We start from the raw sequence: 576,716 nt of genomic DNA, 5'->3' as shown, positions 1-576,716 counted from the left end.
ACTGCAGCCATGAAATTAAAAGACGCTTATTCCTTGGAAGGAAAGTTATGACCAACCTAGATAGCATATTCAAAAGCAGAGACATTACTTTGCCAACAAAAGTCCATCTAGTCAAGGCTATGGTTTTTCCTGTGGTCATGTATGGATGTGAGAGTTGGACTGTGAAGAAGGCTGAGCGCCGAAGAATTGATGCTTTTGAACTGTGGTGTTGGAGAAGACTCTTGAGAGTCCCTTGGACTGCAAGGAGATCCAACCAGTCCACTCTGAAGGAGATCAGCCCTGGGATTTCTTTGGAAGGAATGATGCTAAAGCTGAAACTCCAGTACTTTGGCCACCTCATGCAAAGAGTTGACTCACTGGAAAAGACTCTGATGCTGGGAGGGATTGGGGGCAAGAGGAGAAGGGGACGACAGAGGATGAGATGGCTGGATGGCATCACTGACTCGATGGACGAGTCTGAGTGAACTCCGGGAGTTTGTGATGGACAGGGAGGCCTAGCGTGCTGCGATTCATGGGGTCGCAAAGAGTCGGACATGACTGAGCGACTGATCTGATCTGATCTGATGCCAATGAGATTAATAATCATTGTATGAAGAATGATAAGTATTCAGACTAAGTTTTATGGAAGCAAATTTTGAGACTGACTGGATAGATTTGATATATAGTAGCTAGTATATATTAGCACTGACTATGTGTCAGTAGTTATTATAAGTTAATATCAATATGCTGTTAATACTAACATTAACTCAATTATTTAAGTATTCTTTCATAGTTTTGTCAAAGAAACCAATATGGATCTCCCATGGGTTAAACAGCCTGCATTAGGTAAGGCAGCAACAAGCTAATAAATCACCTGTCTGGGATTTGAATGCAAACCAGACCAACTGGCTCCCGAGAAGTGTCCCTACTACATTCTTCTCTCTAAAATTAATAAGAAGTTGGGAGGGGAGAAAAATGTAAGAGCAAATGCAAAGTCATCCAGGTAGAAATAAGTCAATCATATACAGGCCTGGGTTCAAGCAGGTTGCATGGGCTAGGAGACCACACCTGGAAGAGGAATCGGATGGAAAGGAGATTGGAAGAAGCTGGGATGCACCAGTCGTGAAGTGGTCCTTCTTTTGTTTTTAAACAGCTTTATTCTATGCATTTATTTATTGGCATCACAGAGTGGTGGCATGCAAGACCTTAGTTCCTCAACCAAGGGTTGAACCCATACTCCTGGCATTGGGAGCACGAAGCCTTAACCACTGGACTGCCAGGGAAGTCCTGAAGTGGTCTTTGAATGTCAGGCTGAGTTGTTTGGGTTTCTGGATCCGCCCAAAGGGAACCTGACCTTCTGTCTGCTTTAACTTGATCTGTGACAATGCGCAGGCAAATGAACATGCTATGGAGAAATGCACCAGCAGCGCTGGAAGAGGGGGGTTAGTTTCTTAATCTGGAGCTGTAACAGTCTGCGTGAAACTGTCAGCATCTCTACCTCAAAAGACTACATCTGAGTCACTGAACTATTCCCAAAGGTTAAGAAAGGGACATACTGAAGACAGAAGCCCCGTCACACGCCAGCCCTGACTCCCTGATGGAGGGGTAAGCACTGCAAACGCAGAATGTACCGTAATGGTGGAGCAAGCCGTGTGCTTCCACACCAGTTCAATGTTGAGAGTGCTTTAACTGAACATCTGGCTAATGACATACCTTCCATGTATCCACAGTACTTACTCACTGCACCTACTCCATGTGAAGAAATTACATGGGTCAAGTAACAGCAGCATGATTTCATATGCTTGCCCCATCGCCTACAAGCATAGCTAAAGAGTAACAACCACACGCTTGGGGGAAAATCTTGGTTAAGTCTTTTTCACGGGTAGTTCTAAAACAGGAATGCAAAAAACAAGAAACTTGCTGATAATCTCTTAAACCAATAATTGTCAAATATAACAACTTCGATATGAAAGGAACTATTTCCTCAGCATATGGACTAGTCGAGTTAGCCCCCTCATTGAACCAACTAAAGCAAATTTTTAAATCTTAGCAGTGATAAGGGTGTACCATTTACATTAGTATTTTCTTTGGTAAAACTGGCTTCAGGAAAGGAAACGTTTTCACAGTTCTCTTTTCCAACTTTTGCTAAGGTGTTTTTTTAAATGCTCTGAAAGCAGGATTTTTCCAAAAGAGTTGTTCCAAATGGGAACAACTCTACCTTTTTCATAATCATTTAAAAATCTGCTTCATGCTTGGTCAACTCATAGCCAATCACCTAAGACTGAATTTCAACTGATAACTAAAATTCAATAGATTAGTCTGAATCTTCCTGGTAATGTGAATCTGATTTCACCAAATAATAGCTGCATTATTTAAAATAATGAATATGTAATAGTATCTATTGAACACTGGCCCATATTATAATTTATAATTAATGGCTGGAAAAAAGAATATTTGTGATACTGTAAACTGCTATCTTAAGGATTCAACAATCACATGTATTATAATTCATAAAAAATAGCATATAGCATTCTTTTCATATTTCTAGATTGTCTTCTTTGTCAACTGGTGAGCAAACACCCATAATACTCTTTCAGTTCAGTTCAGTTCAGTCACTCGGTCGTGTCCGATTTTTTGCAACTGAACTGAACTGAAAGAGTATTATGGGTATTTGGCATCTATCAAAATGTTCTGAGTATCTTGCAATAAAAGAGCACAGATCCAGGAAAGTTTAGACATTACTAAGGAAACAGTGCACAGATGTGGATGCTGAAAAATTAATACCACACCATCTTCTGATAGGTTGTAGCTCCAAAAGTGCTTCTGCAAAAACAGAATGAAACATGCCAGAGCACAAATACCCATGCCATCACAGCATAAATGAATCATTAGGCATTAAAACAGAAATTTCAAGCTCTGGCATCAGGTCCAATTTCTGACAAATTCCTCAGCCTCACACATGTTTCTTCACGCCATCTTGTTGGTTGAGAAACACTGGAAGCAAAAGCAGCCCGTCCAAGTATCCTATGTTGATGCATATAGATGTAATCTAGAAAAATGGTACTGATTAACCTATCTGCAGGGCAGGAATAGAGACATAGATGCAGAGACTGAACTCATGGACACAGTGGGGTAAAAGAAAGGGTGGGGCGAATCGCGAGAATAGCCCTGACATATACCATGTATAAAATAGATAACTAGTGGAAAGCTGCTGTATGGCACAGGGAACTCAGCCTGGTGCTTTCTGATGACCTAGAAGGCTGGGATCGGGGGGAGAGGGGAGCTCAAAGAGAGGGGGGTCGGTGTGTGTGTGTGTGTGTGTGTGTATCTGATTCATGTTGTTGTACAGCATAAACCAATACAACATTGTAAAGCAATTATCTTCCAATTAAAAATATATTAAACAAAAGAAAAAAAAGTAACCTGTCACATGTGAACAAAAACCAGTTGAAAAATGATGTCTAAATATTATATAATATTTGATTTTCCTAATATCTCAAAATATTTTTTAAACTTGCAAAATGAATATTTACTGTTCTCAGATAAGATGTTCTAATCAGGTACCAATTTTGTTACAATTTAAGGCCACAGGAACCCTAGGAGGTTGCTGCTGACATCTAGTGGCATAATTTTTAAATGCTTTAAAAACATACATCCAGAGAAAGAAAGGGGCAAACATACTCATATATGAAAAAGAAAAAACAAAAAAGAGAAAATGTTAGTTGCTCAGTTATGTCCAACCCTGCAACGCCATGGACTGCAGCCCACCAGACTCCTCTGCCCATGGAATTCTCCAGGCAAGAATACTGGAGTGGATTTCCAATTCAGTCATCAAATCAGTGAACACAGTAGATAAATATTAAGTTGACTGAGGTGGCAAATTATAACTTTTTTCCCAATTGATTTTGATGTAAGATATGCAATAGGTAGTGTCTCTATAGATCAGTGTTTTGCTCTTAGGCAAAACTGCCTTCATTGAGTAGCTTGGGCTCGAGTTTTCTCCGATGGCATGTGCAAAATGGCACAGAGCCAACGGGTAATTGAACTGGACAACCTCTGAATTAGGCAACCTCCCTTTGATGAAGGAAATGTATTTTGATAGTTGAAAATTATTTGCTTTATAAATTAGAATATTTGATTTTATATTTTATTCACATTGAAAAGATATCATAAAGGAAGAGAAAGTTCTTAAATTTGTCCTAATTGATGTAAAACATTGCTAAATTATAATCCTCATAATACAAAGGAATCTTTTAGCTTTTTTTTAAATTGGAGGACAATTGCTTTACAATGTTATGCCAGTTTCTGCTGTACAACAACATGAATCAGCTATGCATATACCCCTCCCTCTTGAACCTCCTTTTAAATATTCCTTCAATGGGTATCTTAGAGATGCGAGGACCTCACTCATTCAAAGCCTGTCTACTTCACTCACAAGTGGGAGTAAAAGTGGGTAACAGAAGAACCCAAAGGAAAAGGAAGTCCCATGGCAGTGTGTACCTTTACACAAAATAAAAAGTTGTATAATGTACATATACATACATGCATAAATACATGCACACAAGGGAGCTATTATATAGCAATATTCATAAATCAGTGACAGTGTGACAGACAGTGTATCTAGGTTACTTTACAGAGTAAATATGGGTTAAGGAAGAGAAATAGTTGTAGCATGATGAGGAATTCAGAAGGCTCCATAAAGAGCAGTTTTAAGATTATGCAGGCTTTGGAATAAGGAAGAAAGAAACTAGGCATTTCAAATGGAGTTTCCAGCACAAGGAAAGATGAGAACATTTAGGGTATATAGTGGAGGAAGAGAGAAACAATCACGGTAAGAAACATAGGTGGGGAAAAAATGCAAGAATGTGAACATTCGTAGAAGACAATTCTATGGCCTCTATAGGGCTTCCCTGGTGGCTCAGCAGTAAAGTATCCACCTGCCAATGCAGGAGACATGGGTTTGATCACTGAGTTGGGAAGATCCCTCAGAGAAGGAAATGGCAACCCACTCCAGTACTCTTGCCTGGAAAATCCCATGGACAGAGGAGCCTCGTGGGCTTCAGTCCATGGGGCCACAAAGAGTCGGACATGACTTAGCAACTAAACAGTAATGACAAAAGGCTTCTATATGACTATTCCATTAACACTATACATGGGAGTTTTCTTTAGTTTAAAAAAGAGAGAATATCTACTGAATCTAATTCTCAGAAGAGTAAAGAGTACCAAGAACTTTAGCAAATAACAAAGCTCATTTTTAAGAAAAAGCAAATTCATAGAAATTATCCTCTCTTCCTGATGTAAATTCACCTTTAAGAATTATGTTTTAATCACTTCTCCACGAAGGTGTTCAATGATTTATTCTTTGACTTTCAGTTTAAATACTCTTTGGGAGATGACTGTGTGATGTTATAGTTCTATTTCTGTAAAGCACTGTGTCTATTGCCCATCCATTAGTCAGAGCATCATGACAATTACATCACCACTTTCATCACACATGTAGAGGCATTTCGAACTCTCATTGTGATTCCTGGCCTTTAACTGATTATCAACCTGCACATCTGATGCTTTACTTGCCATTATTACTTAACAGTAGTTTGCAATAAATAATATAAAATATAATTGTAATAAGCTCTTAAAATATCAAAAGAATTCTATCCTTTAAAAAATGTCAATATATATTATATCTACAGAATGTTCTATTCTACAGCCAATAATAATAGACCACAATGAAACCAATCTCTAAGCAATATATTTATCACTTACCTCTTAGTGCCCTAGAGCATAAATAATGCTGTACACTAGCCTTATGATAGTTTATTTTTGATTCTCAAAAAATGTGTTTATATTAAGCCAAGATTTCAACCTATTTATAGACAATAGAGTACATCAAAAAATTGCTGAGTCCTTAATATCCCATTTCACTTTCCCATAGGGAAGTTAAATGTATATGAGACTAAAATTTAATATTCCTACATAATATAAATAAATTATAAGCATCAAATTTTCCTAACTGAAACTCAATCTATTTCAAGGACATATAAACCTGTTTAAAATGGAACAGAATAACAGTCTTTATTTTTGTGCATAATCTTACTAGGTACAGAGAAGGGTATTTTAATCTGACTAGGCAAAGTTGCCTCTCTTTGGGAATTAAGAACATTGTAATCAACAGACATCGGAGACTTTACATAATAAAACACTACATGAAAAGTTATTTTTAAACCCTTTCTTAAAAAGTCAAATGTAGAACTTTCAGGTATCTGCACACGCAAAAGTGCCTGCTAACACAATAGATTGCTCTCCAAGCCCCATTGCCAGAGTTAATGGTACTCAAAATGAGTGTGTTAGTCATCACGCGCAACTGAGAAAAGCTGAATGGTCCCATTTGTCCAAAAATAACAGCTTTACTAATATGCCTTGAACTTCTACTATTTAAACATTGAAATTGAAATGCATATATCCCATTTAAGATAATAAAGACAGATACCACAACATCACCACTCTTTGCCTTATTAACAGGAATTTTTTATAAAGTTGCAGACACCCCTATTTCAATGGGTCCAAAGGACCAACCTAGTGAGGCGATGACATGAACACCATTTCTCCCACCCCAGTTTCTCCTTCACACCCCACTCCCAACCTCCACACAAACAGTATCCTGTAGCATCATCTCTTTGGGAGCATTATCAGAGCAAAGCACTTGGACTGCCAACATACAGAACTGGTCCAATTTTATTTGCACGTTGGGAAGACGCAAATTTTGCTACCCCAGGTACACAATGCTGGATGTTCTGCCACATTAATGGGAATTTCCCTCCTTTGCCTCACCTCTTTCTTGATTACATTTAGTTTGAAGTAAGTTTATCCCTATCTTAAATAACTGAAATAAAAATCTAATAAGATCGAATGGATTAGTATATACATACCTCTGGAAAAACGAAACACTTCACATGAACGCATCCTGGGTAGTTGGTGCGTCCTCCCTTCATCCTTGTTTCATTGTAAAGGGCATGGACCCCTGGCCCTCTTCATTATCTCCATCTCAGCGTGTTTCCTTCTCTGTCTTTACTGTGTCATCTCCCATTAACGCCCTCTCAATCAGCAGTTTTCTACCATTCATATCCCTATGCTTATATCACAGTGCTCAGCTTCAACCACTTCTATATACTGTCTAGATATTGGTTTTTATTATAATGCTCTTCTTGAGGAGTCACAGTTAATATTTTTGATAAAACCAACCTTCAACTGATTTCATTAGCCATTAAAAAATTCCTTACAGTTTGATTTAACATTTTCATATAGAGTGCCTACAATCGCAAATCCCCATTAGAGAAGATACTTCCTTAAAGAGTTTATGCCTCCCTTGAAGCATTAACTAAAGCCAGAAATAAATAGAAACACCCCAGTTTGTAATTCAAACTAGCAATTTATTTTTGCTCCACTGCAAATTAAAGTTCAGAGCCTAGTTTTCTGCTGATGTCCATTCAATTCAAAGGCTTCCTTTGTTTCAGCACTCATTTATTTTTTTTTTTAGGAATTCATCAATTTCTCAAAAACAGAACCCAATTGGTTCCAACTAGTATGCAGCCTATTATACATTTCAACAAATCCAGTAAGTGTGTTCATATATGTAAAGCAACATCATATCTTCACAGTTATATAAGTAGATAATATTGATAGATGGCTTTAGTTCCCATCATAAGTCTAACCTTCTAGAAACTTTCTAGTAAAAACTCTTTTGAGACAGCAGCTTTTTTCATGAAACATACATTTTATATCTGCATCTGTGCTCAGCTTTGTTTACGCATATATGTCATTAGAATATTTGCATGAGCGTTCACATTCTAGGGCCCACGTATGTAAATAAATCACACTCAGTTGGAAAATTTAGTAACTAAACATGCAATCTGTTGAGTATAATCAGGCATGCTATTCAACAACTGCATGATATAATTCGGTCTTTCCAAAGAAAATATATGCTTTGCGTAAGAGTGTCTCCATCAAACTCGATGAAATTTTTCCAGGAATTTGTACTAAAATTGTTTTGCCTATTCAATATATATATATATAAAACCATCTGACTAATGCTTAAATATAAAGAAAATCTTATAAAAATTTACCAATTCTCTCATTGTCTATTATTTGTAAATATGACACACTAATTGGAGTTATTTCCAAACGAGTGCAACAGCAGTCCCCAACTTCTTTGGCACCAGGGACCAAAGATTTTGTGGAAGACAATGTTTCCATGGATGGGGGGAGTGGTTTGGGGACTGCACTGTATTTATTGTGCTCCTATGAGAATCTAATGCTGCCGCTCATCTGACAGGAAGTGGAGCTCAGGCAGTAATGTGAGTGATGGGGAGCGACTTTGCTAATTTGCCCACCACTTACCTCCTGCTGTGCAGCCTGAAAAGGCCATAGACAAGTATCTGTCCATGGCCCAGGGTCTGGAGTGCAATCTTCTAGTCAAGATCCTATTCACCCATTTAAACAAATACAAGCGTAGTGTCAGAAAATGAATCATTATCCCCAATGCTTTACGCTAATATATATTTTAAAATTTACCGTCTACTTCCTCAATATGTTGATCATCAAAAATTATTCCTTCTACTTTTCAGATAATGATTTACTCTTCTGATTGACTATCCAATAGCTAAAACTAGGAATCAAGAAAAAACCAACTAGTTGAATGCACTGGAATTAAACAGACTGAAAAAATATATGTCAATTCAAAATAAGCATTACCTTGGTCTGATTTTTCATGAAGTATAGCAAATCTCTTGCCAGGCAACACCATTTCTTTGGGTTCTGTGGGCAAAAAGAAAAGAGATTAATAAAAACAACCTTTCTTTTCACTCTATAAATGCTTAAAGAAGATTTATTAGTAATAAAGGTCAGAGAAGAAAATCATTTAACAAAATATTCAGCTCCATTCAGCAGCTGCCTTGGGAACCACTTGCTTTAAATGCCAAATAATTTCCCCAAAGGTCCCCTCTCCCCTGCAGCTGAGAGCATGGGTGACTGCTGCAGATCCTCAGCCCCGTTTTCTTTGCCTCTCTCTCTTTTCTCACATGGGAACAAGACCAGCACTCCAGCAAGGAAAAGCAATAGCTTCAATCATTTCAAAAGATAAGATGTAATCCACGTTGAGACAGAACATTTACTTGGAATATAACAGACTGAAATGGAATTTGCAATTATCTAAACTTAGTTTCCTCCCTCCCCTAGTGAGGAGGGCTTTTCAAATGTTCACAGAAGTTTGGGTCTTTTCCTATTATGCCTTTCCACAAAAATGATAAAATGAGATATTGTTGGGATGACTCAGTAAATAATTGCAGATTGCTCTCCTTATGAGCCACAATTTCAGGCTTTTTCTATGCTGCTCCAAGAAGGAAAGTACTTGATAGGAGTCAAAAGTTATGAAAATATATCTTATTCCCTCCCTTAGCATATAACCATCTTGAGGAGTGTCCCATAAAAGATTTTATTGCATCATTATCTGAATGTTCAGATTGCAGGATAAGAAATTCAAGTCTGAGCAATAGTTTTCCAAAAAGAACTGTCATATAGATAGGTAAGAATTTTAAAATCTCCTCTTAAGAAAGTTATTTGAAGAAATATTAGCAGTTAAAAGCAATGTTGATTAATTGACTGTAACAGTCATTATAAGAACAATCATATAATTGCAATCACAACATCTTACTAGCTCTGCGAACTTAGGGAAGGGAATGAAACTCTATAAACCTACTTTTCTCATCTGTAATATTGGAATGGTAATTCTTCCTACTTCATAGAATTGATAAGATAAATAAACAAGACAAGTACATAGAAAAGACACAGACCTAATGAATGTTAGTATAATTATGAACATCATTATTACTATTATTATCATTGTTCTCCTTTTAAAAAATCTTGCAACCCTTAGAAAATCAGTGCCCTAGTGAGCCACATGGTAGAATGATTAAAATCATACCATACTGGATAGTTCTTCATTTGTTGATTTATTAATCAGTCAATGAGGGCAAAGGAAATAAAGACTTGTTTTAGGACTTTGGGCAGGTAAGGGGAAAAAGATTAAATTGCATTTCAGGAGGATGAGTAAGCTGTCACTCCCCTGCAGCGGCTTCCCTTGACTTTGCTGAGGATTTTAATTTAAAGATGTCCTCCAAGAAATTGGGATACTTCAAGATTCACTTAAAGCAGCTGACCCTTGTCTACTCTTGTGAATACTCAGTTCAATTAAATAAAACACCTTGTGAGACCCTACTGAAGTCAACATATTTTAGAGAAACCATTATAAACAAAAAAGACTCAAGAAAAACACTGTCAAGTGGAGGAAACATTTGTAGACAATTATTTCATGCAATTCGTGAAAATTCCATCATTAAACAATATAAAATGTGCTGAAGCAACAGAAAGAACTGAAAGGATATTATGCAGCCAGGAAAGGGTCATTTAAAAAAACAATCATAAAATCATAACATATCACTTATATGTGAAATCTAAAAAAAAAATGATACAAATGGACTTATTTACAAAACAGAAACGGATTGACAGAGGAAACAAATTTATGGTTAGCAAAGGGGAAGGTATGGGGGGGATAAATTAGGAGTTTGAGATGAACATATATATACTGCTACATATAAAATAGATAAACAAGGACTTACTGTATAGCACAGAGAACTCTATGCAATATTCTGAAATAAACTATACAGGAAAGGAATCTAAAAAAGAATAGATATATGTATATTCATAACTAAATCACTTTGCTGTATCCTGAAAACTAACACAACATTGTAAATCAAGTAAATTCCAATATAAAATAAAAATTTGAGAAAAAACAATAAATAGTCTTTAAAAATTCAGTCAGAATAACTGAACTGATGTACACTGACTGCCCATCAGTCTTGTTTGGTCCACAAAATTTTTACGAGAGAGAAGGACTAGGAAAGACTGAGTCTGGCAGGTAGATTAAGTACAGATGTAAGTTAAGATGACATTATACAGAGTAGACACCAATCTAACATGACTGGTGTCCTTATAAGATGAGATACAAAAACAGACACACAGACGGGAGAATACCAATGCAGACGGAGACACAGAGAGAGATGGCCATGCAACTAGGAAGGCAGAGATGTGCCTGAGAGCCAAGGAATGCAAGGATTGTCGGCAACAATGCAAGCCGAGAAAGTCATGGAACAAATGACCCTCTAGATACAACATTGCCCTACTAAGTCCTATTGGCTTTGGACTTCTAGCCTCCAGAACTGTGAAAGAATTAATGTTTCCTGCTCCAAGCCACCCAGATTGTGGGAGTTTGTCACAGCAGCCCCAGGAAATGAATACAGCATCTTTTGAGCCAATAAGACTTAGGCCTTTATCCATACCCTGATCACTTGAGACTTAAAAAAAAAAAAATTATATTGATTCACCAAACATAATCTCAATTTATAAATCAGAATACCCAGCTACATATAGAAAGGTGACTTAAACTTTATTTTTTTATCTTTTCTTTTTTCATTTAATTTTTAAGGGAGTAGGGCTTCCCTGGTGACTCAGTGTAAGGAATCTGCCTGCCAACAATACAGAAGACATGGATTCAATCCCTGGTCTGGGAAGATCCCCATTCTGCAGAGCAACTAAACCCGTGTGCCACAACAATTAAGCCTGTGTTCTAGAGCCTGGGAGCCTCAACTACTGAAGCCCCCAGGCCCTAGAGCCTCTGCTCTGCAACCAAATAAGCTACTGCAATAGGAGCCCACATACCCCAACTAGAGGGTAGCACCTGCTTGCCACAACTCGAGAAAAGCCCACACAGGAATTAAGACCAAGCACAGCCAAAAATAAGTACATAAAATTATAATTTTTATGGGAGTAGAGTTGATGTACAATCTTATGTTAGTTTCAGATGGACAGGAAAGTGAATATATTACACATATACATATATCCGCTGTGCTATACAGTTGGTCCTTATTAGTTATCAATTTTATATACAGCAGTGTGTATACGTCAATCCCAATCTTCCAACACTCCCTCCTACCCCCTGGTAGCTATAAGTTTATTTTCTACAACTGTACCTCTATTTCTGTTTTATAGATAAATTCATTTTTACCCTTTTTTAAGATCCCACATACAAGCAATATCATATGATTTTAGTCTTTCTCTAAATTGTCTAACCTCCATAGCTTGCTACAGTAGAAACCAAAGCCAGTGAAGAAGGTCCTCTATTGTTTCCCCAGGTCCTTCCTCCCCAGCTAGTCAACCTTGGTTCCAAGGCCTCTGGAATATGGGAGTGGAGTGAAAAAGGAGAGCGGGGGAAAGAAGTGGTCAGTGGAGAAGGAAAGTTAACTTTCTGGTCACTGACCTAAGAGGGCTGGTATCTACTTAAAGCTGATTCCTAACCAATGGATGCTTTTCCAGGTTCAGTGATTTATCCTCCTTCTCCAATCACTGGGGACCTTTTTTTCACCTGTACAACCCTTGATAGGAGTCATACATCTCACTTTATCACTTATGACATCCACAACTCCAAGTGACACCTTTAGCTTCTATCTGCTGAGACCAGTTCAGCCTTCAGACAATCTTTGGGGACAGGACCCGGACAGCCTCAGGGTGGCTCTCCCACATTCAAGGCTCACATCAGCTCCACAGGGAACTCTCCAACGAACCCCGGGAAAATGGGCGAACCCCCTTGCAGCCTCTCTGGTTGCATGAGCTACTCACAAGCTCATCTCCTGGCCTTTAGAGTCACTGTCTCTACTGCCACCTCCAAAGTTTCAAGGGGTACACATTAGACTCTTACTGAGTCTCCTTGATGCATCTCTCTCCAGCACTAAGAGGGGAAATGTGGAAATGCTATTCAACCTACCTCCTTGTGGACACATCTCCTGGAGCCTCAGCTCATACCAAAGAAATCTGCCTTTAATTTCCAGGTTCTCCACCTCTTTTGTATTAGGAATATAGCGGTCATCTAACCACCTTGAGGGAATTTATACAAGGTAATGTGTCTCATATATCACTTTGGTGTCTGATAGGTATTGCCTTAAGAGTTCAAAATTTTCCAATTTAATTTCCTGTGATATTAGTTTCTGCTATTTGAGCTTTAGAAGACCCATAGGGGAAGTAGCTACAAATTGCAAAATATGTTTACAGAGAATGCTATTCAAAGTTCTGTGGTGACCTAAATGGGAAGGAAATATAAAAAAGAGTGGATATAGGTATACATAGGAGTGATTCATTTTGCTATACAACAGAAAATAACACAACATTGTAAAGCAACTATGATCCAATAAAAATTTTAATTAAAAAAATGTCTACTTGATTTTTTTAGGGCTTCCTGGACATTCTGTGAATTTTACATTGTTCTTAAATATAACTTCTATTCAGTCAGGCAAAGTGTCACATGGTTCCCATGTTCTTCTGTCCCATTTCCTTTCTCTATGTCTATTCCTTCTGCTGGTGGTTCAATTCTTTCTTTTCAGCATCTTCCAAAGTTACCACCCTACCAAAGATTTAATGCCAACTTCTCTAGAAAGTGATCCCCAGGTACTTTGAACTCTGCTGATTTCTTCATTATTTGACCCTGTATAGCAATTATAATAAATGCCTATAATTTATATTGCTTTCTTGGGTTGTCTTGTGTTATCATGTCTTTCCAACTATATTTTAAGTTCCTAAAAGATTGTCAGGAACTTGCACCTCTTGTCTGTTCCCTTCAGTGCTTAATTCAATATTCAGCATATATGAAGGAGAGTCCTAGTAAGTACACAGCCACTTGTATGTATTAAATATCTATTTACAAATATAAAAAGAAGTAACTTCTATAGGATAAATATCTCAACATGTTCTTTGATAGAAATTGCATAACATCCTTATTGTAGCATAAAATTTAAAGAACATTTGAACAAATATTTCAGATAGGAAAGAGGCAGACAGAGGTAATAAATGAGAGAGATAATAGGCCATCATATAACAAGGATGCTATTACTTTGAAATAGATCTACATTTAAGATTTTGCATTTTTCTATGTTGGACTCCACCTTTCTGCCATGGGTAGCATTTTCTCTACCTAAGGATTAGGAATGTCATAAGATAAATAAAAGGGTTACCCAGGTGGTGTTAGTGGTAAAGAACCTGCCTGCCAATGCAGGAGACAAAAGAGATGCAGGTTCAATCCCTGGGTCTGGAAGATCTCCTGGAAACAGGAATCACTTCCACTCCAGTATTCTTGCCTGGAGAATTCCATGGACAGAGGAGCCTGGCAGGCTACAGGCCATAGGGTCGCAAAGAGTTGGACATGACCGAAGCATCTTAGCATGAATGCATACAAGATAAAAAAATAAACAAAATAAACAAAAACAAAGATGTTTAGATTTTAACATCCAAAAAGAATTCTGGGTCCAAAGCAAGAAAACAGTATTGTATACCAAGTTTTCCTTAGAGAAAACAGGATCTTTAAAAACATGTTAGTTACCATTAATGCATTAGAAGGCACACCTAGAGAAACAGATCAGAGTTCTGCAATATTAAGAGTAGAGAAAATGTAGGGTGTGATGTAAATGATAAGGAAAACTATCCAGGCTCAAGAGCTGTATGGAGTAGAAGACAGAAGAGGAGGGGTCAAACACTGAGTCATTATTTTCCTTGTCTAAGTTTAAACCCCACATGAACATGGTCATAGGATCTTTTGGACTAACAGACTACTTTTCAGGGCACAGATTGGAGAGAACTCAGAAAACCAGCATTCTGCATTAACACAACATAGAACCAATTAGGGGGCTTTAGGAGAGGAGCCTGGTGGGCTGCCATCTATGGGGTAGCATAGAGTTGGACACGACTGAAGTGACTTAGCAGCTGCAGCAGCAACAGAAGAGGGAGAGAAATGTCTAAAGACATGAACCAGGGACTTCCCTAGTGGCCCAGTGGTTAAGACTCTGCATTTCCACTGCAGAGGGTGCCAGTTTGATTCCTGGTCAAGAGATTAAGATCCCATGTGCTGCATGGAGTGCCCAAAAAAAATTTACAAAAATAAAACAAGAAAAGGCTCCAGTATTCATCTAAAAGGAGTGCAGAGAGAGAACAGAGAATGGGAGACAGCGTTTAAAGAGATAAAAGGCTCAGATTTGCTCAAAACTCATGAGTTGTAAAACTTCAGATTCAAGAAGCCCCAAAAGTCTTGAGCATAATAAATAAAATAAGGACAAAAAAAAAAAAAAAAAGACAGGAACCTGAGACAGAATCCCTTATCCCACAACCAATGTATGGTGTCCCAGGGAGATGGAAGTTCCCAAGGACCCTGAGCAGAGGACACAGGAGTCCTAGGTGGGAATGGCCCCCACACTACACTTACCCAAAATGAGATCATAAGAGGCCCATTGCAGCCCACAGTCACAATGCCATAGGGGAAGAGAAGAAGAAAAGAAAAAAAATCTGAAAGCACTGACCATAGACCCAAAGGTTATCTGGGTCATCCACCCCCAAGAAAAAGAAACCAAAAGGTATCAGGTACAATGACATCATTTTTCAAATGAGAAAACTAAAGCTTAGAGTGGCAGACTCTAAGTCTTTACTCAATAGTATTTACTCAACAGTATGCCTCACATGAGGACAGAGCAGAGGCAATAATTGCCATTTTTATAGCACCTTCTGAAATGCTACCACATCTTCCTACATTCTCACCTGGAGTCCAGTTTTTCTTTTTATTATACATATCAATCAATGCTTCTATTCAGTTACTATTTTAAAATAAATATTTCAATTACATATTTAAATTAAAATAATAATAGAGATTGCCGGGAACCAGTGTGAGGAACTCCACCCGTGGCAAAGGTCATGAGGAAGGAGGCTCGGCATACGCAAAGGCGGGATCAAGCCTCAGGAGTCCCCCTGGAAATTCTCGAGCATCTACCCCCAAAACCAGAGTCTGCCTACTTTACTGCTTTGTGCTCTCACCTACACCTCTGACTTTATGGGGGGCTGTTCCCCACCACCTCTCTCTGAAAGAGTTAAATTACAGCTCCAGTTAATAAAGTTCCTGGGCGTGACAAGAGTGTTTTAGTTCACAACTGTGAGAGGCATGAGATGTTCTAAACTGTCTAAATACAGATTCCTTTGAGCAGTTAAAAGATTGATTAGAAATTGTATTGGTGAAGGTTTTTCACTTGTTGGGCCAATGTTTGTTGCTAAGTTTCCATATCCTTTACCTGCTGTGTCCCTGGGAGTGTATTGATGAATATAATTGGTGTATAGGAATGTAAGTAGTAGCTTTAATGTTTGTAACCTTGGACCCTTGAGTTAATTCTTTTTCTTGTTATAGCCCACCACACCTTTGCCCTATAGGAATGCAACTTTATCTAATGCTTTTGGAGGGTGGCGCCTGACTAATCACCTTTAGAGAAAAATAAGTTTTCTGAAGAAAGGGTCTTAAAATGTTAACAGGCCTCCAGGCCAAAAGATGATGCAAATCACCTAAACTTTTGCATATGATAAGTTTGCAGGAAGAAAGCCTGGCTTACTGCATGACTCTACCCCTTCTCCCATTATCCTCTATGCATAACTTAAGGTATAAAAACTACTTTGGAAAATAAAGTGCAGGCCTTGTTCACCAAAGCTTGGTCTCCCCATGTTGTTCTTTCTCTCACCTTCTGGCTGAATTTTCATCTGGGGCGTGGAGGCTCGTCAAGCCTACTAACTATGCCTGGGCTTCTAAGATCTGACCAGGGAGGCCTTAAGTGTCTCCTCTCCTTCGCGAGAGTGGGAGGACGCCTGTGGCCTACGTAGGTGACGCAAATTCCTTATTTGGGAATTTTATTAGCTTTCCACATAAGCCAAGTTATTCAGCCCCTTTTCTCCACTGAATTTCTTCACTGAGCTATCCTTATTTCACCACTTTTTATATCCTTAATTAACGTTTAATTAAGCAATTGTTTCCTGATCCTCGCCGACACCGTCCCCACTTTGAATTCCCTGGATCCACTGGGTTGGACCCCGGCAAGAGATGGTAATTTTAAACCCATTTTCTTTAATGGGTAATGAAATATATTTAAAATTAAAATAATAAATTTTGAGTTTGCAGGAAAAAATATTAGATAATTTAATTAGCAAATTTAGCAAGATTACTGAATTAGAGTCACTGTACAAAAATAAAATTGTGTTACCATGTAACAAGAAACAAACCAAAAATAGGAATTATACTTAATTAAAATAGAATTAAAAACCTCACATACCTGGAATAAATCTAACAAAAGATGTTTATGATCTTTATACCAAAAACTTACAAAACATTACTTAGAGAAAATAAAGCAAACTAAAAGATTGAAAGACTCCATATAAGAAGGATATCAGTTCTCCCCCAACTAATCCATGCATTCAGTATATTCATAATCAAAATCCTAGTAGCTTTTTTTATTTTAAATTTTATGAGCCAAAATTTATACGGAATGTAAAGGGCCAAGATTAAAGGCAATATTAATGGAAAAAAAACTGGAGATATCAAACTTCTTGTGAAACTTTTGCAATTAAAAGTGTGTAATTGGTACAAAAGTAAACAGATATATGGAATGAAAGAAAGCCCAGAAATAAACCTACACAAATCATGAAAACTAATTATACAAGTAAATTATGGCAAGTTTGACAACGTGGAGCTGTTGTAAGAAGGCAACCTCTCTACTAAATCATACTGATTGAATTATATATCCATTGGTAATGAAAAGTGAATCTTAATTCCAACATACAAAAATCTGTTTCAGAAGGTTTTATATCTAAATGTAGATGATAAAACAATAAAGCTTTTAGAAGAGAATACCCTTCCCTTTGGGGTAGGCAATGGTTCTTAAAAAGCATGGAAGTGGTAACCATAAATGGAAAATACTGTAAGTTTGACTACATTAAAATTAAGAACTTGTGTATAGAAATATCGAATAACTATGTTACGTACCAGAAACCAACATAGTGCTGCAGGTCAATAATAATTAAAAACAAAGAAACAAATTCATGGGAAAAGATCAGATTTGTGGCTACCAGAGATGCATGGGAGGAGGGATTGAATGCAGTCACAAGGTACAGACATCCAAAGGACAGCAGCTGGAGATAGAACATTGGTGTTTTCCCTGGAACACAAGCCATTTCCCTTATTTTTAACATATAACATTCCTTCTCAAATTGCTTATTCATTGTTGACTTCGTTTAATACAAGGGAATCTTGCATAAAATGCATGCATATTCCATTTTAAAACATATTTGCATATCTAACAGTACATATGTTTGAGAAACAAAGTTTAATATGGGCTCTGTCAGCCAGGAAACACCTGGAGCTGATTTTAAATGTTAAGCCTGACCTTTGACATTTTCTTTTGCAAATACTAAAATTGCTACCAACTAGATCCCTTTCTAATTTCCTCTTGCTTACTATTTTATGAAACAATTATTTCAGACAAGAAAAACACAAACAAAACAAAGGTTTAGAACTGTAGGTTTTTAGAAGTGTCTGCATTTAAATGTTGGAAAGAAAATATAAATATAAAAGAAGAAATACGATTAATACATTTATATGTGTCTGCAAGCAAAAGATAGAAAAGTCTTTTTCAACTCTGAATTATAATTATACATAGTTTGGCCACCTCATGCGAAGAGTTGACTCATTGGAAAAGACTCTGATGCTGGGAGGGATTGGGGGCAGGAGGAGAAGGGGACAACAGAGGATGAGATGGCTGGATGGCATCACTGACTCAATGGACGTGGGTCTGGGTGAACTCCGGGAGTTGGTGATGGACAGGGAGGCCTGGCGTGCTGTGATTCATGGGGTCGCAAAGAGTCAGACACAACTGAGCGATTGAACTGAACTGAACTGAAGTATCAGTAATGAAAACCACAAAGGTAATAATAATCAGGCCCAGGCATTTGAAAGATATGCTTAATCTATGCCAGAGGAAAGGCAGAACTAAAACAGTAACAAAAAAGCTACATGCCATGTTTAAAACATACAAAAGACTGAATACTGGGAATAATTACATTCGACCCTTTTGTTTATTAATATTTAAATTTTTTCTCAGTTGATGAAAACCGTCTTTTCTAAATAATGTACTTTAATTTCACTGATAATTTAATTTACTTAATCTTAAATTTTCACTTAACTATTGTTTATTCAAATAAATGACTCCCTGGTGGCTCAGACGGTAAAGCGTCGGCCTACAATGCCCACCATGTGGGAGACCCGGGTTCAATCCCTGGGTCAGGAAGATCTCCTGGAGAAGGAAATGGCAACCCACTCCAGTATTCTTGCCTGGAAAATTCCATGGATGGTGGAACCTGGTAGGCTACAGTCCATGGGGTCACAAAGAGTCAGACACGACTGAGCGACTTCACTATTCAAATAAATGATCAAAATATTTTCCCATAGGCAATTTAGCAAGAAAATAGACTTTTTGAACATTATTTTTAAAATTCAAGTTTCGAATTGAAAGTACCTTATTTACTGTTATCATTATTGAGAATGCAAAAAAAACATTTAGTGTCATCAAATAAGGCATTGATCTGAGTTGCAGTCTTATACATTTAAGCACACTGTTATCCCATTTGATAGATGAGGAAACTGAAGACAGCTTGGTTATTGGAAGTTACCTGAGTCACGGAGCTAGTCAGCAAAAGCAGGATTTGAAGGCAGGTAGCTGTCACTAATCCCATTCCCTTGACTGTTCCATAGATAATGTATCTCTGATATTGAATATTTCCAGTGAGTTCCCATTACTAAACAAATATTCTATCCTTAAGGTCTTAATATTTAAATATATTAACTATTACTACAAAGCTTCTCATTGTATTCTATACATATGTTGTATAAAATCTTTCTGTGTATATCTTTGCCATTTTTTGCATTTTTCATGTCTTCATTAGAATTGCAAACAAATTATACTTTGAATTTAAAGCACTATCTCCTAAGAGTTTAAAGCAATTTGAATATATCTTGCCACTTACATTTAAACACAGATAAACATTCAGCACTTGTCTCTGAATTGAGTTTTATATATTTTATTGTATATTTCCCCATCTTTTATCTCACGCTGTTACCAGATTCCGGGCCCTTTATTATCAAAGGATGGTTCATAAACCAGCAGACTCTCCATGTGCCAGGCACCACCCTCGTCCAATGGAAAACCAGCAAGAACCTCAGGTGATTTCTAGGAATATTAAAGTTTAAGAAACTTGCTTTAGATAATATATTCTTCTAAACTGAAGGCTTCCTTAATCCATGTGTGTCTGTGTCTGTGTGTGTGACTGTGAGTGTGAGTGTGTGTGTGTGCTCAGTCATGTCCTACTCTATGCAACCCTATGGACTATAGCCCAGCAGGCTCCTCTGTCCATGGAATTTTCCAGGCAAAAATACTTGAGTGGGTTTCATTTCCTTCTCCAGGGGATCTTCCCAACCCAGGGATCAAACCCACCTCTCTTGGGTCTCCTGCATTGGCAGGCAGATTCTTTACCACTGTGCCACTTGGAAAGCCCTTCTTAATCCTTGTTTCAGCTAATTTATTTCTCTAGGTTTTATGAAAGATACTCATCAGTTTTACTACTAAGTGTTTTGGTTAAAATTATTATTGAAGGCTTCACTATCTCTATCAGCTTTATCACCTGCAGTGTTACTGAATTAACTCTTGAGGACTTAAAACAGAAGGTTCCTTTCTAGGGCTGTTTGTAAAACTATCTGTTTGCAAGGTGTTATATCCCCTAAAGGGACTACAAATGCCATCAATAGGAAACAGACAGGCAGAGCTGACATGCTTTACATCTGGTGTGTAGCCTTGTAAATGTTTAAGAGGGCACTTAAATTAAAAGATCAATAGCGGAATAGTTCCTGTTTTTCTCTAAATCCTGGGAGATTTTATGCTATATTATAGTGCAACATTGATCTCAATTCCTTTGTAAATTCTTCTCAGATTTTCTTAGTTTTCAGGTATTCATTTATAAGGTGCCCTAGGGTTTCCTGGCTTTTTATATAAGTTGACCTGAAAAGGTTCCAGAAAGATATCTTAGTAGTAATACAGATTTTCTTCTGGCTGAAACCATCAATAACAAACAAAATCAAACACAATATTTAATAAAACCCTCAAAGAAAAATATCCATATAGAAAACCATCAAAATAAACTTAAAAACAGTAAATTAAAGCCAAAAAAAAAAAAAAATCAATCGTAAAATAAGACAAACTCTGTAGTACAAAATTCCCTGGTGGTTCAGTGAGACAAAAAGCCACCCAAAATGCAGGAGACACAGATTTGATCCCTGGTCCAGGCAGATCCCCTGGAGAAGGAAACGGCAATGCACTCCAGTATTCTTGCCTGGGAAATCCCATGGACAGAGGAGCCTGGTGGGCTATAGCCCATGGGGTCACAAAAGAGTTGGACATGACTTTAGCAACTAAACAACAACAACAACAAAATGCTTTTTACTATTTTAACAGTAAGCACCAGTACCCATGCCTTTTAAAAAACTGTCAATTATTTACAACTTTATCTCTTTGCATTGGTTCTTGAATGGATTTCCAACACATGAGCTAGCTGAGGCAAGATTAATTTACTTGAATACGTAACATCAAGGGAAATTATTCTTTAATATCCTGCCAATAAACAGCAAAATAAAGAATGTTTGAGTATGATCTGGTTGCTGCTGCTGTTGCTGTTGCTAAGTCGCTTCAGTTGTGTCCAACCCTGTGTGACCCCAGAGACAGCAGCCCACCAGGCTCCCCCATCCCTGGGATCCTCCAGGCAAGAATTCTGGAGTGGGTTGCCATTTCCATTTCCAATGCATGAAAGTGAAAAGGGAAAGTGAAGTTGTTCAGTCGTGTCCAACTCTTAGCGACCCCATGGACCGCAGCCTACCAGACTCCTCCATCCACGGGATTTTTCCAGGCAAGAGTACTGGAGTGGGGTGCCATTGCCTTCTCCGATGATCTGATTATTAGATAGTAAATAAAGAATTAATTTTAATTGTGTCAGCTGTGTCAGCCATGCAGGAGATTTAAATATTCCATTATTAGTCCATTGGATCAAAAGTGATGAAAGAAAAAATAAGTTTAAAATGTTCATAGTATCTCTGAACATATTATCTTTGAAAAATGCTATGAACACATTTATCGGCATCTTGCTCACGTTAATTAGTATGATAACTTTTTCATATATACTATTACTCATAATCTTTAAACTAACAATTTAGGAGAGATACAAAGAGCACTTTGGCCACTTTCGTATTTTTGACTTGGCCCAAGGAGAGAAGTTTTACATCCCTTTACAGTCTTTCTGTTTTATCTTATACATACTTCACCTCCCTAGGATAAGGAAAGATAATTTGATTAGCCAGATAGCCACATTTTATTTGTATGTGGTTTCTATGCTTCAATTTATTAAACCAAGTGTAACACTTTGTTCAAAAATTTGGAAATTAATTAACACTAAAATTTTACCTAAATTAACTCTTACTTTCCACTCTCATTTTAGGAATCAATGATTTTGGTGGAGCATATAAACAACAAAACTCACAGCAGAAGAAAATTTTATGATGCTGAAAGTATTTGTGTAAAGAAAACCTGAACAATACCTAAATGCAAGAAAAAGAGACAATCTATAAAAAAGGAAATTACAGTTGAATATCTCCATATTCTACTACCAAAGTGTTATAGAATAAAAAGAGGGACAAAAATAAAAACTACATGGTGCTCAATCCAGAGATCTCTGCTTCTGGTAACATAGACACCAGCAATTTTAAAAGCCCCCTGTCTCAAAACATCGAGAATGTGTACTAGAATACAACAGACATATTTTAAAGTGCATTGTTGACTTCACAAGAAATAAGAATGATCTTACAGTGCCAGAATGAAGACAGAGCTGAAACAACAGTAGCATCCAAATGCAAAAATCATGAGTACACTGCTGATGTTACTAATCCTAGCATCTTGAAGTCTTGGATTTTAACAGCTTAACAGGAAATAGTAGAAAAGACCTTAGGTTTGAAAATGATAAGGGGGTTGAATTAAGAAGGTCAAAAAGTCCAAAAGGGTATAAAAATTTTAAATGCCTTCTCCCAAAGGAAAGTGACAAGGGGAAGTGATCTGTGAAATCCCTAGCTTGAAGTAGAAAAGAAGAAAATCATTCTTCTAAAAAATGCATAAATCATAGTTCTTCCTCCATGGGTTTTGGGCTTGGATTATACTGATTACAAATCCTGAAAAATTTCAAGCAGAGAAATTAAACAAGCAAATTAAATCTCCTCCAAAGTAATATAACCTCATTTCAGACCTCTTAGGATTCCCAGAGATTTTTTTTAAAAACCAAAAAAAAAAAAAAAATGAGTTCACAATCCAAAATTACACAGCTGACGAGAAAAATGGACCTTCAAAAAGGAGAATCCAAAGAAGCATTAAAAAGTAGAATTAGACTGCCAAGGACTTCAGACTTTGTAATTTCCAGATATACCACATAAAATGAATGAGCTAAAATCTCTAAATATATAAAACAGGGAAAACCATGACAAAGGAAAATAGAGTATAAAAACCAACTGTAATTTTTAAAAAAGGTCAATTCATGAAAAATCACAATCTCAACAGATACAATGAAGAGAGAGTTAATAAACTGAAAGAAACATAAGAGAGAATGGAGGAGAGACCAGGGCCAGACCTAGGGTGAGTCAAGCGAGGCAGCTAGGGCAAGAATACTAAGGAGGCATTTACTCTTCCCAGGTGGCACTACTGGTAAAGAACATGCCTGCTGGTGCAGGAGACATAAGAGACGTGGGGTTGATCCCTGGGTCCAGAAGATCCCTTAGAGAAGGACATGGATTCTTGCCTGGAAAATCCCATGGACAGAGGATCCTAGTGGGCTATAATCCATAGGGTCGCACATATTCAGACATGACTGAATCAACTTTCTCTACTCTACTCTTCCTAAATTTTTTTTTGATTAAGAGTTATAATTATTTAATTCATTCATCAAATTGAGGCATTTGGAGCAGTTTATTTACAGAGTTATTTAGACAGTTTTGTGTGTGTGTGTGTTTTAATTAATTATTTATTTTTTTACTTTACAATATTGTATTGGTTTTGCCATACATTGACATGAATCCTCCATGGGTGTACATATGTTCCCCACCCTGAACCCCCCTCCCACCTCCCTCCTCATCCCATCCCTCTGGGTCATCCCAGTGCACCAGCCCGAGCACCCTGTATCATGCATCAAACCTGGACTGACGATTCATTTCACATATGATAATATGCATGTTTCAGTGCCATTCTCCCATATCATTCCACCCTCACCTTCTCCCACAGAGTCCAAAAGACTGTTCTATACATTTGTGTCTCTTTTGCTGTCTCACATACAGGGTTATCTTTACCATCTTTCCAAATTTCATATATATGCGTTAGTATACTGTATTGTCCATCAGCAGACAAATGGATAAGAAAGCTGTAGTACATATACACAATGGAATATTAGTCGGCCATTAAAAAGAATACATTTGAATCAGTTCTAATGAGGTGGATGAAACTGGAGCCTATTATACAGAGTGAAGTAAGCCAGAAAGAAAAACATCAACACTCTTCCTAAATTTTGCCACCTGGAGGGGACAGTACCAAGAAAGATAAGTGGCTAAAAGTTTTTCAGAACTGACACTGGTATCCAGGAAACAAAGAAATTCCTATAAACAATAGTGTAACTGTTGAATACCAGCAAAGACAAAGAGGACTTAAAAACAGCCAGAAATAAAGATTGACTATTTTAACAGACTCTGTTGGTTCCCTGCCCATATCCTTTTTCTCAACCAGTGAACTCACATGTACCCTTCTTTTGATAATTATCTTCAGCTTACTGGGAATATCTCAGCTTCCATACTTCTTCTTGGGACAACCCACTTTCAAAGAATGACTAATCAAGGGGCACTAGAGGTCCAAATTTGAGGCATTTGTCTGGTACCCCTAGAATTCAGAGCTTCTTCTGGAGTCAGGTTGTGCTGTACTGTGCTTAGTTGTATCTGACTCTGGCAACCCCATGGACTGTAGCCCGCCAAGCTCCTCTGTCGCTGGAGATTCTCCAGACGAAAATACTGGAGTGGGCTGCCATGCCCTCCTCCAGGGGATCTTCCCAACCCAGGGATTAAACCCAGGTCTCCTGCATTGCAGGCAGATTCTTTACCATCTGAGCCACCAGGGAAGCCCAAGAATAATGGAGTGGATAGCCCATCTCTTCTCCAGGGGAATTTCCCAACCAGGCATTGAACCGGGGTCTCCTGCATTGCAGGTGGATTCTTTACTAGCTGAGCTACGATGGAAGCCTGAAATCAAGTTGATCTTCCACTAAATCCATGTCCTTGACTAACTGCTTTTCCTGTCCCATATGGCTTTCTTAATTCTCTTTTTCTTATTTCAACAAAAAAATCAAGAATCCCCATCAAGGGTTTGACTCTTGGAAACAAATTACCAACAAGCAAATGATAATAGATCAACAGCAGATTTTCATAACAACAATGGAATGCCAGAAGACTAGAAAATAATACATTCCAACACTGAAAAAAATAACTGTCAGTTAAGACTTCTATTCTCAAACTATAATTTGAAGCTGAGGTGAAATGAACATTCAAAGGTATCAAAACAGTTTACTGCCAACAGACCCATACAAAAAAAAAAAAAAAAAATTAAAGAAAAGATTTGGGGCAGAAAGAAAAATAGCAGTTGGGAGGTCTGAGACTCAAAAGGAATTAAAAAAAAAAAAAGAGGAAAGTAATTAGTGAACATGTGGATAAACTTAACCAACAATGTCTGTTTTTAAAATAATATTAATAATAAGGCTTAATTCAGTGAATGACAAAATAAAATGGAACTAAATATTTTACAAAAAAAAGAAGAGAGATAATTAAATTTAAGTTGAGATGTAGTCAATAGAGATTAACTTTAGACTTTAAGTTAAAGTACATGCAAAGATTTTAAGGTCAATCTCTAAAAAACACAACTCAAGTATATTAACTTCAAATCAGCAGAGAGGGAATAAAAGAACGGAAAACCTCACTCAGAGAGGAAGCTTGAGAAACTTCTACTTCTTGCAACAATAGAGTAACCATCCCTGCATTATGCTGCTGCTGCTGCTGCTGCTGCTAAGTTGCTTCAGTCGTGTTGGACTCTGTGCGACCCCATAGATGGCAGCTCACCAGGCTCCCCGTCCCTGGGATACTCCAGGCAAGAACACTGGAGTGGGTTGCCATTTCCTTCTCCAATGCGTGAAAGTGAAAAGTGAAAGTGAAGTCACTCAGTCATGTCCGACTCCCAGCGACCCCATGGACTGCAGCCCACCAGGCTCCTCAGTTCATGGGATTTTCCAGGCAAGAGTACTGGAGTGGGGTGCCATTGCCCACTCACTATAAACAACCATAAAATTGGACAAAATATATAAGGTAAATCTTTCTGTGCTACATTATAGAAGTAGCACAAGATTGCACTTCATGAATTAAGGAAAAGCTCCACCATTTCCCCAATACTCTCCTTAGGAACAATTTTCTAGCCTCAGTAAAACAAGCTGAGATCCAAGCAAAGCACAAGACCCTACTACACTTAGAAAGCAATAATTAGAGTTCAAGGAAGCTGAAGTAGATGCAATATGAAAGGCAAAGAATCAGAAAGGAAGAAGCTGTGGAGAAGAGAGGTCTCAGATGTCTGAGTATTACTGCCTTTAACTTCTCAGGCAAGGACTGGGCTATACAAGTGCAGGACAAGAATAAATGAGACTTTTTAGGGAGTCACTGCTGCTGGTTGAGAATGAAATACATAAAGAGGTCAAGCATCGACAGTGGATACTGGCATCCATGCCACCCAGAGTGGAGTTAGTTCAATAATACCTCCTTTTACTATAACCATTTAATAAAGTCAGTATGTACTTATTACTAGGTTTACAAAAAGAAAAGAGGAAAATATGACATATAGTAGAAAAAATACATCAAAATAAACTAACCCAGAGGTGACAGAGTTCTTGTATATAACAGATACTGAGTTTAAAGTAAATATTAAATAGATATTCGAAGAAACAAAGGAAATTAAAGGCATTTCCTTTAATCAGGGAATTAAAGGAAAATACAGACTTAGTGAGAGAACAGATAGTAAATCTCAGATGAGAAATGAAAGCTATTTAAAAAGTCAAATAGAAATTCTGGCAATAAGGAGAATAATAAATGAACTACAAAAGTAACTGAATGGGATTAACAGCAAGTTGGAGATGGCAGAAAAGTCAGTGAAGTTGAAGAGACATCCATAGAAATTATGCAAGCAAGGAAAACAGAGACAAAACGTTTAAAAAAAAAAAAAATGAACAGAATCCCAGAGACCTGGAGTGCAAAGTAAGATAACCAAACATGTACACTAGAAGTCTCAGACAGAAAAGAACAATAGGACATATAGGGATTTAAGGAAATAATGGCTAAAATAAGCTCAATTTGATGGGAAAAAAAATTAACTTTCCAGAGTCAAGAATTTGAGGAAACCCCAATAATGATAAAATAGAAGAAAACTGCACCAAAGAACAGTGTAGTGAAACTACTGGGGGGAAAAAAAGATAAAGCAGTCAGAGAAAAAGACATCGCTACAAGAAAAGTGATAAAAACAACTGCTGACTATTCATTTGAACAAGGTTGCCCAGACAACAATGGAAGAGCAACTTTAACATTCTGGAAAAAAGATATATATATTTGAAGATTTTATATCTAGTAAAAAAAAATATACTTCAAAAATAAGGTAAAATAAAGGCATCATAGGGCTTCCCTGGTGGCTCAGAGGGTAAAACATCTGCCCGCAACGCGGGAGACCCAGGTTCGATCCCTGGGTTGGGAAGATCCCCTGGAGAAGGAAATGGCAACCCACTCCAGTATCCTTGCCTGGAGAATCCCAAGGAGAGAGGAACCTGGTAGGCTACAGTCCATGGGGTCACAAAGAGTCAGACACAACTGAGCAACTTCACTTTGTCAATGCAGAAGATGCAGAACACCAGGATTCAATCCCTGGGTTGGGAAGATCCCCTGGAGAAGACAATGGCAACCCACTCTGATACTCTTGCCTGGGAAATCCCATGGATGGAGAGGCCTGTAGGCTACAGTCCATGGGAGGCTACAATCTATGAGGTCGCAAAGAGTCGGACACGACTGAGAGGCTTCACTTTCACTTTCAAAGGCATCCTATTTTAAAAAGTGAAAACATATTTGCAGCAAACAAACTACAAGAAATTTTAAAGAAAAAAGAGAAATTACCACATGAAAAGGCAGATCTCCAGGAAAGAAAGATGAATACTGGAAAAAAGTAAATAGGGAGTTATACAAGAAATTATATTATTCTCCTTATTTCTTTAAAAGATAACTGCTATAAAACTGTAAGGCAGAGTTTTTATATCATATGAAAAAAAATAGAGGATAGGCAAAGAATAGCAAAGTAGACAAGGGACAAGTTAATGGAACTCTGCTGTTGAATGGGTATAATATTATTCATTCATTTGTTTGTTTAGAGGCTACCCACAGACAGCTGAAGGAATACAGAAAGGAAGGGTATGTTAGAAGCTCAGAGTGTTGTTTCTGTTTATTTTTTGTTTTTGGCTGTACTGCACAGCATGCAGGACCTTAGTTCCCCAACTAGGAATAAAACCCGTACCCCCGTCAGTGGAAGCATAGATTCTTAACCACTGGACCCAAGGGAAGTCCCTGAACGAGTATAATATTTTTGAAAATGGAAATAGGAACTGGAAATTAAAAAGCATCAAATATGAGATAATAAGGTGGAATTGTGAAGAACTGGGTGTTAAATCGAATAATATTGAGTCTAAATAGAATCCAAGGATAGTTAAACAGTTATAAGGATTAGAATACTGTTAATCCTGGAGTGAATATTACATAAATTTTTTAAACAAAAGAAATAAGAAGAAAGGACATAAAGATGTAATTGAGTATTATACTCAATTACACCTAAGTAGTCAGGAAAGAAGCAACAAAAGACAAACCTAAAACTGTAAGGGAAAAATGGAAAAAATATGAAGATAAGGGCTTCCCCGGTGGTCCAGTGGTTAAGAATCCGCCTGCCAATGCAGGGGACATGGGTGTGATCTCTGGTTCAGGAAGATTCTGCATGCCTTGGAGCAACTAAACCCAAGTGCCACAACTACTGAACCACACTCTAGAGCCTCAGCTCCACACGAAGAGAAGTCACCACACTGAGAAGCCTGCACATTGAAACACAGAGTAGCCCCCACTCCCTGTAATCAGAAAAAGCCCACTCACAGCAATGTAGAACAGCACAGCCAAAAAATAATAAATATTTTTAAAACATGAAGATAAATTTAAAGACACTAATATAAATAATTATATGAAACATAAATAGAAAAGAAACAAAATGAAACAGACTAAACAGATTAAACAAGCCAGGCATGCCCTGCAGGCTATGACCTGCAGGCCAAATCTTGCACACTTATTTTGTAAATATTTTTTGAAAAATAGCCTTGTCTACCCATTTGTATATTATCAGCGGTTGCTTTTGCGCTACACTGGCAGGGTTCAGTAGTTGCAACAGAGACCATATGACTTGCAAAGTCTAAAATGTTTATTGTCTGGCCCTTAACCGAAAATGTTTGCCAACCCTTGGACTAAATACTCCAATTATATAGCAGATTTTACAAGACTGAATTAAAAAGTCAGATCCAACTACATGCTGCCAACAAAAGAATTCAATTTAAATTTAAAGAAGATAAATAAGTTGAAAGTGAAAGAACAGGGAAATATCTACAATATAAACAGGAAACATCAGAAAGCTGTTGTCATTATATTAGTGTGAGACAAAGCAGATCTCAAGACAAAAATACATTGAGATGGATATTTCACAGCGTTATAAGGGTCAATCCATCAAGAACATGCATGTGTGCTAAGTTGCTTCATTTGTGTGTTCCAACTCTTTGGGACCCTATGGACTGTGGCCCACCAGGCTCTTCTGTCCATGGGATCCTCCAGGCAAGAACACTGGAGAGGTTTGCCATGCCCTACTCCAGGAGATCTTCCAGACCCAGGGATCAAACCACTGTCTCTTACATCTCCTACACTAGCAAGTGGGTTCTTTACCACTAGTGCCACCTGGGTAACAGAAGATAGATAATCAAGAAGATAGAGAATCTTACATATGTATCCACCTAATAATATGGGTTCAAAGTTCATGAAGCAAAAATGATAGAACTAGAGGGAGAAATAAGCAAATTCATAATCATTATTGATTTTTAATATCCCTCTATCAATAATTGATATATAAGAAGATAAACAAGTCAATAAAAAGATAATCTTAGCAGCACAACACAACCATCTTGACCTAGTTGATAATTATAGAGTTCTATATCCAAAAGCTCAGTATATTCTTCTCAAGAACATATGGAATATTTTCCATAATCTATGCCAGTCAGAAAATAAACCTCAATATATTTTAAAAAACAAGAAATCTCAGACTATGTTCTCTTCCCAAATTGAAATTAAATTTAAAATATATAACAGTTATCTAATATAGAAAAAGAAATAATTAAATAACCCACTTCTAAATAACCCATGGGCCAAAGAAAAAATGGTAAAACTACAAAATGTGCAAGCTGTATGAAAACATAAACACAGCATAGTAATATGTATGGTACATAACTAAAGCATTAATTAGAAAGAGATCTATAGCTTTAAGTGCCCATATTATAAAATATGATCTAAATTTATGACTGAAGAATCTGAAAAAGGAAGAATTAAACTCAAAATAGAGAAGAAAAGAAATATTAAAAATCAAACATTAAACCAAAGCAACATTAAATAGACAAGCAATAGAGAATATTAAACAGGCAAAACTAAAGAACCAAAGAAACCACAGAGACAAAAGAGACATTAAATAGACAAACAAGAGAGAAACCAAAGAAACATTAGACAAATAGAGAAAAAATTTTAAAAACACAAGCTGGTTCTTTAAAAGTTTAGTAAAACTGATAAACCCCTAGAAAACTAATAGGAATAAAAGAGGGGAACAAATGAAGAAAATTAGTAACAGAATAATAGATATTGCTGGAGATTCTACAGATTTTAAAGGAAAAAGGAAATATGAACAACTTTATGCCAAGTAAATAAACTTAGAGGAAATTCACATATTCTCTAAACACCTCAACTTACCAAAACTGAATCAAGAAGAAATATAAAATTGAATGATATTCCTCCTTCTATTAAATAATTTGAATTCATTATCAGAAACGTTCCCACAAAAATATAAGACATAATAAACAGAGGGAGAAATAAACAGAAGTATAAGAAAAACAAAGGCAAATACGAAGGACAAAATAATAGCAGAAGGAATTTCAAATATATTAGGAAACAATAATGCATAAAAATACACTAAATGAATAAAAAGACTGAAGGCAAGTGGTGTAGCCATATTACTACCTGATGTCAGACAAAATACATTTTAAGCCAAAGAACAGTATTAGAAATAATAAGATCTCTACTTAATGAAAAAATTGTCCAATTCACCTGAAAATATGACAATGAATAAACCCAAAATTGTATTCTCCTTCCTATATAAAATAAAAATTAATAGAATTACAAGAACAAAATGAAATAGTACCATCACGCTATCATAAAGCGAGATTTTAGCACACAACATATTTTAAAATGTCTTTGAGTACTTTAATATAACAAGGAAACAAAAATGAATAAATATGCCAAATATTTGAGCACAAATGATAGAAATATAGAATATATATTTAATAACATGCAAATGATAGAAATATTCTAATAAAGCCCTATAAATATAAAAGAGATAATATGTTTTCCTCAAGTATACATGGAATATTTACCCAAAATGACTAAATATTAAGTTTTTTTTAGACTCTTACTCTAATCACAATAAAAGTAGAGATTAATCACAAAGACATCCAAACAAGAAGCCAAAACAGTTTCTGATATGTGTACCATCATGAATGCTAAGCTGCTTCAGTCACGTCCAGCTCTTTGCAACCATATGGACTGTAGCCCACCAGGCTCCTCTGTCCATGGGATTCTCTAGGCAAGCATATTGGGGTGGGTTGCCATGCTTTTCTCCAGGAGATCTTCCTAACCCAAGAATCAAACCTGTGTCTCTTGTGTCTCCTGCATTGGCGGACAGGTTCTTTACCACTAGGGCCACAAGGGAAGCTTCTCTACTATAAGCTTTTAAAAATGACAAGTGTCAGGAACAATGCATCTGTCTTCTTAGCACTTACACCCATCATTAACTTTCACTCTCATCTGTCAACAATGTTACAATCAAAGTATTTTTGTGTGCTGCCTAAATAAACATGTCTTAAAGAGTACCCTCTATCTCTTTTCTTGCTTCAGCTTTTTCTCATATTTACTTTTTAGACATTGTCTTTCCCTTTGTTTCCTCAAAATAAATGTCTTTTTTTAAATGAAATTAAACAATTTCTTTCTTTCTTAAAATCTTGTCTGCTCTGCTCTAATTTCCAGAATGAATCCTTACCCTCTTTATTATTGGCATTTATCCATCCACAGCACTGTGACTGGGCTGAGACATAGAGAAAGAGACAGAGAGAACCAGGTAGAAGCCATATGCTTTTTGTGACCCGGCTTCAGAAGACACAGAATTATGCTTTCGTCACTCTATTAGTTGGGAGAGTCATAAGGCCCTACTCACAGAGGAAAGTAACAGACCTCACCTTCAATAGGAGGCATGCTAGTCAAATGAAAAACAACATGTGGGATGAGATATCTGTATGTTGGTGTGGTCAAAATATCATGAACCGGGACAAAGGAATGGCAAATATATAACCTTATGCTGCTGCTGCAGCTAAGTCGCTCAGTCGTGTCTGACTCTGTGCGACCCCATAGACGGCAGTCTACCAGGCTCCGCCGTCCCTGGGATTCTCCAGGCAAGAACACTGGAGTAGGCTGCCATTTCCTTCTCCAATGCATGAAAGTGAAAAGTGAAAGTGATGTCTGACTCTTCGAGACCCCATGGACTGCAGCCTACCAGGCTCCTCCATCCATGGGATTTTCCAGGCAAGAGTACTCGAGTGGGGTGCCAATGCCTTCTCCATATAACCTTATAGTTGATACTAAATTACGAGACATTACCGCTACTGCTAAGTCACTTCAGTCGTGTCCGACTCTGTGTGATCCCATAGACAGCAGCCCATCAGGCTCCCCTGTCCCTGGGATTCTCCAGGCAAGAACACTGGAGTGGGTTGCCATTTCCTTCTCCAACGCGTGAAAGTGAAGTTGCTCAGTCGTATCCGACTCTTAGCGACCCCATGGACTACAGCCTACCAGGCTCCTCCTTCCATGGGATTTTCCAGGCAAGAGTACTGGAGTGGGGTGCCATTGCCTTCTCCAATGAGACATTACTAACGCTCTCAAATTTTTTTTTTTTTAAAGTACTTAAAGCTTCTCTTTTTCCATGATTATTGAAAAGCATATAACAGGTAAAAAGCTTCAGTGTGTAGTCAGACAGAAGGGTCAGTTTCAAATATTCAAATAAATTACATGACATGCAAAATGGGGATAGAAATATTTACTCTATATGGTTGTTGTCACATAGTCAGGATTTGTTGTTATTGCTATAAATACTAACTTCAATTTTTTTTTTTTTTAGCAAAGACTATTTGGAAAATACAAAAGTATACAGAGAAGAAAATTAGTCACTCAATTGCACCACTCAGGAAAACGAAACATTTTAAAATGACCTTGACAGAACAAGAGTTCTATTTTTTAAAAAAGAATGTATTTCAGTAAGAAAATGGTGGGGAAAAGGCAAAAATCTTGCTCTGTACTATTTTATGATACTTACCAAATAGCTCCAATATTCTTGCCTGGAGAATTCCATGGACAGAGGAGTTTGGCAGGCTATAGTCCATGGAGTCACAAAGAGTCAGACACTGACTGAGTGACCATCACTTTCCACCAAATGGCAATGGCTCTGCAGGGCAGATGCAGGCAGAGGGGTTGGAGCTCTGGGGGGCAGTGGGAGGAGCAGGAGTCTCCTACACAAGGTGACAGGATGGGATGAAGCCCTAGAGGGGAGTCAAGGGAGTCATGGGAGTCAGCCCATGCTGACTTTGTCCCAGCCTATTATTTCCTCTGACTCCCCTCAATGGAAAGGGTCTGAGAGCAAGAGTGGCATAGACACAGGAGGCAGGCTGAAGGATCGTTTCGGAGGGGCCCTGGGCAGATGAGTCTGATCAGATTGTTTGGTTCCTTAGGGGACCTGGTGAATCAGGAGTCTATGAAGTCAGATGATGAGCATGGATGCCATGAGGAATTTCAACATTATTCTCATAGGTAGTGGGGAGCTTTGGAAGTTCATAAGGAGGGAAAGGTTATGACCTCTGCTCCTGTCTTGTAGGTCATTTAATTTGTGAAACCCATGGGAGAGTCTAGAAACAGGGAGATAACATGTAAAATATCAGATGAGAGAACTTAATGAGGAAAAGTGTTTTAAAAATAGAGTCGGGAATTAATAGAGTTCCCTGGTGTCTTAGATTCTGCAAAGAATCTGCCTGCAATGAGGGAGACCGGGGTTCAATCCCTGGGTCTGGAAGATCCCCTGGAGAAGGGAATGGCTACCCACCCCAGTATTCTTGCCTGAGAAATCCCACGGACAGAGGAGCCTGGCAGGCTATAGTCCATGGGGTTTGAGTCAGACACGACTGAGTGACTAACACACACACAAAAGATATAAAGTACCAACACTGTAGAAAGATCCAGATGTAGTCTACAGACAGAATATATTTGGAGTACAACTGTAAAAATAACGTGATGTTGAGAAATATCACAAAGGAATACGATAATAAAAGGGGCCAGGATAGGCTTTATAATCAGAACTTTGTGGGGTAGCTTCACTTGTCAAGTGTTAGAAGTGAGAATTAGGAACAGTATAAATTACAGGGTAAAAATAGCAGTTTTGATGTTGCTATTGTAATTTTTAAAGTAATGGGGGCTAATAGAGTCAAAATATAAGCCCAACAATGACAATAGCCTCCAAGTATATAGAGAGAGCTTGGGAGAAATACACTGATTAGCTGATTTCTGCAATAAATCTGTAGTAGTTGTTGTTCAGTAGCTAAGTCGTGTTAGACTCCTTGTGACCCCATGGACTGCAGCAGGCCAGGCTCCTCTGTACTCCACTATCTCCTGGGGGTTGCTCAAATTCATGTCCATTGAGGTAGTGATATTATCTAATCAGCTCATCCTCTGCCACCCCTTCCTGGATCACAAAGAGTCAGACACAACCTAGCAACTAAACAACAACAACATACATCGTTTATGGGCTCTTTGCTAACTTTCAAAATGCCATGTTGAAATCTAATCCCTAATGTGATGGTATCGGGGAGGTGGGGCCTTTGGGAGGTGATTACATCATGATGACAGAGCTGTCATGAATGGGATTAGTGCCCTTATAAGAAGAGGCCAAAGAGCCAGCTTACTCTCCTGCCACATGAAGATACAATGAAAGGTCAGCAACTGGCGACCTAAAACCCAGAATCCAACCATGCTGGCACCCTGATTTCAGACTTCCAGCCTCCAAAACTGTGAGACATAAATTTCTGTTGTTTATAAACCACCTAGTATTTGTTATAATAACCCCAACTAAGATGCATCTGAAATATATTTTTAAAAAGAAAATTTATCTTCTAAACAGCTTCACATTTTTAGGGTGGTGCTAGTGGTAAAGAACCCACCTGCCAATGCAGGAGACTTGAGAGACATGGTTCAGTCCCTGGGTCAGGAAGATCCCCTGGAGGAGGGCATGGCAACCCACTCCAGTATTCTTGCCTGGAGAATCCCATGGACAGAAGAGATTGGTGGGCTACAGACCATAGTGTTGCAGAGAGTTGGACACGACTGAAGCGACTTAGCATGAATGCATTTCTACCTGGGGGCCTGCCTTGTAATGCAGAAGTCTAAAATAAGCCTTTAGACATCCAAGTGGAGGTTTCTTTTAAGACCTGCTTAAGGATATGGACATTTTTCAGAGCTGTAGAATGGAAGCTAGCCAAGTAAGGTATAAAGATCAGTGACTTGCATCACATGAGGCTGAGAAAGAAAATTAAATTGTTCCATGTAGAGCGCCAAGATTTAGGAGGTTCAAGTTGCCTTGTAGTTAGAGGGATGCATGTCTGGGGAAAAAAATTCTGATCCAGGAGCAGGCTGTCCTGATAATCTTCTGATCAGCATTAAATCTCCTGAGTAGAGACAGTCCAGGGGCTAGGCGTGTCCTCAGTTTCCCTGTCTATACATCTTTTTCAGCTGCAGCTTGTCTAGATTCAAGCATCACAGCCTGAATCTCTACCCAAGGCCCCATCCCTGAGGCTTGGAAGTCTGCATCTTTTAATGTGTCAGAAGTGAAACTCCCTGCTGGTTGCTGGAGGAGAAGGAAGCTTCATCCTTTCTCAGTTTTACTCTCTGATTTTAAGCAACTAGCTGGGGAAATACTGGATTTAATGAGCCCTTCTTTTGTCCTTGGAAGAGCCACAGAATGAAGCTGTCAGGTTTCAAGAGTTGTACAGGAATCTTACAGATCCACTGTAATTCTTCTGATAACATCGTACTCTACATGATCACTTCCCGATGACCAGACAGCTGAGGTTTTACCTCCTGCAAATTGCCCAACAAAGAAGGGCCAGATGTGTCTTTTTTGTTGGCCACATTCTCCTTCATATTCTGAGAGTCTTTGAAGAATAGCAAATTTTCCCTTTATTTTTTTTCCTATGAAAAATGTAAGGAACAGCAGGTAGTAACATTACAGTCCTAGAATTCAGTGATCCAAGAGGCATTTCCTAAGTATCTCCTTTGGGCCAGGCACAGGGTTAGGATTTAGAGATCCAGTTCAGAATATTGTCAATTATTCCTGTCACCCCCTGCCCAGGTGGAAACAGTTCTGTGCAGACAAGAGCTTTAAGTCTCAGGGCATGCGATAAAGCTTTTATTCTTGCAGACTATAAATGTCTAAATCAGGAATTCATTAGTCAGAATAAACACTTTACTAAGTAACAGTTTCAAGATACTCACAGCACTAGTTTTATATGGTCATGCTTACAACGATCAGAGTTGGCCTAACATCAACCAGTCATTCTTCGCTCAAATAAAAGAACGTAAATTTTCTTTCAAATCTTTACTTTTCTTAAGGTTCAACGTTTAACAGTACATGGGAGTCAGCAGTGATGATGTACTGTGTTTTTTGTCGTCCTTGTCAAAATAATTCAGTATACCCAGCACTACTTGGTAGCCACCTTGAGGCTCTTGGATTATTTGTTAGGTTTCACTTTATAAAAGTGAAGCCAAAATTGATTTGTTGTCAACCTGTTGACTATCTTGACATCAGCAGTCCAGCTGGCATGAGGAAGTCTGGGTCAGCCCAGGAGAGCCTCTCACAACAAATTTACACATCGGTTCCTCTCTCTCCTATCCCTTTCCGGCTCCATTTGAGGCTTGCTGGGATCTAGGGACAGTTGGAAATACACACCTTTTCAAAGAGAGAAAATGTCAAATCTTTCACAAATTTCTTTTCTAGATAAATATTTCTGTTGAAAGTTCCTCTAGGGTAGAATATGCTTCTCAGGGAAACAATGAAATGTTTTTCAATGAATTGTTCCCCCCATGGGAAAAAAAAAAAGAGAGAGAGAGAGGGATGAACTTGATATCAGTATATGTATGACAAAGAAAATACTCAAGAACTGTGTCTGTATCATTTTCTCTTTGTGTAAATTGGTACAAAAAATCTAGAACGCTTTTTATGTGTAATGTTCCTAAAAAACTGCCCAGTCCAGGTCTTGCTAATTCCTCAGAAAACCCTAGAAGGCACCACGTTAGTGAGTGATTTTCCACCTTCAGCAACTGAAAATTAAGAAGAATAGCAAGGGCACAAGCCCAAGTAAGGTCACATTTAATGGCCTGTGTGGAAACCGTGCTTCTTTCCAAACTAGCTGATCTGGAATGAAGAGTGTGAATTTTTCATTTGGAATTTCCCTTTATAACTCTAACCATTCCCCTGTATCTTCTTTTCTCAAAAATAACTGCAAAATATTATTAGCTAGGGGTTTCTTTTGCATGTGATTTCTCAAGTAAATGAGTCGTGCTGTTCTCTGGGACATCTTTTACTAATAAGCTTCTTTATTTGGGCTGAAGCAATGGTGACCCTGAGTGCCGAAAAGCAGTGAAAAGAACTGCTTGGAACCCACATACCAAGTTTGTATTTGAACTAATCGAGTGCACTTTGAAATGTACACCTACTTTTTCTCTTCTTCTTTATCCACATCTCCCCTCATCCACGCCAATATTTACCATCAGCTGTATGTATCATTTTTCCACAGTTATGCCACATCTACGTTTGAATACTCTTGGGGCAGGATTTTAAATGCTGCTCTATGCTAATTAGCAAAATGTATTCCTTTCCAAAACCAAAAAAAAAAAAAAATCTTAATACTTCAAAAATACTGAAGCATTTAAGGGATTCATATACTAGTTGCCAATTTTAAAATATATGCCTATCTGCAGTATGAAAGGATTCAGTCTCAAGGTGTGGTATGGCTGTGAATTTCATTTTGGAAGTCATTTCTGCTGAACTGGATTTATTCAATACAATGAGGTTCTGAGGCTATGTATCAGTAAAATTGTGCAGTGATTCTCATATAGCTAACCTCTGACCTATGCATGGGCTTTTGTACATTCACCTTAGAATGGAGGAGTCAGCATGCCCAACAATAGACTGACATGGGGTGCAGAAAATACTGGGTTAAAAATATCTTGCATTTGTATGGCACATTACAATTTAAAATGACATAATTCTTCATAATTATACCTGTCTCATATTGCACCTGTCTCAAAGGGTTGTGAAGATTCAACGAAACAATGCAAGTAAGTTTTTGACACATACAAAGGTTACAGTAAATGGAAACTCTTGTTCCTGTTACTTATTTCATTTTCTTCTGTGGATAACATACATTTCTATTCTATCTGTTCTCATAAATCCGTGAGTCTTTTCTCCAAGTTAGCACTGAAAGCAAGTAATAGCCCCAGACTTATACTCACCTAGGGTTTTCTTTCCAAATGGCATTGAGTAATTTATAGTTGATGAATTCCTCAGACTGTAAGTCTACTGTAATTTTTCAGTCTCCAGACTCTAGATTTCACTGGGATCAATTGGAAATAATATTCCATTTACTTTTCATAACTTTTGAAATAAATTTTTTAATTTACATTTAATTATCCAGCTCTTTGAAGATTATATTTTCTCTTCCAGATTCTCTTCCTCTGTCAGGGATCTCAATTAGTCCTTTTTTCCCCCATTACTTCCCAGTTATAAAGCTATAGTTTTAACTCCTTTTAAAAGAGCTGTTCTAAGGCTGTCAGACTAAAGGAAAAAATTAAAAATGGAGGTGTTGTTGCTTCTAAGAGCTGAAGGTCGTCCCTTCTCAGCAAGGATGGAGCATGTGTAACATACGACTGACAATCACAAATAGACGATTAATCTGGAGTCATGCACAAATTATTTTTTAATTAGGTTTTAATCAATTGGCTTTGGAGAAAAAGAAAATGTTACCACATGGTCAGTAGAATGATTTGTTCTGTTCCCTTTGCCCTATAAAATGGTCATCTGATCTTCAGCAACAAGTCAACAGTTTTAGCATCTCACTATTCTGGTAATGTTTTCAGTGACACAGTAACAACACCTACTCTGTTGAGAAAATGCTGTTGAGCTTGGGGGTATAATAGACACCAGTACTTGCTTACCGAGAAATCATTTCCCATACCAAACTTCTTCCTCACTCACAGAATCCCAATTTTCTTCAATGTCATGCTTATTAAATCTCAATAATGACCAAGTCTCAACCCCTCCATCAGTTTCAGGGGGAAGTGGCCTCCTTTTTAGACCCAGCTCCATCTCTAGACCCAGGGGTAAACCACAGTTCATCCAGTTTCCTCTGCCAGTGTCTGCTTTTCACTGGTTCAGGTATGGAGAGTGAGATAGAAGAGGGCACCTGATGAGAGGACTCTAAAGAGACAACGGAGGAGAAAGGGCTCCTTTTTGCTCCTATACACTGTCACGTCTCCATATTGTTCCAACTGCAGCTCCCATCTTGGGACCGTGAAAAAAGTTAGTCTGCAAGGAAATGCTGAGGATGGCAGAACGCAAAGAGGAAAGTAAAGTCGAATTTTGGTGACATTAGAAAACTGCTGAATTAACTAACCCTGGGACTGCCCTGCCCCTGGAGTTCTTGCTATGTAAGATAATGAATATCGTCATTATTTAGGACACTTTAAGTTGGGGTTCCTGAGGCTTGCAGCCAAATTGTTATAGCCTAACAAAGCTACAGAAATATCATTTTATGACATGCACCTGAAGGGCTAAAAGATGATCGGTACTTTAGTGCTAGGCTGGGGGGTTCTGCCCTCACTTTACAGCATTCCAAGATCTATTCTCCATCAGCTTTCAACTCTATTCGCATGTGTTATCATAACTTAGGAAAGGTGACTCAAAGCATTAGGCCAAATAATAAATATGCCAAAAAATGAAGGAGTGAGAGCAATACATAACACTCACCAGAGAAGAGTAGTGATAAATAAGGACAGGCCCAAATTTGTAGCTTTTGTCATATCTATCATTCTGCAGTGCCTACCCAGAACAAATGAATCTTAAAGGTTATCTGAATACAGCATATGAGATTAAATACACTATGGATCAACAGAATGATGGCGAGAAATGCCCAAGATGAGGTGTAGTAGAAAGAAATGCAAAAGTCTTAGATCTAGGTCCCAGAAAAGGCAGTGTACAAATTTAGGAGAGATAAAAAGGAGCCTTAGTACTCTTAGTTGCTCCTAAGCTCAGGACACAGAAATAATGCGTGTGTGACCACCGTAAACATCATGCAATCTGCCTTCTAGACACTATGGAACATGGTGTCTGGACAGGTGGTTTTTAGCCCTGGCTGGATATCAAAATTATCCATGTCTTTTAAAAAATGTAAATGTATGGGCCTAACTCCAGGCCCAGTGAATTGGGATATTTTGGAGTTGGCTCTCTGGCTTTGTGCATTTTGTAAAATTCTATGAGTACAGTCAATGAACTGGTCTAGACTCCAGATCAAGCAAGATCGGCTGAACTGATCTCTATATAGGTCTCATCAGTGAAACTTTATATACTTCTGGGAACCACAACTTCAAAGAGACATTTAAAAGTTGAAATGCACACAGAGAAAGCCAACCAAGAGAGTAAGGAGTCTTGTAATTATGTCATATGATGAGTAGATGAAAGACCCAAGGACATTTGATGTAGAAGTGGAAGTACTCAGAAGGAACTCATGAAAGAAAGCTACACACACACATTGGATATTTCAGATTTGACCTGTGAAAGAGGTTTATAGCTCTGAAATAAAGGATTAGAGACTAATACAGGAAGTTAGAAAATGACAGATTTCAGATCAATATAAAGAAAACTTTTCAAACTATTTAAATGGTCAACAATGGAAAAGACTGCTTTGAAAAATAGCAATTGTCTCATAATTGTAAATTCGCTCAAGAGGTCAGATGACTGACATTGTGGAACACAATTAGGAAGGCTACAGAGGAGATACCTGCCATCAACAGGAAGTGAGCTTACCTTTGACTCTGCGAGTCTAAGACACTTAGAGCAAATACATAACAGAAAGATCACAGAAACCCAGCACAGAAAGCAGACTTGGAATTCACATGTTCAAAGTCCTTCGTCCTATGGATAACAGTTGCTAACAGCTACTATATACACATTATCTCCAATTCTTATGACAAATCAGAAAGATCTTATTAGTCTCACTTTATAGATGAGGAAACCAATTTTGAGAAATTAAATATCTAACTTAAATATTTAAATATTAAGTGTAAGAGACAAAACTTTGTCTTGACAAAGTCTCTCCTTTTTTTTTTTTTTACAACAACCCTCAATGATTTCTCAAGATCCATAAAATGGATACTAAATCCCTTGTTTTGTATTTAAGAATTGCTATGCTCTTTACCAACCTATATTTTCAACATTATTTTTCCTTACCTTTAATTCGCTTTATAATCAAATTAAATTGAACTATTTCTTTCTTTCTAGGCACAAGTTGTCCTGACTCTAAGCCTTATATTAAATCTGTTCCTCCATCTCTAAAACTATTTCTGACATGATTTCTTCTATTTTCCATATCTCTAAATTCAAACTCAAGGACCAGTGCAAATACTTCCTCTTTGAGTCTCTTTGCTCATCAATTTGAAGTCAAGTTTTCCATCCATAGAAGCCCCACTGCATTCTATGCTATCTCTTTTGGCAATATTAACACTTTCTGCTTGGTATTTATTAAGCATGTGTGTACGACTAATAACAACTTTCATATGCATATTTTTTCTACTAATTTCTAAAATCCCCCCACTAAATTCTTACAAAATCAAATGTACCACCATACACATGGTGAACAGTCAATACTTTTCAATTAAATAAATGAATGAAAAGGAAATTTTGAGCTACAAAGAATTTAAGTGACTTGCCCAAGATACCAAAAGTAATTTCTACCAAACCTGAGGCGACATATTCTCTGGAGTTTCTTATAATTTTATTTAAGCATTATTTATTACTTTATTGCTATTATAACTTAATTGTACCATGAAGCAATTCTGCTATGAAATTAGTTAACTAGAAACAAGAAAAGAACACGTGCACTCTTGATCCAGCTCTCCAAAGGGTAAAAAAAACATTCAGGCAAATATTTTTAAGAACAGCTCTCTGTTTTCTTCTCTAAAAAAAGAAAACCAGAAAATGTTTGTTTTCATATTTTTGAATAACACTTAAATAATGAAAGCCAAGCACAGATCTGTCAGTGCAGTCACTAAATAGTCAACTGCCAAAATCTGCAAATATCCAGAAACTTACATTTCTAATTAAGTAGATAGTATCGTGGAGTTGAGAACACAGTCCCTGAACAAATAAATCTGGAAAATGCTGTTCATATGCCATCATATTAAGAACCAGCAATAAATCATTTTAACAGCTTCTCTGCATGTCACACATGAAAAAGGCTAAAAATAAAAAAAATTCTTTCAACCCACAAAAGAGATACATAGAAAAGAATGTAAAATCAGAGAACTTGGTAGAGAAATATAGCAAAATATGCAAATTATTGTGAAAGGTTATTGCTTTAAATAAATTTGCAATTTACATGAATGACCAGCCATATACTTGAAGTTAGTGTCAACATTTATAAAAGCCTTCACAGCCAGTTCCAGAGAGGAAATCAATTATGCTGAAGAGCCAAGATACTCTTAAGAAGCAATAAATTATGCTGAAAATACATTCAACGATTGACTCAAAAAAATGAAATAGTCATGGTATAAAGAAGTCCAATATATAAAGAGAGTCAATTGCAAAAAATAAAACTGAAGCTTGTATTTTAATTATTCCAACTGTTCTTACAATAAATTTGATGTAAAACCACTGAAAATACATTTCTTGAAGAAAAGTGTTTCCTGAACAAACTGTGCTCTCTTTTTTTGCCTTTAGCCCAGTAATGGTGTTACTACAGCAAGAAGCATTTTATTGTCAATTACCACTCTCCACTCCCACTTCTTCTCCTCTGCTTGAATTGCACTTTTTTTTTTTTTTTTGGTACATGTGCATTTAAAAAAATTTATTTATTTTTAATTGCAAGATAATTGCTTTGCAATATTGTGCTGGTCTGCCATATATCAACATGAATCAAACCCAGGTATACATATGTCCCCTCCCTCTCACCTTGCACTCCATCCCACCCCTCTAAGTTGTCACAGAGTACCAGATTTGGGCTCCCTGCATCATACAGCAGATTTCCACTGGTTAGCTAATTTTACATATGGTAATGTATATGTCTCAATTTGTGTCACCCTCTCCTTCCCCCCACCTCCTTGTCCACAAGTCCGTTTTCTATGTTTGCATCTCCATTGCTGCCCTGCAGGTTCATCAGCACCATCTTTCTGGATTCCATACGTGTGTGTTAGTATGTGTTATTTGTCTTTCTCTTTCTGAACTATTTCACTCACATAGTACGCTCTGGGTTCATCCACCTCATTAGAACTGAGTCAAATGCATTCCTTTTTATGGTTGAGTAATATTTCATTATGTATATGTACCACAACTTCTTTATCCATTCATCTGTGGATGGACACCTAGGTTCCTTCCATTTCCTGGCTATTTTAAGTTGCACTCACTCTTTAAGTTTCATATGACAAGTCTGAGAATCTTCCCTGAACATCCTCCCCAAAACCAGGCGGTATGCCCTTTCCAATATGATTATTATCCCTAGCACTCTGTGCTGACCCTAACATAGCACAAAGCAAATGTCCTTCCATCTCGTATTTGTCTGTACTGCCCCCATCCTGTACACAGACACACACACACATACATAGACTATAAGAGCCTTCCAAGCCAGGACATAGCATCTAGTATGTTTTCCAAAACACAGTATGAACCTAACATCTTTTTCATTGTCATTAAAAAAAAATACACATCTGCAACAGTTTTAGCTGTATCCTGCAATATTCTCCATTTCACCTCAGGGCCATGACAGCAGGAGACCTCAGTTCTTTGGATAAGTTGAAAAGCTGGTTGAAGTTTTGTGCACAGATCTCTATAGATATTTTTTCATATTGATTTCCCATTTTGAAAACAGAGAAAATGTATAATATCCTATGATTTATTTTAAACCATTACCATGAATGCCTTTTTACACAAATGCATCACAATGGCATGTGGCCAAGATAGAGAAATGTATCTCCATTTTAGCATTCATAACAGAATTTCACATGACTAGGTCTTATATTGGAGAAGGCAATGGCACCCCACTCCAGTACTTTGCCTGGAAAATCCCATGGATGGAGGAGCTTGGTGGGCTGCAGTCCATGGGGTCGCTAAGAGTTGGACACGACTGAGCGACTTCCCTTTCACTTTTCACTTTCATGCATTGGAGAAGGAAATGGCAACCCACTCCAGTATTCTTGCCTGGAGAGTCCCAGGGACGGGGGAGCCTGGTGGCTGCCGTCTGTGGGATCACACAGAGTCGGACACGACTGAAGTGACTTAGCAGCAACAGCAGCAGGTCTTATATTTTCAATTAATTTTGTATTTAAAAAAATCTTCACAGTGGATCTCATTGTGGTCATTGCTATGAGTGATTTTTAAAGCTCACTCTATATGAGGAAAATTCATTTGAAAGTTTGTTTCTGTATTTCACACATTGACATAGGTAGACAGATTACACAGTCCTTTGTCAGGTGTTGTATTAAGTGAATTGTATTATGGATGCCCTGTTAAAATGGAAAGCTGGGTTAGCTCTGACTTTGTGTCCATTCAAATATTAATCAATCACACATAGGTAAAGACATGAAAACACAGTATTAGCTAATGGTGGAACATAAACCATTTCAAAATCTTTCAGAACACAACGCCAGCTGCATAGACATGGCAGCTAGCCAAGTACAGCATGCTCACCAAAAATGATCATTTCTGATCTATTTTGAACAAAAATCCCTGACCCAATTTAGTTTAAAGCAAAAATGTGTTACATGACTTGAGACCATGGCTTAGGGGGTCTTATTGTCTCAGAGAGAGTTCACTGTAGCAAGCATCAGGTGCACACAGACATGCCCACACTTTCCATTTGTTCATAGTTATGCACTCTGCATTTCTGTGTGAGGGGCTCTGGCTCTCATCCTGCAGCCTGCTGGCATTCTGGAAGCATGTTAGAGGCCGTGGGGCTTTTGGCAGCACTGGCTGATAACCAATCAGTGTGAGAGAAATCCATGACCACACTCACATCAGTTCTCCAACTGCATTCCCCAAATGCCCAGGCTCAAACGCAGATGCATGGGGTTTGTTAAAGTTTAGAAGAAGAACCTTGGGAAGGTAAATCATCTTTGAGATTGAAACTCTCAGTGTAACTCTGGGAGTCTCCATAATCTTATGAGGTGAGTACATGGGTGTGTGTCAGTTGCTCAGTTGTGTCTGACACTCCCCATTAACTGCAGCTCTTCAGGCTCCTCTGTCCATGGAATTCTCCAGGCAAGACTGCTGGAGTGGGTTGCTATTCCCTTCTCCAGGGGATCTTCCCAACTCAGGGACTGAATCGGGGTCCCCCATGTTGCAGACAGATTCTTTACCATCTGAGCCACCAGGAAGGCCCAAGGTGAATTTCAAGAGTTAAAAACAGCTGCCCTGAGCTAACTCTCCTCTGGTTAAAGCTGCCTTATGGCACCTTGTCAGGAGAGAAGCAACTCTGCAGAAACTCTTCTCAGCCAGCCACCCAAATTTTTCCATGAATTTCCTTGCCTGGATAGAGTAGATCTAATCCACTGCTGTATACAGTTCTATGGCACCCCACTCCAGTACTCTTGCCTGGAAAATCCCACGGATGGAGGAGCCTAGTGGGTTGCAGTCCATGGGGTCGCTAAGAGGTGAACACGACTGAGCGATTTCACTTTCACTTTTCACTTTCATGCATTGGAGAAGGAAATGGCAACCCACTCCAGTGTTCTTGCCTGGAGAATCCCAGGGACGGGGGAGCCTGGTGGGCTGCCGTCTCTGGGGTCACACAGAGTCGGACACGACTGAAGTAACTTAGCAGCAGTAGCATACAGTTCTATGAGAGAGGGATAACAACTATGTTATCTCTAATCATTGCAGTAGAATGCAATTTATATGGGTGGGTGAGGGAAGATATCATACATTTCAAGAGATTGTGTACTCTGGAGAAAAGAATATCAAAGCAAGAATGAAATCTTAGCCTCCTGCTGTGTCGTCTTGGAGAAGTCATTTAAATTCTCTAAGTATGTTTTTACCTGTTTGCAACTACACTCTTACTTGCACCCTGCACAAATACTGTGACTACTGGTTGAAAATTCATCATTAAATATACTCAAGGTCTTTTCCCAAGTATACTAACTTGTCAGCACAAATGGAAGACTTTCATAATTTTGTTAAACTCATCAACACATTTTACTTATAAAATAAAACAGACAGTATTTAAAAGAAATACTATTTCTTTTATTATATTATATTAATTTCTTCCTTGTTTGGATTTAACCCTCAGTAATAACGTGTAAGACCAAATGAATAAACAATAAAACACACCGTAGAGAACCCAGATGCTACTCTTGCAGATGCAGAGTTCAAGTTTTGCCAGAGAAACTGATACATGATTAAGAAGGAAAACTGACCTTGAGAATTACAATATAACATCATATCTTAAGGAAGAACTCTCAGACCATAAACATATTCAACTTGGACTTGCCGTTCTACTAAAGGAGAAATAAAGAATATTTATTCTTTAAGTCAGAAACTCTTTATGACAAATCAACATACTAACTACGTCACCAGAATTAAAATTATGCCAAAACTAATTTTAACTAAGTTTCAATTGTTATGCTTACATCTCTCCTCAGCTAGGACATCTTCCAAGTAAAATAATACAAGTTTTGCTTAGGAAAAGGGAATTTTAAATGAAAAAATCAACAAACACATTTAACAAATAAATTGTCAAGAGAGATGAAATTATTCCAACTTTACAGAAAAGAAACAAAAAGAAAGTTCCATAGGAAATTAATGGTTAAACATATTCACTGACAGCTTTCTGAAAGTTCTATCCTGCTGTTTAAAATTCTTTGAGCTTATTCAGTTTTAAGATGCTTTATTTCAAATTCAAAAAGTTATAACAAAAGGTTAATTTTATTACTTAATTTATGAGAGCATAAATTGTTCTTTGCTAGAAAAAGCTTTATTACATTCTCAAGATATTTCCTATCTCCCTTTTCCATGTGTTAGACAAAATTACACATGTGCATATGTGTACGCAATCAAAAATAAAGAATTCACATCCAAAACATAAACTGAATTAACTGTACTTTGTAAGTAAAAAAGTTCAAATAAACCCAAGACAACAGTAAGGGCTCTTTTTCTGACTAAAATTGTTGTGCTCATTTCTTGACCCTTTTAAAATGGTGGTTGAAAAAGTATATGAATGAACAGATACATCAAACAGATACTGAAACCCTCAAAGGTCATTTCTTACTTTATACAGTCATGAAAAATTCAAGGCAACTGTCAAAAAATAGCTAGCACAGCACCATACTGTGCTGACATCAAAGAAGCTGTTGATATTATAGTTACTTTCAAACAAAAATAATAACTTAGTTCGGGCTCTGATTATACTGGTATCCCACCCTGGGATTTTGACAAGAGCAAAGAGGAACCAGCTGTTCTCCCCAGAGCATATTAGAATTCAGAGAGCCACTATCCTCGGGAGATGTTCATGATCACCAAGGGTTTCTCTATTATGCATGTCTCTATTCCCACCCTTTCACCTCCCACTATCAATGATGATCAGAGCCTATCCTGAGATCCTTCAGGAAACTTAAGAAACTGGAGACCCTCAAATACAGACACAAGAGCATGGATGTTGGGACTAGATCATGAACGGCCTTGAATATGCAGTAAAGAAGTTGGATAAGTGAGAAGGGCAGTGAAGAACTGCTAACTCCTTAAACAGGGAACATACAATCCCACTCCTGGGCATGTATCTGGAGAAAACCATAATTCCAAAAGATGCACGCACTCCCACCGTTTATTGCAGCACTATATACAACAGCCATGGAAGCAACCTAAGGAATGCTTAGGTTGTAATAGAAATATAAAATGGAACATTACTCAGCCATAAAAAGGAACAAAATTGGGTCATTTGTAGAACTGTGGATGGACCTAGAGACTGTTATGCAGAGTGAAGTAAGTCAGAAAGAGAAAAACAAATGTCCTATTTAATACATATATGTGGAATCTAGAAAAATGGTATAGATGAAATAGAGACATTGATATAGAGAACAAACGTATAGAAACAAAGGGGGGAAATGGGTGGGGGTGGAATGAATTGGGAGATTGGGATTACATATATACACTATTGATACTAGGTATAAAATACATAACTAATGAGAACCCACTGTATAGCTCAGGGAACTCTACTCAGTGAACTGTGGTGACCTAAATGAGAAGGAAATTTTAAAAAGAGGGGATATATGTATACATACAGCTGATTTACTTCACTGTACAGCAGAAACAAACAACACTGTGAAGCAATTATATTCCTGTAAAAAAATAATTAAAAACAGGGGACACACTTAATCTCAAAGTGGAGTACATCATCTGTGCTGGGAGCAATAAGGAATTAAGTGTTTGAAAAATAGGGAAAATTATTTCATGCAACTGCTCACAGAAATATTCTAGAAAGGCTGTGAGACATAAATAGGAGATTAAAACACACTGAGGGGCTTCCCTGGTGACACAATGGTAAATCATCTGCCTGCCAATGCAGGAGACAAGGGTTCAATCCCTGATCTGGGGAGATCTCACACCTGTCACGGAGCAAATAAGCACCCGTGCTACAACTACTGAGCCAGTGCTCTGGGGCCTGGGAGCTGCAGCTACTGAGGTCCGTGCGCCCCGGAGCCCGTGCTTCACAACGAGAGAAGCCATCACAATGCAAAGCCTGTGCACTGCAACTGGAGAGTGGCCCCTGCTCGCCGCAACTAGAGAAAAGCCACTCAGCAACAAAGACCCAGCGCAGACAATAAGTAAATAAAGGACACAGAGAGCATGATAATACATAGACTCCAGTCCAAAAACTGTCATGGCCTACTGCAACAAAGCTTGGTTACCTGGCAGTGGAGAGAGCAATGGGGTGCTCCAACATTAGAGATTAGCCAGGCAACAGAAAGGCAGAAATGACTGATCACAGGTCCTGAGGGACAAACAAGGCAGGTGAAATCCATAAGGTGCTTTATGAGCCAAAATGATATTGGAGGGAGGGGCTGAAGGACTGGGATCTGAAATACTGTGAAAAATAATGCAAGAGTCATGGTCACCTAAGTATGCCCTGAGTCCTAAGCCACACTGAGTGGTGGATTACATGCAAACAATCTTCCCAAACACAACACAGAAAATCAGACTGGTATTTGCAGGAAGAGCTGTAACGGGACATCAGCAGAATGGTGGAAGGTGATCCCTGTGGTTGGAATAGATGGATCTCCTCACCCTGCTCCAATTGACCTGAGATCCAGTGTGGCGTAAAACAAATCTAACAAAATAGAATTAGTTTTGGTTAGATTCAGAAAGAGTATACAGGATTTTCATTGCTATGTGTGTGCTCACTCACTCAGTTGTGTCTGACTCTTCGCCACCCCATGGACTATAGCCTGCCAGGCTCCTCTGTCCATGGGATTTCCCAGGCAAGAATACTGGACTGGGTTGCCATACCCTCCTCCAGGGGATCTTCTCAACTGAGAGATTGAACCTGCGGCTTATGCATTGGCAGGCAGATTCGTTACCACTGCACCACCTAAGCCAACACCATCACAATTTCTATCATTCTGAAGAGAAATAATAACTAAACCAGTACAATAGCATATTATGCCATCTTTCTTTTATTTATGTCAACTGAATTAAAATTGAGCATCGTTTTACTGATCATCATTATCTCTCTTTTATAAGAAGATTTCAGCTCATAAAAAGTGTATAGGAAACTGTCAGCAAAAGCTACCAGTTTTACGAAAACAGAGGGTGAACACAATGTAAATCAAAACTACCATTCATTTCCAGCTAATGAGGTGCTCTGTTTTTTTCAATAAATATATTACTTCATCGAGGTTGGTCTGTTGGTTTTTTCCAGACCATTAGATTCTCACTTAATGAGATTTTTCTCCCTAAAGAAAATAGAGATATTGAATCAATATAGCCTCCTATAGAAAAGTACAGAGCAGACCAAAATTTCCATGAACCTCCTAAATTTAGACACTGGATAGAAATATATGAGAATACCTTTTTATTTATTCAATCACAGTCTTCATATTTTTTAATTCATTTATATTGTACAGCAAATATTATTGTACAGCATAGCCCATCTGTCAGTCATTTACATATTCCACTGCCATGGTTTAAAAAGATATCCAAACATAGAAAAATAAAAGAATAAGATATAGGTAATATACAAATGTTTGCTTCTTCTTGCTAATGTCTATTTAAAAATCACCTGGACTTTTATTAAGAAGTTGTTCATGGTGAGTCTGGAAGTTAGCAAAAGGCATACATTCTTTTCCTAGAGAAAAATCTTAAACAGGGTGAATTCAGAGTGCTTCCTTACCTAAGACCATAGAAAGCCAGAGTTGAAATGGAACTTAGAGGTCATGTCTATGGGTTCTTAAACCCAGAAAGCCCACAGATGACACCAGCTCCTCAAATTACACGGGGGGCTCATTCCTGCACTTGCATACGTGCATCTGGAGTCAGGGAAGGGTCAGTGGGGACAATATACAGAGACTGCAGCAGATTCTTAAGTGAGTCCAGTGGCTCCAAAAGAATGTAGGAATAGCCACTTTATTCTGCCCACGAGATTTAGTCTCTATAACCTACACATGTAGAATAAACTCTTTATTTTTCTTCTGCACCTTAGGAAATGGAGACCCAGATTGGGGAATAAAAGAGTCACCCAAGCACATGGAACTACTTAATGCTTCAGATGCTGGCCTCTCAGATGGTGATCTAAATGCCTACTCTTCTTTCCCCACCACGATTCAGAGGCCTTCACCAGGAAATCTTTAAAATGGAATTCTAACTCTCCTGCAGATTCTAATGTCAGGGTTAACAGTTAACACTACCCTAAAGGGAGAAAGGAATCAAGAGAATGTGAAAATAATAATATGAAAGAGCCAAAAATTAATGAGCAGTATAAATAGTAATTTACTTATATTTTCCAGAAATTTCAGACATACAGTATATGCATCTATAAACCCATGTATGCTCATTTCAGGGGGATTACTGATGATATTATTGAGAGAGAATGTGAAAAAATAATAGCTATGTCTGGGTGTAACTGCATACATACCAAATATTTCTCTGTTCCTTTATATTTTTTGCTCCTCTTAAGAACACACTTGTAATTGCTAATTGTATAATCAGGAGAGAGAAATTTCAAAGACACAAGGAAAAAATGGAGTTTTTAAGAATTGTAAGTTATAAGACTTTAATGTCTCCTCTGCCACTCTTCTGTACTCTTTTTTGCTCTGGAATAGCTCAGATGATAAAGAATCTGCCTGCAATGCGGAAGACCTGGGTTGGATCCCTGGGTCAAGAAGATCCCCTGAAGAAGGAAATGGCAACCCACTCCAGTATTCTTGCCTGGAGAATCCCACGGACAGAGGAGCCCGGTGGGCTACAGTCCATGGGGTCACAAACAGTCAGACAGGACTACATGACTAACACACACTGTCACTCTTATGAACTCTTTTTCCTCTGGAACACACACTATGGAACTTAATATTGGGAATTCACTTGGAAAAAAGTTCAAAGAAGCAATATACTTTTGTACTCTAAACCTAAGGGAGGAATATAAACTATAATCTATCAACAACAAATTGTAAACACAATTAGGGTAGGTGACTTATATCATTCAACCTGGAAGCCCTAGCATCTGTTAGAATCCCTTCTCAGGATGCAAGAAACTGAGCTCTGCGGAGAAACTATCTGAGTTCAAACCCAGTTTCTCTCACTTTCCAGATGTTAAGACCTCAGGCAAGATATTTAGCCTTCCTGTGTCTCTGTTTTCAATACAATGAGGATAATAGTAGTACCTGTCTTAATCTGGATTCCCCCAAAATAGAACCGGATGAGATATCGTGTGTAAGTTGTTTACTTGAACCGTGCCTCTGGAAGGAGTCAGAAATAACAAGTGAGACAGAGCTATGCAAGAGCACGTTATCAAAGCTGTTTCCATAAGCAATGGAGGCTTGATTCAGCTGAGACCTCAGAGAGTATACAAAACGCCTCTTCGAATTGGTGGGGAAGCTGCAGTATTTACCCACCACCTCTTATGCAGCTTCCGCCGAGGCTTGCCCTGACAATGTTAAATCCCCTTCACTTTTGTGCTAGGCTCACAAACAGATCTAGTGGCTCCCTGCAGCTGTGGAGAAGGCCTGAGGCAGAAAGCAGATGGGCACACACAGCGCTTGAGGTGAGACACTCAGCACGAGTCGGAGCTCTCGCAAAACTATCTGACAAAGCAATGATTGAGATCAGAGTTAAGCCAAAAAAACATTGACAGGGCACTGGAAGCACCGCTATATTATTCACCTCCAAGCATTGTGGTAGGGATTTAATAAGTCATTCATGTTGAAATGGTTAGAATCTCATAATAAGACATCAACTCATGTTAGCTATGATGATTAGTCTATTAATATTTGTGAAACACCTACCAGATGCCAGATATGGTGTACCAGGTTATAGAAAAATAATAAATAAATAAATATCACAGACTCTGCTCTTGTTACTGAACCAACTTTGGATTCACTCATCCAGACACAGTAAAGCCAACCTACTGACATCAGGTTGTGGTGAAGGGAAGTGCAGCATTGATCATAGGTGCCAAACAAGGAGTGCAAGCCGTTGATGTTCAAAATACCCAAACTCTCCAATGGGTTCCAGGGAAGAATTTTTAAGGGCAAGTTGGTGTTGGAGAAGACTCTTGAGAGTCCCTTGGACTGCAAGGAGATCCAACCAGTCCATTCTGAAGGAGATCAGCCCTGGGATTTCTTAGGAAGGAATGATGCTAAAGCTGAAACTCCAGTACTTTGGCCACCTCATGCGAAGAGTTGACTCATTGGAAAAGACTCTGATGCTGGGAGGGATTGGGGGCAGGAGGAGAAGGGGACAACAGAAGATGAGATGGCTGGATAGCATCACTGACTCGACGGACGTGAGTCTGAGAGAACTCCGGGAGTTGGTGATGGACAGGGAGGCCTGGCGTGCTGCGATTCATGGGGTCGCAAAGAGTCAGACACAACTGAGCGACTGATCTGATCTGAATGAAGGGAGTCACAAGGTGTGTGATGAGCTCATGCAAAATTCTCTGATTTTTGATGATGAGGTAACAGGGTCATATCACAGGGGTTCAAATTATCAGTTCTCAGGTTCCAGTGGTCTTGGGGCTGCATGCTCATGGTCATGCAAGGTGATGCTTGATGACCATGAGCATGGCCATACTCATGAGAAGAGCATGAGGAAGAAGGAAGCAAACTTCTTACATTTGATGGGGGGGTTTTAGTATCTGTAAAATGACTCAGGAACATGCATCAGGTACTGTAATCTATGTACTTCAGGGAGGAACTAAAGATTCTGTGATTGCTATATGGCTGATTTACAGTTTAAATTCTTATCAGTTCTACTGGCCCAACTGCTACTTTTGTCAGTACATGTTCACATCCTTTTATTCATTAATTTTTGAGCCAACTATTTTTTGGCTCAGGGGAAGCCTGGGTGATAACAGATTTTCTACAACAAGAGGCAGGCAGAGGACATGGGGGGAGGAGTCTGTCCCAGGAAGGCCCCAGAGTGTCCTGTTCAGTTAGACTTTCAATCTCGTCGATGTCTACTAGAGACAGCAAAGAATCAGGCATTTGTCACCCAAAGCAATGCATTTTATGATAAAGGCATCCATTGAGTCTAATGGCTACATAATATAGGGAGAAACCCACTCTATCCAAATATCAAAACAGTCAGATTTCACAGAAGATGTTGTGTCTGCACAGAATCTTGACAGATACGTAGGAATGGGCTCAGGAGGAGAAGAATTTCATGTAGTGAGAATGTCATATATAGAAGAGTGTCACAAGGCAAGAAAGAACACAGAACTTTTGGAATGGATCACCCTTGGGAAGGGAATTTTCTTTAGTAGATAGTACAATTTTCTTTCCTTCTTTACCTACAATTATTTGAACCTAATAAGACCCTTAGCCCTGTTGTTATCTAATTTGTAATTGGACTTAGGTTTCTGGTTCCAGTACCCATATTATCTATTAATTTTAACTTTCTGTGTCATAGCTATACTTAAGGGGACAGCTTTGCTTACATCTGGAGAAAGATTAAAAGTCAGTAACATTTCAGGCAAAACTGAAACACCTGGAATATACACTTCCATGGATGAATGTCAGGTAACAAAGCCGTGCCATGTAGAAGCAAAGCAAGATCATGAAGGATCAACACGAGTTTTTGCTTTAGTTTTGTGTTAATTCTGCAGGCAATGAAAGGTTACTTCAATAGCCCAAGGTCAATGTGAGGAAGGTCAATACTAATCTAGATGAGCAGCAGTGAGGATAAAAGGTAGAATTTACAAGTTTTGGTTAATAGATATATCTGGAAGTTGAGAAAGAATAATTTTTCTTAAGATCACCTCTAGGTTTCTGGCTTAAGTAGATGATTGTTTGCTGATGTTTTTAACAAAGACAGGAAATAAAGGAGAGACTGTCTCAGATGGGGCTTCCCTGATGGCTCAGATGGTAAAGAATCTGCCTGTAATGCAGGAGACTTGGGTTCGGTTCCCGGGTTGGGAAGACCGCCCCCCCCTCAAACCCCCGGAGAAGGAATTGGCTACCCACTCCAGCATTTTGCCTGGAGAATCCCATGGACAGAGGAACCTGGTGGGCTACAGTCCATGGGGTTGCAGAGAGTCAGACACGACTGAGCGACTAACATATGTCTCAGCAACTAACATATGTCTCAGAGAAAGGAAGAAAAAGGACGAGTTCATCTTGCATATGTCAATCTTGAGGGCTCTACCAAGCCCATGTAGCCCATAGCTGCTGTGCTTGTTTCCACATTTAACTTTAGAGGGGCTATGCTGATGGAGAAGGGCACAGGGCTCCCCATGATGCATTGAGGACACTTTCGAGTACTTTTCTGGGCATCAAATTGACACTGGACCTTAAAAAGGAAACCTGTGATATTTTAACAAGGTAAACTACATGCAACTACTTTTTAAATCTCCACTAATTTACTCTATCCTCATTAGACATTAGGTGCATAATGGGCGTTTCAAAATATGATATGGATTAATGCGGTGTCTAAAATTTCACCACTGATAATTTATTACTCTTAAAATATTGTTCCCTCTAGGAACTTTTATTTTAAAAGTGCAAATACGTTTGGATCCACACATGAAGGTGTCATTACTCATCGACAAATCTATTTTTTTCCTTCATTCATCTAGTTGGAAGAAAGACACTAAGGAAACAGCAGCTTTGACATGGGAGTGGAGGAATGAGGTTGTCTGAAGCACAAAGGGAGGACAGCTTGGAAAGAGTTTCTAATTTTTCCTCGGGATCAGAAGTCATTAACACAAGGCCCAGAACCTGTCCGGAGGGAATGTGGACTTGGGTGAGGTTCAAAAGAAATGAGAAATAAAGCTCTTTGGGGTCAACTTTCAAAATCTAGTACAGTGTGTGATGTGAGAAAACTAACTTGAAAACACTAAAAACAAGCTGGGCTATGCTTGCAGAATATTGACGATAGTCTGTTTCTTGTTTTTTTATTAACAAGATCAGATTGCTCCTTGGTCATGAGAGTTTGCCAAGAAACCCTGAAGTCATTCCCTTGGTTGGGAGTAAAGCCACTGATGAAGGTCCAATGTCATTGTTCAATTTAAAATATCAAGTGATGTGATATAAAATTTTACAATGAAGATAAATCTTCATTTAATCACATTCATATAAGTAAAAGGGTGGCAATTTGTGAAAATACCTAAGCTGGTCTCTCAGCTTGTAGAGCAGATGAACTCTTATGACAGATCATTTTTTCAATGAACTGATAGCAGTGGTTTTCCTGCCTAATAAACTGCTACCATGGGCATCAAATCTTCATCTTCTCCATTAAGTGAAACTATTCCCACTGTCCTCCTACTACATTCTTTCATTAGGCAAGCACCTCAGGTCAGAGTTTCTTTTACCAATTATAGGCCTCATCAATTCTCCAATCTCAGTTTTAAAAGGCTCTAATAGGGATTTAAGTTTCCTATAACTAACAAGCAATTCCATTAGAAAAACAATGAGGGAGAAAAAAGTGATTATGGGATTAAAGGGAAAACATACATGCTCATCTATTTCGGTACAACTCTGGGCCGAGTTCTCTGACCAGCAGTAGTGAGACAAGCATGGTATCTACTTCTAAGGGTTCGCGATCACAGGAAACAGCTGTGAGGTGCACAAATCACCACAAGACAGGGCAAAAATCCTTAACCATGAAAAGGGAACCCACTACCTAGAGATGCAAGATGGGCTGATGCAAGAGATGCAAGAGGCAGATAGATGAACTTATCTGCAATGCAGAAATAGAGATGCAGATGTAGAGAACTAATATATGGACTGGGAGACTGGGATTGGCATGCTGCTATGCTTAGTTGCTCAGTTGTGTTCGACTCTTTGCGAGCCCATGGACTGTAGCCTGCCAGGCTCCTCGGTCCATGGGGATTCTCCAGGCAAGGATACTAGAGTGGGTTGCCATTCTGTTCTCCAGAGGATCTTCCCCACCCAGGGATTGAACATAGGTCCCCCACATTGCAGGTGGATTCTGTACCAGCTGAGTCACAAGGGAAGCCCATAAATGTTCTACCAGGTATAAAATAAATAACTGATGAGAACCTACTGTATAGCACAGAGAACTCTACTCAGTGCTCTGTGAAGAAAAAACGGGTAGGAAATTCAAGGAAGAGGGAATAGATGTATATGTGTGGCTGACTCACTTTGCTTTCAACAGAAACTTACACAACATTGTAAAGCAACAATACTCCAACAAGATTGCATTAGCCTATCAGTCAACCAGAAATACACATTAAGGCAGGCACTATCTTAGATACTAGTGATCACAGCCTAGTAGGGGAGCATCCTGCACCTAGTAAGTGCTAAAAAGACATGAGATCATGGAAGAGGATGCTTGAGGGGGCTTACGGTCAGGACATGGTCGTACGAGGCTCTGAACTGAAACCACAGCAAAAACAATATTCCCAGGCAGGAACAAATTACCTGGCTGTGTCTGGGGGACAGGAAGGAAGTATGTCATTGAAGCACAGTGAACAGAGGGCAGAGAAAGAAGGAAAGTCAGAAGTATTCAGGGACAGATTATGAGGGCTTTTAGGTAATGTAAGTAAAAGTCTTCATTTCATTCTAAAGAGAAGCCATTAGGGAGCTTTCAAATGGGAATGCTATGGTCTGATGTATGCCACAGAGAGCTTTCTCTGGCTACTGCGTGGAGAACCTATTTCAGGGGGGCCCAATAACGGAGGCCAGGACACTGATTAGGATCTTGTGTAGTTGAGGTAAAATGATAATGGTGCTAACACAGGGGCAAGATCACAGTGGCCTGGACCAGGACTACGGAGAGGGAGATGGTGAAATGTATAAGATCCAAGATATATTTGGGTAATGAACTGACATGATATATTAATGAATTTGATATGCAATACGAGGAAAGGGCAAATCAAGGCTTACTGTCAGGTCTGGCCTGAACGGCACTACAGGTGGTACTCAATTATACTGAGATAAGGAAGACTCCGTAAAGAAAAATGGGGCTTCCCTGGTGGCCCAGACAATAAAGAATCTGCCTGCAATGCAGGAGACCTGGGTTCGATCCCTGGGTCAGAAAGATCACCTAGAAAAGGGCATGGCTACCTACTCCAATATTCTTGCCTGGAGAATTCCATGGACAGAGGAGCCTGGCAGACTATAGTCCATGGGGTCACAAAGTGTCGGACACTACTGAATGACTGAACGTGCACACACACCCACACAGAGTAAGGAAAAATAGCAGAAGTTTCCTGGTCATAGTGAGTTGGGTATTCTAATTAGAAAGCCAACTGAAGATAAGCAGATAATTGAAGAATGAGTACAAGATAGGTAAAGGGGAGGTCCAAGCCAGGGATAGAATTTTTTGAGCCTTTAGAGAATAGTTATTAACTAGATGTTGAGTTGTGTCATTCAATTCACATTTATGAGGCATCTGCAATGTGTAATGGCAACCCACTCCAGTACTCTTGCCTGGAAAATCCCATGGGCAGAGGAGCCTGGTAGGCTGCAGTCCATGCAGTCCCAAAGAGTCAGACATGACTGAAGCGACTTAGCAGCAGCAGCAATGTGTAAAGCTGATACTAGTCCTTGTGTTGGGATAAGTAGGATGGCTGTCTACAAGAAGCTGCCAACAGAGTGTGTGTATGTGTGTGTTTCTGGGGTGGGTGTGAAATACAAATAAGTAAAATACACAGAAGAAGGGAAAAGCTATAAAAGAGACCAAAGCAAAGTGGAGTGGGAATACAGTGAAAGATGTGATTAATTCCAACTGAACAAGCTGTTTCTCAGAGGCTATGACATTTTAAATGACCCTTAAATAATATGTGGATAATAATAGGTTGATGAAGAGGGAAAGGGTTGAAGGGCCAGGCTGGGCAATAGCAGAGAGGTAAAAAATAAATACAAAACACCATCATGGAGCTGGAAGGAATGAACAAATACACACAACACTGTCCCCAGTGGTAAAGGAGTTTGAAGTCTATGTAAGGAGAACTGCAAGGACACAAACAATGAACGTGACACTCCAAAGGGGAAGGATGTGGATGAAGTATGAAAGCCTGTTGATACCATGGCAGCTGATGCTTTGAAGACCCATGCTAGGAGTACCATTGCCCTTGGGGTCTGAACCTAGGAAATGGATGCTCTTAGAAACTGATGCTGGAGATAAAAATAAAAAATAAAAACACCCTCTTAGACTAGAGATAAGACAGAGATAGGTCAGAGAGGCCAGGCTGTTATGCCTGCAAATTCTCAATAAAAAACAGGCCTGGCCTGTCTTTTGCCCTTTGTCATACACCATAACATTAATTTGACTATAATTAATATCAGCAAAGAAATTAGAATGAGAGTGGACATAAAATCCAAAGGTCAGGATCTTCTACTAAAAAATTACCTTATTTACATGTACTCTTGGCATGCAAACCACTGCCAAGAGATAGAGTCTACAATGACAGACTATTTACTGTGTACTTACGTACTTACATTTCAACGTGGTACAACTCTCTGAATAGACGTTTTTATTACTAAAAATCTCACAGGCTATACATACACACACTCATTTACATATGCAAATCTTACTCTCTCTATAGCAAATATACGGAGATATTTCTCTTTCTGAACTTTTTAGCCACACCATGCAGCCTGTGGGACCTTAGTTCCCCAACCAGGGCTTGAACCTGCACCACCTGTGGTGGAAGCACAACGTTTTCACCACTGGACCGCCAGGGATGTCCCCTGACATCCTGCTTGATCTGAGATCTACTGGCTAAATTATTTTTATGTGAAGGCCTACACTTCGCCTGGTATTCAATGTATACATTTGTTAGAGAGCAGACACGATGGAGGGCCACTCTGGTGGCTCAGTCAGTAAAGAATTTGCCTACAACATAGGAGACCCGGATTCAACCCCTGGGTGGAGAAGATCCCCTGGAGAAGGAAACGGCAGCCTACTGCAGTATTCTTGCCTGGGAAATCCCATGGATAGAGGAGCCTGCCGGGCTACAGTCCATGGGGTCGGAAAGAGTCTGACACAACTGAGCGACCAAACACAGCACAGCACAGCAGAAGGGCAGTAACCAAAATTTCTGCTGGTGCTATTCATTTCAGAAGAGAATGAAACTGATCTGAATTTCCAGAGGCTAAGTGCCATCTGGTCCTATGTAAAAGAGTAGTGAATGCCTGCCCTTCAAAAGGTTTCCCCTCCATAGCTCAGCAGTAAAGAATCTGCCTGCAATGCAGGAGCTGCAGGAGACACGGGCTGTATCGCTGGGTCTGGAAGATGCCCTGGAGGAGAGAATGGCAACCCACTCCAGTATTCTTGCCTGGAGAATTCCATGGACAGAGGAGCCTGGTGGGCTTCAGTCCATGGGTTGCAAAGAATCAGACATGACTGAAGCAACAACTTAGCAAGCACACACATCCTTCAAATGTTATCCTTCATCAATGGAGACGGCCTCAAGCATCATCAATGCCAGTAATCTTGAAAACTGGGATAATACCCCATATGAAACCATTGTGGGTAGTTTGTTTTATGTCTCCATTCTGCTTTCTTTCTCATTTTGTTTGTGTTCTTTTTAAAAGAAGAGTGAAAAAAGTGAGGGTTAGTCGCTCGGTTCAGAGAAGGTGATGGCACCCCACTCCAGTATTCTTGCCTGGAAAATCCCATGGATGGAGGAGCCTGGTAGGCTGCAGTCCACAGGGTCGCTAAGGGTCGGACACGACTGAGCGACTTCCCTTTCACTTTCCACTTTCATGCATTGGAGAAGGAAATGGCAACCCACTCTAGTGTTCTTGCCTGGAGAATCCCAGGGACGGGGGAGCCTGGTGGGCTGCCGTCTATGGGGTCACACAGAGTCGGACACGACTGAAGTGACTTAGCAGTAGCAGTAGTCGCTCAGTTGGGTCCAACTCTTTGCAGCCCCATGGACTGCAGCCCACCAGGTTCCTCTGTCCATGGGATTTCCAGGCAAGAATAGGGAAGTGATTACCATTTCCTCCTTCAGGGGATCTTTCCAACCCAGGGCTCGAACCCATACCTTTTATGTCTCCTGCCTTGGCAGGTGGATTCTTTACCAGTGCTGCCACTTGGCCTATTTTGTGTTATTTCCCTTTTTGTTAGTGTTATTTTTAAGAGAAGACTGCAGGTCCATAAATGTAATCTCAGAGGCCTTCCTTAAATTCATTTCTCACTGTTTCAGTCGTGTCCGACTCTGTGTGACCCCAGAGACGGCAGCCCACCAGGCTCCCCCGTCCCTGGGACTCTCCAGGCAAGAACACTGGAGCGGGTTGCCATTTCCTTCTCCAATGCATGAAAGTGAAAAGTGAAAGTGAAGTCGTGTCTGACTCTTCGAGACCCCATGGACTGTAGCCTACCAGGCTCCTCCGTCCATGGGATTTTCCAGGCAAGAGTACTGGAGTGGGGTGCCATTGCCTTCTCCTCATTTCTCACAGTGCTCAACAATCATTTCTCCCTTCCTATCTAGAGTGTGTAATTCCAAGATGATGAGAGAAAAACTTGCCTTCTAGACATCCTAAGAAAATAACTTGTTTCGGAGGCCTGCCTTGCAGCCACGTGAACCAATGCGATTGCACCGGTGTTGGGTAACACTCACGGACTCACCGCATCTGCGATGAAAACACCTTTGGACTCATTCTCCTCCAACTTTTCTTCACCATGACATTCCTTTAGCCTCAGCTTGAAGATCAGAAGGAGGAAGTGCTCTGCTTCCCTCCAAATGCAGATTAGTCATGTTTGGACAGCTCGGATCATCCAAAAAGTCTTCTTTCAATCTGAGTTGAAATCTGCTTTCATGTAACTTTAATCAATTTATTCTTATTAAGCCACTGGCAACTACATTGAGTATGATGCCTTTACAGTCAACATCTGAAATATCTGAAGGCAAAAATGACCAGTACTTCAATTTCAAGTACTGCCTAAGCAAGTATTCAATTATCAGTACCTCATATATAGTCTCTATTTTTTTATATCAGCCATTCCATCTATAACCTGGCTACAAGAGTCACTCACTGATTTTGTCTTCTGCCCTTTTTCTTTTATAAAATGAAAATTTTCTCTTAAATGTAGTTTAGATTTTCAGAAAAAAAAATTGCAATGATAGAGGAGAGATTTTCTGTATGCCATGCATACCCAGTTTCTCTTATTAGTAGTATCTCATATATATTAATATGGGACATGTGTCATAATTCATGGACCTACAGTGATGCACGATTATTTACTAAAATCCAGATTTATTCAGATTTCCTTAGTTTTACCCAATGTCCAGGATCCCATCTAGACATAACATTACATTAGGTTCTTCATGACGATGATAGTTTCCTGTTTTTTAATGACATGGCCATTTTTGAGGAATACAGGTCAAATATGTTGTAGAATGTCCTGTCCTTCAGTCAGGATTGTCTGAAGATTTTCTCACGGTTAGACTGGGATTACGGACTCACGGATAAAAACAAGGGCGGTAAAGTGACGCTTTCAACACAGCAGGTCAAAAGTACATACTGTGAACATGACATCAGTGTTGAAGCTGACCTTGATCACCTAGAGAGGCAGTGCTTATCACGTTTCTCCTCCACAAAGTTACTCTCCCCTCACCTGCCACTCCATATTGTGTTCTTTGGAAGAACATCCCAGTGCAATGCCCATATTTAAAGACTGGGAGGTGAAGCCTCGTTTCTTTGAGGATGGAATGTCAATATACATTATTTGGAATTCATCTGCATGGGATGTTTGTCTTGGACCCTCATTTACTTATTTATTACAACATTTATTTACATCTTTACAGACTCATGGATATTTATTTCATACTTTGGGTTATAATTTAGTACTGTTTTCTTTATCTGGTTCCTCGAATTGTTCCCAGCTTTGGTTACTGGGAACACTTTCATTTGGCGGATTTATTTCTTTGAAATATCCTCATCACTGGGGGCTTTTATTTGTTTGATTTTACTTAAGTACTTCCTTATTTTCAGGCATTATAACATTCTCTGGACTCAAACTGTATTAATATATTTCCTACCTGAAATCTAAAATCAACCATTTCCCCTAGATGTCGTATTTTATGTATTTGTTTATTTATTGAAGAATAGTATTACAAACCAAGAACTAAGAGTTAGGTCTCCCCAGGTGGCTCAGTGATGAAGAATCCACCTGCCACTGCAGGAGACACAGGTTCGATCCTTGTTCAGGAAAGATCCCAAGGGCCGTGGGGCAACTAAGCCCGTGTGCCATGACTACTGAGGTTGTGCTCTAGAGCCTGGGACCGCAACTACTGAAGCCTGAGGACCCGAGAGTCTGTGCAAACTCCGCAGCAAGAGAAGGCACCACAGTGAGAAGTCCGAGCATCGCAACTAGAGAGTAGCCCATGCAACAATGATGAAACAGCACAGACAAATAAATAAGTAATTATTTAAAAAAAAAGAACTAAGATATGCTTGCTGCTATTGGGGTGAAGTTGCTTCTAAGTCCTTTCAGCTCACAGAGCAAAAAATACGTGTGGATACTTAACTCATGTTATATGCATATCTAAAAATACTTTGCTATGTAACTATCTGTACCTATATTAAGCTAAACATGAGTTCATTCTGATGGTTCCAATTCTAATCCATTACATGAATCATTCTAGCTTCCTTCCTTGCTTATCTGTAAATTTCCACTCCAACTTTGAGAAATCTGGCTCCCATCATTCTTCCCCCACTTACCTAACTGTTCAATTTCAGTATACTTGTAAAGCAACACCCAAACTGTAACCTGTCCCCAGGTGAGAAACAACTTCATGCAGAGCTTATACATGATATTTTTTAACTTTAGTTTTATGAATTCAGCTCATTTGCAAAGTTGCTTAATCAGTACCTTTTCCCATTACCCCGTCCAAGGAAGCTGTTTCATACTTTTATAATACAGTTAGGTGTTAGTTAGGTGTTTTGTTAAAATCTGCATTCTATGCTGAAAATATTCCCAGCATACTAACAATTTTTTTAATTTGCATATATTATGGTTCATTTGTGCTGGAAAGTTCTATGGGTTTTGATAAGTGCACAGTGTCAGGTATCCACCCTTATAATTTAATTCAAAATTGTTTAAGTATCTCTGACACTTTGCTAATTCAACCTACATGCCTTAATGCTATTTCATTTCTGTTTTAACTTGCAATTTCCTAGTGTCAAGTGATGTTGGGTTTCTTTTCATATCCTTATTTCCTATCTGCATGTTTCCCTTAGTGAGGTATCAGTCTGGATCCTTTGCCCACCTTAAAAATCAGATTTTTGAATTTTAAAATTCTCTATATATTTTAAATAAAATACTTTTATCAAATATGTGTTTTAAAAATATTTTCTGCTTATCTATGACTTGTCTTTTTAGTCTCTTAACAAGTGTCTTTCGCAGAGCATAAGTTTTAAATTTTTAAGAAGTCCAACTGATAATATTTTTTTTTGTAATCTATGGGTCATGCTTTTGACACTTTATCTCAAAAGTCACCACCAAACCCATGGTCACCTAGATATTCTCCTGCATTGTTTTATTTTATTTTTTGGCCATACTGAATGGCTTGTGGAACCTTAGTTTCCCGGACCAGAGACTGAACCCCAGGCCATGGCAGTGAAAGCGCTGAGTCCTAAGCACTAGACTGACAAGGAATTCCCTCCTACGTTATTTTCTAAAAGCTCTGTAGTTTCACATTCTATATTCTGTACTTTTACAATTTAAAATTAGCTCTTTGATCTATTTTGATTTAATTTTTGTAAAACTTGTAAGGTCTGTGTTTAGATCGATCTTCTTGTACATGGATGTCCAATTGTTCCTGCAGCAATTTGTTGAAGACTATCTATTTTGCATTGAATTGCCTTTTTTTGTCAAGGACCAATTTATATTAGCTTATCTCTGGGTGAGATAAATGAATATTCTATTTCATTAATCTATGTGTCTATTCTTTCACTAATTCCATGCTTGTTTGATTATTGTTGCTATATAGTAAGTCTTGAAATCTGTTGGTATAAGTTCATCAATTTTGTTCTCAGTGTTATATGGCTATCCAAGGTGTCCCATCTTTCCATATAAACTTGAAAATAGATTTCTGGGATATTGGTTGAGATTACATTGAATGTACGGTTCAAACAGAAGAATTGATATCTTGACAATATTGAGTCTTCCAATCTATCAACACGGATTATCTCTTTGTTTAGATATTTTTTATTTATTTCATCAGAATCTTATGGTTTTCCATTTGTAGAGCCTGTATCTATTTTTCTTAAATTTATACATTTATGCATTTCATTTTTGATGCTTTTGTCAACAAAGTGTAGTGTAATTATTGGCAATTAGAAAACAATTGATATTATTTATCCACTTTGTACCCTTAAGTGAAGAGGAACTAAAAAGCCTCTTGATGAAAGTGAAAGAGGAGAGTGAAAAAGTTGGCTTAAAGCTCAACATTCAGAAAACGAAGATCATGGCATCCGGTCCCATCACTTCATGGGAAATAGATGGGGAAACAGTGGAAACAGTGTCAGACTTTATTTTCTTGGGCTCCAAAATCACTGCAGATGGTGACTGCAGCCATGAAATTAAAAGATGCTTACTCCTTGGAAGGAAAGTTATGAACAACCTAGATAGCATATTGAAAAGCAGAGACATTACTTTGCCAACAAAAGTTCATCTAGCCAAGGCTATGGTTTTTCCTGTGGTCATGTATGGATGTGAGAGTTGGATTGTGAAGAAGGCTGAGCGCCTAAGAATTGATGCTTTTGAACTGTGGTGTTGGAGAAGACTCTTGAGAGTCCCTTGGACTGCAAGGAGATCCAACCAGTCCATTCTGAAGGAGATCAGCCCTGGGATTTCTTTGGAGGGAATGATGCTGAAGCTGAAACTCCAGTACTTTGGCCACCTCATGCGAAGAGCTGACTCATTGGAAAAGACTCTGATGCTGGGAGGGATTGGGGGCAGGAGGAGAAGGGGAAGACAGAGGATGAGATGGCTGGATGGCATCACTGACTCAATGGACATGGGTTTGGGTGGACTCTGGGAGTTGGTGATGGATAGGGAGGCCTGGCATGCTGCAGTTCATGGGGTCACAAAGAGTCAGCCACGACTGAGCAACTGAACTGAACTGAACTGAAAGATGAAATATCAGTTTATTGAGATTTTCCTTTGAATCCTACCATCCAGCATGTGTTTTCATTCACAGCTTTGCATTATTGAAAATAATCAGTAAGGCTAAGAACAAAGCTTGCAACTGATATTAGCTTTGAACTCTCAAGTTGGCTAAGCAGAAACTACATTTCCCAGAATTCCTTTCCCTCATGGTTCTGAGATGATTGGCCACAGGAGGGGTTTAGGTGACATCAGAAGGCAAAAATGACACAGCAGCCTTATTTGAGCATGGAAGCGTGGGGTTGGGTCAGATGCTTTTGTAGCTCCTACAGATGGGTTATGAATCAGTTGGCTGAGTTCATTGGATGCAGCACCTGCCAGAGCCACAGCTCCTTCAGCTTCTCCTACTTCCAGGCCAGGTGCTCATTTGGACCTCTGCTTCTCCTGCCAGATATCTGCATCACAGAACTGGAAACCTAGAGGCTGAAGCAGGAGTCAGACCATCCTCCTCACACATTCCTGTTTGTCTGTGCTCTCACCAACTTCTCATCCATATTTTCTTCCTGACTTCTTGCCATGCTGACTTCAGATCCAGGGAAAGTACATAAATACTTTAACCAGTTCTCAGAATTGTATAAGGTCAATGTATAATAATCAGTGCCTATAATCAGTGCCTTATTTCATATCATTCCTAGGAGTTCTTCTATAACTGAACCATGATTGACATACAGACCTACTATCAACACCTTCCCTCATATTTGTCATTGAACTTGCAGTAGATAATCATTTGGGCCTCCCTGGTGGCTCAGTGGTAAAGAACCCATCTGCCAATGCAGGAGATGTGGGTTTGATCCCTGGGTTGGGAAGCTCCTCTGGAGGAGGGCATAGCAACCCACTCCATAGCAACCCACTCCATTCTTGCCTGGGAAATCCCATGAACAGAGGAGCCTGGTGGGGCTATAGTTTATGGGGTTGCAGAGTTGCACATGACTTAGTGACTAAACAACAAGATAATAATCATTCAACAAACCATGAATTTGGCTGTGCTATTATCTGTACATTTCTGCACATGATCTATAAAGATATTATTAGAAGATTTGTAAATACCTATCTAAAACCATGCCTATGTGAACCTCCCACTCTTAGAAATACATTATAAGAAAAACAAATGAAGTTAATTTAGCATAATTCCTGGTAATCACCACTTCTATTTCTAAGATCTGACAAGTTACCTGTTTAATAATTCCTTCCAGAATATTGTAGGAAATTGCTGTCAGATTCATTACCCAGTGATTTTCAGAATTTATCTTTTTCTTTCTTTGGAAAAAAAAAATGGAACCTCTATGGTTCCCTGTGATTCTTCAGAGATTATTGATGGTGTTTCTCTAATCACAGCTATAAATTTTTTTCTGTATCCCAAGGATGTAATTTGTCTGACCCTGGAAACGTGTATTAATTTAAAGCAGCTTGACATGATCTTACTATTTCTTCTCAAGATTGTTACCAGCTGTGGGTTAAGGTCTATTACCCACTTGCTCTGGCCAAGAAAAAACAAGCTGGGTGCAGCCCACAGAGGAAGCAATGCTGCTCAATATGTGACGTATCCTGGTGCTTCTCAAAACACTAATATGCATATAAATTACCCAGGATCTTACTAAATGCAGGATTTCCTTTAGCAGGTGTGCATGAGGCCTGAGACTCTGCATTTTAACAAGCTTCCAGCGGTAGCAACACTGCTGGTCCATGAATCACTTGTTGAGTAGTGAGGATATAGTGAGAAACAAAGGCATATTTCCTGGAAAGCTAACAAAGCTTCCATTCTGTCTGCCCTTGGATGGATAAGGATAAGAGACTACTGGAAGCTTCCTAATGGAAGGGACTGGCTATGGGGGAATCTGACTCTTGCTCTGATGGGCAGGGACATGTTCAGGAAATCTTTAATCCAATTTTCTGTTGATGGGTGGGGCTATGCTCCCTCCCTGAGGCCAAACTATGGTAGGGGCACTTCCTTCAAAAGGACTTATGCCAGGACTATTGTATTCAGTGTCTCTGACCCCAAAGCAGTTCAGTGTCAACCCATGCCTCCGACGGAGACTCCCGGACACTCTCAGGCAAGTCTGCTCAGTCTCTTGTGGGGTCACTGTTTCTTTCTCCTGGGTCCTGGTGCTCACAAAGATTTGTTTGTGCCCTCCAAGAGTCTGTTTCCCCAGTCCTGTGGAAGTTCTGTAATCAAATTCCACTGGCCTTCAAAGTCAAATTCCCTAGGGTTTCTCAGTCCCTTTGCCAGATCACCAGGTTGGCAAATCTGTTGTGGCCCCTAGAACTTTTCCAACAGTGCGAGAACTTCTTTGGTATAACTGTTTTCCAGTTTGTGGGTTGTCTGCTCAGTGGCAATATGGTGGGGCTCACACACCACACTTCCCAGGTCTGCTACAGCCAGAGCCCTGTACCCATAGCAGGCTACTGCTGACCCATGCCTCTGCAAGAGACACTCAAAAACTCAAAGGCAGGTCTGGCTCAGTCTCCCATGGGGTCCCTGGGTCCTGGTGCCAATAACAGACTGGTTCCAAATTGGGAAAGGAGTGTCTTATGGCTGTATATTGTCACCTTGCTTATTCAACATATATGCAGAGTACATCATGAAAATGTTGGACTGGATGAAGCATAAACTGGAATCAAGATTGCCAGGAGAAGTATTAATAACCTCAGATATGTAGATGACACCACCCTTATGGCAGAAAGTGAAGAGGAACTAAAGAGCCTCTTGATGAAAGTGAAAGAGGAGACTGAAAAAATCTGGCTTAAAAGTCAACATTCAAAAAACCAAGACCCTGAGCTCCAAAAAGGAACACAGCCTGGACAACACCTTGATTGCAGGCTGGTGACACTTTGAGCAGAGGACCCAGCTAAGCTGTGCCCAGATTCCTAACTCACAGAAATGGTGAAGGTGAAAGAGGAGAGTGAAAAAGTGGGCTTAAAACTCAGCATTCAAAAAACTAAGATCATGGCATCCAGTCCTATTACTTCATGGCAAATAGATGGGGAAAATGTGGAAACAGTGTCGGATTTCATTTTCTTGGGCTCTAAGATCAATATGGATGGAGACTGCATCCACAAAATTAAAAGATGCTTGCTCCTTGGAAGAATAGCTATGACAAACCTAGACAGCATATTAAAAAGCAGAAACATCGCTTTGCCAACAAGGTCCATATAGTAAAAGCTATGGTTTTTCCAGTAGTCATGTACAGATGTGAGAGTTGTACCATAAATAAGCCTGAGCATCAAAGAATTGACACTTTCGAACTGTGGTGCTGGAGAAGACTCTTGAGAGTCTCTTGAACATCAAGGAGATCAAACCAGTTAACCCTGAAGGAAAGCAGTCCTGAATATTCATTGGAAGGACTGATGCTGGAGCTGAAACTCCAATACTTTGGCCACCTGATGTGAAGAATCGACTCATTTGAAAAGATCCTGATGCTAGGAAAGATTGAAGGCAAGAGGAGAAGGGGGCAATGGATGATGAGATGGTTGGATGGCATCACTGACTCAATGGACATGAGTTTGAGTAAACTCAGGGAGATAGTGATGGACAGAGAAGCTTGGCATGCTGAAGAGCAGGGGGTCACAAAGAATTAGACATGACTGAGCAACTGAACAACAGGACTGAGGAGTTTTCGGTATGCATCTTTAGGGACCTCCATGGAAGACCTCAACACAGTCAATCAGAAAGACTGGCTGTGTAGTTTGTAAGGCCCAGTGCAAAGCAAAAATATTGGGCCTCGTGTTAAATTTTTTTAAGAATTTCAGGATGGTGAGAACAGAGCATTAAACCAAGCATGCAGCCCATGTAGGGACAGGGGCTATGCAACTGGTCATGAAGCTGGATCTTACTACTGTATTAGGTGTGCCTTAAAGCTCAACATTAAGAAAACTAAGATCATGGCATCTGGTCCCATCACTTCATGGGAAATAGATGGGGAGACAGTGGAAACAGTGACAGATTTTATTTTGGGGGGCTCCAAAATCACTGCAGATGGTGACTGCAGCCATGAAATTAAAAGACACTTACTACTTGGAAGGAAAGTTATGACCAACCTAGATAGCATATTGAAAAGCAGAAACATTACTTTGCCAACAAAGGTCCGTCTAGTCAAGGCTATGGTTTTTCCTGTGGTCATGTATGGATGTGAGAGTTGGACTGTGAAGAAGGCTGAGCGCCGAAGAATTGATGCTTTTGAACTGTGGTGTTGGAGAAGACTCTTGAGAGTCCCTTGGACTGCAAGGAGATCCAACCAGTCCATTCTAAAAGAGATCAGTCCTGGGTGTTCATTGGAAGGACTGATGCTGAAGCTGAAACTCCAATACTTAGGCCACCTCATGCAAAGAGTTGACTCATTGGAAAAGACTCTGATGCTGGGAGGGATTGGGGGCAGGAGGAGAAGGGGATGACAGAGGATGAGATGGCTGGATGGCATCACCAACTTGATGGACATGAGTTTGAGTAGAGTCAGGGAGTTGGTGATAGACAAGGAGGCCTGGCGTGCTGCAATTCGTGGGGTCACAAAGAGCCGGACACGACTGAGTGAGTGACTGAACTGAACTGAACTCAGCAAATTATTCAAACCAAGCCTCCATGAACTCTGCGAAAAATGCAGGCATGCAGTAACTGGCAGCACATAATACTGTGAAATGTGTATCTGTGGAAGTTCTTGGCCTAGTGGAAGTATTCAATAAATGTTTGCTTTTTACATCTTCCTTTCTGTTTGACTGTTTTTTTTTTTTTTCTGTTTGACTGTTATTGAACTACCAGCCTTAAAACACACACATGCTTCCTTGTTCTTTTTGTTTTTTCCCTCCAAACACAGATACTGGAGTAACTTCAGTTGTCTCAAGACACACTGGTGACAGGTAAAGCCAAAAGGTGATGATTTCTTTTGAGGCTTGTTTTCAGAATCTTCATCCTGCTCTATTAGTTCAAACATACTGGTACCTTACATAAAGATTCACAGCACAGATTCAGGAATATCTCAAGGTTTTCCAACATAGATCTATGTCATCTTATGACCCTCCTTGCATAAGCTGGTAGTTAGAGAGTTCTCTTCCACCCACTACTCCCAAACAATGTGACACATTTTCATCTGTATCAATGACACCACAACAGAGATTCTTGGCTGGGTAAGTGAGGGGGTTGGAAGGCAGAGCTGTGAGAAAGAAGGCAGGTGGGTAGACTGAAAAAGATTCTGCCTGGTGATTCTGACAAGGCAAGCACACAACTCACCACTATTCATTAAGAATCATTATTTTAGAAAGATCTCCATACAGTTTGCCTTCCAGGGATGTACAAAGTGATGTTTGTTTCGTATATCATTTTTTCCTGAGTCTACAGTATTTTATAAAGTGCTACTCTTGACCTCTTCAGCATGTAAGTTTTTACACAGACAACATATGACTTTTAAGGCTGAGAGGGAGAGGGTTTCATGCTGAAAAAGATGGCTGAGCATCTAAATTCAGAGCGTTTATACTTGCTCAACCCCATAAGGGTAAGAACCAATGTAGCTTCTGGCAAGTAGTCTGAATTACCAACTTCTTTTCTTCCGTGTAAACAGAAAAGGTAACTTTCTATGTGCATAAGTAAAATTAATGTGCCCTCGATTTTTCAGTGACCCACTGCCATAACCCATTCCAACCTGTCACTTAGGTAGTGACAGCCAAATGTCCCTGGCATCCTAAGACAAAATTTATTTTCTTTTCTAAGATGATTTTACAAATGCCAGTAACAAACATGAAAATTATTAAAATTATAGCTTAAATTCATTATAATCAGTTAAATGGAGTTTTGTGGGCTGATCTAGGATCCTAAATACTGTAACAATGCTTTAATTATATAAAGTCCCAAGTAAGTCATTTATGAAGAAACTCAGAATGCAGATTTCACATACTTTGGGGTCCACATGAATCTATTGGGCTTCCAGGGTAGCTCAGTGGTAAAGAATCCACCTGCTAATGCAGGAGACGTGGGTTTGGTCCTTGGGTTGAGAAAATCCCCTGGAGGAAATGGCAACCCACTCCAGTATTCTTGCTTGGAAAATTCCATGGAAAGAGGAGCCTTACAGGCTATGGTCCATGGGGTCACATAAAAAGTCAGATGTGACTTAGCAACTAAACAACAACAATCAGTAGTACAGACCAAAGGAGGTTATTTTTTTTTAAAAATGATGCATTAGTGATATATGTTTACTACCCTAGCAGAAAATTTTTCTTTCTATTTTTTCTACAAATCTATGACTACTAGCTTTATGACTACTACAGTAAATTCCCTATATATGAACTGTCAAATTATGAAGCTGAAAGATGCAAAATATGCTCACATATTCAATCATGTAAGCTAGTTCACATGTCCAGCATACATTGCCACATGCAGCTTGCCATCCGTCTCCTATGCCCTCCTGCTGACGATCCTCGGCTCTACCATCTCCCACCTCCTCTCCCTCCTCCAGTCAGTAACTCTTCTTGCCTGTTCATTTGATGCCAGCCCCTGTATCCCAGCTGTTATTCTATACTACTGTACTTTTCAAGGTACTGTTCAGTTCAGTTCAGCCGCTCAGTTGTGTCTGACTTTTTGTGACCCCATGGACTACAGCACGCCAGGCCTCCCTGTCCATCACCAACTCCTGGAGCTTGCTCAAACTCATGTCCACTGAATCGGTGATGCCATCCAAGCATCTCATCCTCTGTCATCCCCTTCCCTCCTGCCTTCAATCTTTCCCAGCATCAGGGTCTTTTCAAATGACTCAGCTCTTCGCATCAGGTGGCCAAAGTATTGGAGTTTCAACTTAAACATCAGTCCTTCCAATGAATATTCAGGACTGATTTCCTTTAGGATGGACTGGTTGGATCTCCTTGCAGTCCAAGGGACTCTCAAGAGTCTTCTCCAACACCACAATTCAAAAGCATCAATTCTTTGGCATTCAGCTTTCTTTACAGTCCAACTGTCACATCCACACATGACTACTAGAAAAACCATAGCCTTGACTAGGCAGACCTTTGTCGGCAAAGTAACGTCTCTGCTTTTTAATACACTGTCTAGGCTGGTCATAATCTTCCTGCTAAGGAGTAAGCATCTTTTAATTTCATGGCTGCATTTACCATCTGCAGTGATTTTTGAGCCCCAAAAAATAGTCTGCCACTGTTTCCATGGTTTCCCTGTCTATTTCCCATGAAGTGATAGGACCAGATGACATGATCTTAGTTTTCTGAATGTTGAGCTTTAAGCCAAATTTTTCACTCTCCTCTTTCACTTTCATCAAGAGGCTCTTTAGTTCTTCTCTTTCTACCATAAGGGTGGTCTCATCTGCATATCAAGGTACTGTGCTGTAAGATTAAAAAGGTTTTATTTTTTGTGTTTCTTTGTTTATGCATTATTTGTGTAAAAAGTATTATAAACCTATTACAGTATAGTACTATATAGCCAATTGTGTTAGTTGGGTGCCGAGGCTAATTTTCTTGGACTTACAAACATGTTCTCAGAATGGAACTTGTTTGTATGCAGGGGACTTCCTATAATTATTTTGTACCAACATAGTACACTGAGGTCAATATGGTGTGGCATTCCTCCCCTCCTTTCCTATGTTCCATGTTCATTGAATAAAAGGTAGTGGCTGAAACCATGAGAGATTGGTCCATGCTCCAAAATTTCATGTTCTAAGAGATCAGGAAGCTGTATTTCGCTTCTTTAGGTAAAACTTGTTTATAATAGTATATTATATTATATCAATAGTATATTGATGTACAAGTCAGGCATACATCATTATAATTTGATATATGTATATAATGCAAAGTCATTACCGCCAGGTCCATTTACCATTCATCACCCCGCCTTTTAAAGAACAGAAAAGCAGATTACAAGAAGAGAAAAATGAACAAAGGAGAAAAATGAAAGCCAGAAAACAGGAAAGATTAAAACAAAAAGCTAGAGGATTGTTTAAAGTCATGTGGCCATGTTAGGGTCACAGTGGCAGAGAGCAGAAAACGGACAATCAATTAAAAAAGACTAGACTTGGGGAAAGTTAAGCCAGAAACTAAGAAACTAAGGCGGAGAAGGCAATGGCACCCCACTCCAGTTCTCTTGCCTGGAAAATCCATGGACGGAAGAGCCTGGTAGGCTGCAGTCCATGGGACACAACAGAGCGACTTCACTTTCACTTTTTACTTTAATGCATTGGAGAAGGAAATGGCAACCCACTCCAGTGTTCTTGCCTGGAGAATCCCAGGGACGGGGGAGCCTAATGGGCTGCCGTCTATGGGGTCACACAAAGTCGGACATGACTGAAGCGACTTAGCAAGCAAGAAACTAAGGCAGCTCTGAGAAATGTCCACAGCCTGCAGTGCCTTCAAGAGAAATGAGCTTGTATTTATTAAATAAATACCATTAATTTTATATTCACACAAAGAAAGAAAGAATAGGGCAACTTCTGGCACCTCGATGACAGCTCAAACAAGTTCAGGGGTATTTAGAGAGAATTACATTTTTTCTTTAAAGTGAACATGATTTTCACAGTTTATTAATGTCAATTTCATAAAGTTAAGTAGCTGAATCTTTACAGCTGATACAATCAAGTAGGGCTTCTCATCTCTGACCTTCAACAGAATTCCAAAAGTGTGGTAATGAGAATCTCAACTAAGGCTGAATATCAGGAAGAACTGAGAGAAAGAGGTGGATTCAAATAAATTTCAGGCATATAATCAACAGGACTTGTTCAAAATAAAAAATGGTGAGGAATGTAGGACAGATAAGCAAAATTATGTTTGATTTGATACATGCTGAGTACACATCCATTTAGCACTAAAGAATTAAAGCATTAATAAACTCCAGTAACATGATTTTCAGTTTAAACCAAAATTCAATTCTGTCTAGACTGAATTTGGTCTTAATGTACTTCTCATAAAGGTGTCAGAAGCTGTGTGATTGTTTCTTTTTCAGTTGCGAATATGAAATTAATGAGACTAGAGACAGAGTCTATGAGCTCATTTATCTCAAGACCTTAGAGGCTTTGGAGAAATCGATCTCATAAAACTCACTGAATTTGTGAGCTAAAAAAAAAAAAAAAATTGTAACAAAGCATGGTGTTATTACTGTGGTTCTTTACATGTGTGTAAGGGAGTCTTAAAACTCGGCAGATTTTCAACAAGACCATGGTGGGGTTGAATGTTGGCATAAGAATGGCTGTTAGGAAAGCAGGCTTGGGTTGAGGTTGTTCATTTAGATATATGTCCTGTAGAGATGGCTAGGTGGGCACTTCTCCCCCTCTCCAAATCACAAAAAAACAAACCAACAACAATAAAAACAGGCACTCTGCCTGTCCCTCCCAAGTTCTCCTCTGATGATGAGTCATCTTCCTATTGCTTATCTAGTCCAGTTGGCAAGGCTCACCTCTTCCCACCTGCCTGGCTGTCCTGCTGTGAACAGATACTCACTCTGGGCAGAAAGAAACAGGAGGCAACCACTTTCAGTCATTTTATGAAGGAACCTCCATATGGAATGGGTCTTCTTAAAAGGAAGTGATGTTCAGTATGGAATGGGTTATCTTATAAGGAGGTGATGATTAATATGGAATGGGTTGTCTTATAAGGAGGTGATTTTCTGTGACCAGAAACCCTCAGACCCTTCACTGGCACATATAAGAGGCAAATAGGAAATGGATGATTGTGGTTGGATTAGATAAATATTTCCCATCTATGATTTAATGAAACTTGAGGAATATTTTTTCTTTTTAAATCAAAGACAAAAAAATCAGATTGGATGGAGAACTTAGCAAGGAAAAAAGAATCTGTGAGATTCCATGAGACTGCATCTTTATCATTTAGGATGTGAGCCTTCATCTAAGCTGTGTACCATTGGCTGGAAATGTAAATTGGTGCAGCCACTTTGAAAAACAGTACAGAGGGTTCCCAGGAAAAAATAACTACCATACAATCCAACAATTCCACTCTTGGGTATATATCTGGAAAATGAAAACACTAATTTGAAAAGATACAGCAGCCCTATTTACAATAGCCAAAATATGGAAGCAAGCCAAGTACCCATCAGGAGATGATTGGATTAAGAAGACATGGTTTATATATACAACGGAATATAAAAAAGACATAAAAAAGAATGAAATAACACCATTTTCAACAACATTGATGGACCTCGAGAATATTATGCTTACTGAAATAAGTCAGAAAGAAAAAGCTATATGATATTTACATATGGAATCTGTAATTACTAAAAAGTAATACAAATGAATGTATATGCAAAATAGAAACAGAATTCTAGATAGTGAAAACAAACTTGTGATTACTAAACAGGGAGAGGAAAAAGGAGAGGGACAAATGAGGGGTGTGAGATTAACAGATAAAAAATAGATAAGCAACAAGAATGTACTATATGGCACTGAGAGTTATACCCACTATCTTGTAATAACCTATGATGGAGCATAATCTGTCAAAATACTGAATCACTATGCTATCCACCCAAAACTAACACAATATTGTAAATCAACTATCACAATATTGTGGATCAACTGTACTTCAATAAAATATGTATAAGGCGTGTACTATTGGCATTACAACATTAAACATGTAGGATATTACAGCCAAACAAAAGATAAGCTCGTGAATATGGACTTAACATGAGAAAACAAGCACTTACAATAAGAATGTAATGACTATCCTTTAAAGAATTACTACAGAAAGGCCATTGCTAACTTGCTAGTCAGTGGTTCAGCTGGACTGACTGACTTCCTCTTTTTTTTTTTTTTTGCTAAGCTTTTCAAAAGCAATATTATTTTATTTTGCTGTTGTTTGTTTGTTTTGCTTATTTGTTGGGGTGGGGGTGGGGGGGCCATACCACACCTAATGTGAGACCTTAGTCCCCTGATCAGGGATCAAGCCCACGTCCCCTGCATTGGAAGCACGAAGTCTTAACCACTGGAATGCCACAAAATTACTTTAAATGATGTTCACAACTTATGTTTAAATGAAATGCACAAACTTATTTTAGATGAAGTTTGGTATCTTCTATATCAGAAATATTTATGTTAAAGGAAGGACTAAAGAACCACACAGAGACAATGTTTATTGACCTGCTTTCTTTCCCCTCATCTCAGTTCTTAGTTTCCAGTTTGACTTTTATGCATCCCTTGTGGCAGATTATTTTTTAAACACCACACTTTCCTACCCTGGGATTATGAGAAAAGGAAATTTAGACTGCTCTGTGTACTCTGCAAAAGATTAAAATGACAAAAAAAAATATGCATTCAGAAAGACCACAGAGTTTAATAACGCTTCATGTAGCACGATATATGCTTTCTCTCAAACCTCCCCACCTCTGTGTTGCCAATTGCTCAAGTGGGCTCAGCCCCATAAAGTACTAAGTCTGGGTGGCAAATGGTCAGTGTAGAACGGCGAGGAAGGGATTTCCCTTGAGGTCCAGGGGCTAAGACTCCACACTCTCAATGCAGGGGCTTCTGGTTCAATCCCTGGTCAGCAAACTAGATCCCGTTTGCTGCAACTAAGGGTTTCCATGCTACAAATGCCACCACTAAGACACAGTGTGGCCAAATTAATTAATTAACTAAAGAATGGAGAAGGAGGAATGGCAGTGTGGTTGAGAGCAAGTAAAGGTGTATCACTGAAAAAGAATAAGAGATAAACGGCTTTCGAAGAAGAAGAGGTTTTAGGATTTTTAATTCTAAGAGAAATGCCAGAGACTTTTGATTTCTGCACATAAAGAGCTTAGAAGTCATGGGTTCCATGCATTCCATGCTTCTAGAAAGAAAACAAGCTGGGAGGGGTGGGGAACTAAATGTCGTCAACTATTCTTAGGCCAATCAGAGAACTGAGGCCACAAGCTACCACTCCAAAATCTGTAGAGACAAGCACAGACAGAATCACAGCCCCAAACTAGCTTACCTAGAACAAAAGTTGCCAGAAACTGCTAGAAACACCTTAAGTGCACATTGCTAAGTGAAAGAAGATAGCCTGAGAAGGTTATATACTGTATGACTTCAATTACATGATATTCTGAAAAAAGGCAAAATAATATCTTTATATTAAAAAAAAAAAAATTGGTGGTTGCCAGGAGTTCAGAAGGGGACAAGAAGGGATGAATAGGTGAAGCCCAGAGGATTTTTAGGGTGATTAAATTATTCTGTGGGGCTTCCCTGGTGGCTCAGTTGGTAAAGAATCTGCCTGCAATGCAGGAAACCCAGATCCTATCCTTGAGTCAGGAAAATCTCCTGGAGAAGGGAATGGCAACCCACTGCAGTATTCTTGCCTGAGAAATCCCATGAACAAAGGATCCGGCAGGTTATAGTCCTCGGGGTCTATAAAGAGCCAGACATGACTTAGCAACTAAACTACCACTAACCACACTGTTCTGTGTGATACTATAATGGTGGATTTATGACAATGCATTTTTCAAAACCCATGTACTATACAGATGTAAGTAAAATACGAGCTTCAGTTAATAACAATGTATCAATATTGGTTCAATAATTACATCAAACATACCACATTACTCTAAGATGTTAATAACAGTGTAAGTTTATATGTAGGAGTATACAGGAACTCTCTATACTATCTTCTCAGTACTGAAGTAAATCTAAAACAGTCCTAAAAATGAAAGTCCCATTAAAATACATGTCAGGGGCTTCCATGGTGGCTCAATGGTAAAGAATCAGTCTGCCAATGCAGGAGACACAGGTTCAATCCCTGGTCCGGGAAGATCCCACATGCTGTGCAGCAACTACGCCCAGGTGCCACAACTATGGAGCCTGTGCCCTGGAGCCTGGGAAAGGCAACTACTGACGCCCGTGTGCCCTAGAGCCCATGCTCCACAGCAAGAGAAGCCACTGCAATGAGAAGTCGGAGCACCGCAGCTAGAGGGCAGCGCCCACTCACTGCAATTCGGGGAAGCCCTTGTGCAGCAACGAAGACCCAGCAGAGCCAAAATAAATAAATAAATACAATTTTTAAAAATAAAAAAATAAATGTCAGGTTGAGGGTGACTGAAGTCTTATGTTCTCAGTTCCACTCCTATCCATGTTACCTACCAGCTTAGTTTTTGACCTTGAACGATCAGTTGTGCCTCAGTTTACACAACAGTAGTTGGGGATTAGAGTAATCAATGACAAAGCTTTCTCTAAATCCTACTTCGAGAAAAATCTTATATTGGTGTTTAAAGGATTAAAAATCCTATAGGAGATAGTGACTGCCGTAAAACAAACAAAGAAAACCTACTGTCAAGTTGAGGGGTAGAGGAAGGGACATGCTCATACAAAAGAATATAGTAAAAATACAGTAAAAATCAAGTAAATGTAAGCGCTGTGTAAGTTCAGAAAGACTGGCATAGATTTGAGCAATCAGAAAATGTGCCATAGAAGCTTAACATTGTGAAGCAACTACACTGCAATAAAAATTAATTAATAAAAAAAAAAGAAAATGTGTCATAGATAAATCAGTACAAGATTCACAGAATTGAAGAGAGAGAGGGCAGAGATGTGACCAGTACGGAGAGTAGAGAAATTCAGATGGCGTGGAGAAAAATCCTGAAACTCACATGGGAGCAACTGAAGCACTTGTAAGTATAGAAAGTCTCAAAGTCAGCACAAGAAATCTGAACATTACCCCTACTTGCAATGGCCCCAAGAATGCTGACCCATGGGGCTGAAAGCATAACAATTATGATACCCCAGCCAGTAAACACTTCATAAATTCAAAGCCAATGTTAATAGCTTTAATCACGTATCTTTACTCCATAAAGCTCAAGATCTTTTTCAAATATAATGTTACTTAACCTTTCATCATTCTTGGAAGTAGTAAAAGAAGGAGCTCCAAAGGGCCAATATTAAGAAAACAGACTCTAAGAGAGACCCGAGACTAACATTTGAGTTCCCAGAGACTTATACAAGAGGGACTGTCTCTTGGTTCTGCTGCATCTTTTAGTAGGTGACTTTTGAATGTTCTTTAAAAGGTTAGAAGAACTGCAAAACTTCTAATAAATGTATTTTCAGAGCCAGTGGGCCTGTATGGGGAAAAGAAACACAAACTGGGACAGAAAACTGATATTTTGAGTGACTATTAAACCACCTTATTTATTAACATTTATACAAATGTCTATTTCTGGATGGTGCAAAAGAGAATATTGTTTTTGATTGAGATCCTTTGGGGACTGCCCTGTTTTCCTTTCTCCTTTAACAGCTTGAAAGGGAGAAGTCCAAAACCCAAGTGGGCACAGTAGTTAATAAGAAAACAACACACTTTAACACTTTACCTCAATCCTACGTCCCCAATGCCAATCGCTAACTCCATTACACACTCTTAGAAACCCGTCCACATTTCAGAATGCTCTACATTAAATAACAATAATACTTGACATTTATGTAAATGTTACCATGTGTTTTCACATACATTACTATCTTTGACATTAGACTTCACAGCCAGGGTAAAACATATCATGCTTTTACAGAAAGGAAAAGAGAAACTTGGAACAATGGCATGCTATGCTCAAGATCAGAAGCCTAAGAAATGGCATGAGTTACTAGTTTTTATCACCAAAGCTTAATTTCATATCATCAAAGACTTTATCTCAGGAAAGTACTGCTGTATGGAGTGGGACTTTTAAATATTATTGCTCTAGACAGGCTTGTGCTTCATTTCATTTCAGCAATTCAGCAAATACCCTGTTCTTGGGGCAATTAACCAGGAAAAGGAAATAGTGTCACACTAGAAAGTCAGAGATCATAACAGCAGCAATTAAACTGGGATTCCACCTACAGCATTAAGCACACTGCCCACACAGATTCCAGGATGGATTTTACCACGGGTGTATGTACAGGGTGGCCAGCAAGGCATGGATCAGTGGGGGAGGAGTTAAATTGAAGAAGTCTGGGATGTGTACCTGAGGACCAAGACCTCCATCCAGTAGGCTTATTCCATGCTCTTGTCAGCAGAATGGCCATTTCTTCTTGATGACTAAGTTCTAATTCAGTAATTGGTTCAATATCTTGCCCACATCTTTCTACAGAAGGACCCTCTAGTACTCTCTAGTACCTTGGCTCCCTATACTACATCCCAAGAGATTAAGAATGGCCTTCTTTTTGAATTAATGGTTTTCTCAGGGTAAATGCCCAGTAGTGGGATTGCTGAGTCATATGGTAGTTTTATTCCTAGATTTTAAGGAATCTCTGCACTGTTCTCCATAGTGGCTATGTCAATTTACATTCCCACCAACAGTGCAAAAGGGCTCGGTTTTCTCCACATCCTCTCCAGCATTTTTCATTTGTAGACTTTTTTGATTTTGGCCATTCTGATCGGTGTGAGGTGATAGTTTGTAGTTTTGATCTGCATTTCTCTAATAATTAGTGATGCTGAGCATCTTTCCATGTGCCTCTTGGCCACTTGTATGTCTTCTTTGGAGAAATGTCTGTTTAGGTCTTCCATCCATTTTTTGATTAGCTTGTGGTGGAATCTAAAAAAATGGCACAGATGAACCTATTTGCAAGGCAAGAATAGAGAGAGAGACACAGAGAATGGACAGGGAGATGGGGTGATGAATTGGGAGATTGAGATATGTATAAAACAGAAAGCTAGTGGGAACTTGCTGTATAACACAGGGAGCTCAGCTTGGTGCTCTGTGATGATCTAGAGGGGTGGGAGGAAGGACCAAGAGGGAGGGGATATATGCATAATATAGCTGATTTACTTCATGGTACAACAGAAACTAACACAACATTGTAAAGCAACTACATCCCAATTAAAAAAAAAAAAAAAAAGGCGTGGCCTGCTTTTTGTCTTCCTTCTCAGCTAGAGTCATTTCCAGAGCCACAGTCCCACAGAAGAGCCTGGATCCTGAGACTTGGGCTCTGCTACTTACCCACCCATTGACTGTTTCCTAAACCAGCTACCATCAATACAATCCTCCCAAACACTGATTCTGCACCCAGATTCCCTCGTATTGGCTCATACTGCCTTCTTGAATTCATTAGCCTACCGCCAATGACCCTAGTACCCAAGTATGGTTAATAGAAACTACAAAATAAACTTCAAATAGCAGTGACCAAGAGAAACTTGTTTAAAGTTAATTTCAGATTTCTTTTTTTAAGTTCTAAAGTAACTAACCCTATAATGTCTCACATATATCTCACTGGTTATAGTTGTGTCTGTGTGATGGGTTTTTTAAAATATGTTTTATTAATTTTGTTAGAAAATTTCCCCCCAATTGTCAAAACAACACATCCAAATTAGAGAACTTGGTTCGAGGGGCAACAGAAAAATACTAAGACTCATTTATTTCTCACTTAGTACTTCATCATAAACATTTTCACTTGAAATTAAAAATTCTTTGAAAATGTTTGTAGATGCCACATGATTTTTCATTAAATGATTATTGAGTTCATCATGTCCCCGAGGTCTTTTTCCTTTTAGTTTAAGAAGACTGTTTTCAGGTGAGGTTACACAGAATCATTGCCTAAGGAATGAAAAGCATTACTTCATGGGCTCAGAGAAGGTAACAGATTTTTTTTGGTTGTGTTGTCATCGACATTAGAGTGGTTGATATCTTGAGAGACATGCCAGATGGAAAAATCACTCCATACTTGAGCACAACAGCTTTTCCAAGCCACAGAGCATAAGTAGATACTCTGGTAAAGTGTGGACATGACAACAATATCAAACTCAATTCAGACATTGCTCTGAAGTTCAATACTTAAAATGAAGTGCCTGAGATATTTTTAGAAATATAAGATTTAAAATCTCCAAAGGTGATCTCAAAATGGATTGGGCTCTGCAAGCTTTCTGCACAGCCAGTCTTCACACCAGACAAAGTCTGTGACCAAACCCAGGAGCTGAAAGATCCAACTTCTCCTCTGGCAAAATACTGATCTAACTTTTTCGAGTGGCCCAAGACGCCATATGAAATTAAAAAGCGAAAGGCAAACATGCTACAGAACCCGACATGGGCCAACACCACACACATTTATTTGTTTAAACATGAAATTTAAAAAAGCATGAAACACCCACACAGAGCGATTTGCTTCCAGTAACAGCTTGTCAGAAACAAAGCTCCCTGAAGAAACTAAATTACCCTTTGCAACGTAGAAGAATTAATCAGGAAGAAATCTCCCCAAAAGCCCACCAGCCCACAAATTACTGGGAAGACAGGGACAGACTTCACCATTCTTGTATCCTCAGCACTCAGCCCACTGTCTGGATCAGCAGAACAGAAACTAGCCACGACAGAAACTCAGTAAAGGTTAAACTGAACAGGGAAACAGAATTGCTCACAGGCCACTTCTTTTAAGGTCAGATCAGATCAGCCGCTCAGTTGTGTCCGACTCTTCATGACCCCATGAATCACAGCACACCGGGCCTCCCTGTCCCTCACCAACTCCCAGAGTTCACCCAGACTCACGTCCATCGAGTCAGTGATGCCATCCAGCCATCTCATCCTCTGTCGTCCCCTTCTCCTCTTGCCCCCAAACCCTCCCAGCATCAGAGTCTTTTCCAATGAGTCAACTCTTCGCATGAGATGGCCAAAGTACTGGAGTTTCAGCTTTAGCATCATTTCTTCCAAAGAAATCCCAGGGCTGATCGCCTTCAGAATGGACTGGTTGGATCTCCTTGCAGTCCAAGGGACCCCCAAGAGTCTTCTCCAACACCACAGTTCAAAAGCATCAATTCTTCAGCGCTCAGCCTTCTTCACAGTCCAACTCTCACATCCATACATGACCACAGGAAAAACCATAGCCTTGACTAGACGAACCTTTGTTGGCAAAGTAATGTCTCCGCTTTTGAATATGCTATCTAGGTTGGTCATAACTTTCCTCCCAAGGAGTAAGCGTCTTTTAAGGTAACTACTAACTAAGTTGGTAACTAACATTACCAACATGACAGGGCACATATTTTAACAAGCATTAAGGACAAAACAAAGCAAATGCTGTATTTGTTGCAGGTGTTAAGGTTCAGACCTTGCAAGTAACAAAATGTCATCTGTAAGAATTTCCTCAGAAGCTTCAAAGTCCTAGAATGACAGCAATCCTAAGCATTCTAATCCACTGTGCATAGAAAACTGTGATTCCAAAAGTCAAACAGAAAAGGCAAAATAAATAAATGAGGTGCAGTGCTTAGTAGATTGTATTTGTTACTAAGATTAACAAAACATTTTAGCAAGATTGCTGAAAACAAAATCAATATACAAAAATCAATTGCATTTCTAAACACCAGAAACAAGGAATTATAAAGTGTAATGAAGGTTGCATAAAAAACACAAAGTATTTAGTAATAAATCTAATGAAGTATATGCAAAACTTTATGAAAAATATTAAAGCTTTATTCAAAAATTAAAGAAAACTAAATGAAAAAGATCTCAACAGGTTAAAAAAAAAAAGGTATTTCTTAAATTCAACAACCTATATATGAAAAATAAAATAAAATAATAAAACATTTTCTAAACTTGATAATGGGCTTCCCATTAGTGGTAAAGAATCTACCTGCCAATACAGGAGACATGGATTTAATTCCTGGGTCCAGAAGATCTCCTGGAAAAGGAAATGGCAACCCACTCCAGTATTCTTGCCTGGAAAATCCCATGGACAGAGGAACCTGGCAGTCCCTGGGGTTGCGAAGAGTTGGACATTACTTAGTGACTAAACAACAAACTTGATAATATGGTTAATTTCTAAACACTACAGTAAATTTCACACTTTTTAAGAGAATTTTTTTTGATCCAGTCTTTAATTTCAGAAGTAAGATAACTATTATCATTATCACTTAAAATAAAAGTGAGATATAAGGATTGGAAAGAAAGAAGCAAAACCCACTCCAGTGTTCTTTACTGGAAATCCCCCAGACAGAGAAGCCTGGCAGGCTACAGTCACTGGGATCAAAGTTGGACATGACTGAAGTGACTTAGCAAGCAAAAAATCTTATATGTAATGGAGATGACCATCTACATGAAAATCATTAGAATCAATAGGAAACTAAATTAATACAGAGCTTATCAAGGTTTTGAAATACAGATTAACTTACAAAAAATCCAGAAATGTTTCCAAACCACTAACAATCAGTTATAAAATTTCATTTAAGAATAAGATATCAATCATTATAGTGAACAAATTAAAAGCACTAAAAAACTAACAGCACAAATATTACAAAACCTACAGAGACAAAACTTTAAAACTTTCTTAGATGGACAAAAACCAAAAAATGTTGCCTGCCATTTTGATAAGCAATAAATGTTGTCCGCCATTGAGTCTTCAAGCCATCAGCCCCAATGGTGCATGCACCCCGAGGTAAATTTAGGAGGAAAAAACAGGAAACTGGTCTTAGGCAATTAAGGTGCATTCTAAAATGTGTCTAAGGAAGTGCAAAAGGCCAAGAATAGTGAAAGAAAAATAAAAGCAAGGTAGGAGAATGTGTCTCACCAGATACAAAGAACTAAGTATATTTAAGCTATATATGAAGTATTAAGTTTATCAAGTTGAAGTTGAAGATGGTGTGGATTGCAGATATACAAATAGGATAAAGCACCTAGAATCAAAGATATGGAAGCTTGATTTATTACAGACCTCAACTGAAGATCAGTTAAAAAAAAAACAAAGAATGAACTTTTCCATAAAAAGGGCTGAGACAAAATGAGAAGAAATATATATAACATTAAATCTGTACTGATACTATACACAAAAATTTCTGTGTATATAAGAACTGAACATAAAAGACCAAAGAATAAAATTTTCAAAAGATAGAGAATATATTTAATATTCTAGGGCAGGGAATGATTTCTTAAGTTAAACATATAAAACTCAAATCATAAGGGAAAATATTGATGTGGTAGATTATTTTAAAATTAAGAAATTCTGTTCATTGAAAGATATAAAAAGAAAATGAAAATTCAAGTCACATACTGGGAGGTAACATGTATAATATTTTTAAATGTGAGGATAAAAATATACAAAGCACATATGCAAATCAATCAAAAAGACAAACACTATAAGAAGAAAACTGGCAGCATTTGGCAAAAGAGGAAATAAAAACTAACCTAAAAATTTGAGAATGTAATTTGAAAAATAATTTGGCATTAGACAGTAGGGTTAAGTGTGTGCATACACTATAAGCTAAAATACAGCTCCTGGCTTTATGTATACACACAAGGATATAAGTATATATGAAACCAGGAGTTGACTTCTTAGCTTAGATAGATAGACATGGAAATACACACTCACACATCTTAAAGAACACTTCACAAGAGTATTCACTCAACATTCTTTGTAGGGGAAAAATATGATCCAAGAGTACAATGGGTTAAATAAATAAATCTGTGGTGTATTCATTCTGTGGAACACTGTACAGCATCAAAAATAAACAGACTACAACTTCATGTAACACCATGAACGCATCTCAGGAACATAAGGTCCAGTGGAAAAGAAAGTTATGGAAGAAGACACAGATTTCATTTATATAACTCCAAACACATGAAAAGATGAACAGCATAGGTTTAGGGATAGAAATATATATGATAAACCTATGGTGAAAAAGCAAGAGAATTATATGACAAAAATCCATGGTAATACATATTTATCTCTTAGGAAGCATAGATGGTGATGACAAGGGGACATGCATCCAAGGAGCCTCAAAAGCAATGGCCCTCTCACTTGAGTGTTAGGTATGCAAGAGATTGCTGAATTTTCACTCTCTACAACATTATGCATACTTTATAGTTTTAGTTTTGTGTGACGGGTAACAAAATATAAAAGAGAATGCTATCTAAGGTCCCCTTAATGTCCCTGCAGTGATAACTTGCCCTTTTAAAATTGGCTTCCATAGTTCAGAGAAAAAGTTTTAATAATGTCTACTTCACAAGGCTGTGTGGAAACAGAGCAGATCTTAGGGTAGTATCTGGTACATAGTAGGTGCTTAATGATTGCTAATTATTATTATCATCAGTGGTAAAGAACCCACCTGCCAATGCAGGTTAGGTGTAAGAGATACCGGTTCAATCCCTGGATTGGAAGATCCCCTGGAGAAGGGAATGGCAATCCACTTCAGTATTCTTGCCTGGGAAATCCCACGGACAGAGGAGCCTGTGGGGGGCTACACTCCACAGGGTTGCACAGAGTCGGACATGACTAAAGCAACTTAGCACATTATCATCATCAATATCATCATATCTACTATTACCAAGGCAACTATCAATGTGACCAAAGCAATCTATGGCTTTTCTGATTACCCAATGTTTTAATCCTTTCTACAATACCACCAACAAAATGTGGAACTTCCCTAGCTGGCCAGTGGTTAAGACTCTGAGCTTCTAACGAAGGGGGCATGTGTTCAATCCCTGGTTGGGGAACTAAGATCCCACATCCTTGCAGCCAAAAGTAAAATAATTTTTAAAAATCTGAAATCAGTTGATGAATTATGACTTTATTCAGCTACTTTTTAAATCTCATATATCCTACTGGTGTCACTACAAACCCTCTGTTTAAACCTTCCACAATTACTGCCTCTATTCAATATGTCTCATATACTTTCACCTAATTTAGGCCATTATTTTTAAGGCCTTTCTAAGATGAAGGCCTTTTAATTTCCTTTCTAAGATGAAGGAAATGTACAATGCTCCACATTCATTCCATTTTTATATCCATTCCTCCCAAAAAAAAGGCCCCTCATCTTTGAACTGTATTTTAATATTCATGTACCATGAACGTGAGCACCTTGAGGATGAGGGTCACATATCATCAGTGTTCCATCAGTCAGTCAGTTCAGTTGCTCAGTCGTGTCTCTTTGCTACCCCAAGGACTGCAGCACGCCAGGCCTCCCTGTCCAACACCAACTCCCAGAGTTTACTCAAACTCATGTCCATTGAGTGGGTGATGCTATCCAACCATCTCATCCTCTGTCATCCCCTTCTCCTCCCACCTTCAATCTTTCCCAGCATCAGGGTCTTTTCCAGTGAGTCACTTCTTTGCATCAGGTGGCCAAAGTATCGGAGTTTCAGCTTCATTATCAGTCCTTCTGATGAATATTCAGGACTAGTTTCCTTTAGGATGGACTGATTGAATCTCCTTGCGGTTCAAGGGACTCTCAAGAGTCTTCTCCAACACCACAGCTCAAAAGCATCAATTCTTGAGCACTCAGCTTTCTTTATAGTCCAACTCTCACATCCATACATGACCACTGGAAAAACCATAGCTTTGACTAGACAGACCTTTGTTGGCAAAGTAATGTCTCTGCTTTTGAATATGCTGTCTAGGTTGGTCATAATTTTTCTTCCAAGGAGCAAGTGTCTTTTAATTTCATGGCTGCAGTCACCATCTGCAGTGATTTTGGAGCCCAAAAAAATAAAGTCTGTCACTGTTTCCACTGTTTCCCCATCTATTTGCCATGAAGTGATGGGACCAGATGCCATGATCTTAGTTTGATCAATGTTCTATACCCAACCTTTTTGCTCTGTGTGACAAGAGCATTTATATGTGCTCAAAAAGTGTTTGAAGAATGAATGACAGATTTAAAAATGAATGAACTAAGGGGTACACAGACACGGAGGATTCCTGTTTAAGTTATAGGCCAAGGCAGATATGTTTGCCTGTGTCATATTGTTCCAAGACAACAGTGCCATTAATGTGACAAAAACCAACATGAAAGGGACTAAATCTTTAGAAGGAATCAGGGGTTCAGCAGTCAAAAGATTTCACCAAAATTTTGAGAGTTGGAAAGTAGCTGAGAAATGTGCTTTGAATGAAACAGAATGGAAAAATCCAGTCAGGGAGTGAGAGTCCTGAACATGCTCTGGGCTAGAAATCAGCAGGGATGGATGGTAGGGGAAAAAAATGCAGGAGAAAAAGTGCTGAACATGAAAGTTAAGTGAAAGTCTGACTAAGGAGACCTCCACCTCCTGCCAAGGCAGAGAGGCAGAGCTTCTAGCAGCATAACATTTACAGCCAGGAAAAAAAAGAAAAAAGAAACTGAGACAGTTCTTTCTGAAGATTTGAATAAGTGCTACAGAAACTAGACTACTGGTGTTGAAGCAGGCACTTAACCACCCCAGCATTCATGAGTGCTTGACTTAAGAGGAAGCTATCTTTTCATTCACCCTTGAACAGAGGGTTTTATAAGACCCATTTATTTATAAGACCCATTCCTGTACAATGTTTACAATAAGACCCTTTCTTTAGGAGAGACCAATGTTGAGGGGGAAAAAAGTTTCCACAAATGTTAAAATCATTACCAGGAGAAAAACTAGGAGACAAAGTCAAGGAACTTTCCCAGAGCAAAGAGAAAACAAAAGATCTACAGAAAAGGGTTGGGTGGAGGTGGGGAGAGGGGAAGTCTATATCCCAGTGATTAAAGTTCAAGAGGATGAAGATAAGATATGCATTTTCACAGAAGCAGTGGTCACCAAACTTTCCAGGTCAAGAAATAACAATAGAAAAAAAAAATCTAGACATAATTTTATGTCATTTTATACCTACAACAAAAGAGAATATCCTCAATAATTCCAAAGTGAAAAAAATAATAAAAGTTCACTAAGAAAAAAAAAAAAAATCCTAACAGTCATTCTACCATTGTCATCATTAAATTCTAGAGAACAAATTTAGAGCAATGTTTTCAGAGTTTAAGGAAAAATTTTTGGCATGCAAATTATCTACTTTCAAACATGTGAAGTTAAAGAAATATATGTTCAGATGGTCATAATTTCAGAACATTTATCTCACGTCCACCTTCCAGAGAAAATCATTGAGGATGCCTCACCAAAACAAGAATGGAAATCGAGAAAGAGAAAGATGTAAGAAATAGCACAACAACAGAAAAGCAAAGCACAGTGAAAGGAAAAATAGCTGTGCAGCAAGTCTAGAAAGCAACTCGTCTCAGGACAAGACACAGGGCCACCAGTCGTTTAATTGCTAAGTCGTATCCGACTCTTTGAGACCCACAGACTATAGACTGCCAGGTTCCTCTGTCCATGTGACTTTCCAGGCAAGAATACTGAAGTGGGTTACCATTTCCTTCCCCAGGGGATCTTCCCAAATCAGGGATCAAACCCACATGTCCTGCACTGGCAGGTGGATTCTTTACTGCTGAGCCACCGGGAAAGCCCACGGCCACCAGTAGAAAATCCCAAAGAAGAAAAATGAGGTAGATTCCAATCACTATAAAATTTAGTCAAAAGAGATTAATGATACAGTGAAAAGGTTGTTTACAATTACCAAAGGAAGGAAAGGAGAGGGAGGAATAGAAACATCAGAAAAGATAGAAAACTCTATAAGAAAGCTATTTTTCATGTAAAAGCAAAGCAAAATGTGCTGTGACTTTGAGCAGATAGTGGAGTTTGAGATCACAATAGAACTCATTAGACTTAATGTTAGGCTGGTTCAAGAGGCATGAGGGATGGGTAACTGGGCCCTTAGAAGGAAAATTAATTTAACTCAACATCTTTAGAATCTACTTAGGTTCTTAAAGTATGAAGGAACTGATTGTGGTTTCAGAAAAGAATGTAAATGCTATCTACCTGGGTAATATACAAGGAAACTTAGAGCCAACAGGTTGCCAGATGGAACTGGAAAGAAGTATACAGGAGAGGGAAGGTATTAATATCCTCCCTAGTCATCATGAGGAATAAAGAGACCTTATCTAAAGACTAGATAAGAAAAGTAGAAATTAAATGCATTATCAAAATTATACAGATACACAATTGAAAAACCTTTGTAAAATACGTATTTTAAATTGAAAAGGGAAGGAAGTCATATAAATGAGGTAAACAACTATATTTCACAGTGAGAAGTAGAAGTGATGCCTAAGGTTGGTAAACCAATTAGTATTTAAGCATATTAAAGTTACAGCGGGCTTCCCTTGTGGCTCAACTGGTAAAGAATCCACCTACAAAGCGGGAGACCTGGGTTCAATCCCTGGGTTGGGAAGATCCCCTGAAGAAGGGAAAGGCTACCCACTCCAGTATTCTGGCCTGGAGAATTCCATGGACTGTATAGTTCATGGGGTCACAAAGAGTCGGACAGGACTGAGCGACTTTCACTTTGTATCTCTATGAAAGCAGTTCAGCAGGTAAAGATTCAGAGTCAATAAAGCTGTTAAAAGGATTCCTTTAACAAATCATGGTTCTCCTTATGCCAAGGTAATGTTGTGTGTAACTAATCAAATGGAAACTGGATCACCAGATGTATTACAGAGTCATTTTTTCAAGAGATTAAAGAATTGAGGTTTATATGCAGATTTCTGAAAGGAAAGAAAGATATTCAATGAACTCGTAGTGTTTCAAGTTCTAAAGGAAAAACACTAACTGATCTCATATTATTTAGCTTATAACCTTGAAAACACCATAGGATGTTGGCAGTATGATGTTAACATCTGTTTCAGAGATTTCTGCTAATTACTTAGGGGTTCTATATTAGGAATCTCTTTTAGCATTTCTGCCTTGGTACTATGCTTGGCAATTCTAAAATTCTCATTAAGTGATTAAAAGTATTTGGATAGTAGTGATAACTCAAAATGATGGAAAGAGTAAAAAATAGGGCATTACTCCACACTGGGAGTATGTTACAAACAAAGAGGATATTTAGGGACCCAGACTCTGCAAAGTACATCACTTACAGGATCTAAAAGTAGACCCACGTGGCAGGAAAATGGATTTGGTGAAGAAAAATTGTTCAGAGATAAAGTTCACAAAGAGCTTTGTATACCAGGTTAAAGTAGTAAAAAATCATGAATGTGAAAGACAACATATCATGCTGTTTTGATGACTGTAGCTTTGTAAAATAGTTTGAAATCAGAACTTACAATGCTTCCAGTTTTGCTATTCTTTCTCAAGAATGATTTTGTAAATGGGTTTTTTGGTGGCTCCATATGTATTTTAAGGGCTTTCCTGGTGGCTCAGATGGTAAAGAATCTGCCTGCAATGCAGAAGACCTGGGTTCAATCCCTTGGTCAAGAAGATTCCCTGGAGAAGGGAATAGCAACCCACTCCAGTATTCTTGCCTGGGAAATCCCATGGACAGAGGAGCCTGGCAGGCTACAGTCCATGGGGTCACAGGAGACAGACACAACTGAGCAACTGACACTTTCACTTTCTTTCTATGTATTTTAGATTTAGTTTTTCTAGCTCTATTGTAAAAAAAAATGCCAGTGGCATTTTGAAAAGGATTGCCTTGACTCTGTGGATCCCGTTAAGTAGTTTAGCCATTCTAACAATATTGATTCTCCCAATCCATAGACATGGGATATCTTTCCATTAAAAAAAATATATTGAAAATGTTTAAACACAGGGTGTCATTTTAAAGGGCATTCTAGCTGAAGAATTTTAAAAATAAATGGAAGAAAAGAGGTGGTTTCAGTCAATAATCAAGACGAGAGATAATGACAGTCAAATTTAAGACAGTAGAACTGGAACGGGGCTATGGGTTAAATTGTGTTCCCCAAAAGTCAGATGCTAATGCACTAAATCCTCGTACCTCAGAACGTGCTGCATTTAGAGATGGGACCTAGAAAGTGGTGAATAGATTCAATGAAGCTGTTAGTGTAGGTTTTAATTCAACCCTACAGGGATTCTTATAAGGAGAGGAAATATGGACACAGAGAGCCACCAAGGATATGTGTGCACAGAGAAAAGATTATATGAAGGCAGTGAGGAGACAGCCATCTGCAAGGCAACGAGAGAGGCCTCGACTCTAACACACCTTGATATTGGGTTTCAAGTCTCCTGAGTTGTGAGAAAAGAAATCTGTTTTTAAGCCACACAGTCCACAGTATTTTATTATGTCAGTCTTAGCAAACTAATACAGATGGCCATAGGTGATTGGACCTGAGAGAGATTTAGAAGTCCTCAATCATAAAACTCAGTGGCTACATACAAGTTTTAGTGGAGAGACAGGAGTCAAGGTGACCCCAGATAGTAGAGTCATTTTCTGCAGTAGGGACTCCAGGAGGAGGAGCAGAATGGAGTAAAAATGAATAAATCCAGTAGTTTTATGAGTTTTTGTCATCATGATCCATCCTTAGAAAGCCTAATTATGGATTAGATAATTAGATAAATACATGGATCTGGAACTCGGGAGAGAGAGCTTGACTGGAGAAATAAGGTCATGTCCATCAGGTTGTACAATAGATTAATGAAGACCCTGCTGGGGAGCAATAGAATGATTTCTTGAATCGGGTGACCTGTGGAAATGAGGATATAGAAATGAAACAGAGAATTCCATCTTCCCCCTCAAAGGTCACTAAGGTTTTGGCTCTTAGTACTGAGGCAGACACTTGAATGCCCACTTAGAAGACATTTCTCTTTGTGGGATCCCTTAAACAGGAGCCTACTTTGGTTCAGGTTTGGGCCAGAAATCAAGCCCCAGAGAATAAATCACGATTGACATATGGAAGTTATAGTTTCTTTTGCTAGAGAATGTTTAGTAGGCATTTGACCTACTCATTTCCAAGGAAATGTACCTGAAAGATTTTCTTCCTGATAAAAAGAGGAAAGAAATGTGTAAAGAAATGTTCACCACTTTCTTCTTGAAAACTGGTGAAAATATGTTCATGCTTAGTACTATGGCAGCCACATTGTGAGAATGAGGGAAAGTTAAGAGAACTGAAGAGACGCTTCCCCAGAGGTCTGGACTTGTGGAGTGGCTGAACCCAATCCTGGAGTCACCTATCTTGTCAGCTGTCACTGTAGAAAAATAACCCCACATTGTTTATTTCACTTTGGTCAAGAATCCTATTTGTGAAACTGAAAGCATTCAGTAGGTACCAAAATTTTCCTCCAACAGTTCACCTACTGATATGGAAAGTAGTTTTTCCCCAGTTTTATTCAGATGTAATTGACTAATAACACTGTGTAAGTTTAAGGTATGCAATGTGATGACTTAATGTACCTACATATTACAAATAAAGTTAGTTAACATGTCCATCATCTCATATAATTATACCGTTTTGGGGTTATAACATTTAAGATCTCTCTTAACAATGTCCAAGTAGACAAAAGAGTATTGTGAACTAAAGTCACCATGCTGTACAATAGATTTCAAGAACTTATTTGTCTTAAAACTGGATACGCTTTGACTAACACCTCCCCATTCCTCCCACCGTCAGTCATCTGTTCTCTTTGTTTCTGAGCTCAGCTTTCTAAGATTCCACATGTTAGTGAGATCACACTGTACTTGTCATCCTGTGCCTAGCTTATTTCACAGCACAGTGTCCTCCAGGTCCATCCATGCCGTCACAAAAGGCAGGATCTCCTTTTTTTATGGCTGATAAACATTTCTTTTGTTGTTTCCATGTCTTAGGCATTGTGAATAACACTGCATTGAATGTGAGAGTGCAGATATCTTTCCAAGATAATGATTTCATTTTATGGATAGTATCTTGAAATGTGAGCCAAGATGTCAGCTTGCTCAGCCTACTAAAGCTGTGAGCCTCCAGCTTTTAGTCTGGGGGTTCCCTTCTTCTCTTTCAGTTTCTAATCAGAAAATAACAATAATTTAAAAGACAGTACTGACCATCCTCTCTGTGCAAAAATAATAAAACTGAATGAAGGAATTGGTAGGACGTAAGGTAGGAAATATCAAGAACTGGTTCTTTAAAGCACCCTATATAATATACAAGTTTTAAAATGGGTTTTTGCAATACTCATCAATTGGCCACAGGCATAATATAACTTCAGCCTATATTAATTTAATAATCACACAGATGTTCAAAGACTTTCTATTGATTGCATCTGACATGAGAATCACTGAAAAATTATCAGCAAAGTCATTTTCAGTTTCCTTGTTGTATAAGGAAAAAACTCATGGACTTTCTTTGTAGTTTTTCATTTTAAAAAAAGTTTTAAACCTAACTATCCTTACTCAGATAAGAAATCTGTCTCTGGTTTCCCAGGGGAATGCCAGGAAACCTTTTTCTAAAAGAATAATGTCAATTCTCTTTAAGCACTGCAATACACAGAAAAACAAAGCCTTTCAATTCTTTTTATGAAGCAAAATTCTGAAATTAATATTGAGGATACATTTACTACTCAAAACACACATATACACAAACACACACACACACAAAAACTCCAAAGACCAACCTCAATGTAAAAGTCCTAAATATTAACAAACAAAATCCATCAATACTTCTTCAAAAAGAAAAGTAGTACATCACAATCAAATATGGCTTTCTCATGGAATCTGAGAAAATGCACTAATACTGCTTATATTAAACACATCACTTTAGTATTTAAGTCAGATCATGTCACTTCTCTGCTCCAAAACCTCCAGAGACTTTCCATTTTACTCAGAGTAAAACGCATAAACTCTTACATAACCTAAAGGGTCCTCAGCCTACAGGATCTAATACCTGCTGATCTGAGATAGGGCTGTTATAACAGTAATAGAAATAAAGTGCACAATAAATGTGATGCACTTGAACCATTCGGAAATCGTTCTCTCTACTCTCCAGTCTGTAGGGGAAAAAAGTCTTCCACTAAACTGGTCCCTGGTGCCCAAGAGATTAGAGACCACTGGTTTATATAACCTGGCAATCTATTAAACATGTTGCCTCTGTCTCTTTCTCTACTCAAGTCACACGGCTCCAGCCACACTGGACACTGCTGTTCCTCAAATAGTCCAGGGATGTTCCTGCCTTAAAGGACTTGCACTGCTATATCCCTTTTGCCTGAAACACTGTACACAGTTATCTATGGGGCTTAATCCTGCACCTCCTTCCATGTTCTGCTTAAATGACACCCTCCTCATAGGCTTATGCTGCCCACTCTGCCTAAATTTGCAACTGCTCAACCCCCACCCCTGATGTTTCTGATCCTTTTTTTTCTACAACACTTCTGTATCTCCTTCTACAACTGATTCAATGTATTGATACATCACAACTTTTATTTATTGTCTCTTTCTCCTGCCACAATATACACTCTAAAAGAGCAGGCTTCTGCTTTGTTCACCAATGTATCCTGCACGCCAACAAGAGTACCTGAAACATAGTTAGCATTCAATTGATTTTTTAAAAAATGGTGAAATGATTGCTTAGTATATCTGAAGAAAAGTCACATGGAATTCTTTATCAAAACTGAAAAGCCACTGACAAATAAATATATATTATTGTTAAATACTCAACAAATTAGAAAGTAATGGCTAAATCCTTAAGATTTACATCCTCCAGAACATTCTTAGTGGGGAAACACTGATACATTCCACTACCATCAGATAAAAGGGTGCTCACTATTACCACTAATACTTAACATTACAAGAGATATATTCAGTTCAGCTCAGTTCAGTTGCTCAGTCGTGTCTGACTCTTTGCGACCCCATGAATTGCAGCACGCCAGACCTCCCTGTCCATCACCAACTCCCAGAGTTCACTCAGACTCACATCCATCGAGTCAGTGATGCCATCCAGCCATCTCATCCTCTGTCGTTCCCTTCTCCTCCTGCCCCCAATCCCTCTCAGCATCAGAGTCTTTTCCAATGAGTCAACTCTTCGCATAAGGTGGCCAAAGTACTGGAGTTTCAGCTTTAGCATCATTCCTTCCAAATAAATCCCAGGGTTGATCTTCAGAATGGACTGGTTGGATCTCCTTGCAGTCCAAGGGACTCTCAAGAGTCTTCTCCAACACCACCGTTCAAAAGCATCAATTCTTCAGCACTCAGCCTTCTTCACAGCCCAACTCTAGAGATATGTTAGTGGATTCAGTTAAACTAGAAATTATTAACACAAAAGGAATGAATAGAATAAACTATAATTTTCGGAGATAAGAGCATTATGGGCTCCCTCAAAGCCTCAGTGGGTAAAGAATCTGCCTGACACAGGTTTGATCCCTGAATCAGGAAAAACCCCTGAAGAAGGAAATGGCAACCCACTCCAGTGTTCTTGGCTGGAGAATTCAATGGACAGAGGAGCTTGGTGGGCTACAGTCCATGGTTCGCAAAGAGTCAGACACAACTGGGCAACTAACACTTTCACTTTTTGAGAGGATGATGAAACTGGAGTTAAAAAGTCAAATGAAAAACTACCAAAATGAATGTAAGATTTAGAGAGGTATCAGTATATAAAGTAACACATAGAAAGCAATAATCTTCATATGTACAAACAGTAAAAAGATATAACGGAACAGAAGGTCCAATTTATAAGAGAAACAATAATACAAAATAACAGATAAAGTACTTAGGAATTCTTTTTCAAATAAATATGCAAAACTTTATTAGGAAAACCTAAACATGAGTAGAAATGTCAGCTGGACAAAAAAAGAATGCATGTTGTAAAAATGTCAGTTCTCCCTAGATTAATGTATACATTTAAAATTATGCCAATAAAATACAAGCAGGTATTTTTTTCTGGAAATAAATAAGATGATTCTATAGTTAATATGAAACAAAATCATAAAAAGAAAGCTCTCTAGGAGTAGAGAAGACTGTTCAGATTTTAAAACATATTATAAAACGTCAATAATCAAAACAATATAGTATTGGCACATGATTCAACCAATCAAAGGAGCAAAATAGAAGTCCAAGGAATTCATAAAAAGAAATACAAATTGTCTTTAAATATGTTAATTATGAAAAATTCAATTAAAACTATACCAGGATAGGGACTCCCCTGATAGTCCAGTGACTCAAACTGTGCTCCCAATGAAAGGGACCATGGCTTGGTCCCCGGGCAGGGACCTAGATCTCATATGCCACAACCAAGAGTTCACAGGCCACTACCAAAGACGCTGCATGAAAAAAAGTGTTAGTTCCACTCAGTCGTGTCCAACTCTTTGCAATCCCATGGACTCTAGCCCTCCAGGCTCCTCTGTCCATGGAATTCTCCAGGCAAGAATACTGGAGTGGGTTATACCCTTCTCCAGGGGATCTTCCTGGCCCAAGGATGACCCCAATGAAAATCAAAAGTCCCACTTGCCACAGCTAAGACCCTGGCAGAGCCAAATAAATAAATAAATAGTTAAAACAAAAAAAAAAAAACTATACCAGGATACCATTTACACCTCACAGATCTGTTAAATTTCAGAAGTTTTGATAATACATTGTATTATTGGTAAGCATAAAAAAATGCAGTCTCATGTACCACTGGTGTAAATTGGAGGCAAATTAACACTATTACAAACATTACAAATATATGTATCAATAATTCTACTGCTCAGAATTTACCCCAGCGAGGTACTCATGCTCCTGAAACGATGCCTTTCAGGACTGTTGTAATAAGATTAAAAGAAAGCTAATGTCTATTAACAAGAAAGTAGTTAAATTATATTGCATCCATTTAGTGGAATGTGGTGCAGCTGTAAAAATGATACCGAGGTCTTTAACACTGATTGGGGCAGACTGGGTTACCATTCACCAGTTAGTCAAAACTCTCCTACTGTGATGCTTCTCCCTGCAGGAGAATGAAATATCCCCATCCTTGTTGAACTTGGGGAAAGGTATGACTTGCCTTGTCAAATGAAATGTAGGCATATACATCATGTGTCACTTTCAGACAGAAGAATTAAGAGCAAAGACATGATTTTTTTAAGCTATCCCACCCCACCCCACCAACCCCCATCTTGAACTCGCCAATGTTCCAAATAAATGTTGCTCAATCAGCCGGAATTCTCAGGAGACAGTGACCTTGACCAAGGTTACAGATGACACAATAGACATGCAATGTGAGTGAAATATAAATCTATGTTATTTTAAGGCACAGATTTTAGGATCAACATAATAACCTATACTGGCCAAAGCACTCATGCAGAAAACTGTCCAAGATATACTGTCAAGTAAAAAAGCAAGGTACAGAAGAGTGTGGATAGTATGCTACATTCTGCTTTAAAAGGAAATGTTTGCAACAGCACTGTTCACAATCACCAAGACATGGAAACAACCTAAATGCCCATCAACAAATGAATGGATAAAGAGGATGTGGTACACTCAAATAACGGGTCAAAACCAAAACAGACATTTCTCCAAAGAAGACATATACAGATGGCCAGTAGGCACATGAAAAGAGGTTCATCACCAATTAGTAGAGAAATGCAAATCAAAGCTACAAAAAGACATCACCTCATTCCAGGCTATTGCCAAAAACTCCACAAACAATAAATGCTGGAGAGGCTGTGGAGAGAAGGGAGCCCTCCTACACTGTTGCTGGGAATGTAAATTGGCAGTCACTATGGAGAACAGTGTGGAGGTTCCTTAAAAATCTAAAAATAGAGCTACCTACCATATGACCCTGCAATCACACTCCTAGGCATATATCCCAAGAAAAACATGATCCAAAAAGATACATGCACCCCAGTGTTCACTGCAGCACTGTTTACAATAGTCAAGACATGGAAGTAACCTAACGGTCCACCGACAGAGGAATGGACAAAGACGTGGTACATATATACAATGGAATATTACTCTGCCATTTAAAAAGAACGAAATAATGCCATTTGCAGCAACATGAATGGGCCTAGAAAGTGTCATACTGACTGAAGTAAGTCAGAGAGAGAGAGAAATATTGCATGACATCCCTTATGTGTAAAATCTAAAAAGAAATGATACAAATGAACTTACAAAAGAGAAACAGACTCGCAGAGAACAAACTTTTGGTTGCTAGAGGGTAAGAATAGAGAGGAAGGAATAGTTAAAGAGTTTGGGATGGACATGTATACACTGCTCTATTTAAAATGGATAACCACCAAGGACCTACTGTATAGCACATGAAACTCTGCTTGATGTTATGCGGCAATCTGGATGGGAGGGAAGTTTGGGGGAGAATGGATACATGTACATGTATGGCGAGTCCCTTTGCTGTTCATCTGAAACTACCACAACACTTTTTGTTAATTAGCTATAACCCAATACAAAATAAAAAGTGAAAAAAAAAAAGATGCAGTACGATGAAATACTATTCAGCCTAAGAAGGACAAAATAATGCCATTTGAAGCAACATGGATGCAACTACAGATTATCAATCTATTTGGAAGGACTGATGCTAAAGCTGAAACTCCAATACCTTGGCCACCTCATGTGAAGAGTTGACTCATTGGAAAAGACTCTGATGCTGGGAGGGATGGGGTCAGAAGGAGAAGGGGATGACAGAGGATGAGACGGCTGGATGGTATCACTGACTCGATGGACATGAGTCTGAGTGAACTCAGGGAGTTGGTGATGGACAGGGAGGCCTGGCATGCTGCGATTCATGGGGTCGCAAAGAGTCGGACACGACTGAGCAACTGAACTCAACTGAACTGAACTGAAATAAGTTAGAAAGAGAACGACAAATACCATATGATGTCACTTATATGTGGTATCAAAAATATGACCCAAATGAACCTATCTATGAAACAGAAACATTGACACAGAGAAGAGACTGCGGGTTGCCAAGGAGAGGGGGAGGGACAGAGGGGGAGGTGGGTGGGGCTAGCAGATGGAAGCTTTCATATACAGAAGGGATACACAACCAGGTGCTGCTGTATCGCACAGAGAACCATGCTCAGCATCCCATGATAAATCATAATGGAGAAGAATATTTTAAAAGAATGTGTGTGTGTATATATATGTATAACTGAATAACTTTTCTGTACACAACATTGTAAATCAACTATACATCAATATAAAAAATTAAAACTGAATAAAATAGAGGGGGAAAATAGCATATAAACATATGTGGCTATGAGTTCATACAAGCACAAAATTTCTCTGGATGATTTTTATCTCTTAGGGCTGATGGATCTGGACAAACAGAAAAGACAGTTGAAACTTTTGATAGAATATTTTATATTTGCTGACGCTTGATTCTATGTAAGTATTATTTATTCAAAAACTTAAATAAATTCTTAAGAAAGAAACATCTGTCTCTAAAACATACGTTGGTATAAAATCTTAAGAAAACAAGTAGGAGAGAGAGCAAAGAGCAAATTATCAAACACCTTAACAGCTCATACCCACTATCCTTGGAAGATGCGGAGCCAGAAAAGCTTTCAGCAGGGAGAAAACTAGGACCAGATTCATGTGCCCACCAGCAAAGCAATGGGCAAAATTTAGAAGGAACAAAAATGAAAAATGCAATTGTCTACTGATATATAATGAAAATGACATTTCCTTCAGGTTCATCTTGGTGTCCTACTCAATGACATGCATGGTAAATTTCCTATAGTGCCACCCAATAGCCACTGACTGTAGCATCATCTAACTTTTCCCTGATAATACCTTAGCTTGAAAAATAAAATAGTGTAGGAATCAATACACCTGCAGCTCTAGCATTTTGGAACATTTTATCTAAATAGGTCAACATTTATACTAGAATTACATGAAAGCCAAAATTTATCTATACTGTTGCTGCTACTGCTAAGTCGCTTCAGTCGTGTCCGACTCTGTGCGACCCCAGAGACAGCAGCCCACCAGGCTCCCCCGTCCCTGGGATTCTCCAGGCAAGAACACTGGAGTGGGTTGCCATTTCCTTCTCCAATGCATGAAAGTGAAAGTGAAGTCGCTCAGTCGTGTCTGACTCTTTGCGACCCCATGGACTGCAGCCTACCAGGCTCCTCCGTCCATGGGATTTTCCAGGCAAGAGTACTGGAGTGGGGAGCCATTGCCTTCTCCGAGATTTATCTATATGTTATTCAAAATTCATTTGACTCTGGCTTCTGTAGATACCCAGGTGGCACTAATGGTAAAGAAACCCCCTGCCAATGCAAGAGACGTACGAGACATGGGTTTGATCCCTATGTCAGGAAGATAACCTGGAGAAGGAAATGGCAAACCACTCCAGTATTCTTGCCTGGAGAATCCCTGGACACAGGAGCCTGGCAGGCTGTGGACCATAGGGTCGCAGCGTCAGACGCGACTGAAGTGACTTAGCACACATGCTCTGTAGATTACCAGAGATGGTATTTTGATTTTTCAACTTTGTTAAAAATACTTAAGTTGCCAAGTTCCATCATCTCTCACCACCACCTAAAATATTAGACTTATGCATTTCCCCAATAAAGGAGTCTTATCGCTGACATTCATGATTTCATACACACACACACACACACACTCACATACACATGCCCAGAAAACAAGCCATCTACCTGCTGACTAGATTCTTTCTTCAGGGGGAGTAGTTTTTCTTTCTGTTCTTTTATTCTACCAAATAACAAATGCTGAAAGAATCACCAAATAGGGTTTCATAACAGGTAAAACTTCGTAGGATTCTTGCTTGAAAGTTTCTAAGTGGAAAGCAAAAATGCAGAGAAATCTCAAGACTTCTCAAATCGAAAATCGGATGAAGATACATAAGAAAATGACAAAAAGTCTCTCAGAAGATTTATAATATACCTGTTTTAAGATTCAAAGAATCATCCAATAATCAGGAGGAAAAAAAGTATACAACTTTTAATGAGTAACAGAACCTAATCTCAACTATACTCATTTTTTTCAGTGCAACAAGACTACTCTACTTTAGATGAGTAATATTCACACATAATTAATACACATATAAACTGAGTACATTAGGTGATAGTGATGCTGAAGGAGCTAAAAAGGAGTTGTTTTTTTACTTTGACAATGTAAACATAAACTCCTATCATTCTTTCCAACTAATTTGTTATCATGACACTATAGGACTTGCCATATAAGAAATTTTTTGGGAATGCATTCTTTTTTAATACTGTTAGAATAGTTATTTATACAATTCACTACTGAAAATAATGAAGATTTTGAAGAGCCAAAGAAGTCCAGAATGAAAATCGTCCATATCATTTACTATGAGACCACAATGCCTAAGCAGCTAACATTTTTATCCTAAACATCTGTGGATTTATAAATACAACACAGTTTCCAAAAATCAAGACTTGAGCATTCAGTTCAGTCACTCAGTCGTATCCAACTCTTTGCGACCCCATGCATCACAGCATGTCAAGGCCTCCCTGTCCATCACCAACTCCCAGAGTTCACTCAAACTCACATCCATCGAGTTGGTGATGCCATCTAGCCATCTCATCCTCTGTCGTCCCCTTTTCCTCCTGCCCTTAATCCCTCCCAGCATCAGAGTCTTTTCCAATGAGTCAGCACTTCACATGAGGTGGCCAAAGTACTGGAGTTTCAGCTTTAGCATCATTCCTTCCAAAGAAATCCCACGGCTGATCTTCAGAATGGACTGGTTGGATCTTCTTGCAGTCCAAGGGACTCTCAAGAGTTTTCTCCAACACCACAGTTCAAAAGCATCAATTTTTCAGTGCTCAGCTTTCTTCACAGTCCAACTCTCACATCCATACATGACCACTGGAAAAACCATAGCCTTGACTAGACGGACCTTTGTTGGCAAAGTAATATCTCTGCTTTTGAATATGCTGTCTAGGTTGTTCATAACTTTCCTTCCAAGGAGTAAGCGTCTTTTAATTTCATCGCTGCAGTCATCATCTGCAGTGCTGGTTAGCAAAAAGGACACAGGAATTTTAAATTTTTTTAATTTGCAAAAATATTTATATAAGAAGTGACTTTACCAGTCATTCTGGATGAAAATCTTATTACTAAAGAAAGAAATTTTAATCTTTCCAGTAAATAGATTTTTATCAATGAAATGTGATCTGAAATCTAGTGCATATTGAAAGAATTCTAATGTAATAAAAAGGAAAATGGCCGATGTTTTCGTTTTAAGAAAAACACATAAAAATTTTAAGATTCTAAAATAAAATCACATTTCTTCTCATTTAATTTCCACCTATGTAGTATAAGAAAATATATTTAACAGGACTAATTAAGAGTGTCAAACTTTAATCACAACTTCGTATATTATCTTAATACCTATAATTAATGCTCATTTCACTCTGAAAAAACACGTCTTCTAAAAATCCAGCTGTTCTAAGAAGCACTCCAGAACTTCATTAGTTTTTAATACCTACAACATTATATTCAGGACAAACGTTTATTCCTTTAACAGACTTCCTACCCATCTCCGTGTATTTCCTGATACAGTAAAATGTATCAGGCACTGGCCATTTGATATATATGTAGATTACTAAGGATGGATTCATAGACTGAATTTCCATCCATAGACTATTAATAGTAATCTGTCATCACCTGAAGAAACTCCTGGCTCAGATGCAAAGAAAAAAACTGCACTAACAGCCTAGAATATATACTAGAATTTATTTCAAAGTGGTGAAGTTTGCACCAAGTTATCTGTATTCTTCCCGGGTATCCTCCTCGTGACGGATGTTCCTGGATCAACAAGATTCAGTCAAGCTGTAGTTGGTGACTCTAAAAGACTTAGTTTTCCCATATTAAAAACAAACAAAAAAAAACACCTACAGTATATAATATGACCTTGGTCTTAATAAGAATTTACCACCAAATTGTATAAAAATATAAATGAAATTAATGCCACAGAACTATAGACTTAAAAATGGTTAAAATGGTAAATTTTATGTTCTGTATGCTGCTGCTGCTAAGTCACTTCAGTCATGTCTGACTCTGTGCAACCCCATATACAGCAGCCCACCAGGCTCTCCCGTCCCTGGGATTCTCCAGGCAAGAACACTGGAGTGGGTTGCCGTTTCCTTCTCCAATGCATGAAAGTGAAAACTGAAAGTGAAGTCGCTCAGTCGTGTCTGACTCTTTGCGACCCCATGGACTGCAGCCCACCAGGCTCCTCCATCCATGAGATTTTCCAGGCAAGAGTACTGGATACATTACTACAAAATAAAAGAAGAATTTATAATCAAAACACTTATTAATAATGTTGTCATTTAACATTTAATTATGAATTAGTTCACATTTTCCCACTATGTCTCCACACATAAAGTTTTGTTCCTATTGTATTAGCTTCTTTTACTCATAACCCTGAACTACAATCTTGATCCATCAGCATTATTTATTCATTGATTTAGGATATAAATATTTTACTGCCATAAATATGAAAAGTAATCTACTGAGATTAACATTTCAGTTATGGGACCACAGCTAATATATACAGTCATATTTTCAGTGCTGTACTAGTGGCTTCATAAAATCAGCTCAGCCAACATGTACTGAGTTCCTAGAGAACACAAAGGACTCTCTCAGACACTTTTATTGTCACCTCAATATATGGCTGAATAACTTGAAAGCTTTACACTCATACTCTAAGTATATTTGTATGTAAAGCTGCTATTAACCCCATGCTATGATCCCAATGTCACTATGGAAATTTTCTAAGGCCAAATCTTGTTGTTACCATATGTATCCTATACTTATATCAAATCCCTAATTCTCTTATCTTCCCTCCCAAAAAATTACTTGAATACAAATTGTCATTCAAGAAAAATAAATTAGTTTAACAATATTTCTTCCTGATTTTACTAATTATACATGCCCAGACCAAAAAAAGCTCTTTTCTAGTAATTTAAAAATTAAATATATTATATAGATACTGGGATTCCCAGGTAGCACTAGTGCTAAAGAACCCACCTGCCAATGCAGGAGACATACAAGACATGGGTTTGATCCCTGGGTTGGCAAGATCCCCTGGAGGAGGAAATGGCAACCCACTCCAGTATTCACGCCTGCTGGGCTACAGTCTATAGAGTCACAAAGAGTCAGACACAACTGAAGTGACTTAGCAGCCACGCATGTATATAGGTACCAGTACCTCATGCGAAGAGCTGACTCATTGGAAAAGACCCTGATGCTGGGAGGGATTGGGGGCAGGAGGAGAAGGGGACGACAGAGGATGAGATGGCTGATGGCATCACTGACTCGATGCACGTGAGTCTGGGTGAACTCCGGGAGTTGGTGATGGACAGGGAGGCCTGGCGTGCTGCGATTCATGGGGTCGCAAAGAGTCGGACACGACTGAGTGACTGGTCTGAACTGAAGGATACTCTCATGGGGCAGTGTCAGGAGAGGCTGGGAATGGGGCCAGGTATAGTGTTGGTGAATATGTGGCCCCTACACCCACACATATACCTGCCTAGTGCACCGAGGGGTGACCACGGCAGGAAGTTATGGGCCATGGCTGCCACTGCCTCCGAGTAGCACAATGCAGGCAGGGTGGGGTGTGGATGGTGGGGCAGGCAGCATTGGTAGAAGTGCTGTTACCAGAGCCAAGTCAGCATTTCCCCAAGTCTGGGTCAAAAAGCAATGGTTTGATAGCCAGGTGTGTATCCTGCTTTGACCAAAGGCCATCAGGCCAGCTGCCCTCCAACTGCAGAGATGTGCTAACTAGGGGAGACTTAATGAGGAGGTCTTAAAGAGACGGGAATACCAGACCACCTGACCTGCCTCCTGAGAAATCTGTATGCAGGTCAAAAGGAACAGTTAGTTACAACTGGACATGGAACAACAGACTGGTTCCAAATTGGGAAAGGAGTATGTCAAGTCTGTATATTGTCAGCCAGCTTATTTAACTTCTATGCAGAGTACATCATGCAAAATGCCAGGCTGGAAGAAGCACAAACTGGAATCAAGATTGCCAGGAGATATACCAATAACCTCATTTACGCAGATGACATCACCCTTTTGGCAGAACGTGAAGAGGAACTAAAGAGCCTTTTGATGAAAGTGCAAGAGGAGAGTGAAAAATCTGACTTAAAACTCAACACAAAAAACGAAGATCATGAGATCCAGTTCCATCACTTCATGGCAAATAGATGGGGAAACAATGGAAACAGTGACAGACTTTATTTTGGGGGGCTCCAAAATTACTTGCAGATGGTGATTGCAGCCATGAAATTACAGGATGCTTGCTCCTTGGAAGAGAAGCAATGACCAACCTAGACAGCATATTAAAAAGCAGAGACATTACTTTGCTGACAAAGGTCCATCTAGTCAAAGCTATGGTTTTTCCAGTAGTCATGTATCGATGAGAAAGTTGGACTATAAAGAAAGCTGAGCACTGAAGAATTTGTTGGAGGAGACTCTTGAGAGTCCCTTGGACAGCAAGGAGATCCAACCAGTCCATCCTAAAGGAGATCATTCCTGAATATTCATTGGAAGGACTGATGCTGAAGCTGAAACTCCAATACTTTGGCCACCTGATGTGAAGAAGTGACACCTTGGAAAACACCCTGATGCTGGGAAAGGTTGAAAGCAGGAATAGAAGGGGATGACAGAGGATGAGATGGTTGGATGACATCACTGACTCAGTGGACATGAGTTTGATAAGCTCCAGGAGTTGGGGATGGATAGGGAGGCCTGGCATACTGCAGTCCATGGGGTCACAAAGAGTCAGACATGACTGGGCAACTGAACTGAACTGACTGAATGAAGAGGTCATTGGAAAAGTTTGATGTGATTCACTGTTGCAGCAGCAGCAGAGGCAGCAAGAGTGATTTGTTAAATTTAAATGAATTTAAATTATAACTTGTATCACTAGACAAGCTGTATTTGATATAAGTCAGTTAAATTAGAAAATAAAATAATTATATATAATTTTTTTTTCTTGTGGATTGGTTTATAGATTAATTCATCTGACCATCTGATTAGTATAAGTATTAATTTGGGGATATTATTTAAAATATTATTCAAAATATTATTGTGTTAATATTAATTTTTTCATTTAATTCTCAACCCCCCACTTATATCTACATTTGCTTACCAGCATATCCCCAAAGAAAAGCATTGTGCTGACACATGAAAGGACTCAAAATAGTATATAATACATGATTAAATAATTGAATAAGTATATACTCAACCAGTAGTTAAAATTTTCAAATGAAACTATTAGTTGCTCAGTCATGTCCAACTCTTTGTGACCCCATGGACTGTAGCCCACCAGGCCCCTCTGTCCATGAATTCTCAGGGCAAAAATACTGGAGTGGGTAGCTATTCCCTTCTCTAGGGGATCAGGGTACAAAGGTGAAGAATTACCTGGTCTCTGCTTTCAAACAAACTTAAAATCTAATAAGATAATCTCTTGATAAAAATTAAAATCCTAATATTTATAGCACACTTCTCTGTTGAACTCTCCATTCTAATAACAATGGGCTCTTCAAAATCCGATATGCCTAACAGTATGCATGTGGCCACACATCTGTGGCATTTTAGCCCTGACAGTGGATAAAAACTTCAGCATTTCAGGATTGTGCCTGAAAGTCCTACCCTGCCCGGAAGCACTGCTCCCCTCAGCTGTGGTTCAAGAAGACATTGCACTTTCTGACTCACTAGGCCATGAGGGTTGCTTCATCACCAAATTTCTTGGATTTGCTTTGTTTTCCCTCCTTTAAAGTTAGAAAATAATATTATGGATTTTTAATAAATATAGACGTTTCATGAATGCCACTAGATTCTGTTTGATCCCATTCTTGCACACATATTGGTCTTCTTGCCTAAAGTGTGGTAACCGACGTGAACAAAGCCTGTTCGTTTTGAGAAACAAACCACGGGGAGGCATAAAGGGTTTAATCAACAACGAGGCTACCACAAAAGGAAAACAAACAATTGTGTTACCTTATTGCTGCCTTATTTATACATATTCATAACAAATAAAGGAAAAAAGACATGAGTACACCTGATTTTACTAAAGCATTTTTGAGCAATAAAGACTTCTAAAATCCATAGACCATTCCCAACATCTTCAGCTACATGAATTTGACAGATTGTGTATATGTAAAAGCATGACAACCCTTCATAATTATCAGAAGAACACCCTTCTGGAACATTTCACCAGTCACAGATGGAAGATTTTCATCTATCATTTAGATGCCAAGAAATGAAAGGCTTTCCTATGATCAACAGCAAATTCATACCCATAACATAAGGTACATCCAGGTATTTAATGCCATATGCCCTCCCTCAGCTTCTCCTTGAGTGCTTGTGATCTCACTCCTGAAAATGTTCAAAGCGAAATTTCAAACCAGTCTCACTGTACAGGGAGTTTCTTCCACTCCGCTCAAATGCCCGAGACCTTCTCTTTGAACGCATCAAGGAGACTTATACATGCTCTATTCATTTCCCAAGCCAGTAATAAGTAAAAATAATACTATCATGCAACCTTTAAAGTTTTCATAAACATTATGTCATTCCAGAATGGAAATTAACATGATTTTCTGAGCATTTTATAGCAACCTGCTCTGTCATTCCTCACCACTCATTTGATAAAAGGTAAAGAAATGTTAATGGGTCTTTTAGGGAAAACCTCTCCTGACAAGTCACCACATGGAGCTAAAAATCTCAGGATAAACAGAGCCCAGACTGGTTGGGTTAATGAAGCAAGTATAACACAGTGTTTCTCTAATTTTAATCTATCCATGTCTTTCCATCACCCTTGTGTTACTAAGTGATGTATCGGTATTCTGTGCTACTCAGTTGAGCTTTGCTCTGTACCTTGTCACTGACATTAAAAGGATAAAGAAATAAACAGTAACACATAAAAGAAGTTGGAGGTGCTTTCCTGTGACACACATTATAGACCCAAGCTAATAAAAAGTTTCATTTTCAAAGATCATAGTGCCAACAACAAAATAAATGAATACTAAATCAATGGTTTACAATATATCAGTGCCCTATAACTGAAAAACAATAAAGTAACAATGGAAGAACTCCATCTCTGATCTCTCACTTCCTTTTATTATGCTGCACTGTGTGTCTTTGGGCAGGATTTATATTCTGAACTGAAATCCTAATATCACATAAAGCATGACAGTAACTACTTTAAAAATCAGGATATCAATTTCTCTACAAACCCTAAAAACACTCTGCTCCAAACCACTGGTTTGTTCCCAATTTGGCCTTTCCCCTAAGAGAAGGAAAAAGTCACCCACCAAAAAGGTCGAGACCTTTCTCCCAGGTGGGGTCAGATTGCCAGTGCTTTCTGCAGCAGGCTGAGGTGGGGCTGCAAATGGGCAGTGGCTAGAATATAGGACATAATCTCTGCTCTAATGAGGTGTTTCCTCTTCATCGTGCAAAAAAGAAAAAAGGGGGGAAGAATGGTAAGAAAGCAGGTGAGGGGGAGAGAGGAGGACCACACATTTTCTGTTTCTATGGAAGAGATCATATTTTAACTATAGGATCTTCAAGAAAAAATACAATGTCAGTGGAAGACTAGAGGGAATTGTGGTGAAGTTCCCTCTATGCTATGCTAAGTCACTTCAGTCGTGTCCGACTCAGTGCAACCCCATAGATGGCAGCCCACCAGGCTCCCCCATCCCTGGGATTCTCCAGGCAAGAACACTGGAGTGGGCTGCCATTACCTTCTCCAATGCATGAAAGTGAAAAGTGAAAGTGAAGTTGTTCAGTCGTGTCCAACTCTTAGGGACCCCATGGATTGCAGCCTAACAGGCTCCTCCGTCCATGGGATTTTCCAAGCAAGAGTACTGGAGAGGGGTGCCATTGCCTTCTCCGGAAGTTCCCTCTAGGCAACTTATTAAAAAGCAGAGACATTACTTTGCCAACAAAGGTCCATCTAGTTAAAGCTATGGTTTTTTCAGTAGTCATGTATGGATGTGAGAGTCGGGCTATAAAGAAAGCTGAGTGCCGAAGAATTGATGCTGTTGAATTGTGGTGTTGGAGAAGACTCTTGAGTGTCCCTTGGACTGCAAGGAGATCCAACCAGTCAATCCTAAAGGAGATCAGTCCTGGGTGTTCACTGGAAGGACTGATGCAGAAGCTGAAACTCCAATACTTTGGCCACCTGATGCAAAGAACAGACTCATTTGAAAAGACCCTGATGCTGGGAAAGATTGAAGGCAGGAGGAGAAGGGGACAACAAAGGATAAGATGGTTGGATGGCATCACCGACTCAATGGACATGAGTTTGAGTAAACTCCCAGAGTTGGTGATGGACAGGGAGGCCTGGCATGCTACAGTCCATGGGGTCGCAAAGAGTCAGACACAACTGAGCCACTGAACTGAACTGAACTCCCCCCGGTGGTAAAGTTCAACTGTGGTGAAGGTGAGGGTCCTTCACTATCAACATCCCCAGTCTTTTCCCCAACACCCAAGACATTAAAAAAAAAAACAACTGCCTACAGTGTGACTTAATGGACAAACATACATTAACATAAATTTCAAAATTTTATGTATTTTTCTTGATAAATGGTATAAATTAGCAAATGCTATGATAAAAATTAAAACAAAAATAAAAAATAGACATTACTATCTGGTTGAGTTACCCACTAACACCATGGTGAAATTAATCCATCCTCTTGTACAAAATTATTTTATATAGCTATTGTATGAAGAGAGAAGGAAATGTTATAGACTATTAAAATTCAACTTGGTCTTCCTACAACTTCACACAGAACACAGGAACCCAGTAAAAGAGTTCTCAGTAGCCTAAGCTGAAACAACTTGAGGAAATACATTTATAAAGTAGTATGGGATTATAATCCAAAGCATAAAATAAATATCCACTAGTCCGTGTGTGGAGGTGTTCAGTCATTTCAGTCCTGTCCAACTCTTAGCGATCTTATGGACTATAGCCTGCCAGGCTCCTCTGTCCATGGGGATTCTCCAGGCAAGAATACTAGAGTAGGTTGCCATGCCCTCCTCCAGGGGATCTTCCTGACCCTGGGATTGAACCCAGGTCTCCTGCATTGCAGGCTACTTTTTACTGCTGAGTCACCAGGGAAGCCCATCCACTAGTCTACACTGATATAAATAAATGATTGAATAAATATATATAGAGAGAAGAGACAGTTCTCCTGTGCAGGAGGTAACCTAAGTAGATACTGCATCCCCAAGAAGATGGAGCATCCCTTGAAGATGCGCAGCTCTGCTGCCCCACAGGACTCCTTAAGTGTGAGCTATACACAGCAACTCCCTTCCAAAGAATACAATATGGAAATGGGGATGGGAATAAATCTACAGTGGAGAAAACTGACAACCACCACCTGAACGATGATCAAGATTAACTCAACAGTGCTGAGACGTAGAAAGTACAATATGATGAGAATGGCATTTCACTTCCATGGCCTTCCTCCCAAGAACCTATATACACAGTGGTATCATGAGAAAATGTCAAATTCCATCATAGGGGCATCTTACAACATACCCAACTAACACTCCTCAAAATAGTCAAGGTCATCAAACAGAAGTAAAGTTTGAGGAGAATGTCACAGCCAAGTGAAACCTCAGGAGACATTACAACTCAAATGTAGTGTGATATCTCGAATGGAATCTTGGAACAGAAAGAGAACATTAGATAAAAACTAAGGAAATCTGCATAAAGTATGGACTTTGGTTAATAATAATGAATCAATGCTGGTTCATTAACTTGAGCAAATGTACCATAATAATGTAAGATGTTATTAATAGGAAAAACAGTATAGGTTCCCTGGGAATTATGTATTACCTCATAATTTCTCCATAAATGGAATATTGTTCTAAAATAGACAGTTTATTTTAATGAAAGCAATACAAATACAAATCTATCATGCTCCTCATGTTTCAGTTGAATGAAGCAATTACCTTTCATGTTTTTGATTCTATTTTGATTCTATTAAACATAAGTTGTGATTAGAAAAACAAATCTGGTATCCCAATCGAACTGTCTTTCTATCTACTCATCGTTAGATATTTAAGCTTACAAAGACAAATTAGGTAAGCTTAACAGAATGTTGGCTTAGTTCCACACACGTCTTTATATGTATTAGCTTCATTATCTTTGTCCTTTTATTTATTACAAGTCAGGTGTATTTTTCATAGACGTAATTCAAAAATTAAGATATCTGGCTTTAAAAGATAGACAAAAATCAACTAAGAAAAACTCATTTTCCCCCATAGGTAGTCATTCATTTTCGATCCACTTTTCTAAACTGTTGACTTTGTACTCAAAGCAGATAACTCCCCCTCACCCTCACCACAGTGGGTCTTGTCCATCTACTGTGTAAAGAAAGAGAAGTTCTACTTTCTGTTGGGAAGTCATGATGCTAAATTTGTGTCACTATGATTATATCTATGGCAACAGACTGATGTCAGAAAAGTTATCAGAACAGAGATGCATCTTCTGCTTCTCTTTTGGGCGGGCCCTCTTGGGGAAATACTGTTTCTTCCTTTGTGCCATGATAGAGTCTTTAGGCACAGGTGTCTTGTTGGAGGAATGTTTTGCCATTCTCCAGGCTTCCCAGGTGGTACTAGTGGTAAAGAATCCACCTGCCAATGCAGAAAACACAAGATCAATGCAGAAGACACAAGATTGCTGGGTTGGAAAGATCCCCTGGAGAAGGAAATGGCAACCCACTCCTGTATTCTTGCCTGGGAAATGTCAGAAACCTGGCAGGCTACAGTTCATGGGGTCGCAAAGAGTTGGACACAACTGAGCGATTGAGCATTCATGAACACACATTCCAAGGAGTGTAACTTGAGGTCATTCTCAGAACAGAATAAAGCAGGTTAAACTCCAAAGTAGCCAATTTCCATTTCACACGAGATTATTTCATCAAGAGCATTATGATGATACTCTATAAATATTTAATCAAGTATGTGTTCATACTTTCCATACCAGTATGTTAAATATGTTATAGGAAAAGTTAAAACTTAGTCCCAGAAAGGAAAAGGATCCACTTAGTCATTTCCTTCAAGCTTGAACTGTTTTTCATCGTAAAAAGAAAAATAGTAAAAATAGTAACAATATTCCATAGTGCCTAACTTCTTCAAAAAATCATGTATAAAAATATTCATATATAATCTGTATATATATGTATATATTTTTGTGTGTATTACACATAGAGAAATGTTCTTGGGTACCATTTGAATCTCTGGTTATTTTTTCTTCATGGTACATTTGAATGTTCAAAGTAAATCTGTTATTTCATTTAACAACCATTTATGCAGCATCTACTGAGTTTCAGGTGCCACTGTAGATATACTTAAAAAATTAAGGTATAGGCCTGTCTTTCAAAAAGGCTTATAATCTAGTGGAATGGGGGTGGCAGTTACTGGGTTGAATAGAGTCCCCCCAGGTTCATGTCTACCTGAATCTCATGATGAATTTGAAAATACTCATCCTTATTTGGAAACAGGGTCTTTGAAGATTTAATTGGTTAAATTAAGATGAAGTCATACTAGATCAGGGTGGGCCCCTACCCCGTGACTGCTGTCCACGTAAAGAAGAGAAAACACACAGAGGGACACACACGAGGAGAATGCCATGAGACCAACGATAGGGCCAGAGATCAGGGCGATGCGTCGACAAACCAAGGACACTGCGGACAGCCAGCAACTACCAGAAGTGAGGAAGGCAAGGCAAGCCCTCCTACAGAGCCTTCAGAAAGAGCAGCTCTGCCTGGATTTCAGACTTCTAGCTCCGGAACTGTGAGAGAACACATTTTCATCGTTCTCGGTCATTATATTCGTGATATTTTGTTACAGAAGTCCTAGAAACTAATACAGTGGGCCAGATAAAGATACACACAAACAAGAATTTCTATAAGGATGGATTCAGTTTGGGTAGTTTTTTTTTTCCATATATTTTACTGAAGTCTAATTGATTTACAATGTTGTATTAATTTCTACTGTATAGCAAAGCGATTCAGTTATAGACTCAGTGGTAAAGAACGCATCTGCCAAGGCAGGAGACACAGGAGACATAGGTTCAATCCCTGGGTTGGGAAGACCCCCTAGAGAAGGAAATGGCAACCCAACCCAGTGTTCTTGCCTGGGAAATCCCATGGACAGAGGAGCCTGGTGGGCTATAGTGGGCTATAGTCCACGGAGTTGCAAAGAGTTGGACACGACTAAGCAACTGAGCATAAGCACACATTCTATTATATATTCTTTTTCATTTTCTTTTCCATGTATACAATCTTTTTCATCTTCTTTTCCATTACAGTTTATTGCAGAATATTGAATATACTTTCCTGTGCTATACTATTGGACCTTGTTATTTATCCATCCTACATATACCAGTTTGCATCAGTTCAGTCGCTTAGTCGTGTCCGACTGTTTGCAATCCCATGGACTGCAGCCTGCCAGGCTTCCCTGTCCATCACCAACTCTCAGAGCTTGCTCAAACTCATGTTCATTGAGTCGGTGATGCCATCCAACCATCTCATCCTCGGTCCTCCCCTTCTCCTGCCTTCAATCTTTCCCAGCATCAGGGTCTTTTAGATTCAGCTTAAGTAGTACTTTTTAAAATGCTGATACTCACTAAGCTTTCCGTATCAAAATATTTGTCTTTGATGTAAAATTATAAAGCACAAACAACAATCTTTGAACAATCTTGGAACATCCAATCTTTTCCAAGTCAAACCGCATAGGAAGTACTTTTATCTTTGAATATGCAGCTGCTTGAGACATTCCCAGTTGTTAAACACCTTTCATGAGTCCAATTCATCCCCGTTCCAAGGAGCACATCCAGGGAGGTGACAGCCTGACTATAATAACACTTGGAGCACAACAAGCCCTTCTGTAGAATGATGACTAAGTGATTAAACGCTTAGCATGCCAACCCGCAGAAACCACGGAGCCAGGGATTAAGACTCTCGGCAGCACATCACCCAGGAAGTCAGCTTTCAAGTAGAACTAAATCCATTTTAAACAGCATTAACATTTCTTAGGTCTCTTCCATCATCATACTGTGCCACTTTATATTCCGGATGTATTTGAACTAAAAAAAAAAAAAAAAATTTAAAACATCCAAACCTCTTTTACGACTGCTATATATTGATATAAAAAGGGAACCAAAATAACAATAAAAGACACCAGGAAATTTGAACATCTTAGATCAACTTATCCCAGGGGATTTGGGGGTTTATTTTGACTAGAATTAGAAAAATAAATAAATAAACAGCCAACTTTCCATAAAGAGGAGGGAAAGGGAGAGAGAAAGAGGTGGGGGGAAAGGGAGAAAGAACACAAATAACAAGAAAGCAACAGGGTAGGGGAAAAACTCAGTCAAAAATTGCCAAAAAAAAAAAAAAAAGGAAACTTCAGTGCTGTTAAAGAATAAAAAGCCAACAAGAAAGCAGCTCTTCCTGGCACTACATGTGAGAGTGGGAGAGAAACATCTAGAACTCTGTGTAGCCCTGGGGTCTGCTCTAACCCCTTTCCCTTGCCAGCATTTCATGTCCCCTCTGACATCACCCAAATTTCAAAGGCCATCATTCCTTCACTGAGCAAGGCCTGCTTTGCCAGAAACAGCATGAGGTCCATTATTTGCATTTCTACCAAAGTAAAATTTCCATAGCTTTTCCTTATCAGAGGCTCTTCAAGGCCTGGTTTTTCTACAAAGCAAGAAAGCAATTTAAATATACATGTGTGGATTCGTGCCTGCATGCATGCCACATCGCTTCAGTCGTGTCTGACTCTTTGCAACCCCATGGACTGTAGCTGGCCAGGATCCTCTGACCATACAGGCAAGAACACTGTAATGGGTTGCCCTCCTCCAGGGGATCTTCTCAACTCAGGGATCGAACCTGCGTCTCTTATGTCTCCTGCATTAGCAGGTGGGTTCTTTATCACTAGGGCCACCTGGGAAGCTCTCACATGTGTGGACATGCATTACCAATTAAATCTGTGTTTCAGTAGAATTACAATTGCTGTAGAAACCAAAATTTAAGTTTAATTGTATACCTCAAATTTTAGTTGTAAAAATGGCAGGACAATATTATAATAAAAGTCAATATAACTTAAGCAAGAGAAAAGGACTTTGGTGCTGGGTAAACTCCTGGGCTTTGCCCCAGTCCCACTGCACGCTGGCAGCCCAGTTACTCTCTCAGTAAGGTGTCTCTCCCTACTTGCGTGTGCTGTGCCCAGTGCTTAGAACTCTCTTTTCCCCAAGGCCCTTGTGGCTCTGTCAGTCACCCCTCAATTATTCCACTGCTGCTGCTAAGTCACTTCAGTCGTGTCCGACTCTGTGGGACCCTATAGACGGCAGCCCACCAGGCTCCCCCGTCCCTGGGATTCTCCAGGCAAGAACACTGGAGTGGGTTGCCATTTCCTTCTCCAATGCATGAAAGTGAAAAGTGAAAGTGAAGTCGCTCAGTCGTGTCTGACTCTTAGCGACCCCACGGACTGCAGCCCACCAGGCTCCTCCATCCATGGGATTTTCCAGGCAAGAGTACTGGAGTGGGGTGCCATTGCCTTCTCCCAATCATTCCACTAGTCTATCTAAAACTGCAACCACCCCACATTCCTTAACTTTCAATCTGCTTTATTTCTATCACACTGGATCTCTCCCACTGATACACTTTGCTGGAGTTTCTGGCCCACTAGCATGTGAATGTCATGAAGACAGGGGCTTGGCCGCATACTCAGCACCTAGACTGAAGCAGCTGAGCTCACATGCATGCACAGCACCTGGTCCTCATGGCCTCATGATGAATCTTTCTTAAGGAAACCATGCCTCTCAGGTCTGCCCTCTGTGCTCGGATTACGCTGCGGTATTTACTCTAGAAGGAAGAGGGACTCAGACACACGTGTTTCCTGCCATCCTGGACTCAAGCACTTTGGAGTAAAAGCAAGATCCGGAATTGAGGAGGGACTATACAGTGATGACAGTTAATAGATTCTGAAGTCTGGATAAACAGCTTCACATGAAGCCTGAGGAGCTGCAACCAGGACTCAGCAACTCTTATCACATGGCCTGGGGAACGGGTACTGAGATGTTGGATTCATTTCTTTCAAATCAACTTCTAAAGGCTTACACTCCATAGAGACAGAACGAAGGCTCTGGTTAGCATTTGAGTCCCTCACCAAGCAACAGGGAAAGAAATGAGGCATACAAAGTGGGAGGTCTTTAAACGGCAATAGAAAACTCAAAGCGAGTCTCAGGGAATTATCAAACCAGAAATCTAAATGAAGACTTTTCCCACGGCATCCAAATCCACAGCTCTCTACCAATGTACATGAGACACCAGTAACACTTTTAGGTTGAAAATTCTAGCTGCTTTCCTTCTCCCTCAAGCAAGATATATCGGAAAGGTATTTCTGCAGACCATCGCAAGTTGGTAAAACTAAAATGCAAATGTATACCCGGAGACTTCCCTGGTGGCCCAGAGGTTGAGAATTCGCCTTGCAATGCAGGGAACATGGGTTCAATCCCTGGTCAGGGAACTAAGATCCCCCATGCCACAGAACAACTAAACCTACATGCAGCAACTACTGAGCACCCCAGAGCCACAACTAGAGAGTCCGTGCACCACAATAAAAGATCCCACGTGATGCAATGAAGATCCTGAGTGCTACAATTAAGACCCAGGGCAGCCAGATAAATACATGTATTATTTTAAAATGTATCTGTGGCAAAGGCTCTCCTTAGTGGACCAGGGTAGATAGGAGGCACCTCATTAAGGAAGTTCTCACATGCCCTTCCCCCAGTACCCTACAGGGACATACGCGCGCACACACACACACACACACACACACACACACAGTCCACAGTGATGACTGGCATCCTTGGATGACCACTCAAGATGTAGTGGGATCTGTGTTGTGGTTTATACCCATACAATCTCTCTTTTCATTCCCACTGTGAGTCAACACCTAGCCAGGCTAGAATTTACCCCACATTTAGCCAAGACTAAAATTTACCTGAACCCCCCTCTTTGCTCAGGTCTTCTCCCTTCCCTCACCTCCTCCCCTAGGGCTTCTTCCAGAAAAGCATCCCCTCAACAAATCATGGCCCCTGGGTCCATGTCCCAGGCCCTGCTTTGAAAGCCCAACATAAAACAGCCCATGTCCAGGTCAGCTACTGACTTCAAACCCCAAATTAGAACAGTTTAAATTACATTAAAGTGGAATAAATCCTACCTCATTTTAAGGTCACTTGAATTGATCAGGTTCTGAGTAATGATGTCATCATCTATAATGATTCTGTATGCAGTGGAGGAACTCTTCCTGTTTCAATGGACAAGGTCACTTCCCATTTATGCTGTAACAGTATTGGGGAGGAAACTGGGCATGCTCAATTCCAGTGCCTGCAGTGTACTATAACACAATTTCTTTTTGCTCCTTTTCTGCACATATAGTTGGTTGGTTGACTTTTCCTTGAGCATTTGTTTTACTTTTTTTTGCATTTAATTTTTTTTTTATTCAAGGATAGTTGATTTACAATGCTGTGTTCGTTTCTGGTGTGAAGCCAAGTGATTCAGTTGTGTGTGTGTGTGTATATACATATATATATGTGTATTTTTTCACATTCTTTTTCATTATGCCTTTTGACAGGTACATTAGTTTTTAACATCCTCTTTTTTTAATTTTTAAAATTTGTTTTGGAGTAGAGTTGATTTACAATGTTTTCTTAGTTTCTGCTGTCCAGTAAAGTAAATCAGTTACTCATATACATATATCCACTCTTTTTTTGACTCTTTACTGAGTATAGTGTTCCCTATGCAATACAGTAGGTCCTTAATAGCTATCTATTTTATACATAGAAGTGTGCATTTGTTTTTAATTCTTTAATGTAGAAAAACTGACTCTAAAATAACTTAGCCAACTCAGAGTCCCCTGATTCCAGTTTAACATTTTTTTTTTGCTTGTTTTATGAAGTTGGCCTTGGGTATTTGATGGATTTTAAGAGGACTCTATTTCATGGTTTCTATTATAACTTTATATTGGCTATAGTAAGTTAAGAATTTAATCTATCTCCTGCATTTTATTAGCAAACCATGTGAATTATCTTCACAATATGCAAGCTTGCTTCTGTCTGGTCAGTTATTTCCCATAGGAATTATAATGCCTCTTGAGAACTTGGTCAATTTCTTTTTTTATATTTAGTTCACATTTTTTAGTAACAACATAAAAAGCTTCAATGAAGATATAGCATTCATTACATTCTCTTGAGCTTAAATTCTCTTCAGTGAATTTATTTATTTGATTTATACACCACTTGCTCATGGAAAGTTAGGTTTATATTTCAGTCAGTTTTATATTTTCACACATTATGTTAGAAATACACACTGCCTTAATTAAAGTGACATCACAGGTGGCTATATTCTTTTTGGTGGAGAATGTTCTTTCTTTGCTGCTTAGAATAATCCAAGAAGTTACCAACCTGCCTGATAATAATACACATTTCTTATATTATTGGCTTATCTGATTAAATTAATATATCATTATCTTCATATTTTCTTTCACAAATTGCCATCAACTAGGGAGTCTTATTTAACATATTTTTTTATTTTTACAGTTTCTTCTGTGAGTTGCCAGTTATAACTGTAAATACAAATTGTTTCTTATGTAGTCAACAGCCTTGTGAATAGGAAAAATGATGCACTTTTACTGTTTCTCAGTTTCTTCAATATAAAAGAGAGGTAATCATAAAAATGACCTCATAGAATTGTGGGGAGGACACAGCCTGGCAGGCAGTAAGCACTCACTAAATGCTAGCTTGGCTACTGACAGACAGGGCTGTTGCTTGCTCAGATGTCTTGTGTGTAGGTCATCAATGTGCATCTGAAGAAGTAAAGGCATCTGGAAGGTTCATCACCTAAACACTGACTAATGAGAAGCTACTGTGTAGCATGGGCTTCCCTGGTGGCTCAGATGGTAAAGAATCCAACTGCAATGCTGGGGACCCAAGTTCAATCCCTGGGTAGGGAAGATCCTCTGGAGAAGGAAATGGCAACCCACTCTAGTACTCTTGTCTGCAAAATCCCCTGGACAGAGGAGCCTGACAGGCTATAGTCCACATCGTCACAAGAGTTGGACATGACTTAGCTACTGATCTGCTACTACCACTGTATAGCACGTGAACTCCACTGCTTTGTGGAGGCTAAACAAGAAGGAAATCCAAAAAAGAGAGGATATATGTATCGCTGTTGTTTAGTCGTTGAGTCATGTCAACCCTTTTCGTGACCCCATGGACTGTAGCTGGCCAAGTTCCTCTGTCATGTGATTTCCCAGGCAAGAATATTGGAGTGGGTTGCCATTTCCTTCTCCAGGGGATCTTCCTGGTTCTGGGGTCCAAGAGACCCCAGATCTCTTGCTTGGCAGGTGGGCTCTTTACCACAGAGCCACCTGGAAAGCCTGGATATATGTATGCTGCTGCTGCTGCTAAGTCGCTTCAGTCGTGTCCGACTCTGTGAGACCCCAGAGACAGCAGCCCACCAGGCTCCCCTGTCCCTGGGATTCTCCAGGCAAGAACACTGGAGTGGGTTGCCATTTCCTTCTCCAGTGCATGAAAGTGAAAATTGAAAGTGAAGTCACTCAGTCATGTCCAACTCCTAGTGACCCTATGGACTATAGCCTACCAGGCTCCTCTGTTCATGGGATTTTCCAGGCAAGAGTACTGGAGTGGGGTGCCATTGCCTTCTCCGGGATATATGTATATGTATAGCTAATTCATTTTGCTGTACAATAAGGCGACAGGAATAGTTGAGCTATTTCAAATCCTAAAAGATGATGCTGTTAAAGTGATGCGTTCAATATGCCTGCAAATTTGGAAAACTCAACAGTGGCCACAGGACTGGAAAAGGTCAGTTTTCATTCCAATCCCAAAGAAAGGCAATATCAAAGAATGCTGACTACTACACAGTTGCACTCATCTCACACGCTAGCTCAAAATTCTCCAAGCCAGGCTTCAATAGTACGTGAACTGAGAAATTCCAGATGTTCAAGCTGGACTTAGAAAAGGCAGGAGAACCAGAGATCAAATTGGCAGCATCCACTGGATCATATAAAAAGCAAGAGAGTTCCAGAAAAACATCTACTTCTGTTTCATTGACTACACCATAGGCTTTGACTGTGTGGATCACAACAAACTGTGGAAAATTCTTCAAAAGATGGGACTACCAGACCACCTTACCTGCCTCATGAGAAACCTGTACTCAGGTCAAGAAGCAACAGTTAGAACTCAACATGGAACAACAGACTGGTTCCAAATTGGGAAAGAAGTATGTCAAGTCTGTATATTGTCACCCTGCTTATTTAACTTCTATCCAGAGTACATCATGCAAAATGCCAGGCTGGATGAAGCACAAGCTGGAATCAAGATTGCTGGGAAAAATATCAATAACCTCAGATATGTAGATGACACCACCCTTATGGCAGAAATGAAGAGGAACTAAAGAGCCCCTTAATGAAAGTGAAAGAGGAGAGTGAAAAAGCTGGCTTAAAAGTCAACATTCAAAATACTAAGATCATGGCATCTGATCCCATCACTTCATGGCAAATAGATGGGGAAATAATGGAAACAGTGAGAGACTTTTATTTTCTTGGGCTCCAAAATCACTGCAGATGGTGACCGCAGCCATGAAATTTAAAGATGTTTGCTCCTTGGAAGAAAAGTTATGACCAATCTAGACGGCATATTCAAAAGCAGAGACATTACTTTGCCAACAAAGGTCCATTCTGTCAAAGCTATTGTTTTTCTAGTAGTCATGTGTGTATGTGAGAATTGGACTATAAAGAAAGCTGAGTGCTGAAGAATTGATGCTTTTGAACTGTGGTGTTGGAGAAGACTCTTGAGAGTCCCTTGGACTACAAGGAGATCAAACCAGTCAATCCTAAAGGAAATCAACCCTGAATATTCATTGGAAGGACTGATGCTGAAGCTGAAACTCCAATACTTTGGTCATCTGAGGCAAAGAACTAACTCATTTGGAAAGACCCTGATGCTGGGAAAGATTGAAGGCAGGAGTAGAAGGGGATGACAGGATGAGATGGTTGGATGGCATCACTGACTTGGTGGATATGAGTTTGAGTAAGCTCCAAGCATTGGTGATGGACAGGGAAGCTTGGCATGCTGCAGTCCATGGAGTTGCAAAGAGTCAGACATGACTGAATGACTGAACTGAACTGAAGGTGACATAGAATGAGATGGTTGGATGGCATCACTGAATCAATGGACATGAGTTTGAGCAACTCCAGAAGATAGTGAAGGACAGGGAAGCCTGGTGGGCTGCTGTGCTGCTGTGCATGGGGTCACAAAGCATTGGATATGACTTAGTGACTGAATAACAGCAACAGCAACAACAAGCTGTTGTAGAGCAACTATATTCCAATAAAAATTAATTTTAAAAAATTTATTTAAAAAAGAAGGGGTGATTAAAGGAATTGGCACTATTCTGTGGAAGGAAGATTAGATTTGCCCTGAGTGTCCCATAGGGCCAAGATGAGAACCAATAGGTAGAAGCTATGGGAAGCTACCCTTTCCAAGAGAAGTTTCTGCCTCCTTCAGAAAGCAGCAAGTTCCGTTACTAGAGACTTCAAGAAAAAGCAGGACAACTACTTGAAATGTAATCACAGTGATTCCTCAAATGACCAGAAGAATTCAAGGTCCTTACACCTGCAACAATAAAAAATAATAAAAATGAAAGCTTCCTGTAGTTTATCATGTGGCACTGTATGCGGCACTTCAAGTGAATTATGTTATTTAATCATCACAACTTCAGGAGGTGAGTGCTAAGACGGTAGTCATTTCATAGCTGGGCAAATAGTGGCTCACCCTCTTAGAGGACCTGGCCGCCCTTATTCTTGAGGTTATATTGCCTCCTAGGACACAGTAAACCTGACTTGGGTTCTCTCAATTATACCGGTGAAGTTGGACACCCCATCTTTTTTTTTCTTCACACAGTCTTCTAACCTGGTCCTCCAGTCTAGAATTTCTTCTGCATACAAATATGCAAGGTTGTACTCTATGAACAAACAACCCTAAATGTTCTCATCTTCATACAAAAGTTTCTTTCTCATTCAATGTACACACTCATCATGGGCTGGCCTGGGCACCTGCCTGCTTCACATCTCCTAATACTGGATCAGGATTGATGGAGTAGCTACCATCTCAAAATATGTTCGTGGCCAGAGCAAAGCAAGAAAGAAAGTTCTGAAGTGGGCCACACTGCTATCTAAGTACTCAGGGAAAGAAGGGATACAAGAACCATTTTTACTCATAAGTCACTGGTCAGACTCATCACTTGGTTACCCAAACACAAGGGACTGGCAAGTATAACCCTGTGCTAGCTTAGCAGGGAGCCAGGGATATTTTGTGAAGGGAACTAATGATTATATATATTCACTACAATTTTTTCAAATATTCTCTCATTCAAAAGTTGATGACTTATGGTTATCAAAGGAGAAGGAGGAGGGATAAACTAGGATTATGGGATTAACAGATCCAGACTACATATATAACTGTGTGTGTGTATGTATGTGTGTGTATATATATATATCCACACTATATATAAAACTGATAAAGTTCTACTATACACATAGGGAGCTACATTCAGTATCTTGTAATAAACTATAATGGAAACAAACTTTAAAAAGAATATAGATATATGCAGGCTTCTCAGGCAAAGAAACTGCCTTCCAATGCAAGAGAAGTAAGAGACTTGGGTTTGATCCCTGGGTCAGAACGATCCCCTGGAGGAGGGCACGGCAACCCACTCCAGTAGTCTTGCCTGGAGGATCCCATGGACAGAGGAGCCTGGTGGGCTACAGTCCATAGGGTCACAAAGAACAGAATCACTTTGCTGTGCATCTGAAACACAGTATTGATAATCAACTATACTTGGGTAAAAATTTAAAAATTAATTTTTAAAGCTGACACCTTACAGTTTCTCAAAATGTTTTCTCCAGATATTTCAGGAGAGAGGAAACTTTCCACGACAGCACAGTATCATGATGGTACCGTCCCTTTTTTTCTCTTTCACGGTATTCATACCTCTTCTGAAAGTGTAGGGTTTCTTCTAACTTGAACAAAACACACACATAATTAAGATATAAAATACTATGAGAACATGATAGGGTCTACCTACTGCTGAAACAATCCACTGGAGTAGAGTTAATGACACCATTTTAGTATGTAGGGTTTGAAATGCTTTGACCAAATTTCTATCAATCTTGATCATTTTAAATGAAGATAACTTTTCATTAACATGCTTTATTGTTGTTTGCAGCTTATCTAAATCACTAAATAGTTTCTCTTCCAAATACCTCTACCTTCAACACTAATTCGCCAACACCTGTTCTGCCTTGAGGACACAACAGACTTTGGGTTGTTTCATTTGCACTTACAGTGTTTTAGGATAAAAGCTGTTCCCCCGCTCTGACAGTCTCCTGTGAGAATGGACACACATATATGTATGGCTGAATCCTTTTGTTGTTCCCCTAAAACTATCACAACATTGTTAATCAGCTATATTCCAATATGAAATAAAAAGTCTAAGAAAGAAAAAAAAAAAGCAAAGTCTGCACCAGGCAGGAGCAGTTAGCCCTCTGGGCTCTTATCCTAAGCCATGTTTTCCTTCTTCTAAATCCTCTTGGCTTTAAAACACTCCAGAACAGGTTAAAGCAGTTGGTTGTTAAGTGCCATCTTCAACCTACTCAATTAAATAAGTGACTATTTTGGAATTCAGAATTAACCCTAACTGCAGCCTCAAGAGCTATTGCTTATCGAGTATGAGTCACCTCCTCCAAAGGCACAATCCAAAAGCTATTTCTCCACAATATCAGAAGAGTGAATTTCTTTGGTTATGAGCTGTCTTGGCGATCTCATGCTAATTCAGTTTCCCCATTCCCTTTTCAGATATGGAAGTTCAATGCCTGTCTCTCAAAAAGATAGTTTGATAACCCCAACATTATTCTGCTTTGTACTGCCGACTATAAAGTGTCACTCACCATTTGGTTCTATAAGAATGAAGTCACTAGCCGTTGCAGTTGCTGACCTTCAACACAACCTAAAAGGAGTTCAGGGTGGAAATCAGGAATAAGGTACTCTATGCCCTAGGAAAAACTGGCAGAACAGACCCTCAGATAGCTATTTTCAGGACAAGGTTTCATAAGCCAAATTTCTTGCATCTTCTCATCTCTAGAAAAGAACTAAAATCATTAACGGTGAATCTGCTCTTCATGACTAGTAGCAACCTTCTTGTGACCAGCAGCAAGCTTCTGCCAAAACGTGTCTGACTGCACATACTGCTCTTCATCAAAATCACATATATACTGACCTCCCCATACCTCCATGGAGCAGTTCCTCAGAGCCATCTGAGAGGCTCATCTGTCTCCCAGGCTATAGTCCTCATTCAGCCTCAAATAATACATAACTCATAACTCTCACCGGAGAGGGCAATGGCAACCCACTCCAGTACTCTTGCCTGGAAAATCCCATGAGCAGAGGAGCCTGGTAGGCTGCAGTCCATGGAGTCGCTAAGAGTTGGATACGACTGAGCGACTTCTCTCTCACTTATCACTTTTATTCATTGGAGAAGGAAATGGCAACCCACTCCAGTGTTCTTGCCTGGAGAATCCCAGGGACGGGGGAGCCTGGTGGGCTGCTGTCTCTGGGGTTGCACAGAGTCAGACACGACTGAAGCGACTTAGCAGCAGCAGCAGCAGCAGCAGCAGCAGCATAACTCTCACATTGTGTAATTTTTTCAGTTGATAATGGAAACAATTCTTTTTTAAAAAATAGAATCTTTTCCTTGTTTAAAGAAAAAATTCAGAACTAAAAAAATATATAAACCTTAATTTTAATGATATAAATTATAGCTCAAAATGGAAATCTTGCTGTTTGGGTTTGGAGATACATTTCTTGACATAGTGTTGAGGACTTTCTTAAGCCATTCCTGTTTCATTTCAAAGAATTTAAAGCTGGGAAATATACCAGAGGGGGGAAAACAAAAAATCTAAGGTTGTAATAGAACTACAACCTTAGATTTGTGTGCTCATCTCTTTTGATGGGCTAAAGTTCATGTCAGATTTTTCCAGGAACCATGTTCCTTTTGACATATTTTAAAGGGCAAGTTATTTGCATTTTGTGAATGTGATATCTTATTTTCTTTCTTTTGACTTCTAGAAGCCTTAATACTTTTTCAAGAGGTGATACATTTATTAGAATTACTTTAATGTGAGTACTGCTAATCCAACTTCTCATCATCTGGAAATGCCAAAATAAATCCCATTTACTTGTTTTAGAGTCTAGACTATAAAATTTGATTATTTATGTATTACATAAATTTAAGATTTTGCTATAATTTTATCTAGTTGGTTTTAATCTACCAGGAAATCACTTTCTTTATTCAACTTTTCAATTCACTGTATAAAGAGAAAAGGCCTGTTATGTACAAAACATGATTCTGAGAACTGAAATATTTCCTGCCATATCAGTAAACAAAGGATTTTCACAGCCATCAGCAATTGTGAGCCCTGAGGAAACTCAGGAAGGAAAGAATATCCTGCTATCTAGTAGCCATCACACTGCAGCCACTCCCTATAGGGAGCCCTGCGGAGACTCGGGATGTGAAAATACAGGATACGGGCCCCATGTAGGTGAAGTGCATATCAAAGGAATGATTTCAGTGAACTTTTGCATACATAGAAAAACATTAAATTCCTTGAGATGTCTGGATTTAATTTACAATAATCTTTTGATGTTCAATCTTCCTGCCCTTGGTTATAAAACTTCTATATAATCTGGTTCCTCCTCTCACCTCCTCAGAGCAGTTCTCTCAGGGTTCCTTAAGATGCTGTCTCCTAGGCTTGAAGTGCTAAAAATTTCCACGGAATAAAACATAACTCTCAACTTTTAGGGTATGAATATTTTTTCAAGTCTACAATGCTATATTATATTATTAAGAATCTAACAATGGAATTTCTGACCTCAAAAAGTGTATTATCTAGTCAATGGGAATGTAAACAAATAACCAAAAGACAAAGAAGCATGAGAAAAGCATGACAGCAGAACCACAAGTCCTTTGGGGCACAGACTTTTCAGAGGTCACTGTCGGCTGGAAAACCAGGGGACAGCTTTGTGGAACAATGACAGATGACCTTTAAGGTGATGTTGCACCTTAAAGTATGAGTAGAATTTCGAGAGACAGAATTGGGAAGGAAGAACACTCTGTAAGAAGGAAGGAAGGATGAATAAGTAGGGGTTATGTTTGGGAAAAATTAAGGAACCTTGTGTGCCTGTAGGGTAGGGCACAGCAAAGGAGAAACAGGAAATAAAATGCAAACTGGAGACTCTCAGAGCTATATAATGCTCAAACTGGAAGGGAGCTCAGTGACCCTTTGTTCAAGCTCTTGTTTTTACAGATGTGGAAAATAACAGCCTCTTTTCACACGTTTCTTTGTTTACATACCCTGCTCTAGACACTAAGCTTCCTTTTTTATTTGATTATGTGGCCTATTTTCCATGAACAGGCTCAAATATCATTTCAATGCAAGTAGCTGGAATGAAAGTTAACAAATTCATCTGTGAAATATACATATGTATGAGAAATAATTGCCGCACTTTCTTTTTTCTTTTTCCAGGTCTCACAGCCAAAATTTCAGGATGGTAAATCCTTTCCCCAAACTTTAGTTGATTATACTAATGCATATATATGGAATTTAGAAAGATGGTAACAATAACCCTGCATATGAGACAGCAAAAGAGACACTGATGTATAGAACAGTCTGTGGGAGAGAGAGAGGGTGGGATGATTTGGGAGAATGGCATTGAAATATGTATAATATCATATATGAAACGAGTTGCCAGTCCAGGTTCGATGCACGATATTGGATGCTTGGGGCTGGTGCACTGGGACGACCCAGAGAGATGGTATAGGGAGGGAGGAGGGAGGAGGGTTCAGGATGGGGAACACATGTATACCTGTGGCATATTCATTTTGATATATGGCAAAATCAACACAATATTGTAAAGTTAAATAAAATAAAATTTAAAAATACATATAAAAAAGAAAAAAAACAGTGGCAAATTAATGGAAAAAAATGTATTTGGCTGCACAGGGGAATGAGATTTATATACTCTTCAATTTCATTAAGTGAATTCTTCATTTTGAATATCTTTATACATCAGGAAGGGCTTCCCCAGTGGTGCTAGCGGTAAGAAATAGGAAATGCGGGTTCAATCCCCTGGTGGAGGGCATGGCAACCCACTCCAATATTCTTGCCTGGAGAATCTCTTGGATCAAGGAGGCTGGTGGGCTACAGCCCACAGGGTCACAAAGAGTCAGACATGACTGAAGTGACTTAGCACGCACTCACGTATACATCAGGACAATGCCACCAAAAAATGAGTAATGTGAGTTCAGTCATTTTACCTGAGAGGTTAATGTCCTTCAGGTTTGCTCCTGGAGATTTTGCCAGCTGTTCCCAAAACCCTCTGTCCTGGTCCACGCTGAGCCCTACCCTGTTTCCATTCTCCTAATGCTAAACTGTTCTCTTAAGCTCAAACACAAACAAAATGAATGGAAAACTTTCCAACTCTCATCCCTTAAAATTTCGCAGTATCTGTTCTCCTGAACAGGCTTGAGCTCTCTGATATTTTGGTTGCAGTATCTTCATCTTTAATACCGTTATTTTCAAATGCCTCTAGAGAAACTTTCAGTGAGCTAAGCCTGTGTTTCTATTCACTTCGACAAGAAAGAAAGAAAAGTGAAGTCACTCAGTCGTGTCCGACTCTTTGCAACTCCATGGACTGTAACCTGCCAGGCTCCTCTGTCCGTGGGATTTTCCAGGCAAGAATACTGGAGTGGGTTGCCATTTCCTCCTCCAGGGGATCTTCCCAACCCAGGGACTGAACCTGGGTCTCCTGAACTGAGAGTAGACTCTTTGCTGTCTGAGCCACTTTGACAAGAGCTTATTCCATTATGGTCTTCACAAACTCAACTTACCAGATTCTGACATATAGAGAAAATGAATAACCCAGCAAGCTCTTCAACATAGCCAAGGGAAAGCACAGTGATGATTTTCATCTTTAAAAGCTCTTGGAATCTTGTCGCTGTTGTTGAAATAGCTTTACTTTTGCAACTCCTGTAAACTATAGCAGCATCTCTTTGTCCATAGATTTTTGGTGCCTTTCTCCAAGACCTGTGACTCCCGAAGTCAACATCCCCACCATTGTTTTCAAGGCTCATTGTAAAATACAAATCAGATCCTGTGTTATTGCTTCTAGTAGTTACTCACTTTCAAGGTCAGTCACCATTTGTTTGGAAAAACCAGAAGTTCTTCATGTTGAGGGTAAGTCTTTGGTTTGTCTCTGCCAAACAAGAGCTTGTTCTCCATCCTTTTCTTTGTGGGATGGATCTCATAGATACAACCCAGTCTTGTGTTATTATCATAGAAAGCAACATTGATCAAGACAGATTTCACCCTAGCCTGCTACCTTTCTGCATTTAAAGTCCTTTTCTGTATATTCAGGTGTTGTCTGCTCTGAATATTAGCAGAAGTTAATTTTATTTTATCTGCTCTACGTGAAGCTGTCTTCAAGCCCAACCATCAAATGTATTAAATTAAAAAAAATTAAAATGTGCGCTCAGTCATATCCAACTCTTTGTGACCCCATGGACTGCCAGGCTTCTCTGTGCATAGAAATCCCAGGCAAGGATCCTGGAGTGGTTTGCCATTCCCTACTCCAGGGGATCTTCCCAACCCAGGGGTCAAACCCACATCTCTTGTGTCTCCTGCATTGGCAGGTGGATTCTTTACCACTAGGGTTATCTGGGGTCACCTGCAAACTAGAAGGTCTTCATACTAATAGGAAAAAAGGCCAACTGAGTTACAATTAACTTGTTACAATATACCAAATGGAATACATTGCCCTCAGCAGACAGAAAAATCCCACTACTAAGTAAAGCTGTTAAGAACTCTACATGTCCATGTTTATTATGGACAAACATATATTTAAGAGAGAGGTAAAAATGCTCAATATGAAGTTGAGTTCATTGCCTGCAGCATGAAGGTAGAGACAAACCCAAAGATAAATATTTCCTCAAGAAAATTAAGTAAAATGAAGGTATTTATCCATCATAGTATCATAACTGCCCCAACCCCTCTCACGGACAGAACAACAATCTAATCATTCTCTATTGAGACCATATTAATGGTTCTTCCATTCACTCATTCATTCACAAATACGAACCAGACACTTACTATTGTGCTACATATTATGGTAAACACTAGGAAGATACTGGTGAAAAAATATCAACAAAATCCCTATCTACAGAGAGATTTCAAAGCTTGTGAATTAAAGTAATAATTGATTTATACATGTAAGATGATGCAGGAAGAGAGAACTGGACATAACTCTGAAGTACCTTGAGTCTGAAGAAGAGGCAAAGAAATGACTTTGGGAAGGATGACAGGGCAAGACGAGAAGCTTTGAAAGAAGAAAAAGGAGAACTGGAAATCTCTTTCTACATCAAAGTCTTAGATGTCAGATAAACTGCAATGATATTTACAATGCTGAATCCACAAGACATTAAAGAAAATCCCTCAACGGCAAATTAAAATAAACAGTATGACGAACATTAATACCAGGGAACTAGACCTTGGAAAATCCAAGGTCCAGGTTTAGGAAATAGGTATCAAGTGCTGGGACCTGCGTCTTGGGTGGAGGAGGACTCTGAGCCCCAGAGAGAACTGCAATTCTCAAAAATGAAGTACTGTTTGTAAAACATGGGCTAGAAAACTTCCACACATCAACAAAGAGAAAAACTGTATTTGTATTTATAATTATTCTTTCATAAGACTCTGAGGTTTAAATGACATGCTCATACAGAGGAGGCTGTGGAGGTTCATGGTATATAGCAGAAATAAATGCAATTCCTCTTTGGAGAAAAGATCCTCCACTCCAGGTCCCATTAGAATCACACTGGGACTTCCCTGGTGGTCCAGAGGTTAAGAATCCACCTGCCAATACAGGGGGGACACAGGTTCGATCCTTAATCCAGAAAGATCCCTCACGCTGTGGGGCAACTGAGCCCATGCACCCAGCTCCTGAGCCTGTGTTCCACAGCCCATGCTCCACAGCAAGAGAAACCACTGCAGTAGAAGCCTGCACACCACAACTGGATTAGCCCCTGCTCACTGCAACTAGAGAAAGCTAGCACACAGCAGAGAAGGCTCAGCACAGCCAAAAATAAATAATACAATTTAAAAATTTAAATAACCCCACAGATTTTAGCCAAAGTGTGCTCATGTTAAAAATTAATATAAATAATTTTTTTAAAAAAGAATATAAACTTAAGGGAAAAAAGCCGTCATGACAAGAGTTAGCAGAAACATCAAAAGCAGTAGAACCTCAAGGCTTAAGATATCAGACCTAACAGATTTAATATAAACAACTATGCATGAGATGCCTAAAGAAATAAAAGATAGGATTGAAATTTGAGAAAGGAACAAATGTGACTGAAAATGACTAGACAGATGTGAAGAGAAAACTAAATACAATGGACTAAATACCTACGCTGAATCCTCCGGATCCACACTGTCCACCCTTTTCCACGAAGCTCTCTGCCCCCTACACATATCTGATGTGTATTCATCATTAATGTTAATTATATTATGACCCTTGGCTTCTGCTTGGGTTTAGTTAATGTGGAGCACAGGCAGGGGTTTGGGAAGAAGGGGAGTGGATACAGGTGTTTGGGGTCTTGGCTCTTTTCCTGGGAAGCCCCAGGGACTGGCGATACCTCTTAACAGAGGGTTAGGGTTCTTGTGCTACACAACCCTCCCTTCTCCCAGTAGCACCTTCCTCTCTGATAGCCCCGTTGCTGGTATTCCTGAGTGTTTGCCTTCTTCCTTGTGGTTTCTTTTTATCCCAACCAGAAAGAAAAGCTAGCTCGCTACAAAGAAATGGCAATTACACTGACAGCAAAATTCTCACTAGTTACAATAGAAGCCAGAACACTGTGGAACAATATCTTCAGAGTGCTGAGAGGAAAACCATCAGCTTGGAATTGTACAGCACTATTATTCAATAGCAAGCCGCAAATAAAGGCAGTTTAAGGTAAACAGCAACCAGGAGCGTTTACCAGCAATGGTCTCTTATTGCAATAAATACTCTTAGAAAATAGCATAGCTACAGAAAATAAAATGTCAGAATAAAAGACTTTGGCAAAGTGGCTGATTATAAGATCAATACATTAAAATCAATAATATTTCTATACACCATTAACAAATAGTTTGAAAATGTTATTTCAAAAGAGATGCCATTTTGAACAACTACAATAAAAATGAGATACCTAAAAATACAACTAACACAGGATTTAGGCAGCATTTATGGAGCAAATGTTTAAATTGTATTAAAATTCTCTTAAGGAGAGAGAGATACATTGTGTTCATGCATACAAAGATCATAATCAATATTATAAGAGGTCAAATCTACCCAAGCTGATCTAAATGAATCAACTTGGATCTGATTGCGGTTCCAGTCAAAGAGAGTAACAGAATTGGGAGAGAGGTGTACAAGCATGCTGATTATTTCTTTCTTATAATATACAGACATTTGGGGGAGGGGGAGCTTCCCTGGTGGTCCAGTGGTTAAGAATCTGCCTTCCCACGCATGGGATGCAGGTTGGATCCCTAATCGGGAACTAAGACCCCGCATGCAATGGGGGCAACTATTCTCACACGCTGCAACTCCCGACCCCGTGAGCTCTAACAAGAGAATCCCATGTACCGCAGCTAGACAAGCCCCTGCTCACTGCAACTAGAGAAAGCCTTCGCCGCAATGAAGAAATCCCCCCCAAAAATACATTTTTTATACATTTACATAATCTAATGTGTGCTCAGTCACTCAGTCGTGTCCAGCTCTTTTCAACCCCCTGGACTGTAGCCCGCCAGGCTCCTCTGTCCATGGGATTCTCCAGGCAAGGATACTGGAGTGGGTTGCCATGCCCTCCTCCAGGAGATCTTCTAGACCCAGGGGTCAAACCCATGTCTCCTGCACTGACAGGCAGATTCTTTACCACTGCGCCACCTAGGAAGCCCACGTATAATCAAATACATACACATATACATATATTTATTTACATATATATTCAGTATCAAGAAAATCAGAAAGACATTTTTTTAAAGGAATAGTTAATAGATCTGATACTGCCAAGTGGTGAAAGACAAGAGAACCATTTGTGAAATGTAACCCAGAGTCTCTAAGTGATCTTGGCCAAAACAGTTTCTCTGGAGCTGTGGGGATAAAAGCCCGGACTACAATGAAATAGGAAAGCATAGGAAACATTAAGTATCTCCTCTAAGATGCTTGGCTCTCTCATGGAAGAGAAATGAGCATAGCTGGGGCAGAATACACAGTAGAGAAGGGTGTTCTATCTTATTTTTGCATTTTTATTGGAGCATAGCTGCTTTACAATGTTGTGTTAGTTTCCATTGTACAGCAAGGTGAATCAGCTCTGTGTACACACATATCCCCTCTTTTTTGGATTTCCTTCCCAGTTAGGTCAACACAGAGCACTGAGGAGAGTTCCCTGTGCTACATAAAACCATTCTCATCAGTTTTTACATAGTAAAAACTAATTTATACATAGTATCTCTATTTTATATGTAGTATCAATAGTGTTTGTGTTAATCCCAATCTTCCAATTCCTCCAACCCCTCCTCCTTACCCACCTTGGTATCCATTCATTTGTTCTCTACATCTGTGTCTCTATGTCTGCTTTTCAAATAAATTCATCTATACCATTTTTCTAGATTCAACATATAAGCGATATCATATATTTGTTTTTCTCTTTCTGATGTACTTTATACTGGATGACAGTCTCTAGGCCTACCCATGTCTCGGCAAATGGCAACGTTCTATTCTTTCTAATATATGAAAATCTTGTGTGTGTTCACTGCTAATTGGAAGGAGTCTGCGAAGCAAACATACAGGAGATAAGAAATGATGGCCATGTAGAGAACCCTGAGATTTCAGAAAGAAACAGGATTGAGTGCAGAGGTATGGTGTTTAGTTTAGCCAGGCAGGAAAAAGGAAAGAAGGGTGGTAAGATGCAAGAGTACAGTAGATAGGTGGTGAGTTATTAAAGGTCATGCTTTTGTTGGCTTTTCCTTTTACTGGAAACTAGTGGTTAAAGAGCCTAAAAACACACTCCTTCCTAAGGGTGCCTAACTCCGATGCTGGTAAATTGAGTAGTAAATTCAAATTGATGAGCAGGAAAATCTCAGTACCTTCAGAGATTTATTCCACCAGAGCGAGGTCACAAATAGCTTGGTGGTGCCATGGAGCAGAGTCCTCAAGTCTAGACCAAGGATATGACTTGGCATTAGTGGCTCTATTTGAGTCTGCGAAAGTGTTTAGGCAGACGAGCTTTAAGGGAAAAATAAAGCAGTAAGACCATGCAGCTCCATTGCCATGGCGTAAAGGAATTGAGAGTTGTCTGCTTTTGCATATTAAAACATTAATCTCCCCACGGGGGCACAGCTCCAGTGATTTCTCTGTAAATGTCTTCTATAAGGATTCACAAGGGTGAAGAAAGACTTCTTGCTCCCTATTCATTTCAAGAACATGGTTCACGTAGATCCCCTCATGCTTTCAATGAATTACGATCAGGCTGAAAACACCAATTTCACCAAACACATATTTTTCCTCTTCCCAAGATTAAGCCTCTATGTTGGGTGATCAGCGAATGAGCCACCCCATGGAGACCAGCAAATAAATCTGCCATGGTCATGCAACGCTGGCTCGCAACACCACCTTCCATTAAGAAACACAGGATTCTTCACAGACTGAGATTTAATGCACGTTTATCTTAATGAAGAGCTGTCACCCAAGGTGTGCTCATTTTCTTCCAATAAATTGTTCTTACAGCACAGATAAAGTCCCCCAGTATCTGTACCATAAGCAGCCGCGGCACAAATAAACCTTAGCAGCATTGGCACCATACGGTGTAAACAAATCCTCCCTAAAAATAAAATACATTTCGTGCTCAAGATATATCTTCTAAGACAGCAGGAGGGAAAAGCAATCCAGCCCATGCAGTGGCTTTTCTATCCTGAGCTGCCAACTTCTACAGACGGCTTTCACCAGTAGATTTTACAGAAGTGAACACTGATTTCTACATATGGGAGGTGTTCTTGTAGAAAATTCAGTGACCGGTAAAATTCTTAAGTGTGCTCAGAACACATAAAGTGACCATGTAAATGAAGCAGAGTGGATGCCACAGGTCTCATGAAAAACTCAGCAAATGTCCCCTTCCACCTAGGATGTTTTTTAGGCCACAAAAATGTTGACTAGAAGATTCAAAGTATGTGATTAAGGGTTTCTAATCACTGAGCAATTTTATGCTCATAATCATTATAGCATCTCTAGGTAGTGTGTGTGTGTGTGTGTATTATACACACACACACACACTCAACAAGGGCTTCCCAGGTAACTCTAGTGGTAAAGAACCCACCTGCCAGGAGACGTAAGAGACACAGGTTCAATCCCTGGGTTGGGAGGATACCCTGCAGGAGGGCATGGAAACCCACTCTAGTATTCTTGCCTGGAGAATCCTGTGAACAAAGGAGCCAGGTGGGCGAGGTCCACAAGGTTACACAGAATAACACAGCACAACATATGCTCAACAGATGGATCCAACTAGAACTAAATTGGGCTCCCCTAGTGGCTCAGACAGTAAAGAATCTGCAGGCAATGCAGGATACCCAGGTTCAATCCCTAGGTTGGAAAGTTCCCCTGGAAAAGAGAATGGCAACTCATTCCAGTATTCTTGCCTGGAGAATCCCATGGACAGAGGAGCCTAGCATAATCACTATTTTCCCCAACTTGAACAGCAAAGAAAAGGATCCTTGAAGATATCTCCAATGAAGATACCTACATTGTTTTTAGCCAGCCTCCCTCTTCCAGGTCTGAAACAATCACCTTGGCCATTCCTGACCACAACAAGGAAAGTATGCCCTGCTCCTGGCACCACAGCTCAAGGGTGCATTTTCCTCTCCTATCAGTTGAAGCTGAAGTGAAGAACCCGGATATGGAACTGGCAAGAACATCAGGCTTCCTCTTACTTCTGCAGCTGATATTCAAAGAATCAGATTGCAAGGGTAGAGTCCTGAGGGGTGGATGCCTAAGGAATTTGCTCACAATTCTAGGTCTACCATTGCCTCAATGAATGACTGCAAGCATGTTTGATCCATTTCCTCTCTGGCCTCACCAGTCTCACCTGTAAAATGGGGGTAACATCAGTGCCTAGCTCAGACAATTGTGGGATGTGAAAGAGTTAATGTAAGTAAAACATTCACAGTATTCAATAAAGGCCAGTGATTATTATTTTTTTTATTTTTCTTTTTTTTTCCTTTTCTTTTAAATTTTATTTTATTTAACTTTACAATATTGTATTGGTTTTGCCATATATCAAAATTTTTATCAGGATAGAGGAAATATGTGAGTTCCCATGAGGATTTATTTTTTTCCAATTTAGTTCAACCTTTTCTTGCTGGTTCTCATGAATAAGACAAGGGTGATAAAGAACTTTACAAATTACTTTGCCTCAAAAAGTACACAGTTGACCCCACCGTTCGACAAATAGTTTGTAATTGTCATACCTGTCAAAGTATGATCAACATTTCCCTGGGTGTACTTTAGCAGGTTCTGATGCAGCAAAAATCCCTAATAACAGATAATATTCAAGGCAGTGTGCTTGGCGAGTGCCTGGCTCATGGTGGGTTCTGCACAAACATGCTCTCCCTTCATTTCCTCCACTCTGTCCCTCATCTACTCTCATAAACCCACACGCATGAAGGAGGGCACACATGCATGCATACACACACACAGCTTTCAAAGGCCAGAGTCTTCCCAAGTGTAGCAAGAACTTTACTTACAAAGTTCTTTGAGACCGTCATCAAGAAATTATTTTTTTTTTAAAAAGGCATTATTTTTAGATTGAGTCATTTTATTATTTCATTTCCTTTCCTTTTCATACCCTAACACCTTTAAAAACACAAGGCCTTTTTCAGCTAAAATAAGCCCAACTATGCTGATTATGCATTCATCCACAAAATGTTTTTGAGGCCTACCATGTGTGGTACATTCTACTGCGTACTGGGTCCAAAAGATAAACTTAAGGTACTCCCCATTCTTGATGAATTTATAATCTAGAGGAAGAAACTCTATAAAAACCAAAGACACAGAATAAAGACACCAAATAAACCAAAATCAAAGGCACCAAAATATAAAAAGAAAACAGGTAAAAAATAAATTTCAAGATGGAGTCAGTATAATCGTGCAACTTTTGAACTGTGGTGTAGGGGAAGACTCTTGAGAGTCCCTTGGACTGCAAGGAGATCCAACCAGTCCATTCTGAAGGCGATCAGCCCTGGGATTTCTTTGGAAGGAATGATGCTAAAGCTGAAAGGCCAGTACTTTGGCCAACTCACGTGAAGAGTTGACTCATTGGAAAAGACTCTGATGCTGGGAGGGATTGGGGGCAGGAGGAGAAGGGGATGACAGAGGATGAGATGGCTGGATGGCATCACCGACTCAATGGACATGAGTCTGAGTGCACTCTGGGAGTTGGTGATGGACAGGGAGGCCTGGTGTGCTGCGATTCATGGGGTTGCAAAGAGTCGGACACGACTGAGCCACTGAACTGAACTGAACTGAAGTAATTTGTGTTCCACAAAGGAACTCCCTTGTTTTCATTGATCAATCTTATCCATGAGCATATTTTTAGAATGTGACCTCACAAAATACATCTGTACTAATAAAATATTATTTTTATATCTACTTTATACACTACGATTTCACTTAAAATTTAACTGCAAAAACTTTAGAAAATACAATGTTAGATAACTATAATATATCCATTTCTCATTCATTCATATGAAATAAAAGGTATTAATTATAGTAATAAAATAATTTGAAGATTTGCTACTCATTGAAGACTCACTATGGCCTGACACTGTGTGCTTTTATTCTTATTGTATTTAATCCTCATAACATCTTCATGTGGTGTGTGTGTGTATGTGTGTGTGTGTTTGTGTGTATGTGTGTGTGTATCAGTCGCTCAGTTGTGTCTGACTTTTTGCGACCCCGCGGACTATAACCCACCAGGCTCCTCTATCTATGGAATTCTCCAGGCAATAATACTGAAATGGGTTGCCATTTCCTTCTCCAAACATCTTTATAAGGCGGGTGTTAATGAATCAGTTTATAGATAAGGAGGCTATGGATTAAAATTCATCAGAGTGGACTGTGAAGCTACATAGTTTTCTTGGTTACATGTTAAGCTGTAACTGAGTCCCAAATAGTGGTTGTCAATACACTTAATACCATGTTTTTATAAGTGTATTTTATAAATTATAGTTTTTGCATACAGTCCTACTTAATTTAAAAATCTGTGAGATAATTATTACTATCTATACTTAACAGATGAGAAAATAGGCTCAGAAAGGTTACAATGATTTATCAAAATCACTGTAGTCTATTTTTGGAGGAACAAAGGCTTACAGTAGGTCTTTATTTAACAGCATTTTAAAATACTTTAGCTGAAGAATTGATGCTTTTGAACTGTGGTGTTGGAGAAGACTCTTGAGAGTCCCTTGGACTGCAAAGAGATCCAACCAGTCTATCCTAAAGGAGATCAGTCCTGAATATTCACTGGAGGACTGATGCTGAAGCTGAAACTCCAATACTTTAGGGCCACCTGATGCAAAGAGCTGACTCATTTGAAAAGACCCTGATGCTGGGAAAGATTGAGGGCAGGAGGAGAAGGGGACGACAGAGGATGAGATGGTTGAATGGCATCACCGACTCGATGGACATGGGTTTGGGTTAACTCCGGAAGTTGGTGATGGATGGGGAGGCCTGGCGTGATGCGGTTCATGGGGTCACAATGAGTCAGACACGACTGAGCAACTGAACTGAACTTAACAGTATTTTCAAAGCAACACAGACATATCTAAAGCTAGAATGTGTGGAGACAGAAACAAAAACACACCTGTGAAAGAACGCCACCAGCCTTGTTTGGATGGGCCCAGAATTCTTGTCTATTGGGTCCTACCCATGATAGTTCACCCAGGCATCTGATGGAAATCTTGTCACATCAAGTAATTGTTATATTTGTATCCAAAATTGTGGGACTTGGTAGTGATTTTAAATATTCCAATATGTGTTTCTCTGCCTACAGCACCTCAGACCCTGTACTGGTTAGTATTCATATCCTCAAATTTAATTTTTAAGGCATAGTATTTTAAGCCAAGTTCCAAAACATGTCTTTTACATTAGTATTGAACTACTGTAAAAACTTGATATTTTTATATGGGGTTTTACTGTAAACCATCTCAAATCATTTTTGGAAGTATTCAGGGAATAAATTATGAATAAATAAGTACATAAATTTAAAAAAAACTCAGTTTCTGCCAGCAAAGAACAACATAAGTCTAGATTTTGTACCTTCTCTGGAGTGATTATTATTCGTAGAATGTTCAAGTAAAACTTTTACATACCAAAAACTCTCTCTCCTTTCTACTGAGTACAACAGATTATTTGAAAACTTCTACCTATTAATCTCTCTATACTTTTTAAACTTTTGTGACAATAAGGTAAACAATCAGTCCACTTGACCAGGTCTCTTCAGATTCCTGCACTGAAACACACATTGGTCTAAGCAAATCAAAACATTAGTCATCCTCATAGACAACAGACTTGTGGTTGACAAGGGGGAGGAGGTTGGGGGAGGGATAAGTGGGAGGTTGGGGTTGACAGATGTAAGCTATTACAACAGTTCAGTTCAGTTGCTCAGTTATGTCCAGCTCCTTGCAACCCCATGGACTGCAGCATGCCAGGGTTCCCTGTCCATCATCAATTCCTGGAGCTTGCCCAAAATCATGTCCATTGAGTCAGTGATGCCATCCAACCATCTCATCCTCTGTCGTCCCCTTCTCCTCCTGCCTTCAGTCTTTCCCAGCATCAGGGTCTTTTTCAAAGAGTCAGTTCTTCACATTAGATGGCCAAATTATTGGAGTTTCAGCTTTAGAATCAGTCCTTCCAATGATTATAGAGGACTGATTTCCTTTAGGATACACTGGTTTGATCTCCTTGCAGAATGGATGAATAACAAGGTCCTACTGTACAGGACAGGGAACTACACTCAATATCCCATGATAAACCATAATGGAAAGACTATTTTTAAAATGAATATATATAAATATATGTATGGGGCTTCCCTGGTGGCTCAGTGGTAAAGAAATCTGCTTTTCAATGCAGGAGACTCAGGTTCAACCCCTGGGTCAGGAAGATCCTCCGGAGAAGGAAAGGGCAACCCATTCCAGTAATCCCATGGAGAGAGGAGCCTGGCAGGCTACAGTCCATGGAGTCATAGAGAGTCAGATATGACCTAGAGACTAAACAACAACGTATATATGTATAACTGGATCACCTTGCACTATAGCAGAAATTAACGCTTTATACTTTAAATAAATAATAAAACCTTGGGCATCTAAAATGGGGCATGGAAATAGTTAAAGTAGAGGTAACTTCTTGCACTAAGGGAGTATCTTTCAGTGATTTTTAAGTCATTTTTAAAGTATGATTAATGTTTATACGCTGGATGCAGAAAACACTACGGAGATATAGGTCTGTAAGGGTTGGAATCCCAAGTGTCACGTGGTTTATGATCCCCATTGTAGTGTGTTTGCCCGGCCCTGTCCACATTGGTCAATCTTTTTCTCTCATACATGCACACTTTTCCTCGGTATCACATTACCTGAGAAATTTTGACAGGGAAATTTAAACCAGTGGGAGAAAGACTCTCCTGAGGATTGTCATCACTGCTAGTGCATCATTGCTTCAAGCATTCAACTGAAAAGAAATATAGAAACCTAAGCATGGAAATCAGAAAGCCTTAACAGAAGCAAATTATAAGACACACTTTCACTTGTTTTCATTTGTTGTTGAGTTCAGTGATCTAGTCTACGAAACAGAAAATGAATGTTACTCGAATCTGACTTAGTGACCCATCTGTAGAGAAGTCCCTATAGTTTTAAACACAGAGACCAACATAGTTCTTACCACAACCCAGTGTCTGTAACTTGAATGTAACTGACATGTACAGGTCACTGTGTAGAATAACTGCCATTGAAAATAATATAACTGGAATCAGAGGTATGGATGAGCAGGGCTAAAGACACCCCCCACATCATACTCCTCCCCCTTGTCTGTCTGCAGCTTCCTGAGACAGGGCACCAGCAGATGTGGGGTTCATTGTGCATGCTCAAGTGCTCTTTGCAACCCCTTAGACTGTGACCCACCAGGCTCCTCCGTCCATGGGACTTTCCTGGCAGGAATACTGGGGTGGGTTGCCATTTCCTCCTCTAGGGGATCTTCCCAACCCAGGGACTGAACCCACGTATCCTGCACCTCCTGTCCTTAGCCTGAGATAAACAAGTCTTGGCTTCAAGAAAACCTGGAGGACTCATGTTCATAAAACAAGGCTTTCTCTTCTGCATGATTCCAATAAGCAAATTGTTTTATATACCAGGGTCAGTGGAAGAGAGCTGGAGTATATAGTTACATAGCATTTTAAGAAGACAGAAACTAATTGCATATATGAACATCTTTCTGGACATTCATTTAATATATATATATATATATATATATATATATATATATATATCTCACTGGAGTACAGACCTAAATAAATAAGCTACAACTCAGGCTAGTTACCCAACCCTGTCAATGCATTATAATGTGCCAAAACTGATGATCTTGGAGGTACTTTAACCAGCTTTGACAACTGGAAACCAAATATCAAACTGAGCAATGTTTGTTGGATTGTATTTTTTTATATACAAGATATTACATATACATTACATTTGAACAATTTTATGAAAACTCCTTGGTGAGCTGTTGAAGAAGTAGAACTACTGCATTTTGATGTTTTAAAAATTTACACTGAATGTATCTTCCTAGGGTAATTTAAGAAACTAATTTAAAATAAAAATACGTTTAGAGAAAGGTTATAGCCCAGTCATGGGAAAGAGAAGCTTTCAAGCCTCACCTGCCCCTCCCTTTCCTGGACAACGAGATGTCATTAAGCCAAACACTGAACAGGAATGAGCAAAGCTCAAGTGGGCCCATGCCACAGTACATATTGCCTAACTCCCTGGTCATTTTGAAGAAGGAATCTTGAAACAGGAAAACACTTGTACAAAATGACTGATGTCTAGTATGGCTCTTAGGGATTCCCAGGGGGCACAGTGGTAAAGAACCCACCTGCCAATGCAGGAGACACAAGAGGTATGGGTTCTGTTCCTGGGTTGGGAAGATCCCCTGCAGGAGGAAATGGCAATCCACTTCCAAATTAAGGGAAGGATAATTTAGGTAAAGGTTAATCTGTTTTATAAATGAGAAAGTATTATCTAAGTAAAAAAAAAAAATCAATGGAAGAAATATGCCATTCAAGCCATTCATTTTCAACTTTCATATGTTAAAAAATATAAGAAAGAAAAGCAATACAGATAACAAATGACAAAAATACAGTATCATTAAAAAAAAAAACACTAAAATTGATTAAAAGAAAATCAAGGTCCCAATATGCAAACAGGAAAAAATATAAATTACTATTTAAAGTACAAATGAAAATAAGCATTTCAAAAATGCTCAGCCTCAAACAACAAGGACCTAGTGTATATAGCACAGGGAACTATATTCACTATCTTGTAATAACCTGTAATAGAAAAGAATATGAAAAAGGATATACGTGTGTGTGTATATATATATATATGAATCACCTTGCTGTATACCTGAAACTAACACATTGTAAATCAACTACACATAAAATAAATAAATCAAATTAAATTTTAAAAGTTGGATCTTTGAAACAAAATTATGTTCAGCCTCACTTAAAAAAACAATAGTGGAAGAATATAGTACTTTAAAGCCTAGACTTTACAGTAAAATCAGTCTTGGCCCAAGATCCAATTCGACCACTTACTAGTTATATGACTTTGGAGAAGTCACTTAACCTCTCAAAAAAATAAGTTCCTAACTTTTAAAATGGGATGGTAATAGTGTCCTCCTCTTAATAGCTGTTGCAAAGATTAAATGAGCTAATATAGATCAAGTTATTGTGTGAGGAGTGGCCTATACAAGGGGCACAATAAGTGTTCTTGTTCTGTTTGATATTGTCACAATTGTCTTCCTCACTCCAAATAACAAACTTAATAAACAATAATTATATCCCTCAATGCCAGTGAGGATGGAGCTGTGACTATTGTACTTCCAGGGAGAATGAAATGGGTGCAGTCTTTAAAAAAATGCAGTTTGGCAATATGTATGAGGAATTTTTGAAAGGTTCATACTTTTATCCAGTACATTATTTCTAGGAATCATTCCTAAGAAAACAGTAAAATGATAGGCAAGGGATATTAGAAAATGAGGTCATACAGAAAAGATTTATCCCAGTGTGTTGTTAATAGAAAAAAATGCCAATAGTGTAAAAGTCAAAGTTGCAGAAATAGCTAAACTAATGAGTGTGATTTGTATGCCTAACCACCAAATAGCAACTAAATAATAACAAAAATTTTAATTAAAAAAGAGGTTAGAGAAGTGTTTACAGGCTCGGGCAAAGTGATTTTCTTTTTCATTCATTGCTGTAAACCAGAATAGAGCTTAGCATAGTACCTAGAACATAAGAGTGCATGCATGCTAAGTCACTTCAGTCGTGTCCCAACTCTTTGTGACCCTACGGACTGTAGTCTGCCCGGCTCCTCTGTCCACAGGATTCTCCAGGCAAGAATACTGGAGTGGGTTGCCATGCCCTCCTCCAGGGCATCTTCCTGACCCAGGGATCAAACCCACATCTCTTATGTCTCCTGCACTGGCAGGTAGGTTTTTTATCATTAGCACCAGCTGGGAAGCCCAGGACACAGGAGGTGCGTAGTCAAATTCTACACTGAATTGAACAACAGAATTCTAAGTGGAACAAGTCAGAAGACATTCTCACACACACACACATGCACTTACTATAATGACAAAATTCTGGAATGACAGGATTCTAGGAACAAATATGATAAAATGCTAACAATATGTCCTTCAGTGATTTTTTTTTTTTTTTGCCTCCTAAGAATGTTCTCTATTTGCCATCTTTTATTCCCCAATAGAGAGCTATTACATTTATAATCTGGGGGTGGGGGGGAGAGCAGGAAAAAAAGAAAGAAATCAACTGGAAGCCAACTGGCTCAATTATTTCTTGTTACACTATTCTGAGTATGTACTATTCTTCACTCCCACCCAAAACATAAAATGGGAAATCGGAATATGAATAGCATGAATAAATTGGGAGGCAATCTTTAAAACACAGCCCAGGAAAGAAAACATTATAGTAAATTTCAAAACAGCCAAAAAAATTGTGTGTCTAGTGTTAAGAAAATTATACAGGGGCTTTTTGCCTATATAATTTATACATATGAAAAATATGGCATGGCATAAACTCTTTAGATACAAACTACTTGTTTTCTCTACTATGGAATTATATTTTCTCTTACATAATATCACAAAGATTTATACATAATGGTTACTGTCAATTTTTTTTGAAATCTGAAGAAATCCTATTCATTTAAAATTTCAACTCAACACAAAATTCAACAGGTACATTTTAAGAGATTCATGATATTTTCAAAGGGGGCACCAAACAATTTCTCAGATTGCCAAATCCTTAAACACACTTACCAGGGGTAATTAGTTCTAGAAAGTGAATTGCCATGTCACCTAGACCATAGAGTAACTTGGAGGCGTGACTGATGGGCCATTGGCTGGATTCACTGAAAGATCAGTTTCCAGGACTGTGTGATTTAAATTCACACCTCAGCAAAACTATAGATTACTACATGTAAGTAATTCCAGTAATTTCAGACAGATGGTAAAATCTTGACTCATGCAAGCTAAATTCTTGCATGCCAAGGGTCTGCTGTATCTACACACTCTTTAGAAGTAAAATGTTATGTAAGAAAACTGTGATGGCAAGGTATGCAGACAGTCAATATTGGTTTTAATCTAAGAAGCCTAACGCAGTCTTTGGTTTATCAAGCACATACTAATAGCTACCTGACTATCTATCATGTTCAAGAAACATTACTGCACGCTTTTTAAAATATATATATTTCTGTATTTACTTTTGGCTGTACTAGGTCTTCGTTGCTGGATGCAGGCTCCGTCGTCGTGGAGCACTGGCTTACTTGTCCCATGGCATGTGAAATCTTCCAAGACCAGGGATTGAGTCTGTGTCCCCTGGACTGGCAGGCAGATTCTTAACCACTGGACCACCAGGGAAGCCCCTATTGTACACCATTGCTGATTAAAAAAATATGATCAAGAACCTAAGTTGAAATCTATTCCTTAATTATTCAACCTGCCATATTTTCCTGAAACAAATTTATAATTTGTGCATCATTTATCTCATGCCGAGATTCCTAATTTTTTTAGGTGAAATATGTAGTGTTCTCACTTCAGTAATTTTTAAAAATCGCCCTTCATATGATACCTATTTTTGTAAATAACTGCTTCACAAGTGTATTTTCTTTAATAAAACTTCTAGGATTTGCTTCCAAAAACTGCAGGGAGGGGAAAAGTGAGTGAGATTGTAGATGAAACACGAATGGCCATGATTTGACAATTGTTGAAGCTGGCTGATGGGAATGTAAGAGCTCATGGTACTCTTTTTTTATTATGTTTAAAGTTTTACATAGTAAAATGCTTTCAAAGAAGTATTATTTCTTAATTACATCATTTCACGTGGATCAATTTGTCCCTTGGTTTCCATTCCTACAACTGCTGCATCCAAAACCATGGCTGAAATGCACACCATATTGATCTTGAAGAGGTTCACATCAGGCGGTCATCCAATGCATAGGTCCCCCTTCCGGTGCACAGATGATGGAATAAATTTTAATTCTGCCCTGGTCCATGATTTAATCATTCAGCCAAAGAAATGGATGCCGACATCCAGATTAACCAAGAAGTGGGTTGGATAAATTTCAGCTGTCACAATAAAGTAAATTACACTGCTACATGGCTAATCCAATTTGGTCACTGTGGTGGCCAGGCCATCACTATTATAGAGGACATTAGGGAACTGCCAAAGTGTCAGTGAGAAAATCTGCACCTTTTTTTTTTCTTTTCTGCATTGTCCCAAAGGCAATAAGACAGAGAAAATGAACAATTACAGCCTTCAACACCTAGAAAAAAATTCTGCTCAGCCCGTTTAATGAGAGGATTAAGATTATGCAAATGGTTAATACAACGTCTGTTTTAGAATGACCATTTGCCAGGGGTGGGTTTCTATCGTGTTCACTTAATTTTCTTTTTCCCTTTCTTTTACCCGGTTACAAGCAGAATTTTGGCACGTTTAGGTCAATTAACTCCTAGCAATGCCTCACATAAGCAGACCTCACATAAAAGCAGAGTGTGTTAAATATTACAATCAAATCTTTAAAGTATTACAAATAATAGATCTTCTAAATATACTGCTACTGCTAAAGATTCAGCTGTCTGTTGATTTTAGTTTCATTAACTTGCTCATGATATAAATAAATTCCGTGTAAAAGAAAAGCTTTAATAATAAATATATTGCAATTATTAATAAAAGGACTCATAGCTACTAAGCATTGCATAGTGCCACCTAGTGGTGACTGTCTCCTCTCCAAATGGACGCCTTCTGAAAAGCAGAAATGTTTTATTTTAAAGCAAACTTATCCAAAAAGACAGCACTAGAACATTTATTCATAATTGCTAAAAGGAAGAAGGCTATGAGGGAGAAATGAAATTACATATACCATAAAATCATCACTGTCTCATAAATTTAGGTCAAAAAAGATTTGATTAGATTAGTAAACATAAAAAGTTATGGATTTTGTTAATGAAGACATGAAATTTTTAAAAGGTTACTTTTTAATACTATGTATCAAGTATGTAACATATTCTATTATGAATGTGATATACACCAGTACTCAAAGTGGAATATATGGTTATCTAGCAAGTCTGGCATATGAAAATATTCAAAAGGGCTTCATAGGATGTTAAATAATCACAAATGATACTTTCAAGCTTTCTTAAGGTCATAGACTCCCTCATCAATGGGTTATTATTTCAGTTTAAGATGTCGTTGGTTTTTAGTTATACTTTATTTTCACAGCAGTGAATAATTTTTGTGGTTCGGTTGTGTTAATTGCTCAAACCTGTCTCTGATCTTTTGACTATAAGAGTAAAGACACAAGAAAATGAAATGAGAAACATGTGACAGACTGGATTAAAGAATGGGTTGCTATAGAGAACTTGACTATGGTTAAGGGAGTACATTTTATTTGCTTTACAATGGTAGTCTCCAATTTGGTCTACTTAATGCACGGTAACTACTTATCTTAAGAACTTAGGTGAAAGGTAAAAGACTCACATTTCTGTCACTTGTTCATTGTAGCAAAAAAGGCTCAGAGGATTCCCTTTAAATTATTGCTGCTTTAGTTAAAAAAAAAAAAAAAATCACAGTCTCTTTTGAGACCCAGAAAAATCTCAGGTTCTCCTTCTAAAGTACTTATCATCTATAAACAGTGGCTGCATTAAAACAACTCATATAGGGACATTTTAAAGAACTATATTTTATGTTGATCTGGGGACGTTATTGTTGTTACTCTGATCACTCAAAATCAGAGTATTAGGGCTTGCCTGTATATCCCAGGAACTTCTTCTTGGAAACGTTGAAAATAGAGCACATAACTCAGACTTATCATCTATAAACAAGGCTGTATTAAAACAACTCATATAGGGACATTTTAAAGAACTATATTTTATGTTGATCTGGGGAAGTTGTTGTTACTCTGATCACTCAAAATCAGAGTGAGTATTAGGGCTTGCCTGTATATCCCAGAAACTTCTCCTTCTTGGAAACGTTGAAAATAGAGCACATAGCTCAGTAATTTCAACACGAGGCCTGTTGCAGAGCTCCATGTTAACAACCAGAAGGGCCGGTAAAGACAGAAAGAAAGGTAAGAAACAAATGAACAGAGGGAAGGAAAGAAAGAGAAAGAAAGGAAGCAAAGGGAGAGAGGGAAAGAGGGAGAGAGGCAGGGGAGGGGGAACAGAGGGAGGCAAGTTCTCTCTTGAAATCATTAATTTAGATAATTCCCAAAGGAATCTCTGATCAAAGCCACATGATCTAGACAACTTCTCACGACTTCCTTTAATCAGCTTAACCAAATAAATGCTGCCAAGTCTGTTCCACTTAGTCTATTTTGAGGTCTATTTTGAGGCCTCTACCGCACAGTAAGGACACCTAGCAGGCAAGGCTGCCAATGCAGGAGACAGAATTTACTCAAAATATTGCAATTTAAGAAACTCAGTTTGGAAAACATGATTCAAGAACTCATTTTACATTGAAATTCAACTCTTTATACTATGTTGGGGTTATATCTGTCAGTGTTCAGTAAAACTACAGTTAGTTGGAAAAAACAAAGTCTGAAGTTTCAACTACTGGATAATCCTGGGCCTTATGGTATACCATGTATGATAAGCTACTTCTAGGAGGTAAGACAGAAGTTACAATTGTGCCTTATGTAAGGAAAATTCCACAGCAGATGCAGGCACACAAACAAGATAGTTAAATAATGAAACTTCACAGGTATTTTAAAATGTTCCTGCTGGGCCTACAAGGTCATGGAAACATAGAAAATAAATGAACTAATAAGTCTTAATCCAAATGACAATTATACCTGAGACTCTGAAGATTCCTTAAAATTTTCTCCCATATCTTAATGTGTTTTTAGGTACATACATACTGCATTTAAAGTTTTGGAAAACAAAAGCTATGTGCAGCTTGCATTCAAAAATGCAATCATAGCATCATCATTTGTATTTGCCTGAAAATAAATGTTTAAACTGAAATTATTTGTCTGATAACCTCATTTATTAGCCTGAATATGAAACTGTGTATATTTATGTGTCCTAAAGAGATCTATAATCAAAGATTTCTAACTCAATATTAAAAAGTAGTAATAAAATGGCTATAAAACCGATTCCCTGGGGCTTCAGAAAGATAAATAGGACACATTGAAAAATTAAGGTATGGAATACAGAAGAGACAAGTACAGCTTTCAAATAAGTGAACATTAATATTAAACTTGAGATTATTTAAAACGGCACATTTCTAGCTATTAAAATTCCCATGGTTATGAAAGACAAGAGTTTACACAGATTACAAAAATTATGATATTTGTATATATAATATTAGTACTGGCTAGGGATTTGGCACTATGAAATTAGAAAATATAATAGATATTCAGTAAGCATTTCACTCACTATTATCTCATAATTTTTTAAACTTTGTATTCTCAGATGTCACCTGATAACTGACATCTATTCGGTTGCTAAGAGATATAAGATCAGTCTGGACTTTTTTCTTTGACTTCAGGAGAATCACCCTGTTGGGTTTTGTCTTAAAGTAGTGAAAGTTACTTCTGTCACCATGTGGGGATTAATATTACTTGTACTAGAAGAAACTCCCAGGCCTCAGAAAGGAAAGGAATTACTTTCCATTTGCACAATTTAGAACAAATATCTGGCTTTTCTCTAAGCTTAATGATTTTTCCATTTCACACATCTCAAATATAATAGCATTATTTTATAATCAAATTTAACTGATGAGTCTGTGTTATGAGTATTTTGACAAAACTCTTATGGGATATGAAGTCATTCAGTCAATTTACATCCCCAAAGTGAAGCTCAAACCCAACATAGAAAGTACTTTCTGCCTATAACTTTGACCATGTGTTTCCTTAAATAGCTGGAAGAACAAGACTAAACTTGGTCTCTCTGGTTTTTCTTGTACTTTATCAAAGGATCAAAAGCAAAACACAGTTATAAATATGTACATCTTAACTGGTCATTAATTTATCACAAATAAGTATTGATTTGCCTAATCACAGAGAACAGTCTTCAAAAATAAGAGCAGTATTTCAATCAGCACATAGTATTCTGAACAACACTAAGGATCTAGACTCTCTTCTCATGCACAGTTCATAACCTTTCAAGGACAATGTTCTAAATCACATTTTAAAGAAATATCCTGAAAAAGCATTCCATTGCAGTGGCATTGTACATTACTACAGATCCAAGAGGTTCAGTTTTTAGTGATCAAGTACATATCAGGAAGCCATAGATGATTTACTCTAATTTTACATCAATGCTTTACCTTACAGGAGTACACCACAAAGAAACACAAGGTAATGCATTTCTTTGTTTATTAAGTAAGGCAATGCCCACTTACCCAGTCCTGTTTTTACTTAACTTCTTGCACTAGCCAGCTGCCCTCTTGGTGGTTCCTTGCACCTTCTATGCCCGCTTTAGCACAGACAGATTACTACTATTGCTGTTCCAGGATCCATTAAGAAAATCCCTATTACAATCAGGGCCTTTGAAATGTAATCCTACGCTTACAAACAAGCTACCTAGTGCCCTTCTTGAGGTGAAGAGGGCAATCGACACCCCTGTCTGCCAGGTTTTCACTTAGTTTATAGAGCCACACCTTTATAAACAAGTTCTATCAGGAGAGGAAGGAGATATGCAAAATGTTTTAACACCTGGAGAGAAGTCGTAATGTAATGTAATGACCTCACAGAACACACCTCAGAAAGAGGGAGGAAACTTAGCTCGGCTACGGCGGTTAGGGGGAGACAGGCAAAGTGAATCTGCATCATTCAGACAAGAGTAATAGAAAAACCTCCCAGGTTTTTCCAGTAAGTATGGGGCAGCAGCAGCAGCAACAATCTAATCACTATGCACATCCTCACCCTTATAAACCTCTTGTCCCCAGACAGTAACTGCCAGTGCCTCTCCACAGAAACCACCCCCTAAAAGGGAGATTTCAGAGGCATCGGGAGAGGCAAAAGCAGGTACCCGGAGCTCCAGCTTTCTGATCTTAGTCCCAGCTGCAAGCCCGAAAGTCCGTTCAGGAACCAGCCCCTGGCTCCTAACATCCCCGGCCTGGCCGTCTCTGCCAGAGGTGCCAGCGCGCCCGTGGACTCTGCAGCGCAGTTTTCAGACGCCAACCAACCGTTCTTCCCCGCCCCGCCACAACTCCCCCCACGACCACGACCCTCCAGCCACTGCCCTCGCTTTCTAACCCTTTTCTTGAGACCTCTCAAGAGATGCCCGGTGGCCAAGAAGAGACGTACCCCGGGCTTCTTTGCCAGAATTGAGTTTCTTGGAGTGGGATGGGGGTGGTCATGGAGAGGGGCTCTTTAGGGAAAAACAAAACTTGAGGCAACCGAGACCCCAGTATCAATCATCTTTACTCCCACCTCCCACCCCCTGCCCTTGCCTTGAAGGCGACTTCTCCCTAGGCGGGCGGCGGCGGCAGCTTAGCCGCCGGGATGGGGCTGAGAGCGCGTTCCCCGGGCGCCCGCAGCCTCTTCAAAAGGACCGCGAGGGTGGGCGCAGCCTTGGAAGGTCAGGGAGCTCTGAGAGCTCCGAATTAACGCAGGGCCCAGAGAGCGAGGGTGAGGGGGTGAGGGTGACGGTGAACCTCGACCGGCGCGCGGCCCCGGCCAAGGGGCTCCAGGCCAGAGGGTCCGCGGGTGTCAGGGGTACCCCGGCAACGCAGGTCAGGCAGCACAGCACACCACACCCCTCAGGATCGAGGTTCTGGATGGGGCTATCGGGGCCGCCAGGCTGAGAAACTTGATGCCAGACAGACAAGCTCTACCCCCCCACCCCCCGCACCCCAGGCAGGACGTGCCCCCGCGCTCTCAGTCAGACCCGCTCCAACGTCCACCCACCCACGGATCCCCCACCATCACCCGCCCACCCCGCCAAAGCCCCCACCGGGCCCTCGGGGCCCCGGCGGGTAATTACCTCTCCCGGAGGCGGAGTGGGGGGCGGCAGCAGCAGCGGCAGCAGCAGACACTTTTAGTCTGACTTTCCGGCGTTCGCTGGCGAGCCTGTGAGCGCCGAGCAGGAGCAGTAACCTGCTATTTATAGACCCGAGCTTCAGCACCCGGGGCTGGGAACCCGGAGGAAGCGAGCCGGAGGCGCGGCGGCGGCGGCGCAGGGCGCAGGGCGCGGGCGGCGGCTCCCGAGGCTCCCGAGCCTCCCTCGGGCTCCCGGGTCCCGCCGCGCTCCCAGCTCCCTCACCGGCCGCGCGCGCCCGGGAGAAGTTATCGCCGGCGCGGCCGCCTCTCCGGCTGCTCACACGCCCCCTGGCACAACCGCTACTTTCTGCCCCCCGCCCCACCCCTCCCTGCTCCTCTTCCTCCTCCTCTTCCTCGGCCCTTTCCCAGCGGTCTCCTCCCAATGTCACCGGCGGCCGAATAGAGGCAGCGACGGCAACCACAGTCTCGAAACTGGCGCAGCTCGCTTCCCGCTACCGTGGAGTGGAGTTGGTGACCCGGCCGCCCAATCCACAACGACCCTGACACGCGTGCTCCGTGGGTGGCCTCCCTGCTCCCCGACCTTCTGCTGGGCCCCTCTGCTAGCGGGGATGGTCCCCAGGCTGGGCTGCTGGGTTCGCCGCTGCGGAGCGCTTTAGGGAGGGGTGACCCGAGGCCGGCACACTGCTCCTGGGGCCACCGAAACCGCAGGGTTTTTAAGCCGCGGGAAGAGGCGCCCCGGATCCTGGCTCAGACCCAGGTGGGGTCGGGAGAGAGTGGGAGGAGGTGTCCCCTGTTCTCCGGACTTCTGCCTGCCACCGCCCTGGGACCCCTGTCTCTCGCCACTCCTTCGCCGGGGCCCAGGATGAAGTCGAGAGGAGGAGACCTGGGCACCCGCGAGGCTTCCAACTCGGCTCGGTCCCCGGCCACCCGCCAACAGCCCCCACGTCGCGGCTCGGTGACTGAGGCCGAGCCGCTCCCAACAAACATGTGACATGCCTTGGGCAGCCCGGGCGCTTGGGGACAGATCTACACTCAGCGTTGTTTGGGGTGTCGGGAAAACAGGTACGTAATCGCGCAGGCTGCACGGAGGCTAACTCTCCTCCACCGCCTAGCCCACAAGCCCGCAGGCGAAGGCAAGCAGCCGGGCTATTCCGGGTTGTGGGGTGTGGGGCAAACAGCTCTCCCCATCTGCGCCTTACAGGTGCCACCTGGCGGTTCTCTTGGAGAGGTTTCCACTTAGCGGCTCAAAGGTAATGGGGGTGTCGGGAAGGTGAGCGCCGGTCCAGACAGGCACCCTCAAGCCTTTCCCCTCCCAACCAGCACTTTACATTTTAAAAAAGAAGTGAGAATGCTCGTACGGCTTACAGTTTGTTCCGCAGAGAGACCGGACTCCCCAAGTTGGGACGGAGAAGTCGATTTGGGTAAGTCAGGACTCAACAGTTACACAAAGCCCGAAGCTGGAGCTGCCCCCAGCTGTCACCTCTGCTGTCACTCCCTGCGTCTAGGCGTCCCTTCACTCCGCAAGCACTGAACTGCCTCTAGAGTGGAAGCTCTACCGATGAGAGCAGAGACTTGGGTGTTTGGTTTTGTGTTTTCTATTTTTTTCCCCCCATCACTCTTCTCAGAACTTGGAACAACGCTTAACATCCTGTCGCTTCCATATATGTTTACAGAATGAATAAATAAACATTATGGACCAGAAACTGCTTGGCTCATCCTCCCCCTGCAGCCCTTCCCCTTCTTCCTCTTCAAGCTCTTTCTGCTACATTCAGCTACCATCACAGGTGAGGTGGATGGAGAGAAGCCGAAACAAAATAGGCAAGCAATCCATGCAGGCCCTGGAGGATAGGGATCATAACTGAGGAGCCCATTACACAGTGAAATTCCCCCTCCATGGGGTACTACAGAACACACTCCTCTCAAGAAAAGCAAAAAAACAAAAACAAACAAACAAACAAAAAAAACCCACCTCTGTCATACTTGGGACTTGATGCAATGGATAAATCCTGTTTGTAGAGATCTAATGGCAAGATGAGGCAATTTTCTCACTGTGCAGGAGTTTCAGCCTTTTTTTATTAAAAAAAATACAGAAATAGTGAAAGAATATCAGAATATCAGGGTGCCAGAGCTTTGCCACTAAATTGAAAAGATGTTTGGCATAGCTGTCTTCTAACTTTGAATGGAGATTTGGGTGGATGGTGTGGGTGTGTGGGGCTGGGAGGAATGTCCATGAAGACGGTGCCAGATGTATTAAACCTTTCCTTCTAAAAGACAGAGCTGTAAAACAGATGCAGCAACTGTCTTTGTGGAAATGAACACTTAAAGTGAGATACCCAGAAAACCCTCTTATAATTAAAACCAAGACATTCATCATGCTGACCAAGACCTTTTACAGACCATTCACAGGGCTGCTGGAGAAAAGGCAACATACCTATGCATATCATCTAGGAAGTTTAAATTCTAGGCAGAGAGGATGAAGCAAATACATGTACCACATGACATTTTAAAAATCCATCCATCAGCCTGATATTTACCTTTTTTAGTTATTTGGCAGTGTTTCCCTTGAATAATCTTAGCAGATTCAGATTCTTCTATGGCTTATTAAACTCATTCAGCATCCATTTTTACAAACCTTGGACTTTTAGCCACTTTGTGCCCTCAAAACATAACTCCATTTGCCAATGAAGGACAAAATATTTTTCATTTCCTTTTGATGTATCTTTATAGGGACACAGGTCAAAGGTGATTCCCAGTAGTTACCTTGCAGTCTAAAGCAATAAAATCACCACAGAATCTGCAGGGCTGGCATCACACCCTCCTTTTTCAGGGAAGTAGCTCATGCTCCGGAGAAGGCAATGGCACCCTACTCCAGTACTCTTGCCTGGAAAATCCCATGGATGGAGCAGCCTGGTGGGCTGCCGTCAGTGGGGTCGCACAGAGTTGGACACGACTGAAGTGACTTAGCAGCAGCAGCAGCAGCAGCAGCAGCTCATGCTCTTTCTTTGTATAGATTCATTGTTCCTGGAGATTTTTATTTCCGATGAGATAGCTATGGTACAAGGAGGACTCTCCACTTTTGTGAGCCTTCGTCATGAAGTCTCCTCTAAAATATAGCATCAAGTATGGCATAGTGGTTTTTTGTTTACCACATCAGTTTATTTATACTAATGGTAACTTTGTAGGTCAAGTCCGTTTTCATCCCAATTTTTAAAAACTTAGTATCGGGAGAGTTTTGATATTCCAACAATAAGATCATCTCTTGTGTGTGCATATGTGTATGTGTAATTAAATCCATGGGAGATGTTATTAGAAATAGAAATTTGACCCAACTTCAGTAAAAGGGGTGGAACTAACGTAAAGACACTTAGCTATCCATGGAATCCAAGGATAAGAATGCAACTGGGTGTCAGTGGTAACTTGGAAATAGAGACATGCATTAATGAGTTTCTCTTTCCTTTTCTCCCCCTACCCTACCCGCTCCATTCTCTCTCCTCCTTTGCTCTCTCTCCCCCCATACACTTTCTCTGCTTCTCTGGTGTGCACTGAGTTACATGATTACTCACAGGTCTTGAACTTCATGACCCATGGGCCAGTTCCAGATTCTCAAGGAAGTACCATGATTGACTGCCAAACTCCAATCCAGACAATCATGGCTAGGGGGCATGGTCAAGTTGCATTCCCACAGCAACTACTGTAGCAATCACATGGATAATAGTGGTGGGCTGAGGCAGGAAAGGAAGGAAAATATTCCCACAACATGGGGAGGGGTTCCTGACCCCCTCCCCTGACCACTAGCATCTCTGAACATTTGCTGTCCTCTGAATAATGGCACAAAGGCAGATGGGGGTGGGGAGGAGAATGCATATGCATGTTTAAATCCTGAGTGACAGATAATGCCTCTTGCTCATGGGAGTACCCTAAGATGCTGGTCCCACTAAAAGTAACAGAATGATTTTATGATCTCTTGACGTGGGACTAGATGAGCATGAGGACAGAAACAAGCATTTCACAGAGAGTTTACTTTAGCGCCTCTTTTCATGGCAAATTAAATAAGAGATTTTTTCTTTAACTGAAGGAAATGAGTGTGATATCATTTACATTTATCAAAGATAAACATTCTGCCTTCTCATTTACATAAGAGTTATTTCTAAAATGTATATAAATTATATATTTGAAATCAAATCATATATCAAATATAATTGGATGGTGAATCATAACATATTTTCAGGTCAGAAACCACTTTTGAGAATTTGAAGAGGGCTGTGGACTTTCCCTAGAAAAAAATATGAGCAGATGCACACATATTTTTTTTAATTTTATTGAAGTATAGTTGATTTACAATATTGTGTTAATTTCAGCTGTACAGCAAAGTGACTCAGTTATACATATGTTCTTGTCCATATTCTTTTCCATTACGGTTTATTACAGGGTATTGAATATAGTTCCCTCTTCTACACAGTAGGACCTGGTTGTTTATCCAATGCATAGATACTAGTTTGGATGAACACATATTATAGCGGGATGATAGCTAACATATTTATTTGACATCTGAAACTTCACATATCGTGTTTCCTTTGAGTTCTTCCAACCAATCACATCTGAATAAATGAAACAAGGACTCCAGATTCTTCAACAAAAGATTCCAAATGCCCGGTAAGTAAAAAAATTGGTCAGGAGGACTTTCCTAGTGGTCCAGTGGTTAAAATTCCGAGCTCCCAATGCAGGGGGCATGGATTCGATACCTGGTGGGGGAACTAAGATCCTGCATATGCCATGTGACGCAGCCAAAAAAAAAAAAAAAGTTGGGGGTGGGGAGCGCTGGAGCATATGTGAACTTGAGGAAAGAGTCCCACCACCCACAACTCCTGCCCTGAAGAGATCCAAATGAGTGGACGTAAGGCAAGAAGACAGAGTTCTTAGAAGGATAGACGAAAGTAGTAACAATGGGGAGAAGCTAGGATAGCTGTTGCTGCTGTTTAGTCACTAAGTCATGTCGGACTCTTTCTTTGTGACCCCAAAGACTGTAGCCTGTCCGGCTCCTCTGCCATGGGATTCTCCAGGCAAGAATACTAGAGTGGGTTGCCATTCCCTTCTTCAGGGAATCTTCCCAACCTAGGGATCAAACCTGTGTCTCCTGCTTAGCAGTCAGAGTCTTTACCACTCGCCACCTAGGAAGCCTGCTGCCAGGACTCTCACAACAAAATACTCCAAATTAGCTGGCACAAACAACAGAAATAAATGTCGCATAGTTCTGGAGTTTGGAAACCCAAGATCAAGATGCTGGCAGAGCTGGTTTCTTCCAAAGCCTCTCTCCTTAGCCTGGTGCCTGCTCACCTCTGTGTCCTCATGTGGCTTTCCTGCGCACCAGCATGGCTGTGCCTCTTTTTGTGTCTAAATTTCCTCTTCTTAGAAGGGCCACTTAGGATTGGGTTAGAGCCCATCCTAACAGATTCATTTTTAGTCTAATCACCTCTGTAAAGACCCTCTCTCCAAATAGACAGCCACATTCTGAGGGGTTAGGGCTTCAAATATATGAACTGGGCAGAGGCACAATTCAGCCCATAATTGACAAGAATCAAACTCCAGAAAGAGTCTGAGAATGGAGGTGAGATAGAGATCGCCCCTATATATTGAGAGCCCAAGAGTAATGAAATTTGTGTCCTGTTTTCCCATTGGGATATTTTGGGAAATCTCAATCTTGAGAAAAACCCAGAACACAAAGATATAAAGTAGGAATATAAATGTCACCAGGCCTTGCATGCGTGTCACTTAAGTCACTTCAGTCGTGCTCGACTCTTTGAGACCCTGTGGACTGTAGTCCACAAAGCTCCTCTGTCCAAAGGATTTTCCAGGCAAGAATACTAGAGTGGGTTGCCATGTCCTCCTCCAGGGGATCTTCCCGACCCAGGGATCGAACCCACATCTCTTACGTCTCATGCATTGGCAGGCAGGTTCTTCACCACTAGCATCACACAGCCTTGCCAGCCCCCTGGGCTTTCTCATAGTGCCTAAGTGCTAATGATGAGGTGTCTGCAAGCTGCAGGAGGCTTGGAAGTTAGTGGGGAAAGAGCACCAGCAAAACATGGAAAAGGCCACCTAGGAGGGCAAACAGACACAGGACAAGCAACAGAGTGGTCTGCTGACTGGTATGCAGAGATGTGGCTACCATTCCATGGCATGGCACAGGGCAGGCTTGGGGCCAAAGCAGGGACTTCAGAATAGTCAGTGGCTGTGCCCTAGAGCAATGCCGTGTGTCACTCACACCTGGAGAATAGAGGCCAAGTCATCTCTGCAGAAGATGAGAGAGATCATCAACACCCAGACGTGTCCCCCGGTGTCATGATGCTCCAAAAGTCTCCCCAGGACCAACAAGCTACCCCAGAGGTGAGAGAGAAAGAAGAGAGGGAACAAAAGTGTCTAAAACTGGTAAGTTTTAAACCAGGATAGGTTTGCTTTAGATGACTGGAGAGGACTAAGAAAACTAAATGAAGTTTTCTGTTTCTGAGTACAAATGAGTGCCTCTAAGTTAATTTTACTGTAGAAAACTGTTTCACTTTTTGTACCTGAGATTTAGGGACTATTGACTTTTAAGAATAGATCCTTTACACTTCACATGTGTAACACACTTTCAAGAAGTCTGTAAATCTCTTGGAATAGCACCACGAGGGCTTCCCAGGTGGCTCGGTGATAAAGAATCCACCTGCCAGTGTAGGAGATGCAAGAGACATGAGTTTGATCCCTGGATCGGGAAGATCCCCTGGAGAAAGAAATGGCAACCCACTCCAGTATTCTTGCTTGGAAAATACCATGGACAGAGGAACCTACCAAGCTACAGTCCATGTGGTCACAAAAAGTCAGGCATGACTGAGCAACTGAGCACCCAGGCATGCATGTACCATCTATGAATGCAGATTAAGAATATATGCCCTAGGGGATCTGGTTTTATTAATCTGGTTTTATGAAGAATCTTTTTTAACTGAAAAAATACCTGTTAATATATATAATTTTCCACTCATGTATTATTTGAAATTCTATTTTCTGAAAGAGTAGTGTCTATAAGTTACAGCACAATGGCTCATGTGCTTGTGCTTAGTAAATGCCAGAGAAAGAACAGAATCATAAATAGAGAAATTATAGACAATCACTGGGTAAAGATAGCTATATTCACATGGAGGTGACAGTATCATGCTGCTTTACTTTGAGAAATAAAAAGCTTTTTAACAGAAGTCTTCAAGATGAAAACATCTGAGTTAATTGTTTTTCTTCTTCCCCATTTTCAAGCAAATACTTTTTATTACCTAATTATATGTCAGTAGTGTCATAAAATGAAGGAGAAGCTACATGTCAGACATATTTGTAGGGAAGGCTTGTGGTAATCAGGGCCATTAATTGCAGTGATATTTCTGAATATTTTCTTATATCTTGTTCATCAGTGTTTCTCTCTTGCATTCCACTCTTAAACATACAAACAGATTCTTTTCACCCTATTTTCAAAAATTTCCCTACATCCAATATGTGTGTCAATTTCCTATCCTGGGTCCCTTCTTCCTTGGTATAATCAAGCTCTGTCATCTCCTCATGAACTGACTTAGGCTGGAATAGACCAATTTTGATCACCAGAGTAAGGCAGAACTTGTATCTCCATCTCCAGAGATGCCTCTCCACCAAGACTTAATCTGTGGGACTTCCCTGGTGGTCCAGTGGTTAAGACTTTGTGCTCCCACTCCCCGTGCAGGGGGCACTGGATTTGATCCCTGGTTGGGGAACTAAGATCCCTCAAGCTGCTCAGTGTCGGGGGAAAAAAAGACAATTTGTTTTTGTTCATCAAGACAAGATGTGTACTTTGTAATCAAGTTAGGGCTCAACCATGGTGTTCCCATTCACTGGTTGTGTGACCTTTGGTGAGTGCCTTCAAATTTGGGGGTCACTTTATCTGAAAAATGGGGACAGTAGTACCTACCTCATAGAGAAATTCTGAGACCCCCCAGGACACTACAAGGACACAAAATGAGCTGACACCCATCTTGCCCACGCGTCTACGAGTATCCTCTTGCCAAGACTGAAGAACACGGACAGGTAAGGGGCACAATGAGAGTTTCAATGTGAAACCTTCTAATGCATACGTCTGCAACTCGCTATTTTCACTATTACCTACAACCTGACATCTGTCACAGAGATATTGATTGGCACCTGTAAAGAGTCACATGGTTTTGAAGAATCTGCCTAAAGTCTTGGCATCTGAGAGGAGAATTTTCCAAAAAGCTTGAAATATAAACCTTCTGCAAAACCACTTCTAACTCCCAGTCTATCTTTACAACTCCGTTCCCTATTCAGTTCTAACAAGCATTCCCAGAGCACCTACTGTTTGCCAGGAATTGTACTAAATTCTGGGAATAAAGAGGTGAAGGAGGAATAAAATTTGTCTTCAGAGAGCACATCATTTACTAGGTTTAGACTTGACTTTTCTAAACCTAGCCTCTCAATTTATTTCTTTACTACTCAATTCACTTGAACATTACATTTATTGTCTTGTACACAGAGGGTACAGGGGCAACACAGGGATGAGCATAAAATTTAGTCGAAAGGACAGAGTAAGGATACAAACAGGCATAAAACAAGTAGAGAGATTAAGCTGGCATGCCATGAAAATCAAGAGACGAGAAATCAAATCTAGTTGGAAGGATCAGAAAAATCTTCACGAAGGAGGTGCTGTTTGATATGTGAGAGATTTCAGGAAACGAGGTTGGCACAGATTCCACAGGGAGGCCTTTCAGTACATGGTGTGTGGAGAAAACCTCACCCACCAGAGCAGTCCTTCTCATCCACTCCCAGGAGTTATTGTTCAGTCGCTCAGTCGTGCCGGACTCAGTGACAACATGGACTGCAGCACGCCAGGCCTCCCTGTCCTTCACCATCTCCCGGAGTTTGCTCAAACTCATGTCCATCGATCAGTGATGCCATCCAACCATCTCATCCTCTGTCATCCCCTTATCCTCCCACCTTCAATCTTTCCCAGCATCAAGTTCTTTACCAATGAGTCAGTTCTTTACATCAGGTGGCCAAAGTATTGGAGTTTCAGCCTCAGGATCAGTCCCTCCAGTGAATATTCAGCATTGGTTTCCTTTAGGATGGACTGGTTGGATCTCCTTGCAGGGACTCTCAAGAGTCTTCTCCAGCACTCTGAGGAGACCACGCCTCCCCAGCACCGTGAATCAGCCTCAGTGGTACCACTTATTGCATTGGATTTGTTTACCTGTGTGTCTCCCTCACTGGGTGGCAAGTCCTCCTAAGAGGACAAACCATGTTTTAGACAGTTTTATACAACAGATACAAAAGTTCCAGAAAACTCTGAGAACTAGGAACCTAGAGTATTTTACATCTCTCTATTTATTTTTGGCTGTGTTGGGTCTCCGTTGCCGCTTGGGCTTTTTCTCAAGTTGTGGTAAGCAGGGACTACTCTCCAGCTGAGATGCACAAACTTGTCATTGCAGTAGCTTCTCATTGTAGAACATGGGCCTTAGGCACATGGGCTTCAGTAGTTGCAGCTCCTGGGCTCTACAGAATGGGCTCAATAGTTGTAGCATGCCAGGCTAAGTTGCTCCATGGCTGTGGGATCCTCCAGGACCAGGGATTGACCCCACGTCTCCCGCACTGGCAGGCAGACTCCCCACCACTGAGCTACCAGAGAAGCCATATCCAACTGGAGCCTCTCACTACACTTGCGGAAAAATCTACCAGTTTTTAGCGTCTGCTTCACCTCTCTTGGACCTTCCGCTTAGAAAGGGGTTTACTTAGTCCTGAGACATCTCTGACCCACGGTTCTCTCAGCACTTCTGTGTTCATTGCAAGGTCATCAGGAACTTTAGACCTGCACGTAGGACATGAAGGTCATGAGAAACCACGGCCCATCCATCTAGAACCTTCCTCTGTCAAAGCTTTCTAACACGTTCCCCTGGTATGGAACTGCTCTGAGAGGGGCCAGGTTTGGGGTTCTTCGGAACATGTATCTACTCCCTCCCTTGAAGATTAACCTCTAACGGAGAAGCAGGACGATCACATGTGTATCCCTGCCCTTTTCTCATCTCCAGCCCTTTCTCCCCTCCTCGTTTTGTACTTTGCTACCCTGTTCATCAAGGCTCCTACCTCATAGCCTCCTCTTTTTCTAGTAGCACTTGTATTTCCCTTTCTTGTAACAATAATGCCAGGGAAGATACAGAGAAAGAATCTGAGTGACCATGAAGAGTAAATTTATATGGGTTATTTCCAAAACCTCATCCCATGTTACACAAATTGATGAATGAATGTGTATATGCTCATGCATGTGTGTGTGTGTGTGTGTGTGTGTGTGTGTATGTGATCACTAACTTTTTGAAGACTTTAGAAATTCCAGAGTAATTTTTTCATGTACACTCGAGTATTGGTTTCTATAACATATTCCAGCAAAGCATAAAGTTACAGATATTTTTCTTTGTAAATAGAATATAAGCTTCTCACGCAGAACGCATTGCAATATTCTCTAAGGTAAAAGCCGAGAAATCATTATAGATAACTCAAAAGTGCTCTTCCTTTGAAACACAGCACTTGTGGGCAAATAGGATCATTTGAAACCTTAGGAAAAGGTTGAGGAAATTCATCAGTGTGAAAAGACAACCATTTTATTTGGTCTAAAATGAAGTAACATTTTATAAGGCTGAATTTCATTTTCCTGAAAGTTATAATGAAAACAAATGATTGACTCATTTTATGCTTTCTGTAACATAAAAATAAAAACCTCCCTGAGTTAGCCTTTACTGGTTTTGTAATGGAAAGCTTCAGCTGAGAGTAGGCTTGCATGTTTTATTTAAAAACAAAAACAAACAAAGAAAAAAACCTCGATAGGGTACTCAGAGGTGATTGGGAGCAGAGAGCCAAGAAACACCACTATTTTAGAACTGTGAACATTTTATCAAGTTCTCCAAATGGAAGCTTAACTTGAACCACATGTCAGATTGCTTTTGATTTAGGGGGAACAAGGTACCCTGGTGGATTTTGATAAAGTGGTGGTAATCCACTGGTGGTAATGATACAGCCAAAAAGAATATTATTCTACAATGGGACATTCAAAATAGTGAGGAAGCAAGCAGTTCCACATAACAATGAAAAAGGTCGTCTGCATTCCAAACCCTACTACATCTCTGAAGAGGATTATGTTTCCTGGAGGCTAGCTCTGAGCTGGAGGTGAGGAGTGGCAGATGAGAGAAACTAGATCTGTCTCTTGCTGGACTCGGAAGACTTTGGGGCGACTGAACTCCAGGCAGGAAGCTCAAGACCAAAGGCACTTTCGTTCAAGGGTGCCGAGTGCTCTCTGCACTGTGTTTGTCTACCATGTTGCCTCCCCTGCCCACCCGATTCTGTCCCTGTGGCCACATCCCAGCTACCCCCATAGAAGGATGTGGCCAGCACACTTTAGAAGAAGTCCTAAGAAGTCTCCTGTTCTTTGCTTGTTCTTCATCCGTTGTCATTCCTTTCTGCGTCCATCATGTGTCATGAAGTGTAGTTAAACACAACAGCAGGATCTTAGCTGAGCCTGGGTGACTCTGTCCTGTCTCTGGGTGGATCTGAAGGCAGCAACAGTGTGGAGAAGCCAGAAGATACAAAGAAAGGACTTGAATTACCATGAAGAGAACCAGCAGATGATTGGTTGAAGGGATTCGCTAAACGAGAACAAATTGGTAGAACAGATAAGCATCCTTTGGATCAAAAAAACACTAGACTTTGAAATATCAAGTGAGATACCAGCTCCAGCTATTCCTTTTTAAATTTTTTTCATTTGAAGTATAGAGTTGATGTGCAATATTATATGTTACAGGTACACAATATAGTGATTCATAATTTGTAAAGGTTATACACTCTTTACCATTATTATAAAATATTGGCTATATCCCCTGTGTTGTACAATATATGTTTGTAGCTTATTTTATACCTGAGAGTTGGTACCTCTTAATCCCCTACCCCTGTAATGCCCCTCCTCCTCTTTCTCTCCCCACTGATAACTACCAGCGTGTTCTTCAAGTCTGAGAGTCTGCTTCTTTGTGTTACATTCACTTGTTTGTTGTATTCTTAAAATTCCACACATCTTAATTGCAAAGAAGTGTGAACCTAGAAGCTGGAGAAGCCACACGCATTTGGGTGATATTTAAAATAAACAGAGGTACATGGGACAGATGTGAAATACTAGGAATCCATAGTGTTGGCCTGTCTGATGGGTCCCCTCTCTGTACCTCTCATTTTTCTCTAAAAGGAAAGCCACTAGGATCCCTGCTTATTGGATCCTGGTCAGTTTATACTGGACAACTAGGAGTGGAGGGGGGAAGACAACTTGGGGGATTCTACCATTCAGAATCACAATTCTGCTCTCTTATCTGAATCCTTCTCTTTGAACATTAATACTTCTCAGCAGCTTTCATTGTCTATGCTTCTTTTTGGAGGTTCCTCTTTGTCCTTCTACCACTAACTGAATTGATCTTCTGCATTCTCCGTCTGAATTGCAAAGGATAGCATCAGATCAACTAAGAGAATTAATCTCTCTGCTATTAAGAAGAGAGACCAGCAGACTACTTGGTATATTGCTAATGTATGGTTAAACTAGTCTTCAGTTAGGTATCCATGCTTCTCTGGAGCATATAAAGGGCAACCTAGCATCATTTCCAAGAGCAGGGTACTATGGACTAGGCATATTGGGCACCAGGCTAGTAAAGATCCTTAATGGAACAAATGCACATTCAAATACATAAGAAAATGGCTTTGGTGAAAACATACACACATACAGTGAAATATGTTTCTGTTAAAGGTCATGAAATCAAGGAAAGTGGTTCAAGTACCTCTCATCACTACTGATCACACTTACAGATGGGGTGAAGCCAACCTGGCAACAAGAAAGTCAAATCTCTTACTGTTAGGTCAAATTCCTATTATGTTGTTCATTGTTGAGCTTTGTCTTTCTGAAATAAGAAAAACACTGGCCAGTTTTTGTTCTGTTTTTCATAATAAAGCATGCAGTTGTGGCTTTTACTAGTTTCGAAAGAGAAAGCATACTACATGAAATAGCCAGGCACAGTATGATGGTCCCTTGATAATCTGTATTCCAGGGAGGCTGCAATTTATCCAACTATTGATGAAAGGCTAAATTTTTATTATGTACAAACCAATTTAAACTGTTCTTAAAATGAATAAAGAAGAAAAGTCATCTCTGCTTGTACAACTACAAAATTATATGGTTTTCAGCAATCTCTGAATATTTCTTTCAGATTCCCTTGGAACATAGCTATTTTTATATTACCTATGTGAAGGTATTTTTCCCCCTCCCTGGGACTCTGAGGAATAAAATTCAAGGCAAGTTTTGACTTCCTTCTATCCCAGTGTCAGACAATACCCTCAATCAAAATGGCTAACTGGTGAAAGAGATTCAAAATCAATACTGCAGGGACCTATTTCATCAAGTGCCTGGTTCCCAGCCACTGTATTTCTCCTCTCCTTGCAGCTGGAGCCACTTGACACCTTTGTGTGGACTCGGCCATTTCTCTTCCAGAGGCCTTTGGTGAGAAGGGTTCAAGGACAGCCACACCACATGGGAGAGGCCAGCTTCAAGACAAAGTTACTGTTCATCCTTCTCGGACCTTGTGTCCGGGGCTCCTGAAGGGTTTTTCCAGTTTCCAAAACCTAGAATGAAAAATGGCTTTCTGAAAATCAGCTCTGTGATTTGGAAACAGGCCATGGAACTTTTCAAGGACTTCTCTTCCATTTTTTGACATCAATATGTCTTACCGAGATATCCAGGGCTATGTGCTGTCTCCTAGGTTCTTAATTACAGTTCGATCAACGTCATAGAGCGGAGTGGTATCCTGTAGACTAGAGAGATGGCTAAACAGCCCAGGAACCAAATCAGGGGCCAGCAAATTATGGCCTGAAGGGCAAATCCACCCTGCAGCCTGCTTCTGCAAACCTTGCAAGCTAAGAGTAGTTTTCACTTTGTCGAGTTGAGTAAAAAAATAAAAAGAGGAAGAAGAACCTGCAACAGAAACTTTGCATGGTCTACAAAGCCTAAAATATTTACTGTTTGGCCCTTTACAGGAAAAGTTAGCCAATTTCTGAACTAAATGACCCCACAGAGCCAGAGAGTTGATGCAGCTGGTTGCCCATTGCTCCCCTCTGCTAGTTGAAAGGAAACTGCATCTATGGTCTCTTGTTTAGTAGCTAAGTTGTGTCTGACACTTTTGAGACCCCATGGACTGTAGCCTGTCAGGCTCCTCTGTCCATGGGATTTCTCAGGCAGGAATACTGGAGTGGGTTGCCATTTCCTTCTCCAGGGAATATTCCTGACCTAGGGATCAAACCCATGTCTCCTGCATTGGCAGGTGGGTTGCCATTTCCTTCTCCAGGGAATATTCCTGACCTAGGGATCAAACCCATGTCTCCTGCATTGGCAGGCAGATTCTTTACCACCAGGCAAGCCCTTGGTCTCTTGGGGTATTTAATTTCAAAAAAGCATTTGCCAACTTGAAAAATCCACATCAGGCATCAGGGTCTGTGTGCACTGGCTTCAGAAAATCAACCCCATATGGAAAAGCAGCTTTCATTGGAATCACCCTCTCATTAAGTTTCTGATAATCCATTGATATTGTTCTCAAGACCCATCGGTTTTCTCACTGGTCAAACAGGAGAGCTTAATGAGGATGTGGGAGGGGAAGTTGAGGAATGTAATAGGAATTATAATCCCAGCCTTACTCAAGGGTTTGATATTAACATTCATCTCTACAACTCCAGGGGTGTGTGGTATTGCTTTAAGTCAACTAACGTGACGCCATCTGAGAAGAGAAGCTATCCCTTGCTCATCTAGAGCCTTCATTCCACAAGTCCATCAGCCAGCATGTAGTTGTTGATGAGGACATCTATTCCAACTAAACATGTGGGAACTGGGACAGTAATCACAGGATGAATCACCAGGAGGTCCACGCTGACCCACTGCTGAGGTAAACCCAAACCAAGTCTCCATGTAGGCTCCATAACCTCAGTAAGTCCCCTCTGAGTAGGGGACCACACTGGTATTTCTGGGTCCTGAGGAATTCTCATTAGCCACAGCTCATGTGAAATCCCACAGAGATCAGGGTGGTTCCTTTCTCTGGGGACAACCATTTTCCTGAGAGATGACTGCAAGAATATGTCAGACTGTCCTTTTTAGGGGAATAGAAAGGAGATGAACAGTGCTTGTGGCACTACCATAGAGTACCTTCCTTATGGGCTGTGGGTCTATAAACCAGTAAAGGGTTAGAATTACTCAGGTCACCCAGAATTTTGCTTTTGTTTTGGTGTCAGTTTACCCAGATCAAGAAGGATTATAATAGGGCTACACATTTCTTTCAGTCTTAGGCACATCTTACACCGTTTACCACTGCCAAACATCAGTTCAGTTCAATCGCTCAGTCGTGTCCGACTCTTTGTGACCCCATGCATCGCAGCACGCCAGGCCTCCCTGTCCATCATCCACTCCCAGAATTCACCCAGACTCACGTCCATCGAGTCGGTGATGCCATCCAGCCATTTCATCCTCTGTCATCCCCTTCTCCTCCTCCCCCCAATCCCTCCCAGCATCAGGGTCTTTTCCAATGAGTCAACTCTTCACATGAGGTGGCCAAAGTACTGGAGTTTCAGCTTTAGCATCAGTCCTTCTAATGAACACCCAGGAACAATCTCCTTTAGGATGGATTGTTTGGATCTCCTTACAGTCCAAGAGACTCTCAAGAGTCTTCTCCAACACCACAGTTCAGAAGCATCAATTCTTCAGTGCTCAGCTTTCTTCACAGTCCAACTCTCAATCCATACATGACCACAGGAAAAACCATCAATGACATTCAAAACCCACGATCATTGTTCCAGCTCTGCTGCCTATTATGGTAACCACAGCCATTCTGCCTCGGTCTTTGGTCCTGTCCTTGTGCTGTCCTTGGACTTTGCTACCTGGGACCCCGTCACCCCCAGAGAAATCAGGGAGCCATTTTCCTTGGCAGTAGTTCCTACCCTTGGATGGTGGTCACTCTGGCACTTTTCAAGGTATTTCTTTTTAAAAAATTTTATTGAACTATAGCTGTTTTATGACGTTGTGTTCATTTCTTCTCTACAGCAAAATGACTCATTATATACACACACACAAACTATATATATATATAGTTTGTGTATATATAGTGTGTGTATATACACACACACACATATATATATATATGCATTCTTTTTCATATTCTTTTCCATTATGGCTTGTCACAGATTATTGACTCTAGTTCCCTGGGTTACACAGTAGGGCCCTGTTGTTTATCCATCATCTGTAGCAACATGGATGGATCTAGAGATTTTCTCACCAAGTGAAGCACATCAGAAAGACAAACATCATAGGATATCACTTACGTGTGGAATCTAAAATACAATCCAGATCAACATATCTACAAAACAAAAGCATCCTCACAGACCTAGGGAACAGACTTGTGGTTGCCAAAGGGCAGGTGGGTAGGGAAGGGATGGAATGGGAATTTGGAATTAGCAGTTATATATATATATATTTCTTGATGAAGGTATTTCTTGATGAAGGCAGTGCCTCACTGAAGGAATGATACTTTAGTCTCCCTGGGGGACATGACTAGATGTAGATGAGTGATTTATACATTGTAAAGATACCCCAATATTTCTTATCTTTACATCCATTTCTCTACATCATCCCAAGAAATTTCTGGCATCATAGCTCAAGCATTGGCTAGCGCTATGGGGACGGCTATGAGTATAACAGCTACTGGCTACCATTCCCACATTTCTATCAAATATGCTGAGCTGCTCAAGTGAGCATATTGAACTCAGAATCTCTGGCAAGTACACCCAATGCAAGATAATCAACCCGATCTAAAATTAAGCTTCTCTCTTCTTGGTCTGACATCCTCAGAAATCACTTCCACACAGATTGCAGGTTTTTGCCATCACAAATGAGCAAAATCCTGTGATTCTTCTGTTGTATAAACCTTTCTCTCCAGCTTTGACTGTATCTGCCACCACACCAGCAGGCTGGGGTTGGATTCTAGCTAAAGCTCTGAAGGCGGTGCTGGGATGTAGGGCCCAGGGAGGGCTGGCATTCCTACAGACTGAACTCGCTTGCGTGGAGAGACCACAGGGACTTCTGGCAAGAAAGAGGAAGCCTCCGTGAAATGGGAAACAGGTTTGCTTCTGCTTTCCAGGAATACTTGGTAGGATGTGGGCTTTTCAGGTATTCAGAGTCATAAGATCTACCAAATTCTCTATTTCAGTTGTATTGGTCCCATTCTTTACTCCAAATGCCTTGTTCTCATGGGACACAAAGCCTGTGAATCCGCCCTGCACATATATGTCTGTTTCTAACTGTTGGCCTTAACTTTTGGGCAGTTCAATAGTTACAAAACAAAGGAGACTCCTGCAGGTAGCCATGGAAGTTCCCTGATACTCTGAACATACCTTAAGCAGAACACTTTAAATCTTAATTTCCTTCAGGGTAAGTAGATGGGGGAAAAATGGAAACAGTGGCAGATTTTCTTTTCTTGGGCTCCAAAATCACTGCAGACAGTGACTGCAGCCATGAAATTAAAAGACGCTTGTTCTTTAGAAGAAAAGCTATGATGAACCTAGACAGTGTATTAAAAAGCAGAGACATCACTTTGCCAACAAAGGTACATAGTCGAAGCTATAATTTTTCAGGTAGTCATATATGGATGTGAGAGTTGGACCATAAAGAAGGTTGAGCACTGGAGAATTGATGCTTTTGAATTGTGGTGCTGGAGAAGACTCTTGAGAGTCCCTGCAAGGAGATCAAACCAGTCAATCCTAAAGGAAATCAACCCTGAATATTCACTGGAAGGATTGATGCTGAAGCTGAATTTCTAATACTTTGGTCACCTGATGCAAAGAGCTGACTCACTGGAAAAGACCCTGATGCTAGAAAAGACTGAAGGCAAGAGAAGTGGGCAACAGAGGATAAGATGGTTGGATGGCATCATCAACTCAATGGACATGAGTTTGAGCAAACTCTGGGAGATGGTGAAGGACAGGGAAGCCTGGCATGCTGCAGTCCATGGGGTCACAAAGAGTCAGACACGACTTAGTGACAGAACAACAACTTTACATTCTATGTAACCCATAGAAGAATCCACTACACGTACCCACAACATTCCTTACATCCCTTTTTCTCCCATAACGACTAGCATCACTTAAGCCACCAAAACCCTGACATTGATAGGTCTCTTATTCTACAAAACCCCAGGTGCTGACTGAAGTTAATACATTACCAGTATGCACCAGTGTCTATCTCATGATACTAGTAGAATCTTAGCTGCCTTAATTTCAAACTGGTGAGCTAACCAACCTAAGAATCTCATTTCTTTGAGAGTCTGTTGCTTATGATCACGATAGCCAGTAATTACCCTGTGAAGGTTCAATTATAGAGAACAAAACCTACTTCAGATTGTGTTAGCAGAAAGGCATTTGTTTTACAGGGTATTAAATGGCTTATAAAATTGTTTATAAATGAAAGGGAATTTAGTCTGATCATTCAGATAAAAAACTCTTAAGTCATAATGCAGAACTGCTGTTGCCCTGGCCATAATCAGGAAGCTGCCTGATGAAGCAAGAAGTCATGATGACAGCTGCTAGCTCAAGATCGAATCACTTCCACTTCAATCTGCACCAGCAAAAATAGGAGCCTCATGTCTCATCCCTCCACTCTTATTTCAGTTCTGGATTTTAGTCTTCTGTAAAGGCATTTGGTTGGCAGAGAATAAATCACATCCAGAAATATGGGATATGTAGATTTTAGCTCACCAGCCTCCAGAATATAGGAAGCCACACTAGAAAGAGGTGGGAATTTATTCTAAAAAAGCCAGTCTGCAATACCCGCTCCGGTACTTTTTCAGGGGTCAGGGGTGGGGGTGGGGTCCTGTGATTGGAAATCTGCTACCCGCTGATGGGGCCTCCTAATGTCAACCTGCCTGTCTTTCACATTCTGTATATCGACTGCTCTGATATTGTCTCCTCCCTCAGTGATCAATGCAAAGAAATAGAGGAAAACAATAGAATGGGAAAGACTAAAGATCTCTTCAAGAAAATTAGAGACACCAAGGGAACATTTTATGAAAAGATGGGCACAATTAAGGACAGAAATGTAAAAACAGAAGCAGAAGATATTAAGAAGAAATGGTAAGAACACACAGAAGAACTATACAAAAAAGATCTTCATGACCCAGATAACCATAATGGTATGATCACTCACCTAGAACCAGACATCCTGGAATGTGAAGTCAAGTGGGCCTTAGAAAGCATCACTATGAACAAAGCTAGTGGAGGTGATGGGATTCCACTTGAGCTATTTCAAATCCTCAAAGATGATGCTGTGAAAGTGCTGCACTCAATATGCCAGAAAATGTGGAAAACTCAGCAGTGGGCACAGGACTGGAAAAGGTCAGTTTTCATTTCAATCCCAAAGAAAGGCAATGCCTAAGAATGTTCAAACTACTGCACAACTGCACTCATCTCACACGCTAGCAAAGTAATGATCAAAATTTTCCAAGCCATGCTTCAACAGTATGTGAACTGTGAACTTCCAGATGGATTGGAAGTTCAAGATGGATTTAGAAAAGGCAGAAAAACCAGAGATCAAATTGCCAATATCCATCGGATCATCAAAAAAGAGAGTTCTTAAATTCTTAAAGCGATGGGAATACCAGATTACCTTACCTGTCTCCTGAGAAATCTGTATGCAAGTCAAAAAGCAACAGTTAGAACTGGACATGGAACAACAGACTGGTTCCAAATAGGAAAAGGAGTATGTCAAGGCGGTATATTGTCACCCTGCTTATTTAATAATATAAATGCAGAGTACATCATGAGAAACACCGGGCTGGATGAAGCACAAGCTGGAATCAAGATTGCAGGGAGAAATATCAATAACCTCAGATATGCAGATGATACCACCCTTATGGCAGAAAGTGAAGAGGAACTAAAGACCCTCTGGATGAAAGTGAAAGAGTTGGCTTAAAACTCAACATTCAGAAAACTAAGATCATGGCATCCAGTCCCATCACTTCGTGGCAAATAGATGGGAAAACAATGGAAACAGTGACAGACTTTATTTATTTTTGGGGGGCTCCAAAATCACTGCACATGGTGACTATAGCCATGAAATTAAAAGACTTTTATTCCTTGGAAGAAAAGCTATGACCAACCTAGACAGAATATTAAAAAGCAGAGACATTACTTTGCCAACTAAGGTCCATCTAAAAGTGGTGGTTTTTACAGTGGTCTTGTATGGATGTAAGAGTTGGACTATAAAGAAATTTGAGCGCTGAAGATTTGATGCTTTTGAACTGTGGTGTTGGAGAAGAATCTTGAGAGTCCCTTGGACTGCAAGAAGATCCAACCAGTCCGTCCCAAAAGAGATCAGTTCTGAATATTCATTGGAAGGACTGATGCTGAAGCTGAAACTCCAATACTTTGGCCACCTGATGTGAAGAACTGACTCCTGTGAAGACCCTGATGCTGGGAAAGATTGAAGGAGGGAGGAGAAGGGGACAACAGAGGATGAGATGGTTGGATGGCATCACCAACTCGATGGACATGAATTTGATGAAGCTCCAGGAGTTGGTGATGAACAGAAAAGCCTGGCATGCTGCAGTCCATGCAGTCTGACTCACAGACATGACTGAGCACTGAACTGAGATTGTCTCCTTTCCCTCCATGTGTGCTCAGTCGTGTCTGACTCTTTGTGACCCCATGGACAATAGCCCGCCAGGCTCCTCTGTTCATGGAATTTTCCAGGCCAGAGTACTGGAGTGGGTTGCCATTTCCTACTTCAGGGGATCTTCTTGACCCAGGGCTCGAACCTGCCTGTCTTGCATCTCTTGCATTGGCCGGTGAATTATCTACCACTAATGCCATCAGGATAGTTCATTTCCATCTATTAGACAAATATCCTCCTCCTAACTATTTGATATTAAAACTGCCCCTTGATATGAACTTCTTCCTGGACTATTATTACCTGCTTCTCCTTATTTTAGTCTTTCCATGCAGTTTTTTGCTACTAGGTTGGGCTTTTCCTTCCCTTACTGCTTGCTACCTTCTTTATTCCATCCACCAAAAAGACTCTACTAACATACCCAACCCCAAATCAGGCAATTTGGACATGTTGCAGCCAATCTCATGATATATTGATAAAGACTTTTTAATGACATCGCTTTGGATCCCTATTCCAAATTCTCAAAGAGGTCCATGTCATCTCTTAGGAACATACTAACATCTTAATTGTTTTTAGAATCAGACGTGGAATCAGACGTTAGGAATATTAACATCTATCAAGTTCATATCTAGAAACTAAATAATATCTTACATCTTCCTTTTAAACCAGGTACATATACAAGACGGTATACTTTTTCTGATTCAAATATTTCCTCTTTTCCCAAAAGAGCATTTATTATGCTGGTCAGCCATCCACTGGTAACCAGATTTACCCTAAAGAGCTCATCTCTTTTCTTCCAAACACATTGACTCTGGAGGCTTTATGTTTGAACTTCAGATTTTTCTGAAGAATCTAGTGCAAAATAAATTATGTAGCTTCTTTCTACACATAATTGGGTTTCATAAAGTTTTTTTTCTGTCAGTGATCACACAAAGATCACTCTTACCCTCACTACTCCATGACCTTTCTGTACTAGTCACAGCAGAATTTAAAAGGAGCCCATTGAAAATGGTAGCTTTTTCCAACTGTGTTGTATCTTCCTAATTACTGGTCTATAACAGAATTTTATTCTTGATCTTGTACATAGTTTATATCACACAATACACTATGATAAAGGAGCTCTGTTTTATTTCTATTTGAGATTTTTGTTGAATTATTACGTGTGCCACCAATAATATAGAAATTTGGTTCTAAAACAATCACTGTATATTTCTTGGAGATGACATATCCAGCATGTAGTTCCAAGGTTTCTATCTTTGAGGAGTTAGGAAGTTGGTTTTGTGTAAATGTGTCTGACACGTCTGATTCTAAAAACAAATTGTGGATTGCTCTAAGGGTAGCCTTCAGAAATTACATAATTTTCACACATTATTAATATCACTTGGAATTTCTCTTTCCATGCTGTTTTAGAATTCAACACATTGTCTCCCCCGTCCCGACTGTCTCCATCCCCCCTAAGTCTTTCTTTTTTCTTTTAAGAAAGGCATTGACTTTGTCTTTCTGACCAGGATAATAAACTCCCAAGCCCACCCTCATGTACTTTCAAACCTTTAAAAACAGACATTTCTATTTGTTCTGAATTCTCTTTTTAATGATCACTGCACTCTCTTCCAAGGCAGAAGCAAATCACGTGGCAAAGCTACATCCCCCTAGTATTTCCACTCAGGTCCGCCAGGCACATGTTTACCAAGGTGTTCCACAACGGGCTGCATCGAACCATGGCTTCGGTTCTCTGCAGTTTGTCTCCCCGATCAATGGATTATTGCAGCTGGGCTAATTATGCAGCAATTTATATCGACCGTTTATAGCAGCAGTGGTGAATCCTAGTAACTGAACTTCCTATACTAAGATTTGCTTCTTCTCAGGCTGTAGAGTTCAAGATACTAAAACACCTTGTGAACTTCCATATTTTTTAGGTATCTGCGATCGCCTGTGGTTTAAACAAATTAGCTTTCTTAGCGCTTACATATAGCTTTAATATGCGAATTATTGACTAAGGTGGAAATGACGAAATCTTTTCTTACCACTTTTCAATGATTATTAATGCCGAGATTAGCCATGCCCTTAATTTTATATATGAGCAAGCACAATATTATTGTGCTTATAGAGTTCATTTAATATCAAATAGACCTTAGGCCTTTTTTCCCCCACATTAAAACACTGAACTAGATGCAGCCTCAAGGCTCTAGTTAGTTTACATTTTAAGTCAAGCTTTGAATGATTTCTTAGTTTTGAAGGGTTTCTTTTCTGAGGGAGAAAGAGGAAAATTTTCACACATTAGGGTAGTGTTCTTTATAAGGATACCTCACCAGTGTCTGGACTGCTGTTACATAGAGGTGTGTGTGTGTGTGTGTGTATGTGTGTGTGTGTGTGTGTGTATGTGGGTGTGTGTTCAAATTGCTAGCTAAGAGCCACTAATGTTTTAAAGACAAGTACAATAGTTTTCTAAATGGAAAACATTACAAAAGACTATTGACTGGCAAGCCATAGGTGACTTCAGCTGCTCTTGAATTACTGAAAATAGCCAATGCTCCATTTGCTCTTTACCTAAAATAAATGAAGTTCTTCCGACTCATGAATGCTGTAATAAAAGGTCAAAATCTTTTATTCTCATCTCAGGAGCAATGTCTCTAAAAGATTGTGCCCTATGCCTTTGCTGAGCAAAACAGCTCAAGGAATAGCGATTTTTAATTATAGTCTACAAGGCTTTTCTAGCGACCTTATGACTTTGGGACATTAAAATGCCAGTTCACTAACAAGACACAAAAACAGAAGAAACATGAGTGAAAATGTCAATTTAAATGTTACATAGGAGTTCATTTAACAGTGTATGAATGAAAGAAAATGAGTTCCATGTCTTTTTCAAAATAAAATTTAATACCTGAATTTTCTTTGCTTTCCTTATTTGTTTTGTCTAAATATGTTAATATGCACTTCTTTTTATTACACTACAGAAATTGCTACTGGGATGGCCTTTGGTTTGGGTAAAGTAATACAAGATTTAAATGTGAAATTTTGATTACAGTAATAGATTAGGTAGTTCACAGAGAAAGAAAGATAAAATGTTTTTAAACTCATTGGGTCACCACTGGTGACTGAATTTCAGGATAATAGAACAGGTAAGGAAAAGTATTCCAAGTGATGGAGTCCACCAATTAATTATTTTATGATACTTTCAATTTTTTTTTTCTATCTACAAAAGTATTCACACTTATTTAGAAAATTCCAAAAAGTGTTTTAAATTAAATTATCTATTATAACCTATTCCGAGATATTTAGTAGTACTATTTTGGTAGATTTTATTCCAATATTCAGTGGTTAAGAGCATGGAATCTAGAGCCAGTCCAGATTACTACAAGCCTTGAGACTTTGGGCAAGTACCTTAACTGCTTTGTGACTCAGTTTCCATGTCAATAAAATGGGCATTATAATAGAGATAATTCATGAAGTCATTGAGACGATTAAATGAAGTAATATATGTAAAGAACTCAGGAAAGATTCTTGGTATACAGTAAGAGTGTAGTACATAATTGCTTTAATTACTATCATTAAGGTTTTCCCTTTTACATGTTTCCTTTTATATACTGATGATTTATTATGTTTTGGGGCATCACTAGCTTTAAAAAAGAATTCATGAAACTTCTGGAAAATTTGGAAAATAGGAACAAAATTTTAAAGTAAAACTATACTACTTGTTATTACATTATCAGACATAACCACTGAGCATATCTAAGTATATAGGTCTAAAACCATCTCTGATCATGATAGATCCAAAATACTCCAGTGAGATTTTAAAAATTATATAATACATAGAAATAAATTTAACAAAAGTGGTAGAAGACTTGTACACTAAAAATTATAAATATTGCTGAGGAAATTTCTAAATGGTTGGAGAGAGAGTCCATCTACATTAAATTAAATACTCATTAGTCATAAGATGACAGTTGTTCCCAAGTTGGCCTATAAATTCAAGATAATATCTATTAAAATTCCAGTAGGTCTTTTTTCGCCAGAAACTGATGAGATGATCCTAAAAGGTATACAAAACCACAAAAGACCTAGAATAGCCAAAGTTTTGAAAAGAAGAACAAAGTAGGAAGACTTTGACTTCTTGATTTCAAAACTTAATCTAAAACTATAGTTATCAGGACAGTGTGGTTTTGACATAAAATAGACATATCATTTTTTACATATAAAACTCATTTTTCTTTTGAACAAATGGTTTTGGGGCAAGGGGATATCTACACGCAAAACAGATGAACTTCAGTCTTATATCATACACAAAAATGAACACAAAATGGATCATAGATTAAAGACCTAAATCAATAAAATTTTAGAAGGTAAGAGAAAATATTTCAGAACTTAGGTTAGGTAAAGATTTCTTAATACAACATTAAAATTATGGTCCATAAAATTTTTCAATAAATTGATTTTTAATAAACTTCCTCAAAATTCAAAGCTCTTGCATTTCAAAATATACCATTAGCAAAATGAAAAGACAAGCCATAAACAGAAAAAATATTCACAAAACACACATCTGATAAAGAACATGTACTAGAATACATCGTTGTAAAGAACGCTTACAACTGAACCACAAAACAAGCCAATCAAAATACGGCCAAAAGATTTGAATACAGATTTCACCAAAAACAATAAATGAATGAACATGAAATGATTCTCAATGTCGTTAATCAGTAGGGTAAATTAAAACCACAATGAGATACCATTATAATAAAAATACAGATAATGACTGGTGTTGGCTAGAATGTGGAGAATCAGGAAGCCTCCCACACTGTGAGTGGGATGTTAAATAGTATATAGCCAACTGGAAAACTGTTTGATAATTTCTTATAATGTTTAACATAAATTACTATGAGGCCCAGCAATTCCATTCTTAGGTATCTACCCAAGAAAAAAGAAAATATTTACCTTCACAGAAGTTTGCACATGAATACTCATATCAGTATTAGTCACAATAGCCAAAAACGGGAAGCAATCTGTGTCCCTCAATTAACAAATGGATACATGAAATGTAGTATACCCATACAACAGGATACTATTTAGCAACAACAAGGAAGAAACCACTGATACATGTCACGATGTCGGTCCTGGGCCTTTTCATTCACTTATTATTGACATTTCAGTTCTTAAGCAACCAGTTGTCAAACATTACACTCAGGGAAAGGAGCCAGGTAGAAGAAACCATATAATTCCAGTATTTTTTAATATTCAGAAAAGGCAAATCTATAGAAAAAGAAAGTAGAGTAGTGGTTGCCTAGAGCAGGGTAGTGAGATGCAGATGGAGAGAGTAGAAGTAAGGGACATAAGAAAGATGACCAGGGTGATAGAACTGTCCTAAAATGATTCATGCTGATGGCTGTACAACTTGGTAAGTTTAATTAAAAAAATCAAGGAGTTAGGGACTAACAGATTCACACTGCTGCTGCTGCTGCTGCTGCTGCTGCTAAGTTGCTTCAGTCGTGTCTGACTCTGTGCGACCCCATAGACGGCAGCCCACCAGGCTCCCCTGTCCCTGGGATTCTTCAGGCAAGAACACTGGAGTGGGTTGCCGTTTCCTTCTCCAACGCATGAAAGTGAAAAGTGAAAGTGAAGTCGCTCAGTCGTGTCCGACTCCTAGTGACTCCATGGACTGCAGCCTACAAGGCTCCTCCGTCCATGGGATTTTCCAGGCAAGAGTACTAGAGTGGGTTGCCATTGCCTTCTCTGCAGATTCACACTACTTTATATAAAATAGATATACAATAAGAATCTACTGTATAGCACAGGGAACTCTGCTCAATATGTTGTAATAACCTATAAAGGAAAAGAATCTGAAAAAGAATATACATGTGTTTATATGAATATATGCATATATACATATATGAATATATATGTATATTCTTTCCTGGCTCAGATGGTAAAGAATCTGCCTGCAATGCAGGAGACCCAGGTGCAGCCCCTGGGTCGGGAAGATCCACTGGAAAAAGGAATGGCTACTCTACTCCAATATTCTTGCCTGGAGAATTCCATGGACAGAGGAGCCTAGTGGGCCACAGTCCATGGGGTCACAAAGAGTCAGACACTACTGAGTGAACAACACTTTCACTTTTCACTTTCACGGGCTTCCCAGGTGGTGCTAGTGGTAAAAACCCACCTGCCAATGCAGGGAGACATAGCAGACTCAGGCTTGATCCCTGGGTTGGGAACAGCCCCTGGAGGAGGGCGTGACAACCCACTCCAGTATTCTTACCTGGAGAATCTCATGGACAGAGAAGCCTGGTGGCTACAGTCCATAGGGTCTCAAAGAGTCAGACACAACTGAAGCAACTTAGCATGCATATATGCATATACATACACAGACATGTACATACACACATACCTATACAGAAATATAAATCTGAATCCCTTTGCTGTACACCTAAAGCTAACACAATGTTGCATATCAACTATATTTCACTTTTAAAAATCATAACATTGTGCTTTAAATAGGTGGGTGATATGATGTGTAAAATATACCTCAATAAACTTACACTGAAAAAAACATCCTAATGGATTCCATCCTCAGCAATATATCTCTATGTTTCAAAAACAGTACACGGACTACATATTACACACACAGAAGCATAATTTGAGCTCATCAAAATGACTCATTTGTAAGTCACCCACTAGAAGTCCTATAGGTAAGACATAGAAATCTACATTTGTAACAAAGTCCCAGGTAATTAGTATTTAATAAATTTTAATGACACTGTATCAGAGAATTACTGTGCTAAAAGTAATGTAACAAATGGCATCCCTGGCTGGAACAAAGTAAAAATCTAAACAACAGATGGTCAGTGCAGCAAAAGGATTAGTTTATGAATGTGAAGGCAGGCAAGGGTGCATAATGAAGAAGGTAGAACTCCTTGAGGATGTATGGTTTGAGTTGAGATCTGAAATATGAATAGGATGAAATAAGGAGAAGAGTGAATTTCAGGCCCATCAGCAGTTGGAACATGATAACTAACTATTTTTTAGAAAGTTTCTATACATCTTCTGGCTGCAAAGGGCATAATCTTCCCGGGTTTATAGCTGCATCCTGCAAATGCTGATGAGGAGAGAGACGTTCTGATGGAGGCAGGGGATCATTTGGGACCTGTATGAATATTAAGATTACAAGGAAGTTCCAACAATAATACACCCAAGTGGATATCAAGATGACATACAAGACCTAGATTTTACTTGTTTTAATCATTCACATGATTTTCCCAAAAAATTATGGAGGTATGACTTACATACTTATGTAATTTACCATTTTAAGTGTGCAACAATTTTTTAGTAAATTCACTGAGTTGTGCAACTATCATTACAATCTAATTTTAGAATATTTTCATCACACCAGTAATATCCCTCATGCCCATTAGCTCTTAATCCCTGTCTTCACCCCATATCTCATGTCTCAAGCAGCTAGTTATCCACTTTGCATCTTTATTATACATTTGTGATGGATTTTTTCATATAAACACACATTTAGGAGTATGACTTCTTTCACTTACCATAATGCTCTTGAGGTTCATCCATATTATATCACATATCAATACTTGATTTCTTTTTACTGATAAACAGTATTCCATTGTATGAACATACACATTTTCTTACATTTGTACTATTTCCACTTTTTGGCTATTAGGAATAATGATGCTATGAGCACTTGTATGCAATTTTTTTAGCATGGATATATGTCTTCACTTACCCAGGATAGATTTCTAGGCATGAAATTGCTGAAATGTATGGTAAATTTATGTTTAACTTTGTCAAAGCTGCCAAACTGTTTTCAAAATTAGCCATATAATTTTCTATTTTCACAGGAATATAGGTTTTCTGACTCCCCACATCCTTGACAGCATTTGTTATCTTTTTAATTATAGCTATTTTAGTGGGAATAAGGGCTTCCCTTGGAGAAGGCAATGGCACCCTACTCCAGTACTCTTGCCTGGAGAATCCCATGGATGGAGGAGCCTGGTGGGCTATAGTCCCGGGGGTCGTGAAGAGTTGGACACGACTGAGCGCCTTCACTTTCCCTTTTCACTTTCATGCATTGGAGAGGGAAATGGTAACCCACTCCAGTGTTCTTGCCTGGAGAATCCCAGGGACGGCAGAGCCTGGTGGGCTGCCGTCTATGGGGTCGCACAGAGTCAGACACGACTGAAGCGACTTAGTAGCAGCAGCAAGGGCTTCCCTGGTGGCTCAGCTGGTAAAGAATTGCCTGCAATGCTGAAGACCCCAGTTTAATCCCTAGGTCAGGAAGACCACCTGGAGAAGGGATAGGCTACCCACTCCATTATACTTGCCTGGAGAATCCTCAAGAACTGAGGAACCTGGCAGGCTACAGCCCATGAGGTTGCCAACAGTCGGACACAACTGAGCGACTAAGCACAGCACAGCATGCTAAGGAGGCAAAACAAATGTGATAAAAATTGGCATGTGCTTCTTTATTTGATAGGTAATATTGAATGTTTACCACTTATTTATGAATATATTATCCCATGAATCTTTAATGACTTTTTTATCTGTGAGAGAAACAAAATGAGCATAGCAATCTCAGCAGGCCAAAAATACACAGCTACTAAGAACAAGGGGGCAATTTTTAGACTCAAAACTAGCCTGATGATTCATGGGTAGAGTTTGCTATTAAATAGCCATGCTGCTGCTACTGCTGCTAAGTCGCTTCAGTCGTGTCCGACTCTGTGCGACCCCAGAGACGGCAGCCCACCAGGCTCCCCCGTCCCCGGGATTCTCCAGGCAAGAACACTGGAGTGGCTTGCCATTTCCTTCTCCAATGCATGAAAGTGAAAAGCGAAAGTGAAGTCGCTCAGGTTGTCTACTTGAAAGTTATACAGTCATGTCTGACTCCTAGTGACCCCATGGACTGCAGTCTACCAGGCTCTTCCGTCTATGGGATTTTCCAGGCAAGAGTACTGGAGTGGGGTGCCATTGCCTTCTCCAATTAAATAGCCATGGACCACACTTATACACAATCATATCAGAATCCTGCATTAACTCCTTTAACCAAATGCATCCTGAAGCTAGGGGAAATTTTCTGGCTATTTTTTCATATACAAAGGAAAATTTCCCCATAAACCCTGTACTAATGTTGACTATGCTGAATGATGTTACTCACTGTGAGGGATGATGGGAGATTTCCTTCTACATGGAGCTTCAAGACAGATCAGAAAATAGGACTTTCTTGTAAAATCTGTCATTGAATGGTTCCTGAAATAATAAATTTTAAGCAGCACCAATCAGTCTTTTACTAGATTCTATCGGCTTCCTTATTGCTCTTCACTTACATGTGAACCAACTGTGGCATGCCCCTGGTCTGCCTTGAACCAAGGCAGATAGTGCGCATCACTCCCAACCACTCACATGAAAGATGCTTACAGCAGGGAATATACTTGGTGAGTACTTTTAAAAACTATTTTCAAGATCTTTACACAGGATAACAATGACTGTCCAGTTTATGGATATATAGGAAGCCCAGCTGCTTGATCTCCTCAAATTGCACAGAACCTATATAAAGATTTCTAAAATGTTAAGGTCAACTAATTTACGAAGAAACAGCTCAACTTTACATATCATGAAACCATCTGGCAAAAGCCATCTGTTACTTCCATAACTTTCCCAAATCTGGAAATCTCTCAGGTATGCTTTGCATGTCCAGTGATGAAGAAATGACAAACCAATTGGCATTAAATAATAATCAACTGGCAAACCCCTCAACTTCCTGAACAAGGCATTTCTAAATCCATCAGTCCCCCCATACTAAACATAGTCTGCTAATATTAGGTCAATTAGAAGCAAGTTCTTTTCCTCAGTAATAGAGTTAACAATATCAACCCCACACAACTTTAGGATAACTGCATTCTCTCAGTCCCTAACTCTCACCCATGTGTATAGAGGGCGTAGAACCTCATTCTGATACCTTGAGTAACAACTATAGAACAGTGCTTCTCAAATGCTAACCTGCATACAAATCAGCCACAATCTTATTAAAATGCAAATTTTGATTGAGCAATTCTGGGGCGGGGTCTGAAATCTACCTAATAGGCATCCCAGGTGATACCAAAGCTGCTAGTCTGTGGACCACACCAAGGGGAAAAGTAATTGAGTTCTTTAGCAGAGAAAACATACCTGTAAAGATGACAATATCCAGGTCAAGAATGCTTGCATTCTGTCCACAGGTCACACACAAGCAGTTTAGGAGTGATAATATTACCAAAGAGTAGAACTCTAGGAGAAAAAAAAAAAAGGGTAGGAGGTATTTGTAAGGCCAAACATTGTGGATCCCCAGCACAGAGCTTTGAAACCACAGATTCATTCATTCACTCGTTCCTTATTCACTTACTCATTCATGTATATGAAGTATATTGAGCACCTCCCCTATGGCAGGCACTGTGCTAGATTCCAGAATACAGTGTTGAACAGACAAAAGCCTAGTTTTAAGGAACACACACTCACATCTAAAAATAATACATTATGAGACAAAGGCAACCAGCTTTGGCTGTACACAAAGAGTGAAAACATTAAAGAGAAAATACTTCACTCTGCAAGATGGGTTGAGGCGGACAACTCAAGGAAGGCTTCGTAGTACAAATCAATAATGACTTTTTTGCTAACTCAACTTGTGCTAAGTTCTAAGCACTTTTACTCTCGTCATGACCCTTATCTTCTAGCTGAAGAAACAAGGCAGAAGTAAATTATGTAATGTTCCCAGCAAATCAGTTACTGATAATAGTGACAAGAGCAAAATTTCCTCTAGGATCCCCACAATTACTATGTACCAATATACCCCCTAAGATAAAAGTTACTAACACTCACTAAGATTTCTGGTTCTCTTTTCCTTCAGGGCACTTTTCTCTTTGAAAATATGCATGGACACATGCCATTGAAATGTGATCAGAAATGACAGGTGTCACTTCCAGGCAGAAGCGTTTAAGAGCCAGTTCACAATTCTCCATCCAGTCCAGTGGTCGTGCAAGCACTTGATGTGGATTGGATACAAGCTGGAAAGATCCTGAGGGATGCTGAACTGCCACGAAAAACACATCATCACAAGATCATCTCCCAGACCTATACAGATCCAAGAAATAAACTTTTGCTATGTTAACTTACACAGATTGTTATGATGTTTGTTACTTTAACCTAACTTTGTCTATCTTCATAATACACTGTAGTTGAGGTGATGTATAAATTATCTTGCAAAATAAGAGTGAGTTTAACTCACCAGAGGAGGGGAGAGTGTGTTGGGAAGGAAATTCAAGTTGGGCATAGGAGGCGTTGAGAAAATTTAAACAAGATGGTACATTTAGGAAACTTCAGGTAGTTGGACTTTGCTGGAGAATAAAGCTAGGATGAAGTTGCGGAGGAGGAAAGAGGAATAATCCAGGTCTGGGGCCCCTCTGAAAGGAAGAGAAGGCATGAAAGTCTGGGCAATGCTCATCAGGGCTGCATATGGAAGAAGGTAATTAGATTCAACTCAAGTTTAAATCAAATAAATGAGTTTCTGTAGAGGAAATCGAAGAAAGCACTGTGCTGGGAAGAGAGGTCAGCCATAAATGAGGAGGAAGAACAGAGAAAAGGGAAGAAAAGAAGCAAAACAAACCAGGAATTAAAAACCTAGGCTAGAGCTGGAGGGAATGGGAGATATGGGAGTGGAAGGATGGGCTCAAATCAAAGAAAGGAATATGTGTTTATCTACAGGGTGTGGTTCCTCACACCCAGACATGCAGCAGGGGCAACTCTGAGGTCTGCCTTTCCTCTAAGCCCTCACCTGGGTGATGTCCACTAACTAGGCTCAAAGATGTGGCTCTGAGACATCACCACCTGCCCACACTCCCACTGCCCTCACCCCCCAGCCCACCTGGCACCTTCTACCTCCTCACAGAGTCCTTCCTCTGTTATCACTACATGAACCCAAGGGCATTTTAATTGTCCATTCATCTGTCTGCCTCCCCACCTATGACTGACTTCTTTGGGAGACTGACCCCATCTGATTTATTTTTACAATTCCAAGGCCAAGCTCAGAGCTTGGTCCATATTCACATAAACCTAGAGTAAATTTATGGTAAATCCGGGAAAGAATTTTCCCTGAATGTTTTGAATGTTTTATGAATGACATGAGAGCTCAGAAGCGGGTCTCAAATAAAGATTAAAATTTGTCCCATCTTTAATGAAATCACTCATTCAACAAACATTTACAAGTGCTTATTAAGCTAAATATCAATATCCTCAGATATGCAGATGACACCACCATAATGGCAGAAAGTGAAGAGGAACTAAAAAGCCTCTTGATGAAGATGAAAGTGGAGAGTGAAAAAGTTGGCTTAAAGCTCAACATTCAGAAAACGAAGATCATGGCATCCGGTCCCATCACTTCATGGGAAATAGATGGGGAAACACTGGAAACAGCGTCAGACTTTATTTTTCTGGGCTCCAAAATCACTGCAGATGGTGACTGCAGCCATGAAATTAAAAGACACTTACTCCTTGGAAGGAAAGTTATGACCAACCTAGATAGCATATTCAAAAGCAGAGACATTACTTTGCCAACAAAGGTTCGTCTAGTCAAGGCTATGTTTTTTCCTGTGGTCATGTATGGATGTGAGAGTTGGACTGTGAAGAAGGCTGAGCGCCGAAGAATTGATGCTTTTGAACTGTGGTGTTGGAGAAAACTCTTGAGAGTCCCTTGGACTGCAAGGAGATCCAACCAGTCCATTCTGAAGGAGACCAGGCCTGGGATTTCTTTGGAAGGAATGATGCTAAAGCTGAAACTCCAGTACTTTGGCCACCTCACGTGAAGAGTTGACTCATTGGAAAAGACTCTGATGCTGGGAGGGATTGGGGGCAGGAGGAGAAGGGGACGACAGAGGATGAGATGGCTGGATGGCATCACTGACTCGATGGACGTGAGTCTCAGTGAACTCCGGGAGTTGGTGATGGACAGGGAGGCCTGGCGTGCTGTCATTCATGGGGTCGCGAAGAGTCGGACACGATGAGCAACTGATCTGATCTGATCAAGCTAAATAATGGATATTCTGGTGACCAAAGAAGATACAGTGTTTTGATGATGATGATGTGTGCATGCTTAGTCACTTAGTAGTGTCCAACTCTTTTTGGCCCCAAGGACTGTAACCCACCAGGCCCCTCTCTCCATGGAGATTCTCCAGGCAAGAATACTGGAGTGGGTTGCCATTCTCTTCAGGGGGATCTTCCCAACCCAGAGATTGAACCCAGGTCTCCCACATTGCAGGAGGACTCTTTACCATTGGAGCCACCAGGGAAGCCCAAGAACACAGGAGTGGGTAGCCTATCCCTTCCCCAGGGGATCTTCTTGATCCAGGAATCAAACCTGGGTCTCCTGCATTTCATGTGGATTCTTTCTTTACCAGCTGAGCTTTCAGGGAAGCTCGTTTTGATGATACTTGGCTACTAATGGAAGAGAAAATGATGATTAAATGAATACATATACTTATTATTTTTTAATTAATTTTTTTTTTTTTACTTATTTTTGGCCACACCACACAGCACGTGGGATCTTAGTTCCTAGACTAGGCATCGAACCCAAACCCCCTGCATTGGAAGCACAGAGTCTTAAACACTGGACCACCGGGGAAGTTCTACACCTGTCGTTATAAATAGCTCTTTTCAAGATCTCCAAGGACCTTTACATGGCTAACTCTAAGGCTCAATACCCAGTGTTGGTCTTACATGACTCATCAGTAGGATTTAACACAGTTGATCACTCTTTCCTTATTAAAGCAGGATTTCACATTCCCTTAGTTTTTCTTTTACCTTGATCCCTCTCATTAAATGGTCCCTGTCTACCTCTCAAACTCTGAAACTGGATGTGCCCAAGGATTTTTCCAGTTTCCTTCCACATACACTACCTAGCTGTGATCTCATTCGTGGCTTTAAATGCCATCTCTAAGCCAGAGGCACCCAAAATATATTTTCAGTTCAAACGTCTCCACTGAAATCTAGATCCCTCTGTCCCACTGGCGTTTCAGTCTCTCTACTTGGATGCCTACTAAACATCTCAGCGAAATCTGTCCAGAAGGGAGTTTTCATCATTTTCCACATGATCAGTTCCTCTTAAAGTCCTCCCATCTCAGGTCATTGCACATCTACTCTTGAATTTGCACTGGACAAAAATTTTGATCTCATCCTTACCTTCCATCTTCCTATAACCCTCATCTTGTCTACTAGCAAATCTTACTTTAAAATATATTCCTAACTATACTACCTCTTACCACTCTGGTCCAAGTCAGCATCATTTCATACCTGAATTACTTCAGTAGCATCCAATTGATCTTCCAATTTTATATTCATTCACAGAATATATCTATTCTCTATACACATCAACTATAGTGACTTTGTTAGGTCAGATCATGTCACTCCTCAAAACCCTACAGTTATTCCTTATTTCACACAGATGAAACACTAAAGCCCTTCCAATGGTCCGTAACCCTGCAAATGATTAGGATGAAATATGGTCTATCCGAAAAGCATTCTATGACTTTAGTATTTAAAGTACTTTTCTAACATTCATCTCACATGAAAAAAATGAAAACCAAAAGACAGAACTATTCAGCAAAGATACATGATATCTTCTTTTCATCTATATTTTTTGAATGACAGTATCAGTGCAATTGACTGGAAATGGAGTATACTTTTTTAGAAATATCTTTAAAAAAATCATTGTCATTGTCCTTCATTGTCCTTCATTCATGTTCATTGTCCTTCAAAGGATATTGTTAAGTCCATTTACATAGGCTCCCAAAATCTCTTTCTTATTTAGGCAACATCAGGGCTTCAAAGTAATCAGCTGGAACAGAGATTTAAAGAAAGGGGGAAAGCCCACTTCAGCTGATAGAGTTCAAAAAGCATTACTTGAGTCAGTCTCAGCAAAAATTTTTGTGCTACTTATTTCCTCTGTTTCAGCACCAAATCTTAGTTTTTCATTGCTAACCTACAAGTATTTACGACTTGTGTGTGGGTGCTCAGTCGCTTCAGTCATGTCCAACTCTTGTGACCCTGTGGACTATAGCCCGCCAGGCTCCTCTGTCCATGGGATTCTCCAGGCAAGAATACTGGAGTTGGTCGCCATGCCATCCTCCAGGGGATCTTCTGACCCAGGCATTGAATCTGTGTCTCCTGCATCTCCTGCATTGCAGGTAGATTCTTTACTGCTGAGTCACCAGGGAAGCCCATTTACAACTTACCTTATACTAAATAAGAAATTTATTTTCTATTCTGATCTAACACTGGAGTGAGTGTATATATCTGAGCCTATGTATTAAAGACAGAAAGAGACAGATAGAAAGAAACAGGAAAAAATGAATCCAGAAGAAGAAAAGGTAGAAAAGAAGAAGAAGAGTAGTCTGGCCTCGTCTTTGTATAAGATGGATAGTCAGCCCCCTAAAGACCAATTTGATGATAGCAGGGTATGGGGGGGTTGGGGACAGAGGGTAGTAAGAGAGAGATAAAACAGAAGCAGAAAGTGAATTCCTCCCATCATTCCACTCACTGATACCTCTAGAGAAGATGACAACAACTAAAAACAGAAAGGGGAAAAAAATATTGATACTAGAAAGCACCACAGCCCCAACTCAGAATCTATATAAAATAGCCACCAAATTTAAAACCAAATCAAGAAAGGACGTTAAGAAGAAATATATTTCCATGCAGGTCTCAGGCACCCTGAGGAATTCTCCGAAAGTGGCAAACCAAGAGAAAGTAAGTGGCAAACCAAGAGGAAGCAAGCGAATGGCCCTTGCTTGGAGTCTGGAATACAAGACTAGCTGAGCATCTCTGACCCTGCAACCCAACAGCCCAGAGTGGCAGAGAGGCACCACTAAACCAGGATCCTGACAGACAGGCCACCTTGGCAGGAAGCAGGGGTGGGAGAAGCCAGAAGGAGGTGGGAATGTAGCTGCTGACCCAGATCTGCTGAAGGAGAGCAAATGCCAAATCTTGATGCAGAAGAGCTGGGGACTCAGGCTTCTCTCTGAGTTCTAGGAATCCTGGTCTGATGAAGCCAGTGATCTCTATTCATCCGGCAGATTCTCGGCCCTTGCCCTGAGCTACTGGCACAAAGAATTTCTCTGCCTGAAGCTTCTTTGTGTATCTCAGAGGCAAAGGCACAAGCCACAATATACATGACTGGTATGGTATCACCGACTCAACAGACATGAGTCAGAGCAAACTCCGGGAGATGGCGAAGGACAGAGAAGCCTAGCATGCTACAGTCCATGGGGTCGCAAAGAGTTGAACATGATTCAGTGACTGAACAACCAAATGGCCAGCAGAGGCAACAGCAAAGAGCATTTCACCACCACCAAATACCAATGGTGTAGCATGTCTTAGAAGTTCATTCCTTTTTATTGTCAAATAATATTGCACTGTTTAAATGTGCTGTGTGCTTTGCTTAGTCGCTCAGTCGTGAACAACTCTTCTAGACCCCACGGACTGTAGCCTGCCAGGCTCCTCTGTCCATGAGGATTCTTCAAGCAAGAATACTGGAGTGGGTTGCCATGCCCTCCTCCAGGAGATCTTCCCAACTCAGGGATCAAACCCAGGTCTCCCTCACTGTAGGCAGATCTTTACCATCTGAGCCGCCAGGCCAGCCCATTGTTTGAATAGATCACATTTTGTTTATTCGTGTGTTAGATGATGAACATTTGGGTTGTTTCCACTTTTTTTTTTTTAGCTACTTTAAATAATGCTGCAATGAACATTAGTGTGCAAATTTTGAGGTGGACATATGTTTCCAAGTCTCTTGGATACATAACCAGGAGTAGAACTGCCAGGTCATATGGGCTTTCCTGGTGGCTCAGACAGTAAAGAATCTGCCTGCAATGCAAGAAACCAAGGTTCAGTTCCTGGGTCGGGAAGATCCCCTGGAGAAAGGAATGGCAACCCACTCCAGTATTCTTGCCTAGGAAATCCCATGACAGAGGAGCCTGGAAGGCTATAGTCCCTGGGTTTGTAAGAGTTGGACATGACTTAACAACTAACACTTTCACTTTCATGGTAACTCTGTGTTGAACATTTTGAAGAACTGCCAGACTATTTTCTAAAGCTCTATGCCATTTTACATTCACGCTGAAATGTAGGATTTTGGTTTTGCAACAGTCTCACCAACACTTGTTATTATTTGTCTTACTTTATTATCACCATCCTAGTGAATGTAAACTCTTTCTCTATATGTTTAAAAGTTCTTTATGCGTTAGAGATATTAGTTCTTTTTCTAAATGTCTTACTATTATCTTCCTATTTATCATTTTAAAAAAAACTTAATGGTGTTTTTTACCATACCAAAGTTATCTACTTTTAGGTAATCAAATTTATCTATCTTTTCTCTACCACATCTAGATTTGGAGCCATAGTCAGAAAGCCTTTCCCTATTCTCAGATTACAGAGGAAGTCAGCCACTCGAACTTACTGGTTTCACTTTTCACACTGAAATCTCCCACCCATTTGGAGTTGTTCCCAGTGTGACACATGAAGCAAACTTGATCTTTTCCTAGATGTCTATACTACTGTCCAAGCAGCATTTATTAAAAAGCCCATCTTTGTCTCATCTTTATCTATCTTTTGTCATCTCAAGTCCAGATTTGAGATGACACCTTTATCATCTCCTGTGTATTTGGGTCCATCTTAATTTTCCATTTGATTCTGCTGGTCTATTTATAATTTACTGTTTTAATTATAGAAGTTTTATCTTTACATTTTAATGCCTGAAGGACTAGTCCCACATCTTTCATAACTTCTCTTTTTTAAATTTATCTTTTATAAAAAACAATATTTATTTATTTGGCTGCACAGAGTCTCAGCTGCAGCACTCAGGATCAACAGTCGCGGCATGTGAACTCTTAGTTGGGACGTGTGGGATCTAGTTCCCTGACCAGGGGTCAAACCTGGGTCCCCTGCATTGGGAGTATGGAGTCATAGCCGTTGGATCACCAGTGAAGTCGTCATAACTTTTCCATTTTAGTATTTTCTTAACTATTCTCTTATGTTTGTGTTTGCCCATGAACTTTGGTATTAACTTGTCTGGTTTCAGAAAAAAAGCTGGTTGTTTGGGTCATTATTGGAATTTCACTAAAATAATAAATAACACCTTTATGATGCTAAGTAATCCTATCCCAAAACAAGAAATGTCTTTTCACTTATCCAAGTCAAATTTTGTGTCTTTCAAAAGTTTTAGAGTATTTTTCATATAAATGTACATATTCTTGTTAGGTTTATCTTACTAATTTTATCTTCTTTTATTTTGAATGAGGTTTCTCAACCACTCTATCTTATCCTGGCTATAATTGATGTATGTGAAGACTGTTGATCTCTGTATGCTAACTTTACATCTTACTGCAAATGTGAATTATTTTATTGTTTTAGTTATTATTGACTGTCATAAAAGATGAATTTGTCATTGATTCTCTAGTAGAATTTTCAGGTATGTTGCCATATTATGTACAAATAGAAATAAAATAGTTTTACTTATTTTCTAATTTTTATGCCATTAATAGCTCTCTCTTATATGATTCCATTAGCTAATATGTCCAGTACAGTGTTAAATAAGAACATTCTTTTCTTCATACTATTATGGAAATGCCTCTAGTGTTTCAACATTAGGTAAAATTCTAGCTTTAGGACTAAGAAATATAGGGATAGGTAGATAGATATAAAATTATATACATACATAATTTATATATCAGATTAATAATATATAATTTTACATAAATCATACATTAAGTATAATACATCAATTCTTATTTTTTATGCTTTCTGCTTTTATCTAGAATGGGGGTTAAAGATTTTCAACACAAGATGATCATATGGCTTGTTTTCTCAGAACTTGATATGGTATTGTCTGTGACAGCTCAAGTAAAAGAATATATTTATTAAAATGTTCTTGAGAATGTATTTGAAACTTTCATTTGCCAGGAAAAATATTTCTTAGACATTTCTCTAGTCAACAATCATTTCTTAATTGAAATTGATGGTGGAAATGATTTAACTTGGCCATCTTAGACCACCAAATATGTAGCTTCAGTGGATTTTTTTCATGTTCTGTTTTCGTCTTCTTTCGTTTTCTAAAGTGATATACTCAATAACTTTCAAAATCAGATTCTTTGGCTACCTAAGATAACCATTATTTAAATCATGACTGAATGGTGATCCCTCAAGAAACACTCCTGAGATGAGGCTGTTCACAATGTCTCATTATTCAGGAAGCTCATAGCACGAGGAAGATGATTTACACGGGGATAGATTGCGCTGTTTTCAAATACTGAGCCGATATGGGATTTTTATGAGTAGAAACAGAAGCAAATCTCTTACTAAAGTTAAATGGTGTGATTATAATAGTATCGCCATCCAAACTCCATCTCACTCACACTTCTGAAATACCAGTGGCCTAAAGTTATACCTGACTTCACTTTCCTAATAAATACAGAGCTGACCAGGAAGGGTCTCAAAGGTAGAATTTAAAAACAAGTTGCATGGAAGTGATGCTACAGTTGAAGAATTCTATATGTTTCTGGCCCAGCCAACGTGTTTCTAGTGTGTCCTCCTGGTGTTTACTTGGCAGCTTTGTTTTGGAGTTTTCTTCAATGCGCAGCTGATCCAGGCAGCACTGGCGTTATCTGTGAATTCATCAGAAAGGCAGAACTGCATTTTAACAAGATCCTTGGGTGATCTGCAGGCCTATTAAAATTTGGGAAGCACTCTTTTAGAGAACTATCAGAGAGGACTGAGACACCTCTCCAAGGGCCAGAGGCCTCTCCCAGCAGCGACACCATCTAGGACAGAAGTCCCCAACCCTTTTGGCACCAGGGACTGGTTTCACAGAAGACAGTTTTCCATGGACCAGGGCGGGGTTGGGGAATGGTTTCAGGATGGTTCAAGCACAATACATGTATCGTGCACTTTATCCTATTATTACTGTATCAGCTCCACCTCAGATCATCAGGCATTAGATCCCAGAGGTTGGGGACCCCTGATCAAGGAGCTTGTTAGGAATGCAAATCTTTAGCCCTTCTCCAGAAGTACCGAATAAGAAACTCTAGGGTAGGGCCCAGTAACCTGTGTTTTCACAAGCCTTCCAGTTGCCTCTGATGCTCACCAGCGTTTGAGAGCTCCTGGCCATCCAGGCAGACTGCCAGTAATCTATGCAGGGGGTATAGGTACATGGTGCAGTGAGAGGCCAGTGCCATAGTGAGACAGGTGGATGAGGAGGTTGGAGCCCTTGCCAGTTGTAATTAACTAGCTGCATGACCTCAGGGGAGAAACTTGGCTAATTACCTGGATCTATATTCTGTAGCCTCAAAGGGAAAACTGTATAAGTTGCTTGGAGTAAAAATCCTCAAAATGTGGTTTGTGGGTGTCCGCTCAGTTGGTAAAGAATCTGCCTGCAACGTAGAAGACCTGGGTTTGATCCCTGGGTCAGGAAGATCTCCTGGAGAAGGAAATGGCAACCCACTCCAGTACTCTTGCCTGGGAAATCCCATGGACAGAGGAGCCTGGTGGGCTACAGCCCATGGGGTCGCAAGAGTTGGACACGACTTAACAACTAAACCAGGTGGTTTATTAAAGACCCAGTAGGCGATTCAGTTATTATGGAGATAAATATAACAGAATATAAATAATCATAGGGAAAAATGTATTTTGCTTAAATGTAACATATGAATGCCACAGAACTGTGATTTTTGAACAATGATTTGGAAATGTAAGATTTGGATTCTATAGAACCATGATTTAACATCACTGCACACATGCTCTGAGGTCTGGGCTCAACAAAACTGATCAGTTCATCTCAGCTAACTTTTAGGTAACAGAGTACAGCTATTTTCTTGAATGTGTTTTCACATCATTTACTTCTTAACATTTATATTTGTTCATCTCCCATTTTTGACTGTTGCAATTACACTATATTATAATTACAAAAATGGTAAAAAATAAAAAAATAATAACAGGTTGCAGAATTTAGAGATAGGGAAAATTTTAAAGACCAGTGAATCCAACGTTTCCATTTTAAAGAGACTAGGATCCAGAAGATGTGTACAGTACATCTAAAGCCACACAAGTAAGCCAGCTTCATTTGACTCCAAATCCTGACTTCTTTGTATTCTCTATAGTAAAGTTACGCTTTGTATTGTAGGCTTTTGTTCACTGTCTGGATTCTAATCTCCTAGGAATGAGAGTCCACACCTAAATGTAGACTCAATCCAGCACTGAGACAAGCTAACTAAGCTTTCTCCCTAAAAAACAACTGGTGCGTGCCAAGCCCAGCTAAGGATCCTGGAGGCAGGGAATTCTATTTCTCATTGTTTATTTGTAGCCTATACATTTCTGATACGACTTCACACATGCAAAAAGTGTAAGTTTATACTTTTTTATTTATACGAATCTAAATACAACATCCCCCGTTCATTGGTAGAGTCAACTGTCCAATAATTAACCTAGGCATCTGCTACATAATCTTTCTTACAATGAAATGTGCAAGGGTTATTGTTTAATTAGATTCTATAATTGAAACAAATGAAAAATGAGCTAAGAATTCCAGAGTCAGCAAAGCTGTGCTTTTTCATCTGTGCTCTTTTTTCGCCCCCTCAAAATATACCATTCTTTTCCCTAAGAATAGTTTTTGAAAATAAGATCTACATTTCTGAAGTATGGGTAGGTCATTCATCAAAAGACAGACAAATGGCACATAAATGTATAAACCAAAATACAAATCCAGAATGACTTTCTTCTGATAAAAAGCTGCTATTACAGATTTGAGCATGGTGCTAAGATCCATTGTTTCTAACGGAGGAAAATAGAAACTACCCAAGTCGTCATGGGTACATGTTTCTCACCCAGTGCCTGCCTTTTTTAACCCTTGAAGATATATTATTGTTGCAATATTTTTTCCAAGACCCCACTATATTTATTTTGTCTTCCTTTCCCTTATATTTTCTTTGCAAATATACTGGTTTCATTCTGCTCACTGCATATATTTCTGAAACCTCATTTTTTTCCCTAACAAAGCTATTGGTTCATATTCAACATTTAAATGCAGCCACATATGTGTATATAAGTCAAAGCACTCCTGTTCTTCATATTTGCCACAGTTATCAGCTTCTTTTATAACAGCTTAAGCTCGGCTACCAATATGCATAAGAGTCTTTAAAACTGCCAGCTAATTCCATGAGAATTTATTTCTTTAAGAAAGGAAAGTAGCAGTCAACGTTTTAATGAAATGGAAATAAAGGCCCTTTCCCTCATCATTAAGCAATGAGAAGTTTGATTGGCTAGCGAAGTTTCTGATTTTACTGTTACCAAGTGCAACTGCCTGAACGGGTGCTCACTGTTTTGGTATTAAAAATAAGGTTAAGTGGAATAAATAAGTCAGCTTATCAAAGTTACAGGAATTGAGATAATATGAAAGCTACATTTCAATAGCCAATAGAAGATATTTAAGTTTGAATCTCTTAACCCATGGAGCTTGAATGTAGTACGTACTTACCATAATAAGTGATGAGGCCGAAGGACTTCATTAAGTTTGACTGTCATAACAGATCCACCATGCTTGAGCAGAGTCTTTGTCTTAAACAACAACTTCTAAAAACAACCATCAGTGGAGCAAAATGTTATACATTTTCGGTCTGTGCTTCATTTAAGTCTAGATCTATAATAACAAAGTCAAGTGGAATGTTGAAAATCAAGACACAATTCTATCATGACAATAAAAGAAGACTTGGGAGACTGAATCTTCTACCTGGATTTAGATGTTTCAACACAAACTATGTAATTTCTTAACCTTCCATTCTGAAGATGTAGGCAGTGAAATAATCTGCCAGAGTTTCTGCTGGCATATCTCGCCGAAGCTCAAACCTAAGGATGCTGAAGCCCTTTCCTTTCAGTATCTTCCTGCTCTGGAACCAGTATAATTCTTATTCGAGAAGAACTAAAGCATCCCTTTAGTTCTCCAAGCCAGACTTCAGCAATACGTGAACCGTGAACTTCCAGATGTTCAAGCTGGATTTAGAAAAGGCAGAGGAACCAGAGATCAAATTGCCAACATCAGCTGGATCATCGAAAAAGCAAAAGAGTTCCAGAAAAACATTTGTTTCTGCTTTATTGACTATGCCAAAGCCTTTGACTGTGTGGATCACAATAAACTGTGGAAAATTCTGAAACAGATGGGAATACCAGACCACCTGACCTGCCTCATGAGAAACCTATATGCAGGTCATGAAGCAACAGTTAGAACTGGACATGGAACAACACACTGGTTCCAAATAGGAAAAGGAGTACGTCAAGGCTGTGTATTGTCACCCTGCTTATTTAACTTATATGCAGAGTACATCACGAGAAACACTGGGCTGGAAGAAATACAAGCTGCAATCAAGATTGCCGGGAGAAATATCAATCACCTCAGATATGCAGATGACACCACCCTTATGGCAGAAAGTGAAGAGGAACTAAAAAGCCACTTGATGAAAGTGAAAGTGGAGAGTGAAAAAGTTGGCTTAAAGCTCAACATTCAGAAAATGAAGATCATGGCATCCGGTTCCATCACTTCATGGGAAATAGATGGGGAAACAGTGGGAACAGTGACAGAGTTTATATTTTTGGGCTCCAAAATCATTGCAGATGGTGACTGCAGCCATGAAATTAAAAGACGCTTACTCCTTGGAAGGAAAGTGATGACCAACCTAGATAGCATATTGAAAAGCAGAGACATTACTTTGCCAACAAAGGTCTGTCTAGTCAAGGCTTTGGTTTTTCCTGTGGTCATGTATGGATGTGAGAGTTAGACTATGAAGAAAGCTGAGCACCGAAGAATTGATGCTTTTGAACTGTGGTGTTGGAGAAGACTCTTGAGAGTCCCTTGGACTGCAAAGAGATCCAACCAGTCCATTCTGAAGGAGATCAGGCCTGGGATTTCTTTGGAAGGAATGATACTAAGGCTGAATCTCTAGTACTTTGGCCACCTCATGCGAAGAGTTGAATCTTTTGGAAAAGACTCTGATGCTGCGAGGGATTGGGGGCAGGAGGAGAAGGGGACGACAAAGGATGAGATGGCTGGATGGAATCACTGACTCGATGGACATGAGTCTGAGTGAACTCTGGGAGTTGGTGATGGACAGGGAGGCCTGGCGTGCTGCGATTCATGGAGTCGCAAAGAGTAGGACATGACTGAGCGACTGAACTGAACTGAAAGAACTGAAAGTATCCCTATGGGCTTCCCAGGTGGCCCTAGTAGTAAAGAGCCCACCTGCCAATGCAGGAGACAGAAGAGATGTGGATTCAATCCCTGAGTTGAGAAGATTCCCCAGAGTAGGAAATGGCAACCCACTTGCCTGGAAATCCAATGGACAGAGGAGCCTAGTGGGTACAGTCCATGGAACTGCAAAGAATCGGATGTGACTTAGCAAAATCAAAGTAACTGTTCCTTAGTCATTCATCAGCATATAAGTTTTGAGAACAGTGATTTTCTTCTGTCTTGCTTAACCCTTTGTGTATCCTGCCCTAATTTTTGCCACGTAGGTTGGTACTCTATAAATAAGCACTGAAAGACTGAAAATGAAAGAATGAGTAAATGAATGAATTAGTGGATTCTCTGGTGTCCTAGCTGAGCTCTAAAACCACATCCTTCTTGTAACTGAATTCAAATTAGTGCATCTTGATGTATCACCTGATGTTCCTGAGGTCTTGCCTCGCTCTGCAGTGGTTCTAGGAATAAGTGCACTGTTCCTGAACTACGGTCCCATGGTTGAGCTCTTCATCCAAGTGCTTCCTCATCACCCTTGTGCCAAACAAATGTAGATTTCTTTCCTATTGCTTCTTTCAGATTTCATAACACCATGCTCCACACATCTAGGATACGCACATATATGATCTTTCCTGTGTATCCCTAACCCAGACCTTCTCTGCTTCTCCAATCACCATATTCTTCTCATGATATTTTTTTGGTAGTGGAGGGACAAAGAAAAAGAGTTGTCAAGTTTGTATGTAATAATGAACAATTTTTTGCTGGAATATTTGAAAAGCTGACGCAATACCTACACCTCACTGAATGTTACAAGTGAAAATTACTAGTAGTTTGGTGTTGATCTTTCTGCTTTTTCTGCTCTATAAATATCATAAAAGGCAGAAAGAGGAATAACAATGGCCAATTGTAATCAAGAGAGTTCGACAAAAGGCTGGGGCAGGGAGCGGGGGGTTGGATTTTTAAGAACAGAGTTACTCTCAGCTGATCTGTTGCAATCTTATGTTTATTATCTCCAGAGACCCTTCGAGTCATGGCCAAACTTGAATGAAATGTACCAACAAGTGATGAATATAGTCCTGAGCTAGGGCCCAAGACAGACTAATGGCATCCTGTGCCATTTTATCAGTAGGTTTATAATAAACAAAAACAGTTTGCACTTGGGTGCTGTGTGTTCTCTTGGTTTCTGTTACTGAGCCTTTAAAGCTGGTTTAAGCTACATGGCCAGAGAGGCATAAAAGACATCTCCTCATTTGAAACTCTGATTTCCTTAAGATTAAGGGTACTTGTATTTTAAGACTAAGAAGGGAACCCGAGACTGACTGGAAAGTATCACACATGTCTGATATTTGTGCATTTTCCCTCTTGCTATACCATATTCTTCACCTTTATTAAGCTTAAGTGAATATCCCAAGGAGAACCTTGTAGGCCCTTTTAATTATCCATCCAACTCTGAAAATCAATGCACTTGACATATATCAAAGGATTTTTGTGTTACTTCTCCTGACGTATTTATTTGTGATGGTGACCTCAGTAGCAGATCGTGTTGACCAAGTTTTCAGGTCAAACATGATTCATCTTGATGGAGTAAATGGCCTGGATATGTCAAACCCAACTGCCTTTCTGTTTCTTTGTAGAGTAGATTCACAATGATAGAGAGTGTCAGTATCCTTTAAAAAGTCAGAAATTTCCTTTGTTAAAAAGAAATGGCAAGTCTTTGTCCTCCCACCCATCAAGTTACACTTTTTATTTTTAAAACAGATATAACTACTCAGCCATAAAAAAGAATGAAATAATGCCATTTGCAGCAACATGGATGGGCCTAGAGATGATCATATTAGGTGTAGTAAGTTAGAGAAAGAAAATACTATGTGATATCATTTATATGTGGGATCTAAAATATGACATAAATGAAATTATCTCAAAATAGAAATAGACTCACAGACATGGAGAACAGATTTGTGCTCGTCAGGAAGGAGAGGGGTGGGGAAGGGATAAATGAGGAGGTCAGGATTAGCAGACACAAACTGTTATACAAAACACAGATAAACAATAAGGTCCTACTTTGTAACACAGGGAACTATATTCAATATCCTGTAGTAAACCATAATGAAATATAATATCTATATATTTGTATAACAATCACTGTGCCTAGAATTAACACAACATTGTAAATCAACTATACTTAATTAAAAAAATAGATCTAGGAAGGCAGTCAGAATGAAAAGATATCAAGGACTTTGGATTTTTAGATATTCTCAACTGTATAGCCTTCAAATCCTCTGGACAAACATATTTTATCTGTAAAATAGGGATAAATATTTCAAATTCATAAAGTTGTTTGGGGATTAAAAATAAGAGAGTATTTTGAAAATTCCCAAGCTTCCTAACTAGTGTTCAGTTCAGTTCAGTCTCTCAACCGTGTCCAACTGTTGGTGACCCCATGAACCGCAGCACGCCAGGCCTCCCTATCCATCACCAACTCCTGGAGTTTATCCAAACCCATGTCCATTGAGTTGGTGATGCCATCCAAACATCTCGTCCTCTGTTGTCCCCTTCTCCTCCTGCCCTCAATCTTTCCCAGCATCAGAGTCTTTTCCAATGAGTCAACTCTTCGCATCAGGTGGCCAAAGTAATGGGGTTTCAGCTTCAACATCAGTCCTTCCAATGAACACCCAGGACTGATATCCTTTAGGATGGACTGGTTGGATCTCCTTGCAGTCCAAGGGACTCTCAAGAGTATTCTCCAACACCACAGTTCAAAAGCATCAATTCTTTGGTGCTCAGCTTTCTTTATGGTCCAACTCTCACATCCATACATGACTACTGGAAAAAACATAGCCTTGACTAGACAGATCTTTGTTGACAAAGTAATGTCTCTGCTTTTTAATATTCTTTCTAGGTTGGTCATGACTTTCCTTCCAAGGAGTAAGGGTCTTTTAATTTCACGGCTGTAGTCACCATCTGCAGTGATTTTGGAGCCCCAAAAAATAAAGTCTGACACTGTTTCCACTGTTTCCCCATCTATTTGCCATGAAGTGATGGGACTGGATGCCATGATCTTAGTTTTCTGAATGTTGAGCTTTAAGCCAACTTTTTCAGTCTCCTCTTTCACTTTCATCAAGAGGCTTTGAACTGAACACTAGTTAGGAAGCTTAGGCTTCCCTCCTAACTCAGTCAGTAAAGAATCCACCTGTAATGCAGGAGACCCAGGTTCAATTCCTGGGTCAGGAAGATCCCTTGCAGAAGGAAATGGCAACCCACTATAGTATTATAGTTGAGTGGGAAGGGAAAAGCAGAAGTGGAGTGCAAAGAGGCCTTTTAAGTCCATGACCTGGATGTTGTACACATGACTTCCACTCACACATCAATGGCCAGTTGCAAGATGGGTGGAAAACGCAGTTTCTAGCTGGGTGAACCATATGCCGAGTGAAAAGTCATGCTAGGTTCTACTCATGAAAATGAAGGAAGATAAGCAGTTGATAATAACCTTTATAACTATTTGCTTTTGAATTGGCTGCTAAAGAACAGCTACTTCCCAGGCCTAAATGGATCCCAAGATGCAGCAGTAGATACAGATGAAGGAAGTGGTCTCCAAAATGAGTGTGCAGACATTCCAAGAAGTGTGCAAAATGATACATAATGGTGTGGGAAGAAAATCTTAGAATCATTGCTTTACTTTAAAAAGAAAAAGGAAAGAAACTAAGTCTTACTGATAATTAACATGTGTCTTGACACTAATTCTGAATCGCATGACTTCTTGAGATAAGCATTATATGAATGCCCAAGGTTCTTTCATTCATACTTTCAATGTATTTGGATGTATCCCTATGCATCACCATTCATGAGTGGCTAGTTAAGTGAATTCACATATTACATAATTCTGACAAGCTAATTTTCATAAAAATGAAGTGTCTTGAAAAGACTCCTGCAAAGAAGCCACAGATTAACAGTAATACTATTATAGAAAGTACAAATAAATATGAAGAAAGCCGTTTTTTAATACAACATTTGTGAAATTGCCCAGTAGGGGTAAAGAATTTTATCAAAAATTTTAAATATGGCCCAAGTTATACTTCCTCCTTTGGAATCTGTTTATTTTTGCGAGAAAACATTTCTACACAGTTAGAACAATCCATTAAAACCAAATAGCAAAATAAACTGAAATTAGAACCAATCCTTTTAGTCTTTGTATCACAAAGTGTTGACCATAGTTTTCAAAATTAATAAAGTATATTTAACAAGACAGAGCTTAAGATAAATATTTGAAAGCACATTTTTGTGTCAGTGATACAAAGTATTTTTAAAACATAATTTACTTTGTTTTTATTTTATAATTTTGTGTTGGTTTTAAACGTACAGAGAATTTTGGAAGAGAAGTAAACATATACAATTATCATTAATAGACAAACATTTATAGTCAAGATTTTACTGGAAAGGGTGTGTGATTAAAAGAGCATGGAAAGCACTGTTCTAATCCAAAAGTTCTCAAAGTGTGTTCTTCAAAATGCCTCTATGAATAACTATAAGTGACCTGCGGGTGATTTCAAAGGAAAAAATTATGTTTCTTTGCAAGCATTTCACAAAGATTAGATGTAATTTTATCTATGAATTTCAAGAGCATTCAAGCTCTTACTTGCTAACAAGAAGTCTCTAAAGTTCTTCCAATTATTATAGCATTAAGTGTACACATCCACTACAAAGATTATGCTGATTAGTCACCAGAACTAACATCCAGTTAACAAACAGATCGCAGTTCATCTCAACTAGATGTTTTCCCATCAACTGTGTGCTTATTACTTACATTTGTTATTACTGGATTTTTATTGTTTCTGTTGCATTTTAGTTGCATTTCTGTTGCAACTAATGTGAAGTTGCTAAGCCCCACGAGCAGATAATATTGTTTAGAGTTAGTTTACTGAAGCATAATAGTACTAAAGAAAATATTAATCTAAATATTGTAGAGGATAATATCATAAACATACATAATGAATATGACTGCAGAGCAAACACAAAATAGGCTTTGGTAATGATTATTTTACATACATCTTGATATTGAATTTTATTGGACCTGTGTTTCAATTCCTTCCGGTCTCCATGGCAGTTTGAATTATAAAACATTGTCAAGGCTTCTGCTTCATCTCCAAACAAAGCACAACAGCCTCTTTTGTAAACCAATTGTGGGTTGTTTTTTTTTTCTTTTTTCAGAAAACTTACAAAATAATGTTCCTGAGGAAAATATTTAGCGAAAGTTATTACTAAATAAGGAGAGGAGACAAAAAAATTGAAGCAATATACATTATTGCACACTTTCTTGCAAAAATATAGAAATCATATTGCTGGAGAGAAGTCTCTGAAGCTAGTGAAAAGCATTGTGCTAAAAAGGAAACAGAACACATCTCTCTTGATCAATTCAGACTGCTGTAACTGAGTAACCAGAGATGGTATGGCTTAAACGACATTTTCTTCTCACAGTTCTGAAGTCTGCAGGTCTAAGGTCAGAGTACCAGCATGGTCAGGTTTTTGGTGAAGGCCATCTTTCTGGACTAAAAGTGACAGCTATCTTATTGTATCTTCATACAGCACAGAGAGCGCTGGGGTTCCTTACTCTTATGAAGACACCAAACCTATCATGGGGGCTCCATCCCACCTGATGACCTCATCTAAGCCTAGCCACCTCCCCAAAGCCCCGCATCCAAATATTTTCACACTGGGCATTAAGTTTTCAACATGTGAATCAGGGGTGACACAAATATGCAGCCCATAATAGTGCCACTAGCCAAATTCCTTTACCCCAGTGAACCTGTTGTAAGTCACCAAATATTAATAGCACAGAATGTAGAATTACAAATATATATGTATCCTACCACATAGTTCACCTTGTGTTTGGAAGAAAGCATTGACGTACAGTGTAAATTGGTTTGTTTGCTTTTTTTTTTTTTTTAGCCAGGAAAATCTGACTTTTTTTTAATATAAATTTATTTATTTTAATTGGAGGTTAATTACTTTACAATATTGTATTGGTTTTGCCATACATCAACATGAATCCGCCACGGGTATACACGTGCTCCCCATCCTGAACCCCCCTCCCACCTCCCTCCACGTACCATCCCTCTGGGTCATCCCAGTGTACCAGCCCCAAGCATCCTGTATCCTGCATCAAACCTGGACTGGTGATTTGTTTCTTATATGATATTATACATGTTTCAATGCCATTCTCCCAAATCATCCCACCCTCTTCCTGCCTTTTTATTTCTTAAATACTGTGAAGGAAGAAGGGGGAAATGTTCCCTGATGATGGAGGGCCATAGAGCAAAGAGCTAGGGATTGTCAGCACAGGCCCTGTGGGCATTAGGGAAACACTGGGGGCTGTAGTTAGGGTCTTCCTGGAGTTGCTTTTGTATAGCAGCCTGGAGCTGCTGTCAGTAGCTCTCCTGAACTTGTGGTGCCTCCAGGTCAAAGCTCAGGCTCTCAAGGCCCATCAGGAGCCGAGCTCTGGCTGCCTCAGCTGCCTGGCTTATGGCCTGGGAGAGCACTGATGGCAAAGACGTGAAGGGAAAATGGTGATTTCCTGTAACATTTAGCACTAAAATGTCATACTACAGGAGAAAAGGCCTTTTAAAAAATTTTAGCTCCAAGTTTTTGAGGCATGATGTAGCTAGAAGTAGTGTATTAGATGACATAGTTAAGTAGCACTGACTATCTGTGCAGCCAGAAAGAGTGTTATTAAGTTAAGTTTCTGCACTAAAATATCAAACATCTTCTTCATCAATACAAAAAATAAATAAGCTGGAATTCATTTGATGTTGCAGGAAATGGCAATAATTTTTTAGTATAATCAGGTCAAAGTTCTTTTGTTACAGTAGACCAAACCAATTTCTGGCCAATTTAAATAAAAATAAGCTTATTAGAATGGTAACAGGAGCTCAAAGAATTGAGAAATAGCAGGCCAGAGAAATAGGCTTGGGAATGGGCAAGGCTGAAATCAGCCCCAGAGGCTAAGAATTGGGAAGCCCAGCAATTGTGGTTTATCAGAGCCAGGCTGGTGGAAGCTGGCCACTGGTGTGGCACTGGAGACCAACTGTTTACTATTTTCTCTGCACCGGATGCAAATATTTCACCTTGAATAGCAAAACAAAAGGCCCTTGATAAGTGCCCCACCATACTATAACTGGCAGACAAAGGATCAGATCAGATCAGTCGCTCAGTCATGTCCGACTCTTTGCGACCCCATGAATCGCAGCATGCCAGGCCTCCCTGTCCATCACCAACTCCCGGAGTTCACTCAGACTCATGTCCAATACTCAGAGTTTCTGAGAAGCTGATTTTCAGCATGCTACATAAAGAATGGGGCTTCCCAGATGCTGCTACTGGTAAAGAACCCACCTGCCAATACAGGAGGCATAAGAGACACAGGTTTGATCCCTGGGTCAGGAAGATCCCCTGGAGGAGGGCATGGTAGCCCATGCTTGCATGGTAGTATGCTTGCCTGGAGAATTCCATGGACAGAGGAGGCTGGTGGGCTATAGTCCATGGGGTCACAAAGAGTCAGATACAACTCAAGTGACTCAGCATACATGTAAAGAAATGGTCAGTTAAGACAGGAGATACTTGTTCACACGAAGTGCACACTATGAGAATGAAGGGCTCACATTTCAAACGAGGAATTTGGTTATGTCAAAGGGAACATTTCTATCGCGAACTATTTGCTCAGTTGACAGGTATATACTAAACGATACAGGTTTGACTTTCACTGGCTGATGTATATGTAGATTTTTTTCAGTAGTAAGTAATACACTTCCTAGGTGATGCTAGTGGTAAAGAACCCACCTGCCAATGCAGGAGATGAAAGAGATGCAGGTTCAATCCCTGGGCTGGGAGGATCCCCTGGAGGAAGGCCTGACAACCCACTTCAGTGTTCTTGCCTGGAGAATTCCATGGACAGAGGAACCTGGCAGGCTACAGTCCATGGGGTCACAAAGAGTTGGACACGACTTGGTGACGAACAACAACAAAGAGAAAGCAAAACTTGATCAGTAACTCAAACTATAGATGGAACCGGGTGTTTCTAATCTGGGGAAAGGTAAAGCAATACAATCTCACTGAGATTATTGCTATAATTTCAGAAATTCAATATTTTATGTTTAATTTGTCAAAAGTTATTACAGTATTTTAATTTAGATTTTTTAATTTTTTTAACTTCTGGAAAGTTGGTGAGTTTTACCTTCTCATGTTGAACACTTCCTAATTCTATACAGATGCCACAGCTAGAGAAGGAAGCTGTTCACATCCCACCAGAAGCTGTTCAGCTGCACCTGTAACTCTTGAGCATATTCATTTTTGCCCAAAGTTCAAATCAGGAAATACAACAGATAGCACTTAACATGGATGGTGAGCATGAAAATATTTAATAACTATTATAGAAAGCTAAAGGGCTGCCCTGGTAGCTCAGTGGTAAGAATCTGCCTGCCAATGCAGAAGACACTGGTTCTCTTTCAGGGGATCAGGAAGATCCCCTGGAGAAGACAATGGCAACCCATTGCAGTATTCTTCTTTTTTTTTTTTTTTTAATTGGAGGCTAATTACAATACTGTAGTGGTTTTTGCCATACATTGACATGAATCAGCCATGCGTGTTCATGTGTTCCCCGTCCTGAACCCCCCTCCCACCTCCCTCCCCATCCCATCTGTCAGCGTCATCCCAGTGCACCAGCCCTGAGCACCCTGTCTCATTCATCAAACCTGGTCTGGAGATCTATTTCACACATGGTAAACTACATGTTTCAGTGCTATTCTCTCATATCATCCCACCCTCGCAGTATTCTTCCCTAGGAAATCCCATGGACAAGAGGAGCCTGGTGGGCTACAGTCCATGGGGTACCAAAAGAGATAGACACAACTTAGCAAATAAACATCAATAATGACGACATACAAAGCTAAATCCAAGAACTCAGGCACTCCAAGTTCTCTTTTGGAAATTTACACTAGAAAATAAAGTGATAAAAATAGGCAACAAAGATTTACTGTACAGCACAGGGAATTACACATAATGTCTTGTAATAACCTATAATGGAATATAATCTGAAAAAAGATAGTGATAAATTCAGTGACTAGTCAGATAACAGGTAGTTTTTTTAAATATGAATTATCATGTTTATCTGTCTACTATAATGAGAGGCAACCTGGTATAGTAGAAAGTGTATAGGATTTGGAGACAGAAGTTGCCTTATTCTTGATTTTTCTGCCAAGTAAACATGTGGTGCTGAATGAGTTATTGCACTTAATATCTCTAAACCTGACTTAATTCCTCTGCAAAATGGAAGAAGTAATAATATCCTCATGAGACCACATGAAAAGTAAATAAGGTAGCACCATGTACATGGTGATCTGAAAATATTACTGACTTTTCTACATAATTTCTCAAGTCTTCATTCTACCTAGCCTAGAGAAATAAGATTAAAAAATATATTTTCATCTTCTGAAAAAGACTAACCTTTCCTCTTGCCCTCCAGAGTTAAAATTAAAATGATAAGCATCATCAGAAATGATAATGTCAAGTAGATGTGATACATCATTCTTATAATATTTCAAGTGTCAAAATAATCTCTTTTAGGCACCAATCCTAACATCAGCCAGAAAGAGTAATGTCAAAATGACAACTGCACTTTTATCATAGTGCGTTCTGTATTGTTAATATTGCCTTCATTTCAAATTCTTATGAATTACCTTCAACAGCATTTAGATTTGCGTGAATAAAAGTAAATATGTTTCCCCACGATGTATGAAAGGCAAGATATCAGAGCTTGAGACCTTTAAGTGTACATACTAAAGTTGTTTTGAGACCTTGAAAGTACTACTCATGTTGAATGAAGTAAAATGCAACTTGCCTAAATAAAACAAATAACCCTTCCAGACTTTTTGTCTGTTCATCGGTACAGATCTTAATTGAAAAGGTTAATATAAATATAAAATAAACTCACAAAAATAGATCATGATTGGATAAAGCATATATTAACAATGAAGTATGAGTGTCACAATAAGCTTCAATAACAAAAGAATAGCACTTACTGTATAATTTCTCCCAAGCAATAAATGAATTCATTTGGTTTAGGATTTTGATGTGAATAAAATAGATTATTGAATATTCACATCAAAATCCTAAACCAAATGAATTCATGAACTTCCCAATTCAGTCCTCAATCAACTCCCCCCAAACATAAGATATATGGATCCAAGGCCATATATCATGTCATACCTCCACTTGGCACTTTAAGTATTGCCTGCTAGATATCGCCACCTCAAATGAGGTGGTGACAGCCTTCTTTTTACTAGTAAACACCACAACATTTCTGCCTGACATGTGCCATCCAGAGAGTACCTACATTTCCAGCCTTCTTGAAGCAGGGTGTGGCTAGTAACAGTGCTGGCTGATGAGATAACAGCAGAAATTATACAGGTAATATCCAGGTCATCTCCTGAGAATCATCACTACTTATCTCCTCAGAAACTGGGAATGACTGGGACAAAGTTGGAAGCCCCCTGGAAAAGTTACACCTTTTCTATTAGCGTTGGATCACTCGCTACTGTACTCTTACTTTGGAAAGTAATAAACTGCTCTCTTGACTGAGTGAGGCTACTTTGGGTTTCTTAGTTGTAGCATTGTGACTAGTGTTCTAACAACCATTCTATCAACAGCTGCAAGGATGAAATACATGGGTCTCAAAGTTGTAAGCCAGTCATTCTCAAAGTGTATTCCCAGAACCAGTAGTATCAGCATCACTTTGGAATTTGTTAGAAATAAAAGTTGTTGGCCACAGGACTGGAAAAGGTCAGTTTTCATTCCAATCCCAAGAAAGGCAATGCCAAAGAATGCTCAAACTACTGCACAATTGCACTCATCTCTCACGCTAGTAAAGTAATGCTCAAAATTCTCCAACCCAGGCTTCAATAGTACATGATCCATGAACTTACAGATGCTCAAGCTGGATTTAGAAAAGGCAGCGGTGTTGGCTCTTCTCTAAATTTTTGGTAGAATTCAGCTGTGAAACCGTCTGGACCTGGGCTTTTGTTTGCTGGAAGATTTCTGATTACAGTTTCAATTTCTGTGCTTGTGATGGGTCTGTTAAGATTTTCTATTTCTTCCTGGTTCAGTTTTGGAAAGTTGTACTTTTCTAAGAATTTGTCCATTTCTTGCATGTTGTCCATTTTATTGGCATATAATTGCTGATAGTAGTCTCTTAGGATCCTTTGTATTTCTGTGTTGTCTGTTGTGATCTCTCCGTTTTCATTTCTAATTTTATTGATTTGATTTTTCTCCCTTTGTTTCTTGATGAGTCTGGCTAATGGTTTGTCAATTTTATTTATCCTTTCAAAGAACCAGCTTTTGGCTTTGTTGATTTTTGCTATGGTCTCTTTTGTTTCTTTTGCGTTTATTTCTGCCCTAATTTTTAAGATTTCTTTCCTTCTACTAACCCTGGGGTTCTTCATTTCTTCCTTTTCTATTTGCTTTAGGTGTAGAGTTAGGTTATTTATTTGACTTTTTTCTTGTTTCTTGAGGTATGCCTGTATTGCTATGAACCTTCCCCTTAGCACTGCTTTTACAGTGTCCCACAGGTTTTGGGTTGCTGTGTTTTCATTTTCATTCATTTCTATGCATATTTTGATTTCTTTTTTGATTTCTTCTGTGATTTGTTGGTTATTCAGCAGCGTGTTGTTCAGCCTCCATATGTTGGAATTTTAAATAGTTTTTCTCCTGTAATTGAGATCTTATCTTACTGCATTGTGGTCAGAAAAGATGCTTGGAATGATTTCAATTTTTTTTTAATTTACCAAGGCTAGATTTATGGCCCAGGATGTGATCTATTCTGGAGAATGTTCTGTGTGCGCTTGAGAAAAAGGTGAAATTCATTGTTTTGGGGTGAAATGCTGGAAATAAAAGCAAAAATAAACAAATGGGACCTAATTAAACTTAAAAGCTTCTGCACAACAAAGGAAACTATAAGCAAGGTGAAAAGACAGACTTCAGAATGGGAGAAAATAATAGCAAATGAAGCAACTGACAAACAACTAATCTCAAAAATATACAAGCAACTCCTGCAGCTCAATTCCAGAAAAATAAATGACCCAATCAAAAATTGGGCCAAAGAACTAAATAGACATTTCTCCAAAGAAGACATACAGATGGCTAACAAACACATGAAAAGATGCTCAACATCACTCATTATCAGAGAAATGCAAATCAAAACCACAATGAGGTACCATTTCACGCCAGTCAGAATGGCTGCGATCCAAGAGTCTACAAGCAATAAACGCTGGAGAGGGTGTGGAGAAAAGGGAACCCTCTTACACTGTTGGTGGGAATGCAAACTAGTACAGCCACTATGGAGAACAGTGTGGAGATTCCTTAAAAAACTGGAAATAGAACTGCCTTATGATCCAGCAATCCCACTGCTGGGCATACACACTGAGGAAACCAGAATTGAAAGAGACACATGTACCCCAATGTTCATCGCAGCACTATTTATAATAGCCAGGACATGGAAGCAACCTAGATGCCCATCAGCAGAAGAATAGATAAGAAAGCTGTGGTACATATACACAATGGAGTATTACTCAGCCATTAAAAAGAATACATTTGAATCAGTTCTAATGAGGTGGATGAAACTGGAGCCTATTATACACAGTGAAGTAAGCCAGAAAGAAAAATACCAATACAGTATACTAATGCATATATATGGAATTTAGAAAGATAGTAACGATAACCCTGTATGCAAGACAGCAAAAGAGATACAGATATATAGAACAGTCTTGTGGACTCTGTGGGAGAGGGAGAGGGTGGGATGATTTGGGAGAATGGCATTGAAAGATGTATAATGTCATATAAGAAACTAATCGCCAGTCCAGGTTCGATGCACGATACTGGATGCTCAGGGCTGGTGCACTGGGATGGACCCAGAGGGATGGTACTGGGAGGCAGGTGGGAGGGGGGTGCAGGATGGGGAACATATGTACACCTGTGGCGGATTCATGTCAATGTATGGCAAAACCAATACAATATTGTAAAGTAATTAGCCTCCAATTAAAATAAATAAATTTAAATTAAAAAAAAAAAAAAAAGAAAAGGCAGCAGAACCAGAGATCAAACTGCCAGCATCTGCTGGGTCATTGAAAAAGCAAGAGAGTTCCAGAAAAACATCTATTTCTGCTTTATTGACTATGCCAAAACCTTTGACTGTGTGGACCACAAGAAACTCTGAAAATTTTTTAAAGAGATGGGAATACCAGACCCCCTGACCTGCCTCTTGAGAAACCTCTATGCAGGTCAGGAAGCAACAGTTAGAACTGGACATGGAACAACAGACTGGTTTCAAATTGGGAAAGGAGTACATCAAGGCTGTATATTGTCACCCTGCTTATTTAACTTCTATGCAGAGTACATCCTGAGAAACGCTGGGCTGTAAGAAGCACAGGCTGGAATCAAGATTGCCGGGAGAAATATCAATAACCTTAGATATGCAGATGACACCACCCTTATGGCAGAAAGTGAAGAAGAACTAAAGAGCCTCTTGATGAAAGTGAAAGAGGAAAGTGAAAGAGCTGGCTTGAGGCTCAACATTCAGAAAACTAAGATCATGGCATCTGGTCCCATCACTTCATGGCAAATAGACGGGGAAACAGTGAAAACAGTGGCAGACTTTATTTTGGAGGGCTCCAAAATCACTACAGATGGTAACTGCAGCCATGAAATTAAAAGACACTTGGAAGGAAAGTTATGATCAACCTAGACAGCATATTAAAAATCAGAGACATTACTTTGCCAACAAAGGTCAGGTCAAAGCTATGATTTTTCCAGTGGTCATGTATGGATGTGAGAGTTAAACTGCATGGGCCCACTTATATGCAGATTTCTAAAGTAAATATTAATACATCCTACAGTTTGTTGAATCTGTAGATGCACAACCACCAATGAGGAGGGGCAAGTGTAAAGTTATACATGGATTTTTACTGGTACCTTTAGTCTTAGTCGCTCAGTCATGGCCAACTCTTTGCAACCCTATGGACTGTAGCCTGCCAAGCTCCTCTGTCCATGGAATTTTCCAGGCAAGAATACTGAAATGGGTTGCCATTCTCTTCTCCAGGGGATCTTCCCAACCCAGGGACTGAACTTGAGTCTCCTTCATTGCAGGCAGATTCTCTAATGTATGAGCCACCAATTCAAGGGATAGATGTAAGCATTTTCAAGACAGACAAAGGAAATTTGTCATTTCAACTATTTGCTCAGAAGCTTCTGGCATTTTGTGGCCTCAGGGCTTCAGAGTTGAAAGATTCTGGCTTCATTAGACACATTCTGTGATTGTGTCCTCTTCAAGGTTATCAGGAAAATGCCCTGAATTCCATGACTCCTACAGGTGAAGAAGGCAAAGATGGTTGGGTGGTGGATAGGGAGTGGGTTTTATTTAATGTGTAAGAAAATTCAGTTCCTTGCATTAGGTGGCCAAAGTATTGGAGTTTCAGCTTCAGCATCAGTCCTTCCAATGAATACTCAGGACTAATTTCCTTTAGGATTGACTGGTTGGATCTCCTTGAAGTTCTAGGGATCCTCCTCATCGGTGGTTCTGCATCTACAGATTCAACAAACTGTAGGATGTATTAATATTTTCTTTAAAAATCTGCATATAAGTAAGGCCCATGCAGTTTAACCCATGTTGTTCAAAGGGCAACTATACTGTACTCTTCTAGCAATGGATGTAAGTAGATGAACTTCTGAGTTGGAAAGGGGTTGAAATTATTAGATTATAGAAGTTCAGGCTGAGGGAAAACAGTGTTTGTGAAGTTCATCTGTATTTCTAAAAAAAAGAATTATAAATCATTGACTTCAACCCCTGGAAATGAAGTGGATTAGAATCTCTGAGATCTACTAAAGTACAGTCAGATTCCAGATGAAGTACTATCACGCATTGCTGGGTACAGAAAGGAAGTTTAGTCTATTGGGAAAGAGTTCAATAAAATTAGAAATGTCAGCATCAAGGAAACACAAGACCAGGGTTACCCTGTAAAGATCTGTTTCAGGTCTGGGACAGGAATCTAGTTTGGGGCCTGCCTTGAGGTGGTGGAGCTAAACCAAGAGTCTCACTGGGCCCCTTAAATGGGGCTCAGGTGGCCTCATGTTAGAAGCATCACAATGGTTCCAAGCTAACAAAGGAAAATTTCTCTCGAAGAAACATAAATCAAGGCCGCTAAGAAATAGCACTTTACAACTGCCAGACTGGGAAACAGTAATGATAACAATAATCTGATCATAGAAGTGCTGATGAGGAAGCAATGAAAATCCTCATATGTATGAAAACAAACAGTAACAACTCAAATGTTCACTGAAAGACTGAATTTTTTTTTAAGTTATATAGACAATGAAATGTTAAACAATAGGGAAAATCAAGAACTAAACCTGCAAGTAGAAATAAAATTCCTTTAATTTTAAGGTAAACCCTTACATCTGATATTGAGCTTGAAAATTTTCTTTACAAATATGATAGAAATTATTTAGTCTAGGACTCTCAACTGCATTCTGGAATTGAGGGCATGTACGTGCCCTACAGTACCTCTCTGTCCATCTTGAATTCACTAGGTGATTTTTTAAAAATTATTTCTGTATCTGGAAGGGGAGAATATAGTAGTTCTCAATCAATATTTGTTGATTTTTTTAGAAATCAAGTCAAACCAACTCCGTATGTATTTATTAATAGGAGATCTAAGAACTATAATTATCCAAAAGTTTACACTCTTAAGAGTTACTCAAGTACCCAGGACTTGAGTATCTCAATGGTTATTTTCAAAATAACCATTATTTTGAATATTTGCTATTTTTTGCTATAATTGTGTCTAAGACACTGAAGACCACACACCTATTTATACATATATATATAAACTAAGATCATGGCATCTGGTCCCATCACTTCATGGCAAATAGATGGGGAAACCGTGGAAACAGTATCAGACTTTATTTTTGGGGGCTCCAAAATCACTGCAGATGGTGATTGCAGCCAGGAAATTAAAAGACGCTTACTCCTTGGAAGCAAAGTTATGACCAACCTAGATAGCATATTCAAAAGCAGAGACATTACTTTGCCAACAAAGGTCCATCTAGTCAAGGCTATGGTTTTTCCAGTGGTCATGTATGGATGTGAGAGTTGGACTGTGAAGAAAGCTGAGCACCGAAGAACTGATGCTTTTGAACTGTGGTGTTGGAGAAGACTCTTGAGAGTCCCTTGGACTGCAAGGAGATCCAACCAGTCCATTCTAAAGGAGATCAGTCCTGGGTGTTCATTGGAAGGACTGATGCTAAAGCTGAAACTTTTGGCCACCTCATGCGAAGAGTTAACTCATTGGAAAAGACTCTGATGGTGGGAGGGATTGGGGGTGGGAAGAAAAGGGGACGACAGAGAATGAAATGGCTGGATAGAATCACCGACTCGATGGACATGAGTCTGAGTGAACTCTGGGAGTTGGTGATGGACAGAGAGGCCTGGCGTGCTGCAATTCATGGGGTCACAAAGAGTCGGACACGACTGAGTGACTGAACTGAACTGAACTGATATGTGTGGGTATATATATATACATACTTGTATATTTCTTATCTCTTGTCTGCTGAGAGGACCTAAAATCAATCACACACAGCAGCAATGAGCAATCTTGAGCCAAGTTCTTGCTTTTCAAATGCCATTCTTACTTCAACGAACCAAAAATCCTTCAAAGAAATGGCTGATTTCAGGAATGCTTCAGGAAAAGTGCAGGATGAGCCTGGAGCGTTTTGTTGTGCCAAAAAGTAAGGAAGTATAGAAATAACCATGGCGATTTGGCAAAAGATCACAGGAATCAGTTAGAAGGAACCCCACTGGCCAAATCTGAGAGACAAACTGAGCAACAAACTAATCATAATAATGAACTATAACCCAATGAATAAAATAATAATCCATGGGTTCATTCTGATATAAATTAATAATAAAATAAGTGGAAAAGAGGAAAATCTCTTATAGTTAAATGACAACTAATACAGAAAGAATTATGGAGCAGCAAAATCATTAGTGGATTACAAAACTAGGAAGTAAAAACGTGGTGAGGAACATGTTTTTTATATAATTGCATAGTATCTTCCTATAAATTACTTGTTACAAAAATAAAAAATAGCTTACAGTGTAGAAACCTAACATCACCAATATTAGAACAAACTGACATCATGTGCCTCTGAAGATGAATGTCTAAGAAACAGATAGTATTTCTTTAGTTGCTTTCTTACCAAAAATACTCAAAAACAAAATTTTAAAAATCCGAAATTAGGAAAAAATCCAGTAACTAAGTTAAATGTCACTCTATCAAGTACTCTTCAAAGAGTCTAGAAAAACAAAGAAAGACTAAGGAATGGTCTCAATGGATTAAAATTAAATCCATCATAAGAACAACCATGCTTCTAGATTTGATCTTAGGTCAAGAAAAAAAAAAGCTGTAAAAGACAATGGATAAATTTGAACAGGCAATAAATAGATAATGGCATTGTATCAATGTCAAATTTCTGGATTTTAATAATAAAAATTAAAATATTATTTTTCTGAGGACATACATACAGAATTACTAAGGTATAAAGAAGTATAATGCCTCAACTTATCAAATGGTTCAGAAAAAAAGTTTGCACACACATGAGAAAATAGGAGACAAAAAGACAAACAAATGGGCAAAATGTAAACACTTGGTTTATCTGGGTAAAGGGTTTATTGGTATTTCATGTACAATTCTTGAAACTTTTCTGAATGCTTGAAATTATATAAAATCATCTCCTCTCCTTTTGATTAATTTGAATTTGACTCTGCAAGTCTGGAATATATGCCTTTAGCACAATCTCTTTTGGTGCCTGGTTACATCCAACCACCATCACCAGCCTCCCAGCTGGTCAAGTTCCTCTCCCCATTCCTCAAAAGCTAAGAGGAAATATATACAGGGTCCAGATCAGATTGACTTGTCATATCACTTTTCCTTCCTTACATTCTTCTTTTTCCCTTAAGGCCATCGCCTTCCATGGAGTTAAATACCCCCATCGACAAAGGGCCCCAGCTCTTCCCTTCCCGTAATGCAGAAAGCTCATCTATCTATCTATCTATCTATCTATCTATATATAGTGTGAGGTTTTTTTTTTTTTTTTTGGGGGGGGGTCATTTCTGTACATTACCATGGGTAAATACAAAGGGGAATTCTGAGATAAAATGGAAGCTTGAGCCCATAGTCTGATACTAGGATATCAATGGAGTCCCCTCTTGTCTGGCTTTCCATTCGTTTCAGTTAATAGAACTGTCAAGAGTTGAAAGAAAGGAAAGTAGGGTTGTGGTATTGATTCACTAAAAGCTTTCTTGCTGGGTCGATGTGCACTGGATGCCTCCTGATCAGTGGCCATCCATTTACAGCTTCCCCTGCAGCCCTTCATGACCCCTGTAGATCTACGATGGGGAAATGCCCTTCTGAGATTAGCCTTGGATTTTTGTACTATCCTAAGCGCTTTCCTCAAACTCTGCCCAATCCTTAAATAATCCCTTTATAAATGCCTACCAAATTACTCAATTGTAAACTTGATCTTAAGGAACTATATCAACAATTAAATGCTCAACACTTCCAAATATAAGTCTCTAATGAAAAGCGAAGAAACAGGACCTTGAGCTATGGGATAGGACATAGGAGCAGATACAGATGAGGCTGAAGATTTTAAGCCCACAACCTTCTGAGCATCCCTTGTAGAGTTCAAGGAACTCTCTCCTTTAAGAATACTCTCTCCCTCCAAGGGATTCACTTAATTCTTAGTAAAGACCTTTCAATAACTAACTGGGAAGAATTAGTCCACAAATCTATTCTTAGAGTATACCCCAGCCACTCCTCATTGACTCTGGATACTAACAAGAGTTAAAGGCCCTACATAGTGCAGACAGAGGAATACAAAGTCAGCTCCAAAGGAGGTAATCTATCCAACAAAAGAGATACACCAAGTGCTAGTATAGCTGAGGAGCATATATGGAAGCAGATTCTGAGAACATCAGATCTAGCAGAATGAAACATAAACGTGATCCAGCTGAATTCACTAACTAGCATCTGTTCACACAGGACTCGCAAATAATGCATTAGATCATCAACAGTGGTACTGATAATTTGTTAAGTTACTAACTGTGAATGTGAAAGTGAGAGTCACTAAGTCATGTCCAACTCTTTGGGACCCCATGGACTATACAGTCCATGGAATTCTCTAGGCCAGAATACTGGAGTAGGTAGCCTTTCCCTTCTCCAGTGGATCTTCCCAACTCAGGGATCGAACCCAGGTCTCCCTCATTGCAGGCAGATTCTTTACCAGTTGAGCCACAAGAGAAGCCCAAGAATACGGGAGTGTGTAGCCTATCCCTTCTCCAGCGGATCTTTTCAACCCAGGAATAGAAATGGGGTCTCCTGCATTGCAGGCAGATTCTTTACCAACTGAGCGACCAGGGAAGCCCTTACTAACTACAGCTGGACCTAAAAGCTATCTACATCAGGGGCCATCATACTAGGGCCTGTCAGCCAAATCCAGTTCTCAATCTGTTTATATAAATAAAACTTAATAGGAGCACAGTAAAACTCGTGTATTTTCTATTGTCTGTAGTTGCTTTTGAGCTATCATGGCAGAGCTGAGTAGTTTCGATGGAGACTATATGGTCCTCATGAGTGAGGGCATGCATGTTCAGTTGAGCCCAACTCTTTGCAACCCCATGGACTGTAGCCCGTCAGGCTCCTCTGTCCCTGGAATTCTCCAGGCAAGAATATTGGAGTAGGTTGCCATTTCCTCCTCCAAGGGATCTTCCCAACCCAGGGATCGAACCCATGTTGTGTCTCCTGTGTCTCCTCTATTACAGGTGGATTCTTTACCACTGAGCTACCAAGGGTGTAAAATATTTGCTATCCAACCCTTTACTGAAAAACTTTGCTGACCCCTGATCTATATCACTGAGGTCAAAATGTGGGAATGCTCAGAAGTTGTAAGGGAGGAAGGAGTCCTACTGGGAAATAGAAGGCAGGAATGAATCCATTATATGGCAACTTGCTCACCACCCTAACCGTACCTCATAGGATAGCGCAGAAAATACTTCGGCTACCAAGGCATTGATGAAAAAGGCACCAGAAGGTTGAAAAGCTCTGCGTTAGATGTCCTCTGCAAGATGGAGATAACACTGAGGATGCTGCATTAAAATTTAGTTTCCTGATCTCAGTGGAAATAATGTGATCCCAGAGGGGGAGAGACCAGGTGTTGGCAATTAACTGTCAGCGATAAGGTGCTGGCAATTAAGCAGTAAGCCTCTGGGGAAAAGGAAGTCAGCCTGTTTCGACCCACAAAGATCAAAACTGGTGAACAGACCATGGAATCATCAGGGATCCCTAGAAATAAAGCAGACAACTTACCCATTAAGGCATTTCTATATGTACCTTGGCAGAAATATTCTAGATTTAGTCATCAGAAACTTAAATCCCCATAGTGAAAATGTATACCTGATCCATCCAGAATGAGGCCAGTTCACAAACCCAGAGGCCCTTGACTGCAGGGATGGCTGGGATCTTTAAAGGAACATGGAACCCAGCCAGAGGCCGCTATCCTAAATCTCACCCCAGTCCTTCCCACAGGAACGTGGAGTCATTTTGCCAGTTGACTGTGCCCTAAAGAAAGGAAAATACTCAGAATTTCTGAGGCTTATTAGAGCCCAGCTCTGCTCCGGTGCCAATCCCAATACCTGAAACACCACCACTGTCCTGAGACGGTGCTTCTGCACTCTTGGTCCAGGTTCATCTAACAGCTGAGCCAGGAGGACCAGCAAGGAGAGTTAAATGAGGATTTTTATTCCGGCTGCTCCCTCCCTGCAATGTAACCACTGGCTGGCTGCCTTTCTTAACTGAAGTTCACAGCTCTGATGTGGATACATTCCTTTCTCTAAACTCTATCTGGTTAACCCTTTCTCCCCTTGTTCCTTCAAACCTAGGTGTGATAAGTGCACCTAGCTGTTACCACTCCTGAATTCTGGTTTGCGTGTGTGCTAACTCGCTTCAGTTGTGTCCAACTCTTTGCAACCCCATGGACAGGCTCTTCTCTCCATGGGATTCTCCAGGCACAAATACTGGAGCAGGTTGCCATTTCCTTCTCCAAGGGATCTTCCCGACCCCAGGGATCGAACCTTCATCTCTTTTGTCTCCTATATTGGCAGGCGGGTTCTGTACCAGTAGCACCATCTGGCTACTGGTAAAGAACTCTGCTGCTGCTACTGCTGCTGCTGCTAAGTTGCTTCAGTCGTGTCTGACTCTGTGTGACCCCATAGATGGCAGCCCATCAGGCTGCCTCGTTCCTGGGATTCTCCAGGCAAGAACACTGGAGTGGATTGCCATTTTCTTCTCCAGTGCACGAAAGTGAAAAGTGAAAGTGAAGTTGCTCAGTCGTGTCCGACTCCTAGCGACACCATGGACTGCAGCCTACCAGGCTCCTCCGTCCATGGGATTTTCCAGGCAAGAGTACTGGAGTGGGGTGCCATTGCCTTCTCCGTTGAGCAACATAGCGTTTCCAATTGATCTAAAGGTACGGATTCGTGATGGACAGTAGAGAATAATAAAATTCATAAACATGGGGATGCTGCAAAGGTCATATAGAATATTGCCAAATACTCTCTCAGTCACTGCATCTATAGTTGCTGGATCACTTTCTTGATCACTCCCTTCCTGCTTCCCTCTGACATTCCTGGGTCTGCGTCATGTTGACCTCCCTTCTCCTTGACTTCCTTTCTTGTCCCCTTTTCAGCTATTAGTATTAAAGACATGACCAAATGAAATAATGGGTGTGTCTGAGGATTTACTGATGTGCCTGTTTTATCCTTAGGCGTTGCTTTGCATTTCACAAGATGTCTTGGTTGGCTGCCACCCATTGCAATAAGTTTCGCTCTCTCATCTTCTCACTAGACTAGAGGGATAGTTTAAGATTCCTTAAGTTAACCAGTGGTGTCAAAATAAATCGAGGAAATGCAGGAAGCCAGCTGAATACAAGGAAGCCATAGCTTACAAAGCAAATTATTGCCTTATCCAACGAAAATGATTATCTAAATGTTCGTTCACAAATCTAGTATGGTAAATTGAGGTGAAACCCATTAGGTTTTGATGTGGTCAAGAGTGGTGGCAAATTGGGAAGAAGGCAAGTGAGGATACATGTATAGAAAGAGTATCACTAAACAATACAAAAACATAAGCCAATATTTTGGAAACACTTGATACAGAGGTTTCTAAATTCCCTTTCATCATCAGAGACACACACTTCTGTAAACATAAGACACCACCATCTTCTCTGCTGCTGCTAAGTCGCTTCAGTTGTGTCCGACTCTGTGCAACCCCATAGATGGCAGCCCACTAGGGTCCGCCGTCCCTGGGATTCTCCAGGCTCTACTCTCTATTAAAGTTTGATTTAATGAAACACTAGGTACAAACCACAATAAAATGTCATCTTGAACAATACAATAGGATTAAATTCTTTGGAATGCCTACACGAAGGCCCAAGCTCCATATGAAATCTCTCCTATAACAACATTCTGTTTCTGTGTCATAGTGTGCATTTTGCATTCCAGTCACTGTAGCACACATGTTGAACCGAAAATAATGTTGGCAGTCAGAAAAGTAGCAAAAACATTGCCAAACACTGTATTTTTCTAGACACAAGTAGCCTCTTTGATTAACAAAATTAAACCTAGAACCTCCAGGGCTAGTATTTGAATAAGGTTCCAGGCATGTAAGGATGCGCAGGTGGACTTCACGTCCCACCTCGCTTCTCTCTAGAATCGCTTTCTCCTTTTCTTATTTCCAGTGCCACCACCATGCCGGCTGGGGTAGAGAATATTATTGTTCCCCATTTAATGCTCTAGTCTAAACTACAACTGAAATCACACTGGAACAGTTAAATAAAAATTTTATGAAACTTGAAGATCACAAAAGGGAAATCCACATATAAAGTTAACATTAAACTAAATGTATATGTAATAGCTATAATATTTTGAGAATAATGGAACCATGTATTTTTAATTCCCTATCACTCTCTGAGTCATTGAATCAAGGGCTTTCATTGCTTGAAGGGAAGAGCCCATAATACCTAGAGAAAAAGAATGGCTTAGATTTGAGTGTTAAATCAGATTTGTAAAGTTCATAGTGAGAAATAGTCTTGGAAGTACGGCTTCCTTGAGCAAGAGAACTGCCCCTCCCCAACACGCATACCCCTGGATTTTCAAAACCTTCTCCTGAAACATCAGCAAACGAAATTTGGAAGCTTTTCTACACAGCAGAGCACCATGCAGAGCAGTCAAGATATGTACTAAAGGAAATTCTCATTCAACCGCTAAGCCTCTCTCTGAGGAAAAGGAAGAGAGGGGAGAGGAATGCAGAGTAAATAAATCCATTGGGGCCAAACCGGCTCCTGCAGGAAAAGTCCTCGGGTGGAGGGAGAGTAGCTGAAACGTGAAGACAGTTGTGGGGTCTCTCAGAGCCAGAGGCATCTTTGCTTCCCTTGCTGGGCAAGTTGGGAATAAGCGTCTCCGAGAAACAGGTTGCTCTGTGGGCTAGCTCCCAACACGGCACCATGGCCAAAGCACAGACGTGGCTGAGGGAAGTCGCCTGGAGAATCCCTATATCCCCAGCAATGGGTAGAGGACAAATTAATCAATTAACTTATTTATTTATTTGGCTGTATCAGGTCTTAAGGGTGGCATACAGGCTCAGGAGTTGTAGCTCCAGGGCTTAGTGGCTCCGCAGCTCGTGGCATCTTAGCTCTCCAACCAGGGTTTGAACCATATCCCCTGCACTAAAAGGTGGATTCTCAATGACTGGACCACCAGAGAAGTCCCGAGGATGACTTTGCACACCCCTGAGGAAGAGGGAAAATCACTTCAGGATGTTGACTTGAACTGTTGCCGCAGGGGGAGCAGGTGAAGGGTTCAGTTCAGTTCAGTCGCTCAGTCGTGTCCGACTCTTTGTGACCCCATGGACTACAGCACGCCAGGCCTCCCTGTCTATCACTAACTCCCAGAGCTTACTCAAACTCATGTCCATTGAGCCAGTGATGCCATCCAACCATCTCATCCTCTGTCATCCCCTTCTCCTCCCGCCCTCAATCTTTCCCAGCATCAGGGTCTTTTCCAAGGAGGCAGTTCTTCGCATCAGGTGGCCAAAGTATTGGAGTTTCAGCTTCAGCCATCAGTCCTTCCAATGAATATTCAGGAATGATTTCCTTTAGGATGGACTGGTTGGATCTCCATGCTGTCCCACGGACTCTGAAGAGTCTTCTCCACACCACAGTTCAAAAGCATCAGTTCTCTGGTGCTCAGTTTTCTTTATAGTCCAGCTCTTACATCCATACATGATGACTGGAAAAACTATCACTTTGACTAGATGGGCCTTTTTTGGCAAAGTAACGTCTCTGCTTTTTATTATGCTGTCTAGGTTGGTCATAACTTTTCTTCCAAGGAGTGTCTTTTAATTTTATGGCTGTAGTCACCATCTGCAGTGATTTTGGAGCCCCCCAAAACAGTCTATCATTGTTTCCATTGTTTCCCTATCTATTCCCCATGAAGTGATGGGACCAGATGCCATGATTTTAGTTTTCTGAACGTTGAGTTTTAAGCCAACTTTTTCACTCTCTTCTTTCACTTTCATCAAGAGGCTCTAGTTCTTCTTCTCTTTCTGCCCTAGGTGTGGTATCATCTGCATATCTGAGGTTATTGATATTTCTCCCAGCAATCTTGATTCCAGCTTGTACTTTATCCAAAGGGTGGTCCCTCTTAAAAATAAAGTGTCCCAAGAGCAGAGGCCCAGGGTAAATACCTAGGGATGAAACAGGACGCCTGACCATGCCACATAAAGTAGACCACATCAGGAGGACAAGGGAGGAGGCGCTCAGTCAGCAAGAAAGGAGTAATGACTGTGATAACAGTAAGAGGAAGTTCTCCCCCACCCCCACCCCATTAGACACATACAGCAGAGAAACCAGTCTGCTACCTCCCTGCCCCGAGGATACCCTACCTGCCTGTCTTGGGGAGCAGAAGGGGAAGAATACTGGATAGAAGTAACCTTTTTAAGAAGTTCGATCTTCGAATCAAGTGAAGACTGAAGTGAACTCTGCCTCAAGTGCATATTCGTTTTTCTAAGACAGAAGGTATTGGGAGTGCTTTAGATGGTGGAGGCAAGGAGTGTGCCTTTCCCACCATCAGCAGCACTGGGGGCCCAGGAGAAACTGATCTCAGATACAGGAGACAAACTCTATTGGTTGTACACGCTGATTTGTTGTGACTTAAGTTTCCACCCTGTAAGATAAAGAACACAGCTTAACAATTTTTATCTCACATATTCCAGAAAATGTGGTAATCTCCCCAGAGCATGACTGGCAGTGCTCACCCCCATCCTGGCCTTCCTAGGACCACTGTTCTGTACACCGTCCCATATAACAATTAAGAGCATTGGTTTCAGAGTCAGGAGTGCATGGGTCCAAATTTTGGCTATATTATTCTTATTTTCAGTTTGTTTATTTTTGGTTGCACCAAGTCTTCATTGCTACGGGTAGGCTTTCTCTAGTTGTAGTGAGTAGGGGCTGCTCTCCTGTTGCAGAGCACAGGCTCTTCGGTCCATGGGCTTCAGTAGTTGTGGCGCAGCGGCTTAGTGGCCTTGCAGCATGCGGGGTCTTTCTGGATGAGGTATCAGACCCATGTCCCCTGTACTGGAGGGTGAAGTCTTAACCACTGGGTCGTCCGGAAAGTCCCCTGGCTATACTATTTAACAGCTGTTGGGTCCTTGGTGACCTAAACCTCCGATTTTTCATCTTTGAAATGAAGACAATAATTAGGCTTGCCTCACAGAATTGCTGAGACAGGTAGGTAAAATTATACATGTAAAGAATTTAATAGAATGTGTTTCGTGTAGTAAGAGCTCACCACGTGTATATGTGTGTAGGTGTGCATTTTCCACAAAGAGGCCCAAATATATAACCAAAGTGTGCAAGATTTATACAGCCTTGCACTAAAGGCTCCCCTAATTTCACATCCTCTAGAAGGTGATCTGATGTTACTCTGGCAGTTCCTCGAATAATGAGATGCACTTAGGGAACTCCCTGGTGGTCCAGTGGGCTTCCCTGGTGGCTCAGCGTGTAAAGCATCTGCCTGCAATGCGAGAGACCCAGTTCGATTCCTGGGTTGGGAAGATCCCCTGGAGAAGGAAATGGCAACCCGCTCCAGTATTCTTGCCTGGAGAATCCCATGGATGGAGGACCCTGGTGGGCTACAGTTCATGGGGTCGCTAAGAGTGGGACATGACTGAGCAACTTCACTTTCTTTCTTTCTGGTGGTCCAGTGCTTAGGATTCAGCCCTTTCACTGTTGGGGCTCAGTTTGATCCCTAGGCAGGGAACTAAGATCTTGTGAAGCAAGGTGAGGCTGAAAAAAAAAAAAAAAAAGCTTAAAAAAAGGGATGCACTCAAGGACTATTGCAGGTTCCCACACTCTGCATCCATGGCTTCTGCGCTATGTGTCTGGGTCAGGGGGAGGCAGAAAAAGCATAAATGTTCAGGTGCTATGTAAGTACCTTCATCACAATAACTAATGAAGGTTCCAACTCACTGAGCAATTTTACTGAGTGTTTCATGCTGTTCTAAGTCCTTCATCTATATGAACTCATAATCTCACAACAACCCTCCTAGATGAAGACTGCTATTCCCATTTTACAGATGGGGAAACTTAGGCAAACAGAAGGTAAATGACTCCAAGGTCATGAGAACTGTAATTTGAAACCAGGTAGTCTAGCTTAATACATCCCGCTCATAACCACTTCACAACTCTGCTTGGGAAATATTTCTTCTCTCTGCCCTGTGGCATCTAGCTCCTGTCTGTGCAGCATCCCCACCTCTTCTAGGGTGGCTTCTCACTGATCTCTTCCTTCCTTCTCTTTTCTTTCCCAGCCTTGGCAAATCACCAGCCCTGCCAGCCAATGAGGACGTCACTACCATGAACAGACCAACTAGTCAAATTCCATTTACTTTCATTGTCAGGCCTGGGTCTTCTCAGCAATAAGTGCACGTGCTCTAAGACTTGGATTCCCGCTGAGTTCACAGCTGCCCCAGACAGCTGAGCCAGCCAAACATCTCTGAACTCCTGTTGCCGTGGGGATAACTCAAAAATGGATCCAGATGTGCAGATAGATGATATCTCTTGATCCTGAAGCAGAAGTGTACAGCTCGTCCATGGATGCACAGATGGCTCGGGGCACTAGCTTCAGTTCCTCCCTTCCGGTGGACTGCAGGCAGGTCTGCCGAGCAGCACAGATGGCTCTGGCCACGTCACAATCTGTTTACAAGGCCATCTCTCTGCTCAAGTGGACACCTGGAGCTAAAACAGATTTCCCTCACTGATTCTGAGGAGCCAGAACAGTGCTAGCTGCATATGTGCATTATGCATAGTGTTTGCCTTTTTTATTGCAAACATTTTATATTTATAGTATAAAGGCACTATAGCTTGTGACTTGAGTATTTCCTTATGTGTCATTTTACGGTTTCAGCAGTGATGCCAAGCCAGAATGGTTGTCTTATCTCCTGGGCCTTGCTCTGGCTTTGTTTTCTATGCCCAGGTCATCTGTGGGTAACATTTAAAAAAAATAAATAAATAAGAAAAACTTAAGACTAAAATCTTTGAAAAAAAGTGAAACTCAAATTTGGATGGTTTAAACTAAGTACTTGGCTTCCCCAGTAGCTCAGTGGTTAAAAAAAAAAAAAAAAATCCCCCTGTAATGCAGGAGATGTGGGTTAGGAAGATCCCCTGGAGGAGGGCATGGCAACCCACTCCAGTATTCTTGCCTGGAGAATCCCATGGACAGAGGAGCCTGGGGGGCTATAGTCCATGGGGTCACAAAGAGCTGGACACAACTGAAGTGACTGAGCACACAAACTAAGTACTTAGTATGGAAATGAAATATTTTCCTGAATTATCTAATTCCAGAGTCAATTTTTCTCTGAGCTCTAGCTTCAGAGGGATCAACTATTGTCAGAAAATTCTGAGGGGCATAAACTCATTTTTATATTTGAAAAAAATTATCTGGATATATCTAGGCAGTAAGGAAAATGCAATTCTCCATTTTCCATTGGTGACTATACTTATGGTTAGCTACCCAGGAAACATGTGTTATCCTCATAAACAGCATTTATGTCCATGTAAAAGACTAAGTTTTCCTATGTATAAAAAGTGCTTTAAAAACTGACTATAAATTCATTTTATGCTTTAATTTTTGAGACAAGGTAATTTCAAAGAATAATTCTATTAACTATAAGTAGTAAGATGTTATGAATATTTCTATATTCCCCTAAGTGGCTTTTAATCCTCACTTCAGTGTTATGATTTTCATTACCAATAAAAATTAAATGTACATATTAAGTATCTAACGTATAATTATGATTTAAATAAACTACAAAATTTTTATTATCGTGTTCTAAATTCAACTAAAAATCAAAATAGTTTGAATAGTTAAATGCAGACCTAAGGACAATATTTGTCCCCTATTAAAATATGCATTTATAGCAAATAAGTTAAACCATCTAGGAAAAAGACCACATCTCAGATATCTTTTTTTAGAAAACTCTCAATAAACTTCAGAGCAGGAAGAAGATCTGTGAGGAGAGAGAAAACTGTGATGTGTAGGTATCCTGGCAGTAGCCGACTGAGACAGTGTCGACAGGAACAAGAGAGCTAGAAAGAGGACAGAACCCTGAGACACCAACATTTGAAAGGCTGGAGCGAGGCAGGGAGTCCATGAAACAGACTGATGAGAACTCTTTGGAGCTTTATAGGGAACATCAAGAAACAATGGTGCCATAAGGGAATGAAAATGGCTGAGGAAATAGGGACAAGGACACAGGATGACTGAAGAGGGTTTTTATGGTGTTTAAAAGACAGAGTGGGCAGGGTGTGGGCCTTCATGTCATGCATGCATGGATGGATGGCTAAGAAAGAAGCTCTGTTGCCCTGTGCTGTGCTGATGGTTGTTGTGCAATTAGCATAGATTAGCATAGTGGGCAGTGCTTGGCCAAAGATGCGCCCTCTTTTCTGTACCAGCACAGCAGGTAATAAATGCCAACAGCAATAGTAATAACACACATGACTTTGGCCCCTGTCATTCCTCAAGCATCTGTACTTGCTTAGGAGTGGCTTCTGCAGCACCCGGTCAGTGAACCTCCTCAGAGGCTACTACACTGGGCCCCACAAGCCACCATTGGGGTCACCTGTTGCCACAAGGATCCTTTTACACTTAGTCAGGAAATGAGAACTTCCGTTACTTCTCCAAGCACAGCTCAATCAAGCTGTAAGTCCCCATGATGATTCACAAAGAGTAGGGAGAAAACCATGAGCCCAATCCAGAGATTAATGCATAACTTATTTCCTGATGTGGCTTCCCCTGGGGTTCACAAGACCATCTTGTTTTTAGAATCTCTCTCAGGATTTCTCACTGTCTCCATGTGGCAGAGGCACCTTGTGTGTCCAAGCTGTGGAATCCAGACCCAACGTTCGCAGAACCAGAATGAGGAAGAGTCAGACCCACCCTCTAGTCCATGGTTCACTTTCCCAGGAAAATCTCTGCTGTCCCTTGCAAAGATGGCTGTCCTCCAGTAACCTTTTTCTAGAATGTAGGAACCTAGTCTTCTACCAAGAGCTCATGTATACTCAGGGCAGGGCCCCCCAGAATGGTATGTCACAGACAAAGCGGTGCAAAGCGTAGAGGGGAGCATTTCTTCCTGGCACCCCAGGCAGAATGCATAAGGATCTGGGCAGACAGAAGCCCCTCAGCCCTCACATCTCTCTGGGGACACTCTTTACTGACTCTCCTCTGGCCTGAGTTTGGGACCGGGATGTGGGTGAGGCATCCTCTGCCAAACCTTGTTTAGGAGGCCTGGGCACAGCTAGCCCTTTCGCTCCCCTTCCCCAGCCACCTGGTTCATGCTGGCATCTTCAGCCTTTTTCCAGGGACTCATTTACCTTCATCTGTTCAAGGGGTCTGTGACTTATCTCTACAGTCCCCATGAAGTTTCCCAGTCCATCCAAGGAAATGGCCATTTCTTTAGCCAAGGCTAAATTGGGGATATTTCCATTTTATAGATACCTAAGAAGAGCCTTAGGAGCTCTTGTCTTTAGGTGTTGAGCACTTCCCTTCCAGACTGGGATGGAAGCTAAGGGTCCACCCTGAGCAATGCCGAGCTGTAATCAGTGGCCAAAGTTCCACAAGGAGTATTATGGAGCTTCTTACTCTTGCTATCAAGTATGATCTGAATTATTCTTTTAAGCTATTCAATTGGTCTTGTTAGGGTGAAGGCACTTGAAGTCCATGTATGAGTTGGAAGGAACTTAGAATCTGGCTTCTGAAAGTCCAGGTGCAAGCATCGACTTTCCTTGAATTCAATGGCCGTGGGCAAGTCTCTTAGTCCCTTTGAGTTTCAGTCCTCATATATGAAAGTTGAGGGTTATAATAAACTATCTTGAATGTTCTTTCAAATGATAAAATTCCAAATTTTTCATAATTATTCTCTGCAGTATCTAAAGACCTAAAATGAAGATAAAATAATTATCCAAAGACTTCTGCCATGTGAATAGCTATGTAAGATAGCTAAGGAAAAAATTAGTTCAATCCTATTTGAGGTTAAGAATAGCTTATACCTTAAATTAGGCACTTTAAAAAAAAATAGAATAGAAGCTCTTTGTTAAAAATTATCCATTTGGGGGAAATAGAATTCATTTTATAAGTCTGGCAGAAATATATGCTGATGGAGTTAAGGATGTTAAGAAAGTCGAAACATCCTGCAGCTTTACAACTCATTAAAGTACTTACTAGACCATAGAGTACAGCATCTGAGAAGCAAATAGGGCTCTGAACATTGTTTTCTTAATTAAAATTCTCTATTTAATCCACTTGAAATATATAGTGAAAAAAGAAATAAAAAGAAAATTCAAAGCAGAACTATCTTTGGGAAATATTACTCTAAGTACTGGCTATTTGTTTTTCAACTTGTAGGGAGTTTAAGTTGTATAATCATGATGTAGTTAAAAACATAATGAAGAATGGGCATGGGGAGTTTTATAGAGTTTGAAGATTGGTTTTCATGCACCACGCTTTTTTGTTATTTAAACTTTGTTACTGTCATCATTTTTCTAGCTGTTGAGTTTAACCTTTGTACACCACGGCTGCAGGCCCATCAAGCGTGTTCACAAATAAATGAAAAATGTTACTGGACCCAATGATCCAGAGGGTGTGTCATTCCACAGGGAAGTTTGCCTGAAATGAGGCCTGTTTATTTGTTCATGCCTTCTTAAGCCAAGCATAAACAGCCTAATTTATAAACCACTGTGATTTCAGTTATAGGACTCCTAATCACCACCACTCCCCCCACTGCCAAAATCATTTAAAAAAATGAATCTACAGTCAGATAAAGTAGAGAATTAAATCATTTGAATAATCACAGAATCTGAGGACTGGGTGTACCTTAAGGTCTTCTAGATTAATTCTTCCCATTTAAGCCTTAAAATAAGAATCATCTGTAATCTTATTCTAAAATTGAAGTATAGTTGATCTACAATATTAGTTTCAGGTGTGCAACATAATGACTTGATATTTTTACAGACTACACTTCCCATAAAGTAATAAAATATTGGTTATATTCCCTGTGCTGTGTATCACACCCTTGTATCCAATTTATTTTATAACTAGTAGTTTGTACCTATAATCCCTTCACCTAACTTGCCTCTCCATCTACCCCTCTCCCCAGTGGTAACCACTAGTTTGCTTTCTGTATCTGTGGGTCTGTTTCTATTTGGTTATATTCATTCATTTGTTTTAATTTTTAGATTCAACATATAAGTGAAAACATACAGTATCTGTCTTTCTCTGACTTATTTCACTAAGCATAATACCCTCCAGGTCCATCCATGTTGTTGCAAATGGCAAAATTTCTTTTTTTTATGGCTGAGAAATATTACATTATAATATATATATATATATATATATATATATATATATATATGTATGTATGCATACAAAAATATACACATCTTCATTCATTTGCTGATAAACACTTAGGTAGCTTCTATATCTTGGCTATTGCAAATAATGCCACTATTAACATTGGGGTGCATATATCTTTTCAAATTAGCACTTTTGTTTTCTTTGGATACATAACTGATTATGAGAAGAATACTTCAATAGGCACTTTTCCAAATAAGACACATTGTGGTCAACAGGCATATTGAAAAGATGCTCAATATCATTAATCATCCAGAGAAATGCAAATCAAAACCATGAAATATCACCTCATACCTGTTAAAATAGCTGTCATCAAAAAGACAGTAAATAAGTGAGGTGAGGAGGTGGAAAAAAGGGAACCCTAGGACTGGGAATATAAATTGGTACAGCCTCTACAGAAAATAGTATGAAAGTTCCTCCAAAAATTAAAAATAGAACTATTATAGGATCCCAGAATCACCTGGAATATCTTATTAAAATTTTCTAAATTAAAAAGTGGAAAAAGATTATTGGGTCCCAACCGTGCACACCTGAAATAGAATCCCCAGTGAGAAAAGCCTTGACTAAATAATTACAAATGTTCTCAGGTAGTACCTGATCGGGTCCAAATTTCCATCTGAAATTTGAATTCCAGTCTTATGGTTCTTAATACTTTACCTACGTGAGAATCACCTGAGGAGTTGTCTTGTTTCGTTTTCAATATGGAATCCAATACTTCCACAGGTGTGCTTCCAAAATGTGAACTTGTAATCTGTTTGCTCTTGTTCTCTTTTTTTTTTTTTTTGTAGTTTTGTTATTTATTAATGTTTTTATATGAGGCTGCTGCCCAGGCTGGTTTAGGAAGTCCTTAGCTTTCCTTTGTCTGACAGAGCTTTTCCTATACTTGCCTGAACACCTCCAAGCTGGGAGCCCAAACCATTTCCACCTAAAGTAATTACAAACATTGTTATTTTCTCTACCTAGGAAAACTGAGTCTAGTCAAGGCTATGGTTTTTCCAGTGGTCATGTATGGATGTGAGAGTTGGACTGTGAAGAAAGCAGAGCACTGAAGAATTGATGCTTTTGAGCTGTGGTGTTGGAGAAGACTCTTGAGAGTCCCTTGGACTGCAAGGAGATCCAACCAGTCCATCCTAAAGGAGATCAGTCCTGGGTGTTCATTGGAAGGACTGATGCTAAAGCTGAAACTCCAATATTTTGGCCACCTGATGCAAAGAGTTGACTCATTGGAAAAGACCCTGATGCTGGGAAGGATTGAGGGCAGGAGGAGAAGGGGATGACAGAGGATGAGATGGCTGGATGGCATCACCGACTCAATGGACATGAGTCTGAGTGAACTCCGGGAGTTGGTGATGGACAGGGAGGACTGGCGTGCTGTGATTAATGGGGTTGCAAAGAGTTGGACACGACTGAGGGACTGAACTGAACTGAGGAGAACTGATATTTTTTTCTACTGCCTTTTATACACAGACTGTAAGAGCACACCCAATCTATAAAAGGGAGTAGATCTTTTGATTCCTGTTATCAGTATATTGACAATGAGTTGGATGAAAGTTTTTGTGCCATGACAACATTCTCTCCAGTGCAAGATGGGAGGGATGGAAAGGGGAGGAGAGAAACTTAGCCAAAACCTGTTATTTTGCAGCATGAGCACAAAACAGTGAGTTCACTAGCTAAACTGTTAATGCTAACTGATTAAACCCATCAGAAATATGACATTATACATTTTGAATACTGGAAAGCTCAGCTATGTAGGAATCACTTTAAAGAAAATTACTGTTCACTTAATGAGCCCATTTCTTATTCTAAATCGACGTTTTGAGCCTTACTTACTTACTTTAAGCCTTCCTTAATATTATGGGAAATCATTAGAAATATACTAGACTGAATTTTTTACATTTTTTTACCACAAGCATATATCTTTGGGGCTTACTGTGTACAGGCACTGTTCTTGACACTGGGGATACAGCAGAAAACAAGACCATTCAAAGACTGTACCCCCTGGAACTTCTCCATGGTAGGGGCTAAGAAGGACATGAGCTATAAAGAAATACGCATATTGTATCTGGCAAAGATAAGGCTGTGAAGAAAATAAATCAAGAGAAGCAGATAGCAAATGACTTTAAGCCATATATGGAATACAGTGCTCAGCCCATCACCATTAGCTGGTATTCATTAGTATAATTTATGAATGTGCATCTTCTTCCTTCGTATATGATTATGATGATGCTGGAAATGTTACTTTCCATATTTATGGATATGGCTTTAAAAAAAAAAAAAAACTGCAAATGGCTCTAAACAAAGACGCTTAGCTGGTCGAGCCCTGCCTTTGGACTCCAGGCACCAATACAGGGGCTATCACTGTCTGCTGATGTTCCTAGCTTCAGCGGCTGCTCAGTACCTTCAATCACAATGAGCCCATCGCCGCGTACCCTGTCTGTCCACAGACAGTACCCCTCACGCATCGCCAGCAGCAGCTCCCTCGGTGTCACCTACAAGTGCTGCGGGCTTCTCGGGGAGTGACTGGCTGGAGGTTTCTGCTTGGGTCTTGCTGTAGAGCAGCTGCTCCACTTCCGCCAGTCATCCATCCTGAACCAGGGTGCAGCTGAGCAGAGCGGTGCACACAGCTTCTTCCGTGTTTGCCGACTGGCTGCTTTCCAGGGCAGCTGGGAAGGGCTAGTGGGACGCAGTGCTGCTCTGCATTTATACAGTGATTATCATCCTCACGGCATAACCACAGGCTGATCAAACAGTATGTCCACACTAATGGGACAATTTCACTACCTCTCCCTACCTCTTTTTGAAGAGGGAAACAGGGAAAAGTGAGTCACAAATAGCCATTAGAAATGACCAGCTTATAAAAACAAAGAATTAGCAAGCTTAAATTGTCTTTTACAGCATTAGTGCATGTGCAGACAAAGACAGGGAGCCAAAGAGGCCTGGCCAAGGATGCCTGGCATTTTCACCAAATGGGTGAGGAATAGCCACCATACGCTACATACACAAACCACATCTCTTATTTTCATGGTTTATTTAGGTCCAAAGCTCTTTTGTATATATTATGTCTTTGTATGTTCACTGAGTTTTCATTGTAAATATTTTTCAAATGAACCATACAAATTAACTTTTCATAAAATGACATTTTAAAATATGTTTAGAGAGCTTCACTTTATGACTCCAAAATGGACTATGTTTGCAGTTAACTCACATCATCCGTGTCCATGGATGGAAACAATGGAATATATTGTGGATAACCCCAAATAATCCAAAAGCTAGTTATACCACAGAATTCAATTACTTGCATAACTAATGTATCAAATGTTTTGTTCCACGCATTCACCACAGAATCTTACTGCCCCACTGATTAGTACCACCCTTGCCCCAACCTCCATGGCACCACTCAGGGTCCTTCTGCTACCTGTTGGTTAATTCCTTTTCTTCCTCTCTCCCTCTAAAGAAGCACATGTCCTAAGATTCAGGATGCCATGCTTTGTCCATCTTTCTATCCATTCACCCACCCCCCCAAATCTCATCCACCTTTACACCTTTACATTTTCAACTTTCACCTCTTTGTGGATGACTCTCAAACCTTTATCTTCCACCTTAAGATTAGCATACACAAATCCCATCTGAATTGTCCCATAAAGGGTATTAGAACATCTGACAATTCATTTGGAAGAAAAATTTTTTAAATGTAGATTCTATCTTCACACCATATACAAAATTCAACTCTAGACGAATCAAACAGATAAACATTCTTAAAAGACCTTTTTAAAAAACGTACAGAGTAGTCATAAAGTTTGTGTGTGTGTGTGTGTGTATATATATATATATAATATACATATTTATTATTATTTACGTTGTGTGGTTTAGTTGCTAAGTCGTGTCTGACTCCTTGTGATCCCACGGACTGCATCACACCAGCTTCCCTGTCCTTCACGGTCTTTTGGAGTTTGCTCAAACTCCTGTCCATTGAGTTGGTGATGCTACCTAACTATCTCATCTTCTGCTGCCTGCTTCTTTGGTCTTCAGTCTTTCCCAGCATCAAAGTCTTTTCTGAATGTGTCGGCTCTTCACATCACACTAAAATATTATTATTTACAATGTAATATAAACATAAATATATATTTACAAACTGAAGCTCTGATGATGTCTTCTGAGATGCACTAGAAGCACAAATTTACCCAGTGAAAACCAGAGATACAATCTAGTGCATCACAGGTACATGTGCAGGGACTTCTGAAAACTTCATGTTAATGTGTCACATTTGCAAATTTGTGGTGCATTGAACTATGTAACACTAATAAAGAACAGCATGTTGAATATATCATGAATGCCACTGAACAAATTTATCATAACCCAATATCAATAAGCCACTTATTATGCATATTTACTTAAGCTTCTAGAATTTCCAGGTCATCTTGTTTAAGGAAAATGAATATGATTATTTTGTTTAAAATCATGAGATAAGGGAGGCCTTTCTACATGTGTACTAGAATTCAGAAAGGAAATATTTTTAATGTGTTTTTAAAAGGCCCCCAAAGACCCCAAAATGTTTTCAAAGATTATCTTTATGAGTGTGAAATTTTTATGGTTTGATAATTTCTGAATTGTCAAGTTTTTTAATAACAGGTATATTTTCATAGATTATTTGCATAAATTTTAAAATAAAAATGAAAGGCACTGTACAGTACTTACCTAAGCCACTAATAATCAAAGTATTTACTGGATTGATAAATTCTACCAACATACTTTTTAAAACTGCTGATAAAAATACAAAATGTCACATATCTTCAACCAAGCAAGAATCAACATGCAGAGAAAAATTAGTTTCTCTCCCTGAGTTATCCTCAAGTTAGCCAACTCTAGAAGTCTTTGGCACCCCACTCCAGTACTCTTGCCTGGAAAATCCCATGGGTGGAGGAGCCTGGTGGGCTGCAGTCCATGGGGTCACAGGGAATCAGACACGACTGAGCAACTTCACTTTCACTTTTCACTTTCATGCATTGGAGAAGGAAATGGCAACCCACTCCAGTGTTCTTGCCTGGAGAATCCCAGGGACGGGGGAGCCTGGTGGGCTGACGTCTGTGGGGTCGCACAGAGTCGGGCACGACTGAAGTGACTTAGCAGTAGCAGTAGTAGTAGAAGTCTATACAAAATGACAGAAATACAGCTATTTTGGTTAGAAATGTCAGAAACAATGAGAGTGTGTTATTCACTCAGTCGTGTCCAACTCTTTGCAACCCCATGGACTGTAGCCCACCAGGCTCCACTGTCCATGGAATTCTCCAGGAAAAGAATACTGAGTGGGTTGCCATTCCCTTCTCCAGGGGATCTTCTCAACCCAGAGATCAAACCCTATCTCGTGCATTGCAAGAGGACTCTTTACTGTCTGAGCCACCAGGGAAGCCCAATGAGAAGTGATTCCAAAAAATAATGGAAAAATAAATTACAGATTAAAATAGTTGTTTCCCAAATTTTTTCCCTTAGAATACTATCACTTCCGAATACAAATCTTCTATAGGGGAAACAAACTGCTTCATCATCCAAAAAGTTGGGAAGAAATCTAGGCTAAGAACAAACATGTTTCATAACTTGCAGTCTTCCTGAAGCCCTTAACATATGTTCATGCAGGTGGTGACTCTCTAACAGAGGGAGACAGGATCCGATGCATCCCACACTGACGTGATCTCAAATCCTTTTTTCCATGATAGCTATTAACAGCTCACCCTGTGCAAAATGCTTATCAACATGTCAAGGAGGTTTCTAAATTTAAAATAGTTGGTTCCAAAAATAGAAATTGCAAATTGTACCCCAGGTTCCTTAGTTAACCAAATAAATCTAGACCATAGATATACTGCACCGTATGTTTCCTTAGACTAAATGGCAGCAGAAAGTTTTAGAAATTCTTGGGGAAAAACAGCCTATGTATTCATCCTGACCTCTCTTCCAGGTGTTTGGATCATACTTTGTTTACCTCAGCTGTATCTGGGCTTGGGGAGTATCCCTATTAGTCCTCTTTTTAATTTGTAATTAAAATGTCTATAATGTTATAAATGATTAATAAAGTTGTCCTCTTATATTTAAAAGCTTCAGATCAATAGCTTTTGCTTTCAGAACTTGTATCTTCTGGATGTAATTATACTAAAACACTGCATACCAAAAAGTGTGTAGCAAAACTCCCATAATTCAAATTATTTAGACTAATGATTAGTGTTTATATTCACAACTCAAATTAAGCCTAATAAATGCTTTCTACAGTTATATTTAAGAAGCATAACATGGGTGGAGTAGAAGGACATGCGCTCATCTTCTCCTGAGAGAAATCGCAACTCGCTGCTGAACAACCATCAACAGGGGAATGTTGGATCCCACCAAAAAAAAGATATCCCATGTCGGAGGGCAAAGGAGAAGCCCCAATAAAATGGTAGGAGGGGCGAAATTATGTTTAGAATCAAACCCCATACCCACCACAGAGATGGTCAGAGGGCTCAAACAAAACTTTGTGTGCACCAGGACCCAGGGACCCCACAAATATTGAGCCAGACGTGCCTTTGAGTATTTGAGTGTCTCCTGCAGAGGCATGGATCAGCAGTGGCCTGCTGCGGGGACAGGGGCTCTGGCTGCAGCAGACTTGGGAGGCACGCCATGTAGTACAAGTCCTCTTGGAAGAGGTCACCATTAGCCCCACCATGGAGCCACTGGCCCCACCATAGAGCCACTGAGCAGATGACCAACAAACTGGAGAACAATTATACCAAAGAAGTCCTCACACTGTTATGAAAACTCTGCAACCCACAACAGATTTCTCGACCTGGGGATCCGGCAAAGGACTGAGAAACGCCAGGGAATTTGACTTTGGAGGCCAATGGGATTTGATTACAGAACTTCCACAGGACTGGGAAACAGACTCTTAGAGGACACAAACAAAACCTTTTGTGTACCAGGAGCCAGGAGAAAGGAGAAGCATCCCCACAAGGGACTGAGCCAGACTTGCCTGTGAGCGTCCAGGAGTCTTCCTGGTGGAGGCATGGATCAAAGTGGCCTGTGGCTGGGCCTGGGGCGCTGACTACAACAGTGATGGCATAAGTCCTTTTGAAGGAGGTTTACCACCATACCATGGTTTGGCCTCAGGCCAAACAACAGGGAGAGAACACAGCCCCACCCATCAACAGGAAATTAGATTAAAGATTTACTGAGCATGGCCATTGGACTGCAAGGAGATTCAACCAGTTCACCCTAAAGGAAATCAGTTCTGAATACTCATTGGAAGGACTGATACTGAAGCTGAAACTCCAATATTTTGGCCACCTGATGCAAAGAACTGACTCATTTGAAAAGACCCTGATGCTGGGAAAGATTGAAGGCAGGAGAAGAAGGGGACGGCAGAGGATGAGATGGCTGGATGGCATCACCGACTCAGTGGACATGAGTTTGAGCAAGCTCAAGTTGGTGACGGACAGGGAAGCCTGGCGTGCTGCAGTCCATGGGGTCACAAAAAGTCAGACAGAACTGAGCGACTGAACTGAACTGAGCATGGCCCTACCCATTGGAACCAGATTACCAAGAACCAGATTACCCCACAGCCAGTCCCTCCCATCAGGAGGCTTCCACAAGCCTCTTCTCCTTATCCATCAGAGGGCAGACAGAATAAAAACCACAATCACAGAAAACTAACTAAACTGATCACACGGATCACAGCCTTGAATAACTCAATGAAACTGCGAGCCATGCCGTGTAAGGCCACCTGAGACAGACGGGTCATGGTGGAGAGTTTTGACAAAACATGGCACACTGGAGAGGGGAATGGCAAACCACTTCAGTATTCTTGACTTGAGAACCCCATGAAGAGTATGAAAAGACAAAAAGATAGGACACTGAGAGATGACTCCCCAGATCTGTAGGTATCCAATATGCTATTGGAGAAGAAAGAGAAATAGCTCCAGAAAAAATGAAGAGATGGAGCCAGGGAGAAAACAATGCCCAGTTGTGAATGTGACTGTGATGAAAGTCAAGTGTGATGCTGTAAAGAACAATACTGCATAAGAACCTGGAATGTTAGGTCCATGAATCAAGGTAAATTGGAAGTGGTCAAACAGGAGATGGCAAGAGTGATCATTGACATTTTAGGAATCAGTGAACTCAAATGGATCAGAATGGGCAAACTGAATTCAGATGACCATTATATCTACTATTGTTGGTAAGAAACCCTTAGAAGAAATGGAGCAGCCCTCATAGTCAACCAAAGAGACTGAAATACAGTACCTAGGTGTAATCTTAAAAATGACAGAATGAACTCTGTTTGTGTCCAAGGTAAACCATTCAATATCCCAGTAATCCAACTCTATGCCCCAACCACTAATGCCGAAGAAGCTGAAGTTGAATGGGTCTATGATGAATGGGTCAAGACCTTCTAGAACTAACACCAAAAAAAAAAAAAAAAAAAGAAGTCCTTTTCATCATAGGGGACTAGAATGCAAAATAGGAAGCCAAGAGCTACCTGAGTAACAGGCAAGTTTGTCCTTGGAGTACAAAATGAAGCAGGGCAAAGGTAATAGTGTTTTGAACGCACAGGTCATAGCAAACACCCTCTTCTAACAACACAAGAGATGATTCTACACATGGACATCATCAGATGATCACTATCAAAATCAGACTGATTATATTCTTTGCAGTTAAAGAAGGAGAAACTGTATACAGTCAGCAAAAACAAGACTGGGAGCTGACTGTGGCTCAGATCATGAACTCCTTATTGCCAAATTCAGACTTAAATTGAAGAAAGTAGAGAAAACCACTAGATCATTCAGGCATGACCTAAATAAAATCCCTTATGATTATACAGTGGAAGTGACAAGTAGACATAAAGGATTAGATCTGATAGAGTGTCTGAAGAACTATGAATGGACTTTCATGACATTGTACAGAAGGTGGTGATCAAAACCATCCCCAAGAAAAAAGAAACACTAAAAGGCAAAATGATTATCAGAGGAGGCCTTACAAATAGCTAAGAAAAGAAAAGAAGTGAAAGGCAAAGGAGGAAAGATATATCCATCTGAATGCAGAGTTCCAAAGAATAGCAAGGAGAGATAAGAAACCATGCCTCAGTGATCAATGCAAAAAAATAGAGGAAAACAATAGAATGAGAAAGACTAGAGATTTCTTCAAGAAAATTAGAGATATCAAGGGAACATTTCATGCAAAGATGGACTCAATAAAGGACAGAAACTGTATGGACCTAACAGAGGCAGACGATATCAAGAAGAGGTGGCAAGAATACACAGAAGAACTATACAGAAAAGATCTTAATGACCCAGATAACCACTATGCTGTGATCACCTAGAACCAGACATCCTGGAATGTGAATCAAGTGGTTCTTAGGAAGCATCTCTACAAACAAAGCTAGTGGAGGTGATGGAATTCCAGCCGAGCTATTTCATATCCTAAAAGATGATGCTGTGAAAGTGCATCATCAATATGCCAGCAAATTTGGGAAACTCAGCAGTGGCCACAGGACTGGAAAAGGTCAGTTTTCATTCCAATCCCAAGGAAAGGCAATGCCAAAGAATACTCAAACTACCACACAATTGCACTCATCTCACACATTGGTAAAGTAATGCTCAAAATTCTCCAAGCCAGGATTCAACAGTACACAAACTGAGAACTTCCAGATGTTCAAGCTGGATTTAGAGAATGCAGAGGAACCAGAGATCAAATTGCCAACATCCTCTGGATCATAGAAAAAGCAAGAGAATTTCAGAAAAACAGCTACTTCTGCTTTATTGACTATGCCAAAGCCTTTGACTGTGTGGATCACAACAAACTGTGGAAAATTCTTCAAGAGATGGGAATACCGGACCACCTGACCTGTCTCTTGAGAAATCTGTATGCAGGTCAAGAAGCAACAATTAGAACTGGACATGGAACAACGGACTGGTTCCAAATTGGGAATGGAGTACATCAAAGCTGTATATTGTCATCCTGCTTATTTAACTTCTATGCAGAGTGCATCATGAGAAACGCTGGGCTGGATGAAGCACAAACTGGAATCAAGATTGCTGGGAGAAATATCAACAACCTCAGATATGCAGATGACACCACCCTTATGGCAGAAAGCAAAGAGGAACTAAAGAACTTTTTGATGAAAGTGAAAAAGAATGAAAAATTTGGCTTAAAATTCAACATTCAGAAAACTAAGATCATGCCATCCAGTCCAATCACTTCATGGCAAATAGATGGGGAAACAATGGAAACAGTGACAGACTTTTTCTTGGACTCCAAGATCAGTGCAGATGGTAACTCCAGCCATGAAATTAAAAGACACTTGCTCCTTGGAAGAAAAGCTATGACAAACCTAGCCAGCATATTATAAAAAGGAAAGACATTAGTTTGCCAACAAAGGTCCATATAGACAAAGTTGTGGTTTTCAATAGTCATGCGTGAATGTGAGAGTTGGACTACAAAGAAAGCTGAGCGCCGAAGAATTGATGCTTTTGAACTGTGGTGTTGGAGAAGACTCTTGAGAATCCCTTGGACTGCAAGGAGATCCAACCAGTCCATCCTAAAGGAAATCAGTCCTGAATGTTCGTTGGAAGGACTGATGCTGAAGCTGAAACTCCAATACTTTGGCCACCTAATGCAAAGAACTGACTCATTAGAAAAGACCCTGATGCTGGAAAAGATTGAAGGCAGGAAGAGAAGGGGACAACAGAGGCTGAGATGGTTGGATGGTATCACCGACTCGATGGATATGAGTTTGAGCGAGCTCAGGGAGGTGGTGAAGGACAGGGAAGCCTTGCATGCTGCAGTCCATGGGGTTGCTAAGAGTCAGACATGACTGAGCAACTGAACTGAACTGAACTGAACAGTTATATTTGAAGAGAAGATTTAGTTTTCTGTGTGTTTACAAAAAGAAATAAAAGTTTGTATTAATACATAGGATAATTTTTCGTACGTTAATGTAAATACAAATGTATGCATATACACATTTACATATGAATATGCATATACATTAGGGATCTGATTTTCCTTTGCCTCCTCATTAAGAAGATATTGAAAATCCTTAGCGCAATATGGTCTAAAAATAATCCTCTGTTCTTTCTGGGATTTATTTCTCCTTTAGTCTACAAACACTATGAGGTCAGGCATCAGCTTGCTCCTTTGGGCAGAGACATAGATGTTTTCATAATTCTTGAATAACATTAAGCATCCTTCCTTGTTACAATGAATTAGAGCCTTGCCATTTAACCATTGTATACCCATAATTAAATGAGCTACATTGTTCAAAAATGCTTGCTCTTCTGAAATTAAGGAAAAGCTCTAATCTCATAGAGAACTACTGGTTCACTTCCTAAAGAAATAAACCTAATGAAAGATATATAGTACTCTGTATAGAAATATATAAGAGTACTAAGATATTCTTCAAAGACAGAGAGCCAGAGAGAGAGAGAGATTCCATTCACTGAAATGCTCAATTTTTTTTTTTTAAATGCTCAATTTTTAAATTTATCAATTCCTTCCAGAATAATCTATAAATTTAAAGACATACCAATAAAAATTCTACCAGAGATTTTGGTAGACACTGACAAGTTGATTCTATCATTTATATGAGAATTGAAAAAGAAACAAAGACTAGCTAAGACAAAGAGAGAACAACTTTGGAGGATTTATACTTACTCAGCTATCAAGACACATTATAAACCAAAGTAATAAAAAATATGATTTTGCCACAGTAGTGATAAATAGGTCAATGAACAGAAACAAGAGTCTAGAAAAATAAGCAAACATATTCATTTGATGTATGACAAATAAATTATACTGGGTCAGTTTTTTATCTGCATAAAATAAAAACAAATCTTAATCCTTACCTCACATAAAAATCAATTCCAAGTAGATTGTGACTCTAAATGTGAAATGTAAAATAGTAAAACTTCCAGAAGATAACATCAAGAAACTCTTCCAGACTGTCAGACAGACTCTAGGGTAGCCTCCATGCCATCACCCTTGAGTGCAGATGGGACCTGTGAGTTGCTTCCAACAGAATACAGCAAAAGTGTAAGGCTGCATGACTGGTTGCGTGCTCAGTCGAGTCTGACTCTTTGCAAACTCATGGAGACCCCATGGACTATAAACTGGCAGGCTCCTCTGTTTCTGGGATTTCCCAGGCAAGAATGCTGGAGCAGGTTGCCATTTCCTTCTCCAGGGGATCTTCCCAACCCAGGGATCAAACCCGGGTCTCCTGGTTGGCAGGTGGATTCTTTACCACTGAGCCACCTGGGGAGCTCCAAAGTGCAAGGTATTCCAATGTAATTAAAGTCTCAAACCATCTGATTTGAAATTATTATCAAAAGAGGGATTATCCTATACGGATCTGAGTTAACCACGTGAAATCCTTTAATAGCGGGACTCTCCTTGGGCGCCTGATGAAGTCAGCAGCCGTGAGAAGAAGCCCATAAGATAATGACCTGAAGGAGGCCTGCAGGTACTACAGGTGGCCTCTGCGCCCCGAGGTGGCGGGTAGTCATTGGAAGGTGAAAATGGATGCCAACAAGGACAACTGACAGCTGCCGAACAGATATTTCACCCCTCTGGTTCTGGGCACTGGAGAAAGGCCCTCAGAATATATACAACGTATATTCTCTTAGGCAGAATTGAAAGGAGAAAATCCTGAATGGACTGAGAAATTGCTGAATTAACTAAAATGACCATGGTTAAATTCGTGCCACTAGGCAGGGGACAGAAATTAATTTCAGTTGTAGAAAAATACAATTATATTTTTGAACTCCCAAATTTGTGGAAAATTAAATTAAAACCTATATAATTACTTTAAGCTTTGGATCTTACTGGTTTGATCATTTTAATTATTCATATACCACAATTCAAAAATAACTAACTCTGATGAGTAATTTTTCTGTCTACTATTTCATTTTTCCTGAAAGCTTGATATTCTTCTTAGTATCTCACAGCAAAGAATGAACTGCCTTATTATTTGCTTCAATTCCATAGTCTTGATGACTTTTAAAATCCAATTTGTCTTAGACATAAAATATTTACTATTTTAAACACTTAGTTAATTTCTATTGACTCATACTCTTCTAAATATTACACTCCTGAGATTGCCTAGTCCATTAGTCCTGGAAGGGCCCCTAACATAATACCTTTCCAAATTCATTATTATTAGTTTTGGGGAAGCTTTTGTCCTTGAGCAGAGTTAAAATATTTTTCAATGATAGTTGAGCAAATATTCAGTGAGATAAGCCACCAGGTATAACTGATGCAAGAAGTACTTTTGAAGGACAGAACTGCAAAGAACAGAATTTCAAGGAGCAAAGATAAATTCACAATTGCAGGTTTAGTCACCATAAGCATAGAAAAAGTGTACACATTCAGCAAACACCACCAGCACACACGGCAGACACAAATGCACCATAGCCTTTGCACAAAGAAATTCTCAGCCATCTTTTCAATTGTAGTTTCCCTATGGCATGTGTACTAAGTCGCTTCAGTCGTGATGTCTGACTCTTTGTGACCCTATGGACTGTAGCCCGCCAGGCTCCTCTGTCCATGGGATTTACCAGGAAAGAATACTAGATAGTTGGGTAGTTGTCCCCCTTTCCAGGAGATCTTCTCAAGCCAGAGATCAAAGTTGCTTCTCTTGCCACTCCTGCACTGCAGGCAGATTCTTTACCAATAACCCACCAGAATAGTTTCCCTTTTGGCCCACTCCATCTGTACTAAACTCAAAATTTGTACACTTTCTAGCCACAGAGAAGGGTCTACTCATGCTTAGATGATAGCCCTACTTGCATTTTTGCCCCCTTCAATCTATTCCCAACCAAGAGCCAGAGTGATCCATTTAGACACGTCCAATCATGTCACTCCTTCCACAGAATCAATTGCTCACTGAGGATAAATCACAAAGTCCTTACAACAGTAGGCTCTCTTTCTGCCTTTCTGCTCTCAGCTACTGCCTATACACCATTCACTTCACTCAGCCTCACTGGCCTCAATTTGTTCATACAAGCACATGTCTCTCAGCCTGTGACAATCGTACTTCAGATTTCCATAGAGTTTATTACTCTCTTGTGTTTCCCAAATCTTTGCTCAAATGTTCTCTTCTTAATGAGACCATCCCTTTAAAATTTCACCCTCCATATGCATTATTTTTCTTTTTTTATACTCCATTTGAATTTATTATAAAATATTGAATATATTCCCTGTACTGCATAATAATATCCTTGCAATTTACTCATTTTATACAGAATAGTCTGTACCTGTTAATCCACTATCCCTATCTTGCCCTCCCGCCTTCCCTCTTCCCACTGGTAACAACTAGTTTGTTCTCTATATCTATGTTTGTTTTGTTATAGTCATTATTTTCCTTAATAGAAGTTATCACCTCATTATTTTTCTTAATAGCAGTTATCATCTCATAAAATATTAAATGATTATTTATTTCCTTATTTTCTGTTTCCACCCATCAAAATGTAAACTTTATGAGGGAATTTGTTTTCTGTTTTGTTCACTGATGTACCACTAACCCCCAAAACACTGCCTGGCACATAGTATGCCATCAGTAAATACTTGTTGAATGAATGCATGATAACATAGCTTCCAGGCATAACTACAAAAAGGTAAGTATTTGTTACACTGTTTTTCTTTGATATATTTCATTTTTACCTACCAAATCCAGGACTTCTGCTATGAATAATATCACAGCAAATTTCTGTCTATCCTATGTCCAATACTTTATATTTTTACCTCCATCCTTTTCTAAGGGACTATGACAGCCATTAAATATTCCTGGAGATTTGGCCTTAGGTTCTGATTTCTATACGTTAGCCAAGTATGATAATGTTGCTTCTCTGTGTATCTGTAAAAGGTAATAATTACTGACACTACTGCCCAGAATTTAAGATAAATATCAAGATGACAATGGAAATCGATTAAAATTTCTTCAATAACTCAACATTCAGAAAACTAAGTTCATGGCATCAGGTCCCATCACTTCATGGGAAATAGATGCGGAAACAGTGGAAACAGTGTCAGACTTTATTTTTCTGGGCCCCAAAATCGCTTTCAGATGGTGATTGAAGCCATGAAATTAATAATACGCATACTCCATGGAAGGAAAGTTATGACCAACCTAGACAGCATATTCAAAAGCATAGACATTACTTTGCCAACAAAGGTCCATCTAGTCAAGGCTATGGTTTTTCCTGTGGTCATGTATGGATGTAAGAGTTGGACTGTGAAGAAAGCTAAGTGCCGAAGAATTGATGCTTTTGAACTGTGGTGTTGGAGAAGACTCTTGAGAGTCCCTTGGACTGCAAGGAGATCCAACCAGTCCATTCTAAAGGAGATTAGTCCTGGGTGTTCTTTGGAAGGACTGATGCTGAAGTTAAAATCCAATACTTTGGCCACCTGATGCAAAGAGTTGACTCACTGGAAAAGACTCTGATGCTGGGAGGGATTGGGGGCAGGAGGAGAAGGGAATGACAGAGGATGAGATGGCTAGATGGCATCACTGACTCGATGGACGTGAGTTTGAGTGAACTCCGGGAGTTTGTGATGGACAGGGAGGCCTGGCGTGCTGCAATTCACGGGGTCGCAAAGAGTTGGACACGACTGAGCGACTGAACTGAAATGAACTGAACTGTAATGAATAAAAGAGAATGACAGTATGAGACCAGCAGTAGAGAAAATCAGCTGCAAAATATAAACAGAGTTGCAGAATTGAATCTTCTTTCTTCCATAGATGATATCGTATATCTTGACATGGGTTTGATTTTAACAAGTGCTTCCCAGCTGGTGCTAGTGGTAAAGGAACCCATCTGCCAATGCAGGAGATGTAAGAGACATAAGTTCAATCCCTGGATCCAGAAGATGCCATGGAGGAGGGCATGTCAACCCACTACAATATTCTTGCCTGGAAAATTCCATGGACAGAGGAGTCTGGCAAGCTACAATCCACAGGGTCGCAAAGAGTTGGACACGACCAAAACAACTCAGCATGCACATTCATTGGTCAAAACTCAATGCCTGAGCTGGTAATGCTTGCATATTTTATTATATATATAAACTTTATATAAAAATAGTAATTCAATATTAAATTCTGGTTCATTATATGCATGCTGAAATATTTAGGGGTAATTTACTGATATCTGCAATTTTCTTTGAAATACATTAGAATAAAAAATGGGATTAAAGGAAGGATAAAAGATATATATAAATAGGTGATAAAGGGCCTATAGAACAATATAAGTGAGAATTTGGGTTATGGTTATATATGGTGTCATTTTTCATTGTAAATTCTCTCAACTTTGCTGTATATTTGAAAAAGATCATCATAAAAATGCTTTAAAATCGAGCATCTCAGCTCCAACCATGTCTTATTAGAGAAACTGCTCTGGATCAATGACCCTTGTGATTAATGCATCTCCTTGGGGTGGATGAGCCTGAAGATAGACTTTGAGGCCCTAAAGGCTGTGGCCAGGACCTCCAGCAGCTTCTTCCCCACCCCTGATGATTTGTTTGAATTGAACTCGAGTCTTGGTCATAGGAACCCTGGCATCCAACTTTGACTAGAAATATGCTTTCCCCGAAAAAGGATGAAATATAAATAAATCTTTATACTCACTGGCCTTGTGATAACAAAATTTTACATAAACTTATAGTATAAATGTTTAGTTATAAAAAGAAAGTATTTCAGCCCCATTGCAATTTTATCTTTTTGTTCTCCTTGTAAAAACTACACTGAGATTTATTGCAAGGACCTTATAAAAGTAATAAAATAATATAAAATGATCATAAAACTAATCACATATTTTATAGAAAATAGCAGAATAAAATCACTTTTTTGTGAGATGTCAAATGCAAAGAAATGTATGACTTAAGACAACTCTCTGCTGTCTTTAAGCATCTAAAGTGTTCAACTTCTTGTGTTCTTGTAGGACTGGGAAGACATTTATTCCTGTCAATTTGAAAAAGCTCTACTGACCACTCTCCATGCTTATAGGAATGTTCAGTGTGAATTCTGTTAACTGAAAAACCTTTTTAATAAATGTCTTTCTTGTCTTTTCCATTATGTTTACTTAGACTGTATCCCTCCATATCAGTCAAAAGAACAAACAAAACAAAAAATATTCAGGCTTCCTATAATCATATCCTTTGAAACAAGTTGCTATTATGACATACTAAGGTCTACTAACTTCTGTATATGCAGAAATGTAAACAAAATAAGTCCAGAGATAATCAGGCAATACAGGTTGAATATGACCCAGGAATTCATCACGCTTCCAAATAAACAACTGCTATCTTGGACTGAATTAATAAAAGCATAATGAGAGCAAATGAAGCATTAACTCAATTAGTAGGACTCTGTCAAGATAAAGATTCAATAAGGAATTTATAGAAATTTTACAAACTAGAATACATTTCTGAGAAGACACACAAAATAATATTTAAAAGAATGGAACTAGGACTTCCTTGGTGGCCCAATGGTCAAGAATCTGCCTTCCAATGCAGGGGAGGTGGGTTCAAGGGTCAAGGGACTAAGATCCCAACATGCCATGGGACAACTAAGCTGGAGTGACACAGCTAGAAAGCCCGCATGCTGCAATGAAGACCTGGAGCAGCCAAATAAATATTAAAAAAAAAAAAACAACCTCACACTGCATTAAAATAAGTAAATAAATAAAAGAATGGAACTTAATGGAAAACCATGAAAAAAAGAAAAAGACAAAAAAAGTGACCCAGCTGGTGACTGTCTGCCCTCCAGCTTTGCTGGAGCAGAACAAGATGAAACAATCGACAACAATAGGTGAAATAAGACAGAATACTCACTCAGTGGCCCCCTTTCAGTCTCCGTGAACCTTTTCTTTCTGAAGCACTGTACACCGTCAGTCGCTCCCTCCCTTAGGATGAGTCTCCTCTCCTTCTTAAAGTAGAACTCTTTCTCATCTTATCTCGATAGGCACTTTTTTATATCTATGGTCTCCAAAGTTTCAAGGTCATAAAAAGAAGGCAAGAGTTTGGAAATCAAATGGGTTAGTCTCCACATAATGTTTTCCTTTCACTGTGTTCGTTTGCTTTTACTTTTTTACTTTTACTGAGTGCTGTAAAATGTGGATGTTATTTAAAATTATACCCTTTTTTTTTTGACCCCCTTTTCTTTTTATTCTCTTTCTCCTCCCTGTATAATCTCACCCACACATGCTGGTGACTCTGAAAATTACATTCTAACTTTAATCTCTTTCGTAAACTCCAAACTGAATTCTCTTCTCCTCAGGGGTCTTGCAGGTTCATAAAATATCATCATGTTGAAAACCAAACTTATCATTTCTGCCTAGACCTTCTTCTTGTATAATATTTTCTATTAATGGCATTCCTATCAAAGTAATTGGAGAAGGAAATGGCAACCCACCCCAGTATTCTTGCATGGGAAATCCCATAGACAGAAGAGCCTTGCAGGTTATATAGTCCATTCCCTGGGGTCACGAAGAGTCAGACATGACTTAGTGACTAAACAACAACAACATCAAAGCAATCCTCCAGATTAGCAACCACGAAATGACCTTAAGTTTCTCTGCCTCCTTCTCAACCTCCCACATTATGGGGTTCTTCTGTCTCTCCTTTCTATACTGATGCTTCTTGAAAGTAAGGACTTATTGTATACATCCTTAACTCAGTGCCTAGAAGGGTGTCCAGTACATACAAGGTGTACAAGGTAGGATGGAAGAAAGGAGAGAAGAAAGGAAAGGAGGGAGAAACAGAAGAAAGGAATAATGAAAGGAGAAGAGAGAGATGTAAGGAGGAAAGCAATTAATAAAATGACTGAGTTATTACTAATAATAGGATAGTTAAAGTTTATAACAGCTGACAGCTGAGGCTGTAATTCTTCTGTGGCAGAGAGTTCTTTTTGCTGGAAAGACTTATGAAAAATCTTTAGAGTAAAAGTTAAGCCCCTCAGGGCCTACTTATCAATCAATGAAAGCTTGGAGGGAATGTGGAATACTCTACGTAACAAAAAGAGTTTGGAGGATTCCAAGGCAAAATAAGAGACACAGGAAGAAAAAATGAGGCACTCATAAGGACAGTGCACTCATCACCGTGACCCTCAAATCCTCCATCAGTTCTAGGAAATCCATGAAAATCTTGGTGTGAGTAGATATTTTCATTCTTGAAATGCAGTGAAATGATAGAATTTAGAATCTAGGTTTACATAGGATAAAAAATGAGACAAAATTAAGAGACACAAAAGCCAGAGTGTTAGGGAACCATTGGTCAAAACTGCTCAACTTAGCTTGGCACGATGATAACCACTTGCACGAGCTATCTCACAGCAGGAGGTCCCGGTGAGGAACATGGTGCTGTCACGGAAAAAAAACTAACTGGGAACATTCAGAAGGGGCCAAAATAAAGAAGACAGCAGCTCATAGTATGTCCTACAAAACTCCCAGAATCCTTTACACTGGAATCTGTCTTGGCTGAGAGCTGCATGCACCACCAGGAAGGACTCTGAGTCAAATTAAAGCAAGATGACTGGCCAGAGACAACTCAGAAACTCACCCCTCCCCATGAGGCCTGAGACGGTAAGCCACACGGCAGAGCAGTTCTCCTGGTTTCCCTTACCGCACTGTTCTCCACCCAGGCACGCCATTCCAATAAAGTCTTTTGCTTTGTAAGCACATGTCTCTCCTTGGAAAGAGTCCATTCTGGACAGGGTTTTCTCTCCTGCAACAAGAGGACAAGGCAACAAGCAGAACTGGGGTTACATTCACAGTCACACGTTACAGGGAAAGTACTTAGATTGGCCGTGAACGTGGCAGGTGAAGCATGACCTCAGCCTCTGCCAGGGAATCTAACATGGATTATCGGATCACAAGGACAATGATTATCCAAAAAATCAAACCAAGGTTACAAAACTACATGCTCAAGATTGTACCTGACATAGCTCTATTTCAAATTCACAGACAGGGCCAAATAAACCAGCTTAAAATTCTCATTTTAAGTCAAGAATTTCGGCTTTGATCTGGGGCCACTCCTTTTTCCTAGAGCCATCTAGAATAGTGGTATGATCCCTGAAGAGGTTTAAATGCTTGAAGCTAGTACAGCCTTGAAAACAGATACTGCTCCCTACTGCTCAAATAGAAGGAAATCTGTATAAGCTGATACACACTTTGGCAGGAGGCCAACAACGTCAATATACTCTTTTTTTATTTTGTTTTTTACTTTTCAAGGGGCTCAGTAGTCACCAATCTACACTTGTATTCTTATAGTTAAGTGAGATGGGGAGTAGAAGAAAGAAATGGGAATATCTGATGGTTTGAGGTAGAAACATTTATGTCTGCCAATTCAGTTCAGTTCAGTTCGGTCACTTAGTCATGTTTGACTCTTTGTGACCCTATGAACCACAGCACGCCAGGCCTCCCTGTCCATCACCAACTCCACATCCCAAACCCACATCCATAGAGTCGATGATGCCATCCAACCATCTCATCCTCTGTCATCCCCTTCTCCTCCTGCCCTCAATCTTTCCCAGAATCAGGGTCTTTGCCAGTGAGTCAGCTCTTCGCATCAGGTAGCCAAAAGTATTGGAATTTCAGCCTCAACACCAATCCTTCCAATGAACACCCAGGACTGATCTCCTTTACGATGGAAAGATTGGCTCTCCAAGGGACTCTCAAGAGTCTTCTCCAACACCACAGTTCAAAAGCATCAAGTCTTCGGTGCTCAGCTTTCTTTATAGTCCAACTCTCACATCCATACATGACCACTGGAAAAACCATAGCCTTGACTAGACAGACCTTTGTTGGCAAAGTAATGTCTCTGCTTTTGAATATGCTGTCTAGGTTGGTTATAACTTTCCTTCCAAGGAGTAAGTGTCTTTTAATTTCATGGCTGCAATCACCATCTGCAGTGATTTTGGAGCCCAGAAAAATAAAGTCAGCCACTGTTTCCCCATCTATCTGCCATGAAGTGATGGGACCAGATGCCATGATTTTAGTTTTCTGAATGTTGAGCCAACATTTTAACTCTCCTCTTTCACTTTCATCAAGAGGCTCTTTAGTTCCTCTTCACTTTCTGCCATAAGGGTGGTATCATCTGCATATCTGAGGTTATTGATATTTCTCCTGGCAATCTTGATTCCAGCTTGTGCTTCTTCCAGCCCAGCGTTTCTCATGATGTACTCTGCATATAAGTTAAATAAACGGGGTGACAATATACAGCCTTGATGTACTCCTTTTCCTATTTGGAACCAGTCTGTTGTTCCATGTCCAGTTCTAACTGTTGCTTCCTGACCTGCATACAGGTTTCTCAAGAGGCAGGTCAGGTGGTCTGGTATTCCCATCTCTTGAAGAATTTTCCACAGTTTAGTGTGATCCACACAGTCAAAGGCTTTGGCATAGTTAATAAAGCAATAGATGTTTTTCTGGAACTCTCTTGCTTTTTCGATGGTCCATTGGATGTTAGCAATTTGATCTCTGGTTCCTCTGCCTTTTCTAAAACCAGCTTGAACATCAGGAAGTTCATGGTTCACATATTGCTGAAGCCTGGCTTGGAGAATTTTAAGCATTACTTTACTAGCGTGTGAGATGAGTGCAACTGTGCGGTAGTTTGAGCATTCTTTGGCATTGCCTTTCTTTGGGATTGGAATGAAAACTGACCTTTTCCAGTCCTGTGGCCACTGCTGAGTTTTGCATACTGAGTGCAGCACTTTCACAGCATCATCTTTCAGGATTTGAAACAGCTCAACTGGAATTCCATCACCTCCACTAGCTTTGTTTGTAGTGATACTTTCTAAGGCCCACTTGACTTCACATTCCAGGATGTCTGGCTCCAGGTCGGTGATCACACCATTGTGATTATCTGGGTCATGAAGATCTTTTTTGTACAGTTCTTCTGTGTATTCTTGCCACCTCTTCTTAATATCTCTGCTTCTGTTAGGTCTCTACCATTTCTGTCCTTTATTGAGCCCATCTTTGCATGAAATGTTCCCTTGGTATCTCTGATTTTCTTGAAGAGATCTCTAGTCTTTCCCATTCTATTGTTTTCCTCTATTTCTTTGCACTGATCGCTGAGGAAGGCTTTCTTATCTCTCCTTGCTATTCTTTGGAACTCTGCATTCAAATAGGTATATCTTTCCTTTTCTCCTTTGCTTTGCGCTTCTGGTCTTTTCACAGCTATTTGTATGGCCTCCTCAGACAGCCATTTTGCTTTTTTGCATTTCTTTTTCTTGGGGATGGTCTTGATTCCTGTCTCCTGTACAATGTCACGAGCCTCCATCCATAGTTCATCAGGCACTCTGTCTATCAGATTTAGGCCCTTAAATCTATTTCTCACTTCCACTGTATAGTCATAAGGGATTTGATTTGTCTGCCAATATCAGGTTCTAAATATAAAAAGTTTCTTACTACTGGACCACTAAACCCTTCACACTCATTTTCATGCTATATAGGCTAGTTTATTTTCTTTATATGCTACAGTCTGAGCTTTATAACTTGTAATTATATGTGTTGTTATATAAAAAATGAATGTAACTACTCATTTTGACAGGCTAATGAGGTGCAGGAGTGCAAAATGGTAGAAGTATGTGATTTCATAGAAAATTCTACTACCATACTTGTTTATTTAATAAACCAAACTGCAGGCCTCCAAAACATGCTGCTGTCTTATAATAAAACCATTCACAGCCATAGCTAAGAAAAGAGGCTTCCTAGTTTTCAATCAGTGGCAGTCACCTCGGCTATAAAAGAAAATACTCTGGGTGGTTTTGTAGCAGAAAATGGGTCAAGACCCAGGAACACTCCAAAAACTGTTAGTTGTCAAAATAAACTAGCAAAGCCTCAAAGTCATTAGAAAATATCAAATATTAAGGAGTTATAACAATCTTAGATACTGCCTACTCTACCAACAGTATTTACATAACATTTTTTCACTTCACTAATTTTCTTGGTTATTGGCATTGTTCCCAGATATTAATAGTATCTCCTCTTCCCTCTAAGATGCTCTCTGTCACTTATACTTTCCATTAAAATCACTGTCCAGAATCTTTACACTGCATTTTTCAAATGCATATTCCCTTGCATAGTATTAATACCAACTATTCACATAAGATAAACACTTTTTTCCCTTGACTAACAGGGGACCTTTTTTTTTTTCCTTTAAATCAGTCCTATTTGGAAAGTTTTATACTATAGCACCAAAGAAAAACACCAATGACATTCTCTAGACTTTTTTTTTCTTTCTTTGAAACTTTCCCTCTGACATCCTGGTGACACGAACAGCCAATATGTGAAACAGCAGCTTCACATGGAGTCCAGGTCAAGAGCCAGCAAATTACTCGGTCCACTTAAAAAAGAGAATGAATAGACTTCTAATTACAGTGATGTCAAACATAGAATAGAAACACCGGATTTCACTTCTGAATCCCTGCTTTATAACTGAGCTGCTTCGCATGGTATGGAGTAAGCTCCCTCACTGTTTTCTGACATGACTGGCCATATTACCTCACCTTTGTGGAACCTGAATTCCTTTCAATTCCATCTGCCTGTAATAGAGTAAGGAATGTCCTAATGACCAAAAGTGCTATTTTTACATGAGTATCTCTCACCATTTTTCAGAATCTATTCATTCTTAATTCAAACAGAATTTGAAGAAGGCAGCACAGTATCATTATTAAGAGCATGGACTCGAGTCAGACTGACTGAGTTGAATCTTGGCTCTGCTGTTCACCAACTCTGTTACCTTAAGTTACTTAAACTCAGTGCTCTGTTTGATCACTGATAAGATGAGGAAAACAATATCTTTTATGGAGTTCTTTTAGAATAAAATTAATTAAAATATGTAAAATACCTAGAACTGTTCCAGGCATAGTGTTTGTTTGATTTCTAAACCCATAAAATATACAGCAAAAAGAAAAGAGATGAGAGCTTCTGTAGGCATTTGCACTGACCCCAGCAAGCAGTACCCACTTAAAGTGTAACAGCAAAGGGAAGAGATGGGGTATTGCTTTAAAACAGATGTAGAACTGGGAACATGGAGTATGGGAACTGAGAAATGGAATATTTCCTGGCATATTAGTAAACAAGGCTGTCACAGTCATCAGCGATTAGAGCCCTCCAATGGGAGCTGGTGAGGCCTAAGGGCACTCAAAAAGGAAAAGAATACCTGTGACCTGCCACTCCCTACGGTGAGCCCCAGGAGACCTCAGGATGCAAAAAACACAGAATACTGGCCCCGATAGCTGACATGCATATGGAAGGAATGATTTCAGTGAGCTCAGACTCTTGCATCTTCCCATACATAGAAAGTGCTAAATTCCTTAATGAGATATCTAGTTTTCTTTAATTAACAGTAATCTTTTGATGACTAGCTACCCTTTGTTGGCAAACTTCTATATAATTTTGCTCCTCCCCCTGCCCTCCTTGGAGCAGTTCTCTTAGGGTTACTTCAGATGCTGTCTCCTAGGCATAAGTCCGAAGAATTTCCACCAAATAAAACATAACTCTCAACTTTTAGGTTGTAAATATTTTTTAAGCTGACAGAATAAAAGCCTGGTGAGTATCCAAGGGCATTACTCTATTACATTGCAATGGAGCAGTGAACATTTATTAAGAAGAACCTGAACCGCCATGTCTGAGGACCTCTATTTCAGCTCAGTAAAATAGTTAATGTTTGTAAAGATAACCCTAAGCATTTAAGAAATGATTGAAATAGGCTTAACGATTTCACAGAAGCTGCAATAAAAGTTGAGATTTCTACTCAAAATACTCAAATAAAAAATTTTAGTCCCATATACATACTTAACTAGCCAAAATACTCAACTATTTAGGATGATTTAATCTAAGTGATCTAGTTATAAGAAGATACAGAGAGAATAAAATCATAGTACAAAATAGCAAATGACCTCATGAGGAGGTGTGACAAAGACTGCTAATTATTCTCTAACCTTTCATTTTCTGAGTCTTCTTTTGGACATAGAAAGGTGCTGAATATATGGGGACATGACTTTCCACTCATCTAGAGGCTACATGTCCTTGTCTCCCTTGCAGTTCAGTGTGGCATGTGGTTAACCTCTTATCATTGGAGTGTCAATGGAATCTATTGTATTATAATCTAATTTATTGTGGTGCTTCCTTATTGGAAAACTGTTTGCCTTCCACTTCCTAGTCCTCTCCCCACGAGCTGTATGGAGAACAGGAAGCAGGTAAGCTAGTTTCTACCATGCAGATGAGGTAGCAACCAAGGAAATGGAACAAAAAGAGGTAACTGGGTCCCTAGATCCACTCGTGGAGGGACGAGGGTGATTGCCTCCCCTCAAGGCAATTAACTTCTATCTCATTCAAGCTAGAGCAATATGGGGTCTTTTTGTTGTAGGAGCCTAGTATTATCTTAATAAATTTAGAAAAAGATAACAAATTAAATTCAAATGTATTTTGAGTGCAAGTATTATACAAATTGCTATGTGAGGCTTTCTAAAGATGCAGTATTAATTAGATGCAAGTTCTGCCTCCAGAGACTTTATAACCCAGAAAAGATGAGCCAAGTACTCAGACAATTACATTACCACATAGTCTGTGTTGCTTGTCATCTGAGAGTTATAAACAAGGTGCCATGGGATTAAGGTAAGAAACAATTCTATCAACTTGGATCAGAGAATCTCAAACCAGGAAAATCCTCATGAAGAGAGCCTTTCAGAAGGACCTATCATTGAAAGGCAGAGATAAATAATGATAAGAAAAAAAAAACCATTATAAACAAAAGCACTAGAGCAGAAAAGTGGATACATATTCATGTGTCTTATTAAAATGGACTGTAAGGTTGAAAGGCTTTGGAATGGGTAAGCTAGAAGAGTAAGTTTAGAACCACATTGAGAAGAGCACTGAATTACAATTATAAAATATGTATTAAGCTCTTTCCATACGCAAACATTGTGCTAAGTGTTTTGTGTACTTTCTCAGTTGGTCATCAACATAAACGCTGATCTTTTTTGATGCTACTGATGAACCTATTTTCAGGGCAGCAATGGAGACGCAGACACAGAGAAAAGACTTACAGACAAGGGTCAGGGGAAGGAAGGAGAGGGTGAGGGATGGTGTGAGTAGCATGGAAGCATATATACTACCATATGTAAAATAGATAGCCAATGGAAATTTGCTATATGACTCAGGGAACTCAAATTGGGCCTCTGTAACAACTTAGAAGGGTGGGAAAGCGTGGGTGGTGGGAGGGTTTTAAGAGGGAGGGGACATATGTACACCTATGTTCATTCATGTTGATATGCGACAGAAATCAAACCAATATTGTAAAGCAATTATCCATTAGTTAAACAGAAATGAATTAAAAAAATAAATTCTGGTCTTCCACACATCACTTCTAGTGTGAGGGGTCTGTACCTAATTCAGCAGGCCATGGACATGAGAAAGTGGATGACACTCCCCAGCTGGGCTGCAGGAAGGTCATTCACCATGTGGCAGTGTGCAGTGCAGGATGCCAATGACGGCAGTGATGTGTGTGTGTGTGTGTGTGTGTGTGTGATAGACAAGGCAAAAGATGAGGGTTGAGGGCTTGAACTAGTGTGGCAACACTGACCCAGGAAAAGAGGGAGTAGCTGGACTCAAGACATTATGAAGAACTTGGCAAGTAATTATGTGATTGTGTGAAGAGTTCTGTGAAAAAGGAAGTGGGGGAATAACTCTAGGGTTTAGAAACTAAGCCTTGAAATTAACAAAATAAGGAATTAGATGTATTATTAACAACAACAACAAAATAGGAGGTAAGGAGGTTTACTGGGCTTATTGAGATGTTGAGGAAGTCTATGCAGAGAATCTTTGCTTTCTCTGTACCATGATTCAGTACATGCCTTTGCAAAACATAGTTTTATGTTTTGCATAGGCAAAAACATAAATACATAGGCAAAAAAACACATAGTTATTTTTTCCTCTGAAAAATAGAAATAAAAACATCCTTTATAGACTTTTCTGAGATTGAAATAATATTTAAAAAAAAAAAAGGTACGAAATAGTACCTGGCACCATAGCACTATAGATAGCACATAGTAGGCAGTTACTGCATACGGGCTAAGTCACGTTCAACAAGTTGTGACTCCTTGGACTTTAGCCTACCCAGCTCCTCTGTCCATGGGTATTCTCCAGGCAAGAATACTGAAGCAGGCTGCCATGCCCTTCTCCAGGGGATCTTCCCAACCCAGGGATTGAACCTGCGGCTCCTGCACGCAGGTAGATTCTTTTACTGCTGAGCCACCAGGCAAGCCGCAGGCACTGACTAAGCAGTTAGTTATTGCTGCTGCTTCTGCTTTTTCTCCTGACATGATGGAAAATTGGGAGCAAGAGCTATAGGTTTCAAAAGCTTCTATGTGTATATGCTTATGTGTGTGATACATATATACATATATAAAATGTATGTATCACACACATAAGCAGTGAACTCCGGGAGTTGGTGAGGGACAGGGAGGCCTGGCGTGCTGTGATTCATGGGGTCGCGAAGAGTCGGACACGACTGAGCAACTGATCTGATCTGATCTGATAAAATATATATATATATTCCATATATATATGGAAGATGTACGATGATGAAAACACTAACAAAAAAAGGAACAGTTTATTTATTTATTTATTTTTCACCTCATGGTATGTGGGATCTTAGCTCCTCAACCAGGGTTTCAGCCCACCCCTTGCATTGCATGTGCAGTATCTTTAACTGCTGGACCACCAGGCAAGTCCCAGGGGGAAAGTTTTAAGGGGAGAATCTTGGTAAATACTTCCATTTTAAGACACTGTAGAAAGATGGGAGCTGGTGAAGGAGACAGAGGAGGCAAGCAATGAGGTAAGAAGAAATGAGGGCTGAGGAAAAAAGAAAATTCAAAGGGAGATGGTAACCACGTCAAATGCTGCTTAGAGGACAGAAGAAAATTGCAATCTGAGAAAAATAGTATTGATTCGAGTGTCAGAGCAAAAAAAGAAAAAAATGAAACTTGTCACAAGATGGAGAGCAAAAGGTGTTTATCAACATGTGGGAAAGATCTGGTAGAGAGAAGGATTAGATTTACAAAGGAGAAAGAAAAATCAAAGGAATGAAACCTCAGAGGAAGGAAAAGAGTTTCGATGAGGAGCATGATCAGCCTTTGCCAGGAAGAGAGATGCCCTTTCCTCATGGAGGAAAGAAAGAGAAAGGGGCGGTGTGTGCGGTGAAGACAAGAAGATATTGCAGCAACTCTGCCTCTAATAGGGTACCTTTAAGCTGGCTTTTTAGTAAAGTAATAGGTTAAGTCAACTACTGAGAGTCAGTAGTAGTTGCTTAAAGACATCAGTTCCTGCCCCCGACTGCACCCACAGGTAAAGGGCATTTATTAAGTATATGCTAGTTGCTCAGTCATGTCCAACTCCTTTTGACTCTATGGACTGCAGCCCACCAGGCTCCTCTGTCCATGGAATTCTCTAGGCCAGAATACTAGAGTGGGTAGCCGATCCCTTCTCCAGGGGATCTTCCCAACCCAGGGATCAAACCCAGGTCTCCTGAAATGCAGCTGGATTCTTTACCATCTGAGCCACCAAAGACATTATTTATTAATGTTTCCACTTTAATAATATTTTTCCAAACCCACTTTTCTCCTCAAAGCATTCATTTTTCTACTGTTTGGTGAGAGTCCTCAGAGAAAAGCATCTCGAGTGACTGAAATGAGTCATTCCCAGTCATTCCCACTCCTTAATGTCGACTCTGCATATAAAAGGAATAAATGGTGGTGGCTGCGGAAGGGATAGAACCTTGCACAGACCATCCTGAAACACCTTCCTATGGAGAGTAGGAAGGTTCATTGTAATGCAATTTTGACAGTATGTTCTGTATCCACTGTACTGGCATGAAGGATGTTTGCTAAAACTTCATGTCCACCCAGAATCTCAGACTGTGACCTTGCTTGAAAATAGGGTCTTTGCAGATGTACTAGTTAAGCAAGGTCATTCTGGATAAGGGTGGGCCCTAACTGGTATGACTTTTACCCTTCTAAGAAGAGGGAAATTTGGACACAGACATGTCCAAAGGACATGTGAAGACATGTGAAGACAGAGGCAGAGTTTGGAGTTATGCGTCCCAAGTCAAGAAATGTCTAGAACATTCAGATGCTGGAAGAAGCAAGAGAGAATCATCCCCTATAGGCTTCAGAGGAAGCAGGGCTCAGTAAAGGTCTTGATTTTGAACTTCTGGCCTCCTGAACTGTGCATGCGAGCTGTCACTTCAGTCATGTCCAACTCTTTGCGACCCTATGGACCACAGTCCACCAGGCTCCTCTGTCCATGGGATTCTCCAGACAAGAATACTGGAGTGGATTGCCATGTCCTCCTCCAGGGGATCTTCCCGACCCAGGGATCAAACCCACACCTCTTATGTCTTGTGCATTGGCAGGCAGGCTCTTCATCACTAGCGTCACCTGGCAAGCCCTTCCAGAACTGTGCGGATCACAGAAAAACAACAACAAATTTCTGTTGTTTCAGGCCACCTAGTATACAGTGCTTTTTATATCAGTCCTAGGAAACTAATAACACCCACCAAAAAGAAATAAGGCGCTAAGTCCCATGACTAATAAATTCTTCCTTTATTGGACCTCATAAATATCACCTAAAAATCAAAAGTCCCATTTTCTATCAGAACTTAGCTTTGTTGAGCCTGAATCGCTCTCCAGAGGCAGCAAGAAAAACCCTCTAAGTTCTTAAATTGTCATTGTAAGCAGAGTAGCGGTTTATCTGAACACCCTGAAAATATGATGGGAAATGGACATGAGGGAAGAAGAGCACTTTAAAACCTATTACATAAAAAAGTACCCAAGTGCCATTAGTCCCAAGGATCTATAGAAGAGGTCAGTCAAATAAGGATGAGAACTAATCACTCTGAATAACCAATTAGCAGAGAAAAAAATAATAGCCTAAGGCCCTAATATGTGTCCCTTTAAAAGGAAAGACACCCAGTTAGAACACTGAGCCTGGAGCAAGGTACAGTGATGAAAGCAGGAAAAAAAAGTATTTGGGTTCCATCTGGAATTCCTTGATAACACATCAAAAAGAATCACATGGGTTTGGACGGCCAGAGGGACCAGAAGGACAAAGACCCACCCCGTGTTTGAAGACCGTGTTTCTGAATCTTACCACACATTTGGATTAAAAAACCTGATGCTATGCTTTGAGCACATAAGATATCACAGGAGGAAATAAAACAAAATTTAGAGATCAAGGTCTGAGATTGTGGTGCAATTACTCTGGAGAGGTGGTGAAAAATACTACAAAGAGCCATAGAAAAGCACAAGAGAAACTTTAGACCTAAGCTCCTTTCACATGAGACAATGAAATCAGTGGGAGATAAAGGGAGAAATCTATTCCTTTTTTATTTAAAGAACTCCAGGAAAATATGCTGTGTTTATCTGTGCAAAATGAAACAAAAAATAATGGGGTAAAAAGGGTGACAGCAAAAAGTTATAATGATATTATTTTGTAAGAACACCAAATTTTGATTTTAAAATGGACTAGGATCATTACAGACTTCCAAGGATTTGACTAGCAAGATCAAAATGACTCTTCAGAAAGATGTTTCTTCCTGCTCTCTGTGAGCAGGATAGTTTGCAGAACAGAGAAGGCGATAAAAAGAATTTGAACATGAAGCAAGTGAGTACCCAGACTGGGTTATGTATGTAAAAAGACCAAGACACAGAATTCAAAGTGGATTAGATGAAACAGACCTGCACTTAGATCTGCTTTCCTCCCATAAGCACTCCAACCAAAACCTCCAATCTTATTCTCCGGCCCTTAGGCAAACATTCCATCAACCCTTTGCCTACAATCCCTTGATCCCAATAACCTTTTCATTGTCCCTCATCTCCCTGGCGTTCCTGCCTCCCTGCTTACACAATTTAAATAAAGCCATTCATATTATAATCACCCCCTTTGGGCTACCAACTCCTTACCTCCCTTTATTTCCATTATACTCAACTGGCTAAATCCCAGTGTTTATTAAGCCTGGTTCCCCACCCTCTCCACTGTTGCACCCAGACATCTGATTGGAGCTAAAGAAAAACACACAACCATGCTCACCCTTCTCCCTTCTATTTCATGATCCCTAACCTTTCATACGGAGAAGGCAATGGCAACCCAGTCCAGTGCTCTTGCCTGGAAAATCCCATGGACGGAGGGGCCTGGTAGGCTACAGTCCATCGGACTTCGAAGAATCAGACACGACTGAGTAACTTCACTTTCACTTTTCACTTTCATGCATTGGAGAAGTAAATGGCAACCCACGCCAGTGGGCTCTTGCCTGGAGAATCCCAGGGACAGCGGAGCCTGGTGGGCTGCCGTCTATGGGGTCGCACAGAGTCAGACACAACTGATGCGACTTAGCAGCAGCAGCAGCAACCTTTCATAAGACACTTGCACAGCAACTGTCTTCCTGGTCCATTCACTCTTTTGCTCACTTAGATAATTATTTCATGTCATCTCTGTTCTCAAATCTCCAGGACCATTTCTCCTTAGCTGATGGTCTTGTTTCCTATTTCTCTGAAAGGACAGATGATATCATAAGAGAAATTTTTCAAGCTCTTACCACTCTATCTGCTTTTACATCACTCTTTCTTTTTTGATGCTAAAAATGAATGACCCAAGCTCTTCCCCAACCCCTTCCCTTGACTCTAGGGTCTTAACCTGCTCAAATAGGTCACTCCAATATTTATCCCTACTCCCTCTTTTCCATGATCATTTTTTCTCTCTTAGATCACTACCACTGGCAGACATCTTTAAAAAAATTGTTTCCATACTCTTCTTCAATTATTGTCCTATTTTCCAATTCCAAACTGCTCAGAAGCTTAATTTTCTGTCCTGAATTTCATTCTTCCTTTAACCTTATTCACACAGCTTTGCTTTCACCACTTAAACTGGACTCCTATTTTATACCACTCACAAAAAGCAACCTGAAATAGATTAAAGGAATAAATGAAAGACCTGAAACCATAAAACACCTAGGATAAAACACAGCAAGAAAGCTCAACACTGGTCTTGGCAACAATTTTTCGATATGACATCAAAAGCATAAGCATCAAAAGCAAAAATCAACAAGTTGGACGACATAAAACTAAAAAGCTTCTGCACAGCAGAAGAAATAATCAACAAATAAGGAAGCAACCTATGGAATGGGAGAATATATATGCAAACCATAGAGCAAATAAGGAATTAAGATCCAAAATATTTAAGGGACTTACACAACTCAATAACAAAAGTAAAAACAAAATCCTAATAATCCAATTTTAAAATGGGCAAAGAACCTTAACAGATATTTTTCCAAAGAAAATATACAGATAACCAACAAGTACCTGAAGAGATACTCAACATCACAAATCATCAGAGAAATGCAAATCAAAACCACCATGAGATATTACATTACATCTGTTAGAATGGCTTTTATCAAAAAGATAATGATAACAAGGATGACAAAAATGTGGAGAAAAGGAAACCATTGTGCACAGTTGGTGAGAATATAAATCAATGCAGCCACTATGGGGAACAGTTCCTCAAAAAACTGAAAACAGAACTATCATGAAAGTGAAAGTGTTAGTTGCTCAGTCCTATCTGACTCTTTTCGACCCCATGGACTGTAGCCTACCAGGCTCTTCTGTCCACAGGATTTGCCAGGCAAGAATACTGGAGTGGGTTGCCATTCCCTTCTCCAGGGGATCCTCCTGACCCTGGAATCAAACCCAGGTCTCCTACCTTGCAGGCAGATTCTTTACCATCTGAGCCACCAGGGAAGCCCCCCAAAACCACCATATGATACAGCAATTCCACGTCTGAGTATACATCCAAAGGAAAGGAAATCACTATCTTGAAAAGATATCTGCACTCCCATGCTTATTGCAGCATTATTCACAACAGCCAAGATATAGAAGCAAATTCTGTTGTGGTATATATAGATATTAATTGGAATATTACTCAGCCATAAAAAGAATTGATTATATTCTTTGCAGTCAAAGATGAAGAAGCTCTATATAGTCAGCAAAAACAAGACCGGGAGCCGACTGTGGCTCAGATCATGAACTCCTTATTGCCAAATTCAGACTTAAATTGAAGAAAGTAGGGAAAACTACTAGACCATTCAGGTATGACCTAAATCAAATCCCTTACAATTATACAGTGGAAGTGAAAAATAGATTTAAGGGACTAGATCTGATAGACAGAGTGCCTGATGAACTATGGACGGAGATCCGTAACACTGTACCGGAGACAGGGATCAAGACCATCCCCAAGAAAAAGAAATACGAAAAAGCAAAGTGGCTATCTGAGGAAGGCTTATAAATAGCTGTGAAAAGAAGAGAAGCAAAAGGCAAAGGAGAAAAGGAAAGATATACCCATTCGAATGCAGAGTTCCAAAGAATAACAAGGAGAGATAAGAAAGCCTTCTTCGGTGATCAGTGCAAAGAAATAGAGGAAAAAAATAGAATGGGAAAGACCAGAGATCTCTTCAAGAAAATCAGAGATACCAAGGGAACATTTCATGCAAAGATGAGCTCAATAAAGGATAGAAATGATATGGACCTAACAGAAGCAGACGATATTAAGAAGAGGTGGTAAGAATACACAGAAGAACTATACAAAAAAGATCTTCACAACCCAGATAATCACGATAGTATGATCACTCACCTAGAGCCAGACATCCTGCAATCCAAAGTCAAGTAGGCCTTAGAAAGCATCACTACGAACAAAGCTATTGGAGGTGATGGAATTCCAGTTGAGCTATTTCAAATCCTAAAAGATGATGCTGTGAAAGTGCTACATTCAGTATGCCAGGAAATTTGGAAAACTCAGCAGTGGCCACAGGACTGGAAAAGGTTAGTTTTCATTTCAATCCCAAAGAAAGGCAATGCCAAAGAATATTCAAACTACCGCAGAATTGCACTCATCTCACACGTTAAAAAGTAATGGTCAAAATTCTCCAAGCCACACTTCAACAGTACATTAACTGTGAACTTCCAGATGTTCAAGCTGGATTTAGAAAAGGCAGAGGAACCAGAGATCAAATTCCCCAAATCACTGGATCATCAAAAGAGCAAGAGAGTTTCACGAAAACATCTACTTCTGCTTTATTCACTACCCTAAAGCCTTTGACTGTGTGGATCACAACGCACTGTGGGAAATCCTTCAAGAGATGGGACTACCAGACCACCTGACCTGCCTCTTGAGAAACCTGTATGCATGTCAGGAAGCAACAGTTAGAACTGGACATGGAACAACAGACTGGTTCCAAATAGGAAAAGGAGTACATCAAGTCTGTATATTGTCACTCTGCTTATTTAACTTATATGCAGAGTACATCATGAGAAATGCTGGGATGGAGGAAGCACAGGCTGGAATCAAGAATGCCAGGAGAAATATCAATAAACTCAGATATGCAGATGACATCACCCTTATAGCAGAAAGTGAAGAAGAACTAAAGAGCTTCTTGATGAAAGTGAAAGAGGAGAGTGAAAAAATTGGCTAAAGCTCAACATTCAGAAAACTAAGGTCATGGCATCTGGTCCCATCACTTCATGGCAAATAGATGGGGAAACAGTGGAAACAGTGCCTGACTTTATTTTTTGGGCTCCAAAATCACTGCAGATGGTGATTGCAGCCGTGAAACTAAAAGACGCTTGCTCCTTGGAAGAAAAGTTATGACCAACCTAGACAGCTTATTAAAAAGCAGAGATATTACTTTATCAACAAAGGTCCGTCTAGTTAAGGCTATGGTTTTTTCAGTGGTCATGTATGGATGTGAGAGTTGGACTATAAAGAAAGCTGAGTGCCAAAGAATTGATGCTTTTGAACTGTGGTATTGGAGAATACTCTTGAGAGTCCCTTGGACTACAAGGAGATCCAACCAGTTTATCCTAAAGGAAATCAGTCCTTTTGGAAAGACTGATTTTGAAGCTGAGTAACACGACTGAGTAACTGAACTGAACTGAGAAAAAAGAAATCTTGCCATTTACAACATGCATCAATCTAGAGGGTATTATGCTAAGTGAAATAAGTCAGACAGAGAAATACAAATACCTTATGCTTTCATTTATATGTGAAATTTAAAAAAAAAAAAAAACCTCATAGAAACAAAGACAATAGTTCTATGGGAACTCATATTGATAGAAACAGGGAGTAGAATGGTGGCTGCCACAGACTAGGAGGTAGTCAAAATGAGGAGATGATGTTCAAATGGTACAAACTTCCAGCCAAAAGATAAGTTCTATGGATCTACTATAGAGTGCAGATCTAATATACTGTATTATATACTTGAAATTTGCTGTGAGTATAGATCTTGAGTGTTCTCACCATACACACAAAAACAGCTCTAATCAGAGAGGTGACAGAGGTGTGCACTAACCTACCTGTGGCAATCATTTCACAATGTCACCTGTACCACGTCATCACATCACACACCTTAAACTTACATGATGTTATATATCAATTATATCTCAATAAAGCTGCAGGGAAATTAAAAGTAAAATAAACATAGCATGACCACAATAAATTGTTTAGGTCCCTTCCATCCCTACCCCAAGATTTATGCAGTATTTCTCATCCATTCTTCCTGTTTCTCTGACCAAGAACTTTGGACTCATCCCTGGTATTCTGCTTTCTCTCTTTGGTGAGTGTTGCTAAGTCGCTTCAGTCGTGTCCGACTCTGTGTGACCCCATAGACAGCAGCCCACCAGGCTCCCCCATCCCTGAGATCCTCCAAGCAAGAATAGTGGAGTGGGTTGCCATTGCCTTCTCCATACCAGCCTCTATTGCCAGACAAGGATTACACATTTATTTAATGATTTCCTCTTTCCATGTGCTCCGGGACTCAGTAAAAAAAAAATTCTGTGCAGTTACTAAACAAAGGCAGTGAGAGAGAATCATGAAATTTCACTCAGTAGGAAGAGTTCCAAAACAGTTTTTTAAATCTTGGATTTAAAATCACAAGGACTTTGGCTGCTTAAGGAAAGTGAATATCGCAGCCAGAGTGTTGGCGACAGCTTGGCAAAGCAGTGGGTTTATTTTGTGACTTTATTTGCTCTCTCAAGAGAATATTAAAACTGTAGTCATGTACAGATACCTTAATTCAACTCCAGAACTAAATGCTGAGTTAATTTTTTCAAACAAACTATTAAGAGCAACACAAATTTAGATCATTTAGGTTGTGTCTGATCCCACTGTAGTTTTAAGAACATGTTTATAATCTTAAATAACATGTGTTCTATCTCATTTTTTGTTTCTTTCTCCTTCATGATCTACTTTTCTCAGTAAAACATTTTACTGTATGTAGAAGCAGGCTTGGAAGCTTTTCTGCAAATCGAACACTATGCTTCGCTGCCAGGTACCCTTGGGATTTTGAGCTATAGTGATTTTTTTTTTCAACTACCCTATTAATTGGTGAGGAAATATATGAGATTATAAATATATGTTCTTGTCCTTATCAGTGCATACTGACATATAATTTTAAAGGGTTAAAAGGGACACTACATTCCTATAATAAGAAAATATTAGACTCAGCATTCTTATCACCATGGCTTGAGGTAGAAATTGTGACTTCATTATAGTCACTCTCTACTGCAAAAGCCTTCTACCTCCATGGAATGTCAGAGTAATTATGGTATCACAGGTACCATGAAAACATCATATCCTAAGACAGAAAGCTCTACCCCAAGCAGTGACCCATCTTATCCATATTCAACAACCATATAAAGTGCATGGTGCATCTCTGGCACTATATTTATAATACATGACATTAAAAAAACAGTTGAGGGATCCATGATAAAGCAATTAAAATGAGCAAAATCACAGTAATTGAGAAAACATGGAGCACTGAAAAGTAAAAGGACAAACTAAAGCAGAAGCCAAATGAAAAACATCCTGAAGCAAAAAAATGACAATTTTATAATGTAAGTATCTAATAGCTGATTCAATAGAAAATAGCTAACTTATCAAAATATAACATCATGGAGTTTCAAACACAAGAGTAGGAAGAATATTTCTGTCAAAATTAGACGTGGTTAAAGATACACAAAGAAAGGAAGAGTCTGAATTTTCTTTAAAACAAAATACAGAAGAATTGTTAGAAATTCTCCTATAAATACGTTAATATATTTAAATTAAGATCACAGTGATAGCTACATTTTGTAACAGACTCATCATTAACTACTGGTCACTATTTCTCTTTCCTGGGTTACAGTTTTCTACTCTGTTTTTCTCCCATATATATTATAATAAGTGTTGACTGTTCAAGATGAAGCTCACCAGTTATTAAATGTTATGCCCTTGCACCTTCATGACTCATTTGCTCACGAGAATATATTACCAACATCCCAAACAAGAAACATACAAGGACAAGAGGATTTTTATGTCTTTTTTCATGGGAGTGAAAAATATTATGAGAACAGGAATTATTACTAAGTTACCCCAAAAGAATTCTGTCACTAGTTGTCAAACCATCTAAGGAGAGATAACACCCTCATCTTAAAAAGGGATGAAATAAGTTTACCAAAGTAAGAATTTAATTTCATTAATACATCAGTTTCCCAAGAATAAATATAAGATCTTGCAATACTCTTCTTTCCTACCCCCTCTTCCTCTACCTAACGATACTTTTAATTTGGTAGTTTTATTACTTCTCAGGCAGTGGAAGGTGTGATATAACAAGGAGACAATATTCTTCAGTAATCCTTAATTTGAGGAAGGAGATGCATGATTGTGTGGTTTTGTGTTCGATCCTGAGGCAGCCAAACAACTGGAAATGCAGAGTCCTCTATTTCTGCAATACTGAGGTCTCTAAAGAAATTGATAGAGTTTGGAGAAGTCACAGACATAAGAGCATGATGGAAAACTACATCTGTATTGTTTTCAATTTGAATAGTAGTTAATTTTTGGGCAGAGTTTAGGATATTTTGTAATATGTATTATTTTGTTAAATTGTGCTATAATCACATATACACACACACACCCAAACACACATATACAGTAAATACAAATTCACCAATGGTATTGTTGTTCCAAGACTTTCAATAGTTGAGACCACAGAATTAAGAGTGGAGTCAAATTCAGATAATGAAGGTATAGTTTAGACAGAATTGAGAGGTAAGGTATCAAAAAAGGCTGAAAATTAATAACCAACTTGGAACTAGAGATCAAAATTAAACAAATAGGGATTAGAGAAATCACAGTTGCCAAAAGATTAAGACTAGTCACTGCATCAAGAACAAGGATTTAGGAGAATATGTAAAATTAAGATAGTAAAGAGAGAACTAGAACCAGATTAACCAGGGAACTTCCGCTAGAATAAAAGCCAGTTCTACAATGTGACAGTTCAGGACCTAAATACAGAAGGTAGTTCACATTTGAAAAATACTATACGGATTAATCTGATTAGATGAAGAAATATGATGAGGTGGGGCTTCCCAGGTGGCACTAGAGGTAAAGAACTCGCCCGCCATTGCAGGAGACGTTAAGAGACGTGGTTTTGATCCCTTGGTCAGGAAGATCCCCTGGAGAAGGAAATTGCAGCCCCCTCCAGTATTCTTGCCTGGAGAAACCCATGGACAGAGGAGTCTGATAGCAATAGTCCATAGGGTCCAAAGAGTTAGACACAACTGAAGTGACTTAACGCACGCATGTGCAGTGCGCAGGCGCGCACACACACACATGATTAGGTGATATTTAAAACCAGGTGAATAGACTCTCAATGTCTGGAAATCTTCTGCAAAGCCTGTAAGAGATGCTGCAAAGCCTATAAGTGCTTTTGTGAGAGAAACATTTAAAAGTTTGAAGACAGTGGATATGCATTATGATTAAGGTGCTTGCTAGAAATATTTGTATTTGTCATAAGCTTCTAATACAAGTTGCTTTTGTAGAACTATTTCTGTAAAGACACCCTAAGTGGTCATTTCCACACATTACTTACTTCTGGGGAGACCTAAAAGTGAGTCCCACTACCCAGAGTGAGATGCAAAAATGTGTCTATAAATTTTCATGAACATTCAGAAGATTTTTAGACAAAATAAGTCTTTTTCACAGGCAGTTGTGCACCTTTAGGAAAGTCAACGCCAGTTCTGCACAATTTTGAGCTTGATGTTTGCATCAATTCATGTTTTGTTTAGTTCAAAAAACAAGAACTTTTCTCTTCAAAGCATAAAGAGACTTCAAACAAAATTGAGGTGAAATATTAGAACATTTAGGTAACGATGCTGACTAATGGAAACTGATGCATATTTCTCTATCTTTACATAAAATGAAAAAGAAGTAAGGAGAGTCATAAGAGAAAAAAAAAACCCATGTAAAAAATTAATTATTAGGACATACCTGGTGGTACAATGGCTAAGACTCCGTGTTCCCAGTGCCGGGGTCCTGGGTTTGACCCCTGGTCAGGGAACTAGATTCCACATGCTGCAACTAAGAGTTCACATGCTGTAACTAAAAATCCTGCATTACCATGACCAAAGATCCTGCATACCACACAGATCGAAGATCCCACATGCCACAACTAAGAACCAATGCAGCCAAATAAATCAGTATTTTTTAAAAATCAATTATTGATTAATGGTTTCCACTCTAATTATAGCTTCAATAGGTTCTTAAATAATCATTGACAAGACCTCTGAAACAGCTATTCCATTTTACAGGAATGGTTTGGAAAGGGTCCTCTCAGACCAGTTTACTTAATACTGATTTTCCAGCATGCTTCCCTTTGTCTCTCTCTTTCCATCCATTCAGCAAACACCCATGTCTTGTGCTGAACACTTAGTGGAGGACAGTGGGTAGTGCTTGCTATTTGGTGATAAATAAAATTTTCAGTTAGAGCAGAGTGAAGAATGTCATCTACAAATTATATTGGTCATGTACTATCCAGAGGAAATTAGCCAAATTTCAAAATATTTTTAAATTCCCAGAATAAACTTATTTTCTCACAGGTTAAGAATAAAAAACCAAGAACAGAAGAAATTTCTCACTCTATCCAACAAAGTCATCCTAAATGAATGCCTGCTATACACCAGAAATTTGCTGGAGGTTGTGTTCATGAAGTTGGCTGTCAGCTTAAGAGCAGATGGGGGAATTCTAGCAATAAAGGTGTGATTAATATATAAACTCAAAGGGAATAAAGCCATCATATTACTTGACAAATATCAGGCCCAGAGAAATAATTCCTCATTCAAGTTTAAAGAAATCATCAAGAAATGGGAAATAGGGGAACTTTAAAATAACAACCCACTGTGATCTATAAGAAAGAACACAGCTATTACCCTAAAAACCATACAGATGTATACCTCTTAATAATATTCATCCAAGAAATAAAAGGAAAGCTTATATCATTTCTTTTTCTTTAATCTCAATAAAATATAAGAACTCAAAGAGCCAGTGAAATAAGAGATATGACACAAATGAAAATTGAGCTGGCAGAGAAAAATTAAAATGCAAAGTCTTCAAGAAAGCACAATAAAAGATTAAATAATTAAAATATGCATTGGAACAAGTACAAAATTAAGATTGTATAAACTTTAAATCAGTAAAAATCTAGAAAAATTCTCTAAGAAAATGATAGCTACAGTGAAAGAGAAAATTCAACATTTAAATAGTCACCATAACTGAGAAAGGGAGAAGTAATTGTCAACAATTTATTAGAAGGAAAAAATAGTAATACCCTGAAGTAGAAAAAAAGTATAGACATTGATAGTTTAAAAAGTTTACAAAATTCCAGGGAAAACTGATATAAAATAGGATAAATTAAATATAAACTAAACACAATTTTAAATTTCAAAATAAGATTGTTTAAAAATTCAGGCAGAAATAGATTACATTTGAAGAATAAAAAATAAAAATAAAAAATAAGGCAGGCCTGTCCTCTCACTGAATCCATAAAACCAAAACTGTCTGGAATTTGAGGAGAAAAATGATGTGGCAATTATTTTATACCCAGACAAGATAACATGATGAAATGGTTTAAGGAATATACTGTCCATATATATCTACCTGAAAAATAAAACACAAAAATCTCTTCACTATATTAAGAGAAAAATTAAAAAGTAAGCATGAGAAACCAGAAATTTAAAAGGACTATGTCAAGCAATTTAAAATATGAAAACAAAATATAATGTACTAATCAGGGAGGAGTTTAAGAAGCTATAACAAAAGACTTGCAAAATGCAGCGGCTCACACAAGATTGCAGTTTACTTTTCTCTCTTGTAAGAGTCCCAGATGGGAAAGGCAGAACATCCATTAGGTCATATGCAAACCCAGATTCCTTCTTCTTCAGTGATCTTCTGGAGTGTTCACCTCATGTACATACTTAAAACTGTCAAGGACAATCGTGTGCACATTCTAGGCCATGGAAAATGGGAAGTATTAATAGAAGGTATGGAAAGCAAGTCATTTCCTTATATAAAATTAAACTGGCAATCACACACACTACTTTGCTTACATCTAACTGGGCAAAACTTAGTCATGTGGCCTCACTTAGCTACAGGGAGATTAGGAACTAAAATCTCTACTTGAGTGTGTATGTAACCAATTAAAATGTGTTTGGCTTTCCTCTAAAGTACACTGTGTGGAGAGAGCAAATTAGCCAAGATGGTATGTTCAGGCTCTCTCACCCCATGTTTTGTAAATAATGACTATGTAACAGCTGACCTCATTTGTAGCACTGCACATGCTCATCAGGAAGTGCTCACTTCATCATGGGCTACTTTGTGTGGTACAGATGTATGCTGCTGCCGCTGCTTCAGTCATGTCTGACTCTGTGTGACCCCATAGATGGCAGCCCACCAGGCTCCACCATCTCTGGGATTCTCCAGGCAAGAACGCTGGAGTGGGTTGCCAATTCCTTCTCCAATGCATGAAAGTGAAGTTGGTCAGTCATGCCCGACTCTTTGCAACCCCATGGACTGCAGCCTACCAGGCTCCACCGTCCATGGGATTTTCCAGGCGAGAGTACTGGAGTGGGGTGCCATTGCTTTCTCTGACAGATGTATGAGCTCCATCTAAAGAAAGCGGGGGTATTTTACTGCTGCATCATGGTTGTGTCTGTTGGGTCAACCACTAGAGGAGAGAATACAGCGTGTCTCCTGCTACAGCTGCTGTATCAGCCAGGAGAGAATGAACGTGTCTGTAGTTCCTGCAGCTCCTCGAGTCTCTGTCCAGCCTCTAGCTCACACCTTGCTACCTTCAGCTCACACCTTCAATGAACAGTGCAGACAGTGTGAACAGTGAGACAACGGGCATCACACACAGATCAGTGATACACACACCCAGTTAAAAGTCATGTGGTTCCTAACACATCCTTATCCAGCAATTTAGCTGCCTTTTCCACTTGTGCTAAAGTTTTCTCTCACCTGAAAGTCATTTTACTCAAAGAAGCACATATTTCATCACTTACCAAGTTACTATGGACAAGGAGAGGACAACAAAGCCACACAGAGATAAAGCGCTGCACTCAGACCCAGTCTGCCTCAGTCCACGTTCTTAAATCAGCAAAATCCAATATTCTTATATCATGGCTCTTAGGGGCCAATTGTGAAGAGCTGAAACCTAAGTATATTAAACCTGCTAAATAAATATGGAACATGAATCAAAAGCACAGATGATATATGATCTTATAAGAAAATTAATGTTTTTAATTAAATTAAGAAAGAAAAAACTTAACTAGGGTATCTAATTAGACTTTCTATGGTCTGAAAATATTGGATAAAAGTTCAAAGAAATTTCACTCTGAAGAGAACACCAAAGAGCTTCCAAATATCCACTTTGGAGCTTATTAAAAGAAACCAAAATCAGGTATGATTCCTTCACTCCCCCTCCACCCACCTCAAGTTGATTTAAAGGGAAGGCAATGGTAAAGAAAGGGCTTCCCAGGCGGCACAGGGGTAAAGAATACTCCTGCCAATGCAGGAGACTCAGAAGATATGGGTCTGATCCCTGGGTTGGAAAGATCCCCTGAAGTAGGAAATGGCAACCCACTCTAGTAGTCTTGCCTGGAAAATTCCATGGACAGAAGTCCACGGGGTCACAAAGAGTTGGACATGACTGAGCATGCACATGCTCACAATGCTCAAGTTTCTGTAGTAGAGAATGATCTGAGATGTGAGCTGTGAGCCTACAAGAATACTGTGAGTCTCCCCCTCTACTCCCCCATTTCAATCTTGTTGAGGAGAGTCTCCAAGAGAATCAGTCACAGAGATCAGGAGTGCCTAGAAGAGCAAGAAAGTGGCATCCCCACCTCTATGGAATATACAGTCCCTGTACTGCCAGTGCTGAGTGGGTTAAGGAAAGGGAGCTCTTGAGAGAACCTGACGTATGTCCCCTACAGCTAACATGAGCAGATGGAAAGTGCGGGGCAAGGAGAGAGAAGAACAAGGAGGAGCCTTCACTTGCACCAGTACAGGAGGTGCTAAGGTCTTAAGGATGTCCTGTGAGAGGGCTGCCTGAAGACTTCAGGTGTGCTGGTAGGGTGGCCAAGATGTCCCTACAGTGTTCCAAAGGACTAATCCCTGCATTCTGGAGTCCATAAAGACATCAGTGACAATCACAGTTCAAGCTTTAAGACTTTTGACACCTTCTCTTATCCCCCTGCATCCCATCCAAACTCTGTGGGAACCAAAAGTAGACAGCAGAAAAGGAGAGAGAAAAACAGAAGGCAGCAGGAAATCACACCTTGCCTTGGCTCTCACCACTCGTCTCCAGCCACAGGCCACACTTGGGATTGCGCTTGAGGCAGTGGTCAGAGGCTAAAGACTTTGAGCTGCAGTTAGAACAGTATATTTCAAACATGAACTTGTAGGGGGAAAGGAGAGGGTGGGACAAATGGAAAGAGCAGCATGGAAACATACACTACCATATGCAAAATAAATAACTAGTGGGAATTTGCTGCATGATTTGGGGAGCTCAAAGCAGTGCTCTGTGGTAACCTAGGGGATGGAGTGTGGTGGGAGATGGGAGCAAGGTTCAAGGAGGAGGAGACATATGTATGCCTATGGTTGATTCATGTTGATGTATGGCAGAAACCAACATAATACTGTAAAACAATTATCCTCCAATTAAAAATAAATGATCTAAAAAAAAAAAAAAAAAGAATTTGTTCTTACACCTATGAATAACTAGAAAGCCATGGGACCTGACAGATGTCTTCCAAGAGGAGGAACGGAGATCATCAGAATCTCCTAGAAGCCCTAGATAATCCAAACCACTATCATCTACTGCCTGGATTTTTGCAATCAGTTATTTAATACTCTCCTTGCTTTGGTCTTTGCCCTCCTCCAATCTCTTCTCAACACAGAAGCCAGATTGATCTTGTAAAAATTGTACCAATCAGCTTTTGCTAAAATAACAGTGAGGAGGAGGGAATGTGCAAGTTTGACTTTAAAGTAAATGAATAAATCAAGTGAGAATTTGAAATAACACTACTGTATATTGCTCAGTGTCTAAGTGACATTATTAACAAGGTTGGTATACATGGCAGCCAATCTGCACATTTGGTCCCACAATGAACCATGCCCCCCGGTATGTATTTCCTTCTCTAGTTCTGCCCTATATTGAATTTAATGTTGGTGGTCAAGAATGTAAACTGAGATTAGTCAGTATATTTGTGAGTGTGAGTGAGTATCTTTTTTGGCAACTGTATCTTTGGCTCCTAGAATAGCGCCTTGCACATACTAGACTAGGAATAGTCAAGTAAATAAAAATTTAATATAATCCCACTGCATGCTTTAAAATGATGCTTTTAACATTGATGGTATACACAGTACATAATGTTCAAGTATGGGCTTATCAGTAGCTTACCAGTAACCTGTGAATCCTTTTTAGACAAGTCTAGTACCCTTCTACATTGAATATGGGCTGGCTGTTTTAACCACTAGGCTGTGGTGGAAGTGGTTCTATGTGATTTCTGAGATTAGGTCAGAAGAAACCTGTAGTTTCTGCCTTGGTCTTCAGAACACTTATTTTGGTGGAATCCAGCAACCACAGCAAAATGCCTGACAATTCTGAGATCCACAGGCTATGAGGACACTCAGTCTACCATTGTAGAGAGACTACATGGAGAAAGACATAGATGACAGGCCAGTCCTAAGCTCTCCAGCCTTCCCAGTGGAGGTGCCAGACATATGAGTCAAGAGGCCATCTTGTACAACATCCCATTTAAGCCTTCAGTGATTCTAACCTGAGCACCATCTAACTGCAATCTAAAGACATTTCCAAAGGAAGAAGTGCCCACGTGACCAGCCAACCCACAAAATTTTGAGAGATAACAACAAATTGTTGCCTTAAGCCACTAAGCTTTAGGGTTTATTGTTGCATAGCAATAGATGCCAGAACGGTTTAACTAGGATAATGAGAAAAAGAGAGGGTGTTAAATCAAAGATTTAAAATTCTAAGGAATAACACCAACGTAGTAGTTTTTAATGTATCATTTCCTACCAAAAAGAATAGAGATCTTTGCAGAAATGGCCAATCCCATAGCTAGGGAAGAAATGTACAAGATTAGTGTGAAACATCTTATCCAGAAGACAAGCAATTATCAAAGACTACTACTAGGACCATACCATAAGGATTCAAGGATCGACTTGAAAGGGTACCACTGTTTACAAACGGAGTAAATTGAGCAGCAATAGGAATACTGACTATAACAGTTTGAAACATGTTCCAATACTCAATGCTTTATAAAACAAAAGGAAGAGGAACTAATTGGTCACCGCTTGAAGATGAAGAAACAAATCATTATTCTGAAAACAAGAAAAGAAAGAAAATCATGACAAGAACAAAGCACCTGTGGCAGTCTGTATAATGAAACTTACCCTCAGAATCACCAGAGTTTAGATTCTCAACATGCAGAAACAAATTAATAAATGTATTTAAAGTGAAGGTAAAGAGGAATAATGCCAACAAGATGACAGAATAAGAAGTCCTCTAATCTCCTTCCCAGCAGGGACACAAAGATTCAGCAAAAATACACAGATTCTCTATGAGCAGTCCAGAAACCAGCTGAGAAACTTCTAGCAAGTATGAAAACAACCTCATTGAAACCAATGGGAAAATTTGATATTCCCTAGCACCACAAGCCCACCCCCTGACACAACATCACATAATCATAAGGAAACCCTCAACTCCCAGTTTCAGCATGGGGAAGGAATGAAATGACTGGGCCAAAGATCTGATACTTCTGAACTTATTTCCACCTTGCCTGAATCTGAGCACTGCCAGGAAAAGGTCATATGTTGGGGCCTGTTGAGAACAATAACAGTTTGGAAGAGCATGCACACACTCATGTAACTCAGCCTTCAGCAAATGGATGAAAACCCCCAAATCCCAGCTTCTCCCTGGGAAATGAAAGACTGGACTGTGCATCAAACATTCCAACTTTTCTGGGGGCTGCCCAAGGGACTGACTTCTGTCTTGCCTGTCCCTGAGCACTTCCAGGACCCAGCATATTCTAGATGCCTGAGAGGTGCAGAGAACAGACTTGGTTACAGAAGGAATGTATCTCAACATAATAAAGTCTGCATATGACAAGTCCTCGGTTAATATCATACTCAGTGGTGAAAGGTTCAAAGTTTTTCTTCTAAGATCGGGAACAAGGTAAAGATGCTCACTCTCATTCACCATTCCTGTTCAGCACAGTACTGGAAGTTCTAGTCAGAGCAATCAGGCAAGAAAAAAAATAAATAAGAGGCATCCAAAGAAGAAAGGAAGAAGTAAAACTGTCCCTGTCTTCAGATGACATGATCTTATATATAGAAAACCTCGACCCCAGACTCTACCTAAAGACAGTTAGAAATATTACTCAGCCATAAAAAGGAACAAAATTGAGTCATCTGTAGTGATGTAGATGAATCCAGAGTCTGTTATATAGAGTGAAGCAAGTCAGAAAGAGAAAAATATTACATACTAGCACATATATACGGAATCTAGGAAAATGGTACTGACTAACCTATTGGCAGGGCAGGAATAGAGACACAGATGTAGAGAATGGACTTGCGGACACAGCGGGGGGTGGGGTGGGGGGAGAGGGTGGGATGAACCGAGAGAGATGGACTGACATATATACACTACCATGTGTTAAACAGAGAGCCAGTGGGAGGCTGCTGTGCAGCACAGGGAGCTCAGCTCCGAGCTCTGTGATGACCCAGAGGGTGGGATGGGTAGGTGGGAGGGAGATGCAAGAGGAAAGGGATATATGTATACATATAGCTGATCCATGTTGCTGTGCAGCATAAACTGACACAACACTGTAAAGCGATTATACTCCAATTAAGATAAAGAGAATACAAAAGTCTTCATTAAAAAAAGTGATAGCAGAATCTCAAACAACAGAAATAATACATGAATTCAGTAAAGTTGCAGGACATAAAAATCAGTATACAAAAACTAGCTGTGTTTCTATTAACAACCGTCTGTAAAAGAAATTAATAGAACAATCCCGTTTATAATAGTATCAAAAATAATAAAATAATTATAAACTTAACCAAGGAAATGAAAGATCTGAACACTGAAAACTATAAAGCATTGCTGAAAGAAAATGAAGACAACACAAATAAATGGAAAGACATCCCATGTTCGTTGATTGTTAAGATCTAATATTTAAAGCAATATGGAGAGTCTGTACAATCCCTATCAAAATCTCAATGGCATTTTCTGCAGAAATAGAAAAGAACAAACCCCAAATTCACAGGGAACCACAGAGGACTTTGAATAGCTAAAACAATCTTGAGAAATAATAGAGGCATTTACAGTCAAATGATCTTCAACAAGCATGCCATATGGGGAGACATGCTCAGGCAAGGCTCAGCTATGCAAGATGAGTAAGTCTGAGAGATTGCCTCTACAACATGGGCCTTGTAGTCAACATTACTCTCCTTGTACATATGAAAATTTGTTAAGAGGATAGATTTCATGCTGTGTTCCTGATGTTCTTTTGGTACATTTTTTTTTTAAAGCTTGAAATGAAAAATAAAGAGATGATTAAAAAATCTAAGAAAAATATAGGTAAAGGAAGAGAGAACTCCCTTCCTCTCCCAACCAAACTGAACCTTGGACACATGTTCCAACTCTTTCCCTCCCCAGGGAGAAGCCAGGAGTAGGGGATTTCCTCTGCATTGAGCTAGAGGGAGGGACTAGTCCAGATCAACACCTAATTCTCAGCTTCCCTGGACCTGGTACCCTTTCTTGTCAGCACTTAGCTTCAGGCAAGACAGAAACAAGTCCTTCAGGCACACTCCCCCCAAAAGTCTGAACAGTTGGATATATGTTTCATTCTTCTCTTTCCCTCCTTAGAAAGAAGCCAAGAGCTGGGAGTTTTCTCCAGATGCAGCCTGGCAGAGTGGGTGTCATAAATTTTCCTACTGACTTGGTTGCTAGCTGGTTTCACTGCTCCCCTGGGGTGCAAGTGCCTCTTAACTGGTTCTGAATTTCTCACAGAGGGAACTGGTCCATGTATTGTTGAATGGATGTCTCTTTTGGGAGGGTCTGGGGCTCCCTAGTCTCCATCTTGCTGATGTCATCCTGAAACTTACTTTTGGAACTACAAATCAAAGAAGGCCTGCAGTCCCTGAAAACCTTTGAAAGATCTTTCTACATCACTGCTTTTATTAGAATTTTCTAAGTAAAGAAAGAAAAAAAGTGTGGCTGCTTAAATTTTTATAACCTCTGAAGAAAGCGAGGAATCACACTAAAATGAAATGGTTTTGCTTTAATTTTATGCACTTTTTAATGTGGGTTAAGATTTCCTTTGATCTTTATGGGAGTAACTGGGGAAAATTAAATGCTCTAACAAATGTCAAGTTTATATATGTGTATGTATATATACATACACATATATATGTACACACAAAACTTTATGTGCATATATTACATATAGGTGGGTTATAGATATACACACAAATATGTTTGTATGTGCACACACAAACATTCAAAAGCAATAAAGCTAACTCTTTTCCTTTTAGAAAAGATAGCCAAAATATAAAGGAAACTAAAAGAAAAATACAAATTAATATATAAATATTTTCTTTCAGGAATAAATAAAATATGTAACGTGTTTGTTACAGAATAAAGTAAAATTGTTGCCTTTGATATACCAGGAAAACACTGGTATATCATCAACCACATGACACTCAGTTATGGAATTTCAAGGGCTTGGGACTGTTCAACATCATCTAGGAAGGATCATAGCCCAGAAACTTTTCTTTATTGACTGCCAGAAGTGAGGGATCATGTTTTTAATGTTTCATTTTTATTTTGCGTTTTATTTTGTAATAACATAGAGAAGTATGTGTGCTCAGTCGCTTTGTCGTGTCTGACTCTTTGTGACCCTATGGACGGTAGCCCATCAGACTCCTCTGCATGGAACTTTCCAGGCAAGAATACTGGAGCAGGTTGCCATTTCCTTCTCCATAAAGAAGTATAGACAATATTAAGGTAAAACATCTTGGGTCTTGAGAAATACATTTCTTAGAATGCTTTCATTAACAATAAGAAAATCCAAACCAGGGTAGCATAAATTTTTAAAGGGGGACTTTATCATATAAGACTGTAAGAGTATCTCAAAGACTCAAGCATGTGGCTGGGCTCAGGACAAAGGGAAGCCAGCTGTTTAAATTCGTTCATGATTTTTCTCCCTCTTTCACCACTGCTATTCGTTAAAGTCAGCTCTAGTCTTTTTATCTTTTTATCTCTGCAGCCAGTTGTCTGCCTTTGGCAGAAAACATGGCAATAAAAAAAAAAAAATCTAGGGTTGAAAATTCAAAAGACCCATCAGAGTAAGACCTACACTTAACAGCTTAATTTCAGATAGGTTCTGATTGGACCAACAGGGTGCAGAGGCCAGGAGGCCAGGAGGCCAGTCCTGTCTTATTAGCATGGCTGTTCTCTCTATAACTGTGTAGCTTGAATTAGCGTGTCTGTGTGTCGGAGGGGGATCAATGGCCCAAGGTCAATCAGTGGGGCAAAAAAGTCCCATGAGTACATCTTGTGATTTGACAACTTCTAGATTTTGCCGTTTGCTGTTGTTTAAGTCAATGTTGTATTTGTTGTTAGTGAAATAGAAAGAGAAGATAATAGAACCCATAGTAAATGTTTAGACTAACAGCCTCTTCTATTTGCCAGTGCCCCTTTAAAGAAAAATAATTAGTCCAGAAACAAGAAATCAAGCTAGCAAATAAGTGCTAAATGGGACAATCATTTAGCACAGTGAACAGGGAAAGGATGTGACTGTTACTGTGGGAAAAACCATTGAAACAATCAGCCCATGCAAAAGAGCAATAAAGAAAAGAAAATGAGATACTGGGATATTCTTAGCTGAAGAAACAAATGTAAAAACAAAAATGGGGCCAAATGTTCTCCAATAAGATGTCTGTTCCCATTTGGAGAATTGAGTGGAGAACTGATCACCAGAATGCAAAAAGACACTGACTCAGTAAAAGTGTATATATTTTCCAGCCCAAGCACAGAAGTACTAAAATCACTTAGACAAATTTGGATAAGAACTTAGTATTTCTTAGCGACCTGATATTTCTTATAACAAATGAACAAATACGTTTTAACAGAGACATTACATTTATAAACAAGAAAGCATCAAAAATTTATTAACTATCAGCAAGTAAGTGTTACATCCAGCAATATTATTCCCCTCAAAGTCTAATATATTGAAAGGATTAGTATGGAAGAGCAAATGGGAAAGAAAGATCCTATGCGTCCACGTTAGTTAGGGGTTGTTGTGGCAGACTAATATCATTTCTTTGAAAACCTATCCAATACTTCCCAGGAGTAGCATCCACCAGTGAAACTCTAAAAGTTATGTAAAACATTCATTTATGGAATAAAATGATTTTACTCCTTAATAATGTAAGTCATATTACTTGCCCTTGCTAAAAAAAACAACCAAATTCAAATATCTTTCTCAGGCTTCCAATTCTAAGTCCTTTGCTACTTCAAGAAGCAGAAGTCATTATTATTCATTATAATTTTCTCATAATTCCTGATCAATTAATATGTGCACAGGAATGCCTAATATGCTTACTATTATATACATGTAGTTAAGCCATTATTTTCTATTTCATTATCAAGGAGTCTATATGAGATATTCACTAAGACGCAGAAATTTCTATGCCCCTTGCTCTATGAAACCAATCACTGCACTTAAAATGAAGACATCATTTCAAAACCTTCAGTAGAATACCTACGTTTTACTTTTTAAATATTTATGACAAATGTCCGTTTTTGTTGAGGGTAAATTATCTTAACAAACAAGATATTAATTAGTATTCAGATATTTTTGTAATGTCATTGAAGTTAAATTTCTCACAAGCAACTATTTGGGGACATAATGTTTTCCAGGTCACACTTTGAAGAACTGTGCTCTAACTGACTTTTGTGTTACAAGCTTTCTTTGTTGAGGCTCTTTGAACAACAGTGACTTTAATATTGGTAACTTAAAATCACATGGAGTCCCCACCTCTACCAACTTGATGTGGGGAAAAACACGTTCATTTCCTTTGGTTATATTTCACCTATGAGCATTTATGTCAGTGTAACAGACTTTTCATTGTTTTAATTATGATTTAAAGCTCACTCGGTGTGAGATTTTATCAGTATTTTGTCATCTCTAATGATTTTACTTTTGTTCTGAACTGAGAGATCTTGTAATTATAAAATGACACAAATAACATACATCTTGGTAATCGTTACTAGTAGATATGTTCCTCTCGCACAAGATTCTAATTAAGCTCAAGATACAAACAAGCAATGAACTCATTAATTCTTTCTACAAAATGTTAAGTACAATCATCATGAGATGAAATCTAATTTGGTAATTGTAGTATATTGTGTATATTCCAGAGTATTTGATCAAAAATATACTTTTAAAGACAGGAATTTACACACCATTGAGCCTCTTGAAAAATTACTACTGGATACAAGAAGAACACAAAAATTAGTTTTGTTTTTTTTTTCATTAATAACACTACCAGGCAATACCCAGAGTGCACATATATCCCCTTGCATATGGTTAGCAGTAATTAAAATGTTTCTTACTACTAATTTCCACCAGCTCAGAAATATGAGCAGCCCTGGATTTCCAAATAGACACATAGGATGCTCGTAAAACGGAGCAGTGGAGCACAATTAACGAGAAATATCAAGTCTCCAAAATTTTAACTTCCCAGGTACCTTTTTGTAAGAAGCAACTGAACAATATACTACAGTAAAATTAAATAAATACACAAAAAAGAAGACATGGAATCCAGAACAAGTTTCTAACAGAGGAAAGAGATGAAAGGAATTTGTACGAACTTGCCAAAAGGAAGTCCCAAGATGAGAGCCGAGCAGGCAGTCTACACCACGCACCGTCATGGAACAGAAGACGGAGCGTTCCAGAAAGGATGCTGTTAGCAAAAACAAGTAAAAGGTGATGGTGAAGCTACTGGCAGATTATCTTAGAATAACTACTTAGAATATTGGATTCCTAAATATTTTACAGAACTATTGAAGAATATAGAAAGACAGCTTTTAATTAAAAGAAAACTAAATAAGGGGGGGGAGACAATTATCAACTTCAAAGGGAAAAAGGTCTAACAACAAACTTTTTATATTGTAATACTTGACTTTAGCAGTGACTACCCTCCCCCACCCACACACACACTCATAATGAAAACACCAAAAATAGATTTAACCAAAAATTGCTATTTTATATGGGGAGTAGAAAAAGGATAGAGAGAAAAATCCTCATCTACTATAATAAGTCAATAATGTTTTAAAACAGCTTGCACATATTTAAAAATATGGAAATAAATGCCTCGAAAGTTGAAAAATGTAAAGCAATTGCCCCAAGGATAGGAAGTTGGAAAACGAAGGACACAGGTAAATGATACAAGAAAATTTTGGAAATTCTATTAATTTCTAGAAAATCTAGTAATAAGTAAGGTGACCATATATTCTGCTTTGGCCACAATAGTCTTAGTTTATGGGAAGTTTCCCCCAGGATCCTGTTCAATTTGGCAATTTTTTTCTTGATTATTCATTTTTAATGAAGTTTTTATTTTTAACAGTTGCATTAAAATAGGATGCCTGGGTTTAGCAGACCTCCACTTTGACCTTCCCACTTCTGCCATGGTTTTATCTAAGCCTACAAGACTTGTGTGCACTAAAAAGAATTCTCACCTTAATGTGTAGCTAAATCTCAAAGCCAGTCAGCAGCAACCTGCCTTTCTCCACTGATCACTTCCAGGCTCAAAAAACACCATGCTTCAAGACAACCGTAGGACTACTGCTTACGAAATAGATTGTCTTTTGAGGTAAATGATTAGGACAACCATCTCTTTCAAGTCTCGGGTAGGCATCAGAAAGAATATTCTGTGCTGCCCTCCTGTGAGTCTACTGGTAAAACACCTCGTTGTGCACAGTCCATCCTGGTCTGCAAGATTCACGAAACCATCAGATGACCAGTTGCAGTCAGAGGAACAGATCAGTGCGAAACATGGGAACATACAGCCTAGGTACACATGAAATGCATGCAAGAAACAGCAGAGCAGTTCTTCTGCAGAGCATACAGAGAATAGCCTGAACAGCACTGCGACATGGTTTAGCCATCTGTTAGATGACAGTAGTATACAGCTATTTAGCTTATTGGCAATTCTTATTTTACATACTCCTTCAGCAGCCTCACCTCAAAACTGAATTTATGTAATGTAAAGTCCTGTACTAAATTTCTGACTCTTAAAAAGGTGATGATAACATATACCTTATTTAAAATATTTACTATCTACCATGACATGGGCCTTTCCTGGTAGCTCAAAGGGTAAAGCATCTGCCTGCAATGAAGGAGACCCAGGTTTGATCCCTGGGTGGGGAAGATCTTCTGGAGAAAGGAATAGCAACCCACTCCAGTATTCTTACCTGGAGAATTCCATGGCAGGCTGACAGTCCATGGGATCACAAAAAGTCAGACAAGACTAAGCAACTAACACACACACACACGACATGAGGATAACAGAGATACCAATAGCTATATAAAAATCAGAAGTCAGAAATCTAAAGAAATTCCAGCATCTACTTTACTTTGGATATTTAACATCTCTGTGTGTCCACGGATGAAAACAGAAAATGCAGCCATAGAGATGTAAGTACCTATCATTCTATGAATGACTTTTCATCTAGATCAAATGACACTGCTTTTACACTGCTGCTGCTAAGTCGCTTCAGTTGTGTCTGACTCTGTGCGACCCCATAGACGGCAGCCCACCAGGTTCCCCCGGTCCCTGGGATTCTCCAGGCAAGAACACTGGAGTGGGTTTCATGCTAATGTAGCTAATTTTCTATTCTCTACTTTCTTGTACATAAATTAAAAAAGTGAAATGATAGTTAATTTTTTGGCTGCACTAGCAAATCACAAATGATTAATTACACCCGTTTCGTATCTATGTCATCAGATGCTTCAAATAGAAAACAAGCCAATCCTAATAATGTTTTTTTTTTCATAAAATTTATGGAATCAAAGTGAAACTTAAAAAAATCATTCCATTTAAGGTGAAACATCTGACATTAGTATGAATCCTATTGTGAAAAAAAGGATTTATTTTTCCAGTAATGATATATATACAAATTTTGATGGAGCGCATCATCATGATAAGAACAACATTTAAGACATATAACAAAGAAATATACTTAGAACTGATTATGGTGCACACATAATTCATAACCAAATTCAAATATGCCATGATAGTCTACCAGTTAAAAAATAAGTGGAGGTCTTAAAAATTTACAAATAATTTATATATACATTACAAATGACTACAAAGTTTTGCAACAAAACTAATGTGGAAATAAAGTAACAGAAGAAAGAAAAAGAGCTTCCACGTGGTAGTATAAATTTTTCTTTGCTACCTGTCTTCAAATATTTAAACCCTTGAAGAAAAAAATCGTAAAACTAAATGTTTTTAAAAAACATTAAACTTTTTGTGAGAAAGTTCTTTACATTTAGATTGCATCTTGTTCGGGGAGACTTCGAAATCAATAATTATAGATTAAATAATTAACAGGCTAAAGTCTTCAGATTTTGGTGCTTTTAATTATTTGCAATGGTTATAAGGGAAGTTTGCAAGCAAGAAGATGCTGAAATGTATCACTATGAACTAAAGTAAAGGAAAATATGTGTGACCTAAAATTTGGTGATAAGTTTTCAGATACAATATCAAAAGCACATTTCATGAAAGAAAAACTAGATAAATCAGGTTTTATTAAAAGTAAAATTTTCTATCCAGTGAACAAAACTTTTAAGGGAACAGAAAGGCAAGCCACAGATGAGGATAAAGTATTTGAAAAACACACTATCTTTCTCTGGCCAAAATATAGAAGGAAATTTTAAAACTCAACAATAAAAAAAATAATGGGCAAAATGCCTGGACACCTCACCAAAGACAATAAACAGATGGCAAATAAACAAAAGAAAATATGCTTGAAACCAGTCATTAAGGAACTGCAAATTAAAACAACAAAGATATGCCACTACACCATAGAAAAGCTAAAATCCAAAAATTATACAATACCAATTGCTGACATGGATGTAGGGCAACTCTCATTCATTGATGGTGGGGATGCAAATAGTTTAGCCACTTTGGGAGAGTTTGGCAATTTCTTATAAAGCTAAATATACTCCTACCATACAATGCAGCAGTCATGTTCCTAGGCATTTATGCAACTTATGTGAAAACTTATGTTCACCAAGAAGCCTGCAGACTTCAGATGTAAGGAGCTTGGAAGTCACCCCTCCATCCTAACAACAAGTAAAAAGCTGAACAGAATGAAAAACCAAGAACTCTTCTAGGAGCCATAAGAGAGGGGAAAACACAGGGTAAACCACTGTCCCCAAGACTGGAGAGTCAGACAGGTGAATACAGGAAGTCATGGCTTCCCTGAGCAGAGACTCACAAGCAGAAACTGCCAAGAAAACCAGTATTGCAGAAGACCTACACAATTGAACTGCTGGAGGCTCTACGTGGACAACTCTGACAGTTAAAAAAACTCAGGGAACCCAGTCGTAGGGGGATTCCTACACTTTCGTGTGTTTTACCTCCAGTTCAACCAGATCCTCACAGTAAATATCAGAGAAAAATCCCCTTGTGCTACCAGCACCAGTAGGGAAAGGAAACCATTTCGAAATACACCAGGACAATCTGTTCTTCTTAAGGCCTGCCCTCAGGGAAACTAATTAACCTGAGCTTAACTGGCTGGGGTATGATCAGAGTCTAACTCACCTGTAGGAATGTGAGAGTTGGACCATTAAGAAGGCTGAGTACCAAAGAATTGTGGCTTTTGAATTGTGCTGGAAAAGACTCTTGAGAGTCCCTTGAACAGCAAGGAGATCAAACCAGTCAATCCTAAAGGAAATGAACCCTGAATATTCATTGGAAGGACTGATGCTGAAGCTTCAATAATTTGGCGACCTGATGTGAAGAGCTGACTCACTGGAAAAGACCCTGATGCTGGGAAAGATTGAAGGCAGGAGGCAAAGTGTGGTGACAGAGGATGAGATGGTTGGATGGCATCACCCACTCAATGGACATGAGTCTGAGCAAAGATAGTGAAGAACAGGTAAGTCTGGTGTGCTGCAGTCCATGGGGTTGCATAGACTCAGACACAACCTACTGACTGAACAACAACTCACCTGAGAATTACCTGAGAAATACTCAGTTCCAGTCAGCTGTAGCCCTGCAAGTGGGAGAAGGGAAATACTCAACCTGAGGCCACTCAAGCCATCCTCTTCCACCCAAGGGGACAGAAAAACACAGAAACACTTGTGAAGTTCACAGTCCAGAGCTCACTAAAACACTCAGGTCTAATCATAGGACCCTGAAACACTTCTCTTTGCCCCTCTCCCCACCATATTACTAAAAGCCTATTTACAACAGTTCTTTGTTCATGTCTATCAAAGAAAAAATTACAAGGCATACTAAAAGGGGAAAAGCACAATTTGAGGAGACAGAGGAAGCATCAGAATCAGACGGCAGGGATATGAGAATTATATCAGGATCTTGAAAGATCTATGATTGATATGCTAAAGGCTCTAATGGATAGAGTAGACAGCATGCAAAAATAGATGGACAGTGTATGCAGAGAGATGGAAATCCTAGGAAGGAACCAAAGAGAAATGCCAGAGGTCAAAAACACTGTGGCAGAAATGAAGAAAGCCTTTGATGGGCTTACAAGCAGACTCTTAATGGCTGGGGAAAGAATCTCTGAGTTTGAGGACATCACAATATAAATCCTCAAAATTGAAAAGCAAAACCAACAAAGACTGCCCAAAAAAAGAATATCCAAGGACTATAACGTGCTTAGTTGCTCAGTCATGTCTGGCTCCTTGCAACCCCATGGACTGTAGTTCACCAGGCTCCTCTGTCCATGGGATTCTCCAGGCCAGAATACTGGAGTGGGTTGCCAGAAGATCCAGGGGATCTTCCCAACCCAGGGATCAAACCCAGGTCTCCTGCATTGCAGGCGGATTCTTTATCATCTCAGCCACCAGGAAAGCCATCCAAGGAGTATAGAACAACTACAAAATGTATAATATACATGTATGAGAAAACAAGAAGCAGAAGAAAGAAAGGAACAGAAAAAAATATCTGAAACAATTGACTGGGAATTTCCCCAAATTAATTTCAGACACCAAATCACAGATCCAGAAAGCACAGTGATCTTCTAGCAGAATAAATCCCAAATAACTCTATGTAGGCATAAAGTAGAGGAAATCAAAGATGAAGAAAAAATCTTGGAAAAAATCTAGAAAGATGGTGCTGGTGAACCTATTTGCAGGGCAGCAATGGAGACGCAGACACAGAGAAGAGACTTGTGGACACAGTCGGGGAAGAAGAGGGTGGGATGAACTGAGAGAGCAGCTTGGAAACATATGCATTATCAAATGTGAAATTAGACAGCCAATGGAAATTTGCTGTGTGATTCTGCGCTGCTGCTAAGTCGCTTCAGTTGTGTCTGACTGTGTGACCCCATAGACGGCAGCCCACCAGGCTCCCCCATCCCTAGGATTCTCTAGGCAAGAACACTGGAGTGGGTTGCCATTTCCTTCTCCAAGCTGTGTGATTCACGGAGCTCAAATCTAGTGCTTTGTGACACTAGATGGGATGCGATGAGACACTAGGGTGGGATGGGGTGTAGGTGGGAGAGAGATTCAAGAGAGGACATATGTATATCTAGAGCTGATTCATGTTGATGTATGGCAGAAACCAACTCAATATTGTAAAGCAATTATCCTCCAATCAAAAAAAAAAAAAAAAGCCTGCATGCAAATGTTTATAGCAATTGTGAAAAGCCAGAAGCAACCAAGTTCTCTTTCAATAGGTGTGAAAAAAACACCTATAGTACATACAAACAATAGGATGTTATTCAGTGATAAAAAAAAAAAAAAAATGAGCTACTGAGCCATGAAAAGACATGGATAAACTGTAAATACATATTGCTTAATGAAACAAGCCAATCTGAAAAAAATAAATATTGTATGATTTTCTGGAAAAGGTAAAAAGATAGATATGATTTAAAAAAAAAATCAGTGGTTGCTTTGTGCTTGGGGATGCAGGAGATGTGTTAAATAGGTGAAGTACAGGAGATTATTTTAGGGCATTGAAACCATGCTGTATGATACTGTAGTGGTGAATACATGATACTCTGTATTTATCAAAACCCATAGAAATTTACAGTACACAGTGAAAATTAACAAGTGCAAATTTTTAAAAAAATCATTTACAAGGTTGGAAGAATCCCACAGTGGAATGCAGAATGTGACAAAACAAGCTAACTGCATTGCAAATGCATGAAACAATCTCACTTAAGAGACTGGGAAAGAAAAGGTGTTGACCCAACTAACTACGGAAATGAGTGGAGGCTGTAAAGTAAAAGCCAAAATAAATCTACAGAAGCACTGTACTCTAGTTGAAAATGGTGTTTGCCACAGAGGTACGGATTAACAATTTTGATACTGCTATACTAAAATTAAGCAATTAAGTAAAGAGAAAACAGATGGTGGAAAGCCAGACTTCTCACTGTGGAAGGTACACGTAAGCAAGGGGAGGAGATCTGAAGGATCCACGTGGTAATGAACCAGGGTTGGAGACATTGGTATGAACTCATGTTTAATTTTAAGACAACACTGATAGCTACATATGGAATTATTTCTATTTCTGGATATTTCCAAATTTACATATTTCCATATAAATTTGTAGGTATTTATAGACATGTGTATATTAACCTCAGGTGGCACAGTGATAAAGAACAAGCCTGCCAATTCAGGATATGTTGGAGACACAGGTTTGATCTCTGGGTTGGGAAGATCACCTGGAGAAGGAAATGGCAATTCACTCCAGTATTCTTGCCTGGAGAATTCCATGGACAGAGAAGCCTGGCAGGCTACAGACCAAGGGGTCACAGAGTCTGACACAGGTTAATATGTACTCATATACTTCCTTTTTTATTATTATTTTTCCTTGCTGAGAGAGCCAAGAAGTAACATCAGCCCCATACCAAAGGGAATGTCTAGTGCCAGATCTTAGTTTCTAATACTATTCCCCAATAAAAGGAATCAGGGCTCCGTAGAGGAATGAGCAGGTACAGGAAATATACAAAATAAGCATGTAGTAACTTGCACTTTCAGAAGTAAGAAATATCTTTAAAAAAAGAGCCAAAAAAGCAAAAACAAAAAAACATAGACAATGATTGAGGGATATGTCAAAGAGATGTATTTTAAATCTTTAAATATTATATATTCTGTTACTATCATCCCATAATTAAAATATGAAGATAAGTAACCAATTTTATAATAAACAATATCTGATTTCTATGTAATGCTAGCTTCTAAGTTTTGCCAAGAAATTTATTAGCATTATTTATTAACTTTAATGATAGCCTTTAAGGAAGACAGAAATGCTATCTATTATCTCTGAAATCAAGATATGGATAGATACAGTGATTCAAGTTTTTGGAACACAGGACTAACAGCCAAATTTTACAATTACCAATTGTTTGACATTGTAACATACTTGAAAGTGATAATTTTTACATTTCAATTCTACTCCCATCAAACTTTATGTTCTTAGAAAACACTAAGGGGCAAACTACTCAATGCAAAACAGTATTCAAATTTATGCAAATTTAGAACAATTGGTTAAGATCCCTTTAGTTAAAAGAAGAAAGTAAATATATCTTGGATACATTCCAAAATCTTTTAAAAGAAAACAAAAGCCAATTCTTTAGCAAAGAACTGGAAATGGGAAAACAGGAAATTTTTATTTTACTTTATTTTATTCTGCTCTATTTATTTTTGGCTGTGTGGCATGAGGGATCCTAGTTTCCTGATCAGGGATCAAACCTGTGCCCCTCCAGTGGAAGTGTGGAGTCTTAACCGCTGAACCACCAGGGAATTCCTTGGAGTACACCATGTTTTAACAGTGGCTCTCCCTCCTATTGGTTTCTCTACCATAAAGAACACACCACTACACACTGGTACAGATTATCTAAAATGAAATGACTGCAAGTATCTGCTCAGCTCTGAAACATTCCTGGACCAAACTCTAATTCAGTCTCACTGTTGTATTCCTCATCTTTCACCCACCATGATTGCCTACTTCTCTTAGTTTGATACCAGGATCCATTCTTCTCTGGTCAACAGTCAGAGATTAGGAGACCTCTGTGGGTGCATTGGGCAAGGAGTACCATTCATATATCCTCTGCTTTGCTTCTCAGCTAAATTTTGTTTGGATTGGCAAACCGAGACTCTGGCCCCACTAAAATCTCAGACCTCTTCCTCTTTAGAATTTCATTTGATCTGCCTCCAACACACCATAACTGAATTTATGAAATTCCCCATGCTGAGGTACAATCCAAATGAGATATATTCACAAGTTAGTTGGGAAGAAAATTGTTCACAAATCTTTGAAGCCCATTCAGCAATGCTTCCCAAACTTTTTAGTTTAAGTTGAATAAGAAGTATCAGCAGTTTGGCAATTAAAAAAGATTAAAAGACTAATCAACTCTAACATCTCAGCAATAACTTAATCACTCCTATAGCTGGCATTTCTACCCTCTAGGATTTCCTTTCTTTTAACAAGCAGGCAAACATTCTGGCCAACCACACCAGCAAGAGTGGTTACAGACACCACTCCCAGGATACTCTTGGCAGATTCGGTCAATCTCTTATTTACTGCCTGAACTCTTTCTCGGCCCAAAGTACCCATGCTTCATTTTCCATTTGAAAGCTTCCCAGACTCCCCAGTGATCTCTTCTTCAAGGTGAAGCTCTGAAGACCATAGTTTGTTCTGCCTTTAGCTACATTTTTACTTGCCTGTTGCTTTCTTTATTACTCGTTGACAAATGGGATAAAGATGAGGCTTCCCATAACCAGGTGGCACAACAGTGATGTCAGCACAGTTTCAGTTCAGTTCAGTCGCTCAGTCGTGTCTGACTTTTTGACCCCATGGATGCAGCACGCCAGGCCTCCCTGTCCATCACCAACTCCTGGAGCACAGTTGAGTTTCACAGTTTACTTTGCTCCATTTGGAAGAATCACACGTGTTTTTTTCACTCACTTAATTTTTATGATCATAAGAATGTAATCTCTAGAGTTCTCTCTTTTGTCTTCTGTATCTTCATATACTTTATTGACTAAGACATCGTCTTTTAAATCCACTAATGAGAGGCCTTCCATTCTATTGTATTTCTATTATATGCTGATTATTTCCAAGCATAAATAACAATAAACCTCTTGGATGAGCATGTTTTATATGTTTATTACACTAACAATAGATTTTCTTTCTAATTATAACTGTCATACAATGTTACATGGATCTTTAATTATCTTCAGTTAGTTATCTTGCTATTCAATGAGGGGAGTATTTTGTGCCCTGACCACAGTTTCTTAGATACTCAAGAGGCAAAAGTCTCACAAATCACAGTAAATTCACTATCATTTTTAGGCATTAATTGGTCCTAAAATACGCTTCTAACTTCTTAATTGTATAATAACTTTTAATCCAAGGGGCTTCCCTGGTGGCTCAGATGGTAAAGAACCTGCCTGCAATGCACGAGACCCAAGTTCGATCCCTGGGTTGGGAAGGTCCCCTGGAGAAGGGAATAGCTACCCACTCCAGTATTCTTCCCCAGAGAACTCCACAGATAGAAGACCCTGGTGGGCTACAGTCCATGGGATCGCAAAGAGTCAGACATGACTGAGCGACTAACACTTTCAAACTCTTTAACCCAATCTTTATAGTCTCAAGTAACACACACAATCAATTTTCCATCTGACATATAATCTTCACAGTAACTGTTAACACAAAAATGTTTGCATACTGATGGAAAAATTAAAGAATTCACTGTGACCTGTTAAGACTCACGAGTTTATTAGCTATATTAGTAAAAGTTTATTACACACACAATAGGTTTCTTTTCTAATTATAACTGTCATACAATGTTTCATGGATCTTTAATCATCTTCAGTTAGTTATCTTGCTATTCAGTTGTCATTTGAGGGAACTATTTTGTGCCCTGACCACAGTTTCTTAGATATTCAAGAGGCAAAAGTCTCACAAATCACAGTAAATTAACTATCATTATTAGCCTAATAACAATAATAAATGTGTTGATGTTGTTAGGAATCAGAATTCTTATTGTAGAAGGGTGACAAAATTATGGATTAGAGGCTATAAATGAAGAACCCTAAAGTATCTGGAATCAGATATATCAGGAATACATATTTCATTCAGAGGAATGAATTATCATTCATTATCATTGTTATTAAGACTTAGAGTTTATTAGCTATATTAGTAAAAGCTTATAGAATTTATTCACAGTAAAATGCTAACAAGTAATGCCTCTCTCCTTTTATCCAATCCTTCTCATCACTCCAGGAGTATTAGTTATTACTTCAAGCATATGTAGGTTAAGTTCAGATATACATTTTGAACAGGATTTCTCCTAAATGAAATCACTTCCTCTGAATGAAATATGTATTCCTGATGCATCTGATTCCAAATACCTTAGGATTCTTCATTAATAGCCTCTAATCGATAATTTTATCACCCTTCTACAATAAGAATTCTGATTCCTAACAACATCTACAGATTTATTCATTTATTCTATTTATATTATGCACAAAGAGTTTTGGAAATACTATAGTACCATTATCATAACAAATCTAAGTAAAATGTAGGATTTTCCTGTAGCTCTATTTGCCCTTTAATTTGCCCTTTTAATATAGTCCTTGGGCGGGTCATGGTGGAGAGATCTGACAGAATGTGGTCCACTGGAGAAGGGAATGGCAAACCACTTCAGTATTCTTGCCTTGAGAACCCCATGAACAGTATGAAAAGGCAAAATGATAGGATACTGAAAGAGAAACTCCCCAGGTCAGTAGGTGCCCAATATGCAACTGGAGATCAGTGGAGAAATAACTCCAGAAAGAATGAAGGGATGGAGCGCCAAAGCAAAAACAATACCCAGCTGTGGATGTGACTGGTGATAGAAGCAAGGTCCGATGCTGTAAAGAGCAATATTGCATAGGAACCTGGAATGTCAGGTCCATGAATCAAGGCAAAATGGAAGTGGTCAAACAAGAGATGGCAAGAGTGAATGTCGACATTCTAGGAATCAGCGAACTGAAATGGACTGCAATGGGTGAATTTAACTCAGATAACCATTATATCTACTACTGCGGGCAGGAATCCCTCAGAAGAAACGGAGTAGCCATCATGGTCAACAAAAGAGTCTGAAAGGCAGTACTTGGATGCAATCTAAAAACGACAGAATGATCTCTGTTCATTTCCAAGGCAAACCATTCAATATCACAGTAATCCAAGTCTATGTCCCAACCAGTAACACTGAAGAAGCTGAAGTTGAATGGTTCTATGAAGACCTATAAGACCTTTTAGAACTAACACCCAAAAAAGATATCCTTTTCATTATAGGAGACTGGAATGCAAAAGTAGGAAGTCAAGAAACACCTGAAGTAACAGGCAAATTTGGCCTTGGAATACGGAATGAAGCAGGGCAAAGACTAATAGAGTTTTGCCAAGAAAATGCACTCGTCATAACAAACACCCTCTTCCAACAACACAAGAGAAGACTCTATACATAGACATCACCAGATGGTCAACACCGAAATCAGATTGATTATATCCTTTGCAGCCAAAGATGGAGAAGCTCTATACTGTCAGCAAAAACAAGACCAGGAGCTGACTGTGGCTCAGACCATGAATTCCTTATTGCCAAATTCAGACTGAAATTGAAGAAAGTAGGGAAAACCACTAGACCATTCAGGTATGACCTAAATCAAATCCCTTATGATTATACAGTGGAAGTGAGAAATAGATTTAAGGGCCTAGATCTGATAGATAGAGTGCCTGATGAGCTATGGAATGAGGTTCGTGACATTGTACAGGAGACAGGGATCAAGACCATCCCCATGGAAAAGAAATGCAAAAAAGCAAAATGGCTGTCTGGGGAGGCCTTACAAATAGCTGTGAAAAGAAGAGAAGTGAAAAGCAAAGGAGAAAAGGAAAGATATAAACATCTGAATGCAGAGTTCCAAAGAATAGCAAGAAGAGATAAGAAAGCCTTCTTCAGTGATCAGTGCAAAGAAATAGAGGAAAACAACAGAATGGGAAAGACTAGAGATCTCTTCAAGAAAATCAGAGATACCAAAGGAACATTTCATGCAAAGATGGGCTCGACAAAGGACAGAAATGGTATGGACCTAACAGAAGCTGAAGATATTAACAAGAGATGGCAAGAATACACAGAAGAACTGTACAAAAAAGATCTTCACGACCCAGATAAATACGATGGTGTGATCACTGACCTAGAGCCAGACATCCTGGAATGTGAAGTCAAGTGGGCCTTAGGAAGCATCACTATGAACAAAGCTAGTGGAGGTGATGGAATTCCAGTTGAGCTATTCCAAATCCTGAAAGATGATGCTGTGGAAGTGCTGCACTCAATATGCCAGAAAATTTGGAAAACTCAGCAGTGGCCACAGGACTGGAAAAGGTCAGTTTTCATTCCAGTCCCAAAGAAAGGCAATGCCAAAGAATGCTCAAACTACCACACAATTGCACTCATGCCACACGCTAGTAAAGTAATGTTTAAAATTCTCTAAGCCAGGCTTCAGCAATATGTGAACCGTGAACTTCCTGATGTTCAAGCTGGTTTTAGAAAAGGCAGAGGAACCAGAGATCAAATTGCCAACATCCGCTGGAACATGGAAAAGGCAAGAGAGTTCCAGAAAAACATTTATTTCTGCTTTATTGACTATGCCAAAGCCTTTGACTGTATGGATCACAATAAACTGTGGAAAATTCTGAAAGAGATGGGAATACCAGACCACCTGATCTGCCTCTTGAGAAATTTGTATGCAGGTCAGGAAGCAACAGTTAGAACTGGACATGGAACAACAGACTGGTTCCAAATAGGAAAAGGAGTTCGTCAAGGCTGTATATTGTCACCCCATTTATTTAACTTATATGCAGAGTACATCATGAGAAACGCTGGACTGGAAGAAACACAAGCTGGAATCAAGATTGCCGGGAGAAATATCAATAACCTCAGATATGCAGATGACACCACCCTTATGGCAGAAAGTGAAGAGGAACTAAAAAGCCTCTTGATGAAGGTGAGAGGGGACAGTGAAAAAGTTGGCTTAAAGCTCAACATTCAGAAAATGAAGATCATGGCAACCGGTCCCATCACTTCATGGGAAATAGATGGGGAAACAGTGGAAACAGTGTCAGACTTTATTTTTCTGGGCTCCAAAATCAATGCAGATGGTGACTGCAGCCATGAAATTAAAAGACGCTTACTCCTTGGAAGGAAAGTTATGACCAACCTAGATAGCATTTTCAAAAGCAGAGACATTACTTTGCCAACAAAGGTTATTCTAGTCAAGGCTATGGCTTTTCCTGTGGTCATGTATGGATGTGAGAGTTGGACTGTGAAGAAGGCTGAGCGCTGAAGAACTGATGCTTTGAACTGTGGGGTTGGAGAAGACTCTTGAGAGTCCCTTGGACTGCAAGGAGATCCAACCAGTCCATTCTGAAGGAGACCAGCCCTGGGATTTCTTTGGAAGGGATGATGCTAAAGCTGAAACTCCAGTACTTTGGCCACCTCATGCGAAGAGCTGACTCATTGGAAAAGACTCTGATGCTGGGAGGGATTGGGGGCAAGAGGAGAAGGGGACGACAGAGGATGAGACGGCTGGATGGCATCACTGACTCGAAGGACATGAGTCTGAGTGAACTCCGGGAGTTGGTGATGGACAGGGAGGCCTGGCGTGCTGTGATTCATGGGGTCGCAAAGAGTCAGACACGACTGAGCAACTGATCTGATAGTATAAGATGCTGCAGATCACTCCATCTTTTCAGTCCTTTCACACAAGATCCTATCAAATTAAAACAATATTTATATTATCTCATATTCCAAGGGATTTAAGCATAAGATCATATTGGTTATGTATCTGACAATGGCTCCCAGAATATATTATATCTTCCTGGTTGTTCAGAAATTCACATCATCAAGTAAAGGGGAGAGCTTCACTCATCTTCTTCACGTTTGTGTCTAGGGAACCAGAGTAATGAACCACAAGAAACTAAAACTGTAATCTCTGCTTACAACTCACTGGGGTTTATTCAGGCCCATGAGGATAAGGGCCAGGCTTATTGGTAATTCAGTCAGATCTTCTATGCTCCAGCTATCAAATAATTGGAAGTTAACTGACCCTGAGGCAAATTAAAAAAAAAAAATCTAAGCAGAGTGCTGAGAGTCACACAAAGAAGCAAATTACATGTCATGTTCAAGGTCAGGTTCAATTAAAAAAAAAAAAAAATACCAGGGCATAAAGCCAAAGGTTCAGGAATCAGATAAGTGCAGAACCTAGCAAGATGCAGGAAAGGAGCAAAAGCCCAGGACTTGTGTTGTGTGTTGGGTACATGGTGTGTGGGTGCATCAGCCCACTAAACTAAAGACACAGCCTAGGACTACAGGCTCATTTTTCCAGACACTGCACTGTTTCTATTAATATCACACAATGTGATGATTCTCAAAGAACCTACCTATAGGAAAATCAAGACCATACACCACACAGGAAAAATCATAAGGTACTATCTCCCAATATTATAGGTCATCTTTGATTTCTTTTTAAAAATATTTTTATTAAATTCATCTATTTGTAACTGAAGGTGAATTGCTTCACAATATTGTCTTGGTTTCCGCCATACCTCAACATGAATCAGCCACAGGTATGAATATGTCTGCTCCATCTTGAACCAACCTCCACCTCCTACTTCATCCTACCCCTCTAGTTGCCACAGAGTACTAGTTTGAGCTCCCTAAGTCATACAGCAAATTCCCACTGGCTGGCTATTTTACATATTGTAATGTATATATTTTCATGCACCTGTCTCCATTCACACCGCATTCTTCCTCCAACCTCCAAGGTATACTGTGTACACAAGTCCATTCTCTATCTTTGCAAATCTATTTCTGTCCTGCAAATAGATTCATCGGTAACATCTTTCTAGATTCCATATGTATGTGTTCAGTTCAGTTCACTTCAGTTGCTAAGTCGTGGCCGACTCTCTGCAACTCCATGGACTGCAGCAAGCCAGGCCTCCCTGTTCATCACCTACTCTTAGAGTTTATTCAAACTCATGTCCATTGAGTCGGTGATAACATTCAACCATCTCATCCTGCTGTCCCCTTATCCTCCCGCCTTCAATCTTTCTCAGCATCAGGGTCTTTCCCAAGCAGTCACTTCTTCACATCAGGTGGTCAAAGTATTGGAGTTTCAGCTTCAGCATCAGTCCTTCCAATGAATATTCAAGACTGATTTCCTTTAGGTTGGACTTGTTGGATCTCCTTGGTGTCCAAGGGACTCTCAAAGGTCTTCTCCAACACCACAGTTCAAAAGCATCAATTCTTCAGTGCTCAGCTTTCTTTATGGTCCAACTCTAACATCCACACACAAAAACTGGTAGGTTTGACTAGACGGACTTTGTTGGCAAAGTAATGTCTCTGCTTTTTAATATGCTGTCTAGGTTGGTCATAACTTTTCTTTCAAGGAGAAAACGTCTTTTCATTTCATGGCTGCAGTCACCATCTGCAGTGATTGTGGAGCCCAAAAAATTAAGTCTGTCACTGTTTCCACTGTTTTCACATCTATTTCCCATGAAGTGATGGGACCAAATGCCATGATCTTAGTTTTCTAAATGTTGAGTTTTAAGTCAACCTTTTCACTCTCCTCTTTCATCAAGAGGCTCTTTAGTTCTTCATTTTCTGCCATAATGTGGTATTATCTGCATATCTGAGGTTATTGATATTTCTCCTGGCAATCTTGATACCAGCTTATGCTTAATCCAGCCCAGCGTTTCATAATGTACTCGGCATATAAGTTAAATAAGCAGGGTGACAATATACAGCCTTGACATACTCCTTTCCCGATTTGAAACCAGTCTGTTGTTCCATGTCCAGTTCTAACTGTTGCCTCCTGACCTGCATATAGATTTCTCAGGAGGCAGGTCAGGTAGTCCGGTATTCCCATCTCTTTCAGAATTTTCCAGACTTTCTTGTGGTCCACACAATCAAAGGCTTTGGTATAGTTAATAAAGCAGAAGTAGATTTTTTCCAGAACTTTCTTGCTTTTTTGATGATGCAATGGATGTTGGCAGTTTGATCTCTGGTTCCTCTGCCTTTTCTAAATCAAGCTTGAACATCTGGAATTTCACGGTTCATGTACTGTTGAAGTGTGGCTTGAAGAATTTTAATCATTACTACTAGTGTGTGAGATGAGTGCAATTGTGAGGTAGTTTGGGCATTCTTTGGCATTGCCTTTCTTTGGGACTGGAATGAAAACTGACCTTTTCCAGTCCTGTGGCCACTGCTGAGTTTTCCAAATTTCCTGGCATACTGAGTATGGCACTTTCACAGCATCATCTTTTAGGATTTGAAATAGCTCAACTGGAATTCCATCACCTCCACTAGCTTTGTTCATAGTGATGCTTCCTAAGGCCCACTTGACTTCACATTCCAGGATGTCTGGCATTAGGTGACTGATCATATCATTGTGATTATCTGGATGGTGAAGATCATCTTTGTACAGTTTTTCTGTATTCTTGCCACCTCTTCTTGATATCTTCTGCTTCTGTTAGGTCCATACCATTTCTGTCTTTTATTGTGCCCATCTTTGTATTAAATGTTCCCTTGGTATCTCTAATTTTCTTGAAGAGATCTCTAGTCTTTTCCATTCCATTGTTTTCCTCTATTTCTTTGCACTGATCACTGAGGAAGGCTTTCTTATTTCTCCTTGCTATTCTTTGGAACTCTGCACTCAAAGGGGTGTATCTTTCCTTTTCTCATTTGCCTTTTTTTCTCTTCTTTTCACAGCTATTTGTAAGGCCTCCTCAGACAACCAGTTTGCCTTTTTGCATTTCTTTTTCCTCTGGATGGCTTTGATCCCTGCCACCTGTACAATGTCACGGACCTCTGTCCATAGTTCTTCAGGCAGTCTGTCTATCAGATCTAATCCCTTGAATCTATTTCTCACTTCCAATGTATAATCGTAAGAAATTTGATTTAGGTCATACGGTTTTGTAAGTAAGTTCATTTGTTTCATTTCTTTTTTTGGTGCCACATATAAGGATGTCATATGTTAATCAATATCTTTACCAAAAAAAAAAGGAAATCTGAGTAATATACTCTTTCTTCCGGTTTAAAATTAATCAGTTTTCATAGCATTCATTTAGTTCAATCTCAGGACACTCCAGTGACTACTGTGCAGTTTCCAGAATCAGGCAGTTGAATGCTACGCAGTTGGAATGGGAAAAGGCAAAAAATGCTGGCTATCCCATTGTTGGCCTGCTGGCATAAGCCTGGAATGGAAGAGTCCAGCTGCTACAAGATAGCTCAGGATACATATCACAATTTTAGAGCTCATGAATGAAGAAGCACCAGTTTATGGACTGGACCCAATTCTAGGTTCAATGTATCCAGTTTTCAAGTTAATAATACTACACAGGGTATTGTCAAGGTATCCCAGGCCATAGTCCTGTATGTCTCAGTAATAATGGATTTCTAAGACCAAGATAGCAAATAGGCTTAATTTTGCATGTGACTCTGATCGATGGCTGCCTACAGCAACTTCTTCAGAACATCCTAGCGTCACTCAGGGGCTTCCCTGGTGTTTCACACAGTAACGAATCTGCTTACAATGCAGGAGACCTGGGTTTGATCCCTGGGTTGGAAAATTCCCTGGAGGAGGGCATGGCAGCCCACTCCAGTATTCTTGCCTGGAGAATCCCCATGGGCAGAAGAGCCTGGCGGGCTGTAGTCCACAGGGTCGCAAAGAGTCGGACACGACTGAGCACCTAAGCATAGCATAGCACAAGGTCACTCAGAGGAAGTGCCAAGATATATTAGCAGTGTCTATCATGGATCCAGAAAGGAGGAAATAACAATTTAAACATCCTATATTTACTGATCCTGAGCCAGAGATTTCATGGGAAAAAAACAGTTGAAATACCTAGCTCACAAGTTCAAGTAAAATCTAAACTGTGATAGTTTATCTCTACTAATCTGTACTCCCTCTCCCTAACAAAGGAACTTCTTAATCTCTATCAATGTTTCCTTTCATGTGTTTCTCCCTCTCTTCATTTATTTCCTAATTCCTCCATTTCTCTACCAAATACAGTATTATAAACCTATTTAATGAAACAATGTTTCTTTCTTCTAAAAACATCATATAATGAATTTTTATATAGTGTCCTGTCCCAATTACAACAAAAGCTTCCAATAAAATTTAAATTGTGTCTTTATTTGTGTGTGACATATTATTTTTAGTAGATCAATTCACCTATAGTAGGAAAAAAAAAAGCATCCTATTTCCTTTTGAAAGGTCATAGATCAGAAGTCACCTGATCCACATCACACACACGTGTGTGTGTGTGTGTGTGTGTGTAGGCTAGATATTGCCCTGGGGGTCTGTCTGCCCAGCAACCAATGCTCTATTTCCTTCACTCCAGCTCACCTCCAATTCTGATAAACAATGTCTTGATTTTTTTTAATAATATTTTTTATTTTTAAATTTACATAATTGTATTAGTTTTGCCAAATATCAAAATGAATCCGCCACAGGTATACATGTGTTCCCCATCCCGAACCCTCCTCCCTCCTCCCTCCCCATACCATCCCTCTGGGTCGTCCCAGTGCACCAGCCCCAAGCATCCAGCATCGTGCATCGAACCTGGACTGGCAACTCGTTTCTTACATGATATTTTACATGTTTCAATGTCATTCTCCCAGATCTTCCCACCCTCTCCCTCTCCCACAGAGTCCATAAGACTGTTCTATACATCAGAGTCTCTTTTGCTGTCTCGTACACCAGGTTCACAGTCCACCATCTTCAGTCCATATGATTAGGGTCATTTCCTTAAAAGATATGAATCCAAAATCCAAAAACTTCACTTAGTTTTAGATATAATTTACTTAGTAATTTTCCTGCCAGGATGAGGAGAAAAACCAACCAAATAACGCTAGGGAAAATAGAAGAATCATAGTATTTGAGGACATCCCAGAATAACTGAACTTACACGGACAACTGCCTCTGGATTTCTTATTACATGACCAAAATAAACCCATACTTTAGTGGCTTCAGTCCAAACTTTTTGTTTCTAACAATCAAAAGATATCTTCAATAATTGACATGGAAAAGACAAAAAAATTTAAGAGTGAAACAAAGATTTTTTTTTAATTTAGGAGACCTTAGAGATAAAACCTACATGTGAATTTTGTGAATTATATCCCTGTAAGAAGACAAACTGTGCGGTGTATCATGATCAAAGTACCAAGAGGAATCAAGGGCAAAAGGAACCCTAAAGTCAATGAAGATCTCAGTCCGTGAAATGCCATTTTTACGAAGACCGCTTGACATTCATGAGCCAGTGTTTTCAAAATTTTGAAGACTTTGTAAACCATGCAGATAAATTTCCTTTCAAAGGAAACAGTCCTTATACTGGGAGAACTCATTCATGGAAAAGGACAGGAAGAGCACTTTAGTGCATACTGCTGCTGCTGCTGTTAAGTCGCTTCACTCGTGTCCGACTCTGTGCGACCCCATAGATGGCAGCCCACCAGGCTCCCCGTCCCTGGGATTCTCCAGGCAAGAACACTGGAGTGGGATTCCATTTCCTTCTCCAATGCATGAAAGTGAAAAGTGAAAGTGAAGTCGCTCAGTCGTGTCTGACTCTTAGCGTCCCCCTGCCAGGATCCTCCATCCATGAGATTTTCCAGGCAAGAGTACTGGAGTGGGGTGCCACTGCCTTCTCCTTAGTGCATACTAGAAGAATGGAAAAACAGGTACGTCTTTGGATGGGCTAGAGATTATAGCAGCAAAGTTTTTAAATGGCAAGAAGAAAATGATGGAAAATACCCATGTAAAAAATCTGATGGTGAAATCTCCTTAGAGTTTAAAAACAGAAGGAAAGAAAATGCAGTTACAGGACCTAAGATTTCTCACTAAGAACTGTTCCTTTATCTTAAAAAAAAAAAAAAAATTCAAGAAACTCTCCAATTAGGCAGCAAGAAACTGCAATGTAATAATTAAATATGTTTTTAGAGAGTACACAAGCAACAATCTTTAACAAGATACTACTAATTAGTACCATTACACATTCCAATGAGATGAACATTTACCCTCAATAGACCTCAGTGTACTCGTTGATAAAAGAAGAAAAGGAGTTTGAACTGGATAATATCTAATACCCACTACAACCTCAAATGCTAAAGTAATATATATTTTTATTACATAAGTAATATAACACTCATTAGAGAAAACAAGATAACATGGTTTTTGCAAAAATCAAGACTGTCTTATTTGACTTTTACTTTTCAAAATAATGGACAGAGGTTTAAGAGACAAAGGTCGATCAGGGATTTTCCTATTTTGTACCCAAGGCCATGTTAGATGTGGTTCAGATGTTTGGGTCAGATTTCCTAAACTGCTTCTCAACCAACTCATGGTGAGACTTTCTCTTTCAAATATGCAAACCATCTGAACCCTTCTCAGAACAAATATTTGGTGGGGGGGGGGAAAGGGGGTTTCTTCAGGAAGTTGCTTCAAAGAAAAATGATATCCCTAAACAATGACTTCTGTACTTGACTCCACGGAGCACTGACGGGCAGGCTTTTTTGTTCCCTAGCAAAACCTTTAAAAGAACTATATAAACTGTAATTTCAGAAGAAAGAATACAAATACAGATCTTTTGGACACCATGTTTCTTACGCTGCTGTAGTACTTAACTTAAGAAAACTAATGGCAATTTATTGGTCCCATTTTTTTCCCCTGGAGGAGAAAGATTTGTACATGTCCAATGTCAAAAATGTCCCCAGGGGACTTCCCTGGTCATGCAGTGGTTAAGACTCAGAGCTGCCAATGCAGGGGGCACAGGTTTGATCCCTGGTCGGGAAACTAAGATCCTACATCCAAGTGGTATGGTCAAAAAAAAAAAAAAAAGGAAAAGAAAATCCCCAGACTCTAGCCAGGATAATATGAGGGTCTTCTGAGACCAGTGTATTATAACAGATTTATTCTTACATAACAAAAGTTATGACCAACTAGATAGCATATTGAAAAGCAGAGACATTACTTTGCCAACAAAGGTCCATCTAGTCAAGGCTATGGTTTTTCCAGTGGTCATGTATGGCTGTGAGAGTTGGACTGTGAAGAAGGCTAAGCGCTAAAGAACTGATGCTTTTGAACTCTGGTGTTGGAGAAGACTCTTGAGAGTCCTTGGACTGCAAGGAGATCCAACCAGTCCATTCTGAAGGAGATCAGCCCTGGGATTTCTTTGGAAGGGATGATGCTAAAGCTGAAACTCCAGTACTTTGGCCACCTCATGCGAAGAGTTGACTCATTGCAAAAGACCCTGATGCTGGGAGGGATTGGGGACAGGAGGAGAAGGGAACGACAGAGGATGAGATGGCTGGATGGCATCACTGACTCGATGGACGTGAGTCTGAGTGAACTCCGGGAGTTGGTGATGGACAGGGAGGCCTGGCGTGCTGCGATTCATGGGGTCGCAAAGAGTCAGACACGACTGAACGACTGAACTGAACTGAACATATTATAAACATCTTTTCACATCATAAAATATATTTCTACATTATTTTTCTTAAGAAGAATTCATTTGTTTTCTAATTATAAATGTAATATATTCTCCACTATTTATTAACTGTTTTGTCTTGGACAATTTACATAAAATCAAGCGTCAGCTGCCTCATCAGTAAATAAAAATAATATAATTCCTATCTTTTGTTGTGAAAATTAAAAGAAAAAATTAATATATATTATTTATTACAGTGCCAGATACACAGTACTGTACGTATCTTTTTTTTAATTTCAAATAGCAGAAAAAGTTACTTTCAAAACGTGAAAATAATCTATAATTCTACTACCCTGTAGACATTTTCCTTCAATCTTATTAGACTTTTCTCTACTCTTTCTATTGGCAGAAAGTGAAAAGAACTAAAGAGACTCTTGATGAAAATGAAAGAGAATAAAAAAGTTGGCTTAAAACTCAACTTTCAAAAAATTAAGATCATGGCTTTCAGTCCCATCATTTCATGGCAAATAGATGGAGAAAAAATGGAAACAGTGACAGACTTCATTTTCTTGGGTTCCAAAATTACTGCAGACAGTGACTGCAGCCATGAAATGAAAAGATGTTTGCTCCTTGGAAGAACAGCTATGACAAACCTAGACAGCATATTGAAAAGCAGAGACATCACTTTGCCAAAAAAGTCCATATAGTCAAAGTTATGGTTTTTCCACTAGTCATATACAGATGTGAGAGTTGAACCATTAAGAAGGCTGAGTGCCAAAGAACTGATGCTTTCAAACTATGGTGCTGGAGAAGACTCTTGAGAGTCCCTTGGACTGCAGGGAGATGAAATCAATCAATCCTAAAGGAAATCAACCCTGAATATTCACTGTAAAAATTGATGCTGAAGCTCTAGTATTTTGGGCACCTGATGTGAACAGCTGACTCACAGGAAAAGACCCTGATGCTGGGAAAGATTAAGGGCAGGAGGAGAAGAGGCGACAGAGGATGAGATGGTTGGATGGCATCACCAACTCACTGGACATGAGTTTGAGCAAACTCCAGGAGATGGTGAAAGACAGGGAAGCCTGGAGTGCTGCAGTCCGTGGGGTGGCAAAGAATAGGACAAGACTGAGTGACAGAACAACAACTAGGCATAGATATACATAAGTGCTTATAGACACAAATTTATGTGTTATTTTGGTTTTATACCGTTGTTCCCCAGAGCTTCACAGAGTGTTAAAATATTTAAAACATTAAGGAATTAATTAGTAAAAAAAAATGTGATTTTATGAAAAGTCTCTATTATATTTAGCCCCAGCCAATGAAGCACTTATTTCATGTAATGATTGACATATTAAAAAGTCACTACAAAAAATAAATTTAATATTCTTTCACAGTATGTTTAACATGATTTAACTTTCAATTTTAAAAATATATGTGTGGGCTTATATCAGTTAAAATAGATTACCTGCAAGTAACAGAATATGTAATTCAATTAGGTTTAACAATGAAGGCATTTATATTTTCACATAACTTGAAATCCAGAGACAACATGTTCTTCAAGGTTGTCTTAATTCAACATATTTGGCTCAATTTCTTTGGACCGTGACCTCTTCCAGGTTTTAGATTCGTTTCCATACTAGCAACAAGATGCAGAGTTTCCTTGTATCACATTCACACATGAGAATGGCACAAGGAAGAATGACAGTTGACTTCCAGAAGTTCTCTGGAAGTTCACCCATAATGAGGCAGTAAGTATCAGATCTGCACTCCTGTAGTGGGCTTCCCTGGTGGTTCAGAGGTTAAAGCGTCTGCCTGCAATGAGGGAGACCTGGGTTCGATCCCCAGGTTGGGAAGATCCCCTGGAGAAGGAAATGGAAATCCACTCCAGTATTCTTGCCTGGAGAATCCCATGGATGGAGGAGCCTAGTGGGCTACAGTCCATGGGGTCGCAAAGAATCAGACATGACTGAGTGACTTCATTCACTCACTCACTCAGTCAATAACAATAAAGCAAGACAAACATAGGTAATAAAAGTTTTCAAACATTAAACAAAAGCAAGCATGGGCATATAATCTTAGATACAAGGAAAACACAGAAAGCAAGTTTTGCTTTCACCCTGACTTTTGATGTGGGCACACTTTCAAACTGCCTCTCAGAAAAGTAGAGCTTAAATCTGTTTTACAAGGTATAGAATATAAATATCAGAATGAGGGGTTGTTGACACAGCAGGGATGCATTCTAACCAAGGAAATTACTTGACTAGATTGATTGAAATTACTTGATAGAAATTTGAGTTCCACACCAAATAGTGTCTAATAGTAAAAGTTCGTTAGACTGGGTGCTGGAGAGGAGGCAGCTATGAAAAGAACACATATATCTATCTAGAAGTTCTCCTGAGTTTTTGGCTAGATCTTTAGCTGTGTATCTGCAAGCCTTGTTGTTGTTGTTGTTTAGTTGCTCAGTCGTGTCCAGCTCTTTGTGGCCCCGTGGACAGCAGGCTTCCCTGTCCTTCACCATCCCTCGGAGCTTGTTCAAACTCATGTCCATGGAGTCAGTGATGCCATCCAACCATATTGTCCCCTGTCATCCCCTTATCCTCCTGCCTTCAATCTTTCCCAAGCTTTTCAATCTTTCTGCAAGCCTGGGAAGGGTCAATTGCTGGGAGTCCATAAACTAAATTGGACATTCAAGGATCACACAATTCTGGGTCTCTGCCCTCTCATGTAGCTTATACACTATGTATTCAGCATTCTTTCAACCATGTTGTTCTCAGAAAGGCCACAATTAGGATCTAGACACGTAAGTTCAGTTCAGTCGCTCAGTCGTGTCCGACTCTTTGTGACCCCATGGACTGCAGCATGCCAGGCCTCCCTGTCTATCACCAACTCCCGGAGTTTACTCAAATTCATGTCCTTTGAGTCGGTGATTGCATCCAGCCATCTCATCCTCTGTCGTCCCCTTCTCCTCCTGCCCCCAATCCCTCCCAGCATCGGGGTCTTTTCCAATGAGTCAACTCTTCACATGAGGTGGCCAAAATATTGGAGTTTCAGCTTCAGCATCAGTCCTTCCAAAGAACACCCAGGACTAATCTCCTTTAGAATGGACTGGTTGGATCTCCTTGCAGTCCAAGGGACTCTCAAGAGTCTTCTCCAACACCACAGTTCAAAAGCATCAATTCTTCGGCGCTCAGCTTTCTTCACAGTCCAACTCTCACACCTATACATAACTACTGCAAAAACCATAGCCTTGACTAGACGGACCTTTGTTGGCATAAGTAGAAGTGACCAAAATTATATTTCTGTTCTTCCTCCCTGTCCCCTTCTTCCATTTTTCTCCTCTTTCTACTTCTTCTCTCCCTTCCTCCTCCTCCTCCTCTTCTCAGAGCCTAAGGTTTCCTACCAAGTAAAATTACTACATAGTAGAATGACTCTTGGAACTGGAAAGTGGTTCAGAGGAACAATGATATGAAAACAATTACTTTAAGTGCTGTGCTCCTTAAAAATAACTTCCTCAAAACTTGTTTTTAACAACATTGATGGAGTGCTTCAAATGTATCAAACACTGACCTAGATATGTGAAAAAACATTTCATTCTGACAAACTGCACACAATGGAGTCAGCTATGTCAAAATTCAAACCCAGCTCAGCCAGAAACAGAGCATGCTGCTGCTTCTCGTTTCTCATCATGAAGACTTGTCTATACACTGGCCTGTGTACTGATAGCCTTTGGATTAACTCCTATTCAAGCTAATTAAAGAGACAACCTCAGTTTGCCTTCAGGTATTCTTATCAGCTATAAATATCTACTGCTTCTTTTGACAGTGTTATATCCTCACTATTTATGACCTCTCTTCCTGAAGTAGAGAGCTGAACATTATCATCTATGGGCAACTCCTTACCCTACTTATGAATCTTTTTTCTTTAATTAGTAAAATGTTTCTATGCTAGTCAGAAAGGAAAAAGAACTCTTCCCCCTTTCCCAATATTCTACCTTCAGAAGAACTAGATAGAGAGGAGGAGGATGCAGGAAAAAAGTATAAGAGGACACGAGGCATCTCATTGTAGTCACAGTGATGCTGTATTAAGCCGCTAAGAGAGCCTAGCAACTGCAGCTCTAAAATGTTCCTATGGTACAAATAAATTATAGCTTGGGCAGAAATCTAAATAGACATCTTAATAATAGATATTTGAAGAGGTGTGTCATAATAAAATATCTCATATATATTTAGCACTTTCTCCTAAGAATTTTTACAACTATTACATTGAGTCTTACACCAAGCCTGTAAAAAAGTCTGAACAGATTTATTATTTTTAAAAATCCTACATACATTTTTATTGTTAAAAGTTCAAATAACACAGTACATAGAGAAAAACACGAGGGACCCCCTTGGTAAAGCCCAGTGACTTTCAACCACTTCCCTGTGTTTGTACACAAGCACACGCAAGCACAGAGTTCAGGGTGGCAGGTGTGCATATAAATAAGTGGGGTATTATACATACTATTTTGTGAAATTCTTTTCATACTTAATAGCATAGCCTGGTGGTGTTTTATGACAGAATCAAAAATCTGCCCAATCCTGGCCACACAGCCATCCATAATATGGAAGTACCACAAGTTATTAATTCATTCCCCTAGATGTATATCGGATTTTATTAATTAGGTAGGCCAGAGCTATAACAGATAACACTGAAACGTCAACAGTTTAACTCAGTAAAGTTTATGGCCAAACTCAGGTCACAGTCCAATGAGTCAGTAGGGGATATTCTCTTTCATACGGTCCTACAAGTATCAATCTCCTTTCTTCCTCAGTGTCACGCAATAGACAGGAGAAAGAGAAAATATGAAGACACTCCCACTTTTCACTGCCATGGATAGAAGTACTTTATTTCTCCTACTCATGTTCTGTTAGTAAGAACTATTTATGGAGTCTACCAAGAAGACTGGAAAATTTGTTTGAATTTTTGCACAGGAAGTAGAAGAAGGCTTGATGAGTATTTAGCCAGTCTATTCCATGTAGATTAATTTTATTTTTTCACTATTAAAACCAATGTTATAATAAACACCTTCTACATACATCTTTGCACACTTATGCCAGTAGGATAGATAGCTACACTAGGAATAGCTAGGCAAAAATATACACAAAAGATATTTTCTAAAATTCTGTTTTAAAATGGCTTAAATATAAGACATGATAACATAAAACTCCTAGAAGAGAACATAGGCAAAACTTTCTCTGACATGAATCACAGCAATATTTTTTTAAAGTCAGTATCCCAAGGCAATAGAAATAAAAGCAGAAATAAACAAATGGGATCTAATTAAACTCATAAGCTTTTGCACAACAAAGGAAACTATAACCAAAACAAAAAGATAACCTATGGGCTGGGAAAAAATATTTGCAAATGATGAGACTCACAAGAGGTTAATTTCCAAAATATACAGTTTATACAAATCAATAACAAAAACAAACAACCCAATCAAAAAATGGGCAAAAGACCCAAAGAGACATTTCTTGAAAGAAAACATGCAGGATGGCCAACAGACACATGAAAAGATGCTCAGCATTGCTCATGATTAGACAAAATGCAAATCAAAACCACAATTGTTGTTTAGTCGCCCAGTGATGTCCGACTCCTTGCAACCCCATGGACTGCAGTACACTAGGCTTCCCTGTCCTTCACCATCTCCTGGAGCTTGCTCAAACTCATGCCCATTGAGTCGGTGATGCCATCCAACGATCTCATCCTCTGTCGTCCCCTTCTCCTCCTGTCTTCAATCTTTTCCAACGTCAGGGTCTTTTCTAATGAGTCAGCTCTTCACATCAGATGGCCAAAGTATTATATGGAAGTTCCTTTAAAAACTAAAAACAGAGTTACCATATGATCCAGCAATCTCACACTTGGACATATATCCAGAAAGGATAAAAACTCTAATTTGAAAAAATACATGCATGCCGATGTTCACAGCATCACTATTTATAATAGGCAAGATATGGAAGTAATTTAATGTCCATTGACAGATAAATGGATAAAGATGTGGCATGTATATACATATATATGCATATATATATAATGTATATTATATATAATGTAATATAATATATAATGTAATATCATTGTCACTAAAAAGAATGAAGTAATGCCATTTGCAGGAATTTGAATGGACCTAGCCGAAGCTGAAACTCCAGTACTTTGGCCACCTCATGCGAAGAGTTGACTCATTGGAAAAGACCCTGATGCTGGGAGGGATTGGGGGCAGGAGGAGAAGGGGACGACAGAGGATGAGATGGCTGGATGGCATCACTGACTCGATGGACATAAGTCTGAGTGAACTCCGGGAGTTGGTGATGGACAGGGAGGCCTGGCGTGCTGCGATTCATGGGGTCACAAAGAGTCATACACGACTAAGCGACTGAACTAAACTGAACTGAATATTATCATACTAAGTGAAGTAAATCGGACAAATATCATATGGCATCACTTATATATGGAATCTAAAAATGATATAAATGAACTTATTTTCAAAACAGAAGTAGACTGAGACATAAAAAACAAACTTATGGTTGCCAAAGGGTAAAGGAGGAGGAGGGATAAATCAGGAGCTTGGGATTAATATGCAGATACTACCATATATATAAAATGGATAACCAACAAGGACCTACTATATAGCACAGGGAACTCTACTCAATATTCTTTAATAATCTACATGGGTAAAGAATCTGAAAAGGAGTTAATGTACATATATGTTTAAGTATATGTATAACTGAATCACTTGGTTGTACACCTCAATTAACACCACATTGTACATCAACTGTACTTCAATTAAGAAATTTTAAGAAAATTTTTAAAATACAATGAATTTTATCTCTTCCTTTCCAAAGTAAAAATAACATTTAATAGTGTTAAATCAATCTTCTAGCACACATTACATAAACAGTAAGACACTGGCATTCAAAGCATTACATGATCTGGTCTTTGATGTATGGCAAAACCAGTACAATATTGTAAAGTAAAAAATAATAATAATAAAAATTTTTTAATAAAAATAAATAAATATAATAAAATAAATAAATAAAAATAAAGACTTTCTACTATACCCCATAAAAGCCTTCCACTTCTCTGAGACTTTTACTTCTGAAACATGTTATGACTATTCATCTTAAATCCTGGATTGCAATTTATTATCTCTGGGTTCTTGGGAATACCATTTTGCCCACTCTGAGTCTTGTTGCATTGTTTTGAAAAGAGGTAGCATTATAAACCTCCCAGTTTCTTGAAATGATTAAATGATGGAAAATGGTGTGTATGTGCTCAGTCGGGTCTGACTGTGAGACCCCATGGACTGCAGCCCTTCAGGCTCCTCTATCCATGGAATTTTCCAAGCAATAATACTGGAGTAGGTTCCCATTTCCTCCTCCAGGGGATCTTCCCAACCCAGGGACTGAAGCCGTGTCTCCCGTGTCTCCTGCACTGGCAGGTGGACTCTTTAGCCCTGGGCCACCTAGAAAGCCCACAGTGGAAAACGGCACATGTGAAAAGCCTCGACATAATAAACGCTCAGTGACTGTTTGATTCTGCCCTTCCTTCTCTATCTCAGGCTATAATAATGCTCCTATTCATGAATTCTTATACTTGTTTATACTACTTTTTTGTTACCTAGCATATATGACCTTCTTCATTATTTATCCTTCCATGTGACAGCTTGTCTCCTCATCGTGACTATAAGCAACTAGAAGCATACCATATTCCTTGGGTCCCCATTCCTCTGTGCAGTGCTATACCATGTAGCCCCCAGTAAATGTTTGGGATGATGCCAATTAAACTGAGCATGCCAGTGGTGTGGAAGAGAGAAGGCAAAACAAAAGAAAAATCCATCCGTTATTCAATTTTAGAAAAAAAAAAACAAAAACTTGAAAAACCTGTAGAGATTAGTTAGGGAGATATTGAACGATAGAATTTAAAAATTAAATAATCCACAGGAAGCTGGAAAATATTTGTGAACACTTCATTGAAAACCCAAGATAAACATACGTCAAATATTAAAACGCCAAGGGGTGTATGTGTGTGTGTCCATGTCTATACAAGATTAAAGGACTGTAGAAGCATATTTTTCCATTTAATAGAATTATTTGAAAAAGAATTATTTTAAAAGAAGAATAAAGGAAGGGAAGTACAGGGAGAAAGGGAAGGTTGGGAAGAGAAAGGGAGAGAGAAAAAAGTAAAGAATCTTTCAAAGACTAGAACAGTGGTTCATTATTTACAAAATAGACTCATAAACAAAGAAAACAAATTTATGGCTACCAAAAGGGAAAGGTAAGGAGGAGGGATAAACTGGAAGTTTGGGACTGACATGTACACTCTGCTATATTTAAAATGGACAATCAACAAGGACCTACTATGTAGCCCAGGGAACTCTGCTCAATATTCTGTAATAATCTAGATGGGAAAGGATTTTTAAAACAACAGATTTATGTATATGTATAACTGAATCACTTTGCTATACCCCTGAAATTAATACCACATTGGAAATCAACTAGAGTCCAATATAAAGTTTTTAAAAAATTTAAAGTATTCCAGCTAAAGAGAGCAGGGAACTCAGGATGGATATAGGATAGGTACAAGCTGGAAATGAGGCAGATCAAAGGGGAATTATGTGGAACTTTTGAAGAATGTCCCAAACCATCAGCAGAACTGGAAACAACTTGTGTGCTGCGTGCTTAGTCACATCAGTCGTGTCCGACTCTCTGCGACCCCATGGACCACAGCCCGCCAAGCTCCTCTGTCCATGGGATTCTCCAGGCAAGACTACTGGAGTGGGTTGCCATTTCCTTCTCCGGTGATAAAGTATGAAGAGTGAAGTGAAATCGCCCAGTCATGTCCGACTCTTTGCAACCCCATGGACTGTAGGCTACCAGGTTTCTCCATCCATGGGATTTTCCAGGCAAGAGTACTGGAGTAGGTTGCCATTTCCTTCTCCAAGGCAAAACAAGGCTCTGGTTCCATAGACACAAAGAACTGGCACTGAGCACCTTCAGCTGCACTAGACATAAGTATATCCTGCGTCCATTCAGTTTCAGTCCTGCCCGATTTATCAACAGAGTTATCTGACAGCCCCATTCCCAAGATGGAAGTGTGTCCCTCAGCAAGCATGCCTATTCTTCTTTGTTCTTCTATGTGGAATTCCTTCCTGACATTTCCATAAGCTGTAACTTTAGTACATATTCAACATTTAACTGAAACAATAGAAACACTTAATATTCTTTTTATTTCATACCACCCTTATTCCATATTATATACATTTAAATTAGTCCCTAAGATAAAAAATGTCTTTTGCAATATCCAAAAATCAATAAAAAGCCATTTGACCCCTGCTTTTTTAAAAAATATTTATTTTTTATTGAAGGATAATTGCTTTACAGAATTTTGTTGTTTTCTGTCAAACCTCAATAGGAATCAGCCATAGGTAGACATATATCCCCTCCCTTTTGAACCTCCCTCCCCATCCCACCCCTCTAGGTTGATTCAGACCCCCTGTTTGAGTTTCCTGAGCCATACAGCAAATTCCCATTGGCTACCTGTTTTACACATGGTAATGTAAGTTCCCATGATACTCTTTTCATACACCTCACCCTCTTCACCCTTGCTTTACTGCTATTTCAAAACTACTACTAGTGATAAGGTTAAAGAGTGTTACAGCAGTGAAAATAGGATAAACATTTTAATATACACAAACTTGTCTTTGACAACCATGAATACAGAGGTATTGCTTTTTTGCTTTTTTAAAATAGCAATTCTTAGCCTCTGTTTCTGTTCCCAGAAAAAACAAACATCACTTTAGTGCCCTAATATTCACTGTGAACAAAAATGTAGGCTTTGCATTTGTGTTAATGAGGAGCCTCCCAGTGATCTCTCTGCATAGGTGTTGTATCATAGTGAGTTCTTGATCTACTCAGCTTCACCTGCATTGACATCCTAGCTCCCCTACCACTGACCATGACTTCATTGCCAATAGATTCTTTATTTACATAATGATTTGCATACTTAAAATTCCTTCACATAATTCTCATAATCATGCATCCTTCTGGGCATATGTAACATAATGATCCTGCCATGCTTCTGAAGATGTCAGGTGAGACTCATTGCTAGAACTTTATTAATTTAGTCAACAAATATTAATGGAGGGGCTGCTTAGCACCAGGTATTATTGCTCTAGGTGCTGGGAATGCGATATGGAATATGATACAGTCTCCACATTTCAAGGGCCTACAATAAAATAAAGGGGAACAGGCATGAAAAGAGGCAATTAAAATACAGTGGATAGATGTCTAACAAATGGCCTCTCTTTATTGCCTTCATGGCATAAAGTGGTTGAGCAAACTCTCTTGTATGCAATAATTATAAAAACTGGACAGAATATTTTAAAAACAATTATTGTCAGACACTAACAACCAAAAGGCCACAGAAACTAATGGAGACAGTACTAGGATGGATAAGGATTAAATTTGTGGCTGAGGTTGGTCTTCATCCCTCCACTAAGTTTCTAAAGAATCCCTTGGTCATAAGAGAAATTAGAAAATGTAATGATAATAAAAATATATCAAAGTTTGTGGTTCTAAAGCAGTGTTGAGAGGGAGACTTACAAATTTAAATAACCAATATTAGAAAAAAAGAGAAAGGCAAGCTCAATGATATAAGATTCCATTTTAAGAAGCTAGGAAAAAAATTAAACCCCAATTATACAAAAGGAATAAAATAATAAAGATAAGAGTAAAAATAAATGAAATATGAATTAAATAAGCAAGAGATAAACCAATAAAACCTAAAGATCAATAAAATCAATAAACTTCTACCCAAAGGGGAAAAAAGTTCAAGACACAAATTACCAATTTCAATACCATTACAGTTATGACAGACCATAAAAACTGAAAGTATTATTTTTCTTGGGCTGCTGAAAAAAATTATTGAAATTTTATAGCTTAAAGTAACACAAATGTATTATCTTACTGTTTCAGAGGCAATAAATCTGAAATCAAGGTGTCAGCAGGGCCATATCTCCCCAAAATTAACAACAAACTAAAATGGACAAATTTTTTTTGAAAGATACAAATTACAAATAAGACACAAGAAAAAATAGACAATACAAATAGTCCTACATCAATATAAATAGTCCTAAGTAAATTGCATTTTTAATTAAAGATCTTTCTACAAGGAATATTTGAGGTCCAGATGGCCTCACTGATAAACTGAAGTCAACATTTAATAAGAAATAAGACCAATCTTACACAAATTCTTTCAGAAAGTAGAGTCTACAAACATACATCCTGTGCAGGAAAAGGGTCAATGCAACAGGCCTGGGTTGTTCAAACCCTGCACATTCTCAAGAACATCTTTTCTCTAGTATTGGCCCTTGGCCACTTCCTGGGATATGAGCTCTAAGCCCTTGGGATATTCTGACTGATAAGAAAGATTTTATATGCATGAAGCCTTGGATCACATGATACGAGTTTGATCAGATGTTCATGGGAATGTGATTTATGATGAACACCTGTTTTTGCCTTGAAGCTCTATCTAAACACCAATACTCAAGTGAGCACCCCTGGTTGGTAACACATGTCATCACACATCATTGTGAGGAGAATAAAGGACATCATGTGACTCCATCAAGAGGATACTGGAAGCTTAGGTTTGGTTTCCCCTGGACTTAAACCCATGTACCTTTTCCTTTGCTGAATTTAATGTGTATTCTCTCACTGTAATGGGCTTCCCTTGTGGCTCAGCTGGTAAACAATCTGCCTGCAATGCAGGAGACCTGGGTTCAATCCCTGGGTTGGGAAGATCCCCTGGAGAAGGGAAAGCCTACCCACTCCAATATTCTGGCCTGGAGAATTCCATGGACTGTATAGTCCATGGGGTCACAAAGAGTTGGACACGACTGAGTGACTTTCACTTTCACTTCTCACTGTAATAAACCAATCATAAGTATACTAGTTTTCTGAGTCCTCTGAGACTTCCAGTGAGCCATCAAACTGAAGATAGCCCTGGGGAATCCCAATACACTTCCCAACTCATTTAATATTATGAGCTCAATATTATCTTGATGCTAAAAGCAAAGGAATAAAGAGAAAATTATAGACCTATATTTCTCATGAATATATATGCAAAATTTCTCTTAAAATATTAACAGAAAGAATCCAATAATAGAGAAAAAGGATAATACATCATGAACATGCAGGTTTTATTTTAGAAATACAAGGTTGATTTAATATTTATAGATCAATCAATGTAATTATCCACATTAACATAATAAAAGAGAAAAGCCACATAATTTGTCTCAATAGATGTGGGAAAAGCATTTGAGCAAAAATTCACCAACCATTAATGATGAGTTCTCAACAAATTAAGAATTAAAGGAAACTTCATCAACCTGATAAAAGACATCAGTGGAAAATTTATAGCTAAAAATCTCATTTAATGGTGAGTCTCATACTGGGGGAATTATTTCCAAAACATTTTATATGATAAAGGACTCATATCCAGAATATATATGGAACTCACATTACCTAAATAAGAGAAAAACTAACAACACAATATAAATATGTTAACTAACACTTCACCAAAGAAAATACATGAACAGCAAACAAACACTTGAAAAGATAGTTGATATTATTAATTATCATTCCCCAGTGGTTCAGATGGCAAAGAATCTGTGCAACGCAGAAGACCCAGGTTTGAATCCCTAGTAAGGAAAATCCCCTGGAGAAGGAAATGGCAACCCACTCCAGTATTCTTCCCTGGAGAATTCCATGGAATTACAATGAGATATCACTACATCTCCATTAAAATGACTAACATTCCAAAGCCTGACAATACTATGAGCTGATAACTGGAAACAACTATGAAGTAGCTTTCGGAGGTGATGAAAATGTTCTGTGTCTTGGCTGTGGGGTGGTGAGTATACACATTTATTGAAAGATAGTGGACTGCACTTTAAAGGGGCGCATTTTATTATATGCAGATTACACCACAATAACGTTTTTAAAAGTACAGCAAACACTAAATAAAAGTGTTCATACTACAGTAATGAATGAAATGAACACATTCAAGATGCTCATTCTGTTTAAATAAATGCACTTACATCATATTCTCCTAAGCTCTTTTCTAAAGCATTAAGAACTTTCTCCATAAATCCTGCATTCACATTTCAGTATCCATTGAAAAATATATGATTATTTTCCATTTTTTATTGATAAGGAACCAAAGATAACTAGAGGTTTCTCTCAGTATGCAAAAGAGTTAACGCAATAGCAGGTCCAAATTTATATAATTACTCTTTCCCAAGATTAGATACCTGTTTTGACTTTTTCCCTTAAGGCAGGGGTCCCCAACCTCTGGGACCTGATGATCTGAGGTGGAGTTGATGCAGAAATAATAGAAATAAAGTACACAATAAATGTAATGCACTTGAATCATCCTGAAACCACCTCCCACCAGCCCCAGTCAGGAGAAAAAGCGTCTTCCACGAAACTGGTGTCTGGTGCCCAAAAAGTTGGAGACCACTGCCTTAAGGGCCTTGGTTTATTTTTCTTTCCTCTGTTTTCACTCATACAGCTCATCCAACTGTCTTTCATTAAACTCAAGGAAGATTTCATGCTCAGACTAGAAAAACGAAACACCTGTGCTGTTTATCTGCTCAGACATTAGCTTCTTGGGGCAGAGCTTCTTTGTCTGTTAATGAACCCCAGTGTTTGTAAAACTTAGGTCTTCTATTCTTACATTTAAATTTTTTCCTTTTTTTTTCCCCTTAATATGTATTTACTTTTTTCCCTTCATCTCTCCACAAACTGGGGTAAAAGATTTCCAACTAAAGTATTGCAAAATAAACTCACAGGAAATTCAGAGGTAGTAATTACAGGCAGTCTGACATTCCTGCTTGTTTAAGTAGGTGTTTTAAAAAAAATTTGGCACAGCTTTACTTACAATGATCCCTATTTTAAATTTTATTTCTGTCATGTTTTTCCTGAGAAAGCAATGGCACCCCACTCCAGTACTCTTGCCTGGAAAACCCCATGGACGGAGGAGCCTGGTAGGCTGCAGTCCTTGGGGTCGCGAAGAGTCGGACACGACTGAGCGACTTCACTTTCACTTTTCACTTTCATGCATTGGAGAAGGCAATGGCAACCCACTCCAGTGTTCTTGCCTGGAGAATCCCAGGAACGGTGGAGCCTGGTGGGCTGCCGTCTATGGGGTCGCACAGAGTCGGACACGACTGAAGCGACTTAGCAGCAGCAATGTTTTTCAGTCATACCACTTTTAAAAATTCTTATATTTATAACATTTGGAGGTAGTTTCTTGTGACATTCATGATAAACTTCTTTGAATAAGTATTTTTCATATTTTAAATCTGAAGACCAGGTAGGATATTTTAAAAGTCTATTGCAAACTGAATATTTTAAAAGTCTATTGCAAAGAAAATGGACTGGAATTGGTGAATTTAACTCAGATGACCATTATATCTACTACTGTGGGCAGGAATCCCTCAGAAGAAATGGACTAGCCCTCACAGTCAACAAGAGTCTGAAATGCAGTACTTGGATGCAATCTCAAAAACGACAGAATGGTCTCTATTCATTTCCAAGGCAAACCATTCAGTATTACAGTAATCCAAGTCTAAATCCGAATCCCGACCAGTAATGCTAAAGAACCTGAAATTGAATGGTTCGATGAAGACCTACAAGACCTTCTAGAACTAACACCCAAAAAAGATGTCCTTTTCTTTAGAGGGGACTGGAATGCAAAAGTTGGAAGTCAAGAACTACCTGCAGTAACAGGCAAATTTGGCCTTGGAGTACAGAATGAAGCAGGGCAAAGACTAATAGAGTTTTGCCAAGAGAACACACTGGTCATAGCGAACACCCTCTTCCAACAACACAAGAGAAGATTCTACATATAGACATCACCAGATGCTCAATACCAAAATCAGATTGATTATATTCTTTGCAGCCAAAGATGGAGAAGCTCTATACAGTCAGCAAAAACAAGACCAGGAGTGACTGTGGGTCAGGTCATGAACTCCTTACTGTCAAATTCAGACTTAAATTGAAGAAAGTAGGAAAAACCACTAGAACTAACTAGGTCATTCAAGTATGACCTAAATCAAATCCCTTACGATTATACAGTGGAAGCGACAAATACAGTCAAAGGATTACATCTGATAGACAGAGTGCCTGGAGAAATATGGACGGAGGTTCATGACATTGTACAGGAGGCAGTGTACAAGACCATCCCCAAGAAAAAGAAATGCCAAAAGGCAAAATGGTTGTCTGAGAAGGCCTTACAAATAGCTGAGAAAAGAAGAAAAGCAAAAGGCAAAGGAGAAAAGAAAAGATATACCCATTTGAACGCAGAGTTCCAAAGAATAGCACGGAGAGATAAGAATGCCTTCCACAGTGATCAATGCAAAGAAAGAGGAAAACAATAGGATGGGAAAGACTAGAGATCTTGTCAAGAAAATTACAGGTACCAAGGGAACATTTCATGCAAAGATAGGCACAATAAAGGACAGAAATGGTAGGGACCTAATAGAAGCAGAAGATATTAAGAAGAGGTGGCAAGAATACACAGAAAAACTATACAAAGAAGATCTTCACAATGCAGATAATCACAATGATATGATCACTCACCTAGAGCCAGACATCCTGGAGTGCAAAGTCAAGTGAGCCTTAGGAAGCATCACTACGAACAAAGCTAGTGGAGGTGATGGAATTCCAACTGAGCTATTTCAAATCCTAAAGGATGATGATGTGAAAGTGCTGCACTCAATATGCCAGCAAATTTGGAAAACTCAGCAGTGGCCACAAGACTGGAAAAGGTCAGTTTTCATTTCAATCCCAAAGGCAATGCCAAAGAATGCTCAAACTACCACACAATTGCATGCATCCCACATGCTAGCAAAGTAATGGTCAAAATTCTCCAAGCTAGGCTTCAACAGTATGTGAATTGTGAACTTCCAGATGTTCAAGCTGAATTTAGAAAAGGCAGAGGAACCAGAGATCAAATTGACAACATCCGTTGGATCATAGAAAAAGCAAGAGAATTCCAGAAAAACATTGAAGGCTTTGAAGATTGTATAGATCACAACAAACCTTTTGAAAGCCTTTTGAAGACTGTGTGGATCACAATAAACTGTGGAAAATTCTGAAAGAGATGGAAATACCAGACCACCTGACCTGCCCGCTGAGAAATCTGTATACAGGTCAGGAGGCAATAGTTAGAACTGGACATGGAACAACAGACTGGTTCCAAATAGGGAAAGGAATATCTCAAGGTGATATACTGTCATCCTGCTTATTTAACTTATATGCAGAGTACATCATGAGAAACCCTGGGCTGGATGAAGCACAAGATGGAATCAAGATTGCCAGGAGAAATTTCAGTAACCTCAGATATGCAGATGACATCACCCACATGGCAGAAAGTGAAAAAGAGCCTCTTGATGAAAGTGAAAGAGGAGAGTGAAAAAGTTGGCTTAAAACTCAACACTCAAAAAACAAAGATCATGGCATCTGGTCCCATCACTTCATGGCAAATAGATGGGGAAACAGTGGAAACAGTGACAGGCTTTATTTTGGGGGGCTCCAAAATCACTGCAGATAGTGACTGCAGCCATAAAATTAAAAGACACTTGCTCCTTAGAAGAAAAGTTATGACCAACCTAGACAGCATATTAAAAAGCAAAGACATTACTTTGCCAACAAAGATCCGTCTAGTCAAAGCTATGGTTTTTCCAGTAGTCATGTATGGATATGAGAGTTGGACTATAAAGAAAGCTGAGAGGGCAGTCCTAAGATGGCAGAGGAATAGGACAGGGAGACCACTTTCTCCCCCACAAATTCATTGAAAGAACATTTGAACGCTGAGCAAATTCCACAAAACAACTTCTGAATGCTGGCAGAGGACATCAAGCACCCCAAAAGGCAGTCCATTGTCTTCAAAAGGAGGTAGGAAAAAATTGAAGAGATAAAAAGAGAGACAAAAGAGGGAGGGACAGAGATCCATCCCAAGAAGGGAGTCTTAAAAAGAGAGAAGTTTCCAAACACCAGGAAACACTCTCACCGGCAAATCTGTGGCAAACCTTGGAACTTCAGAGGGCAATATAACCGGGAAGAAAAATAAATAAATAATTAAAACTCACAGATTACGTGCCTAAGGCAACTCCCAGCGGAGAAGCAGCGCAGATGCTTGCATCTGCCACTAGCAAGAGGGGACTGGACAGGGAGCCCCAGGCTGCATTGCTTAGGGTAAGGACCAGGCCTGAATGCTCCGAGGGCAATCTGAGGGAACTAACTAGGGATAGCAACCCAGACTGTGGGATAGCTATCCCGCAAAAAGCCCTAACCTAAGACACCACCAGGCCCGCTCACAGAACAAAGGACTGAACAGAGCTAGCCGACTACAGAACTACAGACCGGCCCATCCCCCGCCGGAGACAGGCAGACGAGGGCAGCCAGAGCCGGAAAGGGGCAATCATGGCCCCAGAGAGGCATCATCTACCAAAGCGCAAGCAGCCCCCGTTGCTCACCAAGACTCCTTGGGATTCTGGACAGTCGACATCCGTCGGGAGGGTCGCAGCCAGGGATCAGCTGCCCAGAGGAGACACACAGCACACCTGAGATAAGTGCGCCCATTGTATACCCAGAAAACCGAGCGGTGGGGACAGGGGAGGCGATTAAGTTGCAGCCTTCAACTGGGGACAACTATACACGCCAAGCACCTGGTCACCTGAGCGGCTCGTACCCAGGACGGGCACAAAACTCAGGCCCAACTAAGTCTGTGCCTTTGTGGAGAACCCGAGAACCTGAAGCTGAGCAGCTTTGAACTGGAAACTGCACTCAACCCAGGACCAGCCTCAGACAGTGCCGGCAGAGCAACCTAGAGCCTGAGCAGTGTAGACTGGGAAATCACACACGCCGTGAGTGGGGGCAAACCCAGTCTGGCCGAGACACTGGGAGCACTCTCCACAGATGCCAGTGATATTTGTTTGCAGTGTCCCTCCCTCCCCACAGCACAACTGAAAAAGTGAGCCTAAAAAAGTGACCACCACCGCCACCTTGTGTCAGGGTGGAAATTAAGACACTGAAGAGGCCAGCAAACTGAAGATAAAATAAACAGAGGGAACCGCTTTGAAAGTGACAGTTACAATAGATTAAAACCCTGAAGTTAGCACCGACTACATAGGAATGGGCCTATAGATCTTGAGAAGTGTAAGCTGGATCAAGGAACTATCTGAAAGTGAACTGACCCCACTGTGTCCCACAACAACACCAGAGAAAGTCCTAGATATATTTTTACTATTATTTTTTTAATTAAAAATTTAAAAAAATTTTTAAGTCCTCTATTACTCCTTAAATTTTCATTTTTATAACCTAATATTACTTTGCAAAAACAAAAAGACCCTATTTTTAAAGCAAACTTCATATATATATATATATATTTTACAATTTTTGTGACTTTGTTTTTTTCTTTAATATTGTATTTTTGAGAATCTAACTGCTACTCTAGATTTTTAATCTTTGCTTTTTGGTATTTGTTGTCAATTTTGTACCTTTAAGAACCCAATCTTCAGTACCCATTTTTACTTGGGAGCGAGATTACTGGCTTGTCTGCTCTCTCCCGCTTTGGACTCTCCTTTTTCTCCACCAGATCGCCTCTATCTCCTTCCTCCCCCTGCTCTTCTCTACCCAACTCTGTGAATCTCTTTGTGTGTTCTGGGCTGTGGAGAACACTTAGGGAACTGATTAGTAACTGGATCTGTCTCTCCCCTTTTGATTCCCCCTTTTATCCTTCTGGCCACCTCTGTCTCCTTCCTCCCCCTTCTTTTCTCTGTGTAACACCGTGGTCATCACTGAGGGATCCAGACTGTGGAGAGCACATAGGGAAGTGATTACTGGCTAGCTTACTCTCTCCCCTTTTGATTCCCTCTGTTCTCCTCCCGGTCACCTCTATCTCCCTCCTCTCTCTTCTCTTCTCCATGTAACTCTGTGTACCTCTCCAGGTGTCCCCCACTATGGAAAAACTTTTCATCATTAACCTAGATGTTTTAGCATCAGTGCTATATAGATGGAGAAGTCTTGAGGCTACTGTAAGAATATGACTGAAAACCAGAGGTAGGAGGCTTAAGTCCAAATCCTGAGAACAGCACAGAACTCCTGACTCCAGGGAACATTAATCACAAGGAGCTCATCAAACCATACCTACACTGAAACCAAGCACCACCCAAGGGCCAACAAGTTCCAGAGCAAGACATACCGCACAAATTCTCCAGCAACACAGGAACATAGCCCTGATCTTCAATATACAGGCTGCCCAAAGTCATACCAAACACATTGACATCTCAAAACTCATTACTGGACACTTCATTGCACTCCAGAGAGAAGAAATCCAGCTCCACCCACCAGAACACCGACACAAGCTTCCCTAACCAGAAAACCTTGACAAGCCACACGTCCAACCCCACCCACAGTGAGGAACTTCCACAATAAAGAGGAACCACAAACTACAAGAATACGCAAAGGCCACCCCAAACACAGCAATATAAACTAGATGAAAAGGCAGAGAAATACCCAGCAGGGAAAGGAACAGGATAAATGCCCACCAAACTAAACAAAAGAAGAAGAGATAGGGAATCTACCTGATAAAGAATTCCAAATAATAATAGTGAAACTGATCCAAAAAATTGAAAACAAAATGGAGTTACAGATAAATAGCATGGAAACAAGGATTGAGAAGACGCAAGAAATATTTAACAAGGACCTAGAAGAAATAAAAAAGAGTTAATATATAAAGACTAATGCAATAAATAATAAAATAAATAATCAAAAACGCTCTGGAGGGAACCAACAGTAGAATAATGGAGGCAGAAGATAGGAAAAGTGAGGTAGAAGATAGAATGGTAGAAATAAATGAAACAGAGAAGAAAAAAGAAAAACGAATTAAAAGAAATGAGGACAGTCTCAGAGACCTCTGGGACAATGTTAAATGCCCCAACATTCGAATCATAGGCGTCCCAGAAGAAGACAAAAAGAAAGGCCATGAGAAAATACTTGAGGAGATAATAGTTGAAAACTTCCCTAAAATGGGGAAGGCAATAATCACCCAAGTCCAAGAAACCCAGAGAGTTCCAAACAGGATAAACCCGAGGGGAAACACCCCAAGACACATATTAATCAAATTAACAAAGATCAAACACAAACAACAAATATTAAAAGCAGCAAGGGAAAAACAACAAATAACGCACAAGGGGATTCCCATAAGGATAACAGCTGATCTTTCAATAGAAACTCTTCAGGCCAGGAGGGAATGGCAGGACATACTTAAAGGGATGAAACAATATAACCTACAGCCCAGATTACTGTACCCAGCAAGGATCTCATTCAAATCTGAAGGAGAAATCAAAAGCTTTACAGACAAGCAAAAGCTGAGAGAATTCAGCACCACCAAACCAGCTCTCCAACAAATCCTAAAGGATCTTCTCTAGACAGGAAACACAGAAAGGGTGTATAAACTCGAACCCAAAACAATAAAGTAAATGGCAATGGGATGATACTTATCAATAATTACCTTAAATGTAAATGGGTTGAATGCCCCAACCAAAAGACAAAGACCAGTTGAATGGATACAAAAATAAGACCCCTATATATGTTGTCTACAAGAGACCCACCTCAAAACAAGGGACACATACAGATTGAAAATGAAGGGCTGGAAAAAGATATTCCACGCAAATAGAGACCAAAAGAAAGCAGGAGTAGCAATACTCATATCAGATCAAATAGACTTTAAAACAAAGGCTGTGAAAAAAGACAAAGAAGGACACTACATAATGATCAAAGGATCAATCCAAGAAGAAGATATAATAATAATATATATGCACCCAACATAGGAGCACCACAATATGTAAGACAAATGCTAACAAGTCTGAAAGGGGAAATTAACAATAACACAATAATAGTGGAAGACTTTAATACCCCACTCACACCTATGGATAGATCAACCAAACAGAAAATTAATAAGGAAACACAAACTTTAAATGATGCAATAGACCAGTTAGACCTAATTGATATCTATAGGACATTTCACCTCCAAACAATGAATTTACCTTTTTCTCAAGTGCACACAGAACCTTCTCCAGGATAGATCACATCCTGGGCCATATATCTAGCCTTGGTAAATTCAAAAAAATCGAAATCATTCCAAGCATCTTTTCTGACCACAATGCAGTAAGATAACATGTCAATTACAGGAGAAAAACTATTAAAAATTCCAACATATGGAGACTGAACAACATGCTGCTGAATAACCAACAAATCACAGAATAAATCAAAAAAGAAATCAAAATATGCATAGACACAAATGAAAATGAAAACACAACAACCCAAAACCTGTGGGACACTGTAAAAGCAGTGCTAAGGGGAAGGTTCATAGCAATGCAGGCATACCTCAAGAAACAAGAAAAAAGTCAAATAAATAACCTAACTCTACACCTAAAGCAACTAGAAAAGGAAGAAATGAAGAACCCCAGGGTTAGTAGAAGGAAAGAAATCTTAAAAATTAGGGCAGAAATAAATGTAAAAGAAACAAAAGAGACCATAGCAAAAATCAACAAAGCCAAAAGCTGGTTCTTTGAAAGGATAAATAAAATTGACAAACCATTAGCTAGACTCATTAAGAAACAAAGAGAGAAAAATCAAATCAATAAAATTAGAAATGAAAATGGAAAGATCACAACAGACAACACAGAAATACAAAGGATCATAAGAGACTAATATCAGCAATTACATGCCAATAAAATGGACAACTTAGAAGAAATGGACAAATTCTTAGAAAAGTACAACTTTCCAAAACTGAACCAGAAAGAAATAGAAAATCTTAACAGACCCATCACAAGCATGGAAATTGAAACTGTAATCAGAAATCTTCCAGCAAACAAAAGCCCAGGTCCAGAAGGCTTCACAGCTGAATTCTACCAAAAATTTAGAGAAGAGCTAACACCTATCCTGCTCAAACTCTTCCAGAAAATTGCAGAGGAAGGTAAACTTCCAACCTCATTCTATGAGGCCACCATCACCCTAATGCCAAAACCTGACAAAGATACCACAAAAAAAGAAAAGTACAGGCCAATATCACTGATGAACATAGATGCAAAAATCCTTAACAAAATTCTAGCAATCAGAATACAACAACACATTAAAAAGATCATACATCATGACCAAGAGGGCTTAATCCTAGGGATGCAAGGATTCTTCAATATCCACAAATCAATCAATATAATACACCACATTAACAAATTGAAAAATAAAAGCCATATGATTATCTCAATAGATGCAGAGAAAGCCTTTGACAAAATTCAACATCCATTTATGATAAAAACTCTCCAGAAAGCAGGAATAGAAGGAAAATACCTCAACATAATAAAAGCTATATATGACAAACCCACAGCAAACATTATGCTCAATTGTGAAAAATTGAAAGCATTTCCCCTAAAGTCAGGAACAAGACAAAGGTGACCACTCTCACCACTACTATTCAACATAGTTTAGGAAGTTTTGGCCACAGCAATCAGAGCAGAAAAAGAAATAAAAGGAATCCAAATTGGAAAAGAAGAAGTAAAACATCTGTTTGCAGATGACATGATCCTCTACATAGAAAACCCTAAAGACTCCACCAGAAAATTACTAGAGCTAATCAATGAATATAGTAAACTTGCAGGATATAAAATCAACACAAGAAATCCCTTGCATTCCTATACACTAATAATGAGAAAATAGAAAGAGAAATTAGGGAAACAATTCCATTCACCATTGCAACAAAAAGAATAAAATACTTAGGAATATATCTACCTAAAGAAACTAAAGACCTATATATAGAAAACTATAAAACACTGGTGAAAGAAATCAAAGAGGACACTAATAGATGGAGAAATATACCATGTTCATTCTATCGGAAGAATCAATACAGTGAAAATGAGTATACTACCCAAAGCAATCCATAAATTCAATGCAATCCCTATCAAGTTACCATGGTATTTTTCACAGAACTAGATCAAATAATTTCACAATTTGTATGGAAATACAAAAAAAAAAAAAAACTTGAATAGCCAAAGCACTCTTGAGAAAGAAGAATGGAACTGGAGGAATCAACTTGCCTGACTTCAGGCTCTACTACAAAGCCACAGTCATCAAGACAGTATGGTACTGGAACAAAGACAGAAATATAGATCAATGGAACAAAAGAGAAAGCCCAGAGATAAACCCACGCACCTATGGACACCATATCTTTGACAAAGGAGGCAAGAATATACAATGGAGAAAAGACAATCTCTTTAACAAGTGGTGCTGGGAAAACTGGTCAACCACTTGTAAAAGAATGAAACTAGAACACTTTCTAACACCATACACAAAAATAAACTCAAAATGGATTAAAGATCTAAACGTAAGACCAGAAACTATAAAACTCATAGAGGAGAACATAGGCAAAACACTCTCTGACATAAATCACAGCAGGATTCTCTATGACCCACCTCCCAGAATATTGGAAATAAAAGCAGAAATAAACAAATGGGACTCAATTAAAATTAAAAGCTTCTGCACAACAAAGGAAACTATAAGCAAGGTGAAAAGACAGCCTTCAGAATGGGAGAAAATAATAGCAAATGAAGCAACTGACAAACAACTAATCTCAAAAATATACAAGCAACTCCTGCAGCTCAATTCCAGAAAAATAAATGACCCAATCAAAAAATGGGCCAAAGAACTAAATAGACAATTCTCCAGATGGCTAACAAACACATGAAAAGATGCTCAACATCACTCATTATCAGAGAAATGCAAATCAAAACCACAATGAGGTACCATTTCACGCCAGTCAGAATGGCTGCGATCCAAAAGTCTACAAATAATAAATGCTGGAGAGGGTGTGGAGAAAAGGGAACCCTCTTACACTGTTGGTGGGAATGCAAACTAGTACAGCCACTATGGAGAACAGTGTGGAGATTCCTTAAAAAACTGGAAATAGAACTGCCATATGACCCAGCAATCCCACTGCTGGGCATACACACTGAGGAAACCAGAAGGGAAAGAGACACATATACTCCAATGTTCACTGCAGCACTGTTTATCATAGCCAGGACACGGAAGCAACCTACATGTTCATCAGCAGACGAATGGATAAGAAAGCTGTGATACATATACACAATGGAATATTACTCAGCCATTAAAATGAATGCATTTGAATCAGTTCTAATGAGGTGGATCAAACTGGAGCGCATTATACAGAGTGAAGTAAGCCAGAAAGAAAAACACCAATACAGTATACTAATGCATGTATATGGAATTTAGAAAGATGGTAACAATAACCCTATACTGGAGACAGCAAATGAGACACAGATGTATAAAACAGTCTTTTGGACTCTGTGGGAGAGGGAGAGGGTGGGATGATTTGAGAGAATGGCACTGAAACATGTGTATTATCATATGTGAAACAAATCGCCAGTCCAGGTTCAATGCATGATACAGGATGCTTGGGGCTGGTGCACTGGGATGACCCAGAGGGATGGGATGGGGAGGAACGTGGGAGGGGGCTCAGGATGGGGAACACATGTACACCCATGGCAGATTCATGTCAATGTATGGCAACACCAATACAATATTGTAAAGTAATTGGCCTCCAAAAAATAAATTATTTAATTAAAAAAAGAAAAAATGTGTCATCCCCAAGGGGAATATTTGCATGATGCATAGCACATGATATACTACACAAATAACAGCACCACATCACAAAGGTTTGTCATGAACCCTCTGATGGCAGATAGTCCTATTTGTGATTCTTGAAAAGTAAAATAAACTAAGTAAGGCTTAAAAAAAAAAAAAAAGAAAGCTGAGCACCAAAGAATTGATGCATTTGAACTGTGGTGTTGGAGAAGACTCTTGAGAGTCCCTTGGGCTGCAAGGAGATCCAACCAGTCCATCCTAAAGGAAATCAGCCCTGAATATTCATTGGAAGGACTGATGCTGAAGCTGAAACTCCAGTACTTCAGCCACCTGACTCCAGTACTTTGGCGAAGAACTGACTCATTGGAAAAGACCCTGATTCTGGGAAAGATTGAAGGCAGGAGGAGAAGGGAACGGCAGAAGATGAGATGGTTGGATGGCATCACTGACTCAATGGACATGAGTCTGAGTAAATTCCAGGAGTTGGTGATGGACAGGGAGGCCTGGCGTGCTGCAGTCCATGGGGTCACAAAGAGTCAGACACGACTGAGTGACTAAACTGAACTGAACTGATTACAAACTGATAATTCTGGGCTCTTGGAGAAGTCCTGGATGTCTGGATTTCCATCACTAATAAAACTTAGGTTACCATTTTTCTTACAATTGTAAAGTGAACTCCCTTTTAAATCCCTTTTCATCTCCTTCTTACTTCCAATTCTGTCACTGACACTAATTACTTTGGTCAATTGCAATCAGTAAAGGTTCTCCCTCTGCTGTGGGCTAGTGATATTTTATTTTCTAAAGGTTAGATTACCCCTCCCACCCACCAGCCCGCCAACACAAGTATATTGTCTATGCTCCTAGTTCTGATTCCATGTACACAAGCTACAGTCCAGTTTTCCACATTCTCAGTACTTAGGAAGGAGGGCGCCCTGAAACCATAGTGAGCGTCCCAGTTACTATATAATAGGTTTACTTAGCCTCCATCATATTAATAAGTCAGTAAGATCACATTTTGGTTTATCTATCTACATCAAGAGAACTGAGGCAACATGAGTCAACAATGGAACAGCTGAATATGCTGAAAAAGTCCCATTTCTAGAACTGGGAGGTCAAGCATTAGTCCCTGGCAGCAGTGAAATGCTGAAAAGCCCCATCTCACCAGCCAGCACTGCCACAAGAACCTACCACCAGCAAAATGGTGCCAGTACTAAGTATGTGTCAAGCGCCACGTGAAATTCTATGATGTGTACAATATGCAGCTCTGCTGGGTTTTCAGTCAACTTTCATCGCTTTCCTTCAGCACCTGGTTTGTGCAAAAGGGGATTACAGAAGGGGACGTGTTGTAATATAATTCAAACAGGAGAAAAGAGACAGAGATGCCTTTAGCAGAACAACAGTAGGGCTTAGAAGCACTATGAACAGTCAATTATTTTTGGTACAAACTTGATTTTTATTATACATGCTTTTACCACAAGTCTAGACTGATGAGGGCAATCTTCCTTCCTGCATGTATATGGATTAGAAGCATACCCAGGCAACCTTAACCAGAAAAAGACTGAACAGAATTAGTAACTATATAAGACCCAAGACAGGGATGGGGAAAACTCCATCATGAGAAGAGCTTCCCAAGCAACAAGGAAATCACCAATTTAGGGAAAGGACTACTGTCTGGATCTGATTGCACAGCCTTTCCTGTTTTCCACACATTCTTGGGGGTGCACGTGCTGTGTGCTCAGTTGTGTCTGACTCTTTACAACCCCGTGGATGGTAGCCTGCCAGGTTCCTTGGTCCATGGAATTCTCCAGGCAAGAATACTGGAGTGGGTTGCCATTCCCTTCTCCAGGGGATCTTCTTGACCCAAGGATAGAACCTGCATCTCCTGCAAGTCTCCGGCACTGTAGCCAGATTCTTCACTGCTGAGCCACCAGGGAAGCCCTTACTCCTGGAGGAGACAGGGGTTAAAAAGTCTCTCCCCTCACTTTCTCACTGGAGTCAACAAACAGTGAGAGCTTCTTGCCTCCCAATGGGACTAAACTGTATTATCCCACCCTTCTGTTGTATGCCACATAATAAAGGGTTTAAAACAGACCAAGAAACAAAAATATCCTACTCTCAGAAAGTTAATGCTCTAAAGCTACATGTGCTGAGTTGTGTAATATTATATGTATTTTTTAAGCTTATTTAAGACACACCATCAGCTTAATAATTACTTTTGTGAGTGTGTGTGTTCAGTTTTAAGATGTACCTTTATTTCAGAAATATTCACTAGACAGAGGGCAAAATGGAATATTAAAAGTGGAAGTGCAAATATTGCCTATGTTGATGGTGCAAATTAAACCTATATCTAATTTCCACTATTTGTAAAAATGTAAAAAGTGACAAACTCAATTAATACACATAGGATATAAGTGCAATGAGATAAATCTTCTCTTGACCAAGGTAGTTCTTTTAAAATAATTTTTCTGTGGGGGTAAAAAAAAAAAAAAAAAAGACCAAGAAAGAAAAATACCACATACTAAGCTGGGGCAGAATTCTGAGGTGTGATGTTATTAGCAGCACCTTCCGGGGAATAGTTGGTATTCATGATAAAATGCTGGAGCAATTTTATGACAGATGATAATGAGATTCAAACTCCTTTTGAGAAATTTGAGTAACATCACTCAGCTAATAGTCATCTTGCAATAAGCCTAATGATCTCTAAGTAGACATGCTTTTTTTAAGAAATCTAATTTAACAATGATTTCTTAACCACTTATTTCCCCAGAAGATGTCTCTACCAAGAGTAAATCTTTGGATTGGCTTTCTTAGGAGTCTTCTCCCTACGGCAAGTTTGAAATAAAACTGACACGTGCTTACAATCTTAGAAGTTGTCACACAAGAATTAAATCACAAGTGACAGTGATGAATTACCTGTGCCTCTGCTCTCCCCTGGGAGAGTCAGGACTTCCCTAGTGGCTCAGTGGGTAAAGAATCCGCCTGAAATGCAGGAAACACAGGAGACCTGGGTTCGATCCCTAGGTTGGGAAGATTCTCTGGAATAGGAAATGGCAATCCACTCCAGTATTCTTGCATGGAGAATGCCATGGACAGAGGAGCCTCGCTGGCTACAGTCCATGGAGTCACAAAGAGCTGGACACTACTGAAGCGACTGAGCACACTGTTCTCCTCAAGGAAGACCGTGGGATATGAGGGGCAATACTTGACAGAAGGAAGGCCCAGGACAAAACAAAACAAAAAACAACAGGGAAAAAAAACAGGAGAGAGAGGGGGCTGGGGTGCGGGGAGAGGGCGGGAAGAGGGAAGAAAGAAAATAAAAGTTTTCATTCAGTGAAAGCTGGAAGCCAGAGGACAGACTCTTCTTTAACTGAGGAAGAAAGAAGCTCAGCTTGAGATGAAGAAAAACAGTTTGAAACTCAAGACACATAGACTTCTTCATGCAAAAAGTTCAGCTTTGCTAATTCAAAGAGAAGAATACATATGGGGATGAGCATGCTCAGTGGCTCAGTCATATCTGATTCTTGGTGACCCTATGGACTGTAGCCTGCCAGCCTCCTCTGTTGTTGGAATTTCTCAGACAAGAATACTGGAGGAGGGTAGCCATTCCCTGCTCCAGGGGATTTTCCTGACCCGGGGATCCAACCCACGTCCTGCATCTCCTACATTGGGAGGTGGATTCTTTACTACTAAGCCACCTGGGAAGCCCCATACAAACAGGAGGGAGGGTAATTTAAACAAAATATTCAAACAGGTAGAAAAACATGAAACTTTTTTTAAGGCATTGTTCAAGTTTCTCTGACTCTATGCTGAATGTCTACACCTTTCTTCCTGATTTGTCCTCCCCATTGGTGGCAAGGTCTTTTTCATTGAGTTCCTAGAAAATTGTTCTCAGAAAGTCATACTCTGCAGCAAAGGGATGATACAGGAGATAATCAGCAGGACTGACCCACTGACCATAAACTAGCCTCATCCCACAGTGCCAGTGTCAGAGGGAGAAGCCTGCCTCAAGTTTCATTTCAGTTTATCAGATCTATTGACTATGGTGTGCCTTATGGAAAGAAAGGAAGGGTAGGGACATTTTAGTAATAAAATAGCTTTAGGTCTGCCTGAGGCAGCAGAAAGGGTGCAGTATCTTTTTCCCTTGCTGTGGTGACATGTCAGTTTTTCTATTTGCCAAGTAACAACTGTAGATTCAAGCAGGAATCTTCTGAAAATAGTGCTATGGCAAAAGGATAGAATTTCAGGTGCATGGCAAGCTTTTCATGGCCTTTCTTATCAATCAATAGACTTCTGTCTATCAGAATCCTCCTCCCTGACCCAACCAGGGAACAGATGATGCCTGAGTTTAAAAAAAAAAAAAAAGACACAATTCCTACAATCTCCAACTTCCTCAACTACTTCTATGATTCACTCAATAAATGTTCGCTGAGAGCATGTCACATTTTAGAAATTGCCCTAGATCCTATAAAGCATTTTAAAAATGAATAATAAATGAGGTGGAATCCCTGTATTCAAGAAAATTAGTCTTTTTCCCCCAAATATATATATAACATCCAAAGATAAACAATTACATACAAATTTAAAAGTTAGAAATTCCATGTGAGGGAGTCCAGAAATAGTTCCATGAGTATATGTAAATTTAATTATGTAAAAGATTATACTTCAAATCCCAACAGAAGAAAGGACTACCTATTGATTGTTATCTAGGAAAATTTAAAGACAGACTTTATCTGAACATAAAAACACATTAAAACACATCAGATGAATCTAAGAATCATAAAGCAAAACTATACATGTATTAGCAAAATTTCTATTAGAACATTCTTACAATCTTTGCTTCTAGAAAAGGCCTTTCCAGGACTCCCCTGCTGGCCCAGTGGTTCAGACTCAACACTCACATTGCAGGGGATGTGGTTTTGATCCCTGCTTGTGGAACTAAGATCCCACATGCTGCAAGGCATAGCCAAAAGATTAAAAAAAAAAAAAAAAACTAATTAAAAAAAATAGAAAAGGTCTTTCCAAGCATAAAGAGAAAAGATGCCAAAATTTAATATTCTACAAATAAGATCTTCTGAATAAAAATATCATCATGAACAAAGTTAAAAACAAGCAACAGATGAGAAAAAACATTTGCAGAATATAACAATGATCATTATTGAGAATAAAACGTATAAAAAGTTCTGATTAAACATAAGAAGGAAAATAACCCAATATAAACATGGGCAAAAGAGATGAACTGACAAACTATAAGAGATACCGATGACCGACACATTCATTATTCCATTCATTCAACCAGTAGTTATTGAGTCTTCCTCTACGATAGCCACTGCCCTAGCAAGTAGACATATAGCAGTGAACAAAAAATACAAAAAGGGAAGGAAGAGAATTAAATATAATTTATCTGATTGGCAAAAATTTACAGAGATGTGGAATATCAAGTGCTGGTGAGGATACGGAAAAATGGGCATGTTGTGAAGTTTGGGAGTATAAACCACAGAATTTTTGAAGTACTAAAAGTATTTGATTGTGTATTAACGCCTATATATGGAATCTTTTTGCCTTTTCATACTGCAAAAGCCTGGCATGCTGCAGTCCATGGGGCCACAAAGAGTCAGACATGACTGAGTCATTGATCTGAACTGATATATGGAATCTAGAAAAATAGTCCTGATGAACCTATTTGCAGGGCAGGAATAGAGATGCAGACAGAGAGAATGGGCTTGTGGACACAATGGGGAAAGTAGAGGGTGGGACAAATTGAGAGCGGAGCATTGACAAATATACATTACCGTGCGTAGAACAGCTAGCTAGTGCGAAGCAGCCATACAGCACAGGGAGCTCAGCTCAGTGCTCTGTGATGACCTAGATGAGCGGGATGGCGATGCGTGGGAGGGATGCTCGAGAGAGAGGGGACATACGTGTACTTATAACTGATTCATGCTGTACAGCAGAAATCAACATAATGTTGTAAAGCTATTATCCTTCAATTAAATTGTTTTTTAAAAAGTATTTGAAGTATACTGTAAGTAACATCTTATGGAAAACCCCAAATGAATTGTTTGGCCAGTTGAATACAAATTAGCAGGATCGAGCAAAGTTTTTCATATAGTTTCATAAGCAATTTCATTTCATAGAGTCTATCCTACAGAAATATTCATACCTGGCAAAAAAGCTGCAAGGATGGTGATATCTGACATCATCCCCACCACAGATCTGACAGTATTTGTGGTGGGAAGAGAGGCAGTAGCATGGGGCCCATGGAGGCCTCTCTCCACGCACTGCTGATGAGTAGACTGAAGAGAAATTCAGAGTATGTAACAGTCTTCGGAGTCAAATTACATGGGGTCAAATTCTGATTCTGCTGCCTTCCAAATGTACAAATCCAGATTCTCCTTCTGTGAAATAATTATTGTGCATAATTCATAAAATGGTGAGAATTCTCAGAATTCAATTAGGAAACCCATCAAAAATCACACCAAGCAGGCACAGAGAATTCATCTAGTAAGTATTTAATTATTAATTAATTTTGAATTACTTGAATCAATTATAGTGAGGCTGTATTCACATATTATTTGTGCAGTTGAAAAGACAATCAAAAACACTCTCTAACGAAAGTCACAAATGGAGGGCTATGGGAATTCAGAAGAGTGAGAAACCTATCAATTATAAATGTTGCCACATCCTAGACCAGCTTCTCCCTAGAACGCAACAAATGCAGAAGAATCACAAATTGTGTTGGGCAGAACCACAAACCAAAGTTTGTCTCACACCTCCTCCCATTAAAATGTAGAAAAGAAAAACATAACTAATCCAATGGTCTCCTAATTGGAGAGCCTAAGTAAATGGAATTAAATATTTACTGCTCCTCTAAAGATTTGTACATTTCTTTTTTTATTTTGTCAAGTTAGACACACTTATAAAACATTCTCCTAAAAGAGTCTCTTAGTAACTAAAGCAAGTTTCAAACTTCTGCAGAAATAATTCTCCTTTATGGGAAATACATTTTTTCCTAAATGATTTGTTGTTCAGTTGCTCATTCATGTCCATCTCTTTGCAACCCCACGGGCTGCAGCATGCCAGGCTTCCATGTCCTTCATCATCTTCCAGAGCTTCCTCAAACTAATATCCATCGAGTCAGTGATGCCATCCAACCATCTCATCCTTGGTCACCTCTTCTCCTCCTGCCTTCAATCTTTCCCAGAATCAGGGTCTTTCCAGTGAGTCATTTCTTCCCATCAGGTGGCCAAAGTATTGGAGTTTCAGCTTCAGCATCAGTCCTTCCAATGAATATTTAGGACTGATTTCCTTCAGGATGGACTGGTTGGATCTCCTTGCAATCCAAGGGACTCTCAAGATCTTCAACATCACAGTTTGAAAGCATCAATTCTTCAGCACTCAACCTTCTTTATGGTCCAACTCTCACATCCATACATGACTACTGGAATGATCCCATCCATACATGACTACCTAAAATGATTACTATTACTTTAAAACTATGTATAAATTTTTACAACTGTGTTTTATCACTTGTTTCTTTCTAACAACAATTATTCTTTTTTTTTTATTTTTTAATAAAATTTTGTGTGTGTGTGTGTGTGTTTTTAATTTTATTTTATTTTTAAACTTTACAATATTGTATTGGTTTTTCCAAATATTGAAATGAATCCACCACAGGTATACATGTGTTCCCCATCCTGAACCCTCCTCCCTCCTCCCTCCCCATACTATCCCTCTGGGTCATCCCAGTGCACCAGCCCCAAGCATCCAGGATTGTGCATCGAACCTGGACTGGTGACTCGTTTCATATATGATATTATACATATTTCAATGCCATTCTCCCAAATCATCCCACCCTCTCCCTCTCCCACAGAGTCCAAAAGACTGTTCTATACATCAATGTCTCTTTTGCTGTCTCGTATACAAGGTTATTGTTACATCTTTCTAAATTCCATATATATGCTAACCCTCTTACACTGTTGGTGGGAATGCAAACTAGTACAGCCACTATGGAGAACAGTGTGGAGATTCCTTAAAAAACTGGAAACAGAACTGCCTTATGATCCAGCAATCCCACTGCTGGGCATACACACTGAGGAAACCAGAATTGAAAGAGACACATGTACCTCAATGTTCATCGCAGCACTGTTTATAATAGCCAGGACATGGAAGCAACCTAGATGTCCATCAGCAGATGAATGGATAAGAAAGCTATGGTACATATACACAATGGAGTATTACTCAGCCATTAAAAAGAATACATTTGAATCAGTTCTAATGAGGTGGATGAAACTGGAGCCTATTATACACAGTGAAGTAAGCCAGAAAGAAAAACACCAGTACAGTATACTAACAATCATTCTTTAAGGGAGTTCTCAGTGTTACACAACCATGCCAAATCAGAAAAACCACCTGGGCAGGCTATTAAAAATACAGGTTGCCAGGATCCTCCTTTGGAGAGTCTGATTCTGTGGGGCTAAAATGTTGCAAAGGAATCTGCAGTTTTAACAACCATCTGAGGCAATTCTCATGACCAGGCAAGGCTGGAAAAGCCTGGGCTTGATTATCTGTGTCATAAGCTATGTCTCAATTTCACAGGGACCAGCTGATCCATGAGCTGAAATGTTTCTGTGTACCAGAGCAAGTATTGACAAATTGTGTTCCTGCTCTTCTATATGGCCTTTTCAAAAGGCTTGTCTACAAATGTTATCTCAATTTCTTCATTCCCCAGTTTTTTTTTTCTTTTTGAAGAAACAAAATAGATTAATACATGTGTGTGAATTTTTTAAATTTTTATTTCATTTTATTTTCATTATTGAAGTGTAATTGTTTTATAACGTTGCATTAGAAACTAATTTGCTGTACAACAAAGTGAATCAGCTATATGTGAACATATACCCCATCCCTCTCGAGCCTCCCTATGACTCCCACATCCCACCTCTCTGGGTCATCACAGACCACCAAACTGAGCTCCCTGTGCTATACAGCAGCTTCCCACTAGCTAGCTGTTTCACACACGATAGTGCATCTAAGTCAATGCTTCTCTCCCAGTTCATTCCTTACCCTGTGCCTCCATTTACATTGGCAAGTCTAGGTCCTTTACCTTTCCACAGAGTTTACGGTCAGCTTATCAAAAGTCCACCAAAAGAAAAACAAAGAAAATGCATAAATGTAAAATTAATTTGAGAAGAATCACCACCTTTTCACTCACCAAACTGAGTCCCAGTGCCACGGTTGCTCGTTTTCTCACTGTATGCCCATCGAGAAAGTTTCAAAATTCTCTCCATAAAAGTTAAACGTGCTTCTGCAGATTTACTCCTAAGTAATTTTTAGTTTTTATTGCTAACATGAATGGAGTTCCTTGAGTGTGGGTGTGGATATGAAAGAAACAAAGGAAGAAATATATAAACAGAAAATGTGTGAAACATTGTAGATGTTGAACACTGTAAAAACAGCAATATAAAAAAACCATCTACTTCTTTCCCCACAAGAACCAGGACTTAACCAGAATCTCGTGTGGAATCTTACCTCCATGATCTTATTTCTCCCTTCGTCTTTCACAGTTATAAATTCTATTGTAAATTTTGTGTTAGACATTCAGTGTTTTTCTTTATGGTGCTATCAGCTATTTACATATCTGTGAACAATATACTGATCAGGTTTTGATGGTTTTCAACTCAGTAAGATAAAACCATGCTGTATGTATTCTCTACACTTCATTCAGTCAAAATCATGTTGTCCAAGTGAACCATATTGGTACATGTGATGATTGTTCAATAACTGTCGTAGCTGTGGAGTGTTTCCAAGAGTGAGCATGCTAAATTTTGCCTCTTCTATTGTAGATGGCCATTTTGGTTGTTTTCAGTTCGGGGCTATTATACAGAAACTGCTGGTATGAACAATGTTATATGTATATCTTCAGGGAACTGTACTAGTTTTTCTAAAGTCTATGCCTAGGAGTGGAAATGCTGAATCACAGTGTCTACTTATGTTTAAATTGAAAACTATTATTAAGTAGTGTATCATTTTAGATGCCAACGTTGAGAATTTCTGCTGCTCCATATTAATGATAACACTTAGCATAAGGCTTTTTAATGTTTGCTCACTTGTTAACTATAGAATGGTATCTGATTGCAGTTTTATTTGTAGTTCTTTAATTCTGAGCTAAGCACCTTCTTCATAAGTATATTGGCCTATTGGATCTCCTCTTTTGTGATATGTCTGTTTAAAAATTTGCTTATTTTTCAAAACTGCATCTCTCTTTTTTGTTGATTTCTAGGAAATCACTATGTATTCTGAATATTAATCCTGTTTCAATTATATCTGATATTGAAAATACTGAAAATTATCTTCCCACTATGACTTTTTATGCTCCCTTCATGTGTCTTTTGATGAAGAAGTTCATCATATAAAGTGAATAAATTTAGTCTTTTTCTCTGTAGGTTGCATTTTTTTGTATCCTATTTAGGAACTCCTTCCCTACTCCAGTATTATAAACCTAATTTCTCACATTGCCTTTGAAAAGTTTCACAGTTTTGTGTTAAATATATGTCCTTTATCTACTTGGAATTCATATTTGTGTATGACATGAGGTAGGGATTGAATGAACTTTAAAAATATGTCTTGCATATTCTATTTGCTTACTTCTGATGTACAGGAACAAAAGCAAATTCATCTGTATACAGGAACTTTGCAGATTTTCTCATTAGGTCTAATAGTTACCTGTTATTGATTACACCAAAGCCTTTGACTGTGTGGATCACAATCAACTGTTGAAAATTCTTAAAGAGATGGGAATACCAGACCACCTGACCTGCAGGTCAAGAAGCAACAGTCAGAACCAGACATGGAACAACGGACTGGTTCCAAATTGGGAAAGGAATACGTCAAGGCTGTATACCGTCACCCTGCTTATTTAATTTACATGCAGAGTGCATCATGCGAAATGCCGGGCTGGATGAAGCATAAGCTGGAATCAGTACTGCCAGGAGAAATATCAATAACCTCAGATACGCAGATGATACCACCCTTATGGCAGAAAGTGAAGAGGAACTAAAGAGCCTCTTGATGAAAGTGAAAAAGGAAAGTGAAAAAGTTGGCTTAAAACTCAACACTCAGAAAACTAAGATCATCTGGTCCCATCACTTCATGGCAAATAGATAGGGAAACAAAGGATACAGTGTCAGACTTTATTTTCTGGGGCTCCAAAATCACTGTAGATGGTGTCTGCAGCCAGGAAATTAAAAGATGCTTGCTCCTTGGAAGAAAAGCTATGACCAACCTAGACAGCATATTCAAAAGCAGAGACATTACTTTGCCAACAAAGGTCTGTCTAGTCAAGGCTATGGTTTTTCCAGTGGTCATGTATGGATGTGAGAGTTGGACTATGAAGAAAGCTGAGCACCAAAGAATTGATGCTTTTGAACTATGGTGTTGGAGAAGATTCTTGAGAGTCCCTTGGACTGCAAGGAGATTCAACCAGTCCATCCTAAAGGAAATAAATCCTGAATATTCACTGGAAGGACTGATGCTGAAGGTGAAACTCCAGTATTTTGGCCATCTGATGGGAGGAGCTGACTCACTGGAAAAGACCCTGATGCTGGGAAAGATTGAAGGCAGGAAGAGAAGGGGATGACAGAAGATTAGATGGTTGGATGGCATCACCGAGTAGATGGATATGAGTTTGAGCAAGCTCCGGGAGTTGGTAATCGATAGGGAAGCCTGGCGTGCTGCAGTCCATGGGGCTGCAAAGAGTTGGACACGACTGAGCAACTGAACTGAGATATTCTTAAGTTTTCTCTGGTGGAAATTTCTTCATCAACAGATTTTTTTCTTATTTCTGTCTAGTGCTTTACCATTTATTTCATTATTGTATCTATTTCATTGGTTCAGACCTCCAGCACAATATTGAGTAGAAGCGATAATAATGAGAATTCCTACATAGTTCCTGATCTTAAAAAACAAAAATGTTCTTAAAGATACAGTTCTATTTCTATTGCTGAGTTTTTCTATTGTTGTTGTTTATTTTAAAATGATGAACTCATGTTGCTGCTGCTGCTGCTGCTAAGTCGCTTCAGTCGTGTCCTACTCTGTGTGACCCCATAGACGGCAGCCCACTAGGCTCCTCTGTCCCTGGGATTCTCCAGGCAAGAATACTGGAGTGAGTTGCGATTTCCTTCTCCAATGCATGAAAATGAAAAGTGAAACTGAAGTCGCTCAGTCGTGCCCGACTCTTAGCGACCCCATGGACTGGAGCCTACCAGGCTCCTCTGTCCATGGGACTCTCCAGGCAAGACTACTAGAGTGGGGTGCCATTGCCTTCTCTGGAACTCATGTTAAGTTTTATCAGATTATTTTTCTAAGGTGTAGTAGAGTGAATAATAACCCCCAATAGATGGCTGCATTCTAAACTAAACCCCAGATCCCGTGAATATTTTGTTTTATATAATAAAAGGCACTTTGCAGAAAAATGGTACAGATTAACCTATTTGCAGGGCAGGAATAGAGATGCAGATGTACAGAACAGACGTGTGGACACAGGTGAAGGGACAGGAAGGGGGAGTGGAACGAATTTAGAGTAATGCTGACAATATATACACTGCCATGTGTAAAAGAGAGAGCTGGTGGGAGGCTGCTGCACAGGGAGCTCAGCTCGGAGCTCTGTGGTGACCTAGAGGGGTGGGATGGGAGTGGGGGTGGAGTTCAAGAGGGATGAGATATATGTCTATACATGGCTGATCCGCTGTGTTGTACAGCAGAGACTAACACAATATTGTAAAGCAACAATTCCTCAATTAAAAAGAAAAAAAAAAAATTCTGAGATGGGGAAAATGTCCTAAAATAGTTGGATGAATTAGATGTAATCACACTGATCCCTATAAAAGGGAGTCAGGAGCATTAGGGTGAGAGAGAGAGAGATTGAAATAGGCTACACTGCTGGCTTTGAAGATAGATGAGACCACAAGGCCATAAGAATGTGAGCAGCTCCCAGAAGCTAGAAAAAGAAAGGGAACGAATTTTCCTCTAAGGACTCCAGAACAAATGCAGTCCTATTAGCACCTTGATTTTAGCACACTGAGACTGACTTTGGACTTCTGACTTTCAGAAACATAAGATACTAAATTTGTGTTATTTGAAGACAGTAAATTTGTGGTGATTTCTTTACAACAGCAATACAGGATACAACAGCTATTATATTGAGTTTTAACCTTGCTTCATCTGTGATTACGCTAAATTATAAAATTTCAGTTAGTGAATCATCCTTACATTCGTGAGATGATTCTTGCTTGGTTAAGATATTTCTTTTTTTAATTCAGTGGTAGATTTACTTTAGGAATATTATATTTAGATTATTATAACTTTGTTCATAAATAAGAGTAGCCTTTAATTGTCCTTTCTTATACTACTTTTTTGGGGTAGCACGATTACCTGGCCTCCTGAAAGGAAGTGAGGGGTACGCCCTCTTCTACTCTTGTATATGTTAATAAACAGGTCTTATAAGATTGGGATTATTGTTTTCCTTAAAAGCTTCATAAAATTCAGCTATAAAAGGTTCAGAGAAGACTGCCATTAGTTGAGATACAAACATGTCAATTGGTGTGGAAATATTTGATGCTCTAAGAATCATGGCATTTGTTTTGATAGAAAAACAGACTGCCACTGTTGAGCATCAATATGTGAATGTTCATTCAGTGCTTTAGTGTGTTTTATAATTTCTTTTGAATCTATTTTCTAGAAAAGTATTTCAGCTCTTTTTCAATCATTAACATGTCTGTTTATAACATTCTCTTCTTCTTAAGCTTTTACATGTAGTGATGCCTGTTATTTAATGCCTAATATTGTTTATCTGTGCTTTCTTTATTTATTCAGTCTTATAAAAAGTTATTTTATTAGTATTTTCCATCTGACATTTAGCTTTTTATTTAGTCAATTTTATATTGCTTTTTAATTTCTATTTCTTTAATCATGCTCATATCATTATTATTTTCTTTCTTCTATGTCATTTGGGCTTACTCTATTTTTCTCTTTTAAAAATTTTAGATGCCTACTTAGCTTATGAATTTTTAGCCTTTTTCTTTGCAAATATGTTTAACTATTTAAAAAAACTGGAATACAAACAAATAATTGTACCCCCTTCTTGCCCATTAAAATTTTATTAAGTGAGTTCTTTACAATAAATTCTGTAACAAAACTCACGTTTTCCTTCATCTGTCAGAGAGGAAGAAAATTTCCTCCACCATTCTGGGTTCTTCTGGATGGTCTAAGAATTAAATTGACAATGAGACAGATGAACAGGAGAAAACCAAACAGAAATTTAGTAACATGTATACATGGGAAGGACCTAGGAAAACTGAGTAACTCACCAAAATGGCTGAAATCCTCACCTGAAGTATCATCTTCGGCTTAAAAAAAAAAAAGAAGAAGAAGAAAAGAAAAAGATATCAGGGCTAGTGGGACTTTGGGACTTGAAAGAGGAAGAAGGCAACTGCATGGAGATGGAAGAAAATGGTACGCAGAATGAACTCTGATCTTTATGGACCACACCTAGTCTGAATTCTTTTCAAGTATCTCTGGAGATAGCTCTATCCTATCAAATTCTTTAGGCAACTATGGAGGAGGTAAAAAGCAAGACTTCCAGAGCCTTCTGTTTCTTAAAAAAATCAGCCTAAATAATCTTCATGCCAAAGAGACACATTTGGGAACAGCAATTTTTGCTTCCCTATATCACAAATGATAAAAATCTTTTGGTCACTTCAGTTCCAAGAATAGTCTAATAATTTGTAATAGTCAAAATTCTGAAATTCATGAAAAGTCAAAACATATTCCCAATGTTCATTCAGGCCTGCTTTAGAATCTGTTGTGCAAAGAGGGTTTTGGGCTACACTGCTTCTGTGTTTCCCATCCTCCCATCCTCTCCCCACTAAGGATCTCTACCCCTCACCCCCACCCTAGTCCATTAGTGAAACCATGCAACTCAAATTGAGACTCGAACCTACAATCTTTTAATTGAGATCACACCTGGTCTCGGGACTTAATGAAGCTCTGGTTCTTAATGCCCCAGAGCAGGAAGAATTCAGTCAGAGACAAAGTGACAGGCAGGAAGTAGATTTATTTTGAAAGAAACACACAGGTTGCAAAGAGTTAGACACGACTGAAGCAACTTGGCACACACGCATGCACACTCCAGGGAGTACAGGCCATTTCAGAAGGCAAGGGTGGGGATTTTTCCAGCAACTGGGCCGCCACCCACTGTTGACATTTTATGTTTGACCTTGGAACCATCAAGGGACCTGTGGTTGTGTCATTTAGCTTGTTGATTTGTCACAATGAGCACATACTAAGGCTCAAGTTCTAGTGGAAGTCTTGTCCACCATGGTGGACCTAGTTGGTTCTAACCATTTATATCGTGTCCTATGGCTACATCATTCTTTTAAAGGGTGTGCCCTGCCCCATTCCCTCCTGTTTCACTAGCATGGCAGCAGGAATTCTCAGAGTTCAAAGCAGGAAGGCCTTTCTCTGACAGCATCTAAGGTTTTAGTGGGTGTTTATAAAGCTACCCTTCTACTCATTACATTGGTTAGGACTCTTTGCTGCTGCTGCTGCTAAGTCACTTCAGTCGTGTCCGACTCTGTGCGACCCCATAGATGGCAGCCCACCAGGCTCCCCGTCCCTGGGATCCTCCAGGCAAGAACACTGGGGTGGGCTGCCATTTCCTTCTCCAATGCATGAAAGTGAAAGTGAAGTCGCTCAGTCATGTCCGACTCTTAGCGACCCCATGGACTGCAGCCCACCAGGCTCCTCCTTCCATGGGATTTTCCAGGCAAGGGTACTGGAGTGGGGTGTCATTGCCTTCTCCGAGGACTCTAAGGACGCAAATTAAGAAACATTTTACAATATAACTGGCCAGCTGGCCAGCACTCTTTAAGGATGTCATGGTCATGACAACAAAGGAATCGTTCCAGATGAAAGAAGACTGAGTAGATACGACAATTACATGCAATGTGTAATCCTAGATTTGGATACAAAAAAAAGGACACAAGTTGGACAACTGGCAAACAAACTCTGGATAATGTTTGTTATTAGATAGTGCTGTGTGAATGGTAATTTCCTGGCTTTCATAATTGTACTATGGCTATGTAAGATTGTAACATTTAGGAAACCTAAATGTATACAAGATTTTTTGGTACTATTTTTTTTTTTTTTTTGTATATCTGAAATTATTTTAAAATAAAACATGAAAAAAAAAGTATATGTGCCTGTGATCTCAAGTTTAAATCTCTAGCCCAAATCTCTCCCCTGAACTCCAGACTAGTTTATCTAGTGCATTCAGTTTTCTGCTTCTTATGTCCCTGTGATGTAACACAGACATTTCAAGCTTACAATTTCTTAACTTGAACTCTTACCTTATCTTCACAATCTCTTCAACTAAAAGTCTTTATCCTGATCTCTAAACACCACCACTACCTATCCAACCATATTCAATCCATCACTGAAACCTGTTGATCTTATTTACAAATATGTATCTCAAATCCATGTGATTCCCTCAATTTCTATTGTCATGACTCTAGTCTAAGAGTCATGACCTTGACCTTCTGTAACAGGAGGTTGTAACAGTTTCCCAACTAGCTTGTCCGCTTTGACTAGGGCCACCATCCAAACCATTCTCCAAACAGGTTCCATGTGATACGTTTCAAATGTACATTAGATCATGACTCTCCCACTTTGAAAATACTTCAATAGTGTCTCATTGTACCTAGAATAAAATTTAAAATTCTTAAGTTGGTTTAAGGCCAATAGAGCCTATACAATTTGTCTGCCCTCCTTAACTCTCTTCCAAACACACAAACCACACTTTCTCTCACTCATCAGGCTCCAGAACACAGTTTTGAGAGTCCTCAAAAACTGAGACCTATGTGTTGCCTCAGGATCTAAGCAATCACTATTTCTTCTTCACTGGATGCTCCTTCTACTGCCTAGGATCCTCTTCCTAAAAGTTTCCCCTTGACTAGTGCCTTTCCACTCATCACATTCAGGTCTCAGATTAAATGTCACCTTTTAGAAGTTTTTCTTCTATAAGCACTTACGATAACTTTTAATTATAAGTTCATTTGTCACTTACTCAGTGTCTGTGTCTACCACTAGACTTCAAGCTTGGTGAGAGCTAGAATCAGGTCTGCTTTGTCCACCTTTATACACCAGTATTTAGCTTATGCTCAATAAATACATGATAACAACTACTTTATGAGCAGCAAGCTAAATTTGTTTTATAATGATGGTCTCTGTAGGCTGGAGATGAGGAATTATTTCCACACCTAAGGAGATGCAGAAGAGGTATCTTCTTCCATAACACAGTTCAGCATCTCCAGTTGGTGGGCATTCTGTGATTTAACATGAAATGAGTAGAGTGGCCTCACATGCTGGCTAGGCAGTCATCTCCCCACCAATTCCCTCTGGTAACTGTAGTCTGCAATGTATTAGGAAGTGCACACCTGGCCTCTTCCTGTATGTCAGGAACACGCACAAAACCACAACCATTTCTGAGTCTCAGAACTACGAGGTTGAGAAGATCTAAATTATGAAGCAAAATTTGCACTTACTGTATTTGGCTCCTAAAATTCTGGGTATAAGGTTGCAGTGGGAATGTTCTCATGTAACTTTCTGAACTTTGGACGTGCATGAGAGCTGGGTTTAGAGCCTTTGAAGATTTTGTTGGGAATGTGTAAGTTCCAGCAGCAAAATAAGAAGAAACGGGAAGGAAGATTTCACGTTAAGGGTTTTAATTTCACGGTGGAAACTTGATAATAATAAAAACAAAAAGTATTTAGATTTCAAGCTTTTCATATTATTGCCATTGTGTTAATAGGATTACGGGAATCCGTACATAATCCTCTTTAATTAACTGAGTTGCGTAATCCAAGAAGGACTGTGAAACAGGGGGTGAATTTTTTTTAGAAAGTGTGACCCAAGAATTAACACAATCAATACCGTGTGTACTTATTTCAGAACCTCTTCTGATCATTTCTGGATCTTTTCCCATGGGAGACATCCTGGACCTTAGATTTGGCTTTTAAACTCAATGGATCAACAAGATAAATAGTGAGGTCAGAAGAGAACTTAGGCAAAACATTCTCTAACATAAATTGTATCAGTTTTTTCTTAGGTCAGCCTCCCAAGGCAAAGAAATGAAGCAAAAATAAACAAATGGGACCTAATCAAACTTAAAAGCTTTTGCACAGCAAAGGAAATCATAAACAAAACAAAAAGACAACCTATGGACTGGGAGAAAATATTTGCAAATGATATGATTGACAAGGACTTATTTCCAAGATATACAAGCAGCTCCTACAACTCAGTAACAACAACAAAAAACAACCCAATAGAAAAATGGGCAGAGAGTTAAATAGATATTTCTCCAAAGAAGACATACAGAAGGCCAATAGACACATGAAAAGATGTTCATCACTGCTAATTACTAAAGAATTGTAAATCAAAACTACAATGAGATACTACTTCACACCAGTCAGAATAAACATCATTATAAAGTCTACAAATAATAAATGTTGGAAAGAATATGGAGAAAAAGGAATCCTTTTACACCGTTGGTGGAAATGTAAATTAGTGCAGCCATTATGTAAAACAGTATGAAGGTTCCATTAAAAAATCTAAAAATAGAGTTATCAATCCCACTACTAGGCATATACCCAATCAAAACCATAATTCGAAAAGATACATGCATTCCTGTGTTCATAGGAGCACTATTTACAATAGCCAAGACACGGAAACAACTTAAATGTCCATCGACAGATGAATGGATAGACAACGTATGGTATATACTATACCATCTTTGCAAATGACATTGTTCCTCACATCCAAAGGTCAGTGTGGGAATGCATTTTGGTTTTTCTTTTCTGGATGTTTCTTCTCCGTAGCCTAAATTATGGCAAGATTTCAGAAAAAGTAGTTGAATCTATAATAATCAATAGTCCACTGAGTTTTAGGTGTGAGTCATTAAGGGATAAATTTCTGCTTCTCTTAATATAGACTTAAGGGGACACAGATCATGAAGGCAGGACTTGAACTGACGGATGGATCTAGGAAGTGAGTAAGGGGGCACCATGTACGTCTGAACCAGCCTTAGAGACCAGGACAGTACAAATAAGCCACTGTATCTGTCTGGTTGCTGATGTCAGAAGTAATGCTCTGGATGTCTGTAGGCAGGAATAACTGCACCACATCCTCAGGAAAATTCCCGATAAAAGGAGCCCAATTGGGACTGCGGCAGGAGAATGGAAATCCTGACGGTTGGTGCCATTTCCTTTTTTGTTCAAAAACCCGACAAATGAAAGAGTTCTAAACTTAAACACTGGCTGGACTAAAAAGAATTGAAGCAAACCTTGTATATGTTACATAAGTCATGACTTCACCAAACGCAAGCTCCTTGAAGGAAGGGACTTTGGTTTTGTTCCCTGCGTTATACTCTATGCCTGGCAGTAGATATTAAATGTACACATACTGATGATATGAAAAGTATTCCAATCTCATCATGACTTCAGTAGGGCCAGGAGGACCTGTTTGGCTTAGAATCATCATGATAGAATATAACTCTCACCTTCCTTAGCTAAAGAACAGCCAAATTCAGAAGAGTTCTTCCTTCTTCCCGGCAGTGAGGCCAGTCCCTTAAAACAAGTGACAATCCTTGGGTTGTTGCAAAGACACAACTTATCTGTTTATCTGCAAGTGAAGCCAGGACAGTAGATGTCTAGTATCAGCTGTGTCAAGGACATAAGAGTGATACTGGATGAATCTTCTAGTGTCACACAGCCTGTCTTCCTTCCAAATTGAGAGTGATCACTTCTCAAACTCAGCCTTTGTACTAGCTGTTCTTTCTGCTTGGAAAGCTCATTCCCAGAATTACAAAACCTGGCTACTTCTTATCATCCCTGGCTTGGTATCAGTGTCGCCTCCTCAAAGAGGCCTTCCAGCCTACTATGGTACCTCAGTCACTCTATGGCATCGTCACACTTTATCAAGCAAGCTCATATTCTCCTGTTTCTTTGATGGTGTTTTACTTTTGTTTTAATCTGATTTGTATCTGTCTTCTTCTAGAATGCAGCTGTAGTCATTAGTTGGGTGACTTTGGCCAGACTCTCAGAGCCTCAGTTTCCTTGTTGAGTTAATAAGTATCAAATGAAATAATGATGGAGATTGTCCTGGCATATAGTCCATTTTCAAGAAGCACTGGTTTAGAAAAAAAGGATTATTCAATTTAGTAAGCTTAATCTTTTGAAGGGGGAAAAAATAGTGGCAAATACCATTTTAAATTCTAAGAAGAAGAAATATAATTTGCTATTCCATAAATAGGAAGACACTTCTTTCAACTTTACAGTGAGGAATATATGAAAAGAGTGATAAAGATAAAACTTTTTTTTTTTCAAACCCATAGAGGGAATAATAATTAAATAACACTAGAGTTTTCCTTTAATACAGTTCTTTAGATGAATAAAGAAATGACTCAGTGTTACCAGGATTTTCCACTAGAAGCATTTTAGTTCCTCTTTAAGATACAGAAACAGGTATGAAATCTTCCTAATTTTTTGCAGAAAAGTGTTAATGCCATGACTCAGGAGTGTTTTACAGACTTCTACAGTGTAATGAGCCCATCTTGTGGTCTTTTATAATATTGCTCCTTTTAAAGTGAAACACATTTTTTAAACCATAGGTTTAAAGGTGTCATTCATTCAACAACTTCTGAGCACTCACTGTGCGCCAGGCATTACACTGACTGCTGGAGACGTGGTGAGAGGAGACGTAAGAAAAATGAAGTCCTTGCTCTAATTCGTACAAATTTAAAAGAGAGAGACTTTTAGGCACAGGTAATCACAGTAGGAAAGTTAAGTGCTACGGTACAGAAGTACAAACACACTACACCAGAGTTAAGGGAAGTGCTCCAGAAATCAGAATGAAACTGGTATAGCTCCATTTCCAGGAATAACTCCGATCACTGGAGAAATCATGTATCACTAGACATTGGGTTAAACATTAATTTAAAGTCTTCCATTTCACACGCAACTATTATATGCAGATTTTTTTTTAGCCACAGAAAGCTCAGTATATCTGGCTCTAATCTCAATCACCCATTCTCAGAGTGTGACAAGTATAATATTTTTAAAATATCTTCCTATGTATGTCGCTTATTGGTAAGCAGGTTTTCTATCTCCCTACACCCACTTACATCACAGCTTTGAAGAAACAGAGACACAGTGATCTTTGGAGAAGTGAAGGATATGACACAGAATATTTTAATCAGGCAGGGAGAGAGGGGGAAAGCTTGTCCTTTCCAATATGATGAGAGGAAATGTGAATAGAGGAGAATATAAAGAGAGAATGTGAATAGAAATAGGGAATATAACTTCCCTGGTTGTCCGGTGGTTAAGACTCTGCAATTTCAATGCAGTGGGCTCCAGTCTGATCCCGGGTTGAGGAACTAAGATCCCATACGGCACGCAGGGCAGCCAAAAAATAAAACAAAGAAGTAGAGGAGATAAATGATCAGGTGTGTGCCCAACCTCCTGGCTTCAAGGCTCTGCAGGGGGAGGAGGAGAAAGTGACAGACTGGGAGGAGCATTCCTTATTCAGGACTCTGGGAGAGGCTCATAATGCAGAGTGGCCCTTGACCAACAAATGGCCACACCCTGTATGGGTGAGACAGTGGAGAGGCATGGTCAGCCAGAGACAGGATCAACCTCTGTTCCTACGGAACAGGGCTCCTGGGATGAGAATGCACAGGCCATAATCGGGGGAAAAGTAGAGCCACAGCCTCTGCTGCAGAGTGGACATCCTTGGCCAAGGTTAGACATAGGGTATAACAGAGACTCAACAGGACTTAGTAGTATGAGGAGCTAAAGAGAGGCCACATCAGTATGAAGGGGCGATCAGTACTGGACCAAGGCGAGAAAAACTGCAGCACAAGTTTACCAAGCAGAGAACTCAGCAGTAGACAGAGACAGAACACAGGGATTATAGCAATAAACATTATAAAAGCCTCAACCCAAACCCAAGGAGGAAGGCTTTCAGCCCAAAAGCAAGGATGTCATATGGGCAACATCCATATACCCTGATGTCTGGGTCCCTCCACCCCTTCTGTTCAGAATATAGTCTTCATTCATTTCTACATCTTATACCCACATATCATCTCATTCAGCAAAACAAATGGCTCTTCCTAAGAGTCCATCCTCCTTAAAAAGCCTTAAAGAGAGAATTAGAAAATGTTAACTATTTTAATATATGTTCTTTCCTAATACTTATATTATCATAAGATTGAACATAGGGTTTCATGGTAAAAGCACATTAAAAATATCAAAGGAAATAGAAAATAGAAGATTTTAATCTTGACATCACTTCTCTAGAAAGATCTCTTTGGTAGAAGTGTGCTAAGGCAAGCTAAAATTTTCTTTCTCTTCTCTTTGCTCACTTACTCCAGATGTTATGTGTAAAATTAATACGATTATGATTTAAGAGAAGAGGGATTTTTTTTTTTAACTCCTCCAAAGTTTTCAGATCTGGAGATCAGATGAATTTTTCAGCAATCCATTCAACTAATTTGTTTTAAGTATTTTCTAAGCATACTGTGCTGGGAGAAGGCAATGGCAACCCACTCCAGTACTCTTGCCTGGCAAATCCCATGGATGGAGGAGCCTGGTAGGCTGCAGTCCATGGGGTCGCGAAGAGTCGGACACGACTGAGCGACTTCACTTTCACATTTCACTTTCATGCATTGGAGAAGGAAATGGCAACCTGCTCCAGTGTTCTTGCCTGGAGAATCCCAGGGACGGGGGAGCCTGGTGGGCTGCCGCCTATGGGGTCGCACAGAGTCGGACACGACTGAAGTGACTTAGCAGCAGCAAGCATACTGTGCTGGGCACTAGATAGTATGAGTTATATTAGAAATTAAGAATGTAAGAAATGAAATCGCTTCTTAAAGGATTAGATCAAGTAAGCTGTCATAGTTTTATCAAGATGACTGATTCTCAAGCCAAGTGTATTTTCCAAGGATTTAAGGTTTTGCTGACTTTTTCTCAGATCACTTGGTTATAGAATTGCTTTCTTGAAATTAAAGTAAGATTCATTCTCCAGTTAAGTGGCTTTATGTCAAGTATCAACATAACAGTTTCCTTTAAAAAAAAAGTCCTTCTAAATAAACACTCAGTTTCCTGTTTTCCTACTCTTCATTCATTCAGTGTACTCAATACATATGTATTGTCTGCTTCCACGTGGCAGTAACCTGTACTAGATGTTTGTGATGCAATCGGAAGCAAGACTTTCAGTTCCTATGTTTTTCTCCATTGACCCTCTCTATCTAAAGGGATCTGAAACTCTGGTCTAGATTTTAGACTACTCTAGACCTCCCAGTCTACAGTTCCATCTGCCTTTAGGTAGGGAGGGTCAGCCCTTTCCTGTGTCAAGCCATTCGATGGGTCACTTGCATCCGAGCATTGCTATCAACCACCTGTGGTCACGCTGCTCCAACACCATGCAGCGTCCATGGCCTCTTCCTCTAACTGGGTCTCATCTTCCTTGAGTCATGGAAAGGGCAGTAAGGCACAAATCTTGCTCTGGCTTTCTCAACTCCATCGTGGGGTTTCTGTTACCCCAAAAGACCTACACTCTAGGGGAAAGAGACAAAAAAGTGAGAAGGCATCTTACTTGGAACTTACACTCCTCTCCCTCATTCCAGCCTTCTCTGCTCAGGCCCTAAAGAGCTTTTATCTTCTCCTTGTGTGAAGTGTCCTGTATCTTTCCTGCTCTGGAGCTTATAGTAACATTCTTCCTTAGCTTCCCAGTCTTTGGTTCTAAATTATTAAAGAATAGCTTTTGGAATTTGGGGAACCCTTTTCTCTTTGGGGGTGACTAGTTTCACAGTTGAAACTCTGCCCTTCAAAACTATTTTCTCCCTATGGACTATGAATGTCAAAACTGAGAGTGACCTCATTATTCTAGTCTGTCTTTGTCTTCTTCCTCAATCAACGAATGGGTGAAGAACCACAAGCAATGAGAATAATTTCAGGAAAGAGGGTTATGGAACCTCAGTTTAAAACTGCAGCAGCAGCAGTAGTAGGATTGTTGTTGTTGCTTAGTTGCTAAGTTGTGCCCAACTCTTTGCGACCCCATGGACTGTAGTCCACGAGGCTCCACTGTCTATTGGGTTCTCCAGGCAAGAATACTGGAGTGGGTTACCATTTCCTTCTTCAGAGGATCTTACCAACCCAGGGATTAAACCTGAGCCTCCTGCTTGGCAGGCGGATTCTTTACCACTGAGCCACTTGGGAAGCCAGAAGTAGATACTGCCACTTACATTCCAGTAATTACCTGGTAAGTATCAGTTTCTCTCACTAGGCTGCAGTGTCTCTACAACAGAGACTACGTCTGTTTTTCTCTCGAGTGCTTCCCCAGTTAATAAAGACATGACTCTTGCCCTCAGTGTTCAGACAGACAATTAAACAAACAATTACAAGGCCATGTGTTCTGCTCTATAACAAGAAACGATAAAGTGCCTTGGGAGAACATTTGAGGATGACTTACACCAGACTTGGGGAGAATCCCAGAGGAAGAGCTAGATAAGCTGAGACCTGATGGGTAAAGAGAAATAAAGTCAAATAAAGGTTATTTGTGAGGGACTCAAAAATTATGCTCTAGCATTTGGATTTATTTCTAAAGGCAATAGAAAACCACTGAAGCATATAAATAGGGGACTGAAGGCTTTTACAGTAAAAGGTCATTGTGTAGGATAGAGATTGAAAACAAAAGGATGTCTGGAGGTGGGAGAGGCCGTTAGGAAGTGTTTGCCTACTCTAGGCAAGTTTGCAGAATTCCAGGTGGCCTGGCCAAGGGTGACAGTGGGAATGGAGAGAAGGACTGAGTTGGTGATGAAGCAGAGAAGGAATGAGAGGACTTCACGACACTGGCTAGGTTTCTGACTTGAGTAACCAGGTGGTACCACTGGCTGATATAAAAGATAGGAGCAGAAATGGTTTTGTGAGCAATCTACAAAGCTATTTGGAATGTTTTTGCATAAAGGCCTCCACGGTCATTTGTTCCTTATACGTATTTTCATTGCCAGAGGTTCATTTTTACAAATTTCTCCTCACCAGCAATAGAAAGTTGCTCAGTCGTGTCCAACTCTTTGCGACCCCATGGACTATACAGTCCATGGAATTCTCCAGGTCAGAATACTGTATTGGGTAGCCTTTCCCTTCTCCAGGGGATCTTCCCAACCCAGGGATAGAACCCAGGTCTCCCGCATTGCAGGCAGATTCTTTACCAGCTGAGCCACAAGGGAAGCCCAAGAACTGGAGTGGGTAGCCAATCCCTTCAGCAGATCTTCTCAACCCAGGAATCAAACCAGAGTCTCCTGCATTGCACGTGGATTCTTTACCAACTAAGCTATGATGGAAGTTCCCATTTTTACAAATTTCTCCTCACTAGCAATAATCGTGTTACCTTTCTAAGATTTAGGGAAAGTTAGAGACCTTCCTCTCTGGGCCTGGCATTCATCCCACATATGCCAGAGCCACAAACTTTCTCTGTAAAGAGCTGGATAACTATTTAACTATGCTATCGTAGCAAAAACAAACAAAAAATAGCCATTAAAAATAAAATGGATGAGCTTGACTGTATTCCAATAGAACTCTATTCACAAAAATAGACAGTGAGCAGAATTTGGTCCATGGGTTGAAGCTTGCCAAGTTCTGAGTTAGAACTGTGTTTCCCAATATACTGTAGCAATGCATAACCTTTAAACACTTCTGGATATACTTCCACTTAGAAATTTTAAAAATCATTTCTCCATTTGTGGGTAGTGTTGAAGCTTGGGCCACTATAACAGATGACCTAGACTGAGTGGCTCAAACAATAGACATTTATCTCTCACAGTTCTGGAGGCTGCAAAGTCTGAGATCAAAGTGCCAGCAGATTTAGTTTTGGTGAGGACCCTCTGCCTGGCATGCAGACAGCTGTCTCCTTGTACCTTATACAGCAGAGAGCACAGAGAAAGGAGACAAACTCTCTTGTGTCTCTTATTAGGTCACTAGTCCCATCGTGAGGGCTCCACCCTCCACCTAATTAACTTCCTCAAAGTCCCATCTCCAAATACCATCACACCATATATTTTCAACATATCAATTTTGAGGGGGACACAGCCGTCCAATCCTTAACAGACAGTATATAAGACAAAGACGTAATTTGAAATTACCATATTATTAAAGACCATTATGTTGACTTTATAACCACAGCATCTTTATTTAAAATATTCATAATATATGAAACTAAAAATGTAATTTGGATACAACCATCATTACATATTTTTCATTTTTAAATGAATAGGTATTTAAAGTACTGGCAATCTTCAACATATAAAGTGAGAAAATTAAATAATTCAACTTTTGTATTTGTTGAAAATCAAACTGAGACGAAATTGGAAAAATTGTCTTCTCCCACTTCTCAGCTCTAAACTTCCCACCCCGCAACAACATTACATTCTTCTGCTACAGATTCTCATACTCATCTAAACTTTTTATTTAAGGGGATGACACAGGAGCTGAAAGCTGAAATCAGGTTTGAGCTGAGATTTTAAGTCGGAGCATGCCAGTCCTCTGCTCACAGCCCTCCATGGCTTGCCATTTCAACTGAAGCAAAAAGTCAAAGTCCTTCTGCTGGCTTGCTTATAAGTCCCTGACCTCCATTTTCACCTTCCTCTCCTATTTCAGCTTCTTTACTGTTCTCAAACTTGCCTAGAGCCCTTAACCTGCCCTTTGCCTGGAGACCATTTCTGCCAGCTTAGTATATGGCTTATCTTATCTTTTCTTTTGGGCTTCCCTGATAGCCAAGTTGATAAAGAATCCACCTGCAATGCAGGAGATCCCAGGTTAGATTCCAGGGTCCAGAAGATCTGCTGGAGAAGGGACAGGCTGCCCACTACTCCAGTATCCCTGGGCTTCCCTTGTGGTTCAGCTGGTAAAGAATCTGCCTGCAATGCAGGAGACCTGCATTCAATCCCTGGGTTGGGAAGATCCCCTGGAGAAGGGAAAGGCTATCCAATATTTTGACCTGGAGAATTCCATGGACTTTTCTTTTACGTCTCTGCAGAAATGCTACCTCTTCAGCATAGAGAACCTGGAGGGCATAAAATACCTACAACTCCATCCTGCCCCCTTTCTTTCTGTTTCTTTCTATAATACTTATCATCACCTTATTTATTATATGTATATTTGTTTATTTACCGTCTGATATTGTATGAGGACAGTTGTTTCATTGGAAAAGACCCTGATGCTATGAAAGACTCAGGGCAAAAGGAGAAGGGGACAGCAGAGGATGAGATGGTTAGATAGCATCACCTACTCAATGGACATGAATTTGAGCAAACGTAATGGGAGATGGTGAAGGACAGGGAAGCCTGGTGTGCTGCAGCCCATGGGCTCAAAAAGAGTCCAGACAAGACTTAGTGACAGAACAACAACTCTATGAGGGTAGAAACTTTGTTCAGTTCCCTGCTCTCAACCCACCTCCTAGAGCAATGTCTGGCAAGATATATATGCTTAGTAACTCTTTGTTAAATATGAATGAATCGCATGTACTTCAGCTTGTACTTGTGTGATAATTTGATTGATACCTTATATTAGTCAAAATTGTAAACTCTATTAAGACAAAGTCTTTATCCATTTTCACTCATTTTATTTATTCAGCATATTTGTTGAGTGCCTACCCTATGTCAGCAATGTTCTAAGTACTGGACAAAATTATGTTTTCATGGAGTCTATATTCTAAAAGCCACTAATTTATCACCTATCTATAACCTGGTAACTACTATTTAGTACAATGTGGCAGATTATATTTTCCAAAGAATATACAACCTTTGTCACCTGTTATAGGTTGAATTGTGTCCCTAGAAAGATATATTGAAATCCCAATTACCAGTAACTAAGACTGTGTTCTTATTTGGAAATAGGGTTGTTGTAGTATAGTTAGTTAAAACAAGGCCATAATAGAGTAAGCGTGAATGTGTTAGTCGCTCAGTTGTGTCTGACTTTTTGTGACCCCATGGATTCGGGCCCACCAGGCTCCTCCATCCACAGAATTTTCCAGACAAGAATATTGGAATGGGTTGCCATTCCCTTCTCTAGGCGATCTTCCCAACCCAGAGATCAAACCCGGGTCTCCCACACTGTAGGCAGACTCTTTACCTTCTGAGCCACTAGGGAAGACTATACTAGAGTAAAGTAAAAGTGAAGTTGCTTAGTCATGTCCAACTCTTTGTGACTCCATGGGCTGTAGCCCACCAGGCTCCTACATCTGTGGAATCTTCCAGGCAAGAGTACTGGAGTCAGTTGCCATTTCCTTCTCCAGGGGATCTTCCCAACCCAGGGATCAAACCTGGGTCTCCTGCATTGCAGGCAGACACTTTACCGTCTGAGCAACCAGGTAAGGTGGGCCGAAGAATTGATGCTTTTGAACTGTGGTGTTGAAGAGGACTCCTGAGACTTCCTTGGACAGCAAAGAGATCCAACCAGTCCATCCTAAAGGAAATCAGTCCTGAATATTCATTGGAAGGACTGATGCTGAAGCTGAAGCTCCAATACTTTGGCCACCTGATGTGAATGAAGAACTGCCTCTTTGGAAAAGACCTTCATGCTGGGAAAGATTGAAGATGGGAGGAGAAGGGGACAACGGAGGATGAGATGGCTGGATGGCATCACCGACTCGATGGACATGAGTTTGAGTAAGCTCCAGGAGTTGGTGATGGACAGGGAAGCCTGGCGTGCTACAGTCCATGGGGTTGCTAAGAATTGGACATGACTGAGCAACTGAACTGAACCAATCCAATATGACTGGCATCTTTATAAGAAAAGGAGAGAGAAAGACAGACAGGGAGAGATGATCACCATGTGATGACAGAGGCAGAGACTGGAGTTTTGCATCTACAAGCCAAGGAATGCCAAGGGTTAACAACTATACAGGAAGCTGAGAGAGGGGCATGGAAGAGTTTCTCCCCTCCCATGGAAACACCTTGCTTTAGGATTTCCAGCCTCCAGAACCATGACTTCTACAGAATTTGTATTCTTTCAAGTCACACAGTGCGTGGTACTTTGTTACAGAAGCCCTGATACAACATCCCACATGCTCTTATACGGTGACCTTGGCACTCATTCCACCAACTATGAGCAGAGTGATACCCCCTCCCCTTGAAGCTGAGTGAGCTTTCATGGCTGCCTCAACCAATAGAGAGGAAATGACACTGCGTGACTTCTGAAGCTAGGCCAGAAAGATGTCATAGCTTCTGCCTTGTTCTCTTGGGATCTCGCTCTTGCAACCCACCCATTATGCCATGTGGAAACCCATGCAGCTCATGGAGGAGTCGTGTGAAGAGGTACCAATGTCCCTGGTGCAGAGGCTGGTTGAACTCCCAGGTATATGGGCGAGCATCTTGAAAGCAGATCCTCCAGCTCCCAACAAAGCCACCCCAGATAGAAACATGTGGAACAAAGATCAGCTATTCTCCCTGAGCTGACAAATGACAGATTCCTGAGCAATGGAAATCACTGCTTTTGTTTTAAGCCACTAAGTTTGGAGGTGGTTTGTTATATAGCAAACACTCTGTATAACATTCTGTATAATAATGTTTGTTATACAGAACATTGATACACATACATTTATTAAATATTTATTGAGTGAATAAATAAATGAACTGATACTTCATGGTGCTACTATGCCCTAATAAATGGGTACATCCTTCAAAATTGATCTAGTTTAAATCTGGAACGTATTTATTTTTTATTATGTGAACAGTCAGATACCATACCAAAAGCACACACTAGTATAATCAAGAGACCAAGGTTCTGGAAGAAGGGGATGGAATCCTGTGAAAATGTATAGATTTACTCTGGAGAAACCGAGCCCCATCATTTTCTGAGATGAAATGACAAAGATAAGAATTTTCCAATAGATTAGCTTCTGTGCTCATACATTTTAATCCTTGCTTTTCATCCACTAAGCACTTATTTCTGTTCCTTGCCCCATTGGACATAAGACTTTTAGTCTCATACCTTTATATCATAACAATGGGTTACCTGACACAGCAGTGCCAGGGACAGTCTTAGAACCCATCCCTATACCATGATAGCTGGTAATACAGAAATGACTACAAACCACACGATTCAGTTCAGTCACTCAGTCATGTCCGACTCTTTGCGACCCCACGGACTGCACTACGCCAGGCTTCCCTGTCCATCACCAACTCCTGGAGCCTATTCAAACTCATGTCCATCGCGTCAGTGATGCCACCAGACCACTTCATCCTCTGCCGTCCCCTTCTCCTCCCGCCCACGAATACTACGCACTAAAAGCCAGCCTAATTACATTTCCTATTCTACTCTCGATTAGCTTCATAGCACGTCCCCTGGAGACTAGAGGAGACCAAGGATGGCACTTGAATCTGCCAGCTCTTCCCCACCTTGATGATGCTTTAGCCTCATCCATTCTCCTCCTCTTCATCATCCCTTTCCCCATAGAAACTGATACTGTCTTAGGAGGAAGGCAAGCAAGAGGAGGAAGTTGTATGAAGGGCTCCACATTTTTATCTAAGAAGTATTACACACTGCTTAAAAAGCCAGTTTTAAATTATTGAGCCAGATAAGGTTTACATTGGGTATTAAGTTGGTTTCACTGCCTTCCAATTAGATGATGGAGGTTGTATGCAAAGATCAAAGTAACTGTAGGCTACATTCATTAATTATCATTTTTCTGTATGCCCAAGTTAGTAGGTTTTACCTTACTAAACTAACATTTATCGAATTGCAACCATGTGTCTGATATTGTGTCTCTCCTTTCTACAAAGAAGTTTAGAGAAAAAATCATGGGATTTTAATATTAGCATCTGAAGAGAATTGCAGAAAAAATCTAGCTCTTCCAAAAAGAGCATATTATTTGTCCAAAGTTATCAGTGGTTCAGTGGCAGAGCCAAGACTTAACTTTGGCTTCCTACTGCTAATCCTCCCACTTATTAGCATATGAAATTACCCAGCCCATAAAAAGTAACCAGCCCAAACTCCAGGGCTATTACTCTAGCCTGGGGTAATTTTGTCTCTAAAGGGACAGAGGAGGCTTCTGTTAAGACTGTATCACAGCTTGAGTTCTTCTCCTGTTAAATACTGCTCTTATCTTCCCTTCAGCAAGTGCTAATCCTAAGAATCAGATCAGATCAGATCAGATCAGTCGCTCAGTCGTGTCCGACTCTTTGCGACCCCATGAATCGCAGCACGCCAGGCTTCCCTGTTTATCACCAACTCCCGGAGTTCACTCAGACTCATGTCCATTGAGTCAGTGATGCCATTCAGCCATCTCATCCTCTGTCTTCCCCTTCTCCTCTTGCCCCCAATCCCTCCCAGCATCAGAGTCTTTTCCAATGAGTCAACTCTTCACATGAGGTGGCCAAAGTACTGGAGTTAACTTTAGCATCATTCCCTCCAAAGAAATCCCAGGGCTCATCTCCTTCAGAATGGACTGGTTGGATCTCCTTGCAGTCCAAGGGACTCTCAAGAGTCTTCTCCAACACCACAGTTCAAAAGCATCAGTTCTTTGGCGCTCAGCCTTCTTCACAGTACAACTTTCACATCCATAATAACCACTGGAAAAACCATAGACTTGACTAGACAGACCTTTGTTGGCAAAGTAATGTCTCTGCTTTTGAATATGCCATCTAGGTTGGTCATAACTTTCCTTCCAAGGAGTAAGCGTCTTTTAATTTCATGGCTGCAGTCACCATCTGTAGTGATTTTGGAGCCCAGAAAAATAAAGTCTGACACTGTTTCCACTGTTTCCCCATCTATTTCCCATGAAGTGATGGGAGCTGATGCCATGATCTTCGTTTTCTGAATGTTGAGCTTTAAGCCAATACTGCCCAATAAACCTTCTACACAAGGAATGTGTTTCCCAAGAAAGTCAACTTAATGGCAGACAGACATAATCTAAGAATGCCACTGGGCTGCAAACACCAGTCATTTCTTATGAACAGTATTCCATTTCAACAAACTGTGTGAACTTCCATACAATTTGGGCACAAACCACACATTAAAGGCTCAATGCCTCCACTAAATGGTCCTGACTTCAGATGTCAGCAGCAAGTTCAAGGGGTCCCCAGGACACCCACACTTCTAGTCAACTGGCTGCAAATTCAATGGTTCTCATGACGCCTTCAGGTTCTATTACTCACTGGTATGTTTCAGAACTCACAAAAGCATTATACTTACAATTACAAGGATCGAACCCAGGTCTCCTGCATTATAGGCAGATTTTTACCCTTTGAACCACAAGGGAAGCCTGACTTACAATTATAGTTTTATAATAAACAAACTCTGGAAAATTCTTAAAGACATGGAATACCAGACCACCTGACTTTCCTCTTGAGAAATCTGTATGCAGGTCAGAAAGCAACAGCTAGAACTGAACATGGAACAATAGACTGGTTCCAAATAGGGAAAGGAGTTCGTCAAGGCTGTATATTGTTACCCTGTTTATTTAACTTATATGCAGAGTACATCATGGGAAATGCTGGGCTGGCGGAAGCACAAGTGGAATCAACAATGCTGGGAGAAATACCAATAACGTCAGATATGCAGATGACACCACCCTTAAAGCAGAAAGTGAAGAAGAACTAAAGAGCCTCTTGATGAAAGTGAAAGAGGAGAGTGAAAAAGTTGGCTTAAAACTCAACACTCAGAAAACTATGGCATCTGGTCCCATCACTTTATGGCAAATAGATGGGGAAACAGTAACACACTTTATTTGGGGGGGCTCCAAAATCACTGCAGATGGTGATTGCAGCCAGGAAATAAAAAGACGGTTGCTTCCTGGAAGAAAAGTTATGACCAACCTAGATAGCATATTCAAAAGCAGAGACATTACTTTGCAACAAAGGTCCATCTAGTCAAAGCTGTGGTTTTTCCAGTAGTCATGTATGGATGTGAGAGTTGGAATATAAAGAAAGCTGAGTGCCAAAGAATTGATGCTTTTGAACTGTGGTGTTGGAGAAGACTCTTGTGAGTCCCTTGGACTGCAAGGAGATCCAACCAGTCCATCCTAAAGGAGATCAGTCCTGAATATTCATTGGAAGGACTGAACCTGTTTCAGCTGAAGCTGAAATTCCAATACTTTGGCCACCTGATTTAAAGAGCTGACTCATTTGAAAAGACCCTGATGCTGGGAAGGATTGAAGGCGGGAGGAGAAGGGGACGACAGAGGATGAGATGGTTGGATGGCATCACCGACTCAATGGACATGGGTTTGAGTAAACTCCAGGAGTTGGTGATAGAGAAGCCTGGCATGCTGCAGTCCATGGGGTCACAAAGAGTAGGACACAACTGAGCGACTGAACTGAACTGAACTGAATAAAGGATACAGCTCTGACTCTTCTCTAACTTGTAAAATAGAGAGTCAAAACTATTCATTACTCATCATTTATATTCTAAAATTTCACTGTACTTCCTAATATTCTGTTACATTGTGTTTCTCTTTCAGTTACAGAAAATAATCTGGCACATGTACAGACATCTTAGAAATTAATTTCAGCTTTCATAATAAAATCTAAAGGTCATGTTTCCATTTGTTTATTTTGTTCATACACTCCCAGACTAAATAAACTGTCCTTCTCACTCTCATATTAGGCATGAACATACTTTTTGAAACATTAAAATTATTTGATGTTAGGTTCTATATCTGCCTTTCAAAGTTATTGACATCAATGGAAATAAAGATGAAAACTTCACCTTTCCTGCATGGTGTTTTCCAATATCCTTAGTGAAGTCACCTAGGGTACCTTCTAGAGGAAGTATCTTTCACATTCATTTATTCCTTCAATGGCATTTTCAATTATTCATTTAGCGTGCATGTATTGCATATAACTAATATATTAGGCATTTGATGGGCACTGTGAATGAAGAGATCTTAAATTTTCTCTAGTTTGGAAAATGCTACAGTTATATAGTTCTAAGAGCCCCAAGATGACTTCTTGAATTTAAAAAAGTAAAGGTTTAGCAACATAAGCAACTTACATCTTTTCATTCAAACTATTAAATTTCAAACCAGTGCCCTTCTCCCCTTTCATAACCTAGGGTAATGTGTCCCTAACATTTAATAGTAACAATTTCCATCAACAAGCTAATCTACTTTTGGTATCAGTTAGGACTGTGTTTACCTCTAAATAACCAAAAATTTGACTAACAGTTGTTTAAGCCATGGGGGTTTATTAACATCATGCAACAGGAAGTCTGAGGGTTGGCAGTTCAAAGGCTCGATGATGTTACCAAGCCAAGAGACTCCTTTCAGCTCCTGTGCTCACAGCTTTGGCAGGGGGTACAAGTGTGCAAGGCGGCACTATACCCTCAGGCACCTGCTAGGAATCAGCTCATCCAGAAGAAAGGAGGAAAGAGACTTCTGTTTATCACATCTCGATCACATGGCTCATCCTAGCGTCAACAAAGTCTAAGGAACATGAATCTTTAAGGTTTTCAGCTATTGCAGTAGAACAAAAGAAAGGGGGGGGGTTATAAATGAATTTGATACAGTCCCATCTATAATATCGGCCACACTCTTCTGAGGCAGTTATTTTCCATGTATCCCATCCCTCCACAAGTCCACACACTCCAGATCAGAATCACCTTTGGGTGTCATATTTCTTAGGTTGGTTGAAGTAAGCAAAATCTGTGAGATATATACTATTCCGGATATAGAGGGAAATCCAATTTCCTTTTATTATGAAATACAGATTGAATATCCAATTCTTAATATTGAGCGTTCAGAGAACTTAAACTCACCTCTGTGTGTTCTAAACTATAAAGCACTCTTACATAAAACTGGTAACCATAGAGTCATTTGATTCAATCTAGATAAACACCAATCACTTTAAAATCCAGGTCTTTCTATTAACAGCAGCATTTAAGAATGTGGATTGGATTTCAGACCTAAAGTGGGCATCCTGGTAACACTGTAACTCTGGTCTGTAAGACCCTCTCAGGGAGAGAGGCAGAATCATAGAGTAGACTGTAAAGCCACTTGTCAGGCAGTCAGAGCTGCCAAGCAACACAACTCGAAGGGGGCTCAGGTCACATACACTATTATGCAGCACATAACACGTGAGGCGCAGGCAAGGGCCTTGCAAAGAGAGTGGCAAGCTCTTTTTCACACAGAGGAAAGCACTGCCCAATCTCTTTCAATCCTATCACATAGGAATACAAGGAAAGTAAACAGGATAAGAGTTTGGGACTTCGCTGGTGGTCCAGTGGCTAAGGCTCCAAGCTTCCAATGCACAGGGCTCAGGTCAGGGATCTGATCCCTGGTCAGGGAACTAGAGCCTGCATACCTCAACTAACACCTGGCACAAAAAAAAAAAAAAAAAAAAAGATAAATAAAAAAAATTTTTATAAGAGAGAGAGAATAAGAGCTTGAGATATCTTAGCTCAGGCTGCAACCTACTGCCCTATTCTCTCATTCACTAAGAAAGAACCATCAGATTAGTCAGAATCATCAGATTACCCCAAATCAATCAAATCATCTTCAACTAACAATGTGGAGGGAGGGACAGAATCTTCCCTGCCAACCCGTCCCTCTAGGGCAGAGGTCTGCAAGCTATAGCCTTTGGGTCAAACCCATCCAGACTTGTGTTTTTGTAAAGCTGTGTTGGAAACAGCTATGTCCTGTTCTTTACTTATGGGCTCTGTCTGCTCTCATGCTACGGTGACAGAGTTGAGTGGTTGTAACAAAGACCATAGGGATCGCAAAATTGAAAACATCTACTAGCTAGCCCTTTACAGGAAAAGTTTGCCAATCTCTAAAGCAACTGACTTGGCAAGACTTTTTGACCATACTCACAATAAAAAATAGTTTTATTGTAATGCAGTCTGCTTCATATAATTATATATGTGTGTGTGTAGATATACAGATATATACAATTTCATAGGACAATAATTACCCCTTATTGTGTATTATATGGGCTTCCCTGGTGGTGGTGGTGATTTAGTCACTAAGTCGTGTTGAACTCTTGAGACTCCCTGCCTGCCAGGTTCCTCTGTCCATGAGATTCTCCAGGCAAGAATACTGGAGTAGGCTGCCATTTCCTTCTCCAGGAAATCTTCCTGACCCAGGAATCAAACCAAACTACAAGGGAAGCCCAGGTTTCCCGGATGGCTCAGTGGTAAAGAACCTGCCTGCAATGCAGGAGATGCGGGTTTGATCCCTGGGTCAGGAAAATCCCCTGGAGGAGGAAATGGCAACCCACTCCAGTATTCTTGTTGGAGAATTCCATGGACAGAGGAGCCTGGCGGGCCACAGTCCATGGGGTTGTAAGGAGTAGGACATGACTAAAGTGACTGAGCACACACGCACACATGTGTTACACACTCTGATATCTTCTCTTCTAGTCCATGACATTTTTTAAAGCTGGTCACACAACCCACTAAACTGACCTGCAAACTGCACCCTCACCAAGGCAGACAGGCAGAATAGTTTCTCCCTATACTTACATACACAGTAAACATGGAAAAGATTATAGCAATTACTATTGTTATTTATTAACTTTCTATTAAAAAATATTTTTGCAGTAAGGGAAAAAATACAGATTTGCCTGAACTCAGTATTCATTTATGCAACCAGTGCTTCAACAAATATTTATATAATACATGTGTTCTGAGTATTTGTTAGGTTCTGCAGGTATAATAGTAAGCAAAACAGACATGGGGCTTAGACTGCAGTAGGAGAAAAAGATTTGAAACAAATACAAAAACATATAATTACTAACTTTCATATGAAGGAAAATCACTAAGTCTCATATTTACAATGTATGCATGCGTGCTGCATGCTCAGTCGTGTTTGACCCTTTGTGACCCCATGGACTATACCCCGCCAGGCTCCTCTGTCCATGGGATTCTCCAGGCAAGAACACTGGAGTGGGTTGCCATTTCCTCCTCCAGGGGATCCTCCTGACCCAAGGATTGAACCGAGTCTCCTGAAGTGGCAGGCAAATTCTTTACCCTGAGTCACAGGGGAAGCCTTACAACATGAGAGGTAGGTGGAAATTAGTCCACTTTTGGAGAGAGTGAGGCTGTTCTACTTGGAATGGTTTTAGTAGGGAAGTGAAATGGCAAATACTGGATGCTTGGGGCTGGTGCACTGGGACGACCCAGAGGGATGGTATGGGGAGGGAGGAGGGAGGAGGGTTCAGGATGGGGAACACATGTATACCTGTGGCGGATTCATTTCGATATTTGGCAAAACCAATACAATATTGTAAAGTTTAAAAATAAAATTTAAAAAAAAATAAAAAAAAGAATGAGAAGTTAATTGGACAAACAGAATGGGAGGGGAAGAGCAGGATGCAAGTCAATTTTAAAGACTAAAGACTTCAGTTAATATTATACAGCATCTCCTACCCCTGTCTAAGCATTTTACACATATCAACTCATAGTTCAGCTAGAAAGAGGCAGATATGAAGCCAGGATCCATGTCCCAAGACACTAGTATAACCAAACAGCTGAATGAGATAAAATGTGATTGGTAGAGCTGGAAGGAAACCTTACAGGATGGGCAAAAGACATACTCCAGCTGTACTTCTGCTTAAACTTCTGAGGATTCTTGGACAAACTGCCCAACTTCTCTGAACTTCACTTCCTTTATTATAAAGTTAAATATTATAAAATTTAAATTAGATACTATATTATACTATTGACTGACATAGGGTAAACTATATTAACCTGCTTTCTAAATTCTGCCCACTCTCTAAACTCAGAGCTCCTTAATTAAAGGCATGGGACTAAATCTAAATTCATCATTCATTCAGCATACTCATATTCACAAATTGTAGGGGGTAGAGTCCAGTACTCTTGGCCTGGAGGATCCCATGGTCGGAGGAGCCTGGCAGGCTGCAGTCCATGGGGTCGCTAAGAGTCAGACACGACTGAGCGACTTCACTTTCACTTTTCACTTTCATGCGTTGGAGAAGGAAATGGCAACCCGCTCCGGTGTTCTTGCCTGGAGAATCCCAGGGGCAGGGGAGCCTGGTGGGCTGCCATCTATGGGGTTGCACAGAGTCAGACACGACTGAAGCGACTTAACAGCAGCAGCAGCAGCAGCAGGTGGTATATATTGGAAGAAAAAAGACAAAAGAGGCATTCCTTCAAAATCCTGAGGGAAAATTATTTTCTTCCCATAATGCTACCTCCAATCTCTCTTTTAAGTGAGTCTAAGGATTTCCGGGGTGGCTCAGATGGTAAAGCGTCTGCCTATAGTAGGGGAGACCCCAGTTTGATCCCTGGGTCAGGAAGAACCCCTGGAGAAGGAAATGGCCACCCACTCCAGTACTCTTGCCTGGAAAATCCCATGGACGGAGGAGTCCGGTAGGCTACCGTCCGTGGGGTCGCTAGAGTCGGACATGACTGAGTGACTAAACTATGTACTATGTAAGGATAGAAAAGATATTTTATAACATGCAAGGTCTCCATTTTACTTCAAATAACCATTTCTTAGGTAGTCACTGGAGAATGTGCTCCACTAAAACAAAGAGGGTAGTAAGCCAAGAAGGAGGAAGACATGGAAAGCTGGACGCAGAAGAAGGCAGAGGCAGAGAGGACGCCCAGCATGATGGTGAGGGGGCCCCAGCAGGTCTACAGAGAGGCCAACTGCAACGGGTCAACAAGGACTCGGAGAGGGCTGTCAACAGGGAAAACAGAAACCTCCAAATTACCACTGCATCTGACTGTGCTGAAAGCATTTCAAACTTCTGTGGGAACCTAGGGGCGAAATTTATAAAGGAGCACAGAAAACGAAGCACGATGTTTTAAATAAAGCAATTATTCATTTTATGAAAGACAAAAATTGGACAAGAAACATAAACATGGGTTAGCTATGTACAATATTTGTAAGTTTATAACTATGTATACAATTACACAAAAATTCATTTATTTACACATTGTGTGTTCATTTACACAAAAATTACGATACGGGGAGGAGAGAGAGAGAGAATGTGTGGCTGTGTCTACAGTGGGTAGCAGAGGGGGACATCTGAGAGTTACAGCCTCCACCTCCACAGAAGGAAGTCAATCAAGAGAAAGTTCAAAATTTTCAAATCATTATCTCACCATTGTCTAACTTTTACTTTTTATTTTAAGGTGTTTTAAGTAAATATAAATTAAAAATCAAGGAAGAGTAGTATATAGTCACACTGAAGAAATAACAGGAGAAAAAAGCTAAAGAAGAGTTGAAGGCAGTGCGGAGAGGAAATTGGGGGTAGGGCAGGCAGAGGAGAGAATAACTGCTTTTCTTTTACGCTTACAGTGGCATCTGTGCAACTGCATGCAATAAATAAAAACTTAATTTTAAAATGACATTTACATTAAATAAGCATCGCTGCAGGCTTCCAGGAAAAGTGTTTTAAGCTATTTAAATATTCCTAGGACTCTCTTAGAATATTGGACAATGATCATAACCTGGACCTTGCATAATAAAAGCTTAAGTGACTTTACAGTGACTTTATTTGGGGTCACTTGGATTATACCTAGGAAAATACTATGAAGTATAAGTATCCCATTTTAGAGGTAAGAAAACCACGTTAAATAATTCACTCAAGAGCATACTGCCAGGGACTTCCCTGGTGGTCCAGTGGTTAAGACTTGGCCTTCTAATACAGGGGGTACCCGTTCAGGGACCTAATTAAGATCCTACATGCCTCGCAACCTTACCAGAACATAAACAACAGAAGCAATACACATTCAATAAAGACTTTAAAAATGATCCACATCCCCCAAAAAACAATTAAAAAAAGAAAAAAAAGCACACTCCCAGTACAAAGAGGTTATATATGTAGCTCCCACATAGCATCAGAGACATTCAATTTTTATTGAATATCAAAAGCACAATTCTAGAAGTCAAAGAATTTTTCTAAGTGTCTAGCTTAACTTTCTTTCACTGAAAGGTGATCATGTTCAAAGTGAAACTGGAAAAGTTATTCACTAAATCATCTAGTAGCACATTTCTACTTTGATATTTATTCTACTGGCCTATTTTACTTTATTATTGTTCTCTTATTTATTGTCAAAAATAAAACGTATTACAAATTCACAATTTGTGAAAAGTTATCAAGAGTAAAGAAATATATAAGCTGTAAAACTCTACGAAATCATGAACATTTATTTATGGGGATGGCAGACAACAAACAATAGTTGTATACTGATGATCTGTGTGAATACCATATGCCCTGGAGTTAGATTCTATTTTTGATAAACTAGTCATTTAAGTGTGAAATTATAGAATATGCCTACAGTACATTACTGCCCACAGATTTAATTGCGGAAAATGTCCTTTAACAGTGTGAACAATCTACGATGAAGAATTTGGCTGAGGGTTAAGACTTCATCAACATTTGAACAGCTTCAAGTAAGTCAAACATTAATTTTGCCTTTTGAAAATCTTTAACTTAAACACTCTTACAAGGTGCTTATTTTTTTGACAAAACCAATGAAACTTGACTCAAAAACTATTCTTAGTTAGGTCACCTAACTAAAGAGTAATGACTACAAATAGGGTAACTATTTTCATAAGTTTTATCATAGTTCCTATTTTCCATGTTCTATAGTAGGTTGGAGTGATGGGGACAAAAATAAAAGGCAATTTTAAATGAAGGGAATGGTTTCCTGCTTCAGTAATGCCTTGATATCTCTCAGTTTCATCTGTCTCTAGTTGGATCCTAGAACTTCCCATATGACTCAGCGGATAAAGAATCTGTGTGCAAGGCACTTTGGTTTTCCCATTATTGCTAATCCCATATCCCTGATGTCTTTATTCTATGTCACACTCTTCAAGTTCTTTCAAGAGGTTTTACTAAGTAGAGTACATGAAGAGATGGAGCCAAAGCAAAAAAAAACACCCAGTTGTGGATGTGACTGGTGATGGAAGCAAGGTCTGATGCTGTAAAGAGCAATATTGCATAGGAACCTGGAATGTTAGGTCCATGAGTTAAGGCAAATTGGAAGTGGTCAAATAGGAGATGGCAAGACTGAACATTGACATTTTAGTAAGATCATGGCATCTGGTCCCATCACTTCATGGGAAATAGAAGGGGAAACAGTGGAAATAGTGTCAGACTTTATTTTTTGGGGCTCCAAAATCACTGCAGATGGTGACTGCAGCCATGAAATTAAAAGACACTTACTCCTTGGAAGGAAAGTTATGACCAACCTAGATAGCATATTCAAAAGCAGAGACATTACTTTGCCAACAAAGGTCCGTCTAGTCAAGGCTATGGTTTTTTCAGTGATCAGGTATGGATGTGAGAGTTGGACTGTGAAGAAAGCTGAGTGCCGAAGAATTGATGGTTTTGAACTGTGGTGTTGGAGAAAACTCTTGAGAGTCCCTTGGACTGCAAGGAGATCCAACCAGTCCATTCTAAAGGAGATCAGTCCTGGGTGTTCTTTGGAAGGAATGATGCTAAAGCTGAAACTCCAGTACTTTGGCCACCTCATGTGAAGAGTTGACTCATTGGAAAAAAATCCTGATGCTGGGAGGGACTGGGGGCAGGAGGAGAAGGGGAAGACAGAGGATGAGATGGCTGGATGGCATTGCCGACTCGATGGATGTGAGTTTGAGTGAATTTCGGGAGTTGGTGATGGATAGGGAGGCCTGGTGTGCTGCAATTCATGGGGTCACAAAGAGTTGGACACGACTGAGTGACTGAACTGAACTGAACTGAACTAAAATGGACTGGAATTGGTGAATTTAACTCAGATGATCATTATATCTACTACTGGCCGCTTGAATCCCCTAGAAGAAATGGAGTAGCCAACATAGTAAACAAAAGAGGCTGAAATGCAGTATGTGGATGCAATCTCAAAAATGACAAAATGATCCCTGTTCATTTCCAAGGCAAACCATTCAATACCACACTCTATTTCCCAACCACTGATGCTGAAGAAGCTGAAGTTGAACAGTTCTATGAAGACCTACAAGAACTAACACCCGAAAAAGATGTCCTTTTCATTATAGGGGACTGGAATGCAAAAGTAGGAAGTCAAGAGATACTTGGAGCAACAGACAAATTTGGCTTTGGAGTACAAAACGAAGCAGGGGAAAGACTAACAAGAGTTTTGCCAAGAGAACACACTGGTCATAGCAAACACCTTCTTCCAACAACACAAGAGAAGACTCTACACGTGGACAAGACCAGATGGTCAATACCAAAATCAGATTGAGTATATTCTTTGCAGCCAAAGATGGAGAAGCTCTATACAGTCAACAAAAACAAGACTGGGAGCCAACTGTGGTTCAGATCATGAACTGTGTATTGCCAAATTCAGACTTAAATTGAACAAAGTAGGGAAAACCACTAGACCATTCAGATATGACCTAAATCAAACCCCTTTCGATTATACAGTAGACGTGACAAATAGATTCAAGGGATTAGACCTGACAGACAGATTGCCTGAAGAACTATGGATGGAGGTTCGTGACATTGTACGGGAGGCAGGGATAAAGACCAGCCCCAAGAAGAAGAAAGGCAAAAAGGCAAACTGGTTGTCTGAGGAGGTCTTACAAATAGCTGAGAAAAGAAGACAAGAAAGGTAAAGGAGAAAAGAAAAGATATACCCATTTGAAGGCAGAGTTCCAAAGAATAGCAAGGAGAGATAAGAAAGCCTTCCTCAGTGAATAATGCAAAAAACAGAGGAAAACTATAGAATGGGAAAGACTAGAGATCTTGTCAAGAAAATTAGAGATACCAAGGAAACATTTCATGCAAAGATGGGCACAATAAAGCACAGAAATGGTATGGACCTAACAGAAACAGAGATACTAAGGAGAGGTGGTAAGAATACAGAGAAGAACTATACAAAAAAGATCTTCATGACGCAGATAACCACAGTGGTGTGATCACTCACCTAGGGCCAAACATCCTGGAATATGAAGTCAAGTGGGCCTTAGGAAGCATCACTACAAACAAAGCTAGTGGAGGTGATACAATTCCCATTGAGCTATTTCAAATCCTAAAAGATGATGCTGCCCTCAATATGCCAGCAAATTTGGAAAACTCAGCAATGGCCACAGAACTGGAAAAGGTGAGTTTTCATTTCAATCCCAAAGAAAGGCAATGCCAAAGAATATTCAAACTACCACACAACTGCACTCATCTCACACACTAGCAAAGTAATACTCAAAATTCTCCAAGCCAGGCTTCAACAGTACCTGAACTGAAACTTCCAGATGTCCAAGCTGAATTTAGAAAAGGCAGAGGAACCAGAGAACAAATTGGCAACATCCATTGGATCATCAAAATAGCAAGAGAGTTCCAGAAAGGCATCTACTTCTGCTTTATTGACTATGCCAAAGCCTTTGACTGTGTGGATCACAACAAACTGGAAAATTAACAAAGAGAGGGGAATACCAGACCACCTGACCTGTCTCCTGAGAAATATGTACTCAGGTCAAGAAGCAAAAGTTAGCACTGAACATGGAACAACAGACAGGTTCCAAATAGGGAAAGGAGTACTTCAAGGCTGTATATTATCACCCTGCTTATTTAACTTAAATGCAGAGTACATCATGAGAAACGCTGGGCTGGATGAAGCACAAGCTGGAATCAAGATTGCTGGGAGAAATATCAATAACCTCAGATATGCAGATGATGCCACCCTTAAGGCAGAAAGCGAGACCTAAAGAGCCTCTTGATGAAAGTGAAAGCAGAGAGTGAAAAAGTTGGCTTAAAACTCAACATTCAGCAAACTAAGACCATGGCATCTGGTCCCATCACTTCATGTCAAATAGATGGAGGAAACAGTGCAGACAGACTTTATTTTGGGGGGCTCTAAAATCACTGCAGATGGTGTCTGCAGCCATGAAATTAAAAGACACTGGTTCCTTGGAAGAAAAGCTATGATCAACCTAGACAGCATATTAAAAAGCAGAGACATTACTTTGCAACAAAGGTCCATCTGGTCACAGCTATGGTTTTTCCAGTAGTCATGTATGGATGTGAGATTTGGAATATAAAGAAAGCTGAGCACCAAAGAATTGATGCTTTTGAACTGTGGTGTTGGAGAAGACTCTTGAGAGTCCCTTGGACAACAAGGAGATCCAACCAGTCCATCCTAAAGGAATCAGTCCTGAATATTCATTGGAAGGACTGATGTTGAAACTCCAATACTTTGGCCACCAGATGTGAAGAACTGACTCCCTGGAAAAGATCCTGATGCTGTGAAAGATTGAAGGTGGGAGGAGAAGGGGACGACAGAGGATGAGATGGTTAGATGTCATCACTGATGCGATGGACATGAGTTTGAGTAAGCTCTGGGTACTGGTGATGGCCAGGGAAGCCTGACATGCTGCAGTCCATGGGGTCGCAAAGAGTCAGACATGACTGAGCGACTGAACTGATATGTAACAAGAGATTTAAGCAAAAGAGACATTGTTAGAGAGAAAAAGAGGAGGTTATGAGGGAGGCTCAAGAAGGAGAGTATATATGTATACTTTTAGCTGAGTCACATTGTTGTAAAGCAGAAATCAACACCACATTGTAAAGCAATTACCTCAAGTAAAATAATTTTAATACAATAAAAAGAGGACTTACAGAAGCTCATGTAACTGGAGGAAGACTTGAGCAGGAAGCATCTGTGAAAGGAAAAGAATCCAGTCAGCTCAAAACATCGTTACCATGAAATGACACAACTCCAAACATCTCTTGTCCCTATGAGTTGTGAAAAATTAATAAACAGAAACCTCAATGAAATAGATTTGGGAGACCAGAAGGGGAGATCTCATGCCCTGTGAGCATAGCAGAGCCTAACAGAAGACGACGACTCCTCTTCTTTCCTGGCAAGGACACGAAGAGCCACAACCTCCTCTTTGTTCACTAGAGCTCTCCCCTGCTCCAATTCCCTCTACAAGACAATTCTCCTTCCCCTGCTGTGCAGGGGACATGCAGGTTGGCTCATCATGGCTATAGACCCTCAGACTGCAAGTCTGCTGATCCTAAATAAACCCATCTCTGCTAGAGAAATATCTGGCAGTCTATTTGCTTTTGTTTTTAAATATTATTTTTTTGATGTGGACTGTTTTTAAAGTTTTTGTTGAATTTGTTCCAATATCGCTTCTGTTTTATGGTTGTGTTTGCTTGTTTGTTGAGGCATGTGGGACTTCGCTCCCAGAACAGGGATTGAACCTGAACCCCTGCACTGGAAGGCAAAGTCCCCACCACCAGACTGCCAGGGAAGTCTTGGCCTAGCCTTGGTCACATACAGCAGAGAACAAAATCCAATGACAGCAGGATTCCACAAAATTCACATGAGTGGAGAGTGGGATGGAAATACCACTAAGGGAAGGATTGCTATTAAAAAAAAAAAAAAAAAAAGGTGGGAGGTAACTGTTCATAGACACAGAGGCAGGGGGAATATGTATGAACTTGATAAGCATGCTACTCACTCAAGTGTCAAAGACCTACATGCATCTCTACCCAGCTATTAACCCTCTCCTTTTGTAAAATAGGTGCTCCCTGCTCCTGTTTAAGCAGAAAATCTCCTGAGGTGCTTACAGCCCATACTTTACCATCTCTTCTTTTGCCATCTCTCTCCAATATTTTTCCCAATCTCTCTTCTAATATGCTTTATCTTACCACACAAATAGCCCCAAATCTCCCCCATCCTAAAAACAAGTCCTTCTGACAAATGTTTCCTTTGGCAAACTCTTTCTTCTTTTCCACCAAGCTCCCAGGAAGGGAAGCCCATGTACTTCCGACTTCCTCCCTGCCTCAGCATCCTGGCTTAGTTTACACTGTCTCACTGGACTGCACTTCTCGAGTCAAAAACAACTTCCTGTCACATCTAGTTGGCATATTCTGGCCCCTGCTTTTGCAAGTTAGAATACCACAGTGGTTTAAGAACATCAACGATGTAGTCACGTCCAGGGTTCTCGATCTTGACTTTGCCACTTACCTTAGGCAACTTATTTCTTCTCTCTATTTTCTTATCCATGAAGAATGGTGAATAAAAATACCTATAGCACAGATTTAACTTGAAGTGAAAGTGAAAGTGTTAGTCACTCAGTCATGTCTGACTCTTTGCCACCCCATGGACTGTAGCCCACCAGACTGCTATGTCCATGGAGTTCTCCAGGCAAGAATACTGGAGTGGGTTGCCATATCCTTCTCCAGGAGAACTTCCTGACCCAAGGATCAAACCCAGGTCTCCTGCATTATAGGCAGATTTTTACCGTCTGAGCCACAAGGGAAGCCCCTTAAATTGAAGGGGTCAAAGCACAGCCTGACATATAGTAAGAGCAACGTAAGTTGTAAGCTACTGGGCCTTTTTTAATGGTATTTAATATTATTAATAATATCCTTAAAATCCTTCAGTTTCCTTGGCTTCTGTGATATTATTCTCTTGAAGTTCTTCTCCTCCTCTGTCATCTTTTCAAGTTCCTCTTTCATTATCTGACTCTTAAGTTACTCTGGGTTCTTTTCGTTTTTCATTTGACACACTGTCCTTTGAGAAACTGTATCCACTCCCATGGTCCAAGTACCCTTATAATGAACACTTCTCTGTGCTCACTCCCTCCCTCTCTCTCTCTTTCCCTCTCCAGCTGTCTGTCATTTCACCCAACAAATAAGCATTGACAGTTATTCTCTGCCAGGCATCATGCCAAGCATTCTGACCCAGATTCCTGCCAGAGCTCCAGAGCCACAAAACCCATTTGACCTCTCTTGAGGTGTCTCAAAGGCACCTCACGTTCGAGGCGTCCAGAAGTCCCTAATCTTTCAAATGTGTTCCTCATTCCGTATTCCCTGACCCAGAGACAAGGGCTTTCACTCACTAGGGTGCCCAATCCAGAATCCAAAGAGCTACACCTGAGCTCTACACCAGGCCCCTCTCTGCTTCTAATTAGTGGCTAAACTCTACCTCTTGAACATTTGCCTGTTGTATGGAGTTTGATAGGTCAGGAAGCGACAGTTAGAACTGGACATGGAACAAGAGACTGCTTCCAAATAGGGAAAGGAGTACATCGAGGCTGTATATTGTTACCCTGCTTATTTAACTTATATGCAGAGTACATCATGAGAAACGCTGGGCTGGAGGAAGCACAAGCTAGAATCAAGATTGCCGGGAGAAACATCAATAACCTCAGATATGCAGATGACACCACCCTTAAGGCATAAAGCAAAGAAGAACTAAAGAGGCTCTTGATGAAAGTGAAAGAGGAGAGTGAACAAGTTGGCTTAAAACTCAACACTCAGAAAACTAAGATCATCTGGTCCCATCACCTCATGGGAAATAGATGGGGAAACAGTGGAAACAGTGACAGACTTTATTTTGGGGGGCTCCAAAATCACTGCAGATGGTGACTGCAGCCATGAAATTAAAAGACGCTTGGTCCTTGGAAGAAAAGCTATGACCAACCTAGACAGCATATTAAAAAGCAGAGATATTACTTTGCCAACAAAGGTCCATCTAGTCAAAGATATGGTTTTTCCAGTAGTCATGTGTGGGTGTGAGAGTTGGACTATAAAGAAAGCTGAGTGCCAAAGAATTGATGCTTTTGAACTGTGGTCTTGGAGAATACTCTTGAGAGCCCCTTGGACTGCAAGGAGATCCAACCAGTCCATCCTAAAGGAAATCAGTCCTGAATATTCATTGAAAGGACTGATGCTGACGCTGAAACTCCAATATTTTGTCCACCTGATGCGAAGAATTGACTCATTGGAAAAGACCCTGATGCTGGGAAAGATTGAAGGCTGGAGAAGAAGGGGACGACAGAGGATGAGATGGCTGGATGGCATCACCAACTCAATGGACATGAGTTTGAGTCAACTCCGAGAGTTGGCAATAGACAGGGAGGCCTGGCGTGCTGCAGTCCATAGGGTCACAAAGAGTCGGATACAACTGAGCAACTGAACTGAACTGAACTGATGGAGGTTGAGTTCCCTGGGCTCTCAAGTCACAGCTATACCATTTTCTGACTCCATAACATAAGTTGTCTAGCCTCTCTAGACCTTATTTTTCTCTTCTGTAATATGGGGATGAATATTCCTTCATAAGGATGTGTATGTGTCTGCGTGTGTGTGTTTAGTTGCTAAGCCATGTCTGACTCTTTGCAACCCCTTGGATGGTAGCCCACCAGTCTCCTCTGTCAGTGGGATTTCCTAGGCCCCACTGGTGCCACCTGGGAAGCCCAAGAATACTGGAATGGGTTGTCATTTCATTCTCCAGGGGATCTTCCCGACCCAGGGATCAAACCCACGTCGCCTGCATTGGCAGGCTTCTTTTCTGCTGAGCCACCAGGGTGCTGCCACAGGGACATGGTGAGTATTAAATGCAACAGTCCATGAACCGTACACAGCACTGTGCGTAGCACATAGAAAGCATTCAATAAATAAAGATTATTTTATTAGCTCATCCTTACTGACACTATATTTGTTTAAACCTCTGACCTTTTTTGGCTAGCATCCTAACCGGTCAGCAGTAGCATCCTATCCAGTCTCCTTATATCTTACCTTGTGCCTCATCAATCCATTCTTCATACCACTACCCAAAAATCTGACATAAAACACATTAGCGTAAAATAGAAATGCAGTGAACTCAGAAGTGAATAATTCACAGCCTCTGAATTAATCACATATGGTGGGGGGAAGTCTCCCCATATTGAATCTATATAAAAATTAGTATCAGATCAATGGTAAAGATAAGGGCCTTGTAATCAATTTTCAAACACAAATCGCATTTCCAAAATACTGGCAAACTTCCTCCATAGCAAATACTATTCATATCCATTAAACTTGGCCAAAGTAAGTGGTTAAGGTCATTTACGAAAAGATTCTAATTCCTGATTCTTTGTTAATTGACCAAAATATAAAAGAGATGAATGTTTACAACTAAATTCAATACCAAAGGAAGCCCACTAAGAAGAGAAGCTATATAACACCAAATTTTTGATAAGCATTTTTAAAATTCAGAATTGTCAACAACCTGTAAGTTTAATGAACCTTTTCATCATGCCCTGAAAAAAAAATTGCATGAAGCAGCATTTTCTCTATTATTTATTTAACATTTTTAGTCAAATACACTTACAAAATTATTATTATTCACTCGCTAAACAAACAAGGGTACGCTAATTTTTTTTATTTTTTACCTCAAAAGTACCAGAGGGAAGAAATATTCAGAATACCTCATTTTTCATAGTTGAGTCAGCTGTGCTTTTAAAAGCTTCTGCAGCAAACCAAACCTTATGGGATAACTAATGTCTTCATTACTGCTTTCTTTGTAACTTCATCTGTCATATAATCCCATCTTGAGCTACGTTATTAAAAAGTTATAAAACGTAGAGATAGGGAGATCAAGATTAGTTCCTTCACAAATGAAACCATAAAATCAATGAAGCACCATTATTCACACATAGATAAAAGGAAATGTACAACTTTTGCTGATATTATGCCCCCAAAATACTTAAAAGGCAGAGTTTCCACATCATTGTACAAGTCCTGGTCACAAATTTCTTATCATGTGCATGTATTTGAAGAGTTGAGAAGGCAACTTGTTCAGAGAATTTGTTAAATGGCTAAAGACAAGAGACAATTCTAAACAGAAGGTATTTTTGAAAATTATATCTCTGTCCAAACTACAAGAATCTTATTTCCAAAATATATTTGTTAGTAAATAATGCATCAGAGTCTTCTGAAATATTTGCAACTCAAATTTATACATTCCTTAGCCCTGTCTAGAATTAAAAGTGCACAGATCTAAAGTGTTTATTTTTTGTGGCAGTCTGGCTTTCAGACCATATGAAAAAAACAAACACTGGCATTTAACTTAAAATAAATTTTAACAACGAATAGGACTAATAACATATTTAACTTCTGGCCTAATAACAGCAGTTCCCATAGGTTGCAATAAGAGAAAAACAGCAAGCATAATGTGATGAAAGAAATATACATGAATTAGATGAGATTAACAATTCTCTACAAAGCCTATTCAAACTGCTGATGAAACTTTCTGAAAGGTTACATGAATCATTTTTAACCTTTCAATTTTGGCTTACAGTTACTATATTCTTCAAAAAAATCATTAGCAATAATCAAGAGTTTCACATTATTGAGAAAAGAAATCTTGAAAGAAGCAGTAGTTTCTCTTTCATTTGACATATCAAGTCTCTTTCGACCACGTGCCCAATCTCTGGAGATAAATTCAGTAGCATGGTCTCAAGAACACCCTCCCTCGGTCAGTCCCATTCTCAAACCAAAGATGACAGTGCTGCCAATATATTGCTGTTACGTTATGATAGACAACCGGGGTAACATATTACTCCATTTAGTTCAACAGGCCGGATTCACCAAGGCATCTCTTTCCTTTCTATCACTCACCAACACACATTTTCTACCGCAAACTTAGCTTTACCTCCCATTCTGTGCAACAGAGGCTTGGGAACAAACATCCAATTATCCACACCATAATTATTGTCTCTACTTTATAATACTCTACAAAGGCACTGTGGTGTAGCAGAAATCACATGAAGTTTGAAATAAGGCAGATAGTGGTTAGAATCCCAAGATGACTTACTAGATATAAGCCCTTGAGAAAACTACTCAGCCTGAATCTGTATCATTATCTGTAAAATAGGAGGAACAATACTTCATCAGCAAATTTGTTGTAAAACTTAAATGTAGTATATAAAGTACCCATCCCCACCAAATAATAAATACAAAGGCATACATTAAAGCAACAAGTTTTCATTCTTTCTGCACAGCAAGGTCATGCTTTGTACTGTTATCTATAAAAAGGTAACAAGGCCTCCATGAATTATTTAATCTCACTCCCTGCGGTCCATCACCAATCCATTCCCCACTTCTGTTGCTTTCATTCCTAGCCAGGTGATCCTATGAGAATGCCCCAAAATTCCTACATAGAAGGTATTAGGAGCCACAATCTGGTAAGAAGGAGACATTAGAAAGACTATCTTAAAGCTGAATTTGTACAATAGGGTTACTGTTTTGGTTCCAGTAAAAAGAGGGATTTTTGCATTGACTTTGTGCTTGAAAAGCAAGCAACCTGACTTTATCTATGCTATATGTTACAGGAGTTTTCAGGAGGCTGATGGAGATACAAAGCACCTTAAAAAAAATCTCCCTTCTCCAGACATACAGATGGCCAACAATCACGTGAAAAGATGCTCAACATTGCCAAATATTAGAGAAATGCAAATCAAAACTACAATGAGGTACCACCTCACATCATCAGAACGGCCATCAGTAAGGTCTATATCCTGCATACCTAGAGCCAGACATCCTAGAATGTGAAGTTAAGTGGGCCTTAGGAAGCAGCACTACAAACAAAGCTAGTGGAGGTGATGGAACCCCAGCTGAGCTATTTCAAATCCTAAAAGATGAAGCTGGGAAAGTGCTGCACTCAATATGCCAGCAAATTTGGAAAACTCAGCAGTGGCCACAGAACTGGAAAAGGTCAGTTTTCACTCTAATCCCAAAGAAGGGCATTGCCAAAGAATGTTCAAACCACTGCACAATAGCACTCATTTCACATGTTAGCAAGGTAATTCTCAAAATCCTCCAACCTAGGCTTCAACAGTATGTGAACCAAGAACTTACAGATGTACAAGCTGGATTTAGAAAAGGCAAAGGAACCAGAGATCAAATTGGCAACATCTGTCGGATCACAGAAAGAGCAAGAGAATTCCAGAAAAACATCTATTGCTGCTTCATTGACCAAAGTTTTTGACTGTGTGGATCACAACAAACTATGGAAAATTCTTCAAGAGATGGGAATACCAGACCACCTTACCCGCCTCCTGAGAAACCTGTATGTACATCAAGAAGCAACAGTCAGAATCAGACATGGAACAATGGACTGCTTCCAAATGGGAAAAGGAGTACATCAAGGCCATATATTGTCACGCTGCTTATTTAAAATATATGCAGAGTACATCATACAAGATGCCAGGCTGGATGAAACAGAGGCTGGAATCAAGATTGCCGGGAGAAATATCAACAACCTCAGATATGCAAATGACACCACCCTAATGGGAGAAATCCAAGAGGGAACTAAAGAGCCTCTTGATGAAGGTTAAAGAGGAGAGTGAAAAAACTGACTTAAAACTCAACATTCATAAAACTAAGATCATTGCATCCAGTCCCATCACTTCATGGCAAATAGATGGGGAAACAATGGAAACAGTGACAGACTTTATTTTCTTGAGCTCCAAAATCACTGCAGATGGTGACTGCAGCCATAAAATTAAAAGACGTTTGCTCCTTTAATACTTAGATAGCAGGTATGAAAAAGAAGAGACATCACTTTGCTGACAAAGGTCTGTATAGTCAGAGCTATGGTGTTTCTAGCAGTCATGTACGGATGCAAGAGTTGAACCATAAAGAAGGCTGAGTGCCAAAGAACTGAGGCTTTCAAACTGCGGGGCTGGAGAAGACTCTTGAGAGTCCCTCGGACAGCAAGGAAATCAAACCAGTCAATCCTAAAGGAAGTCAACCCTAAATATTCACTGGAAGAACTGAGGCTGATGCTGAATTTGAAGCTCCAATACTTTGGTCACCTGATGCAAAGAGCTGACTCACTGGAAAAGACCCTGATGCTGGGAAAGATCGAGGGCAGGAGGAGAAGGGGGTGACAAAGGATGAGATGTTTGGATGGCATCATTAAACTGAATGGACATGAGTTTGAGCAAACTCTGGGAGATAGTGAACGACAGGGAAGCCTGGTGTGCTGCAGTCCATGGGGTCTTCAAGAGTTGAACACAACTTGGCAACTGAACAACGACAGTGTGTTACTTTTTAATTTATTGTACGTATGTTTATTGAGTACTTACTGTGTGCCAAAAACTGAGAATAAAATGGTGAATAAAAACAGTATTTCCCCTTCCTTGGTGATGCTTGCATACAATCAGGGGAAAGCACCACCAATCCAATTATCATCAAATTGAAAACATTAACTATGAAAAATGTTGCAAGGTGAAGAACATGATGCTGTAAGAAGGCCAATTTGCCAAAAATCAATTTGCAGCAAGCCAATTTGCCAAAAGTCAATTTTCCAAATGACTGATTCATTGAATTCCCTAACAGAAAATTCACTGAAAGATAGTTCATCCAAAACCAATTTCTAGAAAATCAATTTGATGAAAAGTAGTCTTTCAGATCATCACTTCATCAAATGACCAATTTACTGAATTATTGAGGATTTTTTGAAGTCTTAATTTCACAGAAGTTTCAATGCAGTCCTTTCATGACAGCTCTTTAACCTCAAATTTGACAGTCTGTCTGGGCTGGATATCAATTTCATGTTTTCACATTTCAGATGCCAAGTCCTTCTCTAAAGCCCAATGATCCAGTACTTTAATGTAAGCAAATGGTGGGTTGCTTCTTATATGTAGTTACTGTCTTTAGGTTTGAGCTTTTTCCAGAAAGTTTGCTGCAAAAACACATCCTTGACCTGGGTGATGAACTGGTCTCCTGAAAGTTGGTTTTTGCTAAATTGGTTTTTAGCAAATTGGTCATTCATGGAACTGACCCTAAGTTTATTGTTTCTCAGTGAAATTACCTAAAGGCAATACTTTGGAACTGGGGAATTTGGCCTTTCATGGCAGGGACAGAAGACTTTATTGAGGAAAACATAACTGAACTAAGGTCAGAAGGATAAATTTTAAAATCAACCAAGTAAAAGGAGGAAGGATCAAAAGGCAAAGAATATGCAAAAACTATTTGAAAGGGCAAAGAATGTTCAAACTATTGCACAATTGCACTCATCTCACGTGCTAGCAAAGTAATGCTCAAAATTCTCCAAGCCAGGCTTCAACAGTACATGAACGGAGAACTTTCAGATGTTCAAGTTGGATTTAGAAAAGGCAGAGTAACCAGAGATCAAATTGACAACATCCGTTCAATCATAGAAAATGCAAGAGAATTCCTGAAAAACATCTACTTCTGCTTCATTGACTACACTAAAGTTTTTGACTGTGTGGATCACAACAAACTTTGGAAAATTCTTAAAGAGATAGGAATATCAGACCATCTCCTGAGAAATCTGTATGCAGGTCAAGAAGCAACAGTTAGAACTAAACATGGAACAACAGACTGGTTCCAAATTGGGAAAGAAGTATGTTAAGGTTGTATATTATCAGCCTGCTTATTTAACTTATAAGCAGAGTACATCATGTGAGATGCAGGGCTAGATGAAGCACAAGCTGGAATCAAGATTGCCGGGAGAAATATCAGTAACCTCAGCTATACAGATGACACCACCTTAATGGCAGAAAGCTAAGAGGAACTAAAGAGCCTCATGAGGAAAGTGAAAGAGAGTGAAAAAAGCTGGCTTAAAACTCAATATTCATAAAACGAAGATCATGGCATCTGGTCCCATCACTTCACGGCAAATAGATGGGGAAACAATGGAAACAGTGACAGACTTTCTTTTCTAGCGCTCCATGAAATTAAGACGCTTGCTTCTTGGAAGAAAAGTTATGACCAACCTAGACAGCATATTAAAAAGCAGAGACATTACTTTGCCAACAAAGGTCTGTCCAGTCAAAGCTATGGTTTTTCCAGTAGTCATGTATGGATGTGAGAGTTGGATCATAAAGAAGGCCAAATGCTGAAGAACTGATGCTTTTGAACTGTGGTGATGGAGAAGACTCTTGAGAGTCCCTTGGACTGCAAAGAGATCCAACCAGTCCATTCTAAAGATCAGTCCTGGGTGTTCATTGGAAGGACTGATGCTGAAGCTGAAGCTCCAATACTTTGCCCCCCTGATGTGAAGAACTTACCATTGAAAAACACAGTGATGCTGGGAAAGGCTGAAGGCAGAACAGGATGACACAGGATGAGATGGTTGGATGGCATCATCGACTCGATGGATATAAGTTTGAGCAAGCTCTAGGAGTTAGTGACAGACAGGGAAGCCTGGTGTGCTGCAGTCCATGGAGTCGCAAAGAGTCAGACACAATTAAGTTACTGAACTGAACTGACTAATTTGAAAGGAAGAAGCACTGAAATCAGGAGAGTTTGCAGAATGGTCAGTGTGGGTCAAGTACAAAGAACATGTGGGGAGCATAGTGTGAACTGAGTCCAGAGATATGGCTGGGAGCTAGACCATGCTGCATCTCATAGACCGTAATAAAAATCTCTGTTCTTTGAAAAATGTGGAATTTTAATACATTTTATGTACAGGAATGATACGACCAGATTACACTTTAAAAGATTATTCTGCAAGTGGTGTGGATATCATGTTTTAAGAATATGGTGGTATAGGCTATTTTCTTACCTGGAAATTTATTATTGAAGTAGTTCAGAAGAGAGAAGGTAGTACTTAGACTAGGGAACAGAAAACAGTGGAGAAAGTTATTTAAGAGGTCAAAACAGCATAATCTGTTATGCAGTGTTTGACATGGAGATGAAAAACAGGAATGTAGGGAAATGTCTCAGACAACTCCTAGATTTCTGGTTTGCATAGCTAGATTGTGGTGCCATTCCTCAGAAAGGGAAAACTAGAAGACCAGATTCGTATAAGATCCTCTCAGTGTATTGCTGTATATTTGTACATTTTAGCTATCTATCAGAATATCTTCTTTCAAACTTTAAGTTACTGAGAAATGAAATGTGAATTTAATTGAGTCTGAATACATTGAGTCTGTTGCTGTTGTTCAGTTGCTAAGTTGTATCCGACTCTTTTCAACTTCAGGACTGCAGCACACCAGGCTTCCCTGGTCCTTCACTCTCTCTCAGAGTTTCCTCAAACTCACATCCATTGTGTCAATGATGCCATCCAACCATCTCATCCTCTGTCGTCCCCTTCTCCTCCTGCCTTCGATTTTTCCCAAAACCAGAGTCTTTTCCAATGAGTCAGCTTTTTGCATCAAGTGGCCAAAGTATTGGAGCTTCAGCTTCAGCATCAGTCCTTTCAATGAATGAATATTGAAAGTTGATTTCTTGTTGGATTGATTGGTTCAGTCTCTGTGCTGTCCAGGGACTCTCAAGAGCCTTCTCCAGTGCCCTGTAGTGTGGGTATTCCATAAATCATAATCATCTTCATCCAGCCTCCATCATTACTAGATTTGGTGCAACTGACTTAGTCTCTCTGTGCCCCAGTTTCCTCAGCCTTAAAATGGAAATAATACCAGTGCCTGCCCGGGAAGAAACTAGCTAGCAGTGTTTCCACAATCCATTCTCTCCCTTTACTGAAGGGAGGCCCCTAGAAAAGAAGGACACTGACCTAGTTGAACCTCCTTATGAACATAATGACAAATCTCCTAGCAAATCTGAAGCAAAGTCAATTATGCCAAATTATCATGTCACCCAATGATGCCAGTGAGATCTCTGACTCTTGTCTGACTGGAGAATACAATCTTTGTGTTAAGATTACTACATCAGAGGACACTAGTGAGGACTAAATGAGTCCATGCTTGTGAAAATGGAGTGCCAACTCGGTTAGCAGGCACTCATTAAGCTGGCGACTATTAATAATATATTATTATAATACCAAAAAACAGTAAGAGCTATCATTTACAGAGTGCATATTATGTGACCGGCAATTAAGCTAAGGGTCTTCCAGGGATTATCTCATTTAATCACCAAAAAAGCCCTAAGTTCTATGTTTTTACCATTATATAAGAAGCCTGAAGCCCGGAGGTTAGTTTTCCCAGTCATACAGCTAGGGAATTGTGGTACTAAGTTTTACACCCAGGCAGTCTAACTCACCAGTTGAGCTCTTGTCCCTAATTCCAAATAACACTGCCTTGCTACACTCCCGCCTCTGAAAGCTCACTACAGTGTCTGTCCGGGTACTATTTTAGTATGATGAAAGCACAATTTATTAAGAAGCACCAAAATGGCACTCAAAATGTTAATATAGTTTCTAAATATACATGAGTTCCATTGAGGGAGCTGCTAACCTCAGGAGAAGTAAAAACAGAGAAAACTATTATTTTTACTCCATTTCTCAACATGTAATGACCATTTGATATTCCACTGAGCACAGCCCCCTTGTGCTGCCCCCAAAAGAGGCATAGGGCTGGTCAGTTATGAAACCATGAAATAAAACTGGAGTTGTAGGAAAATTACCACAAGGTTTGGTGAGTTTTTCTCTCTATGCTCATATCACTTAAGTTATTTTATCTCCTTATTGTTATCTTATAAACAACAATAGGGATAAACAAAGCAAAAGAAGAGATGCAAGTTAACTCAACTTTGCGTACAGCAATAATTAACAAATATGGCTAAAATATTATTTTGGAGGGTGAAAGAGTATTGATTTGAAATCACGTTTAGAAATGACATAGGCTTTCCACAGCCTCTATTACATAAAAGTTATAAGCCACAGGCACTCAATTTAGTCTTGTTTCATTCATTACGGCCGTTCCCTTTTTAATAAAATCATCTGTATATTGGACACGAAATCTTATTCCCATGAATTTTACAACACACACAATCCTGAGAATAAAATAACTATATATCAGTGTCCCTGGCACTGACACAGGAAAGTGGAAGATTATCTAATGTTACCCAAGAAGCATTATGGTAGCCATGTTCCTGCCGATTGTGGTTTTCAGTCTAGATATCAAACAGGAAGCATTTTTCCTGCTAAACGGAGCAGACCACAGCCTTGAAGAAAACAGGACGTGGCAAAGAGAACCAGGTGCACAGAAGCCATGTGAGGAAAGGGCCATATTTAAAGCTCTGCTCTAGGAACTTCAGATGCATAGGCAAAGACATTTCTGTAAATAGTTAAAGGCTTTGATACAAAAAAGGTCACCATTCTATGGCAGATTTGAATGGAACCTTCCAAAATATGATCAGGAAGACCTGGAAGAAAATAAATCTAGATTGGACCAGAACACAGAAGAAAGCTTATTAAGAAGGAAAATAAAATTGGCATCAGTATCCCATTTGTGAATAATTCATACTTAAATGTTATATAACTATATGGAAGTTAACTGTACATGAATATGCATATTTGTTGTTCTGGAAATCCCAGTATGAAGAAATTCTCTAAGTATCATTGGAGATACCAGAACTGAAAGGACCTATTGGGAGATGTAATCTGCCACGGGCAGTTAGCATCCTGCACTTTTTTTGCAAGGTGTGAAACACATGCAAAGCTCTGACTGCTCTCTGCTCAGGCCATTTCTCAAAATTGTGTTTGCAGAAACCAATCTTGAGAGAGAAGGTAATGCACCCATCACAAAGAAACAGCAGGCTTGCTTGCTGCTTGCTATAAAAACCATGGATCCCCAAGTTTGGCTAGAATATAACTGACTGCATGTGTCGGCTCCCCACTAGGCCCTCCCAGGGTACTCTCACATGAATGAGGGGCAAGGGGAACTAACACCAACATACTGATGCTCATGCATTGATAAAACAGTAACATGCTTGCTGTTAGCTTGCAAGCATGGTAAAATCAAATTCCAGAACTGAAAAATCCTGCCTGTCCTTATAATAAATTTCTGGGGCCCAGAATAAGAGAAGTAAGCAGCATCTTTCATAATATGTCTTGGTTTTTCAAAATAGGCTTTATTTTTTAGAGCAGTTTTGAGGCTTCAAGTAAAATTCCCCAGAAAGTTTAAAGGAATTTCCTATTCCTCCAGGTTTATACACTATCATTAACTAAATGTGACACACTTGTTACAATCAATGAAACAATATGATACATTAGGGTTTACTTTTATGTCCTACATTCAGTGGGTTTAACAAATGCATAATGGCATGTCCATCATTAGAGTATCACATAGAATAGTTTCACTAACATAAAAATTTCCTGTGGTCTACTTATTCAACTCCTCTTTCCCCTAACTTCTGGAAACCACTGATTCTCTTTATTCTCTCCTTGGTTTTGTCTTTTCCAGAATTTCATACAGTGGGGATTATAAAATACAAAACATGTATCCTTTTCAGACTTGCTTGTTTCACTAAGCAATATGCATTTTCCCCCATGTCTTTCCACGGCTTGATAGCTCATTTAATTTCATCACTTTTGTGATCAGAGAAGATACTTGTGTGCTCTTTGAAACTACTGAGAATGTGTTATATACATAACCGGGAAATTTTCCCATGTGACCTTGAGAAGAATGTTTTGCTATTTTTGTTGGATACAGTGTTCTGTATGTATCTATTAGATCTTGTTAGTGTATTGTGTTAAGTCTTCTATTTCCTTACTTAACCTCTGTCTGTTCTATCCATTATCGAGAGTGTGTTGAAGTCTTCCAACTATTATAGAACTGTTTCTCCTTTTATTTTTTCTGGTTTTATAATTGACATACAACATTGAATTAGTTTAAGGTGTGCAACAATGATTTGACGTGCGTATATACTGCAACGGAGATGGCACCCCACTCCAGTACTCTTGCCTGGAAAATCCCATGGATGGAGGTGCCTGGTAGGCTGCAGTCCATGGGGTCGCTAAGAGTCAGACACAACTGAGCGACTTCACTTTCACTTTTCACTTTCATGCATTGGAGAAGGAAATGGCAACCCACTCCAGTGTTCTTGCCTGGAGAATCCCAGGGACGGCGGGGCCTGGTGGGCTGCCATCTATGGGGTCGCACAGTCGGACACGACTCAAGTGACTTAGCAGTAGCAGCATATACTGCAAAATGATTAGGACAGTAAGTTTAGTTAATACTTCCCTGGTAGCTCAGAGGTTAAAGCGTCTGTCTGCAATGTGGGAGACCCAGGTTCGATCCCTGGGTTGGGAAGATCCCCTGGAGAAGGAAATGGCAACCCACTCCAGTATTCTTGCCTGGAGAATCCCATAGACTGAGGAGCCTGGTGGGCTACAGTCCATGGGGTCGCAAAAAGTCGGACACGACTGAGTGACTTCGCTTTTCTTTCATATAGCTACAGGTTTTTTCTTGTGATGAAAACTTGTGAGACTCGCTCTCAGCAACTTTCAAATATACAATATGGTATTTGTAACTGTATTCACCATGCCGTATATTACATCCACAAAACTTATACTGGAAGTTTGCACCTTTTGACCACCTTCACTCTTTTCCCCTACCCTCAACCTCTGCCTCTGGCAACTACCAATCTGCTCTCTGTTTCTGAGTTTGATTTTTTTAGATTCCACATATAAATAAAATCATTCAGTATTTGTGTTTACCTGATGTACTCCACTTAGCATTATGCATAGCTCACTTTAATTGTTTTGCTTCATATATTTTGATGGTCACCAAGTGCCTAAGTGTTTGTTACATCTTCTTGTTGCATTTAAACTTTTCTAAATGTTTTTGTCTCTTGTAACCTTTTTTGATGTAATGTCTATTTTGTCTGATAGAAGTAGAGCAACACTTTCTCTCTTTTGGTTACTATTTTCATAGAATATCATTTCCCATTCCTTCACTTTCAATCTGTTTGTACCTTTGGATGTAAAATAAACCAATTGGAGACAGCATACAGTTGGATTGCGTGTTTTTAATCCACTCTTCTAATCTCTGTTCTTGTCATTCACATGTAAGTACTAATAAGGAGTACTATCATTTCTTCCAGCCTAATTAAGATATAATTGACATAACACTGTGCAGACTTCGGAGAAGGCAATGGCACCCCACTCCAGTACTCTTGCCTGGAAAATCCATGGACAGGGGAGCCTTGTAGGCTGCAGTCCATGGGGTCGCTAAGAGTCAGACACAACTGAGTGACTTTACTTTCACTTTTTACTTTCATGCGTTGGAGAAGGAAATGGCAACCCACTCCAGTGTTCTTGCCTGGAGAATCCCAGGGACGGGGGAGCCTGGTGGGCTGCTGTCTATGGGGTCGCACAGAGTCGGACACGACTGAAGCGAGTTAGCAGCAGCGGCAGCAGCAGTGTAGACTTAGATTAGGGTAAACAATGCGATCCTTTGTTACAAATATATACGTGAAATATTTACCATAGTAAGATTGTTAAAATAGTCCTCCTCTCACACAATTACCCTTGCTTTTGTTGTTGGGGTGACAATGGTTAGAACTCTACTCTCACAGCAACTCCCTAGCGTACAACACACTAACGTTAACTAGGGTCCCCTTGTACTACCTTAGATCCACAGGATTTACTCTTCTAACTGGAGTCTGTACTATTTAACCAACATCTCCCTATATCCTCTATTCCTCAGCCCCTGCCAATTACCATTCTCCTACTAAGCGACTGATCTGATCTGATCTGATCTGATCTTTCTGTTTCTAGGAGTTTGTTACTGTTAGATTCCAGGAGTTTGCTACATTTAGATTCCACGAGTGAGGTCATAAAGCATTTATTTTTCTTTCCCTGACTCATTTCACTTAGTAAAATGACTTCAATGTCTATCCATTTGTCACAAATCGCAAGGTTTCTTTTATATGGATAAATAATATTCCACTCTACAAATATACCTCATGTTCTTTGTCCATTCATCTGTCAGTGAACACCTAGGTTATTTCCATGTCTTGACTGTTGTGAAGAACAACAGTGAACATGAAGGTATAGGTATAGCTTTGAGATAGTGATTTCATTTCAATACACACTCATCAGTAGGATGGGTGAATCATACTATAGTTGTATCTTTAATCTTTTGAGAAACTGCCATACTTTTCCAATTGTGGTTATACCAATTTACACAGGAATAAAGGTTACTAAGAGTATTGCCAAAAGAACGTACTGGTCATAGCAAACACCCTCTTCCAACAACACAGGAGACAACTCTACACATGAACATCACCAGATAGTCAATATCAAAATCAGATTGATTATATCTTTCAGCCAAAGATGGAGAAGCTCTACACAGTCAGCAAAAACAAGACCAGGAGCTGACTGTGGCTCAGATCATGAATTCCTTATTGCAAAATTCAGACTTAAAATTCAAGAAAAGTAGAGAAAACCACTAGACCATTCAGGTATGACCTAAATAAAATCCCTTTCGATTGTACAGTGGAAGTGACAAATAGATTCAAGGGATTAGATCTGATAGACAGAGTGCCTGAAGAACTATGGACAGAGGTTCATGACAATGTACAGGAGGCAGGGATCAAACCACCGCCAAGAAAAAGAAATGCAAAAAGGCAAAATGGTTGTGTGAGGAGGCCTTATGAATAGCTGAGAAAAGAAGACAAGCTAAAGGCAAAGGAGAAAAGAAAAGATATACCCATTTGAATGCAGAGTTGCTAAGAAAGGCAAAGAGAGATAAGAAAGCCTTCCTCAGTGATCAATGCAAAGAAATAGAGGAAAACAATAGAATGGGAAAGACTAGAGATATTGTCAAGAAAATTAGAGATATCAAGGGAAATTTTCATGCGAAGATGGACACAATAAAGGACAGAAATGGTATGGACCTAAAAGAAGCAGAAGATATCAAGAAGAGGTGGCAACAATACACAGAAGAACTATACAAAAATGATCTTCACGGCCCAGATAAACATAATGGTGTGATCACTCACCTAGAGCCAGACATCCTGGAATGTGAAGTCAAGTGGGCCATAGGAAGCAAAACTATGAACAAAGCTAGTGGAGGTGACAGAATTCCAGCTGAGCTATTTCAAATCCTAAAAGTTGATCCTGTTAGGTAGGTAGAATAGGGAAAAGGAGTCCAAAATGGCGGTGGCTAAAAGATAAGGAAGGTCCAAGGACCAGAGTGAAGACTTCAGGCAGAACAAACAGAACAAACAGCACTCCTGGCTAAGCCCAATTTGCATAGGGCAGGCCCAGGTGGAGGAAAAAACATATAAAAGGAGGAGCCAAAGCGCTTTCTCTGGGACTCTCTCTCCCGCGTGCATGCGCGCGCTCTCTCTCTTTCTCTTTCTCTTTCTCCCTCCCCACGCACTTCTCCACTCTCTTCTCTTCGGGTCTTAGATTCTCCTCCTATCTTATAAATAAAATAGAGCTGTAACACTGATTTGCCTAAGAGCTGTAGCACGGTTTGTCCAAGACCTGAGAGCTGTGACGCGCCGAGGGCTTTAATGTCCGTTGCTCCAAATCTTTGTTGTGACGAGACAAAGAACCCAGGAACATACACTCGCATGACATTTATGGTGCCGTGACTCGGGTTTAACCAGGCTGAAACAACCTCTACGTGGAAGAGGCCAAGCACAACAGGAGCCCAACTCAGAGAAGCTCCCGTGCTAGAAGCAGAAGGCGAAGAAACCCAGCACAGGGGAAGGCCCATCGCGCTGGAAACCGGGACAGTGAAAAACAAACTCAGCAGAAAGCTCACGTGGCCCAGTCTCAGATTCCAGAAGACCTCCGGTTAAGGTAAGAGATCCTCGCTCCTATGGCTGGAGGGACCTTTACAATCCCTCGTTTCTTGTTTCCTCGAACCTCCCGCTAACAGGCGGGCAGCAGGGGCACGATTAAGGGACTCTGGAGAGGCTACTCCTCAGCATGTCCCAAAGGCGCTATCTGCTGAGCCCCAATAGCTGTTACACAAGCCATTGGGGGTTCTTCTGTCCTTTCTCTTCTCTGTGCCAAAGGTTAGACCAATGAAACTGTGAGCACCGGTCAGATATTTAGCAAATTTTCCGGCGGGCTATGAAGGGGATTCCTTGGCATGTTTTTCCCACTGCTTTTTCCTCCTGTCCTTCAGCTCTCTTCCGGGACTCAAGCCCAGCCAAAACTAGTGAAACTCAGGCTCTGATGTCTCATTGCAAAAGTTCATAAGAGGTAGATTTGTTAGGATCCAGAGAGAAGCCACCCTTCAGGGTGTGAACCATTGCCGAGGGCAAGGGCTGCGGCCATGGAATTAGGCCTGGCTAGGTTTTGTGAGGGGATGGAATTCACATGCTTATGAGTGAGAGGATCATCCCAGCCATTGGGGAACCACCCACTTCTCCCTCTTCTGACCTTGTTGTGCCTTGGAGCTGTCTTGCCACCTGTGGGTGTGTCTGTTGGCTTATAGATTGGGGGTTAAGGTCTACTTGAATTTGACTTGTCATTTTGGACCCAGTTGATTTCAATTGGTTTACATTATACCCTTGTGCTATGTCATTCTTTCAAAGGTTGTGCTCTGCCCCCTTCCCTCCTGTTTCATGCTCTTTTCCTGAGCCCCATCCAGACCCACAAGACTGCCTCTACAATCTTCTGGAGAGACAACCAGAAAATAGCTAAATATCCAACCCCTAATCCTACCCAATACTGGTCGGTCTTCGAAAGGTTGTCACGCCTCAACCTGTTCGGGGATCCTCTAATCCCAGGGGTCCCAGGAGGCCGTCACGCCTCAACCTGCCCGGGTATTCGATCTCTAGGAGGCTGTCACGCCTCAGCCTGCCTGGGGATCTGCACCCTGACCCGGGGACGCCTGGCTCTCAGGTTGCAACAGTACTGGGTAGGATGAACTTACATCATATCTATTCCCGTCCACGGTGGGCAAAACCAACCTAATTCTACCCAGCATTGGTCACACTGGAGATCTTGGGGACGCCCAAACTCCAGTCCGGGGGGTCCCAGGAGGTCATCACGCCTTGACCTGCCTAGGGATCGGTCTTCGAAAGGTTGTCACGCCTCAACCTGTTCGGGGATCCTTTAGTCCCAGGGGTCCCAGGAGGTCGTCACGCCTCGACCTGCCCAGGGACCCAATCCTCGGGAGGCCGTCACGCCTCAACCTGCCCGGGGATTCGATCTCTAGGAGGCTGTCATGCCTCAGTCTGCCTGGGGATCTGCACCCTGACCCGGGGACGCCTGGCTCTCAGGTTGCAACAGTTCTGGGTAAGATGAACTTATATCGTATCTATTCCTGTCCATGGTGGACAAGCTAGCAATAAGTTACAAATCTCTTAGTTCTACCCAGCATTGGTCACACTGGAGATCTTGGGGACGCCCAAACTCCAGTCCAGGGGGTCCCAGGAGGTCATCACGCCTTGACCTGCCTAGGGATCGGTCTTCGAGAGGTTGTCACACCTCAACCTGCTCGGGGATCCTCTAGTCCCAGGGGTCCCAGAAGGTCGTCAGGCCTCGACCTGCCCAGGGAACCAATTCTCGGGAGGCCGTCATGCCTCGACCTGCCCGGGGATTCGATCTCTAGGAGGCTGTCACGCCTCAGCCTGCCTGGGGATCTGCACCCTGACCCAGGGACGCCTGGCTCTCAGGTTGCAACCATTCTGGGTAGGATAAGCTTCAGAAAGACTCACCCCTAAGGAAGTCTACCTATGGAAACATAAAGAAGCCTATTACTTGTGGGACTGTGCCCAGTCTCAGCAATAACTCAGGAGCCCAATGAGAACCCCATTGCCTTTCTGGAGAGGCTAAAAGAGGCGCTCCAAAAGTTTACCAACCTGGACTTAGACTCTTACGAGGGATGGGTGATTTTAAAGGACAAATTCCTGTCCCAATGTACATCAGATATCAAAATTAAGTTACAACAGTTACAACAGCAGGACCCTGCTGCCTCTTTAGATGAGATGGTCCAGACAGCCACCAATACCTTTTATAACAGAGAACAGGAGAAGGAGGCCAAGGCCCAGGAGAAGGAGAGAAAGAAAGACAAGGCATGCCCAGATGCTGGCCGCCCTCCAGAGAAGCCCTATGGCAAACCCCGAGTCCTTGAGGGACAAGGCATGAGACAGATGCCTGATCTGTAGACGGGCGGGGCATTGGGCCAAAGAGTGTCCAAACCGTGACAAGTCTCCTAGAATGGCTTGCCACAAATGCCATCAACTGGAACATTGGGCGGCACTCTGCCCTCGGGACCCAAAAGCCTCAAGGTCAAGTGCCAAGCCTACCCTCATGATGGTTCAAGAGGACTGAGGCAGCCCGCTCCAGCCAGCCCGCCTGTCACAGATAACCATCACAGGGCTGGAGCCAAGGGTGCAACTGGATATGGCAGGTAGGTCCGAGAATTTCTTGGTTGACACAGGGGCTACCTACTCTGTCTTGATCTCCTACTCTGGAGCCTTCTCCTCCCAAACCTGTACCATTTTGGGTGCTACAGGAAAAACAACTACTAAAAGATTCACCCGAGCACTTCTTTGTTGCTGGGGTGGACAAATATTTTCCCACCAGTTTCTGGTGGTCCCTGAGTGTCCTACCCCCTTATTGGGAAGAGATATACTCACTAAACTGGGGACCACCCTTGTGATGGGAAGTTTTTCAGCCCCTAGAGCTCTACAGCTCCTGGTTACTACTGAAGAACCCATTACACCTTCAATAGAGAGGGACCAAAAACTATGGGAAGACAAAATTAACCCCCAGGTGTGGGACCAGGGGATTCCTGGACGAGCCCACCAAGCTGAACTGGTCATCATTGTCCTCCGAGATTCTACTCGGTTTACTAACCGGAAACAATATCTTCTCAAAAGAGAGGCTCGGGAGGGACTACAGCCTTTAATAAATAAATTCCTTGCTTGTGGGCTATTGATCCCTACCAGTTTGCCATGTAACACCCCAATTCTTTCAGTAAAGAAAAAAGACGGAACCTGGCGAATGGTTCAAGATCTCAGGATCATAAATGAAGCTGTAGTCCCTCTCCATCCCACAGTACCCAATCCCTATGTAATCTTGGGAGAAATCCCACCCAGTGCCAAATGGTTTACAGTCTTGGATCTCAAAGATGCATTTTTTTGCATACCACTGGCTAAAGAATCCCAATACCTTTTTGCCTTTGAGTGGGAGGCCCCAGGAGAAAAACACCAACAGATGACTTGGACAGTATTACCTCAGGAGTTCAGAGTTCACCTGTTTGGACAGGCCCTTAGCCGGGATCTCCTAGATCTGGACCTGGGACCTAATGGGAAAATATTACAATATGTAGATGACCTACTAATCTGCTCTCCAGATGAGAAAAGTGCCCAACAACATGCAATTCAGGTTCTAAACTTCTTGGCAGAAAGGGGATATAAAGTCTCCCATGCTAAGGCACAGATGGTCGAGACAAAGGTCACTTACCTGGGAGTTCAGATTACACACGGGTCCAGGAGGCTGTCCTCTGATCGGGTACAAGGAATTCTCCAGTTGCCCTCCCCCACGACTCGAAAACAATTGCGAGCTTTCCTGGGGCTAACTGGTTATTGTAGAATCTGGATACCCAATTATGGTCTAATTGCCCAGCCCTTATATGAAAGCTTAAAGGGACGAGATGATTCAATCCCACTGATGTGGGGAACTCCTCAAAAGGAGGCAGAGGCTACACTAAAACAGGCCTTAACTCAGGCACCTGCCTTGAGGTTGCCAGACCCAGAAAAAACATTCCAACTTTATATCCATGAAGAGAGGGAATAGCCTTGGGAGTGTTAACTCAAAGGTTGGTATCTGAGCCCCAGCCTGTAGCTTACTTATCCAAGAGGCTCGATCCAACTTCCCGAGGCTGGCCCCCCTGCCTTCGAAATCTTGCAGCTATTGCAATCATGATAGAAGATGCTTTAAAACTCTCCTTTGGGGGCAAACTATTTTTACCAGCCACCAAGTAAAACAACTCCTAAATGGGAGAGGCCACTTATGGATGTCTGATCAAAGAATCCTCAGATATCAAGTAATGCTGATGGAAAATCCAGGCCTCACTATATCCCCTTGTGAGGTTCTTAACCCAGCCACCCTCCTACCTACCCCCGAGGGCTCTCTCCCATTTCACTCTTGTCTAGAAACCTTGGACCACTGGACAAAACCCCGAGAGGGATTGTCAGAAGATCCTGTGACCAATCCTGAGAAAATCTGGTACACTGATGGAAGCAGCTTTGTCTTGGATGGAAAAAGAAGAGCCGGGTATGCAGTAGTCTCCAATTTTGAGACCATAATGGCTAAGCCTCTGCCACCAGGTACTTCAGCCCAATTAGCTGAGCTCATAGCCCTGACTCGAGCTTTAGAGCTGGGAAAAGGAAAAAGAATAGCCATTTACACTGACTCCAAGTATGCCTTTCTGGTGCTACATGCACATGCGGCTGTTTGGAAAGAAAGGGGCCACTTGACCACCCAAGGGTCCCCAATCAAATATGGTGATCAGATTCTTTGACTCTTGGAGGCAGTCCATCTTCCCACTGAGGTTTCAGTCTCCCACTGTAAAGGACACCAAAAAGGGAACACGGAAGTGGCACGAGGAAACCAAGCAGCTGATCAGGCAGCTAGGAGAACAGCATTACAGAACCATGACCTAATAGGGATTGCCACCTTAGTTCCACAGACTAATTTGCCAGAAACTCCTTCATATACTGAAGGTGAGACTCTTAAAGCTAAGAGCGAGGGCTTTCAAGAAGATCATATGGGATGGTTCCAAAAGGAGGGACTCCTTTTTCTGCCTGGAAACCTCCAATGGAAGTTGGTTAACTCCTTACATGCCACTACTCATTTAGGAGAAAAGGCCCTCCAAAGATTACTAGAAAGGTCCTTCAGAAGAACAGGCCTCCAAACAACTATAAAACAGGTGGTCTCCTCTTGTCCCATTTGCCAAATAAACAATCCCCAAGGAGCTCGAAGACCCCAGCTGGCCCAGCCCATCCAACGATGTGGGGCCTACCCAGGAGAGGACTGGCAGATGGACTTCACCCAGATGCCAGTTTCTCAAGTGTATAAATACCTATTAGTCATGATAGATACATTCACAGGATGGATTGAAGGCTTTCCCACCCAGACAGAGAAGGCTGAGGAGGTGGTGAAAAAACTGCTCCCTGAAATCATTCCAAGATTTGGTCTGCCCAGGTCATTACAAAGTGACAATGGGACATCATTTACTTCTAAGGTCACCCAAGGCGACTCAAAAGCATTGGACATTACTTATTATCTCCATTGTGCCTGGAGGCCTCAATCTTCAGGAAAAGTAAAAAGAGCCAATCAATTCTTAAAATCAGCGATAAAAAAGATAACCCAGGAGACCTCCCTTGGATGGAAGGAGGCTTTACCAATAGCTCTCCTCCACACCCACATTGCCCCTAACGAACAGGTTGGTCTTAGTCCTTATGATATGCTATATGGGAGACCTTTTGTTTATGTCAATGACCTCTTCCTAGATCCAGAGGTTCAGAACCTCCAGTCTTATACCATGGCCATTGGGCAATTCCAACAGGATATACACTTGTGGGGTATGAACCAGGACCCAAAAGATTCCAAAGAGTCACCACTATATGCTCCAGGAACTCAAGTCCTAATTAAAGTCTGGAAAGATGGGTCCCCAAAGGCTCAACTCCAGCCCACATGGAAGGGCCCCTACCCTGTAATACTTTCTACCCCCACAGCAGTCAAGGTACCAGGACATGACTCCTGGATTCACTACTCACGAGTCAAGCCATGGAAGAAAACAGAAGAGGACATTCAATACACCTGTGAGCCCCTGGGAGATCTCAGATACCTATTCAGAACTACCAATGAGTGCCATTCTAATGAACACCCCCAAAATCTGGTTTCTGGGGATAAGATTTCTCAGGATAACTCTAAGGAGCCAACACAGCTTGACAGAGACTGTACTCCAAAACAGACAGGAGATAGATCTTCTGATTCCTGAACAAAGAGGGACTTGAGCTATCCTGGCAATGTGAATTTAAAATTGACCAATGTCCCTACTAGTCCTTGTTATGCTATATTGATGATGCTTATGATTATTCCATGTACTGTCAATTGTCTAACCTGTTTTGTCTCTGCCCAGGTCAACCAGCTACAACATGCAGTGCCAGTTCAACAAAGATATAAAACTACAGCTGACCACGGAAAATATCACACACCCTTGGACACCGCTATAAGGATTCTGAGGCTTGAGACTAGCAAGAAGGGGAGGCCCAATACCCATCGCTGCCCCAGTTCAGCAGGAAGTAGCCAGAAAGACCTCGATGCCCCTATTCCCAAAGAATTGGGCCTCCCATCTCTTGAGGGGGGAATGTTAGGTAGGTAGAATAGGGAAAAGGAGTCCAAAATGGCGGTGGCTAAAAGACAAGGAAGGTCCAAGGACCAGAGTGAAGACTTCAGGCAGAACAAACAGAACAAACAGCACTCCTGGCTAAGCCCAATTTGCATAGGGCAGGCCCAGGTGGAGGAAAAAACATATAAAAGGAGGAGCCAAAGTGCTTTCTCTCGGACTCTCTCTCCTGCGTGCATGCGCGCGCTTTCTCTTTCTCTTTCTCTCTCCCTTTCTCCCTCCCCATGCACTTCTCCACTCTCTTCGGGTCTTAGATTCTCCTCCTATCTTATAAGTAAAATAGAGCTGTAACACTGATTTGCCTAAGAGCTGTAGCACGGTTTGTCCAAGACCTGAGAGCTGTGACGCGCCGAGGGCTTTAATGTCCGTTGCTCCAAATCTTTGTTGTGACGAGACAAAGAACCCAGGAACATACACTTGCGTGACAATCCTGTGAAAGTGCTGCACTCAATATGCCAGCAAATTTGGAAAACTCAGCAGTCGCCACAGGACTGGAAAAGGTCAGTTTCATTCCAATCCCAAAGAAGGGAAATGACAAAGAATGCTCAAACTGCTGCACAATGGTACTCAACTCAAACACTAGCAAAGTAACGCTCAAAATTCTCCAAGCCAGGCTTCAACAGTATGTGAACCGTGAACTTCCAGATGTTCAAGCTGAATTTAGAAAAGGCAGAGGAACCAGCAATCAAATTGCCAACATCTGCTGGATCATCAAAAAACCAAGAGTTCAGAAAAACATCTACTTCTGCTTTATTGACTATGCCAAAGCCTTTGACTGTGTGGATCACAATAAACTGTAGAAAATTCTTAAAGAGATGGGAATATGAGACCACTTGATCTGCCTCCTGAGAAATCTGTATGCAGGTCAAGAAGCAACAGTTAGAACTGGACATGGAAAACAGACTGGTTCCAAATCAGGAAAGGAGTACGTCAGGGTGTATATTGTCACCTTGCTTATTTAACTTATATACAAAGTGGTGGTGGTGGTGGTTTAGTCACTAAGTCATGTCCAACTCTTGTGACCCCCATGGACTGTAGCCCACCAGGCTCCTCTGTCCATAGGATTTTCCAGGCAAGAATAAAAGGGTGGATTGCTATTTCCTTCTTCAAGGGATCTTCCTGACCCAGGAATTGAACCCAGGTCTCCTGCACTGCAGGCAAATTCTTTACCGACTGAGCTATGAGGGAACATCATGAGAAATGCTGGACTGGATGAAGCACAAGCTGGAATCAAGATTGCCGGGAGAAATATCAATAACCTCATATATGCAGATGACATCACCCTTATGGCAGAAAGAGAAGAAGAACTAAAGAAATTCTCGATGAAACTGAAAGAGGAGAGTGAAAAAGCTGGCTTAAAACTCAACGTTCAGAAAACTAAGATCATGGCATCTGGTCCCATCAGTTCAGTTCAGTTCATTCGCTCAGTCATTACTTCATGGCAAATAGATGGGGAAACAGTGGAAACAGTGACAGACTTTCTTTTTCTTGGGTTCCAAAATCCCTGCAGACGGTGACTGCAGCCATGAAATGAAAAGACACTTGCTCCTTGGAAGAAAAGTTATGACCAACCTAGATAGCATATTAAAAAGCAGAGATATTACTTTGCCAACATAGGTCTGTCTAGTCAAAGCTTTGGTTTTTCCAGTAGTCGTGTATAGATGTGAGACTTGGACTATAAAGAAAGCTGAGCACCGAAGAATTGATGCTTCTGAAGTGTTGTGCTGGAGAAGACTACTGAGAGGCCCTTGGACTTCAAGGAGATCTAACCAGTCTGTCCTAAAGGAGATCAGTCCTGGGTGTCCATTGGAAGGACTGATGCTGAAGCTGAAACTCCGAACACTTTGGTCACCTGATGCAAAGAACTGACTCATTGGAAAAGACACTGATGCTGGGAAAGATTGAAGGTGGGAGGAAAAGGGGATGACAGAGGATGAGATGATTCAGTGGCATCAATGACTCAATGGACATGAGTGTGAGTAAACTCTGGGAGTTGGTGATAGACAGGGAGGCCTGGCGTGCTGCAGTCCATGAGGTTGCAAGAGTCAGACATGACTGAGCAATTGAACTGACTAAACAATTTACATTCCCACAAACAGTGTACCAGATTTCTTTTTCTACACATCCTTGCCAGCATGTGTCTTTCTGAGAACAATCATCTTAACAGATGAGAAATAGTATCTCATTGTGGTTTTGATTTGCATTTTCCTGATAGTGACACAGAGTTTCTTTTCATATGCTTTTTGGCCATTTGTATGTTTCCTTTGGGAAAATTACTGATTTTTGCTTTTTTTACTTGTGTCTTGGGATTCACATCCAAAAAATGTCATTGCTAAGACGTACGTCAGGGAACTTTTTCTGTTTCCAAAAAAGTTTCATAATTTCAGTTGTTATGTTATTTAATTCATTTTGAGTTACACATTGTGAATGACAGGAGGGTGTAGCTTCATTCTTTTGCATGTGAATATCCAATTCACCCAACATTATTTACTAAAGAAACTATCTTTCCCCATTGAGTATGCTTGGCTCCCTAGTTGGCCATTTTTGCATGGGTTTATTTCTGGGCTCTCAATTATGACCTATTGGTCTATGTGTCTGTTTTCTGCCAGAACTATACTGTGTTTATTACCATAGCTTTGTAATATAATTTGAAATCAGAAATTGTGATGCCTCCAGCTTTCCGAGATACCTTTACCTAGTTGAGGTCTTTGTGATTCCACATAAAATTTAGGTAGTCTCTTCTATTTCTCTGAAAAACACCATTGGAATTTTGATAGAGATTGCATTAGATCTATGTATGTTTGAGATTAGTGGTCCCCAACCTTTCTGGCACCAGGGCCCAATTTCATGGATGATAGTTTCTCCACAGACCAAGGGGATGGGGTGGTTCATGTGGTAATGTGAAAAATGGGGAGTGGCAGGTAAAGTGCCACTCACTTGCCCATTGCTCACTTCCTGCTGTGAGGCCTGGTTTCTAAGAGACCACAGACTGATAACAGGTTGGGGACCCCTGGGTTTAGGTAGTATGGCCATTTTGATAATATTAACTCTTTAGATCCATGGACATGGAATATCTTTCCTTTTATTCATGTCTTCAATTTCTTTGATCAATGTCTCAGTTTTTGGAGTACAGACCTTTCACTTTCTAGATTAAATTTATTCCTAGATATTTTATTGTTTTTGATCCTACAAATGAGACTTTTCTTTTTCACACAGTTCATCATTAAAGTATAGAATTCCAAATAATTTTTGTATATTGATTCTGTATTCTGCAACTTTACTTAATTCATTTCTTAATTCTAACAGTTTTTGGTGGATTCTTTAGGATATTCTACATACAAGATCATGTCACCATCAAACAGTTTTATTTTTTTCCTTCTTAACATAAATGTTTTTTATTTCTTTGTCCTGCCTAATTGCTCTGGCTAGGAGTTCCAGTACTATGCTAAATAGAAATGGTGACAGTGGTCACCCTTGTTCTAATTTTAGAGGGAAATGTTCTGATTTTTCACCATTGACTATGAAGTTAGTTGTCGGTTTGTCATGTATGGCCTTTATTATGTTGAGGAAGTTCCTTCTATACTCAACTTTTCTGTTTTTATCATGAAAAAAATTTTGTCAACTGCTCCTTCTGCATCTAATGAGGTGATCATATGATTTTTGTCTTTCATTCTATTAACGTGGTATATTATATTTATTAATTTGTGTATATTAAACCATACTTTCATCCCAGATATAAAAATCACTTGATCATGGTGTATGATCCTTTCAGTGCACTGTGGAACTCGATTTGATCTTCTTTGTTAAGGATTTTTACACCTACAGTCATCAGAAATATTGGCCTGTAGTTTTCTTCTTTTGGCTTTGGTATCCAGGTAATGCTGGCCTTATAAAATAAATTTGGGAGTGTTCACTCCTCTTAAATTTTTTGGAAGAGGCTGAGAAGAACTGGCATTAGTTCATTGTTAAATGTTTGGTAGAGTTCACCAGTGAAGCCATTTGTTCATGGTCTTTGATTGGGAGTTACATGATTACTGATTCAGTCTCCTTGTCTGTTCGAATGATCTGTCTTCATGGTTCAGTCGGTAGGTTGTACTTCTGTCATGTTGCTTTGTTTTCTGTATGTCTTAAACATTTTTGTCATCCGTTTCCTATATTACTGTCCTCTTTTGTGTTTGTGCTTAGTCACTCAGTTGTGTCTGACTCCTTGCGACCCCAAGGTTCTCTCATTGTCTTTGGCACTTCTATGGGTTGTTTAAAATGGAAGGTTTTTTATAGGAAGAAGGGTGGGGAAGGGAGCTATTAGCAACAGAACAGAAGGATTACTTTAGGCTGGAGGACATTTTGGGGTGAGTGGGGAGGAACCACAGGGTTTTATCATGCAGATTGCCTCTCTTCCTCTAGGGGATGGAGAAGACCCACAGTGGCAGATTGCCTCTGGTCAGATTGGTGCTGACGGAAAATTCCAGACTTGTTGATTAAGGGCAAACCATCCTTCAGTTCAGTTCAGCTCAATCGCTCAGTTGTGTCCGACTATTTGTAACCCCCTGGTTGCAGCACGCCATGCAACCTTTGGTGAAGGCTTCCCTGTACTTCACCAAAACCCAGAGCTTGCTCAAACTCAAGTCCATCAAGTCGGTGATGCCATCCAACCATCTCATCCTCTGTCGCTCCCTTCTCCTCCTGCCATCAATCTTTCCCAGCATCAGGATCTTTTCAAATGAGTCAGTTCTTCGCATCAGGAGGGAAAAGTACTGGAGCTTCAACTTCAGCATCAGTCCTTCCAATGAATATTCAGGACTGATTTCCTTTAGGATAGACTGGTTTGATTTCCTTGCTGTCAGAAGGACTCTCAAGTTCAAAAGCACCACAGTTCAAAAGCATCAATTCTTCGGTGCTCAGCTTTCTTTATGGTCCCACTCTCACATCCATACATGACCACTGGAAAAACCATAGCCTTGACTGGACAGACCTTTGTCGGCAAAGTAAATCTCTTCTTTTTAATATGCTATCTAGGTTGGTCATGGCTTTTCTTCCAAGCAGTAAGCATCTTTTAATTTCATGGCTGCAGACACCATCTGCAGTGATCTTGAAACCCAAGAAAAAATCTGTCACTGTTTCCATTGTTTCCCCATCTATTTGCCATGAAGTGATGGGACCAGAAACCATGATCTTAGTTTTCTGAATGAGTTTTAAGCCAACATTTTCCTTTTTCATTTTCCTCTTTCATCAACAGGCTCTACATTGTCTTTGCATTCTAGATAAGAGTGCTGTCATCAGACTATCTGAGGTTATTGATATTTTTCCCAGCAATCTTGATTCCAGCTTGTGCTTCATCTATCCCAGCATTTTGTATGATGTACTTTTTATGAAAGTGAAAGAGGAGAGTGAAAAAGTTGGCTTAAAGCTCAACATTCAGAAAACTAAGATCATGGCATCCGGTCCCATCACTTCATGGCAAACAGATGGGGAAACAGTGGAAACAGTGTCAGAGTTTATTTTTCTGGGCTCCAAAATCACTGCAGCTGGTGATTGCAGCCATGAAATGAAAAGATGCTTACTCCTTAGAAGGAAAGTTATGACCAACCTAGACAGCATATTAAAAAGCAGAGACACTACTTTGTCAACAAAGGTCTGTCTGGTCAAGGCTATGGTTTTTCCAGTGGTCATGTATAGATGTGAGAGTTGTATTATAAAGAAAGCTGAGTGCCAAAGAATTGATGCTTTTGAACTGTGGTGTTGGAGAAGACTCTTGAGAGTCCCTTGGACTATAAGGAGATCCAACCAGTCCATCCTAAAGGAGATCAGTCCTGGGTGTTCATTAGAAGGACTGATGCTGAAGCTGAAATTCCAATACTTTGGCCACCTGATGTGAAGAGCTTACTCATTTGAAAAGACCTTGATTCTGGGAAAGATTGAGGGCAGGAGGAGAAGGGGACGACAGAGAATGAGATGATTGGATGGCATCACCGACTCAATGGACATGGGTTTGAGTGAACTCTGGGAGTTGGTGATGGACAGGGAGGCCTGGCGTGCTGCGGTTCATGGGGTCACAAAGAGTCGGACACGACTGAGCGACTAAACTGAACTGAACTGAACTCTGCATATAAGTTAAATAAGCAAGGTAACAATATACAGCCTTGATGTATGCCTTTCCAAATTTGGAACCCGTCTGTTGTTCCATGTCCAGTTCTACCTATTGCTTCTTGACCTGCATACAGGTTTCTCAGGAGGCAGGTCAGGGGGTCTGGTATTCCCAACTCTTTAAGAATTTTCCAGTTTGTTGCCATCCACACAGTCAAACTTTAGTGTAGTCAATGAAGCAGAAGTAGATGGTTTTCTGAAATTCTCTTGCTTTTTCTATGATCCAACAGATGTTGGCAATTTGATCTCTGGTTCCTCTGCCTTTTCTAACTCCAGCTTGAACATCTGGAAGTTTTCTCTTCACAAATTGTTGAAGCCTAGCTTGGAGAATTTTTAGCATTACTGTGCTAGTGTGTGAGTTGAGTGCAATTGTGCGGTAGTTTGAACATTCTTTGGCATTGCCTTTCTTTGGGAATGGAATGAAAACTGACCTTTTCCAGTCCTGTGGCTATTGCTGAGCTTTCCAAATTTGCTGGCATAGTGAGTGCAGCACTTTCACAGCATCATCTTTTAGGATCTGAAATAGCTCAACTGGCATTCCATCACCTCCACTAGCTTTGTTCCTAATGATTCTCCCTAAGGCCCAGTTGACTTCACACTATAGGATGTCTGGCTCTAGGTGAGTGATCATACAGTTGTGGTTATCTGGGTCATTAAGATCTTTTTTGTATAGTTCTTCTATGTATTGTTGCCACCTCTTCTTATCATCTTCTGTTAGATCCAAACCACTCCTGTCCTCTATTGTGCCCATCTTTGCTGAACTGTTCCCTTGGTATCTCTAATTTTCTTGAAGAGATCTCTAGTCTTTCCCATTCTATTGTTTTCCTCTATTTCTTTGCATTGATCACTGAGCAAGGATTTCTTATCTCTCCTTGCTATTCTTTGGAACTCTGCATTAAGATGGATATATCTTTCCTTTTCTCCTTTACCTTTGGCTTCTCTTCTTTTCTCAGCTATTTGTAAGACCTCCTCATACAGCCATTCTGCCTTTTTGCATTTCTTCTTCTTGGGAATGGTTCTGATCACTGCCTCCTGTACAATGTTACGAACCTCTGTCTACAGTTCTTCAGGCACTCTATAATGTCTAATCCCTTGAATCTATTTGTCACTTCCAATGTATAATCATGCCAGTTCACATCTACTAGGATCGCTAGTGAAAGTGAAAGTCACTCAGTCGTGTCCAACTCTTTGCAACCCCATGGACTATACAGTCCAGGGAATTCTCCAGGCCAGAATACTGGAGTGGGTAGCCTTTCCCTTCTCCAGGGGATCTTCCCAACCCAGGGATCGAACCCAGGTCTCCTATATTGCAGGTGGATTCTTTACCAGCTGAGCCACAAGGGAAGCTTCAAGCTAGTTTTAGAAAAGGCAGAGGAACCAGAGATCAAATTGCCAGCATCTGCTGGATCATCGAAAAAGCAAGAGAGTTCCAGAAAAATATCTATTTCTGCTTTATTGACTATGCCAAAGCCTTTGACTGTGTGGATCACAATAAACTGTGGAAAATTCTGAAAGAGATGGAGAAATGTAAGAAAACTCATCAAGATATAAATATATTCCAATTACAGTAAAGGAAAATAACACATAGTCCCTACAGATTTATAATGCCACTAAAAATCTTATTTCCTGTCTAATTTCTCTTTAACAATACTGATATATGCCAAATGAGCATATCCCCAAAGAGACTTTTTTTTTTTTTTTTAACTAAAACCAAGATTCATTATTTAATAATTACTGAGTGCTGAGTACTGGGAGATATTGTGCTGGGTGCTGGGTAAGGAGCAGGAAGAAAGATAAAACATGACAAGTAGCCTCAAAGAACTTACTTTCTAAGGTAGAAAAAAGACATTCAAAAATTACAGAAAAAAATAATATAATTGTGATAGGTACTTGAGAGGAATACAGGATGATCTGAGGATATTTTATAGAATACTTGATCTATTTTGCGAGGTCAGGTAAAATTTCCCCTGAAGACAGGACATTTAAATTGAGATCTGAAAGAAAATGTTAGTGATACTTGAGAAAAGGAACCATGATAGGGAATACCTACTATTATTAAAAACACACACACATGCATACAGTAAAGAGCTTATGTAAATAACTAGAGAGGGTTTTTTACAACCAAAAGTCATTATTTTATTTCTATAAAAGATTCTCTGGTGGCTCACTGGTAAAGAGTCCATCTGCAATGCAGGAGACACAGGTTTGATCCCTGAGTTGAGAAGATCCCTTGGAGAAGGAAATGGCAACCCGTTCCAGTATTCTTACCTGGGAAATCTCACGGACCTAGGAGCCTGGTGGGCTACAGCCTATAGGGTCGCCATAGAGTCAGACACGACTTAGAAACTAAAAAGCAACAAGACATTCCAAAACTAATCAAATAATTTCCAGAGAACTTTCAAGGAAATACAATTTAAGGAACCACTGGGCTCTGTACCTTGCATATTTCATTTCATTTAGTCTTACAATGAAACTATGAGGTAACTATTTGTATAGGCCCTGGTTTTATTCTATAATTTGCCAAACTGAAGTGTGTCTTGCACGCTGATTGTCATGACAGAAACTTTAAAAATAACCTAAACAGTAAATGATAAAGTTCTCAGTCCTGCTTTCCATCTAAGTCTTCAAAACCCGTACACAAACACTGCATGATTATCCATTCCAGCCCTCTCCCCATCTTAGCAAACTTAAGTCTTCAGACTCTGTAAATACCCTAATCGCATAAGAAGTAAAACTGCTGCCATGCCACAGCCACCTGCTTCCTTGTTCTTTACCTCATTCCTACTGACATCACCCTGTAACTACATGGACCTCTTTGAGCCAATCGAAGCCTTCACTGTCCCCAACCAGAAAAGTTTTTACCTCTCAACATTCAAAAGCAGTGACAGTTCTCAGTTCGTTTTATAAATAAATGGAGACACAAAGATCTAGTCTTAGGTTAGGGGAAAAGATAAGCATGTGGACCAGATAAGAATTATGTAAAAGTTAATATTCCCACCCACTGCTTTTTCCAGTATCACATGTTGCTTACTTGTGGCAAAAGAGGAAGTATTACACTTTTTTTATTAATATGTGTCTATAAACATTATTGGCTTCCCTGATAGTTCAGTTGGTAAAGAATCTGCCTGCAATGCAGGAGACCCCAGTTCAATTCCTGGGTCGAGAAGATCTGCTGGAGAAGGGATAGGCTACCCACTCCAGTATCCTTGAGCTTCTCTGCTCAGCTGGTAAAGAATCCACCTGCAATGCGGGAGACCTGGGTTTGATCCTGAGAGAGTCATTTCCTAGGCAGGTTTATAAGAAGTCTAGGGGTACCCAAGGAGAGAGAGGTCTGGAATTCTCAAGGAGGAAGAAAAGACAAACTTTTTTCCCTCTACATTCCTTAGGATTATGTATCCTGCCTGAGGACAGTCTCTGGATTAAACCTTCGGGCTAATCCTGTTATTTTAACATGTAAATTATGGGAGTAGGTCTGGTCTTTACAAGGATTATATAACATTAATGTAACCTGCCTGAGGACAGTCTCTGGATTAAACCTTTGGGCTAATTCTGTTATCTTAAAATGTAAATTATGGGAGTAGGTCTGGCAAGGTCTTTACAACCTCCAGACATTCTTTGGATTCATTGGAGAGTATATAACTCCATTGCTAACACCAGCAAGGGGGTACTATTTCTACCCCCTTCTGATGCCTATGTCAGAAGCTTTCTCTATCTCCTTTATACTTTAATAAAACTTTATTACACAAAAGCTCTGAGTGGTCAAGCCTCATCTCTGACCCCGGATTTAATTCTTCTCCTCCGGAGGCCAAGGATCCTGGCGTCCTTGTGTGGTTCAACAACAACCTTTCAATCCCTGGGTTAGAAAGATCCCCTGGAGAAGGGAAAGGCTACCCACTCCAGTATTGTGGCCTGGAGAATTCCATGGACAGTCCATGGGTTCACAAAGATTGGGACACAACTGAGCGACCTTCACTTTCATAAACATTATGTCCATTTTTTAGGTCTGGGGTCCCCCATGATTTCTTTATTTGAAATTCAAGCTCAGCCAGTTATAACTGCTATGATGTTTTGGGATTATTTTTCAAAAATCAAAATCTCAAGTTTCAAATTTTGCTTGAATGCAACAATATGTAAAATGTCTACAAATCAACAACATACTACTGCTATTCACACTCCTCTCATGCAAGAGGGCAGAAAATTACTGCCTAGCTTTTGAGAAAGATCCTCTTCAGATGATGAAAGTCTTTGAGATAGCAGCAATAATTGCTAGATGATGTAAATTGAAGGTAATGAATAATAAACTTTGATTATCTCCAAGGTCTTCAGATCCCTTCATAACCCCATAAACCACCCTGCACCCTTTACAAGGCAGACATTTGCCAGCCGACATTTCACTCATGACTGATCCAAGCCCAAACTTGTCCTTGAATAGGCACTGAAGTTGCACATTTATTTCATTATGGTTTCCACTCTGAACTTAAAGCTTCTTTCAAAGACTTTCATCAGGATGAATCTTATGATGCCCTTTATGCCTGCTGATTTTAGTTGTCACAAGAAGCCAAAGTTAACTCTCATCTTCGGGACTCTAATTTCCGTAAGACTGAACATCTCCCTTTCAGACCCATTTCTTATCCCTGTCCAATACCTGAAAACTCTCCACTGGGTTCTGTGAGACTCAGTCATCAGCAAACTCACCTTCTCTGTAAACATTCCCTTCCCTTCTTGCTGTAAAACCTGATCAGCCCTGCAGTCCTCTCAACTCCCAAAGGCCACCACTACTAAGTCCGGAGGTGGAGGTGACATGCCTGCTCCCTGTTGCTCCTTCCAGACCACTCTTCTCTCAATAAACCTGCCCATTTAAGTATTATGACTTCAAATAACAGCACTAAGTCTCCTTCTCTGCTGCAGTGCTCAAACAGTCCCCAGGCCAGTCTCCCTTTCCCGTTCCCTGGATATTTCAGTTCCTTACTCCCCAACACTGTTTCAGCCCTACTCCTATCATTACTCTCAGCAGCCTTCAATGTCCACAGAGATGATCTGCCTAATACACTGCTACTCAGCGCCTCGACCTTCTCTCCTCCACTGATTTTATTCTCCACCTTACTCCAGCTACGTACTCATGGGGCCAAACCTCAACTCTCATCTTTCTCAATAACTACCGTCAGCTCTCCGTATCTGTGCATCCCAGATCAACCAACTGTGGATCAAAAAACATTCAGAAACAAATTCTAAAAAGTTTCTAAAAGCAAAACTTGAATTTGCTGTGCACTGACAACTATTTACATAATATTTACAGTTGACCCTCGAACAAGATGTAATTGAACAGTACAGGTCCTTCCACGTGGGTTGTTGTTTTTTTGTTTTTGTTTTTGTTTTACTAAATACTACAGTACTGCATGATCCACAGCGGGTTGAATCTGTGGATGTGGAACCAAGCATACAGACAGCTGACTATAAAGTTTTTTTATTTATTTTTCATTGGAGGATAATTGCTTTACAATATTGTTGGTTTCCGCCATTATATCAATGTGAATCAGCCATACGTATACAAATGTCCCCTCCCTCTTGAACCTCCCTCCCACCTCCCTTCCCATCGCACCCCTGTAGGCTGTCACATAGCCTGGGGTTTGAGCTGAGTCATACAGCAGATTCCCACTGGCTATTTATTTTATATTTGGTAATGTATATGCTTCAGTGCTGCTCTCTCAATTCTCTCAATTCCCAGCCTCTAATTCCTCCCCTTCTCCACAAGCCTGTTCTCTATGTCTGTGTCTCCACTGTTGCCCTGCAGATAGGTTTATCCATACCATCCTTTCAGATTCCATATATATGAGTTAATATGCCATGTTTGCTTTTCTGACTTTGTAAAGTTATACATGGATTTTCCAATGCACAGTCAGGGCTCTTAACACCCTCACTGCTCAAGGGTCATCTGTACTCTGCATTAGGTATTATAAGCAATCTAGAGATGATTTAAAGTATACAAGAGGATGCACAAAAGATACAGGCAAATCAAATGCCATTTTATAAAAGGGACTGAGCACCCATGGATTATGGCATCCATGTGGGACCCTTGAACCAATCCTCTGCAGATACCAAAGGACAACTGCACTGTCTCTCAATCGTCTCAACTTAAGGCATCTCACTTTCTGACTACCATCTCCTGCTTTTCCAGCTCACCACTTCTACTGGGAAACTGTAAAATTTCAACAGTCCTCTGACCTCACCAGAACCAACAATTCATTGATTCTAATACATTTTTCTTGTGTCTCATATCTAAACTTCTATCCTTATTCAGCTTAAACTGCATGGTCAATCATAACCACTCCTTTGCATACACTCTTAATCCTCCAGATCTTTTTCTGTTTTTCCCTGTACTTGGCTAAACTACAACCCTGGTAATGTCCAACCCTCTCTGCTTACTCTATGCTTGCACTTGTGCATGTACACTTGGCTGGAGGAAACAAATCAATTTGTTCCTAGTCTTCCAAATATCTTAATGTTGGAGCACCCCATCTTAGAGGGTCTTTTTTTTTTTTCCTCTCCCATCTACATTGATTCCCTTACTGATCTCAGACACTCTGCAGTGGGCAAATTAGAAATGCTAGACCTGCCTTCACTTAATACAGAGATTCAAAGACTTAGGGAGATTGAAATGTCAAGAGTGGATTTGACAGTTAAGACCAAGGCATCCACACTGGGAAGGTCCAGAAATATTCTCACCACTACCGTGAGAAACAGACTTCTGAGAAGAACCCCAACATCTTTGAAGAACTCTGTGATTGCTCTTTGTTTTAGGCCAGACCTTACAACAGGGATTGCAGTCACTGAACTGGAAAACCTAAATGCAGTGGGAGTAACTATATCCTGGCTGGCAGGGATCTGCCAAAGGCAAGGACAGTATGGTGACCATAATGGAGAGCAAAGCAACAGCAATCAGAATAGTCTGACTTGTATAGACCTAAGGCATTAGCTAGTTGAGCATGTCATTCTTAGAAATGCAATAGTTAGGAAGCCTAAAAAAAAAAAAAAAATAGGAAGCCTACTAAATTCTTTCTTGAGATGCCTAAGCAGGAAAATTCTAGGTCAAGAGAACAAAAATTTAACCTGAACCATAAAAAGACAGGTTTCAAGGTCCCTCATTCATTTCCTAGATTTGATCTGGTTTATAGGTCCAGAACCCATTGGATAAACTGCCAAAAATTTATGCTGTTAATCATTCTCCCAGCCTTTCCGAAAGTAACCCACAGTTTTTGCCAGGGTAATTGTGATTGGGCAAAAGGAAATTGATTAATTAGTGTTTTGGGGGACTAATGTCAGTGTTGACTCAGAACTGACATTAATTCCAAGAAATCTAAAACATCGTTGTGATCTAGCAGTCAGAGTAAGAGCTTATGGAGGTCAAGTGGTCAATGGAATTTTAGCTCAAGTCTGTTTCACACTGAGTGAGCCCAGGGGGTCTCTAATCTATTCCGTGGTTATTTCCCAATACCAGAATTACTGGAACAGATATACTCAGCAGCTAGCAGAATCCCCACAATGGCTCCCTGACCTACAGAGAGAGGGTTATTCAAATGGGAATAGCAAGGTGGAATCCATTAGAACTGCCTCTACCTAGGAAAACAGTAAACTAAAAGCACTGCCCTATTCTTGGAAAGACTGCAGTAGATTAGTTCCACAATCAAGGACTTGAAAAATACAGGCATGGTCATTTCCACTACATCCACATTCAACTCATCTATTTAACCTGTGCAGAAGAGAGATGCATCTCAGAAAATGACAATGGACCATCATAAGCTTAATCAGGCAGACAGGCCAGTTGCAGTTGCTCTCTCAGATGTAGCTCCATTGCCTGAGCAAATAAACACATCCCCTGGCACCTGACACGCAGCTATTGAGCTGACAAATGTTTTTTGTTTGTTTGCTTTTTCTCTATATCTATTGGTAAGACCAGCAGAAGCAGTTTCCAGCTAGCAAGGCCAACAGCAATACAATTTCGCTCTCCTACCTCAGAGGACTATGAACTCTCCAGTTCTAAGTAAGGGGTCATAATCTAATCCACAGGTATCTTGATTACCTTTCTCTTCCAAAAGATAGCACATTGCTCCATTACACTGATGGTGTTATGCTCAGTGGGCTTGATGAGCGAAAGATGGACCTGGGGTAGGAACTACTCTAGACTTAATGGTAAGACGTTTGCACACCAGTAAAAAATAAATCTGCACCAAAGGCCTCATGGGGAGTTCCCTAAATCAGCTGACAGAGGAAGAGAAGACTCTGGCCTTGTTTACAGATGATTCTGGACAATATACAAGCACCACCCAAAAGTGGATGTCTGTAGTAATACAATCCCTTGTTCTGGGACATCCCTGAAGGGCAATGGTGAAGGAAATTCTGCCAGTAGGCAGACTTTGAGCAGGGAACCTGGTTGTTCACTTTGACTGGAAAGAGAAATGGCCAGATATATGATTACAGAATGATTCCTGTTGTATGGCCAATCACTTTTTCCCTAGCCACCCCCATCACTGCCCAATGTTCTCATGGACAAAGTGGACCTGGTGACAAGGATGCAGGTTAGACATGGACTCAGAAACATGGACTTCCACTTCCACTCCTCAAGCCCAACCTGGCTATGGCCACCGCTGAGCACTGAACCTTCCAACAGCAGAGACCAACCCTCGGGTTACCATGCCTTGAATGCTAGCCAGTGACCTGGTGGCAGGTTGATTACCATGGACTCTTTCTATCATGGAAGGGGAAATGTTTTGTTCTTACTGGAATAAATATTGACTCTAGATATAAACTTGCCTTTCCTGCACACAGTGCTTCTGCCAAAACTACCATCCATGAACTTACAGAATGCTTCATCCACCATCGTAGTACTCTAGGCAGCACTGCTTCTGATCAAGAACTCACTTCACAACAAATGAAGTGAGGTACTGGACCCACATTCACAGAATTCACTGCTCTTACCATGTTTCCCATCACTCTGAAGCAGCTGGCTGGACAGAATAGCAGAGCAGCATTTCCAGCAAGGTGACTAGAACTTGCAGAACTGTAGCAAAGTTTTCCAGAATGATTATATGCTTTGAATCAGCATCCAATACCCGGTGCCGTTTTTCTCATAGTCAGAATTCATAAGCCCAGAAACGAAACGGTAGAAATGGGAGTGGTACCACTCAACTATTTCTCCTAATGACTTACTAGCAAAATGTTTGCTCCCTGTTCTCGAGACCTTATGCTCTGCTTGTAGAATGCTTCCGCCAGGAAATGCAACAGTGATTCCATTGAATTTCAAGTTAAGAATGCCACTAGGCCACCTTGAATTCCTCATATCTATAAATCAACAGGTAAAGAAGGGAGTTACTGTGTTGGCTGGAGTGACTGATCCTGACTACCAAGAGAAAATTGGACAGCAACTCTATAATAGAGATAAGGAATGCACTCTGTCTGGAATAATATCCCTTAGGGCATCTCTTGGTATTACCATGCTCTGTGATTAAAGCCAGTGTAAATCTACAACAATCCAACCCAGGTAGGACTACTCACAGCCCAGACTCTTCAGAAATGAAGGTTTGTTTGGGTCACTCCACCAGGCAAAGAACTACAACCAGCTGAGGTACTTGCTGAAGGCAAAGGGAATACAGATTAGACAGTGGGAAAAGGTTGTTAAAATACCAACTATAATCACATCTTCAGTGACAGAACCTGGACTGTTATTGTCACAAGCATTTATTCCTTATTTCATTATGAATGTGTAATATATTTGCTTAGTATATATAACAAAAACATTTGCTTCAAATATATATTAATATGTATAACAAATATTGTCTCTTTTCCTCTCATTCCCTTATTACGTAACATAGGATGTAAGGTATAATGTCTAAATATTGTTAATTTTACATCTTAGATTTTAAATTAAATCAGTAAATTCACAATCCTACCATTCATTCCTCTGTTTTACTTTCACCTTATTTTTGTCTTCCAATGTGGCACCATTCCCAGTAAAGTCAAACTTTTCTCTGTAGTTTTACTTTCCATCTATTGGAAAAGAAAAAGTTCCAAAGCTATTCCTGAGCATGACTTTTACATCCACCAATTACCTCATTTCTCTTTTATCGTCAATCTCTTTCTACAAACTAACTCGATCTCAAGTTTCTCTACCCAGTTTCTATCCTGTTTAAACTGCTATTCTTTTCAAGAGTATCCACCTGTGTGTGCTCAGCCAATTAGTCACGTCCAATCTGAGACTCCATGGACTATAGCCCTCCACGTTCCTCCATCCATGGGATTTTCCAGGCAAGAACACTGGAGCAGGCTGCCATTCCCTTGAGGGGATCTTCCTGACCCAGGGACTGAATCTGCATCTTTTGCCTGTCTTGCATTGGCAGGCAAATACTTTACCACTGAACCACCTGGGAAGCCCCACGATTACCCTCACCAATGTATTAAATATATTGATGTAACCACTTTGTAAATTGGTAGAAACCCAAACACCATTGATCAAAGTAAACAACTCACAAGTTTGCTTCTTTTCTATTGTACATTTTAAATGAACCAGCTGTTTAAATTTTCGTCTGTATTACAGGCCATTAAGGTCTGATTTCACAATCATAGGAGTCAAGTCTTAACGGAGACATAATTAGGTAATTTTTCAATTTAAAGGCCTCCGATGAAAGCCTAAATTCTTATTCAGAATCTTGGGAATTTAAGTTGAAAAACTACAAACATGATGACTCCATCTAGTCTTTATTGTTAACCAGTGTCAGCATAACATAAATACTGTTAAGATTTCAACGGGTTTATTTTCAAAGTACTGTCATTCTTTCTCATCTATCATTTTCCTTATTCTCCTCCCATTCTGGGGACAACGTATTTTTCGCTATCCCACACTGTCATTGTTTCCCCATCGCTCAGTCGTGTCCGACTCTTTGCGACTCCATGGACTATACAGTCTACGGAATTCTCCAGGCCAGAATACTAAAGTGGGTAGCCTTTCCCTTCTCCAGGGGATCTTCCCAACCCAGGGAACAGAACCGGGGTCTCCTGCATTGCCGGCGGATTCTTTACCAACAGAGCTATCAGGGAAGCCCTGACAGCTATCCCACGAAAGCTCATTAAAAAGATAGCTGTTTTTAAAAAAAAAAAAAGTGGATCGTTTCTAAATGTATACCGGGCCAGTACCGCCCTTACTTTAATAACCATACGTTAAAAGAAAGGCACTCGCATTTAGGAACCCTAGTTCATTTCTTGATGAATAACTTCTCTTCAATCCGAATTTTGGGTCCTTTTCCTTATTTTCTCCCCCACATGCTCTTCGGTTCGCGTTTCCAAAACTTTATGATTCACAAGACTTGAACTAAATAAAACTTTCTCGGCCTTTCACATGTAACCCGACCCGAACAGAACCGACAAGAGATCGGAAGGTGGGAATCCTGAACTCGTCACTTCCACCGCTCTCCGGAGCGGTTCCCTGCCGCACCTCCCGGAAAGCCGCCTATGACTTACACGTGATCCCCAGTGACGCCGGTGTCGCGGCGCGACTCCACCGGGGCGGCCGCGCCTGCGCGGCAGCGAGGAGGCGGAACCGCGGGGGGATCCGAGCCGGGCCCGGGAGTGGGTAGGCGGGCGGGGACGAAGGAGGGAGAGAGGGGAGGGAAGAAAGAGGTGGGGTGGGGAGGAGGGCGGAGGGGCGGGCCTTTCCGGAGGTTCCGACACCCTTCACTTCCTGTTCGCTGGACTTTCTGAATCCGGGTCAAGGGTGTCCGCCTCCTCTTCTCCCCGGCTGATCCGGCACCTTTCGTGACAGCCGCTTCTGACTCAACCCAGGCTGGGTTTCATCCCAGGACCGGCTGGAGCCCGAACGCCTGCACCTGCTGCGGCACGCGGAGGCGCGCTTCCTCACCCGGCGGCTGACAGCCCCGGGTCCTGAGTGCCCGCCGCAGCTGGGGGGCCCCCGCTGGCCCCTCCGCGCTGATGCTGAGAGAGACCGCGGGCCCGGGGCGGCGGCGGCGGCGGCGGCGGAGTGTGGGCCTCTGGCTCCTTAGGCCCAGCGCGGACGGGGCCGGTTCTTAGACGCCCCAGACTTGCCAACTCCCGCCCGGACTCGGATGGGCCCCCCTGCCCGATAAATGTGGCTACTGAGGCGGCGGTGGCGGTGGTCGGTCCCGCTGCTGCTGCTGCTGCGCTCCAGGTTCGCCTCCGCCCCGGGGCTCTCCTGGCCCACCTCGGGGCCGTGGCCACCGGCTCCTCACCCCCTGGCCCGGGCCTTGCCGCGTGGCGACAATGGACAAGATCCTGGAGGGCCTGGTGAGTTCTTCGCACCCGCTGCCCCTGAAGCGGGTGATCGTGCGGAAGGTGGTGGAGTCGGCAGAGCACTGGCTGGACGAGGCGCAGTGCGAGGCCATGTTTGACCTGACGACCCGGCTCATCCTGGAGGGCCAGGACCCCTTTCAGCGGCAGGTGGGCCACCAAGTGCTGGAGGCCTACGCGCGCTACCACCGGCCGGAGTTCGAGTCCTTCTTCAACAAGACGTTCGTGCTGGGTCTCCTTCAGCAGGGCTACCACTCGCTGGACAGGAAGGACGTAGCCATCGTGGACTACATTCACAACGGCCTGAAGCTGATCATGAGCTGCCCGTCGGTGCTGGACCTCTTCAGCCTGCTGCAGGTGGAGGTGCTGCGGATGGTGTGCGAGAGGCCAGAGCCGCAGCTGTGCGCCCGACTCAGCGACCTCCTGACAGACTTCGTGCAGTGCATCCCCAAGGGGAAGTTGTCCATCACCTTCTGCCAACAGCTAGTTCGAACGATAGGCCACTTTCAGTGCGTGTCCACCCAGGAGAAAGAGCTGCGGGAATATGTTTCGCAGGTGACAAAAGTGAGTAACTTGCTGCAGAACATCTGGAAGGCCGAGCCCTCCACCCTGCTGCCTTCTCTGCAAGAAGTTTTTGCAAGCATTTCCTCCACAGGTAAGGGTCGTGGCCTTCCCGGACAGCCTCTCTTGGAAATGTAGTTTGTGTCTCTTACATACACGCTGTGTTCGTTTCCCTGCTCTGAAAACGTCTTCGTGGAAAAGCTGATCTTAACACCCTCATCCAGATTCTCTTCCACTTGCCATATTCAGCCTGTCACTTCGGACCTTAAAAAAAAAAAAGGGCAGTGTTTCTATTTTAAAGGTTGAGAATGTCCAGGTCTAAGACCTTTGGCAGGAAACAAGTCGCTTAATTACTCAGCCTCTGCTCAAGTTATGGAATGCTTTGAGGATGACAGCTACTATATAAAGCATGTAAAGCTTTTATTCATGAGTGACTAATGGCAACATAATCATGTTTACCGTATCATAATTGTGCTGTGATTTTGTCATCTTGTTGTCATGAGTTTTTCCTTAGCTTCTGAATTTTCCCACATTTTAATTCCTGGACTGTGCCGTTCGTTTTATTACTGGATTATCCTAGTTAACCGTGTAGTTGCTGAATATTGGCATTTTCTGTTTGTGAGAGTGGATGCAGGGGGGCTGAGTGATCGGTGTTTCCCGCTCCAGGTGTATATAGGCCTCGAATTGTGTCCTTAGAACTACAGGAGGGGGGCTGTGTGATCGGTGTTTCCCGCTCCAGGTGTATAGGCCTCGAATTGTGTCCTTAGAACTACAGGAGGGGGTCAGGTGATACTTAACAGGAAAATGCCTTCTCACCCAGAAATTTTACCTGTGTGTTTACATTCCTTGTCCAGACATGGAGCTTCCAGCTCTGTAAGTTGTGCAACACGAGATCCAAAACTGTGTTTACTCCCTCTCTGCTTGGTACCGTCATCCTTCCGGAATTTGCATCATCGGAGTTTAGGTTTATTTTTTAATTGTAATTGTTCTTATATTGCCTGTGTTGCTAGAACAGTTAGATTTCCCCAGAAGTTTCTCACTTTAGCAGTAAAGATGCTCACCTTGGCTTTGCCCAATTTTTATGTGTTTTAAGCAAAGTCCCCCTAAAATTCATCTTAATTTCTACTTCTTTAAGAGATTTAAAAAATTGTCCTTAGAACAATGTAATGACTACTGTAATTAATAGGGATAAGCTACTTTGGAGGATCTAAGGAGTTCATTTAAATGATGCCTTGCATTTCTTTTCTGACTACTGCTTTTACGAATGACTATTTTAGCACGACAAAAACAGTATTAAAGAATGCGGGAAAATAAAGTAACTTATGGACTAAATATGGTGACAGGAATAGTTTTCATGTTGCAGTAGTTCTTCCTGTAGAGTGAACGTTCATCGCTATTAGCTCTTAATCCCTCACTTCTGCAGTCCAACATTCCTTGTATGTTAGCGTCTACACAGGAGGTGGAGCATAACAGCCACTTGGTGGAAGGGGTGGTAAACTCTTCTCTCTACATACTTCATTTAAACCGTCTTGCTATATTCCTTTGTCTTTTTCATTAAAACAATATAGATGCTTCATTTGAACCTTCTGTAGCACTGGCGAGCCTCGTGCAGCACATCCCTCTTCAGATGATCACAGTTCTCATCAGGAGCCTTACAACGGATCCAAATGTAAAAGATGCGAGTATGACCCAAGCTCTTTGCAGGTACTTCTTCATAACATCATAGATGGTAATTGTAGATTTGGGAGGAGAAGATTATTTTGCTGTATTTTGTGGGTAATGAAAAACTTAGGGCAATGTGCAGAACTGAAACCATGGAATCAAATATATAAAGATTCTCCTAATTAATTGAAATGAATCATTTACCTGCGGGCATTCCAGTAATTCACGAATACATTTTCAATTCAACATTTTTTAATTACAAAAATATAACACATATACACACTTATTGTACAATCAGGAGTTGGTTGGATTATCGATATACTTTATGAATTTCTTTGCTCGGTATCATTTCCTGAAACCTATTTCCTCCCTCTGGGATCTTTTTTCTTCCTGACTAAGCATGTACCTTTACTTATTACATACTTTTACTTTCTCTTTCAACCAGGACCTCTGGGTAAGACTTTCTTAGTCTGTTCAAAGCGTGTTTCTTTCTTGCATATTCTCAAGTATATGATTTGGCAAGACACAGAATTCTAATCTGATAATAATTTTCTCTTAGCATTTTGAAAATAATAGTGCACCATCTTCTGGCATCTGTTGTTGCTAATATGGAGTCTGCAGTCGGTTTGATTATCTTTCCTTTGTGAGTAGTTAGGCTCTCCTGGTATGTTTATGCTTTCTCTTTATCCTTAATGTTTTTCAGTTTTAGTCTTATATGTCTAGGTGTAAACTCAGTGTTATTTTTATTTCTCAGTACTCTTGTACTCTTGTGCTCTTGTGCTTCCCGTCATTCAGCTATTCAAACACATCTATTGGGCACTTACCAGGAATGCCAAGCAATGTTTAAAAGTCAAATGGATAGAAATATCTCTCCTCATGAGCATCTAGTTGGGGAAGCAGGCAGATAGTATCAACATATTATATTGATTCCAAGATACATCCTGATTTCAGAGATGTTGAAAGGTATAGTCATTGGTGTTTAAATTGCTGCAGTGTTTTGTTGCTGCAGTGGTATATAACCTAATTATACATCCTAAAATTGATTCTGTTTTTAGATTTAATTAAATATGATAAGTAAAATAATTTAGTATGTTGGGTAGTGATGAATGGTTTTGGAAAAAAAGTAGATAGGAAGGCAATAAAGCATGGGGAATGGTTTGCAATTTTAAATAAGATAGACAGGAAGCCCTCACTAAAAAGGTGACCTTGAAGTAAAGATACGAAGGAAATGAGAGTGCAGACCTTTTGGAGATATTAGGGGAAGGACAGCAATACTATCTTATAATTTACTAATTTTTCTTTCAAAGGTAAGATATTATTAGTTATTGAGTTTATTTCAATGACTATTCTAATTGAGCTTTCCCTGTCTTCCTATTCTTGTTTCATATCTGTCTGATTTTGTTTTGTAATTTTTTTCTATTTTTTTCCCCCTGTGTATATTGATAGCACATTTTCTTTAAAGAAAATGTAAGGATTTGGAACAAAATGTTTTCTGCATTACAGATTATATTTTAACTAATTATAAATTACAGTCATGAAGTAACATGTAAACTTGAGTATCGATATTTTATGTTGGGGTCTCAGAAATTTACATGTGTACAAATCTCGCTCTCTGGTTCTTTTTTTTTCTTATAGTTGATTTATAATGTCAGGTATGGCACCCTTTTCATACTGTTCATGGGGTTCTCTGATGGCACCCTTAGTCGTAATTTTTCAGCCTCTTCAAAACAACGATAGTTTCCAACTTAAGAATTTATTTTAAGATATATTTGAAAATTATTTTTTACCTACATGTTTCTATGGGAAATTGTGATCCATTTTTTGTATTGCATTTCCAATTTATCTCCTACATGATCCTATTTAACTTACAATGTACCTGGAGTAATTATTCTTGTATTACAAATGTAAATGAAAAGGATAGTAACATTTACTTTTATCATACCCCACCCTCTACTCCCTCATGCTCTATATTTCACACATAGCGCTTGTCATGCTTCACTGTCATTTTCTGTAACCCACAGAAACCCAAATGCAGATACTGTACCAGAACTAGATGAGTCACACTAGAGGATGAAATAGGCCAGGTGTAACTGACCTGGTGGCTCAGTGGTAAAGAATCCATCTGCGAACACAGAAGATGCTGGTTCGATCCCTGAGTTGGGAAGATCCCGTGGAGAAGGCAACCCACTCCAGTATTCTTGCCTGGGAAATCCCATGAACAGAGGACGCTGTCTGGCCACAGTCCATGGGGTCACAAAGAGTTGGACACAACCTAGCAGCTAAGCAACAACTGAAACAATAGGAAATAGGGTTCATGCTGCTGCTGCTGCTGTTGCTAAGTCGCTTCAGTCGTGTCCGACTCTGTGCAACCCCATAGACGGCAGCCCGTTAGGCTCCTCTGTCCCTGGGATTCTCCAAGCACTTTCTAAAAGAGAAAGCTGACCCTCAACTTCTGCTGTCTTATTATCAAGGGGGAACTTTTTTTTGCTTTTAAACTTTTTAATTTATTTTGGAGTATAGCCGATTAACAATGTTGTGGTAGTTTCAAGTGGACAGCAGAGGAACTCAGCCTACATGTACATGTATCCATTCTCCCCCAAACTCCCCTCTGGTCCAGGCTGCCATGCAATATTGAGCAGCAGAGTCCCCTGTGCTATCCAGTAGGACCTTGTTGGTTATCCATTTAAAATAGAGGAGTGTGTACGTGTCAATTCCAAACTCCCTAAGTATCCCCTCCCCGATCCTTCTCCCCTGGCAATCGTAAGTTCCATTCTCTAAGTCTGTATCATAGGAAAATTTGAGTTCAGTGTTGCTAATCTGATTTTTCAAAAGAAGCCTGACGTCCATTTTTTATGTGAAGTTTTCCAATTTTTAAAACATTAGAAAGAATAAGACTGAAAGCTGGATCTAGCCCTTAAGCTGCCATATAAAAGTGAAAATTGCCTTTATTCTCTACAAATTAAGATTGGATCTATTTTGTGGCCTTTCATAATATTATGTGAGTCGTTCAGTCATGTCCAAGCCTTTGCGACCCCACTGACTGTAGCCCACCAGGCTCCTTGGTCCATGGAATTCTCCAGGCGAGAATACTGGAGTGTGCTGCTGTTTCCTTCTCCAGGGGATCTTCCGGAACCAAGGATCAAAGCCAGGTCTCCCGCATTGCAGGTAGATCCCTGAGCCACTAGGGAAGCCCTGCCAGTTTTAATTTTTTTAAGTTGCGTGTCCTTTTTTTAGCTCTAGAGGGTAATGATTTCATTTAGTCAATAGATTTGAGCTCCATTTCAATGCAGATCAAAGATTAGAGATTAAAAAACAGAACAGTGGCAACACTGTTCTTAATCCCACAATCTAATGGAGGAATCAAGATTTATTACAACTACTGAATGTTCTTTAAATAGTAGGAAATTAAATCTGCCTATCAGGGTTAAGTGTCCTTAAAATTCAAATTGTAACCAGTACACAGTGGATAAGATTACAGTAGTCAACCATAAAAATAACTGATTCTAGAGTGACTGTGTGTGAGAGGATTTGAGCCTATGTATATCCAATCAAATTGAAGCAAGACTAGAATGTGATTAAAGTGTAGCCAACAGTGTCTCTTTACCTGCCAGCAGAGCAGGTAATGAGACCATTGCTTCAGATACCAGCACTGCTACTTATTGTGTGGCCTGTTGAATATTTCCTAACTTTCCCTAGCAGTTTGAAGGCATACATCCTAATTTAGAGTTATATTCTTAGCATTTAATGCAGTATCTATTATATAATAGACACTCGAATATTTTTTGAATGAGTGGCTTCTAATTTGTGTTACTTCTGACTTGAAGTATCTTTAGGGTGGTTAGGACATGGGGTACACATGGGATAAGGTAAAAACTAGATAGAGGCTTATGAGAGGGGAGGCTGGAAGTGGAGAGGATGGAGGAAAAGGCTGATCGGGTGATTAGGGATGTTGAAAAGCCACGGCCAAGTGGAATTTGCTACTCTGCCCCCACCCCCGGCTTTCCTTGTACTGCCCCCGGACCTGAGCTGAAGGGAAACTTGGGCCCTGTGTGCTAGGGAGCCCAGTCTGGTTCCATTCTGGGACTGTGCTCCCCACGGGGAAGAGTCTATAGAGCCAAAGAGAGGTGCTCGCTTGTTCTCCTTCTCTAAACCATAGTTCTTTCGTGTACATTTTATAGTAAATATATATATATATATATAAAACATGTACTCATATGTTTTCTTTTAAACAAATCAGTTTTTAAAAAGATTTACTAGCATTTTTTTTCTTTTTTAATTCAATAATAGCTCAGATATTTTTGTGTTAGATCCCTGTGGATAGATTCATATTGACCTATCTCATATTTTAAAACTCTACCTAATGTTCCATAGTATATGTAAGTCATTTCCTTATGATAATTTTGCATTTTTTCTGTATTGTAAGCAGTGCTGCAGTGAATATACTCTTCACACACAAATGCAAATGTCTCTGCTTTCTACTCCGGGTGTGTACAGTGGCCACAGACTTGTGAAAACCAGATTAACAACAGTTGAGAGGTGTGGAACAGCTCTCAGATACAACTGTAATGACTTAAAACCATCATTGTTGGCCAGAAAAACAAGAAAGGGAAAAAGAAATAATGTGTGTAGAGTATAGAGGAAACATACAGATAACCTGTAGTAAAATGAGTATGAACTTTGGAGCCACTCAGGGTCTGATAGGACAGGTTAATCGTTAAGAGCAAAAATCTTAATAAAGGTAACACTCCAGTGTTAATGTAGACAGTTTATATCAATATGAAAGTCAGTGCTTTTGACATGTTAGTTGCTCTTTTGGTCATGTGTTTATGTACTTAGTATTTGTATTTTACATTTTGTACAATCAAAGTATGTATTCATTTCCTCGTCTTAACATTTAGAAGGGAGACATTCACAGTATTTCCAGTGTATTAGTTGATTTAACCTTCTCATCAGTCCTGTAAAATTCATTCATAACCTACAGATGAGGAACTGAAACACAAAGAAGTAACTGATAAAAGTATTTAGGGACCCCCAGCTAATAAATGGTGAACTGAGATTTTAAACCAAATCACTCTGACTTAAAAACCTGGTTTGTTTTACTATTTGTTTTATTATATATTCACCCAAACTGGATTACTGGATCGAAATCAGATAATATGAACATCTGGCCCACTTGCCTTCCAGAAGCACTGTAGCATCTTCATCGTGGTTGATATCTAACATAAGGCACAGTTTCCATCATACCCCGTATTACTTTATTTTCATTTAATTGGGTTGGTACTCAGAAAGGTGGTGGTAGTGGTTCAGTCACTAAGTCGTGTCCAACTCTTGGGACCCCATGGACGGTAGCCTGCCAGGCTCCTCTGTCCATGGGATTTCCCAGGCAAGAATACTGACTGAAGTGGGTTGCCATTTCCTCCCCCAGGGGATCTTTGCAACCCACAGATCAAATCTGAGTCTCCTGCATTGCAGGCATATTCTTTACCGACTGAACCACCAAGGAAGCCCTACTCAAAGAGAAAAGCACTCACTGTTACAAAACGAGGCCATTTCAATATTTGTATACTTGGTGCCCTTTTATCTATTTGAACTTTCTTTTTGTTGTCTTTGTATAGTAGAATTTTGAGAGAGATGAAGAGACCTATTTCACAATTCAAAATGTAGTCTTTTTTTAACAGTACATTTTATATTTATTTAGATTGTAATCACCAGAAAGGAGAAATTTTGGTTCATATGCATGTCTTAGTTCAGATAGCCATATTTGAACTGTTCTTCTTAAAGTAAATTTGCCTAATAAATTGACACTACTGAAAAATAAATTCAAAACTTTGCATTTATGCAGAATGATTATCAGAAATTCTTTTTATACAAATGTCTTATATAAAACTGTCAGTTGACAAGATTGGAAATCCCTGAGTACAAGCAGCCAATTGTTCATATTATTTGATTTTGATCCAGTAATCCAGTTTTGGTGAATATATACAACAAAAATAGTAAAACAAACCAGGTTTTTAAGTCAGAGTTATTTGGTTTAAAATCTCAATTCACCATTTATTAGCTGGGGGTCCCTAAATACTTTTATCAGTTACTTCTTTGTGTTTCAGTTCCTCATCTGTAGGTTATGAATGAATTTTACAGGACTGATGAGAAGGTTAAATGAATTAATACACTGGAAGTACATCTTCAATAGTACTTTTCACGTGCAATTTCAGTAAATATTGAGTCACAAAGTGAGTGACTTTGTAACTACTGCTGTAGTTACTCTTGTTATTCCTGACTGAGTAATGTCAAAGCTATTGTCAATGCTAATAGTTGTGTTATCCTTTAATTTTCAGAATGATTGACTGGCTGTCTTGGCCATTGGCTCAGCACGTAGACACATGGGTGATTGCACTCTTGAAAGGACTGGCAGCTGTCCAGAAGTTTACTATTTTGATAGATGTTACTTTACTGAAAATAGAATTGGTAAGTAGGAGTATATTAATCTTTTGGAATGTATAGAGCCATTTAATACATATGTGTGCTAAGTCATTTCAGTCATGCCTGACTCTTTGCAACCCTATGGACTGTAGCCCCCCAGGCTCTTCTGTCCGTGGGATTTCCCAGGCAAGAGTACTAGAGTGGGTTGCCGTTTCCTGCCCCAGGGGATCTTCCTGACTTGGGATCGAACCCACATCTCTCTCTTAAATGTCCTGCACTGGCGGGTTCTTTACCACCAGTGCTACCTGGGAAGCAAGACCCGTGTAAGTCCATATAATAAGTCTTTTTATCTTTGGCTTGGCCCCTTTAAAGCATCTAGTTTTGAATATATTCTTGTTTGGGGTTTTTCTTTTGAATAAAAATGTTGAATAGGCTTTAGAAATTTAAAATGCTACTTAAGATTAGGTCATAATAATAATTTTGCTGTTTTCAAATATTTATTATGAAAACACAGTCTTCCCATTATCTCTTGAATCACGACTAATCAAGCTTTTACCACCATTTTTCTGCCAAAACGATCTTTGACACCTGTGCTCTTCAGTGTTGCTTAACTCAAGAGTTATTTCTCAAGCCTCCTCTCATTTGACCTGTTAGTCATTTGACATAGTTGATCACTCCCTCTTGAAACACTTTCCTCCCTTGGTTTCCTGGATTTTGTTCTCGTTCACTAGATTCTCAGTCCTGGTGTGGATCTTTCTAACTTTAGAGTGCCTTAGAGTTTCATCTCTGGTTTCCTTTCTTCTCAGTTCACGCAGCCACCATGGCTTTAAACAACATCTCTAAGTTTATGACCAATGGGTTTTTATTTCTAGTCCATTATTCTGTAAATTCCATATTCATGTATCCAGCTCTCTATATACTTGGATCTCAGGTTCAGCTTATCCACAATCTAATTCCTGATTTTTCCCTCCCAAACCTGGTCTTCCCCATCTTAAATGACTATTTTAGCCTTTCATGTCAGAGAAGGCAATGGCACCTCACTTCAGTACTCTTGCCTGGAAAATCCCATGGACAGAGGAGCCTGGAAGGCTTCAGTCCATGGGGTTGCTGAGGGTCAGACACAACTGAGCGACTTCATTCTCACTTTTCACTTTTGTGCATTGGAGAAGGAAATGGCAACCCACTCCAGTGTTCTTGCCTGGAGAATCCCAGGGGCGGAGGAGGCTGGTGAGCTGCCGTCTATGGGGTCGCACAGTCGGACACGACTGAAGCAACTTAGCAGCAGCAGCAGCACCAGCCTTTCATGTGCTCAGGCTCAACCTTGAAGCTATTCTTGTCTCTTTTCATGCTCTCTCATCCCATATCTTACAAATCCGATTGACTCCACCTTTAAAATATATCCCGAATTCTACCACTCTCAACCAGCTACATCACTACCACCCTGGTCCAGATTCATCACCGGTTGTGCTAAGTCACTTCGGTTGTGTCCGACGCTATGCAACCCTCTCGACTGTAGCCCACCAGGCTCCTCCATCCAAAGGAAATCTATAGGCAGGAATACTGGAGTGGGTTGTCATGGCCTCCTCCAGGGGATCTTCCCAACCCACAGATCGAACCTGGGTTTCCTGCCTCGAAAGCATCACCCCTTGCTATGTTGATCGCAGTAGCCCTGCGGCTCCTATTCTTTATCCCCTTTGGGCATCACATGAGGTCTTACCCAATCTGAGCCACTGCTGCTTCTCTCGTCCTGTCTTCCACTGTAACTACCTCAATCTCCGTGCTTTATTTACACACACTGCCCTCCTTGTTATATCTCTAGTCCACCAGGCTGGAGGCCTCGGGGCTTTTGCAGTGCTGAGTATATATAATAAGCAGAGCAAAGGCCCTTCTCCCAGTTATCTGTCAGACTTAATCTCATTCCCTTCAGTTTTTTGTAGTCAGGAGTCACGTTTATCATGAGGCCTTTTTTAAATTCCCTATAATAAAACAGCAGAGCCTTTTGCCACTCAGCATTCCCTATTCAACATGCCTTGCTTTCATAGCATTTTTCTCTCATGTTACTTTTAATTGCCTCTATCCAACCTTCTAGACAGTAAGCCCTCTAAGATCAGAGGTTTCCTTTGAATCCACTATTGTTTTCTCAGAATATACAATAGTGCCAAGCAGTAGTAGATGATCAGTAAGTATTTTCTGAATGAATAATGGGCCAGGGAGTATCACCTTGTAAACATTGTTTAACAGATTTTTATTTGATGATGTAGTTTTAAGAGTTGGTGGGGTCATTATACTCCCTTGATCTCTGTCATATTATTTCCTAACTTTCTCCCTCTCCCAGAGTTTAATTACATATGTTATGATAAAATTTCCCAGGAGGGAGATATGCACATGAATAATTTGGGGCCCTATGAAAGTAGCCACCGATTGGGGTAACGGTTTCCATGCCAGATCCTAAAGTGGATGCTTGTCTTTTGGGCAGGTTTTTAATCGCCTCTGGTTTCCTCTCGTGCGACCTGGTGCTCTCGCAGTTCTCTCTCACATGCTGCTTAGTTTTCAGCATTCTCCAGAGGCGTTCCATTTGGTAAGTTACGACTCAAGTTTCCTACTTCGAAAAACCTTGTTTTAAAATTTCAACTTAGTATTGAGTCACATTTGTATTTGTGAAAAGATTATAGATTGGTCCTAAATCTATTTTCCTGTAGCTTTATGAGTCCTTTTAAAATTGATATTGTGAGATTTCCTCTCAAAGAGTATATTTTAGAATGTTTTGGATCTCACCAAAACTTCCACTTGGGATCACAATGAGCAACTGAAAGTTAGAAGTTACTCTTGCACTTGAGAAGTGTCACGTGTCAGTGTCACCGTTCACTGTCGGTTGCACACATGAGCAGTGTAGAAGGAGAAAAATGGTTTAAAACCACTGACTGCTCTAGAACTTCAGAAGCAGGAGAACATCAGTCTTGATTGCCCTAGAATTAGGGCTTTGCATTCTCTCTCAGCTCATACCCTATAAATTCTGTTGATTCCTCCTTTAAAATATATCCAGAATCCTACCACTTTTAACCAGCTGCATCACTGGTTTTGGTTTGACTTCATATTATTTATTTAATTATCAGTATTGCAAGTGAGAAATGACAAAATGTACCTTTGAGAACCTGTCCATTTTTCTGTCTAGGGCATCACAGGAAAGCAGTGTTTTGTGTGGTTACTCACTCCCTCCCAGGTCTGATCCTCAGTTTTACAGAACTAGAAACTCAATCAACACACCCACAGTTTAAAATTTTAGGAGGCCTGACCCACCACAAACGTATTCAGAAGAGGCTGATGAAATGTAGAATATTCAGTTGCTGATTGTTGGTTGGAAATTTAACTAGCCTCAGAGAATTATGTATCACATCAGCTACTCCGTGCCCCATTTCCACTGAAGGAAAATCTGCAGGCTTATCAGAAATAAACCTTACTAACAAGTAATTACATTATAATACATTATCACTTAGGAAGAGTGATTTCTGTAGTTTATTGTTCTAATTGGTGAGCCTGATCATCAGTTAATAAACTTGTTATCCATTACATAAAACTCAAACTTGAGCTAATGTAGCAAGAATACTAGCAAAATCGTCCAAGGGAAAAAAACCAACTATTTGTCCCTCCCTTCAGGCACAGTCATGTATCAACTGTTTGAGAAAAGGTTTATATTTATTTACTTTCTGGGGAGGAAATCCATTCTAATGTTTATTACTCTCCACACATTCCTTTTTCTCTCAGATAAGTCACTTTTGCTATACTCTAAACCTATTTCTTTGCTCAATTTTTTAAAAGAGGGAAGGGATCTCCTTGCCTTTTGTTGCCTTCCCCCTCCCCGCAAAAAAGTAATTGAAATGGCAAATGGTTGACTTTGAAAATTTGACTACTGAAATAAGTAAATATGAAATCATTTATTTAAAGAACAGTTAGAGCTAAAATAGGAAACTGTGATCTGGCTTAATAAAGTCTAAAAACAAAGACCTAATTATTCTGTCTACATACTGTATATAGCCTGACCTACTACTCAACTAAAATTAACTTGGGCATCTAGTAGTGGGTCATGCAGGAGTTAAATCACCTGTAACTCTAAATAACTCAGCAAAGGACTCAGATTTAGGAGTTGCTAAGTATGAACAGGAACCTGGAATCACTAGTGTATTACACATTTAGAATATTTTAAAGCAAACCAAGATTGATGTTACAGAGTATGTTTTTATGGACCATTTGCTTTTCATATGCTTTTTATAAGTGACGAAAAAATTTTAAATGGAAGAGAAAATATCAAACCTTCTAATTAAATGTTATACATATTTTCTTAAATAGTAACTTAAGTTTAATGAATATCACAGTAATGTCTGCAAATATTCAGATTTGCTCATTCAGAAAAAAAATCAGTTTTCAGATATTTAGAAGATAATAAACTGCTTGGACATCTGTCTTATACACTTGTGAAGAACTTAGTCTTATTTTTGAGTCAGCGATCATTTTTTACCATGTAAGATGTAATAGTAGATAACTAGGTATATTATCTGTCTGCAAAGATCCAATCTACACTAGGAAGGCTTTTGGATGATTTAGTATTATACATTAAATAATCATTTTAAAAATTCTTTCTTCTCTTCCATCTTTGTCTCTCCTATCACCTCTGAGGAAACCATAATTTTGGATTTCTGACTATTTTAGCAAATATCTGATAGATATGGCTTTATGGAGAAAAAATTCAGATTTGCTTTGAAATGTAGCGATGATAGCAGTGGTGTGAACCATTAGGAACTGGTAGTTTTATGGTCAGATTAATGCCTTCAATGGAGGTAAGACTAAAGAAAGTGGTGTGAAAGCAAAAATATGATTTAAGACCTCAAAGCATAAGAGTAAAACCAGAGAGGAGAACGAAGAATAGCACTATTATTTTAAGAATATGAATTTCTTTCTACAAGAAGGAAGGGGGCTGACTGGAATATAACTGTAATTGTTTGCTGTTTGACGGTAAGACCATAGAGCTGGCTGTAACTTCACTTTTGTCATGAGTTAGCCATGAACCAAATAGATGTTCTACATTGCTTATACCAAATAATGTTCTACACTGCTTTTTATTTGGCTCATTTGGCTACTTTAAAAGTAGTCTAAAGGAGGGCAAAAGGTGAAAGCAAGGAGACCATTTGGGAGGCTTTGCATGAATTTGAGGCAAGAGATGATTGTCAGTTGAAACAAGAAAAGTTCTAGGCAGTATGTAGGTTTGATTCCATTTGTACAAAAAAATCACATATATGGTATGTGCCGTGACATGCCATATAAAGTTTGATATACAACCAATGTCTTTCGCTGGACAGTGGGACGGAGACTTTTACTTCATACATGTTTGTATCGTCAGATTTTCTTTATACTAAGTGTATAATTCATTTGCAACAAAGTTAAACTTGTATAGAAAGATAATATAACAATATAGGAAGTTAGGGCTGTATATCATGAAATTACCCACAATCTCACTACACTAATTTTTATGTTTTCCATTACAATGTTTTTTCCCCTAAATATTTTAACAAGGTTATATTTATATTTATAATCAATATGTAATTTTTGTATCCTTCTTTTGAAATTTAACATCACATAATAAATATTTTCCCATGTTGCTACATATACACACACACATACATACACAAAAGTTCTACAAAGAGAAAATAATAAGATGCTTTTTACATGTGGACTCTAAATATGTAGTATCAAATTATAATAATGAGTTGAAACAAGTGTAGTTCTGTACTAATGAGCCATTGCTGCAAAGTAGCATTTTTGATAATAATATCTTAAATATGTGATTGGCTCTGTATTGACTTTTTCTTTAATTTTATAATGAAAGGACATTGTTATGCTTATTATCAGTGTTAATAGTTTTCTACATAATTATGAGCAATGAGCATTTTAGATTTCACTTTAATTTCTAACCCCAGTTCCTTAAAAATAATGGACTTTCCTAATTCTCTTTATTTTTAGAATCATCTCTTCTTTTTTGGAAGTGGGGCATGGGGATCATTAGTAAGGATAACCATGGTTGCATAAGACACCATCCCTAAAATAAAGGTAGTCCCTTGTCTAAAATAGAGGTGGTGCTGTAGCCTCAGCTGTAATTTCAGTTGTATGGATAAGTTATCACGAAAATTTTCTTGAAGCAGTCTTTAATGTGCTGCTGCTGCTGCTGCTAAGTTGCTTCAGTCATGTCTGACTCTGTGCGACCCCATAGCCGGCAGCCCACCAGGCTCCCCCGTCCCTGGGATAACATGTCTAGTTCTTTCAAGTGAAAAATCTAAAATTCACACTAGATGGCGCTCTTAAGCTAATGCTTGGTTTATCTTTTAAACATTTGTCCCTATTAAACAATCTGGTAAATATAATAGCCCCAACATTTTTCAGTTTAAGCCATTTTTAAATGGCAGCAGTGACTTAGGCTCCTAGTTATTACCTTAATTTTTTGTACCTTAGTTTTAAATGGAGTATAAGCATGAGGAGAGGGGTCTTATATGGATTACAATTACATATGCTTCAAAAACTAGATTTACCTTGGTATTCTAGAAATGTTTAACTTCATAACGTTTTTAGAAAAAGGCAGTGACCAAACATATAGAAGAGCATTTGCTAATCATGTAACACTTGCGTTCCATTTGTACTGGTGTGGGTTGCCACTTCCTTCTCCAGGGGATCTTTCCCAAACCTGGGTCTCCTGCATTGCAGGCTGGTTCTTTACAGACTGAGCCACCAGGGAAACCCGATTCCATTTGTAGGCTAGGGAATTTGTTGCCAGTTTGTGCAAATTGAAGAATGTTTGTCTTTTTCTCTGTTCAGATTGTTCCTCATGTGGTTAATCTGGTTCATTCCTTCAAAAGTGATGGCCTGCCTTCCAGTACAGCCTTCCTAGTGCAGTTAACAGAACTGATTCACTGTATGATGTATCACTACTCTGGATTTCCAGATCTCTACGAACCCATCCTGGAGGCAATAAAGGTATGATGGCAGTTGCACCAGTGTCTGTGGAGCTGCAGCCTATGATGTGATAGATGAACGCGATGAAACATTCCTATAACCAGCTATTCAATTTTCTTTTTTATGGAAATGTGCGTTTTGTTTGAAAAATGCAACTGGAACCATGGTTCAATAATTCTTAGTGATGTCTTTCTTATGTGCTATTACTCTCCAAATTAATAATCATATTTCTTCAGTTCTACAGTGCCAACAATGATAAGGCATATCTTTAAATTCGTAACAGCTTTGGAGGAAATTTGTTTTAAAAAATGATATATTAAGCTGATATGTACATAAGTTGCTTCCCAGTATCAGAAATGTCAAAATATGTAAGATACATCTTAGATTCAAAGGAAGGCATTGCAATTACAGTATTTGACCTCTGTTTCTTCTCTGATTTTTATTTCATTTTTGCTATGGATTGTTCATGAATGTTCATATATCTTAGAATCTTTACTTGAATTATTTGTGAACTCACTGTTTTTCAACTGTGTGTGGATACTGGATCTGAAAAGCATTGATTCTGTTTGTCTTGAAAAATGGGTCACAGATAGCACACTTTCCTCTTAGTAAATGTATTGCTTAATCAGGGAACAGCAAAATAATTGGAGAACTTCCTTCAGCTAGATGTGTTCAGAAGTCATTAGAAATCAGTTCTATTGATAATGTTCCTTTTTGAGATCTGAAATAAAGTATAAGGTCTCATTATCTTTACTTCTGTATCTGAAATGAATACAAAGCATATTCTTTCTACTGTAGAGTTTCTAGTTAGACTTAGAATGAGTTTGGATGAGGCCAAAACACAAAACTGTTCAGCAAAGAAGGTATACTACTGGTATGACCCTTGGACACTTCAGAAGTAACTGTCTTTATTTATAAAAGATTTTTGTCATGGATTTGATAGCAATATTAACCTCTTTCTGCAATGTTGCTGTGTCCATAGATGAAAGCTACTGCTGTTGTAAAATGTCATTCTTCACCACTAAAAGCTGAAAATTCTGATAACTGAAGTAGGCTCAGTTTGCACAGATCTCCCTGTTAAACTAAGGGAAGCATTTTCTATTAGATGTCAACAATAACAATAAAATCAAAAGATTAAAATTCCTCCAGAAAGTATTTTCTGAGGTTTAAGTACTTTAGGTGGTAACAGCAGTCCAAAAAAGCCTTCAAGATTTTGCCCCAGCTTTCCTTAGTCTCCAGTACTCCACTCATGCTTGAAAACCACTGACACGGAACATTTTCTCTCATATGTCACAAAGCGGGGAAGAAACTGTACCTTGTAATAATTTTCTCTATGGTTAAACATGAGATGGAGTTTTGTGTTTTAAAGTCAGAGGTCATTGTGCTTAGATACCTCCATTTTTCATCCTCTGACTACTTTGAGATTTCATTTCTAAGGGTTAACACTGGGTAAATATTAGTAGTGAACGATAAAGAGATATTTCTTATTTTACTATGAACTCTGAAAGCAAATTGTGTGCTACGTCCTCATTGTACAGACTTTGAATAGCACTGCCACATATTCTTTGATGGCAGAGGTTTATTTTGAAAATATTTTGCTGGCAAATAGGAAGTAGAAATAGTTCAAATGTGACTTGAGTTCCTATTTCTTGAGTATTCCTCAGCTTGATAAACTCTAGGAGATATTTATTCATTTTTGGAGATCATTATTTTTGCCATGTACTGTGATTTTTCTTGACTATCAGTGATGTCAAAACTAAATGGGAAAAGAGAAAGATTAAATGTCAGTGGAAGAATCTTCTTTATGGTGTTAATAACAAAAAATAGTTTATATTTTATACTACTTTTCCTCTTTATGATCTACAGGATTTCCCTAAGCCCAGTGAAGAGAAGATTAAATTGATTCTCAATCAAAGTGCCTGGACTTCTCAATCCAATTCTTTGGCATCTTGCTTGTCTAGACTTTCTGGAAAATCTGAAACTGGGAAAACTGGTCTTATTAATCTAGGGAATACATGTTATATGAACAGTGTTATACAAGCATTGTTTATGGCCACAGAGTAAGTTTAAATTTGAACTTTTAAAAAATTTTTCATTTTAACTGTAGAAATTGATGCATGCTGATGAAATATAAGATGGTGAGATTGTCTTCAAATTATTTCTTATATATGGCAGAACAAATATTAATATTTTCATATAATTGCCTTATTCAGAAATGAAATTGCTTTTAGTGCCTGGACCTATTAAAATGCTAATTTATATAAATTATACTTCCTGTTTATATTATTTATTTCATTTAGAGCCTTTCAATTGCTCTGACTTGATATTTATTAATATATCAGAGGAAGTGATTGAACTTATTTCACAGAATTTAAGGGTCCTCAAGTACTAATTTGTTATTATCCTGTAAGACTGATTTTTTTTTTTTTAACCTGTATATCTTCTGAAGTGGTCATATTTAGATTTTTCTGCTTGTAGGTATTTTGCTGTTTGTTTCTCAGATCAATAACTTCTTCACTGCCCTTAAAGAAATTCAAGCTGTGCTTCCCATCCCAAGTTGATAGATACTGAACAGATGTATAACAGACATGTTCCTTTGTCGTCTTACAGATTTACTTTCAAATACATTTTCTTTCGCAGCCAAGCAAATAGGAAATCAGTGGCTGTTAGCTATGTAAAGGAACAGAATAGTGATGAACTTTTCCTGAAGGCAAAAACCTGGTTGAATTTTTCTCTTCTATACCAATAGGATATTCATGGAACTTGACCAAAGATGTTTACAAATTGAATTTTAGGCCTTTGTAAGTTTTTATGCCTTCCTAGAGGTGTCACAGGAAAAGGAGAAGGAAATGAACCTTTCCCACTCCAGTACTCTTGCCTGGAAAATCCCATGGATGAAGGAGCCTGGTGCTGCAGTCCCTGGGGTCACTGCGAGTCGGACACGACTGAGTGGCTTTGCTTTCACTTTTCACTTTCATCATTGGAGAAGGAAATGGCAACCCACTCCAGTGTTCTTGCCTGGAGAATCTCAGGGACAGAGGAGCCTGGTGGGCTTCTGTCTATGGGGTCGCACAGAGTCGGACACGACTGACGCGACTTAGCAGCAGCAGCAGCAGCAGCAGCAGAGGTATCACACCTGAAGCAGGGTTTGGCAGCCCACTTCAGTATTATTGCCTGGAGAATCCCATAGACAGAGGAGCCTGGAGGGCTGCGGTGTGGGGTTGCAAAGAGTCGGACATGACTGAGCGATTGATCACAGAGGAATCATAAACTAAAAGCTGAAGAGTTTAGCTTTATTTTCTTTCCTGGCCTCAATATATACAATCAAAACTAAGGTGTTTTCATTTGGTCTAGTGGTTCGTTTGTTTTTAGGAATTTTTTCTTGTGTTCTAAGAAAATATTTATTCATAGACACAACTGATACTAGGCATAAAACCAAAATAATCCATGTCTTACCACCAGAGGTCATCTAATCCAGCCATCTCATTTTACAAATGATAGAGAAAGCAAAAACTCAAAGCAGTTATAACTGACAGCTACAATTAAAAGAGCACATCTTATTTTATAGCAGCCAATACTATCTCAGAATAGGCAGACAGCATATTTTATTTCTTTGGTAATATGTAAATTCTTAAATAAATCTAGGAGTACATAAAATAAAAATCAGACATTCCCATAGGTTTCTGTTAATAGTTTTGCTTGCATTGTTCCAGACCTATTTTTTGTATAGTGATAAGATTTATCTAGTATAAAACAAATGCATTGGTTTTTAAAAATATGTTTACAAAGAATCTTGTTTATTCTTTTCCAGCCACTTATTTTTTTTCTTTTGATGATTTTATATTGGAAATAGTCCCATGTTAGTGTAATGACAGAGCTGTGTCATTCTGAGTAAATAGATGTGCCATAGTTAATTTAATCATCTTCCTAATGATGAATATTAGGTTGTGTTGCTTATAATTAACATATGCCTATGATATAGAGGCTATTCTTTGAATAGGGTGTGCCATATTGGTCTCCAGAAAGGTTATAGCATTTGAACTTGCATACTAATACATGATTGTACCTATGACCCCATACCTTTAGCAGTACTTGATAAAATCAGTATTAAAAAATCTTTCCAATCTGGATGACAGTGTCTTTGTGCATCTTGGCTGACCTTTACAGTTTTTTGTCCTCTCTAGTATCTTTGTTCACTTGTGTCTCTTTTCTGAATGACCTTTTCTTTCCATTGCACACCTTTCTGTTGGGTCCTTTTCTTTTTCCTACTGATTTATCCTGGATGTATATGTGCTTTCTTCCCATCAGAATGATACATTTATCAAGTGTTTTGTTTGCAATTTTTTATTTTATGTAGACAGATCTGCTATTTATCATTTATAGCTTCTGAATTCTAGGACACCTTCCCCTCCAAAATCCCTTTACCCCCTTTTCTTCTGTTAAATACTTCAGTATTTTCATATTTTATATTTAGCTCATTACTTCTCTGTGGCATCTGTAATGATATGAAATCTTGTTTAATTCCATTTTTTTCCCAAAAGGATACCAAATTGTTCTATACTGTTTTTTGAAGTTTCTTCTTTTCCCATTCAGCACTAGTACTACATTCTTTAAAACTCTAACTTTATCATAGTTTTGATGACAGGACATTTTTTTATATTTCATGAGTTGAAAGAATTTAAAAGTTGTTTACTCAAGTTATTAGTTAATAGCTTCATCTATTTCTATTTGCACCATTTTTTTTCTTCTTCACTACATTGTAGGCAGTGACTTTGCTAGGTAAAGGGCCTTCAGGTAAGTGAAATTTTACTTTAAGGATAATAACTTGAACTAACTTCCCTTTAGCTTTTAAAAAGTGCATCATGTGTACACATGTAGACAAAAAATCATTATATGTTACTGTCTTTCAGTTTCAGGAGACAAGTATTATCTTTAAATCTAAATGGGTGCAATTCATTAATGAAAAAATTACAGCATCTTTTTGCCTTTTTGGCTCATACACAGGTGAGTGTAAGTGTGTATAGTATGTATATGTTAACCGAATTGATAATCTTCTTTAAACTTCACATTATATCAAATTTGATGAACCTTTTTAACTGAAGAAATAATATATCTCTCTCCCAGCACAACAGATCCACATAGAAATCTAAAGAGATACTGCCTAAAATCAGGATATGCCCTAAGTTCTTACTTCTCCCTTCTACTTTCCATTCTTGTAGATGAATATTTTACTGACCCGTTATTCTAATTATTATAGGTAAAATTTGATTTCCTATCAAAAATTAGCTCCTTCATGAAGAAATATTTTAAAATGCATCTTTAAGTTTATAGATATTAATTTGGTAGATTTTCATAGTAATGAACAATTTAACATGAATAATTAAAATAATTTTGTGGCATCTTGGCTTTTTTTCCCTCCCGTTTCTAATGTATATATCCTTTCATTATGACTAAACTTTTGAACTTAATGGATAAACTGTTTATCTGTTAAAAGTTATGGAGCTTAAAATTTTGTGATCTTTTATGTCCACAAATTAATCCAAGGAAATAAGTTTATGCTAACAGCAAGAACGTCATGTAAATAGCCATTTATTGAGAGATATAATATGAAGTCTGATAAGCATTCAGAAAGGAATCCTTATGCTCAAGGAACTTGTACTTTTAAGTTTTGAGTAATACCTATGAATAATACAAATCGTTTATAAATAATATTTTCTGGTTTTACTGTTTTCATTTCACAGAGGTCTAAAGGAATAGGTAGTTACAGCCAGAAGAGAAGATAGATTTAGAATTGATGGAATTGAGTTGTTAGGAATGCTTTGTTTCCTATCTACAAGCTGAGAAATATCTCAAGTATAACTTCTTAAATGGAAGGAATCAAGATTGACATGAGTGATGGCCTGAAATACTCAGAGGATCATTTTACTGTTCTCTACCTGGAGGAAATATGTTCACAAATTTAACACCTCAGGACCAAAGGAGATGAAATCTCCTCCCTGCAACTTCCAAACATTGTTTTCTAGTAAATGGATGTATGTACTTGCTGTATTTACTGTATGCTGTATTTACTGTATGTTATATAGAGTTTGCCCTTGAACATCACAGTCGAACTGCAAAGGTTCACTTACACATGGATTTTTTTCAATAAATATGTACTACAGTACTACATAATCCATGTCTGAGTCCACAGATACAGAACCACAGATATGGTGGGCCTATTATAAAGTTATACCCAAGTTTTTGACTAAGCAGAGGGTCAGCACCCCTAACCCCATGTTGTTCAATGGTCAGCTATATAACATGTATGCATATGGTAGGTGTGTGTGTATCTATGTGTACATGTGTAGAAATAAATACATTATATATACTATATTAACTTAAGTCAGAGCTATTAGGAAAAAGCCTTAGGAGTCTTCCATATTCCCAACAAAAGAACAATTAACAAGAGAACCTAATTAAACTTCTGCCATAGTTGAGACCCTGTCTGACAAGTAGATTAGGTAGGTAGATTTACCCTATATGATTTAAAAGGCTTTTATTCTCATAATTAATAAAGCTATTATGTATTGAGCATTTAAATTCATCACTTTCACTTTTCACTTTCATGCATTGGAGAAGGAAATGGCAACCCACTCCAGTGTTCTTGCCTGGAGAATGCCAGGGACGGGGGAGCCTGGTGGGCTGCCATCTATGGGGTCACACAGAGTCGGACACAACTGAAGCGACTTAGCAGCAGCAGCAGCTCCTGTGCTAGGTGGTTTACATATATTATCTCTTAATCCTCAAAATCAATCTGTGAGGTAATAAGGTAGTGTCCCCATTTTACAGGTAAAGAAACAGGGCTTACATGACCTGCTTTCATGGCCATGCAAACAAGTGGCAAGACTGGAATATGAATCAAATGATTTCTGAAACCCATTGCAAACAATCCACCAAATTCCTTTTCTTCAAAATGCTATAAACACACCTATTTTGATAGAAATGTTTTCCTTAACTGAGAACCCTGTCATATATACCACAAATACTCAAATTCTAAATTTTCAAGTTATAATCACAACTTTGTAGATGTCTTTTTCAGTTCTTTTTTTGTTGTGGCAAAATCTAGGATTTCAGCCTACCTTGCTCTAAAGTCCACAAGCAATCACTTCACTAAACTGCTCCTATGCTAAAACAAATAAAGTTAGGAAAGTTCCTGACCAGTGTGTTCATATTCCATACATTTATGACATGTGTTCCCAGTCAAAGAAATTTTCACCTAAAATCAGTATGCATGGCTCTTTAGAGTATGTCCCTTATTAATCCAAAATATATATCCACTAACTTTTTTTTTCAGATATTTTTTTAAATTGTGGATTCAAGCACATCAGAGAGATAAGGGCAGAAGCACTGTATTAAGTTAAAGAGACTTGGGGTCTGATAAAAATCCCCTCTGCTACTAGTTTAGCTATATGACCTTGGGCACATCACATACTTTCTCTAGATCTTATTTCTGATCTGCAGAATGAGAAGTTATGACTGAAAGTTACCTAAATGTATTTGTTTGGTCTTTTGTAGTAAAGGTTAAGCCCATGTAATTGTAGTAATCTTTATTAAACATTATATATTAAGATTTAGGTATTTAGCTCATGATGTGAGAATCACTTCTTTGTGTTTTCTCGATCAACAGAGAGAAGCATATGCACCTCGGATATTCTTTGAGGCTTCCAGACCTCCATGGTTTACCCCCAGATCACAACAAGACTGTTCTGAATACCTCAGGTTTCTACTAGACAGGTAAAAAGTATTTCTAGAGCTGTAATTTGAATTAGTTCTTTCTTAACAGATTATTTCTACCAAATATTGTTTTTACCTTTAAAGACATTATTTCTAATGTTAAACTCTAAAATGCCTTGCATTTATTGTATTTTTTTAGGTGTTTTTAATTTAGTTTCTTTTTTAAATTTTCTTACTTTAGCAGTTCTCAAAGTGTAGTACAAGAACCCCTAGGGGTTCCCAAAACACTTTCAGGGGTCTTTCCCTTTCCGACTGCATATCTGTGTATCTGTAGTTAAGGCCAGACTTTCTTCATATGCTTCATCCAAAACAACAGAGCACAATAGACTGAATGCAGAGCAGATACAAGGATCCAGCCTGCCTTCTGTTCAGCCAGATGCTTGAAATATTTGCAAAATGAGCCATTCTTCTCACTAAATTTTTTGGGGTTTAGAAAATATAACTGTTTTTCATTTAAAAATGTTATTTATATTAGCATGTAATGAGTTTATTATTTATTATTATGTAGCACTTTATTACTTTTATTCTCAGTTTTTGAATACAGTAAATATTGATAGATACAACCACATACATGATAGCTCTCAGGTTCCTCGGTTATTTTTAAGAGTATAAAGGCATTCTGAGATAACAAAATTTAATAACTTCACCTTTAGACCAACTGATAATTAGGTGGGTTTGATAAATTTTATTGTCTTCTTCCCCCTTAGGTAATAAAACCTATTGTTTCCTGGTCTTTGCCTCCTTTCTGGAATGTAAATGACTAGTAAAGTTAGTTGAACCCAACATGTGCAACATGTTCTTCCCATTCAACAAGGATACGTTGAGTAGTTTCTTTGTGCCAGGCTTTCTATGAGATGCCAGGCAAACAAAGATCTATAAGGCAGTTAGTGGGTATATACGGTATAAGTGCTATAAAATAGCAGTATGACGAAAGTGTAGTGAGAATATAGGTCAGGAACAATCCCTGAGTTATCTTCTGATCTACATTCTCGAACTGTTTGATAAAGGGTTATCTGGTTTAAAGGAGGAGAAACTTTATTTTTTAAATAAGCATTATATTTGATAAGAATAATTTGGCTATTTATATAAGCCAAGCCACTCATATTTTTGAGTAGAACTGACATTTAAATGTAAGCCAAGTAGCTATATAATGATATACTCTCCTGCAGGCTCCATGAAGAAGAAAAGATCTTGAAAGTTCAGTCCTCACACAAGTCTTCTGAAAGTCCAGGATGCAGTGAAACTTCTTTACAGGAGGTAGCCAATAAAGCAGCTGTCCTAACAGAGACCCATTGCACAAGTGACGGTGAGAAGACGCTAATTGAAAAAATGTTTGGAGGAAAACTGCGAACTCATATTTGTTGTCTGAACTGCAGGAGTACCTCACAGAAAGTGGAAGCCTTTACAGATCTTTCACTGGCCTTTTGTCCTTCCTCTTCCGTGGAAAACTTGTCTTTTCAAGATCCAGCATCATCACCCAGTACACAAGATGATGGCCTAACACAGGCCAGCGGGCCTGGTCCTTCAAAAGAACCAGGAGTCTGTAACGCGTCAGCAGTTGCCATTGCCTGCGACTCAGCTGTGAATGAAAGAATGGTTGACAGTCCTAATGAGTTCTGCTGTACTGAGGACACTTCTGTCCCTAATGACTCTAGCAAGATGCTTGTTAATAAAAATGTACCTCAGAAACCAGGAGGTGAAACCACACCTTCAGTGACTGACTTATTAAATTATTTTTTGGCTCCAGAGATTCTTACTGGTGACAACCAGTATTATTGTGAAAACTGTGCCTCTCTGCAGAATGCCGAGAAAACTATGCAAATCACAGAGGAACCTGAATACCTTATCCTTACTCTCTTAAGATTTTCATATGATCAGAAGTATCATGTGAGAAGAAAAATACTAGACAATGTGTCACTGCCACTGGTTTTGGAGTTGCCAGTTAAAAGAACTCCTTTCTCTTCATTGTCAGAAAGTTGGTCTCTAGATGTTGACTTCACTGACATTAGTGAGAATCTAGCTAAAAAGTTAAAGCCTTCTGGGACTGAAGAAGCTTGCTCCCCAAAATTGGTGCCCTATCTCTTGAGTTCTGTGGTCGTTCACTCTGGTGTGTCCTCAGAAAGTGGGCATTACTATTCTTATGCCAGAAACGTCACAGGAACAGAGTCCTCCTGCCAGATGTGCCCCCAGCCTGAAACTCTGGCGTTTTCCTCCTCCCGGAATCACTTACTAGGGAGAGAGAGTTCCACCGTAGTGATTGAACAGGACTTGGAAAATAAGGACATGTCAAAAGAATGGTTTTTATTTAATGACAGCCGAGTGACGTTTACTTCATTTCAGTCAGTCCAGAAAATTACGAGTAGGTTTCCCAAGGATACAGCTTATGTACTTTTGTATAAGAGACAGAACAGTACTAATGGTTTAAATGGTAATAATTCAACCACTGGACTCTGGGTAAATGGAGACCCACCTCTACAGAAAGAACTAATGGATGCTATAACAAAAGACAATAAACTATATTTACAGGTAAGTTGGAAATATAGTCAATCATTTGTGGAATATATTTAAACAGTTGATAAATGGTTGAATGCTTGCGTTAATTTTGAAATCCACCTTTACACTTCCTAGGAATTTACAAAGTGGTGATTTTGAAATTTGAATCTGGGTTCATATGAAATGGGTTCAACCTTTATAACTAAATTTTCTTACTTGCTAATATTATGAATTAGTTATGGAGAGTCACAATTAGATGCAGTATAGAAGCCCTTCTTTGTTTTCAATTAGAAAAGATCTGATCATTATAAAATCATGCCATTCAGAAATTTAATGTTTAATAAATTTAATAAGAATAAATTCAGAAGTTTAATAAAATGGAAATGTTTTCCTCTTCCTTTTAGTTCCACCTGCCAGGGGAAACAACTGCTAAATTTGTATTTATTTCTTCTTGACCTTTGTACAAATATTTTAAGAACTATTTACTGACAAGTGGTTAAAAGGAGACTAAAAGGTAGAATATGGACACAACAGATGTTTGTATTCTTTAAGGACCTGATAGGTAGAATCAAGGCAATGATACAACAGTAAAGAAAACTATGGAATAAGGGTTTCATATGAGCTGAATTTACTTATAAATATACTTTTCACAAAGATTTTTCTTACTTTAAACTTAATATAGACCTTGCTGAAAGTATTTTTCTTTGAAACCTGCCAGCTTGCTATCAACATAAAAGACCAACAGTAAATAGGAGTTAAAACTGTAGGTGTATTACAAACACACCAAATGATTTTATGAGTTTAAATATGTAAGTTTCTAAAAATTTTGTGTTATAGACTCTTAAAAGATTCAGAATAAGAGAAAAAACAGTACTGATTTTGGGGAAAGTTTACTGTATTATGAAATATTCAAATAATGATACATGATACATTTTTAAAGGAGTATGGCAGTGTTCAGCATTACACAGAAACAATACATTTTGCAGGAAAAAAAAATAAGAAACTCAGAATATTCCTTATTCACTACCAGAAAGGCTTATGATCAAGGTAATAGAATATATTCAACCATGTACTTCTTGCTAGATATCAAATAAGCCATTAGATAGGAATCATCAGGATTCTTGAACATTGGAAAGATGGAGTGAGGGTAAGAAGGTAAGGTTGAAACAGAATTTCTACAATATAAAATATGAAAATAAGGCCCAGTGCAATCTTGACTTTTGAAATATATAAAAACTACTCTCATTTCTATAATTGGAATGCCAAAAACTTACCCCATTACATCCTATTTTACAGTGTTTGTGATGAGCCATTCTTTTCATTATTACTTTATTATCCGTATGCCATTATAAAGAAAAACCATTATGTACTTTGTGAATTCAGTTTCTCGTGCTGTGCAGTTGTTCTAAATTCCATTTTATGTCTCAGATTGTCCAGTTGTCTAATGCAAAAAAGTTATCACTTCATTTTACATTAAAGTTATTACCTGTTTTAAGATATTATTTATTTACCTGTATTAAGACTCTTAGGCTGTTGAAGCTTCATATTAAAGTGCCTTTTTGAACCAAATTACAAAAACAAATACCCAACTAGAAATTAATTAGAAACTTAAATATATTTAGACTTTATATTATTTAATTTCAAATACAGTACTATAATGGATAGGTTTTGAATGGTGATGTTTCTCATACTGTAACCAAGTCATTCTGGTGTTTTAAGTTTGCGTTAGGAGCTGTAGTGCTGCTTCTGTTGTGAACGTGTCTTCATAATTGCCTGGCAGTGACAATATGTGGTGAGATTTTATATATAGCAGTTTTCAGCTGTCATTCTTTAGTTTTGAACACGTGGAACATATATGTGTATATTTTTCCTCTCATTTCCAGTGCTGTTTTTACATTCACTCTTGAGTTATAGTTAAAAGTGTGTGCCCATTTCATAGTAAAAATGCTTTTTAATAGATTGCTATGTTTGGGATACAGCTTTGGCTTTAAGAAATGGCATTCTGCCTAATTATAAAATAGTTGTAAAAAACTTACCAAATCTTAGTAAAAGAAAGGCTATGGAGTTAAGTCACAGCTAGATTTACAAGTGTTAGAAAGACTCTTGCTCTTTATAGTATGGGAAGCACTAGTGGTTTTGAAAAACCTAGGCAAAAGAATTCTACCACACAAACTATTTTCTCCTCTGTATCATAACCTGACACGCAGGAAAGCAGTGCAAACTGTAGATCTTGAAGTATATCTGGGAAAGGGCTTGTTCCTCATATCCTTCTACCCCCAACTTCCATTAGGAGTATCTCCATTCTTCTAGCGACTGGACTACAAACATCATGCTTTCTGTTAGGATCCAGTGTGAGAAAGGATGTGTGAATGATATCACCTAACCCCATGTGTTCCACCCTAACTGCAGACAATCCTCCCCTTTCTTGTTCAGTTTCTTTTCTTTCTTTGGAGGAGGTGGGAGTTTGTCTGAATATCTTTCTTCATCATACATAAGAGTATATATTGTATCTCATGCATAAGAGTATATATTGTATCTGTGTAGTTTAAAACAAACAAAAAAGCTGGATCAATTTTATGCTTACAGATTACTTAAATGAGAGATCTAAATATACTGAAAGGTTTTTGTCCCAAAGCAACAGTAGCTCCTTTTTGTTACTTGACCAATAGTCCACTATTGAAATAAGAATTAATTTTAATACTTTATATAAATTGGGTAAAATTACTTATAAATTTGTGAATTTACCTAATATTCTCATCTCTATTCAAAGAAATAAAATGAAATGTTTCCCCTACTTTTATCCATAGTTGAAGCTTATCTTCTGAAAACAGAATATCATATGCTTTCCTCCATCAGCCATGTAATTATATAAATAACTACAAAAGTAAAAATGAAATCTTATTTCCTTGAGAAGCCCTATATCTTAAAGTATAATATAATATAGGTTTCAGATGTCTCAGAAGCAATGGGGTTACTCAGTTTTGTATTGTGTAGGTTCTTCAACATAGTTTCTGGTGGGAAATCACTGTTTAAGAGAGTCTAGGCAAGATCTTCTTGAATAGAACTTCTTGAACTCTGCCTTGCATATTTACTCAGTTTATTTATTTCATTAGGGACCATGATCTGTATCCTAAACCAAATATTGTTTCTTAGATACAGAGCCATATTTTCATTGCTTGTTTAGATAGCTTAATATATTATAGAGCCAGAATGGAGTATTTCTGTTTTTATTTTTGTGTCTATTTCTGATATCTGTATGGCAGCTTTTATTTTTTTATCTGTCAAACATATGTAATCTTACTCTAACTTTACAAATTGAAGAATAAATTAATATAATCCCTGAGAAATATCGTGTGGTTAGACATGATACAGAGGAGCCAACAGTTATAAATGTTGTAACTGATAGAGTTAATGGAAGAATTGTTTCTGAGAAATATCCTGTAAATTAAGTTTTAAAAGCCTTTCTAAGGGCCTATCAGAGACTGGTTAATTAAGCCATTCTGCTATAAGGATTTCTTATCTATGATCACATTCAGCCATAAAATATGTGGTTGTTGATCATTTTGTGTATTGGGAATCGCACAGCAGTCATGTATGCTTACTGAGAAACCAGGGTGTCCATAATATAGAGAGATGTCAAGGTATGCCTGAGGTTTTTCCTCCATGATAAAACTCAGGCATCTCATGAAGAGGGTAGAACAGTCAACTAAGAAAATTTAGCTAGAAATTGAACATTACATTGCCAGGCGGAGCAAACTAATTGGACTTGTAGTTGAAAAGCTGGAAATAGTACAGTTTTTAATATTAATGTTGATGGCACTGTGAGAGTCCTTCAGGATGAGTATACCTAATCATTTAAGGGTTATGCTGTTACCAGTGGCTTTTACACCTTGTTGACACTAATGACCTCATTTGACAGTTGCGGACTCTTTCCCAGAAAATGGACCTATGCCAGAATATTTTGCCTATTCTTCCTTGGAGTTTGTGTCAGTTTTAGAATCCAGTTCAACACCTTGCCAAATGAATTTGCAATTTACAAATAAATGTTTATTCATATTTGTTCCTTTCATGGCTGAGTACCTAACAGTGTTCTAGTTTGAGATCATGAATATTTACTGAGCACTTAATATGTGTCTGGCACAGAGATGAATATGAGTCCTTATAAAAGTTCTAATAATCTGGTAGGGGATGGTTTTAAGTAATACTGTAAGAAGACAGGCTCCATTTTCTTTAGCAGTGTTTTTGAGATCTGTTATTTACTGAGAAATATTCTGAGGAAAGGGCAGGAAAACATTGAGCCCTCTTTCATTATTTATACCTTTTACTGTAATCACCCACTTCCAAAACAGCCCCACTTGACGGAAAGTAGATAATCCATTGTCATAACCTTTGAATTTTGTGTTCTGTGTATTAGGAAAGAAATCCATTCTTGTATTTGTTGATGAGCTTTGCAAGAACTGTGATGTTTCTGTAGAGAAATCTGAAGACTGGGGCTTCAGTTAAAGTGGGGTATTGACAGAGGATGGCCTTTAGGATCTATCATTCTCTAAAATTACACCAGGATTTTGCTCTCTCTCTTGTTTGCTCCATCTGTGATTATGTACTTTAGTACGATTTGATAAGGATTAGTGTAATCAGTATTTTTAAAGTTACTGATATTTGAAGGATACTTAAGGATTAAAGCAACTGAAAAATATTTTTATAGATGATATACCCATCCACGATAGTTAGAGTTTTAATGTCATAAAAACTGTTTTAAATTTCAGGAACAAGAGTTGAATGCTCGAGCCCGGGCCCTACAAGCTGCATCTGCATCCTGTTCTTTTCGGCCCAATGGATTTGATGACAACGATCCACCCGGAAGCTGTGGACCAACTGGTGGTGGGGGTGGAGGCGGATTTAATACAGTTGGAAGACTCGTATTTTGATGCTGAGAGAGTCCAAAATGCACTGGTCACAAAACATCCAATACCATGACTGTTAAAATGTCAGACTGTAACAAATATCATAGCTATCTTTTATTTTTCTTTTCATTAGACCCTTATACTTTAAGAAAACACACTCAGTGCTTGTTTTATTTTCTTGACAATACATTTATTAACAAAATGCATCATGGGAAAAAAAAATCTACCTCTTAAAACTCCATTTGCTTTTATGGTTAGACATGCTTGACCAAAAATTTTCAGAGGAAAATATGTACCTGGTCCCTAATGAAGCTGCATTAAATTTAGTTAGAGGCATTTAAATGGTCCTTGCTCAGTTTTACCGAACAGAAAATAGATTTCACTTAGCATCCTTTATAAAAGAATTGTGTGTTGGAGGTGAAGGAAATATTGTTTAAAAAGAAAGCAAATATTTTATTCCCTTTGTAGTTACCCCATTATTAAATTCAAGTCTTTGAGAATACTAGCGATGATACAGTCTCTTATGAAGGCAATAACATAAACTTTATCAAGCTGTAGTACTTTTCAGGTTTGTTCAGTGCTGTCTTCAGCATCACTGTCTCTGCATTTCGAGTAAAAATGTTTTAAAAAAGGATTATTTATACATATGTGCTGAATTTGATCTTAAGAAAGGTGCATGATCCTGTAGGAGTCACATTTTTACCTTAAGAATTGCTAACTTTGTAGTATTTCTAATTGAGGATTTTAAAAATTCTATTTCAGGGAGTATATCTTCTGTGTGTTTTGAAGGAGGTGAGTTCTGTATGTGCCTTGCAGTACTGTAATTCAAAAATAAGAATCTTTGGCTGCGGAAAAGGTTTTCTAAAATGAAATGTTAGGAAGTAATTTTTTGTGCTAACATTAAAATTATAACTTTTGAAAGGTATTAGATTTTCCTGAAGTAAAATCTGATGGTTCTAAATCAAAAAGTGTGGTAGTTTGTTTTTAACTCTTAAGAATTCAGAGGAAATGAACTAGATCGAGTAAAAAAATTTTTTTTGATTTTTTTACTTAATCCTCAGAATATTAAACATTGATCATATATTTTCAGAGTTGTACATTTGGGCTTTTTTTTTTTTTTTTTTTTTGAGTCATGTGTTTTGCACAGTTATATCTGTTTCACAGTTTCAGATAAAATGTCAAAATGTCAGCCCCTACCTTCCCACATTTTCTTTGCTGGGAAACTGGAAACAAGTCACTTCTTCTAGGTCTTGATTATACAGTATTCAGGAATTATCCCAGTTGTCTCCATTCCTAAAAGTTTTAACTTACCCATCGTGTACATAGCTCCAAAGATTGGTCATATATTTATTTTTAAAACATTTCACGGAAAGAATGTTCTTTGTTGATTTGGGATTTATCTTTTTCCCAAGCTTTTAATGTCAGTGGTTAAAAACAGATATCCTCATCTTCATTCTACTACTTCCCATTCCTAACCTGTTTCTGGTCATCAGGAAGATTAGAAAAACTGATTGGATTAGTTAAAAACTGGAAGTTCTTTACAGAATTGAGATTTCTCTTCCCTACAAATCACTGAAACCAGAAGGAATTTTATCAAGTTTCTTTCCTATGGACTTCCTGTTATTCTAATAGTGAATGTCTAAGTTATGTGTTCAGTTATCCACTGGCTAGAAAATGATTTATAGTCAGACTGTATCAATCAGCATCTATTGAAACTGGTAAAGTCATTTAATACTTGGTGGGTTGATATTGGATTCAACTGCTTCTACTAGGAACTTGCATAAAGACAATTAAACCTACATAAAGTTTTATCTTTGAATAGCAAGCCATTCAAGGATTTTTATGTTTCAAGGTAATTGAATATTCAGAATGATAACAAAGATGAAATTCTAGTTATGTAATATACTGAGCATGGGGACTTCCTTGGTAGTCTAGTGACTCTGTGCTTCCAATTCAGGGGCATGGGTTTGATCCCTGGTTAGGGAATTAGAATCCTAGGTGCTGTGTGGTGTGGCACAAGAAAAAAAAAAACATACTACTGAGCATATTTAGATTAACTTCATACCACTACCAAAAACTGGAAGTTAAAGATTTCCTTTTAAAATTACAACTATAGTAATAGTTATTTGGAAGCAACCTAAATGTCCATCAACAGATGAATGAATAAAAGAAAATGTGGTTATTTATATATAGTGGAATATTACTCAGCCATAGGAAAGAAATACTGCCATTTGGAGCAACGTGGATAGACCTAGAGTTTATCATACTAAGTGAAATACGCCAGAGAAAGACAAATATCATGTGATGTAACTTATATGTGGAACCTAAAAAAAAATATGCAAATGAACTTATTTATAAAACAGAAAGAAACTCACAGACATAGAAAACAAGCTTATGGTAAACAGTAGAACAGTGAGGGATAAATTAGGAGTTTGGGAGTAACATACACACACTACTGTGTGTGTAAAATAGATAATCAACAGGGACGTACTGTACAGCATAAAGAACTGTACTCAGTATTTTATAATAACATATTGGAAAAGAATCTGAAGAGATTATGTGTATATGTATACCTACACACACACACATATCTAACTAGTTAACTATAAGTGGATCACTTTGCTGTAATCTAAAGCACTGTAAATCAACTATACTTCAATTTAAAAAATAAATTTAAAAACAAAAAAGATAATAACCGCCCCCCCCCAAAAAAACCCAATGAATCTTAAAAAAGAAGTCTAATAAAAGAAAAAAGAAGTCTAAAAGGCTCTTCTATGTGTGTGTGTGTATATATATATGCATTTACCAAACTGTCATATCATCATAATGTTAGCCTTATTTTTTGTTTTACTAATTTTCTTATAGAGTCCTTTTTGGAAGTGAATGAAACTCAAAATGAATGAAGGATTTTTAAAAAACAAGGATTCAAAGTAAACAGTTCTTTAAAAATAAAACTCATAAAAACCTCAGGTTTTCTGTAAAAGGAAATTCTGTTATATAAATAGTTTTAAAGAAATGAAATAAAGATTTTATTCAACAAATCAACTATCTGGGTTTTATAAAATCAAAAGGATTTGTTATGTAAAACCTTTAGCCCCAGTGTTACATAACCAGTGTGGATTTAACTTTAAAAATAGACTCTAAGAAGTCAGCCAAGTGTGTAGCCAACTCTCATCACCAGTGTCAGTTATGGCCTGCAGTTGTTTTTCTCTTAATAAATCTCATGTCTTCAAGTTTTGCTTTGTGTGCTAGACACACACACACCTTGATTTCAGAGAGATGAAAAGGTTAGCCTTCCCTGGGTAGATCAGTGGCTTTCAACCATGCAAAATGTTAGAATCACTTGGAAAGTTTTTAAAAAATATTACCAAGCCTGGCCCTGCCCCAGACCTATTAAATTACATGGCGACTGGGTATCAGTATTTTTTGAAGTTCCTCACGTGATTTAAATGTACAGCCTTTGCTGAGAACTTCTGGGCTAGAAAAGGAATTGTTTTCTCTGGGACTTTTATCCAAGGATAGTAACATGTAGAGTGATTAAGAAAGATTAAAACTATAGTAATATTAATTATCTGGAAGCAGCCTAAGCGTCAACCAGATAAAAAGATGATGTGGTGGATACTGATAGATGTTTATGTCTTTTGAACTTACACCAGCCCTGTAAGTGAGTTCTTACCTTTGCCCTCCCTTACTCTTACATGGATAAAGAAAGTAAAGACTCAGATTAAGGAACTTGCTCAAAGCTATGCAGCTAAAAAATCAGAAATTGAGATTTTTCAAAGTCATAATTGAGATTTTAATCCATGTCTTCAGAACTCCAAAGTCAGTGCTCCAAAAGAGGGACGGTAACAAGTAGGAGAAAAACATGAGCAAAAGAATGAAGCAAATTACATATGAATAAAGGTTTGCAGTGAACTATGAAATCGAATTTCTATAATCTGTATCGTTTATTCTTTTGCACTCCAAACACCATTAAAAAAAAAAGTGAGACCCACTCTTGAAACCTGTAGGTAGTAATCCCAACAGTTGAGAAATATGGTTCTGAGCGAACTCATGTGCTACCCCTGTTTAACTACACTTACTTTACTAGCCTTATCTCTTCCAGTCTTCCCTTTCTGTCCTCCCGTGTCATTTGGACTGTGCGTCAAACCCTGGTCTCCTGCATTTCAGGCAGATTCTTGACCATCTGAGCCATCAGGGAAGCCCAGTTCTTACTCAGACATCATATACTTGCCATCTCTAGGCTTTTCCACACGCAAGTAACAGTAAGCACATCATTCCCCTGACCCCACTTTCCCTCCCTGCTTTCATTTGACTAATTCCTGCTCATCTGTCAATATGCTCAAGTCTTCTCATACCAACCTCCCTAACTGACTAGTCTCCCCTTTTATCCTGGTTGTCTTGTGCTTCTCCTTGAAAATACCATAGCTTAGTAATGGAGTAAATTAGAGTTAAAGACCGATCCTTCAAAGCAGACGTCCCCAACCTCCGGGATCTAATACCCGATGATCTGAGGTGGAGCTGATGTAATAATGATGGAAATCAGTGAACAATAAATGTACTTGAATCATCCCTAAACCATCCCCCCATCCCTGGTCTGTGGAAAACTTGTCTTCCACAAAACCAGTCCCTGGTGCCAAAAGTTTGGGGACTGCTGCTTTACAACAACAAAGATTCAAAGCAGGTCTTAACACAAGCAGGCTGTTTTAGTTAGCATAAAATTCACCTTAACTCGTGTATAAGCCAGAAAGACTTCTCTGTATCTCAATATGTGAAATTTTCTTGTATCATTTCCCTGTTACAATCATAAGATGTCCTTTCCAGTCTCCTATTCTTGCTGTGAAAGACCCTGCACCCCAGTAAGTCATGTTACAGGAGCATATAACTGTAGTCCAGGTACAAACAATTCCCCAAAGACCCTATTTTTCTGTAAGTCAATAGGTTGATGTTTATATTTAACTCTTAATAAACACTTAAATTTTGGGGGGAAAAAAAAAAGCAGACCTTGAAAGGATCAAACTCACGTGTAAGTAACTACACGCAGAACAAAGTCCAGCACTCTTTAAAGGAACACAACAAGCCGAGCATTTAAGAAAGTAAAATTCACAATGTTGAGGATCTGATAAAAAATTATCAGTCATTCAAAGAAAACTATGGCTTATACCCAAAAAAAACAAAAAACAAAAAACCAATCAATAGAAACAGGCTCAAATTATGGAAAGGAAGGAACTGACAAACGTGAACCTTAAAAGAATGTGAAGAAAAATGAACAAAATGAATAAAGAAATGGAAAATCCAAGAAGCTCAACAAACCCTCAGCAGAATAAATATAAAAGAAGCTACACCCAATCACATAATAATCAAGTTTCTTAACAATGATAAAGAGAAACTCTTAAAAGCAGCTGGAGAAAGAGAACACGTTACATATAGAATCGAGTTTAGCACATATACAGCCCTCAAGCCGTATCTATTCTGCCTCATGGATTTTCATAAATAAAATCCTGTTGGAATACTGACACACCTATTTGTTTACCCATCATCATAGTGGTTTTTATGCGACAGTGGCAGAACTGAGTAGTTGTGACACAGACTATTTAGCAGCGAATGACAAAAAATATTTACTAAAGTACTTTACAGAAAAAGTTTGTGACCCCCAACATAGAAAAACAGAAGGAAGACTGCAGTCATCTCACTAGAAAATACGCAAGCCGAAAGGCAGTGGAATGACATCCAAAAAGTGCAGAAGAAAAAACTACCTAGTGAATATTTGCTGTGGCTTCCCTCGTGGCTCAGTCGGTAAAGAGTCTGCAGGGTGGGAGGCCTGGGTTAAATCCCTGGGTCAGTAAGATCCCCAGAGAAGGAAATGGCAACCCACTCCAGTATTCTTGCCTGGGAAATCCCATGGACAGAGGAGCCTGGTGGGCTGCAAAGAGCCCATGGGGTCACAGAGTCCGACACAACTGAGTCACTATCACTTCACTTCACCAGTGAAAATGTCATTCAAAACAAAGGTGAGATAGACGTTTTTAGACAGAAGTTGAGAATTCTTGAGTGTTTGCTCTATGTGATATGTTAAAGAAAATTCTTTAGGCTGAAAGAAAATGATACTAGATGGAAAATTGGGTCTACACAAATAAATAGAGGGCTGGAAATAGATTTGGCACAGTTGACTCAATATCCAAGAAAGGAGGGACAGCTTTGGAAAGCTCCAGTCTGACACTGTGCTCTTGAGCAGCAATTTGATTGACCACCTGCTGTATCCACCATGCATCCAGCACACCAGACAGGCAGACGAGACTCCCTTCCAGGAAAAGAAGTGTGAACATGGACTAAAGCAGAGTTTGGCAAACTACAGCCTATGAGCCAGCCACCTGTTTATGTAGAAAATCCAAAATAATGAATGCTTAACTTACCTATAAAATTTAAAAATTAATAAGTGAATTCAGTTAGTCACCTGAATATAAAGCCAATATATCAAATTCAAGTGCATATATAAAGAACAAGTATCATAGTGGTTTTGATTTGCATTTCTCTGATAATGAGTGATGTTGAGCATCTTTTCATGTGTTTGTTAGCCATCTGTATGTCTTTTCTGGATGCTTGGGGCTGGTGCACTGGGACGGCCCAGAGGGATGGTATGGGGAGGGAGGAGGGAGGAGGGTTCGGGATGGGGAACACATGTATACCTGTGGCGGATTCATTTTGATATTTGGCAAAACTAATACAATTATGTAAAGTTTAAAAATAAAATAAAATTGGAAGAATAAAAAAAAAAAAAAGAACAAGTATCAGAATATAGAAATGAATAATGATACATACAATAATATGTTTATATAGTGTGTAATATTATATATATAAAATAATATAACAAAAATAATATGAGGCTTCCTTCATAGCTCAGTCAGTAAAGAATCTGCCTGCAATGCAGGAGACCTGGGTTTGATTGCTGGGTTGGGCTGATCCCCTGGAGAAGGAAATGGCAACCCACTCTAGTATTCTCTCCTGGAAAATCCCATGGACTGAGGAGCCTGGCAGGCTACAGACCATGGGATTGCAAGAGTCAGACACAACTTAGCAACTAAACCACCACCACCACATACAATAATATTTTAAAAATCAGTTTAATATTACACAGAATACTATAAAACATTACCTAAGAAATTAAAGACCTAAACAATTTGGAGAAAGCAATGGCACCCCACTCCAGCACTCTTGCCTAGAAAATCCCATGGATGGAGGAGCCTGGTGGGCTGCAGTCCATGGGGTCGCTAAGAGTTGGACACGACTGAGCGACTTCCTTTTCAATTTTCACTTTCATGCATTGGAGAAGGAAATGGCAACCCACTCCAGTGTTCTTGCCTGAAGAATCCCAGGGACAGAGGAGCCTGGTGGGCTGCCGTCTATGGGGTCGCACAGAGTTGGACACAACTGAAGCGACTTAGCAGCAGCAGCAAACAATTCATGGCTTGGAAAACTAAAAATTATGAACACCTATTTTCCCCTACACTGACGTATATAAACAGTGCATCCCCAATCTTGGAATTTTTATTTCTGTTAATTGAGAAGTTGATTCTAAAATGGAAATGAAAAAAATACAAAATTTGTCAAGACTCTCTTGGAAATGAATAAAATAAGATGACTTTCTTTATAGAATAACAAAGTTTATTATAAAGCTAATTAAGACATGGGCTTATTAGTCTGTTCAGAAGAGAGACTCAAGAAATAGACCCATATTTATGCACACACAATTTATGACAAAAGGAAGATGATCATGTATCCTAGTTTGCCTGAGGCTGTTCCCAGAATATAGAATTTTTAGGCTGAAACCAAGAAACTCTCAGGAAAACTGGGATAAGCTAGTCACCATAGACAAAGGTGGGCAGGTGCTTTAGAGCAGTGAGGAAAGAATGGGCTTTTTAATAAATTATAGTGGGGCAATTGGATAATCATATAAACTAAAAGAAACAGCCTTTACCTCACACTATGTACAAAAATATATTTCAGATGTATGGTAAATCTAAACAAAAGCAAAATAAAAGTTTTTTTTAATTACTTAGAAAAATATCTTCAAAACCTAAGAATATGAAAAAGATTTCTTAAATAGGACCCAAAAAGCCCTTGTCATGAAGAAAAGCAATGATAAAATGCATAACATAAAATGAAAAACTTCTGATCCTCAAAGACACCATTCAGAATGAAAAAGCCATGGAGTGGAAAATATTTGCAACTCACAAGTGAATATATAAAATAACTACAAATTAAAAAAAAAAAAAAGAAGATGATTCATAGAAAATGGGAAAGAGAGAAGCAGGCACTTCAAAAGAAAACAAGTTTCTAATAAACATACAGAAAGACACCTTATTAATCATCAGAAAATGTAAATGAAAGCACAATGGTACACCATTTATTATTCATAAAATGAATAAACTTTGACAGATTGAAAAATACTGATGAGAATGTAGAATGTAAAATTTCACGCTTAACAGGAGTGTGGATTGATAAAACCATTTCGGAAAACCGGCATTATCTTTGAAAACTGGACCTGTGCATACGGCTACAAAAATGTGTTCACAATACACATTTGCAAAGATCTTATGTGTTATTCAGGACTTCCCTGGTGGCCCAGACGGTAAAGCATCTGTCTACAATGCGGGAGACCCGGGTTCAATCCCTGGGTTGGGAAGATCCTCTGGAGAAGGAAATGGCAATCCACTCCATTACTATTGCCTAGAAAATTCATAACAGCATAAAACTTGAAATAATCTAAGTGTTTATGAAGAGTAGAATAGATCAGCTGTGGTATATCATATATTAGATTCCTGTACAGCAGTGAAAATAAATGAACTCCAAGTAACATTACAACATGGATGATTTCCACATGCATAATTTAAGGAGAGCAAATTATTTCTGTAAAACAGGCAGTCTGTGGATGTAAGAAGTATGGATGTTTCCTACACCACCACCAGCCCCCACTGTGTGTGGTCAATCTTCTGGACTGTAGCCCACCAGTTTGTCCTGTCCATTGCATTTTCCAGGCAAGAATACTGGAGTGGGTAGCAATTCCCTTCTCCAGGGGATCTTCCCAACACAAGAATCAAACCCATGTCTCTGGTTCTCCTGCACTGGCAGGCAGATTCTTTATCACTAGCACCCAATGAACAGAGGAGCCTGGCAGGCTATGGTCCTTGGGGTTTCAAAGAATCAGAGATGACTTAGCAACTAAACAAGTTGCTGAGTCAGTCCCATTGTCTCTGCATGGCCAAGCAAACACTTGTATGGCTGTTACGGTGGGAGAAAGGGAGAACTGATCACAGAGAATCATGAATGGGGACTTCCATGGTATAATTCTGTTTTACCTATTACTCATTTATCAGCTTTGTTCACTTTATGATAACATATCTACTGTATACTTATAATTTTGTGCTTTTCTGTATGTCTTTTATCAGTTCAGTCACTCAGTCACGTCCAACTCTTTGCAACCCCATGGACTGCAGCATGCCAGGCCTCCCTGTCTATCACCAACTCCCAGAGTTTACTCAAACTCGTGTCCACTGAGTCCGTGATTCCATCCAACTATTTCATCCTCTGTCGTCCCCTTCGCCTCCTGCCTTCAATCTTTCCCAGCACCAGGGTCTTTTCAAATGAGTCAGTTCTTTGCATCAGGTGGCCAAACTATTGGAGTTTCAGCTTTAGCATCAGTCCTTCCAGTGAATATTCAGGACTGATTTCCTTTAGGATGGACTGGTTGGATCTCCTTTCAGTCCAAGGGACTCTTAAGAGTCTTCTCCAACACCACAGTTCAAAATCAATTCTTTGGCACTCAGCTTTCTTCACAGTCCAACTCTCACATCCATACAGGACCACTGGAAAAACCATAGCTTTGACTAGATGGACCTTTGTTGGCAAAGTAATGTCTCTGCTTTTTAACATGTTGTCTAAGTTGGTCAAAGCTTTTCTTCCAAGGAGCAAGCATTTTTTAATTTCATGGCTGCAGTCACCGTCTGCAGTGATCTTGGAGCCCAAAAAAATAAAGTCTGACACTGTTTCCACTGTTTCCCCATCTATTTCCCATGAAGTGATGGGACCAGATGCCATGATCTTCGTTTTCTGAATGTTGAGTTTTAAGCCAACTTTTTCACTCTCCTCTTTCACTTTCATCGAGAGGCTTCTTAGTTCCTCTTCACTTTCTGCCATAAGGGTGGTGTCATCTGCATATCTGAGGTTATTGATATTTCTCCTGGCAATCTTGATTCCAGCTTGTGCTTCTTCCAGCCCAGCATTTCTTATGATGTACTCTGCATGTAAGTTAAATAAGCAGGGTGACAATATACAGCCTTGACGTACTCCTTTTCCTATTTGGAACCAGTCTGTTGTTCCATGTCCAGTTCTAACTGTTGCTTCCTGACATGCATACAGGTTTCTCAAGAGGCAGGTCAGGTGGTCTGGTATTCCCATCTGTTTCAGAACTTTCCACAGTTTATTGTGATCCACACAGTCAAAGGCTTTGGCATTGTCAATAAAGCAGCTGCTGCTGCTGCTAAGTCGCTTCAGTCGTGTCCGACTCGGTGCAGCCCCAGAGATGGCAGCCCACCAGGCTCCCCCGTCCCTGGGATTCTCCAGGCAAGAACACCGGAGCGGGTTGCCATTTCCTTCTCCAGTGCATGAAAATGAAAAGTGAAAGGGAAGTCGCTCAGTCATGTCCGACTCTTAGCAACCCCACGGACTACAGCCTACTGGGCTCCTCCCTCCATGGGATTTTCCAGGCAAGAGTACTGGAGTGGGGTGCCATTGCCTTCTCCCAATAAAGCAGAAGTAGATGTTTTTCTGGAACTCTCCTGCTTTTTCGATAATCTAGTGGATGTTGGCAATTTGATCTCTGGTTCCTCTGCCTTTTCTAAAACCAGCTTGAACGTCAGGAAGTTCACAGTTCATGTACTGCTGAAGCCTGGCTTGGAGAATTTTGAGCATTACTTTGCTAGCGTGTGAGATGAGTGCAATTGTGCGGTAGTTTGAACATTCTTTGGCATTGCTTTTCTTTGGGATTGGAATGAACACTAACCTTTTCCAGTCCTGTGACCACTGCTGAGTTTTCCAAATTTGCTGGCATATTGAGTGCAGCACTTTCACAGCATCATCTTTCAGGATTTGAAAGAGCTCAACTGGAATTCCATCACGTCCACTAGGTTTGTTCGTAGCGATGCTTCCTAAGGCCCACTTGACTTCACATTCCAGGATGTCTGGCTCTAAGTGAGTGATCACACCATCATGATTATCTGGGTCGTGAAGATCTTTTTTGTATAGTTCTTCTCTGTATTCTTGCCACCTCTTCTTAGTATCTTCTGCTTATGTTAGGTCCATATCATTTCTGTCCTTTATTGAGCCCATCTTTGCATGAAAGTTTCCTTTGGTATCTCTAATTTTCTTGAAGAGATCTCTAGTCTTTCCCATTCTATTGTTTTCCTCTATTTCTTTGCATTGGCTTTGTCTTTTATACGTCAAAAAAAAAAAAAAAGAAACAAATTCATGTTAACAGTTTTTTGAGACTGATCTAGCAGAGTATAAGATTAAAGGCCAGAAAGCAGTTAAGAAGATACTGCAAGGGCCCCAATGATGGATGACGGACTTACACTAAGAGACTTGGAGAAAACTGGAGAGGATGAAAATGAAGTGTTTGCATCTAAATTTAGCATCTATTTTCAATTAAATTACAATGTCAGTCCCTCAGGTATACTAACCACATTTGCATGGTCAGTTGCCTCATTTAAGTGGTCAGTGGCCACCATAACGAACAGTACAACCTGAAAAATACTGATCATTTTACAATTTTATGCTTCCTTCCCATCCTAACTACCTATCATCTAGAAATCCTTATAAAAAATTATATACATGTCTATTCTCTTTGAAATAAATGAAAATATTTAAGAAACAATTTTTAGGTATCCATCTTCCTGGAAGTTTCAGGCTCAATTCTATGCCTAGAGAATGGACCATGTGCGACTTCTGAAAGGGGAACTTGTAACAATATTAAAGACTTCCTTATTATTAAGGCAACAGAGCCATAGACTTATTTTAATTGCTGCTCCTGTTGACCACTTATTAACCAGTCTGTCCACGGCTATGAGAAAGGAAATAGCTCATAATGTTTACTTGCCCTTTTAGAATATCTTTTTTATTTTTTTCAAGTTTATTTTTACTTCTTGGGTTTGGGGTTATAGTCTGTCCTTTACTTCCCAGCACTGACCTTAGTTTCTTTAAACAGACAACAACAGGCGTGAGTATTTTTCAGGATGTCTGCCCTGTGGTATGTGACCTTGATACCAAAATCCCAATATTCCAGTAGAGAGCACTGGTGCCATTCAGTTTCTCCAGGATCATCTATACTTGGCTAGTTCTAAGCACACGGTTACAAATACTATCCTCGCTGTATTTTTGACAGTTTATATTTCCCGAGAACATCATCATTTTCAGGTGTGAAAGACAGGCTTGACCTTAATCTGGTTCTGTCCGGAGCAGTTTGTTCTCAAACATGGTCCAGAGTTAATGAGGAAAATATTTAAATCTAGGTTCAAAACACGGAAAAGTAATTTTCTGTTGTAACTGACGGTACACTTCTGTATGTTTCTGCTGAATAATTTCTTGCCTTGGATAATTTTCACCTTCTCAGTTTTCAGTAATAGCAGAAGCAATTGCATAATCAAATTAACCAGTGGTCATAGAGAAGTTTATTACTTTTCTCACCCATGGCTAAAATGAATACAAAATAAGAAGTAAAATAATAACAAAACAATAATATAAAACTTGCCCCTCAATCTCCCCTGCCCTCCCCTATATCTCAACAACATAGTGTTAGAGAAAACATTCCAAGCTAAACTAAGAATCTTGCTTTGGGACATGACTGCCCAGAATATTCTATTGTGTCTTCAGCCAGGGCACTGGCTGCCAGTATAAACAGGTCAGCAATCGTCTGGAACAGTTCTTGAATTTTCCACTATCCTTTGTTGGAACATCATGGGTAGACACAAGTATACAAAGAGCTAGGTTTGTGTTAAATACTAGAGACAAAATAATAGATTGGCTGCCATTTGGCAAATAACTTCTCTTCCCAGATTGACTATTGACTCAGAATAAGTGCCTTAAACAATCCACATCTCTATTTTCTAGGCAATGCAGTGTCAGTTAACACCACCTAGTACACTGGGGACTTGGTTTTGAAGAACAATGAGAGCAATAGTGTGTTTTACAAAGAGGATCTTCATTAAGAAAATGTATGATCAAAGTTTGCAGGACTTCAGGGATAACCCCAAGCCTCACACTAGTCAATTATTTTACTCTCTCCATAGAAATTTAAGAGAGCTGCTAACAAGGAGCTGTTTGACTATTCCCCTTTGAAGAGTAATTTTACTTTTCATACTTGAAATAAATTGATTAATGTAATTTTTGCCATTTCAGTTTCCAACAAAAAAAGTTATATTTAATACAATCTTCATTAAATGTTGAGTAGAGCCTATTGTTAATTTTGTATATTTGGGGATATAACTGTCTGCAACTAGACTGCTTTCCCTCTGAAAGAATGCCTTCACCTGTGCATCCCCAATATTACCAGATATTTAGTAGGCACTAAATAGACGCACATGGAACTGAACACAGGGTCCTGTTAGGCAGGGTCATTCTCCAAGAGCTAAGAAGTATAAGTCTTGAAGAACTTGATCAACATACTTGGTCAAGAAGTGTATGGATGGTATGTCAAAAAGAAATCATGCATTAGCATAAGTAGATGGAAGTATTTCATACTTTGGGGGATGTTCATCTAACCAAGAAGCTAATCATAACCGGGTTAAGAATGGACATCCTCCCCAAGGTGAACAAATTTAGACTTCCTTTCTAGACATTTGGAATCAGGACCTATAGATAACAGTAATTCTATACTAAAGTAATGTGTATCTATTGTAGCATATTAGAATTTATAAGGCTATAGCACTTTAAATAATACTATAAGATAATGTATAAAAGCTTCAATTTGAGTAGAATAGGCACTAAATTATATATTAAATAAGACAATAGTATTTGGCTCAGTTGTGCTTTAATGTATTTAATTACAAGACAGAGTCAAAATCCATAGGGAAAGAGTAAATTTTTTTTCACAATTTTAGTTATCTTTAACTTGTGTGGATTCTATTTGGCATTGATTTGATTCTTGGACCCTTTGATCTTTAGAATGATGCATTTCTGTAACCTCTGTTTTTAGTTAGCTGTTCTGCCATGAATTTTCTTAGTAGGTACCTCTACTTTCTTTGGTAAGTGTAACCTGGTCTTCCTCATAGAAAGAGATAACACGGAGTAGGCTGGGCCTGAGGCCAGCTTTAAATCTGCCCTGTGCTTGAGGATGGAAGGACCATTTCTTAGGGACGAGCTGAACCGATGAGAAGAAAGAGAAAGGAAGCGGGGAGAGAGGAGGAAACAAAGGAACAAGAGATAGGGGTGGCAGCCTTGGGAATTGCTGCTGGATGTTTACGATTTTACTTCATACCTTAAAGTGCAGTGTTATGCAAAGTATTATTTAACGTTTTAATGTTAATTGATCTAATGATATACATAATTATTGGTTGATATAAATATCTTGTATTATGCATGTGGTGGGAACCTCAATTGACTAACTCTAAAACTTGAATGATTAATCTCTAAAATCTTAAAGCAACTGCACTGCTACAGCTATGACGTCGAAGAGTTGTTGTAAAGCAGGGTATTAGGGAATACAGTGCTGTCTCCAAGCACAGATGTTAAGAAGAGAGCTAATGGAAGTTCCCCGGTGGTCCACTGGCTAAGATGCCATGCTCCCGATGCAGGGGGCCCAGATTTGATCCCTGGTTGGGGAACTAGATCCCACACGCGACAATGAAGACCCAGTTTATTTGCAGCAAATAAACAAATATATATTAAAAAAGAAAAAGAAGTGAAGCTAGAATCCAGGATCTGAGGATAGGCTTGCAAAAGGAGTGATGCCCTCCTTTGCAATTCTCTTTCCTACTTATTTCCCAATCTCTGGCCTTCCCCATCCTGTCGTGGTGGATCTAACACAATGGCACTTAAGTCAAGATACCTTTTATTAAAATCCCCATGGTTTTGGTCTTCATCAGAACTCACAGTTCTGAAACTAAGGAGACAAGAAGCAAAAGTAGGATTGTCTAGTTTTATCAATGTTTTTAACTGTCAATTTTCGGACCCTGCTAGAACTCAAAGCAGAAATGTTCACAGAAATCTATCAGTGGATACAGGCACAGACTAGTTTAAATTCTTATTTATGCTGGCCTGTGATTATTCATCTGGAAAAAATGAAAGTGCTCAAGTTATCAAAATCAAGACAGAGCTTTTCAAAACCAAAGAAAAAAAATAAAAGTGAAGAAAAGATCTTTTCAAAATTGCCTTTCTGTGCTGGCTGCATAAATGACAGTCCAAAAGTAAAAAGGAGCCGTAAAAAGCACAGATTAGGGAAAGTTAAGGATTACTCAATAATTATATTTAATTTACTACCATTTGTGATGTATAATTATGTCTTCTGCAAATATATTTAGAATATCTCTGGAGGAATACACAATAAACTGTGAACATTAATGTTTCCAGGAAGAGAACTGAGGGGCAGAGGTAGAAGGGAGGCTCATTTTTACAGTAGCTTTTGTTGTTGTTTTTGTTACTTTTTTGAATTTTATATCATGTATATGTAATTATATTTTTTCTGTTTCAAAATAATTTTTATTGGGGGTACAGTTGATTTACAATATTGTATTAGTTTCAAGCATATAGCAAAAATGAATCAGTTATACATATATCCACTCTTTTATATATTCTTTTCCCAGATAGGCCATTACAGAGTATTAAGTTGAGTTCCAATGTGGTACTTACAGGGTACACATTTACAACATATTTTTTCATTTTTTTTCTAAAGAAATAACCATTTATCTAACCAGACAGTAGTATAAATACATTCTGTTCACTGGTGTAGAGTATTGTTAATAGTGCCTCTCCATTGTATGGCTTTTTTGTTAAGCCTTTTTACAATACCAATGTTTAGGGAGCTCTTAAGTGTGTTTATTATAAATATAATTGTGTTCTATTAGCCTTTTGCAATTGGAAGAAATAGTAAGGTAGTTACTGTAATAGCCTCAGCATGAATTGGCAAAATGATGGAATAGGCTGAATTGGATCAGCAACAGAAAAAAGGAGATAAATGAGAAAAATGAGGTTTGAGGCCAGTTTTAAAATCAACTGGCCCTTGAACCTCTGAATTCTGATCTCCTCAAAGGCACTGTCATCGTCCTATGCGCTGGAAGGGTTTGAATCTCACAGTCACAGACACACCAGTCTAACTAAAAGACTAGTTGTGTGAAGAACACGCTACTAATATAACCTGCTAATGAGAATTTTCTTTCTCCTACTGCCCTATACAAAACTTATTTTTGAGACCTGGACAATTTCAGAGACACAAGAATAGAAGATGTATGATGAACCTCCATATATTGGTCACTCACTTCCCCTCCCCCATAGGATTATTTTGAGGCAATCACAGACATCATTTCATCTTTACTTATTTTTTTGTTGTTGTTGTTGATAAGTGTAACCTCAGTGATACTTTATTTTTTTATGTTAAAGAATTTTTTTTTTTTTACTTTACAATATTGTATTGGTTTTGCCATACATCAACATGAATCCGCCACAGGTGTAGACGTGTTCCCCATCCTGAACCCCGCTCCCACCTCCCTCCCCATACTATCCCTCTGGGTCATCCCAGTGCACCAGCCCCAAGCTTCCTGTATCCTGCATCGAACCTGGACTGGCGATTCGTTTCTTATATGATATTATACATGTTTCAATGCCATTCTCCCAAATCATCCCCCCCTCCTCTCCCACAGAGTCCAAAAGACTGTTCTATACATCTGTGTCTCTTTAGCTATCTCACATACAGGGTTGTCATTACCATCTTTCTAAATTCCATATATATGCGTTAGTATACTGTACTGGTGTTTTTCCTTCTGGCTTACTTCACTCTGTATAATAGGCTCCAGTTTCATCCACCTCATTAGAATGGATTCAAATGTATTCTTTTTAATGGCTGAGTAATACTCCATTGTGTATATGTACCACAGCTTTCTTATCCATTTGTCTGCTGATGGACATCTAGGTTGCTTCCATGTCCTGGCTATTATACACAGTGCTGCGATGAACATTGGGGTACATGTGTCTCTTTCAATTCTGGTTTCCTCGGTGTGTATGCCCAGCAGTGGGATTGCTGGGTCATATGGCAGTTCTATTTCCAGTTTTTTAAGGAATCTCCACACTGTTCTCCATAGTGGCTGTACTAGTTTGCATTCCCACCAACAGTGTAAGAGGGTTCCCTTTTCTCCACATCCTCTCCAGCATTTATTGCTTGTAGACTTCTGGATCGCAGCCATTCTGACTGGCGTGAAATGGTACTTCATTGTGGTTTTGACTTGCATTTCTCTGATAATGAGTGATGTTGAGCATCTTTTTATGTGTTTGTTGGCCATCTGTATGTCTTCTTTGGAGAAATGTCTATTTAGTTCTTTGGCCCATTTTTTGATTGGGTCGTTTATTTTTCTGGAATTGAGCTGCAGGAGTTGTTTGTATATTTTTGAGATTAGTTGTTTGTCAGTTGCTTCATTTGCTATTATTTTCTCCCATTCTGAAGGCTGTCTTTTCACCTTGCCTGTAGTTTCTTTTGTTGTGCAGAAGCTTTTAATTTTAATTAGATCCCATTTGTTTATTTTTGCTTTTATTTCCAATATTCTTGGAGGTGGGTCATAGAGGATCCTGCTGTGATGTATGTCAGAGAGTGTTTTGCCTATGTTCTCCTCCAAGAGTTTTATAGTTTCTGGTCTTACATTGAGATCTTTAATCCATTTTGAGTTTATTTTTGTGTATGGTGTTAGAAAGTGTTCTAGTTTCATTCTTTTACAAGTGGTTGACCAGTTTTCCCAACACCACTTGTTAAAGAGATTGTCTTTTCTCCATTGTATATTCTTGCCTCCTTTGTCAAAGATAAGGTGTCCATAGGTGCATGGGTTTATCTCTGGGCTTTCTATTTTGTTCCATTGATCTATATTTCTGCCTTTGTGCCAATACCATACTGTCTTGATGACTGTGGCTTTGTAGTAGAGCCTGAAGTCAGGCAGGTTGATTCCTCCAGTTCCATTCGTCTTTCTCAAGATTGCTTTGGCTATTCGAGGTTTTTTGTATTTCCATACAAACTGTGAAATTATTTGTTCTAGCTCTGTGAAAAATACCGTTGGTAGCTTGATAGGGATTGCATTGAATCTATAGATTACTTTGGTAGTATACTCATTTTCACTATATTGATTCTTCCAGTCCATGAACATGGTATATTTCTCCATCTATTAGTGTCCTCTTTGATTTCTTTCATCAGTGTTTTATAGTTTTCTATATATATGTCTTCAGTTTCTTTAGGTAAATATATTCCTAAGTATTTTATTCTTTTTGTTGCAATGGTGAATGGAATTGTTTCCTTAATTTCTCTTTCTATTTTCTCATTATTAGTGTATAGGAATTCAAGGGATTTCTGTGTGTTGATTTTATATCCAGCAACTTTACTATATTCATTGATTAGTTCTAGTAATTTTCTGGTGGAGTCTTTAGGTATTTCCATTTGTATCACTAAATCCTAAGAGTTGTTTGTAAAATTCAACCAGAATTAAATGGTCATGCCTAAAAAATTATTGATAGTTTCTTAACATCATGAAGTGTTCAGTCAGCACTCTGACTTCCCCAACTTTCTTAGAATGCTTAGGTTTTTTTTAAATTACTTAGAATGTTTTGTGTTGGAATGCTTGAAGCAGAATTCAAATATGTCCCTACTCAACTGATTCAGACATGCCTTCTCAGACTTCTTCCGTCTATGGGCGTCCCTCTCATCTCTTTCTCTTATTTTCCTTGCAAATTTTGTTGTTGTAATTGTTGAACAAACCAACTTCCTTGTTCTATAATTTCCCACAGAGAATATCCCTGTAGGAGCTACAATCAAATTACTGTTTTAAAGGCACTGAGAATAGTTGTATTGCTATGCCTCTAACTTGGTACAGAGTTAAATTCATATGTTTTTTTAAATTTCTATTTTTGTACTGTGCTGTGTTTAGTCGTTCAGTTGTGTCTGATTCTTTGTGACCCTGTGGACTGTAGCCCACCAGGCTCCTCTGTCCATGGGGATTCTCCAGGCAAGAATTCTGGAGTGGGTTGCCATGCCCTCCTCCAGGGGATCTTCCCAACCCAGGGATTGAACCCAGGTCTCCCACATTGCTGGATTCTTTACCATCAAGCCACCAGGGAAGCCAAAGAATACTGGAGTGAGTAACCTATCCTTTCTCCAGGGGATCTTCCTGACCCAGGAATTGAACCAGGGTCTCCTGCATTGCAGGTGGATTCTTTACCAGCTGAGCTACCAGGGAAGCCCTTAATTTAATTTTCACTTTATAATTATATAAAATATATACATGATAGCCAAATCAAAACTACAAAGCAAAGTATATGCAAAGGACAACTTGTCTCCTTTTTCCCCTTCTACTACCTCCCCCATTACTCCCCATTTTGTTTAATTTTATAGTTTATCCTCCTGTTGTTTTTTTTTTAATGTATGTATATTTATATATTTATCCCTTTAACTAAGGGATATAGATATATATTTTATATATATATATACATATACATATATATATATATATACATATACATATATATACACACTAAGGGATATCTAAGGGATAAATATGGGCTTCTCTGGTGGCTCAGCAGTAAAGAATCTGCCTGCAATGCTGGAGCCCAAAGAAATGCAATCCCTTATCAGGAAGATCCTCTGGAGGAGAATGGCAACCTACTCCAGTAATCTTGCCTGCAGAATCCCATTGACAGAGGAGCCTGGTGGGCTACAGTTCAGATTTGCAGAGTCAGACACAACTGAAGTGATTGATCTATCTTTTAGATAAATATATTTTTCTATAAATATATAGAAGAAGGGAATGGCAACCCACTCCAGTATTCTTGCCTGGAGAATCCCATGGACAGAGGAGCCTGGTGGGCTGCTGTTCATGGGGTCCCACAGAGTCGGTCACAACTGAAGTGACTTAGCATGCATGCATGCATTGGAGAAGGAAATGGCAACCCACTCCAGTGTTCTGGCCTGGATAATCCCAGGGAAGAGGGAGCCTGATGGGCTGCTGTCTATGAAGTGAAGTGTGTGTGTGTGTGTGTGTGTATATATATGATATATTTATTTCTTGTTAAATATGTATAGGATATATATATGTGTGTGTGTGTGTGTATATATATATATATACCTTAGATAAATGGTAGCACACTGCACAAGATTTTATTCACCTAATTTTTTTTTAAGTACCTAAATCCTGGAGATCACTCTATAGTGGAAGAGAGAGCTAGTCCTTGCTCCCTTTTAGAGCTAGAATCGTCCCATTTTGTGGATGGACAATGATTCATTCACTAGTCCTCACTGGGGGCCACTGAGTTATTTGCCTATTGCCCTGTTGTGAAATGTTACCTGTTTGCAGTCACTGCATAGGTTGCCAGGGCTCTACTAGCTTTCCCCAAAGACAAGAGGTACTGGCAGGGCTTTCAATGCCCATCCTTCCTTCTCAGCAGCCCTGTGTCTCTAGGCTTTCTCCTTCATCTGTTTTCTGAAGGTTTTGACTTCCTCTCTGTGCCTCTACCCTCCCTTGTTCTGCATTGCCATCGCTTCACACTGGGATGGGGACACACTCTACCAAAAGAGAAAGAGGACCTCACGTCTCCTCCTCTCTCTTCTGGTAGAAGCCCTAAGGAGCTCTTTGTTTTCCTTCAGAACTTTGTTATTTTGATAAGAAATAAGTGGGCTTTTACGCAGTGTCACCATGGAGAAAACCTCCTCACAAAATAAAATCCCTGTTTTAAGTACTTCCTGGTTTCTGAAAACATCAATCACTAAATATTCTCATGTCAAACATTTCTAGACACAGCCCTCCAGGAAGTAACAAAGTCTCCACCACACCTCAAAGATGCACTGTAGAGACTTCCCTGATGGGCCAGTGGTTAAGACTCTGCGCTTCCAAAGCAGGGGGTGTGGGTTCAATACCTGGCTAGGGAATAAGATCCCACATGCCACAGTTCAGTTCAGTCACTCAGTCGTGTCCGACTCTTTGCGACCCCATGAATCGCAGAACGCCAGGCCTCTCTGTCCATCACCAACTCCTGGAGTTCACCCAGACTCACGTCCATCGAGTCAGTGATGCCATCCAGCCATCTCATCCTCTGTCGTCCCCTTCTCCTCCTGCCCCCAATCCCTCCCAGCATCAGAGTCTTTTCTGATGTGTCAACTCTTCGCGTGAGCTGGCCAAAGGACTGGAGTTTCAGCTTTAGTATCATTCCTTCCAAAGAAATCCCAGGGCTGATCTCCTTCAGAATGGACTGGTTGGATCTCCTTGCAGTCCAAGGGACTCTCAAGAGTCTTCTCCAACACCACAGTTCAAAGGCATCAATTCTTCGGTGCTCAGCCTTCTTCACAGTCCAACTCTCACATCCATACATGACCACAGGAAAAACCATAGCCTTGACTAGACGGACATTTGTTGGCAAAGTAATGTCTCTGCTTTTGAATATGCTATCTATGTTGGTCATGACTTTCCTTCCAAGGAGTAAGCGTCTTTTAATTTCATGGCTGTAGTCACCATCTGCAGTGATTTTGGAGCCCAGAAAAATAAAGTCTGACACTGTTTCCACTGTTTCCCCATCTATTTCCCATGAAGTGATGGGACCAGATGCCATGATCTTCGTTTTCTGAATGTTGAGCTTTAAGCCAACTTTTTCACTCTCTTCTTTCACTTTCATCAAGAGGCTTTTGAGTTCCTCTTCACTTTCTGCCATAAGGGTGGTGTCATCTGCATATCTGAGGTTATTGATATTTCTCCTGGCAATCTTGATTCCAGCTTGTGTTTCTTCCAGTCCAGCGTTTCTCATGATGTACTCTGCATATAAGTTAAATAAGCAGGGTGACAATATACAGCCTTGACGTACTCCTTTTCCTATTTGGAACCGATCTGTTGTTCCATGTCCAGTTCTAACTGTTGTTTCCTGACCTGCATACAAATTTCTCAAGAGGCAGGTCAGGTGGTCTGGCATTCCCATCTCTTTCAGAATTTTCCACAGTTTATTGTGATCCACACAGTCAAAGGCTTTGGCATAGTCAATAAAGCAGAAATAGATGTTTTTCTGGAACTCTCTTGCTTTTTCCATGATCCAGCGGATATTGGCAATTTGATCTCTGTTTCCTCTGCCTTTTCTAAAACCAGCTTGAACATCAGGAAGTTCACGGTTCACATATTGCTGAAGCCTGGCTTGGAGAATTTTGAGCATTACTTTCCTAGCGTGTGAGATGAGTGCAATTGTGTGGTAGTCTGAGCATTCTTTGGCATTGCCTTTCTTTGGGATTGGAATGAAAACTGACCTTTTCCAGTCCTGTGGCCACTGCTGAGTTTTCCAAATTTGCTGGCATATTGAGTGCAGCACTTTCACAGCATCATCTTTCAGGATTTGAAAGAGCTCAACTGGAATTCCATCACTTCCACTAGCTTTGTTCGTAGTGATGCTTTCTAAGGCCCACTTGACTTCACATTCCAGGATGTCTGGCTCTAGGTCAGTGATCACACCATCGTGCATAGCCAAAAGATCATTTTAAAAACTGAGCTTAAGTTGCCAGTGGGCTTCCCGGCTGGCTCAGTGGTAAAGAATCCACCTGCAATCCAGGCGACCTGGGTTTGATCTCAGGGTCGAGAAGATCCCCAAGAGTAGGAAATGGTAACCCACTCCAGTATTCTTGTATGAAGAATCCCATGGACAGAGGAGCTTTGTGGGCTACAGTCCATGGGGTCACAAAGAGTTGGACACGACTCAGCGACTAACACTTTTAAAGGTGCCTTTCTATAGAAAGGATGGGAGGCATCCACGTCTCATGGGCCCTCCGCTAAAATTCACTTACAACCAGAAGGATTCTACCACAGTTCACTAACATTAACTCTGGTGGTGTTTGTGGATAGATGGGCTGTGCTGAGAGCTGGGGCAGGACCCTGCGCACTGGGGTTGAAGGGTAGGGTTAAGGAAAAGAATGAAGAACTAAGAACCAAAAAGGGTTGGCAGGAGAGCAGAGACAAAACACCACAAGTCATGACAACTTCATTGTCTCTCCCTGTTAACCTCGACCTCCCTAATTCCCCAAAACACAGTCTAGACAGATCTGGACTTGTCCCCTCATTCATTCACTCATTTCCTCCTTTACACAAATATTAGCACGTTCTGCACATTGTTCTACCATTGTTTTTTTTTTTTAACTTAATAATAACTCAGATTTTTAAACTATTAAAAAAAGCTTTCATTTTTATGGCTGCCTAGTATTCTATGGTAAGCATGATTTATTTAACTAGACTTGTATTCATTAACATTTAGGTTATTTTCAAAAGTCCAGTAGCGTAAACAATAATGTTACCTTGAATAGGTGCCATTTTGCCTGCCATCTAAATTCCTAAAAATGGAACTATGGGCTCAAAGGGCACATGCCTTTGTCATTGTGAATAGGTACTGTTCAATGACCCTCTATAGGAGCTGGGAAATCTTCCTTCCCAAGCACTGCATGATGGGGCCTGTTTCTCCCAAGCTTTCCAACATCTAACTTTTTAATTGCATCCGGTCTGATAGCTTGAACAATGGTGTCTTGCTGTGGTTTCCATTTTCATTTCTCATTAACCTCTTGAGTGAGGTCAAGCATCTGTTCATGTGCTTGGTGTCTTATACATTATGGAATGTTTTGTTCACATCTATTGCCCACTTTTCTACTAGGTTCTTTATAAACTGATCAGAACTTTATATGAGGGACATCGTCCTTTGTCTGTGATTTGAGTTGTGATTGCTTTTTTCCATATTAATCCTTTCATCCAAATTTTTATCTTATGGTGTTTTGGTCACACACATGTTGATTTTTTTTTTTAATGTAGCAAAATGTAGTGATACTTTTTTATGACTTATAGATTTTGTGTCTCGGTTAAAAAGATCTGGTGAAGAAGAAAACTGATTGTGCCTTGAAACCCTTCAGTAAGTCTTGAGCAAAAGAAATGTTTAAAAGACTGGGAAACATTGGCAGATTATGGAGAGTTCAGAAAGCCCCACCTTCAAAGTGTTGTCATAATAAACATCTAGCAGGGAGGGCCAGGGCCGTTCTTTTGCCAGTTTTGGGCAGCGATAGAAACTGTCAAGAAATTTAAGGCTAGGGTTTTTTTTTTTTTTCCAATTGAAGTAAAACACATGTATACACATTGAATAAAGTGTACTAGCCTTAAGTATACAGTTCAGTACATTCTCACATACATCATTTCCTGTGTAACCACCACCCAGATCAAGACAGTGCAGCTGCCAAGTTCTCGGGGACCTAGCAATGGAGGATGAAGACATGCTTAGTTTTGAGGGTTAGAGAAATGTGTTCTCAGTGCAATAGAATGAGAGGAATAACAGAATGAAGATTGGTGGGCAAGGATCAAACAAGTACAGTTGGGAGTAGCCCACCTCAGTCTAATCTCAGGGCCAGAAGGTCCTCCCTGAACTCTCATCTTGTTAGAATTGATTCACATGGAAGAAAAGAAAACAAGGCTATTGTGTATCCCACAAGCAGAAGAAGTGGCTGAGATGTCTATCTAATGCCTACGTCTTAATGAAGGAAATAAAGGTAACTCAACAGAAGTAGCTAGAGATATAGCATCCATGTTCAAGAGGATGAAGGTTGAAAACATATGTCCAGGAGAACCGACTTAATGGTATTGAGCTGGTGTTTGCTCCTTTCTCCTTTAATTTTGTCATCAACTCTTCTCAGGTGTTTCAACCAAAATCACCAGGGGGATGAAGGAGAGGCAAAGCAGCAATCAAAATCGGCCACTTCCTACCGCTATTTCTCCCATATAATGAAATGTGAAATTCTTCAACAGTCCACACTACACTCAGAACATGTTCAATTTCCCTACAGGCAATTGTTAAGGAGAAAATGTTCCTCACCTTGAAGTTCCTTCCATATGTGTCAATCTTGGCCTCTTTTCATTCTACCATGAAATTCATTTAAAGAATGGCTTAATCTGGGACTTCCCTGGTGGTCTAGTGGTTAAGAATCTGCCTTCCAATGTAGGGCATGCGGGTTCAATCTCTTGTCAGGGAACTAAGATTCAATGTGTCCTGGGGCCACATGCTGCAATGAACAATGACCCCACTGAGACCCAACACAGCCATAGATAAATTAAAAAAAAAATTTTTTTTTTAATGGCTTGATCTGAGTGGGAAATTGGAGAAAAATAAATGGTGAGTGTCTGGCTCAGCTTCCTTCTTTCTTTCTCCTGGGGCTGGAACTTTTCCAGGGTGGGGGGCTCTTCCCACAACATGGGAAGGGCTGCCCTGGTCCAGCAGTTTTATGATTCCTGGAAAAAGTTCCCCTTCCTGGAGTGCATCAAACAAGCCTTCCAGAGAGAGCCATTTACTCCAAGTTAGTCTTTACTAATCATCAAGTAAGCCTGAATTTCCCATCAACCTTATTCCTTGCCTTACTTATTCCCTGATTCATTCAGAAACTGGATGGGAAAGAGGGGCTCCACTGGTAGGTATTCCAATATCATCTACTTATGATTGCGATTTTAGTTCCAAACAATGTAGCTATACTTCTGTTTCCTAATATGTCAGTTTTCCAAGTAGTTATTGATCTGATTTCATAAATAACACAGAATCTAGCTCACAACTAGCTCCTTTCCCTCCAGGAACTTGTTGACCATTTATATATTAGTTCTACTACTAGTGAGTTTTGTAACTTTAAAAGAAATGTATCTTCTGTTTCTTAATCCACCTACCTCAGATGGAATTGCTCAATCCTCTAATTTAAAAAAAAAAATTAACTTTTTATTCTTTATTGGAGAATAGCTGGTTAACAATGTTGTGATAGTTTCAGGTGGACAGCAAAGGGGCTCAGCCATGGATACATGTATCCATCCTCCCCCAAATTCCCCTCCCATCCAGGCTGCCACATAACATTGAACAGAGTTCTCAGTGCTATATAGTAGGTCCTTGTTGATTATCCATTTTAAATATAGCAATGTGCACCCCCAAGCTCCTTAACTATCCCTTATCCCCATCCTTCTTCCCTGGTAACCATAAGTTCATTTTCTAAGTCTGTGAGTCTGTTTCTGTTTTGTAAGTAAGTTCATTTGTATCATTTCTTTTTACATATAAGGGATGTAAAGGGATGTATTTTTACATATAAGGGATAAGAGTTAACATATAAAGGAGGTCATAGGATAGTTCTTCTCTGACTCACTTCACTCACTATGACAATCTCTACACCTTACACCTTACATATGCTGCTGCAAATGGCATTATTTCATTCTTTTTCAACTCTCTAATTCATAAAATGAGGAATTATCTCCCTCCATTTTGCTCTAACCCTCCTTTTATACCACTTTCCAGCTTACTAGCTCTATTTTACACTATTGAAATTTATATTTTTATTTTATGTAGTTTACAAATGTGTGTACATGCCATCATACTAAGCTCTACCTAAAGGTTAACTCATGAAAACTGGAAAACATTTATGAACAAATAAAATATTATGGCAAAGAAAATGCTCTTCTCAGCAGAGCAAAGGGTGTTACTGAACACACACAGAGTGAAACATACTCCTATGTCAATAGGCTGTGATGTTTGAAGGAATCTTTTCCAATGTCAAGGTCAAGTGGATAGTTTTCTTATATCCCATCAATTGCTCAATATCATGCCATATTTTTTGTTTCATTGGCTTCATTTTCAGACAATGAGTTTTATATAGATGATTGTTTCCCTCATTGTATTAGTCTGCTTGGGCTTAAATAACAAAATATCACAGACAGGGTGGCTTAAACAATAAACACTGATTTTCTCACCATTCTGGAGTCTGGAAATCCAAGATCTAGGTGTCAGCAGGGTTGATTTCTGGTAAGATCTTTCTTCCTGGCTTGTAGACAGCCACTGTGTCCTCACAGGGCCTCATCTCTGTGCACAGGTAGAGAGAGAAAAACTGCCAGTGAGATCTTATTTCTTATGAGGACACCATCCTATAGGATTAGGGCCCCACTTTGATGACTTCATTTAACCTTAATTACCTCTTTAAAGACCTCATTCCCAAATACAATCACATTGGGGGTTAAGGTTTCAACATAGGAATTTCGGAAAGACATAAATTCAGCCTACAACACCCATGTTTATTTCAAATCTATAGGGTTGGCCAAAAATCTTCTTCATGTTTACTGTACAATGTTATTGAATTTTTTGGTCAACACAATATTTAGTAAATACTACAATACATACTCCCCTATGTCTATAAACAAAGAAGTATAATTTACCAAATGTCTAGGCACTCATCTAAAGATGACCTAAAACTAAACCATGGGCTTATCTGCTCTAGAAAATATGCAAAAATTATAAAATTCCAAATTACATTTGTACTCAGAGAAAATATCAATTTTTAAAAGATTTTTTTTGGTGTGAATCATTTTTAAAGTCTTTACTGAATTTGTTACAATACTGCTTCTGTTATGTTTTTTTGTATTTGGCCATGAAACATGTGGGATCTCAGCTCCCCAACCAGGGATTGAACTTACAACCCCTGCATTGGAAAGTGAAGTCTCAAACCCTGGACTGCTACAGAAGTCTCCCCAAATTCTTACCTAAAGCCGAGAGTTCCCCGATAGCAATCTAGGACAGGGTGAGTGAGTGAGCGAAAGTCACTCAGTCGTGTCTGACTCTTTGCGACCCCATGGACTATACAGTCCATGGAATTCTTCAGGCCAGAATACTGGAGTGAGTAGACTTTCCCTTCTCCAGAGGATCTTCCCAACCCAGGGATTGAACCCAGGTCTCCCGCATTGCAGGCAGATTCTTTACCAGCTGAGCCACAAGGGAAGCCAGGGTACTTGTTCCTAAAGGCTTGCCTTAACTTCCTCCCACTGTCACTCCCACATCCCACAGAGGTGAATGATGGACACTCTGACCTACATCAAGGAATGAAGAGGTGATGGCTCTGGTGAGCATCACAGTGAAAGGCATCTTCAAAACCCCCTGTCAGAGTTCCTCACTTCATAGTTTCGAAACTAAAACCCAGAACATTTGGATGATGTTGTGTGCCCAGATTACAGAGCAAGGGACATTTTAGAACCCAGGACTTCTGGCATCTCATTCTGTGCCCTGTCCATGAAAGCATGATGCTTTTCAGTTCCCCTCACGATGGACTCTGAAATCCAGGGAAGATGATCGTCCTGAATAAATATCCATTCAACCCGAAGAACCATAAATTTTCTCTCTGTTCCTTGGTTTGATATCTAGTTACTGTCAGGAGCTGAACTGGAGAAAGCCGAGCTGCCAGGTATTAAGGTGGTCAATTAAGACAACGGGCCAAACAGAGATGAACAGTTAAGGCTTTGTGCACTCACGGCAATAGTGTAATCAAGACGCAAACAGGAGAAAGCACTAGCTGTCTCAAGTGTTTCATTTTCCCTCCCGGAGCAGCTACAGGCAGGGTGAGATGTATTAGCACTGACTGGCCAATTGTGTCCCAGCCAGGGAAGTCTTGGGGTGGGTTGGGCAGAGGACAAGGAGTGGAAAAGTACTGAGTCAGGGGCTAGAAAAGGAAGGTCCCTTGATAAGGAGGCCTCTGAACTGAGGCATCTGGATGAGGACTGTAGTTGTAAGTGAGCCTGGCCGGCCTGTGAGGACGTGAGTCTGACTGTAACTCCCTCCAGACTGTACACAGAGGGCAGATGTTCCCCCAAGAGCCTGCCAGCTAAAGCCTTCACAGTTGCCTACAGTGGGGCCTCAGACACCACACCTGGGACTTTGGCCTCAGTTACGTATGGTGGCAGCACCTTTGCACATCCCTAGATATGTTTTACAAAAAGTCTATAACTCCCTAGACGTGACATATTAATAAAATTTGGGCCACACCCTGCAGCATGTGTGACCTTAGTTCCCTGATCAGGGATCAATTCCGTGCCCCCTTCAGTAGAAGTATGGAGTCCTAACCACGGGACCTGACTTTTGCTTAATGCATGTTTTGATAATCACAGTTAACTATCGTCAGAATAAAGCTGCTGCTGCTGCTAAGTCACTTCAGTTGTGTCCAACTCTGTGAGACCCCATAGACGGCAGCCCACCAGGCTCCGCCGTCCCTGGGATTCTCCAGGCAAGAACACTGGAGTGGGTTGCCATTTCCTTCTCCAATGCGTGAAAGTGAAGTCGCTCAATCGTGGCCGACCCTCAGCGACCCCATGGACTGCAGCCTTCCAGGCTCCTCCGTCCATGGGATTCTCCAGGCAAGAGTACTGGAGTGGGGTGCAATTGCCTTCTCCGCAGAATAAAGCTAATCATCACTAAATTTTCTCCACAGTGAAGACACCAAAGGTACTATTGTTTTGACATTATTATGCATTACTTGAGTGCTTTTCTGTGTCTAAACCCAGAGCTGGGTAAACTGCAAGACCTCACTCAACAATTACATGCTTATATTTCTTCTTTTGCTTTGGTTACTGTAAAGATTTGAATATAAATTAATGGTCCATTACAGGTTTCTTCCCTCTGCCTGCATATATGACTTTTAAATTTCCTTTCTGATCTTATTATCCTGTTCATTGTATATGATTATAGTTATAACCCCCTCAAATTTTTCTTGGTGGAAATAATTTTGGTAGAAATAATCTCAGTATAAATGAAGATAATTTGATAAATATACTAAAGATAGGTCAACTCGTATGTAAAATTTGTGGCTCCTCCCTGATGAGATTTTATCCAAAAAAAAAGATATTTCTGATTTCTGACAGTATATATGAACCCCCTTCCCTCTTCCTGCTTCCAAACCCCACCTATTTTCCTGACCTCACACATTGCTTAAACTAGGACAGAAGGATCTGGAGAAAAAGAAATGGAAAAGAGAAGAAATTCACAGCCTGTTTCCACTCATTTGGTAGAACTTTTCAAAGCTTGCTAATGCCAATTTAGCTCTGGAAATGTGTCTTTTAAAAGGTTGAATATTGAACGTGGAAGGGAAATTGAACTACAGAGCAAAATTGAAGTGCTGTGTGAAATTTCAATAATTGTGCCCATTAACTGCAAAAATATTTGCTTAGGATGTCTTTGCAGGACGGCCCCTGGGTCAGCCAACAAAGCTGGAATGTTCTGGCCAGGGCACTCCATGGCCATTTCCCCACCACATTTGCAAAACTGGAACATCCCCAGCTTTGCCTCCCTATATTTAGTGTATTTACATACCATCTTCCATTTAAATAAATAGCAGAATGTTAACAGGCTGGATTAAAGTAGAGATATGCTACAAAGGAGAGAACAACCATTAAGCATCATCTTCCTCTTTCTTTCTAACTGTGCCTCAGGCTTGGAACTTTATCCCCCTAGGTTTAAAAGAAAAGAAAATAGTATTATTATTTTTATTTGACGTTCAGTAAAATTAACTTTTCTCTCCGGGTTCTGCCCTCTGAGGTTTGCTTATTGGTTTGGGTTTTTCAGAACATTTTAAATGGGTCTCCGTGGTGGCTAGGCAGTAAAGAATCTGCCTGCAATCCAGGTGACCTGGGGTTCAACCCCTGGGTTGGGGAGATCCCCTGGAGAGAGGAACGGTCACCCACTCCAGTATTCTTGCCTGGAGAGTTCCAAGGACACAGGAGACTGATTTGCTACCTTATGAGGTTGGTTTGTTGGTTTGGGTTTTTCAGACATTTTAAATAGGCTTGGGTGGAAAAGATATTAAAATTAACTCTTAATTTCCTAGTTTGCTGTTGTTGATGTAAGACAACTCATAGGCATTATTTAAAAGTAAGGATCCAGTTATTTCCACTCCTCATATGTTTTTTGATAACTGATCTGAAAGTCTTCCCCACTCATTTCCTTTTTCTCATTTTTTCCTCTCCCCACTCCCTGCACAATTTTTTGTCTTTCTTCAATCCAGCTCAGACTGCTTCTGTATGCAGGCAACCAAAAAGGTACACCCTGTAAAATCCATTTGGCTTGACTCACTACTATCTATCTTCGTATATGGACATAGAGAATAGGAATCTGGAAGCATAGGTTTTCCATCCTCTTGGTGGGGTTGGGGGTGGGGGTGTGTGGGGTGGGGAATCTGTGCTGTACTGATTGGCCTAAATCTTAAAAATGTGAGTTCAGCTAGCCCATGCTAAGATTTAATCACAGGTTCTTTTGTACAGAGTCAAAGCCCAGCTGCCCAAATGTCTTTTAGGCTGGAAATAGGCAGTGCCATTGCCTGGACCCCCACTACTCTCCTGGCGCCGTCAGGAGATCTGACCACTACTCTCTGGGCGCCATCAGGAGATCTGACCACTACTCTCCCGGCGCCGTCAGGAGATCTGACCACACCCACTTCCAGCCCTGCCCTGCAATGGTCAGAGTAACACCCTTTCCATGTAAGGCAGGGAACAGAGCCTAAATCAAGTTAAAAGTCCTATCTCAATGGCCTGAGACTCTCCATCGACCAGAACCACTAATGGTTCCTGGTCTCCTTCCAGCCATTCTTTGGGATCACCATGAATACAGTGAAAGCTTCAGCCTCCTTTAGTAAAGGTACCCTAAGTGATATGTAGGTGAATTCTCCCTTTGTACTAAATTTACTAAGAAGGACAAACGTATCTATATTGGGTTGGCCAAAAAGTTGGTTTGGATTTTTCCATACCCATTGTTGGAGAAAACTCAAACGAACTTTTTGACCAACCTAATACATGAAGTCAATACATTTCCATCTTTTACCCACAGGTATATTACTGTATATTACTAAATATTTCAGAATGTTCACATAATGTGTTACAATAAACTGTAGAATTATCCTTTTTAGAGGAAATTGCTACCAAACTTAGTCATAAGCCATGAGTCAGTCTCATTCCAGAAATCACTCAGAGGTAGCATGTGAGCAAAGATAATGAGGCCTTCTTTGAGGAAATATGCCAAAAACAACATATAGAATAGGAAACCTCTCCAGACTATTTGATGTCTAAATCTAAATAACAAGAGAAATACTATAAACCATTGGCAAGAAGAGACTTGAATGAGAGTGCTACTAAGTGTCATCAATCCCAGCAGAACAACGAACTTGCCAAGGCTTGAGGAGACACTGTGCTTAACTGCTATTAATAAAGAGGGGAAGTCTGAATTTTCACACAGGAAGGAACTGGGGCCACATATGTGTGTGATGCCACTTAGCAAGACAGGGAGTGTCATCCCTGGATTAAAGTGTCCCAGGAAGATAAGGTTCACAGACAGGGCCTTGGACTCTGTGCTCCCTCCTAATGTGGAGAATCAGTTTTCCATTTGGACCTGCCATCAGGGACACTGATCATCCCACCAGAATAATTGTCACAGTCACAATGAGACGCTTAACACAAAGAAACAAGGGAAGCAGCATCCGGTCTCAGGTTTCAAGATCAAATCAAAGCAGGGAGATGAATAGGGCAGAGATTTCTGCATGTTTTGTTCCCTCATGTGTCCCAGTATCTTGACACATAATAGGTGATCAATAAATATTTACCAAGTAAATGACTACTTGCAAGAACAAATAGGCAGTGATTCAACATTATTCACACTGAGGGATGAACTGTTCCTTGGTGTATGTAATCATTAGACATTTTGCACAATATCCTGGAAGTAGAGTAGCCCCCCTTTTGCCATGCAGCTACCAGATATTGTATCTAAAATGAATGTACAACCAGGGCATAAGCATAGATTATTTTAATTCAACAAATACATACTGTGGACCTACTGTGTTCAAACCATTGTAACATATAAGAGGAAAAGAGCTCTTTTATGCAAAGCCAATCACAATACAAGTAGAAGACAAAACAGGAATGAAACATAAAAAAGAGGATGAACAGTGGGTGGCATGAGAAAAAAAAATAATAACTCGTTTTAATCATCTGAACCTTGATGAACAAGAACCAAAATCTCATATCAAAGATTCACCCTATAGCCCTTATCTTTTATAATCGATTATATAGATTGTATCAGTCAGAGTATGGCAGCGGAAACAGACACCACTGTAGGTATTTCAAGCAGGAGGGGATTTAATTCAGAGAATTAGAGCCCTTATATTAATGCAAAACTACCATAAGAGCGGAGCAGAACAAAGACCAGGGCAGCTCCTCATAGGAAGTCCAAGGATCAGAACAAATCTGAGCTGATGATCTCAGCTTCCTACTGTACCACAGTGGGTGATTTTCAAAAGAATACCTAGAAACTTCTGGCAAAGCCTCATGTCTGTGCGTTGCTAGACCTGACATGTTTGTCCACAACTGCTGAATCAAGGAGAGCTTCTCCTTTGGTTCTGTTCTAAATCTCAGAGGGGGCTCTCATTTCTGGAACCTAAACTAGACCCCTGATGACAAAGAAATTTGGAAAATGTAGTTTCCAGGCTTCTAGACCCTATAATGAGAAGGCACTGGCACCCCACTCCAGTACTCTTGCCTGGAAAATCCCATGGATGGAGGAGCCTGGTGGGCTGCAGTCCGTGTGGTCACTAAGAGTCGGACACGACTGAGTGACTTCACTTTCACTTTTCACTCTCCTGCATTGGAGAAGGAAACGGCAACCCACTCCAGTGTTCTTTCCTTAGAATCCCAGGGGCAGGGGAGTCCAGTGGGCTGATGTCTATGGGGTCGCCCAGAGTCAGACACGACTAAAGCGACTTAGCAGCAGCAGACCCTATAATAGTTTTGGGGAAAGGGGGCACAGATGGGAGTTGAACCACTGCTACTATCCCAACAGGAACTCCAACAAAAAGATTTAAATTAAGTCTATGTGCTGTGTGCTCAGTTGCTCAGTCATGTCTGGCTCTTTGCAATTCCATGGACTGTATGTAGCCCACCAGGATCCTCTACCCATGGAATTCTCCAAGCAAAAATACTGGAGTGGGTTGCCATTTCCCTCCTCCAGGGGATCTTCCAGAGCCAGGGATCAAACTCATCTCTCTTGAGTCTTCTGCATTGGCAGGCAGATTCTTTACCACTAGTGCCACCTGGGAAACCCCAATTAAGTCTATCAGTTCAGTTCAGTTCAGTCGCTCAGTCATGTCCAACTCTTTGTGACCCCATACATTGCAGCACACCAGGCCTCCCTGTCCATCACCAACTCCCGGAGTTCACTCAAACTCACGTCATCGAGTCGTTGATGCCATCCAGCCATCTCATCCTCTGTTGTCCCCTTCTCCTCCTGCCCCCAATCCCTCCCAGCATCAGAGTCTTTTCCAATGAGTCAACTCTTCACATGAGGTGGCCAAAGTACTGGAGTTTCAGCTTTAGCATCATTCCTTCCAAAGAACACCCAGGTCTGATCTCTTTAGAATGGACTGGCTGGATCTCCTTGCAGTCCAAGGGACTCTCAAGAGTCTTCTCCAACACCACAGTTCAAAAGCATCAACTCTTCGGCGTTCAGCTTTCTTCAAAGTCCAACTCTCACATCCATACATGACCACAGGAAAAACCATAGCCTTGACTAGACAGACCTTTGTTGGCAAAGTAATGTCTCTGCTTTTGAATATGCTATCTAGGTTGGTCATAACTTTCCTTCCAAGGAGTAAACGTCTTTTAATTTCATGGCTGCAGTCACCATCTGCAGTGATTTTGGAGCCCCAAAAAATAAAGTCTGACACTGTTTCCACTGTTTCCTATAGTCAAATGTAAATGGTTTTCATTCGTCACGTGAACTAAGTAGAGTTGTTGTTGTCATTGTCATCTTCCTAGAAACCTCAAGTTCAAGATTCTCTCTAGATACCATCACAGAAAGACACGTGGATTAGATAGACCTGACTGCCAATCTATTCTGCCACCGAAGGAACAAAGCCTGGTGAATAGCTTGCCTGTGACCTGCTTAGAGCGTGATGTTTTAATAAAAGTTCATTTCCACCAGGGTGTGTTACATGATGCACTGAGAGGGCATAAAAGCTGGGGAAGAAAAGGCAGATGCTTTCAGGGAAGGTTTTACCCAAGAGGGTTGAAAATTTAGCAGCAGTTCTCTGAACAGACGAGAAAGCAGCGGGCATTTAAGGCAAGAGAAACAGCTTGTGATAAGCCTCCACTAGAATTTCACAGAAGGAGGAAAATGTTGTCTCTCCTGACTGCCTTGCAATGTTTTCTTAAGAGACCTTCATTATAAACCCTTTTTAAGTGAGTGATATCTGTTGGGAAAAGAATAGCATACTTGAGAAGTAAGGCCAAAGTGAGGATCAAGAGTAAAATACTATAATCATATTCCTCTCATTTAAAACAACACAAAAGAGAAAATTGTTTCCATCAGCCCTCCCAACTGAAGCTCCCAGTTGAGGACCCTGGGTGGAGTCAGGAAGAAGAATGAACACAGAATGCTCACCTGCCCTCCTGCCCTGACCACTCCCTTGCTCTTAGAGCCTCTCTCCCGGAGGAAGCTCCGCTGGCCACCCAGGCTGTGAGCAGCCTTCTGCTCTGGGGGGAATGCCTCTGGATACAAGAAGGATTCCTTGGGTTAGGGAGTGCTGAAAAACAAGACCAAAGATCAGGTTCCCATTTTGATCTGGAAACTAAGAAAAACACTCTTTTATCTTTTTTCCCTCCAGTCCCTAGAGAGTTTTCCTCCTCTCAGTGCAGTGGAAGTTCAGGCTCCTAAAAGCCACCTAGGAAGATGACCCAGGGCCAACCTAAGATCCCCACCTCATCTCTCTGGTAACTTAGCAGTAACTGTCCTGGTAACTTTGCCAAGAGCAACATGGCAGATGTTGTGCAAGGAGAGAAGAGAAGGGGTGAGAAAGTGTACAAAGATGTTAAAGTTACTTCTTCACTGGGTTCTGTTACTCAAGATGAGTCAAGAAAAAGCACTCAGAGAACAAAATACATTAAGAACTGGCCAAAGCACTAGAGTCCTTTTTACGAGAGGGAGAGAGAGAGAGAGAGAGAGAAGCAGGGGTCATATTCTTTTTTTTTTTTTTTAAGGGAAACTAAAATCTCTGATGTGGGAAAAATCAGATTTAGGGTTGTACTTTCAAATATACTAGAAGCCTGTAGAAAAGACTGAAAATAAGTTTATAATATTTCCCTTTGCAGTGTATCCACTTGTCCTTAGTTTCATGGGTGATGTGCTTCAACCGGGGAATTAAAAAACGCTTGCTCCTTGGAAGAAAAGTTATGACAAACCTAGACAGCATGTTAAAAAGCCGAGATATTACTTTGCTGACAAAGGTCTGTCTAGTCAAAGCTATGATTTTTCCAGTAGTCACGTGTGGAATGGATGTGAGAGTTGGACCATAAAGAAAGCTGAGCACTGAAGAATTGATACTTTTGAACTGTGGTGTTGGAAAAGACTCTTAAGAGTCCCTTGGACGGCAAGGAGATCAAATCAGTCAATCCTAAAGGAAATCAGTCCTAAATATTCATTGGAAGGACTGATGCTGAAGCTGAAACTCCAATGCTTTGACCACCTGATGTGAAGAATGGACTCATTGGAAAAGACCCTGTTGCTGGGAAAGATTGAAGGCAGAAGAAGGGGACAACAGAGGATGAAATGGTTTAATGGCATCACCAACTCGATGGACATGAGTTTGAGCAAACTTCAGGAGTTGGTGATGGACAGGGAAGCCTGGTGTGCTGCAGTCCACAGTGTCGCAAAGAGTTGGACAGACTGAGCAACTGAACTGAGCTGTGCTTCAATTTATTTTTTTTCCCCGTCTACAGAATGCAATTAAGAAAGGATCACTACTCGACTGAGCCTTCCCTTATATTAATCCTCTATAATAATGAATAAGCAGTCATAGGGAAAAGGAGATTAAAGTTAAAAGGCTTAGTTAAACCCTAAAACTACAGGTTGAGTAAACATAACTACAGTTCTGTGACTGAAGAAAGACATTTGCATGAAGCTAATAGATGAAGATGTGTTACAGAAACTTCCTAATGTTCAGTCAGCTCATCATGCAGTAGATTTAATTAAAAGTCTATCATGCTGCATGACTAAACATATTAGCACAAATGGAACTATCCCCAAATTGGAAAAAATATATATCAGGCCAAAAAAATTTGGATAGTTTTCACAAAGAATTAGGCTCAGTGTGGAAAATCTAAGTAGAAAGTATTCTTTCTTTATTTCATTTTTGAATATTCTCTGTCATCAGAGTTTCCATCCCAGAAGTCAAGGTGAAATTAGAAAGCTGAGAACAATTATAAAGGTTGGTAAAATTTCCAGCAGGTATATATTTTCAAAGCCTGATTTTTGTAAGCTCCTCTCTCAAAACAATCTCTCAATGTCACCACCTTTATAATACATCTAACTGGAGAATTCCAAAACAGCTGGTTTTCCCTGAGACAGTGATGTATAAGGATCTCCGATAAAGCATTCATAATATACTAGATACATTCCTGAATTGTTGACTCATTACCATAAAAAAAAAAACTCAGCACTCAAGAGACATAGGCTTTTCTTCTGTAGTCTCCCCTACTCTTTGAATTTTTGATGACTATCTTCATGATTATTCCCAGCTTTGATATTCCAGGGTTTTCCTATAGGAGTATTATCGGAATTTTATGAACGATGATTCTTCACTGTTCAGGACAGTCTACAACACTGTAGGAGATTAGTAGTCCAAGCCCTTGCTTACCAACTTGAGTAATATCTCCCAGTTATTCTAACCTTACAAATTCTCCCCGACATTTCCAAGTGCCAAGAACCACCGCACCTCAGACATATGTGTCTATATGGGCTGCTCTGTCTTACAGCCCTAAAAGGCAACTTACTTTCTTGTGGCTGGGACACCAGATTCTTACTCATAAGACCAAGGTTTCTCTCCAGGGCTGTATTCATCTCTGCTAAAGGCATGTTTCCTTCCAACAGGGGTCCATTCTTACCACTGAAAGGGACTGTTATTATGTAGTATTTTCTTATTTGGATTCACAAATAAATATGGAAGAAGGGGATTCCCTGGTGGTTCCCAGTGGTAATGAATCCACCTTCCAAGGCAGGAGACACAGGTTGGATCTCTGATGGGGAGGATCCCACATGCCACAGAAGAACTAAGTCTGTGTACCACAACTATTGAGCCTGTGCTCTAGAGCCCAGGAACTGCAACCACTGAGCCCTTGAGCCACAACTACTGAAGTCTGTGTGCCCTAGAACCTGTGCTCTGCAACAAGAGGAGCCACTGCATTGAGGAGCTCATGCACCACAGCCAGAGAGCAGCCCCGCTCCCTGCAACTAGAGAAAAGCCTGCATAGCAACGGAGACCCGGCAAAATCAAATCAATAAATACACCTAATATTTTTTAAAATAGAAGTAGAATTTAATGTGTTTGCTTCAGCTCATTCCCAGGTCATCTTAGCCCAGTCCTGCCCATACTCATCATATGCTGCTGCTGCTGCTAAGTTGCTTCAGTCGTGTCCGACTCTGTGCAACCCCAGAGATGGCAGCCCACCAGGCTCCCCCGTCCCTGGGATTCTCCAGGCAAGAACACTGGAGTGGGTTGCCATTTCCTTCTCCAGTGCATGAAAGTGAAAAGTGAAGGTGAAGTTGCTCAGTCGTGTCCGTCTCTTCGTGACCCCATGGACTGCAGCCCACCAGACTCCTCCGTCCATGGGATTTTCCAGGCAAGAGTACTGGAGTGGGGTGCCATTGCCTTCTCTATGCCAGCATCTCCTAACAGAAGGACCAAACGAAAGTATTTTCTGGATGTTGCTATTATACTAACTCCATTCTTTGCAAGAAGAGGACTGTTGCATTCTAGTAGGAGGAACAATTTTAGTGAGATCTTTCCCAGGCAATATATGTGGTATGTCCTTGAACACGACCTCAGCCAAATGCATCGACTTCAGAAGGCCCAGAGAACTTCTGAGGCTCAGAAAACTTTCCAAGGAAAGAGACGAATAGCCACCCAGTAGACCATAGGGAGAAATTAAGGATCAGGAAGAATGTAGGCCACTCTGATACCCCTTAGACCATATGTCATCAATCCTTCTAAGGCCTTGGAGAACTTGTTTTGTACATTCAAGTCATTTATGATGGTGGGCCTGTCAGTTCTCAGCTACAGACTACTCAAGAGTTTTCCATTGCTCAGTTATTCAGCTTGAGAACACAGAATAAGAATATTCTTAAGTCCCCATGAGGTTTGGAGAGAGGGAAAATTTTTTTTTCCATGCACAGGTGATTATCTTGGCACGACACAGGCTTGGCATTAAGAATAAAACACAAATTAGAATAACACTGAAAAAAATGAAAGAAATCATCCTCAGTTCCACTTAATTCCAAAAACTATTTTTCAATTTTTTCATATACCTTCCAAATCTTATCTATATTCACAATCGTAGTTTACATATCACTATGCTTTTGAACTGTGGTGTTGGAGAAGACTCTTGAGAGTCCCCTGGACTGTAAGGAGATCCAACCAGTCCATTCTGAAGGGGATCAGCCCTGGGATTTCTTTGGAGGGAATGATGCTGAAGCTGAAACTCCAGTACTTTGGCCACCTCATGAGAAGAGTTGACTCATTGGAAAAGACTCTGATGCTGGGAGGGATTGGGGGCAGGAGGAGAAGGGGACGACAGAGGATGAGATGGCTGGATGGCATCACCGACTTGATGGACATGAGTCTGAGTGAACTCCGGGAGTTGGTGATGGACAGGGAGGCCTGGCGTGCTGAGATTCATGGGGTCGCAAAGAGTCGGACACGACTAAGTGACTGAACTCAACTGAACTGATGTACTGTGTTTTTTAAAAAGTCACATTTTCTATAGTCTTACCTTGTTTACATAATTATTATATATCTAATGGTTGGACTGCAGTCCCTCTAGTTGATATACTGTAATTAACTACATTATCTTCTTATTGTTGAATAGTTAATGTTTTTCTTTTTCAGTGTTTTTTTTCCCTATTACAGATAGAAACATCTGTCCTACATCTGTCAAAATATTTCCTTAGGAAAAATTCTCTAGCATGGAATTGCTTGGTCAAAGGACATGAATGTCTTTGGAGCTTTTACCAAATATTATTTTATCTGTTTGAAAAGGGGATATGCCGATTTGAAATGCTCTCTGCTACATATTTTTATCTAAACTTTACTCTCACCTCAGGCAACATAAAATGGTTACGTTCAAACCACATTCTAGGTTACTAGCAAGAGCATCTATCTTTCATTGAGCTAAGCTTGAATTCTCTCATCTCTCTTTTGCAATTCTCTCTCAAAGCCAAGAGCATAACAGCAACAGTAGTTTTTGAGTTGATTACTGCTTTCATCCAGAGTTATGTCAAAATGCAGAGGAACACACTCAAGGAAGCAGAAGAAATAAATGCTCTCTGCATTTGGATGATCATTTTTCCTGACTTCCTCCCATGATGTAAGAAAAAAAACCCTTAAGTATTTTGCAAAAAGCCTATGTAATAGTTTAATAAGCTGACATAAGAAGTTAATGCTTCTTTGGCTTCACAAAATAGAAATTTACTCTGGTTACCCAAAGGTGAAAAAGCATCTACAGGAAGTGTATTAGTGAATCAAATGAAATTCTAGGACGATCTGGGTCATAGAGTCTATCCTTAAGAAACATTTTATTGCAAACAACCAAAAGTCTGACTAAGGGTGGCTTCAGAAAAAAGGACATTTAATTCTCTAACAAAGTAACATTCCAGATAGTCCAGGGCTGGTTCAGCCACTTAACAATGTCATCAAGGAGGCGGATTCTTCTCATCCTTTCATTTTACCAGACTCTATGTGCCCATCACTCCTGTGCTTGATTGCCTCATGGTCACAAAATAGCTGCCTTAAGACCAGGCTCTCCAGTTAAAGGCAGGAAGCAGAGGGTAAGGATGGCAGCGGATGGTGGCAAAGGCAGAGAGAAACATTATTTGTTCTCATTTTCTCAAAGAGCAATAAATACTTTACAGAAGACCCTCAGCTGACTTCCTGCTATGTCTCGTTAGAACTGAGTTTATGATTGTAACTGAATAGAACTGGGTTGTAGGTTTATGATCATCTCTAGACTGGAATCTCATGTTTCATGCACTCAAGGAATCGGCAGCTGATGCTGGCGGGGAACTGTGGTGTGTGAAGTGGATACGAATGGAAACTATGCCTCTTGATGGACAAGCAGAGTGGCTGCCTCACACAGGAACCAGGGAGTTTGTGAACCTCACTCTCTTCTAACAATAGGTTCCCATTGGCAGGAAACTCTAATGTCTTTTTCCTCCTTGTCTCAAATGCCAGAGGTCTAAGAGAAAGACTCATCGGCTCTACTTGGCCTATCAGGTAGAATCTCAAACTGAAGGCACAGCTCTGGTGTCTATGCTGGTAACATCAGTCCTCAAAAAGTGGGAACTGGAGACTTCCCTGGTGGCCCAGTGATTAAGATGCCTCACTTCCAATGCACAGGGCCAGGGTTCAATCCCTGGTCAGGGAACTAGATCTCACATGCTGCAACTAAGAGCCCACATGCCATAAACTGAGACCCAACACAGCCAAATAAATAAATAAAAATTTTTTAAATGGGAATGGCCTCAGCCTGGAGATAAACACAATGGACATCCTTTATGTCTATGTTAAATGAAATACTATCAAAAGGTACCTACTGACTTCTTAACTTGTAGAAGGAATTGTGCAGAACCCTATGGGGATACAATCTGTAAGCTTTGGTCCTTGCCCCAAAAGAGACTGTGCTCTATTTCAGGAGAAGTCAGGGTAAGTAGCACAACACGGAGAAGATGAGAGCTGATGCTAAGGTAAAGACATTAAATGTTTCAACCCCAACAAGTTCTGCTGAAGATAATCAGATAGAAATTACTTCAGGAAAAGGAAGAAAAGGCCTGGAGATGTTTAACTAAACCAAGTTGGACCATAAAGAAGGCTGAGTGACAAAAAATTGATGCTTTCGAACTGTGGTGCTGGAGAAGACTCTTAAGAGTCCCTTGGACAGCAAGGAGATCAAACCAGTCAATCCTAAAGGAAATCAAACCTGAATATTCATTGGTAGGACTGATGCTGAAGCTGAAGCTCCAATACTTTGGCCACCTGATGTGAAGAGCTGACTCACTGGGAAAGACCCTGATGCTGGGAAAGATTGAGGGCAGGAGGAGAAGGGGATGACAGAGGATGAAACGGTTGGATGGCATCACTGACTCAAGGGACATGAGTTTGAGCAAACTCTGGGAGATAGTGAAGGACAGGGAAGCCTGGCATGCTGCAGTCCATGGGGTTACAAAGAGTCGGACACAACTTAGTGACTGAAAAACAACAAAAACCTTCATGTAGTTAGCTCTGCCACAGCTCTTTATTGGTCACCCCTGACCCCAGGGTCACAGCCTCTTCTGATGTTTGATAGCCCATCATTTTGGTGGCAAGGCCCAATGGTGTGGCCTTACCAATTGCATCCAGAAATGGTGCTTTCCTCAGACAACGTTCAACTTCTCCATCTTGTGCCTTTCTCAAGATGTTCATTTCTAGCTCCTTCATCCCCACTCCCACACCCTCACTTTCTGAGTGTTAGTGAGTACCCTAACTACTACTAAGGGCAAAGGCTTTTAAATCTTGTTTTCTAGCCACAAAAAAAGTGTATCATGTCGGATGCAGTTAATGATTCTGGCTCCTGGTCTGCTGTGTGAGAAACAGCAAGCCACCTAACCTTTCTGTGCTAAAGAAATCATTTAAAGAAAAGCAATATGATTTGTCTTCCCCACCTTTTCAACCAAGTTCCTGAGGAAAAATCAGTGAGGTGGCCGCAAAACACTCACTAACATTTTAGCAAAATATTTTATGAAAATGTGTCACCCTTTTATAAGAAAATAACCATTCAATTGGATTTGTTATATATTCTCTCTTCTTGAGAGAGTTAATAGCCCTTCAGTTGGAAAATCAAATTACTGAAGTTTATACGGTTTCTCTTCATCACTGCAGAATTCAGTAACACTGTGAATCCAATTAAGAAAAAAGAATGTTCACACCCTTAAATGAATTACAATCAGCAAGACTAAGATCTAATTAGAAATGCTGCTACCATCTGAGAGATTACTTAGGAGCCCAAAACACATTGCTTAAACCAAAACAAAGAGACTCCCAAAGGCCCTGGAATAGTATTTGGGTTGAAAACTTGGTTCATATTTTCCCTCCAGACTTAGCACCCAGAGCTGGATCTACTATCATCCCAGAGAGGTTCTTGCTTTTAAATCACTGGATGGTATTCAGGACTTTCTGCAGAAAGCAGACCCTTAGTAACAGGAAGATTTTGTAAGAATTTCTCCTTTAAGGAAAAAGAATATAAGTCAGGAAAAAGGGGGGTGCCCTCCAGAGAAGGAATCTACCATCTACTAGATTGCATTATTTCCAGATGAGCTAAAAACCACTTCCTGTGTAAAGTCTTCCTTGATCCCATAAATTAGTAATTAACTTCTCTTTGATGGGGACCACCAGAGCTGATCATTTTAATCCTTTTCTATTAATAGCATTTATCTGAATGACTTACATCACCATTAGTCAGTTCCCCATGAATCCTCCTCATCAAAGGTGTAACTTCTTGGGAAGACAAGCAGTTCTTCCACATTCAGGACTCATTCTCACCCCTACCAGTATCTGCAATAGTTAATTATTTTTTTTACATATTTACTTTTCTTTTAATTGAAGTATAATTGATTTATAATACTGTATGTGATAGTGTACAATATAGAGATACACAATTTTTTTAAGTTATATCCTATTTATGGTTCTTATAAAATGTATATTCCCCGTGTTGTACAATACATTCTTGTAGCTTATTTTATACCTAGTAGTTTGTTTATGGTCTATTTTCCCACTAGAGAGCGAGTAAGAGTGTTAGTCACTCAGTCCTGTCCGACTCTGCAACCTCACGGACTGCAGCCTGCCAGGCTCCTCTTTCCATGGGATTTTCCAGGCAAGAATACTGGAGTGGGTTGCCATTTCCTTCTCTGGGGGATCTTCCCAACCCAGGGATTGAACCTGGGTCTCCTGCACTGCAGGAGAATTCTTTACATTCTGAGCCACCAGGGAAGCCCTCTCCCACTAGAAGGTAAGCTTAGTAAGACAAGGAACATGTTCTACTATTAGAAGAGTACAGTACAGTGGAATGGTTAATTATTAAATAAGAATATCCACTGTGTATCAGGCACTGTGATAGCTACAGAAGAGAAAATGGATAGCAAAATTATTAGTTCTCTTCATCCATTGCTTAAAGTCTAGATGAGTAAGCAATAGGATTCAATGAGCAACAACAGCAAAATGCCACGCATCCTGTGGTTGGACTTGAGGTTTCCAGGGAGGCTTCATTTCGATGGCTTGCCTGCATCACGAATGCCTCAAAGTAAAATGAAGGGTGGTTTATTTGGTGGAGGGTGGTCTCCAGGCCTGGGTGTTGAGTGAGTCTTGGTGAAGAGGGGTGTGGTGGGATGCCCCTGTCAGTGCCCCTGGTGGCCTTAGTATCTCTGGGCAAAGGAGAGATTGGGGCCCATGGGACTAAAGAGGCTTCCCAGGCAGCTTGCCCCACACACTTAGCCAGCAGAAAGCATGGGGAATGCCAGGGCACTGATAGACCAGGCCCACTAAAATAACGCCATAAAGGCTATAGGAATTAACTGTCACTGGGCCCACAGACCACAAAAACAGGCCAAAAGCTGCATGCTAAACCCAAACAGGTGGTGGTGGTGGTTTAGTTGCAAGTCATGTCAAACTCTTCTGGCTCCATGGACTGTAGCCCACCAGGCTCCTCTGTCCATGGGATTTTCCAGGCAAGAATACCGGATTGGGTTGCCATTTCCTTCTCCTGGGGATCTTCCCAACCCACGAATTGAACCTGGGTCTCCTGCATTGCAGGCAGATTCTTTACCAACTGAGCTCTGAGGGAAGCCCCACACAGGGTAAATGCCTGCTAAAACAAAAGATTTAAAAGGGATCCAGAGGATTACCAACATAATTGGCAAAATGTCCAGGATACAACTGAGAATCACCGTCATACTGAGAACCAGGAAAATGACAACTTAAATAAGAAAGGGCAATCAGCTGATGCTCACACCAAGAGAAATCAAAGGTAGGAGTTATCTGACAACGATTTTAAAACAGAATCATAAAAATGCTTAATCAATAACAAATTCTCTTGAAATAAATGAAAAAACAGGAACCTAAGCAATGAAAGAAGTTATTTAAAAAGGACTAAATAGAAATTGTAAAACTGAAAAATACAATAACAGAAATTTAAAAACCCATTGGATGTACTCAATAGTAAAGATGACAGAGGTCAGAAATAGTGAACTTCAAGCAACTATTCGTGGAACAATAATAAAAAAAATTCAACATTCTTACTGTCGTAGTTGCACAGGGACCAGAGAAACACTGTAGAGCTGAAAGAGCATCTGAAGAAACAATGAATGAAAATGTACCAAGCTTGGTGAAAAATGCAAGTCTTCACAGAGGATGTAGGGCTAAGCCAAGGGTTCTTAGACTTGACACCATTATATAAAGCACAATCCATTATAGGAAAAAGTTGGTAAACTGGACCTCATGAAATTTAAAAACTTGTTCTGTGAAAACCTATATGAAGATGAACAGACAAGCTACAGAATCGGATAAAATATTTGCAATGTACATATTCAACAAAGGACTAATATCTAGGGTACATAAGGAATTCTCAAAACTCAATAGAAAAAAAAAAACATGCATCAAGGAAATGGGTGAAAAACATGAACAGACATTTCACAGAGGAGGAGAAACAGATGCAAATAAACACATGAAAAGATGCTCCACACCATTAGCTTTTAGGAGAGCATAAGACCACAAGGAGCTGTCGTGGCTGCCCGAACAACTGAGATACAAAACGAAATAGTGACAACATCAAATCTGGCGAGGATGTGGAGAACCGGATCAGGCATGTTGTGCTGTGCTAAGTCGCTTCAGTCGAGTCCAGCTTTTTTCGACCCCATGGACCATAGCCCACTAGGCTCCTCTGTCCATGAGATTCTCTTGGCAAGAATACTGGAGTGAGTTGCCCTGCCCTCCTCCAGGAGATCTTTCCAACCCAGGGATCAACCCTGTGTCTCTAAAGTCTCCTGCACTGGCAGCCAAGCTCTTTACCACTAGTGCCACCGGGGAAGCCTGGATCAGGATCAGTCACTCTGTCGTGTCAGACTCTTTGCAACCCCATGGACTGCAGCACGCCAGGCCTCCCCGTCCATCACCAATTCCCGGAGTTTACTCAAACTCATGTCCACTGAGTCAGTGATGCCATCCTACCATCTCATCCTCTGTCATCCCCTTCTCCTCCTGCCTTCAATCTTTCACAGCATCAGGGCCTTTTCAAATGAGTCAGTTCTTCCCATCAGGTGGCCAAAGTACTGGAGTTTCAGCTTCAGCATCAGTCCTATTTCCTTTAGGACGGACTGATTGGATTTCTTGGCAGTCCAAGGGGCTCTCAAGAGTCTGCTCCAACATCACAGTTCAAAAGCATCAATTCTTTGATGTTTGGCTCTCTTTATAGTCCAACTCTCACATCATGCATGGCTACTGGAAAAACCATAGCTTTGACTAGACAAACCTTTGTTGGCAAAGTAATGTCTCTGCTTTTTAATATGCTGTCTAGGTTGGTCATAACTTTTCTTCCAAGGAGCAAGCATCTTTTAATTTCATGGCTGCAATCACCATCTGCAGTGATTTTGGAGCCCAAGAAAATAAAGTCTGTCACTGTTTCCATTGTTTCCCCATCTATTTGCCATGAAGTGATAGGACCAGATGCCATGATCTTAGTTTCCTGAATGTTGAGCTTTAAGCCAAAGCTCTCCTCTTTCACTTTCATCAAGAGGCTCTTTAGCTCTTCTTCGCTTTCTGCTTATGGCAGAACAACACCCTTATGGGGTGTTGTCATCTGCATATCTGAAGTTATTGATATTTCTCCCACAAATCTTGATTCCAGCTTGTGCTTCCTCCAGCCCAGCATTTCTCATGATGTACTCTGCATAGAAGTTAAATAAGCAGGGTGACAATATACAGCCTTGACATACTCCTTTCCCGATTTGGAACCAGTCTGTTTTTCCATGTCCAGTTTTAACTGCTGCCTCCTGACCTGCATACAGATTTCTCAGGAGGCAGGTCAGGTGGTCTGGTATTCCCATCTCTTTCAGAATTTTCCACAGTTTGTTGTAATCCACACAGTCAAAGGCTTTGGCATAGTCAATAAAGCAGAAGTATATGTTTTTCTTGAATTCTCTTGCTTTTTCCATGACCCAATGGATGTGGGCAATTTGATCTCTGGTTCCTCTGCCTTTTCTAAATCCAGCTTGAACATTTGGAAGTTCACAGTTCATGTACTGTTGAAGCCTGGCTTGGAGAATTTTGAGCATTACATTGCTAGCATGTGAGATGAGTGCAATTGTGTGGTAGTTTGAACATTCTTTGGGATTGCCTTTCTTTGGGATTGGAATGAAAACTGACCTTTTTCAGTCCTGTGGCTACTGCTGAGTTTTTCAAATTTTTGGCTATGATCAAGTGTAGGATCAGGCATACCTTAATGTAAATTTAGGGAGTATTGTCAATATGCTGATTAGTAGCCTCAGCTGCAGGAAAAAAGTGCTGGTTAGCAAGAGGAAGCCACAATTAACTTTCTACCACGCCTGTTAGCCAGAGTAGGAGAGAATAAAGTTAAAGAATGTCACCTTCCCTTAACCAAGCTGCACTGCAAGTACAAAAAGCTGCTCAAGTATGCAGGAAAGACCTTAAAACAAAAACAGACAGGAAAAGGGGTACAGAAACGCTACGCTACGCTGTCACTTCAGTCGTGTCCGACTCTGTGTGACCCCATAGACGGCAGCCCACCAGGCTCCTCTGGCCCTGGGATTCTCCAGGCAAGAACACTGGAGTGGGTTGCCATTTCCTTCTCCAATGCATGGAAGTGAAAAGTGAAAGTGAAGCCACTCAGTCGTGTCCGACTCTTAGCGACCCCATGGACTGCAGCCTACCAGGCTCCTCCATCCATGGGATTCTCCAGGCAAGAGTACTGGAGTGGGGTGCCATTGGCTTCTCCGAGACAGCATGAGGGATCTCTATATTTAAAACTAGACAATCTGCTCATTAGCAACCAGCCTTTGGGAAACTACAACAAAGTAGCAGAAGGCAGACCTAAGGAAGGCTGGCCCAAACTTTAGAAACACAGTAGTAAAACTGAGTCTAGGGATTTCCCTGGTGATCCAGTGGCTAAGACTCTGTGCTCCCAATGCCAGGGAACCAGGGTTTGATCCCTGGTCAAGGAACTAAGAGTTCGCATGCCACAACTAAAAGATCCTGTGTGTGGCAATTAAGATTTGTTGTAGTCAAATAAATATATAAAATAAATAAAAATAAATATATATTTTTTAAAATCTGAGTCTATATAAGAGATACAATCTCTTTGAAAATTTTGAACCTTTGAAAATTTTAGGCTTTTGGCCTTAAGCACTGTTGCTGCTGCTTTCCTAACAAGTCAGACTAAATGCTTTCATTCATGGTCCACTCTCAAACGACATTATCCTTTAGTAATTTAAGAAAATCATTGTTACATTTTCCATACATTTTTATAATATAGAAAGGAAATACAGGATTCCATAATTGATCAGAATTTTCGGATTTGTTCTAATGTGTACCGAATCTTGTGCATCTTAACACGCTGCTGAATGCAGACTGAAACACGACATCTGAGGACAGTGACTTCTCCTCCTTTCTTGGAGCTCTTGGTATAAACTTGATCTGCTAATGTGACTTCAGGTTTCTACACAGTTCATTTCCCGCTAGTTATAGAGATAGTTTGTTAGTGTTTGCATGAGGTGTGTCTCGATCTTCAGCAGTGTTCATTGTTCACGCACCCTCCCCTAAACAGAATGCTGAGCTACATGCTACTATTTCCATGTGTATTTCGTTGCCTTGATGTACGATACTTGTTGCATGTATATTAAACATTTTGTACCATGAAAAAAAAAAAAAAGAGATACAATCTCTATAAATTATTCCCTGGTGGCTCAGATGGTAAAGTATCCGCCTGCAATGCAGAAGACCGGGTTTGATTCCTGGGTCAGGAACATCCCCTGGAGAAGTGAATGGCAACCCAATCTAGTATTCTTGCCTGGAGAATCCCATGCATAGAGGAGCGTGGCAAGCTACAGTCCATGGGGTCACAAAGAGTCGGACACAGTTGAGCAACTAGCACTTTCATCTTCTTAAATGATTTGTAATTTCCTGAGAATTCTAGTAAAAGTAACTGTACACAGAGAGAGAACACATAGAGAAGACATGCAGTGGCAGCCTAGCGAGCTGAAGGCTGACCCAGACACACCAGGCTCTGCACTTGGCAATCTTTGTCTGCTCCTCAGCTTTCCTACAAAAAGCAACCAGCCAGGGCCCAGCTCCGCTGCATGTTGATTCAGAGCCTCACTTAACCATTTCATCTCCTGCTCCCTCACTGCAGGGAGAGTCCTGATTATATGTGTACATGGGACCCAGGAGAACTGGAAGAAATAGGAGGGGGAGATTAATCAACACATCTTCTGATTGCCGTGCCCAAAATATAAATATGATTAGAACAGTTTGGGTGGGGCTTCCCTGGTGGCTTAGTGGTAAAGAATCCACCTGCCAATGCAGGAGACACGGGTTCAGCTCCTCTGGGAAGATCCCACATGCCGCGGGAGCAACTAAGCCCGTGCACAGCTATGGAGCCTGTGCTCTAGAGGCTGGGAGCCACGACTACTGAAGCCACACACCCGAGATCCCGCGCTCCACAGTAAGAGAAGCCGCCACAATGAGAGGCCTGCACAGCACAACTAGAGAGTCGCCTCTGCTTGCCACAACTAGAGAAAGCCTGCATGCAGCTATGAAAATCCAGTATAGCAAATTAAAAAAAAAACATCAAAAGAACAGTTGTGGTGTTGACTGCTTCATTCAAGCAGCCTAGCACAGTTTAAGAGGAAATTAGAATTAGAAATCAGAGGGAACGTCCTTTGCTTCGCCCTAAGCCAGACCATCTGTAATAGGACTTACAGTTAGATTGTGACCTCGTGGTTTTCAAGATGAGGACATTCACAGGTGTGGCTTACTGGGATGAAGATCTTAGCACATTCTTCCACCCAATCATGCTTCTAAAAACCATCACCATAACAAAATAGAGCTCTTCATTTAGGGGGAAAAAAATCTAGGGTAATGATTAACTGTTATTTCCAAATGCCAAATTTATATTGAAAGCAACATGAGTATAACAGTTAAAGAACGTGGGCAACCAAGATCTTTTCTCAGTTTTCCTTCCTTGTTATTACTGGTTGGCTGAAATATACTTACGGTCATCAGGCTTGGTTTCTCCCTAACTGGCCCTGAGTCTTCTTTCCACTTTAGGCCCTCCTAGGCCTTCTCAGTGTCAGGGTGGTGACAAAAGCCACAGCACTTTCCACCTGACCACAGCCTCTTTGTCTTATCCTGAAATGCAGGCCAGCAGGCCTGAGAAAGTGACTGGTCTACCAGATGTTCCTTTTAAATGGCTGTTCCATTTTTGTCTCCCTTGAGGTGCTTGCATGTGGCTGGACAGAAAAAAGGGAGAAACTACTTGACTGCACAATACCCTGCATTCCAGATATTTCCTTCTGCCTTTTCCCTCTAGTCCCAGTCTTCCTGACATTGCCACTCTTCTATACCTTTCTTTCTTTTTTATTTTTCTTTTTTGGGCACACCACTGGGCATGTGGGATCTTAGTTCCCTGACCAGGGATCCAACCTGTTTCCCCTGCAGAATCTTAATCATTGGACCATCTGGGAAGTCCCCCTGCTTTATGATGTTCTAATCAGAGAACACTGCCAAGAACCTCCTTGCCTTCTTCTTGACTTTTTAAAACATTAGCAAAGATGTTCTTATGATGCAACAAGCCATCAGCACTTTCTCATCTTGTTTTTAAAGTTCTTAAAAAAAACTATTGCTTAATTTGCTTTAGCAAAAGTTCTTAACCAAATACTGAAAACTATATTTAAATAAACACAGAGATTTTCATTAGGGGGGCTAGTGGTCTACACATGGAAGTCTAAAATTTGTAAAAACATCTCTGCTTTTTCCTTTACTTTCAACTGATATTTATTTCTATTTTCCTTAAAAGATTAGATTTTTACATTTATCTCTAAATTCTCTGAAGATAATTTTGGCATATGATACAATTTACTTTGATATGGTGCTGCTGCTGCTGCTGCTAAGTCGCTTCAGTCATGTCCGACTCTGTGCGACCCCATAGACAGCAGCCCACTAGCCTCCCTCGGCCCTGGGATTCTCCAGGCAAGAACACTGGAGTGGGTTGCCATTTCCTTCTCCAATGCATGAAAATGAAAAGTGAAAGTGAAGTCGCTCAGTCGTGTCCGACTGTGATCGACCCCATGGACTGCAGCCTACCAGGCTCTTCCATCCAAGGGATTTTCCAGGCAAGAGTGCTGGAGTGGGGTGCCATTGCCTTCTCTTTGATATGATGAAGGTTTAAAATCTTTGTTACATTTTTCATTATAAAAGCTATATGCACTCATCACAAAATGTAACACATAAAGAAATTTACAAAGTAAAAAGGGAAGGATGCTCCTTTTCCCATCTCCCAAAATCCCATTAAAAAGAAATTTTTTTTTTAAATTTAAGTTTCTTAAAGAAAACTTAACCTAAAGTATACATAATTACTTTTACTATTATTTTTACCTTTAAGACATTTTCCTATGCATATACAAATCTAACATGTATAAATGCATGTCTATGTATCTATTAAAGAAATAAAATTTATATGCATATATAAAACATTTTAAACAAAATACAATTAGGTAACATTCCACTTAATAGCTCATGAATATTTCATCTCATGGGTACTTTGAGGTCTACTTCATGCTACTCAGCTTCAGAGTTTTACATATTACGGATGTGCTAAGACTCAACAAGCAACTTCTGAATGTACCTTTATACTGTTGATAATATGGAGCTATTACAAATAACATTACAATCACTGTCCTTATACACGTATCCTTATTCATCTGTACAAACATTCCTTTTGGATAAATTCCTAAGTACAGAATGTGAGTCAAGGGCATACATATTTTAAATATTGATAGATGCTTTAAAAATTGCCCAACAAAAAAGATGACTTCAACATACACTACCAGCAACTAACCATGAGAATACCTGAAGAATAAGGTTGTAAATGAGTCTTTACAGAGGGAAAGAATAGATAAGCATAAAACTAGAGGCTCTTATAAAACTACTTTTGAAAATACAAAATGATGTAGAAATAAAAAATATGATTTTTTATAAAAAAAATCATAAAAAATATGATTTTTTATAAAAAAATCATAAAAAATATGATTTTTTATAAAAAAAAATCATAAAAAATATGATTTTTTATAAAAAAAATCATAAAAATATGATTTTAAAGGTATAGTATTTGAGTAAATATGAATTTCTTAAAAAAATAATGTAGGTACTACACATCTATTTGCCAACAAGATACAGTTTTGTACCATTATAAAAATAAATGTTATAAGTAAAAAGGACTGCCAGAGGATACTGATCTAGATTTTAAAAGACTAGAGACTAACCACCAATTTCAAATCATAAAATTTATTTTGGATCCTGGTTGGAAAAAACAGCTAAAAAAGATGTTTTGGGTGGCAACTGAGGAAATTTGAAAATAAACTAGGTATAAGACTATATTAGGAGAAGGCAATGGCAACCCACTCCAGTACTCTTGCCTGGAAAATCCCATGGGTGGAGGAGCCTGGTGGGCTGCAGTCCATAGGGTCACTAAGAGTCGGACACGACTGAGCGACTTCACTTTCACTTTTCACTTCCATGCATTGGAGAAGGAAATGGCAACCCACTCCAGTGTTCTTGCCTGGAGAATCCCAGGGACGGGGGAGCCTGGTGGGCTGCCGTCTATGGGGTCACACAGAGTCTGACACGACTGAAGTGACTTAGCAGCAAGACTATATTATAAAGCTACCGTTAATTGTCTTAAGCACAATAATGATATGATGGAAGAATGTCTGTGATTCTCAGGAGGTCCATGGTAAACAATTACGGTCATGATGTCTGAAATTACTTTTAAATGGTTCAGTGTGGCAAAATGTATCCTTGTTTGAATCTAGAGAGAAGTGTTCACTGCCCTACTGTTTCAACTCTTCTGTGGGATCTAAAATTCTTTAAATAGAAAGTCAAAGAAAAAGGGAATAAAAGGGTGAAGTTGTGGATCCAGTTTTACAATTTAATTTCATTATGTTAGATTCTCTGAGGAGAAAGAGAGGTGTCTGGGGGGAACCCATATTGATTTAGATCTCTAAGGTTATTTTTTTTAATTACCATTCTGTGTCCTCAATATTAGGCCAACTTAGGTTTGCAAGGAACAAAACATCTCCCTGACCACTAGCTGTGCCTCCCAAATAAACAGCATAGAGGGAACTCCCTCATGTCCAGTGGTTAGGATTCTGTGCTTTCACTGCCAAGGGCCAAGGTTCAATACTTGGTAGGGGAACTAAGATCCTGCAAGTCTCACTGTGCAGCCAAAAAATAAATAAATAAATTTGGGGTTGACCAAAAAGCTCGCTCCAGTTTTCCATAAGATAGTATGGAAAAATCCAAGCAAGCTTTTTGGCCAATACAATACACAGCATTTATCCCAAGGGGGTCAACCTGCAGGAGAGCAGACCACCACAGCTGTCATCATATACAGAGGCAAAATATTGTGACTTCTAATGACTCCTCTAAATGCCAAGCCTAACTCCAAAAGTGGTCCAAGCAGAAGATGATCTAGCTCATCAGCACTCAGGCCAAAATTACTTAACTTGTCCAGACTGTTTTCAATGTCCATTTGTTAGTGAATTTGATGGGTTGATGATGGTTGCATCCAGTCCTGGCTGCCAACTTTTTGGCTTTTCAGACACTTAACAGCAATACAGTAGTCAATAAGCTCTTAAAATAACTCTGACAAGCAACCTGTCACAAGATTAATAGCATTTTGTTATGAACACAAAACTTGGAGAGTTTTGTATATATGTGTATATATTATTTGTACATACATGTATATATTATTAATTAAGGGCTTCCCAGGGGACGCTATGATAAAGAAGCCACCTGCCGATATAGGAGACATAAGAGATGCAGGCTCAATCCCTGGGTCCGGAAGATCCCCTGGAGAAAGAAATGGCAACTTACTCCAGTACTCTTGCCTGGAGAATTCCATGGACAGCGGAGCCTGGTGGGTTACTCCATGGGGTTGCAAAGAGTTGGACACGGCTGAAGCAACTTAGCACAGCATTCAGCACATTATTAATTATGCATTTATATATGTATTACACATGTGTATAATGTACATATGTATACATATATATGCATATATACACATACATCTATATTACATTTTGCCTTTGCTATCTTTACTTAAAAATTACTTTTAATATTTTTAAAATTTATTTTCAGGTAACTAGTTCTTTCTTAATTATCTTGGTAGTAAGAAGTATCAGAAATATTCATACTGTAGAGTGATGACACTTGGTACAGCAGTCATTTTTTTAATTCAGAAAATTTACTTATTTTTCTTAATTATCACTGTACTTTAAAGAGGTAATAACATTTTTCAGCAATATTTCTAGACTTATTTATAGCTAAGAACCCGGATGGATAAGGAAAAAAAAAAAATGATTTGCCAAACAAAATTCTAGGGGCAGCTAAACATTCAAAAGAAACTTAAAACTCAGATAACATCTGTCCACATGACAGGAAATGACCAAATATGGAGACAAAGGCAAAGGGTATCTGACTCCTATTTCATTAGCTTTCATATATATCTACCATCATGGATACTGGACTTCATTATACATTTTTTTCCATCAAAAAAAAGATGCAGTGGTCTTAATTCTATTTAGTATTGATTTGAATTAAACTCTGCAGGAAAAGGTAAATAAGCAAGGTGACAATATACATCCTTGACATACTGCTTTCCCAATTTGGAACCAATCCGTTGTTCCGTGTCCGGTTCTGACTGTTGCATCCTCACCTGCCTACACATTTCTCAGGTGCAGGCCAGGTGGTCTGGTATTCCCACCTCTTGAAGAATTTTCCACAGTTCATTGTGATCCGCACAGTCAAAGGCTTTGGCATAGTCAATAAAGCAGAAGTAGATGTTTTTCTGGGATTCTCTTGCCTTTTCTATGATCCAACAGATGTTGGCAATTTGATCTCTGGTTCCTCTGCCTATTCTAAATCCAGCTTGAATATCTGGAAGTTCACAGTTCACGTATTGTTGAAGACGGCTTGGAGAATTTTGAGCATTACTTTGCAAGTGTGTGAGTTGAGTGCAACTGTGCAGTGGTTTGAGCACATTTTGGCATTGCCTTTCTTTGGGACTGGAATGAAAACTGACCTTTCCCAGTCCTGTAGGCACTGATGAGTTTTCCAAATTTGCTGGCAAATTGACTGCAGCACTTTAAGAGCATCATCTTTTAGGATTTGATTCAACTTATATGCAGAGTCAATACAAAAATCAGGTTGATTATATTCTTTGCAGCCTAAGATGGAGAAGCTCTTTACAGTCAGCAAAAACAAGACTGGGAGCTGACTGTGGCTCAGATCATGAATTCCTTATTGCCAAATTCAGACTCAAATTGAAGAAAGTAGGGAAAACCACTAGACCATTCAGGTATGATCTAAGTCAAATCCCTTATGATTATACAGTAGAAGTGACAAATATATTCAAGGTATTAGATCTGATAGAGTGCCTGAAGAACTATGCATGGAGGTTCATGACATTATACAGGAGACAGTGATCAAGACCACCCCCAAGAAAAAGAAATGCAAAAAGGCAAAATGGTTGTCTGAGGAGGCCTTACAAATAGCTGAGAAAAGAAGAAAGGCTAAAGACAAAGGAGAAAAGGAAAGATATACCCATTGAATGCAGAGTTCCAAAGAACAGCAAGGTGAGATAAGAAAGCCTTCCTCAGTGATCAATGCAAAGAAATAGAGGAAAACAATAGAATGGAAAAGACTAGAGATCTCTTCAAGAAAATTAGAGCTACTAAGGCAACATTTCATGCAAAGATGGGCACACTAAAGGACAGAAATGGTATGGACCTAACAGAAGCAGAAGATATTAAGAAGAGGTGGCAAGAATACACAGAAGAACTATACAAAAAAGATCTTCATGACCTAGATAACCACTACGGTTTCATCACTCACCTAGAGTCAGACATCCTGGAATGCAAAGTTAAGTGGGTCTTAGGAAGCATCACTACGAACAAAACTAGTAAAGGTGATGGAATTCCAGTTGAGCTATCTCAGATCCTAAAAGATGTTGCTGTGAAAGTGCTACACTCAATATGCCAGCAAATTTGGAAAACTCAGCAGTGGCCACAAGAATGGAAAAGATCAGTTTTCATTCTAACCCTAAAGAAGGGCAATGCCAAAGAATATTCAAACTACCACACAATCGCACTCATCTCACATGCTAGCAAAGTAATGCTCAAAATTCTCCAAGTCAGGCTTCAACAGTACATGAACTGTGAATTTCCAGATATTCAAGCTGGATTTAGAATAGGCAGAGGAACCAGAGATCAAATTGCCAACATCTGTTGGATCATAGAAAAGGCAAGAGAATTCCAGAGAAACATCTACTTCTGCTTCATTGATTACGCCAAAGTCTTTGATTGTGTGGATCACAACAAACTATGGAAAATTCTTCAAGCGATAGGAATATCAGACCATCTTACCTGCCTCCTGAGATATCTATATGCAGGTCAAGAAGCAACAGTTAGAACTGGACATGTAACAACAGATGGGTTCCAAATTGGGAAAGGAGTATGTCAAGGCTGTATATTGTCACCCTGCTTATTTAACATATTCAGAGTACATCATGTGAAATGCCAGGCTGGATGAAGCACAAGCTGGAATAAAGATTTCTGGGAGAAATATCAATAACCTCAGATAGGCAGATGACACCACCCTTATGGGAGAAAGTGAAGAGGAAATAAATAGCTTCTTGATGAAAATGAAAGAGGAGAGTGAAAAAGCTGGCTTAAAACTCAACATTCAAAAAATGAAGATCATGGCATCCGGTCCCATTACTTCATGGCAAATAGATGAGGAAACAATGGAAACAGTGAGAGACTTCATTTTCTTGGGCACCAAAATCTCTGCAGATGGTGACTCCAGCCATGAAATTAAGACACTTGCTCCTTGGAAGAAAAGTTATGACCAACCTAGAAAGCATATTAAAAAGCAGAGACATTAATTTCCCATCTAGTTAAAGCTCTGGTTTTTCTAGTAGTCATGTATGGATGTGAGAGTTGGACCATAAAGAAGGCTGAATGCTGAAGAATTGATGCTTTTGAACTGTGGTGTTGGAGAAGACTCTTGAGAGTCCCTTGGACTGCAAGGAGATCAAACCTGTCAATCCTAAAGGAAATCAGTCCTGAATATTCCTTGGAAGGACTGATGCTGAAGCTGAAACTCCAATACTCTGGCCACCTGATTCGAAGAACTGACTCATTTGAAAAGATCCTGATGCTGGGAAAGATTGAAAGCAGGAGGAGAAGGGGACAATAGAGGATGAGATGGTTGGATGGCATCACTGGCTCAATGGATATGAGTCTGAGCAAGCTCCAGGAGTTGGTGATGGACAGGGAAACCTGGCGTGCTGCAGTCCATGGGGTCGCAGAGTCGGACAAGTGTGAGCAACTGAACTGACTGATGCAGGAATAGGGGCTTCCCTGATAGCTCAATGGTAAAGAATCTGCCTGCAATGCAAGAGACCCGGGTTTAATCCCTGGGTTGGGAAGATACTTTGGAGTTGGGCATGGCAACCCACTCCAGTACTCTTGCCTAGAGAATCCAGGGACAGAGGAGCCTGGTGACCTATAGCCCATAGGATCACAAAGAGTCGGAGACAACTGAGAGACTAAGCACAGCAGAGCACATTCAGGAATAACTCATAGATGATTTCTTTCTTGGGACCTACAGTGTATTATTTTGGTGGAACTCTCCCTGCTATGAGCCTGCTTCACAGAAAATGGAAGATGTAAGTATAACTAAAACAGGGTCTTTTTGTATATCTAACATTTCAGAGTGTGAGTAGTATCATTAAGTCACACAGTCGTCTCCTCAAATCTAGTCTCCCAAGCAGAAAGAGTAGCCTTTGAGTCATGAGAAGTGTAAGGCAAGGCCCGCTTCTATGACTGCGTCTCCCCCCGCCCCATTTCTCTTTCAAAGCACATGGCTGACATGAGAGTAAGTTCTTACCAGATGCTTTCAGGGGGAGTTCTTATCTTGTGTAGGGTCTTCAGAACCCATGGACATACTTAATTTCACATATAAAATAGTAAAACTTTCACTATTGAAAGATAGCCTCCTAGAACCCTAAGGTTTTCAAAATGGACTTGAACCTGGAAGTAACTCGGACCCCTCCATTTCTGCACACACACAAAATAATGACAATAAGACAATAGTAGTGATCATACCTAGACAGGGAGCAAAATGAAACAGAACCAAGAACTCACTCAACCTACACGTATCACACCTGATACTCTGATGTGCTGTATATGAGTTAGTCATTCATTCACTTGTGAGTCATTTAACAAATACTTATTTACCATCTATAATGAGTTCCTTTCGTGGGGTGGTGGTCAGGGGATGGCTATAAATAATATGACAGACAGGGCCTTATTTGGATGGTTGAACAGAGAAGGCCTTCAGGCTAAGTTGTGGAAGGACAAGGATGCAAGGATCCAAGGACAAGAATCCCAGAGACAGACAATCCGAAAGCCAGGGCTCCCAAGTTAAAAGTAAACTTAATGTGTTAATGGACAAAGACTAAAGCATGGGGGCAAGTGAGTGGTAGGAGGGAAGACTGGAGAAGTAGCCATAGGAAGAAGTTTTATTTTTGTTTTGTGTGCAGTCAAATGTCACTGGAGGAGTTTAAGCAGAAAAGTCACTGATAACTTCCTTTTTTTTTAGTTATTCTGGCTGCTGTTAAAGAAATGGTTTGTAGGAGACAAGATGGAAACAGAGGACAAGATAGAAGGCTATTTTAGAATAAAGCTTTGACCAAGCTTTTATGGCATAAATGATGTATTTTGATCGCCTGAAATACATATTAAGGGCCACTCTGTCAGCACAATGGATGCAGTAAATGGGAGAATCAAGAGGAACTAGAAACACCAAGAAGAGAAGATGAGGGAAGAACTTAGGAAAGATCTGAACCTAGGAAATGGCGGTGTGTAACAAGCAGAGACAGAGGACGTGATACAGGACCTCCACGAGCCTGGAGCATCTTGTAGAAAAAAAGGAAGGAAGGAAATGTGAGAAGGATGGTGTTCCAACTAATGAGGGCAACTAACAAGGGCACGCCAAAAGACTGCAGGAGTCTGCATGAGGGGACAACCACGGTCAATATTCTAGACCGTGCATTCATCAGAATGAATACTGATTGAAGTGGATAGTACAAGTTGAAAAAAAAAGAGGGGGGTGGATCCAAGAAGGTCATGCTGATAAAAATTGCTGAGAAAATTCAAGTGGAGGAGGAGTTATTCTTTACAGAAAAAAAGCCAATAAATAAATGCAAAAGCATGATGGAATGAGAAAATCCCCATTTTACAATCATGACAGTAATAACTGATTCAGCAGGAACCAAAAATGGGTGCCAACCTTATTGGGTAAAAGATTATTTGGGAAAAAATATGTACACAGTCACAAGGCTGAAGCCTGATACTAATTATTAATTTGAGAAGGAAAAGGTGCTTTTGCACCTCTGGCAGAATTCTGGTAGAAATGAAAAACTGATCAAATCCAATGTTACTAATAATGGGAAAAATCCACATTGCGTTCCTGTGATGTGACTTGCTGAGAAGGACTCACATCATCTATTCAGTACTCCTTCCAAGAATGTGTTACCTGCATCACATTAAAAGGAAGCAATTACATGCAAATTGAAGGACAATCTAGAAAAATATGGCCTGGACTTAAAAGGAAAAAAGTCAATGTCATTAAATAAAACAAAAAGGAAAGGAAGGCACTCTACTTAAGAACCAAAGAAGCACAATAACCAAAGGCAGTAAATTATCCTTTATTGGACCCTGGATTTTAAAAAACTAAACCTATTAAGGGTAGTATTCAAATAATTACAGAATTTGATAATGGACCATACATGAGCTAAAAGAATATCCTTGCTCACAGGAGCTACAAGCTGTATGTCCTAAGGGTTAAATGATTATGACCTCTGCCAAGGGCTTAAAGAGAAATAAAGAACAAAAACATTAAAAAATTAGTCTAGATGAAGAACATATACAGTGTCTTATTAGCTTCATCTTGTAATCTTTCTGCAGCTTTGAAATCGTCCCCAATAAGTGAAGTGAGGATAGTAGCTCAGTCTTGTCTGACTCTTTGCGACCCCATGGACTATAGCCCACCAGGCTCCTCTGTTCATGGGATTCTCCAGGCAAAATACTGGAATGGGTTGCCGTGCCCTCCTTCAGGTTCCCAATAAAAAGTGGTGAAAAGAAAACGGTACACGTGTTCTGCCTGCAGAAGCAGAGAACAGCTCTCTCCATCTCCACACTGTGTGGAAGAGCCCTGTGTAAAGCAGCTAAGGGTGGTGTGACAGGCACGCACTCTGAAGCCCATTTCCTGGGCTCATACTTCAACTTTTTTATATATTAACTGTGTGGCCTTGAACCAGTTACTTGACTTCCTTGTACCTCAGTTTCCTAACTATAAAATGTAAATTAAAAATAGTACCAACCATACATATTGGAGAAGAGCATGGCAACCCACTCCAGTATTCTCGCCTGGAGAATTTCATGGACAGAGGAGCCTGGTGGGCTACAGTCCATGGGGTCACAAAGAGTCGGACATGACTAAGCACACACACACACCAATCATATAAAGTTTTTATGAGGCTTACGGGCTTCCCTGATGGCTATGGACTTTGCCGATGGCTCAGTGGGTAAAGAATCTGTCTGAAAAGACACTGGAGATGTGGACTCCAGTATTTTTGCCTGGAAAATTCCACAGACAGAGGAGCCAGGCTGGCTATAGCCCAATAGTCTCAAAAAGTTGGACACGATTGAGTGACTAAGCACACACACTACACTGATAAACATAAGCACTCAATAAATGTAAGCTGTTAGTATTTCACTTCAATGGTTACTAAAGTCAACACTGAGTATCCTAAAAACAAACCGAAAACAAAAACACGATGAGAGAATGCAACTGGAATATTGACAATTATAGATCTCACCCAAAATCAAAATTATCAATTGAAATGTTTGTATCACTTCTTATTCCCTGGCATGCTCCAAACTTCAACTTAATGTTTTGTAGATTTTTTAATGAATAACTTTTAGTAATATCTGCTTGGTAGGATTATTATGATCAGAAGTTTAAGAATGCTCAAAATGGGCTTCCCTGGCAGTCCACTGGTTGAGAATCTGTTTTGTAATCCAGGGGATACCAGTTCAATCCCTGGTCCAGGAAGATCCCGCATGTCATGGGGCAACAAAGTCCAAGAGCCGCAACTACACAGCTCTTGTGCCTAGAGCCCCTGTTCTGCAACAAGAGAAGCCACTGCAGTGAGAAGGGGCTCACCACACACGACAGCTAAAGGGTAGCCCCACTTGCCACAATTAGGGAAAGCCAGCCCACGGCAACAAAGACCCAAAGCAGCCATAAATAAATAAACACTTTTTTTTAAAGTATACTCAAAATGATTATTCCAAGTACGCACAAAAAAAGTTAAATTATACCTGACATTCTCTATTAAAGATGATAGGGAAATAGGAAATATTTGATCAAAACTGACTATCTAGAGCAAAAATGACAATGTATTATGGGTTTTAAAACATGTAAAAGTAAAATGCATGACCAAAATTGTACAAAAAGTGGGAGGAAAGAATTTGAAGCGTAGCCTTGAAAGATTATTACAATATGTAGGAGTAATATAATGTTAGCTGAATGTAGACTGTGATGAGTTAAAGACGGACACTGTAAATTCTAGAACAATCACTAAAAAAAATTAAAAAGAGATACAACTAATAATGCAAATAGTAGTAATAAAATGAAATCAGAAATGTGTGACTAAATCCAAAAGAAGGTGGTAAAAGAGGAAAAAGAAAACAAGGAACTGATAGGAAAATAATAGCAAGATATTAGATTTAAATTCAATCATACTAATAGCCACATTAAAAATAAATAATCTAAAACACAAAAGTCAGAGACGGACAGATTGAATAAGCAACAAGATCCAACTAGCGGTTGTCCATTTCCTTCAAATAAAAACAAAAGTAAGACAAATAAGAAAACAACTGCATGGGAAAAGAAATTTCTCTAAGAGGCATAAGCATATTTAAAAATGAATCAAATTGACTTTCTAAAAATTAAAAATTTTTTAAAAACAAAATAGATAGATTTTAACATACTACCAAAAAGAGCATTAGTGAACAGGAATAGATTGGAAAAAATTATCCAGGAATCATCATAAAGAAACAGAGGATAATTGTGAAAGAGAATTTAACAGAAGTTATAAGAGTACAACGAGAAAGACTAACATAGATCTAATTTGATTTCCAGAAAGATATAAGGGAGAGAATTTGGCAAAGAATATATTTGATGATAGAAGAGTTAAAATTTTATTAAAAGATAGTACTCACACACAGATTCAAGAAGTCTCACAAATTCAAGCAACATAAATAAAAAGAAATCTATCACCAGGTACTTCAGAATAAAACTGCAAAAAACTAAAGTCAGAGAGGATTTAAAAAGTGGTCAGGAGTGAAAAATTAGACTGACATATAACTTTTCATCTATGGAAAAAAAAAAGGAAGCTGGAAGACAATGAAATAATAGAGTACTAAAGAGCTAGTGTCTTCAAAAATACTTCAGTTAATATGTCAACAGTGAAATGTTATATTTCCTTTGAGATTGGGAACTAAGATAAGAGTGCTCATTATCACCACTAGTATTGAATATTATGCTGAAAATTTTAGGTCAGTGCCATAATTAAGGAGAAACAAAATTATTGTTATAGATGGCATGGCTATAAACACAGAAAATACAAAAGAATCTATGGGCAAATTATGACAATTAATGAGAGCTCAGCAATGTAGCTGAATATAAAATTAACATACAAAAATGAGCTGCATTTTTATAGTTAGAACTGGACGTGGAACAACAGACTGGTTCCAAATAGGAAAAGGAGTACGTCAAGGCTGTACATTGTCACCCTGCTTATTTAACTTCTATGCAGAGTACATCATGAGAAACGCTGGACTGGAAGAAGCACAAACTGGTCAAGGTTGCCGGGAGAAATATCAATAACCTCAGATATGCAGATGACGCTACCCTTATGGCAGAAAGTGAAGAGGAACTCAAAAGCCTCTTGATGAAAGTGAAAGTAGAGAGTAAAAAAGTTGGCTTAAAGCTCAACATTCAGAAAACGAAGATCATGGCATCCAGTCCCATCACTTCATGGGAAATAGATGGGGAAACAGAGTCAGACTTTATTTTGGGGGGCTCCAAAATCACTGCAGATGGCGACTGCAGCCATGAAATTAAAAGACGCTTACTCCTTGGAAGAAAAGTTATGACCAACCTAGATAGCATATTCAAGAGCAGAGACATTACTTTGCCAACAAAGGTCCGTCTAGTCAAGGCTATGGTTTTTCCAGTGGTCATCCATGGCTGTGAGAGTTGGACTGTGAAGAAAGCTGAGCGCCGAAGAATTGATGCTTTTGAACTGTGGTGTTGGAGAAGACTCTTGAGAGTCCCTTGGACTGCAAGGAGATCCAACCAGTCCATTCTGAAAGAGATCAGCCCTGGGATTTCTTTGGAAGGAATGATGCTGAAGCTGAAACTCCAGTACTTTGGCCACCTCATGCGAAGAGTTGACTCATTGGAAAAGACTCTGATGCTGGGAGGGATTGGGGGCAGGAGGAGAAGGGGACAACAGAGGATGAGATGGCTGGATGGCATCACTGACTCGATGGACATAAGTTTGAGTGAACTCCAGGAGTTGGTGATGGACAGGGAGGCCTGGTGTGCTGCGATTCATGGGGTCGCAAAGAGTCGGACACGACTGAGCGACTGAACTGAACAAACAGATGAACTTTTTAAAATGCCATTTCTAATAGTATTTTTTAAACATACCTAAGATTAAGCTTACAGAAGATGTAAAAAACGTTTGTAGAGAAAACCAAAAACATTTTGCTACATATTAAAGAAGGCCTAAATAAATCAACCTGTACTTCAAATTCCTGGATTAGAGGACTTACTATTGTGGAAGTGTCAATTCTTAAGAAAGAAGATAGAATTTGCCAACTATCAAGTTTACAGTAAAGTTATTATGATTAAGACAATGTGGTTTTGGCACAGGAGTAGACAAACTACAGAAGAGAATGGAGACCTCTGCATAGACAACCATCTGATAAACGATAGAGCTGGTATTACAGTTTAGCCCAATGTAATCATGCAGTTCAGTTTCAAGTGGAAAACTGATCTAAGCATGAAAGGCAAAAAAACAAAGCTTTAAGAATATCACAAAGGAGAATATATTTGTGACCTTAAGGGTAATAAAGGATTTTTTTTTTTTAAGATTTTCCTTACTGGACAATTTTAAAGGGAAAGAAAATAAACTCAGCTACATAAAAATTAAGAATTCCTCAAAGTGTATCATGAAAGTACAAAAGCTAACTGTGAAGAGTTATTTGCAACACATACTAGCACAAAAGACTAGCATTCAGAATATATGAATACTACTATATTAACAAATAAAGGGGGGAAAACAAGATAAAACTGGGCAAAAATAGATAGATGATAGATACTATCAAACAAGAAACTCAAATATAAAATACTCAACTTCATTAGTAAAGAAATGCAAATGAAAACCATAAGTTACCATCACAAACCTACCAATTTTGCAAAGTTTATATATATGGAATTTAGAAAGACGGTAATGACAACCCTGTATGGGAGACAACAAAAGAGACACAGATGTACAGAACAGTCTTTTGGACTCTGTGGGAGAGGGAGTGGGGGATGATTTGGGAGAATGGCATTAAAACATGTATAATATCATATAAGAAAAAAACACCAGAATGCAACTATAAAAAAAAAAAAAAAAAGGCATGGCAATACAAAATATAGAAGCAGTGAATCAATGAGAATTCCTATGTACTTTGCCGGGGGTATAAATAGGAATGACTGCTTTGAAAAATAATGTTTCATTACTAGTAAACTTGTGCATACACACAGTTTCAGTAATTTCACTCCAGCATACATGCCCTCAAACAACTCATGTACCTGAACACCTAAATACAAGTATAAGAATAAACAAAGCAAACTGTGCTCACTAACTCCAAACTTAAAACAACTTAAAAGTCTATTAACTGCAGAATGCTAAATAAAATGTGGATACAACCAATGAAAATGAAGGAACTACATCCACATGCATAAATATCAGAATTTTAATGTAGAATAAAAAAGGCAAGTTCAAAGAGTATATAGATGATCGTTTCATTTATAGAAAATACAAAAATAGGCAAGACTTAAAAAATAATTAAGCATGCACATATGGATGGCAAAGATACTTTAAGTGAATGATAGATAGACATAAAATTCAGAGGGATTGTTTTCTTCAGGAAGAAAGGAAGGGAATTGAGAACAGGCATAGATAAAAATTTAATACACTGTCAATATTCTTAACTTGGTTGATATGTGAAAGGGTGTTTGTTTTATTATTAAAAATTTATATATGCATTTAATGGAGAAGGAAATAGCAGCCCACTCCAGTATTCTCCAGTATTTTTGCCGGACAATCCCACGGGCAGAGGAACCTGGGGAGCTATAGTCCATTGGGTCGCAAAGAGTGGGACACGACTGAGCGACTAACACACATATGCATTTTAAATGCTCTTACATTCATGTGATAGATCTCAAAAGAAAAAAAAAAAGTTAAAATAATAAAAAATCTTTACTTCCAGACAAGATAGAGTAACAGAGAAAAGACTATTGCCTGAAACAATGGACCGAAAAATGGACAAAACATATGACAATGATTGCAAAACACCGAACACCAGGCACAGAAGGAAAGTGATCCCCAAGAGGTGAACCTGACCACTGGCCTAGCTTATTGCTTTGACAGAGTTGCTAGCTGGAGGAGCACAGCAGGGTCTCAAGCAGAGTCCAGGAAGAGCCCCTGAGTTGAGCTGTAAGAAAGTCCCCAGAGACCAACATTGCCAGAGTTCCCAGGGCCAAATACCAGGGAGAGCTGCATGGAGACAGAACTCCAGAGATCTGCAGAGTCCCCTCTGAGAATTCATTCCACATCTGATGAATGCATGCAAGTGAGGAAATCATCCAATTATGGGCAAAGAACCACCTGAAAGGATCAAGGGAGTAACACTGAGCATGGGAAAAGTTACACCCGGCAGGATGTTGATTGAGTGTCCTCTATGCTAAAGGAGTTAAAAAAATAAGTCTTATCTTTACAAAGACCTGTCAGATAGATAACACTCTCATTTTACAGAAAAGGAAGCTGAAGCTCCAGAAGGGAATAGCTTTCACAGGATTACCAAGCTAATAAAAGTCAGCGTCTGCATCCAAGATTTAAGTCTTCTGACCAAAACACATGCCTTTCTGCATTTTGCTAGACTTTCTTTCTCTGCATCACGGCCGTGGCTGCAATATGCAAACAAAATGAGCTTTTTTTTTTTTCTTTACTTACTTGCTGGAAATCTCTCTTCTTTTCATAATGACTTGAAAAAAAAAAAATGACTTGAAACTGGCACTCAGCACTTACAATGCATGTACTCAAAATTTCTCATAAATGCTTCAGTTTTCCTTCATCCTTTCAAGGTCAACTTTCTTTAGAGAAGGGTTACAGTTTTATTCAAATTATTTCAAAATGAATTGAGTACCCACGGGGCACCAGAATAAACTTTGTAAAAACATGTACACAGAGTCTTAAATATTGGTTGCTTTTCTTTTTTTTTTTTTGGCTTTTGCTTTTCATGTTTTGGCTGCACCACATGGCATGCAGGCTCTTAGGTCCCCAGTCGGGGATTGAACCTACGCCTTCTGCAGTGGAAGCGCGGAGTCTCAACCACTGAACCACCAGGGAAGTTCCAGAGTTTTAAAAATGATTTGTTTTCTACAAAACCCTTTCTGTCTTCAAGAATGTTAGTTAAATCCAGAGGTTTTAATTAAGTCATCCCTAAAAGCAGGCTTCCCTGGTCGCTCAGACGGTAATGAATCTGCCTGCAATGCAGGAGATGTGGGTTTGATCCCTGGGTTGGGAAGATCCCCTGGAGAAGAGAATGGCCACCCATTCCAGTTATTCTTGCCTGGGAAATCCCATGGACAGAGGAGCCTGGTGGGCTACAGTCCATGGGGTTGCAAAGAGTCAGACATGACTGAGCAACTAACACTTCAAAATCAGCATCACTCAAATCTTACAAGGTTTGGTGGAATGAACATATGAAATCTCCAAATGAAGAATCATGGAGTTGGAGATAGCAGGAGCCATCTCAAACTGAGTGATACTGTGAGTTAAAAAACACTGCCTGCCATATCAGTAAACAACAGGTGTGCCAGCCATTAAGCCGTCACATTACAGCAGCCCAGATGATGATCCCTGAGGGAACTCAGGTTAGAAATAATACGGGCAGCTGCAGCCACCCTCAAAGGTGCACTCTGAGATGACTCAGGATGAGAGAACACAGGATACTGGCCCCGGATAGCTGAGGTGCGTATCAAAGGAATGATTGCAATGAGCCCAGATCTTGCATCTTCCCTTAGAAAACACCATACATAGCATCACCGACTCATTGGACATGAATCTGAGCAAACTCCAGGAGACAGTGAAGGACAGGGAAGCCTGGTATGCTGCAGTCCATGGGGTCGCCAAGAGCCAGACATGACTTAGCAACTGAACAATAACAATATATAGAAAAGCACTAAATTCCTTAACTTGAGATATCTGCTTTTCTTTTAACAGTAATCTTTTGGATTCTGACTACCCGGGCTTTTGTTGCAAAAATTCTTTACATATCCTGGCTCCCATCCTGCCTCTTCAGTGCAGTCTTCCTGGATTATCTGAGATGCTTAAAGTTCTGAGTTTTCTCCACCAAATAAAATGTAACTCTCAACTTTCAGGTTGGGCATTGTTTTTTCAATGGACAATAAATACCTAGGAAGTATCCTTAATCTGGATAAATGAATCCTGAAACTAGACTCAGAATTTCACATTTTTGTTTGTACAGTTTTCCATGGGAACTCTAACAGCTTTCTTTGGATTTCCAGTGGGGTCTGTAATACAGTTAAGATAAACTTTGACTTGATACTAGTCTCTGGATCAGCAGCAGCATCACCTGGGATCTTGTTAAAATTCCAAGTGCTCGAGCCTCACCTGGACCTGCTAAATCAGAAACTTCAAGGGTGGGGCCCAGTGATGTTTTTTTTTTTTTTTTTTTTTAGTTCTACCAGTTTATTGCTACCAACCCATCTCCCTCCACCCTCATGCATATGTGCTCAGCCATGTAACCCCATGGACTGCAGCTCACCAGGCTCCTCTGTCCATGAACTTTTTCAGACAAGAATACTGGAGTGGGTTGCCATTTCCTTCTCCACAGCAATGAATATTTTAAGAATCACTCCAAGAGGCATCACTTTGCTGACAAAGGTGTGCATAATCAAAGCTATGGTTTTTCCAGTAGTCGTGCACGGATGTGACAGACCATAAGGAAGGCTAAGTGCCAAAGAATTGATGCTTCCCCAGTGTGGTATTGGAGAAGACTCTTGAGAGTCCCTTCAACAGCAAGGAGATCAAACCAGCCAATCCTAAAGGAAATCAACCCTGAATATTCATTGGAAGGACAGATGCTGAAGCTCCAATACTTTGGCCACCTGATATGAAGAGCCCACTCACTGGGAAAGACCCTGATGCTGGGAAAGATTGAAGGCAAAAGAAGGCAGTGGCAAAGGATGAGATGGTTAGATAGCACCACTAACTCAATGGACATGAATTTGAGCAAACTCTGGGAGATAGCGGAGGACAGAGGAGCCTGGCATGCTGCAGTCCATGGGGTTGTAAAGAGTCGGACATGATTTAGCGACTGAACAACAACCACCAGGTGACTCTAATGCATGCTCAAGTTCAAGTACACTGCTCGCAACTTCCCTTGGATTTGCGTCTGAACACCACTAGTTCTCATCCTGCTGAAAAAGTTTCCCATATCTCCTCAGAGAACTCCTCTTTTTTTTGACCTTGTTCAAGCTCATCTTTAATTCTACTTAATGCTGGATGCTTTCCAAGCCTAGAAGAACTAAATTTGATTTCTTTCGTCATCTGAAAAATAGCCATCTCCCCCCACTCCCAGCCTAGCCCAGGGCAGGATATTCACATTGTTTCTTCAAAGAAAAATAAATAAATACAGAAAACCAGAATCAAAACTTCAAACGAACCACAAAAAGTACTTGGTATGTGTTTAGATAACATGTGCATAAATATGTGACATGTTTATTTTATTGTTTTAGAACTTAAACTTCTGGACAAAAGGAACTCTCACTTGTATATATTCTTGGGCAACAGAGCAGCTAACGACATTTTTTAAATACTGGAGAATAGCAAAAGTATCCCCAAATCATGACTCTGTCCGGTTATCTGCTATAAACTCATAGGGCTGGGCTGAATCAGTGTTCATGTAATTGCCTGCATTTAAAATGTTCATCAGATGTTGTGTCCCCATGGTGCGCTAGCTATCGCATGGAATATATGACAGCTCTGACCCCCTCTTCCCATGGTCGCTTCCCTGTGGCATTCTGGCTTCTGACTTAGCTTTCCTGGGAAGAAAAACTAAAAACTTTCTTGGTCCTGAGCCATGCTCTCATCTGGGATAAAGATTAAGAAAGAGGAAGGGAGTTTTGTTCAGATTATAAATGCCAGATGCTGCCACAGTAATAGCCCAACACATCGCCACATTTGCTTTCTTTATACATTAGGTTCTCAAACCCTCCTCTCTAAAGAATGGGCTGGTAACTACCACACGTCACAGGGGAGTGGCCCCCTGAACTTGTGAACACTTAACTCTAAGACTGTCACCAATAGAATACAGGGAACTCTTCTACCCTTCTTGTGGTTTATCAGCTTTCACGTAGCTCAGAGTTTCCCAGATTGGAGACTTTTATACCCCAGGGAGCCAGGAGAGTTGTGAAAGGGGCCACCATGGTGGCTTCAAGCCAAGAGAACATAAACCACCATCAGTGAAAGGTATTTGGCCTCAGAGTGAGTATTGACTGATAGGAAACCATCCAGTTATTATAAATGAAAGAGCTCTTTGATTGTTTTCCCTCCAAAAACTGAGGAAGAGTAAATGGGTCAAAGCTGATGTGCAGAAAGAAAGTAACAGAAATGTGAGTGAGTGGTAACAAAACAAAAAAGAGAAAAAAACAGCCCAAGGAGAGAATGTGGAGGAAGTAGGCAATGAAGAAAGGAAAACAGTGCAACAGAACCAACTCAGTTTCTAAACCAGTGTTTTTAACTACAGGAACAATTTTAGGCATGGCTCCAAGGGAGAAAGAGTTTATAAAGGAGTCTAAGTAAGATGTATTGGGTCAGTATTACTTATCTTTCCTTTGGCCTTAAGCTCAAATACGGTTTGGCCAGCGCTGTTTCTGATTCTGTCTCTAGGTAAAACTTTGAACTTTTGTTCAGTTGGATTTTGTTCAAATGGATTTTAACTTTTAAAAAAATATTGCATCAAAGTATCATTTATCTTGATTACTAAGTTTTTGGTGCCCTTTAAATTTTGCACCCAAAGCCAGTGTCCTGTGTATCTTTCCCTAATGCTGACCCTCTAGGTCACACTGTTCTTCAAAATTTGATTTGATACCGTAAAAGAAGAGACAAAGAAACAGAGATACTTCTTGCAAGTGGAAAGTCTAATTAAAAAATGTTCTGGGTTCAGGAAAACATAGATCTTGGGAAAGTATTTTCACAAATTATACGGTTGGAGAAATGCTTGTCCCTTGAAGAATTAGATGTGATGGCTTATTCTGAATAAAGTTTCTTCTGAAGGTTCACTTACAGCATCGAGCGAAAGCCAGGCAAACACTCGTCTCTCGGCTCTCTCGCTCTGTTACAAATATAAGGCTCTAAAGTGAAACCAAAGACGCTTGTCCTGCCAAGTCTGATGAGAAAGGCAAACCAGGATGTAGCAGCTCCTAGGTTTAAACTGCAATGTGAAGCTGACAAGCTTCTCTCAGAAGCCATATAAGAAGGTTCAAGAAAAACATGCTTTGAGTGTTTGTTTATCTGTTCGTGTGAGACAAGAGCTACAGATTGGGGCGGGGGGCGGGGGGGTGTTCATACATACTGAGTCTGGATCTATAGACTCCAGGAGGAAACCAAAGAAATCCATTTGGATGAAGAAAATCCTTGTAGAGTTAGAGTGATCAGCTTGAAAAACTTTGATATCATGTTCCCTTTAAAGAAATGTACAATATTATGTTCATATTGCAAAGATGGGTGACTGAATTTGAGTACATGCAATTAACAATAATAGTGTTTATTATCTTGTTATCATTTGTTAAGGGAACACCAACAGAGTATCAAGCATTTTACTTATGTTATTTTTTTATACTCATAATAACCATGAATGAGAGACTAGACTATCTTCATTTTCCACGTGAGGAAACTTAAGCTCAGAAAAGTGATCTGCCCGCAGTCAAATCAAGCAGTGTGTGAACTGTAGGTGGAGCCAGATTTTTAACCAGAGTCAATCTCATTCCAAAGTCACTGTTGTTGTTCGGTCACCCAGTCATATCTGAGTGTTTGTGACCCCACAGACTGCAGCACGCCAGGCCTCCGTGTCCCTCACCATCTCTAGAAGTTTGCCCAAGTTCAAGTCCATTTTGTTTCCCTCTAAACCAGGGGTCTGCAAAGTATAGACCACATGTCAAGTCTGCTATGCCACCTCAGTCTGCAAACTAAGAATGGTTTTTACATCTTTAAATGGTTGACAAAAATCGGAAGAAGTTTATTTTGTAAAATGTGAAAAATTACATGAAATTCAAATTTCAGTGTCCATAAATAAACTTTTATTGGAACACAGCCATATTCATTCATTTTCCTGTTCTCTGTGCTGCATGTATACTACAATGGCCGAGTTAACTAGTTGCTACAGAGACCATACAGGCTACAGCCTAAAATATGTACTACCAGGTCCTTTAAGACAGCATTATCCCAATTTAGCAGTAACATTTTTTTAAAGGTCTTAAAAAAAAAACAAACCCAGCCTTCCCCCTCCCCCACCCTCACACACAAAAACAATCAAAAAATGGGGAGAAGAACTAAACAGACATTTCTCCAATGAAGACATAGTTGGCTAACAAGCACATGAAAAGAGGTTCATCATTATTAGAGAAATGCCCGTCAAAACTACCAGTGGTTAGAATGGTCATCAATAAAAAGTCTACAAATAACAAATGCTGGAGAAGGTGTGGAGAAAAGGAAACTTCCTACACTGTTGGTGGGAATGTAAATTGGTGCAGCCACTGGAAAACAGTATGGAGTTTCCTTAAAAAAACAACAACAAAAAAAAACAGAGCTACCATATGATTTAGCAATCCCAATCCTGGGTATATATTTAGATGAACCTATAATTCAGGGAGGCCTGGCATGCTGCAGTTCATGGGGTGGCAAAGAGTCGGACACAACTGAGCGACTGAACTGAACTGAACTGATAATTCAAAAAGATACATACACCCCTAGGTTCCCAGCAGCACTATTCAGGATAGCCAAGACATGGAAGCAACCTAAATGTCTATCAACAGATGAACTAGCAGAGAAGATATGGCACATATATACAAAGGAATACTACTCAGCCATAAAAGAGAATGAAATAGTGCCATTTGCAGCAACACGGATGAACTAGCGATTATCATCCTAAGTGAAATAAGTCAGAAGGAGAAAGATAAATACCATATGATACCACTTACATGTGGAATCTAAAATATGACACAAATGACCTTATCTACTGCAGCCATGAAATTAAAAGATGCTTACTCCTTGGAAGGAAAGTTATGACCAACCTAGATAGCATATTCAAAAGCAGAGACATTACTTTGCCAACAAAGGTTCGTCTAGTCAAGGCTATGGTTTTTCCTGTGGTCATGTATGGATGTGAGAGTTGGACTGTGAAGAAGGCTGAGCGCCGAAGAATTGATGCTTTTGAACTGTGGTGTTGGAGAAGACTCTTGAGAGTCCCTTGGACTGCAAGGAGATCCAACCAGTTCATTTTGAAGGAGATCAGCCCTGGGATTTCTTTGGAAGGAATGATGCTAACGCTGAAACTCCAGTACTTTGGCCACCTCATGCAAAGAGTTGACTCACTGGAAAAGACTCTGATGCTGGGAGGGACTGGGGGCAGGAGGAGAAGGGGACGACAGAGGATGAGATGGCTGGATGGCATCACTGACTCGATGGATGTGAGTCTGGGTCAACTCTGGGAGTTGGTGATGGACAGGGAGGCCTGGTGTGCTGCGATTCATGGGGTTGCAAAGAGTCAGACACGACTGAGTGACTGAACTAAACTGATGAAACAGAGAGAGCAGACTTGTGGTTGTCAAAGCAGAGGGAGGGCAGGGAAGGAGTGGATTGGGAGTTTGGGGCTAGCAGACCCTTTCTTTCCTCATCACAGAGATAACCACATCCCTGTTGTGCTCCTACAAGAGTTAAACCTTCCTGCTCGCACCTCTAGCCTGCAAGAGAAATTCCATTCCTGCTTAATTATTCTACCTATCAAGCTTCATACTTTCTTCTTTAATTCCAGTCTACATAGAAGAGAAAAATCTAAACAAGCACATAGATGTGACTCCTGGTTTCTTGATAAGTCATGGATTTTTGCCAATCCCGTGACTGATTATAGGAATTATAATGAAGCCAAGAGTGATCACACTTAATAGCAGTGAGAGAATATTTTTTTCAAGCTATATAGTTCTATGAATAAAAAATAACAAAATTATGGCAAGGTGAACACTACCACACCACAACGCAAACGAGACGAAGATGCTATTGCAAAATTCTGTTTAAATACCTAGTTTTGAATGTCTTCTTCCAGTGAATTTCTGCTGCCTCCATTTCTTCTGACAGTCACTCTGCTGACACAGCATCCCAGACATTGTGCAAAATGTTCTGAGAAACCAACAGTCAGTTCTCAGCATCCTAGGTCTAGCCCCCAAGCATTATTCATAATGCCAGTGTCATCATCAGGAGCCAATTGTATTCCTATAATCCCCTTCAAAGAGTGGAATGAAGAAAAGCAGAGAAACGTCGATCCCAGGCACATCAAAGGTCCCTGCAAGCAAAGCTGTTAGTCCACAATGGCCACAGCTAGGGAATCTGTTTCTCTGGCTCTTGCCCTGACTCTCAGAGCATCCTCTTTGGATCTTCCTTCACTGCTTTCCATTGGCGCCCTCCAGCTCACAACATTTTTTTTTTTTTTATGACTCTTGCCATACACTAAAGGAACTGACTGAACAATAATGAAGTATTATTAACAGAGCTGGTAGAATGCTTTTCCTTGGATAACGAAATAGAAGTTTATAGGCCAAAATAAATTTTCTTAGGTAGAAATTCTATTCGTTTGCCTAATCTTCAGTGGTTTAATTTTTTCCCCTAATCTTCAGCCTTCATTCAAATCATCCTTTCACAGGGAAAATATTCTCAGCAACCTAAGTACACAACCAACTTTCCATGAAAATAAACTCCAATTCTCCATTCCCCTGGCCTCCCAGATTTCTGACACATTTGATATTTTCTAGAGCCTGCCAAAGTCCAGGGAGTACCAAAAATACCTCATGTGCCAGTCTGGTTTTCAGACTGACCTGATAGGATGCAGCTGAATTTTGACAGGCTAGCAGAAAGGAAATGACTTAAATCAGAAGCAGGCTTGGTTTAAAATTGTCTTGTCTGGCTGTTTTCTTTTTTTCCTAGATGGTTCCAGAAAAAATAAAGATGATTCTTGTGACCGTCTACTCTGGAAATTGTTTTTTCCCTTCTTTGTCATTCTCTATGTGAATCCCACAAGGCTGCTGAAGAGAATTTTCCAGGAGCAAAGGGAAGAGAAGAGCCAATGAAAAGACTCAGTCTGCTCTTACTAACCTAGCTCTTTGGCTGTTGGGTTAGACAGTAATAGGATCATTGTTGAAGCCTCACTAGGTTCCTTGGCCTCAGGAAAATAAGTTTCCTTTCGTCTAGAACCAAGACCAGTTTGCAAAGTTCTCTTTAAGGCTCTTCAGGGCCAAACCTTTAAAAGTTAAAGGACTTTGGAAGAAAAACAAGCTTTTTAAAAAAAGACAAATCCCAGATGAGAGCGAAGATAACCCTTTAAAATGTGAGAAGGAGCTGAGTCAGGCCCTGTCAGCAAGCGTCACTGAGGCCTGGGGACTTGTAACAACATGATTTTTTTTTTTTTTAACTTACACAGCAACTTAGATCCAAGGATCTCAAAGTCTTCTACAAATCGCCTAATGTTGCACTGGGTAGGGGTTGTGGTTCAAGGGGCTTGTTTCTCTAAAGTGGGGTTTCTCCTCCTTGGCACTGCTAACATTTTGAACTGGATGATTCTTCATTGTGGGGGCCACCCTATGCTATAAGGGATGTTTGGCAACCTCTCTGACCTCTACCCAAGAGATGTCAGGAGCACGACCGTCCTTCCCCTGCTGGTGACAACCAAATAACTGTCTTCAGTCATTGCCGTGCGGTCCTCAGCTGGGGCAAAACGGCCCCAGCTGAGAACCACTGGTCCAAATGAACAAACCAAGGCACAAAGCAGTCAATGAATTTAAGTAACAGTGTCCAGCCACAGTGAGAGTGTTAATTGCTCAGCTGTGTCTGACCCTTTTGGGACGCCATAGATTACAGCTCACCAGGCTCCTCTGTCCGTGGAATTCTCTAGGCAAAAATACTGGAGTGGGTTGCCGTTTCCTTCTCCAGAGGATCTTTCCGACCCACGGATCAAACTTGGGTCTCCTGCATTGCAGGCGGATTCTTTACCTTCTGAGCCACCAGGGAACACCAAAAAAAAAAGCAGTCGCTAAACTGCAAAAAGAAAATGATGACTCCTGAGTGCCAAGCATGTGACCCTGACTGCCACTGTGCCCACCTTGGTGGAAACTTCGCGAATCCCTAACTTATTGCCCTGAGACCCTAATTTAGTCCTCAAATTGGTTAGTTCTGAAAGTACATCCACTAAGACTGAATTGTCATTATCAATTTTCCCTTGTGCTGCACTGAATCCCTGAGTGGGCTGCATATGTCTGATTGGTGTTCTCCCCCCTGGTGTCACTAAGTCATTTCTGAAACTAACTCGCACTCAAAGAGAGCAAGTCTGTATAGCACGAAATGAACCAGAAGCAAACCTATAACCTAACATGCAAAATCATTGATAGCTTAAATCCTTCATTAAGAGCAGAGCTGCTTGTGGACAGGACTGGGTGGGATGAGGAGCCTGCAGGACGACTGAGCCGAGCAGACAAATACTTTTCAATGTTATTATCTGATAAGCCCCTCAACTACATTAATTTTTGCCAAAGCACTGCTTGGAAATGATTGCAACATGGGCTTCTGTTAATTGACTTATTTAAACAGAGCATATCATTTGCATAGACGTCTTTTGCTGTGTCAGTGCCTGTGTCTTGATAATTTACAAAGAGCCTGTCCCCTCCCTCTTCCTCACGCACATTGGTGTGTGAACTTGTTGCTCTCCCCAGGTGAGTCAGCGAAGTCAGGTTCAGATTAATTTGAGCAATAAACCACCTCAAGCAGTTTGATACCAGAGACAGGTGTAAGAAATTATTTTTAAACCAAACTCTGCAACACATGCAAGAGAAACAGGCTGGCATGCTGGTGTAACTATTACACAAAGCTGGGTGTAAGTATCCATCACTCAGCTCAATATTATTCAGTGAATATATGTTGAGGACGCACTGGCTCCAAGGTCCTGTGCTGATTCAGTGGAGAATACGAGACCACCCACAGTTAGGCTCTGCTTTGACTTTTCTTTTTGCATAGGCTAACAGATAAGCTATTGCATATGCATAAGTAATTATCCTGTGAGGCAGAAGGTAATCAGTGCTTTAAAGAGGCACATGCATATGTCTTTGGCATTCACAATTTTGGGTTTCATTATACCACAAGAGAATGAAGTTTTTATCATCAGAGGGCAGCTGGGATGGTGTAAAAGGAGCTGTAAATTTAGGGTCCAAAAAAATCTGGGCTGAATCCTGGTTTTTTCTTTTTCTAGAGTCACACCTCTGACCATATTACTTCTCCTCTCTGGGCCTCCATTCCTTGTCTATAAAAAGAGAAGAGTGCCTCAAAGGGTAATGGTGAAGTTGTTCAGTCACTCAGTCATGTCCGACTCTTTGTGACCCCATGGACTGCAGCATGCCAGACACGTCCCTGTAATCCACCATCTCCCGGAGTTTGCTCAAACTCATATCCATTGAGTCGATGATGCCATCCAACCGTTTCGTCCTCTGTCATCTCCTCCTCCTGCCTTCTCTCTTTCCCAGCATCAGGGTCGTTCCAATGAATCAGCTCTTTCCCAGCATCAGGGTCGTTCCAATGAATCAGCTCTTTCACGTCAAAGTATTGGAGCTTCAACATCAGTCCTTCCAATGAATATTCAGGGTTGATTTCCCTTAGGATTGCCTGGTGAAGAGCTCAACTTTTCTTCAACTTTTAGAGGGGACTTCCCTGGAGGCCCAGTGGATAAGAATCCGTCTATCAATGCAGGGGACATGGGTTCAATCCCTGGTCTGGGAAGATTCCATATTCCACAGAGCAACTAAGCCCATGCACCACAACTACTGAGCCTGTGCTCTACAGTCCACTGGCCACAACTACTGAGCCCATGTGCCCCGACTGTAGAAGCCTGCGTGCCTAGAGCCTGTGCTCTGCAACAAGAGAAGCCACGACAATGAGAAGCCCATGCACCACAACGAAGAGTAGCCCCTGCTCACCACAAGTAGAGAAAGCCCGTGGGAAGCAACCCAGAACTAGCAACCAAAAATAAATAAAAATTGTAAAAACTTTCAGAGGAATGTTATCTCCAGGGCTAGGATTTCATCACAGCTATACTGTTTATTGCTCACCTTGTGCAAAGTCCTTTACCCATCTTAACAGAGACAACAGTCCTGTGAAATAGGCGTCCTTTATTTTCTTCCTTTCATAGATAAGGGAATTGAAGGTCAGAGAGGTTAAGAGACTTGTCTGAAATCACACAACTGGCATTCAGACTTCTGAGTCAATTGAACCCAGGCCTGCTGAACTCGAGAGCATGTGGGATTTCCTCATCACCATTCATGCATTGGAGAAGGAAATGGCAACCACTCCAGTGTTCTTGCCTGGAGAATCCCAGGGACGGGGGAGCCTGGTGGACTGCCGTCTATGGGGTCGCACTGAGTCGGACATGACTGAAGCGACTTAGCAGCAGCAGCAGCAGCAGCATGCTGCCATTTCACCATAGTCTCTAGTTTGTGTGAAAGAAGAGAAAGTATAAAGAAGCAAGTTAACACGGCACTGGTTGAAAAAACAACCATCAAGGAAAATCTTGATTTAATATGTCTTAAGAAAAAAAAAAAAAAGATACCCTCAACAAAATTAAGAAAATGACTGAGGATAAAAAAAAAAAAACCAAACAGGTGTGAGGATGTTTGCAGAGGTCCTGATCCTACCCTTTCTCTGTTTCAACACTGGAGCAGAACGAGGGCCTAAAAACCTTGGGAGCTTTCCTGCGTTCATGACTGTATTCAGAACCTAGAATGCCTCAAAAGACAGAGAGAGAGAGAAACAGAGAAAGAAAGGGAGGGAGAAAGAGAAAGGAAGACCAGGCTATTGCTGTGTTCTGGAGTATGAAGATGAGAAAATATTAGCTAGTTCCCCTAGCCAATAAAGATATTTTCTTTTTGGCAGATCATAGTGTGACATATCAGATAGAAATCATCTGTTTTTACGCTTTACAGATTGAAAACGGTGCTTTTCTGGGAGAAAATAGGGAGACACCAAATCATGAAAAATACTGAAGGCCAGTAGTACATTGAGAGAGACTCTGGTAGAAAGTAGTCTATCATGGGCTGGCTATATAAATTCATCTCATTTAATTCTCAGGGCAATGTGATGTAAGGCCCAGGCTGTATCACTATTTTGCAGATGAAAAAATTGAGGCGCAACAACCCTTGTGTTTTGCCCAAGCTGTCTCTCTGGAGTAGTCACTGGTGTTGCTTTATCAGAACTAGCCTCCATCAAGGCAAGGGAGTCCTCTCTGCCCCCACCTCCCAAGCTTGGCCTGCCTTGTTGCCTGAGCACAGACTTACCTCCCAGTTACTCTGCGTTGCTCTGCTTGCCCTCCATCAAGTACACAGAGGGCACACAAGAACTGGTACATAAACAGCTACACACAGTATTTCCAGCTTCCCAGGTGGCTCCGTGGTAAAGAATCCTTCCTGCCAATGCAGGAGATGAGGCTTCAGACTCTGGGTCAGGAAGATTCCCTGGAGGAGGAAATGGCAACCCACTCCAGTATTCTTGCCCGGGAAATTCCATGGACAGAGGTGACTGGTGGACTATAGTCCATGGGGGCGCGAAGAATCAGACATGACTGAGCACACATGCACAGTATTTCCAATGACTTATGACTTTGGAATGGACCAACATTTAGCAGCCAGCTCCCTGCTGCTGCTGCTAAGTCGCTTCAGTCGTGTCCAACTCTGTGCGACCCCATAGACGGCAGCCCACCAGGCTCCCCCATCCCTGGGATTCTCCAGGCAAGAACACTGGAGTGGGTTGCCATTTCCTTCTCCAATGCATGAAAGTGAAAAGTGAAAGTGAAGTCGGTCAGTTGTGTCCGACTCTTCACAACCCCATGGATTGCAGCCTACCGGGCTCCTCCGCCCATGGGATTTTCCAGGCAAGAGTACTGGAGTGGGTTGCCACTTCCTTCTCCAATGCATGAAAGTGAAAAGTGAAAATGAAGTCGCTCAGCTGTGTCCAACTCTTCACGACCCCATGGACTGCAGCCCACCAGGCAAGAGTACTGGAGTGGGGTGCCATCTCCTTCTCCAAGCCAACTCCCAGTCATCTGCAAAAGGCTGGCACATCTCCTTGGCAAACTCCAGCCACAAAGGTGCATTTCCACAATACAAGGGAATCCTTCCCACCATAGAAGGCAATTTTCATGTCAGCTTAAGCAAAGAATTAGGAAGATGAATCTTTAAGAAGAAAGGAAACACAGGATGCCTCCAAAGCCAAAAAGAAATCTACTCTTCCTGGGTGATCTATTGAGCCTCCTTCATTCAGGCATATCAGTGGGGTTACCTGGAATCTCTAACCTTACACCAGTGCTGCGAACTCTGTGTTAACCTATTTCATACACAATGAAAATAAGTCTCAGAGGTTAAGCAACTTGCTTCAGGCCATATAGGTGGTAGGTGCCAGCACTGAGGCCCTTCAACCTCGCTTACCTTTGTAGGCCTCCCCGCCCCATAAAACAAACACCAGCATGCAATGAACGAGAAATACTCCTTCTCTTTGAAAACACGATTAAAAATAATTAAAACTTTTGCCTCCATTATCCAACCTTATCCCTTGTTGGCTACCTCCTGTTTATCCAGTAACTTTCAGGCCCTGTCAATGTACCAGCTCATTAACTAATATTAGCTCCAATATTCAAGAAGCAGGTTGATTTAAAAACCTGATTCCTCAAAGGTACTTACCGTTGCTGCAGGTCCAACAGGACAGAGTCATTCGGGCCCACATGCTCTGTGAGCTGCAGGGCTTCTGACTTCAGATCCGTCCTTCTCCATGAACCCGGCAGGCAAAGCCCCGTCCAGCTGTGCCTAGTTAGATAATTAAGACTTAGCCTGAAAATAGGCTTTCCGAGGCCAGCAGTCTCCAATTTTAATATGAACTAGGAAAACCTTGAGGGCTTGTTACGACCTGGGTTACTGGGCTCTTGCTGTTGTTGTTTAGTAGCTCAGCTGTGTCTGACTCTCTTGCAACCCCATTGACTGCAGCCCTCCAGGCTCCTCTGTCCATGAGCTTTCCCAGGCAAGAGTACTGGAGTGGGTTGCCATTTCCTTCTCCAGGGGAATCTTCCCAACCCAGGGATCGAACCCATATCTCCTGCATTGGCTGCTGCTGCTGCTAAGTCACTTCAGTCATGTCCAACTCTGTGTGACCCCATAGACGTCAGCCCACCAGGCTCTCCTGTCCCTGGGATTCTCCAGGCAAGAACACTGGAGTGGGTTGCCATTTCCTTCTCCAATGCATGAAAGTGAAAAAGTGAAAGTGAAGTCACTCAGTCGTGTCCGACTCTTAGCGACCCCATGGACTGCAGCCCACCAGGTTCCTCCATCCATGGGGTTTTCCAGGAAAGAGTGCTGGAGTGGGGTGCCATTGCCTTGGCGGGTTCTTTACCACAGAGCCACACGGGAAACCCTCCTGGGCTCTATGCACAGAGATTCTGATTCAGCAGATCTGGCGTGAGGCCTGAGAACTGGCCTTTCTTTCAAGCTCTTAAGGGATGCTGAGGTACCTGGTCTGGACACCACATTTTGAGGATCACTCTGATAGACCCCACTCAAACCTTGTTCCCAGGGTTCTCCATCTCCAGAAGCAGGAGAAGACAAGACAAATTTGAGGCAAGAGTGTGTTTTTGCACCAGAATGAGAACCAGGCCTGTGCCTCCCTTTCCCAGAGCCTACTCAGTTTCTCCCAGAACTTCCAAAGGCCCAAGGGGCCCTTCCAGTGACAGACTAACTCAGTCCCATCTCTTTAAACACACCACATAGGGGGAAAAAAGGAAAATAAAATTGAAAAGACCATCTGAAGAGCAGAGTAAGTCTTCCTTGCCTCTCAAAGGGGACTCTGAGAGTATTAATCGCTCAGGCATGTTCTACAGTTCAAGAGCCCATGGACTGTAGCCTCTGTCCATGGGATTCTCCAGGCAAGAGAGGGTTGCCATTCCCTTCTTGAGTGGATCTTCCCGACCTGGGGATCAAACCTATGTCTCCTGCATTGTAGGCAGATTCTTTACCATCTGAGCCACCAGGGAAATCCTAAGGGGACTTTAAGCAGTAAGAAGAAAATGCTAACCTCCCTGCCCCTCCCTCAGAAACTCCATTCCTTAGCATGAAGGCCCCAGTGACTGTTCTTCCTTTTTGTGGGGGAGCCAGATTAAGCTTAGATGTGTCACTCTCAAGGTTCAGAGTCTCCTATGTCAGACAAACTACATTTTGCAAATTACCCTAACCTATTCTTTCAGAAGTTTTATTTCACCCTCCCAGAGAATCAGGCACAAAAACAAATCAACACCCCCACACATGGTACCTCCCAAAGTTTTTTTTCTCTTTAAACCTATACTTTCCAAAAGTACTTTCCACCATGCAGATTAAGAGAGGCTGGGGTTAATTCTACAACATAGTGGATGGTTGCTGGGCTAATGATTGATTTTTTTCACCTCAAATGACATTCAATTAAGAAACATGTATAAATTATCAACTGTTTCCAGCTTGAACGGTAATTCATAAAGTTGTAGGGATGAGAACTTATAAAATATTTTGAGCCTGGAAGATGTGTTCCAGGCTGGAATGTCTATGGGAAACAGCCTCTCCATGAAGATTTCCTGCTCCAAAATGCCTTGATTAATTACCGTAAACAGCTTTGAGGGAAAAGGGCGCAGCATCTCATGTCTGGCAGGACATTGGTAGGGTTCGTTGGAAACTCGAATGCAAGCCAAACGCAGCAAAGCCAGGCCCCTTCCATTCAGGGCTGGTCCGGCTCCAGGGAAACGCCTTGGGCTTGGGACAGCTCTGGAAAGGCTCTGCTCTAGTTGGCATTGAACCCAAGTCCATTTCTTTTTCTGCTCCCAGGTCCCCTGAGAGAATGAGTCAGCTTCAGGGCCTGGGAGGTGTGGGCTGTAGCTGAGAGCTGGAGGACCCTATCAAGAATAACCCAGTGCAAGGATTTCCCTGGTGGCCCAGGGGTTAAGATGTCAATGCAGGGGGCACAGGTGTGATCCTTGGTCGGGGAACTAAGATCCCACATGCCCCTTGGCACAGCCAGAAAAAAAAAAAAAAAGACATTAAAAAAAGAATAATCCAGTGCCCTGCCAGCTCTTCACTGAGAGACTGTCCTTCCAGAATTCCAAAATGAAATGAAGCATTATGGAAAAGAAATATAGTATGTACTGACGGTATCCTGCAGAGATTTTTTAACATATATTATCTTATTTAGTTCTCACATTAAACCTGCAAGACAGCGACTATTGCCTCTTCTGTTAGACATGGGGGGAAAGGGTGCTCAGAGAGGTCAAGTAATATGCCCAGCATCTGACTGAGAGAACCAGGAGAAGGACCAGAGACTGTTTCACTCCAAAGTAATGAGCTTGTCTACGAGATCCCTCTAATTATCTACAGGGAGAGGAAAAATTCAAAACAGGTCTAATATTTATTTAAAGCAATTCAGACATTGAGTAGAAAACAGGCAGTTAGCAGGTTTTTATCAATGTCAAGGAGCGATTCCTACTAGTAGTAGGAATATTTTGAAGCAGGTAATGTTGGGTTTACAACCTTCCTATCTCCCAGCCTCCCTCTCCTTCCACCCAGGGCCTGCCTCATCCCCTCTATCAGAGCTCCCTTCCAGCTCCTGGAGTTTTCCAGAACTCTGGTGAGGTCTCACATTCAGTCATAAAGACCAGGAAATAGTACTAGTGTCTCCTCTAAAAGAAAAACAGAACAAAATCATCTAGGGACTTTGCTGGTGGTCCAGTGGCTAAGACTGTGCTTCCAATGCAAGGGGCCCAGGTTGAACCCCTGGTCAGGGAACTAGACCCCACATGCCACAACCAAGACTTCATGGGCCCCAACTAAAAACTCTGCTGCAACTGAAAAAGGTCTCGCATCCTGCAACTAAAACCAGGCTCAGCCAAATACGTACATAAGAGAGGCAAACATCTCAAAGAGACAAACATCTTAAAAATGAGTCCTTCCCTTCCGAACATCAACCTCTTACCAATATTTCCAGTGCCTCCATATACCCCGGCTCAACCTGTGAAATGAGAGTACAATGCATCTGAGTAATTTGTACCGCTTGAATGAAAAATGCGGTCAACTCTTCCAAGAGAGATCTGTATTTTAGAGCTTTCGGTGAATTTCTAATGTTACATGGGGAATTTTATGAGCTGGGAGATGTTCTCCTTCCCGACTCACCCACTTTTCACATTCCCCAAGCAGTTAGGGGACCGCGTACCCAGACATCTACCATATGAAAGTTAGTCAAATCTGGTCAACATGACCAGGTTTTTACTCGGTGAACCTTCCCACTGCTGTCGTTTTCTCCTGAATAAACAGATTGAATCTTTTCATGAATACTCTTCTACCGAGGAATGGCATCATGCCAAGAAAACCCTCTGGAGTCAGGGTAGCCATGAGACGTCCTCAAATTCTAGAAGAGTTGAATGGTGTTGTTTCTGCCCCCAAATATTTCACTAAATATCAATATTTATGTAACCAAAATATTAGGTCACCAAACTTTTAATTTTTTATGCAAAGTAGTCAAAATATGTTCTGTTCAGACATGTTACTTGCTTGGGTTTGTTGAATAGCTGGTAAGACCTGTCTTGCTTATTAGCATCAGAGCACACACAGCTAGACAGCCAGAGGAATTCTGAGAAACTGAAAAGTTAAACTGAGTGTTTACTTGTGAAGCCAAAGTTACACCAGGTTTTCTTTCACTTATTATTAAGGGAAAATTGCCTGGGTATTTAAAAATTCAAAGCTATATCTTCTGAAGCAGAATGGATAAGATGTCTTTACTGATGTGGAAGGCCAAATTTGCTTCCTATAATAGCTGGAAATAAAAGGAGGGAGAAATATAAATAGTGGGAAAAGGATACATAGATATACATTGGTCGAACATAGGAAACATAGATAGAAAACTCTGCCGTTTGCCCCTTAACACCTAATATATATTCTGTTCAATCACTGGCTCTGGGGGACATCTGCTCTAGGGATGTGATATGTTGTTGTTGTTCAGTCGCTAAGTCGTGTCTGACTCTTTGTGAGCACACTAGGCTTCCCTGCCCTTCATTATCTCCTAGAGCTTGCTCAAACTCAAGTTCATTGAGTTGGTGATGCCATCCAACCATCTCATCCTCTATCACCCCCTTCTCCTCTGCTCTCAATCTTTCACAGCCGCAGGGTCTTTCCTAATGAGTTGACTTTTAGTATCAGATGGCCAAAGTATTGGAGCGTCAGTACTATGTTAGTGATATCAGAAGAGCAGAGTATTGTTCCCAGGCCTCTTCTGTACATGTCATACATTTTTTAGCACATGCGTGTGCATGCACACACACACACACACGCACACACACACACACACACACCATGCTCCTTACCTACCTACCTCTCAGTCCTTACCAGGCCCTCTGTCCTTGGGCCTTTGCTCGACAGTTTGCTCCTCCAGATACACTCATCCAACCCTTAATTTTCCTCCCACTAATTAAATGTTACTCATTTCTCAGGGCCCATTGCAAATGTTACTTTCTTCAAGATGTCTTTCCTGACCCTTCTCAAGGGGGACACATTTCTCCCTGTTTGAGCCACTCAAGCACTATCTTTGGATTTACCAAACGGGCCTTCTCTCACAGTTATTTGTGTCCCATAACTGACACTGGCCCCCTCCTAGAACTCCCACCAGACAGGGATCCAGGCTCACCCATCCTTGCATCTTTAGTGATGCTTGGCACAATGTCTTGAGCACAGAAGCTATTCAGCTGGTATGATACTGAATGAAAGTGAGAAGAAAACTGAGGAAGGGTAAAGATGAGACATAAACCTGGAATATTCTCTAATTTCTCCCTTAGAAAAGAGGATCCTTTTATTTTTAGGCTTTTTTTTTCTTCTGTTTTCATTGGAGGATAATTGCTTTACAACATCATGTTGGTTTCTGCCATACGTCAACATGAATCAGCCGCACGGATACACACGTCCCCTTCCCCGGAAACCTCTCTCCCACCTCCCAGTGCATCCCACCCTTCTAGTTGTCTCAGACCACAGGGTTCAGGCTCCCTGCATCATACAGAAAATCCCCCCTGGCTATCCATTTCACATATGATAATGCATATGTTTCCATGCTGCTCTCTCAGTTCATCCCACTCTCTTCCTCCCCCACTGTGTCCACAAGTCTGTTTTCTATGTCTGCATCTCCACTGCTGCCCTGCAGATAGGTTCACCAGCACCATCCTAAAGAAGGATCCTTTTTAAATACTTCCCATCTTCAAGGGCTCTTCCCAGCCTTGCTTTGAGTATGAAATTTAGCTGATCATTCTTACACTTTCCCTGTAGTTATCTGTGATCCTGAATAGAGGTAAGAATGCTCATCTAGAGAAGTAAGAGTGGGCAAGAGGCTGGTGCTCTCCATGCAGAACAAGAAGTGCCAGGAGGCTAGAATTTCAATGACTGGGACTGTTTGCTCATCTCCCACACGTACTTGCATTGTGGCCTTGCAGGTCAAGCGCTACATCATGGCTTTATGCCTAGTCCAAAACAATTACAGTTCATTTGTGACTTTTTCACAGAGGGGAGCTCCAGCAACAGACTCTAGTATCCTGTGGCTTTCTAGTCGCCTCTAAGCAATGGTATATAGACCGACCTAATTTTTTAACCCCAGTCTGGGCTCAGCCCCACAGAACAGCATCTCAGACATGTTGAGAAAGATGTTTTGATCCCTAAAATAATAAGGGGAAAGGCCTGAGAGATGTTCTGAACAAGTTTAATATTTCACTAAATGTTGCAAGGTCTTTGGAATCCTTATGGCAGTAAAATGCCAGAAAGAAAATTCTGCATTGCAAGAATGTCTAACCGCTTACTATAATGATCCAGCCACTTATGAGGAATGCAAAATGGAATACCTCAAGGAAAGGGAAGAATTTAGAAAACTGGACTTACTACCAAGAAAAGGCTTCCCACAAGCTTCCCACAAGCATGCAGGCAAATATTCAAATGATACTCAGGATTTCCAATGTTCATGGAAATCATAATCACGTAAAATAATGGACCCAAGGAAATGTGTTTGCTTTACCCCTAATTATGGAAATAATCTGAAATAAAGATTTAAAAAAAAAAAGTTGGCTTAGGCAGTAATCAGGAAAGAGTCTCTTTGTTCAACTTTTTAACGGTGCCTGATTACCCTTAGGACATTTTAATTCTACTGAGTAACTTGTCATTTATGATATGACTTATTGCTAAGTCTTGTCTGATCAAGATCCCATAGACTGGGCTCCATCAGGCTCCTCTGTCCATGGGATTCTCCAGGCAAGAATACTGGAGGGGGTGGCCATTCCCTCCTCCAGGGTATCTTCCTGGCCCAGGGATGGAACCCAGGTCTCCTGCATTGGCAGGCAAATTCTTTACCACTGAGCCAATTTAGGAGATCGGGTTACAACGCAGACAGATTCCCCCACCAGGCAGCCTCATCCAAGTCCTGCTGCTGTGGCTGCTCTTCCCACAAATACCACTGCCCATCAGGGGTCAGGGGCCAAGCCTTCTGTACACAGAGGGCTAGTGCTCCCAAATGGCCTGACCTGCTGACTAGGAGGAGGTCAGTGTGAGGCTTCCAGCAGACTTTGGCCCCTGTCCAGGAGTGATGTGAGGTTAAGGAAAGGCTCACCCGTGGCTTCCCTGCTTCTATCCTGGACATTTCTGTGTAGTGTGTTCCAACCCTACCACCCTTCTCTTCCTTCACCCCTACCCCACCATCCTGTGAGCTTTGCCAACCTTGGCTCCAGCCAAGTAACTCTCTTCCAGTCCCCCTCTTTGTTAAGGTATAAATGCTAGGGTCATTGGGCTTCCCTTATAGCTCAGTGGGTAAAGAATCCGCCTGCAATGCAGGAGACCCCAGTTTAAGTCCTGGGTCGGGAAGATCTGCTGCAGAAGAGATAGGCTACCCATGCCAGTGTTCTTGGGCTTCTCTTGTGGCTCAGCTGGTAAAGAATCCGCCTGCAATGCAGGAGACCTGGGTTCCATCCCTGGACTCGAACCCAGAGAAATGCTCTTAAATGATACAAAGGGAAAGGGTACCCACTCCAGTATTCTGGCCTAGAGAATTCCATGGACTATATAGTCCATGAAGTCACAAAAAGTGGGACACGACTGAGTGACTTTCACTTTTTCACTTTGATTTCCATGTTCTAAGATTTAGCTTGGAAGTAGAGAATTGGATGGTATCTGTTTCTTCTTCTTCAGCTTCTCTAATTAGTCCAGATTTTGGTAGAACTGCAACTTGCTAGTTTTCCCAGGGAAAAGGCCAACTAGAGGCTCAGGAGGCAGAGCTGGGAGACCCACATGACAGGGTCGATGCTCTCAGACTAGAGGAAGAATCTTTCTCCAACCAGTCATCCTCAGGGGCGGCTTCCAGATAAATCGAGGAGAAATCATTTTCTTTTTAGCTAGTCCACAGGTGTGCCTCTCTGGCAACCCCGCATCCTCACCCCACAACACACATCTGGATCAGGACTGAATTTCCCAACCTCAACGTGAACCCCTCTTCCCATGTGCCCCCTGCCTTTGTTACCTGGCAACAAAAGCCTGTACAGTATCATGGACCTACTGTACAGCACAGGGAACTCTGCTCAAGATTCTATAAGAATCTAAATGGAAAAGAATTTAAAGAAGAACAGATACATGTATATGGATAACTGAATCACTCTGCTATATACCTGAAATGAATTGATGCTTTTGAACTGTGGTGTTGGAGAAGACTCTTGAGAGTCCCTTGGACTGCAAAGAGATCCAACCAGTCCATCCTAAAGCAGATCAGTCCTGGGTGTTCATTGGAAGGACTGATGTTGAAGCTGAAACTCTAATACTTTGGCCACCTGATGTGAAGAACTGACTCATTTGAAAAGACACTGATTCTGGGAAAGACTGGGGGCAGGAGGAGAAGGGGATGACAGAGGATGAGATTGGTTGGATGGCATCATCGACTCAATGGACATGGGTTTGGGTGGACTCCGGGAGTTGGTGATGGACGGGGAGGGCTGGTGTGCTGTGGTTCATGGGGTCACAAAGAGTCAGACACGACTGAGCAACTGAACTGAACTGATACCTGAGACACAACACTGTTAATCAACTAAGTTCCAATATAAAACAAGAATTTTTAAAAAGCCTCTACAACAAACTCTGCCACTTTCTTACTGAGTGACAAAATGCCCAAACCCCCCACCGCAGTGTGCTTTAACCTATGAAAAAAGGGGTGTTCCCCAAGTGATAGCGGCTGGAAGAGAAGCCAAGGGGCCCCAAGACCATGTCAAGTTGCTTCAGTTTCCCCAGGGCCACCCTATACGATCCTCAGTTCTTTCAAAGTACCTTCAGTTCTTCTCCAATAATAAGAGATGTTCACAAAGGTACCATCCCCACACATCACACCCCATGGCAGGCGGCACGCTGGCTGGTACGCCTGGAAGCATCAATGCCCTGAAGCTCCTCAGACACATCTGGGAATCCTTCCCTTTGTTGGGAGGAAGGATAATAGACCTTGTCCCCATCTGTTCCTCTACCCTGATGTTCTTTGGCAAGTGAGCAAGTTGTTTAGTCACTAAGTCATATCCAAGTCTTTTGAGATCCCTTAGACTGTAGCCCTCCAGGCTCCTCTGTCCATGGGATTTCCTAGACAAGAATACTGGAGCGGGTTGCCATTTCTTTCTCCAGGGGATCTTCTCCACCAGGGATCGAACCCACATTTCCTGTGTTGGCAGGCAGATTCCTTTCCACTGAACCACCTGGGAAGCCCAAATTAGCAAGTACAAAGGAAAAAAGACAAGGGCAGTAGTTAAGGGCAGGGTCTTGAAGTCAGGAAAGTCTGAGTTCAAACCACAGTGAGAGCTCAGCAATGGCGGTCATTACCAGCAGTGAGTGAGGACTCGGCTCAGCACTTAATATGTGTGAGTGGCGCCCCCTGGAACTGCTCAGGTCAGTGCCTGCAAGGACATTTTACCCCATAGCTCTGGAGAATCTTAAATAAAAAGGAGGATCCTTAATTTAAAAGTCCACACGAAGCAGAAGGTAGACAGCTAGTGGGCAATTCTCAGCAGCAGCAATTCCATTTCCAGTTTTGCCCACATATAAATTTGTTTCAGAGCAATTTTAGAGTTACAGAGGAAGTAATTCTCCGTTATGATTTTTTTCTGTATCAAGGGAATATAATGACACATTCCAGAACTTACTTTAAAAGGAGACTTGCATTTTTATTTTTATTTATTATTCATTTTTTAGCCACACTGCTGGGGCATGTGGAATATTAGTTCTGCAACCATGGATTGAACCCACACCTCTTGCAGTGGAAGCATGAAGTCTTAACCACTGGACCACCAGGGAAGTCCCAAGATTTGTATTTCTAATCCAATAACTACTTCGTATGTTTTCAATGAATACTGTAAAAAATAGAAAGGAACTTTATTACAGTAAGTTCATGTCAGGAGACACTAACTAGAATTTCTGAGTATGAAACGGGGTGTTAGGCATGAATAGAAGAGATGTTATGCAGATTAGATATAATTAGACATGCCGATTAGACGTAATCGTTATCATCAAGGAACTTCTAGTGTCAAGAGCAGAGATTCTTAACTGAGGGTTATGGATGAACCTCGGAGGACCCATAAACCTTCTGAAATTGTATATATAATTGTGTGTGTGTTTGTGGACAATTTCTGGTCAGAAGGCCCAAAGCTTTCTTTAGATTTTCAAAGGGATCCACAAAAAAATGTATGTGTAAAAAAATTAAAAGGTTAAGAACCACAGATCAAGACAAAAGGATCATTTAACTGCAGGAATGTTTCTATGGAATGCCACAAAAATAGACTATTCACAGTCATCTAATTCTGGGTTTGCCTACTGGTATAGATAAAAGACAAGCTTAATTCTTGGCTTGCTGAATTTAAAGATAGCCTGAGTCTTTCATTCCTATGTAAACATGTGATTTTTCAATACATTTGGATTTCTCAGAATTTGTTCATAAAACCTGTGCCAAGATCTATGGCCCCCTTGGTATTCCATTTGGGCTGCCCTCAGCCTCACAATAATTTATGACACAGCCCACTGTGTTGAGCCCTCCTCCCTGGATGACTAACAGGAAGAGAACTTTGGCAGCAACACAGCCTTAATGAATGAAAAATGCAAACCTTGCAAATCCCTCTGCATTGAAATCCCCTGGAGTCTGGATGCAGACACAGTTCCAAAAAGCCTGCCTTTCCAAAGATGCAATTTACCGCCCTTAGAGGTTTGCTGTGGGCCACCCAAAGCACATAGGCCTGATTCAAACAGATTTTATCAGCCAAGCAGATATGCGGCTCTTTATAGTCACATGGGGAAATCTGTTGACATGAGAAATTTCATGATAAGTCACATATTATCACTACATACTTCAGTTTGATTTGCACAGGGTCAGCGACAGAACGGATCTCTGCCTCCACATAGCTCCACTGCATTCCTCCACCATATGTTGAAGAAGGAAGGAGACTTTTAGCTAGTTATACCCTTGTATGGAGTTTTCTTCATAAAAACAAATGTATATTGAGGAAGAAGCCACCACTGAATTCTCACGGGGAGTAGCCAGGAATTTCCTTCCTTTCATAGACTTGAGCTCGGTGAGGTGAAGACTCTGGGGAGATGCTGCAAAGAGAAAGGCTGCCCCTTTGTTAGCAAATGAAAAATAAGCTTTCCTGGGGCGTGGGGGTACTATTCACCTTAGAAATGGGATTTTTATTTCCCCATGCAGGATACAAATTATAGTGCAGGTATGGAATCCATTACCCAAAACCCTTGAGGCCAGATGCCTTTCAGGATTTGGAATCTTTTAGATTTTCTAAAAGTTAATAGGGAGGAATATACATAGACCTCATAAACAATAAGGTCCTACTGTATAGCACAGGGAACTATATTCAATATTCTGATAAACTATAATGGAAAAGAATATATATATGTGTGTGTATATATATATATGGATAACTGAATCACTTTCTTATATAGCAGAAATTAACACAACACTATGAATCAATTATACTTCAATAAAATAAAATTTAAAAAATTAATATGGTGCATATACTCTACACCACAGGGTGGGACAGCACCCTATAATCAAACAAACTTCAGTTTTTCCTTCTGCCACCATCAAAGTATTGATCATGTCTCCCCTCGTGCTACCAGGATGGGTACAAGAACTATAAGAATATTATTCTTGTACAAGGACAAACAAGAGAGGGAAGAGAAGGAAACTGATTTCTCCTCATGTCTCTCTTTCTTACCATGGAGAAAAAGTCTTTCCTAAATGCCCCAAGAAGACTTTGTCCAAACACTACTGCCCAGAACTGGGTCTGAGATGTCATCTAGTACAAATTCTTGGTAAAAATTCATTCCCTACACTTTGAAGGGATTATATCCTCCCTAAGTATGCTGTAGCCATAGCTGAACAAAAGTCAGGGTTCCTACTCAGCGAATATATCAGGAATAGTATTGGAGACCCTCATGCTGGGAAAGATTGAAGGCAGGAGGAGAAGGGGACGACAGAGGATGAGATGGTTAGGTGGTATCACTGACTCAATGGACACGAGTTTGCGTAGGCTCCAGGAGTTGGTGATGGACAGGGAAGCCTGGAGTGCTTCAGTCTGTGGAGTTCCAAAGAGTCAGACACAACTGAGCGACTTAACTGAACTGAACTGAATATTATTAGTAGATATTGGATAATATTATTAATGACTAATATTAGAAGAGTGATTAAGATCACTAATGGTGACTACCACCCAGATTCTATAAGATAAGCAAAGGCAGGGTCCTAGTTCCTGGAAAAGGAACAACAGAAACTGCCTAAACGGCATCTGATTAAAGTATGAACCATCTCTGACCCTAATCTATGTGCCTCCTCTAAGAAGCATCTGTGGACACTGAAATTTAGACTTGCTACTCAGGTATGTAAACTAATTTTTATTTATATAACCAGTGGCAAATAGAATCCTATCTTAGAACTTGATATTAAGGCATGGTGCTCTACTTGCAACAATATAAGGGAAGAGGATGATGGTGCAGGAAAAAGGGGAAAGAAAGTGGAAAATGAGGCAATAAAGAGACAAGCTATAGACCAGACTAGGTGATCAGCAAGCTATGGCCCTTGGGCCAAATCCAACCCATTACCTATTCTTATAAATAAAGATTTATTGGTACACAGTCACGCCCATTGGTTCACAACAGTAGACTTGAGTGATTCCAATAGAAACCATACAGCTTACAAAGCCTAAACATTTGCTATATAGTCCTTCACAGAAAAAGTTTGATAATCCATGAGCTGGACCAACTCACCAAAGCCAGGTATAAGAGAACAAATAGAAGAAGATGCTCTCCATTCTCAGATCGAGAACAAGTCCTGGAGGAACTAACAGGGATTCCAATAGATGAGGTCACACGGCAACTGGGAATCCAGGTTAAGTGTCCTAAACTAGTCACAGCATAGTCACAGATGTCATAGCATCTTGGAACTCACATGGCCATGGTGATTAAGGAAAAGGAACTAGTCAGGGAAAAGCTGGGTCCCAGAGTTGACTGCAGGACCAAAGGATTAAATAAATGACTTGGGTAGGAACTCACAATGAAAGCCAAAATAGATGCATGGTTCTTCCAAATGGGTTTATAAAGGAGGGAGGGGTGGGAAGCATATGTGCATGTTGTGGGGGGTGGGGGGAGGGACATAAATTCAACTCTGAAGGCAATAACCCCATACTTAGGGTGAGAGCCCCATGGATGAGCAACTACAAACCAGGAAAATGAGTGGTCAGCACAGATGTGCAGCACAGACCAGAGCTTGGATATTATATTTGCAATCAACCTGCAAGAGAGCTGAACAGTAATCCTTTGCTGGTTACAGGGAAACCTGGGGCTGTTGAAATGATTCCTGCCTCAAGTTAGAACCATTCTGGGAAGTATCTGGGACTGAGTGAGCCACATGGGGAGAGCTCAGCCGCTCAGCTGAGAGTCACTGGGCGCAGCAGAGGCAGGGACACTGGGAAGATGGATAAACCTAACTACTTCCACTGGGGGCAATGACTTGATACTATTGACCTAGAAATACTACCCTCTACTTAGACAGTGTTAAAGAAAAACCAATTATTTTTCAACTCTGTATTTTCAAGATTCCCTTCTATTTGTGTTAGTACAAATCCATCAGCTACATCTTTCTCCCCAACTCTGTACTTTAATGATGTTGTTGTAACACAATGCAAGATGATATTTTAGGTTAATGTTTCCTGGTCGCAGCTGGAAAGGCACCTTAACATCAATATTAAAAAAAAAAAAAAAAACCACTTGGAAATTGCATTGTGAGATGGGCTTCCGGCAGACAGAGAATCCACCCTATGGGGTGAGGATTCTTACAGCTCCATCAAAGAGGGTGTTCCTTTCCGGGAGGCAGTGTCCTTGACTCTTCCTGTTCTGCAGTCCAGATCTCATAGGAAAGCTGCCCTAATCCTTGGAGATTTAGGTAAACTTGGTTTGAACTCCCAGAGTTATAGTTTGGGTGAGTTCAGGGCCTCTGAAAGTTTTCCCGAGAATTCCTGGCCTTTTAACCTTCTGGTTCCTTCTATCTTTGCTCCTTCATCTGTTTCTCCAATTTGAATTCCATCCTGTTATGGGTTGAATTATGTCTCCCAAAAAAAAACGTGTTAAAGTTCTAACTTCCAGTAACTCAGAATGTGACCTTGTTTGGATAGAGAGTCTTTGCAGAAGTAGTCAAGTTAAGATGAAGCCATAAAGGTGGACATTAATCTAATATGACTGGTGTCCTTCTAACAAAGGGGAAATTTGGACACAGGAGCGGACCATCAGAGAGGGTTAATGAAGTGAAGAGATTCAAGGAAAAGATGGCTATTCTCAAGACAAGGTACCAGAAGCCAGGAGAGAGCCTTCTCCAGAGACTTCAGAGGGTGAAAAGCCCTGATGACACTTTAATCTCCAACTCCTGGCCTCCATACCTGTGAGACAATGTGATTCTGCTATTTTAAGCAGTCTAATTTGTGGTCCTGTTTTACAGGAGCCCTAGGAAACCAACGGGAATCTTCCCAACCCAGGGATGGAACCCAGGCTTCTTGCATTGCAGGGAGATTCTCTACTGTCTGAGCCACCAGGGAAGTCCAGGAAACTAATACACATGTACTATAGGCCTGGACTCAGAGCTCTGCCCCTTGCCTTGAGGCACCAGCAAATCTGCTCAGGCAGGCCTCTCCTGGATTTCCCGCTGAGGTTCCCCAGAACACTGCAGCCTGTCCCTCGCACTCCTTCAGAGACACCTCACACTACAGGAAACCTCCTGGGCACTAGGAGGTTTGGGCCCCTGACCAGGCCCATCTGCCATCTCAAAAACCCTAGAGGGACCTGGTGGTCCGGTGGTTAAGAAACTACCTTGCAATGCAGGGGATGTGGATTTGATCCCTTCTTAGGGAACTAAGATCCCACATGTTTCTGGGCAATTAAACCCAAGAGCCGTAACTAGGGAGCCTGTGTACCTCAACCACTGAGCCCACATGCTCTAGAGTCCACACACACAACCAGTGAAGACCACACACAACCCCCTACCCCCCCAAAAAAAAGCTCCTGGAGTTCTAGAAAAGAAAATCTTTCCCTTTCATTTCAGTATCATAAGGTTTAACCCTAGGGTTTAGGTTTCTGCTTAGATTTGTACCTACAGGCCTTTGTCACTCTCAAAACAATAGAGCAGCAAGAAGATCTCAGTGTTCCAGTGAGGAGGTGGAGAGGGAAGAAAGTCCAGGTCCTTTCCTTTAACTCAGCCTTGGATGGGCCAGATGGAGGGGCTGGTCCTCAGCTCTCTTTACAATAAACTCTCAGCATGATCAGGAGGGCATAAACCAAGTGGCTAATTGAAAGGGCCTATTTAATCTGTATGAAATACAATCACCAAACATGCCAGGCCACCTCTTAAGAAAAGTTGTCTTTTTTTCTCCTCTAAATAAAATGCACAGAGACAGGGAAAAACCATGCTATGATCTAGATTAATGATAAATATCAAAGCAAGATCTTTGATGGTAGCACACCCCTGGTTATAGAGATCAAAGCATGAGCTCTAGGGATTTCCCTGATGGTCCAGTGTCTTAGAATCCACCTTCCAATGGCGGGGACATGAGTTTAATCCTGGTTGGGGAACTAAGATCCCACATGCCATAGGGCACCTAAGCCCGAGCACCACAACTAGAGGAGCCTATGTGAGGACCTAGTGCAGCCGAAATTTTTAAAAAGTAATATAACTTGAAATTGAAAAAAAAAAAAAAAAAAGCATGAGCTCTAGGAGCAGACAGAACTGGTTTTGAATCACAGCTCTACCACTTTTTGACTCTATAACATTAGATAAGTTCCACAGCCTCTGTTTCTTTATCTGTAAAATGAAAATAATAATAAAAATCACAAGATTATTATACACGAGCTAATCATGCCACATAATATGCAACAAAGGTACATATAGTCAAAGCTATAGTTTTTCCAGTAATCATGTATGGATGTGAAAGTTGGACCATAAAGAAGGCTGAGTGCCAAAGAATGGATGCTTTCAAACTGTGGTGTTGAAGAAGACTCTTAACAGTTGCTTGGACTGCAAGGAGATCACACCAGTCAATCCTAAAAGAAATCAATCCTGAATATGTATTGGAAGGACTGATGCTGAAGCTGAAGCTCCAATATTTTGGCCACCTGATTTGAAGAGCCAACTCATTGGAAAAAAAACCCTGATGCTGGGGAAGACTGAGGGCGAGAGGAGAAGGGGGAGACAGAGGATGAGATGGTTGGACGGCATCACTGAGGCATCAGTGGACATGAGTCTGACCAAACTCATGGAGACAGAGGAGGACAGGGAAGCCTGGCGTGCTGCTATTCATGGGGTCCCAAAGAGCTGGACACGACTTAGTGACTGAACAACAACATGCCAAGAGTTTAGCAGAGTACCTGCCTAATCCTTCCAGAAGTTGTCTCTTGCACATTTAAAAGGGCCATCTTGGGACTTCCCTGGTGGTCCAGTGGTTAAGACTTCATGCTTCCACATAGGCGGCACAAGTTCTATACCTGGTCAAGGAACTAAGATCCCACAGGCCTCAAGGCCAAAAAAAAAAAAAAAGGCTATCTCTCTAGGCTAAGTGGTTGGGGGCTTGGAGGAGGCCTCCTAGCAGTTGTTAGGAATTTTGTTTGGTTATTGATAATGGGGATTTGAAATAATGGTTTAAACAAAATAGAAGATATATTCTCTTTCTTTTTCTTGCTCCATCTCTCCCTTCCTCTCCCTTTCAGAGAAATAGAGGGCAGCCCAGGGCAAGTATGGAGGCTCACAATCACCAGGGGCTTGGGATATTTACCCCTCTCCGTTTGCTTGGGACTCCTTATCACGGTGTTTCCTTCCTCGTGGTCACTTCATGAGAAAAGATGGAGCTCAGCCATTATCTGCACATCACAGACAGTTGTCTGTCTCCTGGAAGGAATCTTCTCAGAGTCTCCACTAACAATTTCTGTTCACACTTCATTAGCCGAACCATCGGTCACATGATCACACCCAGGTGCCAAATGGGCTAGGAAAGGTAGGCTTTTAGCCAGGCACTTTGCCTTTCCAAATAAAATCGGAATTCTCTTACTGAGGGGGAAGAGGGGAATGGATTTCTACAAGCTGCTCTGGTCTCTGGAACAGGAGCCCTTGTTCTCTGATTTAATCTTCGCACAGGCTTGAAGCTGGAAAGGACCTGGGGCTCAGAGAAAAACAACAATCACCCAGGGGGCCAAGAGATGTCAGATCTTAGTTCCCCAACCAGGGAGCGAACCTGTGCCCCATGCAGTGGTAGGCGGAGTCCCAACCATTGGGCCGCCAGGGAAGGCCCCTACTGTTCCTCATATTAACACTGTTCTCCTCACCTGGGATTCAAAGCTCTTCAGAATCTTTCCAGACTTCCTTATCAATGGTCCCTATCCTCATCTTCCTGCATCTGGGCCTTGAGGATAATTATTCTCTCCACCTAGAATGTAGGATTCTGATCTCTTATCTGCCCACAATGTAACCATCCATCAAAGCCCAGCTTAGATTCTACCTCCTCCATAGAGCCTACGCCCACTCTATGTAAAATGTTAGTTGCTCAGTTGTATCTGACTCTTTGTAACCCCATGGACTATAGCGTGTCAGGCTTCTCTGTCCATGGAATTCTCCAGGCAAGAAAATACTGGAGTGAGTAGCCAGTCCCTTCTCCAGGGGATCTTCCCAACCCAGGGATCAAACCCGGGTCTCTCACACTGCAGGCAGATCCTTTACCATCTGAGCCACCAAGGGAGCCCACACCCACTCTATAGTTAGCACTAATTTCTCCCTGTCTCTGAACACTTCTTAGAACATGAAAAGCTTGTCCTGTCTTTCTGCATTTGGTCTTTATGGCCTTCCTATCTTACAGATGTAGTTTTCAAACCTCAACTACTATTTTATCTCTGGGTTTTCCTACCTCTTTTCTCGCCCTCACCTCGTTTAAGCACATAGTCAGACCTGGCCACAGGAAAGGAAGCAGGAACAAAAGAAATCTCTGGTTTTGTGTCCCACTGATGAAATTTCCAGAGTGATTTTTAAAATGAGATCAAAGTAAGGAAAGACTAACAGAGGATCCCCTGGGGCTGGGTGGGGAGAGGAGGAGGAAGAAGCAATACTCAGCCAAAACTCATCAGGCATCCAGAGTGTTTCTCCACCTGTTTTCAGGCAGAGGCCTGGGGAGGGAATGAGACCTCTAAGAGGTGTGGGGTCTGGAAGCCACAGGCATCTGTGGTATGCTCACTGCACAGGGCTCCAGGGAGACCTAAGCCCCCAGAGGAGCTCTCTGAAGATGAGTCTGATTGGATAAGGACCAGAACATCACAAACACTTTTAATCCTAGGTTGGCAAGAAGGAAGCTGAATAATTCCTGGGCTTTCCAGGCACAGCATGGGAGTATCCAAGAGATTTACAGGACCTAAAGGAACCAGGCAGACCTTTAGAAATGAAGGACATCTTAGTGGCCATCTCTATGCAAAAGCAACGAGCATGGTAGATACCACATGGACACATCACTCAAGGAGCAGATGGACCTCTCCCAACACTTGGCCACTATTTATACCCTTTAAATCTTAGATGACTTGGAGATTAACTCTACTGGACTCTAAGCTTCTGGATGGCAGAGATATCAAAAGCTTCATAATAACTAAACTGTATTTCCTAGAAATTTGAGTTGAAATCTCCAATTCTTCTAAACCAACCCACTGATACCCTGAAGCCTGGGTACACTTACTACACAAAAGCTACTACAAAGTGTAGCCTTACTTGGAGGAAAAACAAAAACTACCTTATCCCACTGCAGGCAGTGGCCTGCGGCAGGGATGGGGGCACTGAGTGTAGCCGTGCCTGCATGGGACCTTTTGAAGGAGGTCGCCATTATCTTCACTACCTCCACCATAGTTTGGCCCCAGGTAAACAACAGGGAGGGAACATAGCCCCACCCATCAACAGAAAATTGAATTAAAGATTTACTGAGCATGAAAGTGAAGTCGCTTAATCGTGTCCGACTCTTTGCGACCCCATGGACTGTAGCCTACCAGGCTCCTCTGCCCATGGGATTTTCCAGGCAATAGTACTGGAGTGGATTGCCATTTCCTTCTCCAGGGGATCTTCCCGACCCAGGGATCGAACCCAGGTCTCCTGCATTGTAGACAGGCACTTTACAGTCTGAGCCACCAGGGAAGTCCTACTGAGCATGGCCCCGCCCATCAGAACAAGACCCAGTTTCCCCTTCAGTCAGTCTCTCCCATCAGGAAGCTTCCATAAGCCTCTTACCCTTCTCTATCATAGACAAGACAGATTGAAAACCACAATCACAGAAAACTAACCAATCTGATCACATGGACCACAGCCTTGTCTAACTCAAGGAAACTATGAGCCATGCCCTGTAGGGCCACCCAAGACGGACAGGTGATGGTGTAGAGTTCTGACAAAACAGGTGCACAGGAGAAGGGAATGGCCAACCACTTCAGTATTCTTGCCTTGAGAACCCCACGAAAAGGCAAAATGATAGGACACTGAAAGGTGAACTCCCCAGGTCGGTAGGTGCCCGGTATGCTACTGGAGATCAGAGGAGAAACAACTCCAGAAAGAATGAAGAGATGGAACCAAAGCAAAAACAACACCCAGTTGTGGATGTGACTGGTGATGGAAGTAAAGTCCAATGCTATAAAGAGCAATATTGCATAGGAATCTGGAATGTTAGGTCGATGAATCAAGGCAAACTGGAAGTGGTCAAACCGGAGATGGCAAGGGTGAATATCAACATTTTAGGAATCAGTGAACTAAAATGGACTGGAATGGGTGGATTTAATGCAGATGACCATTATTTCTAATACTGTGGACAAGAATCCCTTAGAAGAAATTAAGTAGCCATCGTAGTTAACAAAAATGAGTCTGAAATGCAGTACTTGGATGCAATCTCAAAAAGGACAGAATGATCTCTGTTTGTTTCCAAGGCAAACCACTCAATATCACAGTAATCCAAATCTATGCCCCAACCAGTAATGATGAAGGAGCTGAACTTGAACGGTTCTATGAAGACCTACAACACCTTCTAGAACTAACACCCTAAAAAGGTGTCCTTTTCATTACAGGGGATTGGGATGCAAAAGTAGGAAGTCAAGAAATACCTGAAGTAACAGGCAAATTTGGCCTTGGAGTACAAAATGAAGCAGAGCAAAAGCTAACAGAGTTTTGCCAAGAGAACACACTGGTCATAGCAAACACCCTCTTCCAACAACACAATAGAAGACTCTACACATAGACATCACTAGATGGTCAATACCGAAATCAGATTGACTATATGCTTTCCAGACAAAGATGGAGAAGCTCTATACAGTCAGCAAAAAAAAAAACACCAGGAGCTGACTATGGCTCAGATCATGAACTCGTTATTGCCAAATTCAGACTTAAACTGAAGAAAGTACAGAAAACCACTAGATCATTCAGGTGTGACTTAAATCAAATCACTTACAATTATACAGTGGAAATGAGAAAGATTCAAGGGATTGGATCTGATAGAGTGCCTGAAGAACTATGGACAGAGGTTAGTGACATTGTACAGGAGGCAGGGATGAAGACCATCTCCAAGAAAAAGAAGTGCAAAAAGGCAAAATGGTTGTCTGAGGAGGCCTTACAAATAGTTGTGAAAAGAAGAGAAATGAAAGGCAAAGGAGAAAAGGAAAGATATACCCATTTGAATGCAGAGTTCCAAAGAATAGCAAGAAGAGAGGAGAAAGCCTTCCTCACTGATCAATGCAATGAAATAGAGGAAAACAATAGAATAGGAAAGACTAGAGATTTCTTCAAGGAAATTAGAGATACCAAGGCAATATTGCATGAAAAGATGGGCACGATAAAGGACAGAAATGGTATGGACCTAACAGAAGCAGAAGATATTAAGAAGAGGTGGCAAGAATACACAGAAGAACTGTACAAAAAAGATCCTCACGACCCAGATAATCAGAATGGTGTGATCACTCACAAAGAGCCAGACATGCTGGCATGAGAAGCCAAATGGGCCTTAGGAAGCATCACTACGAACAAAGCTAGTGGAGGTGATGGAATTCCAGTAGAGCTACTTCAAATCATAAAAGATGATGCTGTGAAAGTGCTGTACTCAATATGCCACCAAATTTGGAAAACTCAGCAGTGGCCACAGAACTAGAAAAGTTCAGTTTTCATTCCAATCCCAAAGAAAGGCAATGCCAAAGAATGCTCAAACTACCTCACAATTGCACTCATCTCACACGCTAGTAAAGTAATGCTCAAAATTCTCCAAGCCAGTGCTGTCAAAAAGTCTACAAACAATAAATGTTGGAGAGGGTGTGGAGAAAAAGGAACCCTCTTACACTGTTGGTGGTAATGCAAACTAGTACAGCCACTATAGAGAACAGTGTGGAGATTCCTTTAAAAACTGGAAATAGAACTGCCATACGACTCAATAATCCCACTGCTGGGCATACATACTGAGAAAACCAGAATTGAAAGAGACATGTGTACCCCAATATTCATCACAGCACTGTTTTCAATAGCCAGGACATGGAAGCAACCTAGATGTCCATTGGCAGACAAATGGATAAGAAAGCTGTGTTACATATACACAATGGAATATTACTCAGCTATAAAAAGAATGCATTTGAATCAGTTCTAATGAGGTGGATGAAATTGGAGCCTATTATACAGAGCAAAGTAAGTCAGAAAGAAAAACACGTATTAATGCATATATATGGAATTTAGAAAGATAGTAACGATGACCGTATATGCAAGAGGGCAAAAGAGAAACAGATGTAAAGAACAGACTTTTGGACTCTGTGGGAGAAGGCAAGGGTGCGATGATTTGAGAGAATAGCATTGAAACATGTATATTATCACATGTGAAATAGATCACCAGTCCAGGTTCCATGCATGAGATGGGGTGCTCAGGGCTGGTGCACTGGGATGACCCTGAGGGATGGAATGGGGAGGAAGGTGGGAGGCGGGTTCAGGATGGGGAACACATGTAGACCCATGGCTGATTCATGTCAATGTATGGCAAAAACCACCACAATATTGTAAAGTAATTAGCCTCCAATTAAAATAAATTCAAAAAAGAAAAAAAATTCTCTAAGCCAGGCTTCAACAGTATATGAACTGTGAAATTCCAGATGTTCAAACTGGATTTAGAAAAGGCAGAGGAATCAGAGATCCAATTGCCAGCATCCATTGGATCACTGAAAAAGCAAGAGAGTTCCAGAAAAACATATACTTCTGTTTTATTGGCTATGCCAAAGCCTTTCACTGTGTGGATCACAATAAACTGTGGAAAATTCTTCAAGAGATGGGAATACCAGACCACTTGACCTGCCTCCTGAGAAATCTGTATGCAGGTCAGGAAGCAACAGTTAGAACTGGATATGGAACAACAGACTGGTTCCAAATAGGGAAAGGAGTATGTCAAGGCTGTATATTGTCACCCTGCTTATTTAACTTCTATGCAGAGTACATTATGAGAAATGCTGGGCTGGAGGAAGCACAAGCTGGAATCAATATTGTCCAGAGAAGTATCAATAACCTCATATATGCAGATGACACCACCCTTATGGCAGAAAGCAAAGGACTAAAGAGCCTCTTGATGAAAGTGAAAGAGGAGAGTGAAAAGGTTGGCTTAAAACTCAACATTCAGAAAATTAAGATCATGGCGTCTGGTCCCATCACTTCATGGCAGATAGATGGGGAAACAGGCTTTATTTTTTTGGGCTCCAAGATCACTGCAGATGGTGACTGCAGCCATGAAATTAAAAGATGCTTACTCCTTGGAAGAAAAGTTATAACCATCCTAGACAGCTTATTAAAAAGCAGAGTCATTACTTTGACAACAAAGGTCTATGTAGTCAAAGCTATGGTTTTTCCAGTAATCATGTACAGATGTGAAAGTTGGACTATAAGGAGAGCTGAGCGCCAAAGAATTGATGCTTTTGAACTATGGTGTTGGAGAAGTCTCTTGTGAGTCCCTTGGACTGCAAGGAAATTCAACCAGTCCATCCTAAAGGAAATCAGTCCTGAATATTCATTGAAAAGACTGATGGTGAAGCTGAAACTCCAGTACTTTGGCCACTTCATGCGAAGAGTTGACTCATTGGAAAAGACTCTGATGCTGGGAGGGACTGGGGGCAGAAGGAGTAGGGGATGACAGAGGATGAGATGGTTGGATGGAATTACTGACTCAATGGACATGAGTCTGAGCAAACTCCAGGAGTTGGTGATGGACAGGGAGGCCTGGTGTACTGCAGCCCATGGGGTTGCAAAGAGTTGGACATGACTGAGTGACTGAACTTAACTATCCCACTGCAGAGAGAGAAAATTATGTCAGCACTGTAAAGGCCCCCTGGTTTCTCTAAGGGACAGGGGCTGCTGAATGGATGTCCAGTGGCCATATCTCACCTTATCACAGTAGGGCATGCAGTTCTTTGCAGTGACGACCATCTCAACTATGCCTCAGAGCTTCTACTTCTGCACCAGAGAAAGTGAACTAAGGGTCTTCACTGAATGTTCTCTATCTTTTTATACTGTTGTTAATGTATGGATTTCTATCAATTTACTGATATTTTTTAAGTATCTAAAAATGAAAGTGTTGGTCACTCAGTCATGTTCAACTCTTACCCCATGAACTATAGCCCGCCAGGCTCCTCTGTCCATGGGATTCTCTGGGAAAGAATACCGGAGTGGGTTGCTAATCCCTTCTCTAGGGATTTACCCGATCCAGGGATCAAACCCAGGTCTCTTGCATTACAGGTGGGCTCTTTACTGCTTGAGCCACCAGGGGAGCTAAAGGCAGGATAAAAGAAAGGGAACAAAGAAGTTTCTTTGTTGGAATAAAAAGTGTGTGTCCTCAGTCACTGTAGTCATGTCTTACTCTTTGTGACCCTATGGACCTTAGCCCACCAGGCTCCTCTGTCCATGGGATTCTCCAGGCAAGAATACTGGACTGGGTTGCCATGCCCTTCTCCAGGGGACCTTCTTGACCCAGGAATCAAACATGCGCTCTTGTACTGTAGGTGGAGACATACTAAACATGCTCTTTACCCTCTGAGCAATCTGGGAAGTCAGAATAATACATTAGTGCTTACATTTAAATGACATTAGAAAAAAATGTGTAAAAGAAACTCTGTGAAAGTATGCACGGGTTATAATAGTTTCATTCTCCACTACAAAACTGCATACATTTTTGCAATAATTGTATGAAAATTCTTAAGGTATGAAATAAGAGGAAAAAACATTGGCTAGAAAGCAGCACCATTTTTGGAAATTGCCAAGTTGTATACAGATTTTAAACATTTTAACTTCATTTTTATTGATTTAAAATGGCCCACAATTATAATACGATTCTAACAATGGTTTTTATTTCAGCCTTTGGTCATTGCCAACTTCAACTTTTTGTCATGCAACTAACAATTTGAAGATCATTAATCCCTTACCTAGGAATTCAAAGATGTAAATGTTTCCAGATAAATACATCATTGTTTATTACTGACAAAATCTCTGGAGTTAACATTCTCATAAAAAATGAAAGAAAGCCCACAATAAACATATGGCTAAATTATCAGCTATAACTTGTACAAAAATAATTTTGACAATGAACATAGATAAGACATTGGGCTTCTCTGGTGGCTCAGAAGATAAAGAATCTGCCTGCAATGCAGGAGATGTGGGTTCAGTCCCTGGGTTGGGAAGATCCCCTGGAGAAGGGAATGGCAACCCATTCCAGTATTCTTGCCTGGAGAATTTCATGGACAGAGGAGCCTGGCTGGCTATAGTCCACGGAGTTGAAAAAGAGTTGGACACAACTGAGCAACTAGCATTCTCATAGCTAGGCACTGGGTTTCAGAAATCACACTTTTTAAACCAGGGAGTTTGGAAGTCTGAGGTGAAAGAGCTGACAAGCGTCTCCATGGCAGCAAAACACTGTTAGGGTCTTCTGTGCACCCCCTTACCAGGCTTGCACTTTGGATTGTAGTTGCTATTTAGATTTGGCATCTCCTTTTCTTTCATGCTTCCTGAGCTTGGCTCTTTGTAGATTTATAGGTCTAGTAATATCTTAGTCTTTAGTGGCTCTGTCTTTGGTGCTATCTGGATCAGCATTTTTATTTATTTATGTATTTAAAAAATATTTATTTGGTTGCACCTGGGCTTAGTTGCGGTACGTGGGATCTAATTTCCTGACCAGAGATTGAACCTGGGTCCCCTGCGTTGGGAGCGCAGGGTCTTAGCCACTGAACCACCAGGTAAGTCCTTCAGTATTTCTACCAAGCAGTGTGGAGGAAGGTGGAGGTAAGGGAGAGGGTTTCTCCAAGGTAACGAGGTCAGTGAGGACAATCAGGCAGCAAAGGTCAATCATTCATGCAGACAAGAGCAGTTGTAGGCTGAGTGTAAAGAAAACGGGATTCTCCAAACTTCCCTCCTGTTTTACTGAAATTTCTATCTGTAGTTGCCCCAAGCTCCAGTTATTCCATCTGGTTTGTGATTCAGTTTTGTCCCTGGCTACAAATTTCTAACATTCCCATCTCAGTACCTTTTACAAGAATATCTATTGCTGACTCAGCTGTCTGACCACAGTCCAGCCTTCCAGAAACTGGGCAACGTATGATATCCAGTTGAGACTCCAGTCGCTGGCTATGCTCCCCAGACTGAGCTGCAGACAAGCCTAGTCATGCTAGAGTACAACAGAGCAATGTTTTCAAATCTGTGGATGACACAAAGCGAGGAGGGATGGCTAATGTGATGGAGTCTTTAAAAGGCTCTTGAGAGGTTGGAGATTTAACAGCTATGAGTTTGAATTCCAAATACCATCTCATTAATATAGATGATGGAAAAAATGGCTTGACTATTTTATGTGAAAATACCAGGGTGTTTTGGTTGATCTTAAGTTCAGTGTGGCGTGACTTAGCTGCTCTAAAAGCTTATCTTCTTGTGGGCTGCATTAATAGGATTGTGTCCAAATCACGCCAGGCAATAATCTCCATACACTCAGCTTCAACTGGTCAGGCAACAGCTGACTACTCTTGTTGTGACCTCCGTTCTATAAGGGGGTCATTACCAACCACAGATAATTCTAGGAAAGCAGACCAGGATGGGGAGATCTGGGCTGTCCACTGCACACGGAACTGTTCTGCCAACTGTTTAGCCTGAGCAGTGGCTCTCTATCTGTTAAAACTTAAAAAAAATTTTTTTTATTTTTTATTTATTTGGCTACACCACGTCTTAGTTGTGGCATGCGGGATCTAGTTCCCCGACCAAGGATTGAACCCGGGCCCCCTTGCATTGGGAGCTCAGAGTCCTAGCCACTGGACCACCAGTTTTAGGAAAGTCCCTAAAACTCTTTTGATTCATCAGAAAACTCAGCTGGCTTAGGCAAGAGGAGGGTCATAAATCCTAATGCTTTAGACAGGGCTGCCATTCAGATGAGATACACAGGTACAGTTCTGCTAGTTGTTTACCTCTGGCATCTGCTCTGATGCATTGGTTCCCATAGCATACTGGCTTTAAATATTTTGAATATCACCCCTGGAAACAGAAGAGCCTCAGAGAATCCAGGGCTAGGAATACAACTGAGCTTTAGGAAGGGCTAAGGCCAGGAAATGAAATGTCACTGGAAGGCTTGGCAGTCCTGGCTCTATCCTCCTCCGTCTGTTTCGTTCTTCTCTGTCTGCATGAGACAACTTTCTCCGGTCTCTCTAGTCTACTTGTCAGAAACTGGCTTTGTCTCCATCCCAGCTCCATGTTCCCAACAGAACTTGGCTTAGCATGGAATGCTTACCATCCCTATCAACTGTGGCCGAGTGCATGGAGTATCAACACATCAGACAAACATGGCTTCTAGAAACCCACGCCTACGGGAAATTCCCTGGTGGTCCAGTGGTTAGGACGCTGCACTTTCAGTGCCAACCCAGGTTTGATCCCTGTTTGGGAAACTGAGATTCCCCAAAGTCATGTGAAACAGGCAAGAAATAAATAAATAAACCATCCTCTGTGAACTGAGATGGGGGTAAATAAGGTTATTCTGTGGCAGGCAAATACTCAAAACGTTTTGTATCACTTTTTAACTTACTTTGATGTGAAAGCCCTTTTGAAAAGTTGGAGAAACATGTTTTCCTCTACACAAACACACACACAACTTTGTTTATGCTTTCAAGAGATTTCTAGAACCTTGGAATACATTGATGAACCCCAAAATAAGATACCCTGGTCTGGAAATGAAATATTTAGGGAAAAAATATGAATGTCTTCCTCCAAATTGCTGGAGAATTGTTGGGGGAGGGAAATTATGTAAACCCGCCTGCCAATATAGGAGATGTAAGAGACACTTCGATCCCTGGGTGGGGAAGATCCCCTGGAGGAAGGCATGGCAGCCCCCTCCAGTATTCTTGCCTGGAGAGTCCCATGGTCAGAGGAGCCTTCTGGGCTACAGGTTGCAGACAGCACTGAGGTGACTTAGCAAGAGTGCACAGTGGAGAGCTTAAAATGCCATATAAACATGGAAATGTGGTTCCCTTTGGAGGTAATATACTGGGTGATTCTTTTTTGTGTGTTTCCCAATTATCCTGCCAGGAACATAATATGTTTCAGTTCAGTTCAGTTCAGTCACTCAGTCGTGTCCGACTCTTTGCAACCCCATGAATCACAGCACACCAGGCCTCCCTGTCCATCACCAACTCCCGGAGTTCACTCAAACTCACATCCATTGAGTCAGTGATGCCATCCAGCCATCTCATCCTCTGTCGTCCCCTTCTCCTCCTGCCCCCAATCCCTCCCAGAATCAGAGTCTTTTCCAATGAGTCAACTCTTCGCATGAGGTGGCCAAAGTATTGGAACTTCAGCTTCACCATCAGTCCTTCCAAAGAACACCCAGGACTGATCTCCTTTATAATGGACTGGTTGGATCTCCTGGCAGTCCAGGGGACTCACAAGAGTCTTCTCCAACACCATAGTTCAAAAGCATCAATTCTTTGGTGCTCAGCTTTCTTCACAGTCCAACTCTCACATCCATACATGACTACTGGAAAAACCATAGCCCTGACTAGACGGATCTTTGTTGGCAAAGTAATGTCTCTGCTTTTGAATATGCTATCTAGGTTGGTCATAACTTTCCTTCCAAGGAGTAAGCATCTTTTAATTTCATGGCTGCAGTCACCATCTGCAGTAATTTTGGAGCCGCAAAAAATAGTCTGACACTGTTTCCACTGTTTCCCCATCTATTTCCCACGAAGTGATGGGACCAGATGCCATGATCTTCGTTTTCTGAATGTTGAGCTTTAAGCCAACTTTTTCACTCTCCTCTTTCACTTTCATCAAGAGGCTTTTTAGTTCCTCTTCCCTTTCTGCCATAAGGGTGGTGTCATCTGCATGTCTGAGGTTATTGATATTTCTCCCGGCAATCTTGATTCCAGCTTGTGCTTCTTTCAGCCCAGGGTTTTTCACCATGTACTCTTCATATAAGTTAAATAAGCAGGGTGACAATATACAGCCTTGACGAACTCCTTTTCCTATTTGGAACCAGTCTGTTGTTCCATGTCCAGTTCTAACTGTTGCTTCCTGACCTGCATATAGGTTTCTCAAGAGGCAGGTCAGGTGGTCTGGTATTCCCACCTCTTTCAGAATTTTCCACAGTTGATTGTGATCCACACAGTCAAAGGCTTTGGCATAGTATGTTTAGTTTTTCTTTTTTTTTGATCTTTCGGCTGTGCCATAAAGCATGTGGGATCTTTGTTTCCTGATCAGGGACCAAACTTATGCCCCCTGCCTTGGTAGCAAGGAGTCTTAACCACTGGACCACCAGGGAAGTCTCTATATGGTTAGTTTTATAACCAGATAAAGCATTTTTTTTAAAAGAAACAGAATCAAAATTTCAAATACTTCAGACAGAGTTGAGAATAGTGGGTAAAACTGATAAGAACACAGATTTTAACCCAATAGTACTGGTTGCCTTAAAAGTAATCACAATGTCCCTGAATCTAGCCTTTCCCCTCTTATAATCTGAAGCCAGAGTATGTCTTTAACTTGTGTTAAAACATAAGTCAGAGTATGTCTGTCTGCTCAGCATCCAGCGATGGTTCCCCCACCAGTTCAAAGACTCAGAATCCTTGAGTCTGCCTACAGGCCCCATGTGATCTGGCCCCTGTAATGCCCCCACTTCATCTCTTACAACTGTCCCTCCAGCTCATTCTGATTCCTCTGCTCCTCAAATTTCATCACCCCCTGAAGTGTCTGCAAATGACGTGTTCCCAGGTCCACACCATTTTAAACTGCACACCCCTTCACCACTCTCACTGTCCATGGCCCTTACCCTACCCACTTTATTTCTTTCTTTAAAAAGATTAATTTTTTACTAAAGCACGCCTCCCAGGTGCTCACTGGTAAAGAATCCGCCTGCCAATGTAGGAGATGAGGGTTTGACCCCTAGGTCAGGAAGATCCCTTGAAGAAGGAAATTGCAACCCAGGTCTCCAGTATTCTTGCCTGGAGAATCTCATGGACAGAGAAGTATAGTCCACGGGGTCACAGTCAGACCTGACTTAGCGACTGAACCACTAGCACCTCAGCTGACTTACAAAGAAATGGTTTCAGGTGTACGGCAAAGTGATTCAGTTTATATCTCTATAGATATATAAACACACAGATATATTCAGAGATGCGTCTTTTTCAGGTTCTCTTCCATTATAGGCTATTACAAGATACTGAAGATGTGGTATTTATGTACAATGGACTTGTGTGTGCATTCAGAGTTGCTTCAATCATGTCGACTCTGCAACCCTGTGGACCGCAGCCCACCAGGCTCAGTCCATGGGATTCTGGAGTGGGTTGCCATATGCTCCAGGGGATCTTCCCGACCCAGGGAGCGAACCCAGGTCTCCTGTGCCTCCTGCACTGAAGGCAGATTCTTTACCAAATGAACCACCAAGGAAGCCCCGCAATGGACCTACTCACTTTCTTTTTCTCCTAGGAGTTATCACCTTCTATAATATTATGTAAAATTTTTACCTTCTGTTGCTCCTCATTTGAATATAAGCTCCTTGAAGACAGAGGATTTTGGTGTTTACTAATTTTTTTTTCTTTTTTTGGTTTGCTCAATCCCAAGCACCCAGAACAGTGCCTGGCCAGCAGTGATACTCAATAGACACCTGTTAGAGGAAGGCAGGGAAGGAGGAGTGAAAAAGGACTGGTGGTGGTCAAGCAGAGACACAGTGGGTTTCTCAGGAGGAATTCCTGATATGGAGGAGAAGCTTGGACAACCTGGAAGTTTCACTACAAATGTGAGATTCCATATGATCCAACTCTTCCCTTCTGCCACCACAACCAGATTTTTACTGAGATTACCTGCCATGTGTCTTAGACAGGAATCCTCTGGATACAAGGAAGAGAAACCACTCAGGTTATAATATGTATTAATAGAAAAAAGGAAAGTTTTAATTTAACACATAAAATCTAATGAATTCCAAGGGCAAGAACTCCAGGGTGGCCCTGGAGAAGCTGAAACCAGAATTCTCTCTCCCTTTCTGGTACTTCTGAGGGAGATTTAATCTCTCCCTCAATAGACATCTCATTTCTCCTTCCTGGAGAGCAGCTAGACCTCCCAGCTTCAGGAACCTTTAACTAATTAAAGTCTCAGTCTCCAATCCAAATTCTTCAAGAGTGAATCTGATTGGCTTATCAATTGTTATCCCATACATCAAGTGGTACCATCAGCTGTCATCACAGGCAAGAGCATCAGAGAGTGCAACCACAGCCAAAGAATCTACCCTGGTGGGCTTGGGAAGGGAGGCAGTTCTCAGAGAAGAAGCACAAGAGCTGAACAGGCAAATTGGCCAGCACTCCAAGGCACCACCCCACTGGAATCTAACTGCACTAACATTCTCAACAATCTAATTTCATTTCCCCAGCAATTTCCTGTCTGGAAGAGGTTGCTGATTTCTTTGAAGCTAAAATCGGCACATCCTTCACTTATAAAAATAATAAACAGCTTTCTGAGAAACTTCTGAGGACATTTTTCTACCACCTGGAAAAGCACAATGAGAGGACTCATCCCTAGAATAAGAGTAGCAGAGACTTTACCCTGAAAGAGAGCTGCAACCTGCCACAAAGTTCTGCACCATGAACACAGATGTATATATAACTGCTTTTCATAAGCTTTTTCTAAAAAAAAAAAAAAAATGAAGGCAATAACACAAATACAGAAATATGCACAAATCACAAGTGTTCAGCTGAATGAATTTCCAACAGTAAACACACTCTTGAAGCCAGCACCCAAATCGAGAAATCAACATTATCACCCAACTTCCCACTGCCCCTCACACATACTATTTCCTGACTTCCATAGTTTAGTTTTGCCTAAGTTTATAGCCTCTGGCCCTTTTTTTTTCCCTACTGGATTGGCTATCTTGTTTTATTTTTAAAGCAACTTTATTGAAGTATGATTGACATGCAATTCACTGGACATATTGAAAGTGTATGGGTTGACAAATTTAGATCTATGTACACATCAAGAAACCATTACCACAGTCAATCCCGCCCAGCTCCAGATAACCACTGATTCATCTATGGTAGGATCAATGATGTCATTATCATCTGTTTATATTTCTAGAATTTTCTATAAATAAAATCACATTCAATTCAGTTCAATTCCTCAGTCGTGTCCTATTCTTTGCAACCCCATGGACTGCAGTACACCAGGCCTCCCTGTCCATCACCAACTCCTGGAGTTTACTCAAATTCATGTCCATTGAGTTGGTGATTCCATCCAACCATCTCATCCTCTGTCGTCCCCTTCTCCTCCCACCTTCAATCTTTCCCAACATCAGAGTCTTTTCAAATGAGTCAGTTTTTCACATCAGGAGGGCAAAGTATTGGAGTTTCAGCTTCAGCATCAGTTCTACCAAAGAATATTCAGGGCTGATTTCCTTTAGGATGGACTGGTTGAATTTCCTTGAAGTCCAAGGGACTCTCAAGAGTCTTCTCCAACACCACAGTTCAAAAGCATCAATTCTTCAGCTTTCAGCTCTCTTTATAGTCCAACTCTCACATCTGTACCTGACTACTGGAAAAACCATAGCTTTGACTAGACGGACCTTTGTTGTCAAACTAATGTCTCTGCTTTTTAATATGCTGTCTAGGTTGGTGAACTGAACTGAACTAGGTTGGTCAAGACTTTCCTTCCAAGGAGTAAGCGTCTTTTTTAATTTCATGACTGCAGTCACAATCTGCAGTGATTCTGGAGCCCAAGAAAATAAAGTCTGCCACTGTTTCCACATCTATTTGCCATGATGTGATGGGACCGGACACCGTGATCTTGATTTTCTGAATGTTGAGTTTTAAGCCAGTCTTTTCACTCTCCTCTTTCACTTTCATCAAGAGGCTCTTTAGTTCTTCTTTGCTTTAAGGGTGCCATAAGGGTGGTGTCATCTGCATATTTGAGGTTATTGATATTTCTCCCGGCAATCTTGATTCCAGCTTGTGCTTCATCCAGCCTGGCATTTCACATGATGTACATACACTTTTATTTGGCTCTCACTTTTTTTACTCAGAATAATTATGCTGAGATTCATCCACGTCATTACACATATCACTAGTCCATCCCTTTCTACTGCTAAGTAGTAACTCACTGTACAGATACATGACATCCAGAAGGCAATGGCACCCCACTCCAGTACTCTTGCCTGGAAAATCCTGTGGACAGAGGAGCCTGGTAGGCTGCAGTCCACGGGGTCGCAAAGAGTCGGACACGACTGAGTGACTTCACTTTCACTTTTCACTTTCATGCATTGGAGAAGGAAATGGCAATCCACTCCAGTGTTCTTGCCTGGAGAATCCCAGGGACGGTGGAGCCTGATGGGCTGCCATCTATGGGGTCGCACAGAGTCGGACACGACTGAAGTGACTTAGCAGCAGCAGCAGCAGCAACCATTAAGGCATGCTAAGTAGTAACCCACTGTACAGATATATGACATCCATTAACCATTAAGGCATTCAAGTAGTTTCCAGTTTGGGGCTATTTAAAATAAAGGGGCTAAGAACATTGGCACAAAAGAGTTTGAGTGAACATATTATTTCATTTATCTCAGGTATTTAGGAGTGGAATGTCTGGGTCATATGTTATGTGTATGCTTAACTTTATAAGAAACTGCCAAAATGTCTTCCATTTTACATTCTCACAAGCTGTGTATGAGAGTATCAGTTGTTCAATCATCTCAACTCTTCAAATTTTGCTGTTGCTGTTCAGTTGCTCAATCATGTCTGACTTTTTGTGACCCCATGGACTGCAGCATGCCAGGCTTCCCCATCCTTCACCATCTCCCAGAGTTTACTCAAACTCATGTCCATTGAGTCAGTGATGCCATCCAACCATCTTGTCCTCTGTTGTCCCCTTCTCTTCCTGCCTTTAATCTTTCCCAGCATCAGGGTCTCTTCTAATGAGTCAAGTCTTCACAACAGGTGGCCAAAATATTGGAGCTTCAGCTTCAGCATCAGTCCTTTTAATGAATAGCAATCACAGAAAACTAACCAAACTGATTACATGGATCAAAGCCTTGTCTCACTCAACAAAACTATGAAGTATGCCATGTGGGGCCACCCAAGACAGACTGGTCATGGTGGAAAGTTCTAACAAAATGTGGTCCACTGGAGAAGGGAATGGCAAACCACTTCAGTATTCTTGCCTGGGGAAACCCATAAACAGTATGAAAAGGCAAAAAGATAGGACAGTGAAAGATAAACTCTCCAGGTCAGTATGGGTCTATATGCTACTGGAGAAGAGTGCAGAAATAACTCCAGAAAGAATAAAGAGTCAGAGCCAAACCAAAAACAATACCCAGTTGTAGATGTGACTGGTGATGAAAGTAAAGTCCAATGCTATAAAGAACAATATTGCGTAGGAACCTGGAATGTTAGGTCCATTGTCAAACAGGAGATGGTAAGAGTGAAAATTGACATTTTAGGAATCAATGAAGCAAAATGGACTGGAATGGGCGAATTTAATTAATATGACCATTATATCTACTACCGTGGGCAAGAATCACTTAGAAGAAATGGAGTAGCCACCATAGTCAACAAAAGAGTTTGAAATGCACTACTTGGGTGCAATCTGAAAAACGACAGAATGATCTCTGTTCATTTCCAAGGCAAACTATTCAATATCACAGTAATTCAAGTCTATGCCCCAACCACTAATTCCAAGGAAGCTAAAGTTGAACAGTTTTATGGTGACCTACAAGACCTAGAACTAACACCAAAAAAAAAAAAAAAAATGTCCTTTTCATCATAGGGGACTGGAAACCAAAAGAAGGAAGTCAAGAGATACCTGGAGTAACAGGCAAGTTTGACCTTGGAGTACAAAATGAAGCAGGGCAAAGGCTAATAGAGTTTGGCTAAGAGAATGCACTGGTCATAGCAAACACCCTCTTCCAACAACACAAGAGACAACTCTACACATGGACATCACCAGATGGTCAACACTGAAATCAGACTGACTATATTCTTTGCAGCTGAAGATGGAGAAACTCTATACAATTAGCAAAAACAAGACCAGGAGTTGACTGTGGCTCAGATCATGAACTCAGACTGAAATTGAAGAAAGTAGGGAAAACCACTAGATCATTCAGGTATGACTTAAATTAAATCACTTACGATTATACAGTGGAAGTGAGAAAGATTCAAGGGATTAGATCTGATACAGTGCCTGAAGAACTATGGACGGAGGTTAGTGACATTGTACAGGAGGCAGGGATCAAGACTATCCCCAAGAAAAAGAAGTGCTAAAAGGTAAAATGTTTGCCTGAGGAGGCCTTACAAAGAGGTGAGAAGAGAAGAGAAGCTAGAGGCAAAGGAGAACGGTAAGATATACCCATCTGAATGAACAGTTCCAAAGAACAGCAAGAAGAGATAAGAAAGCCTTCTTCAGTGATCAATGCAAAGAAATAGAGAGGGAAAAAAATAGAATGGAAAAGACTAGAGATCTCTTCAAGAAAATTAGAGCTACTAAGGCAACATTTCATGCAAAGATGGGCACAATAAAGGACAGAAATGGTATGGACCTAACAGAAGCAAAGGATATTAAGAAGAGGTGGCAAGAATATACAGAAAACTATACAAAAAAGATCTTCATGACCCAGATAACCACCATGGTGTGATCACTCATGTAGAGCCAGACATGCTAGAATGTGAAACCAAATGGGCCTTAGGAAGCATCACTATGAAAAAAGCTAGTGGAGGTGATGGAATTCCAGTTGAGCTATTTCAAATCCTAAAAGATGATGCTGTGAAAGTGCTGCACTCAATATGCCAGCAAATTTGGAAAACTCAGCAGTGGCCACAAGACTGGAAAGGTCAGTTTTCATTCCAATACAAAAGAAGACAATGCCAAAGAATATTCAAACTATCACACAATTGCACTCATTTTACACGCTAGCAAAGTAATGCTCAAAATTCTCCAAGCCAGGCTTCAACAAGACATGAACCATGAACTTCTAGATGTTCAATCTGGATTTATAAAAGGCAGAGGAACTAGAAATCAAATTGCCAACATCCATTGGATCATTGAAAAAGCAGAATTCCAGAAAAACATCTATTTCTGCTTTATTGACTACGCCAAACCTTTGACTATGTGGATCACAACAAACTGTGGAAAATTCATTAAGAGACAGAAATACCAGACCACCTTATCTGCCTCCTGAGAAATCTGTATGACAGTCAAGAAGCAACAGTTAGAACCAGATGTGGAACAACAGACTGGTTCCAAATCAGGAAAGGATTACGTCAAGGCTGTACATTGTCACCATGCTTATTTAACTTATATGCAGAGTACATCATGCATAATTCTGGGCTGGATGAAGCACAAGGAGGAATCAAGACTACCAGGAGAAATATCAATAACCTCAGATAAACAGATGATACCATCCTTATGGTAGAAAGTGAAGAGGAACTAAATAGCTTCTTGATGAAAGTGAAAGAGGAGAGTGAAAAAGCTGGCTTAAACTCAACATTCAAAAAACGAAGATCATGGCATTCAGTACCATCAAATCATGGCAAATAGATGGGGAAACAATGCAAACAGTGACAGACTTTTTTCCTTGGGCTCCAAAATCACTGCAGATGGTGACTGCAGCCATGACATTGGAAGACGCTTGCTGCTTGGAAGAAAGCTATGACAAACCTAGATAGCATATTAAAAATCAGAGACATTACTTTGCCAACAAAGGTTCATCTAGTCAAGGCTATGATTTTTCCAGTAGTCATGTATGGATGTGAGAGCTGGACCATAAAGAAGGCTGACTGCCAAAGAATTGATGCTTTTGAACTGTAGTGTTGGAGAAGACCCTTGACAGCTCCTTGGACTGCAAGGAGATCAAATCTGTCAATCCAATCAAAGTATTCCTAAAGGAAATCAGTCCTGAATATTCATTGGAGGGACTGATGCTGAAGATGAAGCTCCAATACCTTGGCCGCTTGATGCGAAGAACTGACTTATTGGAAAAGACCCTGATGCTTGGAAAGATTGAAGGCAGGAGGAAAAGGGAGGGAATGACAGAAGATGAGATGGTTGGATTGCATCACTGACTCCATGGACATGAGTTTGAGCAAGCTCCAGGAGTTGGTGGTGGACAGGGAAGCCTGGTGTGCTGCAGTCCATAAGGTTACAAAGAGTTGGACAAGACTGAGCAACTGAACTGAACTGAATTGAATGAATATTGAAGGTTGGTTTCCTTTAGGATTGACTGGTTTGATATCCTTGCATAACAAGGGATTCTCAAGAGTCTTTTCCAGCATCACAGTTCAAAGCATCAGTTCTTCAGCATTCAGCCTTCTTTATGGTCCAACACTAACATCCATACATGACTACTGGAAAAACCATAGCTTTGAGTGTTCAGATCTTTGTCAGCAAAGTAATGTCTCCACTTTTTAATATGCTGTCTAAGTGTGTCATAGTTTTTCTTCCAAGGAGCAAGCGTCTTTTAATTTTGTGGCTGCAGTCACCATTTGCAGTGATTTTGGAGCCCAAGAAAGTAAATTCTGTCACTCTTTCCATTGTTTCCCCATCTAGTTTCCATGTAGTGATGGGACCAGATGCCATGATCTCCTTTTTTTGAATGTTTTCAATTTTAAGTGTTCTGATATGTGTGTCCATGGGGCTTCAAAGCACCAGACTCAGTGACTGAGCACAATAGATGTGTAGCGGTATCTAATTGTGATATTGTGTGATTTGCAAATATTTCCTCCCCCAGCTTGTGGCTTGTCTTTTCATTCTCTCAATGGTATCTTTCAAAGAGCAGGCATTCTTAATTTTGATAAAAGACCAATTTATCTTTTTTTTTTTTCCTTTTTGGATCATGCTTTGAGCATCATATCTAAGAGATCTTTGCATAACTCAGTTACACAGATTTTCTCCAGAAGAGAAAATCTTTATGCTTTTTCCAGAAGTTTTCTTTTTATTGGGTTCTACTTTAATTATTTATAATCTATTGTGAGGTATATCTGCACATGTGCTGCAAGGTACGGTTTGAATTTGTTGTTGTTGTTCTTGCATTTTGGTATCCAATTGCTTTAGCATCAATGATTGAAAAGACTATTCTTTCTTGTTTGAATCGCCTGTGCACCTTTGTCAAAAATCAATTGACCATGTGTGTGTGAGTCTATTTCCGGACTGTTTTCTGTTCCATTAATCCATTTGCCTATCTTTTTTCTTTTCTCTTCCATTATAGTTTATTGTAAGATATTGAATATAGCTTCCTGTGCGATAACCTTGTTGCTCATTTTATATATAGTAATTTGTATCTGCTAATCCCAAACTCCTAATTTATCCTTTACCCCAACTTCCCGATTGGTAACTATAAGTTTGTTTTCTGTGTCTGTGAGTCTGTTTCTGTTTTGTATATAAGTTCATTTGTATCATTTTTTTAGATTCCATATATAAGCGATATCACAGGATATTTGTCTTTGTCTCACATAATTCACTGTGTGATAATTCCCTAGTCCACTCATGTTGGTGCAAATGGCATTGGTTCGTTCTTTTTTGTGGTTGAGTAATATTCCACTGTGTGTGTGTGTGTGTGTGTGTGTGTAACAGATCTTCTTTATCCATTCATCTGTCGATGGACATTTAGGTTGCTTCCATGCCTTGGCCATTGTAAAGGTACTGCTATGAATATTGGGGCACATGTATCTTTTCAAATTAAGAGTTTTCATCATTTCTACATTCATGTCTAAGAGTGGGATTATTGGATCATATGGTAACTCTAGTTCCAATTTTTTCACATTTTTCTATCTTGATGCCAGTACTATTAAAGACAGTACTGCTGCTGCTGCTGCTGCTGCTAAGTCGCTTCAGTCGTGTCTGACACTGTGCGACCCCATAGACGGCAGCCCACCAGGCTTCCCCGTCCCTGGGATTCTCCAGGCAAGAACACTGGAGTGGGCTGCCATTTCCTTCTCCAATGCGTGAAAGTGAAAAGTGAAAGTGAAGTCCCTCAGTTGTGTCTGACCCTTAGCAACCCCATGGACTGCAGCCTACCAGGCTCCTCTGTCCATGGGACTTTCCAGGCAAGAGTACTGGAGTGGGGTGCCACTGCCTTCTCCAAAAGACAGTACTACACTGTCTTTATAAGATGGGTTTCTATGTCTTGGAGTCAAGTAGCATAAATTCTCTAACTTTGCCCCTTTCCAAAGTCCTTTGCATTTCCTTTGCAAAGGTCCTTTGCATTTCCATATGATTTTCAGAATCAGCTTATCAATTTTGGAAAAAATGCTTGCTGAGGTAGTGATTGGAATTGTGTTAAATTTACAGATTGTTCTGGGAGAAAACTGACAAGTTAATAATATTGACCTTCTATCCATGAACTAAGTATATCTTACTTGGGTCTTTAATTTCTCTCAGTGATGCTATGTCTCGAATCTATGGATTTACAGTTGCAACAAATTTGCATAATTTTTGGCCATTATCTTGTCAAGTATTCTTCAGCGCTTCCCACTTTGGAGACTCCAATTATATGCATATAGATTCTTTGAGCCGGTCCCATTTTCACTAATGCTCTGTGCATTTTTTTCCATCTTTTTTTTCTTTCTCTGTTCCTATTTCTCTATGTCTAAATTCACTAAAACTTTCTTCTGTGATGTCTTATCTGCTATTAATTGCATGTAGTATGTTTTTCCTCTCAGTCATTATAATTTTCATCTATAAAAGTTTGATTTAGGTCTTTTTAATATCTTCCATGTCTCTACATAACATGTTAAATCACTGCTCTAGCTTACTGAACATATGATATACAGCTGTAACACCTTTTATAAGTTTGTCAAATAATTTTACCATCTATATCACTACTCGGAGAAGGCAATGGCAACCCACTCCAGTACTTTTGCCTGGAAAATCCCATGGATGAAGGAGCCTGGTAGCCTGTAGTCCATGGGGTTGTGAAGAGTCGGACACAACTGAGCGACTTCACTTTCACTTTTCACTTTCACGCATTGGAGAAGGAAATGGCAACCCACTCCAGTGTTCTTGCCTGGAGAATCCCAGGGACGGGCGAGCCTGGGAAGCGACTTAGCAGCAGCAGCATATCACTACTGGATTGGCTTCAGCTGAGTTTTCTCCTCATTTGTGAGTCATATTTACCTGTTTCTTTGTAATGTCTGATCAATGTAAAATCCAGAATTTTTGATTATCAAATCACATGTTATAAACAGTGAAAGAAGCATGCACTTAAGGCACACTAATCAGACTTTGACAAATTTTACAAAAATATGTGATATATGTTTATACTAAAATGATATTATCTTTAGATTTAGGAGAGCAGTCAGTTAATATTTTTAGCAGATTAAAAGTATATTAAATAGTGGTACAAGTTGTAAACGGGGAAAACTGTGGGCACAACTGTAGAAAACGAGTTGGTGTTAGATTTTTGCTTTCCTATGAATATACCGAGCTGTGATTTAGGACAGAGTTAAGTTTATTGGGAGCAGTTTGAACATATGGGATCTTGCTATCAAGTACTCTCAGGCAGAGTCACAGCAGCATTTAGTCTAGAGATAATTTTTCCCCACGCCTGAGACAAAAATCCTATAGTACTTCGTGAATTATGATGTTTTTGACTCTGCCTGGGAGAACAGGAACTGTTTCCACCTGGACGGTTCCCTGGCAATTATTCCCTACAGTCCCTTCCGGTGACTCTGGCCCTAGTGCTGGGTGGTTTCTTCACCTGCATCTGCGAATCCATACTCATCTGAGATGTTTGGGGACGCCCCGAGTGGGGATCTTGAGTGCTCTCTCTGTGTAGCTCTTTCCTATCTGGTGTAGTGTCTTGTGGCTTCAAACCACAGTTCAGTTCAGTTCAGTTCAGTCGCTCAGTTGTGTTTGACTCTTTGCGACCCCATGAATCACAGCACACCAGGCTTCCCTGTTCATCACCAACTCTCAGAGTTCACTTAAACTCACGTCCATCGAGTTGGTGATGCCATCCAGCCATCTTGTCCTCTGTCATCCCCTTCTCCTCCTGCCCCCAATCTTTCCCAGCATCAGAGTCTTTTCAAATGAGTCTGTTCTTTGCATCAGGTGGCCAAAGTATTGGAGTTTCAGCTTCAGCATCAGTCCTTCCAATGAACACCCAGGACTGATCTCCTTTAGGATGGACTGGTTGGATCTCCTGGCAGTCCAAGGGACTCTCAAGAGTCTTCTCCAACACCACAGTTCAAAAGCATCAATTCTTAGGTGCTCAGCTTTCTTCACAGTCCAACTCTCACATCCATACATGAACACTGGAAAAACCATAGCCTTGACTAGACGGACATCTGTTGGCAAAGTAATATCTCTGCTTTTGAATACGCTATCTAGGTTGGTCATAACTTTCCTTCCAAGGAGTAAGCATCTTAATTTCATGGCTGCAATTACCATCTGCAGTGATTTTGGAGCCCCCCAAAATAAAGTCTGACACTGTTTCCACTGTTTCCCCATCTATTTCCCATGAAGTGATGGGACCAGATGCCATGATCTTCGTTTTCTGAATGTTGAGTTTTAAGCCAACTTCCAGATCCATGTCCTCAACTCAGAGGACTCCAAGCGCCCTGTGCTGTGGCCTAGAAAGTAAGGCAGTAAACCAGGATGACTGCAGCGCTCACCTTGTTTGTTTCATATATTTTGTATCTTTTTATAAAGCTGTCTCAGCAGGGTGGGGAACTCTATCCTCTTTTACTCCACCTTGGTTGAAAGCTGAAGTCTTGGATTGTTTGTCATCTTATTGATTCTGAGGCACGTGTGCGCACTTAGCTGCGCAGTTGTGTCTGACTCCTTGCAATCCCCTGCACAGTATACCACCAGGCTCCTCTGTCCAAGGGATTCTCCAGACAAGAATACTGGACTGGGTTGCCATTTCCTCCTCCAGGGGATCTTCCCAACCCAGTAGTCCAACTCACATTTCCTGTGTCCCCTGCATTGCAAGCGGATTCTTTACCTGCTGTGCCATTGAGGAAACCCCTATTGATTCTAGGATTATTTATATATTCCAACTACAAGCCCTTCAAAGAATACAGGAATTAAAATATCTTCTTCCAGTCCATGACTTGTTTGATGAAGACATGTTGTCAATTTTAACACTGCCCTATATATTGCTCTTTAAACTCTAAGGTTAGTGCTTTCTGTGTCTGTTTACTTTTCCCAAAGTTAAGAAGATAGTTCTCTGTGTTCTTGTTTTGAAATGTCCTAGTATTTTTTTTATTTCAATTTTAAAATCTATAATGCATTTGGCATTGATTTTTGCATATGTTGTGAGATAGGAAGCAAGACTCTTTTTTTTTTTTTAAAACGTGAGTATCCAATGTACCCAGAACCACTTACTGAAAAGTCCATCATTTCCTCACTGTAGTGCAGTGTCAATTCTGTCACGCATTTAATGACCACACACGCGCGGGTCTGTTTCTTGGTTCTCTGTACATACAGATTTAACCTTGGTCTGGTAAACAGCATTGAGATGAAGCAGTCATCTCATAATTTTCAGTTTAAAAGAAGACTGAGTTAGTTTTTCTCCTTTTTTAAAAGAAATTTTGTTTTGTTTTATGCCTGGACAGGGACTTGAACCCTGGGCCCTCAGATTAAAAGTCTGATGCTCTACCAACTAAGCTATCCAGGCACTCTCTAGGCTTTCTTAATTTAAGTATACATAAGTTTTAACTTCGTAGATAATTGTTTTTCATCCAAAATAATTTGAACATAAGAACTGCATAAATGTAATTATATTAAGTAACTCTAATACTATTAAATATAATGTTTGTATGTCACAATTACCAAGGGATTTTGGTTTACTGCTGCTGCTGCTGCTAAGTCACTTCAGTCATGTCCGACTCTGTACGACCCCAGAGACGACAGCCCACCAGCTCCCCCATCCCTGGGATTCTCCAGGCAAGAACACTGGAGTGGGTTGCCATTTCCTTCTCCAAATTTATAAAATAAAATGTCTCTTTTACCCGATAAGTAATCTAAATATTGAAATATTAAGTCTGATACAAAATTATGCAATTCAGGCAGTGTTATCATAATATTTTAATTATCATAGCTCCTAATAAATTATAACTGAAATATCCTAAACAAACTATGTTATTCCTTTGTGAAAAGACCATTTTCTCACTGTATCTATATAAATCTTATTTCAAGGATATTTTCATTCCAAATTATTTAAATACAACTTCCTTAGAAATATTTAGATGTGTGAAAATTTCAATGCATAAAGTTATTTATTAATTTTAAAATACAGCCTCACTTTTTTGTTTTTTAAACTTAAAATGTCCTCTTACTAAAGGAATACATTTTTGTTGTAGAAAAATCATCAGATATACAACCCCAACTTTAGGTAATAATATAAAGTTTGGTTTATCACTTTTTGGAGTATGGTTATTGGGAGACAATTCCTATCTTTCTTAGCCCATTTGGGCTTCTATAACAATAAAACCATAAACTGGGTAGCTTATAAAAAATGGAAATTAATTTCTCTCAGTTCTGCCATCTGGGAAGGTCAACATCAAAGGTGCCAGCAGGCTCCTTGTCTGGAAAGAGTTCAACGTCTGGTTCATGGTTGGCATCTTCTTGTTGCGCCCTCACATGCTGGAAGGGAGCAAGGGAACTTTCTTCCCCTCTTTTACAGAGTCAATAACTCCACTCATGAGGGCTCCATCCCTATCACTGAGATCACCTCTGCAAAGACCCACCTCCTAATATCTTCACCTTGAGGGTTAGGATTTCAACATATGGACTGTGTTATTCAGTCGCTAAGTCGTGTGCAACTCTTTGCGACCCCATGGACTACAGCATGCCAGGCTTCTTTGTCCTTCGCTATCTCCTGGAGTCTACTCAAATTCATGTCCATTGAGTCAGTGATGCTATTTAACCATCTCATTCTCTGCCACTCCCTTTTCCTTTTGCCTTCGATCTTTCCCAGCATCAGGGCCTTTTGCAATGAGTCGGCTCTTCACATCAGGTGGTCACAATATTGGAGCTTCAGCATCAGTCCTTCCAATGAATATTCAGGACTGATTTCCTTTAGGATTGACTGGTTTGATCTCCTTGCAGTCCAAGGGACTCTCAAGAGTTCTCCAGAAGCACAATTTGAAAGCGTCAATTCTTCGAGGCTCAGCCTTCTTAATGGTCTGACTCTCACATCTGTACATGACTACTGGAGAAACCACAGCTTTGACTTTTGTCAGCAAAGTGATGTCTCGGCTTTTTAATACACAGTCTGGATTTGTCATAGCTTTCCCTCCAAGGAGCAAGTATCTTTTAATTTCATGGCTGCAGTCACAATCCACGGTGATTTTGGAGCCCAAGAAAAGAAAATCTGTCACTTCTTCCACTTTTCCTCTTATATTTGCCATTAAGTGATGGGACTGGATGTCATGATCTTAGTTTTGTTAATATTGAATTTTAAGCCAGTTTTTTCACTTTCCTCTTTTCTGTTCATCATCTGCTTATCTGAGGTTGTTGATATTTCTCCCAGCAATCTTGATTCCAGCCTGTGATTCATCCAACCTAGTATTTCTCATGATGTAATCTGCATAGAAGTTAAATGAACAGGGTGACAATATTCAGCCTTGACGTACTCCTTTCCCAATTTGGAACCAGTACGTTGTTCCATGTCCAGTTCTAACTGTTGCTTCCTGATATGCATACGGGTTTCTCAGGAGAAACCTTACCTAGGTGGTCTGATATTTCTATCTCTTTAAGAATTTTCCATAGTTTGTTGTGATCCACACAAAGGCTTTAGCATAGTCAATGAAGCAGAAGTAGATGTTTTTCTGGAATTCTTTTGCTTTCTCTATGATCCAATGGATGTTGGCAATTTGATCTCTGGTTCCTCTAGCTTTTCTAAACCCAGCTTGTACATCTGGATGCTCTTGGCTCATGTACTGCTGAAGCCTAGCTTGAAGGATTTTGAGCATAACCTTGCTAGCATGTGAAATCAGTGCAACTGTATGGTAATTTGAACATTCTTTGGCATTGCCATCTTTGGGATTAGAAAACTGACTTTTTCCAGTCCTGTGGGCACTGCTGAGTTTTCCAAATTTGCTGGCATATTTAGTGCAGCACTTTAACAGCATCATCTTTTAGGATTTTAAATAGCTCAGCTGGAATTCCTCTACTAGCTTTGTTCATGTAATGCATCCTAAGGCCCACTTGACTTTACACCCCAGGATGTCTGGCTGTAGGTGAGTGACCACACCATTATGGTTATATGGGTCATTAAGATGTGTTTTCGGAGAAGGCAATGGCCACCCACTCCAGTACTCTTGCCTGGAAAATCCCATGGATGGAGGAGCCTGGTGGGCTGCATTCCATGAGGTTGCGAAGAGTCGGACACGACTGAGCGACTTCACTTTCACTTTTCACTTTCATGCACTGGAGAAGGAAATGGCAACCCACTCCAGTGTTCTTGCCTGGAGAATCCCAGGGATGGCAGAGCCTGGTGGGCTGCCGTCTATGGGGTCGCACAGAGTCGGACACGACTGAAGTGATTTAGCAGCAGCAGCAAGATGTTTTTTGTATAGTTCTTCTGTGTATTCTTACCATCTCTCCTTAATCTCTTCTGTTTCTGTTAGCTTACCGTTTCTGTCCTTTATAGTGCCCATCCTTGCATGAAATGTTCCCTAGATATCTCCAATTTTCTTGAAGAGATCTCTAGTCTGTCCCATTCTATTGTTTTCTTCTATTTCTTTGCATTATTCATCTAAGAAGGCCTTCTTATTGCTCCTTGCTATTCTCTGGAACTCCACATTCAGTTGGGTGTATCTGTCCCTTTCTCCTTTGCCTTTCACTTCTTTCCCCAGCTATCTGTAAAGCCTCCTCAAATAACCACTTTGCCTTCTTGCATTTCTTTTTCTTGGAGATGGTTTTGGTCACCACCTCCTGTAGAAAGTTATGAATCTCCTTCCATAGTTCTTCAGGCACTCTGTCTACCAGATCTAATCCCTTGAATCTATTTGTCACTTCCACTGTATAATCATAAGGGATCTGATTTAGGTCATACCTGAATGGCCTAGTTGTTTTCCCTACTTTTAAAAATTTAAGACTGAATTTTGCAATAAAGAGCTCATAATCTAAGCCACAGATAGCTCCACATCTTGTTTTTGCTGACTGTACAGAGTTTTTCCATCTCCAGCTGTAAAGAATAAAATCAACCTGATTTTGGTATTGACTATTTGGTGATTGATGTCCATGTGTAGACTCGTCTCTTGGGTTGTTGGAAAAGGGTGTTTGCTACAACCAGTGTGTTCTCTTGACAAAACTGTTAGCCTTTGCCCTTCTTCATTGTGTACTCCAAGGCCAAACTTGCCTGTTAATCCAGGTATCTCTTAATTTCTTACTTTTGCATTCCAACACCCTATGATGAAAATGACAGCTTTTTTGGTGTTAGTTCTAGAAGGTCTTGTAGGTCTTCATAGAGCCAGTCAACTTTAGCTTCTTCTCCATTAATGGCTGGAGAATAGAGTTGGATTACTGTGATGTTGAATGGTTTGCCTTGGAAATATACCGAGATAATTCTGTTGTTTTTGAGACTGTACCCAAGTACCACATTTCAGATTCCTTTGTTGACTATGATGACTACTCCATTTCTTCTAAGGGACTCTTGCCTACAGAATCCATTATAGTAAATATAATGTCATCTGAATTAAATTCATCTATTCTTGTCCCTTTTAGTTTATTGATTCCTAAGATGTTGACATTCACTCTTCCCATCTCCTGCTTCACCAAGCCCAGTGTACCATGATTCATGGACCTAACATTCCAGATTCTTATGCAATATTGTTCTTTACAGCATCCAATTTTACTTTCTCTTTACTTTTACACCCACAATGAAGCGCCTCTCCACTTTGACCCAGCCACTTCATTCTTTCTGGAGCTACTAGTAACTGCCCTCTGTTCTTCCCCAATAGCATATTGGACACCTCCTGACCAGGAGGGTTCATTTTCTGGTGTCATATCTTTTCACCTTTTCATACTGTTCATGGGTTTCTCCAGGCAAGAATACTGGAGTGGGTTGCCATTTCCTTCTCCAGTGGACCGTGTTTTGTCAGAACTCTTCATTATGACCCGTCTGCCTTGGGGAGCCCTACACAGCCCCTTCAGCATGACAAGGCTGTGATCCATGAAGGATTTTAAGGGACAGAAACATTCCAACTGTAGCAATACCCAAGCATCTTGACTAGAGCACTATCCCCTGTTACCATGTCAGCAGCAAGCAAACATCTAGGTCATCAGCCACCTGATCAAAGCCCTTCACATCCTTCACTCACTCACTCATTCCACAAATATGTGTTAAGAATTGCTTACATGCCAGGTAGCCTGGTAGGTGTTAGGGGTAAAAATAAAGTGACTAAACAAAATAGACATAGTCCTTTTGACTAAACAAAATAGTCCTTTTCCTTAACAGCATCCATTATCTAGTGAGAGGAGTCAATATCAATAAAATAATCTCACAAAATGATGTGAGACAACAGCTATGATATCAATTTCTTATAACAGGACCGTAAGACAGTAAAGTAGGGAATATGATGCAACCTGAGCCTGAGAAAAGTCTTCCTGTGGAAGAGATGGGTGACCCAAGATCTGAAGAGTGGGCAGGAATGAACCAGTTCCAGTAAAATGAAACGAAAGGCACACAAAGGTGATGGCAGCATGCCAGGCACAAGAGAGTGAGAACACAGGCTTCGGAGGGGGAAAGAAGATGAGTGTGTTTGAGGAAACAGAAGTGGAAGAATGCCTGAGTGACTAAGCACAGGAAGAGACAAGAAAGCGGTCCAGGTGACGCAGGATAGATACCTGCAGACGGCAGAGGCCAGGCATCATGTTGGCCATGTTAAGGATTCAAAAAAAAAAAAAAATTGATTCTTCCTTTATTTCTTTCCTTGGCTACACCAGGTCTTAGCTGCGGCATGCTGGATCTTTGATCTTCATTTGTGGCATGCAGGATCTTTAGCTATGGCGTGTGAACTCTAAGTTGCAGCATGTGAGATCCAGTTGTCTGACCAGGGGTCAAATCCAGGCCCCCTGAATTGGGAACACAGAGTCTTAGCCACTGGACCACCAGGGAAGTCCCCAGGATGTTGGTTTTTATCCTATGCTCAGTTGATAGCCATTGACATGATTTTATTTGTGCTTTTTTGAAGATGTCTTTGGCTGAAAAGTGGAGAATCTGTGGAGCAGGGGTAAAGAAGATACATTAAGCATATGCCCCAAAATCCAAGAGA

At 40.0% G+C, this 576,716-nt stretch overlaps 1 protein-coding gene, 1 long non-coding RNA gene, 1 other non-coding gene and 1 pseudogene across 15 annotated transcripts; 2 read left to right on the top strand and 2 right to left on the bottom strand.

The window, feature by feature from the left end:
- Positions 1-163,613: 163,613 nt before the first annotated feature.
- Positions 163,614-416,720, bottom strand: LOC133228564 (uncharacterized). 13 transcript variants are annotated; one of them, XR_009730258.1, is made up of 11 exons: positions 416,592-416,720; positions 373,738-373,778; positions 282,482-282,573; positions 272,583-272,727; positions 247,997-249,886; positions 196,300-196,461; positions 194,094-194,200; positions 193,219-193,435; positions 183,921-184,019; positions 182,911-183,002; positions 163,614-166,678 (listed from the first exon to the last, which is right to left on the bottom strand). It is a non-coding gene; the product is annotated as an uncharacterized LOC133228564 (long non-coding RNA). The 13 variants fall into 13 exon arrangements; XR_009730265.1 differs by lacking the exons at positions 193,219-193,435; positions 194,094-194,200 and having other exon boundaries at positions 163,614-164,673; positions 165,841-166,678; XR_009730261.1 differs by lacking the exons at positions 193,219-193,435; positions 194,094-194,200 and having other exon boundaries at positions 247,997-248,147; positions 249,722-249,886.
- Positions 416,721-417,368: 648 nt separating this feature from the next.
- On the top strand, positions 417,369-449,172 carry USP38 (ubiquitin specific peptidase 38). The gene is made up of 10 exons (XM_061384102.1): positions 417,369-418,050; positions 419,525-419,660; positions 425,954-426,083; positions 428,515-428,616; positions 432,897-433,055; positions 434,901-435,094; positions 437,945-438,038; positions 440,701-440,807; positions 441,977-443,333; positions 448,067-449,172. The coding sequence occupies exons 1-10, from the start codon at positions 417,369-417,371 to the stop codon at positions 448,226-448,228; spliced, it is 3,123 nt and encodes a 1,040-aa protein (XP_061240086.1). The 3' UTR covers positions 448,229-449,172.
- An 85,624-nt stretch (positions 449,173-534,796) lies between these two features.
- On the top strand, positions 534,797-535,383 carry LOC133229268 (COX assembly mitochondrial protein homolog; annotated as a pseudogene).
- Positions 535,384-571,038: 35,655 nt separating this feature from the next.
- On the bottom strand, positions 571,039-571,111 carry TRNAK-UUU (transfer RNA lysine (anticodon UUU)). Its single transcript has one exon. It is a non-coding gene; the product is annotated as a tRNA-Lys (tRNA).
- Positions 571,112-576,716: the final 5,605 nt, after the last annotated feature.

This window comes from Bos javanicus, chromosome 17, assembly GCF_032452875.1.
Source record: "Bos javanicus breed banteng chromosome 17, ARS-OSU_banteng_1.0, whole genome shotgun sequence".
Lineage (NCBI taxonomy): Eukaryota > Metazoa > Chordata > Mammalia > Artiodactyla > Bovidae > Bos > Bos javanicus.
Note: the sequence above shows the minus strand (reverse complement) of the source record. Positions and strands in the feature narration are given on the sequence as shown.

Coding starts and splice junctions, on each gene's coding strand:
- USP38 (XM_061384102.1), top strand. CDS start 417,369: ATGGACAAGATCCTGGAGGGCCTGGTGAGTTCTTCGCACCCGCTGCCC. Junction 419,661..425,953: donor ATGACCCAAGCTCTTTGCAG/GTACTTCTTCAT, acceptor TTTAATTTTCAG/AATGATTGACTGGCTGTCTT. Junction 426,084..428,514: donor CTTTACTGAAAATAGAATTG/GTAAGTAGGAGT, acceptor TCTTTTGGGCAG/GTTTTTAATCGCCTCTGGTT.